This window comes from Oncorhynchus mykiss, chromosome 8 (assembly GCF_013265735.2).
Source record: "Oncorhynchus mykiss isolate Arlee chromosome 8, USDA_OmykA_1.1, whole genome shotgun sequence".
Classification (NCBI taxonomy): domain Eukaryota; kingdom Metazoa; phylum Chordata; class Actinopteri; order Salmoniformes; family Salmonidae; genus Oncorhynchus; species Oncorhynchus mykiss.
In genome coordinates, this window is record NC_048572.1 from 62616338 (window position 1) to 63038283 (window position 421946).

General features: G+C 40.9%; 3 protein-coding genes across 14 annotated transcripts; 2 read left to right on the forward strand and 1 right to left on the reverse strand.

The window, feature by feature from the left end:
• Positions 1–4907: 4907 nt before the first annotated feature.
• On the forward strand, positions 4908–265272 carry LOC110530308 (astrotactin-1). 10 transcript variants are annotated; one of them, XM_036985940.1, is made up of 23 exons: positions 4928–5466; positions 48387–48574; positions 62125–62524; positions 66398–66553; positions 75507–75656; positions 77538–77687; positions 78612–78779; positions 94548–94632; positions 97122–97196; positions 101562–101699; positions 116630–116780; positions 123748–123914; positions 125173–125367; positions 134434–134561; positions 148267–148371; positions 152672–152860; positions 203586–203839; positions 205482–205615; positions 205752–205903; positions 228833–228968; positions 255886–255986; positions 256138–256321; positions 263268–265272. In XM_036985940.1, exons 1-23 carry the CDS (start codon positions 5184–5186, stop codon positions 263503–263505), a joined length of 3927 nt encoding a protein of 1308 aa, XP_036841835.1. In that variant the 5' UTR covers positions 4928–5183; the 3' UTR covers positions 263506–265272. The 10 variants fall into 10 exon arrangements, with proteins under 10 accessions (XP_036841842.1, XP_036841841.1, XP_036841835.1 ...); XM_021613237.2 differs by having other exon boundaries at positions 4929–5466; positions 203571–203839; XM_036985939.1 differs by having other exon boundaries at positions 4929–5466; positions 77541–77687; positions 203571–203839.
• A 1340-nt stretch (positions 265273–266612) lies between these two features.
• LOC110530309 (pappalysin-2) lies at positions 266613–351148 on the reverse strand. Its single transcript, XM_036985949.1, has 23 exons — positions 348566–351148; positions 342023–343082; positions 337791–337939; positions 335542–335835; positions 331342–331534; positions 330971–331101; positions 326256–326438; positions 320347–320644; positions 300239–300367; positions 299571–299656; positions 297453–297649; positions 297205–297324; positions 296736–296871; positions 296206–296380; positions 295711–295882; positions 293262–293439; positions 284935–285148; positions 283758–283926; positions 283506–283638; positions 281484–281593; positions 280220–280291; positions 269241–269339; positions 266613–267539 (listed from the first exon to the last, which is right to left on the reverse strand). Exons 1-23 carry the CDS (start codon positions 349515–349517, stop codon positions 267432–267434), a joined length of 5358 nt encoding a protein of 1785 aa, XP_036841844.1. The 5' UTR covers positions 349518–351148; the 3' UTR covers positions 266613–267431.
• Positions 351149–355221: 4073 nt separating this feature from the next.
• On the forward strand, positions 355222–387253 carry LOC110530310 (E3 ubiquitin-protein ligase COP1). Of its 3 annotated transcripts, none has more exons than XM_021613241.2 (20): positions 355222–355948; positions 356213–356272; positions 356436–356533; positions 357717–357781; positions 359590–359709; positions 360551–360619; positions 360726–360785; positions 361029–361120; positions 368277–368337; positions 368631–368745; positions 369052–369187; positions 369905–370048; positions 370253–370361; positions 372974–373052; positions 373211–373327; positions 380281–380398; positions 384101–384225; positions 384521–384681; positions 385534–385578; positions 385908–387253. In XM_021613241.2, the coding sequence occupies exons 1-20, from the start codon at positions 355596–355598 to the stop codon at positions 385923–385925; spliced, it is 2145 nt and encodes a 714-aa protein (XP_021468916.2). In that variant the 5' UTR covers positions 355222–355595; the 3' UTR covers positions 385926–387253. The 3 variants fall into 3 exon arrangements, with proteins under 3 accessions (XP_021468916.2, XP_021468917.2, XP_021468915.2); XM_021613242.2 differs by having other exon boundaries at positions 368280–368337; positions 372971–373052; XM_021613240.2 differs by having other exon boundaries at positions 355223–355948; positions 372971–373052; positions 385908–386855.
• Positions 387254–421946: the final 34693 nt, after the last annotated feature.

Here is a 421946-nt window from a genome sequence, read left to right on the forward strand (position 1 = left end):
GTAAGGGTGGCTGTAGGGCTATTTCCTCGAATAGATAATGTAACAAACACAAGCTTGTGTGAATGCCCACAACTCCTTGGTCTCTCGGACTCCCAATGTCATGGCAATAAGACAAAGACAATTAAGGTGTAAATATGTCCACAACATCTCAGAGGGAGTTGGGTAATTTTCTACCCTCATTTGGCTAATTCCCAAGTCACCCCCAAATTAGAAACCTTAATGACAGCCAATAAGCCACAGATGGTCAAACTTTAGGAAACACAAGCCTTCTGATCTTTGTGCCTCTTGAGGCATCGTTTTACATGCCAACTATACATTACCTTGCCAGATGCTTTTGGCCCAAGGGGGTGATCATGCCTATAACTAGAAGGTCAGGCCTTTGTGGTGCGTTTAAGGGAGTTCTTGCCCACCTCTACACTCTGAGCGTGGGCTGCTTAGAGACTCAGGTAATCTATCCTGGGATGCCATGTGGCAGATATATCCCACTGCAATTTGTCTTCTGAAGATGACATATAAAAAAATCCAAAGGTACAATCTCTTGAGAAGAAGCTGACAAGCTTCCGTTTTGAATGTGGACACTTTAAAGAGCTAGTCGACTCACATTTGGTGATTTGATTTTAGCAGTCTTCTATGGTCCAGGAATTGCTGTAACTATAGGCTTTCATTATTTTTGCTACAGGCTCGGCCTCAATGGGCCAATCCAGTTTAAAAATGTAGTGTAGACTAGAACTTAAAATGGTTGTAGAGTTCACTCAAATGAATTAATCTCGCATGTTACCATTGTGGCATTATTGGTCTCATCATCACCCAATTATAACCATCTTAGTCAAATACTTTATTTGCCTATATTCTCTTTTTCCAGTTGCTACTCAAAGTGAGGGTGATTCTTAACCCTCCCCCATATTATTATTTTTAAATGCCTACACATGACAATATGTGATGACATGTCTGTAAACAATCCAATGAGATCCAGAAGTTGGTATGATGTAACAATTGGGGCAGGGGGCTTTTTTTTCAGGAAACAGAGCGACGTGAGCACATGGTGTGAGCAAAGGGTCAGCTACACTTCCTTTTTTTGCATGTTGAAATAGAGAACTTGACAATTAAAAATATGTACTTGTGTAAGAACCTACAAAGAAGAATATTTGATAGGTTTTTAACATATTTCGTTTTGATATATATTTTTTAAAAATAGTTTTATTTTTGTTGCCTCGGGGCAATGTTGTGCAGTTAGGCTACCCTTTTGTGTTGCCTCATGGCAACGTTGTGCAGTTAGGCTACTTTTCAGGGCAATGTCATGTTCAGTGAAAAACATGTACAATTATGTTAAATGATGGCCTTCGTCAATGTTTTTGCCAAAATATTCACTGACACTCACAGGAAATGGACACAGGGACATTCTATCTGCTAAAGTAGCCTAATTGAGCAGTTAGAATCATACCCTCTGATACTGAGGACAGTGAGCTTTAAGACAGTGACAGCGAGGAAGAATGGACCCCAGAATCAGGTTTGAGAGGCAGTGAAATATTAGTTTATGCCCAACTTGTATTTTCTTATGAAAATAGTTATTTCTTCTACTATATTCCACTTAGTAGAAGTTCTGAAAATATCAGATTGTCCTTGGTGTTTTAGTATCCTTATGCCACAGTGTTTCCCTGAGGTGTAGGAGGTTATAGTGATATTTTTGTATTATTGATACATTCTCAGAAAGCTTAAAACGTCCAAAAATAGGATGGAATATTATTTTTCATTAAAAACCTAAATGTGTGCAGTAGAGGGATAGGGTCATTGAATGTCAATCACATAAAACTCAAACATATTCTGGTGAATATGGTTAAGTATCTGAAATACCGAATTCAGTTCTATCCTTATTTTTAGGCATTTCAAGGATTTTGATTATTTTATTCCAAAATAGTTCAAGACCCATCGGGAATTGTGGTTATACAGTGCATTTGGAAAGTATTCAGACCCGTTGACTTTTTCCACATTTTGTTACGTTACAGCCTTATTCTAAAATGTATAACATACATTTTTTCCCTCATCAATCTACACACAATACCCCATAAGGACAAAGCAAAAACAGTTTTTTAGCAATGTTTGCAAATTTACAAAATATAAAAAGCTGAAATATCACATTTAATAAAGTATTCAGACCCTTTACTCAGTACTTTGTTGAAGAACCTTTGGCAGCAATTACATTCTTGAGTCTTCTTAGGTATGATGAAACAAGCTTGGCACACCTGTAATTGGGGAATTTCTCCCATTCTTCTCTGCAGATCCTCTCAAGCTCTGTCAGGTTGGATGGGGAGCATTGCTGCATGGCTATTTTCAGGTCTCTCTGGAGATGTTCAATAGGGTTCAAGTCCGGGCTCTGGCTGGGCCATTCAAGGACATTCAGAGACTTGTCCCGAAGCCACTCCTGCATTTTCTTGGCTGTGTGCTTAGGGTCATGGTCCTGTTGGAAGGTGAACCTTCACCCCAGTCTGAGGTCCCGAGTGCTCTGGAGCAGGTTTTCAGCAAGGATCTCTGTACCTTGCTCCATTCATCTTTACCTCGAGCCTGACTAGTCTCCCAGTCCCTGGTGCTGAAAAACCTCTCCACAGCATGATGCCGCCACCACCTTGCTTCACCGTAGGGATGGTGCCATGTTTCCTCCAAATGTGACGCTTGGCATTCAGGCCAAACAATTCAATTTTGGTTTCCTCAGACCAGAGAATTTTGTTTCTCATGGTCTGAGACTCTTTAGGTGCCTTTTGGCCACTCTACCACGAAGGCCTGATTGGTGGAGTGCTGCAGAGATGGTTGTCCTTCTGGAAGGTTCTCCCATCTCCACAGAGGAAGTCTGAATCTCTGTCAGATTGACCATCAGGTTCTTGATCACCTCCCTGACCAAGGTCCATCTCCCCCGATTGCTCAGTTTGGCCGGGCGGCCAGATCTAGGAAGAGTCTTGGTGGTTCCAAACTTCTTCCATTGAAGAATGAGGCAACTGTGGTCTTGGGGACCTTCAATGCTACAGAATATTTTGGTACCCTTCCCCAGATCTGTGTTTCAACACAATCCTCAATACCTTAGACCTCATGGCTTGGTTTCTGCTCTGACATGTACTGTCAATTGTGGTACCTTATAAAGAACAGGTGTGTGCCTTTCCAAATCATGTCCAATCAATTGAATTTACCACATGTGGACTCCAATCAAGTTGTAGAAACATCTCGAAGATGATCAATGGAAACGGCATGCAGCTGAGCTCAATTTCGAGGCTCATATCAAAGGGTCTGAATTACTTTCTGAAGGCACTGAGGTAGTTTTTCTGTAGGGCACACATTTTACATGACCAGTATGTGTAGAAGTTGAGGTGTAGATGTGGGTTTGATAGCAAATGAAGCTCACCCAATGTTTTTGGCATTCAAAATTAACCATGTAAACAACCGTTTGCTTTCTATGAAAACAGAGTAGTCTACTGTATAGGCGGGGGTTTGAGCATAAAATCAAATTCGCTCATTATAGCAAGCACACAAATGAGTAATTCCTAGATTGGAAAAAAAAGTATTTTTGTCTCCCAGATGTACTTTTACTGATGAACCATTTCCATAACTAAATCTCTCATAATTACCGGCTACATGACACGCCAGAGTGTTATTGAAGAAAATAAAACCTGATGCTGGTATTGCTCATCTCAGGGGTGTTTCAATATGAGGACAACAATAATCCCCAAACTGTCTGTGTCCCAAATGGCACCCTTTTCCCTTTATAGTACACTACGTTTGACAAGGGCCCATAGGGCTCTAGTCAAAAGTGGTGAACTATATAGGAAATAGGGTGCCATTTGGGAAGTATAGTAGACACTGTAGACCGCAATAACATGCCAATGAGACATGTGCTGCTGAAAGATCACCAAAAAATAAGGGATATCATAGAACCAGAGATTGCGATTGTAATGGTGATGGTGCTGTCTTGCTCTGTCCCACCCTGAGAGCTCAATTATGGTGCAGGTCACAGTTGGAAATAAAATGTAATCACAGAACCGCTATACAGTTTGCTAAAGCTTTGCTCGAATGCTGGAAGGAGCTCAAGATTACACAGGGAGATCATTCTTAGAACCAGACTTTGTGCCCTCCCTCCCTCTCTGCACCTGCCACTTGCCACTCAGATGTTCTCTTTCTTTCTGCTCCCATGGTTATCAGACTAGAGGCTGTGCAAAACCCCATGCAAACTTTATTCTTTATGAATATTGATGACTCCACTCTCTTGCAAGTTTCTTGCAACCACCGCATTAATATATGCATGGGGTCTGTGATAGTTTGAGTTATGCAGTGTTTATTCCATCCAGTCCTCCTGATATTCATTGATTGTTTACTTTTCATGTTTCAATGATAGCAAGGTAGGATAATCCATAATTTACTATTTTCAATTTAGGTGACCTCGCATATTGGAGTTACCTCTGGGTTTATTGACAAGGCAGATGCTGTAATAAAACATAGGGCTGATGTTTTCAGATGAATACTAACAGTTTGTTTGGACCATTGCAAATCCTCACAATATGTGGAGGCAGATGGTGACTGTCTGATCTCGTTTGGGGATTTTCATATGATGCGTTTAACTTTTAGGATATGCAGATTTGTCTCTCATATGTTTTTAGACAAATACTGCTGTAGCCTAAGCATACACGTGTATGCCTACTTATTCAAAGTGTAATATTTTTTCATGAATAAATATATTTACACTGTAGTCAACAAATACAAATACAAAAGACGACTAAATAAATACATGCTGTAACTGAAGCCTATAATAAACCCCTATAAACGTTTTGGCGCGCAATTAACATGATCCCATATTGCACTAGTCTAGTGGGCTCACTGACAGTTAAGCAGAATTACCAATGGCTTGATGTGGACAATTCCAATATTGGGGTCAGTAGTGCTGCGCTTATTTTCCTTCCAAGCAAATCTCACCCCTAAACTGCATTGAAATGATCACAAATAATCTTTAACCATGTGACAGAGCATTTGGGGATTTATGCGAAATAAGAGGCGTTTATTTTCTGCAGGCAACAATCCGGAAATGTGTGCTTTGCAAGCGCATCCCCCTTGCTCTTCTTCCTCCTGCATGCAGCCGTATTGAAGTGAAGCTGGTTTGAACAGAGACGAGAGGGATATACGAAGCAGCGGTGATTTCAAGCATTAGGATGGGTCTGAGATTGCTCTTCTCGCTCGCATGGATTCTTGCCTTCAAAGCTGCTAATATTCAAGGTTTGAATACCGTCGAGGACCATTCCCAAGATTTGGAATGCAAAATGAAAAGCGTCACCGTGTCTGCGCTGCCGTTTTTGAGAGAAAACGACCTGAGCATCATGCATAGTCCGTCGGCCTCCGAGCCCAAGCTTCTGTTCTCCGTCAGAAATGATTTTCCGGGGGAAATAGTCGTCGTGGACGATCTAGAAAACACCGAGCTACCCTTTTTCGTCCTAGGTGAGTTCGGATGATACGTTCTCAACGTTCAGAATCCTCACTTGCAATGCCCATGCTTCATAACTGTTTATTATTGTTATTAGGAGACTGCTTCCGCCATGTCCACTATTACACGTGAGATTAGTTAATGCAATACAATACACTCTAGGCCTAACTAAAATTCCTCATCATTTCACAGTGTACAGTTAGTAAGCTACATGTCGAGGTAAACATGACGACAATAAGCCTATTTCAAATGCGAATCACCACTGTAGACCTATGCATAGCAAACATAAACGAGCATAATAACTAGTAATACAAAAATTAAATTGACATTTTACAACAACTTTGCTAGTTTCAGGTTTGTTATGTGCTATCAATTACTAGCATTGATAGCTGAAAGTGCAGGCCGCGAACCTATTGATGATGGAATAGCCACTCACTCAAGTAAAGGAATGTATGTACAAAATATTCAAGCTATTTGCAGATCCTATGACCTCACTGAGATGAATAGATATATGTGTTTACTTGCTGGGAGTGTTAACAGGTGTAGAGCTATATCACTACAACCTGTGATGTTTACAATTCATAGATTAGCCTAGATTGTAGACTCAACTCTTTAGAATAGCCTTGATATTGATACCCACTCCAACAATAATATAAACAACAATACATTTAAGTAATGTTCATTTTCACATGTTCACAAAGTAAGTCAATGGTTTTGAAATGTACCTAAATCCACTATTATAAAAGGTTATTTCATTCTCATGGGGAAGGGGAAATAACAGGGAGAGTGGTGTTCTGTTTATAACTCTGGCCGCTGTCCATGGTGCTGATTTGACAGAAAGGACTCTTTGAATGGGATTGTCTATTCACATGGCAGAACAATCTGTGCAGCTAGGAAGTGTGATGTGGGTCTATGTATGCATCCTAAATGGCACCCTATTCCCTGTATAGTGTATTACTTTTATGGGCCCTGGTCAAAAATAGTACACTAAATAGGGAATAGGGTGTCATTTGGGATGTAACCTAGCTGTAGTAAAGTTGTGACAGGTATTTTTGGCCTATCAGGTTCCCATTGCAGTATCATCCTGGTGACAGAGGTGTCATGACTTCACACAGCCTGCACTTACTTGAGTCGTCTTGGCAAACATTTGGAGTTCAGCAATATAGTGTTGTCACAGGCCAGTCTGATATCATTCTAATAGTGATATCCAGGGATTGATTTAGTGTCTATGTTTACCGCTAGAATGCATAGCATTCCAAAATTAGCTCTGCATTGGTCCTACTCTCGTTTCAGAGTAGGACCAATGTAGGACTTGTATTGTTACAGGCCAATATGATATCATTCTAATAGTTATATTCAGCCATTGTTTTGGTATACTGTATTCTTACAGCTAGCAGGAGTAGCATGATTTGTCATACTGCTGTATTAGTGCTTCTTCTGGGATTACAGTAGCTGCTCACTTGTATTCAATTGCTTTTCTATTACTTTTCTATAACATAAGACCTTTCAAGCCCATGTGGATTTGAATTTAATAAACTTTATTAATCCAACAAGGGGAAATTGGATTTGTCTCCGGCAAAACACATACAAATGTTATTGTATTTTAGCAACACACATCAACCAGTGGTTAGAATAATGCAACAAACATAGCACTTAGAAAAAAGTTACGTTTGTACATATCTCCGCTGTTTAAAACGAATTGTTAGTCTGAAAGAAATGTGAGATAATGTCAAGATGCTTTTTGTAGGGTTAGGGTTAGATCAAGTTTATGAAGTGCCTGGCTGGGCTGATGAGACCATGGATTGCGCTGTCCAATGGAACAGAGTAAATAGGCATTTCAACATCATAGATTTAGCCGGTGGTAACTTGTGGACGAGACACCGTCTGGAATGCAGTTTCAACCAATCAACATTCAGGATTAGACCCACCCGTTGTATAAATATCTCTAACGGTTGCCCCATCATTATGTACATGATGTCAGAATGCACTCACTGTTCCAAAATGGGATTGTTACACAACAGATAGCCCACGCTACCCTCAACGAAGACACACGCTGTCTGCTATTTATCTATAGGCTATATTTCAACTTGTCCATTTTAGATTATTTTGAATTAAGGTGTGTTCACATGGAAGTAGCCCGTTCACTGTTACGGACGACTTATGTTTGAGGCTTAGCTGAACCGGACAAACTTCTCTCTTCGATGAGAGCCCAAGCACCTCCTCAGTGTTTCCCCAGATCAAGTATGTAGACGTTTGTGCAGTCTAGCACAAACTTTTTCCGCCTGGCACATTTTCTGGCTGGTGCTCGCATTGCCTTCATTGTTGTTTTCCTTACAAATAATAACTTTGAACGTGTGCGTTACAGTCAAAGTAAGTGCCTTATTTTCTGTATATCCTGTTGTCGTTTCTGTCACGTTCTGACCTTAGTTCCTTTGTTATGTCTTTGTTTTAGTATGGTCAGGGCGTGAGTTGGGTGGGTTGTCTATGTTCCCGTTTTCTATGTTTTATCTTTGCGTTTGGCCTGGTATGGTTCTCAATCAGAGGCAGGTGTCGTTATTTGTCTCTGATTGAGAATCATACTTAGGTAGCCTTTTCCCACTTGTGTTTCGTGGGTGTTTATTTTCTGTTCTGTGTTTGTATTTCACCGTTCAGGACTGTTTTCGTTTCGTTCTCGTGTTTTGTTGTTTTGTTCGAGTATTCGTGTTCATTAAAAGAGAATATGAATACTTACCACGCTGCACCTTGGTCCTCCTCTCTTTCTCCCAATGACGAACGTTACAGTTTCTTCTGTAGCATACCGTATGTACACTACTGGTCAAAAGTTTTAGAACACCTACTCATTCAATGGTTTTTCTTTATTTTTACTATTTTCTAAATTGTAGAATAATAGTGAAGATGTCAAGACTATGAAATAACACATGAATCATGTAGAAACCCAAAAAGTGTTAAACCAATCAAAATATATTTTATATTTGACATTCTTCAAATTAGCCACCCTTTTTGCCTTGATTACAGCTTTGAACGCTCTTGGCATTCTCTCAACCAGCTTCATGAGGTAGTCACATGGAATGCATTTCAATTAACAGGTGTGCCTTGCTAAAAGTTAATTTGTGGAATTTCTTTCCTTCTTAAGACGTTTGGGCCAATCAGTTGTGTTGGGACAAGGTAGGGGGTTATACAGAAGAGCATTACTTTAAGACATGGTCAGTCAATATGGAACATTTCAAGAACTTTGAAAGTTTCTTCAAGTGCAGTCGCAAAAACCATCAAGCACAATGATGAAACTGGTTCTCATGAGGACCGCCAAAGGAAATGAAGACACAGAGTTACCTCTGTTGCAGAGGATAAGTTCACTAGAGTTACCAGCCTCAGAAATTGCAGCCCAAATAAATGCTTCACAGAGTTCAAGTAACAGACATCTCAACATAAACTGTTCAGAGGAGACTGTGAATCAGGCCTTCATGGTCGATTTTTCAGCAAAGAAATCACTACTAAAGGACACCAATAAGAAGATGAGACTTGCTTGGGCCAAGAAACATGACCAATGGACATTAGGCCTGCGGAAATGTATCCTTTGGTCTTGAGTCTAAATAGTCTTAAATTACTTTTTACTTTTATTTCTTATTCTTATTTTTTTTTAAACTGCATTGTTGTTCAGGGGCTCGTAAGTAGCATTTCACTGTAGGCTCTACACCTGTTGTTTTCGGCACATGTGACTAATAAAATGTGATTTGATTTGATTTAGTAATTTTTATATGAGCTAATTCATATTATGGTTCTGTCAGCCGAGAGTTAGATAAATATGACCACTTGTGTTAACTCAATCTCAGCGCTTGGACTAATATAGCCAACATTTTCCGGATTGAATGATTGTGTTATGCTGTCGCCACTTCTTTGAATCTCTCAACATTGCATCCAAAAATAAATAGGTCACATCCAAGGGCGTCAAAGAGTTAAGATGGTCATACCAAGGATTATTTAACTATTTGATTTAGAATTTTTAGACCCCTTACGGTATAAAAGAATGTGGGATTTTTTGGGGAGGATGAAACATTGAATTTAGCGTTACTGCTATTAGCCAAAATAAACACTTTGAATAACAGATTCCCTACATGGAACAACAGACAGTCAGTCCCAAACAATGATCAGGTAACCATTTAAAAAACAAATGTGTACTTGTATTCATCTCCTTATATTAGGCACTAAACTATCTCCAAGTATGTAGACAACCCTTCAAATAGGTCCTTGGTTTCAACACTCACTACCGAGTTCCAAACGGCCTCTGGATTTATTTCAGCACAAGAACTGCACACATGCCAAAGATCAACATGCGCAATGCCTAGTGTTCGGCTGGAGTTGTGTAACGCTCGTCACCGTTGGACTTTGGAGTAGTGGAAAAGCGTTCTCTGGAGTGATGAATCACGCTACACCATCTGTCAGTCCGGCGGAAAAATCTGGGATTGGCAGATGCCAGGAGAACGCTACCTGCCCGAATGCATAGTGCCAACTGTAAAGTCTGATGGAGGAGGAATAGTGGTGTGGGGCTGTTTTCATTCTTAAAGCTAGGCCGCTTTGTTCCAATGAAGGGAAATCTTAACGCTACAGCATACAATGACATTCTAGATGATTCTGTACTTCCAACTTTGTGGCATCAGTTTGGGGAAGGACCTTTCCTAATTCATCAATACAATGCCCCAGTGCACGAATGCTTGTGGCTGAATGGAAGCAAGTCCCTGCAGAAATGTTCCAGTGGAAAGCCTTCCCAGAAGAGTGGAGGCTGTTATAGCAGCAAAGGGTGGACCAACTCCATAATAATGCCCATGATTTTGGAATGAGATATTCGACGAGCAGATGTCCACATACTTTTGGCAACGTAGTGTACTTTTTTTTCTTCAACTGGTACTGGTGACCTTAAGACGGGTATTGTGAGGCTTGTAGGCATCCTAGAGCAAAACAGAGAACACCATCATCATGTTCGTGAGAGTCTCATCTTTCAATAATATGTTGTAGGTGAAACCGTTGTTTTCATGAGAAGACCGATTTTCAGGATGTCTCATGGTCTGACAAACACCGCTCTAGCTCTGCCACCTTTAACCATAGATGCAGAAGGGCGATATCGGAGGATACGATGGATTGAGACGGAGCCCATGCAAAAAAAGACGTCTCTATCTTAAAGGAACAGATTTGGATGGGGATTTTTTTATTGTGTTAATTCGAATTCCATGGGGTCGGAAGGGGTCATTAACCAATCACAGTCCTCCTTTTAGGACATTCAGCAATTCACCAGCAGAGGGAGTTCCCTTTGAATCCATTTTCCAATTCACTGTATTGGTGGTGCTCATAAAATGTATCACACCGTCAGAATTAGCCCACTCTGGAAATGTTATGTACTTGTAGAGTATATTGTTCCAAACAATATGTCTTAAAATGAACAAAATCCCAAAATGTATTTTTTTAAAATTATTTTTGAATGTTGAATAAACAAATGTGAATGTTTTTATTTCAGAATCAAGACCTATTCCATATTTTAGAGCACACACTAGGAGCATAATGACAGCGAGATATTGTCTGTATCATGTATGGTTTACAGATCATAGGGTCTTACAAGAGGTATGTATAAGTATAGAAAGGGCCTAGAATGGCCACTTTTATCATGATACATTTGTGTTACAAATGTATAAAGCATTTCAAACACACTTCCTCCCAATTAAGTTTCTATGTGAGAATTGCCAGAACAAAATGAGATACCCAAAATACTGTGGAATCGCCCTAGACTTTGTTTTACTCTTTATAGTGTATACTTTTAAGTGTAAAGTGAAGCCATTGGGGTACAAAATACATTACAAAACACATTACAAAAAGTATGTACATTACAAAAATTGGCTGTTCAGAATGCATGGCCAAAAGAGTGCGACACCCAAATCACATCACTAATGGAGTCTGCTCTGCAAGTCACATTGCAGCAAATCTGTGGGAGGGGCCGTGTATCAACAATGTTAGCGCTAACATATCCCACTCAAAACGAGGCATGTCTGCTAGATCATTGCTCTGATTTCAATCACATACTGCCATACTGGCGTAGCGAGTATTTGTGATTTGCCTAGTATCATGTAGTAATGACTAGGGATGTAACGATTCACCAATACACATTGGATATGAGTGCATCAGTTAGTGGGTCCTCAAATCGATCCAAATGCTGTAGTGATGTTCGTCTGAGGAAGAAGGAGTAGACCAAAGCGCAGCGTGGTACTTATTAATATTTCCTTTAATTAACTGAACACTAAATACAAAAGAACAAGAGAATAAATGAAAACCAAAACAGTCCCGTATGGTGCAAACACTGAAACGGAAAACAACTACCCACAACCCATAGTGGGAAAACAGGCTGCCTAAGTATGGTTCTCAATCAGAGACAATGATTGACAGCTGTCTCTCATTGGGAACCATACCAGGCCAAACACCTAGAAATATAACACACAGAACCAATATATAGAATGCCCACCCCAACTCACGCCCTGACCAAACTAAAATAGAGACATAAAAAAAGGAACTAAGGTCAGGACGTGACAAATGCAGCATACACCGGTCAGAAAATGTATTCAAAAATTATGAATTCACTTTTTTTGTTGTTGCTCATATTACTTTCTTTCTACCTTCCAAAAATGCCTCTCATCTTTTTTTATTTAACTAGGCAAGTCAGTTAAGAACAAATTATTATTTACAATGACAGTCTACACTGGCCAAACCCAGACAATGCTGGGCCAATTTTGCGCTGCCCTATGGGACTCCCAATCACTTCCAGTTGTGATACAGCCTGGATTCAAACCAGGGTGTCTGTAGTGACACCTCAAGCACTGAAGATGCAGTGCCTTAGATCGCTGCGCCACTCGGGAGCACTTTTGTGACAACTGATGCATCCTGTCCTTCAGTGTCAAACTAAACATGCTACTGTGTTGACAGTCATTTTGCATGCCTAACAACCCCAGGCGATAACAGTAGCCTAGTCAGACTGTGCACTGTGCCCAGCTTCACACGCTGACCAAAGAGAGGTAGGCCTATTCCTGATCTTGCACATATACGCAGCACCTTCGGCCTTCAAATGCTTGTAAAATGGCTTATGCAAAATTAGGTGTTATTAGTTGAGTGATAAACATTGTAATTTGCTAGGTTGTTGTTATCAAATGTGCTGTTGAAAATTGTATTTTACTGGAATAAAAGTAGGCTAAGCCACTGGAGACAACACTCATCTGGCTATACCTGCTGATCGGGGCTTACATTCGATTTTATTTCAATTGTTCAGGTTCAACATCAGCAATAGTTTTGGTATTTTTGCTTTAAACAATCAGTGTATTGGTCATTTTTAGATATACAGGGTAAAGTTTATAATTACATAAAGAGGATAGCAATCACTTTTGTGAGCCGCACTGCATGGCCGAAGCACCAAGAGCTAAGAAGCTCATTATGTAAAAACTTCCAAGCGGTGAAAACCATTTGATTTTGGTTGATGGGGGTGAATTCCAAAGTTGTGCTATTGTAACATTGTTTCTGGGCTTGAACCAAGGACTCTCTGAACACATCGACATGAACTGTCTCACGCGAAGCATCGTTACCTATCGCTCCACAAAAGCTGCAGCCCTTGCAGAGCAAAGGAAACAGGAAACGTCACCGATTGAAACGCTACTAGCGCACATCACTAACTAGCTAGCCATTTCACACCGGCTACACTATATAGTCATCTGCTATGTCATACTGTAGTTCATTTCTTAAGGTAAATATTAATACATTACTAGCTCAAACACTTAATCTGCAAAAATGACAAATACATTCACACCCCCCTAATCTGATAGTGAGATAGTAGATGCCCAGTCACCCTTATGGCTCAGCTCAGATGCCTACATACACCATAGACATACATAATGTACACACACACACACACACACACACACACACACACACACACACAAACACACACACACACACACAGAAAAGTCAGCTCATACAGATCCAGCTCAAAGAGGCCCACTCCATCAGCAGCAGATTTTCATTTAGAATGGAAAATGTTAGTGCAGTGTAAGTGCATCTAAACATATCGTTCCTGTATCATAAGGAGGCCATGTGTCTAGATATGTATAGAATCGTCTTGAAAGGGGGAAGCTGCACATGCCTAGCAATGACAGTAGTATGCTCACTTAGTTTGCTAAAGACAGTATTTAATGAAAAATTAGGTATGACACCATTACACTATCCAGGATATTTTTTCTGCATTTCATAACTTCAAACACAAGTCCTTGCAGCCAGGATTATAATAAATTGTTCCAAGTAGATGTTTGCTGTGCTAATTCCAAAAAGAGTCAATGTAAAAAATATATCTACAGGGAAAAACACACGCAGGATATCAAAGTTATATGCAGAGTATTTAAATGTAGTTAGAGCCATCACATGAACATGGTGTTTATGTGATGGCTCTAAATGAAAATACTAAGCATATTACTTTGATATCCTGTGTGTTCTTTACCCTGTGGATATATTTCCATGTTTCATTACTCATAATGCATTGCTAGGGTAAAACGTTGGGACAAACACCAAAGAGTCTGCTCTGCCAATTGAATTGGAGTCACAGCCTATGTTTCAGTGCGTTCGGAAAACATTCAGACCCCTTGACTGTTTCCACATTTGTTACGTTAGAGCCTTATTCTAAAAATTGAATACATCTTTTTTTCCCCTCATCAATCGACACACAATTCCCCAGAAAAACAGTTTTTTTTAACCTTTTTGCACATTTATCAAAAATCTAAAATGGAAATATCACATTTACAAAAGCATTCAGACCCTTTACTCATTATTTTTTTGAAGCACCTTTAGAAGCAATTACAGCCTTGTGCTGTCTTGGATATGACGCGACAAGCTTGGCACACCTGTATTTGGGGAGTTTCTCCCATTTTTGTCTGCAGATCTTCACAAGCTCTGTCAGGTTGGATGGGGAGCATCGCTGCACAGCTATTTTCAGAGATGTTCGATAAGGTTTAAGTCCAGGCTCTGGCTGGGCCACTTAAGGAGATTCAGAGACTTGTCCAGAAGCCACTCCTGCGTTGTCTTGGCTGTGTGTTTAGGGTCGTTGTCCTGTTGGAAGGTAAACCTTTGCCCCAGTCTTAGGTCCTGAGTGCTCTGGAGCAGGTTTTCATCAAAGATCTCTCTTTGCTTTGCTCTATTCATATTTCCCTCTGTCCTGACTTGTCTCCCAGTCCCTGCCGCTAAAAAACATCCCCCCCAGCATGTTCCTGCCCCCACCATGCTTCACCGAAGGGATTGGGCCAGGTTTCATCCAGACGTGACTCTTGGCATTCAGGACAAAGAGTTCAATCTTGGTTTTATCAGACCAGAGAATTTTGTTTCTAATGGTCTGAGAGTCCTTTAGGTGCCTTTTGGCAAACTCCAAGCTGCCTGAGATGGTTATCCTTCTGGAAGGTTCTCCCATCTCCACAGAGGAACTCTGGAGTGCTTTCAGAGTGACCATCGGGTTCTTGGTCACCTCCCTGACCAATGCCCTTCTCCACCGATTGCTCAGTTTAGCCAGGCGGCCAGCTCTAGGAAGAGTCTGGGTGGTTCCAAACTTCTTCCATTTAAGAATTTTGGAGGCCACTGTGTTCTTGGGGACCGTCAATGCTGCAGAAATGTTTTGGTACCCTTCCCCAGATCTGTGCCTCGACACAATCCTGTCTCTGACATTCCCTGCCAACTGTGGGACCTTATATAAACAGGTGTGCGCCTTTCCAAATCGTGTCCAATCAATTGAATTTACCACAGGTGGACTCCAATGAAAGTTGTAGAAATATCTCATACACTGGGGAGAACAAGTATTTGATACACTGCCGATTTTGCAGGTTTCCCTACTTACAAAGCATGTAGAGGTCTGTAATTTCTATCATAGGTACACTTCAACTATGAGAGACGGAATCTATAACAAAAATCCAGAAAATCACATTGTATGATTTTTAAGTAATTAATTAGCATTTTATTGCATGGCATAAGTATTTGATCACCTACCAACCAGTAAGAATTCCAGCTCTCACAGACCTTTCAGTTTTTCTTTAAGAAGCCCTCCTGTTCTCCACTCATTACCTGTATTAACTGCACCTGTTTGAACTCGTTACCTGTATGAAAGACACCTGTCCTCACACTTAATCAAACAGACTCCAACCTCTCCACAATGGCCAAGACCAGAGAGCTGTGTAAGGACATCAGGGATAAAATTGTAGACCTGCACAAGGCTGGGATGGGCTACAGGACAATAGGCAAGCAGCATTGTGAGAAGGCAACAACTGTTGGCGCAATTATTAGAAAATGGAAGAAGTTCAAGATGATGGTCAATCACCCTCGGTCTGGGGCTCCATGCAAGATCTCACCTCGTGGGGCATCAGTGATCATGAGGAAGGTGAGGGATCAGCCCAGAACTACACGGCAGGACCTGGTCAATGACTTGAAGAGAGCTGGGACCACAGTCTCAAAGAAAACCATTAATAACACACTACGCCGTCATGGATTAAAATCCTGCAGCGCACGCAAGATCCCCCTGCACAACCCAGCGCATGTCCAGGCCCGTCTGAAGTTTGCCAATGACCATCTGGATGATCCAGAGGAGGAATGGGAGAAGGTCATGTGGTCTGTTGAGACAAAAACAGAGCTTCTTGGTCTAAACTCCACTTGCCGTGTTTGGAGGAAGAAGAAGGATGAGTACAACCCCAAGAACACCATCCCAACCATGAAGCATGGAGGTGGAAACATCATTCTTTGGGGATGCTTTTCTGCAAAGGGGACAGGACGACTGCACCGTATTGAGGGGAGGATGGATGGGGCCATGTATCGCGAGATCTTGGCCAACAACCTCCTTCCCTCAGTAAGAGCATTGAAGATGGGTCGTGATGGGGTCTTCCAGCATGACAACGACCCGAAACACACAGCCAGGGCAACTAAGGAGTGGCTCTGTAAGAAGCATCTCAAGGTCCTGGAGTGGCCTAGCCAGTCTCCAGACCTGAACCCAATAGAACATCTTTGGAGGGAGCTGAAAGTCCGTATTGCCCAGCGACAGCCCCGAAACCTGAAGGATCTGGAGAAGGTCTGTATGGGGGAGTGGGCCAAAATCCCTGCTGCAGTGTGTGCAAACCTGGTCAAGAACTACAGGAAACATATGATCTCTGTAATTGCAAACAAAGGTTTCTGTACCAAATATTAAATTCTGCTTTTCTGATGTATCAAATACTTATGTCATGCAATAAAATGCAAATTAATTACTTAAAAATCAGACAATGTGATTTTCTAGATTTTTGTTTTAGTTTCCATCTTTCACAGTTGAAGTGTATCTATGATAAAAATTACTGACCTCTACATGCTTTGTAAGTAGGAAAACCTGCAATATTGGTAGTGTATCAAATACTTGTTCTCCCCACTGTAGATGATCAATGGAAACAGGATGCACCTGAGCTCAATTTCGAGTCTCATAGCAAGGGTCCAAATACTTATGTAAATAAGGTAGTTCTGTTTTTATTTTGAATACATTTGCCAAAAATGTCTGAAAACCTGTTTTCGCTTTGTCAATATTGAGTATTGTGTGTAGATTGACCCTTAGTCTTATATCAACTTTACTCAATAGTATAGAGCTGTAATGTACCTTTGTCCTCCGATAAGCTAATAAATCAACCTTTGGGAGGGAGATTTCTCTGTATTTACTCTGGCAGCCGCTGATCATCCCCATATGCTGGATGGCATCACATGCAGATGCTGATGAATTACAAGTCATTGTAAATATGAAATAATGGAATCATGTGGTATAGCCTATCTCTGGGGAATAAACAGTGGTTCACACGATCCCATCATTATGAACATGCATGGGTATTTTTTATTGATACGGAGGTTTCGCCCATGCCCCTGCTCGTAACTGAGAACATTTGCAAAGTTGTGTGTCACCCAGATATCAATAATAAAGACCGTAGCTGTTGATACGGAGGTTTCGCCCATGCCCCTGCTCGTCCCTCATTCTTAAAGCTAAGTATCCTGATCACATTCTGCGCATGTGTTATTTTATATACACATTTGTTTTTCTAATGTAGCTGCTGCTCACATTCACATTTCTCTCTTTACTCACCCTCTTCTGAACCATGATGATGTAGCATATGTCTCTGCCTCATACTTCTGAACAGCTGAAATAAAACCTTAAGGCAATTGAACAAACATTCATACAGTAGGAAGGCTACAACCTCTGTCTGTCTGTTGTAACGGGTATTGCAGTTGCACAAGCAGGATGCAGTCCCTACACTTTGGAGAAAAAACGATCAGCTTTTTGTGTGATGATGCCTCCTGGGCAGCTTAGCCAATGTTTGCGATGATGATGATGATGGAAATATACATTCAATTGCTCAGTGGCGGTTCTCAGTGGCGGTTATGGCTCCCTGAGCGAACCCCCTCCTTCAAACTAAATTGCACAACTAATTGTATCTCGTACTTCTGAGTGGGAGACCTTCCCAGGCAGTAGCCTGCCTAGCTCACAAACTAGAATCAGGGCGCCCACTCCGACAAGGTTAATTGACCCACAGTCCCACACGGTGACATATCACTGACGTGACGCACAAATGAGCGATAAAAAAACGCTATATATATATATATACTTTTTTTTGTTTTGTGCAGGTGCCCCATGCCACCCCCGGCAAGATGCCGCCCAGGATGGCTGCCCATGTCGCCTATACCTAAATCCGTCACTGCAATCGCTAATTAGACTGCAGCTGTGTCTTGCTTTGTTCTACCTCTGGGCAGCCAAATGTTCTAGGAAGCCGAGTGTGTATCCAGACCGGTGAAAAGAGTCTGAAAATGGATGAGTTCGTTTTGCATCGCCCGGCGCCATAGTTATGCCATATATGTATATGCTGATATTGTGGCGAGAATAATGAATGCTTAGTCCAGAGTTAAAGCTTGATTGATCCTTAATTAATACGTACATTTTCGGATTTGAAGATATATTTTATATTATGTGTACCCATTTATTCTCGAAGACGATGGTCAGTCCTTGCGTCAATAGCTCTGTCTATGAATTTTAGTGGTTGCATTTCTCCAGGCCCATCCCTCAGCTTTTAGCCAAAACAGAGGCGAGGTGCGTGGTTTGTTATTGCTTCAAATAAGGTTAAGGATTCTATATTTAAATCACCATCCCAAAGTTGTTGTTATAAGCCAGTTGGCATTTGAGGATTATTGAAATTCTTTGTCGTTCTTACCTTCCTGCTCCGTAAATTAATAGGAACCAACTATGTGTGTTTGAAGCTCTGTACATTTAGCAAAAATGCCAGCCCTTCCCAGGCTTGCCAATGTATTGTTTTAATTCCAAATGCTGCACCAAAAAGAAACTTGTGGATAAATTTCCCTATTAGTTGGGATTCAGATTTGGAGTAGCAATAGCAATAGGATATCAGTCTTCCCATGACAGGGTTTTACCCAGATGTAAGGTAATTAGTCAACTTCATGATAAATGCTGCTTCAGGTGTTTACACCTCCATCTCCACAGTCTATAAATACTTCACGTGTCCTTATTACTAATGCAGTGTTAACAGAACACATGCAAGAGTTGAAGCCATTTTTAATTGGATATAATGGGTTCCCTTTTAGTAATGCCATGTGCTCTCAAAAACCACCACACACTCACACACTGACAAGTACAGGCATGCATGCAAATACAGCATATACACCCACTCATTCACTCACCCACCCACACAGTACCAAATATATTATAGTACCAAAATGCTTATTTCTGCTACAAAGAAACTGCAAGGCTGAGTTGAACTCCAGGGTAATAGTTAAGTAGGTAGGTAACTTGATGATCAATCTTAAGTCCACAATTCTCCACCAGTTTTCTCCTGTGAAATCTATCCTGGACATCAAGCACAGGATTGCTTGGTTTGTTTGTCAGGCATTTCTACAGAGGTAGAGCACAGAGAGATTATGTGCCAGTGAATGGTTTCCATGACAACGTCTGAGCTGGCACTTCCCTTGAAGAGAGGTTGTAGCTATGTGAGCACCTTTGTTGAAAATCAAATGAAAATGCCTGTGTGTGGATCTTGCCAATACATGTGGTTTCTGGTGTCTTTTTGACTACTTGAAAACAATCAAAATCAAGTCTACTTTTTAAAATCTAATTTAATATTAGGTCTAGTCTAAATCAATATTCAATTGTATATCTAGGCCTATTCTCAAATACATTGGCCGTGTTGCATTCATATTTTGGAAATAATCACAGTCAAGCAAAGCATGTGAAACAATATTGTGCTGTCATTAGCAAAGGAGTTTTGTGTCTGCAGACTGCAGTGTCTCAATAGTTTGTCGATATAGTTGTCAAACCGTATTATAGGCCACATGCTTTAATTTGACTCTTGGGTTAGGAAGGCTCAACTGGGTGCAGTGAAAGAATGTGAAATGTACATGCAGTCTCACATATACTGTACTGCAGAGAGCACATTCTGAACACCATAACAGAGCAACAGTGGTTAGGAATATTTTTGTCCTTTGGAAAGAGGGAGACAGTCTTGTAATTTATGGCACTTCACGAACAGCAGCCTTCAAAGGCAAATAAAAAAAGATTGAAAGATGTTACCAGATAACATGTACAGAGAGATCTTGGGCTCATCTCTTCAATTAAAACCAGTGTCCAGACGTTTCCAGGGTATTAAGGGTAAGATACAGATTTTTCCCTATTTCCTCGTCCAGCATCCTTATTACATTTCATACAGTATCAGTCAATCTTCAGATACTGACCTGGACATTCCCAGTGATCTCTCAACCCTTGAAGAAGGCATTAGTCATTCCATGTCATCAAAAGGAAGGAAGCACTGACTTGTGATCTTTCTTGAAGTACCAAAAGGCCAATCTAGGCATAAAAGGCGTCCAAAGAAACACCATCCTCATAAACTGTGGGAGTCTCTTCCACATGCAGGGTACTTTATAATGGGATTATGGACCTGATTGTATTAATGCAAAGGGAGGGGTAATACTCCCCAGATTATTAGTGATCAGAGAGGTTTTGATATTTATTTTGACATGACACTGAGCAATTTAAGTTACATTCAGTGAAGTTACTCAATTCGTTTAATTCAAAACTGCAATATGTAACTTTTTGGGGCGACCCGACCACATTCACATCAACGTTATAGATATGTAATTCTCATTGAAAGAACGTTTAAGAAGCTTTAGATCTGTTCTACAGTATGTGGGCTATTTCTATGCTTTGCGTTCTTATGTTTTGTTTTTGCATCTTTTACTTTCGGTTTTGTACACCAGCTTCAAACAGCTGAAAATACAATATTTTTGGTTATTGAAAAGATATTTCATAGCGGTTTAGATGGTACAAGCACTCTGAGTGCTTGTTTTTTCACATAACTGAAATTAGGCAAACTATTCGAATTTTAGTAACCGGGAAATGGCGGAGCGATTTCTGAATATTGCACCTTTAGGATTGCCATTGGGCCGTTTAAAGAGTAATGTATTCGTAATTCAAGCTTTTTTGCCAATATTGAATTTTGTACTTTTGAAAGGAGCAGGCACAAGTTGGTGACTTGGAGAAAAAAACTTTTGAGTGACACCTGAATTTGGCACAATGGAAGTGACCCTTGTAATACTGGTAGTGGGGAACACACTGTCATTTCCATCACTCTCCAAACCAGCACTCATTTCAGGGCTTTCTGAGCTGTTCACTGCCTGGAAGCTGATCCTGCAGTCTCTCTAAAGGATACAGGTCTATCTTCTTCAGGTGGAGACTTTTTCCATTTCCATCCACTTAAGCTACTTCGAGGGCTGACAAAAGAAATGTTCTATATGGAATTGACATTTTGCACAGCAGTGCTACTCAAGGAAAGCAATTTTCTAATGAGATGACACTGCTGGGGCACTTGTCTGACCATGTCACAGTCGTAAAGATAGAATGGAGGAAGTTTAAGGTGAGGATTAGTAGACCTTTCCACCATAGCACAGGGTTATCTTTGCAATAGAATGGTAAATGTATGCCAGCCATGGCATGTTAGTTAAATATTTACATGGTGGTAGTTTTTCAATTATACAATACGCTATCTTTTTGGCCAGTAATTGCTCTCAGGGGTATCTTGTAAACCGTACAGCTATATACGTTTTAGCATTAATAATATCTGTAGGATAAGGAGTGAAACATTGATAATTCCAAATGCAGACATATTGCAAGTTTGCTTGAAACCACATACAAAGTTTGAATGTGCTTGAATTCTCTCAAAGAGATTACATGAAAGGATAATTCTGCAAACCCAATGAAAAGTCAGTCAAATTCGCTTTGATCTACCTTAATGTTTACTCTTTTATGGCTTGCAGTTAGGATATGTTGTTTGACAATGATACCCTCTTTATGAGTTAATGGAGACCCTCTGTGAAATTAGATTTAGGAAGGCTAACAGCCAATCCTTATGGCCAAGTACTCCACCTAATGTACACAGTGTTCACACACAGTGAAATAATATAGTATGTCCTATACTTCTTAGGCATCCTGGATGCAGTGCCAATTACTGCCAGTTATCTTCCATACAAAATAATCATTGATTGGATGGTTGGTGAGAAATTTGTTCTTGATTTGAATAGTAATGAATGGCAATGCGGTGACAACACAATTATGTTGAAAACAGTTGTTTACCTCTGCCTCGTCATGTTTAGTGCTATCCAGCATCCTTCCCACTGGGCACACTGGTTGAGTCATTGTTTCCACGTCATTTTAATAAAATGTTGTGAAACCAACGTGGACTAGATGTTGATTTGATGTCTGTGCCCAGTGGGTTGGGACGTCCCTACTCTTAAATCTAACCTAACCGTTTTAAATGTCAACATCAACGGGGTGATGTCAGAGTTGGACTTTTTCTTTCCCAGAATCTTTGTTAGTAAACAATGTTTCCACACTGCCATCACTGTGATTTATTCTATTTGGATTCCAAATTGAAACTGTTATGTTAACCATAAATAGTTCGTAATTAGACCTTTTTCCAGAAAGTAAAGCAGAGACACCAACAGGTTTCACAATGTTTACCTCCTCCAGCTGGAGGTGAAGTGAGTCACTTGGACATTAGGGTGTTGGTGCAAGACTGACAAATAAGCACCAGGGGGAGAACTGAGGGAGTGATAGCAGGAACTACTGACGAATAAGCACCAGGGGGAGAACTGAGGGAGTGATAGCAGGAACTACTGACGAATAAGCACCAGGGGGAGAACTGAGGGAGTGATAGCAGGAACTACTGACGAATAAGCACCAGGGTGAGAACTGAGGGAGTGATAGCAGGAACTACTGACGAATAAGCACCAGGGGGAGAACTGAGGGAGTGATAGCAGAAACTACTGACGAATAAGCACCAGGGGAAGAACTGAGAGAGTGATAGCAGAAACTACTGACAAATAAGCACCAGGGGGAGAACTAAGGGAGTGATAGCAGGAACTACTGACAAATAAGTGGTAACTAATTGTCAGTAAGTCTTGGCTGTGGCTGATACTGACTATGGTCTGTTACTTTGGACTTCTCTTCTAAAGCGAGACACAACCAAGCTATGCACTCTTTCAGATTTGACAAGTTGTTTTTACACAATGAGAAAAGAACAAAGGGCTTGTATGCAAGTAGTTCATATGTCCACACTTAAATTCAAAGGTAAAGCATCATAATGAAACTAATGACGGTGCGGTGAGTCAGAAACAAGTGCAGGTGAAACGTTTTAATAAAACAAAACCAACAATAGACAGAACGCCGATACACTGGTGAGTGAACCTGCGAGACTGACATATGGGAGGAAATTATGAAAGTAATGGTGTCTTGGTTAATGATGAGTGCCAGGTGCCCGTAATGATGAATCCCAGGACCGGTGGTTAGTACTCTGGCAACGACGTATGCCGGAGGGGAGGAGCAGGAGCAGATGTGACAGTCATTGCCGACGTCATAATTCCTCTGCGGGGGACAGTTTCTTGGAGAGGAAACCACAAGGATACAATTTTAGTGGTTCCCCCTGTCTTTGTGACAAAACTGCCCCCACACCCACCGCCAATGCATCTACCTCAACCACAAAAGTTAAAGTATGGTCTGGGTGTTTTAGCAATAGGGTGGAGGTGAAACACACCTTGAGATGAAAGGCCTCGTCGGCTGCTGGAGACAAAACCAACCTACGAGGCCCACCCTTGGAGGGAGGTGAGAGTGTCGGCGACGACACTGAAGTTGCTGATGAAGCGTCGGTAAAAGTTGGCAAACCCCTAAAACCGTTGTAACCCCTTGATGGTGGTTGGGACTGGCCATGACCTTACTGCATCTACTTCCTTGTCCAACTTCACTCCCTGCAGGCTGATTTGGTAGCCCAAGAAGGAGACCGCCCTCTGGTGGAATTGGCACTTCTCCACCTTGACGAACAGATGGTTAGCCAAGAGGCGTTCCAGGACTGCTCAAACGTTGAGTGATGTGATCTTCCAGGGTGGTCGAGAATATCAGGATGTCAGATGTACACAATCACATGATGTCCGAGAATGTCCCTGAACACCTTGTTGATGAATGCCTGGAACACTGACAGAATTGGCTAAGCCAAAGGGCATAACTAAGTACTCGTAATGACCAGACATCGTGCTGAATGCTGTCTTCCACTCATCCCCCTCCCGGATGCGAATGGGATTGTAGGCACTCTGCAGGTCCAGTTTGGTGAAGAACCAGGCCTTGCGGAGCTCCTCGATGGCTGACGGCACCATCGGGAGAGGGTACTGATACTTCGTGGTGATGTATCGATTACCATGGACTCAATGACAAGGGCGTAATCATCCCTCCTTGGCCATGAAGAAGAAACCAGCCGACGTGGACCTGCGGATAAAACCCTTTTCGAGAGCCTCTTGTATGTAGTCCTCCATGGCCTGGGTCTCAGCCACTTACAGAGGGTAGATGATGCTGCACAGAGGTGTAGCACTGGAAAACAGGTCAATTGCACAGTCCCTGGGCCGATGAGGAGGGAGACAGGTAGCGCAGGTCTTGGAGAACACCCCCCGCTTAGATCCTGATATTCCTCTGGGATGTTGGGCTGGAGTGAAACCACCGGACTCTCAACCGACGTGGAACCACAGGGGACAGGAAAGCAGGTTCTCAGGCATTCAGGTGACCAGTCTGTGATTCTCATTATTATGGCGCTGAAGCCAAGGTAGGCCGATGATGATCTTGTGAACTGGTGATGAAGGGGATGTTTTCCTGGTGATTGGGCTCCATGGTGAGGGTGAGTGGTTGGGTGATGTGTGTGATGGTTCCAGATCCTAGAGGCCAACAGTCAAGACCTTGAACCTGAAAAGGAGAGGAGAGCGGGTAGGTTGTAATATTGAGAGGTGGCAAAGGTCTGAGCCTTAAAGTTACCTGTGGCGCCGTAATCCACTGAAGCTGTAGACAGGGCATGAGGGACAGTCAGCCAGAGTGATGGGTACTAAAAAGAGTCTGACAGGAAGAGCAGTAGAGGGAATACTCACTCCTGGTCCAGGGGATGTAACATCACATGACCGTCCTGCTGCTCCAGTGGATCTTGGATTCTGAGGTAACGGACAACACTGGCGCTTGTGCCCTCCCTGGCCACAGTATAGACAGAGTCCCAGCTGCATCCGTCTCTGTAATTCCGCCGCGGGAAGACGTGACCCCTACCTCCATGGGTTCAGGCTCTGATCGCGAACACTCGCCGAAGGTGGGAGAGAAGGGATGTAGATGCCGATGGTCCCAAAGGTTATCCAGACAAATGGCCATCGCAATGTGTGTGTCCAGGGTGAGGTTGTCATCTCGGCAGGCCAGTTCCATCTGGACCGGCTCATTCCATCCACTGGAAGCTGCTACTGTCCGGAAGGTAAGCACATACTCAGCAGCCGTCTGGTCCCCCTGCTGGAGCTGAAGCAGCCCGCCGCAGAAGGATAAAAAATACATTTAAATGAACCCCTCACAAGACTCAAGCTCCTCTCTCCCAAAACTGCCGTAGCCTATTCCAATGCCTGCCCAGTCAGCAGAGAAATATCTGTGGCAACCTTAGACCTCTGTGGTGGGAGCTCCCATTAGATGTGCGAAATAGAGGGAGCACTGAAGGAGGAAGCCACAGCATTTAGATAGTGTCCATTCATATTTCTTCTGGAGGGATAGACGGGCATCGTTGACCTGAGCGGGTTGCTGAATGGGCTGGCGTGCTGACTCGTTGGGTAGACTGGCTCTAGAATATGCTCCGCTGTCAAGATGTTGTAGACTGCAGAGAACCTCTTCCATGGCCATCCCCAGTTGAGCCAACTGATTATGGTGTTGATGAAGAAGAGCACCTTGTTCATTGATTGTCTGGCAGATGTCCATTTGTCTTGCTGCTTGAGTTGGTATTCTGTAATGACGGGGAGGTGAGTCAGAAGCAAGTACGGGTGAACCATTTTAACAAAACCAAGAACACGCCACGAACATGAGGCAGAACGCTGATACACAAGAACAATACCAACTGGTGAGTGAACCTGGGAGAGTGACATATAAAGGGGAGGAAATGATGAAGGTAATTGAGTCCAGGTGTGAATCATAATGAACGCAGGTGCGCTTAATGATGAGTGCCAGGTGTGCGGAATGATGAATCCCAGGACCGTTGGTTAGTACTCTGGCGACGTCGTATGCCGGAAGGGAGGAGCAGGAGCAGACGTGACAGAAACTGTCCTGTTGAGAGTCTTGTTATTACTGATTGGTAGTCTGGAGATATGAAGGACATACGGTTGGTTCACTTTGCTTACTTATGAGTTGCCAAGTATTAAAACATAAAACAGTATGAGTCATGATGTACGGTTTCTTTACTTGGCTTGACTTTAGGCCTAAGTGTTCTGCAGCATACCTGGCACATCCATATTTAACTCATAGCTTCATGGTTTGTTTCTCTATAGTGGCTCTGGCTCGGAATTTATGCCCTGATTTGACCAGCTCTGTAACCTTTCATGAACTACATTGCTTGCTATTCTGCTGGAATGATGAAGACATCCTGAACTTTACAGCAGAGTGTCTAAATGCAGCATGGAGTATGTGTCATCTTCACTCTCTCTCATTACAATTGACACTTGACTATGAGGTGTAATGTTTCAAGTTATTTGCGAAAGCATATTTCAAATCTTGAACATGGCTGTGCACCACCACCTACTTTATGCTTTGATGACAGAAGTTGGGACCACTATTCCATGGATCTGCAGCATTACTGTATGTGATGTAACAACTCTAAACCTATTTTGTTTAGTTCAATAAGAAACAATAACTTTCTCAGTTGTTATGGCTGGACTCTCCAGAGAACTTGCTTGAGACCTAGATGATAGGCTGCCCAGCAGGTCAGTTCTGTATACATGCGTGGGCTGGGCTGTTCCCATAGAATAAATCAAGTAAAACCCATATATCATATTGTTACTGGCTCTGACTTTCTAATGTGCCTTGGCTTTGCTTGAGGATTAGGATAACCTTGAGGTTTTGCGCAGGATTTACCAAACATTGATATGACAGACTATTTTGCATTTATTATCTGTTTTGAATTCATTTGCTTGTGTTTCTTCCCCTGACAGAAAAAAATTTTTGAAAAATGATCTTGATAAGGAAAAGTGTTTTAATGGGCATTCTAGGGACTGAAAACAAGATAAATTAAATTATTTCTAACAGATGAAGACATTATTGACAAATGGACAAAGATTTTAAGTGGTATACAGTTTGCTAGATGTCCTCTAGTGTTCGATAAGAGCTCCCTTAATATCATGGAAATGGGTTTAACGGGCAGAGGCCCTGCAGCAACATTGCCAGAAGGTTAAATAGGTGTCCACAGATCTCTGAACATACGGTCATTATGCCCCCACAATCCCATTACAGTTTGTGAGGTTGAAGCGATCACAATCATGGCGTGTCTCTTAGTCTTTCAGAACCATGTTTGTGTAGTGTGTTAGAAATCCCATCTGCTCAGTTTCTTGCCAAAATTAATTGATTTGCGTATTGATTCTCAGTCGATACCACATCATCAGATGCAGGGAAACCCATCCCTAATTTATACACACATCACTACAATTCTAAAATGCAGTCTTCATTCTTTGCAACCATCGCAATAATATTTTCCATGCACACACACAGCAGTGGAAGATGTATAGTTTCATTCTAATCAGCATATGATTTCTCCTCTTACAGAATCTGGCTGTCATTATTTTGTTAGATTTGACAAAGAAACACTTTTCTGACTGCCATATGTGTTGACAGATGTTATCATCAAGCCCCTGAGGAGGAAGACAGATGACCTGTCTCCATAGCTGAAGCTGAGAAATTGTATTTTGGGGAATGTTCAGAGTATTTGCATTCCTCTCATGCTTCCATTCCAGATCCATCCTCTATTACAATGCTGCAGATTCACTGATGCACATACATTTTTTGAAATGGCAGTCATACTTTTATGTTTAAATGAATCTAAAGGTTTCTAGCTCTTGAGAGCAGTAAGAAGAGTGTTTTTTTCCCCATTGTTGGAAACTGCATTGATAGTTTACAATAACAAATAACAAAGAGACATCTAAATGCTCACCACATGCTATTATATAGACATCAATATTACAGCATTTGCTTTAGTGGATTTCATTCAAAAAGCTTGTCCTCCATACGCTGTCCCCATCATTCTATTTTACTTTATCAGATTACACAGTTTGAAACAAACTTTACCATTATTCCAGGACACTGCACCACTGCTGTGAAACAATGATTATTTTATTTACAAGACCATTACATATTATTAATGAAGAACAAACTAAGTGCTGAAGTAAACACAAGAAAATAAGTGCTTTACTTAATTACTTCGGAAATGACATTTTTATAATGCTAACAGAATAACATACACGCAATCAGGAAGCCATTAAGTAGATGAATGTAATGCATCAAGACTGCAATAAAAGTTGAAAATCAGTATGATAAGAGCAAGCTTAGCCTAATAATAATAATAATAATACTATATTTATTTTAAATAGCTGTTTTCATTAGTAGAAGTAGAATCTCAAAGTCGCTTTAAAAACCAGTCACTACAAAGATACAGGCGTCCTTCCTAACTCAGGTGCCAGAGAGGAAGGAAACCACTCAGAGATTTCACCATGAGGCCAATGGTGACTTTAAAACAGTTACAGTTTTTAATGGCTGTGATAGGAGAAGACTGATGTGGCTAACGGAAGTTAATAGTTGTATCCCACTGGAGAAAATCACTTACTGCTTGAGGAATAAGTTAGAGACATTTTACAGAATTTGGGAACCTTTTATTAACTATATGGAGAATCTACCCTCACATCACATTGATTGAATCTCTATATAATCCTTATATAATGTTCCTCACGTAATGTATAATATGTAGCTCACGGCAGGTGATATGATACAATGTGTCATTATTATTATTTTTATTTTATGTTTGTATATATAATTATTATATATATTTTTTTGTTATGCTCGTTTGTTACTGTCACTTTGTCATATTGTTGTCTATTATCGTTTCACTTTTGTTTTGAATGTTCCTAATTGGAAAATGCAAAAATTAAATATAAAAAAAACAAACATTGTAGTTACTCCACAATACTAACCTAAATGACAGAGTGAGAAGAAGGAAGCCTGTACAGAATACAAATATTACAAAACATTCATAATTTTTGCAATAAGGTACTAATGTAAAACTGCAAAAAATGTGGCAAAGGAATTAACTTTATTTCCTGAATACAAAGCATTATGTTTGGGGCAAATTCAACACAACACAAAACTGGGTACCAATCTTCATATTTTCAAGCATGGTGGTGGCTGCTTCTTGTTATGGGTATGCTTGTAATCGGCAAGGACTAGAGTGTTTTTGTATGATAAAAATAAATGGAGTAGAGCTAAGCACAGGCAAAATCCTAGAGTCAAACCTGGTTGTCTGCTTTCCAACAGACATTGGAAGACAGGACAATAACCTAAAACCCAATCACAAATATACACTGGAGTTGCTTACCAAGATGACATCGAATGTTCTTGAGTGGCCTATTTACAATTTTGACTAAAATCGACATGAAAATCTATGGCAAGATTTGAAAATGGCTGTCTAGCAATGATCAACAACCAACTTCACAGAGCTTGAAGAATTTTAAATAGAGTGTGCACATATTGTACTATGTCGATGTACAAAGCTCTTAGAGACTTAACCAGAAAGACTCAGACCTGTAATAGCTGCCAAAGGCAATTCTAACATTAATTGACTCAGGGGTGTGAATAGTTATGTACATTTGATATTTCTGTATTTCATTTTCAACAAATTTGCAAAAATATCACTAAGTCATTATGGGTTATTGTGAGAAAACAATATTTAATAAATTTCAGGCTGTAACACAACAAAATGTGGAATAAGTCAAGGGGTTTGATTACTTTCTAAAGGCATTGAAAAGATAACAATGAAGTAGATTTTTGGAGAATGACACATGAAATCTCCTCTAAATTAAATATCCTCAGCATAGTGCCAGGATCTCAGCCAGTCCTATGACACAGGGCTCCATCAATAGTAGACCAAGTGGCTAATCTTATCTATGTTTGGGTTTAGTTAATAATCTCGTCCTCGTATCTGGAGCCCAAGCTCGACAGAATGAAGGCTTCCATAATGGACTCACTCAGCAGAGAACATTGTCATACTGTGGTTTGAATTGCCGCTGAGTCAATCTGGTATTGAATGCTTTGCCACCAAGTTTATTTGAAATGAGTTATCATTTGAATTGTAATTTGTCAAATATCTATCATTTGTTTAAGGACAACTGGCATTTTCTACTTTTTTGCTGTTGAGAAATTGTAATTAAGATCGAGCGATAGCTGAATTGAAGACAAATGGAATTTGTTTTTACAATGTGGGAATAGGAGACATAATTATGATAGATTCCGAGGTTGCAATGCCTCCCCTGTCATATTGAAACATTCATTGTCACTGTGCAAAAGTAATTGTAGGCATTGTAATCCACATTTTTGACAAGAGTCATTCTTTTGCCCTGAGGTGTAGGATTTCTACACAAATTGACTTACTGTAATGGTCATGTACCAGTAATGTGTTTTTCTTGATGTAGGTATATGCATTTTAGCAACAAAAAAAAACAAAAACAACGACATTTGATTTGAATGACTTAACTCCAGTGTCTGCTTCTATGCTGGCTATATTATGCGCACTGAACCTTGTTTCTTTTAGGAGCATACTCCATTTAACTGTGTCTTATCTTTCAAATCATGAAAATAAATGTATTTTGATCAAAAAAGCACATAGAAGAAAGAACAACTGCAATCTGGTCAAGGCCGCATAATACCGCTGAGATTAGAATTCAAACATCACATTGTGAGGGATTTGTATGCTGTGGCACCACATGGGGTTATCCCTCTGAAATAACTCCCACTGGTCACCCTTTGGTCAGTAGCAATGTGTGACCATAGATCCCCATGAATTGTCTGATAGAAATGTTAAGTAATTGATTTGTTTTCGACTGATAAGTAGCATACACATTCATTAGATTGGAAGCCACGTTTTTATGAAGCTGTTCTTGAAAATGATTGATCATTTTTGTTTCGTATTATGCCATCTATGTGGGTAGCTCTTCAAGTGCATGTAACTCTGCTTGATATATATATATTTAGTTTAAGTTCAATTAAATTGTTTTATCAGCTTTCGCTAAAGCATGTTCCTTGTCAAGGTAGAGAGCAAGAGTTTAGCCAGTAAATATTACACATGCATGTTAGCACCACTGGTGTTTATCATTGGTTAGCATTTAGCTTATTGCTATCATTTGAAACCATTGGCATCAATTAAAATTAGCCAACTGATGAGGCGAGGACACTACCTTGTGTAGGTTGTTGAGTGGCGTTAGACCTGGGTTCATGTTGTTGGAGGTACACTAATGTCTTTACTTGGCAGTAGACTGGACACATTAACAGGCCTTGATATCCTTTGTTTGTGAATTTTGTTAGATCGGGACTGTCCATTTATACAGTATGTGCAAAGCGAGGTTTCAGCCCCTACAATTTATAACTTCATAGTATAAATGGATGGTGTCTATATGTGGCATATAAATAAACATTAACCCATTGCTTGGTATATACAGGTCTACTGTCTGCCTCAATGTTGTGCCAAGAACAGCTGTCAAAGTGAAATATGTCATTGTAAAGTCATCTGATGGTGCTTACTTTGGTAAGGAATAATAATCCTGAATTCTTACCACACGTCACACACTTCAGATCTGAGATGAACTGATACATGAATGACTGACTGAAAGTCATAACAGCATGTTGTTTACAATAATGACTTGTGTAGTAAGATAGCACTAATCATACTACGATTATTAGCATTGCAGGTGTATCTTAATTCAACCTGCATTCACCCTGTGCAACAATACGAGATGCATGCAATAATTTTACCTCTGAGATGTTCTGTGCTCAAACACGGTTTATTTTTGAGTTTGTATTGAATAAAACAGTCGATTGAAGCATCAACTTGCCAGTAGTGTGTTTTTCAAGGAAGGTTCTCCCTGCTTCCTGAAGCTTGGCTACATTAACAATGCATGAGAACATGTGGAGCACCTCCATACCACTCCTTACCAGCAGGAATGTATCTATCTCCTTTTAGCTGTTAAGTGTTAATATACAGTGCCTTGCGAAAGTATTCGGCCCCCTTGAACTTTGCGACCTTTTGCCACATTTCAGGCTTCAAACATAAAGATATAAAACTGTATTTCTTTGTGAAGAATCAACAACAAGTGGGACACAATCATGAAGTGGAACGACATTTATTGGATATTTCAAACTTTTTTAACAAATCAAAAACTGAAAAATTGGGCGTGCAAAATTATTCAGCCCCCTTAAGTTAATACTTTGTAGCGCCACCTTTTGCTGCGATTACAGCTGTAAGTCGCTTGGGGTATGTCTCTATCAGTTTTGCACATCGAGAGACTGACATTTTTTCCCATTCCTCCTTGCAAAACAGCTCGAGCTCAGTGAGGTTGGATGGAGAGCATTTGTGAACAGCAGTTTTCAGTTCTTTCCACAGATTCTCGATTGGATTCAGGTCTGGACTTTGACTTGGCCATTCTAACACCTGGATATGTTTATTTTTGAACCATTCCATTGTAGATTTTGCTTTATGCTTTATATTTTAAGACAAATCTCCGTCCCAGTCTCAGGTCTTTTGCAGACTCCATCAGGTTTTCTTCCAGAATGGTCCTGTATTTGGCTCCATCCATCTTCCCATCAATTTTAACCATCTTCCCTGTCCCTGCTGAAGAAAAGCAGGCCCAAACAATGATGCTGCCACCACCATGTTTGACAGTGGGGATGGTGTGTTCAGCTGTGTTGCTTTTACGCCAAACATAACGTTTTGCATTGTTGCCAAAAAGTTCAATTTTGGTTTCATCTGACCAGACCACCTTCTTCCACATGTTTGGTGTGTCTCCCAGGTGGCTTGTGGCAAACTTTAAACAACACTTTTTATGGATATCTTTAAAAAATGTCTTTCTTCTTGCCACTCTTCCATAAAGGCCAGATTTGTGCAATATACGACTGATTGTTGTCCTATGGACAGAGTCTCCCACCTCAGCTGTAGATCTCTGCAGTTCATCCAGAGTGATCATGGGCCTCTTGGCTGCATCTCTGATCAGTTTTCTCCTTGTATGAGCTGAAAGTTTAGAGGGACGGTCAGGTCTTGGTAGATTTGCAGTGGTCTGATACTCCTTCCATTTCAATATTATCGCTTGCACAGTGCTCCTTGGGATGTTTAAAGCTTGGGAAATCTTTTTGTATCCAAATCCGGCTTTAAACTTCTTCACAACAGTATCTCGGACCTGCCTGGTGTGTTCCTTGTTCTTCATGATGCTCTCTGCGCTTTTGACGGACCTCTGAGACTATCACAGTGCAGGTGCATTTATACAGAGACTTGATTACACACAGGTGGATTGTATTTATCATCATTAGTCATTTAGGTCAACATTGGATTATTCAGAGATCCTCACTGAACTTCTGGAGAGAGTTTGCTGCACTGAAAGTAAAGGGGCTAAATAATTTTGCACGCCCAATTTTTCAGTTTTTGATTTGTTAAAAAAGTTTGAAATATCCAATAAATGTTGTTCCACTTCATGATTGTGTCCCACTTGTTGTTGATTCTTCACAAAAAATACAGTTTTATATCTTTATGTTTGAAGCCTGAAATGTGGCAAAAGGTCGCAAAGTTCAAGGGGGCCGAATACTTTCGCAAGGCACTGTATATATATATATATATATTGTATAATATACTAACTGAATGTGATATGAATGCAATGTAATTCATTACTCTCTTGAATTGTAGAGTTCATAACTGACTCCATGGGGGAACATATAAGGGGGTTAGGCTTAGGGTGTTGTCATTTTCATTATCCTCATATTCTCAAGACGTTGTCTGTACTCTCTGGAACTAAAATGGAGGTGAAAGTCTTGTCAGCAGATAGAATGAGACAAGTCATACTCCCACGGCATCTTTGTCGCCTTAGTCAATGAAGCCAGAGGTAAAAGTTATGGGGATATGCCAATTTGTATGTACAGTCCCAAATGGCACCCTATTCCCTACATAGTGCACTACTTTTGACCACAGGGCCCTGGTCATGTAGAGCACTATGTAGGAAATAAGGTGCCATTTGGGACGCACTGCTAGATTGTTATGAAAAGTGCCAGTGCCAAGGTTTAAGTCACCATTCCTAAGGTTGTGCTGTCCTCTGACATGGTGGCCTAGGCACTGGTTCAGTCCAGGTGATGTAAGTTTTAGTAAATGAAAACACCTCTGCACTTTAAGTTAATTTGCTGTTGTATTAATTAACATTCACCTTGACCCATGTGCAATTCTGGACTCATGCGTATATGTACGTGACATTTAGTTCAAAGGAATTTAGTGTCAGGAATGGATTTTTTTTACAAGATGACCTGGGTCTAAACATATCTGGAGCCTCTGTCAAACCACCAGCTCCTTGACAGACATTTAGTTAAGTCTCACACATAACTGACTGGTCAAAGTCAAAGTGAGCAGGGTGTTAAATTCCTTCTCAGGCTCCAGTAACAGCTCCATCACTGGCTGTGTTGTGACTTCTATGGTTTCATTAATAGCAAGGCTATAACTGAAACCAGGCGATGGGTCTCACATTAAGATGACAGCCCTATTTTCCACTGGGATTCATTTGCCTGAAAACAGCTGTAACATTTGCATAATTTATCGGCGTCTTGTTTGGTAGACAGATCAGCATCATCCATCGGTTACAAGTAAATCGGTCTACCTGCACATAGTAAAAGTGGGAATTTGCATAATGATCCATACTAAGGCAAACATATCAATGTTATCCTTTTGTCACAATGATTGGTTTCCCCTACGCTGCAGCTGTTGACTTTAGTTCTGTTGTGTTCTGTTGTACGCTTGTAACAACGATGTGCATGTATCAGAAACAATGCCTTTGTTTTGGTCTGTTGTCATTAGAGTGATGTATAGTTTCTTCAGTTGATGGATTGATCACACAATGGATGGCTTGTGTACTGTTCAAGAGTACTGTACTTCATTATTATATTACTATAAAATAGAGTTTAATTAAGTATGTTTTTTGAAATTCAAAATAATTCTTGGAAATGTCACGGTTCTTTCAAACAGTGAACTTTTAGTACAAAACGTACAGAGAAAGGACGGTTTACACACATTGTAGCTAGCTGTAACTGTATGGATTTGACACAGTAAGAGGCAGCTCCATGTGACATCACCATGGCCATCACCTGCTGTGTAGCCTTTTCACTGCCACACGTTTGGTCAACAACAGTCAGGGGAGCCAGCCAGCAAACATAATGCTAGCTTCTTAGCAAATTGTTGTGGAGAGGAGCACACCTGTCTTTATAAGTCCCACAGTTGACAGTGCATGTCAGAGCAAAAACCAAGCCATGAGGTCGAATGAATTGTTTGTAGAGCTCCGAGACAGGATTGTGTCGAGGCACAGATCTGGGGAATGGTACCAAAAAATATCTGCAGCATTAAAGGTCCCCAAGAACACAGCAGCCTCCATCATTCTTAAATGGAAGATGTTTGGAACCACCAATACTCTTCCTGGAGCTGGCCACCCGACCAAACTGAGCAATGGGGGAGAAGGGCCTTGGTCAGGGAGGTGACCAAGAACCCGATGGTCACTCTGACAGAGCTCAAGAGTTCCTCTGTGAAGATGGGAGAACCTTTCTAGAAGGAAAACCATCTCTGCAGCACTCCACCAATCAGGCCTTTATGGTAGTGGCCAGACGGAAGCTCTTCCTCAGTAAAAGGCACATGACAGCCCACTTGGAGCTTGCCAAAAGGCACCTAAAGGACTCACAGACCATAAGAAGCTACATTCTCTGGTCTGATGAAACCCAAGATTGAACTCTTTGGCCTGAATGCCAAGCATCATGTCTGGAGGAAACCTGGCCCCATCCCTACGGTGAAGCATGGTGGTGGCAGCATCATGCTGTGGGGATGTTTTTCAGCTGCAGTGACTGGGAGACTAGTCAGGATCGAGGTAAAGATGAACGAAGCAAAGTACAGAGAGATCCCTGATGAAAATCTGCTCCAGAGCGCTCAGGACCTCAGATTGGGGTGAAGTTTCACCTTCCAACAGGACAACGACCCTAAGCATACAGCCAATACAATGCAGGAGTGGCTTCGGGTGGCTTCTGAATGTCCTTAAGTGGCCCAGCCAGAGCCCGGACTTGAACCCGATTGAACATCTCTGGAGAGACCTGAAAACAGCTGTGCAGCAACGCACCCCATCCAACCTGACAGAGCTTGAGAGGATCTGCACAGAAGAATTGGAGAAACTCCACAAATGCAGGTGTGCCAAGCTTGTAGCGTCATACCCAAGAACAGTTGATGCTCTAATTGCTGCCAAACGTGCAAAGTTCTGAGTAAAGGGTCTGAATACTTATGTAAATGTGATTTTTTGCATTTTTTTAAATATAAATCAGCAAACATATCTAAAAACTGTTTTTGCTTTGTCATTATAGGGTATTGTGTGTAAATTGATGAGGGGAAAATACACAACAAATGTAACAAAATGTGGAAAAAGTCAAGTGGTCTGAATACTTTCCGAAGGCACTGTAACATTAACCATCTCTGTTAGGCCATTAGTAAAGAAAACCTAGGCTTGTATCAAGCGTATGCAGTCACAGCAATAGACTGGAGAAACAGAGATAAAATAATTATATAAGTACATTGATGAAAGGTTGAAAAGTATCAGGAAGGACAGGGATGCTGCTAATGATATGGGAGCAAACATATGTTCCTTCCTGCATAATCAATGCTCGTCATGCTAGACATCTCAGCAATCTTGATTGTCTCCTCGCACAGAGGTCTAGTTTCATGTAATGTTATGGTATTTTTCCTCTATCTGCCTGTGAAGTATGTTACCCTCATGAGGCTGCTCTAGGGGGAAAAAGTACTGTACATCTCCTTGAGACTGTCACAGATCAGAACCACTCAGATCACTCAAGTCATTACTTTCTGTCAGACTGACACACTGATATGCCTATTTTGGGTGGTTCAGCATTTATTGAAAATGGCTGCTGAAATCTAGATTGTCTCAATGGGGGAAATGTTTAGTTTTTTTACTATTTGAAGTAGGATCACTCAACTCTTTCCAGCAGACATGGAATGGAATAGTGTTAAAATCCTCTTCTGTCTCACTGCATATGAAAATTACACTGAAAGAATTGAGAAACCAAAACCGGTAACAAAGAATAACTTTGCCATCACCAAACCGACTAGGTTTAAAATCTGTCGATGTGGCCTTGAGCAAGACACTTCATCTGAATTGCTCCTGTAAATTGCTTTGGATAAGAATGTCTGCTAAATGACTAAAATGTGATTGTTAATGTGTAAATTCTAATTTAGTTGGCAAGTTATCATTTTCAGAACTAAAGAAGAAAACATGGCTTTTCAGTGATGTAGGCCTAGCTATCTCCTAATTTCATTTTCTTTAATGATTCAGCTAATTAGTAGATGTTTGCTCTGCAGTTAAAAGTATCATGCTCTGTGTTTCCTGCCTCATTCTTTTGTCTCCATGTTTGTCCTTCTGTGTTTTGAAAGATTGAGCCAATGACTGTTATTAGTTTGAGGCTTTTGGGTTCATAAAAAAAAAAAAAATGCTGTCATGGCAACCTCAGGTTTTTTCTCCATTGCCTGATTTTGCCCTTTGTGCCACATGGGAATCCTTAGAATCCTTTTATCAGATTGCATGTAAGTTATATCCTCCGCATACATGTATGCCTGTCTGATCCCTGTCACACCATTGGTGAAACCTTCCATCCAAACCGTGTTGTGTTGCAAACCTACCATTTACCCAGACATTCTGTTCTGTTTGCTTCCTGCTGATTTCTCACAGGCTGTGGATTGAAACCCAGTAACTATTTGACATGCAGGTGGTAGAGGTTTCCACAAAGTTATTGAATTATTGTTACAGGGCCTGCTTTTTATATTACCTGGCAAACTCCATTTTGCTAGTGCCTGGAGTTGAAGGCAATGTCCTCAGATTAGGTTCTGTTGCTGTATATGATCAACGAACCGAGCCAGCTTGTGGTCAGCGGAGAGCAGCAGTGATTCTACAGCCTACATCCTGCGGAGTCACTGGCTGATGATAAGTTCATTGTTGTGCCTTCTGCTTGTCTCTGATAAGACTGAGTCCTCTGTCTGCGTTTGCAGTAGTTCTGTAGCCCTGCTCTGCCTGGACAAACAACCGGGCTGATATGTTGTCATTTGGACCTCTGAGGGGGTCTCAAATTCTCTCCCTGATTACAGAAAACACCCAGCAATTTCAAAAATAAAGATGGCTACATATTGTATTTGTCTGCCCAATATTTCAGTTTCTGTCTAAAGATCCATATTTTATTGATCTCGTCAGGTCCAAGTCGCCAAATGGCTGACCATGTCTAATTGCTGTAGTTGGACTCTATTGGCACAGATCCATTTCAGTGAGGATATTTGGGATTTGTAACTTTTCTCTTGCCAGCCAAGTCAAGGTCATATACAGAGTGGATCCAAGAATTGTGAAGTGCTATGAATTATGTGGAAGTGCTATAAATTGCATGTTTGAAACGACATTTGACTTGCGTGTTGATACCATTCTCTTTTACATGGTAAAAATAAGCTGTTATGGGACCGTTTTTAAAATTATAACTCTATTACTAATGACATTTATTTTAAGGGAAACAGAAACATGCTACGTGTTGCAGTTGGCCTTTAGAATAATGCAAAACATTTCCTTGACTCTATCCGAGTTGATGAGCGAAGGGAAGCAAACAATGCCAGTCAGCCTCCACACCCAGCCCATCGAAAATACACCTAAACTATTACCAAAACTAATTACACACCTAATAAGAGTTAGCCTATAGACCAGATTAAATTGATAATAATCTGATGAGTGACAATGTTAGGCCTATTAGGCCTATCAAATTGTACATGAAGCGATGGGCGCATCTTGCAATTTACAGATGCAGGTAAAGGAGCGTCACTTTATCAAATCCTCCTTCAGAGTCACATGCAGGTAAAATGTTTTGATTTCTATATAGTATCAGGAAGAGCATATTCTGCCGTTTCTATTACACTTGCCTTTGTCAAATAACTCTCATAATTCAAGAGTTGCAGCTCTGTTTCCAAATGTCACTTTTTCCAAGAATAGCCATGCTGTCCATGCGTTCAGCACATGACCACTTGCATGGCAGCATTGCTCTGGCTACTAAGCCAAAATGAGTAACATAATACAATTCAAATATGATATTTATTTATGGAATTCATTGTTTACAATTGTTCATGCACTGATGCTTTTCTTCAGGAATATGGCAAATAATTTAATCTGCACTCTTGGCTGGTTAAATTATAATTACCTTTTATGTTTCTACTTTGTCAAAAGAAGCTGTAACTGGACTTCATGAATTACTATAACTCTATTACTAATCAAATCTACAAATAAAGTTGATCAAATGGATTGCACTGTAAGATTTTTATTGTAAGAGAAACAAAATAGGCTATAGGCCTGCGTATTTTCTAAAACTTTGTATACTTATACAAACCATGTCCTTTAATCTACCTAAACAAATAACTAGTGTTGTTGTTGGTTTTTTCATTACTATATTTCCACAAATATTTCCTCATGCAATTAATACTTTATAATAGTTTATGCACTATTTATTAAGCGTTGGTGTTTATGTTTGCTGTAACTTGCGGGTTGATATGGTTCTGATTTATATGCTAAAGGTGACGCCCGGCGACATTCTCTAGCGTGTACTTATTGTCTGAAAGGCCAGGCGGTTCTAGTGTTAATATATATTGTGGCTGAAAATAGCTGGTGACACTGACATTGAAGGTAGAGGAGCTTATTTAGTATAAGGTTTTGGCCACAATAAGAAATATGGATTGAAGTAAAGTAATAGTAGTTCCTTGGCAGCCGTACTAAAGTATGCATTTGAAACACAGAGCAAACCCTCCTTCAAGGGCATTGTAAAGTGTGCGAAGGTGGATGAGATGTGCTTGCACACACACACCTCTTGAAGCACAACTTCAAGATTAGGCCTAAATGTATAATATTCCCTCTAATTATTTTGTGGGGATTAACTACAGTGCTGGACAGGTATACCCTGTCAAACAACTATCGCTGTTTTTTTGTAATGGAAGAAAACGTCTTAAAAAACACTCGCACTTGTCTTTTCTTTCTGGCACTGACGTTGCTTAGCTACTTTATTGTGTAAAACATGTATTTATGACTGTGATATGTGGTTGTCTCACCTTGCTATCTAAAAATGAATGCACTAGCTGTAAGCCGCTCTATGTAAGTGTCTGCTAAATTACTAAAATGTAAATATTTTTTGTTGTTGTAATCTGCCGCTGTTCAAGTGTAAAATATTATTTGATCAGTTGTCATTGCCAAGTCCCCCCCCCCCTTTACTGAAGTCAAACGCTGAATCACAATGTGAGCTCCTGATCATGATAAAACCATCAAACCAAGCCATGTATTTTGCATTAACTCCAGACAAGGACTGTGATCTCCTCACCTTGAAGTTGTCCATTTTCCTGTCCTCTAAGTGATATCCCATGCCTAATCATCCAACATGAAATATTCAACATTGCTGTAAAACTCTTAACAAATTACAATTTGCCAGCCATCCCATTTAATATGGGGAGTGTTGGATAGCTTGTTAAAATAAGACTGACTTTGATTGATTGTTCAGTTTCTTATTCCTATTCATGTAGAAAATTGGCATAGTCAATAGACACATACCTTGAAACGAGCAGTGGGCTGCCTATGGATATGTACTTTATTCTCGTGAACATTGTGTGTTTCAATTTCTAAATATGTTTTTCCTTTTTTTCCACATACCATCAAGGTCATTCAGCTGTGAATATCTATATAGAACTGCGAACGTATTGGTCTATACATTTTTGTGAAGAATGTTTGCTTTCTTTCGTTTTTCGACAGGCGTACTATTTTCACATAATTTGGGCCTACCCCCTGTTGATTGTCTACTTTGTTATGCTTCAATGATATGATTATGTGACTGTCTATGTAGAACAACACAATAAATTGCTCCAAATGCAGTTCTAGAATATTCTATTTTTACTGTAATCAGAAAGCACTACTGTGCATTTTCATGTTTTACAAATGTAGGCTAGTTAAAATCGTAGACCAAAATTCCTCTCTAAAATATTGAAATGTGTCTTTGATAGTTAAGATTCTGTACTCTACATCAAGGTTTAAATATGGCCTTTTAGCATATTTATAGCTTAAGGAGGTGCATAGAGTTTGACATTTTTTGTTTATTATCCTTAGACTTCCCAATGTAGGGAGTTAAAAAATACATATTCTGCCAGAAGCTGAAATATATTTTAATCCCTTTTACTGGTGTAAACAGGAGCTATGAAAGTAAGAGCGTAGCTTCTGACACTGCAGGGAGATGTGAGCTGAATCTCTCTGGCCTCTCTCTCCAGCAACTAGCTCACTGCTGTTTAAAGTCAGTACAAACAGACTAGAGCTCTCTCCATATGGCACTCTCTCCCCCTGGGAAACATGCCTCCTTTAACACATGCAGCTCCAGACCTACTGTACTGTCGGTGGTGAAAACCTCCCTCAACCATAGCTGTGTTACCTGTGATTGCCTGGTGATAATCTTTAAAAAAAAATCTTCAAATGTGTCTTTGCCGTAGCAACCACAAACTGTGTGAAATGAACAAAGCTCAAAGCAAGTCTTTGCTTGAGTAAAGGTCTGAGAAAACAAAAAGATTATTGACACATGAAATGTGTTATCACTGTCTTAGTTTTAATTTCAGAATATGCTCCAGGCTAAATGGCACCCTATCTAAATGGATTATTTTGATTAATTGGTTTACTTGTCAGCTGCTAAGTGTACCAATTAGAGACCTACAGAACACAACGGTCACAAAATTGTCAGTGTAACCTATCAGCTAAAGTGTTAAAACACAGTCAGGAAGACGGCCTCCATGTTTTAACATTAGAATACTTATACTGAAATTACTCTCTCATGTTTACAGCTCTAGGATTTTTATATTCACTTAATGGCCATTTATTTCAAATCAAATCAAAATCAAATCAAAGCGTAATGGGGGTGTACACAGTTTTGCACGTTATCGCAGGTGCCCGCGAAATGCTTATGCTCCTAGCTCCAACAGTGTAGCAATATTTAGCAATGCAATATCAATATGCACATAATCCAAAAGTAAAAAAAATAAGATATAAGTATTTCTAAGTTAGAGTCTTGAGAATCCCGAAATAAATCATCTTTGTCTATATGACCTCTGGTTACCCGATCAATATCATTTTCTCACTGAAGCATATTTGCTAAATGCAATATGGCATTAATGCAGTTCTGTGTTCATAACTGAAATACTATGTGTTGATTTCTAGATTATTTTCCAATAAATGGGAATAACCTCACAGTAAATGCCACTATGTTTTCATCTGATGATTATTAATGTATAATTCATAGAATCAATAATGCAGTTGATACAAAGATCCCAGGATGGGTTTTAGATAATCAGATGCCTTGTTTTCCCTCCAAAACACTGTAACCAACCGAGATGGTGGATTTAGTGATCTAAGGCTGCATGGTGCATTAAGATGAGGTACTCTGCTAATAGTGGTACACTAATACTGTGCCGTAATCACATTACTTTAATCCATTCTTTATGTTGGTGCCTTCGTGGCCTCATGCTGAGAGGCGATGGACTCATTAATAACATTCTTATGCTGAACCAGACCCTGGAGGGAACTCTCTGCTGTAAAAATGTCCTGTCACTTTGTCAGATAATTTGTATGTAGGTTAAAGCCAGCCCCTAAATTGTATTTACCGGGAGGTCCCACTCTGCTGCGGCACAGTGGCATCAGTATGTGTCAGATAAACCTAGTTACACTACACTCATGCAATTAAAAGCATTCACAGTTAGATCACAATTAAGGAACTGAATGTTTCAGTGTATACAGTAGCTGTAGGGTAAATCCATGTTTAATTCAACTGCATCCCCTTTCGATTAAAACAAAACTTTCCATACATGTTTGCCCTTGGAAGAAGTGGTGAGAAAGTCACTTTTTGGACCTGAATGCAAAAACATTCAAGAGATAAAGGTGTTTATAGTTGACCCATTTTGCATACCCCACCATACCATGGAGACATCCATGTCTTCATCACTGGAACATAGAAACAGTTGAGTTTGAAATTATTTTAAAGCTTAGAAACAGGGTTGTCAAACTATTTTATAATTTTTTGAATAACAATTATGAAATGTATTTTACCTTCATCGTCAATTTTCTAAAGACGTGTCAACTCAGATTTTTTATTTTTTATATTTGCATATGTTGTAGCTTAGGCCCTTCTCTACATCATCTGAGGTTGTTGTGTTGTGCCGGCCATCGATTGAGACACAACATGTGGATGCCATTTGGGTGGATGCCATTTCAATTCCAGAAACAAATTCATATAATGGGCCTATTCCTTTAGACCAGACGTATCCAAACTTTTTATAGTCCCGTACCCCTTGAAACATTCAACCTCCAGCTGCGTACCCACTCTAGCACCAGGGTCAGCGCACTCTCAAATGTTTTTGTTTTTTTGCCATCATTGTAAGTCTGCCACACACACAAACCTATTCAATACATTTATTAAACAGAAGAATGAATGTGAGTTTTTGTCACAACCTGGCTCGTGGTAAGTGACAAAGAGCTCTTATAGGACCAGGGCACAAACAATAGTATCATAATAATCAATCATTTTGCTCTTTATTTAGCCTTCTTACATATAAAACCTTATTTGTTAATCAAAAATGGTGAATAACTGGTGAAAAAATGGTGAATAAATGGTGAATAACTTAATGAGAAGGGTGTGCTTGAAAGGATGCGCATAGCTCTGCAATGTTGGGTTGTATTGGAGAGAGTCTCCACACACCCCAGGTCTGTGCCCAAATTTTGTTTTCATGCTAGTGAGGGCCGAGAATCCACTCTCACATAGGTCCGTGGTTGCAAAGGGCATCAGTGTCTGGTTTGCCAAGGCAAGAAACTCTGAGCGCAGCCCTATCGAAAAATCTGGCAATGGCTTCTGATTAAATAACATTTTCACAGAACTGCTTGTTGCAATTTCGATGAGGCTCTCTTGTTCAGATATCGGTAAGTGGACTGGAGGCAGGGCATGCAAGGGATAACGAATCCAGTTGTTTGTGTCGTCTGTTTCGGGAAAGTACCTGCGTAATTGCGCACCCAGCTCACTCAGGTGCTTCGCTATATCACATTTGACATTGTCCGTAAGCTTGAGTTAATTTGCACACAAAAAATCATACAATGATGGAAAGACCTGTTTGTTATCCCTGTTAATTCAGTCCACAAGAGCTCTAATTTCTTAATCATAGCCTCAATTTTGTCCTACACATTGAATATAGTTGCGGAGAGTCCTTGAAATCCCAGATTCCCAGATAGGCCAGTCGTGTGAGAAACTCATTATCATGCAAGCGGTCAGACAAGTGAAAATTATGGTCAGTAAAGAAAACTTTAAGCTCTTCTCTCAATAAAAAAACATGTCAATACTTTGCCCCTTGATAACAATAACTTCTGTATGTTGTAAAAGTATTACATGGTTGCTGCCCATATCATTGAATGATGCAGAAAATTCACAAGAGTTCAGGGGCCTTGCTTTAACAAAGTTAACAATTTTCACTGTAGTGTCCAAAACGTATTTCAAGCATTCACTTGGCAGCAAGAGCCTCTCGGGGGATGTACCCAAGTGGCATCGGGAGCAACTGCTTGCACGCTCGTTACCACTCCACTATGTCTCCATATCGTGGCTTTTGCACCATCAGTACAAATACCAACACATCTTGACCACTAAAGTCCATTTGATGTCACAAAGCTGTCCAAGACTTTAAAAATATCCTCTCATTTTGTCCTGGTTTCCAGTGGTTTGCAGAAGAGGATGTCTTCCTTAACTGACCCCCCATAAACGTAATGGACATATACCAGGAGCTGCGCCAGGCCTGCACGTCTGTTGACTCATCCAGCTTTAATGCACATAATTCACTGGCTTGTATGCGAAGCGATAACTGTTTCAAAACATCTCCTGCCATGTCACTGATGCGTTGTGATGCAGTGTTGTTTGATGAAGGCATTGTCTGTATAGTTTTTTTTGCCTTTCCCCCCAGTATTGTCCCAGCCATGTCCGCGGCAGCATGAATGATTAAGTCCTCCACAATAGTATGGGCTTGCCTGTCCTAACCATTCAGTATCTCACCATGTAAGACGCTTCTAGCCCCTTCTTATTAATGGTATCTGTTGCTTTTATACATGTCTTACTGCTCGAAAGTCGTCTTTTGTCTCGCTCAAAAAACTCTTATGGGTTATTTTTCAAATTCTCTTATTTTGTTTCTAAAATTTAGAGTAACGGTTAATGTGATTGGATTTTAATTATTTGACTAGGCTACCTGTATTTGACATTGTGTTGTCATTTCGCTGAACACTAGAGGGTTAAATTTTATTTTTGGCAGTGATACAAGTCTACTCAGGCGAGAAATAACCCTCACCCAAATGTATAGCCCCGTTGGAAAATATGTACTGTTTGAAAATGTGAAAAATAAAAAAATATATATATAATGTTTTATTTGTATTTTTTAAATGTGAATTACATTTTTATTTAGCATACCCTTGACAGCATGGCATGTACCCCTGGGGAATACCTGTTTAGACCAAAGCAATTTAGCTGGTATACCATTGTCACGGATCTCTCTGGAACTTTCATCACGCACACCTGGCCCCTATTCCCACTGATTGTATTTGTATGTATGTGACCTTTGTTCACCATGGGGGGGTCGATTATTGTTACAATGTCCGTTGGTCGACACCTGTGCTGTGTGTTTTGGCTTTCGTGCCATTGTGGATTGCGCAGATCATTACAGGTCTCGTCCCGTGTGATAATCATTGTGTGCGTGTGTTATTTATTCGTGGTACTCCTCGCTCTTTTGTTTGGGTTTCAACCCTTGTTTTGTATACGTGTTTGTTTGGTCTTCATCCCAGTGCCTTTACATGGCACGCTGTAAATTGGGGCTTAATAAAAAAATAAAAATACGCATTCCTGCGTCTGTCTCCCGAATCTCTTCATACCAGCGTGACAGAATAATTGACCATTCAATTTTAGGGATAGGCGTTCCGCTAGCGATCCACCTCGACAACATCCTGTGAAATTGCAGAGCGCCAAATTCAAAATACAGAAATACTCATAATAAACATTCATAAAAGATACAAGTGTTATACATTGGCTTAAAGATTCACTGTGTCAGATTTCAAAAAGGCTTTACGGCAAAAGCATACCATGCGATTATCTGAGGACAGTGCCCCGCTTACAAAAGCATACAAACCTTTTCAAGCCAAGTAGAGGAGTCACGAAAGTCAGAAATAGCCATACAATTAATCACTTACCTTTGATGATCTTCATCTGGTTGCAGTCACAAGAGTCCCTGTTACACAATAAATGTTCGATAAAGTCCCTCTTTATATCCCAAAAACTCTGTTTTGTTGGCACGTTTTTTTCAGTAATCCACTGGCTCAAAGGCGGTCACAACATGCAGAAGAATACATCCTAATAGTACCGGTAAAGTTCGTCGAAACATGTCAAACGATGTTTATAATTAATCCTCAGGTTGTCTATTGTCTAAATAATCGATAATATTTCAACCGACATTTGCACAATAGAAAGGAAAAACAACGAAGGGCATGCAATCGGTCACGCGTGCAAAACCAGCTCTGCTTCATTCTACAGTCCACTTACAAAATGGTCTCATTCTTCCTCATTTTTCAGAATACAAGCCTGAAACAATGTCTAAAGACTGTTGACATCTAGTGGAAGCCATAGGAACTGCAATCAGGGTCCTAACCCATTAGATACTCTATAGGCATTCAATTGAAAAGTACCCCCCAAAAAAAACCATTTCCTGGTTAGATTTTCCTCAGGCTTTTGCCTGCCATATCAGTTATGTTATACTCACATAAATTATTTCAACAGTTTTGGAAACTATAGAGTGCTTTCCATCCAACACTACCAATTATATGCATGCATATCCTAGCTTTTGACCTGAGTAACAGGCATTTTACTTTGGGCACCTCATTCATCCAAACTTCCGAATATCCCCAAAAAGGCGATTGGTCCGTCCGGTGTCGGCGCAATTTCGGCAGCTGCAACAAAAATATTACGTGTTCCTGCGCTTGTCTCCCGAATCATTGTTACCAACGTGACAACCATTTTTACTTCTAATTACTACCACAAAGATGGCCACTGGTCCACCCACCGTTGAATGTCAACTTAAATGGTCATGTCTATTATCAATATTTCTTTGATTTCAGTAGGTTTCCTATGGAGGATTGACAGTATAATTCCCATTCAAGTCAAAGTGGTACCATTTGAAAGTTTACATTTATTAAAATGTTAGTACATTTATTAGCCAAAGTATGAAAAATCTGAATCTGAAAAAGTTTACGTGCTTGTCACGCTCGTCATAATGATTGGACCAAGGCGCAGCGTGTGTAGAGTTCCACATATTTTAATAAATCGAAACTCACCAAACAAAACAATAAAGCACAAACTAAATGTGACGCTACTGGTGTGCACACAGGGATCTGTAGACAAGATCCCACAAAGCACAATGAGGAATTGGCTACCTAAATATGATCCCCAATCAGAAACAACGATAAACAGCTGTCTCTGATTGGAAACCATACCAGGCCAACATAAACCATTAATCACCTAGATGACCCACCCTAGTCACTATCACGCCCCAACCAACAGAGAATAAACAGCTCTCTATCGTCAGGTCGTGACAGTGCTTTTAGATAATTGACATTAAGGTGAACATTTTTTTTCTCAATAAATGATCAAATAGTTTCACAACCTTCTTTGGAAGCTTTTAATTATATTAATCTCAACTGTTCATCTTTTCCAGTGATGAAGACATGGGGTATTCATAATAGGTCAACTTTGACCACCTTTATCTCTTAAATGTTTTGGCATTCAGGTCCAAAAAGTAACTTTCGGAGCACTTCTACAATAGGCAAATATGTATTGAAGGTTTTGTTCATTTCAAAAGGGGTGCTATCAAATGGATTTACCCTATATGGGTAATAGATACTGTACTAGGGTAATAGTTATTACCCTACTGGAAAATAATGCAATGGATATTTGTAAAAGCACATAAGATTTTCCAAAGGGTTATGCACTAATAATTCATCATAATATGCTTCTTAACCCAGGTCCATACTCCTCGCTCACTCATATGATGAGATTTTAAATGGAAATGTTGAAATTTGAAAAAGCATTCACTCATCCTTTTATCTGTGTGTCCTGTATGACTGGCAGAGATCACAGGAAACTCTGAGGACATTCCTCTGGTGCGATGGCGACAGCAGTGGATGGAGAATGGCACACTGCTCTTTCACATCCACCACCAAGATGGCAGCCAGAACCTCCCCGGCCTGTCCGCCACAGACTACCCTGCCAGCGACTCTGCCGAGGAAGAGTTACGCATCCTTCACATCTCTGTCATGGTACGGTACTGTGCTGGTTGGGTGGGGCTCGGGTTGGAATGGAGAGTGCTTTATTGTGCTGTTTGATAAAGATGTTGGGCAGGGATGTTACTTTTCAGTTATGTGCGCTGCTCTAATATAGGCTTCAGAACTTGGTGCATTTCTTGGTACATGTGGACATGCTACAATGGAAGGTTTGTACTGAACAGCTACATTGATGGATGACAGATTTTTAATGCAAAGTACATCTAAACATTTTAACAAATGATTAGTCAGCATTAGAACAATTATTCTAGCAGGTACTAGGTACATTGTAGAGGCACTTACTGAATGTCAAATCATATGCTGACCTTGAGTCTCCTCTGCATGTTTTGCATGCATTAGTACACAATGAAAAGGTAGACTGAAACATTTTCAAATTCTTTCAGTTTATTTATCTATGCAACAATTATCCGCCGGAAAACTTATTTCCCACCTCGTATTTTCTTCCATATCTAAATTTAACATCCTTCTGGCCGTTGTGTCCTTGTTTTATTCCCCTTGCTATCTCCTTATCCTAAAAGCTGCTCGACAATACAGTCACAAATCTCTTATGGAGGTGTGAAAGGATTAGCATGCAGATAGGACAGACTTAGCAACAGATGGCTGCTGCGCTGTGCTCCCGCTCCGGCCTCGCACGCTGCAGCTTGTCGCTCAGTTGGAGGGCCGCCTCATAAATCCAGCATTGCAGCACTTCGTCAGCTCCTTGAGGATACGTGCTGCCCCGAGACACAGCCCCACCACTCTCTCTCCCACTAACCGCCACTCTCTCCCCACCCCACACATGTCACTGAGCCATTTCCATTGTTCCGCCATACGCCGCAGCCATCAGCATGGCTCGATGGCAGACGATTCAAGCCAGGATTCTACACAGCAGCTTGACCTGTCATGCACAGTTCATTGCCAGACCACCAGGCCCACCATGGAACAGTTTAAAGCTCTTGGATGAATGCAGTCCAACCTGAGGCTTGAAAAGAGGCCAGCTATAACTGGGGTTTAATCTCATGGAGATGCAGGTTCACTGAACTGCACCAAAATCAGTTTTGTCACCAGAAGGGGATAGGGATTTCCCTCACCTAGTGGCCATTCAAACTGCCATGATAAGAACAGGTGTGCTTCTTCCTCCACAAGGTGACCACAGTCTCCTTTGTTGCTCTGCTTCAACATCCATAATGGATGAGTTTCCCTGTGTTCCATGTTCAGCCGCAGGTGAGCTCCTGCAAGTCAAAACACATGTCCTTAGTTCTCTTTTGGCCCAGAGGCAGAGGGAACAACAAGCACCCCCTAACACCTACTACTCTGCACCATCCACCACACATGGAGCCACCCTTTTACAGAGTTACTCCTTCTGCAGGAACACCTCTACTATGTCCGTTAAATGCAAAGGGAGTGTAGTCACAGTATTGGAAAACCTTTGTATTACAAATGCTCCAGAACATTGGTAAAACAGCAAAGGGCATCACACGGCAACTTTCATTTCCCTTAATGTTGGGATCTTATTTCTGCAGGAACACCTCTATTATGCCCGTTAAATGCAAAGGGAGTGTAGTCACAGTATTGGAAAACCTTTGTATTACAAATGCTCCAGAACATTGGTAAAACAGCAAAGGGCATCACACGGCAACTTCCATTTCCCTTAATGTTGGGATCTTATTTATGGTATAGATCCCTCAAACTCATCTCTGGACCTCGAAGCCACTTCCACTGCATTTTTTAATTATTCCCCTCTATTCAGGGACTAATTTAGACCTGGGACACCAGGTGTGTGCAATTCATTATCAGGTAGAACAGAAAACCAGCAGGCTCCGGACCTCGTAGGTTAAGACTTGAGTACCTCTGGTATATATGGAGAGAGGAATATCGTTATGCCTACGCTACTGCATGAAAGAAGACATATATTTTTGAGAAGCTGTGGAATACAAAAAAATGATTGAATATTATATGAGGAGATTTTGTGTGGTAGGAAATAATCTCTTAGGGACTCTTATGGCTCATGCGCTGTATCAGTCACTGTTTACATTGGATTAAGGTCTCAGACAAGTCCCCAATGTTCTCTGACAGGTTGCCAGTGTTCTTCCTGAAATAATAAATAGTGTAAGGGCTCTATTCAATCCGTATAGCGGAAGTTCAGCGTTACAGCTCGTTAGCGGAGACCGCATTCACGGTAAATGCAGCTCAATCGGAAATGACTTTAACATTTTGATCTACACAATCTGTTACACATCAGCAATACAGATTGAATAGAACCCTAAGTCTCGTATGTGTTGCTTCTCCTCCTATTTATACATTTGAAGTTCACATATTTTGCTGGTATAGTGTTTAGTAAACATCCCAGTGCTCCTTCTTGCTGGTGTACAGTCAGGGTTACTAATTCCCGTCTCAGATGGGAATTAAAAGGTTTGAGTTTCCTGGGAAACTAACAGTATGGCTTTAAGAAATCTGATGCAGACGGAAGCAGAAGCAATACAGAAGGAATTTATTTTCTATTGGCCAACCTATAGTAAAACAAGAAACACATTTTGAAGAGGAGGCAGATACAATATTTTTTTAAATGTTAAATAACACTAAAATGTGCATGAAAATACTATAACCCTCACAATAGCCTACATTTAGCATAGCTTAATTGATCTTCAAAATATATATATTTTACAATGTCTATGGTGTATTGGGATAACTGAGTTTGCAAAACATTAAGAACACCTTCCCTTTGCCTTCAGAACAGCCTCAATTCGTTGTGGCATGGACTCTACAAGGTGTCGAAAGCGTCCCACAGTTGTGTCAAGTTGACTGGCTATCCTTTGGGTGGTGAACCATTGTTAAAACACATCGGAAACTGTTGAGCATGAAATATAAACAGCAGCGTTGCAGTTCTTGACACAAACTGGTGCGCCTGGCACGTACTAACACGCCCCGTTCAAAGGCACTTAAAATTTGTCTTGCACATCCACCCTCTGAATGGCACACAATCCATGTCTCAATTGTCTCAAGGCTTAAAAATCCTTATTTAGCCTGTCTCCTCCCCTTCATCTACACTGATTGAAGTGAATTTAACAAGTGACATCAATAAGGGATCACAGCTTTCACCTGGATTCACCTGGTCAGTCTTTGTCATGGAAAGAGCAGGTGTTCTTAATGTTTTGTACACTTAGTGAATAGTAAACAGTCCATATATAACTCATATTTGCTGTTTGATATACTATAACAGTTTGATATCTCTATTTGTGTACTAGGTGATCAGAAGGAATAACTCAAACAACGAAGATTTCATACTTTCAATTAAAAAATATCACATAAGAAATTCTGAAATAATTGTCCCGGCCGGGCCCCGGGCTCAAGACGTTCTTTACAACATTACCAACAGTTTTCCTTTGGGCACCCCCTCAGACCTTTGCACTTCTGGTTTAAGTGCCCAATAATACCTTGTTTTATGGCTGCTCACACCCTTTAACGGATTTACTATTTCCTCTTGCACCTCAAATGTCATCCAGATCAGTTAAGGTCCATCGGGCAAGCAGAATTGCAGTGACCCATTCATTAATGCAAGCACAAGCCCCTGAACTTGAAGATTGTCTCGCTACGTAAAAAAGATTAATGATAGAAGATCCTTAAAGTTAAGTTTGTAATGTTATACAATTTAAGGGGCAGGAAGGAATGATGGAAGGAAGAGGAAATTCAGTTAGAGTAATCTAAACAAACATTTTGAATTAAGTATTATTATGTTTATAGTTTCGAAGGCTAAAGTATTTTTTGTGTGTATCTCTTCCAGCTGGTAACCGATGGCACAGTATTGAGTCTGTCAATCAAACAAATTCTCACATAATTATACAGCAAATTAAACTATGTTTAGAAAAAGCTAAGACAGTCCTGCTGAGAATCCCAAAACTTTTAAGCTAGTAATGTTTTTATATTCTCTCAGTTGTTTTAAGCAAATTGAGAGTTCTACTATTGATAATAAAAATATTTATTTAGAATAGATTACACATTTATTTCATTTTCATGAGAATACATTTTCACATTCTGAATCTCTCAAGAGTTTGAGTAAAACATTTTTTTTACATGGACAGTTCACATTAATCAACATTTCAGTAAAAGTGCCAGTTTTAGCCAGCCAGCTAATTTTCAACCTCAGTCCCTGGGCAGGTTATTAAAAACTATTACAATAACAATGCAGACAAATATGCAGAGCATCATTGGACAAGCAACACGTAGCACGCAGACGGAGCATAGCACAAAAAGCAACAAAACAAAATACCCTAAAGCAACAAAGTGTTTCCACACCTCACAAACTACAGAGAACAGACAACATGGAGAGCTGCAATATGCAGCTAGGGATTATGTCTGATTAAGTCTGATTGGGCTTAAGTCATATCTTTATGTTTTTTGTGAAGGTGTGATAGGTGGTGCAGTTGTGTGTGTCTGATGGCAGTGCGTTCCAGACATGGGAAGCTCTCATAGAGAAAGCAGATTGACAAAAGGTGCATTTTTCTTAAGCGAACTATACAGTCACCTCACATGGCAGACCTTGTGGATCTGTTGCCATGGGTTTGGGTTTTCTGTTAAAACAAAAGTACTAGGTGGAGGGGGAGCCAGGCCATTTAGGATCTTGAGGACAAGACAGTGTATTGCACAAGATATTCCCAACTCAGAAGCTCATGCTTTCTGAGGATGTAATGGTGATGATGGTTATTGGGCTTTCTATCGAGCACTTTGAGAGCCTGTTTGTAGACTGACTGAATGGCTTTTAATTCTGTACAGCAAGCTTGGGCCCAACTAGTCTAGCAGTATGTTAAGTGGGGGTGTATCATAGCATTGAAGTACAGTTTTGTTACCTCTGTAGTCAATTTTTTTTGTACGAATCGGAAATTAGCTAGGTTTAACTTTGTTATTTTAGTTACCTTTTTCACCTGCTTTTTAAAAGAGAGGTTGCAATCAAGTATGATGCCACGGTACTTAAAATCAGAACCAGCCTGGAGCTTCTCCCCTGACACATAGGCATCTGTCTCAGTAGCATCAGTTGCCCTCTTTTTTTTTACATTGTGATGCAAACATGAGTCACTGAGCCACTTTGTAACCTTGACCATTACAGTAGTGAGTTCTTGTGCAGCTTGTTTGCATGCACATATATCACGGTATCATCTGCATACATTTGAACTTCAGACCCAGTACAGACAGAAAGCAGATCATTCATGTACAGGCTGAACAGGAGGGGCCCCAGTATTGACCCAAGGGGCACACCCACATCATAGCTGAGCACATACTGTGTATTCTTTAATGATCATACCTAGGGCTGTTGCAGTGACATTATTACTGCCACACCGGCGGTCATGAGTCATGAAGGGAGTCAAATTCCACGTGACCATTTAGTCACGTAATTAGGCTTCTCCAAGCTCTGATGCTGCTGATGGTCATTAGTAGCCTACTAAACTTGCTAACTGCCTGGTACTCAGCACTCTATTGTCCTTCTAATCACTCGGACATCAATGCAAATGTAATTGAAAATCTAATCAAACACTTCATTAGAGCCCCTAAGCTCATGTTGTGCAACATTTCTATAGGCTATGCAATTGCACGAAAAAACAGAGTGATGACCTCTCTTAAAAAGAGGAGGATCCCATCAGCTTTCTATAGGCTAGGCCTGCGAGAAGTATTTCTCAACTTTTCTAATATTAAGTACATTGCTAATCTTTACAACAGGAGTATAGCCTACCTGGCTGGCATGAAAATGAACCTCGGGAAAAGCGTCCTCCATTCGTTATTTAAGTACATAGATGACATTTACTTTTTCCTCTGACCCTGTTTCGTGACAGGTGCATGATAATGGTCCATTCTAAATCAAAACAAATTTCACACATATATTATTTAGTGTATGTAAAGAGAAGATTAAATCAAGAATAGTCTGATGAGTGACAATATTAGCCTATCACTTGTGAATTATGTATTATAATTTGTGAATTTTTTATTCATTTTTTATTTAACCTTTTATTTAACTAGGCAAGTCAGTGAGAACAAATTCTTATTTACAATGATGGCCTACCCCGGCCAAACCCTCCCCTAACCCGGGCGACGCTGGGCCAATTGTGCGCCGCCCTATGGGACTCCCGATTAGGGCAGGTTGTGATACAGCTTGGGATCGTGACGCCTATAGCACTAAGATGCAGTGCCTTAGTCTGCTGCGCCACTTGGGAGCCTAGCATGCCCAGCAAGAAACAATGCCGTTTTTTGCTACTTTTTCTAATTATAGTTGCACACCTCATGTAGCCTTGCCCTTAGGCCGATATGTTTTGATACGGTTTGTATCACAACTAAAGTAGCCAAATAACTTCTTAAAATTAAGCACATTAATCCACTTTACGAGGGGTGTAGAGCCTAACTGGCACAAGTTTATAGTATGGGGAAGATCATTTTCACCATGAAAATGCTCCTTTATAATAAAATCACTACATGCATAATCACATTTGCGGTCACTTTTGATAATGGTGTTGTCCCGCTAATGAAATATTTAGCATGTGCTCATTGCTGCGCTTATAATGTGAAGAAATAGCCTAATAGTTTATCAACATTTTAAGCTAAACGTTCTGATCTGTTGTGTCAGCCACATTGCGTAAAAATTATGCTAGTGGTTGTATTAATTTGGGATCTATCGCAACCAACAACTGTCCCGGACTAAGTTTGGAAGATGTATTTATTGTACAGAATAGATAGATAAATAGGTCTACTTTTGTACTATGGGGGATAGTAGATTGACATAGGCTAGTGCTTTTGCTGTTTGTTGGCAAAAAGTAAATGTGGACAGTTCTTCCAATATCTTCAATATGCACCTCGGAATTGGATAAGGACACACGCAGTTGCATCCCTGATGTGTCTGTCTTCACTTGTAGCGTAAGAGAAAGACTCTATCACGTGATGGAGAGCAATGTGAGTGAGAGATGCTTTGGAGCATGCAGCACTCAAATGGAAGGGCACAGCGCAGCACTCCGGGCCAAGGACACAACGGCCACTGGCCACAAAAGGCATGGATTTTTTAGGGTGCGTTACGGCCACACAAAGGGGATCCCCCCGTGAAATTCAAGGAATTAGCAGGTGCTTGTCAAATTCTGAATGGGAGACTGATAAAGTCTGTACAGCCTGCGTAAAAAAACTAAGCAGAGCTCATGCCTTTAAAGCAACTTTTTTCAAATCATCATTAGAATCGCATCATGTAGCCTTACAATGTATTAATAATCAACCATATAGCCCAACGTTTGTAGAACAACTGTTACATTAATAACTGAAAATTAAGCATATAGGAGTACCGATTTCTTTGTTACCCTCTCTTGGGTAGGGGGCAGTATTTGAACATCCGGATGAAAAGCGTGCCCAAAGTAAACTGCCTGTTACTCAGGCCCAGACGCTAGGATATGCTAGATTTGGATAGAAAACACTCTAATGCTTCTAAAACTGTTAAAATGATGTCTGTGAGTATAACAGAACTGATATGGCAGGCGAAACCCCGAGGACAAACCATCCAAAAAAATAAATAATTCAGCCTTCCACTGTTTCCAATGGCTTTCATGTTTATTATGAGGGCTAGGGCTAGGGCTTCCAATAGATGTCAACAGTCTTTAGAAAGAGTTTCAGGCTGGTTTTTGGAAAAATGAGCAAGAAGTTGTGGTTTTGCTAAGTCGCTCCCATTTTGGCTATAGCGTTTCCATGTGCGTGGGTGAAAGCGTGTTCTTTGTTATTTATCTCCGGTAATGAACATACTGTTCTCCGTCTTAAATTTTATCGTTTATTTACGTATTAGGGTACCTGAGGTTTGATTATAAATGTTGTTTGACATATTTGGATAGGTTTATTTGTAACGTTTGGGATTCATTTTGTATGCATTTTGAAGGAGGGAAACCCGGTGGATTATTGAATGAAGCATGCCAGCTAAACTGAGTTTTAATGGATATAAAGAAGGACTTTATCGAACCATTTGTGATGTAGCTGGGACCTTTTGGAGTGCCAACAGAAGAAGATCTTCAAATGTAAGGCATTTATTATGTTGCTATTTCTGACTTTCGTGTCGCACCTGCCTGGTTGAAAAATGTTTATCATATTTTTGTTTGCAGGGCGCTGTACTCAGATAATCGCATGGTGTGCTTTCGCCGTAAAGCCTTTTTGAAATCTGACACAGCGTCTGGATTATCAAGTAGTTAAGCTTTATTTTGATGTATAATACTTGTATTTTCATGAATGTTAAATATTTATATTTCTGTAATTTGAAATTCGCGCACTGCAGTTTCACAGGATGTTGGCCACGTTGGACGCTACCCTCCCACCTGCCCATAATTAACCGCTCAACACAGGAAAGCTGCATGTGCGCACTCCCTCAAATCGTTTGGAGAAAATATAATTTCTATTTTATTCAGCTTTGTTCAATTGTATTCTTCATACTTAAAAATAATATAAAATAATGCCACCGAATTATAAGCAAAACTTGTCTGTTAAATTAACTAGTATAGCCCACAGCCATTTTGCTTAGCCAGATCAGGACCTAACATAAGGACAACTCAGAGTATTCAATTAGGTTATTCTGAAATAGACTACAATTTTCTTTAGACCTGTCTAAAATAAATAATGAATTTATCGTGAAGGTGTAGGCTATTTAACATGGATTTATTAAACTTTTTAAAATGTAGATGTTCCAAAGGTCTGCATCAGTGGCTTGTAGAAAGCCAGGAATGGAAGCCAGGAGATGCTAAATGTGTTCATGTTAATTAACGGGCAATTACCGTGAGACCGAGAGTTATTTGCTTGACAATCACCGGCTGAGGAAATTTTGTGACCTCCACAGCACTAATCATGCCTTGCAATACAGCAGGAGACTTGAATGTGTCCTTAATAAGAAAAGCGGCAGCCTTCATGCAATATTAGCCTTTATGAAATATTGTAAATTAAATTAAATGATTTAAGTTAATGTCATTAATACCCCATTCCAATGAAACCCCATCGTGTGTTTAATGGGGGTTTAACTTTCACATTTGTTCACTGTCAAACTCTGAACTGGATCATAAAACTTTAGAAAATACTGTTCCTAATTGTCACATTTGATTTCATTGTTGTCATTAAATAGGTTTTTTAAGCATTAATGCCAGAATTTAAGCCACGTCTGACATACAGTGCATTCGGAAAATATTCAGACCCCTTGACTTTTTCCACATCTTGTTACATTACATTACAGCCTTATTCTAAAATTGATTAAATAATTTTTTTGCTCATCAATCTACACACAATATCCCAAAATGACAAAGCAAAAACAGGTTTTTAGAAATGTTTGCAAATGTATTAAAAATCCCAAACTGTATTATCACATTTACAGTCTGAATACTTGTAAATGTACTGTAAATGTGATATTAAGTTTTGGATTTTTAATACATTTGCAAACATTTCTAAAAACATTTATGGGGTATTGTGTGTGACTCCACTTCCATGCAATTTCTGCCATATGCCCCGCGGACATGCAGAAGAGTGCAATGAATGCTTTGAGTTCATCCATAGAGATATCCTTTTCTGTGCGCATGAGCGATAATAGAATATCTGACGTGCTGCAACATCTGCATTTGACATAAACTTGTCAATATTTTCTACCCAAACTGTGCCATCCCTCCTAGACTCCTGTCTCACCGTGGCAGTTGGGATCAGTTGGCTCTTTTACAGGTTTTCAACAGCGAGGCTCAGGCATCGGAGGTGGAGGCTCAAAGTCAACATCAGACGCACATTTTGTTACGTTGCAGACATATTCTAAAATGGATTGAATATTTTTTTCATCAATCTACATGCAATATCCAATAATGACAAAGCAAACTGGTTTTTAGATTTTTTTTTGCAAATGTATTAAAAATAAAAAACATAAATGCCTTATAAGTAAGTACTCAAACCCTTTGCTACGAGACTCAAAATTGAGCTCAGGTTCATCCTTGATCATCCTTGAGATGTTTTTACAACTTGATTGCAGTCCGCCTGTGGTAAATTCAATTTATTGGACATTATTTGGGAAGGCACAAACCTGTCTACATAAGGTCCCACAGTTCAAAGAGCAAAAACCAACCCATGAGGTCGAAGGATGTCCGTAGAGCTCTGAGACAGGATTGGGTCGAGTCACAGATCTGGGGAAGGGTACCAAAAAATGTATGCACCATTGAAGGTCCCCAAGAACACAGTGGCCTCAATCATTCTTAAATGGAAGACGTTTGGAACCACCAACACTCTTCTTAGAGCTAGCCACCCAGCCAAGCTGATCAATCGGGATAGAAGGGAATTGCTCAGGGAGTTGACCAAGAACCCACATCTACAGTCTGTCACATTTACAGTCTGAATATGGATTGAATATAATTGTAAATGTACTGTAGATTGATGAGCAAAAAAATGATTTAATCAATTTTAGAATTTTGTTGAAGCACCTTTGGTAGCAAGTACAGACTTGATTGTTCTTGGGTATGATGCTACAAGCTTGTATTATGTGCGTTTCTCCCATTCTTTTTCAAAATACTGTATATTTTTTAAATCATTTTTATCGAAATTTAGAAAACAAAAAAATCAATCGTGCAGCCCTAAGTCCCACCCACAGCGATTAACAGGTCTAAAACCCTACTGACTCACAAGATTTTCAAGCTGATATATGCCAGCCACTCAGGAACATCCACTGTTGTCTTGGTAAGCAACTCTGTTGTAGATTTGGCCTTGTATTTTAGGTTATTGTCCTATTGAAAGGTGAATTCATCTCCCAGTGTCTGGTGGAAATCAGACTAAATCAGGTTTTTCTCTAGGATTTTGCCTGTGCTTAGTCCCATTCTGTGTCTTTTTTATTCTGAAAAGCTCCCCAGTCCATAACGTTTATAAACATACCCAGACAAACGAAATACACTGTGTGTAATGAATCCATTTTTCTTTCCCGCTCTTTCTCAGTCCACACCCCCTTCCCTTTGTCTACCAAGCCATCATAATGGCTTAGCCCACTAGGGACTCTTTCCTATCATTGTCAGTAACCAATATCGACTGTTTGTTTGTTATGTATTTAGGTGATTAGTTAGTTAGTTAGTTAGTAAATAAGTAATTAAGTCAATGCGTATGTTGCTGAGTCACAATTTATGCTAGGTTTCGTGCAGATAACAAAGAATTTTTGACTGATAGAAGGTAAAGAATAATGCTATCGATATAAAAGATCTTCAGATATTTAAGAGTGGTTTCGGGAGATAGCCCCTTTATAAAAACGAATGCTTCCGTGGTGCCCCAGGTTATTAACGGTTTAATTGTTGCATGGTTTAATTCAATCACATAATCAATTAAACGTTAGGTAGTTGATTTGAAAATAGCTTGTCATCTCATTTAACTGTAGTAGAGGCACAACATTATGGAAAACAATGTAACTCTCTGGCCTAGTTATCTTTCTGCTTATTTCAATCTAAACTAGAGTTTGGAATAGTTCATTGACTTTGAAAGTAACGTAAAAAAGTAATCAATACAAAACAAATTATTCAAACTTTCATTCCCCTCTAACATTGTGCGTACATGCTGCAAAAGTGACCTATAGTAAGGCATGATTTGTTAATGTCCTTGACTATGCCGAATAGGCAAACAACTTTTGCAAATTGATTTTACTCTTTTATATCGGCTGAAAGCTTAATTTCTTGTTAATATAACTGCACTGTCCAATTTATAGTAGCTATTACTGCAAAAAAATGCCATGCTATTGTTTGAGGAGAGCTCCTAACAACAAAACACTTTTTTTCACCACGATAGGTTTGATAAATTCACCTCTGAAGGTGATATGTGTACTTACATTCTGAAATCTTGCTCTGATTTATCATCCAACGGGTCCCAGAGATAACATGAATTGTCGTTTTCTTAGATAAAATCATTTTTCATATCCTAACAAGGTACATATATCGTGCATGGTCGATTTTGTATTTCCACTTGTTCAATTTGCAAAGATAGGTATCTGTGAAAATCTCACCCTAAACGTTGTTTCAACCATTCAAATCATGTTTGTATGTATTCCTCAGAGATCCTAGAACGTAACGAGACTTCACTATATCATTAGGGCTGTAGTATATCCTATAGGACACCATATTTGGTCAGAGAGCGATGCCTTCATGGCACGCTGATGACACGGGTGGTCTTCACTTGAACAACACTAACTTTGTCAAATAAGCACCAATCGGGGTCAAACAAAGGTCGCTTGATAGCGAATGGGCTGGGCTTAACCGGAGTATTCGGAAACCAGGTATCTGTTGTAAAATGTGGCTCCTAACCTTGTACGACAGCAGGCCTTTTCATTGTGAACAAAAATTATGAAAATATTCAGAGTTATGAAGTTATGAAAACTGGTTGTTTTGCCAATTTTGAACTTATAATATGGCTACTAATACTGGAAAAGCTAAATCAAAGTTCAAGTATACAGATTTAACGATATTCTTGCAGAAAAATGTAATATGAATGCAAATGTCTCCTTGACGATTCGCCCAAACGTACCTGTGTGACTTCACACCAAATGTCACTTAGCTCGCTCATACTTCAAGTTATCCGTCTGGAACCTTGCACATACACTGCTGCCATCTTGTGGACACCGTCGGAATTACAATCAGAGTGATGGCTGGAACTGGTACCTTTCTCTTGCATTTCAAAGATGGTGGTAGAAAAAAAAAACGTTTTTTTTCCTTTGTATTTTCTTCTACCTGATCTAGTGTGTTATATTCTCCTACATTCAATTCAAATTTCCACAAACTTAAAAGTAGTGTTTCCTTTCAAATGGTACCAATAATATGCATATCCTTGCTTCAGGGCCTGAGCTACAGGCAGTTAGATTTGGGAATGTCATTTCGGCGAAAATAGAAAAAAAAGGGGCTATCCCTATTAAGCAAAACGTTAGTAAATGTAGCTGGCTACATTCTTTCTATGACAAACATTAGAAATATGATGGCCTTGCATAGTTTTTGAAAAAAATACCTTACTTTTTCATTGTAAGCATTGCATTGCATTCTTGATGCAAAAAAACACTTTTGGCTTTCAATATAAAATGGACCCCTGTCAATACACAGCTGGACTCACCTGCTCCCGCTTTCTCCTTTTGTGCTATTTACAAACAAACACGTGACTGTCTCAACTGATCTGGATAACTACGGATAGCTTCATAGTGTAAACTAGAATGACAGGTGAAACAGAAATCGTGATCTGCTTTATCTCCTAACGTATTGCACAAGTTAACTGCAGGTATTTACTTAAAAAGTAGCTACAAATATGACAATTTATTGAAAACTTTAAATAACTAGTTTCAACAGTATTGAGGGTGGCTATTTCCAAATACCCCGGTATATGGTACACTGTGATGATATGGATATTGAGTTTGTTAATGTTTTCTTGACATTGTTGAGATCTATTGTTTTTTCCTCAAGGATCTCTGCTATGCACTAGTGGTCTTTTGACAAATCTAACTGCATGGATTTGGGGACTTTGGGGAGTTCTTAGTTGAGACCATTCATCCTTTTCCTTTCCCAATTGTTTGTTCACAGGGAGGCATGATTGCCTTGCTGCTGTCCATTTTGTGCCTGGTCCTTATCCTCTACACGCGCAGGCGATGGTGCAAACGCCGCCGTGTGCCCCAGCCCCAGAAGAGCGCCAGCGCCGAGGCAGCCAATGAGATTCACTACATCCCTTCGGTGCTGATGGGAGGCCAGGCCAGGGAGAGCCTGAGAAACTCCAGGGGCCAGGGTCACAATTCCAGTGGCACGCTCAGCATCCGAGAGACACCCATCCTGGACGGATACGAGTATGACATCACTGACCTGAGACACCACCTTCAGAGAGAGTGCATGAACGGAGGAGAGGACTTTGCCAGCCAGGTTACACGCACCCTGGACTCCCTTCAGGGCTGCAATGACAAGGCCAGCATGGACCTCACACCTGGGGAGTGTAAGTACAAGCACTCATGTATGCACACACACACACACACACACACACACACACACACACACACACACACACACACACACACACACACACACACACACACACACACACACTCTTACACTGTTAATGGTGATGGAAAACGCTGTGTCAGGCACCGCTCCAGAATCTCCCATAAGTGTTCTATTGGGCTGTGTCATGCACCGCTCCAGAATCTCCCATAAGTGTTCAATTGGGTTGTGAGTGTTCACACTTGCACATTCTAAAGTGGGCTAGCACCGACCTTAGCCCAGGGCTAGCGGCCCCTGATCTGGAGCAGGGTTGGCACTGACTTTTCAGGGTAAAAAAAAAGAGGCACTTTCACTTAATTTGCATGCTCTAGTGATGCCTGCCACTCTTGTTTAGGCTACCCCAAAGACCAAAACATTGTCTGAGTCAACAGGAGAGATTATTATAATTATTTTCCATGAGTTTCGTCAGTCTCGAGTGACGAAAAGTAGCCAGTTAACAGCTGCTAGCTAACAGCTGCTCTCTCACTAGAGGAGGAGCAGCACAAAGCAGAGCTGTTGCTACGGTTACTCTCACACGCAGAGCTGGGGCAGTAAGGAGCGGGGGACAGACAAAGACAAGCATCTAACTAACAGAGGAAGTTACTGTATTTCGGATTTCGGATTCGGGCATGGCCTGTGTGGGTAGGGTTTGGGCTTAAATGAAATGCCCCTGCAGGTCTACAGATAGCTCGCCATGAACTTGTAAACTTGTAAGTAATGATGTTGTTGTAAGTTTATTTTCATGTAATAATGAATAAACATTAGCTAAAGTTAAGACGTTGTCAGCAATGATATAGTCATTATTTGAACTGGCTAGCCATCTAGCTAGCAGGCTAGAAACTAACCAAATCATTGTTAACAAATTAGCTTTTAGTTGCCTGGTTTGCTGGATTGACATTTATTTTTTATGTTTATATTTCACCTTTATTTAACCAGGTAGGCCAGTTGAGAACAAGTTCTAATTTACAACTGCTACCTGGACATATACAAAAGTCATTTTTAAACTAATGGGTTTATTCGTGTTAAAATACAGAAGTTATGCTATTTTGTACCACTAGGCTGCTGATGTCATGCAGCCTGTCATTTTTGTGTTTATACTTTTTCATAACAACAACAAGTTTGATGTTGGATGACAATAGAATGTTTGTGATGTCACTGTGACAACTGTCTACAGACATGTCGATAGGCCAACTGTAAACCAGCCTATAGAATGTAACATTGGTTATGTTTGGTTGTCCATTAGCCCTGGGATAAAATTGTGACTCCTTAGCCCAGGGCTAATGCTTAGCCCAGTGTTAACAAATGCTTGTGTAAATATGGGATTACAGTGCCTGGCAAAAATATTCATCCCCCTGGTATTTTTCCTATTTTGTTGCATTACAACCTGTAATTTAACTGGATTTTTATTTAGATATCATGTAATGGACATACACAAAATAGTCCAAATTGGTGAAGTGAAAATAAAAATAAAAATCCCCACAGTGAAGCATGGTTCTGGCAGCATCATTCTGTGGGGATGTTTTTCATCGGCAGGACAGGGAAACTGGTCAGAATTGAAGGAATGATGGATGGCAGTGAATACAAGGAAATTCTTGAGGGAAACCTGTTTCAGACTTCCAGAGATTTGAGACTGGGAACGAGGTTCACCTTCCAGTAGGACAATGACCCTAAGCATACTGCTAAAGCAACACTTGAGTGGTTTAAGGGGAAACATTTAAATGTCTTGGAATGGCCTAGTCATCCAATTGAGAATCTGTGGTATGACTGTTCCGCTGTACACCAGCGGAACCCATCCAACTTTTTTTAAATATTTTTTTTTTTACCCCTTTTTCTCCCCAATTTCGTGGTATCCAATTGTTGTAGCTACTATCTTGTCTCATCGCTACAACTCCCGTACGGGCTCGGGAGAGACGAAGGTTGAAAGTCATGCATCCTCCGATACACAACCCAACCAGCCACACTGCTTCTTAACACAGCGCGCATCCAACCCGGAAGCCAGCCGCACCAATGTGTCGGAGGCTACACCGTGCACCTGGCAACCTTGGTTAGCGCGCACTGCGCCCGGCCCGCCACAGGAGTCGCTGGTGCGCGATGAGACAAGGACATCCCTACTGACCAAGCCCTCCCTAACCCGGACGACGCTAGACCAATTGTGCGTCGCCCCACGGACCTCCCGGTCGCGGGCGGTTACGACAGAGCCTGGGCGCGAACCCAGGGACTCTGATGGCACAGCTGGCGCTGCAGTACAGCGCCCTTAACCACTGCGCCACCCGGGAGGCGAACCCATCCAACTTGAAGGAGCTGGAGCGGTTTTACCTTGAAGAATGGGCAAACATCCCAGATGTGCCAAGCTTATAGAGACATACCCCAAGAGACTTGCAGCTGTAATTGCTGCAAATGGTGGCTCAACAAAGTATTGACTATTCTTTTTTTTTGGGGGGGGGGGGGGTGAATAGGTATGCATGCTCAAGTTCTGTTATTTTGTCTTATTTCTTGTTTGTTCCACAATAAAAAATATTTTGCATCTTCATAGTTGTAGGCATGTTCTATAAATCAAATGATACCAACCCACAAAATGTTTAATTCCAGGTTGTACGGCAACAAAATTGGAAAAATGCCAAGGGGGGGTGAATACTTTTGCAAGCCACTGTAGCTAGCCCAGGGCCAGTCTTAGCCTGGGGCAAGGAACAATTCAATGTGAATGTATCCCTCATTTACTCAAATGTTTCCTTTATTTTGGTAGTTACTTGTATGTGTGCACCTGAAGTGAAATTAATCTTCAAGGATATCGAAAGAATTGAGTAATTTGGTCCAACACAGACATTTTTTTTGGCACTGTAGGATTTATATAATTCTTTCATGCAACTGCTACAGTAATAGTGTAATGATATTACGTACGACCAAAGTGCTAGTCGTATAATGACTCTGGCTATGGTCTGAGCATGTGTGTTTTGCTAAACCACTAAATCATCCATCTGACCCTGCTAGAAATACAAAGTCCTTTCTAGTTTGCTACTATTTATCTTTATCACACTTGCTCCGGTATGATTTGACTATCTACCTACAATAGGAGGTAATACAATACAAACAATGCATCAGAGAGAGATTATTCAGAAGCATTCAATATTGTCTAACTCAAATATCATACACGTGTTTGGCTTATTGGCTATTTTCAATGCACTCATTCATTCACAGTCATTTGCTTTGGAAATATCCTCATTTGTAATCAGTGGACCTTAGAATTAAAAACACCCCCTGAGAAATATATGGAACAGCAATGATTTGAAATACCCACAGAATTTCAATTAGCACAAGACATACTTTTCCAAATGTAAGAAATATGACATTCTAGATTGTGCTGATTGGTTTTGAGATTGCATCTAGTTTCAAAGTCTAAATAAAACTCCCAGGAGGATATTGAAGTGGAATAATTTCATGCATTTTACATTAAGTGCTAAACTAATTTAGATAAGGCAATAAACTACCTCAATAAAAGCCTCTCTCAATATTGTTGGTTGTGGTCAGAAGAAATACCAGCCAATGAAATGTTCTCTAGTTGTGACAGGAAATTATGCATTATAAACTGACTTGTTTTGGCTGTAGCTATTCTGTGTGAACGCTACAGTCGGCAGAAAAAACAAGAAGAGGGAATAAAGTATGTAGCCCTATAAGGATATACTTTACTGTGTAGTGCTGATTCTCATTATTTTAAAGCTATTGTCCCCTCAGAATGACATGCTACTTTTTCACATTTTAATCCTGTATTAGTGGGTTTATACTACACCTGTCTCGTTTCTCTCCCTAATTATGATTGTTCTGTCATCATCAGGGAGTGACAATACAAAGTTGTCCCTAATGAACAAGTACAAGGACAACATCATAGCCACCAGCCCCATTGACAGCAATCACCTGCAGCAGAACACTCTCCTCCCCCACAACACCTCCACCAGTCAACGCAAACAACGTCTGTCCAGCAAAACCCGAGGTGAGTCATTCATCGATCCATATCCACTCCCATTCTGACCATTGTGTGTTCTCTGACAGTAAAGGATAAAACACACCATGCCGACCCACGACTAGAAATGTGGCCAAAACGGGAACAGTGCCGATAATGTACATTTGTCCAGAAATGAACAGAGCAATGACAGCCAATGTTTTGTTCAGAGGCAATATCATGGCTACGCACTGCCTTTAACTATTCGTAGGCACTGTGTGTTTTGTCCTTAAAGGGATACTTCGGGATTTTGGCATTGAGGTCCTTTATCTACTTCCCCAGAGTCAGATGAACTCATTGATACCATTTTTAAGTCTCTGTGTCCAAATGGTATCCATGAGATCATCTGATTCTGGGGAACATAGATAAAGGGCCTCTTTTCCAATATCCCGAAGCATCCCTTTAAGAGACTGTTATAAGAGAGTATTGAAAAAGAGGGCATGTCATTCTGAAATGAGACACCAGTTTGTTCTGTTGACCCTGATCATAATCCACTTTGCTCCATGACTGACTAGTGTGGATGGTTTATTTTCTGGTTAGAAAAGCAATTCTAGTGTGTGGGATGTTATAGAATAGAGGATTCAAATAGCAATGTCACGCTAACCAGCTCATTCAGCATGTAGTGGTGGCTAGGGAACTATAAAGCTGTTGTGTAAAGTAATTTTACAGTTATGAAAGATTAATCTGTGTCAACCACCATTTCCATCTCATTTTGTGAATTATGATGAGAATTGTGAGAAACAAACATGACTCTGGTTTCAGATAGAGAAGAGTGGGGTTAGAGTCGTGCCAAAGGGTTAGTTGAGCCACCTCGTTTCTAGGAAGCCATACACAAAATTAATCATGTGACCAAATATTTTGGAAGAGGTCATCATTTCATGGATTCAGTGAAGCCAGAAAATATATGATAAAAGTGGTAAGCAAGTTAGGTCCCAAAAACAAAAAAAATATTTAGTTTGTATCTAAACCAAAGTAGATATTTTATAGACTGTTTTATAGATCAGTTGGGGTCTCTATAAGCTAATACATGAGGTCCTAAACCTATCATGAAAGTGCGTCCTTGTACTGTAGCTGTGGGCTAATATGGTGAAAATGGTTGCTTTGGGGTCAATTGTGCCTTTTGGTTAGAGGCAAGTTAAGCCAATGGTCAAATCAATATACCCCATACAAATGATGATTAGATCTGGTCAGTTTTATGCATATACAGTTATTCACACCCCTTAACTCTTTCCAATCTTTTCTTGTGTTACAGACTGAATTAAAAATTGATTAAATTTAGATTTGTGGGGGGTCACTGGATGATACACAATGCCCCATAATGTCTAAGTGGACTTATGTTTTTCGAAATTTCTACAAATTAATTGAAAATGTAAATCTGGACATTTCTTGAGTTAATAAGTATTCAACCCCTTTGTTATGGCAAGTTTAAATATGTTTAGAAGTACACATTTGCTTAACAAGTCATATAATAAGTTGCATGGACTCACTGTGTGCAAAAATAATGTTTTTTTAATGACTACCTCATCTCTGTACCCCACACTTACAATTATCTGTAAGGTCCCTCAGTCAAGCAGATGTTGCACAATCCAGGTGTGGAAAGCTCTTAGGGACTAACCCAGACAGACTCACAGCTATAATCACTGCCAAAGGTGCTTCTACAAAGTATTGACTCAGGGGTGTGAATACTTATGTAAAATAGATATTTATGTATTTAATTTGCAAAAAAAAAAAAAAAAAAAAAAAAAATCTGACTATTTCCAGGGAAACACAATGTCCTGATATACAGTACCAGTCAAAAGTTTGGACACAGCTACTCATTCAAGGGTTTTTCTTTATTTTGACTATTTTCTACATTGTAGAATAATAGTGAAGGCATGAAAACTATGAAATAACACATATGGAATCATGTAATATAGAAAAAAGTGTTCAGCAAATCAAGATATATTTTAGAGTCTTCAAAGAAGCCACCCTTTGACTTGATGACAGCTTTGCACACTCTTGGCATTCTCTCAACCAGCTTCATGAGGTAGTCACCTGGAATGCATTTCAATTAACAGGCGTGCCTTGATAAAAGTTAATTTGTGGAATTTCTTTCCTTCCTAATGCGTTTGAGCCAATCAGTTGTGTTGTGATAAGGTAGGGGTGGTATACAGAATATAGCCCTATTTGGTAAAAAATCACGTCTACATTATGGCAAGAACAGCTCAAATAAACAAAGAGAAATGACAGTTCATCGTTACTTTAAGACATGAAGTTTCTTCAAGTGTAGTCACGAAAAACATTAAGCACTATGATGAAACTGGTTCTCATGAGGACCGCCACAGGAAAGGAAGACCCAGAGTTACCTCTGCTGCAGAGAACAAGTTCATTAGAGTATACTGCACTTCAGATTGCAGCCCAGATAAATGCTTCACAGAGTTAAAGTAACAGACTGCTGTTCAGAGGAGACTGCTTGAATCAGACCTTCATGGTCGAATTGCTGCAAAGACACCACTACCAAAATACAACAATAACACAAAGAGACTTGCTTGGATCAAGAAACACAAGCAATGATCTGTCCTTTGGTGTGATGAGTCCAAATTTGAGATTTTTGGTTCCTACCGCCGTGTATTTGTGAGACACAAAGTAGGTGAACAGATGATCTCTACATGTGTGGTTCCCACCGTGAAGCATGGAGGAGGAGGTGTGATGGTGTGCAGGTGCTTTGCTGGTGACACTGTCTGTGATTTATTTAGAATTCAAGGCACACTTAACCAGCATGGTTACCACAGCATTCTGCAGCGATACGCCATCCCATCGTGTTTGTGCTTAGTGGGACTATCATTTGTTTTTCAACAGGACAAAGACCCAACACAACTCCAGGCTGTGTAAGGGCTTTTTGACCAAGAAGGACAGTGATAGAGTGCTGCATCAGATGACCTGGCCTCCACAATCATCCAACCTCAACCCAATTGAGATGGTTTGGGATGAATTGGACCGCATAGTGAAGGAAAAGCAGCCAACAAGTGCTCAGCATATGTGGTAACTCCTTCAAGACTGTTGGAAAAGCATTCCAGGTGAAGCTTGTTGAGAGAAGGCCAAGAGTGTGATAAGCTGTCAAGGCAAAGGGTGGCTACTTTGAAGAATCTAAAATGTGAAATATATTTTGATTGGTTTAACACTTTTTTGGTTACTACATGATTCCATGTGTTATTTCATAGTTTTGATGTCTTCACTTTTATTCTACAATGTAGAAAATTGTAAAAATAAAGAAAATCCCTTGAATGAGTAGGTGTGTCCAAACTTTTCACTGGTATTGTATATGTATATATCCTGTTAGATAGAATACTATATTTCCTTTGACGTAGTGATGCTGAATGTAAGAAATGGCTCAACATGCCCCACTCTCCCCTACTGTTGTCTTGGTTGAAAATATTTATTTGCATTGCTGTGCAACTTTGTGACTTTCTCAGAGAGCATAGGAGAATGTTCCCTTTTCTGTCTGATATTTCTTGAAAACCTGTATTGTGGATATGCACCTGCTATATCTTTTTGCTTCATAATGAGAACATAAATCAAATCTCGCTAAGGAAGAAAAAAAATAAAAATGAATAACTTTTATCAATAATAGACTTTGAGAACAGAGAGAGCAGTGTACGTAACACAGCACACTAATGCCATATTCACTTGGTATTCTGGAAAGCCTGTTGGGCAAAACAGAAGTGAATTAGCTGATCACTTTCAGGACAGAAAATGCTAAAGATCCAATCTGTTTGCTAATTCAATGGCAAAATAAAAGCATACCATGTCCGCAAAATGCTCCATTGGCTCTTGGCTTCCCCCAGCCTATCTGTCTCTCAGAGTTATGAGCAGCCTTTGGTTTTCTGCTCTCTGAAAGCAATCTCTCACAGCCCTACAGCCCGCTCTCAATGAGATTGCCGCCTTCAGAATTAAACATACACCATTTGCATATTTATCTTATTCATTTAGTTGAATTTGTTTATTTGGAACACCAGAGGACAAAGAACAATGGAGGACAACTCTAAATGCGTTATCATTTTATCTGCTCTTTATCTGATCCTTTTTGTGACAACTTTTTCTCTCCACAACAAACCCCTTGGTGGTTCTATGTACAAAGTGTACACAGTCCAGTAAATCGGAATTGGAAAGACTAAGCCTGGGGTTATATTGCTTCATCTATTGTTTTTGTTTGGACATCTATTGTTTTTGTTTTGGAATCCGAGTGATAAAATATGCACATGCATATGTAAGGTCTTTTTGCTATTCTCAGTGGACATTTAACAGCGTTTAGTATTGGGGGGAAGCTTTTACGCATCAAATGTTTATGCCTCCCTCAAATGTGCTGCTCAACGTGTATGGCAAGCCAAACAGCGAGGTTGGGATAGCTGTCTTTGTCACAGCTGTTGTCTGTTTGGTGTTTGTTGTCTGCTTCAAGGAGCCCTTGTCTTGTTATACTGAACTTGTTATTCATACCGGGAAATTGAAGTGCTCGTCTCAAAGCAACTCTACCCTTTTAATTGTAGCATACAGTACGTTAGCGATCCAGCCATACAATTACTCCACATTATATTTGGAACAACAAGCCCAAAGATGAAGCTCTCTCTGAATTTGGAGTCAAAAGTCATAATAGTTGTTGGATGTTAACACTGTTCAAAATGTTAAAGATTCTCATCTGTGTCCCAGCAGTACTTCTCATGCAATCACCTTTTTACACGTTTTACACGTTCTCTCTACAGTTGTGGTTACAAGCCTTTTGTCAGATTTCTATTGGTAGTACTCATTTGGGTTTTTGCACCTCTCCCCAGTGATTGTCATTCCAGTGTCATTGTCGCTGCTGCCAAAAGTCCTCTATATTTATTGAGATCCGGACCCCGAAAGCTCCGGGCAAAATAACTGTATTGTAAGCGGTATTTGTACCTGCAGTGCATGCCTAGTGCTAAGCAACATCATGTGTTGAATGTTTAAAAGAGTCCGTCTTTATTCGTTGCCATAGAGCTTTGCACCTTTTGCCCCGTGCCTAATTGTTGAGGCTAACAGAGTCTTTTCAAACTGCTGCATTCGATTTGTTGTTAATTCCTTGGAAGGTGCTTTATTTCTTCTTTGTAACCTAGAGAAACACTAATTGTATCCTCTGAGTGTCATGTTGACATTTGTTTCACCTCCTTTCACAATTATATATTTTGTCCTTTGATGATATCAATATTTAACTCAGTTCTTGAGAATAGTTCATTTTTTGTTGTTAGGGATTGTTATGTGCTATAAATGTTTGTAAAATAGTTTATCAATGGAATCACTTTTATTTTTGTAGTTTATATGCTCCCTGTGAATATTGTTATCAAGTCAATGTCATTCTGCTGAAACAGTGCCTTAGTAATGCCATCTTGTACATGAAACTACTTGTTCTTTACAGTACTTTTCAAGACAGAGCTTCCACTTTGTCAGATGTTTATGCTTGCCAGAGACATTTTTATTCACCCTTTGTTTTGGAGAACCTTTTGTGGTTTAATTAAAGGCAATGTCTTGGTTTGGATTTTTTATGCTATTGTCAATGAGCAATTCAAAATGAAGTTAGTGGTGCTAGGATTTCCAGCTGAGCCAGCATAGCTTTAAGCTTTGATGGATTTGTCTGCTTACTTTGTAATAGCAAGACCACTAAAACTTGTGAGAGGAGCTATAACACATCCTGTTTAAATTATAGGTTTCAATGTTAATGCTTCTACCAAAACAGTCATTTGCTTCAATTGGATTCCCAATGTAGTCTATACAGCCTACTTAAAACAATACCCTTTTAGATATGCTATTTTCACAATGCCAAAGCCTCAATCTAATGGCTTCAATGAGATAATGATTACTGATAATGATTGAACATGTATTACTTTATTCTCCCTTGCGTTGTACCAGAACAGCACCATCTTCCATCTCTGTAATGGATAGTGGATGTAGTCATAATATGGACTGACACAAACTGTATTATCCCCCGACTGAGGATACATATTCCATGGCCCAGTCTTATCATGCATCTCTCTTCCTGATGCAGCATAATGAAAGCATTTTTCCTGTGCTGTGCTGGGTAGGATAAATGTAAAAGTACTGCACTATGGGTAAAATTCAGACCAGAGATACGCACATAATTTAACTTTATTACCTTTTTATGCAATTTTCTCATACACGCATTTTGACCTTCAACTTAAGCAAGGAAGAAATGCAAGTGCCAGCAAGGTGAGCGTTTGAGAAGGGTGCAATTGCGGCTCGCAATTAGGGGTGTTCCTGCATGAGGGCATTCCTGCATCTGCAAGAACCCCTCTTTATACTTCTACTGGTCCATTTTTAAGCTATGACTCTGGTACACAAGTGGGACACGGGGCGTTCCAGTACAGTAGGTGCCAGTATTGCACCATAAAGTTGGATGCTAACTGCCGATAAACCCCACAGAAGAAGAAGAGGTAAGGGTGACAAGCAACAACGATAGCTGTCGGCATTGCTTTCCCACAGTTCTGTTAACGACGGTGAGGGCAGGTGTTCGGCAGGCGGAAGCGAATGACACTGCGTGCTAGTTAGCTAGGAGGACTGCGGTACACAGCAGGCAGGAGGCGGGGACAACACCGGTAGCTAGCTAGCCAGCTAGGACACCGGTAGACAGTGTCATTCGACCCCTGGAGAACTCAGATAATACTTGTATTTCCCTTTTGACCCACATTTTAATTGCATAGACAATCTGGGAAAATCCAGAAAATCCAAAGTGTTGGCAAGCATGAAGATGGCATGCTCGAGGGGGGTGGCATTCACGCAGGAACCAATGGGATGCCCACAGGCAGGAATGCCCTGAATTGTGGGCTGCAATCACCCACTATTGACATGTTTGGTGAAATTAAAGATATGGAGATGTGGCAGAGGTGTGTCTATAGATACACCGTATTATGGCCTTGACTTATTTCCTTAAATAATTCCATCACCTTTACCCACGAGGAAACCATGAGTAAGGTCTAGCGAACCTGCCTGTTCCAAGTGGAAATAGCATGTAGGACTACTTTCTGTTTTGCGATTGAAATAACACCATTCTCCATGCACTGTACAGTATATGATAAGAGCTATTGATAAGAGCTAGTTAAATGAGTAATCTGTTTGGATAAGGGGATTGTAAATATAGGCTAAATGACAATCTATTTTAGAATGTTTTATTCATATTCCACAACTTTCCCTTTTTCCTTCAATTTGTAGACAATAGCCTATGTTAAATAATATTAGCCACTATCCGTAGCTCAGGTAATAGTCCCCGTATATTTAACTGCCAATTTAGTGTTTGTTCTATTACATTGTTTGATTTAGCCTACCTTTATTTATTTCCTCTGTAAACGTTGTCACGTCCTTGTGGTTGTGGCTGATGGTCAAGTAATAGTGGATGCTATTTAATGAAGGCCAAATACAAATAGTAGTATAAAATACATTGGGGCATGTAGGCTAATTAAATCATTATGGAGCTCATTTATGCTGCTCAAATCATTACTTTGAACTTGATTCACGGTGCAGGACTGGAAACTTGCTATCACACAGTTCCATGATCAATGTGGGAAATTAGGGTATTATAATTATATTGTAGGCTATACTACTTCCGTTGTCAAACCACTTTTTTTTGTTCGTGCGTAAAGGCTGTATTTTTACATGGAGTAGGATTCATGATTATTCCCTAAACATTAATAATAATGTGTAAAATCAGTGTTTTTAAATCTACCCATGGGTTCTGAAATGGAGACGACAAATATGCATATGTTTTCATTGCTATCTTTATATATTCTCCATAGTCTACATTCAAGATCAAATTCAAATTAAAGGTACACCATATTTCAAGAGATTTCTTCCCCAAAAAACTCCCTGATCTAATTAGTCGTTTTTGGTGTTGAATTTAATTTATTCAGAGCACACAAGGGAACCACGCCCTCAAATCTCATTAAGTGCCTCCATAAGGTAAGTCTAAATATCAACTACTGAGAAGTGAGTAGGGAAGGTGTACATTTCGTAAGTCTGAATCGGCCTGTCTAAGAATAGGGTGCGTTTGGGACTTAGCCAGAGTCATGTTGGTTTAATGAATTGTGACAGAATACCATTGGATGTATGTTGTTGTTATGTGACTTTCATACTTTCCACCTCATGAATCCATGTATTAATCACTTCCTGAGAGAGGGTATAACTGTATGTCTTGTATAGAATATACTGAAGATAGACATGTTTTATAAAAGCTGAAGAATTAGCCCACTGTTCCAGTTATTATTTTCCATTCGTACCATAGCATGATCAAAATGTGAAAATGTAACAACAATCCAGCTGTTAAAACTTTAACAGACTCCAAAACATGCCAGAATGTTTTGCATGTACCGTATGGCTAACACTGATCCAAGGCAAGCAGTACAATATGTTGCGTAACACACAACTCCAATCAGTTCCCTTAATGTTATTAGAAACATTCATTAAAGGTCTCATTTAGTGGTACAGGAATGTGGATATTAGCACAGACGCCTCAAGTTTTCAGTTTCACTATCAAGATTTTGATACAGCTACACATTTTTAACCTTCAGGCAATGTAAATAATCGAATCCACATCTTTTATAATGAATTATGCATTTGTTGATGTTTCTTTTCGATTAACACTTCAAGTGTCAACATGATCCATTTGTAATTGAGAACAGTCAGTATGTAATTCCCATGGGACTGCTATGCAGGGGTACATAGCTCTCCCTTTCTACTTGCCATATTACTGTAACGATTACATATGGCTATTAGTATGGTGATGGCAATGCAAAGTGATTGTAGAAAAAAAAACTTGCTGTATAAATTCCTTAATCAACTGCAGAATTGGTCAATGGACATCCAATGTATTCCACGCATTTCATCCAAACAGAGGACACCACATCGTTATTGTGATGAGCATTTTTTTGTGTGAATTCTATAGCGGGTTCAACCTTCTTAAACCCGGACGGGGACTCGGGCACGGAGGCCGACAGCGAACCTCAGCTGACCTTTTACACTGACCCCAATCGCAGCAGGCGCCGCAGCCGAGGTATGAGAAATGGTAACGCCAACAGCGCGTGGGGCTCAGGGGGTAAGGAAGGAATATTATACTGTACGGACATCATCTGATTTCATACTCGCATGATGACAATAAAAAATGCATATATTAGAGGAGATGAATGGACAACAAATGTATGTGTTTGCAATGCTTGAGTTCAAACACATACACATAGATTCAAACATTCTCTCTTTGCTAGTGATCATGGTTGGTGTTAACAATGTGCTTTGTTCTAACCCCTTTGAGTATGTGTACGATTTTGATATCTGCCTAACTTGAGACAATGATGTTTTTAGCATTGTAATGTTTGAAATAAAGGAAGCGATTGGCTTGTATTGTTGTTGTGTGACCGTGAAAGCGCATGGTACCAACAGTATGTTTGTGAGCATGCTATATGTCCTTGGCACTGTGATGTACAGTAATGATATGGGGGATGTGGGGAACCAAAATAAAAGCATCTGAACGACCAGATATGGCATGCCTGCCTCAACATCCTCAACACCGCCTCCAACCAATTAAGATTTTGCACAGGTGTCATAAACAAAATAACCAACACATTCAATTAGTAAAGCAGTTAAGAATAGAATGTGCATTTCTACACAAACCGTGAAGCTAAATCAAAATAAATGTTGACTTGATGAGACATTACTTTATTTTTTTTATTTTTTATCTGGATACCTTAAATCATGTTACTGAAATGCAATACCATCTGTAGATGTTAAAACAAAACAAACAAAGATGTGCAGAAAGAGAGTGTCATAATGATGGGATTCATTTTTCATTCTCTTTTTGTTAAAAAAACGTAATGGATGAAGTTTGTGGCTTTGTGTCACATTGCAAAAAAGGGAATTTGAATTATAAGATTATGTTCCCTTGTTAGCAAAAATGCACTCAGTAATAAGTTCCCTATATGTGGGGGAATTTGTTTTACAAGTTAGGTCTCGGTATTACTCTGCAATCCTTTGTTTTTAAGGATTAACTTAAGCTATATTTTGAATTAAGAAGTTCTGCCTGAGTTATTTTAAGAATGCTAAAAGGGACAGTAATCGAGGAACATTGGATAGGGATTAAGAATCACTTCTAACAAAGTTGAAGGCTGTTATTGGCTTCCTATAATACAGGTCAGATTGTTGTTGGTGTGTGTGTGCGTGCGTGTGTGTGTGTGTGTGTGTGTGTGTGTGTGTGTGTGTGTGTGTGTGTGTGTGTGTGTGTGTGTGTGTGTGTGTGTGTGTGTGTGTGTGTGTGTGTGTGTGTGTGTGTGTGTGTGTGTGTGCGTGCGTGCATGCGTGCGTGGGTGGGTGCGTGCATATCTATCAGTTACACATACTGTAGATCAGCTTTAAATTGCAGATAGATTGTGGCTTCTATTAATGTAATTGTCTCCATTTCCAATCCCCATATTTTTTTGTAAAAAATATATATCTGTATTTACAATATGTTAGGCGTGCTATAAGTAATGAACTCTGGTGGGGCTGCACCAAACCGGATGGCAGGAAAGGAGAAGAAAGAGGCAAAGCAACCTCTGAACTGCTCTTATTTGGGCTATTTTCTTTTTTTCCTTCAGCACATATGGCAATAGCACCCTTCAAAGGAACACTTTTATCGCCCCACCAGCTAGACTTGACTAGCCAAATCTCCCAAAGCTACCGGTTTGATACTGAGGTCCCTTTCATGGGCAGAAAGCCCAGTGACGACTTGTTTGTAAGCGACTCCCTTGGTGGAGGTGCTGGAGGGAGTAAAGGGGTGCTTCCCAAATGGCACCATATTCCCTTTATTGTGCACTACCTGACCCTATGAGCCCTGGTCAAAAGTAGTGCACTATAACGGGAATAAGGTGCCATTTGGGAAATAGCCACAGTGTGGTTTCAGCATCACATGCTTCCCCTTTGTTGTCTGTGTCCTTCTTTTTTCCAGCAGGTTCCCCACGAAGCCCCATCAATAAGACCACCCTGACTTTGATCAGCGTTGTCAGCTGTGTGATCGGCCTGGTGTACTCCTCACACCTCTCCTGTGGCCTCAACGTCCGGGTCATCCTCCATGTGCCTGAGCACCTCATCGCAGACGGTAAGGGGCGATCGCCTGCCCTCCTGAAAACCACATGAGTATAACTGTATGGCTCTCTGCTACCCCACTCCCAGACAAAGGGAAATGGGGAAATGTCACTAGGCTGATTCTTCCCCTCTCCCCTCTCTCCTCCCATGTGAGACCACAACAGATGTGCCCTCAAAGCATCAAAGCACAATCAGGCCAGGTCGTCGTGACCACCCACTGTATCATCACTCTCTCTCCACTTTCTGTGTGCTTGGGCTGGCTCGCTAATGAATTTCAGGGTAGCTAGCACCTGCAGAAAAGCACTGCAGGCCAAGTACTCACTCTTGGCTCATTGGCATTTTTCAGCCATCATGGGAGCTGGCAGTCCAGATATATTATGGGGTGTGACTTGCCTTACTCATCCATCATTCCGGTTTGATTTGATTCCTAACCACAACTGTGTTCCACAGATACTCCGGGTGTTATTATCATTCCGGAAGGCATCCAGGGGAGGCAACGTTGAAAAGAGATGAAGGATTGTGAATTTGCCTTTTGAATCGCAGGAACTCAGATCGATTTAGAACGTGTCCATAAATGTCTACACAATCTTATCAGACTTAATGTAATGTTGTGGTTAAGGTGATAACAATCTAGGTTTTTGCCTAGGAGAAATCCATATTTATGCCACAGCTGTGTATGCAATGCACCTTCAGAAATATGAAATGAGTTGCCGGAACATTGTGTCCTGTCCATTTCATTGCTGTTTTTCATCCGGGGAAATGTAATACTCAGAAAATGTATTCTTTTTTGTGCCTTGTGATAAGTCTCTACTCACGAACTGTTAAATAGAAATGTTGATAGAACTGCTGATGTACAGTACTGAACCTTTAATTGATCAGGTAGGTGCCTAAACTGTGTGTTTTCCAACAACCAACAACCCTTTCCTTTTTTTCTTAGGGTCCAAGTTCATTTTGCTGCAGGGCAGTCAACTGGATGCGTCTGACTGGCTGAACCCGGCCCAGGTGTTGCTATACTACCAGCAGAATGCCAGCGGGCCTTGGATCAATGAGCTGTGTGGCCGCCGCATTCTGGACCCCTGTGAACACCAGTGTGATCCAGAGACAGGTACTATACCGCATATTGCATGCCACCGATTCTCACACTCTAACTCTGGCAACCAATTACATCTGTCTGCACTTTCATTGAACTTCAATATTGCGTTTAAGTTAATTGTATTGTGTTTATTTTGCCAGAAAAGGTATACATACAAATGTGCATTGGATCCACAGAGGATTGCACTTAAAAAAAAGAATTCAAAAAAGTTTCTCAGGTAGTTCTCAAATGTATATGAATGTACAGAATACAAGAAAGATCCAGAACGGAATGGAATGATGTATTTGAGGTTGTATCACAAGCAGACCTGGCTTCAAATACATGTGTATTTGAGTATTTGTTATTTAAAAACATTTTTTCTGTATTTCTAAGTATTTGAAAATATACAGCCCAGTACTTTTATTTTAGTAATTGAATGGTTATTTGTAGAAAACCAAGAGGTCGACCAAATTGTATTTGTAAGTATTTTCAAATACTTATTTCAAATACTATTTTCAAATGCCTAGGTTTACAGAAGGGGAGTGGGACTCCCGAGTGGCGCAGTGGTCTAAGGCACTGCATCGCAGTGCAAGCTGTTGATTCCACTAGAGATTCTGGGTTCGAGTCCAGGCTCTGTCACAGCCGGCCACGACTGGGAGATGGGGCGGCGCACAATTGGCCCAGCGTTGTCCGGGTTAGAGGAGGGCAGCAGCTGTCGCTGTTTCCTCCGACACATTGGTGTGGCTGACATCTGGGTTAAGTGGGCATTGTGTCAAGAAGCAGTACGGCTTGGAAGGGTTGTGTTTCGGAGTACGCACAGAAACCTTTGATGTTATTCTACAATGTAGATTATTGTAAAAACAAATTTTTGACTGGTACTGTCTATATATTAGCAAGACAGGAAGCATAGGAACTGAGAAGTGGTCTGTGGTCACCACCTGCATAACTACTCCTTTATTGGGGGCAATAAAGGAGTAGTTATGCAGGTGGTGACCACAGACCACTTCTCAGTTCCTGGCTGATGTTTTGGTCACTTTTTAATGCTAGTGGTAGACGGAGTATACAACCCACACAAGTGGCTCAGGTAGTGCAGCTCATCCAGGATGGCACATCAACGCGAGCTGTGGTAAGAAAGTTTGCTGTGTCTGTCAGCGTAGTGTCCAGAGCATGGAGGCGCTACCAGGAGACAGGCCAGTACATCAGGAGACGTGGAGGAGGCCGTAGGAGGGCAACAACCCAGCAGCAGGACCGTTACCTCCGCCTTTGTGCAAGGAGTAGCAGGAGGAGCACTGCCAGAGCCCTGCAAAATGACCTCCAGCAGGCCACAAATGTGCATGTGTCTGCTCAAACGGTCAGAAACAGACTCCATGAGGGTGGTATGAGGACGTTTGGCATTTGCGAGAGAACACCAAGATTGGCAAATTCGCCACTGGCGCCCTGTGCTCTTCACAGATGAAAGCAGGTTCACACTGAGCACATGTGACAGACGTGACAGAGTCTGGAGACGCCGTGGAGAACGTTCTGCTGCCTGCAACATCCTCCATCATGAACGGTTTTGCGGTGGGTCAGTCATGGTATGGGGTGTCATTTCTTTGGGGGGCCGCACAGCCGTGTGCTAGCCAGAGGTAGCCTGACTGCCATTAGGTATCGAGATGAGATCCTCAGACCCCTTGTGAGACCATATGCTGGTGCGGTTGGCCCTGGGTTCCTCCTAATGCAAGACAATGCTAGACCTCATGTTTTTTATTTTATTTTTTATTTCACCTTTATTTAACCAGTTAGGCAAGTTGAGAACAAGTTCTCATTTACAATTGCGACCTGGCCAAGATAAAGCAAAGCAGTTCGACACATACAACGACACATGGAGTAAAACAAAAATACAGTCAATAATACAGTATAAACAAGTCTATATACGATGTGAGCAAATGAGGTGAGATAAGGGAGGTAAAGGCAAAAAAAGGCCATGGTGGCAAAGTAAATACAATATAGCAAGTAAAACACTGGAATGGTAGATTTGCAGTGGAAGAATGTGCAAAGTAGAAATAAAAATAATGGGATGCAAAGGAGCTAAATAAATAAATAAAATAAATAAATACAGTAGGGAAAGCGGTAGTTGTTTGGGCTAAATTATAGGTGGGCTATGTACAGGTGCAGTAATCTGTGAGCTGCTCTGACAGTTGGTGCTTAAAGCTAGTGAGGGAGATAAGTGTTTCCAGTTTCAGAGATTTTTGTAGTTCGTTCCAGTCATTGGCAGCAGAGAACTGGAAGGAAAGAATTGGTTTTGGGGGTGACCAGAGATATATACCTGCTGGAGTGCGTGCTACAGGTGGGTGATGCTATGGTGACCAGCGAGCTGAGATAAGGGGGGACTTTACCTAGCAGTGTCTTATAGATGACCTGGAGCCAGTGGGTTTGGCGACGAGTATGAAGCGAGGGCCAGCCAACGAGAGCATACAGGTCGCAGTGGTGGGTAGTATATGGGGCTTTGGTGACAAAACGGATGGCATTGTGATAGACTGCATCCAATTTGTTGAGTAGAGTGTTGGAGGCTATTTTGTAAATGACCGCCAAAGTCAAGGATCGGTAGGATAGTCAGTTTAGTGAGGGTATATTTGGAAACATGAGTGAAGGATTCTTTATTGCGAAATAGGAAGCCGATTGTAAATTTAATTTTGGATTGGAGATGCTTAATGTGAGTCTGGAAGGAGAGTTTACAGTCTAACCAGACACCTAGGTATTTGTAGTTGTCCACATAATCTAAGTCAGAACCGTCCAGAGTAGTGATGCTGGAGGGGCGGGCAGGTGTGGGCAGCGATCGGTTGAAGAGCATGCATTTAGTTTTACTTGCATTTAAGAGGAGTTGGAGGCCAAGGAAGGAGAGTTGTATGGCATTGAAGCTCGTCTGGAGGTTAGTTAACAGTGTCCAAAGAAGTATACAGAATGGTGTCGTCTGCGTAGAGGTGGATCAGAGAATCACCAGCAGCAAGAGCGACATCATTGATGTATACAGAGAAAAGAGTTGGCCCGAGGATGGAACCCTGTGGCACCCTCATAGAGACTTCCAGAGGTCTGGACAACAGGCCCTCCGATTTGACACACTGAACTCTGTCTGAGAAGTAGTTGGTGAACCAGGCGAGGCAGTCATTTGAGCAACCAAGGCTGTTGAGTCTGCCGATAAGAATGTGGTGATTGACAGAGTCGAAAGCCTTGGCCAGGTCGATGACTACAGTTGCACAGTATTGCCTCTTATCAATGGCGGTTATGATATCGTTTAGGACCTTGAGCATGGCTGAGGTGCAACCATGACCAGCTCGGAAACCAGATTGCATAGTGGAGGTACGGTGGGATTTGAAATAATCTGTGATCTGTTTGTTAACTTAGCTTTCGAAGACCTTAGAAATGCAGGGTAGGATAGATATAGGTCTGTAGCAGTTTGGGTCAAGAGTGTCTCCCCCTTTGAAGAGGGGGACGACCGCTACAGCTTTCCAATCTTTGGGGATCTCAGACGATACGAAAGAGAGGTTGAAGAGGCTAGTAGTAGGGGTTGCATCAATTTCGGCGGATAATTTTAGAAAGAGAGGGTCCAGATTGTCTAGCCCGGCTGATTTGTAGCGGTCCACATTTTGCAGCTCTTTCAGAACATCAGCTGTTTGGAGTTGGGTGAAGGAGAAATGGGGGAGGCTTGGGCAAGTTGCTGTGGGGGGTGCAGGGCTGTTGACCGGGGTAGAAGTAGCCAGGTGGAAAGCATGGCCAGCCGTAGAGAAATTCTTATTGAAATTCTCAATTATCATGGATTTATCGGTGGTGAGTGTTTCCTAATCTCAGTGCAGTGGGCAGCTGGGAGGAGGTGGTCTTATTCTGCAAATTTCTGTTTGAAAAAGCAGGCCTTTGCTTTCCTAACTACCTGTGTATATTGGTTCCTAACTTCCCTGAAAAATTGCATATCGCGGGGGCTATTTGATGCTAATGCAGTACGCCACAGGATGTTTTTGTGTTGGTCAAGGGGAGTCAGGTCTGGAGTGAACCAAGGGCTATGTCTGTTCCTGGTTCTACATTTTTTTAATGGGGCATGCTTATCTATGGTGAGTAAACCACTTTTAAAGAATAACCAGACATCCTCTACTGACGGAATAAGGTCAATATCCTTCCAGGATACCTGGGCCAGGTCGATTAGAAAGGCCTGCTCGCTGAAGTGTTTTAGGGAGCGTTTGACAGTGATGAGGGGTGGCTGTTTGACCGCAGACCCATTACGGACGCAGGCAATGAGGCAGTGATCGCTGAGATCCTAGTTGAAGACAGCAGAGGTGTGTTTGGATGGCAGGTTGGTGATATCTATGAGGGTGCCTGTGTTTACAGATTTGGGGTTGTACCTGGTAGGTTCATTGATAATTTGTGTGAGATTGAGGGCATCAAGTTTAGATTGTAGGATGGCCGGGGTGTTAAGCATGTCCCAGTTTAGGTCACCTAACAGCACGAGCTCTGAAGATAGATGAGGGGCAATCAATTCACATATGATGTCCAGGGCACAGCTGGGGGCAGAAGGTGGTCTATAGCAAGCGGCAACGGCAATGGCAATAATACATCAATGATTTGGTGCAGCACCTATCATGACCCCAAGGTGACCCCCATCAGGTGTAAAGCCATAACATATACAGTGGGGCAAAAAAAGTATTTAGTCAGCCACCAATTGTGCAAGTTCTCCCACTTAAAAAGATGCCTGTAATTTTCATCATAGGTACACTTCAACTATGACAGACAAAATGAGAAAAAAATCCAGAAAATCACATTGTAGTATTTTTTATGAATTTATTTGCAAATTATGGTGGAAAATAAGTATTTGGTCACCTACAAACAAGCACGATTTCTGGCTCTCACAGACCTGTATCTTCTTCTTTAAGAGGCTCCTCTGTCCTCAACTCGTTACCTGTATTAATGGTACCTGTTTGAACTCGTTATCAGTATGAAATACCTGTCCACAACCTTAAACCGTCACACTCCAAACTCCACTATGGCCAAGACCAAAGAGCTGTCAAAGGACACCAGAAACAAAATTGTAGACCTGCACCAGGCTGGGAAGACTGAATCTGCAATAGGTAAGCAGCTTGGTTTGAGGAAATCATCTGTGGGAGCAATTATTAGGAAATGGAAGACATACAAGACCACTGATAATCTCCCTCGATCTGGGGCTCCACGCAAGATCTCACCCCATGGGGTCAAAATGATCACAAGAACGGTGAGCAAAAATCCCAGAACCACACGGGTGGACCTAGTGAATGACCTGCAGAGAGCTGGGACCAAAGTAACAAAGCCTACCATCAGTAACACACTACGCCGCCAGGGACTCAAATCTTGCAGTGCCAGACGCGTCTCCCTGCTTAAGCCAGTACATGTCCAGGCCCGTCTGAAGTTTGCTAGAGAGCATTTGGATGATCCAGAAGAAGATTGGGAGAATGTCATATGGTCAGATGAAACCAAAATATAACTTTTTGGTAAAAACTCAACTCGTCGTGCTGAGTTGCATCCAAAGAACACCATACCTACTGTGAAGCATGGGGGTGGGAACATTATGCTTTGGGGCTGTTTTTCTGCAAAGGGACCAGGGCGACTGATCCGTGTAAAGGAAACAATGAATAGGACCATGTATCGTGAGATTTTGAGTGAAAACCTCCTTCCTGGATCTTTCAGCATGACAATGATCCCAAACACACCGCCCGGGCAACAAAGGAGTGGCTTCGTAAGAAACATTTCAAGGTCCTGCAGTGGCCTAGCCAGTCTCCAGATCTCAACCCCATAGAAAATCTTTGGAGGGCGTTGAAAGTCCGTGTTGCCCAGCAACAGCCCCAAAACATCACTGCTCTAGAGGAGATCTGCATGGAGGAATGGGCCAAAATACCAGCAACAGTGTGTGAAAACCTTGTGAAGACTTACAGAAGACGTTTAACCTCTGTCATTGCCAACAAAGTGTATATAACAAAGTATTGCGATAAACTTTTGTTATTGACCAAATACTTATTTTCCACCATATTTTGCAAATAAATTCATAAAAAATCCTACAATGTGATTTTCTGGATTTTTATTCCTCATTTTGTCATAGTTGAAGTGTACCTATGATGAAAATTACAGGCCTCTCTCATCTTTTTAAGTGGGAGAACTTGCACACTTGGTGGCTGACTAAATACTTTTTTGCCCCACTGTACATTTTTTCAGAAGCATACTATGATTGATAATGTCAAAAGTCACAATGCAATCTTACAAAACAGCTCTCACAATCTTTTTATTATCAATTTCTCTCAGCCAATCACCAGTCATTTGTGTAAGTGCCGTTCGTGTTGACTGCCATTTACTATAACCATGCTAAAAGTCTGTTGTTAATTTATTTATTGTAAAATAGCATTGTATCTGGTCAAACACTATTTTTTCCAAAAGTTTACTAAGGTTTGATAACAGGCTGATTGGTCGGCTATTTGAGCCAGTAACGGGTGCTTTACTATTCTTGGGTAGCGGAATGACTTTGCTTCCCTCCAGACCTGGGTGCACACAGTTTTTTGTAAGCTTAGATTGAGGAGATGGCAAATAGGAGTGGCAATATCGTACTCTATCATCCTCAGTAATTTTCCATCCAAGTTGACAGACCCAGGTGGCTCGTCATTGTTGATAGACAACAATCATTTTTTCACCTTGCCGCACTCACATTACAGAATTCAAAATTACAATGCTTGTTTTTCATAATTTGGTCAGTTATACTTGGATGTGTAGGTTCGGCGTTTCTTGCTGGCATGTCAGGTCTAAGTTTGCTTGTCTTGCCAATACATTTTTTTAAAAGTATACTGCACAAAAATATAAACGTAACATGCAACAATTTCTAAGATTTTACTGAGTTGCAGTTCATATCAAGAATATTAGACCCTAATCTATGTATTTCACATGACTGGGAATACAGATATGCATCTGTGGTCACAGATATCTTAAAAAGGTAGGGGCGTGGACCAGTATCTGGTGTGACCACCATTTGCCTCATGCAACGCGACTCATCTCTTTCGCATATAGTTGATTAGGCTGTTGATTGTGATCTGTGGAATGTTGTCCCACTACTCTTTAATGGCTGTGTGAAGTTGCTGGATATTGCCATGAACTGGACACACGGTCGTACACATAGATAGATCCAGATCATCCCAAACATTCTCAATGGGTGACATGTCTGGTGAGTATGAAGGCCATGGAAGAACTGGAACATCTTCAGCTTCCAGGTATTGTGTACAGATACTTGTGTCATGGGGCAGTGCATTATCATGCTGAAACATTAGGTGATGGCGGCTGATGAATGGCACGACAGTGGGCGACAGGATGTTGTCACATTATCGCTGTGCATTCAAATTGCCATCGATAAAATGCAATTGTGCTTATTGTCTTTTGCTTATGCCTGCCCATACCATAACCCCACCGCCACCATGGGGCACTCTGTTCACAACAATGACATCAGCAAACCGCTCGCCCACACAACAGCTTCTTGATATACCACACCTGTTAGGTGGATGGATTATGTTGGCAAAGGAGAAATGCTCACTAACCGGGATGTAAACAAATTTGTGCACAAAATTTGAGATAAAACATTTTTTGGTGCATATGGAACATTTCTAGGATATTTTATTTAAGCTCATTAAACATGGGACTAACACTTTACATGTTGCGTTTATATTTTTGTTCAGTGTAGTTGCCAATATCAGTGTGTTTTGTGATGAAGGAGCCATCTGATTCAATGAATGATGGAGCTGAGTTTGCCCTTTTGCCCAAAATTGAATTTAAGGTGCTCCAAAGCTTTTTACTATCATTCTTTATATTATTTATTGTTGCTTCATAGTATAGTTTCTACTTCTTTTTATTCTGTTTAGTCACATGATTTCTCAATTTTCAGTAGGTTTGCCAATCAGTTATGCAGCCAGACTTATTTGTCATTTATTTCGCCTCATCCCTCTCAACCATAACATTTTTCAATTCCTCATCACAGGGATTTAACAGTTCTTGCAATCATTTTCTTAATGAGTGCATGCTTTTTAGTAACTGGAGTAAGCAATTTCATAAATATGTAAAGTGCAGTGTCTGGTTGCTCCTCATTACACACCATAGACAAGCGAATATTCTTTACGTCATCAACATGCTGTTGGAATCACTATATAACCTCTTGTAGGACCTGTTATTAGGTCCAGCCTTTGGAACTTTGGTTTTCCTAGATATGGCTACCATATTTTGATCATTACATCGGATGGATTTGGATACTGCTTTAAAGCAGATTTCTGCCGCATTAATAAAGACTTAGGAATCAATACATGTGGATGATTCATTTCTGTGCTGTTTAGAAATACCGTAGTAGGTTGACTGATAACCTGAACCAGGTAGCAGGCACTTGTTACAGTTTGAAGCTTTTACTTGAGTGGGCAGTTTGATGAAAGCTGGTCAATATTTAGGTCACCCAGAAAATGTTCCTCTCTGTTGATATCACAAACATTTTCAAGTAGAGATGCACAATATACCGGTGAACATATCAGAATGGGAAGATATTAGCTAAAAATGCAAACATCGGTATCGGCCCGATGTCTAGTTTAACACCGATTTGAAAAACCGATGTCAAAGCTGACGTACAACCTATATAACGTAGGTACATGACACATGACATAATGACACCACGTAAAATGTTGCACTACACGTGCAACACAGCATTCCTAACCTAGCCTACAATTGCTGTGTGGTTAGAGCAGTCAACAAGTCAAGCAGTCTTTTGAAAGAGTGAGAAAATGTCAACGAGACAACTCAAAGGCGAAATCCATTTACGGCAACACAGTGGAATTCATTGCCCTTGACAATCAACTATTCTTATTGGCTTTTGCGACTGGTCAAGCACCGGTACACTAACGTTACCAAGTACGCTATTGTTCAGATGTTGCCCTACCAGAGTTACACAGTAATAGCGTCACTGCTATTAGCTTCACGGCATACTATGGAACACCGTTTGGGTCTTTGCTTGTCAACAAAAGATACACGTCAAACAACACTATTTGACAATAACACTGTTTGTCACGTTAAATAAGCTTTTAATTTGACATGTCAAATAACACAGTTCTATTATAGAATGTTGTGTGTTCTGAATTTGCATTTGTACATGTAAGCCAAGCACCACCACTACTATCAGTAGCACTGTCAAAGCTGTACAAAAAAAGTCACCGGACACGAACATTGTGTTTACAATACCGCATTGATAATAAAGCATTATTTGTTTGACCACAACTTCTGGGGTAGCTAGCTAGCTTTAGCTTGGTACCTAGCTAGCACCAATACAACCAGCCTGAAAACAATGACCAGTAGAAACTGCAGTCATTTTCATTGTTTTTAGCAATGATTTAGTAATCCTGATAGTAGTGGTGGCGCTTGGCTTGCACGTGCAAATTCAGAACATTCATCTGGCTAGTGAGGCTTGGGTTATGTGTTGTGAAGCTAGCCGCAATAAGGATTAGGCACAATAGTGGAATTTGTGGTTTGCCTTCAAAATAAAAGTACCTCTGAAGGTGATGCAGAGGGTTACAAGGTGGAATCATAGCATATTTAGACTAGATTATGTTAAACAAGGATGGAATGTGAAGCATTAGTCTACTCGGTGACACCCACAGAATGCAACTGTGTAGAGTTTACACAGATATTAGTGTTGTAGCTCTTATCGCGGGACTGTGACTGTGTGAAATCACTTCCCCAGTCAGCCTATTGTGTGTATTGACATTCATATTGTACTGTTCAGCTTTACCTAAGGATTGGGGATCAATGAAATGGGGTAACAGTCTATTCAATACCCACTATATTTTTTCCCAATGTCCTCCTCAGAGTTATCATACTCCAAAATATCCACGCAGTATTGTTTTTCCTCTGGAATAGTGTTCAATACACATAGGTAGACAATATATGTGACTCAATTCACATTTGTTTGAGTCCCGCAATAAGAGCTACAATGCTAATGTTCTCTGGGGGGTGTCACTGAGTAGACTGATACCTCATGTCACTGATGCATAATCCATAGGTAAGGCTGTACGGTGAAATAAGTATGCCTCCAATGCAATTCTAAAGTATAATATATCCAGTGTGATTTCAACAGATTTTTTGTCAAATTAACAAATGATTAACTTTTGTTGATTTGATGTAACAACATTCCAACCTCATTTAGCATGATCTATTAAATTATGGCATAATTCTACAATTTGTATTCATTTTCATCACTGTCAATGACATACTTTTATTTTGAAGGCTAACCGCAAAGTCCCCTATTGTGGCTAATCCTTATTGTAGCTGCCTTCACATAGATGGGTTCGATATCATTAATCAAATAAGAACTGTCTTTTAAATTAGGGTTATTTTAGATGATGACACCTAACTATATAGTTAGCTAGCTAACTATAGCTACAGAAACAGATTATGTCGTTTTGCAATGTTTTGGGGGAAGAACATTGTTTGCATCCATGAGCTAGCTAGCCTCCTTTTATGACCAGCACTGTAGGTGCGCGAGACAACTTTACCAGCATCATAGCAAACGAATCAATGAATCGTTGTGACATATGAAATACGAGTGATAGTGTAATCAATGTGTAATAACTACGTAAACAATTTATGAACTCGTTAAATTATTATGTGACGTGCAGTCATATTCAGGTACTGATTGGTTAACAAGCTTATTTGACACGTCAAATAGTGTTATTTGACTTGTATCTTTTTTGATATGCAAAGACCCAAATGGCGTTCCATAGAAATCCTGGTTGAGAATGAAACGAATGCACAACAAAACAGCAAAAAGCACAGCAAGTAAGTGAAAGAAATAGGTCTGGATGATGTTTTACTGGTAATGGGGACATAATGTAAATGCCAACAAAATAACTTTTTGGTCAGTGTGGTGTGTGTATGTGTAACCTTCATTTAACTAGGCAAGTCAGTAAAGAACAAATTCTTATTTACAATCACGGCCTCCCCTGGCCAAACCCGGACGATGCAGGGCCAATTGTGCACCGCCCTATGGGACTCCCAATCACGGCCGGATGTGATACAGCCTGGATTCGAACCAGGGACTGTAGTGATGCGGCTTGCACTGAGATGCAGTGCCTTAGACCACTGCATCCATATGTGTGTGTGTGTTAATTATTTAACTGTACTAGAACGCTTAAAAGGCCTCTAAAATGTTAAATATCGGTTATCGGTATCAGGTTTTTTTTGGCAAGGAAAATATCCGATATCGGTATCTGCCAAAAATATCATATCGGTGCATCACTATTTTCAAGCATTTTACACATATTATCCAGATACTGACTGTTAGCACTTAGTGGTATATAGCAGCTACCCACAATAATGAGATGAGAGATGAGGCAGGGGGACCTGTAGCCATGTTACTAAAACACTGTTTGACATGAGATCCTCTCTAAGCTTTACTGGAATATGGCTCTGAATATAGACTGCAGTGCCTTATTGTAAACAGGATGCATGTTTTGGAATATTTTCTTCTGTACCAACTTCCTAATTTAAACTCTGTTATTTAGATTAGTATTGTGGAGTTGTGGGTCCATCCTCAGTTTTCTCCTATCACAGACATTAAACTCTGTAACTGTTTTAAAGTCACCATTGGCCTAGGAAGGTTAGGAAGGACGCCTGTATCTTTGTAGTGACTGGGTGTATTGATACACCATCTAAAGTGTAATTAACAACTTCACAATGCTCAAAGCAATATTCAATGTCTGCTTTTTTACCCATCTACCAATAGGTGCCCTTCTTTGTGAGGCATTGGAAAACCTCCCGGGTCTTTGTAGTTGAATCTGTGGTTGAAATTCACTACTCGACTGAGGGACCTTACAGATAATTGTATGTGTGGGGTACAGAGATGGGTTAGTCATTTAAAAATCATGTTAAACGCTATTATTGCACACAGTGTCAGTCCATGCAACTTATTATGTGACTTGTTAAGCACATTTAGGCTAGCCATAAAAAGGGGTTGAATACTTATTGACTCAAGACATTATAGCTTTTAAAAAACTTTTTTTTTTAAAACACTTTGACATTGTGGGGTATTGTGTGTTCATCAGTGGCACTCAATTTAATCCATGTTTAATTCAGGCTGTAACAGAACCAAATGTTGAAAAAGTCAAGCTGTGTGAATACTTAATGAAGACACTGTATATCATATACAGTACCAGTCAAAAGTTTGGACACACCTTCTCATTCAAGGGTTTTTCTTTATTTTTTGCTATTTTCTACATTGTAGAATAATAGTGAAGATATCAAAACTATGACACATATGGAATCATGTAGTAAGCACAAAAGTGTTAAACAAATCAAAATATATTTTAGATTCTTCAAAGTAGCCACCCTTTGCCTTGATGACCACTTTGCACACTATTGGCATTCTCTCAACCAGCTTCATAAGGAATGCTTTTCCAACAGTCTTGAAGGAGTTAGCACATATGCTGAGCACTTGATGGTTGCTTTTCCTTCATTCTGTGGACAAACTCGTCCCAAACCATCTCAATTGGGTTGAGGTCGGGTAATTGTTTAGGCCAGATCATCTGATGTAGCACCATCACCTAGAGGTGTGTTTTGGGTCATTGTCCTGTTGAAAAACAAATGATATTCCCACTTAGCGCAAACCAGATGGGATGGTGTATCGCTGCAGAATGCTGTGGTAGCCATGCTGGTTAAGTGTGCCTTGAATTCTAAATAAATCACCGACAGTGTCACAAGCAAAGCTCCCTTGCTTGTGATTCTTGGCTCAAGCAAGTCTCTTCTTCTTATTGGTGTCCTTTAGTAGTGGTTTCTTTGCAGCAATTTGACCATGAAGGCCTGATTCACGCAGTCTCCTCTGAACAGTTGATGTTGAGATGTGTTTGTTACTTATTGTCTGTGTGTGTTACTTGTCAGATGTGTCTGTTGCATTTATTTGGGCTATCAATCTGAGGTGCAGTTAACTCTAATGAACTTATCCTCTGCAGCAGAGTCTTCTGGGTCTTCCTTTGCTGTGGCAGTCCTCATGAGAGCCAATTTCGTCATAGCGCTTGATGATTTTTGCGACTGCACTAGAATAAACTTTCAAAGTTCTTGACATTTTTATGGATATACTGACCTTCATGTCTTAAAGTAATGATGGGCTGTCGTTTCTCTTTGCTTATTTGACATAATATGGACTTGGGCTTTTACCAAATAGGGATATCTTCTGTGTACCACCCCTACCTTGTCACAACACAACCTATTGGCACAAACACATTAAGACAGAAAGAAATTCCACAAATGAACTTTTAGCAAGGCACACCTGTTAATTGAAATGCATTCCATGTGACTACCTCATGAAGCTGGTAAAAAGAAAGCCAAGAGTGTGCAAATCTGTCATCAAGGCAGTGTGGCTACTTTGAAGAATCTCAAATATAAAATATATTTTGATTTGTTGAACTCTTTTTTGGTTACTACATTATTCCATATGTGTTATTTCATAGTTGTGATGTCTTCACTATCATTATACAAGGTAGATAATAGTAAAAAATAAAACAATAAAACAAATTGAATGTGTAAGTATGTCCAAACTTCTGACTGATACTGTATATTAATTAATACTGCCAGGTTTTGGTGTTGTTTTTCAGCTAGACATTTCATTATACTGGGTAGGTTTTCACCAATGAAGCCTGCTATATTGTAATGCCTTTTTCTGGTATGGCTATAAAAACAGACTGAGGGGAAACTCATTTTTCTTTCGATTTTTAGTTATTCACCTCTGTTGTAGACTTCACTGAATCTCTCTAATGATCATTTTAGTACAGAAAGTGTGTACCATGCTACTGATTATCATTGTAGAAATGTCTGACTTTTGGGAAAAAATGAGTTCTCTCCATGTTCGCATCCATAATTCAAGATAGACCGGTGTCTTCGGTGTGCTGAAAGGTGAATTCTCAGACCTAAATGAATAAAAAGTTGGTCCATTGGGGGGGGGGGGGGGGGGGGGGGGGACCACCTGGATTCCTTAAAATTTAATACATAATTTGAGCCCCTCTCTTTTAAAATGAAATATAGAATAGTAGGCCTGGTGCAATGCCTAATTACATTGTGTTTTTCATATGATGCATTCTTAATGAATCCCTCTCTACTCTCCGTGCCTGGAAAGATTGCAAGGTAGTAGATGCTCGCTAACTACAAGTCGGGCTCAATCCTTCTCAGGGAGAAGATGCTGATGAAAACAGGGATGGGTTGTGACTATAACTGGGGTTCTGCAAATATTAAAAGAGATTATGAATTTGAAACATACCTCTGTGTGAGGCTGGGATGAGTGCTGGAGGTGCTATAGGCTATTGTTTATGGTTCGTCTTACTGCTATATTCTGCTTCCCCATTCAGACATTCAGACATATCAGACATTTATTACACAGAAACAAACTTTGTTTTGTTCTCTGGTTTACATATGGTCTGCAGACCTGAACATTTTATGAATCCAACATACATTCTGAGTTAAAACGTCATGGATAAGGGATTTAATATGTGCAGCTAGCTGCACTTTCTTTACTCATGCAAGGTGGCACTCAAAAATAACAGGAGTGTTTGGAATATGAATGTATTGGGATTTACTAAATCTAATCTCTATAGATTGAGCTTGTGCATTGTCACTGCATAAGATATAATATGATATAATTACTGATAGTTCAAGGAAACTCCATTGTCAAGTGCATGTCATGTCACTGGCGTTTAGTTGGATATTTGGTTGAGAAAGCTAAGTACATATCATTATTATTCAGTCAGTCACTTGAGACACGAAGAACCCAGTAACATAACATTTTTTAAACACATTACCTGTATAACACATTAGGACACTTTCACTTTCCATCATTTGCAGTAAAAGTAATAGCATCACATTAATGGGCAAAAATCACTTCATAATGAGTACTTAATTATGGTAATTGTAGCATGTTGTGTTGGGCCCAGACTAGCATTTTAATGTTAAAGCTAACTCTGGTGAAAGTTTGAAATGGTATGACTCATCATTTCACTTAATCCGTATTTGTATACACCCACCATCTATAAAGGGAGTAAATTACCACTCAATCTGAGCTCTGAAAAATCCCATTTAGAATTCAAACTCTGAATACCTGATGCTTGGACTTGTTTAAACCTCTAAAACAACTGCTGGTTAACACACCATGCTTACAGATATAAGTTATTCAATATATTTACCATGAAGTTGTGTACAGGAAATATGAGCAGCTACATCAGATATGATTACCTTCATCCTGGCATTCTGTGACAGTTAACCTTTGCACTAACATTTGTATTTGAAAATCAGGAGCTAATGCATTCTCCCCCGTATCCCCTGTATAACACGCTCACGGCATGTCTGTCATTGGAAGTATACAGTGGCTAGGTCCCTGCTCTCAATGTGAATCCCCATCAATCTGGTTGAATCAGGTTAGGGCGACATCCCTCCTCCTGTGTGCTGACAGAAGGCATCAGCAGAAAAGAGCAGCTCCTCTGTTTCTGATGGCTGTAATAACTAGCACTGATCAGGAGGCTGCTGGAGAGGAACTAGCCTGACCAGCCATGCTGCACAGTTCTTGGGTTGTGTCCAAAATAGCACCCTATTCATTTTATAGTGCTCTATAAATATATAGTGAAATGGTGCCATATCCGACACATCCTTTGTCTGTGCTGCTGCTGGCAAATAGAAATAATCACAGTCCTGGAGTAATTAAGGAGACAGGTGAATCAATCTCACTGCAGAGAATGCCATTGTTTTATTGTACTCCCGTTGCAGGTGACTGTCTATGCTTAGATGGCTACATGAAGGACCCTGTCCATAAGCATCTCTGTATTCGTAACGAGTGGGGTCCAAATCAAGGGTAAGTGACAATATGGCCTCTAATGGTCCTGTATGCTAAATCAGATATTGACATGGCAGCTGTTAGTTAAAAAGCTTTATTACAGCCTCCCGAGTGGCGGAGCTGTCTAAGGCACTGTAGGCGTCACAACAGATCCGGGTTCGATCCCGGGCTGTATCACAGCCGGTCGCAACTGGGAGACCCATGAGGCGGCGCGCAATTGGCCCAGCGTTGTCCGGGTTAGGGGAGGGTTTGACTGCCCGGGATGTCCTTATCCCATCGCGCTCTATCGACTCCTGTGGGGGGCCAGGTGCATGCACGCTGACATGGTCACCCGTTGTACCGTGTTTCCTCTGACACATTGGTGCGGCTGGCTTCTGGGTTAAGCGAGCAGTGTGTCAAGAAGCAGTGCGGCTTGGCAGGGTTGTGTTTCGGAGGACGCATGGCTTTCGACCTTCACCTCTCCCAAGTCCATACTGGAGCTGCAGCGATGGGACAAGACTATAACTACCAATTGGATAACACCACATTTCTAAATATAGCAAAATGTAATAAATGCTGTAGCTTTATTACACAGCAGAACTGTGAACACTATAGTTGGGTCTAACATGAAATGTGGAGTACAAGCAGATGGATGTTTTAAAATCCTTCCCCGAATTCTAGTATGCTACCAACTTTTATCACCCTTATACATCACTTGAAAATAATTTGCCTGCTACTACAGGGCCTTCGCAGTTCTGATGTTAGAAATATGCTTTTTTCACTATACATCTGAATTGTGTCACACATTTCTCATCCTCCCTTATCTCCCTCCCTCCCCAAGTGATTTTCCTTTCTCCTGTGCAGTCAGTCTTTGACAGGGAAAGCCTACAGGCACAACTTAAATGTTTAATGACTGGCCCCTCTGGTATAAGGCCTTTATCAGGTTTTAGCTGCTCTTTTGCCAATAGTAACAGCTTACTCAGAGAAGCAGCAGCTCCTTGTCACAATTTCTCTCACACTGTAGCAGATTCAAGTCCCCAAGCTGACTGTGTTTATTAATCTCCATCATTCTTCCCCTCTCCTCTCCCAGCTCTGGTAAATAGACACAAGCCTAAGTCACATCCCATGTCAGGCAACTGAGGAACCCACAGCATCTGTCATAGTGCTACTTTTGATCTGCCACATTTTGGGGGATTGGTTGAAATGTTGTTGGGAGATGGTGTGCTGAAAAGAGGCCAAACATTTTATTATATGTTTGAGCTGAAAATAAAAATAAATATTTAATGGACAACTGAAGAAAAACAGAAACTATGCATGTGTATTCATGGTCGGTGCCAAGCATAAGCAACATAAGCGGTCACTTTGGAACTCAGTCGGGGCCTCAACTTACTATTGAGAGTCAGAATAGCAGAATACACCAGGTGCAATTTTGAAATGTGGTTGTGCATCAGCAGTTTTTCTCTTGTGATGTCAGTCACTGACAGTCATTCAATTAGCCATGTCAGCTAACAATTTTTAGATTGGTAGTTAGTCTAGCCAGGTAATTTTCAAAATGAGTAGAATTGCATAATCTTTTTAATCAAATTGCAACGTTTTCTCTCTGCCCCATGGTGTTTTAGCGGTCCAATGCAACCATTTTTATCTCAATATCAAATCATTTCTGGTAACAGTTAAGTACCTTACTGTGATTTTTTTAAATGAAAATGGTCAAAAGGAAACAGAAAATGCTTCTTAGCAAAGAGCAATTTTTCAAGCAATAATTTAGCTAGGACTGTCTGACAGTGGGGACTGGAAAAAGGAAAGTTTGGTTTGGAAATCTCTTTCTTATTGGTCTATTGACTAATTTACCGCATGGTAATGTCACCATGGAAGTCCAAAACTCCATCCCACCAAAACAGGCTGAAATTTCAGGTGGTCTTTTCAAACAGCTCTTACACGAAAAAGGTATTATCATCATATTCACAATTTCACAGTATTATTCCAAGCTTATTGTGTGGAAATGTATATAAAACACAGGGAAAAAAATCACGTTTTTGACTGCACTGGACCTTTAAAATTGCAACATTTTCTCTACTCCCCATGGCAAAATGTGTACAATTGCAGGAAACCAAATCTCGCTTAAGACCCCCAAAAGGCTAGAGCCGGCCCTATTTGTATTGCAGTGTAACGTGCTGTGATATTTAACCTTTATTTACATTAACTAGGCAAGTCAGTCAAGAACAAATTGTTATTTACAATGACGGCCTACCAAAAGGCAAAAGGCCTCCTGCGGGGACAGGGGCTGGGATTAAAAATAAAAATGAATTAAATAGAAATATAGGACAAAACACACATCACGACAAGAGAGACAACGCAACACTAAATGAAGATAGACCTAAGATAATGATTACTCATTGTTACACTCTACTTAAAGTAATAAAACATGTTTCTTTATTTAAATCAGTCATTTCATTCTTGTCTCGGAAATCAGCTTACTGGTTTTGACTGAAAATAAGTATTGTTCTCTCCTATCTCTTATTTGTCACCAGACCCTGGCCTTACACTATTTTCCAGCGTGGTTTTGATCTGGTGATGGGAGAACAACCATCTGATCGCATTTTCAGGTAAGATAACTAATAATCTATTCATCCAAACACATTTTAACCAATGACCTGCCACTGGCATTACACAAGCATGTGTGCTGATGATTCAACCATATACAGTACTCATCAGCAACCACAGCTAATGAAGTCACTGAAACCCTTAACAAAGAGTTGCAGTCTGTTTTGGAATGGGTGGCCAGTAATAAACGGGTCGTGAACATCTCTAAAACTAAGAGCACTATATTTGGTACAAATGATTCCCTAAATTCTAGACCTCATCTGAATCTGGCAATGAATAGTGTGGCTGTTGAACAAGTTGAGGAGACTAAATTACCTGGTGTTACCTTAGATTGTAAATGGTCTTGTCCAAAACATATTGATTTAATGTTTGTAAAGATGGGGACAGGTTTGTCAGTAATAAAGAGATGCTATGCTTTTTTGACACCTCACTCCACAAAGCAAGTCCTGCAGGCTCTAGTTTTATCTTATCTTGATTATTGTCCAGTCATATGGTCAAGTGCTGCAAAGAAAGACCTAGTTAAGCTGCAGCTGGCCCAGAACCGAGCTTCACGTCTTGCTCATCATTGTAATCAGTGGGCTTATATTAATACTATACATGCCAGTCTCTCTTGAGTTGAGGAAAGACTGACTGACTGTGTCACTGACTGCATCACTTCATGTTGTTTTAAGAAACATGAATGTGTTGGAAATTCCTAATTGTTTGCATAGTCAACTTACACACAGCACTGACACACACACTTACCCCACCAGACATGCCACCAGGAGTCTTTTCACAGTACCCAGGTCCAGAACAAATTCAAGGAAACGTACAGTATTATACAGAGCATGAGTGCATGGAATTCCCTTCCATCTTATATAGTGCAAGTGAACAGCAAACCTGGTTTCAAAAAACAAATATAGCCACACCTCACAGCACAATGCCTCTCCCCCATGTGACCTACTTGTTGTGTGTATGTTCTGACATGTACAGTATGTGTAACTGATAGATATGCACGCACCCAGCCACGCACGCATGCACGCACGCACACACACACACACACACACACACACACACACACACACACACACACACACACACACACACACTACATGTTAATGTTTTTAAATGAATGAAGTACATTTAGTCTGTACTGTATTTTTCGTTATGTGTCGGACTCCAGAAAGACTAGCTTTTGCCAATGGCGTCGGGCTAATGGGGATCTTAATACGTCAAATAAAAAAGAAGTAACCCTTTTTAAAACAGCATGAAATTGAGTTGACCCGTTGGAAAGCAGTAACTTTTTTTTACAATATGAAACGTTTTTTCATTTGATCATGGCTGATACTACTACTTTTGCACAACACGGGAGATAATCACTTTTGAAGATGGTATAGAAAGAAGTGAAAGCTTATCGAGTAGATTTTACACTATAAGAAAAAAAAGATTGTGTTCCTATTCTGTCTAACAACATTTCAGGACATACTTTCTACTTTTTTAAACATTATGTTTCATTAGAAAACACCAAAGTTCCAATCTTGTCTTAGTTAAAGCTGAGTTATCTTGTTCTTTTAATGGCATGAAGGAATTGTATCACTCTGTACATGATAAATAAGTAATGTTCACAAAAAAAGCAGTATTTCATTTTGTACCATTTGAGCTCTACATGGGGTATGTTTACAAAGAGAATAATCTTAAATCATGGGATTTGTTAATTCTTTAAAAACCATTCCCTGATCGGGTAATACAATTGATTTTGTTTTATGTGTAAGGCATAAAACTGATTTTAATAGTTTAACTACATGCACACACAGCTCTGAAATGAGAGTTTCAGTTTAGTTCTCTAGTTCTAATTTGTCTGATTACTTTTGTGTACTTACATTTGATCCTTGCATGAAATGTATAATACATTTGAAATGTTATATTTATCTTCTTCTGTTGTCGTATACCCAGTGGAATTAATGAGAATGTGCTATTTAAAAAAAAAAAACATGCAACCTCACGAAACCACAGAAGAAAGTTTGAATTTGTTGTTACAGCAATGCTGAGGCCTGTTTCGTAAAATATCACACAATGTTCTTGGTCGATAGAAAGTCAACATTTGCATTCTATGACATAAACCATCACAGTTGTTTTCTAATTTATTTTACAATTGAGTACAGAGAAAGACTAGGGAAGTGGGAGGGAAAACCCTTATCGATGATATGCCTCCTGTTTTGTATATATACAATATCTAGATGCCTCCTCAAAAGCCAAGGACACAACAACAATACTGATTATGCTGCTTGACACTGCTCTCAACAAAGAACAGTTTTACATCCCAAATGGCACCCTATTCCTTATATAGTGCACTGCTTTTGACCATGGCCCATAGGGCTCTGGTCAAAAGGAGTGTACTATTTCGGGAATAGGGTGCCATTTGAGACACAGATAATATATTTTCACAGGGATGGTTTAGTTATTCTCATGGTTGTAAGCGCTGTCTTTGTTAGTCATTGAGAGCAGCCATCATACAAACATCTCTATGAGGCTCTTTGATACATTTGATTCCCCTTTGGAATGTTAATGCTCAGGGGGCCTGTCTTGATATTCTGTTCAGCATCGGGTTTAAAGTAACTTTGTGCTCAAGCGTTTTACACCAACATCCATTGGAATTCAAATGTCTCAGGCTCCTCTTTGAACCTCACTCACACTCTTATGTTCAAATGGTGCACACATAATTAACGTTTTTAGGGGCTGCCCGTTTGCCAAATCACCCATCCGTGTATTACAATTCAACAAAACAGTATTGCACTCATGAATAGAATACAAAATTAAAATTAGAAACATTTTTTCCTGAGCTTGGGGATCATGTGAATCAAGAGCAGCATGTTAATTCAAAATAAGATCCTATACACACTAGTCAGTCAACAATCTCAAATAACATGGGGATCTATAATCGTGTGAAGAGTCTAGCATCTAGATGAGTAACTTGTTAGAGTTCGATTAGTTGAATCCATTTGCAAGCTGTCACAGTGCCAGGGCAGGGCTTGGGCAGAAACTAGATCAAGTACAGGAAGAAAATAAACTGGTTGGGTTTGTATGGCAGGTCAAGTCTTTCTATCACTGTATACACCTGCACTGAATGGGTGGAGGGGGTTCACCCTCAAAGGTTGTTTTCTCTTGTGATTCATTCCTGTGCTCACGAACTCCAGTGAGGAGTGTCCCTTGCTACTGTTCCACAAGCTTCTGTTGTTTAAGGGATTTCTTGTTTCATATGGGCATCATCCCATACTGTACCACAAAGGAAATGCATATTTCCTCTGGATAAGGAGAGAGTCTTATGGGGCTATAGCAATGACTTCCAGGGAAATAATAGGATAATAATACTGTTTTAATAGACTTGCCTGTCTGCCCATAATCACTTGGAAGAATCCAGTGCATGATATTAAATGGTAGGACTGAGAGAGGTTGATTCATATAACACTACAGTTGGAAGCAGAGGAGGTAATTGGAGGGACATAATTAAAGCTCTCTCTTACAGTGGGTTTAATCATTCCCTTCCTAAAGTGACTAGTAATGCATGCAGTGATCTGGTGGCCTTTTCCTATGCTAAGTTAGCATTTTTTTTAGATTCCAATTGCACAATGTGAAATGCAAAATATGTTAAGTCTGCCAAAAATGTCCATTAACCATTTTAATCAACAAGTCCATTTTTTTTTGTGCTACGATGATGCATGCATAATATATAAGAAATGATACAACTGCGTTTGGTGTCAAATAGAAGAACACCTTCTTTATGTACATCTTTATGCAGGTGTGACTCATAAACAGTTTGACTTTGAGATTCATGTTGAAGCCTGTTTACCATCCAGTTGATGCTGGATAGTAAACAATGCCGAAGTAAGTTCAAGGGTAGATCAAGAATCCCCCTAGAATACAGTACTTGGTCCAGACTCTTGTAATAGATGATGTGCCAGAAAAAACATCACATGCTACTCCTCAGCCCAATCAACCTTTAGTTTAAATGAGTGTAAAATGTTTTTGAAGATAACTGAGGAAACACTTGTGATTATCCAGAGAGATATAAATTCTGAAAGCATCCAACGTCTCCAAGGCTACTATGGGCAGCAGGCAATCTTTAGATGTATTGTATTTCCCTGTAGTAAAGCAAGCACAGATGTTCCCCACACTGATCTTCTGAGCTACAGTACCACTCAACAAGGCACCAGAAGACCTGTACATTTGCATATTTCAGACAAACAGGCATTAGCAAAGTGGTAGGAGCCCCAGGTTTTTTAAATACTAAATGAAATGGACAAAGTGGGAAATGTTCTTTCAAAATATACTTTGCGGCACTTTTCCCGCTTTGTTTCCAATGTCAAAATCCTTGTATTCTTCCTCTTTAGGTTCACATACACATTGGGGGAAGGGATGTGGTTACCATTGAGTAAAAGCTTTGTCATTCCACCTGCTGAGCTGGCAATCAACCCATCAGCCAAGTGCAAGACTGATATGACTGTCATGGAAGATGCTGTGGATGTGAGGTGAGAGATTCAACTATTCCATATGTGTTTCATGAGATACTGTACTTTTTATAAAGAGTGATGATATTAGCTATGAAGAAAATAATATCTTGAGGCTACATACCAGTATTTTCATTCCATTATAATCATCATTGAGTATCCTCTGTATTGAAAGCATTTTGATTCCCAATTAACTGTCCTGGAGAATGTAGCACTCATTATAAGGTTGATGTCAGACATTGCAAGTGTTTCATTGATCATGATTCAAAGAGTAATGGAACACTAAAATTGAGCAAGAAATCAATAAGCGAGCAGCAAAAACAAAACTAATTTGGCAATGTAATACCAGAAAACATTGAATTGTTAAATGGTTCATAACACCTCCAAAGGAAATGTACTCCTTGCACATAGATATTTTTTGAAGTGCAGAAAAAACATACCCAAAATAATATTTTTTTACAAACTTCAACAAATGCAGCTTTTAAGCTATTTAGCCATAAACCTGATTGCATTCATTGCGTGTGGGTAGTTTCATTAGACAAATGGCATTTGGAGAAAAGTTACTTTTGTTAAAATGTGGGAAACACAAAATAATGTCACTGAGTATCCAAGGCATTTTTATTGCAATTTCACCTGGCTGCTCTTGATGAATCAGTTGAAAAGGTTTCGCTTCACACATCCACCATTTGCTGAGTTAAGTTAAGTTATCCTTGTATCAGAGTTGAAATCCTTCCAGTAGATGGTCTTAACTGAGTCCTTGGCCTGCCTTAGTTGCTCTTGGTAAACATTTGCTTCTATCGTTTTTTAATGATACGTATTTTATTAGGATTCTTCACTTGAAAATGTCACATTCTTGTAACATAAGCTCACACCATCAGATATAAAAAACGAGATTATACAGCTGCATGATGTTTGGGTCTATAGTTTTTAGCAATTCAGTCTGGCACAGGTATGGCATACTGTATATTAGCGTTTTAGGGATTAATCAGATGAAATGTCCACCTTCTCGTTTTAGTCAACTTGTAACTGTTTTAAACCTGATGGAATGTCCTATCCTGTTTAATTATTTTATATATTTTTCAGTTTAAATATGCATCTGTTGAAGGTTCATTCTCAGGCGGTCAACTGGGAATGATTTGGTGTAGGAAAGCTCAGATATCAGGGGGATCAGTCAAGATTTGCAAGCTCCTGATTTCATCAATGACATATTATTCACAAACAACACCATTTCAAAATCAGTAACGATTGATAAAATCACATCAATACATCCAAGCAGACTTTTTAAAGAGTGATCATGGAACTGGGCTTTAGATTAGTTGGAGGATGAATTTTTAGCTTTAATACCATTAGCAAAAGGGCAGATTATCCTTTGATTAATTTGTATTTTGCAGAAGTTGATTAATCTTTAGACATTTGAATTATTCTCTGTGAAGCACTGAAATAGTTAGGAGTCTCTTTTTTTTCCAGCTGAGATCAGAATAGTTAATGATGTAGCCTATAGCAGCTCCACATTTGTGCAACAGGCCAAATATAAGTGACTGCATACAACAAAAACACATTACTGCTCATGTCAAACAAACAATGACTATAATTGTGATACTGTGTATCCATTAAGTCTTGCAGTAGACTACCACAGTCCTCTTTCTCCTAGTGCACCTTCTGTGTGTACCTTTTACCTTTTACTGGCATAATGTGTACGATTCTCCCATATTATATCACTTTATACCCTACTTGTTTCCTGTATTTATTTTATTATATTTATCATTTGGCATCTTTTTTTGAAAACTGAGTAAATAACTCCATGTCTTGTGATTGATGATGTGATGAATGCTCGAGTTGGGTGCCCCCAGGGTGGTAGCACACACCGCAGCTACCTACCACCTCTAGATGCTTCTGATTTACTCAGCTTTGGAGCTGTGTGATCCCTCTGAGGCCTTGTTTGATAATCATTTATCGCCACGTCTTGCTCACTGGCAGGAACACAAAGAAGAAAAGCCTCTGGGCCTTGTTCCCAGATGCGATGGAACTTAAGCATTACGATGATCGTACCAGATTTATTGTTATTTACGTGCCAAATTTTTAAGTGTTTCCCAAACGAGCACGTAGAGTGAACCTATAAGAGCGACAGCTAAAAGGGTTGTTGAGGGTGTGTTCGGATTTTAACATGATCCCGTTGGGGGAGTTGTCCAGTTTCCTGGTGCTGAAATCAATGCCAGTTGTCATAAGCAAAGATTACTAATAACCCACATTTAATTTGAAACGTAGCCTAGGCCTATACAATTTGCAAACATTTTTTTATGAATGAAAACAAATTGGAATAATCCACAATCAAACCATTTTTGTCTTGTAATGATCATTGATTTGAAGATTTGAACCCTGTTTGTCCTTCCTCCACAGTGCTTTAGCACACTGCACCACAATATAATAATAATAATTTATTCAACTTTTCTAAAGTTATTCATTACATAAAGAAATCTCAAAGCACTGTAAAGCAACAACAAAAAAACAAGCAATTTAAAACAGCAACATAATTAATCCTAATAAGTAGATCGACAGTCAAGAGACTAAAGATTGAGAAAGTTCATGGCTTGATTGAGGTCAGCGGAGGAAGGAGGAGGTCAAGGGGAGAGCCGGGAGCAGACAGGCAGCACATTGTCATCACGGTGTCTCGCCATCCACGCTGTCTGTGGCTTCGTAGTAGGACTTAGTCAAATGAAGTTAGAGTTCCGTACTAGCCACTGGACTAGTAGCTAGCTACTATTCACTACTACCAAAATGCAGCACCCACTTGGTTTATGCTACGGCAGTCACAAGGTGCCAGAAAGCACACCACACTTCAATAGTACTTCAGGAGTATCCTTATAACTCGGTCAACTTTCATCTCTCTACACGTGCTTCTCTTCATCCTCAACCTCTGGACAATAGGCATAATCAACTCAAAACATGGCATGCTTGCCAGCTAATATTAGCTAGCTAGCTAGCCAAAAACCAACATACAACTTCAGTCTTGAAACTGAGCTGCATTCAAACTATTCAGACAATATTAATCTAAATCAATAGTTCAACATGGAAAAATGCTATACATTTTGTATTATTATGTATTATTACAAAGAATGTACAGGAGCTCTCTGTCTAGGAGACCTCACACTGGCATGGCCTGTCTCAGATTATTTGATTTTATTCTACAAATACATACAGCAACAAGCCCTCACCTGCACACATTTTGTTTTTTCATTAAAAAATCATTTTCGGAGGCAGCGGTAATCCCCAAGGACCTGGAGGGAACTCCCCACAGGCTGTTAGAAGCTGCACCTCAGCACTCAGTGAAAAGTTGCAGCGGGTTGATCGGCTGATTGAGGGAGACACAAGGTCGAGCAATCTGAGTATCTCCTCTCGTGGGAGCCTGCATTTTGAACGATAGCCCCATTATTGTGAGATTCGGCAACGGCCTCAGGTTGATGCGAATATGCACATTACGACATTAACAGTGCCCCTTCACTTTTTCCACATTTTGTTACGTACAGTGATAGCCTTATTATAAAATGTATTAAAAAAAAAAATCCTCATCAATCTACATAATACCTCATAATTTTTGCAAATGTATATACAAAAACTGAAATATCACAATTACATAAGTATTCAGACCCTTTACTAAGTTCTTTGTTGAAGCACCGTTGGCAGCGATTACAGCCTTGAGTTTTCCAATGGTAGGACGCAACAAGCTTGGCACACCTGTATTTGGGGAGTTATTCCCATTTTTCTCTGCAGATCCTTTCAAACTATGTCAGGTTGGATGGGGAGCATCACTGCACAGGTATTTTCAAGTCTCTCCAGAGTTGTTTGATCAGGTTCAAGTCTGAGCTCTAGCTGGGCCACTCAAAGAAATTCAAAGACTTATCCCGAAGCCACTCCTGCGTTGTCTTGGCTGTGTGCTTAGGGTCGTTGCCCTGTTGAAAGGTGAACCTTCGTCTGAGGTCCTGAGTGCTCTGGAGCAGTTTTTCATCAAGGATCTCTGTACTTTGCTCCATTCATCTTTCCCTCTGTCATGACTAGTGTCCCAGTCCCTGACGTTGAAAAACATCCCCACTTCATGATGCTGCCACCACCATGCTTCATCGTAGGGATGGTATTGGCCAGGTGATGAGCGGTGCCTTGGTTTCATCAGACCAGAGAATCTTGTTTCTCATGGTCTGAGAGTCCTTTGGGTGCCTTTTGGCAACCCCCCAAGCAGGCTGTCATGTGCCTTTTATTGAGGAGTGGCTTTCATCTGGCTATTCTACCATAAAGACCTGATTGGTGGAGTGCTGCAGAGACGATTGTCCTTCTGGAAGGTTCTCCCATCTCCACAGAGGAACTTTAGAGCTCTGTCAGAGTGACCATCGGATTCTTGGTCACCTCCCTGACCAAGGCCTCAACGGAAAATTCCTTTGACCTCTTGGCTTTGTTTTTGCTCTGACATGCATTGTCAACTGTGGGACCTTATATAGACAGGTGTGTGTGTGCCTTTCCAAATCATGTCCATTCAATTTACCACAGGTGAACTCTACAATTCTACAATAATGTTGTAGAAACATCTCAAGGATGATTCATGGAAACAGGATGCACCTGAGCTCAATTTCGAGTCTATAGCAAAGGGTCTGAATACTTATGTAAATACAGTATTTTTGGTCTTTATTTTTTTTTAAATTTGCAAACATTTCTAAAAACCTGTTTTCACTTTGTCATTATGGGGTATTGTGTGTAGATTGATAAGGAAAAACATTTAATCCATTTTAGAATAAGACTGTAACGCAACAAAATGTGGAAAAAGTGACATTTTACAAATTGATATTTTAAATGTCACATTACCCAAATGAAACAGATATTATTGTATCATCATTCACACAAAACACTTATACATTGTTTTAGAATGATCTATTGTGAGGTAAAAAAAAAAAGAAGAGCTTAATTAATGATGCACTTTGGCTGCTCTACGGGTGGTCGGGATCACTCATAGATGTGCAAAGGTTTTTAAGAGACTCTTTACTAATAAAGGCTCTGGGAAACACCTCAGCTACTAAAGATACATTTTAAGATGGTTCTAATGATGATATTAACACTACGAAGGCACTGGGAAACAAGGCCAAGATCTAAAAGTGTCTGAGCCTTATTTCCTTGACTTCATAAAAAGAGATGTAGCAAGATCTTTCATCTTTAAAGAGCTTGTATCTTTACTTTTCTTAAACACAGTTTTTCATTAATGTTGTGTTTCAAAGGGTCAGTATTGGACTTTCTCTCGTCATTTAATTAACCATTTAGATAGTTTGATTTAGTTACTCACTTCTACTCCTTGTTATCTTGCTATCCTATATAGCAGTGGTTCCCAAACGTTTTATAGTCCCATACCCTTTCAAACAGTCAACCTCCAGCTGCATGCTGCATACCCCCTCTAGCACCAAGGTCAGCGCACTCTCAAATGTTGTTTTTTGCCATCATTGTAAGACTGCCACACACACACTATATGATACATTTATTAAACATAAGAATGAGTGTGAGTTTTTGTCACAACCTGGCTCGTGGGAAGTGACAAAGAGCTCTTATAGGACCAGGGCACAAATAATAATATAATAATAATCAATAATGTTGCTCTTTATTTAGCCATCTTATATACAGTATAAAACCTTATTTGTTCATCTAAATTTGTGAATAACTCACCACAGGTTGAGAAGGGAAGGGAAGGGTGTGCCTAAAAGGATGCACATAGCTCTGCAATGTTGGGCTGTATTGGAGAGAGTCTCAGTCTTAAATCATTTCCCACACATAGTCTGTGCCTGTATTTTGTTTTCATGCTAGCGAGGGCCGAGAATCCACTCTCACATAGGCACGTGGTTGCAAAGGGCATCAGTGTCTTGATTTGCCAAGTTAAGAAACTCTCGGCTCAGCCCTATCCAGAAATCTGGCAGTGGCATCTGGTTAAATTCAATTTTCACAGAACCGCTTGTTGCAATTTCGATGAGGCTCTCTTGTTCAGATATCGGTAAGTGGACTGGAGGAAGGGCATGAAAGGGATAACAAATCCAGTTGTTTGTGTCGTCTGTTTCGGGAAAGTACCTGCGTAATTGCGCACCCAGCTCACTCAGGTGCTTCGCTATATCACATTTGACATTATCTGTAAGCTAGGAGTTCATTTGCACACAAAAAAATCATACAACGATGGAAAGACCTGTGTGTTGTCCTTAATGCAGACAGAAAAGAGCTCCAACTTCTAAATCATAGCCTCAATTTTGTTCTACACATCGAATATAGTTGTGGAGAGTCCCTGTAATCCTAGATTCCGATCATTCAGGCGAGAAAAAAATCTCCCAGATAGGCCAGTCGTGTGAGAAACTCGTCATCATGCAAGCGGTAAGACAAGTGAAAATTATGGTAAGTAAGCTCTTCTCTCAATTAAAAAACATGTCAATACTTTGCCCCTTGATAACAATAACTTCTGTATGTTGTAAAAGTGGTACATGGTTGCTGCCCATATCATTGAATAATGCAGCTTTAACAAAGTTAACCATTTTCACTGTAGTCTCAAACGTCTTTCAAGCTGTCAGGCATTCCCTTGGCAGCAAGAGCCTCTTGGTGGATGCTGCAGTGTACCCAAATGACGTAGGGAGCAACTGCTTGCGTGTGCATTACCACTCCAGTATGTCTCCTTGTCATGGCTTTTGAGCCATCAATACAGATAACAACACATCTTGACCACCAAAGTCCATTTGATGTCACAAAGCTGTCCAGTACTTTAAAAATATCATCTCATATTGTCCTGGTTTCCAGTGGTTTGTAGAAGAGGATTTCTTACTTAATTGACACCCCATAAACACAATGGACATATACCAGGAGCTGTGCCAGGCCCACCACTTCTGTTGACTCATCCAGCTGTAACGCAAATAAATCACTGGCTTGTATGCGAAGCAGTAATTGTTTCATAACATCTCCTGCCATGTCACTGATGCGTTGTGAAACAGTGTTGTTTGATGAAGGCATTGTGTGTAGTTTTTGGGGCTTTTCCCCCCAGCATTGTCCCAGCCATATCCACAGCAGCATGAAGAATTAAGTCCTACACAATAGTATGGGGTTTGCCTGTTCTGAATGTTAATTATCTGAACAGGCTACCTGTATTTGACATTGTGTTTTTATTTCGCCGAACACTATTGGGTTACATTTTATTTTTGACGGTGAAATGAGGCTACTCAGGCGAGAAAATCTATGTATAGCCCCATTGGAAAATATAAATGTACTGTTTGAAAATGTGAAGAAAAAACTATTTAAAAAATGTGAATCACATTTTTTGGGGTGTACCCCCGACGGCATTGCGGTATGCGTTCCCCGGTTTGGTAATACCTGCTATTTAGCAACAGAAATAAGAGGAAAGTTTTGTTTGTTTTACTGAAGAATGTGTATATGTTTTATGATTGTATTTCACTTTTCATGTATTTTGATGTGTACAGTGGTTCCTCCTTTAAAAGTTGCGTCATTCTGTGGCACACCTTGCGGGCTACTGCAGCATTCTGTGGCACGTTGTGTAGTTTAACGTGTATATTGTATTTTGTTGTGTATTGTTATCTGTAGCGATTTTAGCATGTAAATCATGGTGGGGCAAACTCAACCTATTTTTTTTAGATGCATGCCAGCAAAGTCGCTACACAACAAAACACTAATCAATACATTGATTGCACTAAAATGGTGACCAACGGTGCCCACAAACTGTTAGGGCCTACATAAAGCTGTCCTGACTTTCAGTACCATGGAGTGAATCCTTACCACCGCTACACCTGGCTATCAGCCGGGCCGTCTGGCAGCGAAAGAGTTCATTCAGCCTCATTTACCAACTTTAAAAAAATAATATCTGATATGGCTGACTTGCTTAATAAACAAATATCGTTTCGACTGACTCCTGGATTTGTGTAAGTCGATAAGAATTTTCCTTCAATAATAACGAATCCTGTCATGAAATTTAAATTTTGAACCATGCGCAAACAGGAAATTCATAATGTGTTTTCTTATATCATTAACACTTAGCTCTAAGTACTGTAAGTAAGTGCAAGCAAACGATCTGCGGCGAGGTAGGCCTATTCGTTCAGCTTTGAAAATGGACAGACAGAAATTCTGATAAATTCAGCAAGATGTCGAGGCCTTAACGTTACTCTTCTTTAAGTTACCACACAGAGAGAGAGAGAGAGAGAGAGAGAGAGAGAGAGAGAGAGAGAGAGAGAGAGAGAGATATGCAGTTAGCCTACCAATTTAAGTATTTTAGGCCTATGTGGTCTAAAATGGATGGAAAATGGAATCACGAGCATCCACTGTTATAGACAAAATTCCAATGCACAGACAACGCATTTCGCAGACAAAACAACCCTTGCAATATCAACTGGAATTACATGGGTCTATTACTGAACTTTATGTAGAAAAAAAATATTTGAATGGGAAGAGACTTTCACTGGCAAACATGGTTATGGACCCAACAACATTATATAGTATCCCCTCCTCATGAAGAAAAGCACATGAACTAATTGTAATACAAGTAAGTAAACAAAACAATGAAATGCATCATTCCAACATTCTCTAAAATTATTAATAAAATAGTAATGAGATAGATCTATAAGCAATATAACAATTGAGATGTACAAACTATGGCATAAGGAAACAATTAGTGGATAAGAGGCTAGCCGTAAATTCAATAAAGACATTAATGAGTGAGCTAAGACTTACGTAGTGGGACGTTCTTACAATATTCTTCCTGTACACCAAGTCAGAACCCTAGGATAAATAACGGGGGCATAAAAGCAGACAATGAAAGCTCAATATTTGATGATGACATTTCTCTAAAACAGACTGAAGGCTATGTGTGCACCACCAAGTCAGAACAGTAAGCTATGTTCTGAGGGGGAGAGGAACCACATTCTAAGGTTGAGACACATGGGCTATTAATCTTGGAACCACCCATCCCGGATCCGGGATAATTGTCATCAACTACGCTAAATAGCATTGCGCAACGGTCAAATAATCTTACTAGAAAATATTCATATTCATGAAATCACAAGTGAAATATAGCGAAACACAGCTTAGCCTTTTGTTAATCACCCTCGTCTCAGCCTCGTCTCAGATCACCCTCGTCTCAGATTTTGAAATTATGCTTTACAGCGAAAACAATACAAGCGTTTGTGTAAGTTTATCGATATCATAGCAAAACATTATGTACACCTAGCGGCAGGTAACTTGGTCACGAAAATCAGAAAAGCAGTCAAATTAATCGTTTACCTTTGATGATCTTCGGATGTTTTCACTCAAGAGACTCCCAGTTAGACAGCAAATGTTCCTTTTGTTCCATAAAGATATTCTTTATATCCAAATACCTCTGGTAGTTTGATGCGTTATGCCCAGGAATCCACCGGAAATAGCAGTCACGACAACGCAGACAAAAATTCCAAATTATATCCATAATATCGACGGAAACATGGCAAATGTTTTTTTATAATCAATCCTCAAGGTGTTTTTCAAATATCTATTCAATAATACAGTATATCAACCGGGACAGTTGGCTTTTCACTAGGACCGGGAGGAAAAATGGCTACCTCTCTGTTTTGCGCAAAAATCACACTGAGAGCCAACAACTGACCACTTACGCAATGTGGATGTTTACGCTCATTCTTCAAAATAAAGGCCTGAAACTACGTCTAAAGTTTGTAGACACCTTAGGGAAGCCACAGAAAAAGGAATCTGGTTGATATCCCTTTCAATGGTCAATAGGGATGCATGGGAACACAGAGCTTTCAAAATAAGAGTCACTTCCTGATTGGATTTTCCTCAGGCTTGCAATATCAGTTCTGTTATACTCACAGGCAATATTTTTACAGTTTTGGAAACTGTGTTTTCTATCCTAAGCTGTCAATTATATGCATATTCTGGTCCTGAGAAATAGGCTGTTTACTTTGGGAACGTGATTTTTACAAAAATAAAAATAGTGCCCCCAAGCTTCAAGAGGTTTTAACAGCTTATTACACAACATACTCTTAGTATTACTTTCTCAGCTACAGTATACATATTATGCAGTAGCATACAAGACATATACTATATTTACAAATGTATGTGGATAGACCAACATTGGCAGTAGAATGGCCTTACTGAAGAACTCAGTGACTTTCAACGTGGCACAGTGATAGGATGCCACCTTTCCAACAAGTCAGTTCATCAGATTTCTGCCCTGCTAGAGCTGCCCAGGTCAACTGTAAGTGCTGTTATTGTGATGTGGAAGCATTTTGGAGCAACAACGGCTCAGCCGCAAAGTGGTAGGCCACACAAGCTCACAGAGCGGGACTACCAAGTGCTGAAGCGCATAGCGCGTACATATCGTCTGTCATCGGTTGCTAAAGACCTCTTCATCGGGCTCTTCATGATATCGGTTTCCATGGGCGAGCAGCTGCACACAAGCTTAAGATCACCATGTGCAATTCCAAGCGTCGGCTGGAGTGGTGTAAAGCTTGCCACCCTTGGAATCTGGAGGAATGGAAAATCGTTCTTTGGAGTGACGAATCACGCTTCACCATCTGGCAATCCGACGGATGAATCTGTTCAGCAGATGCCAGGAGAACATTACCTGCCCGAATGCATAGTGCCAACTGTAAAGTTTGGTGGAGGAGGAATAATGGTGTGGGGGTGTTTTTCATGGTTCGGGCTAGACCCTTTAGCTCCAGTGAAGGGAAATCTTAACGCAACAGCATGCAATAACCTTCTGTGCTTCCAAATGTGTGGCAACAGTTTGGGGAAGGCCCTTTCCTGTTTCAGAATGACAATGCCCCCATCGAACACCTTTGGGAAGAATAGTGGCCGACCTCAGTAATGCCCTTGTAGCTGAATGGAAGCAAGTCCCCGCCACAATGTTCTAAATTCTAGTGAAATCCTTCCCAGAAGAGTGGAGGCTGTTATCAAGCAGCAAAGAGGGGACCAACTCCATATGGCACGGGTTGTGCGGCGGTCCTTCTTGTGGGCAACCTTTGTCATCAAAATCTGACATTCTCTGGATTTATGATGCTTCCAAGACAACTGGGAACTCGAAGAAGAAAAAAACGAGGTCAATTCCTGATGTCAGTGAACTTCAGATGGAGTTCTAGAAAGAGACCCGAGTTCCCGACTTGTAATTCCGAGTTGGATTACCGTTCAAAACTTATTTTCCGAAGCTTGTTTTTTTCTTGAAAGCACTGAAGTCATTTTCCAATTCTGAGTTTCCAGTTGTTTTGAACGCAGCAGAAGTCATACTGGATTGACAGCATGGCCAATTCTACATTTTCTGGCCCATGGTGTTGCGGGTGAATGTTTATCCTTTTATGCTTGTACTAGAGACCCTTTCAGACAGATGTTTTAAATCCTTAAACCCAGACCTGGACCACACACCCTCTCCACCGAATAGCAGGCAGGGGAAGTGATTGCTTTGCGACGCTTGCAGTTAGCCACTGATTCCTTCCAAACCGCTCATTGTTGAATTTGTGATTTTCCGACTTGTTTGGTAATGTTTACGTCCAACGTTTTATCTATAATTTCTCCTTACAGTGAAATGCTTTCCTACAAGCCCTTAACCAACAATGCAGTTTTAAGAAAATACCCCCCAAAAAGTAAGAGCTAAGAAAAACAAATAATTAAAGAGCAGCAGTAAACAACAATAGTGGGGCTATATACAGGGGGTACCGGTACAGAGTCAATGTGCGGGGGCACTGATGTCGAAGTAATTGAGGTAATATGTACATGTAGGTAGAGTTATTAAAGTGACTATGCATAGATGATGACAGAGAGTAGCAGCAGCATAAAAGGGGGGGGGGGGGGGGGGGGGGTCAATGCAAATAGTCTGGGTAGCCATTTGATTAGCTGTTCAGGGGTCTTATGGCTTGGGGGTAGAAGCTGTTTAGAAGCCTCTTGGACCTAGACTTGGCGCTCCGGTACCGCTTGCTGTGCAGTAGCAGAGAGAACAGTCTATGACTAAGGTGACTGGAGTCGTTGACTATTTTTAGGGCCTTCCTCTGACACCGCCTTGTATCAAGGTCTTGAATTGCAGGAAGCTTGACCCCAGTGATGTACTGGGCCATACGCACTACCTTCTGTAGTGCCTTGTGGTCGGAGGCCGAGCAGTTGCCATACCAGGAAGTGATGTAACCCGTCAGGTTGCTCTCGGTGGTGCTGCTGTAGAACCTTTTGAGGATCTGAGGACCCATGTCAAATCTTTGTCTTGGAGTGCTTGGACCATGTTAGTTTGTTGGTGATGTGGACGCTAAGGAACTTGAAGCTCTCAACCTGCTCCACTACAGCCCCGTCGATGAGAAAGGGGGTGTGCTCAGTCCTCCTTTTTCTGTAGTCCACAATCATCTCCTTTGTCTTGATCTCGTTGAGGCAGAGGTTGTTGTTCCTGCACCACACGGTCAGGTCTCTGATCTCCTCCCTATAGACTGTCTCATCATTGTCAGTGATCAGGCCTACCACTTTTGTGTCATCTGCAAACTTAATGATGGCTTTGGAGTCATGCCTGGCCGTACAGTCATGAGTGAACAGGGAGTACAGGAGGGGACTGAGCACACATCCCTGAGGGGACCCTGTGTTGAGGATCAGTGTGGTGGATGTGTTGTTACCTACCCTTACCACCTGGGGGCGGCCTGTCAGAAAGTTCAGGATCCAGTTTGAGTGGGAGGTGTTTAGTCACAGGGTCCTTAGCTTAGTGATGAGCTTTGAGGGCACTATGGTGTGGAGCACTGAGCTATAGTCAATGAATAACATTCTCACATATGTGTTCCTTTTGTCCAGGTGTGAAAGGGCAGTGTGGAGTGCAATAGAGATTGCATAATCTGTGGATCTGTTGGTGCGGTATGCAAATTGGAGTGGGTCTAGCGTTTCTGGGATAATGGTGTTGATGTGAGCCATTACCAGTCTTTTAAAGCATTTCATGGCTACAGACGTGAGTGCTATGGGTCGGTAGTCATTTAGGCAGGTTACCTTAGTGTTCTTGGGCACAGGGACTATGGTGGTCTGCTTGAAACATGTTGGTATTACAGACAGGGTGAGGTAGAAAATGTCAGTGAAGACACAGTTGGTCAGCGCATCAAAATAAAAGTTAAACCATGTAGAGCTAGCTATTCATGGATATGTAGAGTGATCTGCAGACTTGGAATCAAAATCCTCACAACATACAGTGTGTCATTCCATTTAAACTGTGACTCACCCATAAAGTATAATGGAAGGCAAATTACAGGGTAAAGAGAAGCAATTAGGCAGCCTGTATTTTTCCAACGGCTAATGGCCTGAATTGTGTCTTTTTTGAATTATTAGTTGATATGACTTTCCTTTTGCTTAAAGGCCCAATGCAACCTTGTTTATATCAATATCAAATACTTTCTGGGTAACAGTTAAGTAGCTTACTGATTTCCATTAAAATGGGCAAAAATCACTTTTAACACAAAATATTTTTCAAGCAAGAATTTTATTCGGACTGTCTGTTAGTGGTCTGAGTGGGGAGGGGGAAACTGAAAATTATCTGTTATTAGCAGAGCAGTTTGGATGTCTCTTTGTTAGTGGTGTATTAACCAATTTACTGAATGTTGATGTCACCATGGAAAGCTGAAACTCCCACCCATGCAAACCTGCTGATTAGAAGAGTGTGTGTAGATTGTAACTGTCAGGAAATCACTCTGATCAAATGTTTTCACACTTTGACACTTTAAGTTTCATCAGCTGTTGTACGATATGATACAAAACAAAGGAAAATTTGATTTTTGACTGCACTGGGCCTTTAAATGTTCTTGTTAATCATATCTATAATTGAAGGTCAGGGTAAATGGTCTCATCTTTCTATGAAGAAAGTGTTCAAGTTAAAATGTACAGTGATGTCTATTGAATACCACAAATGTAAAGTCTGGATTCAATCAAACAAGCAGCCTGGGAATTGTGGAACTGTGGGACTGATCACATACAGTTATGTTGTGTACTTAATACAAAATAATGAATTCATCATAAAGGTAGCCTAAGTTCAATATAACAATTAAACCCTCCATAATTTTTTCAAATACATCATTATATTTGTGACCTGTTGAGTTTGTTCTCCATAAATGTATGAAGACAATACCCACAGTCAATTATAAAATAAAATTGGCTAGTTTGATAAAATCAGTGACTCTGAAAGTTAATGAAATATCAAATATGTTTGTTTCAGGCAATCTCCGAGCAAGCATTCTGGGAGTGGGTGAGGGAGCAAAGAAATACTTTTGCAAAACAAGAGAGGCCATTCTTTCTTTCCCTTAGGCAAGGTTCATGGCAGGGTTATTATAAAAGTACTCCGTTTATCATAGATATTCCACGTCAGTAGCATAGTAATTTAGCATCTTGAAAAGAAGAATGGAATGTCCAAGCTTTGTTCTTCATCAACACTTTTTTATTCATATGTCAATGTGATGATCTCTAATATTTGACCTTGCATGTCTTTGAAATATTTCACATAAGAAACAAAACAGATGGCTTGGAGAAAGATTATAGCAATAAAGGACATACCGTAAATAACATGCTTTTTATGAAACATGTCTTAGGCCCTTTGTAAAGCAGGGTTGCTTTGAATCTCAGGTTGTGGCGTCCCTGCCTCTGACTGAATGAATTTCATCATAAAATGAACAAATTAAAAGATGCATTTGGATACGGAGGGCAAGCCAAGGTCAAAGAAACAATCCCGCAGGCTCTGTTCATTCATTGCTAGGCACACACTCTTAATCTGGTGATGTAACAAGTTTCTGCAAAATTGAAAGAGTGCAAGATCTTTTCTCTCATCTCTGTGAAGGACTACAATGAACCCATTTTCAATCAACAGACAATAAGCCATTTGATTGCTAGGGAACGTAATGATTTAGTGCTGTGCTGAGGGGGATGATTCTAATGTTTATGTTTGTGTTTTATTTTGCCAGAGAAGAGCTGATGATCTCCTCATCGTTTGACAGTCTGGAGGTTTTACTGGACTCGTTTGGCCCGGTGCGTGACTGCTCAAAGGACAACGGTGGTTGTAGCCGAAACTTCCGCTGCATCTCTGACCGCAAGCTTGATTCCAGTGGATGTGTGGTGAGTGAGTCACTGTACTGCCTGGGGATGGCCCTCCTCTCAGAACCGTCTTTCTTTATTTCTGCTTAGCGGCCATGAAATGAACCATGCATGTTTTAATACATTCAACATCTGCCAATGGTTCCTACTTCCTATTAAAAAGGTGTGCTCCAATTGTGTATCACTCTTCTTTGCAACACATTATTTGTCACCTGATCCGAAAAGCTCAGGCTGTCAACGAACGGTCTGTTCAAGTACTGCAATGCACTCAAGACATTAGTTTGAGGTGTACTAGGTGTACTTGGGTAGGTACTGTTTGTGATCCAGCATTTCTGATCAGATTACTTTCTCAGATGACTCCCTCTAACATTTGATTGAAAGATAAACTTTTCGAAAGTATACAATATTACTCAAAAGACTAAGAAATTGCAACTGTTTGAGTGAGAGGACTAACTGGTGTATCCAAGTGACCACATGCCTCGCCTAGTTCCTCAGTAATTTCAATGAACTTTTATGACTCAAAGAAGAGTCTTCAACAATAAGGTCGTTTTTTGAGCTCTCCTAGCTGTGCCGTTGAGGAACTGGAGCAAGCACACTTGTTATTTTGTTTGGAACACAACCCTGCAATCACACAATTACTGTTGTTTTTTTACACAATCTAAAAACAGTCCATTATAAATTGCAATCTAGGTCAGGTGGACATCATTTTGGCATATATTTCCAACATGACCTCAGAGTTATAATACGATATTACAGTGTTAGGCATTCACAATGCAATTCAGGGAAACAGATCATAATTTTGGTGCGCATAGAAAGGAGACGTTCAGGTGCGTGTGCCACGGTGAATTCTCTTTTCAATAGACAAACAGGCTGATTCTGTTCAGAACAACCCAGGGTTTGATGCCATGTCATCTTGTAACTGTACATCAAACATAGTGATCATAAATGTTGACACTGTATATGACATGGGTTTTATGATATGAGTGCACATCGTGAAGTGCACAATTGGCTTACTTGTATGACATCAAATTGGTATTTATTATAATCCTCAATGTCTCATCTTTCAATATATGAGACAGCATTTCCCTCACTCATTTGCAAAAGTTGCCCAATTAGCGGGAGGTATCAGGGCAATTTCTTGTCACGCGTGGTGCTCAATTTCAGAATAGCTGTCAGTCAAAATCCATACAGTGATGTGAAGCGCAAAGACAGATCTCTGATGTAGTATGTTGCTGTATAGCCACTATGTTACAATTTAGGCGTTTATCAGTGCCCAAATCTGCCATTTTCAACCCGTATATGGGTATGAGTATAAAGGGCATGATATACCAGAGCTAAGGCACATTTTCTATGCATTTCAGTTCCAAATTTCTGCACTGTATTGATAATATCACACTTGCATTACTTTTCAAAACGTAGCTGTCAAAATCCATTGGTTATAAGAACGGTCAGACTTGTCTCAAACCATTTGTTTGACATAGCTACCAAGACCAATCCCATTCTCAAATCCCATGTCTAAACCAGTTTTGACCAAGATGTTTTTGCAGGAAACTATATTTCTCGCTTGAATGTTAATTATAAATGAGCAGACACAATTATTTTAATCAACAACAAACATTCATAATTGTATCTGTCACAGTTACAATTGCAATTTGAGCACAGAGGCCATACTTGGATATCAATGTAAGTGTTCCTTCATAGCCTGGGGTCCCTAGCATAATCTGAAAATACATCCATTTCCTGCACCATTGCAATTAAGATTCCTGGTTGTTAGGCCTGACTTGGCTTGCTGTTAATTCAGAAAGACATGCATATAAAATCACCTCATTTGTATCTTTTGGTCTTGTTAATGCCACAAGCCTGCTGCACAACAAAATTGTATTTCCTTGCCAAGCAGTTAGATTACGCAAACAATTTATTGCCCGTTTGAGAGCATTTCCCTTCGGCTCTAATGGTGCTGGTGGTTAGACCTTGGTGAATGTAGCTGTCACAGAGTTCACAACTAACAGCCTGTCCACTCACTGACATTGCACTCTATACGGTAGAGATGTACAAGACTTTTGACCTATCGGTGGTTTCCAGTATCTAAAAGTCACGACTAAATTTATAGATTTCTGACAAAATATTGAATAGGTTTGACTTTTAAACACAGCGGAGAGTATTGCAACATATCTGAGGTCAAACAACAGATGAATGTCTTATGCGATGGAAATAATTATTATATAGAATTGAATGATGTCAGGAGCTCTATTGAGCTCTGAAGTAGACAGCAGTTCTTAACAAGCATGAGCTTTATGAAATAGCGACTGTAGACCTTTGCCCCCAGTTTACGCAACTGCAAAATACATTCAATCATCAAATAAGCATCTTATTTTCATTTTTATTTGTTTTCTAAGTAATGAAACAAAAGCCCTTGTCTTTTTAGCAACCGATAATAATAGATATCCATCATGTTGGTATTTATTTCTAAACATTTACTAGTATACCTCATGCTGTTTTGGCCGAACTGTTTAAATTATTGTGATATAGATTCTTGTCTGTCTCACCCAGACCAACCGGAAGCTCTGGATTTATGGTTTATGGTAATTTAAGGTTTAATATGGACATACCATTCATAAACACATTTACAAGCTTTAAATCATGGGTAACATGCACTGAAATCCGCAATAAGGAATGAATCTTTGCCTTTTTTTTAATGTCCTACTAGTTCTTACTAAGCGTCCGCTCTTGTTACAGCAAGATATCCAGGATGCTGACATCTGTTGCATAGATATCTTGGTGTTTTGTAATTACCTTGTGACGAGTTATATAAATTATACTTTCGTCCGTCTAATCATACTGGTAAATGTCTGGGACTCAGACCCCGATTCCACTTATAAATTAACACCTTGTCTGAGTCCATGCTGCCAGTCTCATCTTGTTTAATATCTCTCCTAGCATGAGCCGATGCCTCCTGACCCCCTCTGTCTGGCTGATGTATGGCACTCCTGGGGAGAGAGGGTGCAGTCGTTTGGAAGTAAAGTCTAATAATCACCAAATGATTATGTGATTAATTAGCTCTTGTCTCCTCCTGCTAGAACAGGGGAAACGTGAGACTGTCTGTCCAGCCACCAGAACAAATTGGGCCCTGTCCAAACAAAGCGTGTCAGCCTGTGGTGTGAGATGTGTACCGACAGAGGAGACCTTAGTATTTACATGATTCAGACATTAGGACTGCTATCACACACTTACAGACTCCCTGCGCTGAGTATAACCCGGGTGGAAAAGTTCCCCAATGTCTCAATTTAACTCTGTAATTGTTATATGGAGACTCCATGGGGATATTCCATGGGTGAAGACAGTTTCTCACGTGGCTTCAGGACTACTGGCCTGCACTTCTACTGAACTTCATCAATGTTGTCAAATGTTCATTTTAAAAATGAGGTGTGCAGTTTGGGAGTCATATGTACTTCCCCCCCAGAGAAATAAATAGATATACTTCACATTTAACAGAATGCTCAATTGTGACAAGCACCTTAACATGCTCAACGTGCTTCATATGTGTTGCTAGTTGATGCACTTTGTCACTTTGACGTAGCAGATGTATATCGACGCAGTCCACATTCAGCTGAATTTGTTCTGTCTTGGATCACATTTTGGGCACTAAGCGGTTCTGAGCTCAGTCGATACTTGGCTGAGGTATTCTATGAGCATACTCCTAAAGAGGAGCGGGTGGTCAGTAGCCTGCCACTACTGATGTTTTCCTCTAAGGATCACTGGGTGGATTTAAGGTACTCCATCCTCTTTGGAAAAATCTAATGTACCGCCACAGCTGTGGACAGATGCCACAGCATGTTAATGCACCACTGTAATCCCTAAAGCTACCTCTGAAATATGACCTTTTCACACTTGCTAGGACTGTGGTAGATGTTAGTAAAACATATTTAGAATCAAACCCCCCTAAGAAATTGGTTCCGATTTTGGTTCCGACATTGTGAAAAATGGTAAGAACTGGTAACTACTGTAAGGGTGTCAATATGTTTGATTTAGAGGAGAGCGTTATAGAATCTTTGTATACTTGTTACAAAGTTTACAACAATTCAAATTATATTCCCAAGGGGCTATTATATCATTGCACTCTGGATACTTTTGTAACTCTTAAGACTACCTGATATGCCTTGATAACCTCAATGATGGCATTTGAAACCAAATCTATCTTTCTTGCCAGTGTAGAAAACTCTGCTGGCTGGATAAATTTGAAATATCTATTGTCCACTTTCTTCAATCTGTCTATTTGGCGAATTTGGAAATGGCATAGCTTATCCAACTTGCTATGTACAGTAGCAATACCACATGGCTGATTCCCATAAGCTGGAAGTAAGCAGGAGGAATGTATCTCCATTAGAAAATAAGATTAAAAGGCAAAGTGGTTCAAGGGTTTTTCCAGTTTAGCCTAAATACAAAAGCTTCACAAGCCTGTACAGTGCCATCATATACAGTACTGTCTCGTTTCCTTATAGGAATACTTCAGTATTTTGGCAATGAAGCCCTTTTTCTACTTCCCCAGTTTGAGATGAACTTGTGGATACCATTTTTATGTCTCTGCGTGCAGTTTGAAGGAAGTTGGTAACTAGCGTTAATGCAATTGCTATCTAGTGTTACCACAATGACTGGAAATCTATGGTAACTGACAGAATGCTAGTAGATACCATAGAATTCCAGTCATTGCACTAATGCTAGTTAACATTGGCTCACAAAACTACCTCTTACTTCCTTCATACTGGATGCAGAGACATAAAATGGTATCCACGAGTTCATTTGACTTTGGAGAAGTAGAAAAAGGGCTTCATTGCCCTTTAAACTGACGGTAAAGGATGTTGTTTATTTTGTGGTGAAACATGAGTTTGTTATTTGACCAAGCAACACAAAAAAAGAGAGAGAAAAAAATAATAATTCTAAAATGAAAGAATAATTTTTGTTGACATTATCTAATGTTTCTACCATGGAGGGATGGATCTTTAGACTTTTGCCATTTGTCACATTATCTGAATGATTTTACATCATATGATTCACTCAATCATGCATTGTCAATTTCTAAAATGTTCTTAAAGTGGTACACTTAATACAGTATTTGCATTGTTATCAATAGATAACTTACTGTATGAAAAATCCTCAAACAGTATAAGGAAAGCACGTCTTTAATGATCACCATTCTTTGGACATTGGGGAAATGCTCCTGAGTTCTCCTAATTCTGCATGTCATTGAACGGAGGCCTATTACAACACTCAATAAGGAGAGACATGTGGGGTTCACAAGTAAGAACTATCAATACATTATTTCCTCTCTGACATCCCTTTGACACACGACACACTTCCCCATTGCCATCGATTGCATAGAGGCACAGTGATTTAAGGAGTCTCTGCTACAGATGAGTTAGGAGATTCAATGTACCATGATCTTTACATTACAGGTGATAAATCAGTTGTCATAGTGCTCATAGCCATGCGACAAATCAATAACAATGAGTCCAGGGAGAGGCGAGGTACTCCTGTTACTACATGTGCCTCACTGGCTATTGATACTTTATCAACTACCACGTCCATTAGCCCAATGGTTAAACAATTGTGTAAGAGGGCCAACCAGACCTCTTTGTATAACAGCATAAGTCTTAGGCTTCAAAAAACAATACACTGTACTGTACCTGTCCTCTACACTGTTGTCAGTGGAGAGATGGGTCATCATGATCTAGGAAGGGATTTAACCCTCGCGCAGGTTGTAGACAATATGGCTTTTAAAGATCATTTTGCATGAGGGACAGAGCTGACATGCAGTGTTACCATGTATCAGCGAACACTGAAACATTGCCTTTTTAAGCCTAATTGTTGACAAACTGCGGTCGGATTGAATCCCAGCCTTAGTGTATGTATGAAATGGGGAAATGGGGGGGGGGGGGGGGATAAACCACATTTACAGGTGCACACAATCTGAAATCTTACATAAATATGATGTAGGACAATTGTGGATTTTCAGTGCAGCTGTCTGACTCAACTGATGAAGTTACAATTCATATTTAATGTTTTTCTGCTCATCCCTATGGTGAAAAAATATATTTATTTCATGGCTGTTAATTTCCTCATCACTCCTTAGTTATGAGTCTCATGCTAGGTTATCATGCAGTATGTATGATCCATCCACATAGACCTTCGCTTCAAACATAGCCTACTGCAACAGTCTGGAAAATCTTTACGTCTGAATATATTGGTCATAATCAAATCATTTGTGACTTGGCGTTAGGTCCAAACTTTTTCTCATACGATCCTGTAAAAACAAAAGCAACAGGTTAAATTCCCCACAGGGTTACTCTTTCAACCTGTCTAACACAGACTAGTGTTAGGATGTCATGATGCCAGGGTCGATGGGCACTGGAGACTTTGAAGAGGAAATAAATAAATATATTGTCACTTATGCTTCCTTATTGCTTGAAGGCAAACATAGCTTTTCCCTCTTTTCTCCAGGCAGGGATGCCTTGTTAAGTATCATCCCATCAAAGTTCCCTTTGAAGGAATGGCTTACAGAGAACATCATGTGAATTTGGCTTCACAGGCCTCTGAAAAAAATGCTTTGGGAGGCACAGGGGAGTCTTTGTAACTATGGATGCAGGTGTGGCGTTGTAGAAGTTCTGCAGGCCTCTGTGAATTTATTATACCTTTGCGCCTCATATATCTTGGTTAGCAGCACGTCCTTTGTGGTGTGAAAGAGTTTACGGAATGTTATTTGGGAAAATGTAATCAAAGCCTTTACCTTGATTTTTCCAAAAGTTTTGCAAAATGTTTGCTTTCCCACTTTTCTATAATTCGTACACACACATGGGATCTGGATGTGTCTGATCTCTACTTATTTCTGTGTGAACTAAAATCAGATCACATCTCACATTATTTTGATTAATCTGTAGCCCTATTGTTTTTGACAATCTGGACATCCTTTATCCTTTATTCCCACTACTTGTAGTGCCCTCCGGGACTGAGCCCTATGAAGGATGGCACAGGCTGCTACGACCACCACATTGGCATCGATTGTTCTGATGGCTTCAACGGAGGCTGTGAACAACTGTGCCTCCAACAGCTTGCCCCCCTGGAGGATGACCCCACCCTCTACAACATACAGATGTTCTGCGGGTGAGAGAACACTACTGAACTTGGATTTGTCCCAAATGGCACCCTATTCTCTTCATAGTACACTACTTTTGACCAGGTCCCATGCTGTGCCATCCCTATGTGCCCATGGCCTTGTCTCTGTGGCACTGAGCTGACATTGCATGACACTGAACTGTCATATCCTAAAGTGTATAAAAGGATCGAATTGTACATGGTAGAACATTTAAACAATGCCATGAAATTACTAGTATGTCCTTCTTTTTCACCTCAGTAGATTCCTGGTGATTGTCAGGCATTGTCATGACACAGATTTAGTAGGACAAGAAAGTGCAGCAGTAAGTATTTTAAATGTCAGCTGTGCAGTGCGTTAGTCACTCAGAGTGAGTAGTCTCTTCCCCTTGGAGAGGTTGTCTCTTAAAAGAGAAGGATCTTTTGACCTCTATTTTAGTCTGTGTCAAGTCTTCTCCTGACTACTAAAGTCTTTCTGATTGTAGGTGGCAAACGTGTCATTTACTATCATATGAAACATGATAATATGACAGAGAAAGTGAACCAGTTTATACAGTATGTCATGTGCATTAGGACTGCATTAAGACATATCTAACCCTCTTTAGTAACACTTTCCTGTGGAAAGAACAATGTCATCATGAAGAAAGCTTCTTTCAGTTTAGTCCCTGCCCGTTTTTCGTACTGCCTTTTGATACATTTTACAGAGCTCGCTAGACACTGGGATATCAAAATGTCATCAATATGAAAGAGTCTTGAGAAAACTCACACTGTTTGAATTATTTCCTTTTTGAAAAATGAAAAGGGGGGGTTTGTGTTCACTGAATTGATTTAATAGCACAATAGAACAAACATAGAATTGATCAGCACACTAGAATCGTGAGGCCTATTTTGTGTATCCCCTTGAACTCTGTCATAAAGAGGTGCACTTCTGAGTAACTAGTGAACCATGAACACAAGTAAAATAAAGAAATAATCCTCATAGCTAGCTAAAGTGATGTTTACATAATGTTCAAAAGGAATTTCATGCACTCTTCAATCAGTCACAAAGTAACTTGCTCAATCAAATCCAGTAAAGTCAAAACCAACCTAGTTTTTATCCCAGTATTGACTTGAATTCAAACATAATTTGTTCTAAACCCTGAGTATGACTATATGTATTAGAAGCTACATGTTTAATCTAGATAAAACAATCTATTTTAATATAATGTAAGAACACGTTAAATGCTCAGCTCACACGGCTACCATTGTTTTTTTCTGGTTGCCGTTGTAGCTGTATTGAGGATTACAAGAGAGGTCAAGATGGTCGTTCCTGCCAGCCCTTGTCTGAAGCCTGTACTGAGGGACTGGACTGTGGGGAAACAGCTGACGTCCCAGCCAACCAAACCGTTTTCGGGGACCTCTTCTATGGCTACAACAACCATACCAAAGAAATCATCTCTGGTCAGATCCTCAAAGCTACCTTCAGGTAATGTATGAGTTGTGTCATGGGTTTTTATCTCATGTATAAAATAGTTTAATAATAAACAATGTGGAAGGTGTGTTCCATGACACGCTAGCCGAGTAGAACTTAACTTCCACGGAGTTGATTATCCCTTCTATACAATGACTATAATTTAACACATTTCTGCTAGAAATAGCACGTTTACTAGATAGCGACTGTAGTTGCAAAGGTAACCAAACAAACAGACTTGCTAGCTTAGCTAACCAAACCATCAGTCCTAGCTTGCTATTATGAAAATCGAATTTAACAATGCCAATAATGTTTCCAATTCTACTTTTGCTTTCAAAAGCAGCTCAAACATAGAACATGTAAGAATGAACTACTATTTATGGATTTTATTTTATGTGTAGAGATGTATAGTAGACTAAAGCAAGGTGAGCAATTAATGAATTCAGAAGATTAAATATGTATGGCATGTTTCAAATGTACTCTTCCCTCCACAATGAAAATGATCATAACGATACCACATTACATGTCAATATAAATACAGTGTATCCTGTGAATGAGGATCTAAAGATATGCTTGCAGTATCTAACAAAATGCACAGCAGTCCCTGTTTGTGAATTAGTTCCGTGGCAGCATGCTTTGAAGGCTGCTTAATTACCATCGTCCACTCACAATGCTTCCTTTCCGCTGAAGTCAGGAAGTCAGAAGGTCACGGAAATAATCTGCGGACCTGAAATTTAATTTGGGTGCACATGGATCCCGCAGCCGGAGGCAGTTCATCCACTTACAATATGTGACATGAGTGCTAGTGGAAGGTGAACGAGGGAAAGTTAATATCATCAAGTAGCTAAATCTCAAATGCTCTGATCTCCTCATTTTGAAAGCACTGGGAGAGACAGCCAGGGTTTCAGACAGACTTTGAAAAGCACCAAATGCTCCTGTGCAGATTGCAGGCAGACACAGCACTGGAGAAAGCCTCAATGCAAACCCTAATTATACAAGATGGTAAAAAGTGAATTAAAAGTGACCAGGAGTCAGTTTGGTGTAATGGACCTTAATTGGAGTAGATAAAACTTTGAATGTGCAATGAACAAATAGTCTGCACTGGTGGGTTCATTAAGCCTCACAAGAATGCCATATTGATGTGACAATTAATTTGAAACTAAAGGAAATAGTCAACGTTGATACATAGGAGGAATAGTGCTGGGATGTAAATATTACTGCTGATGTAGCAGTGCAGGAAATTTAAAATTGAATCTAAAAAAATATGAATGAACATTCTCTCAATTAGAAACAAATGCTAATGTTACAAGTTTGGATCATTTCAAAGGAGAAAATGGCCAAACCAACTTCAAAATGTATATTGCCTTGAAGTATTGTCTTTACATTATATAGGTAAATCAATGTAACACTATAAATAACATTTTGGCCATTTTACTGACACCCCATGGAAAGGAATAAGTTATTGTGGGACTCATGGATGGTTTCCAAAGAGAGTCACCATGAGAGACGTCATCAAAGACTTTCCTGGAAAAAAAGTAGAGAAAAAACGGTATTATTCTGTTTCATACTCACACCAGCCTGGTGCTTGGAGCTTCATTGGCGCTTCTTCAAAGCCCGAACCCACGGTTCTGGAGGGTCACAAACATCTGTTTCACTCTTTGACAGTAAACGTATGAAAGGCAAGAATATGACATTTGAACACTGTCTAATCATTCATGAATTGTGTAAAAAGTCATGGAACTTCAACTATGACTATTTTCACATTTCTGAAAAGCACAGAAACCACATACAGTACATAGCTGCTGGATAGAAATGGAAGCTTGGTTCTTCAAACTCCCAAGCTCAACTCTTCCGCACTCTACTGTACACGGAGTGTTTCACAAACTAGACAAAATATGCACATTCCCTCTGAGTCAAGTTTGACTGTTGATCTTTTATTTATTTGAAAAAGAGGCATCCTACCCCTACCTTTTTATTTAGTCTGGCTGGAACAACAAAAGGAAGAAAATTAAAGGACACATCTAGCAGAGTGAGCAGGTACCCACTGGCTCTTCACAGCCGGTGTTGTTGGAATAAGATGAGGCTAGCCTGTACCCAGTCAGCGGGAGCAGAGCATGCTGGATGGCCAGGCTCCAGGCTGTGCCACAGAGCTGCGTCTGATTCTATCCACACAGGGCTGTGGGCTCTGCTTTCATGCTCACCAGCCTCTGAAACACTTTTCATGTTTTTAAAAAAGGTAGATGTCGTTGTCAGAATCACTCATGCTACCCGGCTGAATTTCAGAGTTGGCTTGGTAATTATTATTTCAAAAGTTTCAGAGTTTTCTGTGGAGGATTGGAGGTAAATAAGAGGTGTCACACAATCTTAGCCGGAGCTTTTATGTGGCTGAGACCGGCATAGACACAGAGTTTTCTATCAAAGGCACATATAAGGGAATATTCCATTACATTTTGTTCTTCTCTTGAGCATAGAGAGGGAGATGGGATGGGATCTCAGCTGAGATGTCTAGAGACTTTGCAGTGATGCGATGTCCCACTGCTAGATCTCCGTGTCTCTGAGGGAGGCAATGAAGTCCATTAGAATAATGTGAGTTAAAAAGGCAACCTCTTCTCATTATTTCTTCCCTTTGGCTCCTCGTTCTTTGCTGTCCCTGTTCTCTCTCTCTCACTCCTCCACACAACATGCTTAGAGCAGGTTTTAATTAATATTTTACTGCCCTTTGTTCTCATCAGGGCCTGCTTGGGATCATGATTAAGACCACATTCCCAAACTACTTGGTGGGGTGTCTCCTCTCACCCCCTCGGAGGAGGAACACCTTAATCTACTCGCTTAATTAAAATATAAAATGTCTGTCTGAGCTAGATTGATTATATTGAACACTGGAGGCCATTGCCTCTATTATTGGACGCTGTAAAGATTCCACCCCAGGGTCATTCCATCACTTGTCGTCAGATATGAGCGCCCCCCCCCCCCCCCCCCCCCCCCAAAAAAAAAGTTTCAATGTCAATCAAAGGTATGAGGTATGTCATCGTTGAAATTATAAAGTTGGCTGAAATCCTGAAATCCCAAAATACAATTTTTACTTTAGTTTCTCAGATCTTAAAATAAACTGAAATAGTTTTTTGACATCCCTGCTCATCTCATCCCACAACTGATTATAATTAGATTAATTCTACTTTTAATTGTTGTTTGTTAGAGACCAAAGTCTAAAGAAACTCACAATTATATTTACATTTGACATTTTAGGCATTTTAGCAGACATTCTTATCCAGAGCGACTTACAGTGGTGAGTGCACACATTTTCATACTTTTTTTTTTTGTGCTCTTACATTTTGAGGTCACAGGAAAAGTAATTTGTGATAAAGTTTGGCAGTTAACTATGCTAATATGGACTTGGCTTTAAGCCAGTTTAACAATGGCATATTTCATACCGGTATACCTCCTTTTTGACAATACTAATTAACGACAATGGCACATTAAAACCATTCCACCTTCAAAGCCCAAGGTGCATTATCCGTACCTTTTCTCTAGTTCCTTTGCTCAAGCGATACACGTTGTTATACTATGCCTAAAGCAGCATATTGGATTTGTGTGAGTCTAATTTCCATGCTTTTAATTACTGTTAACAATGTGTTTCTCTTCCTTACCCCTGTCCATGGAATGGCCATACAAATGAAATGGCATACATTATTGCAGTGTCCTCATCCACATTGTGTCTCAGAGTAGAAAATTGGTTGTAAGTGCTGAGAATAGAGACATTTTACTCCTACTCTTATGGGTGAAAATAAAAGCTATGCATGAAGCCTCTTTAGTCATAAGAGTCCCACCTAGTCAACAGATAATTAGGAGACCTCATGCATTAGCTGACCTAACCAGTTAAGAGTTACCAGCAGGTGTCTTGATAATACAAAAATGCAGCGAGTCAGTGGTTCCTGCGCCACATGCAGTTGGAGTTGTTAAAATATTATTTTGATACAGTACCAGTCAAAGGTTTGGACACACCTACTCATTCAAGGGTTTTTCTTTATTTGGACTATTTTCTACATTTTAGAATAATAGTGAAGACATGAAATAACACAAATGGAATCATGTACAGTAGTAACCAAAAAAGTGTTTAACAAATCAAAATATGTTTCATATTAGAGTTTCTTCAAATAGTCACTCTTTGCCTTGATGACAGTTTTGCACACCTTTGGCATTCTCTATACCAGCTTCACCTGGAATGTTTTTTTTTAAGTCTTGAAGGAGTTCCCACAAATGCTGAGCACTTGTTGGCTGATTTTACTTCACTCTGCAATCCGACTCATTCCAAACCATCTCAATTTGGTTGAGGTCAGGGGATTGTGGAGGACAGGTCATCTGATGCAGCACTCCATCAATTTCCTTCTTGGTAAAATAACCCTTACACAGCCTGGAGGTGTGTTTGGTCATTGTCTTGTTGAAAAACAAATTATAGCCCCACTAAGCCCAGACCAGATGGGATGGCGTATCGCTGCAGAATGCTGTGGTAGCCATGCTGGTTAAGTGTGCCTTGAATTCTAAATAACTCACAGACAGTGTCACTAGCAAAGCACACCCACACCATAACACCTCCTCCTCCATGCTTTACGGTGGGAACCACACATGTAGAGATCATCTGTTCACCCACTCCACGCCTCACAAAGACATGGCGGTTGGAATCAAAAATCTCAAATTTTGACTCCAGACCAAATGACACATTTCCACCGGCCTAATGTCCATTGCTCGTGTTTCTTGGCCCAAGCAAGTTTCTTCTTATTATTTGTGTCCTTTAGTAGTGATTTCTTTGCAGCAATTTAACCATGAAGGCATGATTCACACAGTCTCCTCTGAACAGTTGAGATGTGTCTGTTACTTGAACTCTGTGAAGCATTTATTTGGGCTACAATTTCTGAGGCTGGTAACTCTAATGAACTTATCCCCTGCAACAGAGATAACTCTGGGTCTTCCATTCCTTTGGCGGTCCTCATGATAGGAAGTTTCATCATAGCGCTTGATGGTTTTTGCGACTGCATTTGAATAAACTTTAAAAGTTCTTGAAATTTTCCGGATTGACTGATCTTCATTAGTAATAATGGACTGTCGTTTCTCTTTGCTTATTTGAGCTCTTCTTGCCATAATATGGACTTGGTCTTTTACCAAATAGGTCTATCCTCTGTATACCCCCCTACCTTGCCACAACACAACTGATTGGCTCAAATGCATTAAGAAGGAAAGCAATTCCACAAATTAACTTTTAAGAAGGCACACCTGTTAATTGAAATTAATTCCATGTGACTACCTCATTCAGTTGGTTGAGAGAATGCCATGAGTGTGCAAAGATGTCATCAAGGCAAAGTGTGGCTATTTGAAGAATCTCAAATATAAATGTATTTTGATTAGTTTAACACTTTTTTGGTTATTACATGATTCCATATCTGTTATTTCATAGTTTTGATTTCTTCACTATTATTCTACAATGTAATAAATAGTAAAAATAAATAAAAACCCTTGAATGAGTAGGTATGTCCAAACTTTTGACTGGTAGTGTGTGCATAGTCACTTTAATAACTCTAACTACATGTACAATAACTCTGTACCGGTACCCCCTGTATATAGCCTCGCTATTGTTATTTTGCTGCTGCTCTTTAACTATTTGTTACTTTTATCTCTTACTTTTGTTTAGGTGTTTCCCACTGTTGTGATTACCAGCGGAGATAAATGTTTATGAATTGATTTTACTCCTGTCTCAGAGTTTGTCTGGGCAGTGTCTTAACATTATCCTAAAACCTACTCTGAGCTGGGAGTTTTTTGTTGTCTTGAAACAGCTTTAACATGCTTTGTGGATATGGGCCCAGGTTTAATTTTCACACAATGCCTTTCCCAAAGGGGAAGATTTTAGCTAAATATGCACATCCATTTTACAGTTACATCCATTTCCTGCTAGCTCTAAGTCCCTAGAAGCTCAAGTATATTTGTCACTGGCACTGCTATGGATTTTAGATGTTGACAGGACTATTGCAGTTAACAGTTATGAAAACCTTTTCTAATTTGTTACTTCAAGGGATACATTATTATTTTAGAGGTGGTTGTAAGAATATATTAAGTAATGGGATGCTGGGAGTGTTATTGCTTCAAGACAGACATTTGTGTTTGGAATGTGGAAATAACAAAATGGTCCTTTCAATAGAATCAGTAATTTTTCCTTCATAGAAGAATAATAGGATGGGTTAGTACAGTGCCTTGCGAATGTATTCGGCCCCCTTGAACTTTGCGACCTTTTGCCACATTTCAGGCTTCAAACATAAAGATATGAAACTGTATTTTTTTGTGAAGAATCAACAACAAGTGGGACACAATCATGAAGTGGAACGACATTTATTGGATATTTCAAACTTTTTTAACAAATCAAAAACTGAAAAATTGGGCGTGCAAAATTATTCAGCCCCCTTAAGTTAATACTTTGTAGCGCCACCTTTTGCTGCGATTACAGCTGTAAGTCGCTTGGGGTATGTCTCTATCAGTTTTGCACATCGAGAGACTGAAATTTTTTCCCATTCCTCCTTGCAAAACAGCTCGAGCTCAGTGAGGTTGGATGGAGAGCATTTGTGAACAGCAGTTTTCAGTTCTTTCCACAGATTCTCGATTGGATTCAGGTCTGGACTTTGACTTGGCCATTCTAACACCTGGATATGTTTATTTTTGAACCATTCCATTGTAGATTTTGCTTTATGTTTTGGATCATTGTCTTGTTGGAAGACAAATCTCCGTCCCAGTCTCAGGTCTTTTGCAGACTCCATCAGGTTTTCTTCCAGAATGGTCCTGTATTTGGCTCCATCCATCTTCCCATCAATTTTAACCATCTTCCCTGTCCCTGCTGAAGAAAAGCAGGCCCAAACCATGATGCTACCACCACCATGTTTGACAGTGGGGATGGTGTGTTCAGCTGTGTTGCTTTTACGCCAAACATAAAGTTATACATTGTTGCCAAAAAGTTAAATTTTGGTTTCATCTGACCAGAGCACCTTCTTCCACATGTTTGGTGTGTCTCCCAGGTGGCTTGTGGCAAACTTTAAACGACACTTTTTATGGATATCTTTAAGAAATGGCTTTCTTCTTGCCACTCTTCCATAAAGGCCAGATTTGTGCAATATACAACTGATTGTTGTCCTATGGACAGAGTCTCCCACCTCAGCTGTAGATCTCTGCAGTTCATCCAGAGTGATCATGGGCCTCTTGGCTGCATCTCTGATCAGTCTTCTCCTTGTATGAGCTGAAAGTTTAGAGGGACGGCCAGGTCTTGGTAGATTTGCAGTGGTCTGATACTCCTTCCATTTCAATATTATCGCTTGCACAGTGCTCATTGGGATGTTTAAAGCTTGGGAAATATTTTTGTATCCAAATCCGGCTTTAAACTTCTTCACAACAGTATCTCGGACCTGCCTGGTGTGTTCCTTGTTCTTCATGATGCTCTCTGCGCTTTTGACGGACCTCTGAGACTATCACAGTGGAGGTGCATTTATACGGAGACTTGATTACACACAGGTGGATTGTATTTATCATCATTAGTCATTTAGGTCAACATTGGATCATTCAGAGATCCTCACTGAACTTCTGGAGAGAGTTTGCTGTACTGAAAGTAAAGGGGCTGAATAATTTTGCACGCCCAATTTTTCAGTTTTTGATTTGTTTTAAAAAAGTTTGAAATATCCAATAAATGTCGTTCCACTTCATGATTGTGTCCCACTAGTTGTTGATTCTTCACATATCTTTATGTTTGAAGCCTGAAATGTGGCAAAAGGTCGCAAAGTTCAAGGGGGCCGAATACTTTCGCAAGGCACTGTAACTGCATCCCACACCTTTCCTGTTTCAACCCAATTATGGAAAGTTGTGTTTTGAGTATTTTAAGATAATGCTGTTTATTCTTGGTTTCTAAATTAGATGTGGCTGTTAACCTTCAAGTCAGAATAATCTACTTAATATGAGTAGATATACTGTAGATGTACTGTACAGAGTCATTCCTCAGCTATTTGTGTGTTTTTTGGGTGGGTGTTTTCTTTTTATAAAGTTGTCCCCACAAGTTATTTCACTATTGAATGGATTGGCTTTCATTATTTGTCTGGTCTAAAATCCTTGTAACGGGTATCCTCATGCAGTACATGTGGTTATTCATGATTCAGGCTTTCTAGGAGAAACCAAGATTTTTAGATTAAGGATCACCTTTCAAACTCAAATCTTCACCAGCGTCTCTTACCATGAATGCAGAAAAGTCAGCATAAAGCAATAAGGCTTTCATATAACTTTCAGGTTCCTCGCTGATCCTTTTAAAGGACAAATGAAAGATGTAGCAACAATACAGTTTATTCATATTCAATTCAAAGTAATTTGCCCTTTAAGATCCACTCTTTTTCAAACTTTCAAATGGACACTTTGGAGTGGAGATTACCACCATTGTAATGAATGAATTTAGTGAGCAGAGACAGGGATGAGTATACCAGGAAGAGCAGTATTAAACATGAACACATTAGCATATCAGGTTTGGAACTGGAGAATCACAGAATAAAAGGATATTTAACATAATGAAAAATGACATGTTCGATGTCTCTGATTCTTCCATGCATGCTCATATATTTCCTACGGATTTTCTCTTAACGATCTGCTAGAATAAAAATTAATGAAGGCTATGGGCTGAAACGTGTTGGTTTTAACAATAATCTTTTTTATTATCTCCACTTTTCTCCAAGAATTGCTGACCTTCCTCTTCACTTCAGACGATACTGCTTTGCAATGTGCTCATGATTGACACTGGCTCTTCTCTGCTTTATTCTCTCTGTAGGCCCTCATAAGCTCTTGGTAGCTGTGGCTGCGTCCCAAATAGCACCGTGTTCCATGTAGTGCAGTACTTTTGCCCCGGGTCCATAGAGAGCTGTTCAAATGTAGTGCGTTGTATAACGGATAGAGTGAAATTTGGGACGCAGGTACAGTCTCTTCTTTGCCTTATTCCCTGTCTCCCTCGTAAGGCCTAGTTGGATGGGTGAGTAATTGTGGGGCTCTAAATAGGCTGTTGTCTCATCCTTAATCCAGGCAGAAGAACTTTGCCCGAGGCATCGAGCAGCAGCTCCCAGATGGCATGGTGGTGGCATCAGTGCCAACCGACGTGCAGTGCCACGAAGAGCTGTCGGACCCAGTCCCTGATCCAGACTATCTCACAGGTAGGGAGAAGTTTACAGAATCTATGTATGATAAGAGTATGTACATTTAGTAGCATATGTTTTAATCAATAACCATATGTTGTTTTTTGATGTTGAGCATATTAAAACTATGCAAACAGATATGGAAGGTACAGTACATGTACTGAAGTACAGCATGACTTTCTGCATGAGGGTCAACTGTTTTCAATAAAAAATGTTTTCCACCAAAAAAGAATAGTGCTTTTGAACCACTGCAATTTGGAATGTTTAGATTTTCTCTTCACAACCATATTGTCATTTAACCTTGATTGTATTTTCATAAAACATGCACGACATCCACATCAGCCTTCAACAACCTTTTCAAAACGTGTGTGATTGCATCAAGCACACTACACAATCCACATTCACACAGTACGCCACGTTACCAAGCAGATAATCATGTAAATAATGAACTAGAAGGAAATGGGGGAAGATATTAACAAAATAATTTTTCATGAGGAAAAGGGGTGATTATGGATTGTGCTACTGCTTTCAGATCAGAATTCTGTCTAGTGCTTCTCCACACTACATGATGCCAGCTGTGCCGTTTGGACAGAATACAGAGGTTCTATCTAAAACGCCCTCATTAACAGAGGAAAAGATCCCTCCCTGCTCCAACCAAATGACTCAGGCTTCAATGTAATGCATCTTTCATCCTTCCATTCACAGCTCCCATTTGCTGCTGATGTTGTGCTGTGCAACATTTTACTGACCAATTAAATATTTTACTGCCCAATTCAACATTACTGCACAGGGAGCTTAACAGAATATTTAACATTTGGGTTACTCAACTTGAGAGAAATCCCATTCCATCCAATTTCCTGGAAATGGAAAGACACTGATCTTCGTTTTATCTGTAAATGTAAAAATAAAAAAGGATGTACGCCCAAATCATGGGCATTAATATGGAATTGATCCCCCCTTTGCTCCTATAACAGCCTCCACTCTTCTGGGAAAGCTTTCCACTAGTTGGAACATTGCTGCCTGGACTTGGTTCCATTCAGCTACAAGAGCATTACGGAGGTCGGCCACTGATCTTGGGCGATAAGGCCTGGCTCGCAGTCAGCGTTCCAATTCACCCCAAAGGTGTTGGGGTTGAGGTCAGGGCTCTGTGCAGGCCAGTCAAGTTCTTCTACATCGATCTCGACAAACTATTTCTGTGTGGACCTTGCTTTGTCTACGGAGGCATTGTCATACTGAAACAGGAATGGGCCTTCCCCAAACTGTTGCCACAAAGTTGGAAGCACAGAATTGTCTAGAATGTCATTGTATGCTGTAGTGTTAAGATTTCCGTTCAGTGGAACTAAGGGTCCTAGTCCGAACCATGAAAAACAGCCCCAGATCATTATTCCTCCTCCACCAAACTTCACAGTTGGGACTATGCGTTCCGGCAGGTAGCGTTCTCCTGGCATGCGGCAAACCCAGATTTGTCCGTCGGACTGCCATTTCCACTGCTCCAGAGCCCAATGGCAGCGAGCTTTACACCACTCCAGCTGACACTTTGAATTGTGCATGGTGATCTTAGGCTTGTGTGCGGCAGCTCGGCCATGGAAACCCATTTCATGAAGCTCCCGACGAACCATTTGTGTACTGACGTTTCTTCCAGAGGCAGTTTGGAACTCATTAGTCCGTGTTGCAACCGAGGACAAACGATTTTTACACGCTTCAGCACTCGGCTGTTCTGTTCTGTGAGCTTGTGTGGCCTACCACTTTGCAGTTGAGACATTGTACCTAGACATTTCCACTTCACAATAACATCACTTACAGTTTACCGGGGCAGCTCTAGCAGGGCAGAAATTTCACAAACTAACTTGTTGGAAAGGTGGCATTCTATGACGGTGCCACATTGAAAGTCACTGAATTCTTCAGTAAGGCCATTCTACTGCCAATGTTTGTCTTTGGAGGTTGCATGGCGGTGTGCTCAATTTTATACACCTGCCAGCAACGAGTGTGGCTGAATTTGATGAATCCACTCATTTTAAGGGGTGTTCACATACTTTTGTATATATACTGTAACCATCCAGCACTATTATAGTACCTTTGGTACTATACAATTATTACGGTAACTATGGTACCTATGTTTGGATGCAACTGGCCCGATGCGTCCAGTGGCGTGAAAAACAAAATCCATAGTAATTGCGTTCTTTTGTGGGAGATGCCATCTCCTTTTATTTTTGGGAATCCACAGTAATGTTAAGGATTTAGATGTTTTATATGACCTCTCAAAGAAGATGGCTTAGACACTACAGTGCACCTCACTCTAAACCACATTTCCAAGGTTATTTCCAAAGTAATGGACAATCAATAAGGACAGATTGGCATCTGTTAAGATTTGAAGTTTATTGGAAACTTCAGAGGATATTAGAAAAGTATAATCTTAATGGATCTTCTGCTGTCATCACATCCCAGGGCCTTGTCCCTCTGTGAAGCACAACTTTTTTTTATCCAACGGTTGGTGTGGGCTGGAGGGGAGCCACAGCACAGTATCCCATTACCACTGCACCATGGCTGTGATCCAAATGGCACTCTATTCCCCAATTAATGCACTACTTTTGACCAGGGCCCATAAGGCTCTGATCAAAAGTAGTGCACTATGTAGGGAATAGGGTGTCCTTTAGGATGCAGACTATAATGCTGTAATAGTCCTGCAGCTACAGTTCTATTAGAGTTTATCTTACACAGTAGGATACATTTTTATGCATACAGGGGGATGGGATTACTGGGGCCCTTTCAGGTACAGTGATTCCTGGGTTTTGCTCTCTGTTCTAAAATGTGGCATAGTCAAATGCAGAATAGTCAAGAGAAAATGACAGTTTTGACCTCACTAGTCTCAAAGTATCAACAAGAAACATCCCAGTGAGAAAAACTGGTTAAAATGATGTATTGTTGACCAGTTTTGCACACTGGGAATAGATACTGTAAATTTCAATGTCTGAGTGATTCATTGCAGATGTCATTTAGATTTCACAATGGAGGGAATTGCCTATCCGATGCTGGCTGAAATCCTACACAGTAGTATTGATCTTTCAAGTTACCTGAAATGTTGATCCTTAGAAGGGCTATTCTCCTTTATCAGCATTTAACTGAACATACACCGTCCTGAATGTGTAAATCGGTATATGCATCCTTTCACTTTGATCGTATTATAGCAGAAACACTGAATCTACTGCACCTGGCATTTAATTGCTAACTTAGCTAATAGTCCATGAGACAGGAGTGAGGCAATGAGGTTGTGCCTGGCGGTGCTCTTGAGCGGTTGCCACCCTCCCTTGCTGATTTAGGCAGGTTGGTGCCATGGTCAGTGTATTTGTCACCATGTCAGCACTCCTTGCACTACCTCTCCAACCCTCCTAGGGCAATGCATTCATCTTCCTATTCATCTCTGGGTTGGAAGTCATTCATCATAGGCCAGTGGGTTCCATCAATTATTCCAATGGAGAAGAGAGGGAGGTGAGGCTTTGAAAGGCAAATACATCTTGATTTAATTGGAAAGCAGAAAGCAGGTATGCTTTCACTGCCACTAAGCAGATGTCCCATAAGATGAAGAAAAGGAGAAAGGGAGCTGTCCTTCTGGCTTTTAAAGCAAAAAGAAGGACTGGCAGTCATGGTATGTATTGTGGGGGCTGGGAGGGCAGCTGGGTTTTCACTGATTGTCTTCAGGGGACTCTCTCACAAAGGCATTGGCTGTCATGTTCTCACAGCTCAGATTGACTAAAATGTGTGTGAGCGTCTGAATGAGTATAGTAAAAGTGTCAATTCAGAGAGGTAGAACGGGAAACACCACAGGTGAAGTAGTACACAGTGTCAATCATTTGTGCTCTAGCACTAGATTAGATGCCTGTGATCATCAAAGGAGTGGGTACTGTTGCCAGTTAGGAAAAACGTCTGGTACTGTTGCCAGTTAGGAAAAATGACTGACACAGGAGTTTTGACACGCTGGGTTTGTATCTCCTTTGTGTTATTACATGCATACAAGGCAGACAATCTCCTGAAGACAAGTCTTGAAGCAAAAGTGACAGGTTCAGATTTGTAATAACCCAATAAATCCAATCAACAATCTCTCAGCATCGATGTTGACATTTCCGGTTACATTGCAGGCAGTTCGCCACAATCTAATTTAGGGCTCTATTCAATCGACATTGCGGAAGTTCAGCTTTACAGCGTGTTTGAAATTTAAAGACAATGTTCCCATTTTTAGCGCAGACTGTCTTCACGGTAAATGCTGCGTATGTCATCTCAATTGGAAATGACCTCTACATTTACATTGCGGAATCTGTAACGCTTCTACTTTACAGATTGAGACCTCCTGGCCAAAAAAAGAGCTTTATATACACTGTTCTAAACTCTCCCAAAAGCAGCTTTAATGCATGCAGATTCAACCAGCATCTGAAAAATAGCTTTCATATACCAATAACAATCTGAGTTTTCACACAGGGCCAGAAAATGTGTCTTCCTCCACTAAGTTAATAATATCAGAGGCGGGTTTGCTGCTGGCTTACCTATTTTCTTTGTTTTGGTGTATGTTTGTGCATGTGTGTGTGACTGAGTGTGTGCATTCATGTCTGGAAGTCAATTTCTGTCTTGCACTGTGTCTTGCAACGTGAAATCGTACAAGGTTTATCAATCTCAGACAGATAGGATCATCTTGATGCAATAACAGGGTTGATTACAGATAATAGATGCAACATTACACAAGAGCAGCAAACTTTGCCCGTTTGGGTCACATTCTGTATTTCTGATAATCCAGTTACTAGAATCCATTACAGTTCTGAGTAACTTCTTTGAATTATTCTCTCATTACTTTACTCCTCCTATATCTTAGAGAGATAAAAGTGCACATGTACTGTAGTTATCAATCCCAGGTCCACCAAATAAAGCGCACATGATTCATTAATACAATGGAATGATTATTAATCTGGAATGGCATTCAACCAAATGAATTACTCAGCCTCCACGAGTCTAAAACCAAAGGACTTAATTGGATTGAAAATGTATTAATCAAAATGAAGCAATAAAAATATAAATTGTAGCTGTTAAGTTCATATATTTGTTGTTACATGCTCATGACTGAATAGAAGTTATATTATTTCTATATTGTCTGTGCTAGTTATCCCTCAGGGGTGTACCGTCCTCACTGAGTGTCCAGACAATGGTTTCCTTTAAATGTGTCAGCATTGAGACGCCACATAATCTATATTTTTATTCGCTCTTGAAGTAATGGGTAGCAGGAAAGAAGGTCATGCCTTCTGGGGTTTCTGTTAGTGTTCAATGCATTTTTTGTCTCACCTCCCCATACAACCGCTACTGTAACTGTTTATAGAATATGATTCTGTGTCTGTCTATAGCTATAGAGTAAGGCAGTCTACTGGATAATGCTATATTTGAAACCCTTGCATTTCAGCCTTTAAAAGGTTATTTCAGGGCATCCCCCCGTCTGTTATTTGGGCTTTGGCCTGATTGTTTTATTATCTGGTAATTCCTCGGCTGGGCCATGGTTTGACCTGCAGTGTTACTTATTATACTTATGTTGCAGTTCCCTACTGGAAGGGTCAGGAACCATGAGTAGCTACTGTCAACTCCGCTCACTTACCATTCAGTACATGTGCATTGTCTCAGGTTTTTGTGTCCGATGTTTTGTTGAGTATTTTCCGTGGTTCTGGGCCTTTGCACCAGTCCTTTTTCTTTTATTGGCCAATATCTTATCTCTATAGTTTAAAAGCTTCAAGAATTCACAAAGACATAACGGTTCATGTGAGCACTACAGTGATAGATATATTTGCAATTTCCTTGCCTCTTGTCTTCCTAGCTGTTTTCAGATGCTGAACAAAAGTTTAATTGAGGTGTGCTTTGGAGTAGATGACTTTGGAGAAGTAAAGAGCAAACAAACTTGCTGTTAGCTTTAAGCTCAACAATCTCCAGTGTTCAATATTAAACCTTCTACTAACTTCCACTATAGTCTGTTTTCAATGTACCGACCTAATTGTGTCACACTTAGGAGAGCCTTGTTTAACATTCTAAAAACATCTTCCTCTCTCTCCTCGTGTGCTATCAATTGGTTGCACGGTTAATTGTTTACTTGCCAAGGCAATTTGAATTTACAGACCGGCATATAAAGTTACCTCGTTTTACTACACAAGCTGAGCTTGTTCCGTAGCTACAAAGATAATTGCTATGTTAATACGCAATCAAACTCAGGCTTGCTCATGCATTCACATGCAACAAAAAAAATCTGAATTCCCGGAATTAGCCAATTTGCGTTTTTCATGTTCAGTAAATGTACAGTGCCTTCAGAAAGTATTCACACCCCTTGACTTTTTCCACATTTTGTTGTGTTACAGCCTGCATTTAAAATGTATTTAATTGTGATTTTTTGTCACTGGCCTAAACACAATACCTGATCATTTTTTTACAAATGAATTAACAATAAAAAGATGAAATGTCTTGAGTCAATAAGTATTCAACCCCTTTGTGATGGCAAGCCTAAATAAGTAAAACATGTCTTAACAAGTCACATAATTAGTTGCATGAACTCATTGTGTGCAATAATAGTGTTTTATCCTTAAGAGTCTATTGACACATCTGTGTAACATAATAAAAAAATCCCAATCAAAGTATGTCAGTTTAAACTAGAGATATCAGGTTTCAATCCACCGCATCTACCTATGTCGGCCTTTCGCATTTGCGGTGGATGGTAGCCGAGCTACAGCGGTGTTTGTCAGACCATGAGACATTCTGAAAATCGGTCCAAATGAACACGATGGTGTTCTTAATTTTGCTCGACGACCCCCACAAGTGTCACAGGACTCGTCTGAAGGTAACCCGTACAAATTAATTGAGGTAGTTTTGTGCCTGCAAAATAAGGGGTTATATTTTTTTAAAATAAATATTTTAGATGTAGACAGACACTTCAAAACCTTATTCCTTATTATTTATATTTTGACTGTCTTTTTTGGGCTATAGTATTACAGGCCAAATTCAATATTTTATCCAATCATTTTATACCTCAAGGGGTCCTAAAATAGCTAAAGGATGCATGGTATGACCATCTTAAAACAATTCTATATGTTTGCTTACTAGAACACATTACTGAATACGACTCTCCATATTTTCAAGCATAGTGGTGGCTGAAACATGTTATGGGTATGCTTTTATTTTTATATTATATTTTTTCTTTTAATTTACTAGGCAGGTCAGTAAAGAACAAATTCTTATTTTCAATGACAGCGTAGGAACAGTGCGTTAACTGCCTTGTTCAGGGGCAGAACAACAGATTTTTACCTTGTCAGCTCTTGTCAGCTCTTGCAACCTTTCGGTTACTAGTCCAACGCTCTAACCACTAGGCTACCTCCTGTATTCGTTAAGAACTGGGGAGTTTCTTAGGATACAAAATAAATGGAATGGAGCTAAGCACAGGCAAAATCCTTGAAGAAAACCTGGTTCAGTCTGCTTTCCACCAGACACTGGAGGATGAATTCACCTTTCAGCAGGTCAATGACCTAAAACATATGGCCAAATCTACACTGAAGTTGCTTACCAAGAAGACAGTGAATGTTCCTGAGTGGCCAAGTTACAGTTTTGATTTAAATCTGCTTGAAAATGGTTATCTAGCAATGATCAACAACCAATTTGACAGAGCTTGAAGAATTTCATGAAGAATAATGGGAAAATATTGTACAATCTAGGTGTGCAAAATGCTTAGAGACTTACCCAGAAAAACTCACAGCTGTAATTGCTGCCAAATACCATGTATTGACTCAGGTGTGAATACTTATGTAAATGAGGTATTGTGTGTAGATGTGTGAGAAAAACATTTATTTAATCTATTTTGCATTCAGGCTGTAACACAACAAAATGTGGATTAAGTGAAGGGGTATGAATACTTTCTGAAGACACTGTATACTTTATGGAGTATCGAGTATCCAACTTTGCATAAGAATTATGTGATGTTCTCCAGAATAGAAGTAAAATCATTGGTACTATTAATAGGTCATATTTCAGTTGTAATGTCCTAGCAGTAGGTGTCTACTGTAGTTACACATATACATTTCCTTGACAACAGTGTGTTGAGAAGTGACTACCATTAATGTGTTGACTGTTTTTATCGAATAATTACCTACTATGTTTAATTGATACTTGATTAAATTAATCATGTAATAATTAACTCATTAGGAATTTGGGGCACCATGGGAAACAATATTTAACGAGTTACTATCTCCCGACTTAAACTCTAGAAATATATTAATATATCTTAAATCAATAACAGTCAATGATTAATTATTACCTCACCAGTCACATTCTGAACGTCGCACAATTCTTGCATATCTGCACAAACCATATCCTAAGTGATTAATCAGCAATACACAAATGGGCTTAATTATGTATTTACAAACTAAATCCTCATACAGAATACGTAAACACACAGCATAAGGTTATTGATTACATACATAATACAATGAAAACAGGTCCCTAGTGGACGAAGAAAAGCATAACCATTCGTTTACACAATGGAAAAGGAGGGGTATGTAAGGAGAGGGAGAGACAAAGAGAGTTACCTTGTCGTACATACATTTGGAAGCTACACTCACGGGAATAGGAATACTTTGGACATGAATGACCGCTCAATCGGGAAAAGAACTGCACTGTATATATTTACGCATGGATGTCTTTTTCGTCTCTCTGTTGAACTCGATGGTTCTATGGGAAGTGGTTTGATGCAAGTCTCTGGTTGTCCCTGGTCTCTGGTCACAATGTCTCTGGTCACAATGTCCTTATTAGTTGTAGGCTTCTTTTTTTCTGGAGTGTTCGTTAGAATAGATACTTCAGATGAACCACACGGTGGTCAGAGGGATCTCTTCTTCCCTCTCGTCTTTGGTCAAATGTCCTAGACTACTTTACATGCACAGCTGCAGACGGTGCATGTTTTGGTCTGGTTTACAAAGTTTCTAACCATTTCAACGTGTGCACCACGGCCTCACGTTCTCTGGTCTCAATGGTTGATTATTCAGGGTACAGCTACTTTACACGCCGGCAGCAACCCGGCATTTTTTAGTCTAATGTAAATTTTGTTAGCAAGTCCTTTAAAGCACTCTGGTCTTGGTTGGGTCATGTTGACGCAAACTCTGAGCTCACTTGGGCGTGGCTACTGACTGGGCACAAGTTTGCATGAAACACAATTCTCATTTAGAAAGCTAAAATCACATTTCTATCTTTTGAATTTTTTTTTCATGTTTAGTCATGTAATTCTTTACAACATTTAGATGTAAATCTGATATATAAAGTGTGAAAGCTCTAAAAGTTACAACGTTTCCGTTATAACGTCTTTCTGATAATTTTTATGACAAAATAGACATGAATTTTCCATATTCCATCTCTCATCATTCCCAACATTCGGATGTTGAAATATATTGTTCCAGTGTCCATTGTTTGATGTTGAAGTTTTTGGCAGCAAAGTCTCTCTGTGTAACAAACGATTTTCGGCCTTCCAATCCTGCAGAGCCAATGGGAGAGTTTCTGCTAGGTATTTAAGTCATAAAACAGGGTCTGTCTATCCTCAAAGATTTGTGTAGCTGATGGGTCCTTTTGATCCTCACCAAGGAGAGAGAGTCATGACAATTGTTTTATTTACTGTGCACTCTGCCTGTGAGTAGTAAATAATTTCTGGCGTACCTGAAAAAGCCAAGCTCCATTCATCTTATATTTTGGATGCAGCCCACAATTGTAATCACATTTGGGGTTTAATTTATTATTTGACACTGATTAATTGCTTGAGCCATTCCCTGCGGTTAATTAACCGACAGCATTAGATGTGATAATTAATACAGTGTGGACCCCAGCATGGGAGCGGGGATCTTAAGGGTGGCCCCTTAAAAAGACTGCCATCATGGTGCGCACCTGTTCCTCTGGGATCTACAGGCCCCCTCTGAGGAGACATCTACAGAGATCTATGTATGCCTAGACAGTACACAGGTAAATAACTTCTCAGAAGTCTATATTGACTGACATTACAGTCTAGTTGAGCTGCTTGTTCATTTCTAGCATCAGGATTATAGTACATTTTACATTTTGGGGGGGAATGTGTTTGGTGGGTTTGGTGGGAACTGAACTGGTGGTTTGTGGTTTGACCATTGATGCAAGCAGAATGGCAGTGATTCAAACTGCGACACAGAGTCCCTTCTCCCCAAGTCCCTCTCAATTAAAGCCGCAGCATATGGCCTAGTGATCGCTAAAGAACAGAGGTATCGCTGAGATATTTTATAAGACATTGACAGTTCCTAGTCCTACTGTACCTTTGACAATGCTAAAATGGAAAGGGTGTCACCTTGGAATAAAAAAACCCCCTCAGGTTCCATTCCAAATGACACCCTATTTCATATTTAATGCACTCCTTTTGACCAGGGCTAGTAGTTGTGCACTAAATAGGGAATAGGGTGCCATTTTGGATGCAAAATCTGCCTCGTTAATTAGTCTGAGGCTGATTTATGAATGGCCTCAATCTGTTGGATTCTTTAGATGTGAGGCGTTCCTACTGTTGCAGTCTTAATGTTTCATCCTTTTAGTGGGGCTTCAAGGCCTCCTGCCTGGTTTGTTAATTTGGTCCATCTTCAATCAAAACTTTACAGAAGAGCAGAGAGGTAGTGTTCAGAATATGTTCAGTAGCACCGTTCTAACAAATAAACTTCTGTGTTGTTAACTTAATGCTAAACTTAACTTTCTGAATAACCGACCTTCACTTGAGTAATACATGCATTAACATGATTGTCTTTTTTCAATATGATTTGAATTGATTACTGTCCATTATGCAAATTATCTTTCTTGTTTCAAGTAGCAGACAAAATATGCATCTCCACATACCTTTTAAAGAGTGAATATTAGAAATCTTAGAAATGTTTTCAATATAACCTACAGTAGGTGTACTATGGATGCTGTAGTGTAGTGTATACTTTGTAATGAACATGGTTATGGAACAGAGGGCACCATCTATAAAATACTGATCAACTGACCACATAAGACGAACATTATGAAAACTGTTGAGAGGCAGTGGAAATTATTCATTGGAGAAGACCTGGTCAAGGAGAGGCGAGTGGTAGGCCTAGTGATTTAGTCCAACAACGTATATGATACCATAATCTTTGCCATTGTAACGTGGATGCTGGGAGTCGAGAACCAAGTGTAAGTGGTGAGTTTAATAATAAACGGAACAATACAAGAAACACGAGTAGCGTACAGACACGAAACACATAGTCAATACTGCCTGGGGAATATAACTAAGGGAGTAACAGATATAGGGGAGGTAATCAGTGAAGTGATGGAGTCCAGGTGTGCGTAATGATGATTCCCAGGACCGGTGGTTAGTAAACAGGTGACGTTGAACGCCGGAGGGGAGGAGCGGGAGTAGACGTGACAGCCGTTGGATTATCAAGGCATTACGTACAGCCATTCCCATACATATTTTCAAAAGCTAACATTTTGCTCCTCCTGTAGGCTTGAGATTTTTTATCAGTTTCCTCAGGAAGAAGAGTGGGCTCCGCTGCTATATTACAGTTAGGATGCGTCCCAAATGGCAACCTATTCCCTATACCTATATAGTACCCTGAGGTCTCTGGTCAAAAGTGGTGCACTCCACTATATAGAAAATAGGGTGCCATTTGGGACCCACTTAGATTAGTAGAGGAGTGTCAGGTAATTCTCAGTGTTCCACCTCTTTCCTCAGTCATTCCTTCTTCGACTTATCCAAGAGTGAAATGGAACATGGGGTCCCATAGTTAATGGGGTTCTATGAGCCATAAGATTACTTCCATCTGTGGTTGTCGCTATGAATCTTCCTGAGAGAAGATTCTAGATTTTTAAGATTTGGCAGTGGTGGCACAGAGATATACAAGCCCCTCAGGATATTAGATCATAGATCCATGGTGGTCAAACATAGGGTTTGATATTCAGATCTCCTCTGCCTCCTAGTCCTTGATTTGTGTCTATCTTTTTCTCTCTTCAATCTATGTTCATTTTAGTGTATGTTAATGACTCCACCCGAGGCTCGCCACATCGTGGCAAAATGACTAGCGACGACTAGAGACTGAACTTGTGTTTGTGATGTGAAGTTCAGTCATATTACTCATTCTGTCAGACAATGAGAGCAGAGCACCCAAGGGGTAAAGGGAGACAAGGCCTTTGAAAAGAAGGAATATGGGCTGTATATGTTTTGGCTTGTTATTCATTTTATAAGGGGACATGAACAGTGCAGCGCTGTGCCTACTACCAGGAATTGTATTGTTTGGGGAGCGTTTTCCCATAAGAAGGGATAAATGAATGTTGTTCAAGGTGAGGACAATGTGTGAACATCACATTTAGAGCCTTATTCATCAAGTGCATACAATATGTCAAGCCCCTGCCAAACAAGGAACTGTTACCGGAGCAAATTTCACTTGGCTCACGAGCTAAATTACGAATACGTTGCATTACTCCTTATTTACACTGAAAGAGAATGATCCTCTACACAGTATTTGTGTTCTTTCCAGGGGAACACAAACCCCATTACCCATTCAATACCAATAGGACAACACGGCTCTCATTTCACTATTACTAAAAACAAAACGTCTCTATTTCAGTGTCTCTCAGAAGCATGATATATTGTGACATGAGTCCATACGGTCCTCATACAGTCTTGAATTGGAAAGTTCTGGCAATAATCCCACATTACCAATACCATATTACAGCTCTCATTGAATAGTACTTTCAGTAGAACAAAACGACTCTGTCAGTGTCTGTCCTCCGGTGGGTGTCTGAACTAGTAGGGTGATATATTGTGACACGGTCCCAGAATGTCCTCATACAGTTGTGAATCGGAAGGTCCATCATTCTGATTCACATGCTCTCTTTTGCGTTTCACAGATGTTTTGACTGACAATGTAGCATCTCTTAAAGCTCCCAGGATATACTGTGTCTTCAGACATCTTCCAGATGTGTAGAACATGAAGGGAAAGTTAAATTGATGGATGGGTGTGATTCCTTGCACAGCTCAGAAATGCTGACAGTTGCCATAGGAGATGAGATGATTTAGCACCATGCCACCGCTACATATGGTGATGTGTGAGGGATGTTAACTCTGTACCGTAACCAGAGGTAGAATAGAAATGCTTAATTTCATCTAAAGAAAAGATTTGGATGATGAATGTCACCACGTCCCAATGTATTTTCATTTACATATAGCTACATTTGTTATGCTTTGCCTGCCATTGATGATTTGTTGTTAACCCCAACAAGCTGACCAAGTCAATCATTACCCTAAGAAGCAAGGCATCTGTACGTACATTTTTGAGGGACTAACCAGTGAAGGTTTTTGTCGAACTCCTTCGTAATGACATTGTAGGCGGGCAGAATGTGATACATTTTCTTTATGCTGCGCTCTGGTGGTATTATAATTATGTCAAAGTGCTTGAGACCATTACATGCTTTTGTGTGAATCAGTGTTTTTCCAACCCATCAGAGTGTATTAATGATCTGTCACCGACAGCCCACTGTTTGTCTGTAGCTTAAGACAGAGTCACTATTTGTGAATGTGCTGTGCAAGTTATCATCTGTACTTAACATGTGTTTCTTTCTTTGTTAATCTACCACTTTCATACTTTGCATCAAAGCCCTGTTAACTGGAATGGAAAATTATAGGTGATGTGATATGTTGTGCCTCTTACAGGAATGGTGAACTACAGTGAGGTCTCTGGGTACCCACTCATCCAGCATTGGAGGCTTAGGTCTGTCCTGTACCATGTCAAACTGAACCAGTGGGTTCTCTCTCAAGGTAACTATAACACATAATTAAAACAAATCAAATCTAAATTGTATTGGTCACATACACATGGTTAGCAGATTTTAATGCGAGTGTAGCGAAATGCTTGTGCTTCTAGTTCCGACCATGCAGTAATATCTAACAAGTTATCTAACAATTTCACAACAAATACCTTATACACACACACACAAGTGTAATGGATTGAATAAGAATATGTACATATAAATATATGAATGAGCGATGGCCGAATGGCATAGGCAAGATGCATTAGATGGTATAGAGTACAGTATATACATATGAGATGAGTAATGTAGGGTATGTAAACATTATAAAAAGTGGCATTGTTTAAAGTGACAAGTGATACATTTATTACATCCAATTTTTTATTATTAAAGTGGCTAGAGATTTGAGTCAGTATGTTGGCAGCAGCCACTCAATGTTAGTGATGGCTGTTTAACAGTCTGATGGCCTTGAGATAGAAACTGTTTTTCAGTCTCTCGGTCCCAGCTTTGATGCACCTGTACTGACCTCGCCTTCTGGATGATAGCGGGGTGAACAGGCAGTGGCTCGGGTGGTTGTTGTCCTTGATGATCTTTTTGGCCTTCTTGTGACCACGGGTGGTGTAGGTATCTTGGAGGGCAGGTAGTTTGCCCCCGGTGATGCGTTGTGCAGACCTCACTACCCTCTGGAGAGCCTTGTGATTGAGAGCGGAGCAGTTGCCGTACCAGGCAGTGATACAGCCCGACAGGATGCTCTCAATTGTGCATCTGTAAAAGTTTGTCAGGGTTTTTGGTGACAAGCCAAATTTCTTCAGCCTCCTGAGGTTGAAGAGGCGCTGTTGCGCCTTCTTCACCACGCTGTCTGTGTGGGTGGACTACCTCAGTTTGTCCGTGATGTGTACGCCGAGGAACTTAAAACTTTCCACCTTCTCCACTACTGTCCCGTCGATGTGGATAGGGGGGTGCTCCCTCTGCTGTTTCCAGAAGTCCACAATCATCTCCTTTGTTTTGTTGACATTGAGTGTGAGGTTGTTTTCCTGACACCACACTCCGAGGGCCCTCACCTCCTCCCTGTAGGCCGTCTCGTCGTTGTTGGTAATCAAGCCTACCACTGTAGTGTCGTCTGCAAACTTGATGATTGAGTTGGAGGCGTGCATGGCCACGCAGTCATGGGTGAACAGGGAGTACAGGAGAGGGCTGAGTACACACCCTTGTGCGGCTCCAGTGTTGAGGATCAGCGGGGTGGAGATGTTGTTACCTACCCTCACCACCTGGGGGCGGCCTGTCAGGAAGTCTAGTACCCAGTTGCACAGGGCGGGGTCGAGACCCAGGGTCTCGAGCTTGATGACAAGTTTGGAGGGTGCTATGGTGTTAAATGCTGAGCTGTAGTCGTTGAAATGGTTCAATTAATTATTATTATAATCAGGGTTCTAGTCAAGAATTATATTAATGCAGTGTTCTATTCATCTTGTATGCAGTGTGTTACATGCACACTTGAACAGTGGACGTCAAAAGAAAATTTGGCACATGCCTAAGAGGCAAAAAGGGAAATTTTGGTAATGGAAACTAGGCCTGAAGCCTAAAGATGGCATTCCACATTTGCATCACGGAGCCTTGGTTTAGAACAACCTCCCTGTATGGTCTGATAAGCTGTCATCATCCACATAACTTTGTATCTCAGCAAATATATTTTGACAGGCCCTGCCATGAAAATGGCACGAAATAAGATGATTGTGGATAGGTTTTTAGTGAAGCACTACTTCTTAGAAGGACTCTCTCTACTCTACTGTTGACAGTACTTTGCTGTAGAGCTTCTTGAAGTTCTTGATTCTCTTCTTTTTGTCATTTTTATTTATTTATTTTTCGGAGTGTTTGCGGATCCGACTTTTCTGGACCTTTCCTCCTGACAACTAAAGGTCCCAAAGCCTCTGTGCATGTGCAGGACCCTCCACTTGTGCAACAGGTTGCCTAGTGGTTAGAGCATTTGGCCAGTAACCGAAAGGTTGCTAGTTTAAATCCCCAAGCTGACAAGGTGAAAAATCTGTTGTTGTGCCCTTTAGCAAGGCACTTGACCCATGCTGTGACCCCACTCTCCAAATGTTATGTGTGAAATAGGACAAATATAAGCATCCACCACGCATTATTCACCCTCCACTCCACTCATAGAGAACATGGCTACTCTGGTGAATGGTGCTTGTTTAATAACATTTTATCAAAACTGAGTCAATTTCTGCAAGATCATATAATGATAATATTCTACATAACAGAACCGAATATATATCATAGTATAACGTTACTGTAAGACAAAAAACACTACCGCGTTTCCTATGTCATTTTTGTATTATTGTGCAAATGGTCGCATTTTCGGCCAAAACAGAGCACTCCACTAGGCAAAATATGTGTTTTGATTTAAACTAAACACACGTAGCCTATGCAACAGTTTGTAAACAACATCTCTAAAAACAACACTGTTGATTAACATCCATTTGATCTCAATCAATCTCATGGGGACATGCATTTAGATCATCTTGAGTTATAGGATACAGTTTGGTTGGTATGCAGATACTGTGTGGGCATTCCACCTGTAAAATGCATGATTGTCAGTGAGAAATGTGAAGGGTGGTTCACTAAGAGTAGAGGAGATAATGTGCTCAAAGTAGAGAATCCCAGAGATGTGCAGAAGCCACAGGACCCCCAGCCACTGGGAAGTGGGGTCCAGAAAAGTCCGCTCCGCAGCCTCTAACTATTTATATTTGTACCATATTGTGTTGCTTCGGCATCTGAACGGCCTACATCAACATGCAAAAAAACATTTTATATGAATGTGTCATGAGTTTTCAGACTGCCAGAAAGTTATTGCAGAATAGTTTATTTGGGCTTACATTTTTTGGGGATTTGTTTGTTTTCTTTTTGGATGCCATGACTTGCATTATTTGTTTTGTTTAGCGTGTCTATCATTTATTTATCCGTAAGCATTTTGTGTTTACTTCGCCATACGTGTGGAGTATAGCATAAATATTACATATATAGATGTACCATTACTAATGCATTTCAGATAAGAGTTCTCTGCCTTTAAACATGGCCACAGCCTGTAGAATTCCATTTCCTCAGTGTCATTAATTGTAGGAGTTCAGCAGCTTTTTTATTATTACAGATGCACCTGATACCAAAGCACAATCTTCCATAAGGACTGTTTTGCTTCATAATGTAAGACTAGCATGTTGTGAGTGGTAGGATGTTAATGCTAGGGCTCTCGAATGATAATGGAACAGTTGAAGAGCTATACATGTTTTTTAGTGTTTTCCCAGAGATATAAAAACACCAGCAAGAGTAAATGCTTTACAATGACTCCCCTCTGAGGATTCTATGAAGGCTCAATTTAAGACTTAAAGAAAGCCTCAAGTTTACATATGGCACTTTAATCATAGTCTGTGCACTGTCACAACAACATAGGGAGTCATAGCTTATCATTTCACAAACTTGAGCTTTCATTAGGATGTTTACCTAAAACTACAAACAAGTACAAACTGTACATATTTTCTCATTTAAATTGAAATGTAGCATAAGTGTATCGTATGCTTATGGCTTGTATTCTATAATACCGGCATGTGCTTCTTACTTACTTTTGACCTTAAAACGAACAAATAATTATCTTCATAGACATTCTGATTTACTCTGAATATGGAATGTAAAAATAAATACTATCATACATGTAAATATTTGTGCTTTTTCCTGTGTCAGGTTTATGTCCGTTTCTATCACGTTTCTGGGAAGACCCAGATGCAGACAGTGTCGAAGTAACAAAAGTGTATTACTAGAACAGGGGGCAGGCAAAACGACAGGTCAAGGGCAGAGGTCAGTAAATCCAGATCATAGTCCAGAAGGTGCAGAACGGCAGGCAGTATCAGGGTCAGGGCAGGCAGAGGTCAATAATCCAGTGTGGTGCGACAAGGTACAGAACGGCAGGCAGTCTCAGGGTCAGGCAGAATGGTCAAAACCGGGAAAACTAGAAAACAGGACCTAGAAACAGAGAGGAGCAAGGGGGAAAATACTAGTAGGCTTGACGAACAAAACGAACTGGCAACAGACAAACAGAGAACACAGGTATAAATACACTTGGGATAATGGGGAAGATGGGCAACAATTGGAGGGGATGGAGACGAGCACAAAGACAGGTGAAACAGATCAGGGTGTGATAGTTTCATTGCTTTTCAACATTAATTTATCTTTATTTACACAAGGCATGAACTGTGTTGCTTTGGATTTGTCAGTAGCCTATCCATTTCTAACTCCCTCTTTGTGTTTCCTAACAGCTTTCAGCTCTGCCATCCACTCCCTGGATGGTGCCACCCTCCGCCATGATTTTGTCTCCATCCTCAGGGAGTTTGGTAATCACTTTGTACAAGAGGCTGTGTATGGCTTCGAGGAGGCCTGCACTATCTGGTACCCCAACAAGCAGGTCCAGAGACAGCTGTGGCTGGAGTACCAGGACATCAGCAAAGGTAAGACCTCTAATTGATTGGAGATACTGTACTGTAAAATCTAATGAACTCCTGGAGGGAAGCCATTGATGGTTCATGTTCCAACATGTTCTAGAAAGTGAGAGTGGGTGAGATTGGACAAAGCTAGGCCTTCTGCCTTCTAAACACAGTGCAAACGCACAAATCAAATTAAATTGTATTTGTCACATGCGCCGAATACAGATGTAGACTTAATCATGAAATGCTAACTTACAAGCACTTAACCAACAATGCAGTTTTAAGACAATAAGAGTTAAGAAAAGATTTACTAAATAAACTAAAGTTAAAAAAGTAACACAATAAAATAACAATAACAAGGCTTTACACAAGGGGTACCGAAAAATAGTCAATGTGTGGGGGTACAGGTTAGTCAAAGTAATTGAGGTAATATGTACATGTAGGTAGGGGTAAAGTGACTATGCATTGATAATAAACAGCGAGTAACAGCAGTGTCAAAGCAAAAGGGGAGTTTGGTAATGCAATGCAAACAGTCTGGGTAACCATTTCATTAATTGTTCATTAGTCTTATGGCTTGGGGGTAGAAGCTGTTAAGGAGCCTTTTGGACCTAGACTTGGCGCTCTGGTACCACTTGCCGTGCGGTAGCAGAGAGAACAGTCTATGACTGTTGACAGATGTTTGGGCCTTCCTCTGACACCACCTAGTATAGAGGTCCTGGATGGCAGGAAGCTTGGCCCCAGTGATGTACTGGACTGTACGCACTCTCCTCTGTAGCGCCTTACGGTCAGATGGCGAGCAGTTGCCATACCAGGTGGTGATGCAACCAGTCAGGAAGCTTTCGATGGTGCAGCTGTAGAACTTTTTGAGGGTCTGGGGACCCATGCCAAATCTTTTCAGTCTCCTGAGGGGGATTAGGTGTTGTTGTGCCTTCTTCACGACTGTCTTGGTGTGATTGGACCATGATAGTTTGTTGGTGATGTGGACACCAAGGAACTTGAAGCGCTCGACCCGCTCCACTACAGCCCAGTCGAAGTGAATGGGGACGTGTTCGGCCCACCTTTTCCTGTAGTCCACAGTCATCTCCTTTGTCTTGATCACGTTGAGGGAGAGGTTGTTATCCTGGCACCACACGGCCAGTTCTCTGACCTCCTCCTTATAGCCTGTCTCATCGTTGTTGTTGATCGGGCCTACCATGTTGTTAGCAAACTTAACTTCTTGCGTCGAGCAATCCCGTATCCGGGAGCGTAATCATAGCCTCAAGCTCATTAGCATAATGCAACGTTAACTATTCATGAAAATCGCAAATGAAATGAAATAAATATATTGGCTCACAAGCTTAGCCTTTTGTTAACAACACTGTCATCTCAGATTTTCAAAATATGCTTTTCAACCATAGCTACACAAGCATTTGTGTAAGAGTATTGATAGCTAGCATAGCATTAAGCCTAGCATTCAGCAGGCAACATTTTCACAAAAACAAGAAAAGCATTCAAATAAAATCATTTACCTTTGAAGAACTTTGGATGTTTTCAATGAGGAGACTCTCAGTTAGATAGCAAATCTTCAGTTTTTCCAAAAATATTATTTGTGTAGGAGAAATCGCTCCGTTTTGTTCATCACGTTTGGCCAAGAAAAACCCCCGAAAATTCAGTCATTACAATGCCAAACTTTTTTCCAAATTAACTCCATAATATCGACAGAAACATGGCAAACGTTGTTTAGAATCAATCCTCAAGGTGTTTTTCACATATCTATTCGATGATAAGTCATTCGTGGCAGTTGGGTTTCTCCTCTGAAGCAAATGGAAAAATGTACGCAGCTGGAGATTACGCAATAATTGCAACGGAGGACACCAAGCGAGCACCTGGTAAATGTAGTCTCTTATGGTCAATCTTCCAATGATATGCCTACAAATACGTCGCAATGCTGCAGACACCTTGGGGAAACGTCAGAAAGTGTAGGCTCATTCCTTGTGCATTCACAGCCATATAAGGAGACATTGGAACACAGCGCCTTCAAAATCTGGGGCATTTCCTGTTTGAAATTTCATCTTGGTTTCGCCTGTAACATCAGTTCTGTGGCACTCACAGATAATATCTTTGCAGTTTTGGAAACGTCAGAGTGTTTTCTTTCCAAAGCTGTCAATTATATGCATAGTCGAGCATCTTTTCATGACAAAATATCTTGTTTAAAACGGGAACGTTTTTTTATCCCAAAATTAAAAGAGCGAAGTTAACAATGGTGTTTGGAGTCGTGCTTAACTACGCAGTCGTGGGTGAACAAGGAGTACAGGAAGGGACTAAGCAGACACCCCTGAGGGGCCCCTGTAATCTGTGGATCTGTTTGGACGGTATTGCAGTGGGTCTAGGGTGTCCGGGATGATGGTGTTGATGTAACCCATGAGCAGCCTTTCAAAGCACTTCATAGCTACAGATGGGAGTGCTATGGGGCGGTAGTCATTTAGGCAGTTTACCTTGGCGTTCTTGGGCACAGAGACTATGGTAGGTATTACAGACTCGGTCAGGGAGAGGTTGAAAATGTCAGTGAAACATTTTCACATCGGCTACGGAGAGCGTGATCACACAGTTGTCCAGAACAGCTGGTGCTCTCATACATGCTTCAGTGTTGTTTGCCTCGAAGAGAGCATAAAATGCATTTTGCCCATCTGGTAGGCTCGTGTCACTGGGCAGCTCGCAGTCACTGGGTTTCCCTTTGTAGTCCTTACTAGTTTGCAAACCCTGCCACATCCGACGAGCGTCAGAGTCGGTTTAGTAGGATTAAATCTTAGTCCTGTATTGATGCTTTGCCCATTTGATTGTTCATCTGAGGGCATAGAGGGATTTCTTATCAGCATCCGGATTACTGTTCCTCTCCTTGAAAGCAGCATCTCTAGCCTTTAGCCCGGTGTGGATATTTTGCCAGTAATCCATGGCTTCTGGTTGGGATATGTACGTACGGTCACGGTGGGGACAACATCATCAATGCACTTATTGATGAAGCCGGTGACTGAGGTGGTATACTCCTCAATGCCATCGAATGAATCCCGGAACATATTCCAGTCTGTGCTAGCATAACAGTCCTGTAGCTTAGGATCCGCAGCACCTGACCACTTCTGTATTGAGCGAGTCACTGGTACTTCCTGCTTTAGTTTTTGCTTGTAAGCAGAAATCAGGCGGATAGAATTATGTCATATTTGCCAAATGGAGTGCGAGGGAGAGCTTTGTATGCGCCTCCGTGTGTGGAGTAAAGGGGGTCTAGAGTTTTTTTTTCCCTCTGGTTGCACATGTGACATACTGGTAGAAATTAGGTCAAACGGATTTTGGTTTGCCTGCATTAAAGTCCCTGGACAATAGGAGCACTGTTTCTGGATGAGTGTTTTCTACTTTGCTTATGGCCTTATACAGCTCGTTGAGTGCGGTCTTAGTGCCAGCATCGATTTGTGGGGGTAAATAGACTGATACGAAACAAATTGATGAAAACTCTCTTGTTAGATAGTGTGGTCTACAGCTTATCATGGGGTACTCTACCTCAAGTGAGCAAGACCTCGAGACTTCCTTAATATTAGAGATTGCGCACCAGCTGTTATTGACAAATAGACACAGACCACCACCCCCTCGCCTTACCGGCGGTAGCTGCTCTGTCTTGCTGATGCATAGAGAAAACATCTAACTGTATATTATCCATGTCGTCATTCAGCCACGACTCAATGAAACACAAGATATTACAGTTTTTAATGTTCCGTTGGTAGGATAGTCTCGGACGGAGCTCATTCAGGTTATTCTCCAGCGATTGCATGTTGGCCAATAAGACGGATGTTAAAGGCCGGTTACCTACTCGCCGGCGAATTCACACAAGGCACCCGGATCTGCGGCCCCAACATAATTTAGATGAAATGCAGTCATTTGGAGAAACTGTATTTTATGTATAAGTCATTCACTTTTGCTTTTAAAATAATGGAAAGTCCCTCTCAAAGGAGGGTTTGACGGATGGATAGAATGTACGGATGCATTGAGCCCCAGCAATTTGTTACTGTAGTTTTTCATAACCCATGTTCCTGTATAAAAAAATGTAAGCTGTCAGTTTTAACCACATGAAAGAGTGATTTCAGGTGGAATTCCTACTCTGTCAGCAATCCATATTTTTACCTGTAGTTGTTTCCCCACCCAGACAAAGCCAGATAATGAATGACCCCTCTTTCCCCTGTGTTTCAGTCCACCACCATTGTTTCCTTTGGTTGAATCGACCACTTCTTCCCAAGGACATTGCCTCACAATTTACAGAATGTTACCACTTCTGACAGATGGCTTTAAGTGACTGAGTTTTCCATCTGCATGAAAACTCCATTATTCTTCATTTTCTCACTCTATGACATTGCTACAGATATTATTACACGATTACATACAAAAGGCAATGTTTTTTTTAAACGCTATTTTGTGAATTCGCTTTACACAGCGCAATGTTGGTTCTTCTAGAGCAGGGAATGAAAAATTATGAGACTGGAACTATGGTACTATATGAACATTTTGATTCCTGGGACATAGGCCTAACTTCTAAAGAGAGATTTCTTAAAAATCATAATAAGAGCGCCTCTGGATTTGGCCTGAGTCTGCTAATAATTGTTGGATGTTTTGGGAGTTCTGTCAGCAGACATAATACGACTTATTTATATGTGGCAATGTATGAGAAGTTATGGCCAAGTAATGACACACTTGGAGAGAAATATTTTGATAAAACATCAATGAAAAACTGGTCTATGGTGTTCGTGTTAGTTTTAAGCTTAATTTAATTTAAAAAACGAATTCAACATGTAAAAAAACTTTTTTTTAAAACACTATAGTGTGTTTGAGTAAATAATGTATTGAAATTATCATTTTTGAATTCACTTCCTGTAGGTGTGAATGTTTGAAAATCCAAAACACAGGCACATTATCATTAGATCATAAATAATAAGCCAACCGTAGTTCATTAGTTTTGAACAGTATGCATTTTTCAAACAGTGAAGGATATCATATTCAATCCTCATGATTGATGATATAATTTTAGATGGATATAATATAATGAACAGAATGAACAGCATCTTAAAAGCACACGTAATGGTGTATGTTATCCTATCTATCAAACAACTAGCTTGCCAGAAAATAGCCGGTGGATACGACTTGATTTTTAAAGAAATAACAAACACAGGACGGGACTTTATTTATTTTATTTTTTACATTTCAACTTCAATGTGGTAAGGCCGTCCCAAGGTTTCCAGATAGCACCGAACAAGCTGCTCCCCATCTCTACACACGCAGTCGCGCTGAAAGGAAGCAACCTCCTGTCACCGGCATATTGAACTCGTAACTGGCTACCAGGAGAAGAAAAGAGTAGCAAAAATTGACATCTGTATTTATATGAGAAACAGTTTACGTTGAATTAATATATTAGAAACAGTTTACGTTGAATTAATACATGAGAGATAAGCACTGTCTACTGTATGAGAAATAACCTAGAACCTCAACTTTCGAGAAACTAAACATATAAAAAACACAGTACCACATACTGTAATATTGTACATTTTTACACATTTTAGCATTGTCCTGAGGTCTTTGAGACAGTGAAGTAGCACACCTGAAAGCACCTGAACATCAACAACAGTACGTCTGAATAATGACCTCCATTAAACCCAAGGTCCATCTGTTTTAAAAGGCTACTGACCTCTGTCATTTTGAATTAGATCACTTGCTGTCTGGCTCAAAGCTGTGCTTTCACCCAAAGACTAGTGTCAGGGTCATTATGTAAAGTAAAGCCAAGGCTCTGATTAACACAGACAACAAACAGGAAAAACAGTCCTTATTTATTCCATATATAAAGCAACTCAGCTATTAAAACAATGCTGTATTATTCTACTCAGACAGTGTGAGGATCAGAGGTTGAGGAATAGTGAAATGTATGGAGTTGAAAGAGTACGGAGTTGACACAGTACGGAGTTGACTGATTAGGGAGGTGACTGTCACTGCACCACCTGCACTGCTCTCCACGCTCAACCCTCCGCATGTTTCTTCCTGAGGGGTGACAGAATATCTACCACTTATCCAGGATGTTTGCTCTCTCTTCTCCTGCTCTCCTGGTCCCCCATGCTGCACATGCTCTGGCTGACAGGCAGGTCAGAGGGTAACGGCTAAGCATGGCCCAGGTGTCTCTGCAGGCTCTGCAGCCTGAGGTAAGAGCAGGAAGGAGGGTAGCGATGAGAAGGGGATGCTATGGGTGCTCCGCATAGTACTGCATGTACGGTGGAAAGAGAACTTTGGCCTCAGACCGCCCTACCTCTTCTGGCCTCTCTCTGTCAGGTGCAGTGTGTGGTTGGTATGAGGTGGTGTGCAGGCATCTTGCAGAGCAGACAGGGTGATGAATGTGCGCTTCGTGCTCAGTGGTGAGACAATTAGAGAGAGCGTGAAGCAGATGTCTTCGTCTTCGAGCTTGATGTCTTCAGAAGGTTTGTAGCAGAAGAAAAGAGGGCTAATCTCACTTGTCAAATATAAATAACTTGCACATTGCGAGAACTTTGAAGAGGGTAAACAAAGTATGGCGCTTGCTCTTACAGTCTTTGACAATTAACTTAATGTATGTACTTTTTGAAGGAAATTCTGCACTGTGCACAGTTGAATATGATAAGCAAGTGATGGCTTGAAAAGTGCCAAAGGCTGCATAAAACAAGCCATGAATAGCCTCTTCCCTCTGAGTAGTAAATGAATGTGATAAGCACACGCACACACACACACACACACACACACGCGCGCGCGCGCGCGCGAGCGCACGCACACACACACACACACACACACACACACACACACACACACACACACACACAGTTTAATGTCAAGCGTAGGCTATGTGAGGCACAATTTCCTTGCTCAGCAGAAAAACAATCTAAGGCTGTAATATCTCCATAAGAGCAGGGGCCTAAAAGATATGAATACCATTTTGAGTCAGCCAGTTTGAATCATAACCCCAAGAGGCCCTTCCAATCCCCCCTGCTGCACTCTCATCGAAACCCAGACACAAAACAAGATCCCATCCATTATGTATTGTAATTGCCAAAACCCAGTCTGTTTTAATCCTAGTTAACATGATCCGTTTCGTCAGCCTTTACCCTCGGCTTAAGAGAAGTTAAACCCCACATCCCACCTTAAGTTGAAGTGTTCAAGGTCATCCCCTTGACGATTCATTTAAAATGTTGATTCCAACAGGCAACCCCCAATTTTCCTGTTGTTTTTGTTAGTCCTACAGAGCAGAAGAGTGGGGTTGTGAGGTTTTGGATAGGACATCAGTTTAGGATTTCTGCCCTGGCTGTCTTGAGTTAATTCAGAGTAATGTGTGTCTCTGCTTGTCCTTCGGCTGAAGGGCACTACCTCTCAACACCCTCTGGACTTTGAGTTAACATAGATGAGCAAATAGGAGATTTGTCCTTCACGCTGCCTTTTGGTGGCCTTTAGACTTAAGAATGTATGACTACTTTTTTCTCTCTTTTGCTGTATCACACTTTTTGCTGCTGGATAATTCATCAGATCAAATCATTGAAGTTTGCCATTTCAATGTTATACAGCTCAATCAAAATGGAAGCATTTGACTGGTTGTTGAATACATTCATTATAAGTCTTGGAACTAAATCATGTTGAATAAAGTGTGTAGGCTAAGTGCTTTTGCCTAATAATATGAGATAACTGGAGAACGCAATGTTGTTGCACTTAATTAATAATTGATTAAATGTCAAAGCCTGTGTCTGGCTGTAGGGAATGCTAGCTAGAGTTTCTTTCATTTTTGAAAGATAGCATGTGTTTTAAAGAGCTTTACTCAACTTACACTGCGTTGCTATGTGATATAAATGTCATTCCCACTGAGCTTTCAGAGGTTTGTTGGAGAGAAGTATCTACTGGAATGTCTTAGTGGTAAATTCACGTTCACAACACCTTCAGAATTGTAAATCCATTGCTTTGTAATCTTCCCACACTGCTTGAGTCCCTTTTAATTATGATCAAGGCACATCACTTATTATTGTCTTTTTGCTATGAGGAGCTATGGGACACTGTTGTGCATATTAATCAGACTAAGGGAGCATCCCAAATGGTACCCTATTCCCTACATAGTGCCCTACTTTTGGCCAGGGTGCAACCAAAATTAGGGCACTATGTAGGGAATACGGTACCATTTGGGATGCTGCCTTAGACTAGGTTTTATCGTTAATGAACAATCATATGACAGACCAATCCAAATCCCTTAAGCGTTAAACAAAGAAGCCGGGATTACTAAGTCATTTGCACAGAAAAATAGCAACTATAATAAGAAACTTTATATCCAAGTGCATGTCATTGTGCATTTAGTAACAGTTGTAAGGAACAAATCCCCTTGAAGAAATTATATTGCCTGGACATATCATATAGTGATGTAGGCATAACCAAAAAGCTGAATTATCCCCAGCACTTGCAACTGGTATATATTTCAAACAGTATACATTTGATACTGTATCTTTGCATGCAAATGCATACATGTGTTGAGCACTGTAAATAGGATTTCAGCATAGGCTTAGAGTAATAGCAGCCAAAGTTATTGTCTGACGTCGCTGTATTGCACCTATTGGTAGTCATTATATCATACAACCATCACCAATTGCTGGTTATAGTTGATTGCTTCCTAGTCATAGTTAAATGTTTTAGAATGTAATTTCACAGCATTTCCAATCCAGCATTTGCATAATGTAATAGATTTTTGCTGCTTTGGTAATCAATGCTTGCTCTTTCATATTGCGAATGGTGATCTTACACTTAACTCTTAATTAGAAGTCGTATCTCATGGAAGGACTTCATGTAATATAAGTAAAATAATATATAGTACAATATTATGCAGCACATGAAATCCATGAATGAGGAGATGCAAAAATGTAGATACATCTTTAGAGGGAATATTAGAAATGTCTTGGACATGCCTTGTTTACTGATAATGGTGTGTGTGTGTATGTACAACTGTGTGTATGCGTGTGTGTGTGTGTGTGTGTGTGTGTGTGTGTGTTTGTGTGTGTGTGTGTGTGTGTGTGTGTGTGTGTGTGTGTGTGTGTGTATGCCTGCTTGCTTCCATGCATGTGTGTTTTGATGTGGAGAGCAGCTAGTTTCAGTGAACTGGTCTGGTGCCCCAGCAGATGAAGAGTGATGAGAGCACTGCTAGAAGCTTTTCATCAAGGCCACTAGCACTTTGAGCAACGTGTTATCAACACAATCCAGGGCTCTGATTGGCTGACACTGATCTATGAGCTGTGGGTTTAGCTGCTCATCGTGTATGGATGTATTTCTCCCTTCGGTGTCTTGAGGCAAAAATATAGAGGGGGGATATAAATACATGATTTCACATATATTACAATTTTGCATTAAAGCACAGTCATGCATCAAATATATGAGCCATTTAATAGTGAATCTTATCTCATTAGCTGGGAGATTCCTTTGAAAATACGCTTTAATATGAAAGTTTATGGATTAATTTTAATTGTGCCAGTGAGTCCAACACACTTTTGTGCTTCTTCAACAAAGTCATAGGGAATAATATTCTACTTCTTTCCTATTGCATTATTGACCATAATTGACATGAAAGACAGTATAAGCTTCCTGTCCTAGGGGTATCAGTGTGTCTGCTTCCTCAAACAGACCCTGGGTCGATCCAAAATGCTACAAACTGCAAAGCTTCAAACATAGCCCCTCTATGAGAAGTGACGTGGATTTTCACATAGCTCAAGCATGCCAAAGTGATTCCTATGCGTCTCTGTGTGTGAAGGAGCAACAGTATCAGGCACCCACTGTTAATCCTGTTTTGTCAGAAAAACCATGGAGTTTGTCAGGTCAGGCCATACATATGAAATAGTAGAAGCCAGTTAAATAACATATTCAAACATGTTCAAAATACTGAAATAAATATACAAATATCCTGTAAATTCTTTGTACATTTACTCAAGAATGTCTGGTGTTTAAATGAAGCAACTGAAATGGCTGATTGCAGGGTGTCGTCATTATTTGCTGAGGATAAAACTGCTGCAGATTCAGAATGTGTCCAATTTTCCTATTGTCTTATAACATATTTCCACCACACTGAAAATCTGCAGTAATTTGATCATAATGAACATAGATGATTTGCATGTCAAAATGAATGAGGGCATTGTACCTCCTGTCTGCATTGGGCTACCTAATGAATGTTCTAATCGAAAGAGAGGGCAGGAAAAACACTAGCTCTTCTTTCAGGGTGAAATGCTTACCAAAAAATATAAGACAAGATAAATCGAGACACATTTTTCCTGCCTGAGTTTTCCTTCCACTTGTTTGGCGATGTTGTGCAGCATAATTGCCCTCTACAGGCCTATTTGACCACTGCATGCTCTGCCATTGGTGGAAGAGGGAAACTGCTTCACACAGTTTGCCTATTCCAGGGATATATGGCGTGAGATGGCATAGCATAGCAGTCTCTTTTTTTATCCTTTTATTGAACTCTAAATTGATGAAGAGATATTAGCTGTGTTTGTTTATAGAGATGTGGCTTTATCTTTGTGATTTCGTCTCTGTCAAATGATCCCTAAGAACGAGGAGAAACTTGAACAGCAGATTTAAGGAGCAGCAGCTCTCCTCCTCTCCTCTCACAGTGTCCAATCTTCACAACAGAAGCTCTTGAGAGTAGAGGTCGACCGATTATGATTTTTCAACACCGATACCGATTATTGGAGTACCAAAAAAGCCAATACCGATTAATCGGACAATTTTATTTAAAATGTTTTGTAATATTGACAATTACAACAATACTGAATGAACACTTATTTTAACTTAATATATCAATACAGTCAATTTAGCCTCAAATAAATAATGAAACATGTTCTATTTGGTTTAAATAATGCAAAAACAAAGTATTGGAGAAGAAAGTAAAAGTGCAATATGTGCCATGTAAGAAAGCTAACGTTTAAGTTCCTTGCTCAGAACATGAGAACACATGAAAGCTGGTGGTTCCTTTTAACATGAATCTTCAATATTCCCAGGTAAGAAGTTTTAGGTTGTAGTTATTATAGGAATTATAGGACTATGGGAATTATAGGACTATTTCTCTATACCATTTGTATTTCATTAACCTTTCTGAGCTCCCCATCCCGGATCCGGGATCGTGAATACAGACTCAAGCTCATTACCATAACGCAACGTTAACTATTCATGAAAATCGCAAATTAAATGAAATAAATATGCTAGCTCTCAAGCTTAGCCTTTTGTTAACAACACTGTCATCTCAGATTTTCAAAATATGCTTCTCAACCATTGCAAAACAAGCATTTGTGTAACAGTAATGATGGCTAACGTAGCATTTAGCATAGCATTTAGCATTAGCATTCAGCTGGCAACATTTACACAAAAAAACAGAAAAGCATTCAAATAAAATCATTTACCTTTGAAGAACTTCAGATGTTTTCAATGAGGAGACTCTCAGATAGCAAATGTTCAGTTTTTCCTGAAAGATTATTTGTTTAGGACAAATCGCTCCGTTTTCTGCGTCACGTTTAGCTACGAAAAAGCCCCTGTATCCAGGATTGTGTAAATCTATCAGCAAGCTCATTAGCATAACACAACGTTAACTATTCATGAAAATGGCTAATGAAATGAAATTAATCTATTTGCTCTCAAGCTTAGCCTTTTGTTAACAACACTGTCATCTCAGATTTTCAAAATATGCTTTTGAACCATAGCTAAACAAGCATTTGTGTAAGAGTATTGATAGCCTAGCATTGCATTAAGCCTAGCATTCAGCATGCAACATTTTCCACAAAAAAACATAAAAGCATTCAAATAAAATAATTTACCTTTGAAGAACTTCAGATGTTTTCAATGAGGAGACTCTGTTAGATAGCAAATGTTCCGTTTTTACAAAAAATATTATTTGTGTCGACTAATCACTCCGTTTTGTTCATCACGTTTGGGTAAGAAAGAAAGAAAAAAAAATAAATAAATCATTAAAACGCGAACTTTTTTCCAAATTAACTCCATAATATCGACAGAAACATGGCAAACGATGTTTAGAATCAATCCTCAAGGTGTTTTTCACATATCTATCGACGATAAAATCCATCGTGGCAGTTTACTTTCAATTCTGAAGAAATGGAACGCGCATGGACTTTCCTGCACACAGGACACCGGGCGGGACACCAGGTAAATGTAGTCTCTTATGGTCAATCTTCCAATGATATGCCTACAAACACGTCACAATGCTGCAGACACCTCGGGGAATATACAGAAAGCGCAGGCTCATTCCTGGCGCATTCACAGCCATATAAGGAGACATTGGAACACAGCGCCTTCAGAATCCGGGGCATTTCCTGTATGAAACATCATCTTGGTTTCGCCTGTTGCATTAGTTCTGGTGCACGCACAGATAATATCTTTGCAGTTTTGGAGACGTCAGAGTTGTGTCTTTCCAAGGCAGTCAGTTCCATGCATAGTCGAGCATCTTTTCGTGACAAAATATTGCGCTTAAAACGGGCACGTCTTTTTATCCAATAATGACACAGCGCCCCTATAGGTTCAAGAGGTTAACCTTTGACTATTGGATGTTCTTATAGGCACTTTAGTATTGCCAGTGTAACAGTATAGCTTCCATCCCTCTCCTCGCTCCTACCTGGGCTCGAAGCAGCGTTACCCATGTTGAGCAAGGGGAATAACTACTCCAAGTCTCAGAGCGAGTGGCGTTTGAAACGCTATTAGCGCGCACCCCGCTTGCTAGCTAGCCATTTCACATCGGTTACACCAGCCTAATCTCGGGAGTTGATAGGCTTGAACACCTGCTGGCAAACGCAGTAAAGTTCTGATTGTTATGAAAACTTGAAATCGGCCCCAATTAATCGGCTATTCCGATTAATCGGTCGACCTCTACTTAAGAGTCAAAATCCAGCTTGGATATGGGCCATCATCATGCCTTCCATTAATGTACATTATTGATCAATAGATGGGGGACTTTCTATAAACTAGTGTACCAATTTTGTTTGCCAATTTTTGTTTGTGTCATTACATTAAGATATAAGGGGGGGCATCATAGATATATTCAATACAAGTAACAGGTTCAACCCCTTATCAATGTTGGTGATTTTGGACAACTCTTGAAGGATTTGTCCAAAATCGTGTGACATAAAACTTTACTTTTCTGTCCTTGAATGTATGGCGGTGTAAATTAAGCATTAATCAGTTAAATTCGACATTGAACTAGAACCCTGTAAAAATCCTGGATCTATGTAGCTGTTGGACAGTTTTTTTGTATAGAGATCTCAGAAATGCAGCGTAACTACTTAACATTTTGTGTCTCCTTATGTTACATGGTGAAAACAGTTTTCATGGCACACAAATCCAAAATAATAGACGCATTCCATTTTTCAAATGCATTTAACTGAAATAGTCACCTTACTTTGATAGTTAAAACCTAATATTGATACTGCCATTAACGTGGTTCTTCAATAATTGTGCATGATACTTGTTGGATGTGCATTTGGTGTCGAGCTGTTTAATTATGCCGTGATATTTTCACACATTTTCACACAGGAAAGACAAACGGCTGTTGTGATAGCGCAAGCAATACAACAACAGCCCAAGTCCTGGAAAAAAGGCATTTGCAAGGAAATATCCAGAATATTTTAGTGTCTCATTCGTTAAACTGGTGAAGACAGCTGTGCTTGGATATAAGTTGGATCTAATATCCCTAGCGAATTGAGGTTGATCATCTGTTGTTGTCTGCTTGATTTACAGCAGGTTCTCGTTAGATTTAACAAAGAAAGCATCAAGGTAATCAGTATTTTCATATGTTTTGTGCCTCGGATTGTGTGCAATTGTGCAGGATAGAATATTGCACAACATCCAACACTCGTCCTATTAATTATTCTGGATATAATGACTACAAATTACTAGTGGGCTTGTTCCCACTATTATCTGGTAATGACATTACAAGACAAATACATTTTGTTTTCCATGTTACACCTGCAATTTTAAACAATACAAGGGCTTGAAGTATACTATTTGAATTTAGCTCAGAAGTTTAGCTACTTGCCTGATCTGTTTCAACTGTCTTTGTGATTGTCTTCACCCTCCTCCAGGTGTCGCCCATCTTCCCCATTATCCCATGTGTATTTATACCTGTGTTCTCTGTTTGTTTGTTGCCAGTTAGTTTTGTTTCATCAAGCCTACCAGCGGTTTTCACACTGCTCCTGTCTCTCGATTGTTCCTGTTTCCTAGTTTTCCCGGTGTTGACCATTCTACCTGACTCTGAGCCTGCCTGCGGTCCTGTACCTTTGCACCACCTTTCTGGATTACTGACCTTTGCATGCCCTGAACCTTCCTGCCATCCTGTACCTTTTCCCCACCTATCTGGATTACCGACCTCTGCCTGTCCTTGACCTGCTTTTTTTCCTGCCCTTGTTCGATTAATAAGCTGTTGTTATTTCGACGTTGTCTTACCTGAAACGTGATAGTACGAACTCGCCATGACTGACCCAGCAGACTCAGACTAGCTGCGCAACACCATCTTCTCAACACCATATCCTCCCAAGGAGCCACCATTGGTAGGCACGAGGAATTGCTTCGTGGCTTTACGGAGACCGAACGCCATGACCGGGCGTTGGATAATCTTGCTAGAGCAATTCCGCGGGTTGGCTGGGAGGCATGCTACTACGACGCTAACCTCACAGCTCCTCAGTAACTCGGCTGTTAGCAGTGCCGCCTCACCGGTCACTCCGCCTTCCCAGGAGCCCCGCTTACCTCCCCGGAACGCTTCAATGGAGAGCCGGGCACCTGTCGGGCGTTTCTATCTCAGTGTGCCCTCATCTTCGAGCTTCAGCCCTCCTCCTTCCCCTCGAACCTCTCTAAGATAGCATACCTTATCACGCTGGTCTTTGGGATGGTGCTTGCCTGGGCAACAGCTGTATGGGAGCAACAGACGGCCATATGCGTCAGTCTAGAGGAGTTTGTGGGAGAGGTCAAGAAGGTGTTTGATGCCCCCTTCTCCGGGAGAGAGGCTGCCCAGAAGCTACTCCAGCTTCGGCAGGACTCCCGCAGTGTGGCAGAATATGCAGTGTATTTCCGCATGTTGGCAGCTGAGAGTGCCTGGAACCAGGAAGCGCTGTTCGACATGCTCCTACACGGAGTCTCGGAGGAGGTCAAGGATGAGCTTGCAGCCCAGGAATTACTGATGGTTCTCGATTCCCTCATTGCCTTTACCATCAGGATTGACTACAGGAACGACAGAGGGAGAGGAGATTCGATTTCACTCGCCCGGCCAAGGATTCCACCCCGCCTCCGAGGCATCGCGGAAGAACCCAATGGCCACGTTGCCGAGCGAACCCGAGGCTACCCGAGGTTTCAACAGAGTCACCGAAGAAGGCCGAGTCACCGTTTCCCGTTTCCCGAGCCTATGCAACTAGGCAGAGCTGGGTTGTCTCCAGCGGAACGGCTATACAGGCTCAACACTAAGAGTTGCTTGTATTGCGGGACTCTTGTCCGTTAAAAGACCAGGCTCACCGGTAGGAGCGAGGCCGCTGGTGGGCCATATGGAGAACCTTTCTGCTCCCTTACTCAAACTCAGTTTCATGCCATTCTGCTGTGGGGAAACCAGTCAAAATCTCTCCAGGTCATCATCGACTCAGGGGCTGATGAGAGCTTTTTGGACTCTACCCTGGCTTCTGAGCTGGGCAACACCACTCCATTCTCATGGATGTTAGAGCGCTGGACGGGTGCTCTATAGGCCAAGTCACACACAATACTATTCCCACCAACCTACGTGTGTCAGGGAACCACAGCGAGGCTATCCAGTTCCTGCTCATTAAGTCTCCTCAGATTCCCGTGGTATTGGGATTCTCCTGGCTCCAGCAACACAATACCCTTATTAACTATTCTACTGGTGCCATCATGGGCTGGAGACCGTTCTTCCACGCCCATTGCCTGAAGTCAGCACAACCTTCCCCGGGACGTCTTCCTGGGGGCTCGGAAGTTGCCCCGGACGTCTCCGCCATTCCCGCAGAGTACCAGGACCTCTGGGAGGTGTTCAACAAGGCCCGGCCACTTCGCTTCCGCCGCACCGACCATATGACTGCGGATTGACCTTCTCCCTAGCACTACCCTGCCCTGTGGAAGACTGCACTCTGTCGGGACCAGAGATCAAGGTGATGGAGACCTACATTGGGGACTCCCTAGCTGCAGGATTCATCCATCCTTCTTCCTTCCGTTAGTCGATGCACACGGTGAAGAACCGCTTCTCGCTACCCCTCATCTCTTCTGCCTTCGAGCCGCTCCAGGATCGTCTCCATAACCCCTCCAGGTGTTGCCCATCTTCCCCATTATCCCCTTTGTTATTATATTATACCTTCTCTGTTTGTCTGTTGCCAGTTTGTTTGTTTCGTCAAGCCTACCAGCATTTTCCTTCTGCTCCTATCTCTCGATTTCTTCCTGTTTCCTAGTTTTCCCGGTTTTGACCATTCTGCCTGCCCTGACCTTGAGCCTGCCTGCTATCCTGTACCTTTGTCCCACCTTTCTGGATTACTGACCTTTGCCTGACATTTGCCTAGCCCGACCCTGAGCCTGCCATCCTGCCTGCCTTTGCCCCACCTATCTGGATTGTCAACCCCTGCCTGCCATTGACCTGCTTTTTGCCTGCCGCTGTTCTATTAATAAACTGTTACTTTGTTACTTCGACATTGTCTGTGTCTGGGTCTTACTTGAAACGTGATACTACTAGAATATGCCTACCTTGAAAATGAGACATTTCCTCAGTTTGTTGCTTGAAAAGTCCTTGTAGTTATTGTAGCCAATTTATAAGTTCTCCTGCTCCCTTATAATTATCCGGGATTTAATTTTTTTATCCGTTTTTGTGAGAGATGTGGCCACTTTTATTTTTTTTCTCACTGCTACAATGGATTAGTTAGCCAGAAGCTAACAAAAAGCTAGCCAGAAGCTAACCAGAAGCTAGCCAGGAGCTAGCCAGTTTACTGGCTAACGTTAGTATTCAGCTAACCACGGTTTGTGGTCATCAGCTATGCTTTAGCTCGAAAAGCTATCGACAGTTTTGTACAACGCAACTCAGACCAGAACATACTGGACCTATTTTTCTCTCCATATCCCCGGATTTCATCCGCAAGCTCTGGACATTTACACCTGGATCTCGCAGCTAGCTAGCTGCTATCTGTGTGAATATTGGCTTACGTCGATCCCGGAGCAAACATAAATTATTCGGGAGCTAGCCAGCTGAAGAGTTCCATCAGCCACTCCTGGGCTACAATCACCTATCCGGACACGTTTTACTGCCGATATAGAGCCCCACCGGGCCTTCACGACTGGACTACCGACGTTATCTGCCCGAGGGAGTTATCCAACTGGCCCCTCCGTCGCGACGTTACCTGAACGCCCATCTGTGGCCCGCTAATCGCTAGCTGTCTTATCGGCTGCTATCTGAATAGGTCTATCGGACAATTTTTCTTGGGTCCCTATAACTATATCTATTTTGCTATTTGGATTGATCGCCTCTACCACACGGAACCCCACTAATCTACCAACGGAAATGCACGAGGTTGCTAAAAACAGACCTCCATCCTATGCTAGCTTGCTACCGATGGCCCGGCTAGATGCCTGAATCGCCGTTACCCCAACCAACCTCACTACTAACAAGACCCTTATCATCACTCGACTAAGCATGCCTCTCCTTAATGTCAATATGCCTTGTCCATTGCTGTTCTGGTTAGTGTTTATTGGCTTATTTCACTGTAGAGCCTCTAGCCCTGCTCATTATACCTTATCCAACCTTTAAGTTCCACCACCCACACATGCGATGGCATCACCTGGTTTCAATGATGTTTCTAGAGACAATATCTCTCTCATCATCATTCAATACCTAGGTTTACCTCCACTGTATTCATATCCTACCATACCTTTGTCTGTACATTATACCTTGAAGCTATTTTTCCGCCCCCAGAAACCTCCTTTTACTCTCTGTTCCGGACGTTCTAGACGACCAATTCTCATAGCTTTTAGCCGTACCCTTATCCTACTCCTTCTCTCTGTTCCTCTGGTGATGTAGAGGTGAATACAGGCCCTGCAGTGCCTAGCTCCACTCCTATTCCCCAGGCGCTCTCTTTTGATGACTTACTGTAACCGTAATAGCCTTGGTTTCATGCATGTTACATGAGAAGCTAACATTAGAAGCTTCCTCCCTAAGTTTGTTTTATTCACTGCTTTAGCACACTCTGCCAACCCGGATGTTCTAGTCGTGTCTGAATCCTGGCTTACGAAGACCACCAAAAATTCTGAAATCTCCATCCCTAACTACAACATTTTCAGACAAACTAGAACGGCCAAATGAGCGGTGTTGCAATCTACTGCAAAGATAGCCTGCAGAGTTCTGTCCTACTTTCCAGGTCTGTACCCAAACAATTTAAACTTCTACTTTTAAATATCCACCTCTCTAAAAACAAGTCTCTCACCGTTGCCGCCTGCTATAGACCATCCTCTGCCCCCAGCTGTGCTCTGGACACCATATATGAACTGATTGCCCCCCATCTATCTTCAGAGCTCGTGCTGCTAGGCGACCTAAACTGAAACATGCTTAAGACCCCGGCCAACCTACAATCTAAGCTTGATGCCCTCAATCTCACACAAATTATCAATGAACCTACCAGGTACCACCCCGAAGCCGTAAACACGGGCACCCTCATAGATATCATCCTAACCTACTTGCCCTCTAAATACACCTCTGCTGTTTTCAACCAAGATCTCAGCGATCACTGCCTCATTGCCTGCATCCGTAATGGGTCAGCGGTCAAACGACCTCCACTCATCACTGTCAAACGCTCCCTAAAACACTTCAGCGAGCAGGCCTTTCTAATCGACCTGGCCGGGGTATCCTGGAAGGATATTGATCTCATCCCCTCATCAGTAGAGGATGCCAGGTTATTTTTAAATGCCTTCCTCACCATCTTAAATAAGCATGCCCCATTCAAGAAATTTAGAACCAGGAACAGATATAGCCCTTGGTTCTCTCCAGACCTGACTGCCCTTAACCAACACAAAAACATCCTGTGGTGTTCTGCATTAGCATCGAACAGCCCCCGTGATATGCAACTTTTCAGGGAAGCTAGAAACCAATATACACAGGCAGTTAGAAAAGCCAAGGCTAGCTTTTTCAAGCAGAAAATTGCATTCTGCAACACAAACTCAAAAAAGTTCTGGGACACTGTAAAGTCCATGGAGAATAAGAACACCTCCTCCCAGCTGCCCACTGCACTGAGGATAGGAAACACTGTCACCACCGATAAATCCACTATAATTGAGAATTTCAATAAGCATTTTTCTACGGCTGGCCATGCTTTCCACCTGGCTACCTCTACCCCGGTCAACAGCACAAGCTTTCTCCATTTCTCCTTCTCCCAAATCCAGTCAGCTGATGTTCTGAAAGAGCTGCAAAATCTGGACCCCTACAAATCAGCCGGGCTAGACAATATGGACCCTTTCTTTCTAAAATGATCTGTCGAAATTGTTGCAACCCCTATTACTAGCCTGTTCAACCTCTCTTTCGAGTCGTCTGAGATTCCCAAAGATTGGAAAGCAGCTGCGGTCATCCCCCTCTTCAAAGGGGGGGACACTCTTGACCCAAACTGCTACAGACCTGTATCTATCCGACCATGCCTTTCTACGGTACTCGAAAGCCAAGTCAACAAACAGATTCTCAACCATTTAGAATCCCACCATACCTTCTCCGCTATATAATCTGGTTTCAGAGCTGGTCATGGGTGCACCTCAGCCACGCTCAAGGTCCTAAACGATATCTTAACCGCCATCGATAAGAAACAATACTGTGCAGCCGTATACATTGACCTGGCCAAGGCTTTCGACTCTGTCAATCACCACATCCTCATCGGCAGACTCGATAGCCTTGGTTTCTCAAATGATTGCCTCGCCTGATTCACCAACTACTTCTCTGATAGAGTTCAGTGTGTCAAATCAGAGGGCCTGTTGTCCGGGCCTCTGGCAGTCTCTATGGGGGTGCCACAGGGTTCAATTCTTGGACCAACTCTCTTCTCTGTATACATCAATGATGTTGCTCTTGCTGCTGGTGTGCCTCTGATCCACCTCTACGCAGACGACACCATTCTGTATACTTCTGGCCCTTCTTTGGACACTGTAGAACTACCCCTCCCGGATCCGGGAGAATTGTCATCAACTGACACTAATTAGCATAACGCAACGGACAAAAAATATTACTAGAAAATAATCATGTTCATAGAATCTCAAGGGAAGCCATAGAAAAAGGATTCTGGTTGATATCTCATTCACTGCTCAATAGGGATGCATAGGAACACAGAGCTTTCTAAATAAGAGTCCCTTCCTGATTTGATTTTTCTCAGGCTTTCGCCTGCAATATCAGTTCTGTTTTACTCACAGACAATATTTTTTCAGTTTTAGAAACTTTAGAGTGTTTTCTATCCTAAGCTGTCAATTATATGCATATTCTAGCATCTTGTCCTGACAAAATAGCCCATACGTTATTTTTCCAAAAATGAAAATAGTGCCCCCTAGTTTCAAGAGGTTAACAACCCTCCAGACGAGCTTCAATGCCATACAACTCTCCTTTCGTGGCCTCCAGTTGCTCTTAAATACAAGTAAAACTAAATGCATGCTCTTCAACCGATCGCTGCCTGCACCTGCCCACCCATCCAACATCACTACTCTGGACGGTTCTGACTTAGAATATGTGGACAACTACAAATACCTAGGTGTCTGGTTAGACTGTAAACTCTCCTTCCAAACTCACATCAAACATCTCCAATCCAAAGTTAAATCTAGAATTGTCTTTCTATTTCGCAACAAAGCATCCTTCACTCATGCTGCCAAACATACCCTTGTAAAACGGACCATCCTACCGATCCTCGACTTCGGCGATGTCATTTACAAAATATTCTCCAATACCCTACTCAATAAATTGGATGCAGTCTATCACAGTGCCATCCGTTTTGTCACCAAAGCCCCATATACTACCCACCACTGCGACTTGAATGCTCTCGTTGGCTGGCCTTCGCTTCATACTCGTCGCCAAACCCACTGGCTCCAGGTCATCTACAAGACCCTTCTAGGTAAAGTCCCCCCTTATCTCAGCTCGCTGGTGGTCACCATAGCAACACCCACCTGTAGCACGCGCTCCAGCAGGTATATCTCTCTGGTCACCCCCAAAACCATTTCTTCCTTTGGCCGCCTCTCCTTCCAGTCCTCTGCTGCCAATGACTGGAACGAACTACAAAAATCTCTGAAACTGGAACCACTTATCTCCCTCACTAGCTTTAAGCACCAACTGTCAGAGCAGCTCACAGATTACTGTACCTGTACATAGCCCATCTATTTAGCCCAAACAACTACCTCTTCCCCTACTGTATTTATTTATTTATTTTGCTCCTTTGCACCCCATTATTTCTCTCTACTTTGCACATTCTAGCTCTGCAAATCTACAATTCCAGTGTTTTACTTGCTATATTGTATTTAATTCGCCACCATGGCCTTTTTTCTTATCTCACCTCATTTGCTCACATTGTACAGTATATAAACTTATTTTTCTACTGTATGTTTGTTTTACTCCATGTGTAACTCTGTGTTGTTGTATGTGTCGAACTGCTTTGCATTATTTTGGCCAGGTCGCAATTGTAAATGAGAACTTGTTCTCAACTTGCCTATCTGGTTAAATAAAGGTGAAATAAAAAAATAAATGGTGTTGTGCTACTCTTTTGTGGTAAAACCATGTGCGGTTATTATGAGGACGACAACATCTAATGTTGGCTTCAACATGGCTTTTCATACAAATTCTTCCATTAAAAAATGATCTTGTTTTTGGTTCCTTTCTCATTATAAAAACAGCGATGGTGAGATTAATTCTGTCACTATTCATGACTTTATGTGTGCCTGCATCGGCCAAGTAGGCTACAGAAAAATCACCATGCATACATCCAATCTATTTAGCCAGGCAATGACCACATTATTCTCACATATTTTATGTCATAATAATTTGAATTTCAAGACCTAAAAAAGGAAATATTCTATGGGTAATGGCCTCCTTTTTCTTTTACACTTTCTTCATGCTTTTCGGGGGAGGGGGGTTCTATATTAGGCCCTATATGGGCAATTATATAAATTATAAAATTTGATAACACTGAGGTCCTTGAAAATCACATTTAATGTAAGTGTTTGAAAAAGTTCCTGAAAGTCTTTGAATTTGACTTGCCATTGTCTGTATGAACCCTCAAATGTCTGTACAGTATGTATAGTCCTAGGTCTATGTTGTGTAGGTGGAGTTATGGGCCAATTTGCGAATATTCACTTTTATTTCTCTAAGTACATATGTGACACTGCATAACAATCATCTGTGTTTTTGTTTCAAACCATTTTTACATTTTGATCCTAATGTCACACATTGGCTCCATTATTTATAGAAAGACCCATATGTTATTAATGAATAAATCATTCTCATTTGACTATGCTTCCTTGAAAATGTATTGGAATATAAAACCTGTGCACACAATGAACCTTAGAAACCCTCTTACCAAACTATGTGTGCTCTAAAGATTCTATGTGAGCTCTAAGGATTTCTCTCTCTCAGGCGAGGCATCTCTCAGTATGCTTAAATATCCTTAAGAAAATATATCCCCTCCTGATGCTTAACACTGTTAACAGGTCGTAGCTCTGTGAGCTGAGAGAAGTAGGGTACCATACTGTTTATGCCACAAATACAGTTTGATCACAAGCTTGTCATTGACTCACGCTCATATAATGACACGTATTGACATGTATGATGATTTCTGTATTATACTTATGCTAAAATGTTTATTCTATTCAACTGAGCCATTCACTTTTCTGTTCGTATCCTTATCTTTTATGATTTGTTATTTTTGTTGATTGTTGAGAAGGAACCTGCAAGTAAGCATTTTGTTGTATATCATGTGTATCCTGTACAACGACTAATAAAACTTCAAACATGCATTTCCATTTCTTGTGTATGATCTTTGACATCAGAAGGCAGCTCTCTGAGGCTGTGTGGTGTGATGTCACTGATGTGTCAAGGCTTCTGGCAGTGCCAGCTGGATTTGTTAGATGTTGTGGCAGTGGACACATAGTCCTAATATAGAATGTCAACATTGACTTTGACAGAGTAACAGCTGTCAACTGTGACAGAGAAGACATCTGCGATAATTCAAATTGATTATGCGGCTATGATTACCAGGCTTATTAATTTAATAATCTCATTATTCGTAGTTTCTGATTCTTTGAAGTCCTTCCTCATAGCTGTTCTCTCGACATGATATCAGAACTTTCTTTGAGCTCATGTCCAGTAGTGGGGGGTGGGGGGGGTCGATACAGTTGCGATATTATTTTGGAACGATAGTTGGTTGTACCTGCGCCAAAACTCTGGTATTTATCATCCTTTACCTTTTCTACGTATATATAAAAAAAAATGTTAGCCAACATGTTTTCCGCTCTTATATTTCAATGACTGATCAAAACTCCTTTTCTCATGCTCTCTCTTAAGTTCCTAAACCATGCATGGGGGGTCTTGAATGGGGGGTCTTGAATGAGCGTCACTCCAAGAGTAGTATATATTTAATAACCGGCAGAGTGCCAGCAATCAATTATATCTGCAGAGTCCATCCACACTTGTTGATTTTTTTTCTTTACTGACGTGGAGATACTCTGAGACACTTGGCCTTATTGGAGAAAGGGAATAGTGCTAGGAAAATATTGCAAAATGCATGCATCGTTGCCCTCCTTCCTGAGCACTCGTGGTTGGTAATATGGAAAATGCCCATCGTGAAGATATGGGCACAAGGTAAAACCACCTAATACAAGATGGCAAGCTCACAGTATGTTTGCTGGTATCGTCATGAGATAAAGCTGGAGTTTACATGTGGATTGGAAGACTTGCGTAGATATTGACATTGACCCTTGGATATCCCTGCTGTCTTGTTTTAGTCATCCCAGTAGGATTAGGGGTCTAAGTATTATTCACATATAGTATGTGCTAATTTGCATGTTTTTCATTGAAACGTTTGATTGTAAATGGTCAAATCAAAGGTATTTCAATCTCTTGTTGTCAATAATAGAAGACTTTAGTCATGTGATGAATTCCTCTTGGCTTATCAAATGAAACAATTATGAACCCAAAGATTATTCTAGAGCAGCTTGAAGATTTGGCTGTGAATTCAGTTATCACCTTCTTCATGTGTCAAAATGTGAAAATCACTTGACGTTCCCTTTATAGGAAGGCTGAATTTTAACAAGATTTAGCAAGCACTCATGACTTGATTATTTGTTACTGTTTAGAGGCACAGTTTATAGTTGATTTTGTAAGTACCAAGTAAACATTCACAGTGGTATCACTTACAGGTACAACAAGCTACAGTAATGTATGCAATATTTAGGAAATACATGTAGTAAAAAAAACAAGAAAAAATAAGAATGAAGACAAACACCAGCTCAACCTTCACAAAGGCTAGGTTTTTGTGCTGGCTAGAAATGTAAATTCAGAAAATGTATATATACATCATTCTCTCAGTGTACTTTCCCTTTTTCCAAATAGAATTAGATTTAGACTGTATTAGCATCCCCATTACCTGACGCCAATGGCAACAGCTAGTCTTACTTGGGTACAAAAAATACATTACAATTTACATACATTTAAAACATCATGTAGTGTGAGTGTGTGTGTATCTATTAGTTACACATACATGTCAGTACATACACACAAAAAGTAGGTCATATGGTCACATAAAACAAGAAGTGATGCAGTCAGTCTTTCCTCAACTCTTATCCAAGAGAGACTGGCATGCATAGTATTGATACAATGAAGAGCAAATTGTGCCTCTCTGTTCTGGGGCAACTACACCATCTTTGCAGCACTTGACCATTTGAATGGACAATAATCAAGATAAGGTAAAACTAGAGCCTGCAGGACTTGCTTTATGGAGTGTGGTGTAAAATACAGACCTCTCCCCATCTTTACAACCATTGAATCTATATGTTTTGACCATGACAGTTTGCAATCTAAGGCAACACCAAGTAATTTAGTCTTCTCAACTTGCCCAACAGCCACACCATTCATTGCCAGATTCAGCTAAGTTCTAGAACTTACGGAATGATTTATACAAAATACAATGCTCACAGTTTATTACTGGCCACCCATTCTAAAACTTACTGCAACTCTCTAGGTTTGCAGTGACTTCACTAGCTGTGGTTGCTGATGTGTATAGGGTTAAATGATCAGCATATATGGACATACAGGCTTTGTTTAATGCCAGTGTCAGGTCATTGGTAAAAATAGAAAAGAGTACTGGGCCAAAAGAGCTGCCATGCGGTACACCACACTTTACATGTTTAACATCAGAGAAGCTTCTATTAAATAAAGCCCTCTGTGTTCTATTAGATAGATAGCTCTGAATCCACAATATGGCAGAGGTTCAAAAGCTATAACACCTACACTACCTTTCAAAAGTTTGGGGTCACTTACAAATGTCCTTGTTTTTGAAAGAAAAGCACATTTTTTTCCCATTAAAATAACATTAAATTGATCAGAAATACAGTGTAGACATTGTTAATGTTGTAAATGACTATTGTAGCTGAAAATGGCAGATTTTCTTATGGAATATCTACATAGGCGTACAACAACCATCACTCCCGTGTTTCAATTGTACGTTGTGTTAGCTAATAAGTTTATAATTTTAAAAGGGTAATTGATCATTAGAAAACACTTTTGCAATTATGTTAGCACAGCTGAAAACTGTTGTGCTGATTTACGAAGCAATAAAACTGGTCTTCTTTAGACTAGTTGAGTATATGGAGAATCAGCATTTGTGGGTTCGATTCCAAATGGCCAGAAACAAATAACTTTCTTCTGAAACTCGTCAGTCTATTCTTGTTCTGAGAAATGAAGGCTATTCCATGCGAGAAATTGCCAAGAAACTGAAGATCTCATACAACGCTGTGTACTACTCCCTTCACAGAACAGCGCAAACTGTCTCTAACCAGAATAGAAAGAGAAGTGGGAGGCCCCGCTGCACAACTGAGCAAGAGGACAAGTACATTAGAGTGTCTAGTTTGAGAAACAGACGCCTCACAAGTCCTCAACTGGCAGCTTCATTAAATAGTACCCGTAAAACACCAGTCTCAACATCAACAGTGTAGAGGCGACTCCGGGATGCTGGCCTTCTAGGCAGAGTTCCTCTGTCCAGTGTCTGTGTTCCTTTGCCCATCTTAATCTTTTCTTTTTATTGGCCAGTCTGAGATATGTCTTTTTCTTTGCAACTCTGTCTAGAAGGCCAGCAGTAGATTACAATCAAGTTGTTCAAACCACTTACTTAAGAAGTTGTAATTTGTTATCGTAACTTAAAAAACATAGTTTATGTGACTTCTTATTTAGATTTGAGTCAATACCACATAAACATTTTAAGTAATAGTGACGTTTCATTGACTTTGAGTTCCACTTACTTGACATATTTGTTGTAACAATGCCTCTGGGTTTACAGTGTAAACTCACGTTGCTAGTCATACAATGCAATAGCAACGTATTATAAAACAACAAATTAACCTATAGCACAAGAACACACTATTTTTGTCAGGTGTTCAAAGCATTAGTAAAGTTCACCTTGTATGGTGCAGGTCCAAGGGATTAACTCCCTGTGATTAATTGCATTATGTCTTGTGCAGCTTGCTATAGATTCAAATCACATGTTGGAGAGATTGGACAACTGCTGAAAGAAGTGCTGTGAATACGAATGCTTGTGGTTCTGGCCTACCTACAGACTACACACTGAGGAGGCATATGACAATAAGAGCAGAAGAAAATAAAAAGGTGCAGTTTTGTTGAACAGTACTGAAAATGCATATGCAGTTGGTATTTTGCAATTATGCACCAGAGATCAATGCAAAAATTCAGATTAGAAGCAGAATTGACTCCCTCTCTGTGCTTCAGGAGATAAGTGTAATGCGTGCATCAAATCAAATTGTATTAGTCACATGCGCCGGATAAAACAGGTATTCAATACAACATACAACCTTCAATACAACCTTACAGTGAAATACTTACTTACGAGCCCCTAACCAACAATATAGTTGTTGAGTAAGAATAAGAAATAAAAGTAAAAAGAAATTAAAGAGCAGCAGTAAAATAACACTAGCGAGACTATACACAGAGGGGTACCGGTACCGGATGTTGCCTGTAATCCATGGCTTCTGGTTGGGGTATGTACGTGGTCACTGTGGGGACAACGTCATCGATGCACTTTTTAATGAAGCCAATTACTGATGTGGTGTACTCCTCAATGCCATCAGAGGAATCCCAGAACATATTCAAGTCTGTGCTAGCAAAACAGTCCTGTAGCTTAGCACCTGCTTCATCTGATTGAGTCACTGGTACTTCCTGCTTTAATTTTTATTTGTAAGCAGGAATCAGGAGGATAGAATTATTGTCAGATTTTCCAAATGGAGGGCGAGAGAGAGCTTTGTATGCATCTCTGTGTGTGGAGTAAAGGTGGTCCAGAGTTTTTTTCCCCTCTGATTGGACATTTAACATTCTGATAGAAAATTGGTAAGATGGATTTAAGTTTCCCTGCATTAAAGTCCCCGGCTACTCGGTGCGCCGCCTCAGGATGAGAGTTTTCCTGTTTGCTTATGATGGAATTCAGCTCATTCAGTGCATTCTTAGTGCCAGCATCAGTCTGTAGTGGTAAGTAGACAGCTACCAAAAATACAGATGAAAACTCTCTAGGTAGATAGAGTATCTCATGATAAGCTGTAGACCACACTATCTCAGGTGAGCAAAACCTCGAGACTTCCTTAGATATTGTGCATCAGCTGTTATTAACAAAAAGACATAGTCCACCGACCCCTTGTCTTAACATACGCCACTGTTCTGTCCTGTCGATACAGCGTATAGCGTGTTGATAATGTCGTCGTTCAGCCACGACTAAGTGAAGCACAAGATATTACAGTTTTGAATCTCCTGTTGGTAGTTTAATCTTCTGCGTAGGTCATCAATTTTATTTTCCAAAGATTGCACGTTTGCTAGACGAGGGACGTGGGGATTTATTCGATCGCCTACGAATTCTCAGAAGGCAGCCCGCCCTCTGTAACCTTATTCTCTGCCTACTCTTCACGCAAATGATGGGGATCTGGGCCTGTTCCCGGGGAAACAGTATATCATTCACGTCGTGCTCATCGGACTCGTTAAAGGAAAAAGAAGATCCTGCCAGTCCATGGTGAGTAAGCGCAGTTCTGATGCCTAGAAGTTATTTCCGGTAGTAAGAGACGGTAGCAGCAACATTATGTACAAAATAAGTTACAAAATAAGTTTGACCGATTCTGATTAATCAATGCCGATACCGATTATTGGAGGACCCAAAAAAGCCGATACCCATTAACCTGTTGAGTGTAGGGGGCAGTATTTTTTTTATTTTTATTTTACCTTTATTTAACCAGGCATGTCAGTTAAGAACAAATTCTTATTTTCAATGACGGCCTAGGAACAGTGGGTTAACTGCCTGTTCAGGGGCAGAATGACAGATTTGTACCTTGTCAGCTCGGGGGTTTGAACTTGCAACCTTCCGTTTACTAGTCCTACGCTCCACTAGGCTACACTGAATGAAAAACGTACCCAAATTAAACTGCCTATTTCTCAGGCCCAGAAGCTAGAATACGCATATAATTGTCAGATTGGGATAGACAACACTCTAAAGTTTGCAAAACTGTCAAAATAATGTCTGTGAGTATAACAGAACTGATATTGCAGGTGAAAACCTGAGGAAAATCCAACTATCCATGCCTTTTCCCCTTTGCCTCTCATTTTGAAAGCTCCCTGTTCCATTGCATGCCTTCCCTCCATTTAAAGGGATATCAACCAGATTCCTTTCCCTATGGCTTCCACATGGTGTGAACAGTCTTTAGACATAGTTCCAGCCTTTTTTTCTGAAAAACAACCTAAGGATTGATTATAAAAAACCTTTGACATGTTTCTACAAACTTTACGGATTCTATTTGGAATTTTCGTCTTCCCTGTCGTGACCGCTCGAGCATGTGGATTACTGAACATAATGCGCCAACCAAATGGAGGTATTTTGGATATATAAAGAATCTTTATGGAATAAAATGAACATTTATTGTGTAACTGGGAGTCTCGTGAGTGCAAACATCCGAAGATCATCAAAGGTAAGCGATTCATTTTATTGCTTTTCTAACTTTTGTGACCAATTTTGCTGCTAGCTGTTCGTAATGTTTTGTCTGCTGAGAGATGTCATTACATAAATGCTTGGTTTGCTTTAGCTGCAAGTTCCTTGGTCAGAACATGAGAACATATGAAAGCTGGTGGTTCCTTTTAACATGAGTCTTCAATATTCCCAGGTAAGAAGTTTTAGGTTGTAGTTATTATAGGAATTATAGGACTATTTCTCTCTATACCATTTGTATTTCATTAACCTTTTACTTTTGGATGTTCTTATAGGCACTTTAGTATTGCCAGTGTAACAGTATAGCTTCCGTCCCTCTCCTCGCTCCTACCTGGGCTCGAACCAGGAACACAACGGCAACAGCCATTCCAAGTCTCAGAGCGAGTGATGTTTGAAATGCTATTAGCGCGCACCCCGCTAACTAGCTAGCCATTTCACATCGGTTACACCAGTCTAATCTCGGGAGTTGATAGGCTTGAAGTCAAACACCTGCTGGCAAACGCATGAAAGTGCAGTTTGATGGAATGCTTATGAGCCTGCTGCTGCCTACCATCGCTCAGTCAGATTGCTCTATCAAATCATAGACTTAGTTATAACATGATAACACACAGAAATACGAGCCTTAGGTCATTTATATGGCCAAATCCGGAAACTATCATCTCGAAAACAAGACGTTTATTCTTTCAGTGAAATACGGAACCGTTACATATTTTATCTAACGGGTGGCATCCATAAGTCTAAATATTGCTGTTACATTGCACAACCTTCAATGTTATGTCAATATTACGTAAAATTCTGACAAATTAGGCGGCCCAAACTGCTGCGTATACCCTGACTCTGCGTGCAATGAACACAAGAGAAGTGACACAATTTCACCTGGTTAATATTGCCTGCTAACCTGGATTTCTTTTAGCTAAATATGCAGGTTTAAAAATATATACTTCTGTGTATTGATTTTAAGAAAGGCATTGATGTTTATGGTTAGGTACACATTGGAGCAACGATACGCACCGCATCGATTATATGCAACACAGGACTCGCTAGATAAACTAGTAATATCATCAACCATGTGTAGTTAACTAGTGATTATGATTGTTTTTTATAAGATAAGTTTAATTCTAGCTAGCAACTTACCTTGGCTTACTGCATTCACGTAACAGGCAGTCTCCTCGTAGAGTGCAAGTTTAATCAGGTGGTTAGGCGTTGGACTAGTTAACTGTAAGGTTGCAAGATTGAATCCCCCGAGCTGACAAGGTAAAAATCTGTCGTTCTGCACCTGAACGAGGCAGTTAACCCACCGTTCCTAGGCCGTCATTGAAAATAAGAATGTGTTCTTAACTGACTTGCCTCGTTAAATAAAGATTAAATAAAGGTGTAAGAATTTTTAAAAAATGGCAAAATTGGTGTCCAAAAATACAGATTTCTTATTGTTACGAAATTCTGATTAATTGGTCGACCTCTACAAACAATGCAAAGAAACAATAAAAAAACCCACAATTGTTTTGGAATACATAAAACGTCAGCCTTGTTCTCCGTCGCCATCTGAACAAGGCAGTCCAGTGTAGGGCAAACAGCATGGTTAAAGGCAAATATTCATCTGCAGCTTTGCAGTTACATAAAGATAGTTCTGTTCTTCTCTATCCTAGACAAACTCATTTTGCCCTTTGTTTTCTAGTGTGTGCAGTATGTGGTAGTAAGTGTATGCATTGACATTTAATTTGCATGAATAAGCAGAGCATGGAAAGCTCTTGTAATCACCCCAGACATGACGGTGTGGGATGCAATGAACCACTGAAAAGGCAAGATGTGTGGGAATAATTATGTAAAATGATCAGAGATGCAAATGTGTGTTGAATATTTTATCCATCCCCGTGTGATACTGTAATAACTAAGACTTTGAGTGTAACAATGCCCAGCAAACCAAAGTCAGGTCAATCCCAGACTTTCAACTTGACCTGATGCTGGTTTAACATGTGCTATGTGACATGGAACTCAGTGCCATGTTGGACCTGACCTCAGTGACTCGTAGAGAGGTAAGTCCCACCCATAGGAACAGACCTGATCACACACACGTATTGATTCCTTCAAAGGCATTTTTCAATATTTTGAGGTTGTATCCATGCCTTTGTCCAGTAAACCGTTTGGATCTGGCAGTGCACCGGGAAGCTAAGTAGTTAGAAAATGTTTGATCCCTACGGCACAAAACCAGAGACTCGGAGAATGACCCTGAAAATATAAATAGGCCAGTTCTATTTCAGAAATTGGTTAGCATCCGAGGAGACAGCAGTGAGATAAATGAATATTTAGCAGGGATCTACTCTCTTCCAATGAGATGCAGATAGAGCTACAGGCCCCAGGGGGAAGGCGTAGCTGTAGCTAGGGGTCAGTGCTAACGTACCCAGTGGAGGCTTCTCTTGGGCAGTGCCTACTACTAGACTCTTGCATGGCCCTTCGTGCTGTGTCTCGCTCTCTCTGCTAGAGAGCTTGTGTTCACCTTGCCCAGGGATGTTTTTACCTCCACTGTCATCCCAGGTGCTTGTCCATGCATTGATTATTCTGCCCTTGTGAACTACTGCAATTGAGAAGTACTACTACTGTATGGTAGTGTATGTAGAAAGTCATCTTCCTATTCCCTAGGAAGACTCTAGCCTTGAACCAGCCTGATGTTCACCATGTGAAGAGAAATAGAATGGTGAACACAGCGATCAGGCTGCTTCCACCAGGCTAGGAAGGCTCCTCATGTGTTATACACGGTAGAATAGTTTAGGCAACAGCAGGTAGAATAGTGTGTACAGGATGTCGCCTAGTGCTCTTGCCGAAGGGACAGCCATTCAATTCTGTATGATCCGTTAGCACCAAACAATGCCATGGACTTTAGGCTAAAAGTCCATGGCATTGTTTGGTGCTAATGGATCATACAAGTGAATAATTGTGTATCTCTACCACAATCAGTGTCATATGGCTATCAAGTCCATTTCCGAAATTGTCATTGAAAGAAACGGCCCGGCTCTTTGTTAGGGATTAGTGTGATGATTTAATGTCTTTTCATCTCCTTATAAAGCCATTTGGTCATGAACTGAAGCAATTACGATGAATGGATAGGCTGACTAATTGTATAAAACCTGTAATTGGATGCATATTGTCATGCCTAACCATTATTGCATCATAAACCCAAGTCGATGAGGGTGGAATTGCTCTAAGGTCACATTACAAGCGGCAACACGAGAAACAAATAGGCTAACAAACAAGCAAGGAACACACTTGCTTCTCTGTCTGTCTCCACTCCCCACTTCATTTTCCCATTCCTTCCCGTTCCTCCAGGGGGTTCAATTCAACTATTACATCTAATTTCCCCCATAACCCCAATAACTCCCTCTCCAAATAAGGGGTTTATTTGTGTTAAGCTTTAGGAGTTTATCTTATATACGTTATGCTTTGTTACTGGACCATAAAGAAGAGGAGGATGGGATGATGCGAGAAGGAGAAGTGCAGCAGAACATCAAGTGATTGGAGTAATTGGCACCGGTTCATCCCTCCATCCCCCCTCCCACCCGTATGCAGGAAATGACGGCAGGAAGTCTGCTCTGTAACGATGTGTCCTGCCGCTCTGCGTCGCCGATGCTCGCAGTCAAAGGGCATCACACAGTCACTCCTGTCAAGGGCAACAAATCACTTGAATAATAACACCAAACTGATTCCACAAAAACACAAATAATTTGCTCTTGTGCTTGTTAATTTGTAATTTTGCCATTTGGGCCACAGTACATACCTATGTTCTGTTTATTGCTGTTCATTATTTGTTGTGGTTTTTGTTGTGTCTGGACACCAACACCCATTTGTTTATTGATGATATTGTTCATTACGTACATTACGATAAGTAGCCTATACTAGAGAAATGTCAAGTTTGAAATGAAATAAGTTTGCTAATATGGGTGATTGTTAATGGGACAATTGGTGGCTAAAACCAACTTGTAGTAGTTGTTGAAGGAATAATACAAACGAAACTATGGTGCACTTTAATGTTATAAATGTATTGTTCTATGTATCATTTTCACATCAATTCAGGCAATTTATTGCGATATGGATTTTTGTCCATATCGCCCAGCTCTACTCTGTTTAATTCAGTTGGGAAATTCAGCTTCAGCAGTATTAACTGAGGTGCAATATTTTATGCCACAAACTGCAGGTCCAATGCTTTCAGGCTATGAGCCACTATCAAGGTTAAATGCAAAGTATGAAGGGCTGACTGAATCTGACAATAGGATCTAGTATCCATATGACTAGAGCAGCAGGTCTATAACAAGAGGGTACAAAACCACATGACTAGAGCAGGGTACTAAACCAGGAGTGTGCGGTTATTTGACCATCCCCCTGACAATAACCAAATCCATATTTCTATCATCATATAAACGAGGTATGGAGAGAGAGAATTTAATAGTTTGACAGATTATCAAGTATATGCTTAGGCCTACCTCTTGATGATCTGTCCATGAACAACAGATGCAGCCAGCTCTGCAATGTACTGTTCAGCTCCTTAGCCATTAAATATTGATGTGTTATGTGCTGAATATTCTCATCACCACAAGGCATGTTTTAAGTGTTTTGTGATATAGTAAAGCAGTAGCCCCCCCCCCCCCCCCCCCCCCAATAGTTTGGATGGTTAGTGTTTGGTCACTCCCATCCCAAATATGAGCGCACACGATAACCCCCACTTCCACCTCCCACTGTGAAATGGTGGGTAATGAAGATGACATCCGTAGAGCATGGTGGTGCTGCCCCATGGAGAGCAGCCATCAGGGGATACTATCCTACTGAGTACACACATCATTTATTACTGGAATCTAATCACCTCTTGAAATGAGTTTCATTGGAAGTTTGATGAAGATCTGCCCAGACAATAAAGAAACCTAGTAGGAAAAAAAAGAGAACTGATTCGTAGGGAAATAACTGCGGAGAACTTGATGCGCCTGACAATGTTTGTCTCAGACACTATCTGTATTCTTCTGTCAGGTTTTTCCCATTGTTTGTCTGATAAGAGGAGGCAGAGGTGTGAAGCATATGTAAAAGGAAACACTTTTTTCCTACCACGGCTCAGAGAGATAATATGTTCAATCGCTAGCTGACTGTATTTTCAATGTTTTTGATGTCTAGCCCTAGTGTTTCAGTTGCCATAAAGGTAGCTTATGCAACAAACTACAGTCAGAACAAAGTGTGTATCTTAGATGCCAACTCCCCTTTAATGTCAGATCACAGGAAAAGCATTGACTGATATCTAAACATACTTGGTTTGATGCCAGTTGCTCCTCTGTTTTATTTAATAGTATTTTCACTGCATGACTGGGCACTATGGGTGCTTCCCAAATGGTACCCTATTCCCTATATAGTATACTACTTTTGACCAGAGCTCTATGGGACCTGGTCAAAAGTAGTGCACTATTTTGGGAATAGGGTGCCATTTGGGAAGCATCCATGGACTCAACAGTATGTGTTAAAACCAAGAGGAGGCTCAGCCTAACCGCACTCACCAAGAAGCTCGGAAAACGTATTCATAATGTCAACAGAACTCCTTATTGATTTCTTGAAAATGCAATTTCCCATCACTAGCATATGCTCACCCACAGCCGGAACAAACTGAAAATATTGTAGTGATTTTCCAAATATTTTAAGAAGAAAATTCCACTTATTTCCACATGTATGATTTGCAAAGCCTCCTCCAAGGCGGAATAATCCCTTGCTAACTGTATAGTTATTAGTATTCCCTATGAGCACAGTAAACTGTGGAATTTCCAGCTTGCAGCAGCATGCACAGCCAATGGAAGGAAAAGTTAATCTGGCTTTTTCGTTAGCTACCATTGCACCACTGTAAATTGAGGACATGTAATCAGGAGCTGCAGTCAGTTTCTAAGTGATAGCATCGATCTCCTGGATTGAAGAGTCAATCCTAATACAGGATTCAGAAGTGAAGTTGAATGCAGGTGTGCGAGGAATATAAACCCCTGTTAACAAGGATGGATGGACATTGAGCGGGAGGTGAAAATGGGAACTGGTTGGAGGCTGGTTTCCATAATGACATTTAATCAGTCCTTGGATCAGGGTTTGAGTTTGTTTTCCTGTCCAGTTTAGGTGTTAAGAACAGCAGGCTTTGTAACAGTGGGGACAAAGTGGTCCCTCCGTAAAATTGCAGTAGTTGTGAGCAGCAGACTCTTATGGTTTAACCAGCCGACACTAGGCAAATTCAGCTCCAGTGGAGGTGCTGCTGTTTAGACATTTAAAACCACACCCTGTATGGGATTTGAAGCTATACAAATGGGTAGCCATTTGATTAGCTGTTCAGGAGTCTTGTGGCTTGGGGGTAGAAGCTGTTAAGAAGCTTTTTGGACCTTGACTTTGTGTGTCGCGGTTGTGTGGAGAGACGGACCAAGGCGCAGCGGGCTCAGTTCCACATCTTTATTTTTGTGAAACTTACAAAGCAAAAAGGAAACAAACAACGAACCGTAACATAAGAGGTGCAACATGCACTAACTTAAAACAAAATCCCACAAAACACAGTGGGGATAAATGGTTGCCTACATATGATCCCCAATCAGAGACAATGATAAACAGCTGCCTCTGATTGGGAACCATACCAGGCCAACATAGAAATAAAACAACTAGATAGGAACACCCCTAGTCACACCCTCACCTAACCAAAATAGAGAATAAAAAGCCCCCCACCCCTCCCCAAAGGTTCGGACTCCGGCCGCAAAACATGAAACCAACTGGGGAGGGTAGGAGACTTGCCACCACCGGTGACTAGTGTCAGTGGCGGCTCCGGTGTGGGTATTTGCCCCCACACAGACCACGGGTCCGGCCATGGAGCCGGGTAGAACGCCATGCCTGAACTGGGCATCGGCGCAGAGGAGGGCCCCGGCCATGGGGCTGGCTGGGTTAGGGTTGGACTGGGCACCGGCGCCGAGGAAGGCTCCGGCCATGGAGCTGAGTTGACCGCTGTGCCTGGACTGGACATCGGCGCAGAGGAAGGCTCCTGCCATGGAACGGGCCTGGCCGCCGTGCCTGGGCTGGGCACAAGTGCAGAGGAAGGCTCCGGCCTTGGAGCGGGACTGGACGCCGTGCCTGGACTGGGCACTGGCGCAGAGGGAGGCTCCTGCCCTGGAGCGGGACTGGACACCTTGCCTGTAAGCTCCGGACCGTTGACCCTCGCTGGAGGTTCCGGAACATTGACCGTAGCAGGAGGTTCCGAACCGTGGACCGTCGCAGGGGGTTCCGGACCATGGACCGTCGCAGGGGGTTCCGGACCGTGGACCGTCGCAGGAGGTTCTGGACCGTGGACCGTCACCGGAAGCTCTGGACTGGGGACCGTCGCCGGAAGCCTGGTGCGTGGAGCCGGCACAGGTGGCACCGGACAGGTGATACGCACCTCAGGGCGAGCGTGAGGAGCAGTCACAGGACGTACCAGACTGGGGAGGCACACTGGAAGCCTGGTGCGTGGAGCCGGCACTGGTGACACGCACTTCAGGGCGAGTGCGGGGAGCAGGCACAGGACGTACCGGACTGTGGAGGCGCACTGGAGACCTGGTGCGTAGAGCCGGCACAAATTGTACAGGAACGATGACATACTCCGCACGGTGAGTGCGGGGAGCTAGCACAGGACATACTGGGCTGTGGAGGCGCACTGGAGACCTGCTGCGTAGAGCCGGCACAAATTGTACCGGAACGATAACACACTTTGCACGGCGAGTGCGAGGAGCTGGCACAGGACGTACTGGGCTGTGGAGGCGTACATCTGTGCGAGTGCGAGGAGGAGACACAGGACGTACCGGACTGGCACGGACCAGCACAGATTGCACCAGACTGGTGACACGCTCCTCCAAACGTCTGCATTGCTGCATACTCCTCGCCAAATCCATTCTCTGGTATCCCTCTTCGCACTGTTCCATCCACTCCCAGGCGGGCTCTGGTACTCTCCCTGGGTCGACCGACTACCTCTCTATCTCCTCCCAGGTTGTCTCTGGTTCACACCTCGGCTCTGCCGACCACCCTGTGTGACCGCCCTGTGTGCCCCCCCCAAAAAATAATTTGGGCTGTCTTTTGGGCTTTCCTTGTGGCCGCGAACCCCGGCGTCATCGCTGCATCCAAGGAAGGCTTTCGTCTCCAGCCATAATTTCCTCCCAAGTCAAGGATGTCTTCCCCTCCTTTATCTCCTCCCAAGCCCAGGATACCTTCTCCTCCTGGGCACGCTGTTTGGTCCTGTTGTGGTGGGATCTTCTGTCGCGGTTGTGTGGAGAGACGGACCAAGGCGCAGCGTGCTCAGTTCCACATCTTTATTTTTGTGAAACTTACAAAAACAAAAAGGAAACAATGAACTGTAACATGCACTAACTCAAAACAAGATCCCACAAAACACAGTGGGGAAATGGCTGCCTAAATATGATCCCCAATCAGAGACAACGATAAACAGCTGCCTCTGATTGGGAACCATACCAGGCCAACATAGAAATAAAACACCTAGATAGCAACACCCCCCCTAGTCACACCCCGACCTATCCAAAATAGAGAATAAAAAGGCTCTCTATGGTCATGGCGTGATATTGTGTGTTTTGTATTGTTAGATATTACTGCACTGTTGAAGCTAGGAACATCAGCATTTCGCAAAAACCACAATAACATCTGCTAAATATGTGTATGCAACCAATACAATTTGATTTGCTTTGATACAGTGGACTACTATAGTGCTTTTAAAGAATATGAAGGAAAAACAATAGGGCAAGTGGTACATTTCAAAGCAATATGTCCTAATGGAAAATGTCAGTTTGTTTTGAAGAGAGAGGGAGAAAGAAACACTCATGAACCTACTTTCTTCCAAACATGAATGAAATTAATTTATAGAATTAAAGACTAGCTTAATTAGAGATGCAGCTTGAATAGTATTAAGTATATAGCATTTTAGAGTTCAAACTGAGGAGAAATGAAACCAGTGACTGATGCATTGACATACCTCAGGTAACATTAATGCTAATGTAGGCTGCATCTCATTTCTAAATTGGGTGAGCTTGGAATATTGTGTCACTGTACACCTTGCGTTTCAGTTCTCTCTCTCTCCCCTCTCTCTTTCTCTCTACTGTAATGAAAAAAGTGATTAGCACTTTTTAGCGGCGTTAGAGACACACACTCCTTCTGGCGATGTGTTCCTCTGTAATTTCTTTGTTAATTGCGTCTCTGGGGAAAGAGGGGGAACAGAACCCCCGGGGCAGGGTGCCACACTTACACACTGGCCTGCTTTTAGGAGACTCTCCCCCTCTCTATACCATAACCGGAGCTGTTTGAGCTTCCCATAGGTTTCATCCCAAAAGGCACCATATTCACTATATAGCACATTACTTTTGACCTGGGATCACATAAGTAGTGCACTATATAGGAGATATGGTGCCATTTGGGATGAACCCCTTACTCTCATACCCCGTCCTATCCTGTCTGCCCCAGTATTTCACCACAGTATCTTCACCATCGCTTCCTCATGCACTAAACCCCCCCCTATTCAGACCCATTGACTTTTTCCACATTTTGTTACTTTTCAGCCTTATCAGCAATCTAAACACAATAACCCATAATAACCCATAATGACAAAGCAAAAACTGTATAAAAAATGTATAATGTATAAAAAATAAAAACAGAATTACCTTATTTGGATATTCAGACCCTTTGCTATGATAATTGAAATTGAGCTCAGGTGCATCCTGTTTGCATTGATAATCCATGAGATGTTTCTACAACTTGATTGGAGTCCACCTGTGGTAAATTCAATTAATTGGACATGATTTGGAAAGAGGCACACCTGTTTATATAAGGTCCCACATTTGACAGTGCATGTCAGAGCAAAAACCAAGCCATGAGGTCGAAGGAATTGTCCGTAGCGCTCCGAGACAGGGTTGTGGCACAGATCTGGGGAAGAACACCAAAACATTTCTGCAGCATTGAAGGTCCCCAAGAACACAGTGGCCCCCATCATCCCTAAGTGGAAAAAGTTTGGAACCACAAAGACTCTTCCTTGAGCTGGCCACCCGGCCAAACTGAGCAATCGGGGGAGAAGGGCCTTGGTCAGGGAGGTTACCAAGAACCCGATGGTCACTCTGACAGAGTTCTAAAGTTCCTCTGTGGAGATGAGAGAACTTTTCAGATGGACAAACATCTCTGCAGCACTCCACAAATCAGGCCTTTATGGTAGAGCGGCCAGACGGAAGCCACTCCTCAGTAAAAGGCACATGACAGCCTGCTTGGAGTTTGTCAGAAGTTACCTTACTCTCAGACCATGAGAACAAGATTCTCTGGTCTGATGAAACCAAGATTGAACTCTTTGGCCTGAATGCCAAGCGTCACATCTGGAGGAAACCTTGCACCATCCCTATGGTGAAGCATGGTGGTGGCAGCATCATGCTGTGGGGATGTTTTTCAGCTTGAGCTTGAGAGGATCTGCAGAGTGGAATAGGAGAAACTCCCCAAATACAGGTGTGCCAAGCTTGTAGCGTCATAGAAGCCCAAGAATACTCGAGGCTGTAATCTCTGCCAAATATGCTTCAACAGAGTAAAGGGTCTGAATACTTATGTAAATGTATTTTAAATGTTTGAATTTTTTATAAATGTGCAAACATTTCTAACGACCTGTTTATGCTTTGTCATTATGGGGTATTGTATGTAGATTGATGAGGGAAAAATGTTTTTTTTAATCAATTTTAGAATTAGTCTGTAATGTAACAAAATGTGAAAGAAATCATGGGGTCTGAATACTTTTTGAATGCATTGTATGTTCTTCACAGTCTGCTGATTTATAGCACCAGACAGACAGGGAATCTTTACACAGACACACAGCTCCCATCAGTAGGCTTCTTCCCTTTTTGTCCGTGGTGAATTACGGATGTCTGGAGGTTTTTTTTCAGTCTTGAGGGAAATGATGAGGCAAAGGCTGTTATGGCCTTTGCCAACATAGCAGCTGCAAAATGGCTCTGGCATACTGATATTGATCAGTGACCGAATGAGCTGACATGTGGAGGAGGCCTGTTGGAGGTGCAAACTTCCCACCTTTATTCTGTGGTTTAGACATTTTAAAGCATTAGAAGGGAGTTGAAATATGAAATCTTTTCACACATTTTTTGGCACTATGCAGAAATCGCTCTGCCATTTCTTGGTTGCAGAAACGAATAGTTCACCTAATTTCAGTTTATGTGACAAAATAAGCTAGTATAGTGTAGAGAATCATTCTACCATTTCAGCTGTTTGAAGCTGGTGTACAAAACCGAAAGAAAAAGACGCAAAAAAAATTTAAGAACATGAAGCATAGAAATAGAGCACGTAGAACATATCTACAGCGTCTTAGACTTGCTTTCAAGTAGAATGATAGATCTATAACCCACATTTCTATGTGAATTTGTTCGATTCGCCTAAAAAGGTAGCTTGTTGTCACGGCAACAGTGAAATGCTCTAAAAAGAGGTGGTGAAGCGCAGGCAGTGAAGGAAAGGAATGGATACTGTGTTTCATCTGGCATCAAGGCAGCAGATGATATGTCAAAGGGAGAGGAGATCAGGTTGTGCACATCTCTGCACATCCAGAGTGTAATGACCCATGACTGAACCCGGCCCAGAGGGGGCTTGTGGGCCGCTCTTCCAGATCCGTGCTGGTACGTGTGACCCTGGATGACCCCGGGACAGTGGGGAGTCCACAAACTCCACACATTCCCAGTGTGGTGCAGGAGACCCCATCCTAGTGAGATCACCAATGCCATAGCAACAATGGGATTTGGGGACCATAGGGGTGACATGAGGAACAGTCCTTTGATTTTGCCCAGCGACTTCTTGGCTGCTGATGTCATTGGTTATGTCTGCTCACACTCAAAATACACCAGTGGTCACCAACTAGTCGATCGACTGGTTGATCTTTAAGGCATTCCTAGTCGATCACCAAACATTTCTGTAGAAAAGACAACGATAAAGGTATAAAGGCTTGCGCTCCTTTTTAAAGCATGTATTTGTGTTGCGCAAAGTGTTCCCATTTCAACTCCACCTACCCAGCGGACCGGTAGATCTGTGGCTAAATCGAGTGTGCCTACTGCGCTGACCATTCGGATAGCTCAAATCATGACCCCGGCCACAGCAATGTTTGATACTATGCCCAGAGAGAGACTGTCAAATAATTCAGCAAAGAGCTGCTGTTTTTATGAGTAAGTTCATATCAAAGTTTTTGTTCAGCATAAAACACGCTTCTCCGTACTTCCACTCGCACTGCAGCTGCAATGAATGAGTAGCTAAGTGTATCGATAGCCCTGTGTGTTTATTAATATTAGCAGCTCGTCGTGTATATTTTAATATTGAGGGATATTTAACTTTCTCTGGTCATAGGAACACATTTGTGCATGAGTCAGATGCGGTGCAACTCGAATTACGCCAACACATGGAAGACTGTGTCCCCTCTCTCTGGACAGTCTAGCTGGAAAAAAGGAGAAAGCAGAGACCGTGAGAGGTGGACCCTCTTCTGCTCTCTCCTTCCCTCCGCTGAGACTAATGCTGCGTTCAAAACAACTGGGAACTCGGAAAGTCAGATTTTTTTTCCCCCTAGTTCCCTATTGTCTTGAAAGCACCATGACCATCAGATGCAGGTACCATCAGTGCTACACCACCAACTGACCTATTTTGTTATCAAAGCTCGAGTTTTGAAATATAATATGGTCTGAGAAGAACAATACTGGCAGGACAGGCATATAGCCAATATGCTGTGATATTGTATTAGGCCTACTGCCCAAACCTCATTCCTACACAACAGTTTTTACTAGGTTAATGTTAAAATAAAATGAAGTCAAGTTTTTTAAAATCCTGAGCGGGAGATCTCGGCTTGCTTTTTGACTGTGAAAGTGATGTTGACTCAGAAAAAGTTGGTGACCACTGAAATACACAAACACAAGACAAGAAATGCAGGAAAGAGCAGTGAGTGTAGATAGTATGATTTCAGTAGGAGGATATGCAACGGATGACAATGTCAGAAAAGCATCAGGAAAAAGTTGATAAAAAGCCATGTTCAGCCAAACCTTGAATGCCCTGTGATATTGTTTAAATCATAAATATCAGTGTGATGGGCTTGATTAATCACAGATTTATCACAGCGTTGAAGTAAAACAGATGATCATCTAAATGGCTCCGTGATTACTTGAAATTGTTGCCCCACCTATGGCTCTCTAAAATGAAACGTTTTGGCAAACACTGTGATATATGGATTCTCTCCAGGACCAGAGTGATTGGAAGTTACATGAAGGGAGACAGGATTCAGGAAGATGGACATTTTTATGGACTTCACAGAGCCAGGGTCACAGGGATCAGTGCCCAATATGCTGATATCTCTGCTCCATAGAGCAGCATAATATAGCAGCCTCTCTAAACGGATGCCAGGCCGGTGGAGGGTAAAGATGGGATAACCAGTCTGGAGATGTTTCCGAGATAGCTGCCTTCGCCCAGGCCAGTGAATTTCAAACAGAAAGTGAGAAGGTACATCAGAAGAATCTCTATGGTTTAATTTTCACTGCAGGAAGCTCTGGGAAACCTTTACTTTTGTATTACCCATAGTGGTAGAAAATGGAATGGTAAAACAGAACTCTCAGGAACCTTCAGACATCTCCATGTGCTCTGTAATGATATTGATTACCCTTTTTACTGGCAGCTCTTGAAAGAACATAGCTGGGTTGAGTGGTCAACAAGATGTGTCTTATGCACTACCAGCAAATACAATTCTGCACATAGTCGTGACTGAGAAAACATTAGCCCTGATTGCCCTTGCAACTGAACTCTACCACATCTCGGAGCAGGACTAGTTCATCCTTGTTTGTGAACCTCACTGACAAGTAATGATTTTACATAGTTTTCTTCACAGGCGTAATCACATTTGGATAGGTTTTAATTTGTGAGTGCCCGTCTGCAACCTGACTGAGATACATGATTGGAAAATTTAAGTTGGCAACTTAACATATTCACATTCAGTAGGACTCACTAATGAACACTCATCTGAGCTCAGGGAGAAATTCCAAAAACGTTGTCAAGTCAGGATTAGGGCTGCAAAATTCCAGGAACTTTCAGAAATCAGGATTTCTGTAAAACAAGCACATTTATTGAATGTTCCTGGAATTTTGAAAACACTAATCGGGATATAGTAAATTATTCTCCAAAATGGAGGAAATTAGTTATGACACCAATGTTGAATCACTTTGTTGTTTTCTGCTGATACAGATTGATTGATGTCAGTTAGGTATAAAATGTCAGTGTAGCAAATGACTGAGATTAACAGTCCCTGTATCTATTGATTAGTCTGTTCAATGTAAAGAGGCTAAGACAGCCTATTGGGTCTGCATTTTAAGTGGTTGTAAATTTACACTGGGAACATCCTGTATGCCATACCATTACCTCTATTTGCACAACCACATCAGCAAAATTTGCAAGCAGGAAATTGAGGCCATCATCTTCATTCTGATTTGATACTGTGTTGCTGTGCATTTACGGGGCACAACAAAAAATAAACCAATCCAAGCATCACACAGTTCTCCAACCAATCCCTGCACACACGCTCCTGTTAGGCCTACAGAAATAAAAGCCTATAAAAACAGATCTAAATGATGGGATACTCGAGCTACATTCCTTGCCAGATGAGGACATTTTTATCACGAACTGAAAATGGACCTGTTGATTGAAGTATGAACAAGGTGTTCCAACAACGCGCTGCAGTTTTGTAATAATTGCGTCCCGTCTATTTTCCGCTTAGGCTACTTTGCAAGCTGCTAGTGCCAATAACAGCTCAAATGAGAAAAGTGAACCAACAGTCCGTCATTACTTTAAGACATGAAGCTCAGTCAATCTGAACATTTTCAAGACCTTTGAAAGTTTCTTCAAGTGCAGTAGCAAAAACCATCAAGCGCTATGATGAAACTGGCTCTCATGAGGACCGCCACAGGAAAGGAAGACCCAGAGTTACCTCTGCTGGAGAGGATAAGTTCATTAGAGTTACCATCCTCCGAAATTGCAGCCCAAATTAATGCTTCACGGAGTCCAAGTAACAGATACATCTCAACATCGACTGTTCAGAGGAGACTGCTTGAATGTTCGAATGGTCGATTTGCTGCAAAGAAACCACTACTAAATAATAATAATAAGAAGAAGAAGATACTTATTTGGGCCAGGAAACATGAGCAATGGACATTAGATTGTTGGAAACCTGTCTTTTGGTCTGATAAGTCCAAATTTGAGATTTTTGAGTCCAACCGCCATGTCTTTGTGAGACGCAGAATAGTTGAACGGATGATCTCTGCATCTGTGGTTCCCACTGTGAAGCATGGAGGAGGAGGTTTGATGGTGTGGGGGTGCTTTGCTGTTGACATTGTCAGTGATTTATTTAGAATTCAAGCCACACTTAACCAGCATTCCTACCACAGCATCCTGCAGCATTACGTCATCCCACCTGGTTTGCTCTTATTCCCACTATCATTTGTTTTTCAACAGGACTATGACCCAACACACCTCCAGGCTGTGTAAGGGCTATTTGACCAAAAAGGTGAGTGAGGGAGTGCTGCATCAGATGACCTGGCCTCCACAATCACTCGACCTCAACCCAATTGAGATGGCTTGGGATGAGTTGGACCGCAGAGTGAAGGAAAAGCTGCCAACAAGTGCTCAGCATATGTGGGAACTCCTTCAATACTGTTGGAAAAGGATTCCAGGTGAAGCTGGTTGAAATAATTCCAAGAGTGTGCAAAGCTGTCATCAAGGCAAAGAGTGGCTACTTGAAGAATCTAAAATATGTTTTTATATATTCTTATTTAAAAAAGACACTTGAATGAGTAGTTGTGTCCAAACTTTTGACTGGTACTGTATATGGCGCAATTTAGCAATTTGGATGTGTTATCTGTAATGGTTATGATTAATTAGGCATTGTTGCTCACTGTTGGCTTAGGCTTATAGATAAATGCAAAACATTTAAATCTAGTGCAGTTCTTGTGTTCTAAAAATAGATTTCTTTACCATTCGTGTACTCAAGTACTCAGATTTTCTTTGGGTATCGGCAAGAACTCGTACATTTCAAATGCTAATTCCTAGTCTAGAGTACATTCTTCTCCAATGTTACAGAGGCCTGTGTGAATGAGGGTTTGTGATAGCAATTAAAATCAGCTTTTACAGCTCGTTTGTCATGTCTTGGCACTGAAACAGCGCTGAAGTGGAACCTAAACCATCTGTACGTTTTGATAGGTCAGGTTCAGGGGGAAGACAGATGTGTGGCCTCCAGTTGGGTGGCGATGAGAGGAGGAGAGGTCTGTCTCTCGCTCTATGTCTCTTTCTCTCTCTCTATTTCCACTGGACCAGTGACTGTTCATTTAGGATCCTATCAGTTCGCTGCTGATAGATATTAATTTACTTTTTTCCCCATGCTCCCTCTTGGCTTAACGAGCTGCTCAGATGTCAGATGGCAATTACAGGGATACTATTTTATCAGCTTAATTACTGATATTTCCTGCCTATTGATTCATCCTCCACAACGAGATTATTATACCGACGACCTCAGCTGCTCTCTGTCTCTGTGGCCAAACTGAAACACTTAGGAATGTGACCCAAGACATATTTATAATCTCACATTGCTTACACCAGGTACAATGTCTGCCGTACATAGAAGCTAAAGAGAGACATAGAGTGGATCTAGGCAGGCTAGCAATCACATAACAACACTTTACTGAAAACCGCCAAGGCGGGGGAGATAGAGGAGTAGAGAGCAGGGCTGACTGGGCTGGGGTGGTGGTGGTGTGTGTTTGTGTCAAGCTTTGGTGAAGATTGAGGACGAGCTGTGCAGGTTGGTTGCTATGTCAACACAGGGTGACCTCAGTACGCTTGACAGAATGGGGGCTTGAGAAAGGGACTTGATGTAGCAGTCATCGCTTGACCCCTCTTACTCATTTTGGAGGTCAGGCAGATGGGACCCTTGCGAGTTCCTTTTTATAATGAATATATTCTCCCGCAGAGGATGGTGAAGGCTTTCTCCACCAGGTAACAGAGAAGACCATCAGGAAAACAATTTTGAGCGTCTGGACCATCAGCAAATATAAGTTACTATCTCTGAATCCAATCTGTATGCCTATAATTCATTTATCTTACTTTATGTCCAAATTACAACAAACGATAGGTTAACTCTTAGTCAAGTATGATTAATTTGTACAGACGAGTTTAGTGTAGCCATCTTATTTAAATAAGATAATTCATGTTAATATTATGAAGCTTGATTCAATTGAAATACTCCTACATTTGCTGAAAACCCAACGTTTTAAGGATCCATGAACCAATCACTTTAATGGAAAGTGATCTAGACATTTCCACAATAAGAGCAAATTCCTCCCTGAACTTTACACAGTTCTCTCTGTCTAAGCCAGAGAAAAAAAGTTCAATAATTCAATATCACTTTTTCTCTGCTGCATGGGGAACATTTTCACAAAATATACTTTATCTCTGTGAAAAGGCAGGTTAAGAATGTATTATTTTGTTACAATAGAAAATGAAAATACGTTTTGTGTCTATGGGTTTCACTGCCCACTGCAACCTGCCTTTACATTGATCTGTTGTTGTACTCCCTCAGATACTGTTACCGTGCCAGTATATTGCTTTTATAGGTATATCTATTTGGTTGTTTTCCAGGGAGGATGCACCGTTTGGAATTCCATTGAATTTCTTTTTTCCAGTTAATTAGTGGTAGCTTAAACTTTAGGACGGCTGCACCCAGCCAGTACCCATGAAGGTCGCCGCGCCCGCCAAAACTGTAAATTATACTGTGGGGTGAATGTTGCCGTGTAATCTGTCCATGAAAATAATGCCAGCTGCCAGCCTCGTGTGGACTGATAAGGCCTCCGACTGCACCTTGCTGGTGAGGAAAAAATAAAACATCACTGTTGAGATCCACAGCAGCTCCCGGGGATACTAACACCAAGTTGCAAACATTTAATTATACTGTACCGCTGTTGCTATGGGGCCACCGCGTCTTGATTTTCTCAGCTTGCTATGAAATGGATGCCTCTGGTATAGATTTAAGTCAGACAAGCCCTTAACGTATAACATTATATTACAGTTAGTCAGAGCCAGTCAAATTGATCTTATCTGTATAAAACCCCCACTCTGCATCCTCAACCTTTATGGTCTTATGTTTCATGCTGCTTGAGGTACTTTTCTCCCCTGTGAACCTATAAAACACAGGGCCGGCCAAAATAAACCCAATGAATGGCAACATAAATCAGGTTCAGCTCCATGGTGAGAGTTCTTAGGATTCTGGATCTATGGTATCTGAATATCTTGGTACTCAAATAGACTACTATCTGTATGGGTAATGCATTTACTGTACTTTCTGAAGTGGCTCATACACTGCTATTTCTATAATCTCCAACAATGGTTATATAAGGTTTCAAGCCTTTGTTTGTAATGGGTTATAGAGGATGGGTTATAGAGGATAGAAAAATGTCCCTAGCAAAGCTCTGCAGTAGGAAGATACTATACCTTTGCCTGTTTTGCATTTTATAATACATTTCCCATTATAAAATCAAAAAACTGTCAGGTCCTCCTGCTGTGCACGTATCCTCTGACCATTTGTACAGCTGTGATGCGGCCCCAGTGTAATGTCTCACTTGGAGGCGAATCGTCAGTAAATTGCCTTCAATTCAGACCTTTGCAAACTCACAGGCCTGCCTAACACACCAACGTATTGGGAGGTGTTGGTGGGATTTGAAGACAGACGCATTAGTCCCCTTCAACTTCCATGAACAAGATGTCACTAATGTGGTGCGTCCGTGGGCAGGCTCAATCAACGGTAAATAAACGCAGGCACTCTCACCTGCGCTACACAGTGCCGTGGCTACAGCTTCTATTAAGGGCCAGAGAGGTCTGTCAGCTAAGCCCATTCCCACCCAACCATCTAAAGTGCAGGGATAAATCGAACTTCAGAATGATGGAAAGGCTTGCTGGCCAAGTAGGCTGGAGTGAGTGAAGGCATAGGTTTACTATTAGCATGTAAATACTGTTTTACTAGCCCAGATGTCAGGCCATCCATATGGTTTATGTAGTCCCATTGAGAGCTTCAACTCTTCCATACCTGCTTGCTCGGTAGGTATTGACTGGTGGGAAAAAGGTATCCACCATCCACTGTAATTAGCAATCAGGTTGAATATCACAGTGGATTGCCACTCAGAGTGAGAGTCTGCTTTATTGCAATTTACTTAGCTGTGTATAGGTGTAGCAAAGTGTGCCACTGCGCATTATCTAGTACAAGCGACATCTGCCTGGGAAGATTTGCCTGTCACAGAGATTTGTTTAAGAGCTCCACTGTATTACGTTCCTGGCCGGGTTGCACTGTGCAGCAGTGTTGCTTTCTGTAGGCACCACATGGTTGACTGCATGTAGTCAGATTTTAGTGATCTATTTCAAGCAGTATAAATATATTTTTAAACTCCCTTTGATATGGTTTGTGTATGCTCTCTATTGCCTGGCTAGCTCAACTGTATATTTTAATGGGGTGATGTATAAATCAGCTAGAAATCATAACAACAAGGTTTTTATTAGCATCCGTCTCCACAAAATGTAAGAGGTTCTCCTATCAGATCCTCCCTTAGTGTATGGTGTACAAAATAATCTGCAGTCATATGATCAATAGTTTTTTATATCCTGCAATGCTACTAGAAACACTATAGCGTCACCTAGTGTTTATCAGAGGCCATTTCTCTACGTGGGAGGCAAAGTACTGTATCCCTGGAACACCAACTCTTCTGGGGTGAGGACATATTCTGTGTTCTATATTGTGTCAAAGAATCTTCTAATCTTCACCTTCCCAACATCTGGTAATTGGTACCGATCTGACTGTCAGAAACAGGAAGCATAGATTTAGATTCAAAGTGCTGAAGGTGGGCTGCAGATGACAAGATTTACCTCAGCTTTCTCATCCTGAGACACTTTCTAAAGTGAATGGAATTTAATGGATGTTTTCTCCTTTCCTTGAAAGCGATTTGTCTTTTGCAGCATCATCTTGATATTCATTATGTTTGTCTCATAACTGTCTGGGTGATGAGGTAAAGCAATATATCAAAGTAAATTGGTGTGTGTATGCATGCGTGCGTGCACGTAAGAGTGAGTGTTTAAAATGTATGTGTCGTTGTGTGTTCATCTCTTTCTGATTCTCCATCCTGAGGACAAAAATCATGTATTTATCCAGAAGGATTCACTGAGTCGATTTCCCTACGCATCACATTTTATCTCAGAGCCTAGAAGTCCAGGACTTCCTCCAAACTCGGCCACCGTTAATGTCCTGCCTGCCTTGAAAATGTTCAGACGTGACCTGAGTCTCACCAGCCGTGTTTGACCTGTACAAAGTCCATGCTATGGCTCCAGGCACAGACCCTCACTTCCTACTTCTGTCTGATTAATCAAGCACTGTCACTGGCCACAGAGGGCCCCCTCAGGCCTGAACATGGTTGTGTCCCAAATGAGTTTTTTGACCGGAGCCCCTATAGGGCTCTGGTCGATAGAGCACTAAATAGGTAATAGGGTGCCATTTGGGAAGATGACCATGTGTACGACCGTCGACCCACCAGAGGTCCAGCTTGTCGCAACTTGATGAAGACTGACGTGCCCTGGTAGTTGATCATCAGCATTTACATACATGATATGAAAAGCTGAGCTTCATCACTCAAACTGCCACAGGCCCAGATCAAATGCCCATGACAAGCCCACCATTACCATGCATGTCACACTTTGAGGACAATGTGATCTATGAATAACAATGTGCAAACCCCATCTTTCTGATCATATCTAATGTGCCTTACTGTCCTCTTGTTTGATTGATGGCCATGTGCTTTTATTCATTCACATGCAACAAAGTGCAGTGTATACTGATTTAGTTTTATCTCATTCTATGATAGGGGCCACATTATGTGCTAGAGCAAAAGGTGACTGTCTGTTTCTCCCCCTCACCCTGTTGGCTCATGAAGCCATGTTTAATTTCATCAAAACCAGCTCTCGGCAACTGGCTATTCCCTAGTTTGCTTTTGAGCTTTTAAATTGCCTGTGTATGCACACGACTCAGCAGAATGAAGGAATGGTAATCTGAACCCTTTTTAAGAGAAAAAGTGCCGAAGCTTTGCATTTAATAACGCAAGAGATGTCTTTGAAGATGCCAGCACTGCCCTAAGTGCATTTGAGAGGACAGCATAATAAATGGAACTAAATGCAGTGCCAGTTTTGAGGGAAATGCAATACACATGTGGATATACCCAATATACTGCATATTACATTTAGTTTTTAAAACTAACACCAATAACTTCTCTATTTCAGGAAAAGATGACATGATTTCAAACAGTGTTTGTAACAATATGTATTATTCAACAAATGATTATATCCAAATCCCACAGTAACTATAACTATGCCCTTTTCAGGGAATTCCCCATCAGAAGAGTCAGAGGAGCGCGACAAGGAGCCCCGGACCCTGACCTACCCAGCGTACATCGCCAGCCTGCTGGACTCTGGTGCCAAGCGCATGGCGGCGGGGGTTCGCATGGACTGCAGCAGCCAGGGCCAGTGTCCGTACTCCTGCCACCTCTGCCACATGAGCCCTGGGCCTGGGCGTCCAGCCGAGCCTGTCCTGCTCCAGATCACTAAGGCCGCCCCGCTCTACGAGCTGGTCTCCAACAACCACACCTACCAGGTACAGAAAGCTTTCACTGAAAACCTTGGGTTACCCCCATTTTAGCAGTCCCAGACACATTTTCAGGAGTGTATTCCTAAAAGCACAACGTAGTGATACTTTAAGAGCAGTGTGCATATTATTTCCATTAATAAAACCTCAGATTTTGCTTTTCCAATTTTGAATTTAGAGCATAAAAGAACATTCACCACCAATATTTAAATGTAAATTCATACATTCAATCATGCAGCGAGAGAAGCCCTTGGTTTGGTTACCTGTAATAATGTACGCTGAGAGTCAGGAAGCATGTTCAGAGAGTGAATACATTTAATTAATTAATTAACAAAACAATAAAAACAAACAGCTCACTGACATGAAACAGCAACAATGACAACTAGGGAAGAAACCAAAAGGGAGTGACATGAAGGGCAGGTAATCAAGGAGGTGATGGAGTCCAGGTGAGTGTCATTCTGCGAGTTATGCTGGTGACAGGTGTGCGCCCTAATGAGCAGCCTGTTGACCTAGAGGCCAGAGAAGGAGCACAAATGTCAGTACCCCCTCCCTGATGTGCGGTACCAGTCGCAGGACCCCGACCAAGATGACGATCCCGGGGATCAGGAGCGGACCGGTGCAGGATCCCGTCGATCCGGCTGAGGTGTGGGAGCAAGACGACCTAGAGCGCCGGGGAGAGAGCATACGTGACCGTACCCCCTCCCCGGCATGTTCGGCTCCAGCCACAGCAGGACGCCAACCACAGGGACGATCCCGGCGCTCCGGTGCGGATCGGTCGCCTCCGCTGAGGCGCAGAACCTGATGAGCCGGCTGAAACCTCCGGTTGCCTCAGTTGAGGCACGGGAACCTGTTCACCCAGTTTAGGCATGTGGACCTATCGAACCCGCTGAGGCCTCCCAGGTAGCTCCGGCTCCAACACCCCGGATCGTCCCTGTGGTGGGCATCCTGCGGCTGGAGACGAACGCGCCGGGGATGGGGTACTGTCACGTGTGCTAGGTCTCTAGGTCACCATGCTCCCGCACCTCAGCTGGATCGACAGGTTCCTGCACCTTAGCAGAGGGGAACGTCATCTTGGTCGTCGTCCTGCAGCTGGAGCCGCGCATCGGGGAGAGGTTACTGTTACATGTGCTCCCTCTCCGGCCTCTAGGTCACCAGGCTGCTCGTTATGGCGCACACCTGTCACCATCGTTACACGCATCAGTGCATTATGACACTCACCTGGACTCCATCACCTCCTTGATTACCTTCCCTATATCTGCCACTCCCTTTGGTTCCTTCCCCAGGTGTCATTGTTTCTGTTTCAGTTTCCTGTCTGTGCATTGTTCTTGTTTCTTATTATGTTACTTTTTTTTAACACTCACTCCCTGAACTTGCTTCCTGACTCTCAGTGCACATCGTTACAGTAATGCAGCAAAACACATATGCGAGATGTTTGACAAGAGCGGTCTCAAAAAGAGAAGCTGCTCTCTGACAAAGATGTGGTGAAATTGTGTAGTGTATGCTGGACATAAGCCGACATCAATATGTCAGATGGCAAACGGTAAGCTAGAGCATGATTGCATGACCCCCTAGAGGGGCAGATCATATTGATGTCTAGACTCAGGCTGTGTGTTATTGACAGTGTTTGATCCATCCTCCTGTCTCTTTGCAGGCACTGCAGGAGGCCATGATGAGCATGCTGTGGTGTTCTGGGAAAGGTGACGTAATCGATGACTGGTGCCGTTGTGACTCAAGTGCATTCGGGACGGATGGACTGCCAACATGTGCCCCTCTCCCTCAGCCTAGGTGAGTCACTCAAAACAATTTGTCTACTCGACTTGATAAACACAAGTAAGATTGTATGTATTGCTATCTAAAGATGAGCTTGTCTTGTCATGATTTGCTGAGTTAGTTAGGTGTAACTCTTTTTATTTTCTCCCAGGCTCAGGTTGTCCCACTCCTATGAGCCCAGCAGTTCATTGGTCATCGTGGAATGGAATCACACTGAGCCACCAATCGGGGTGCGGATCGTGGATTATCTCATTAGCCAGGAGAAAGTGACAGAGAGGACAGACCACTCCAAAATGGAGACAGGTACATCCCTTCTGATTCAGTTGAGGATTTATGGTATTTATGTTCATTTCATGCAGTATGTCCATGTATAAATACAGAAATAGCCGTGCATGGTTGCTAAATGTTGAGGCAAGGTAAGGGAACCTCTAACTATATGTTACCACAGCAAAATTCCAGATTCTTATATTAATGATTTACATTTGTTATTATTGTAGTTTTGCATAAAACCACAAGATGGTGGTCAATGCTAACAAGAGTGTGGTCTGCAAAGTAGTGGAGTGCATCACACATGTTCTAGTGCTGAATCATCTTCATCGGTCACTTCATCACACAGAGGTATATCAAATAATTAAATAAGATGATTTTAAGATAAAAAACATCCTAAATACAGTGCCTTGCGAAAGTATTCGGCCCCCTTGAACTTTGCGACCTTTTGCCACATTTCAGGCTTCAAACATAAAGATATAAAACTGTATTTTTTTGTGAAGAATCAACAGCAAGTGGGACACAATCATGAAGTCGAACAACATTTATTGGATATTTCAAACTTTTTTAACAAATCAAAAACTGAAAAATTGGGCGTGCAAAATTATTCAGCCCCCTTAAGTTAATACTTTGTAGCGCCACCTTTTGCTGCCATTACAGCTGTAAGTCGCTTGGGGTATGTCTCTATCAGTTTTGCACATCGAGAGACTGACACTTTTTCCCATTCCTCCTTGCAAAACAGCTCGAGCTCAGTGAGGTTGGATGGAGAGCATTTGTGAACAGCAGTTTTCAGTTCTTTCCACAGATTCTTGATTGGATTCAGGTCCGGACTTTGACTTGGCCATTCTAACACCTGGATATGTTTATTATTGAACCATTCCATTGTAGATTTTGCTTTATGTTTTGGATCATTGTCTTGTTGGAAGACAAATCTCCGTCCCAGTCTCAGGTCTTTTGCAGACTCCATCAGGTTTTCTTCCAGAATGGTCCTGTATTTTGCTCCATCCATCTTCCCATCAATTTGAACCATCTTCCCTGTCCCTGCTGAAGAAAAGCAGGCCCAAACCATGATGCTGCCACCACCATGTTTGACAGTGGGGATGGTGTGTTCAGGGTGATGAGCTGTGTTGCTTTTACGCCAAACATAACGTTTTGCATTGTTGCCAAAAAGTTCAATTTTGGTTTCATCTGACCAGAGCACCTTCTTCCACATGTTTGGTGTGTCTCCCAGGTGGCTTGTGGCAAACTTTAAACAACACTTTTTATGGATATCTTTAAGAAATGGCTTTCTTCTTGCCACTCTTCCATAAAGGCCAGATTTGTGCAATATACGACTGATTGTTGTCCTATGGACAGAGTCTCCCACCTCAGCTGTAGATCTCTGCAGTTCATCCAGAGTGATCATGGGCCTCTTGGCTGCATCTCTGATCAGTCTTCTCCTTGTATGAGCTGAAAGTTTAGAGGGACGGCCAGGTCTTGGTAGATTTGCAGTGGTCTGATACTCCTTCCATTTCAATATTATCGCTTGCACAGTGCTCCTTGGGATGTTTAAAGCTTGGGAAATATTTTTGTATCCAAATCTGGCTTTAAACTTCTTCACAACAGTATCTCGGACCTGCCTGGTGTGTTCCTTGTTCTTCATGATGCTCTCTGCGCTTTTAACGGACCTCTGAGACTATCACAGTGCAGGTGCATTTATACGGAGACTTGATTACACACAGGTGGATTGTATTTATCATCATTAGTCATTTAGGTCAACATTGGATCATTCAGAGATCATCACTGAACTTCTGGAGAGAGTTTGCTGCACTAAAAGTAAAGGGGCTGAATAATTTTGCACGCCCAATTTTTCAGTTTTTGATTTGTTAAAAAAGTTTGAAATATCCAATAAATGTCGTTCCACTTCATGATTGTGTCCCACTTGTTGTTGATTCTTCACAAAAAAATACAGTTTTATATCTTTATGTTTGAAGCCTGAAATGTGGCAAAAGGTCGCAAAGTTCAAGGGGGCCGAATACTTTCGCAAGGCACTGTATAAACCTTGAATATCATTGATGTTTAATATGAGGGTTTCAGCATGAAATACCCTTTAAATATATGAATTTATTTAAAAATGTATGTATTTTACTATGTCAATATGGATTTGGTGTGAATGTTTTGGCATCAAAATGGTGGCAGTTGTGAAAAAGTCAATAGTTGGAAGAGTTGCAGAGTTAATTGAAAATAATGGCATTTTTGATTAGGTGCTTTATTTTCATTAATTAGGCTATTTTCTTTTGAACAATATGGTCTATCTACTAGACACTTATGGAAAATATGGATACAGATATAATAAATGAATACTATATACAGTTGAAGTCAGAAGTTTACATACTAACTTCACTGTGCCTTCAAACAGCTTGGAAAATTCCAGGAAATTATGTCATGGCTTTAGAAGCTTCTGATATGCTAATTGACATAAATTGATTCAATTGGAGGTGTACCTGTGGATGTATTTCAAGTCCTACCTATCAAACTCTGCCTCTTTGCTTGACATCATGGGAAAATCAAAAGAAATCAGCCAAGACCTCAGAAAAACAATTGTCCACAAGCCAGGTTCATCCTTGGGAGCAATTTCCAAATGCCTGAAGGTACCATGTTCATCTGTACAAACAATAGTATGCAAGTATAAACACCATGGGACCACGCAGCCGTCATACCGCTCAGGAAGGAGACGCGTTCTGTCTCCTAGATGTGAATGTACTTTGGTGCGAAAAGTGCAAATCAATCCCAGAACAACAGCAAAGTTCCTTGTGAAGATGCTGGAGGAAACGGGTACAAAAGTATCTATATCCACAGTAAAACGAGACCTATATCCACATAATCTGAAAGGCCACTCAGCAAGGAAGAAGCCACTGGTCCAAAACCCACCATAAAAAGCCAGACTACGGTTTGCGGGGACAAAGATTGTACTTTTTGGAGAAATTTCCTCTGGTGTGATGAAACAAAAATAGAACTGTTTGGCCATAATGACCATCGTTATGTTGAAGAAAAAGGGGGAGGCTTGCAAGCTGAAGAACAACATCCCAACCGTGAAGCAAGGGGGTGGCAGCATCGTGTTGTGGGGTGCTTTGCTGCAGGAGGGACTGGTGCACTTCACAAAATAAATGGCATCATGGGGAAGGAAAATTATGTGGATATTTGAAGAAACATCTCAAGACATCGGTCAGGAAGTTAAAGCTTGGTCGCAAATGGGTCTTCCAAATGGACAATGACCACAACAATTCTTCCAAAGTTGTGGAAAAATAGCTTAAGGACAAAGTCAAGGTATTGGAGTGGCCATCACAAAGCCCTGACCTCAATCCTGTAGAAAATGTGTGGGCAGAACTGAAAAAGCATGTGCGAGCAAGGAGGCCTTACAAACCTCAGTTACATCAGCTCTGTCAATAGGAATTCACCCAACTTATTGTGGGAAGCTTGTGGAAGGCTCCCCGAAACATTTGACCCAATTTTAAAGGTAGTGCTACCAAATACGAATTGAGTGTATGTAAACTTCTGACCCACTGGGAATGTGATGAATGAAATAAAATCTGAAATAAATCACTCTACTTTTATTCTTCCATTTCATTCTTAAAATGAAGTGGTGATCCTAACTGACCTAAGACAGGGAATTTTTTACTAGGATTAAATGTCAGGAATTGTGAAACTGAGTTTAAATGTATTTGACTAAGGTGTATGTAAACTTCCGACCAACTGTATATATGAATATTTTAAAAGTTATTCAAGTATGTATTACCGAAGCTATCATAGCTTGCCATAGAAAAAATTACTGAAGATTATGGTATTTTTGCAATCATAAGCAAAGTCCCATTCCAGCAAACTCTGGACGAGTGCTTTTCTAGCAAGGGATAAGTGCACTGCTTCCACACAAGTCCTATAGGCTTTTCTGTTTCAAGTTGCTGTAATTACCATCATGGACTGGTTGTTTTCACCAACAGGTTAGCTGGGGAGTCCTGTGCAGTCTCAGCTTGTTTTCCCGAGCAATGGCCCTTCAGCCCACCCTGGATTCACTTATAGCATCCAATTTTAAGCTTGAAATAGGTTGCTTTTCTGGCAAACATATGATGACAAAAAATTATTGACCGATGAAACTGATTAGGCTGACATACTGAAAATAGCCCATAAAATACACATGGCTCAAAACTATAAGTGTTTTTAAATCTTTATGAAATGATTAGTGGATTGATTGCTTCAAAGCGCACACCTTGAATGTCTAATATAGGTGGTGGAATGGAGCTATTTAGACAGTAGGCTACAGATCTGGGACCACCTAGGAGCAGAGGAAAGAAAGATATCTGGTCATCAAGATGGCGCTGATAGAGATGGCAGCTTCACTTCTAGTCCTTAGGAAACTGTGCAGTAGATTTTTTTCATGTATTATTTCTTATTTTGTTAGCCCAGAACATCTATTACATACAACCGGGAAGAACTATTGGACATCAGAGAGACGTCAATTTACCAGCACTACGACCAGGAAAACGACTTTCCCAAAGCGTATCCTTTGTCTGCACCTCCAAGGGCAATTTGAACTGATTCCAGAGGCCGAACCAAAACAACACCGCCGGAGGAGAGAGTGACGGAGCGGTCTTCTAAATGAGGCTTCAGATGCGCGCACACCACCCACCGCTTCCGAGTATATTATTCGCTAATGTCCAGTCCCTAGTTAACAAAGTCGACGAAATCAGGGCAAGGGTTGCTTTCCAGAGATATCCGGGATTGTAACATACTTTGTTTCACGGAAACACGGCTAGCTGGGGACATGCTGTCGGAGTCCATACAGCCAACGGGATTTTCAGTGCATCGCACCAACTGGAATAAACATCTCTCTGGTAAGAAGATTAACGACTCATGGTGTAATTGCAACATACAGGAACTCAAGTCCTTTTCTTCACCTGACCTAGAATTCCTCACAATGAAATGCCAACCGTATTGTCTCCCAAGAGAACTCTCCTCGGTTATCGTCACAGCCGTGTATATCCCCCCCGCAAGCGGATACCAAGACGGCCATCAAGGAACTTCACTGGACTTTATGCAAACTGGAAACCATATATCCTGAGGCTGCATTTATTGTAGCTGGGGATTTTAACAATGCTAATTTTAGATCTAGGCTACCTAAATTCTATCAGCATATTGATTGCTGTACTCGAGCGAGTAACACGCTCGACCATTGCTACTCTAACTTCCACGATGCATACAAGGCCCTCCCCCACCCTCCTTTTGGCAAATCTGACCTAGGTCTATCCAACGCTGGTCTGACCAATCGGATTCCACGATTCAAGATTGCTTTGATCATGTGGACTGGGATATGTTCCGGGTAGCCTTAGATAATAACATTGATGTATACGCTGACTCGTTAAGCAAGTTTATAAGGAAGTGTATAGAAGATGTTGTATCCACTGTGACTATTAGAACCTTCCCTAACCAGAAACCGTGGAATGATGGCAGCATTCGCGCAAAACTGAAATCACTACCACCGCATTTAATCATGGCAAAGCGACTGGAAATGTGAATGAATACAAACCGTGTAGTTACTCCGTAAGGCAATCAAACAAGCAAAGTGACATTATGGAGACAAAGTGGAGTCACCATTCAACAGCTCAAACACGAGATGTATGTGGCAGGGTCTAAAGATAATCACGGATTACAAAAATAAAACCAGCCCTGTCGTGGACATTGAATTCTTGCTTCCAGACAAATTAAACAACTTCTTTGCACACTTTGACGACCATACAGTGCCACCGACGAGGCTCGCTACCAAAGGCTGTGGCTTCTCCTTCTCCATGGCCAACGTGCGTAAAACACTTAAACGTGTTAACAGATGGCATCCCTAGCCACATCCTCAGAGCATGTGCAGACCAGCTAGCTGCTGTCCCTACATGCTTCAAGATGACCACCATTGTTCCTGATCCCAAGAAAGCTAAGGTAACTGAACTAAATGACTATCGCCCCGTAGCACTCACTTCTGTCATCATGAAGTGTTTTGAGAGACTAGTCAAGGATCATATCACCTCCATCATAGTACCCTCCAAACTCGTCATTAAGCTTGAGACCCTGGGTCTCGACCCCGCCCTGTGCAACTGGGTCCTGGACTTCCTGACGGGCCGCCCACAGGTGGTGAAGGTAGGAAACAACATCTCCACTCCACTGATCCTCAACACTGGGGCCCCACAAGGGTGCGTTCTCAGCCCTCTCCTGTACTCCCTGTTCACCCACGATTGCGTGGCTATGCACACCTCCAACTCTATCAAGTTTGCAGACGACACAACAGTAGTAGACTTGATTACCAACAACGACGAGGCAGCCTACAGGGAAGAGGTGAGGGCCCTCGGAATGTGGGTGTCAGGAAGATAAAACTTTCCACCTTCTCCATTGAGTGAGAGGTTAAGTTCCTTGGTGTACATTTCACCGACAAACTGAAATGGTTCACGCATACAGACTGTGGTGAAGAAGGCGCAACAGCACCTCTTCAACCTCGGGAGGCTGAAAAAATGTGGCTTGTCACCAAAAACCCTCACTAACTTTTAAAGATGCACAATTGAGAGTATCCTGTCAGGTTTTATCACTGCTTGGTACGGCAACTGCACCTTCTCACAACTGCAAGGCTTTCCAGAGGGTGGTGCGGTCTGCCCAACGCATCACCGGGGGCAAACTATCTGCCCTCCAGGACATCTACAGCACCCGATGTCACAGGAAGGCAAAAAAGATAATCAAGGACAATTACCACCCGAGGCACTGCCTGTTCACCCCACTTCCATCCAGAAGGCGAGGTCAGTAAAGGTGCATCAAAGCTGGGACAGAGATTGAAAAACAGCTTCTATTTCAAGGCCATCAGATTGTAAAATAGCCACCATTAGCACAGAGGCAGCTGCCTACCTACCAACTTGATATCATTGGCCATTTCAATAAATGGAACACTAGTCACTTTAATAATAATGTGACTTTAAGAATGTTTACATATCTCGCATTACTCATCTCATATGTATATAATGTATACTGTATCCTTCACAATCTATTGCATCTCAGCCGCTCTGTCACTGCTCATCCATATATTTTATACTTATATATTCTTATTCCTTTACTAGATTGTGTGTATTAGGTTTTGTTGTGGAATTTGTTAGATATTAGGTTTTGTTAGACACTGCTGCACTGTCGGATCTAGAAGCATTTTGCTACACTCGCAATAACATCTGCTAACCATGTGTATGTGACCAATAAAATTTGATTTGAAAGAAACATTGTCATAACGAGTGGTTCTGATTTAAGCACTCAGTCACCTGTCAGATTAAACCCCAAAAATCATGTGGTAAATAACCTTCAGATGAACCTACTAAAACTCTATGGGCCTCTTCCCTCTGGAAATGTGCTCTCTGTTTTACAGGTGTTATCGAGAACCTTAAATGTTTCTTCGGCTGTCCCCATAGGGAACCCTTTGAAGAACCCATTTTGGTTCGAGGTAGAACCCTTTTGTGAACCCTTTTGTGTTATGTAGAACCCCTGTCCATAACGTAATAGAATGTAATCTTATAGCTACACTTCTAACGTATGCCTTTTGTTTGGCGAAAACCCTTATGTTGCACGGGATTAAATAACCATCTCTATAGGTCTATTTGTACAATGAAGTATTGGACTTGAATACAAGTGTATAATATATTTTGGTTCCAATATAATGTAATCTAGCCTGTCTTGATGTGAACAGGTTTAATTCAGTATTAATTGAAAGTGACATTGATTACTTTGCACCACCAACCAGAATAAAATCAACCGAGATATACAGATTGGTGTGTTTTTTTATCGATCAAAACATTTTTCTGTTTTAGTTTGATGAATAATATGATGTATTTTGCACCTGTTGCATATCCCAAGTTATCCAGTTGATACAGTGCCACACAGTGATACATTTCAACAAGAGTTATTGACATTTCACATAATGTGTCTTTACAAAGATCCTCTTGTCTGATTGCGCTATATGGCCCTCAGTCTTTAGAGTCATTCATCCATATCCAAAGGGGATATTGACTTTCCCTCTCTAGTTTATTTATAGGTCGTTCATGGCTTCCCCTCTCTTCAGGCTATACTGCTCATCCCAAACCCCGACATCTAAATGTTGTGGCCGATTACAACCAAAATAACATATTATATCAAGTCCAAATGTGGGACTGTGAAAAAGTGATCGATGAGGTGCTATTGCAAGGGCTAAGACTTACTGGAAGGGAATTTTTTGGGGGGGGTATTGTGGACTTAAACCCTTCATCTCTGTTAGGCCTGGATTTGAATGTGATTCAAAACAGCTTCTATGCAGTGTTTACTGGAATGATCGGAACAGATTCCATGGAATGTCAAAAATATGACTACACAATCTTTTATCCCTCATTTTGTAGAGACTCAAGAAACATATGGGGGATTTTTTTTCCTTTTTTCAAAAGAGAACTTGGACAACCTTCTCCTTCATTTACACAAAGCAATGGGGTGTTCCTCACATTGTACTGGTCACTTTCGTGCTTCCCTTCGCCTTGGATTACATGACCCTATATTGTAGCTAGATGCATACTGTATAATATATCATAGCTAATGATTGTTGTCCGACCCTCTGGACAGGGGCTGGTTGTGTGCTAATCTTACACATAATAGGATTCAGGCACACAACATGACATCATAGCCCTCTCCCAGATGTTTAAGTTGACTAAATCGGAAGTCTGCTTTTAGTCATCACACACGGGCCAAACTCCCTGAGATCACCCAATAACGACAGGGTTTATTCAGGGGTCAGTGGGACATGACATCCAATCCGTAATCAGATTACTCACACCCATGTGCCACACTTCCTCCCTGGTAGGACAATAGAGCAAGGAGAGCTCCTGAAAGGGATGAATGTTTCCACCGAGCGCTTTGGTGGCCGATGAGCTCACCTCATCTGTTGGGCAAGGTCAGGTGCCAGGGCAGGTCCATCACGGAAGCTGGCACAGTCTCTAGGTGGCTTCATAGACCCACACATACCCAGAGAGCAAAAGTCCAGCTGTGAGTAGCATAGAAACTGTCCCCACACCTGGGTAGGGTCAAACTCAGACAGAGTTCAAGGGGCTAAGGTCTTTATTGAAGCACACAGTGTTATGACATATGGTCATGGATCTAATGTATACATTAATCTTGTGAAAATGAAGTGCGTCTGGCTTTGGCTGTACAGCGTGGAAGGAACTCGCCTTCCTATAAAGTCCAGTCTAGTGATTTTGTGTTTCCTATCCTTCAAGTGTGGCCCAGATGGCATATGCCCATGTGGCTCGAAGCCTCAGCCACATCTGGAACGTTACCCGGGGTTACTGCCACCTTTATATCAATTTACAATATGTAAACAGTGGTTTTAATCCCAGACTCAAGACAGGAAAACTCATGTCCTCAGACTTTGAATGCCCTTTCCAATAAACTTTACATGGTGAATTGTACAAACCTATAATTTAACAGAATTGAAGACTGCTTGGTTCAATGAAACTCTCCACTACCGTCCATTATTGCCACCCATGTTGTGGCTCCAGACCAGATGTAACACATCTGATTTTGTCTATTTAAGTTTAGTCATGATGGTCTAGTTTACTGCAAAATGGTAATCACAACAAACAACAAACGTTGATGAGGCGAGAGATGTCAAACATAGCAATGCCACAAAAACAACCCTTGAGCTCATAATCACTTTCAAGCTGAGCTCTGACAAGTGGCAACACCACACTCGATTCCCAGACAAATATTTACTTTACAAATGAAGTTGAAAGTCTGTGGTCCAGAAGGGATATTAGGAGAGCCAAGAGACGAGGGCGTCCCCACAGCAGAGGGGGAGTTGGACCGCACCATCAAACAACCATGTGTTACATGCAAACAAAAGTCATGAAAAAAACACACAGATGTCAGGCCCACCATCCTAACATGTGGGGAGACCATTAGAAAATGGTACGGACTGCTGTTGCAGCCACTCAGAAACATAATTAATGCTAGTGTGGTGTGGTGAGGCTCTATGCATGGCAGGAATTCTGGAACTAGAGGAAAGACAATTATATCTAACTGTTCTTAGAACTAGATTGAAAGGATTACCATAAGCATACACTACACAAACGTATGTGGATACCCCTTCAAATGATTGGATTTGGCTATTTCAACCACACCTGTTGTATCAAATAGAGCACACAGCCATGAAATCTCCAAAGACCAACATTGGCAGTAGAAGAGCTCAGTGACTTAACGTGGCACCGTCATAGGATGCCATCTTTCCAAAGTCAGTTCGTAAAATGTCTGCCCTGCTAGAGCTGCTCCAGTCAACTGTAAGTGCTGTTATTGTGAAGTGAAAACGTCTAGGAGCAACAACGGCTCAGCCGCGATGTGGTAGGCCACACAGGTTTACAGAACGGGACCGCTGAGTGCAGAAGAGCATAGCGAATAATAATCACTACCGAGCTCATGAGCTTCATGGAATGTTTTTTTCTCTCCTCAACCAAAAATCACTTTTACAGAAAGTGGGACCCTAAAAACATTATGCATTATGTTATGCATCCCAAAATGTATGATTAATACATTGTCATTCATCGGAAATCAACTGAGTTTCATCTTTGTAATGCGATCCAACAGTGTAAATTGCCATTTTGAATGCTTTTTGGACATCGTATTTGGGGTTTGGCAAATCTCAGATTCAGCTTTGGAACACACAAGTTCAAGTGCTATCAGCTTCGGTTCAGTATGGAAATTTGCCCTTTTGCCCGATTTCAAGAACAGATGATTTATCCCATCTCTAAGGCCATAATTGAAAGTAATGCAGTATAAATCGCAAGCGGTTCTATGACGTAAATGGCAGAGGCAGTGTTCTTATCAAAGGCTTTTTTCTGAGAAAGTATACGCAGATTGAAGTGTTCTTCCTCCCTCTCTCCAAGAAACTTCACTTTTAAAAATTACACCCCCTCCTACCCCACTTCAAATAGTACTTTATTTCCTCTATTGCTCTGAAAAAGACAATACGTTCTGTTGGAGAACAAGTCGGTTAATCATTTTTCACTGGGAAGTGCCAAGAAGCAATGCTTTAGAAACTGTTGTCCATCTCTTGCCTTCTGTTCGTCAAAGTAGACAACAAGATCCAGATGTTGTTTGTTGAGTCTTTACGGAGCTGCCAAATCTGCTGGTACCTAGCAGTTGTTTTGGATATGGGAATTTATGAGCCATCAGATCATTTTCAGGTTACATTTCTTTCCTGTTTATTGAACAAAAGAGTGTCTGTGTGTGACAGGTTTAAGGTTTTTCACTCTGTCATTCCCTTTAAAATCACTCACTTTAATCAAAGAATTGCAGACAGTGTCAAGTTCAGAATCTGCACCTTAGCAGAATCATTGTTTATGTTAATGTGATGATTGAGACCTGGAGTTGGAGATTAAATGTGACACTACAGAAGTGAAAACATTTAAAATTCTCCAGGACCATACTACTGATATCTATTGTGCCAAAGTAAACTCCCTCTCTCGTGATGCTTCTTCATCAATCTATTCATGGGTTGCACCCAGAAGTAGGGCTGCTGTGGGGCTAAGGGTGCAACTGACCCAGGGCCTACCAATGACAACAAGGATGTACCAAATAAACCTTATTTAACGCTATAAAACATGGCAAAATGTATATACTGTATACACATGTATATAAATACAATGTAAAGTGTTGATCCCATGTTTCACAAGCTGAAATAAGTTATCCCAGAAATGTTCCAAATGTACAAAAAACATTTCTCTAAAATGTTTTGTCTTTGCCAAGTTACAGTTGAAGTCGAAGTTTACATAGCCAAATACATTTAAACTCAGTTTTTCATCATTCCTGATGTTACGTAAGCCTCTAGGGAGAGGGAACGCAACCCCCTGCTACAACTCAACAACTCGTGGAGTGAAAGAGGTATGGGATTGTAGGTGCGAGCAAGGATGACAAAGGCAGATATGGGTACCGTTTACAGGGAATTTATTCCGTCACATGGTAATTTTGGGGAAAAGGGGCTGGACAGAAGCAAAGGAAGTAAATATCAAAGCCCCCTCTCCTACCTACCTATCTTAGCACCACCTGGTGCACTAGCAAAAATACAGGGGGTGGTCCACCTAGGTCTTACCTAGTGTGTATAGACAGTAAATACTACGGGTTATGTATGCCTGCAGGCCTTTTGCCCCCCCCCCGGAAACAAATGAAACATAATAATCAAAAACAGTCATTTTGTCATTGACATACTTTAGTTGGACCGGCTACAAATACTGGCAACAACCTGCACAACAACCAACACAGGACATACAAGAAGCTCTCTCTGAGCCACAAGCAATACAGGATATGACAATAAGCTCTTTCTAAGAAACAACCAACACAGACTATCACCCTCGGCAACAATCACAGAACATAACCATCAGCTCTATCTGAGAAACAACCAACACAGGATATCACCCTCAGCTCTCTTCTGAGCAACAGAACACTGGCTAAAATAGCTGGAAAAGGGGTCTAATGGGATACAGCTGTATCCTGACGAGGGGGCGGGGTCAACTCTCCAATAATTGACGTGGCCGACCAATCAGCTGCTTGGGGGGAATTTCAGTAACCCATCCTGAAACACACATACAAAACCAAAACACGGAAACTGGGGAAAGTAACACCTGACATTTAATCCTTGTAAAAATTCCCTGTCTTAGGTTAGTTAGGATCACCACTTTATTTTAAGAATGTGAAATGTCAGAATAATAGTAGAATGATTTATTTCAGCTATTATTTCTTTCATCACATTCCCAGTGGGTCAGAAGTTTACATACATTCAATTAGTATTTGGTAGCATTGCCTTTAAATTGTTTAACTTGGGTCAAATGTTTCAGGTAGCCTTCCACAAGCTTCCCACAGTAAGTTGGGTGAATTTTGGCCCATTCCTCCTGACAGAGCTGGTGTAACTGAGTCAGGTTTGTAGGCCTCCTTGCTCGCACATGCTTTTTCAGGTCTGCCCACAAATTTTCTATAGGATTGAGGTCAGTACCTTGACTTTGTTGTCCTTAAGCCATTTTGCCCCAACTTTGGAAGTATGCTTGGGGTCATTGTCCATTTGGAAGACCCATTTGCGACCAAGCTTTAACTTCCTGACTGATGTCTTGAGATGTTGCTTCAATATATCCACATAATTTTCCCGCCTCATGATGCCATCTATTTTGTGAAGTGCACTAGTTCCTCCTGCAGCAAAGCACCCCCACAACATAATGCTGCCACCCACGTGCTTCACGGGTTGGGATGGTGTTCTTCGGCTTGCAAGCCTCCCCCTTTTTCCTCCAAACATAACAATTGTCATGGCAAAACAGTTAGTTATATTTTTGTTTCATCAGACCAGGGCTCATTTCTCCAAAAAGTATAATCTTTGTCCCCAAGTGCAGGTGCAAACCGTAGTCTGGCTTTTTTATGGCGGTTTTGGAGCAGTGACTTCTTCCTTGCTGAGTGGCCTTTCAGGTTATGTCGATATAGGACTCGTTTTACTGTGGATTTGGGTACTTTTGTACCCGTTTCCTCCAGCATCTTTACAGGGTCCTTTGCTGTTGTTCTGGGATTGATTTGCACTTCTCGCACCAAAGTATGCATCTCCTTCCTGAGCGGTATGATGGCTGCATGATTCCATGGTGTTTATACTTGCATACTATTATTTGTACAGATGAACGTGGTACCTTCAGGTATCATTTGGAAGTTGCTCCCAAGGATGAACCAGACTTGTGGAGGTCTACAATTGTTTTTGAGGTCTTGGCTGATTTCTTTTGATTTTCCCATGATGTCAAGAAAAGAGGCACTGAGTTTAAAGGTAGGACTTGAGATACATCCACAGGTACACCTCCAATTGACTCAAATTATGTCAATTAGCATATCAGAAGCTTCTAAAGCCATTAAATCATTTTCTGGAATTTTCCAAGCCGTTTAAATGCACAGTCAACTTAGTGTATGTAAACTTCTGACCCACTGGAATTGTGATTCAGTGAATTATAAGTGAAATAATCTGTCTGCAATCAATTTTTGGAAGAATTACTTGTGATAGACTTAGGACATCTACATGTTGGCTGCAGGAATGTTCACTTGAGCTTTTGCCAGAGCATTGAATGTTCATTTCGCTACCATAAGCCGCCACCAACGTCATTTTAGAGGATTTGGCAGTACGTCCAACCGGCCTCACAACCACAGACCATGTAACCATACCAGCCCAGGGCCTCCACATCCGGCTTTTTCACTTGCAGGATGGTCTGAGATGAGCCACCCAGACAGCTGATGAAACAGTGGGCTTGCACGATCAAAACATTTCTGCACAAACTGTCAGAAACAGTCTCAGGGAAGCTCATCTGCATGCTCGTCGTCCTCACCGGGATCTTGACCTTACTACAGTTTGACGTTGTAACCGACTTCAGTGGGCAAATGCTCACTTTTGATGGCCACTGGCATGCTGGAGAGGTGTGCTCTTCACAGATGAATCCTGGTTTCAACTGACGTTGTGTGGGCAAGCGGTTTGCTGATGTCAATGTTGGGAACAGATTGCTCCATGGTGGCGGTGGGGATATGGTATGGGCAACAAGCTATGGACAACAAACACAATTGCATTTTATTTGATGGATATTTGAATTGTTGTGTCTGTCATTCATCTTCCCCCATCACCTCACGTTTCAGCATAATAATGGCACGGTATTCCTGGAAGCTGAAAATGTCCCCGTTTTTCCATGGCCTGCATGTCCAGACACGTCACCCATTGAGCATGTTTGGGATGCTTGGGATCAACGATCCCATGTTTGGGATCAACGTGTACGACAGCGTGTTCCAGTTCCCGACAACATCCAGCAGCTTTGCACAGCCATTGAAGAGTGAAATCTGTAACTCAGTAAATCTTTGAAATTGTTGCATGTTGCATTTATATTTTTGTTCAGTGTATACTATGATTAATTAAATCCTAGAATTCGTCTAAGCTTGTTTTGCTTATTTTAATAATCTATGTACTGTACAGCTGTGTCTGTCACTATGTCCTCTCTTTTTGCACAATGTATTCTGAGTTAGCCATGAATATCAACACTGACACAGTCCTACAGCTCAGGGGCCTCTTGAGGGTCCCCCTTTTCAATGTACCATTATTTCATTTAATAATAGAGTAGCCTAGCCTACCAAAAACAAAATTTATTAATTTTTTAAATACATAAAAACATGTCTAAAAATTCAAATTTCAACAAATCTGAGAATTAACCTGCCACCGAATTAAATAAAAGACAGGTCATGCACCGTTGTCAATGATTGGTCCAGTCCGTTACTCAACAACCCTTGACTGCCCATCAGCCCCCTTGTACTGCACACTGCTCAATGAAAAGTTAATTTTCTTTTGTTTTTGAGTTCCTCAATTAATTGATATGTACCAACAAAAAAAACTGCAGCCAATGACGCATTTTGTATATTTTAAACAATCTAATAAAGCCATATTAGGAAATTAAAAACAGTATTTTCTAATGAATAGAATAGCCTATTCTGAGTTTAATGTAGCCTATTTTACTGTGATTATGGTTATGCAGTGGCATATCCTTGTTTGTTATAGAATACAAGGCACTCTTATATTGCTGTGCCCTTATCACAGTAAAGTCAAATCTATTTTATTGTAAGAATATAATGAAATATAACAATTGAAATTTAAAAAATTGCCAGTGCGAAGTGATGCTCTCGTGTGCGAAGTGAGATGATCTCATGTCTGGAACAGTTAGCCTACTTCTCAGTGATAATTTGAAACAGGTTTCATGTGCTCAATTTTAGTGTTGAAAGACAGTTTTTTCAGGGTTGTGTACCTTAGAACCTCTTCTTTTCGATAATATATAGAATTTCGGATTAGGTTCTGCCTGTTCTTTGGCAATGACCATTGCGCATTCATTCATTTTTACCCCACGGCACAACACATCTGTTGTAGGCTTATTGTATTGTTCTTTCCTGGAGGTTGAATGTGTGCTATAGCCTAACACAGGGTTTCCAAAAAATCGTTCCTGGGGCTCTGGGTGCACGTTTTGGTTTTTGTCCTAGCACTACACAGCTGATTCAAGTATCAAACTCCTCATCAAGCTTTGATTATTTGAATCAGCAGTGTAGTGCTAGGACAAAAAGCTAAATGTGCACACAGGGCCGAGTTTGGGAAACTCGGTCCTGGGGCCAGACAGGCCCATGGAATTCAGTTTTTGCTCGACTACGGAAAGCAATATCGAATTGGTGTGGATGTGTCTGCTTCTTGCAGTGCCTTCAGAATGTTTTCACACCCCTTGACTTTTTCCACATTTGGTTGTGTTACAGCCTAAATATAAAATGTATTAAATTGAGATGTTTCTGTCACTGGCCTACACACAATACCCCGTAATGTCAAAAGTGGATTCATGTTTTTGTAAATGTTTACAAATTAATTTATCATGAAACCCTGATGTCTTGAGTCAATAATTTTACCCCTTTGTTATGGCAAGTCTAAATAAGTTCAGGAGTAAAAATTAAGTTGCATAATAAGTTATATGGACTCAAACTTGACACTAATGTACTTTTGCTCAGTTTTGCTCAGTTGTGCAGCGGGGCCTCGCACTCCTCTCTCTATTGTGGTTAGAGACAGTTTGCTCTTTTCTGTGAAGGGAGTAGTATGAGATCTTCAGTTTCTTGCCAATTTCCCGCGTGGAATAGCCTTCATTTCTCAGAACAAGAATAGACTGACGAGTTTCAGAAGAAAGTTATTTGTTTCTGGCCATTTTGATCCTGTAATCCAGCCCACAAATGCTGATGCTCCAGATACTCAACTAGTCTAAAGCAGGCCAGTTTTATTGCTTCTTTAATCCGGACACAGTTTTCAGCTGTGCTAACATAATTGTGAAAGGGTTTCTAATGATCAATAAGCCTTTTAAAATGATAAACTTGGATTAGCTAACACAACGTGCCATTGGAACACAGGAGTGATGATTGCTGATAATGGGCCTCTGTCACGCCTGCTCCCGCTCCTCCTTGTGCTCGAGGGCGCCAGGCTCCCCAGCATTGGGCATTCCCGGCATCGTCATTACGCACACCTGCCTTCCCCCTGTCACGCGCAACAGTGATTATTGGACTCACCTGGACTCAATCACCTCTGTCATTACCTTCCCTATATACATGTCTGGTTCCCTGCTCTGTTCCCTACTTCTGCTTTAATGTTTGTATGTCTTTGTGCTGACGGTGTTCCTGTCCTATACCTGTCTTTTCTGCTTTAAATGTTCAACTCCCCGTACCTGCTTCTCATCTCCGGCATTGGTCTTTACAGGCCTCTGTCCATCTCTGTTTCCAGCTACAATATTAACAATGTCTACAATGTATTTCTGATCAATTTGATGTTATTTTAATGGACAAACAAAAACAATTGGCTTTTCTTTAAAAAGCAAGGACATTTCTAAGTGACCCCGTACCTTTGAACGGTAGTGTATATACAGTACCAGTAAAAAGTTTGGACACACCTACTCATTCATGGGTTTTTCTTTATTTTTACTATTTTCAACATTGTACAATAATAGTGAAGACATCAAAACGATTAAATATCACAAGGAATCATGTAGTAACCAAAAAAGTGTCAAACAAATCAAAATATATTTTAGATTTTTCAAAGTATCCACCTGATGACAGCTTTGCATACTCTTGGCATTCTCTCAACCAACTTCACCTGGAATGCTTTTCCAGTCTTGAAGAAGTTCCCACATATGCTGAGCATTTGTTGGCTGCTTTTACCGTCACTCTGCGGTCCAACTCATCCCAAACCATCTCAATTGGGTTAAGGTCAGGTGATTGTGGAGGCCAGGTCATCTGATGCAGCACTCCCTCACTCACCTTCTTGGTCAAATAGCCCTTACACAGCCTGGAGGTGTGTTGGGTCATAGTCCTGTTGAAAAACAAATGATAGTGGGAATAAGAGCAAACCAGGTGGGATGGGTTATCGCTGCAGAATGCTGTGGTAGCCATGCTGGTTAAGTGTGCCTTGAATTCTAAATAAATCACTGACAGGTTCACCAGCAAAGCACCACCACACCATTACAGCTCCTCCTCCATGCTTCACGGTGGGAACCACACATGCAGAGATCATCCGTTCACCTACTTATAAAGACACGGCGGTTGGAACCAAATCTCTCATTTTGACTCATCACATCAAAGGACAGATTCCCACCGGTCTAATGTCCATTGCACGTGTTTCTTGGCCCAAGCAAGTCTCTTATTATTATTGGTGTCCTTTAATAGTGTTTTCCTTGTAGCAATTTGATAATGAAGGCCTTATTCACGCAGTCTCCTCTGAACATGCATTTATTATGGGCTGCAATTTCTGAGGCTGGGAACTCTAATGAACTTATCCTCTGCAGCAGAGGTAATTATGCATCTTCCTTTCCTGTAGCAGTCCTCAGAAGAGCCAGTTTTGTCATAGTGCTTGATGGTTTTTGCGACTGCACTTGAAGAAATGTTCAATGTTCTTGACATTTTCCGGATTGACTGGCCTTTAAGTCTTCAAGTAATGATGGACTGTCGTTTTTCTTTGTTGATTTGAGCTGTTCTTGCCATAATATGGACTTGGTATTTTACCAAATAGTGCTATCTTCTGTATACCACCCCTACCTTGTCACTTCACAACTGATTGGCTCAAGGGGCGGCAGGGTAGCCTAGTGGTTAGAGTGTTGGACTAGTAACCGGAAGGTTGCGAGTTCAAACCCCCGAGCTGACAAGGTACAAATCTGTCGTTCTGCCCCTGAACAGGCAGTTAACCCACTGTTCCCAGGCCGTCATTGAAAATAAGAATTTGTTCTTAACTGACTTGCCTGGTTAAATAAAGGTTAAAAAAAAAAAAAAAAAAAAAAAAAAAAAAAAGCGCATTAAGAAGGAAATAAATTCCACAAATGTGACCCAATTCAAGAAACTAGGTGTATGTCACATGTCACGACTTAACAGGAGCTCCATGTGAATGTAAAAAATATATATATATATTTATCAATATGCGTTTGGCAGAAATGCCTTGTGAACTTTCATCTGTAAATACGATAAAATTGTTAAATTACGAGCCTCGTTGGTTAACTTCTTGATGCACTCATCCCGTTAGCGGGATAATTTTCGTCAACCACCGCTGAATTACAGAGCACCAAATACAAATTAAATTACTAAAAATATTTAACCTCTAGTGACACCCCATCCCGTGAACGGGACCGTTGTCATCATCTGACACTAATTAGCATAACGCAACGGACATAAATCTTCCTAGAAAATATTCCTATTCATGAAAATCACAAGTGAAAGATATTGGAACACAGCTTAGCCTTTTGTTAATCACCATGTCATCTTAGATTGTCAAAATATGCTTTACAACCAAAGCTAGACAAGCATTTGTGTAAGTTTATCGATAGCCTAGCATAGCATTATGCCTTGCTAGCAGCAGGCAACCTTGTCACGAAAATCAGAAAAGCAATCAAATTAAATAATTTACCTTTGATGAACTTCAGATGTTTTCACTCACGAGACTCCCAGGTAGATAGCCAAAGTTCATTTTTTCCCAAAATATTATTTTTGTAGGCGAAATAGCTCCTTTTGTTCTTCACGTTTGGCTCAGAAATCGACCGGAAATTGCGGTCAAGACAACGCGGAAAAATAATATCGACAGAAACATGGCAAACGTTGTTTATAATCAATCCTCAAGGTGTTTTTCAAATATCTATTCGATAATATATCAAATATATCAATATGTCAAAAATTGGTTTCTCAGTAGAAGCGATTGGAATAATGGCTACCTCTGTATTTTACGCAAGAATTTCTCTGGGCGCTTCAGGTGACCATTTGCACAATGAAGCCGCCTACAGGTATTCTTCAACATAAATGCATAAAACTACGTCACATTGCTGTAGACACCTTCGGTAATACGTAGAAACCATAAGCTGGTTGATAGGGCATTCACAGCTCAATAGGGACGCATCGGAACGCAGGGCTTTCAAAAGATGAGTCACTTCCGGATTTGATTTTTCTCAGGCTTTCGCCTGTAAAATCAGTTCTGTTATACTCACAGACAATATTTTGACAGTTTTGGAAACTTTAGAGTGTTTTCTATCCTAAGCTGTCAATTATATGCATTTTCTAGATTCTGGGCCTGAGAAATATGCAGTTTAATTTGGGTACGTTTTTCATCCAAACATCAAAATACTGCCCCCCACACTCAACAGGTTAAGCCACAGAAAAAGTTGGCAACCTTCTCACTAGCCATGATTGGCTGAGATAATGAGTGGGCTGGACATGCCGAGAGAGGAGTTCAGATTGGTCTGCCATAGAAGCTTGTCAGTCTGTGTTGGTAATCCTGTCGAACGCTGCTTTAAATTTTTTTTTTTATTGTTGTTGTGGAATCAGTGGAATTAGAGTATGATGGAGATGGAGTAAACAAGTGTCTCCGGATTTCATCTTCAAACTAAAGGCAACCGTGGCATGGCATTCCTGACAGGGAGACGCGTCCATGCACGATGATGTATACAGGTAAGATAGTCTAGCGTTAGCTAGCTAACGTTAACTTGTCATATCTGAAAATGTTTCTAATTTTGACAGAAAGTGGTTTCATTTCAAGCTAACACTAGCTGGCTGGCTGGCTAGCTGATATTATTCCCAGAGCCGTTTGCTGTTCTATTTAGAGCCTAATGTTAGCTCACTAACATTAAACGTGGTTGGTTAGCGCCCAGCACTGTGGCATTGTTGGCACTGTTCATTGTTGTTTGACTAGCTAACGTTAGCTGTCTGGCTTTTTAGCTAATGCTTTGTGACGTGTGTGTGAACTTGCACTTTGTTTACTTAGCTAAGTACATTGTTTACCTATCTAGCAAGCTATATGTCTGAAGCTAAAGTGTACTGTTAGCTAGCTAGCTAACGTTAGCTGGCTGGATCCCTTGCTGATGTTATTATTCGTCTCCCAGAGCCTTGTGCTGTTCTAGTTAGAGCCTAATGTTAGCTAGCAAACATTGGAAATTGTTGGTTAGCTCCCAGCACTTTGGCATTTTTGGTACTTTTTATTATTTAACTAGCTAACGTTGGCTGGCTGGTTCGTTTGCTAACGTTACATGACGTGTGTACAACACCAGTTGAATATACCCGGAGTCTGTAAACATCTGCAAAAAAAGCATAATGAAATTGTTGCCAGCAGAACTGGTTAGGCTGTTTTCATGTTATCCAAAGGTAAACAAATCATCGGCCAGAGCATCAAGTGTGCGCTGCGAGAGCGAAACGTGATGAGTGGGGCTAAAGCTTAAGGTGGGGGGTGTGAACGATGCTGAATGGGTGTAGATAAAGAAATGCTCTTCACTAGATAGCAAAACATTCAAAAGCGATTTTCTCAAAAGTGAGTTTACAAGTTCATCAAATTTCAAAGCAGAATTACTTTCCCATTGCTCCTCAAATGCAATGTATGATTAACCATTTTGTAGCTCTGAATGTCTACTTTTATATAATGTAAAAAACACTATTTCAAATTTTGCTACATAAGACCGAATCCAGGTGGTGAGTCACAAATGAACTTTTAACAAGGCACACCAGTAAAATGAAATGCATTCCAGGTGAATATATCATGAATCTGGTTGAGAGAATGCCAAGAGTTTGCAAAGCTTTCATCAAGGCAAAAGGTGGCTACTTTGAAGTATCTCAAATATAAAATATATTTTTATCTGTTTAAAAAATAAAATGGTTACTACATGATTCCATTTCTGTCATTTCATAGTTTTGATGTCTTCACTATTATTTTACAATTATAGAAAATAGTAAAAAAAAAATACAAATAAAAACTGGAATGAGTAGGTGTGTCCAAACTTTTGACTGGTACTGTAGATTATATATAAATATAATACACTCCTACAGTACATTGTGCGTTATAGTACTGTATCTTGCCAATACTACTTTTAAAATGGACTCGTTTAAAGAACCATGATGTTTGAGACAGCTTTTCCTTTAAGGACAAACGTTAAGTGCTTGTCATTCAGCTGTGGTTGTTTACATTAGGATTCTTTGATTGCTGGGAGAAATCACTGTGCCAAAAAGTTTGAAGTGAATTATGGGTTGACTCACCTTCTGAGGTTTTACAGTCAGTTTTGCAGACTTGGTCCCTCTAGCCAATATATTTCACTCCAATTGTTAATGGATCGAACAGGTGCTGAAGATGGCTGAGAGTTTTTCATATCGGGTCCCCAATTACGTCTGGATTCACCACATGGACCATCCAAACGAGAGAGGAGTGTGAGAAGGCATGGGAAATGATCAATCAAGCAATAAGTCCCAGTATGGTGAACTTAAATATTTCACAATGTCACTTTTAATTTGAATCTTTTTGTTTTTAAAAACACGTTCCTCTGTGCAAGATAAATATTTCTCAGTGACAGCTGGTACAGTCTTTTTTTTCTCTGTGACGTTTTCACTGGCACCTAACCCAATGTTTTTACCAGTTTGTGACCCATACGGGTTGAGCAGGATTCAGAGAGGACATACAGAGTGACCACTTGAAAGAATGTCTTTCCCAGTGAGCTAAAATGCATAGCCCCATAGCAAATGCCCTTTGATGCATGCAACCCAGCTGGGAAAACACCTTTCCTGCCTCTCCTTAATTAGAACAAGCATGGCATATTAGTTGAGCTAAGATCTGTGAAAACCTTATGTTGGTGGCTGACGGTACACATACTGTACATGTTCCTAATGTGCCCCAAACTGAATGTAAAAGCCTTAGATATTAGCCCATGGCTTAGAATAATTGATTCATGTGGGTTAAAGCATCTCAATTTCCATTTCTGGCTGGTTATTTGAAGGTCTACTCAAATATGGTAGCTGTTGCAATGAATTAATATTTGTGATGTTTGTTGGTGGACATTTCCTCTCTTGATGGCAGTGATTATTTGATGAATGGGTTTTCCTCCCATACAGAGACAATGTTGAGCTTTGTGGATGATATCCTGTCTGGGGCCAAGTCTCCGTGTGTGATGCTTGGGGATATCCCTGACCTCCTGACCTCCTCCGTCAGCATGATCATTCGCTGCCTGGAGCCAGACACCACTTACATGTAAGTTACTGTACCATTAGCAATGGGTGTTTCTCTTGTGTTACAAAAGGAAAATACTATATCATCATCATTATCACCACTCAGATAATGTCAAATATACAGTACATAACTAACTTGTAAATGCATTGCTTGCCTCCTTCAAGCTTGATTTAGCAAGTAGTGACTTGAATGTAAGATATTTTAGAAAAAGACCACAACAAAAAAGTGAAAAAGGAAAATGTGAAATTTGAGGAATTGCAGAATATGAAAATGGGTTACTGGATCATGTCAAACTAGCTAGCAAATCTTCTGAGAGTAAAGACAGAACCTGGGTAAGCATATTTCCTATAACTTTTATACTGTATTACAACTCTGCTGTCTATTGCTCTGAGGGAAGCACTGTCCTTGGCCTAAGCCAACTTCCCTGGATGTTCCATTGATGTGTAAGTCATGTAGGTGTTATCCAATGGAAACAGTCTACATGAAGGGAACAACAACCAGTTTGTGAAGGGGAGAGCCTGGAATCACTCCTCTGTCATGTGCATGTACTACTTAAAGACAAGTGTTTTAAATATGGTTCAGACAGTTGGGGAAGTAGCTCATACTTTGGAACAGCTTGAAAGTGCGTCAACGTAGCACTTAATGCTAATAGCAGAAACAAGAATCATAAGATCAAGAGATTAGGTGCACAGACAAACATGACAGAGAAGACCTTGTCCTTGACAAAATGTGCACTATGTAACGATTTTGACTTGAGGTTATTATTTATAGGGGTGCCAGGTAGGTTGTGCCTACCAGAGAAAATATTGGTTTCTCCTTTTGGTTTGGGAGGGAATGAGTCCCATCTGGTCCGTCAAGTCTATACCAATACAAACGACTTATGTAAAAGTCAGGATGGAAATAAACTTTTCATAAACCCTTAAAACATTGGAACAACTATTCTTTTGCGTGTGCTGTATTACCAACAAATGATTACACACACATATAATAATAACACAATGTGTTCTGTTTCCTCCAGAAATGTCCTGTACCTTGGGCCTAAAGAGTCCAGCCCGGTAAAGAAGTTCAGGGAACTCAAGTGACCTTAGTCACGCAATGTTTGTCCGTTCATACAAGTGTAGTGTACACCCAGTATCAATTCATACAATCAATATAACAATTATTTTACCACACAACTATAAAGCGTATAAACTCTTACTAAGTCCTCTACTACAACTAACTACATAAATCATCACAGTATACATCACATCAAAACAAATGAAACACCGTATACAAAAAGGTTGTAGTCAGTCGGTTAATCACACAGTCCAATCCGCCAACAGATCTCCAGCTGAGAAAGGCCAGGAAGAACAGAGAGGTGTAGTCCACAGACGCAAGGAGTGGATCCGATCCTGGGTAAACTCTATTAGGCTACAAAACACACGTTTAAAACCAACAAAACAGACGGAATAGAGAAGCTTCGGAACTGAGGGTTGAACACATCCTCATTCACGTCTCCATCACAACCCCACTTTTGCGCAGCTGATGCTGGCTATTTAATTGGGAATTAAAGGGAAAGCACCCTATTGGAAGGAGAAGCACTGAGACGGTTCAGAAAAATTCAGGGCCGTCACACACCCCCTCCCCTGGAAAAAGCCGACCATTGCACTGGAAGGCACATCTTGGTCGGGGAAACTGAGAAAGGTCTCCTCATCACTTTCCTCTACAGAAATATTCATGACTTTTTGGAGCTCACGCTCCACAGCTGAGGGGTCACAGGCTTTAAGGTGTGAGACTTCTGGGTCTGGGAATCCGAGAAAAGTCTCCTCACTTTCCTCTTCAAAGATATCCAGGACCTTGCGGTGCTCAATCGCCTCCAATTCCTCAGCCGAGGGGTAACAGGCCTTAAGGCGTGAGACATGGACAACGCGCATATATTCACCTGTGTCCTCTTTCACCACTCGGTAGTTCAAAGGGCCCAGCTGCTCCAAAATCCTATATGGTCCTTGTCATTTAGGAGCGAGCTTGGCCGTGAAGAATTGTTCAGCTTTCGAGTAAGGATGAGTGCGAAGCCACACCCGATCACGAAGCTGGAACTGCATGTCCCGTCTGTTCTTTTCATAATTTCTCTTCTGCTTGAGTCGAGCCTGGATCATGTTCTTTGAGACATGAGCTCTCAAGTCATGGAGATGGACTACCTGGTCATAGCAAGCAGCGTCTGGAGTAAGCTGCTGAGGCTGTAGCACCATATCCAAGGGTTCTCGGAGGGGACGACTTAGGTTCAGCTCTGCAGGTGTGACTCCAGTGGATTCTTGCACAGCAGAATTCAGGGCAAATCGAAACTCTTGAAGGTGCTTGTCCCAGTGTTTGTGCTGGGTCCCTACATAGGAAGCAACCATTGTCTTCAAGGTTTGATTTACTCTCTCAGTGAGGTTGGTCTGTGGGTGATAGGCCGTGGTCAACTTCTGTCTCAGGTTCCATCTTTGGCAGGTCACCTCAAAGAGATCAGAGACAAATTGGGAACCTCGATCAGACAGGATGTAATCAGGCACTCCCCAGCGAGTCAGGATCTCTTTCGTAAGGATGTTAGAGACGGTCCTCGCTGTTGCCTGACGCAGGGCAAAGAGCTCCACCCACTTTGAATAGTAATCAACAAAAACAAGCATGTACACATTCTGATTGGAGCTTCTAGGAAATGGACCTATCAAATCCACTCCTAACATTTCCCAAGGTCGGGTAACCACCGTTTGCTGCAACTTGCCAGCAGGCTTTCTACCTTCTGGTTTGTACATTTGACAAACCTGACAGTTTCGGATGTGTGACTTCACATCCATGCTCAGATGTGGCCAGTACAGTAATGCTTGCAACCGCTTGTAGGTTTTGAACCTGCCCAAATGACCAGCTAATGGGTCTTCATGGAAATGTTGAAGCAGTTGAAGGCATAGAGTTTCAGGTATGCACATTTGGTAGAGGGTTCTGTGAGGTAGTTGTACAACACGGTAGACTTTGTCTTCAATGATGGTCAGCTTTGTGGTAGGATTGACCATCTTTTCTCCATCTTCCAGGATAGTCTGATACAAAGCCTGTACTTCTGGATCATCCTGTTGGGCTTTCCAAATGGCCCCATCAGAGATGGGAAAGTCAGTTTTGGGTGAGTCTCGACTGCTAGACAGGACAGTAGCACATGTAAGATGAGGGCCACCATTACCACAAGCAGGAGCTCTGGATAAGGCATCTGGAACAGTGTTGTATTTTCCTTTCCTGTATTCTACTGCAAAGGTGAACTCTTGCAACCGTAGAGCCCATCTAATGAGTCTGGTACTTGGTTTGTTGGTCTTGAACACCCACACAGGGGAGGAATGGTCAGTGACCACAGTGAAGTGTCTTTTCTCCAGGTAGTACCTCCACTTTTCCAAAGCCCAGACAACTGCAAGGCACTCTTGCTCGGTTGTGGAGTAGTTCTGTTCTGCTCCATTCAATGTCCGACTGGCGAACGCTAGCACTTCTTCAGTGCCAAGACCAGTCTGTTGGACTAGGACAGCACCAAGTCCAACATCACTTGCATCAGTGTAAACAACAAAAGGGCAATCAAAGTTGGGATGACCTAAATTGGGAGGTGTGACGAGGTGTCGTTTCAGGGTTTCAAAGGAGGTATGGTACTCTGCCATCCATAGGAATTTCTCTCCAACGCGTTGATGGGTTCTGCCACCTGGGAGAAGTTCGACACAAACCGATGGTACCATCCAGCCATCCCAAGGAACCGTTGAAGTGCCTTGAGTGTGGTTGGCACAGGGAAGTCTTGTACAGCCTTTGTCTTTTCAGGATCCACATGAATGCTGTCAAAAGACACAATATGGCCAAGGAACTTCAGGGAGGTTTGGCAGAAGTTGCTCTTCTTCACATTCAAGGTCAGACCAGCTTCTCTTAGCTTGTCCAACACTGCTTGAAGATCTTGAAAGTGTTGTTCTCTGTTCTGGGAGTAGATCATTATATCGTCCAGGCAGACTAAACAGATTTTCCCTTTGAGCTCACCTAACGCAATCTCTATGAGTCTTTGGAAAGTTGCAGGTGCATTATTTAATCCAAAGGGCATCACCTTAAAGGAAAACAAGCCCCCCAGCACAGACAAAAGCAGTCTTGTCCTTGCTTTCCTGGTCCATTTCAACTTGCCAATAACCACTATTGAGGTCAAGGGTAGTGAACACAACAGCACCAGATAATGACTCCAGGATCTCGTGGATGGTGGGAAGAGGATAGGCATCAGTCTGGGAAACATTGTTGGTCTTCCTATAGTCCACACAAAATCTAAGACCACCGGTCTTTTTTGGGATGAGGACAACAGGAGCAGCCCAGGGAGAGGAGGAACGTTTCTATTATATCTTGTGTTAACATATCATTAATGAGTCCCTTTTGGATGATTAGCGTCGCTGGGGACAAATGATATGGGTTCTGCTTGATCGGCATTTCCTGTGTAAGGAATATTTTGTGCTTCAGGAGCCCGATGAGTCCTAGCTTTGAAGTACATACATCAGCATTATTATGCAGCTGTTCCAACAGCATTAACTCCTCTGGCTGTTCCAGCTGTGCTCTTCTAACAGCCGGTAAAAGGAGATCATCAGAAGGATTAGCAAGGGTTAGTGGTACCGGAGCAACGGCAGAGAAGACTGCCACATTTGATCCCCAATCATGTAACTTTGTAGCTTCTGATTGGAAGAAATTATTCTTGATCAGATTGTATGGAAACCAGTAGCAATTGTGTGCGATATCAATCTGGACACCACACAATAAATGTTCCTTTTGTTCCATAAAGATTATTTTTATATCCAAAATACCTCCGTTTGTTTCGCGCGTTATGTTCAGAAATCCACAGGCTCGAGCGGTCACAACAACGCAGACGAAAATTCCAAATAGTCTCCGTAATCTCCACAGAAACGTGTCAAATGTTTTTTATAATCAATCCTCAGGTTGTTTAAAATATATAATCGATAATATATCAACCGCGACTTGTCTTCTTCAGTAGGTGGGAGAGACAATGGCTGCGCAAGCAAAACTCATGTGAACACCTGACGCGATGTGATCTTTCTCGCTCATTTTTCAAAATAAAAGCCTGAAACTATGTCTAAAGACTGTTGACACCTTGAGGAAGCGATAGGAAAAGGAATCTGGTTGATATCCCTTTAAAATGGAGCGAAGGCAGGCAATGGAACATGGAGCATTCAAAATAGAAGCCACTTCCTGGTTTGATTTTCCTCAGGTTTTCACCTGCAATATCAGTTCTGTTATACTCACAGACAATATTTTGACAGTTTTGGAAACTTGAGTGTTTTCTATCCTAATCTGATAATGATATGCATATTCTAGCATATGGGCGTGAGAAATAGGCCATTTACTTTGGAAACGTTATTTTTCCAAACATAAAAATAGTGCCCCCTAGCTGAAAGAGGTTAATGGGCATCGCCCCCACATGACGTCTACTCAAATCACCATGAACAAAAGAGCTAGGAGGGATTGAGGAAGTAGAGGGGGAGGGAGTTATCGGACCATAAAAATGAACACCAGGATGCATGGTGGATTGCATCCTGCAAGGGGTGGCTGCAGCATGACCTTGTCTTGGCTGTTCGGAGGTTCCAGCTTGGCCCCCAGTGGTCTGAACAGAAGTGGACACCAGAGAAGCTCTGTGCAAGGAGTTGTGCCTAATGGAGACCATGTCCACAGACACGTCATCAAACATTAACACAATTAGAAAGCTTGTTCTGCAAGTGGTCTACAGTGTTAAACCAGGGGAGAAAAAACGGAATTAACGTCCTTGAAGACCTCAGTGTGGTGATGTTGCAGGCGCCATTGGAGAGTGGCAGTGAGTTGGTTTCGTTGGTAGTCAAACTGCCTGTCCATAGCACCAGTAATTTCCCGTCTTCCACTCTCACTGAGCTCTGTCAACTGTGGGTTAGAGTGCTCAGTGAGTTTCTGAATTCCATGGCACTCTGTTGTTGCTCTTCCCTCAGACATTTGAATTTATGGTGGATTAGAGTTTGGAGATGTTGTTGAGTCCGACGAATATCAAGGATGTCACCTTGAAGTTGTAAGACTACAACATCGTGAGATAAACCAGACAATGGCGGAAGGTTGGGAGGGAGGGAGGGCTAGCTCAGTACTTCCACACTTATGTCAATAAGTGAGAAACTGGTTAGCCCTCCTGTAGCCGGTGGTCCAGACCGAGCATTCAGATTCCCAGGGCTCTTGCCCAAATCAACTCCATTATCTCCATTCACATTGATTTGTGTTGTCAGCTTGATGGTCAGAATGGCCCTGTGTATTCCCATTGACAGGTAGGATATGGATGAGCACATTTTCTTGGGGTGAATCCATTGTTTTAATTCCACACAAAAGATTTGCTTTGGTTAGTTCTCAATGTTGAGCTGTCCCAACTGGGGAGCCATTTTTTTATCTAACCGTTTTGACTTGAGGTTATTATTTATAGGGGTGCCAGGTAGGTTGTGCCTACCAGAGAAAACATTGGTTTCTCCTTTTGGTTTGGGAGGGAATGAGTCCCATCTGGTCCGTCAAGTCTACACCAATACAAACGACTTATGTAAAAGTCAGGATGGAAATAAACTTTTCATAAACCCTTTAAACATTGGAACAACTATTCTTTTGCGTGGGCTGTATTACCAACAAATGATTACACACACATATAATAATAACACAATGTGTTCTGTTTCCTCCAGAAATGTCCTGTACCTCGGGCCTAAAGAGTCCAGCCCGGTAAAGAAGTTCAGGGAACTCAAGTGACCTTAGTCACGCAATGTTTGTCCGTTCATACAAGTGTAGTGTACACCCAGTATCAATTCATACAATCAATATAACAATTATTTTACTACACAACTATAAAGCGTATAAACTCTTACTAAGTCCTCTACTACAACTAACTACATAAATCATCACAGTATACATCACATCAAAACAAATGAAACACCGTATACAAAAAGGTTGTAGTCAGTCGGTTAATCACACAGTCCAATCCGCCAACAGATCTCCAGCTGAGAAAGGCCAGGAAGAACAGAGAAACAGACGGAATAGAGAAGCGTAGCGTACACCCAGTATCAATTCATACAATCAATATAACAATTATTTTACCACACAACTATAAAGTGTATCAACTCTTACTAAGTCCTCAACTACAACTAACTACATAAATAATCACAGTATACATCACATCAAAACAAATGAAACACCGTATACAAAAAGGTTGTGGTCAGTCGGTCAGTCAGACAATCCAATCCAATCCACCAACAGATCTCCAGCGGAGAAAGGCCACAATGAACAGAGAGGTGTAGTCCGTAAAATATAACATTTATGCTGGAAGTATAGTTGAAGTTGGAAGTTTACATACACTTAGGTTGGAGTCATTAAAACTTGTTTTTCAACCACTCCACAAACTTCTTGTTAACAAACTATAGTTTTGGCAAGTCGGTTAGGACATCTACTTTGTTCATGACACAAGCAATTTTTCCAACAATTGTTTTCAGACAGATTATTTAACTGTATCACAATTCCAGTGGGACAGAAGTTTACGTATACTAAATTGACTGTGCCTTTAAACAGCTTGGAAAATTCCAGAAAATTATGTCATGATTTTAGAAGCTTCTGATAGGCTAATTGACATTATTTGAGTCAATTGGAGGTGTACCTGTGGATGTATTTCCAGGCCTACCTTCAAACTCTGTGCCTCTTTGCTTGACATCATGGGAAAATCCAAAGAAATCAGCCAAGACCTCAGAAAAACAATTGTAGACCTCCACAAGTCTGGTTCATCCTTGGGAGCAATTTCTAAACGCCTGAAGGTACCACGTTCATCTGTACAAAAAACAGTACGCAAGTATTAACACCATGGGAACACGCAGTCGTCAATACACTCCGTAAGGAGAAGCGTTCTGTCTCCTAGAGATTAATCCCAGAACAACAGCAAAGTTCCTTGTGAAGTGAAGACGCTGGAGGAAACAGGTATAAAAGTATCTATAACCACAGTAAAATGAGTCCTATATGAACATAACCTGGAGAAATGTCCTCTGGTCTGATGGAACAAAAATAGAACTGTTTGGCCATAATGACCATCGTTATGTTTGGAGGAAAAAGGGTGAGCTTGGAAGCTGAAGAACACCATCCCAACTGAAGCACAGGGGTGGCAGCATCATGTTGTGGGGTGCTTTGCTGCCGGAGGGACTGGTGCACTTCACAAAAAAGATGGCATCATGAGGCAGGAAAATGATGTGGATATATTGAAGCAACATCTCAAGACATCAGTCAGGAAGTTAAAGCTTGGTCGCAAATGGGTCTTCCAAATGGACAATGACCCCAAGCATACTTCCAAAGTTGTGGCAAAATGGCTTAAGGACATGTATTGGAGTGGCCATCACAAAGACCTGACCCCAATCCTGTAGAAAATTTGCGGGCAGAACTGAAAGAGCGTGTGCAAGCAAGGAGGCCTACAGACCTGACTCAGTTACTCCAGCTCTGTCAGGAAGAATGGGCCAAAAATCACCCACCTTATTGTGGGAAGCTTGTGGAAGGCTCCCCGAAACGTTTGACTCAAGTTAAACAATTTAAAGGCAATGCTACCAAATACTGATTGAGTGTATGTAAACTTCTGACCCACTGGGAATGTGATGAAAGAAATAAAAGCAGTAATAAATCACTCTCAACTATTATTCTGACATTTTACGTTCTTAAAATAAAGTGTTGATCCTAACTGACCTAAGACAGGGAATTTTTTACTAGGTTTGTGAAAAACTGAGTTTCAATGTATTTGACTAAGGTGAATGTACACTTCTGACTTCAACTGAATATCATAATGACTTTTGTTTATAAACAAAATGATAAAACTCATAAAACTCTTTGGGAGGTCTTGTGTATTTTAAGTGAGGTCATTGCCAGGTGTAATGACAGTAGTTTATGGTTATTCCTTTTCTGTGTTACTGGACATTACAGTGTGTTTTGTTCCTGTGGCTGTAGTAACACAAGATGATATTGTGGTGATGCAAACCCATGTTGTGCTGCCTGGTGGCCAGTGTGTTTTTAATGACCACATGGAACGCTCAACTCTGTGTTTAAGGTCAATCATTGTAATGAATTTTGCCATGCTCTAGGAGTTAAAAGTTCCTTCGGCTCCCCTCCACCTTCCCTCTCCTTTCTCTACTACTCATACTCTGCTCCCTTCATCAGACAGCCTGCTATCCTCCACACATGTAGCCACTTACCTCACACATGCGCTGTAAATGGGGTAGCCATACTGAAAATATTACACAAAGGATGGAAGGGGGAAAACTCATCTTGAGCATGTTGTCTTTTCAAATGGTTCTGATGTATAGCAATAGGAGTAACCCAAGCAAAAACAGGACATCAATAAACTGCTCCCAAACATTTTAAACCTGCATAAGGAAATTGAGTATCATAGTTCATGTGGGATTCAATGACATTTTGAAGAGCAGCTCAGAACAGATTAAGAAATATTTTAAAGAACACCAAGAAACACCCCATTGAACTCTTCAGCAGACTTTTAGCCCTCCGTAACTGGCTACTTGACTATTGCAGCTCTGTGGGAATAACATTTGTTGACAATTTTGATACCTTCTTGAAACAAAGCTCATTATAAGGAGGATGGGATCCACCCAAATAATTTGTGTTCCTGGATCTTTTCACAGCATTATAAGGCTGCGTTGAGACAATGACTTATCAATGACCCAAACCCAGCTCAGTTAATCCCTACCTGTCACGTGTGCTCCCTCTCCAGGCTGCTCGTTAGGGTGCACACCTGTCACCAGTATTAGACACATAATGACATTCACCTGGACTCCATCACCTCCTTGATTACCTGCCCTATATATGTCACTCCCTTTGGTTTCTCCCCCAGTCGTCATTGTTTCTGCATCGTGTGTGTGTGTGTGTGTGTGTGTGTGTGTGTGTGTGTGTGTGTGTGTGTGTGTGTGTGTGTGTGTGTGTGTGTGTGTGTGTGTGTGTGTGTGTGTGTGTGTGTGTGTGTGTGTGTGTGTGTGTGTGTGTGTGTGTGTGTGTGTGTGTGTGTGTGTGTGTGTGTGTGTGTGTGTGTGTGTGTGTGTGTGTGTGTGTGTGTGGTGTGTGTGTATTTATTAAATGCATGCACTCCCTGAACATGCTTCCCGACTCTCAGCGTGCATCGTTACACTACCATTGTTTCTGAGTTGTCATAATTCTTCAGCAAACGTACATTATCCCAGTGGCATTGGAAGACTCAATGTAAGTAATCAAATTGATATCCATCTAATCACCCTGAATGCCTCTGCTGAGCCTACAGCTATTGTATGTTGTAATCATGTGCCTATGAACCAGAGTTATACTGTTAGCACTAAGGCAGTGCGCCCTAGTAGGAAGTCCACTGTGTGAAGCTCACCCTGCACTAACATAAATAACATGAGCATGTCTACTTCTGCTAAGCTTCCCAGTAAAGCAATGAAAACAATCAAGCATCCCAGAAACGTGTTGAAAATAGCCCACGTTAAAATGTAGCTTAACTTCTTGTGGGACGGTAGTGTCCCACCTGGCTAACATCCGGTGAAATTGGAGAGCGTGAAATTCAAACTACAGAATTATAAATATTTAACTTTCATATTTAAAACTTAACTTGTTAATCCAGCTGCTATGCCATATTTCAAAAGGCTTTATGGCGAAAGCACACTGCTGTTTGCAGCGCCCTGCATACAAAACCTTGAAAAACATATTTCAACCAGGCAGGTGCGACACGAAAGTCAGAAATAGCGATGTAATAAATACCTTACCTTTGAGATTCTTCTGTTGGCACTCCAAAAGGTCCCAGTTACATCACAAATGGTCCTTTTGTTTGATAATGTCCTTTATATCCATAAAAACTCAGTTTAGCTGGCGCACTTCAGTCAATAATCCACCCAGTTTTCCTCCATCAAAATGCATACAAAATTAATCCCAAACGTTACTAATAAGCTTTTCCAAACAAGTCAAACTACGTTCATAATCAAACCTTGGGTACTCTAATACGTAAATAAACTATAAAATTTAAGACGGAGAATCGTTATTGTCTTTACCGGAGAAAAATACCAAAGAACGCGCTCTCATTCACGCGCTTGGAAACACTACAGCCAAAATGGGAGCCACCTAGAAAAACTAAAATTTCTGGCTCATTTTTCCAAAAACCAGTCTAAAACTCTTTCTAAGGACTGTTGACATCTAGTGGAAGCCTTAGGAACTGCAATCTGGGAGTACTTAGTAAAAGTGACAGCCATTGTAAATAGTGGTAGGCAGCCATTGTAAATAGTGGTAGGCTGAATAAACATTGGGATGGTTTGTCCTCGGGGTTTCGCCTGCCATATCAGTTTTGTTATACTCACAGACATAATTGTAACAGTTTTAGAACCTGGATAGAAAACTCTAAAGTTTGAGTCAACCTACCAGGCTAGTTACAAATGCTACAGGCATGAAACCATCAACATGTATTGATCACATCTTTACTAATGCTGCAGAAATGTGCTTTAAAGCAGTATCCAAATCCATATAGTAGCCATATCTAGGAAAACCAACGTTCCAAAGACTGTTCCTAATATAGTGTATGAGGTCATACAAGAGGTTTTGTAGTGATTCCTATGTTGAAGAATATTTGTTGGTCTGTGAGGTGTAATGAGGAGCAACCAGGTGCTGCACTTGACACATTTATGAAATTGCTTATTAAATGACTGTAAAAACGGTTTTAATACCAGTGGATTGATGAGGAACTGAAAATGCTAGGGCTGAGAGGGATGAGGCAGAAGGAATGACAAATATGTCTGGCTACACAACCGATTGGCAAACGTACTGCAATTTGAGAAATGTGTCTAAACAAAATACAAAATTAAGTATACTATGAAACAAAAATAAATGATATAAACAATAATAGTAAAAAGCTTTTTTTTTTTAAATAGATTTTTTTTATTTATTGAATATTCGAAACGTACAATATACTTGCAGTGAAGCAGCTAAAAAACTACATCATACCAGTCATCCAACAGATTCCCATTCAGAGCGACACAGACGCATCCAGGGTCAATGCCCTGCTAAAGGGCATGTTGACCGATCTACCACCAGGCCAGAAAACGTGAACCCGAACCCTCCAAGATCCCCCCCCACAGTTCCCCAATAGCTGTCCCGCAACCATTGTAGTTAATATAGTATTTATAGGACTATTTCTCTCTATACCATTTGTATTTCATATACCTTTGACTATTGGATGTTCTTATAGGCACTATATTATTGCCAGTGTAACAGTATAGCTTCCGTCCCCCTCCTCGCCCCTACCTGGGCTCGAACCAGGAACACATCGACAACAGCCACACTCGAAGCATCGCTACACATCGCTCCACAAAAGCCGCGGCCCTTGCAGCGCAAGGGGAATAACTACTCCAAATCTAAAAGCAAGTGACGTTTGAAACAGTAGTAGCGCACACCCAGCTAACTAGCTAGCTATTTCACATTGGTTACACCAGCCATTAGGCTGATAGGCTTGAAGTCATAAACAGCGCTGTGCTTGCGAAGAGCTGCTGGCAAAATGCACAAAAGAGCTGTTTGAATGAATGATTACGGGCCTGCTGCTGCTCAGTCAGACTGCTCTTTCAAATCAGACTTAATTATAACATAATAACACACATAAATACGAGCCTTTGGTCAGTAATATGATCGATTCCAGAAACTATCATTTCGAAAACAAAACGATTATTATTTCAGCGAAATACGTAACCGTTCGGTATTCTATCTAACGGGTGGCATCCCTAAGTCTAAATATTCTTGTTACATTGCACAACCTTCAATGTATGTCATAATTACGTACAATTCTGGCCAATTAGTTCAATGAGCCAGGCAGCCCAAACTGTTGCATATACCCTGACTCTGCGTGCAATGAACTTGATTAGTAGTTATAACTAGTGAGTATGATTGATTGTTTTTTATAAGATAAGTTTAATGCTAGCTAGCAATTTACCTTGGCTTCTACTGCATTTGCGTAATAGGCAGGCTACTCGTGGAGTGCAATGGTTAGAGCGTTGGACTAGTTAACTGTGCGGTTGCAAGATTGGAACCCCTGAGCTGACAAGGTGAAAATCTGTCGTTCTGCCCCTGAACAAGGCAGTTAACCCACAGTTCCTAGGCAGTCATTGAAAATAAGAATGTGTTCTTAACTGACTTAAATAATAATAATCGGAAATCGGTGCCCAGAAATACAGATTTCCGATTGTTATGAAAACTTGAAATCGGCCCTAATTAATCGGCCATTCCGATTAATCGGTCGACCTCTAATATGCATGTGTTCAAACACCTGCACGGCATCAGCCTCAGGCAAACCGGCATTAGTTGTAAAAACACTGCCACTTGGTGTCATTCAAATGTACTTTTTATTGTTTTATTTTGACTTTATTTGTTTTAAATTTGACCATTCTATCTCCCACACAGCAACTCTACTCCCACTTGTCTCCAATTCCACATACCAAACCTCAACTTCCCTCAGCTCATCCCATCAGCCCATCCCATCTATCTCTGCTGGCCACTCACTTTGGGTTTCTACACTACACATCTTTCAAATATGCTGTGATGTTTAATGTACAATTTCAATCTGTCTAATCGAATAGAATCCAAACATTGTGAGTTGAAGATAAATACTTTTACTAAGAGTATTAGTAATTGACTGACCCGGTCTCTCCAGATCTCCTAACATTACTATCTCTAGGGTCAATTTTAGATCAATGCTATACACTGTCAGCCATTCCTGAACCCGAGACCAGAAACAGGCTACCTGAGGGCAATAGCAAAATAAATGGTCTATTGATTCTGTATCCTCACAACAAAATCTGCAGTGTTTCAATGATTTTATGCCCCAAATATTCAACATTTTGTTGGTGGCAAGAATTCTATATAATAATTTTAGCTGAAAAGAACAAAGTCTTGAATCTTGCGTTGTTTTATATATCAACTTATAGATCCTGTACCATGGAATCGGTACATCAAAAATCTCTTCCCAACTATTTTGCAATCTGTATGGCACAGTTGTCAACATTCTGGTCCTCAAATGAAACTGGTATACTTTCCTATTTATGCTATTTTGAATTCCTCCGCCAGTTTTGATCCTTTACATTTGGCAGACAGACCAGTTCCCTATCTCCTGCTGCCACCTGCCTCCTCCATTTTTGGGGTAATGCTGTAATCAATTGGTTGTATTCTTGGATTGAGCAGACATTTCTGTACAATTCTGATAACTCCATGAAGGACATAACTCTACCATTCTAATTTACAATATCATTTAATAACAAAATACCCTTTTCAAACATCTTTCCCATAAATACAGGTATTTTATCAACCAGCACATTTGAGTTCAGCCATAATATTTGATGTAATATTTGTCCTATCTCTTCAGGGGGGTGAAATCAAACTTGTAGCCAGCTCTGCAATGCTTGTTTGAAAAAGAGAGACTTTGAAAAAAAGTATACTTTTCAATCAATCAAAAATGAGACATGGCAATCTGCAAAAAGGTCATTTTTAAACAATGGATGAGCTTTTCTTAGTAATCTACCTGAGAACCATTTAGGGTTCAAATAAAACGTTTGAATGAGTGAAGCTTTTAGAGAGCGGTTTAGTTATTTTATATTTAATAATCTTAACCCACCCTATTCATTATATAGATGTGCATGTTTTATTTTGTCTGGTTTAGCTTCCCAGATAAAGCAAAATATTTTTTGCTCATATGATTTGAAAAATGAATCATCAGGAGTAGGCAGTGCCATAAGTGAGTAAACTGAGATGACTAAGGAGTTTATCAGGGAAATTTTTCCATAAATAGACAGGTACAGTGCCTTGCGAAAGTATTCGGCCCCCTTGAACTTTGCGACCTTTTGCCACATTTCAGGCTTCAAACATAAAGATATAAAACTGTATTTTTTTTGTGAAGAATCAACAAGTGGGACACAATCATGAAGTGGAACGACATTTATTGGATATTTCAAACTTTTTTAACAAAACAAAAACTGAAAAATTGGGCGTGCAAAATTATTCAGCCCCCTTAAGTTAATACTTTGTAGCGCCACCTTTTGCTGCGATTACAGCTGTAAGTCGCTTGCGGTATGTCTCTATCAGTTTTGCACATCGAGAGACTGACATTATTTCCCATTCCTCCTTGCAAAACAGCTCGAGCTCAGTGAGGTTGGATGGAGAGCATTTGTGAACAGCAGTTTTCAGTTCTTTCCACAGATTCTCGATTGGATTCAGGTCTGGACTTTGACTTGGCCATTCTAACACCTGGATATGTTTATTTTTGAACCATTCCATTGTAGATTTTGCTTTATGTTTTGGATCATTGTCTTGTTGGAAGACAAATCTCCGTCCCAGTCTCAGGTCTTTTGCAGACTCCATCAGGTTTTCTTCCAGAATGGTCCTGTATTTGGCTCCATCCATCTTCCCATCAATTTTAACCATCTTCCCTGTCCCTGCTGAAGAAAAGCAGGCCCAAACCATGATGCTGCCACCACCATGTTTGACAGTGGGGATAGGGTGTTCAGGGTGATGAGCTGTGTTGCTTTTACGCCAAACATAACGTTTTGCATTGTTGCCAAAAAGTTCAATTTTGGTTTCATCTGACCAGAGCACCTTCTTCCACATGTTTGGTGTGTCTCCCAGGTGGCTTGTGGCAAACTTTAAACAACACTTTTTATGCATATCTTTAAGAAATGGCCTTCTTCTTGCCACTCTTCCATAAAGGCCAGATTTGTGCAATATACGACTGATTGTTGTCCTATGGACAGAGTCTCCCACCTCAGCTGTAGATCTCTGCAGTTCATCCAGAGTGATCATGGGCCTCTTGGCTGCATCTCTGATCAGTCTTCTCCTTGTATGAGCAGAAAGATTAGAGGGACGGCCAGGTCTTGGTAGATATGCAGTGGTCTGATACTCCTTCCATTTCAATATTATCGCTTGCACAGTGCTCCTTGGGATGTTTAAAGCTTGGGAAATCTTTTTGTATCCAAATCCGGCTTTAAACTTCTTCACAACAGTATCTCGGACCTGCCTGGTGTGTTCCTTGTTCTTCATGATGCTCTCTGCGCTTTTGACGGACCTCTGAGACTATCACAGTGCAGGTGCATTTATACGGAGACTTGATTACACACAGGTGGATTGTATTTATCATCATTAGTCATTTAGGTCAACATTGGATCATTCAGAGATCCTCACTGAACTTCTGGAGAGAGTTTGCTGCACTGAAAGTAAAGGGGCTGAATAATTTTGCACGCCCAATTTTTCAGTTTTTGATTTGTTAAAAAAGTTTGAAATATCCAATAAATGTCGTTCCACTTCATGATTGTGTCCCACTTGTTGTTGATTCTTCACAAAAAAATACAGTTTTATATCTTTATGTTTGAAGCCTGAAATGTGGCAAAAGGTCGCAAAGTTCAAGGGGGCTGAATACTTTCGCAAGGCACTGTATTTACCTCTCCATTACCTCTAGCATTTCGATGGCCACAACGAATAGGTATGGTGACTGCGGGAAGTAGCCATTATTTACTATTTTGCACCTGGTGTTGCTATACATTATTTTTACCCATTTTATAAGAAAATTAACAAAATGTAAAAATCCAGTTATTTATAAATATAATCTATTCCTAGTTTAGCAACTGCGTTTTCAAAATCCGCTATAAACACCATTCCTGGCTTCTTATGCGTTTCATGATGTTCTATTATTTCTAGTAGTTGTCGTATATTATCTCAATGTATCGTCCATGTAAAAAAACCTGTCTGATCAGGATGAACAGTACCGGTAAAACCCTTTTAATTCTGAGTGCTATGCATTTTGCTAGTATTTTTGCATCACAACTTTGAAGTGTAAGGGGCCTCCAGTTTTTTTTTAGATAGAATGGGTGTTTATAATTGCCATCGGTCTTGTTTTAATAATAGAGAAATCAGATCTTCCTGCTTAGTGCCTGACAGACTACCATTTCTATAGGAGTAGCTAAAACAATCTAACAATGGAGCTTTTAGTATATCAAAAAATACTTGCTATACCTCTACTGGTATGCCATCAAACCCTGGGGTTTTTTCAGACTGAAAATATTTAATAGCTTCAGTTGTTCCTCTGTAATTTGGCCTTCGCACTGATCTTTCTGTACATTTGTTAAATTTCCATTTTTTATATTATTTGGAATGAATTCCTTTCCATAATCTTCATTCAGTGGAAAAGGATGAGACGGAAAAGAGATCATCTGCCTTAAATAATTTGCTTCCTCTTTTAAAATATCATCAAAATAATTTTTGTTAGCGTTCCTGTATTGGCGATTCAGGGAGAATTTTGTGCATTTTTCTCCACATTCCATCCAGTTTGCTTTATTTTTGTAATAGATTACATAAGATCGTTCTTGAATAAGTTCCTCAAGTTATTTTTGTTTTTCCTCTAACTTATTTTGTATCAATTTTATTGCAATCTACCTGTACTACTAGTTCATGGATTTCCCTTGTTAGTCTTGTCTCTTTAGACAGAAACTGATTTTTTACTATTGATGAATATTGAATAGAATGACCCCTGAAGATACATTTTAAAGGTATCCCAAACAATAAGGGGATTTTCTGAACCTATATTATACTGGAAAAGTTCAGTTATAAATGATTTTGTCTTAGTTAAAAATAAGTTGTCCTCCAGTAAACTTTGATTACATTTCTAATATCCCCGTCCACGTGGAAAATCTATAGGAGTTATGTGAATGCCAATTATATGATGATCCGATCGCATTCTGTCTCCTATTAAAACATTTAAAACTTTTGATTCAAGAGGGAAAGAGACAAGAAAGTAGTCTAGACAACTAGCTTGATTAAGTCTCCTCCATGTATATCTCACTAGGTCGGGTTTTTTTAGTCTCCAAATATCCACAATGTGTCCATAATATTTGATTTCCTTAAGGGCACGGTGATAGTTTGTTGAGCGATTACCTTTACGGTCCATTGAGGTACTTAACACTGTTATAGTCCTACCATAATGATTAGATCATTTGTTGCCCTTAAGTTCAATAAATTGGTATAAATGTTTTCGAAGAAGTGTGGATCATCCTGATTTGAACCATATAGATTAATGAGCCAAATCTCTTTCGTCCACTTTCATATTCAAAAGGATTTACTTTCCTTGTGAATCATTCCTGAGTATTTGCACATTCAGATCCAAATTTTTGTTAATTAATATCATCACACCCTTTGAGTTCCTTTGTCCATGACAGAAAATTATTTCACCACCCATTCCTTTTTCCATGCAACTTCATCTAAGGATGTAGAGTGAGTTTCCTGTAAACAGTATATGTTAAATTCCTTTTCTTTTAGCGATGTAAAGACTGACCTACTTTTTTTATAATCTGCTAAACCATTATTTATAACTGGCTATACTTATTTCACCCCTTACCATAACTAGATACTATTCTCAGTCTAAACTGACCATAATTAGTGCTTGTAAAGTTACTGCCATCAGAGGTATTGTGAAGGTCAAAACTAGAGCTTTCAAATGTCTGATATTTATAATTCAAGAAATAGGTTCTAGCGATATTTGTTTTATTCCCTTGCCTGTTTGCCTGTGAGCCAATGCCACAGATGTTAGAACATTGAGACAAGATATTATGTGTGTAGCAAATCTGAGTAGGTTGATGTGTATGATATTGGATGTGATATAGTGTGTGTACGATGTCTGTATAAGAGTAAGACTGTAATGTGTGATGTCAAAATAAATAATAACTCTGGCAATTTACATAGTTGAGTGTCTATGTGTGTAACATGTAGTGCGTAAAGCCTTAATATTCATGATAATTGTAATCCATATCGTATCACCATCATAGTTGCATCATAATTACCTTTAACATAATTGAAAAACACATCCCAGCATTTCCATAGCAATTGATGTTTCACATGATTATGGACAAGACCTTGCATTACTCTAGAGACGGCTTCACTACAGTACAAATGTATTCCGTATAATATGTTATTATTCCCCAATGCCAGCCACGGTGTTTTATGGAGCTGTCTCGGAATAGCTGTCCATCTATAAAGAGTTTGTCCACAATGATAAAGGCACGCTTACCATTCTCCCTTTGTTGTCTTTGTACCAGATACAGTCTCTTACGTTCGTTTATCTCCCTTGGAAATTGGTCATTGAGACCGAATTTGGTCCCTTAAATGAAATGCTAGGCAGAAAGTAGTGGTGCAACGAATTGCAAAACTCATGGTTCGGATCGGATCACAGTTTTGAGTCACGGATCGGATAATTTTTTGGGATCAGCAAAGAAAGAAATGAGACAAATATAACTTTGCTTTCCATTTATTACTGAAATAACACTTAAAGCAAGGAACTTTTCAATGTTTAAATAACATTTTAAAATAAAATATTAAATTCTCAATTAAATTAAAGTGCAATATGACGCATGATACAGTCTTCCTTTGAACAATAGTGAATGAAAAAATTGTCTGTGTCAACATCATCAAAAAAAGTAAAGAAAGAAAGCAGAGCTTAAATTCATTTTTTTTTAAAGATGAGGTTGTCTACATTGTCTAGACCTCTTTGCAGTCACTATGTCCCCTGTCATAGAGAACACCCTCTCGCTAGGTACTGAAGAGCCAGGCACAGCCAGGTAGCATCTTGCCATCAATGGCAATGTGAGGGTATTTACTCATTGCTTTTCCACTATGCCAGTGGACCACCATCCATTGGAATGCTGCTTGTTGCCTTGTAGGATGCCACCTCCTCTTTGATGGTGTTGGCAAACGTTTTCCTGTGTCCTTGCTCGCAAAGGTCTCTCCGAAAAGCTCCTTCATGGCCAAATTATTTTGTGGAGGAGATGCCTCTCAGTCTGCTCCTGTCGGCTCTGTGGCTTGACCCTGCAGAAAAAATGACATGATCTATTAAACTAATTATTTATTTTCATATTTCATCGAACAATAATTGTGGCAATAACATTTAATAAAAGCCATTATTATTCCAAATCAAAAATGGATGATTCTAATAGCAATAGAATAGACTAAGATTAGACAGTATATTTATTATTTAAGTAATTCACTCGTATTTTTTTTTTACCTCTTCAGTGGCCACAATCTCAGTTGTGAGATCACTGTTTGTCCTCCGGCGTAGGGCTGGGTCTAGGTTAGACATCTCTAGTGCCATGGATTGTAGAATCCTTGTTTTCAGAGGTAGGATCATGGACACAGACGGTGCAGTTTCAGTGCTTAATTTTGATATTTTCCTGTTCATTAAGATCGGGTGCGCGAGCGTGGCTCAAGCACTTTCACCATAATTTTAAACCCTTTGTTTTCCACAACAGAGTATGGCCTCAAGTCTGCAGTGATAAACATCTCAATAAATTTGGTGATGGCTATAGCAAAGGGCTGCTTAAATAAGTTGTATCTTGGCTGAGTTGGCTCCCGTCACTGACACTCCAGGGTGATGACACTTTAAAAATGTGGCCATGCTCGATGTTTTTCCATGATCATACGGCCTTCTTGTGGCACAATGCCTACTGTGTTGGTGTTGTCCACAACCCTTCTTTCATCATAAAATTTGACCGGGAAGGCAAAATGCTCCCATTTGTGAGACTTAAATGAAGCGGGAGGCTTTTCCAGTTCTTCACCTCCTCTGCTAGCCATGGCTGTGTCACTGCTCTTTTGTCCTTGCTTTTTGCAACGCAAGCATCCAGGATTGATTCGTTGGGATTCAACATGCCCCGTTCACGTGGACAGTACAAACAACTGCATTCTTCACATAATCAAATCAACCTTAATGCTTTGGAGTAAACACAGGACATATCTGTCTTGTCTTTATCTTTTCACTGCAACTCTGCAGTGAGATAGGGAATTATTACTTCAAAAAGTAACTGCGGCAGTAAAACTGTATTTCACACTATGATGGTTAAACTTTGCAATTGATCCACGGTTTACATGCGTGCCGAACTGTGGGGGCTGATCTGTACGGATCAGGGATCAACTACGGCAGTTACACCATGAGCAAAAGGCAAACTCAGATCCATCATTCATTGATTCAGATGGCTCATTCATTACAAAACCCACTTATATTGCCAATTACTTTAATGATTTTTTCATTGGCAAGATTTGGAAACTTATGCATGACATACCAGCAACAAATGCTGACACTACACATGGCCATGCTATAACAGCTTAAATTACGAAAGACAAGCATTGGGGCGGCAGGGTAGCCTAGTGGTTAGACCGTTGGACTAGTAACCAAAAGGTTGCAAGTTGAAATCCCCGAGCTGACAAGGTACAAATCTGTCGCTCTGCCCCTGAACAAGGCAGTTAACCCACTGTTCATAGGCCGTCATTGAAAATAAGAATTTGTTCTTAACTGACTTGCCTAGTTAAATAAAGGTATTTAAAAAAAATAATGAATTCTGTAAAGTGTGTCTGGAAGCCGTGAAAAAAAGACAAGCCACCAGGGTCTGACAACTTGGATGGAAGAATACTGAGAATAATAGCAGCTGATATTGCCACTTCAATTTGCCATTTCTTCAATCTAAGCCTATTAGTGTGTTCCCTCAGGCCTGGAGGGAAGCAAAAGTAATTCCACTAGCCAAGAAAAGTAAAGCCCTCTTTACTGGCTCAAATAGCTGACCAATCAGCATGTTACCAACCCTCAGTACACTTTTAGAAAAAATAGTGTTTGACCAGATACAATGCTATTTTACTGTAAACAAATTGACAACAGACTTTCAGCACGCTTACAAGGATGGACATTCAACAAGCACGGTACATACACACGGCTGAGAAATTGGTGATAAAAAGATTGTGGGAGATGTTTTGTTAGACTTCAGTGAGGCTATCGATCATAGTCTGCTGATGGAAAAATGTGTTATTGCGTTACACCCCCTGCTATATTGTGGATAAAGAGTTACCTGTCTAACAGAACACAGATGGTGTTCTTTAATGGCAGCCTCTCCAACATAATCCAGATGGAATTCCCCAGGGCAGCTGTCTAGGCACTTACTTTCTCCAATCTTTACTAATGACATGCCACACTTAATGTGTTGTGGAAAGTGTTATGAAATGTAATGTCCTGTAATAATACAAATGTGTAACTGTCTTAATGTTGCTGGACCCCAGGAATGGGGATCCTTAATAAATACAAATACAAATCGTTACTTAATTTTGCTTCTGGTCAGTTTCCTTGTTGGCAGGCTATTCAGCTAAGTTGTTACAGGTGTCTTCAGTTATTTTCCAAATGTTTCCTTTATTCATTGAATTTCTCTATGCCTGTGCTGTACAGTTAGCAAAGCACTTAATTATTTCTTCAGAATATCTGAACTTTATCACAAAATATATCAGGTTCAGCTTTGGTAATTCAAAAATGCAATTTCAGCTCTGTACGTTCCAAAAAGGAAACTGAATTTTACAAAACCTAAGTTCTCTTATTGTCTTGAGACCAGACAGTAACCTACCTCAGTGTCTTATTGGTCAAGATGTATTGTACAGTGCATTCAGGAAGTATTAAGACCCCTTAACTTTTTCCACATTTTGTTACTTTACAGCCTTTATTCAAAAATGTGTTATTGTTTTTTTCCCCTCATCAGTCACACACTACCCCATAATGACAAACTTTTTTTTTTACAATTTACCCTTTACTCAGTCCTTGGTTGAAGAATATTTGGCAGCGATTGAGTCTTCTTGGGTATGACTCTACAAGCTTGGCAAACCTGCATTTGGGGAGTTTCTACCATTTTTCTCTCCTGGTCTTCTCAAGCTCTATCAGGTTGGATGGGGAGTGTTGCTGCACAGCTATTTTCATGTCTCTCCAGAGAGGATCTAGTTTGGGCTCTGGCTGGACCACTCAAGGACATTCAGAGACTTGTCCCGAAGCTCCTACTGTGTTGTCTTGGCTGTGTGCTTAGGGTCGTTGTCCTGTTGGAAGATGAACCTTTACCCCAGTCTGAGGTCCTGAGTGTTCTGGAGCAGGTATCAAGTATCTCTCTGTACTTTGCTCCGGTCATCTTTCCCTCTATCCTGACTAGTCTACCAGTCCCTGCCGCTGAAAAAATTACACTGGCCAAATCCAGACAACGCTGGGTCAATTGTGCACCACCATATGGGACTCCCAATCACGGCCGGTTGGGTTACAGCCTGGATTCAAACCAGATTGTCTGTTGTGACACCTCAAGCACTGAGATGCAGTGCCATAGACCACTGCACCACTCGGGAGTTAACACTTGGTGGAAGCACCTTTGGCAGCCCTTACAGCTGTGAATCATTTTGAATAAGATTCTCAACTCTTAGGGCAACATGTCACAAAGCGGTGTACATATACCAGCCTAAAACCCCAAAGAGCAAGCAAAGCAGATGCGAATGCACGTTAAATTTGGTTCAGAATCATTGAAGGACAGCAATATTAAAACCTTGTCTCTTTCAATACAGAGGATCAACAACATTGTATTCACTCCACATTTCTGGTAAACATTATCATTGGGAGAAAGAAGAGGGGTATAAAGAGGTAGAGAGAGAGAGAGAGACAGAGGGGTCAAAGAGAGAGAGATGGAGAGGAGGATTAAAGAATAGAGGTAGAAAGAGAGGAGATGGAGAGTGAGATAATGAGGGTGAAAGAAGTGGAGAGAGAGAGAACTGACAGACGGTAATGCAATTGACTTACAGTTGAAGTCGGAAGTTTACATACACCTTAGCCAAATACATTTAAACTCAGTTTTTCACAATTCCTGTCTTTTAATCCTAGTAAAAAGTCCCTGTCTTCGGTCAGTTAGGATCACTACTTTATTTAAAGAATGTGAAAGGGTCAAAATAATAGTAGAGAGAATGAATTATTTCAGCTTTTATTTCTTTCATCACATTCCCAGTGGGTCAGAAGTTTACATACACTCAATTAGTATTTGGTAGCATTGCCTTTAAATTGTTTAACTTGGGTCAAACGTTTCAGGTAGCCTTCCACAAGCTTCCCACAATAAGTTGGGGGAATTTTTTTTTTCTCCTCCTGACAGAGCTGGTGTAACTGAGTCAGGTTTATAGGCCTCCTTGCTCACACATGCTTTTTCAGTTCTGCCCCCACATTTTCTATAGGATTGAGGTCAGGGGTTTGATGGCACTCCAATACCTTGACTTTGTTGTCCTTAAGCCATTTTGCCACAACTTTGGAAGTATGGTTGTGGTCATTGTCCATTTGGAAGACCCATTTGTGACCAAGCTTTAACTGATGTCTTGAGATGTTGCTTCAATATATCCACATAATTTCCTTCCACATGATACCATCTATTTTGTGAAGTGCACCAGTCCCTCCTGCAGCAAAGCACCCCCACAACATGATGCGGCCACGCCCGTACTTGAGATGGTGTTCTTCAGCTTGCAAGCCTCCCCCTTTTTCCTCCAAACATAAAGATGGTCATTACGGCCAAACAGTTCTATTTCTGCTTCATCAGACCAGAGGATATTTCTCCAAAAAGTATGATCTTTGTCCCCATGTGCAGTTTCAAACCGTGTTACCTTCAGGCATGTTACCTTCTTGGAAGAACTAAGTAGATGTCCTAACCGGCTTGCCAAAACTATGGTTTGTTAACAAGAAATTTGTGGAGTGGTTGAAAAACGAGGTTGGAGTCATTAAAACTCGTTTTTCAACCGCTCCACAAATTTCTTGTTAACAAACTATAGTTTTGGCATGTCAGTTAGGACATCTACTTTGTGCATGATACAAGTAATTTTTCCAACAATTGTTTTCAGACAGATTATTTCACTTATAATTCACTACCACAATTCCAGTAGGTCAGAAGTTTACATACACTAAGTTGACTGTGCCTTTAAACAGCTTGGAAAATTCAAGAAAATGATGGCTTTAGAAGCTTCTGGTAGGCTAATTGACATAATTTGAGTCAATTGGAGGTGTACCTGTGGATGTATTTCAAGGCCTACCTTCAAACTATGTGCCTCTTTGCTTGACATCATGGGAAAGTCAAAAGAAATCAGCCAAGACCTAAAACAAAATTATGTAGCACTCCACAAGCACTGGGGTGGCAGCATCATGTTGTGGGGGTGCTTTGCTGCAGGAGGGACTGGTGCACTTCACAAAGTAGATGGTATCGTGTGGAAGGAAATTATGTGGATATATTGAAGCAACCTCTCAAGACATCAGTCAGGAAGTTAAAGCTTGGTCGCAAATAGGCCTTCCAAATGGACAATGACCCCAAGCATACTTCCAAAGTTGTGGCAGAATGACCTAAGGACAATAAAGTCAAGGTATTGGAGTTGACATCACACAGCCCTGACCTCAATCCTATAGAAGATTTGTGGGCAGAACTGAAAAAGTTCAACAATTTAAAGGTAATGCTACCACATAGTAATTGAGTGTTTTATAAACTGAAAAAGCATGTGCGAGCAAGGAGGCCTACAAACCTGACTCAAGTTTGACAAGACAAGCTCTGTCAGGAGGAATGGGCCAAACTTTACCCAACTTATTGTGGGAAGCTTGTGGAAGGCAAACTGAAACGTTGACCCAATGCTACCAAATACTGATTGAGTGTATGTTAACTTCTGACTAAGTGGGAATGTGATGAAATAAATAAATGCTGAAATAAATCATTCTCTAGTATTATTCTGGCATTTCACATTCTTAAAATAAAGTGGTGATCCTAACTGACCTAAGACGGGGAATTCTTACTCGGATTAAACGTTGGGAATTGTGAAAAACCGAGTTTAAATGTATTTGTCCAAGGTGTATGTAAACTTCCGACTTCAACTGTATGTACATAAAAATAACACAAAAAAACAGTCTATTTTACAATTGTATTTTTTGTTTTTAACTCTTGTCCTTCCTCTACCCTCAACCTCTCCCATATATGTATGATGTTCTTCCGGTTTGATTTGCCATGTCTTTTATGCTGTGCTTTTTTCAAAAAAGTTATTGACCTGTGTGTTTTACAAACACAGTATGTTTTACATTAGTTATCTTGTCATTAGCTGTTAGTCCTAGCCTTCAGCTCCATTCAACCCCTCCCATCAATCTCTTAACACCATCCACATTGGCTTTCTATTTGCCATTTCTTTTTCAACTGTTCTGTGATGTTTCACAACTTTTCCGAACCTTTCTATTTTCATTTGTTCCTACAGATTGTAAATTGAAAATAAACGTTTTTGCTAAAAGTATTATATTATTGATCGATTGACTATGACTTTTCAGACCACCCAGTAGTGATAACAAATTATCTAATGATTCTGCCTCTTTGCAGCAAAATCTGCAGAGCTGGGAAGGTTGTATCCCCCATAAAAATAGCATTCTATTGTTTGCAAGAATTTTGTACAATAATTTAATTGTAAAATAATAGCTTTTGAATCCGGCGTCGTTTTGTGTGTCTTTTCATAAACCATGTGCCATGGAATCGGTACGTCAGAAATCTCTTCCCAAATATTTTGCAGTCTATATGGCACGGCTGTCAATTTGTTGGTCCTAAAATGAAACTGGTATACTTTTTTTTAATCACAATTTTCTTTAACCAATTATGGTCTTTAATGCAGGGTCGACAGACAATGTATTCACTTAGGCAGCAAATGTGAAGACTTTGCAAGGGGAGTGTAGCCTTCACTTGGCACTGCACCTCTGCAGGTGGTAGTTGTTAATGTTTCCTTACACTAGATGGCGCTATAATTCAAGTAAATGTTAACAAGTGGTTGCACTTACTTTATAAATGTAGCCTTTTGTCAGAATTTTATTAGCAAGTTATATCGCATTACAACAGTCAATCAGAAAATGTAATGATTTTGTCACAGTATAATTGAATATATTAAATATCCACCACTTCATTCAGGGTCATTTTCATTTGTCTTTTCACAGCCTGAAAAACTAGCAATTTTGCACACACTGTATTATTGCAGTAGCATGCACTCCCATTGCAATGAACAAACACTAGTTATATGTGTTGGTCTACAGGTTTAGGCTCTGGGCAGTGGACAACACAGGCCGTCGCTCCAGCCCAAGTGAGGTCACCATCAAGACCCCCTGCCCTGCTGTGGATGATGTCAAAGCACAAGGTGGGCATTCTCATGCATGGATGAACACTTTCAGTATCTGTATTTTGGTTTTCAGACTAATATTCTAACAGTAGTTACTAATCTGAAAACGTGTAGACGCACGTGTCTTGTCTCCACATACAGTACTGAGATTAGATTTGTGTTGTTACAGAGATTGCAGACAAGATCTACAACCTGTTCAATGGTTACACAAGTGGCAAGGAGCAGCAGACGGCCTACAATACGCTGATGGATCTGGGATCTCCCACCCTACACCGTGTGCTCTACCACTACAACCAGCGTTATGAGAGCTTCGGAGAGTTCACCTGGAGATGCGAGGATGAACTGGGGCCTAGGTATCTATACTCTGTCTCTGTTTCTCTCTCTCTTTGTCCAAGAATATCAAGGCATATTGTTTAGGAAAGCACAACTACTGCCCAACCAACTGTCTAGTAGCGTCACAATCCATCCACACCTTGGTGGTGAAACTTGTGTTCGTTGTGTTTCAAACACAGACTGGTTTATAATAGATTCCAAGTACAGGGTTTGATTGTAGACGTAGTTTGTGTAAATTAGGTAAAGTGGAAATTCATTCAAACTGATTGGAGCAAATTCTACCTTTGAAATCTCTGTCCATTTACCACAAGCAGGAAGGCCCCCTAACCCCTTACTGGTTGCTCAGTGCAGGTGCATTACTACAGTGCCTTGCAAAATTATTCACCCTCTTGGCGTTTTTCCAATTTTGTTTCATTACAACCTGTAATTTAAATAGATTTTTATTTGGATTTCATGTAATGGACATACACAAAATAGTCCAAATTGATGAAGTGAAAATGAAAAAAATAACTTGTTTTAAAAAATAGTGCGTGCATGTGTATTCACGCCCTTTGCTATGAAGCCCCTAAATAAGATCTGGTGCAACCAAGTACCTTCAGAAGTCACATAATTAGTTATAAAGTCCACCTGTGTGCAATCTTAAGTGTCACATGATCTCAGTGTACACCTGTTCTGAAAGGCCCAAGAGTCTGCAACACCACTAAGCAAGGAGGACCACCAAGCAAGCGGCACTATGAAGGCCAAGGAGCTCTCCAAACAGGTCAGGAACAAAGTTGTGGAGAAGTACAGATCAGGGTTGAGTTATAAAAAAAGATCATTAACTTTGAACATCCCAAGGAGCTGCATTAAATCCATTATTAAAACGTGGAAAGAATAACAACAAACCTGCCACGAGAGGGCCGCCAACCAAAACTCACGGACCAGGCAAGGAGGACATTAATCAGAGAGGCAACAAAGAGACCAAAATTAACCCTGAAGGAGCTGCAAAGCTCCACAGCGGAGACTGGAGTATCTGTCCATTGGACCACTAAGTCATACAATCCAGAGCTGGGCTTTACGGAAGTGTGGCCAAAAACATAAAAACATAAGCAAACACATTTGGTGTTTGACAAAAGGCATGTGGGAGACTCCCCAAACATAGGGAAGAAGGTACTCTGGTCAGATGAGACTAAAATGAAGGAAAATGCTATGTCTGACGCAAACCCAACACCTCTCCTCTCATCACCCTGAGAACACCATCCCCACAGTGAAGCATGGTGGTGGCAGCATCATGCTGTGAGGATGTTTTTCATCGGCAGGGACTGAGAAACTTGTCAGAATTGAAAGAAGGATTAATGATGCTAAATACAAGGAACATGGCTTGAGGGAAACCTGTTTCAGTCGTTCAAAGATTTGAGAATGGGTCGGAGGCTCACCTTCCAGCAGGACAATGACCCTAAGCATACTGCTAAAGCAACACTTGAGTGGTTTAAGGGGAAACATTTAAATGTCTTGGAATGGCCTAGTCAAAGCCCAGACCTCAATCCAATTGAGAATCTGTGGTATGACTTAAAGATTGCTGTACACCAGCAGAACCCATCCAACTTGAAGTAGCTGGAGCAGTTTTGCCTTGAAGAATGGGCAAAAATCCCAGTGGCTAAATGTGCCAAGCTTATAGAGACATACCCCAAGAGACTTGCAGCTGTAATTGCTGCAAAAGGTCCCAAAGTATTGACTTTGGGGGGGTGAATAGTTATGCACGCTCAAGTTCTGTTATTTTGTCTTATTTCTTGTTTGTTTCACAATTAAACATATTGTGCATCTTCAAATGATACAAACCACCCAGGTTATAAGGCAACAAAATAGGAAAAATGCCAAGGGGGTGAATACTTTCGCAAGCCACTGTATAATGTGAAATTATAGCTAAATGTTTTAGAAACAGAGCCATGTGTCTGATATAAAATGTCAGCGTACAGCTGCCTGTAGATGCACGGTGAAGCAGGTGAAACTGATTTAAGATGTCTTTGACTCCGAGATTCCAAATCAGGGCCTTAGCTTCAAATTAAAGGTTGTTTTAATGCCATATTGAGCCCATATTAGAAGGGTTGATGTAATTGGTTTGCTTCTGAAGTGTTCAATTAAAATACACTTACATTAACAGCCCCACATTTTCAGAGGGATGATTCCCATCAAGAATGCACTGACATTAGGTGAAACCAAAGTAAGTGCATTTGAGGTGAGGTGTCGGAGACTATAAACATGGGTTTAGATTAACCTAGTAATCAATTGGACATTATCTCGCTAAACACCGTTATAGTGTTATGGAGGGTGGCTACCTTTTTAGTTACGTCATACTGTAAGACTATTTTCCATGTTGTTCTAATGTGTTGTGATTGTGTAAGCCTGCTGTCTCAGGAAATGTGTTATAGGCATTATTGAAAAGATGTATTTGTAATATATTCTTAAATGTAAATTAGAATAATTTGAAAAGACATGGTTTGCATTGGACCTTATGTGTTGGGTGCACTGCCCTTGTAGCGTTGTTGGAGAACCCCCATCACTTGTTTACTTGTTCTGTACTCTCTACCATTTCTATAAGGAACAATTTACCACTTGAATCAAAGCAATGAGATGCTCCCTTCCACACACAACAATACAAAGCCGACAACATCGCCTGTACCTGGGCTTGTCTCCAGAAATGACATTCCTTGTTATGAAATCCTCAAATTCACTGGGGTTTCCCTGTCACAAACAATGTGAACCATTGTAAATGCAATTTTCATTAGCTAGTCAAAATACAAATAATAGTCACCCACTCTGCCCCTGACTAAATTAAAACTTGTTTCAGCAGAGTAAACAATATGTTAAAATAAATGGATCTATCTTTATAAAGCAGGGGAAATATTCCTCTCCCAGCTTTTGTACATATCATATCTCACTGACAAGTTAGGTTGGCCCCTGTCAGAGAACATTTTTGTTGCTCTTTCCTGCAACATCGCGTGATGTTCATGCCAAACATAAACGTACAAAGTCTGTCTCCCGAGCCCGACACTTCTCTCCGTGTCCTGATCTTGTCATCGCTACAGGACTACCCATTACTAAAGGCATGGGGCTGGTTGTTGACTTAGAAATGATAGATGTTGGCTTGGTAGGAGAAAATCCTATCTTGAACATTTCACTCCCCCTCTGTCTCCTTTCCTGTACAGCCCAATAACTGACAGTTATTCTTATGACACATCCTAATCAGGCAATTTCCTGCGATGCTAAGTATTGTTATGGTTGGATTTCTGTTGATGACATGATAAGTGGAGCTCATGTTTTTGTGATTTAACATTTTTTTGGTTAAAAAGGGTCTAATTTAATCAAGACTGTTTAGAAGATATAGGGATTTTCCTCAGACATTATTCTACCACAATTACTCTTCCATTATCTCAATTTGCAGATTAGGACTGGACTGTCCTACCAACAAATATACTCCATATCTGGTTGTTAGTTATGGACAACAATACATGTACTGTACCACTAAAGTCCAACAGTTTACTTGCATGCAAGACATGAAATTGCGTGCATTCATATTGAATTTCCATGTACATGGACAATAAACTTATCAGATTGTATAACAACGTGTACCACAGAGACAGACTCATCATAGTGGTGCTTTCCTAGCATCATTGATGCTCTTTTGAACCAGTCCTTGGTCTCTGTGACTGGCTGTCTGAGGAATGCAGCTGATTGTTTCCTCTCCGACCAGTGAAAAGCAGTGTCGAGTCAAGGAGATTTGAAATAGGGGCCCTGGCAGAGTGGGAGAGCTCCAAAATGTACCCTGGAAATGTGAGGCCATTTTCCACTTCTATACATGCTGGGATTTATGGTGACAACCGTTGCTATTTGGAGCCCAAAACCTTTTCTTGAAAAATTAAAGCATAACAAACCGCAAGATTTTTGTTTTAAGCAAATAAACATCTAAATTCCTTAAACCACTGAAATGTGTCAAGATATTAGAAACATAAATACATTTAGAAAAATTATAGAAATTACAGCACCTCTACTACACAGATACCGATTATTTTATAATGACTTAATATGTCTTTAAATTTTGACATTGTTAAAGTACCATTTATATTCTTTAATCAAGAGTTCTCTGCAGATAATACTTTGTGGGTATTTAAGCTGTTGTTCTGCCCTATTTGACTATCATCTGCAAATGGGATGTTGCTTAGTTTCTCTATGTAAACGTACTGGGTATCCAGTATTCAGGGCGGCAGGTACTCGATGTACCCTTGAGCAAGACACTTATTTTGCTCACGGGGTGCCGTACTTCTATGTAACCCTGTGAAACAACACATTTCAATGCACCTATCTGGTGTATGTAATAAAAAAACTGGCCCCTAGTTTAGAATACAAAATCTATAATATGAGGATGCTTAACATTACAAGCACATATTGAATGCAAATACCTGGAAATATGACACTCCATTACAGTATGTTCATGAAACAGTGATAGTGTCCTTGTTTGGAAAGTCTCACCTTCTGACACTTAAAGCACATGAAGAAGCTGTCCTCATTGCACCTTGTGCCTGGTCTAACAACAAAACAATGATTAGCAAGTTAAGAGGTATGTTTGAAAACATTGGATTCTGTGGAACATAATCTTAGGAATGCTTTGAATGTAGGAGTTGGGAGGGATGACATTATTTTTATTTTTTATTTTATTAATAACAAAAATGTATTGTGGGTTGACAAAAACTTGTCACTCTTTACATTACAGTTTGGTGGTCCTGGTTTGGCCAATGAGTGAGGTGAAGCCATGTCTGAGGAATCAGGCACTCTTTCCATCAGTTGCTGTTTCTGTTAGCCACTTATCCTGGAGACAGCTTCATCACTTTCAACGTCATCACTATCTGAACATGGGTAGACCCTTTACAGGTTATGAAATGGATGAATAACAGTCAAGTATTGACCTAAGAATTATTTATTCCACCTCATGCCCAGTCTCCTTCTGAAGGGAAGAGGTGGGTTTAGAGTCTGTCGTATTATGATGTAGTGTAAAAACAATGGTGAGGCCACCGCAACGTGTGATTTATGAGTGACCCGCTCTATCCAACGTTTGACTTGTATCATTTAAGGTGAGAACACCAAATACTAAAATCTTACCTCAATCCAGACAGAGGTCCATATTTGATGTATTAAGTATTTCCATCAATCTTACTTTTTCTTCTTGTACTTTGAGCAAAATTCTACAAGAAATCGAGATCAACAAATTTGAAAGGGCATTAAGACATTTTATTTTGTGTGAAGGCCTTGCCTACAGTGCCTTCAGAAAGTATTCAGAACCCTGGACTTTTTCCACATTTTGCTTCGTTACAGCCTTATTCTACAATGGATTAAATAAAACTATTTCCTCATCAATCTACACACAATACCCCGTAATGACAAAGCAAAAACAGATTTTTTGAAATTTTGGAAAATTAAGACCCTTTGCTATGAGACTCAAAATTGAGCTCAAGTGCATTCTGTTTCCATTGATCATCCTTGATGTTTCTACAACTTTATTGGAGTCCACCTGTGGTAAATTCAATTGATTGGACATGATTTAGAAAGGCACACACCTGTCTATATATGGTCCCACAGTTGACAGTGTATGTCAGAACAAAAACCAAGCCATGAGGACGAAGAAATTGTCCGTAGAGCTCCGAGACAGAATTGTGTCGAGGCAATGATCTGGGGAAGGGTACCAAAAAATGTCTCCAGCATTGAATGTCCCCAAGAACATAGTGGCCTCCATTCTTAAATGGAAGAAGTTTGAAACCACCAAGACTCTTCCTAGAGCTGGCCGCCTGGCCAACCTGAGCAATCGGGGGAGAAGGACCTTGGTCAGGGCGTTGACCAACAACCCAATGGTCACTCTGACAGAGCTCCAGAGTTCCTCTGTGGTGATGGGAGAACCTTCCAGACGGAAAAACATATTTGCAGCACTCCACCAATCAGGGCTTTATGGTAGAGTGGCCAGACGGAAGCCAGTCCTCAGTAAATGGCACATGACAGCCCCCTTGGAGTTTGGCAAAAGGCACCATGATAAACAAGATTCTCTGGTCTGATGAAACCAAGATTGAACTCTTTGGTCTGAATGCCAAGCGTCACGTCTGGAGGAAACCTTGCACCATCCCTACGGTGAAGCATGGTGGTAACAGCTTCATGCTTTGGAGATGTTTTTCAATGGCAAGGACTGGGAGACTAGTCATGATCGAAAGATGAACGGCGCAAAGTACAGAGAGATCCTTGATGAAAACCTGCTCCAGAGGGTTCAGGACCTCAGACTGGGATGATGGTTCACCTTTCAACAAGACAACGACACTAAGCACACAGTCAATACAACGCAGGAGTGACTTCGGAGCAAGTTTCTGAATTTTCTTGAGTGGCCCAGCCAAAGCCTGGACTTGAACCAGATCGAACATCTCTGGAGAGACCTGAAAATAGCTGTGCAGCAACGCTCCCCATCCAACCTGACAGACCTTGAGAGGATATGCAGAGAAGAATGTGAGAAACTCCCCAAATACAGGTGTACAAGCTTGCAGCATCATACCCAAGAAGGCTTGAGGCTGTAATCACTGCCAAAAGTGCTTCAACAAAGTACTCAGTAAAGGGTCTGAATATTTACTTAAATGTGATACTGTAAGTAATTATAGGTCATATTTCATACAAATCTGGCAACCCTGGGCAGTTAGTTTAAGAATCAGTATGTCATGATTACCAATAGTTATCCATGTTATAGACACCTGTACATATGTCTATACTGTGGATCACTGTGGCAGGTGCAATGGACCATAGCCTTCCATTCAATACTACATACGTTGTTTGCTGAGGAGTGTTGTGTTGTGTTCCTTTGCAGGAAAGCATTTATTTTTTTAGCCTTATTTACCATTAAAGGAACCTGATTTGAAGGTAGTGTGTGTTTGCTGAGTAGTGCCTTGTTGTGTTCCTTTGCAGGAAAGCTGGTCTGATTCTCTCCCAGCTGGATGACCTGAGTGGCTGGTGCAGGGGTCTTCTCCAGGAGCCCAAGATTGGCCTGCGCAGGATGTCCCTCAAGTACCTGTCCTGCCGCTACACAGACACCAAGGCCTTTGGTCTCAACTGGGTGGACCTGGGCCAGGATGTGCGAAAGGCCTGCGACGAACAGAACCTGCCAGTCATGTACAATGATTATGGGGAGCCCAAAGAACGTTGAACGTCACACAACAAATAATGGTTCTTGAGGAGTTGGAAGTGTGCTTTTGGGGTTATCGTCATGTCTGCTTTTCAAATATTGTATGTTCTAACCCATATTTACAGTTATAGGAACCTGATTTCAAGGTAGGGTGTATTTGAGAAGCAAATAGGGTTTATTAAAAAAATTACTAGAGCAAGGTATAACAGTAATGCTTTACTGCATTTAGACAGCACTTTTCATGACTTTTGGGAAATTTGGAAGTTGCACCAACAATCCCATCCCCAAAATGTATATATTATGATGGCGAAGATTCAGTTATTTAACATGTTGAATGTAGTATTCAAGTATAAATTCATATTTAAGCTGTTGTACATGTATGGGCAGTATATGAATTTGTGGTAAATTTCAGAAGTTTGGGAGTTCATGTACAGTTTGACTTGGTTTTAGTCTCTAAGGGCTCTATTGAATCCGCATTGCGGAAGTACAGCTTTACAGAGTGATTGTAATTTAAAGGCGTTGTTCCTGCTTTAGCGTAGACTGCATTCATGGTAAACACTGCATATTGGAAATTATCTTTACATTATATTGCGTAATGCTTCAGCTTTACAGACTGATAGAGCCTTAAATGTTTAAAGTTGCCAAACCCAAATGACAGTATTTGCTACATCAATAAATTCCTAATTATTCTGAAATCAAATGGCTATCTTTGAATCAGTATTTCTATTACAAAATGAAAGATAACAGAAAATCAATGTTTTATATTGTTTATCTGTAGTATGTTTATAGATCTAATCCTATCATACTGTATGTGTCTTAAGAATATACATGTGCAACAGGTGTTGTTGATACTGTAAAAACACAAACTCAACTAACATGCCAGTGTTTAATACCTTTTTTTTTATTATAACTGTTCATACATTTACTACAATAGCATTTCAAAGCAGCACACACTTGCAATTAATATCAACCAAATACTGACTGTTTTCTTGAATACATTTTTTTGGGGCTCCTAACACATTCCTTAATGCAGTAGTTGTCCCCATAACATAGACTTGAAAACCAATGCTTGTAGATATTTTCATAGGTTCACCAATGCATTAAATAACAGCACAGAACAGTGGTTTGCTTCTGTAAATATTGTATTACACATGATTTGTATTATAACATTGATAACAGTGGACATCAGCTGTAAGGATATCTTGCATTATGAGAAAGCCATTGGTATGTTTGTTTTTGTGCAATTTGCACGAGAGGTGTGAGCATTCATTATGTAGAGTTGTTATATGTATATTCATTTTGGAGAGGTTTGTTTATTCAATACAGTGAAGTGGATTAGAAAAATGGACAGATTAAAATGCTTAACAAAATTAATTATCCATCAGAAGTGATTCAGAATTGTTACCATACACAACATAAGCTGATGAAAACAACAAAAATCTGCATGTTAGATATAGTAGTTTATGTGGATAATCTAATGTTCCCTTTTTCACTTTGATCTTTGCTATTTCAAAAAAGAATAAAGAATATATTATCAAATGTGGATTGTTGGACGTTCTGGAAAAAAGTTACCTTATCAGTCACCACTTCTAGGCCTTGTTCCTTTTTAGTCAGTTAACTCAAGTCAATGTAAAACTGATGGGAATGTTTCTTATGGATTGTAGAGCCTCACAAATGATGGTATAAACAAAATTACAATTCCAAAAGACATGTAAATGCAACATGTAAAGTGTTGGTCCCATGTTTCATGAGCTGAAATAAAAGATCCCAGAAATGATCCATACGCAATAAAAGCTTCTCTCAAATTTTGTGCCCAAATTTGTTTAATCCCTGTTAGTGAAGCATTTCTCCTTTGCCAAAATAATCCCATCCACCTGACAGGTGTGGCATATCAAGAAGCTTATTAAACCAAATGATCATTGTCCTGGGGACAATAAAAGGCCACTCTTAAATGTGCAGTTTTGTCACACAACACCACAGAAGTTTTGAGGGAGAGTGCAATTGGCAGGAACGTCCACTAGAGCTGTTGCCAGAGAATTGAACGTTAATTTCTCTACCATAAGCCGCCTCCATCGTCATTTTAGAGAATTTGGCAGCATGCCTCACAACTTCAGCCCAGGACCTCCACATCTGACTTCAAGCCATCCGTACAGCTGCTGAAACTGTCGGTTTGCACAACCAAAGAATTTCTGCACAACGTGTCAGAAACCGTCTCTACAGGTTTGTCTGCCTCACTAGGGTTTTGACCTGACTGCAGTTTGACGTCATAACCAACTTCAGTGGGCAAATGCTCACCTTCGATGGCTATTGGCACACTGGAGAAGTGTGCTCTTCATGGATGAATCCTAGTTTTTTTATTTTACCTTTACCTTTTTACCTCTAGGTATGTCAGTTAAGAACAAATTCTTATTTTCAATGACAGCCTAGGAACAGTGGTTTAACTGCCTGTTCAGGGGCAGAACGACAGATTTGTACCTTGTCAGCTCGGGGGTTTGAACTTGCAACCTTCCGGTTACTAGTCCAACGCTCTAACCACTAGTCTAACCACTGCCGCCCCAGATAGCAGACAGTGTGTATGGCGTCATGTGGACGAGTGGTTTGCTGATGTCAATGTTATAAACCGAGTGCCCCATGGTGGAAGTGGCGTTATGGTATGGGCAGGCATAAGCTACAGATATCAAAAACAATTGCATTTTATCCATGGTAATTTGAATTTAGAGATATCGTGATGAGATCCTGAGGCCCATTGTCGTGCCATTCCTCCACCACCATCATCTCATGTTTCAGCATGATAATTCATGGGCCCTTGTTGCAAGGATCTGTACACAATTCCTGGAAGCTGAAAATGTCCCAGTTCTTCCATGGCCTGCATACTCACCAGACTTGTCACCCATTGAGCATGTTTGGGATACTCTGGATCGACATTTACGACATCGTGTTCCAGTTCCTGCCAATATGCAGCAACTTCGCACAGCATTCCATAGGCAGCAACTTCGGGACAACATTCCATAGGCCTCAATCAACAGTCAGATCAACTTTATGCAAAGGAGATGTGTCACACTGCATGGGGCAAATGGCTGTCACACCATATACTGACTGGTTTTCTGATCCATGTCCCTACTTTAAAAAAAAAGTTATATGTGACCAACAGATGCATATCTGTATTTCCAGTCATGTGAAATCCATAGATTAGGGCCTAATTAATATATTTAAATATTTTTTCCTTATAGCTTTGTTTATTTGGTACGTTTTCTTAACTCTTTCTTGAACTACATTGTTGGTTAAGGGCTTGTAAGTAAGCATTTCACGGTAAGGTCTAAACCTACTGTATTTGGCTCATGTGACAAATAAAGTTTGATTTGATTTGAAATTGTTGCATGTTGTTCAGTGTATATTCTTACGGGCAAGAGATACAGATAGTACTGTATGTGTTTCCCTTATGTTCAGAGGAGTGTGGAGACCCAAAAACAAACAAATTAGATAAAATCAGCATCTGACAAAGTTACAGTTTATTCAATATCAAGAGTAAAATACAGTATAGTATCACACAGAACAAGACGACACTTAGGTAGAATATTTCTTGAGAAAACTGCTACATCTTACAACTCTCTAAACATAAAGTGTTAAGTTAGTACCTATGATATGCTTACATGTGTATTATGTGATATGATGTTGAAATACTGTAGACTTCCGTAACTACATCTACATGCGACATTAGACATTTCCCAAATATATTATTCTATACAAGTTAGTCGTCTTTACAGATTATTTATTGTGTTGAAATCCTAAAAGCTACAATCTTGAAACACTGTTTTTATTTTTGGTTAAAAGAGATAGCCTTCATTGCTCTCTAATAGGAAAACAAACTGGAAATACATCATGACCAGGGGTGAAGTTCATCTTGTTGTTTCATTGTGAGCCAGCCTTGGCCTATCCCGTTCCATCGTTCATAGCAGTCCTGCTTCCAAGTATTTGGCTTTGCTCTTGTTCTCCTCTGCATTTGGATCACGGCAAGTGCATTCATCCTGATCACAGTCGGCCCCAAACTGAATGACCTGTCAATCAGTCAAGTAACCAGGAGATTAGAAACAAATCTCAAGTGACAATAAAATCACAACCAGGGGTCATTTCTCCAATTGAACCAACACATCTACAATGTAATAGCAGACGATTAACAATGCAATAATCTATGCCATCAATAGTATTGCATGGTATTATATATTTGAGCTCTACACACTTTTTATTTCTTCACAATTTCAAAGACAAACAAATGTCTCCCAAGAGATAAATAAAGGGAGTGATGTCAAATAGTTCACCATGGAATTAACAGTGAGAAACCTTGAGTGGGGGAGGGAATACACCACAGTGGTGAACGGATGAACACATGTTAAGAATCAACAATAGGTTGCCAAGTCTTGTCTAGGACGCAGGCCATCACCACAGGTTGCAAAATAAACTCAGATGCCCTTGCAAAGCATTCTGTTGCAAGAAATGTGAACTAAGCTAGGTTAATGCAGAGGCTAGCCTAACTTTGATTTCATTGATGATTAATGGAAGTAATAGTTTTATTGAAGACTTAGCAACTGTTCCAGAAGGTCAAGAAGAGAAAATCAGATCCCATTAAAAGTATGTTTGTTTGGCAACAAAGTGTCTCCTAAGCCTAATGTTGGTTCATTGATGGAGGATGTGGTGAGCCAAATGATATATTGCAATATGTAGGGAATAGGGTGTAATTTGGGACAAAGCCATACCCTGCTGCCTTTGCTTTGTTCTAATGACTTCTGAACAACAGAGATTGGATGTTTTTCCTGTTTGCGTCAAACAAAAGCCAATAATTTGACTGTTTTGTATGCAGTTTTGAGTAGTTGCTATCCAATGTTTATCACAACTTCAATAAACTCTTTTGAAAATTGAATAATTTATGTTTCAGAGACAAGTCGTGTAAATGTAAGAATTATTTAAGAATTAATTGAATTAAAGATTTGCACTGTACAAAAATGTAGAACACATTGTGGCTTATCGAACTTATTAGGCCGCATTTGATCAATCACATCAGATATTTTCACATCAGATCTTTATCAGAGCTGATCTTATTGGTCAAAATACCAATTAGTGGAACAAATATCAAAATTGTGCTGCCTTTGTAAACACAGATTGACATGTTTGTGCTTAAACTGGAAGCGAGTGGACTGAGTCGTCTTCTAGTCTACTGTCCAAGTCTGCTGCCAGCTCGGACTTTGGACCCAAAACCAGACTCTACAAATCAAAGTGCCCAGGAGATCAGAGGAGTTTCCATGGGCTGCATAAACACCAGTGCTCCACAGTTCCACTGGACCCACAGTGGCAGGATGCTGTCGCTCACGGTTTATTTCACTTTCTCAGAGCTTGATAGTTTAACTGGTGTTTTACAGTTACAGAAGACCACAGACACCTGGCCTTCCCCTCATAAAATACTATTTAGCAGGCGATTTATTTATGACAGGCTTAGCTTACTCATTCAAGGGGGAACCGGCAGTAGCCGCGCTACCACCATGAGTCATAGGTACGGACATGAGAGAGTCGAATGACCTCCAGTTAGCTAGCTGCAGCAGACTCTCAGGAATGAATAGGCAGTATGCATATACAGTAGGCAAAGTAGCAGGTATGTGGGAGAAAAACATTGCCACTGCAGTAGACTGACTCATATGGAAGCATAGAAAAAAAGCAGGTAATTTAAGGAGGTGTATGGGGGTGACGATGAAAACAGGTAAATGTACCTTTCTGGTTGAGAGGGTGGATGGACAGCAGTCCCCTCCATCATACTCACAGTAGGCCCTGTTGTTGATGGTGTCACACCAACCATCTCCCCCAAAGGGCTGGAAAAAAAGGAAACACTTATTAAAAGGTAGCATCCGCAAGATGAAATCATCATAAACAACTGCAACTTCTTATTTGCAGACGTCAACACCCAAATACAAAAGCACCAAGATTGGATACCATTGACTTTTCCTTTAATTAATCAACAACTAGTAAAGAGCTGATACCTGACCTCTCAGAGCTGGAACTAAATATTTTGCATATGAGACAGGAGCAGGGCCTTTAACCATTTTTTGCAGGATTTTGGTGAGTTCTGTCAAACTCGGCAACGGCATAAAAGTGTCAAATTTATGCTACATAAAAAAAAGTAAGGCGTCATGAAAGTCTTCAACTTAAACTTGAAGTTATTGTGCCAAAAGTGAGAAAATCAGAGGCCAAAGATACTTTTGGTTTTCCCTGGGCTGATGGAGCTCTTTCAAAGGGTCCAGGTTGTACCTGAATCCATATCTCACAGTATAGGCCTACTCTAAGAAGTAAAAGACCCTAGAATAACCTTTTGGGGTTCTAAAAATTACCACATGGGGAACCTTTCCAGTTCCAAACTGTTTCCAGAGGAACCCCTCTGATGAAGGGTATCTGAGGAACCCATGAGTAAAGATTAAAAACATAACCTTTATGTGATGGGAGGGGTTACATTTTTAACCTTTTTAATAATATATTGTAAAGGTGGCAGCCTATCAGAAGATTGGAGGTGTGGCTTTTAGGTAGGCATTTTTGGCCACCCGTTACAGTAAATTCCTTTTTTTTTTGTGGCTACATTTTTGTTGGGAAAGTTACAGGTACATTATCCATTTCAAATTATACGTTTATAAAACCTGTACCTGTAGGCTGCCACTCAAAAGAAGAAAAAAACCCAGAAAGAAATACATACAGAGTTTCATTATACATTATAAATTCAGTGTAAACAGGAAAACAAAACAAAAAAGAGGTGGGCCTCCACCTCTCACCTCATTCCCCCAACCCCACCCAGCCAACATGTCTCCATCCAACCCCCCACCCAGGAAACCCTGTTTCCCACCCCTTTCAACTCCCGCTAGCAACTAGGGTTGCTCATCAGTCACCCTCCAACACCCACCCCTCCTTCCAGCGACCAGAGAAAATCCTCCCCATACCATCCTTTACCCATGGGCCTGAAAGCAAAGAAATAAAAAAAAGAGGAAAAAGGCATATATATATGTATATATATATATATTATACAGGCACACCTACTCATTCAAGGGTTTTTCTTTATTTTTACCATTTCTACATTGTAGAATAATAGTGAAGACATAACTATGAAACAACATATGGAATCATGTAGTAAGCCTTTATGGTTTTTGTAACTGCACTTGAAGAAACTTTCAAAGTTCTTGGCATTTTCAGGATTGACTGACCTTCATGTCTTAAAGTAATGATGGACTGTCGTTTCTCTTTACTTATTTGCGCTGCTCTTGCCATAATAGGGCTATCTTCTGTATACCACCCCTACCTTGTCACAACACAACTGTTTGGCTCAAACGTTTAACAAGGCACACCTGTTATTTGAAATGCATTCCAGGTGACTACCTCATAAAGCTGGTTGGGAGAATGCCAAGAGTGTGCTAAGCTGTCATCAAGGCAAAGGGTGGCTACTTTGAAGAAACTCAAATATAAAATGTATTTGTTTAACACTTTTTTGGATACTACATGATTCCATATGTGTTATTTCAGAGTTTTTATGTCTTCACTATTATTCTACCCATTGCTGACAGGTGTATAAAATCTAGCACACAGCCATGCAATCTCCATAGACAAACATTGGCAGTAGTATGGCCTTACTGAAGAGCTCAGTGGCTTTCAACTTGGCACCATCATAAGATGCCACCTTTCCAACAAGTCAGTTTGTCACACCTTGATCTGTTTCACCTGTCTTTTTGCTTGTCTCCACCCCCCTCCAGGTTTTGCCCATCTTCCCCAGTATCCCCAGTGTATTTATACCTGTGTTCTCTGTTTGTCTGTTGCCAGTTCGTTTTGTTCGTCAAGCCTACCAGCGTTTTCCCCTTGCTCCTCTCTGTTTCTAGTTCCTGATTTCTAGTTTTCCCGGTTTTGACCTTTCTACCTGCCCTGACCCTGAGCCTGCCTGCACCTTTTGTACCTTGTCACACCACCCTGTATTATTGACCTCAGCCTGCCCTGACCCCAAGACTGCCTGCTGTTTTGTACCTTTTGGACTCTGATCTGGAATACTGACCTCTGCCTGCCCTTGACCTGTCGTTTTGCCTGCCCCCTGTTCTAGTAATAAACTTTTGATACTTCGACACTGTCTGCATCTGGGTCTTCCCTGAAACGTAATACAGTTAGTCACATTTCTGTCCTGCTAGAGCTGCGCTCAGTCGACTGTAAGTTATCTTATTGTGAAGTGGATACGTCTAGGAGAAACAAAGTGGTAGTCCACACAAGCTCACAGAATGGGACCGCCAAGTGCTGAAGCGTGTAAAAATCGTCTGTCCTTGGTAGCAACACTCACTACCGAGTTCCAAATTGCCTCTGAAAGCAACATCAGCACAATAACTGTTAGTCGGGAGCTTCACTATCTGGCAGTCCGACGGACAAATCTGGGTTTGGCGGATACCAGGAGAACGCTACCTGCCCTAATGCATAGTGCCAACTGTAAGGATTGGTGGAGGAGAAATAAGGGTCTGGGGCCATTTCTCATTGTTCAGGCTATGCGCCTTAGTTCCAGTTAAGGGAATCTTAACATGACAGCATACATACATGGCCCTTTCCTGTTTCAGCATGACAATGCCCCCGTGCACAAAGCAAGGTTTATACAGAAATGGTTTGTCGAGATCAGTGTGGAAGAACTTGACTGGCCCACACAAAGCCCTGGCCTTAACCATCAAACACCTTTAGGATGAATTGGAATGCCAACTGCGAGCCAGTCCTAATCGCCCAATATCAGTGCCCGGCCTCACTAATGCTCTTGTGGCTGAATGAAGTCCCAGCAGCAATGTTCCAACATCCAGTGGAAAGCTTTCCCAGAACAGTGGATGCTGTTGTAGCAGCAAAGGGGGTCCAACTCAATATTAATGCCCATGATTTTGTAATGAGATGTTCGACGAGCCAGTGTCCACATACTTTTGGTCATGCAGTGCAAGTTACATAATGTAGCACAACTGCTAAACATGAGAAAGTACTATATGTTTTGGCTTGCTATTGGGCTATTTGTAATGTATCTTTAACATGACCCTTACATTGGTTAAATAAGTACAATCAAAAGTTAGACTATTTAAATCATAAGAGACCTTGGCCTAAAATTATCTAAAATCATTACTTGACCTCCTTTGGTGTAAAGCAAGACAATAAAATATACTGTAACATCAACAGTATGAACACCCATGCTTTCCACAAAAAATATTTTCAAAGCAGACATGCATGCTTGTAAATATCCCCTGCCAAAATATTTTTAACAGATTTTACTCGTCCAGATGCCAATTTTTATCAACAATTTCACCCACGTTTCTTCTCACCCAAATGTTCTCAATAATGTGAGTGAGAGGCATAACTTTTCCACTTGTGAGTCATTCTGTTTTTCATTTGATAAAGCTGCCATTAATGGAATGTAAAAGGTGATAAGGGGTCGTAGAACACACTGATGGATTGAACTTCCACGGACTGCTCCAGGAATCTGGGAAATAAGGCAGAGGGATTGCTCCCCACTTCATAACAAGGCACAGGGCCCTGTGTAAACTGTCAGTAAATTTAACAGTACCCCCTCTTAAAACATACTTGGAACTCTAGGGTCTGCTGGATTACAGTGTCAGTGTAATGTACCAAGTTTGAAGGTGTTTATGGTACCATGTCTCCACATGCAGACTTTGGAAGAACGGCCGACTTTTCCTCAGAACCTTGTGTTTTCTCTTTTAAAAAATCCATTGTTCTAGTACGCTGTAAACTAGACGCCACACAGTGTGCTATCTGAGGGTCACAACTCATCCATTTGATAGCCTGCTGAGCTGTTTGAGTTACAGAAGCGAATAAAGATATCCACTGTCAGATAGACAACCTGGCTATTTACTCATTTTCCTGGCTTCTGTCCTAAGGAGGGCTCTTAGTTTCGATTTTATTGAGTAATTCTACTTGTGTCATCCAAGTTGTTATTTAAAGAATCCAGAATTTACTAGAAACAAACCCTTTTGTTAATGATATTCACACAAACATACAGTACCAGTCAAAAGTTTGGACACACTCATTCAAGGGTTTTAATTTATTTTTACTATTTTCTACATGGTAGAATAATAGTGAAGACATCAAAACTATGAAATAACACATGGAATCATGTAGTAACAAAAAACGTGTTAAACAAATCAAAATATATTTTAGATTCTTCAAAGTAGCCACCCTTTGCCTTGATTACAGCTTTGCACACTCTTGGCATTCTCTCAATCAGCTTCATGAGGAATGCTTTTCCAAAAGTCTTGAAGGAGTTCCCACATATGCTGAGCATTTGTTGGCTGCTTTTCCTTCACTCTGCGGTCCAACTCATCCCAAACCATCTCAATTGGGTTGAGATCAGGTGAATGTAGAGGCCAGGTCATCTGATGCAGCACTCCATCACTCCTTCTTGGTCAAATAGCCCTTACACAGCCAGGAGGTGTGTTGGGTCATCGTCCTGTTGAAAAACGAATGATAGTCCCACTAAGCGCAAACTAGATGGGATGGCGTATTGCTGCAGAATGCTGTGGTAGCCATGCTGGTTAAGTGTGCCTTGAATTGTAATTAAATCACTGACATTGTCACCAGCAAAGCAATCCCACACCTCCTACTCCATGCTTCATGGTGGGAACAACACATACGGAGATCAACCGTTCACCTACTCTGCGTCTCACAAAGACACGGCGGTCGGAACCAAAAATCTCACATTTGGACTCATTTGCCAAAGGACAGATTTCCACCAGTCTAATGTCCATTGTTTGTGTTTCTTGGCCCAATCAAGTCTCTTCTTCTTACTGGTGCCCTTTAGTAGTGGTTTCTTTGCAGCAATTCAACCATGAAAGGCCTGATTCACGCAGTTTCCTATGAACAGTTGATGTTGAGATGTGTCTGTTACTTGAATATTGTGAAGAATTGATTTGAGCTACAATCTGAGGTGCAGTTAACTCTAATGAACTTTTCCTCTGCAGCAGAGATAACCCTGGGTCCTCCTTTCCTGTGGCTGTCCTCAGGAGAACAATGTTTCATCATAGCGCTTGATGGTTTTTGCGACAGCACTTGAAGAAACTTTCAAAGTTCTTGAAATGTTCCGCATTGCCATAATATGGAATCGACCACCCCTACCTTGTCACAACACAACTGATTAGCTCAAATGCATTAAGAAGGAAATAAATTCCACAAATAAACAAGGCACACCTGTTAATTGAAATGCATTCCAGGTGACTACCTCATGAATCTGGTTGAGAGAATGCCATGAGTGTGCAAAGCTGTCATCAAGGCAAAGGGTGGCTACTTTGAAGAATTTGTTAAACACTTTTTTGGTTACTACATGAATCCATATGTGTTATTTCATATTTTTGATGTCTTCACTATTATTCTACAATGTAGAAAATTGTAATAATAAAGAAAAACCCTGGAATGAGTAGATGTGTCTATTGACGGGTACTATATTTCTCAAGAAACATAAATTATCACAACGCAAATATATCCAGGATGACTCAGTAAGTTTGACAATACCAGAATACATTTTGCCTAAGTTCATCATTACCGACACCAAGGTTGGGGATTCCCCACAAACAGTATCTCTTCATACCACCAAAAACATCTATCTTTCAAATTTAAGAGCCAAACATGGTTATACATTAAACCTAAAAATCCTACTAGAGTGAAGGAAGGAGTTACGCTCGAAGAGCATGCCGACTGGCCAAGTTTAATGCTAAGTGAAAGATACAATAAACAAGGTAAACTCCATAGCAACAACTGTTAATGTTTTGGAGGCTCCACATAACCTCTTCCTGATTGGGACTCCCCAGAGTTCCTCAGAGCTCGCTCACTAATTATGTTCTAGTCTAAGTTCATTCTCAAATGAAAGGTCATGTTTAGAGGTTCAAAACAAATCCTCGAATGTGGGTCTGGCAAAAGTGAAACATTAAGTTACAGTAACAACCTCTAGAGTAGACTATTAAAAGGACAATATTATGATACTAATACAAATCTAGAATAAATACAGTGCATTTGGAAAGTATTCAAACCCCCAGACTTTTTACACATTTCGTTACATTACAGCAGTCCTTCTCAAATAGTGGGGCGCGCCCCCCTGGGGGGGCTCGGGGGGTTGCCGGGGGGGGCACGATTGACCCCGGGGAACATGCTTTTTTTTGCCACAGGGAGTAGGGTTTTTTTGCACCGAACAAGAGCACACAGCACAGAGCAGGCGATATGAAGTGCAGATAACAAACCCTTAAGAGACACCATGGAAGAATATTTAACAGGGATGAAAAGAAAGGCAGAGGGAGACAGAGATAATGAGACAAACGTAAGTCTCCCGAAAGCTAAGACGAGGAAATATGACGAAGCGTATGTAGCGCTTGGCTTCACTGTGACTACGGTGGGAGACGAGGAAAGACCGGTATGTTTACTGTGTCTAAAAATGTTGGCAGGGGACAGCATGAAGCCAAATAAATTAAGGCGTCACTTAAAGACGTTACACCCCAATCACGCTGATAAGCCGCTTGAGTTTTTTCAGTGAAAACGTGCCGAATATTGCCAACAATCGTCCCGCTTTGTGAATGCTACTTCAGTAAACCAGCGAGCACTGTTAGCATCATATAAGGTGGCTTACCAAATTGCTCAGTGCAACAAAAAACAACACTCCATAGCAGAGGAGCTGATACTGCCTGCAGCATTAGACATGGTCTCTGTCATGCTGGATGACGCAAGTGCTGCAAAAATAAAAACTATCCCTCTGTCCAATGACACTGTCGCCAGACGTATAAATGACATTGCTAACGATCTTAAAGAACAGCTGGTAGATAAATTCAAAGACAAACGTTTTGCCTTACAGTTCGATGAAGCAACTGACAGCAACAAAGACTGTTTGTTTATCGCTTATGTACGTTTTGACATGACAAACTCCCTGTGTGAGGATCTACTTTTTTGTAAATATGTCAGAGACAGAGCCACAGCTGAAGAGCTATTCAAAATGCTGGACTAGTTCCTGACTGAGAATGGGCTAAAGTGGGAGAACTGCATTGGTGTTTGCAGTGATGGTGCACAGACCATGGCAGGGATGAGAAAAGGACTTTGAGCACTCATCAAGAAGGCCTCACCTAATGCTGAGTGGACACACTGTGTTATACACAGAGAAGCACTGGAATCAAGGCACCTTTCCTCTGAATTAAGTGAGGTTATGACTGACATTGTAGGTGTAGTCAATTTTATAAAGACCAGACCACTAAAAACAAGAGTCTTCTCTGCTATCTGTGAGGAGATGAACATCAAGCTGTGCTGTGTCACAGTGAAGCAAGGTGGCTGTCACGAGGAAAAGTCTTGTCCCGAGTTGTTGAGCTCAGAGAGCAGATAAGAATGTTTTCGGAGCAGGAGCACAAGTATGACCTCGCAGAAAAATTTTGTGATGAGAACTTCCTGGCAAAACTGGCCTACCTGAGTGACATATTTGGAAAGCTAAATGAACTAAATCTACAGTTTCAAGGGAAAGATAAACACCCCCCTCAGGTCACATTCAAGATCAGCTCTTTCACTCAAAAGCTTGCAATGTGGGGCAGGCGACTTGATGAAGGAAATACTGATTCATTCAAGAACCTGCATGAATTTGTTGACACTACTGACGATGATGCCACCTCAGTGATTCCATATATTAAGGAGCATATTTCATCACTGATGGGATTCTTTAAAAAGCACTTCCCTGAAAACAGTTCCCAATATGACTGGGTGCACCAGCTCCAACTGGTTTCAGCTCTGAAGAGGAGGACCAGTTCATTGATATGATGTCTGACTCCACATTGAGACTGAGGTTCACATCACAGACACTGAGTGAATTATGGCTGAGTGTAGAGAGGCAGTATCCACTCTTAGGGCAGAGGGCCATGGGAATTCTTCTTCCTTTTGCAACATCTTATCTTTGTGAGACTGGCTTCTCTGCTGTTGCTGCACTGAAGACCAAGTACAGGTCCCAGCTAAACATTGAGCAGGAGCTGAGAGTTGCAGTATCATGCTTCAAACCCCGCTTTGAAAAGCTGTGCTCTGCAAAACGTGCTCATTGCAGCCATTAATCCTGATTTCCTCATTTTGATTTTCAAAAATCAGCACAAATTGTTTTATTCATTTTTGTTTTATAGGTCAAAGTGTTTCATATATTGTGCTCCTGAGTTAATGTTGCTGATCAATTTGAATTTATTATTATTGCTTGATTATATTTTATTTTATTTTTAAAAAATAGCTTAAAGACATTTTCCTCATCATTTGACATACAATACCCCATAATGACAAAGCAAAAACAGGTTTTTAGAAATGTTTGCAAATTTATAAATAAATAAAATATTCAGACCCTTTGCTATGAGACTCGAAATGGATCTCAGGTGCATCCTGTTTCCATTGATCATCCTTGAGATGTTTCAACAACTTGATTGGAGTCCGCTTGTGGTACATTCAATTGATTGGATATAATTTTGAAAAGCACACACCTGTGTATATAAGGTCCCACAGTTGAAAATGCATGTCAGAGCAAAAACCAAGCCGTGAGGTCAAATGAATTGTCTGTAGAGCTCTGCGACAGGAATTCCCCAAGAACAGAGGCCTCCATCATTCTTAAATGGAAGAAGCTTGGAACCACCAAGACTCTTCCTAGAGCTGGCCGCCTGGTCAAACTGAGCAATCGGGGGAAAAGGGCCTTGGTCAGGGAGGTGACCGAGAACCCGACGGTCACTCTAACAGAGCTCCAGAGTTCCTCTGTGGAGATGGGAGAACCTTCCAGAAGGGCAACCATTTCTGCAGCACTCCACCAATCAGACCCTTACGGTATTGCGGCCAGACAGAAGCCACTCCTCAGTAAAAGGCACTTGACAGCCCGCTTGGAGTTTGGCTAAAGGCACCTAACGGACTCTCAGACCATGAGAAATAAGATTGAACTCTTTGGCCTGAATGCCAATCTGGAGGTAACCTGGCACCATCCTTGCAGTGAAGCATGGAGGTGGCAGCATCATACTGTGGCGATTTTTTTAAGTGGCAGGGACTGAAAGACTATTCGGGATCGAGGGAAAGATGAACGGAGCAAAGTACAGAGAGATTCTTGATGAAAACAATTGGAGTATTGTTCCAATCTATTTTTTTGCTGATGAGATTGATGCATTTTGTTAACTGGGTTTTAAAGAGGAAAATGTTTGCCTAGATAATGAAGCAGGCTTATGGTAAAGCCAATTATGATAATGCCTCAGCTGACCTCTACACTTATCATCATCCTATTTTGTAAAGGAGCATCTGGATGAGATCTGGTGGGGAGCATTTGTAACACATGTGGACTGGTATAATTTACAATGTTGTCATGGAGTATCTGGTTATAAGCAACTGTTTTGCTTAGCAACATGCACGGGAAGGTGGAGGGGAAAAATGTGCTGGCAGGTAGATGGAATATTTTAATACCATGAGACATCAACAGTTTGTGTTCCATAGATAGTTCCAGGTTACACTAAAGTCAGTTGAATTCTGAATAAAAAGGTTCTGGGTAATAATAGAGTAATATATAACAGTTAATAAATGAATGGGGAAATATATCAAAATACAAAGCCTGCCTTTTGATCCCCAAAAATAGACTAAATCAAAGGAAACGATGAAAGAAAAATGGAACTGTCAGTCTCAGAAATTATGGTTTGTAGCATATCATTGCCAGTGATAAATATTTCAACAAATAAAGCCTGAACAAGGTAGAGAAAGAGGCTTATAGTTTGCAGTGAACCTTGCCATAGTTGAGCACATTTGGGCCCCATTTCAATCCACTGTAGATGAAAGAACTGCACTGTGGGTTCTTTCAGAACTCACACTTTTGTACTTAGCTGCTTTAAGGAAAGGTTTTACTAACAATGACTGTGATATGCGCTTGTCTTTACCTACCTTAGTTGATCGCACTGACTGTAAGCCGCTCTCGATAAGTGTCCGCAAAATGACCAAAATATAAATATAAATCAGATTAGTTAATTGTGTTAAAACTGACACAACCCGCAAGCTACTCCTCTCGCGGACAATGGATTTTGATGTGAAATCACAACTGCCCTTAAAAAATACAGCATAAACCTTCTCAGTGAACACACAGTGTGGTTTGCTTTATCTGCAATCGATTGAATTTGGGTCTTGGTTTGATATTCTCTGTTGTGTATGACTTAATATAAAATGGTCTTACAATGGTTTTATTTACTATTCACAGTCAAATTAAATCCCTTTTAACTGCATACATGTAGAGCCCCAAAAAAATTATGTCCAAAGAATCTTCTCTGAGATCAAGCTTAGGCTACTTTAAAGAAAGGGATAGACATGATCAGGTTAGAAATGCATTTTTCAAAGCATGTACTGCACAGGTCTTCATTTTGAAGACTAACACAATAGAGAGATAAAACCGACTGTCCGGATAGAACAGAGCAGCCTAGATTTGCAAAAGATCTTACGTCTCATCTTTAATCATGTTGGTACTGTATAATAATGTAGGCACATTACCTGGATTAAAATACTATTGAAAATCCTTTCAAATAATTGATATGTGCTTTTCTGGCATAATGGACCAATACAATACTCCCAAAACTGCAAACCTCACTCATCTGGCACTCCAGGCAGGCTAGAGCAAACACAAAGTTTGTTTTTTAAGACTTTAAATAGTAAAGGAACCCTGTGTGGCAGGCACTATGCAGTATAGAACACTCACCTCACATGACTGGATACAGTGGATCAGTTTGGGGTCAGGATGCCACCTCGTCATTCCTGTGCAAACAATGCCCTGTAATGTAACATTGATTGAGACATTGTAATTAGTTATCAGTATCTACAGCAATATCTATAGATCCAAACCTATTTTGGTTATACTAGGCTTACAGGAGACAGTTTGTCTGTACACAGGACTTTATTTTTGTTCAATGACTACACTTGATAAAGATATCTAAATGCACTTACATCTCTAGCTTTACTCTAATGCTCCCATCAAACCAAAAACATTTAGTCAACAAGCCCATATTTTGTGTTATGAAATGATCCAGCCAAAATGGCCCTGTCATCTTGAGTTCTCCTCATAATGGTGTGTGGCATTGACTTTCTACCTCAACGACAGCATACTAATCGTATTGTTTGACTGAAAAAGACTGTAGGAGTAACAGGATACCATTTTGTGTCCCAAAAGTTGTCTTGTAAAGGGATACAGACATGATTCCCATCTAGACTCAATCGAACATAATGCATTGGATCACGATGACCTGCCAGTAATACAACTCAAGTCATCAAAATCAGTGCCAAACTATTTGGCCTTCAGGCAGTTACGTCTGCTGGCTCAGTGAATGACCACCCAATAGAGTGTCAAATGATAGGGCTATTTACGTTAGCCTTCATGTCAAAGCGATCCTTCAAGATAATATTGGGCAGGTTGCCCTTCTTAAGAAAACAACAGTTAATTTCACTCTGACTCAATAGTGAAATTCCTAGACATTTTGCTGTGATGATTGCGTGTTGCGTAAATTCTTGAAAGGCGCCTATTTCTAATAGTATAAACTCTGATGTCACAACTTTTTTTTGTCCATCCGAATCTTTATACCTCATTATTTGCCATCTGCATGTCAAACTGGCAGAAATGACAATAAACATTTGATCTTAACAGAATTCACAGTGAGGCTAAGAGTGTCCTCCTAACTGAGCAGAAAAGAAGCAGGAAGATTGCACCTGGTTGTTTATATCGAACAATATAAATACATTCAGTAAAATAAGCTGCTAAGCGTAGGCCGGTGATTCATTTGCAGGAAAAGCTCAACTTGAAGGACTGACAACTGTTTGTTTTAGTCCATTATTCATCCAAATGAATCATTTGAGCAAGCCACAGAGCTGTGTGTGAAGCTCTAAGGTTACACAAGGTGAATATTAGCCAATACAACATAAAATGTTGCAAATAACAAAGCAGCAACGTCTACGTCAGTCAAACACCTTACCTGAACCCTGCCTGGCAGCATCCAGTGCTTGACGCTGTCTGCTGTGGTGCTATTGGCTAGAACCACTGGGTCATGCAAGGCCGCACTGCATGTTGGGTAGCAAACTGCACCTGCAGTGATACAAAGTAAGCTTTCCTTTCACTCCAATTTGCATCGGTTGAATTTATTCATGTGCAAAAAAAAAAAAGCCATAGTTAAGACGAGTCATCTGTGATTCAACAGCTTGGCAGCTCACCTAGCAAAGTAATTTACCACCTGCTACCTGCTATGGCTCTGTTTTATTTTGCCATGTTTATTTTGCCACAATATATGGGCAATAAATATACACATTTATATATATATATATTCTGTATATATACAGTACCAGTCAAAAGTTTGGACACACCTACTCATTCAAGGGTTTTTCTATATTTTTACTATTTTAGACATCGTAGAATAATAGTAATTCAAATCAAAACTATGAAATAACAAAAAAGTGTTAAACAAATAAAAATAGATTTTAGATTCTTCAAAGTAGCCACCCTTTCTTTGCCTTGATGACAGCTTTGCACACTCTTAGCATTCTCTGAACCAGCTTCATGAGGTAGTCCCCTGGAATGCATTTCAATTAACAGATGTGCCTTGTTAAAAGTTCATTTGTGGATTTAATGCGTTTGAGCCAATCAGTTGTGTTGTGACAACGTAGGGTTAGTATACAGAAGATAGACCAGTTGGTAAAAGACCATGTCCATATTATGTCAAAATAAGTTCAAACAAGCAAAGAGAAACAGCAGCAGTCCATCAGAGGATAAGTTCATTAGAGTTAACTGCACCTCATATTGTAGCCCAAATAAAGTCTTCACAGAGTTCAAGTAACAGACACATCTCAACATAAACTGTTCAGAGGAGACTGCGTGAATCAGGCCTTAATTTGTTGAATTGCTACAAAGAAACCACTACTAAAGGACACCAATAAGAAGAAAATATTTGCTTGGGCCAAGAAACACGAGCAATGGACATTAGACGGTGGAAATCTGTCCTTTGGTCTGATGAGTCCAAATTTTAGGTTTTTGGTTCCAACCACCGTGTCTTTGTGAGACGCAGAGTAGGTGAACGGATGATCTCCGAATGTGTTGTTCCCACCGTAATGCATGGAGGAGGAGGTGTGATGGTGTGGGGGTGCTTTGCTGGTGACACTGCCTGTCGTTTATTTAGAATTCAAGGCACACTTAACCAGCATGGCTACCACAGCATTCTGCAGCTATACGCCATCCCATCTTGTTTGCGCTTAGTGGGACTATCATTACTTTTTCAACAGGATAACGACCCATAACACACCTCCAGACTGTATAAGGGCTATTTGACCAAGAAGGAGAGTGATGGAGTGCTGCATTAGATCACCTGGCCTCCACAATCACCCGACCTCAGCCCAATTGAGATTTGGGATGATTTGGAACGTGTAGTGAAGTAATAACAGCCAACAAGTGCTCAGCATATGTGGGAACTCCTTCAAGGCTGTTGGAAAAGCATTCCCGGTGACTACCTCATGAAGCTGTTTGAGAGAATGCCAAGAGTGTGCAAAGCGGTCATCAAGGCAAAGAAAGGGTGGCTACTTTGTAGAATCTAAAATCTATTTTTATTTGTTTAACACTTTTTTGTTTGTTACATGATTCCATATCTGTTGTTTCATAGTTTGGATGTATTCACTATTATTCTACAATGTAGAAAATAGTACAGATAAAGAAAAATATTTGTCTGGTACTTTGTATATATTACCACGGTACAGTATTACATAATCATGAGATGTTTCAAATTATCTGACTTTACACTGTAGAAACTTTCAGACTAAAGAAATACCAACTAAAATGCATTCTATGTAGAATCAATAAATATATGTAATTATCAGAACGATGCAGTGCATAATTTCTTTGAAATAATACTGACAGTCTGTTGATTACTACAGTACATTGCAGTACATTACAACGCTAAAGTAAGTGTAATACGGAGTTTCCTCAAGCTGGAGGAGTTCAGAAGGAGACTTACCAACACTGAAGCCCTCGTCACAGGCATACTGAATCCGATTGACATCAGGGGGAGGTGGGCAGGCTTCATTCAACCTTGTACACATTGTGAACTTCTCTGTCCACTCTCCATCTTTAGTGCAGCGAATTGTGTGCTGTCAGGAGAGATAAAAACAGAATGAATAAGATATGGCACTTTATTAATGGAATGACAGCTCAGACAGTGGACCTATATTGCATCTTTTATTTTGTATAAAGAGAGCTAAAGCATTACGTTTTCCGAGGCATGAGGACACTGGAGGGTACAGAGGCTGTTGTAGTGCCTGCCATTGGTGCAGGTGAACATGCCCTCATAGACAGCAGGTAGAGATGGACAGGGAATGGGTTCACAGCCCCCCTCCTCCCACTGGCCCCCCTCTACACACTCCACCTTCAGAAACCTTCTGGGGACGCACAAACACACACACAAGCACACACATACTGTCAGTAGGAATACCGGCCTACGCCATCGGCCTTCACATACACAGTACTGACATACGGTGACGCACTAACAAACACCTACACGTTTTATGTAATCTCTGGCTAAACCTGAGGGAATAAGTCAGTACATGGACTAAAACCAGGAGTGAAAAAGAGAGGGATACAGGATTCACAAGCCTCAGTAATAACACGTTATTGTACCGGTTACCATTTTCAATAAAATTGTGGTGTTAACAATGTATTTGAGTAAATACATTTAAAACATGTCAAAGTTCATAATAAACAAGATCTTTTCAACCGATTTAATAGTGCTTTTGGTTCTTCACATATTGTAACTCATTAGAAGTCCTTAAGACATTCACATATCTTAAAAGTGAGTTGAGAATCTCATAAAGAAGTCCAGATATTAAATAAAGATTAAATAAAAATGAACAAAAATAAAAAAGGTGCAAATGCCCTGTTCTGATATCAGTTTGTACCTGCAGTTGGTCCAGTACAACATGCTGAGCAGTCTTAGAAAGTTTAGATAGATTCAAGAACAATGTCTTTGACGGGCCGATATGCCCAATAGTAAGGGATAATGCTGACTCCAACAAAGAGAGGAAAGAAACCCGCAACATCGGCTTACTAATGGGTAACCAACTCATTAGAAACACGTGAATCACATTGATAATCAGGCTAAGTTACCCAATGAATAAAACTGGAAAACAATAATGAGAAAAGTAGACATTGGTATGGATCTTTCTGGAGATGTATGTCCCTATACTTTAAAACCATACACAGGTATGCAGGGTTTATGGATTTAAAGGTACATTTAAATGTACGAATTGTGCTATTTAAACTCAGGATCCGTGGGAGAAATATGTGATGCATTCATTGTTTCCTGTTACATAAAATAGCAGCTTCTAACACTGTTCTATAACACGTTTATGGAGCAGAGCAAAAGAAGTGATACATAACACATTACTCACTTTCTGGACTTTGTTTTTAGGCTGCCAGTAACATAGCAACCTGGGTTACATTTGTAACGGCATACGGTACCCACATCATGCCCTGTACCTTCACACTGGGGCACTAGGAGCTTGGCATTGGGTACTGTTGGAGGCTCTGGGCACTCTATCTTACAGTAGGCTTCAGGGAAGGACCATAGACCATCATCTAAACACACCAACCTATCACTGTCTCCTGCAAAACAAATAAAAGGCACAAAATCTATTCAAACCTCACACAGAAAAATAATCCAATGATCAGTAGTTTGTTAATAAGTTAGTTATTAACACTCTTAATGAATCTGACATCTGGAATCAGTCCGTTCATTTGAATGCTAAGACATAAGGTAAGTTTGTGGACTGTTAGTGATTTATTATGATCAATTGTATTGTATGTGTCCATACCTGCCGGTGCCTAGAGCTAAATTATCTAAGGCCTCACGCAAGGTTATGTTGGTATGTATATGTAATCAATACTCTAAAAGTTGTGTTCATTTTATTGGTCTATAAAATGTAATGAATATTTTACATGGTTTAAAGTGTTTTATGAGGTCTTTAAGCTTTGCTCTAGTGTTGCAATCATTAAAAAAAATCCAATACAGCTGTATAAGGAGGAATCGCTGAGTATTGAGTAATGCATGGCACTGGGTACATAGGAACTGGGATCAACATGCATGTTGGGTCAATATCGGTAACCTATCAAACAATTCAGAAGAGCTCATTGACTGACCACAGCCAGTGATCCAGCAGTAGTCTATGTAGCCAACTTAAAGCAGCCTAACAAACTGCTGTCAATAACAAGATAGGTTGCGGTTAACATCTGTTGGGAGTTGCCATCTGGGTCGTTCCACCAATTAGGTGCATTTGGGTAGTGTAACTTGGCAAAAAAAACATTTCACCAAATGTTTTAAATTCTGTCGTAAAGAGCACATGTTCAACTTAATAAAAAACACATTCTCCAACCTATAGAAGTTAAGTAAAAACAAGTGTACTATAGTAAGTGGCTATTATGTGCCAAATAAAGTTGTATTTGATTAACAACTGTATTTGATTAACGTTTATTGAAAAAGTATGAATTTCAGCAAACAAAGGTAAGCAACTACAGAGGACAAACATAGGTACAAGGTTAGTGTTTCATAATGAAACATTTTTTAAGTATTGACCTTGGGCGAATCGATGTAGTCCGAGCTGAATTCCACAAAGGCTGGTCTCTCGAGTTCATCAGAAACTTCCTTGGAGTGGAGTTTCGTCAGCTAGGGAAATGGAGGCTTGTTGGTGTGCAACAGGGAAGGGCAATTTATTGCACGTTTAAATTGTTAAAGGTCCAATGCTGATAGGCTCTTGGTAAAGATCAATTTCTCAAGCAAGGATTGTGTGGGTGTGGTCTGAGTGGGGAGGGGAAAACGAAAAACTAGCTGTTAATGCAGAAAGGTTTGGAACAATCTTTCTTATTGGTCTATTAATTAATGTATCGCCTGGTGATGGTACTACCCAAACCAGATCAAACCAGACGCATCTTGTTTCAAGTGGCCAAGTCCCGTCATGTGATCTTATAATGGATGAACTGGGAATCAGACTTGAGATCTGATTACGTCAGTAAAAAGTTTACGACTTCATATGTAGTGTACAGTTGAAGTCAGAAGATTACATACACCTTAGCCAAATAAGTTTGAACTCAGTTTTTCACAATTCCAGACATTTAATCCTAGTAAAAATTCCCTGTCTTAGGTCAGTTAGGATCACCACTTAATTTTAAGAATGTGAAATGTCAGAATAATAGTAGAGAGAATGATTTATTTCAGCTTTAACTTATTTTATCATATTCCCAGTGCGTCAGAAGTTTACATACACTCAATTAGTATTTGGTGGCATTTCCTTTACATTTTTTAGCTTGTGTCAAACGTTTCGGGTAGCCTTCCACAAGCTTCCCACAATAAGTTGGGAGAATTGTGGCCCATTCCTCCTGACAGAGCTGGTGTAACTGAGTCAGGTTTGTAGGCCTCCTTGCTCGCATACACTTTTTCAGATCTGCCCACAAAATGGGATTGAGGTCAGGGCTTTGTGATGGCCACTCCAATACCATGACTTTGTTGTCCTTAAGCCATTTTGCCACAACTTTGGAAGTATTCTTGGGGTCATTGTCCATTTGCGACCAAGCTTTAACATCCTGACTGATGTCTTGAGATGTTGCTTCAATATATCCACATAATTTTCCTACCTCATGATGCCATCTATTTTGTGAAGTGCACTAGTTCCTCCTGCAGCAAAGCACCCCCACAACATGACGCTGCCACCCCCGTGCTTCACAGTTGGGATGACGTTCTTCGGCTTGCAAGCCTCACTGTCACACCCTGACCTGAGTATTCTTTGTTTTCTTTGTATATTTTGGTTAGGTCAGGGTGTGACGAGGGTTATGTATGTGTTTTTGTATTGTCTAGGATTTTTGTAGGTTTATGGGGTTGTTTACCATCTAGGTGTTTATGTATGTCTATGGTTGCCTAGATTGGTTCTCAATTAGAGGCAGCTGTTTATCGTTGTCTCTGATTGGGAACCATATTTAGGCAGCCATCGTCTTTGGGTATTTCGTGGGTTATTGTCTATGTGATGTTGCATGTTTGCACTCAGTATTTATAGCGGTCATGTTCATTTTGATATTTTTTTTAGTGTACTTTGTGTTTGTTTTCATCTATCATTAAAAAGATGTATTGACATCACGCTGCGCTTTGGTCTCCTCAATACGACGATCGTGACACTCACTCTTTTTCCTCCAAACATAACGATGGTCATTATGGCCAAACAGTTATATTTTTGTTTCATCAGACCAGAGGACATTTCCCCAAAAAGTATGATCTTTGTTCCCATGTGCAGTTGCAAACTGTAGTCTGGCTTTTTTATGGCAGTTTTGGAGCAGTGGCCTCTTCCTTGCTGAGCGGCCTTTCAGGTTATGTCGATATAGGACTCGTTTAAAGTACGTTGTCTCTAGGAGACGGAACATGTTTCCTTCCTGAGCGGTATGATGGCTGCATAGTCCCATGGTGTTTATACTTGCGTACTATTGTTTGTACAGATGAACGTGGTGCCTTCAGGCGTTTGGAAATTGCTCCCAAGGATGAACCAGACTTGTGGAGGTCTACAAAAGAAATTCTGAGGTCTTGGCTGATTTCTTTTCATTTTCCCATGATGTCAAGCAAAGAGGCACTGAGTTTGAAGTTTTGACTCAAATTAAGTCAATTAGCCTATCAGAAGCTTCTAAAGCCATGGCATCATTTTCTGGAATTTTCCAAGCTGTTTAAAGGCACAATCAACTTAGTGTATGTAAACCTCTGACCCAATGGAATTGTGATACAGTGAATTATAAGTGAAATTATCTGTCTGTAAACAATTGTTGGAAAAAGTACTTGTGTCATGCACAAAGTTGATGTCCTAACCGACTTGCCAGAACTATAGTTTGTTAACAAGAAATGTGTGGAGTGGTTGAAAAACGAGATTGAATGACGCCAACCAAAGTGTAGGTAAACTTCCGACTTCAACTCTATATAATTTATGTAAGACAAAAAATGAAGGCATGGCATAGTGCTGCACTTTTAAAATGGCTGTGTTCCTATGGGAATTTGTGCATGTTTAGAGTGCCACCATTAGAGTGCCACCATTAGGAAAAAGATATGAAGAAAAAAATACATTGTAAAAAAATTGATAAAATACTTTTAGAATGGTAATTGGTGACATACTTTAATTCAAACCGACTTTCAAACCCAGCTATTCCCTAACATGGAGACAGTTTGTGAACCAACCCCCCCCCCCCCCCCCACAAATTTTAGAATCAATCTGGCTCTGGCTCTGGCTCTGTAATAGTCACGTTGTTGATGTACAACTGTATCAGAATTCCATGGTTCTTACCTTTCTAACAGTACTATGCACGTGTTTGTAGGACTTATAGTTTTGAAATCAAAATGTATCTAATGAAGGTAGTTTTCAATTTATCCCTTGCGTAGTCTCATTCTGTATACTCCCCTTGTCCTAAGGGTAAAAAAAGACCCACCTTCGCTAAACCCCTAAAATAAAGCAGCTTAATTGAATTTCAAACCCCAAACATATTTTGCATGAAGAAACAACCTGTCATTCATCACAAACTTTGTGAATATCTGGGTTTTCTCTCTGCGTTTAATCAGTGGACACCACTCGTTTTTATTACAACACATCTGTCATGAGTGTTTTCTTTACTAACGTAGAGGTTTATTATTATTGCTAAAGGTACTGCATAGGCGTAAACAATTTTTTTGGGGCAATAGCAACGATTAAAACATTCCCAAACCAGAAACCGTGGATTGATGGCAGCATTCGTGTGAAACTGAAAGCGCGAACCACTGCTTTTAATCAGGGCAAGGTGACCGGAAACATGACCGAATACAAACAGTGCAGCTATTCCCTCCGCAAGGCAATCAAATAAGCTAAGCGTCAATATAGAGACAAAGTAGAATCGCAATTCAACGGCTCAGACACAAGAGGTATGTGGCAGGGTCTACAGTCAATCACGGATTACAAAAAGAAAACCAGCCCAGTCACGGCCAGGATGCCTTGCTCCCAGGCAGACTAAATAACTTTTTTGCCCGCTTTGAGGACAATACAGTGCCACTGACACGGCCCGCAACCAAAACATGCAGACTCTCCTTCACTGCAGCCGAGGTGAGTAAAACATTTAAACGTGTTAACCATCGCAAGGCTGCAGGCCCAGACGGCATCCGAAGCTGCGCCCTCAGAGCATGCGCAGACCAGCTGGCTGGTGTGTATACAGACATATTCAATCAATCCCTATCCCAGTCTGCTGTTCCCACATGCTTCAAGAGGGCCACCTTTGTTCCTGTTCCCAAGAAAGCTAAGGTAACTGAGCTAAACGACTACCGCCCCGTAGCACTCACCTCCGTCATCATGAAGTGCTTTGAGAGACTAGTCAAGGACCATATCACCTCCACCCTACCTGGCACCCTAGACCCACTCCAATTTGCTTACCGCCCAAATAGGTCCACAGACGATGCAATCTCAACCACACTGCACACTGCCCTAACCCATCTGGACAAGAGGAATACCTATGTGAGAATGCTGTTCATTGACTACAGCTCAGCATTTAACACCATAGTACCCTCCAAACTCGTCATCAAGCTCGAGACCCTGGGTCTCGACCCCGCCCTGTGCAACTGGGTACTGGACTTCCTGAGGGGCCGCCCCCAGGTGGTGAGGGTAGGTAACAACATCCTCACCCCGCTGATCCTCAACACTGGGGCCCCACAAGGGTGCGTTCTGAGCCCTCTCCTGTACTCCATGTTCACCCACGACTGCGTGGCCACGCACGCCTCCAACTCAATCATCAAGTTTGCGGACGACACGACAGTGGTAGGCTTGATTACCAACAACGACGAGACGGCCTACAGGGAGGAGGTGAGGGCCCTCGGAGTGTGGTGTAAGGAAAATAACCTCACACTCAACGTCAACAAAACTAAGGAGATGATTGTGGACTTCAGGAAACAGCAGAGGGAACACCCCCCGATCCACATCGATGGAACAGTAGTGGAGAGGGTAGTAAGTTTTAAGTTCCTCGGCGTACACATCACAGACAAACTCAATTGGTCCACCCACACAGACAGCGTTGTGAAGAAGGCGCAGCAGCGCCTCTTCAACCTCAGGAGGCTGAAGAAATTCGGCTTGTCACCAAAAGCACTCACAAACTTCTACAGATGCACAATCGAGAGCATCCTGTCGGGCTGTATCACCGCCTGGTATGGCAACTGCTCCACCCACAACCGTAAGGCTCTCCAGAGGATAGTGAGGTCTGCACAACGCATCACCGGGGGCAAACTACCTGCCTTCCCGGACACCTATACCACCCGATGTCACAGGAAGGCCATAAAGATCATCAAGGACAACAACCACCCAAGCCACTGCCTGTTCACCCCGCTATCATCCAGAAGGCGAGGTCAGTACAGGTGCATCAAAGCTGGGACCCAGAGACTGAAAACCAGCTTCTATCTCAAGGCCATCAGAATGTTAAACAGCCACCCCTAACATCGAGTGGCTGCTGCCAACACACTGACTCAACTCCAGCCACTTTAATAATGGGAATTGATGTAAAATATATCACTAGCCACTTTAAACAATGCTACTTAATACAATGTTTACATACCCTACATTATTCATGTCATATGTCTACGTATATACTGTACTCTATATAATCTACTGCATCTTTATGTAATACATATATCACTAGCCACTTTAAACTATGCCACTTTGTTTACATACTCATCTCATATGTATATACACATCAATGATGTTATGGAAGACGACCAGTGGCCAGCGGGCAGTCATCCTCCTGTAGCTGTAAGTTCCAATCATCTTGTCCAGGTTGTCCACACCTCCTTTGTTGTGGTTGTAGTCCAGGATGATGGCTGGCTTCCTGTCCTCACGATCACTGATCTCAGCCGTTTTGTGCAGTGTGCTCAGGAGGACATCATTCTTGATCCTCTTTGGGAGGTAAGAAACTACAGTGGTGGTAGGGGGTGAAGGCAAACTTTGATGAGAAGGCCTCTCTTCCCCTTGTTGCGAGGAGTGCAGGTGCCAACCATGGTGATCTTCCTCTTCAAGAGTTGCTGGCTGAGTTCAATCAGTAGCACACATAATCTCAATTTGTCATGGTTGTTTTTGTAGTGTGTAAATTATTTTATAACTGCTGGGTTGACCCTCAGACAATCTTTGTACCCTGGTGGTGTACAGCTTTCATGGAAATATGAACAAAGGCGATGCTTCACTTTTTCTAATATTGGGATCACCAGAAAAAGTAATCAAATTTCAAGTTGAAAAAATAATTTAGTGGGTTTTCTCTGCTGTTAAGCATTCTGGCGGGTCATCTTTGACCTTTAAGACAACACAAGGGTTAAGTGTCGCTTAGAAAATGCCACCAGAGGGTCTCAGAGTTTAACGGGAAAAGTTTCACCGTCTTAAAATGAGAGTTCAGCTCACGTAACAGGGTTGACATTAAAATGAGGGAGAGGTTGTTTTTTTTACTTTAAAATGAATCACTAATGTCATGAAATAAATAATCATCTTTGGAAATGACTTTGTGGGTTAAGTGGGTTAAAATCTTCCTAGAAGTCACAGAGACTGCACAGATGTATTGAATTGTCCATGTGGTTTATATTAAAGGCCACTTAATTTAATTAATATAACAGGCTTTAATATATTTGTGCACAATCTCTACTTAAAATATCAAAGGCACTCATTTCGTGGAACGACCCATCTATCTATTTACCCCATTTCTTTCCGAAAGAGGAAACGTTAAGTTGTCAATAATAACTTTGGGTAGCGATCATGTGAGTGAGTGATTTCAGAGTAAAACCCTGTGATAGAAGACAGAAGCCAGGGGTAAAACCCTGTGGTAGAAGATAGAAGCCAGGGGTAAAACCCTGTAGTAGAAGATAGAAGCCTGGGGTAAAACCCTGTAGTAGAAGATAGAAGCCTGGGGTAAAACCCTGTAGTAGAAGATAGAAGCCTGGGGTAAAACCCTGTAGTAGAAGATTGAAGCCTGGGGTAAAACCCTGTAGTAGAAGATAGAAGCCTGGGGTAAAACCCTGTAGTAGAAGATAGAAGCCAGGGGTAAAACCCTGTAGTAGAAGATAGAAGCCAGGGGCCCTGAGGTACAGTAAATGAAATGGCAGGCGGGCTCTAAGCCAGCATGTTCTTACCAGCGTGAGCCCCACTTGGCCCTGCTGGCAACTCCAGAGTTAGAAGCCCTCTCTTGTTTGCCTTATTTCCTCTCTTCACCTGTCACCTGCTACTTTCCTATTTACACAGAGCCTAAAGGCATCTCTGCACTGGAAGTCGACCAAGATCAACTGCCAAGCTGTTCAGTTCAGTCTCATTCCCAGGGCCAGCAGAGCAGCCTCGCCTTACAACAACCGCTAATAGGTTAAAGCAGAGCAACACAGACGCACTCTAACGCCATGATGCCACGCCAGGCTAGACTCCAAGCCCCTCTGTGCACCCAACCAACATGAGGTAATAGACTGAGACTCCTCAGGTGAACTAGAAAACAGCAATAACAGCCTCATGGTCAAGCTAATTTATTTTCCACTCTGAGAAAATGTTAGATTGGGCCAATCATTTTGTGTAAAAGACTGAATGAATATCAAATTCCCACTTTATTAAAATGATAAATGGACCTATAATCATGTAAACCTATAAAATGTTATGAATACAACACACTGTATGTCAATTTGTATAATTACAACTGTACTGTTAATCATACTGTTAATCATACATACCCTGGAGTATGGCGGGGGGGTTGCAGGTGAAAGAGCACTGCTTGCCAAATGTTGTGCCCCAGGGGCAGCTGAAGGCAGCAAAGTAGACGTGAGACTGGTCAGGGGGGCCACAGTCGATTGGCTGACAGCTCACAACACGGTCCCATGCTCCATGTACACACTGAAGCTCCGTTTCTCGCTTTCAATTGGAGATTAATAAATAAATATTACAGTCTTGATGTGCTATGGCATACTACTACAGTAATATAAATATCTACTACTGCTGCTACTTGTAGTAATTCCTATATTTCGACAGTCATAGTAGGCTATTACTATTTCATGTTACTTTCACAATGCTCACAAATTCAATGTTGATGTGTAGGGGGATAAAGTGGAAGGGGCATATAATATACACTGCTCAAAAAAATAAAGGGAACACTAAAATAACACATCCTAGATCTGAATGAATGAAATATTCTTATTAAATACTTTTTTCTTTACATAGTTGAATGTGCTGAAAACAAAATTACACAAAAATTATCAATGGAAATCAAATTTATCAACCCATGGAGGTCTGGATTTGGAGTCACTCAAAATTAAAGTGGAAAACAACACTACAGGCTGATCCAACTTTGATGTAATGTCCTTAAAACAAGTCAAAATGAGGCTCAGTAGTGTGTGTAGCCTCCATGTGCTTGAATGACCTCCCTACAACGCCTGGTCATGCTCCTGATGAGGTGGCGGATGGTCTCCTGAGGGATCTCCTCCCAGACCTGGACTAAAGAATCCGCCAACTCCTGGACAGTCTGTGGTGCAACGTGGCGTTGGTGGATGGAGTGAAACATGATGTCCCAGATGTGCTCAATTGGATTCAGGTCTGGGGAACGGGCAGGAGCTGCTGACACACTCCAGCCACATGAGGTCTAGCATTGTCTTGCATTAGGAGGAACCCAGGGCCAACCGCACCAGCATATGGTCTCACAAGGGGTCTGAGGATCTCATCTCGGTACCTAATGGCAGTCAGGCTACCTCTGGCGAGCACATGGAGGGCTGTGTGGCCCCCCAAAGAAATGCCACCCCATACCATGACTGACCCACCGCCAAACCGGTCATGCTGGAGGATGTTGCAGGCAGCAGAACGTTCTCCACGGCGTCTCCAGACTCTGTCACGTCTGTCACATGTGCTCAGTGTGAACCTGCTTTCATCTGTGAAGAGCACAGGGCGCCAGTGGCGAATTTGCCAATCTTGGTGTTCTCTGGCAAATGCCAAACGTCCTGCACGGTGTTGGGCTGTAAGCACAACCCCCACCTGTGGACGTCGGGCCCTCATACCACCCTCATGGAGTCTGTTTCTGACCATTTGAGCAGACACATGCACATTTGTGGCCTGCTGGAGGTCATTTTGCAGGGCTCTGGCAGTGCTCCATCTTGCACAAAGGCGGAGGTAGCGGTCCTGCTGCTGGGTTGTTGCCCTTCTACGGCCTCCTCCACGTCTCCTGATGTACTGGCCTGTCTCCTGGTAGCGCATCCATGCTCTGGACACTACACTGACAGACACAGAAAACCTTCTTGCCACAGCTCGCATTGATGTGCCATCCTGAGTGAGCTGCACTACCTGAGCCACTTGTGTGGGTTGTAGACTCTGCCTCATGCTACCACTAGAGTGAAAGCACCGCCAGCATTCAAAAGTGACCAAAACATCAGCCAGGAAGCATAGGAACTGAGAAGTGGTCTGTGGTCCCCACCTGCAGAACCACTCCTTTATTGGGGGTGTCTTGCTAATTGCCTATAATTTCCACCTGTCTATTCCATTTGCACAACAGCATGTGACATTTATTGTCTATCAGTGTTGCTTCCTAAGTGGACAGTTTGATTTCACAGAAGTGTGATTGACTTGGAGGTACATTGTGTTGTTTAAGCGTTCCCTTTATTTTTTTGAGCAGTGTATAATTTATATATGATTTCTATAATGCTCTGAATTGCTTAAATAGAGAGAGCTTCTAGGGTTGTCAACCTAGTGTTGTGCTTACCTGATGGGGTAAGACCCGAGTCTAATCCTAGTGGTGTGCTTACCTGATGGTGTAAGAACCTAGTCTAATCCTAGTGTTGTGCGTACCTGATGGGGTAAGACCCTAGTCTAATCCTAGTGTTGTCCTTACCTGATGGGGTAAGACCCTAGTCTAATCCTAGTGTTGTGCTTACCTGATGGGGTAAGACCCTAGTCTAATCCTAGTTTTGTGCTTACCTGATGGGGTAAGACCCTAGTCTAATCCTAGTGTTGTGCTTACCTGATGGGGTAAGACCCTAGTCTAATCCTGGTGTTGTGCTTACCTGATGGGGTAAAACCCTAGTCTAATCCTGGTGTTGTGCTTACCTGATGGTGTAAAACCCTGGTCTAATCCTAGAGTTGTGTTGTGTTGTGCTTACCTTATGGGGTAAAACCCTAGTCTAATCCTAGTGTTGTCCTTACCTGAAAGGGTGGATGGCCCTTGCCACTGAGCACAGTGAGGGTAAAACCTTGATGACAGTGGACAGTGCAGTGAGAGGACTCAGTCGTCTCTATCCCGGTGCTGCAGGTGAGAGAGGCATGCTCCAGCTGAGGAGGACTGCATGTGTCCGTCTGGCAGGGCCGTCGTGAACAGCTAGGCCACCATAATCACACACACACAGAGGGAGAGGAGAATTACAGAGAGAAGGGTATGAGTTTAGCAATGTTCTTAGAATTTGGTTGATTATTTCAATCTTCAACAGATATGGTAACACATATCACACTCTGTGTGTGTGTGTGTGTGTGTGTGTGTGTGTGTGTGTGTGTGTGTGTGTGTGTGTGTGTGTGCGCACTGCTATGTTAATGGTTGTGTATGTCTGTGTGTATGCCTGAATGACTGGTTGTGTGTCTGTACATGTACATATGTGCACGTGTGTGTGCATGTGGAAGTCCTCGGAGACCCCACCCTCAGCGCACCTAGTGAGGGCAAAGGCGCTGAAGTGACATGATGTGCGCAGAGCGACTCCTGTCACGGCAACGAAGGGTGAGGAGAAGTTGAGGATGACAGCGGTAGTCAGGAAGAAGGGTTGACTCAGGTTGTGTGTCACGTTCACCACCAAGGGATTCTGCTGGCACGACAGCTCAAAGGAACCTAAGGACAGACACAGGCCCTTTTTCAAAGAATCTTTCCTCAATTCCTCCATATTCTCAAAATATATTGAACAAGAAAGTCCAAGGGGAGGGACCTCATCCTCAACTACAGTTGAGAAGGAGGCGAGGAATTGCGAAGAGAGATGGAGCCCCAGACAGGAATAAGACATGAATGCTTACTCACTACACTTTAAATATCACATGGCCATCATTGTAACCAGCCATAATAACTTGTTAGTCATAACCCTATCGCTACATATGTGTGAAGACATCTTGGCTTGAAAAATGTTTATTCAAACAGTCAGTCAGCTCTTTTGTCTGTCAAGACGAACAGGGTCGTTAGTTCAAGTTCATACCCAAGGAGTGGTTTCTGCCACCAGTATCACACAGTTGGATGAAGACTGATTTCCTGCACTGCTCTCCAGGCCAGGCTCCGTCTGAGGCCAGATAGATGATGACAGACGTGGCGACTCCAGGTTGCGCAAATCCCACCTGGGACAACAATTAGAGGTTTTATGACGACAACCCACTGAGTTCAACTTAATAATAATCAGTTCCTGAATGTTCCCCACTTCAATGGTAATTAGATTGCATGGTAATGATACCGGGGAAAATATGACAACAGAAACAACAGAAACTGTGACAAACATGGCATGACAAATTGGGAGAAAGTGCAAGGATGTGCCCTGGAACATAACAAAGGACTGTTGGAATATTACCTTGGACAGGGTCAAATAGTGTTTGGGCTATGGTCAAAAGTAGTGCACTGGAAATGGAATAGGGTGCCACATGCATCCTCTGTGGAGAACTAGTGGACTGGAGTACCTTCAGCCATACTGTGTCTTCCTCGCCATAGTGGGTCTGAGTGTATGACTGGGCCGTGCATGGAAACCATATGTCAAGTGACGGCTTCTCATTCATCTCCAGGTACTGGGGCTTGCATAGCTTTAATAAAAGGGGGATCATGCAGTAATTATTTAAAACCTCCATAACAACACTCAATATAGTCACATTTACAGAAAAATAACAGTATCCAGGAGGTGAAGGACAGAGCAGAGGTAAAGCACTGCTACCTTGCTAAGTGAGGGCTCTCCGGTGGCTGCCAGGGCAGGGCAGCTGCTTTGATCCTGATAGGAAGCTGCTGCGGTTGAAGCCCACTGGTCACTGTACCCATGAGGTGTGAAGTAACCACAGTCCTGTACGCTGGAACCCCTCTCAAACACCTCACACACACCATCACCCTCAAACACGTAGCACAGGCTGGGTTCATCTAGGGGAACCAATGGAGGGAAAGGTATGTGGTGAACAGGGCTGTGTCCCAAACGACACATTTACAGGGCACTACTTTTGACAAGGGCCCATAGGGCTCAAGTCCAAAGTAGCGCACTATATAAGGAATAGGGTGCCATTTGGAACTAATGCAATCTGGTGGGGGGGATTGCATTTTATAACAATAAGTAGATGGTGTCGTAATAAAACATTACCTAACTGGAAATCTGTGCTTTAATAATAAAGATGTCTGACAAAGGTTCAAACAGAGAGAATAAAAAAGCAAAACATCATGTAATACACAAAATATTCATAATGAGTGGGCTTGATGTGCATAACATCAGAGGCTGGACTTGGCCCTGTCTGTTAGTTACAGACAGCTGCATGGGTAAGAGAGAGTTCAGTCACTGACAAGGTATTGAATTGGCATAATTAATCCAAGGAACTATGTCTCAAAAGTAAAGTCTAGACAATTTGAAATCAAACCACATCATAGCAGGTTGTTTGGCCAATTGTGCGCTGACCATAATATACAGTATGTGTTTTTACTTCAGTTGTTTGTCATAGCAATATCACTCTCAGGATAATACGAGTTGATGTTCATGCTACAGATACATTGACTTAATGATCCATTCTGGTGTTGTAGGAGTTGTCAAGCATCAGAATACCCAAACATGGAAGCAAATTTGTGCATGACTGAGTGAGAGTGAGACGCTATCTTGAATGGTGAAATGATTCTGTTTTATAAGTGTTGCAATTTCTAATCTGTTTTTGCCAAAGTTTTTTTTCCTTCTGGTCGTGTTTGTTCCCTAAGAAAATGTAACACTCCCAGTCACGGCATCTCTGAACCTTCATGGAGCTGCTTTCTTTTTTCAATCTTGACGAAGTTGAGGATCTGTTGACGTCCTAGCTGAGTAATCAAAATTCTGTGCCAAATGGCACCCTATTCCCTTTATAATGTACTACTTACTTAACTACTTAATATGCATATTATGTGTATGTCATTAATTCTTGTCTTGTCCTTGTAAATCATTGATGATGCTTGAGGTTATAAAACAATTTCCCAAAATGAGATTAATGAAGTAATACTCATGAGGCTCTAGTCAAAAGTAGTGCACTGTAACGGAATAAGGTGCCATTTGGGACATACACATATACAGTATGTGAGAATAGAACATATGAACATATTTGAGTTACTCAGTAACCATTAGGCCTACTTCCTTATGATCTATATTGTGAGCCAAATGACACATTTTATAATAAGAAAACACATTGCTTTAACTAAGAGCATGATCATAAAGGAAGAGGACAAAAGCATTCCCCAGCATGGTAGATGCATTTATAGGCGACACAAGAACACCACAAATGTGAGGTTGACATTAGCTGTTGTTACTGTGTGTGCAATGTCTACTTTAACCTTGCCAAGTCTCTGAATGAAAACCAGAGAAAAGGCAGTGTGTCAGCTTGACAGTGTTGTTGTGGAAATCAAAATAAGCTAGCCTCAGTAGTAAACTTACCTCAGGAAATAAAAATACACTTCATAATTCACATCTCTGTTGTTGGAGTCTTTGAGTTCATATGGATTCATTTCGAATTCTATTCGATTATTATATGCATAATATGTAGTTTGGGTAAATTGGGATGGTTAAGCACAGACTGACTACAAATTAGTTTTGTGATATGAAATCAGTGCATGGAGCTAATGTGTGTGATGAGATATGACTCTTTACTTAAGTGTTAAGTTGTGACCTGTCTTGGCTTACACTAGTGTTCAACTTTATAAAGGCATTTTGACCGAATTCGAATTTAAACTTCTGCTTGCAATTACCGTTTTGGTCTAGTTGGGCTTCTGTTGTGGTCAGTCCACAGATTGTAGACTGAGACAAGGATTAGGAGAGCAGTCTTGTCTGTTCTTCACTCACCATTGCAATTGAAGCCTGACTCCATGTGGCACTTCTTAGAGCAGCCATCACCATCCAACAGATTGCCATCATCACAGTCTTCTGTCCTACAGAGAGAGAGACAGCAAGGATCAGTTGTCTCTATAGGCCATACACTTTCATTACAACACACAAACATCGTTTGATTTCACTAAATTCTCCACCTAGAGAGACCAATATGTATGAGACCAATATGTACAGGTATGACCTATGTGAGTATCACAAGAGGCTGGTGAGAGGAGGATGGCTCATAATAATGGCTGGGATGAAGTGAATGCAAAGGTATCAAACTCATGGAAACCTGTGTTTGATACCATTCCATTGATTCCGTTCCAGCAATTACAATGAGCCCATCCTCCCCAATTAAGGTACCACTTGACGTGCACACTTGCTAATTTAATTAACCTGTCTATCCCTATCTCAAGTTTGAGGTTAGTGCTCATGATCTTCTAAGGGATTTTATATTACATCATGTCCTGTGTATTTGAAACTGTCTGTACAAAGTGGTTGACTTGTTTACCATGTATCAATTAATCGTATGAATTGATGAATACATTAGGTACATTGTCATTCTACTGTTGGTGTTGTCTACATTGGATGAGAGAAAAGCTGACATATCTGTGATGTGAAGACTGTGTAAACTGACTGACCCCTGGAGTAGTCCATCTCCGCAGTAGGCAGCTCCATGGGTGTAGAGGAGAGGTGGGGAGAGCTCACTGAGGAGACCGTCTGCTTCCACCTGAACTCTGTACTGGTATTCCTTGTCCTTTACAATGTCGCTGTAGGAACACATAAAAACATTCAATATTCAAGTGTAAACATTGTTCAAATGACATGCTTGTCTCATGGAAACGTATTCCTTTACTAATACAGATATAGAGTACTATCTAACAACAACCATTTTGAACAACAAGGTTAGATGGACACTGCACAGTGCACATACACAATAAGAAACAGATTGTTCTTGTCAGTGTTGGGGAGTAGTGAACTATACATGTAGTTCGACTAGTAATTGAACTATATTTGTTTTCAGTAGCTCATTACTTTTTTTTTGCCTTGTAGCGGTGTAGCTAACTACTGGAACTACACACTACTTTTTTGCAGCAAAATAAAATATAATATGGGTGAAGTAAGTGTATCCCATGCTATTTTAGACATTTCCTAATGTTTTCACAAAACAAGACAGTTCCTAACTTCTTTACACTAATCCTATGGGTTGGGAGTTTGTTGGTGACCCCTACAGTCTGAATGTCTTTTTTTTTGCTCTTTTCCCTGTTGCCTTTTGGCAAGAGCGCCCACGAACTGTGAAACAGAAAGAAACCTAGAAATATTGAATTTGATAACTTAGAGAACTTACTGGAAAGAAAAGTTGAGTAATACTGAATATTTAGTGCTTAGATAATCAGAGTTTGCTGAACCAGAGGGGAATTTGGATGTTTTTTCCTTTGATGTTAATGAAAAGAGAATCCTGGTGATATAGCTTTATGCTAGCTGAATTCTATGCCTGTCTTGATGAATAACTAAAGTGCACATGATGTTTACAATCTTAAATCAGTCCGAATATTGACATAAGCATGTATGTGTGCTTCTACATCTGCATTGCTTGCTGTTTGGGTTTTTTGACTGTGTTTCTGTATAGCACTTTGTGACATCGGCTGATGTAAAAAAAAAAGGGCTTTATAAATCAATTTGATTGATTGATTATGCTTTTGAGAGTGATGGTCATTTAGATTTTAGAACGTTTTGCAATGTGCGTTTGCTATCGCTACATGTGCACTTCTTTGTATGAAAATGATTGAACAGTAATGGCACTCGAGTGTAGTTGCCTTGCCGCAGTGGAGAAGAACGTGGGTTTTTGCAACATGATCGGTAAATCCTTTTAAGACCTCTACATGTAAAAATAGTTATTATTACAGAACAGTTACTGAAACTTTGTTGTTGATAAAAGTAAGAGACTGAATAATTGATTATTCTGTAAGTTCTGTGCAGACTGGGTTTCATACCACCCGTTTGATTTGACAGCACCAACGCCACCTGCCATCTTCTACAAGCTACTTTGCCATTTACAGAGGGTCATCATCAGTATACAGTTTCTACAATCATAATCGTTGCCTCAACTCTAAAGAGAGACAATGATAATAAGTGATTGCGCTCACATTTTATTTTTATTTGGTACACAGTTGATTATAATTTATTTTACTGTTTTGGACAAAACTTTATTGTTGTGAATGAATGGCAGTTATGATACCACATCTCCGGATTCCTACCGCAACCTCTGAACCTTTATACCGGATCATCGCAGCGAGCTAGCTGCAATCCGAGCGGCTACTCCTGGCTAACATCCTTGTCCCGAAGCAAGCACCAGTTAGCCTTGAGCTAGCCTCAAGCTAGGCCAATCTCCCACCAGCTAATTCTTGGGCTACAATACCTCTTTTGCCAATTGGCCTGGACCCTTTACTGCAGACACGGAGCCCCGCCGATCCATCATGACTGGTCTGCCGACGTAATCGTCCGAGGTGGTTTCAACAGGCTCTTCCATTGCGACGACGCCGGAGGCCCCTCTGCTAGCCCTGGCCAGCTAGCTGTCTGAATCGCCGTGTCTCCAGCTCGCCTAGCGTGGTAGCGACTACTGAATCGGCTCCCTGACTCATCTATTTCTACTCATTGGACCCTATGATCACTCGGCTACACATGCCTCTCCCTAATGTCAATATGCCTTGTCTATTGCTATTGTTTGGTTAGTGATTGTCTTATTTCACTGTCGAGCCCCCAGTCCTGCCCAATATGCCTTAGATAGCCCTTTTGTTCCAACCTCCACACCTGGCTTTACTGGTGCCTCGAGAGTCAAAACCTCTCTCATCGTCACTCAATGCCTAGGTTTACCTCCACTGTACTCACATCCTACCATACCCTTGTCTGTACATTATGCCTTGAATCTATTCTTCCATGCCCAGAAATCTGCTCCTTTTACTCTCTGTTCCGAACACACTAGACGACCAGTTCTTATAGCCTTTAGCCATACCCTAATCCTACTCCTCCTCTGTTCCTCTGGTGATGTAGAGGTTAGCCCAGGACTTGCAACCCCCAGCGCCACTCCCATTCCCCAGGTGCTCTCATTTGTTGACTTCTTTAACCATAAAAACCTTGGTTTCATGCATGTTAACATTAGAAGCCTCCTCCCTAAGTTTCTTTTATTCACTGCATTAGCACACTCTGCCAACCAGGATGTCCTAGCTGTGTCTGAATCCTGGCTTAGGAAGGCCAAAAATCCTGAAATTTCCATCCCCAACTATATTTTCCGACAAGATAGAACTGCCAAAGGTGTCCGAGTTGCAATCTACTGCGGAGATAGCCTGCAGCATTCTGTCATACTATCCAGGTCTGTGCTCAAACAATTCAAGCTTTTACTTCTAAAAATTCACCTTTCCAGAAACAAGTCTCTCACTGTTGCCGCTTGTTATAGACCCCCCTCAGCCCCGAGCTGTGCTCTGGACACCATATGTGGATTGATTGCCCCCTATTTATCTTCAGAGTTCGTACTGTTAGGTGACCTAAACTGGGATATGCTTAACACCCCGGCCGTCCTACAATCTAAGCTAGATGCCCTCAATCTCACACAAATTATCAAGGAACCTAACAGGTAAAACCCTAAATCCGTAACCATGGGCACCCTCTTAGATATCATACTGACCAACTTGCCCTCTAAACAAACCTCTGCTGTCTTCAACCAGGATCTCAGCGATCACTCAGCGATCACTGCCTCATTACCTGCGTCCGTAATGGATCCGCAGTCAAACGACCACCCCTCATCACTGTCAAATGGTCCTTAAAACACTTCAGCGAGCAGGCCTTTCTAGTTGACCTGGCCCGGGTATCCTGGAAGGATATTGACCTCATCCCGTCAGTAGAGGATGCCTGGTTGCTCTTGAAAACTGCTTTCCTCACCATCTTAAATAAGCAGGTGTAACACTCGTCTTCCTCCTCTGAGGAGGAGTAGGAGAGATCGGACCAATGAGCAGCGTGGTAAGTGTTCATTTATTTATTTATTTAACCGACAACACTGAACAAAATAACAAAGGAGAAACGAAACAGTTCTGAAAGGTGACATACACATAACAGAAAATAATCACCCACACCTCAAAGGTGAAACCAGGCTACCTAAGTATGGTTCTCAATCAGTGACAACGATTGACAGCTGCCTCTGATTGAGAACCATACCAGGCCAAACACAGAAATCCCAAGTTATAGAAAAAAGCAAATAGACTGCCAACCCCAACTCACGCCCTGACCATACTAAAACAAAGACAAAACAAAGGAACTAAGGTCAGAACGTGACAGTACCCTGACTCTCAGCTGAAGTCAGAAGATCCCAGAATTGAAGTCAGAAGATCCCAAAGAGACAGGGTCACATAACTGTCAGGGGTTTCCCAATTTCATCATACTCCAATCGCTCAGGAAGTCTCCTGTCTCTTTGGGATCTTCTGACTTCAATTTTGGGATCTTCTGACTTCAGCTGAGAGTCAGGGTCACATGACTGTCATTCCACATTCTATATCTTCAGCTTCCATCTGTACTTCAGACTCACCATCATTAGCATGGTTATCTCCTGTACTGATGGGCTCATTCAGAGGCGGTCCTCAGCAATTCCATCTTGCTGACTGTAGGATGGGTGATCCAACAGCTGAGGAACACGGCTTTCCGTCTTTATGACACGCTGTCAGGGTTCCCTTGGGCGTAGCTAGTTACAAGGCAAGGTATTAAGATTTACTATGATCTCCTTTAGACAACTAACATCACAGTCTTATCATCACCAAAACATTCTCTTTCATATGGATACATATGAACATAAAGTATGTAAATCACATATACAGTTGAAGTCGAAGTTTAAATACACTTAGGTTGGAGTCATTAAAACTTGTTTTTCAGCCTCCCGGGTGGCGCAGTGGTTAAGGGCGCTGTACTGCAGCGCCAGCTGTGCCATCAGAGTCCCTGGGTTTGCTCCCAGGCTCTGTCGTAACTGGCCGCAACCGGGAGGTCCGTGGGGCGATGCACAATTGGCCTAGCGTCGTCCGGGTTAGGGAGGGATTGGTCGGTAGGGATCTCCTTGTCTCATCGCGCACCAGCGACTCCTGTGGCGGGCCGGGCGCAGTGCGCGCTAGCCAAGGTTGCCAGGTGCACAGTGTAGCCTACGACACATTGGTGCGGCTGGCTTCCGGGTTGGATGCGCGCTGTGTTAAGAAGCAGTACGGCTGGTTGGGTTGTGTATCGGAGGACGCATTCAGCTTTCATTTCTCCCGAGCCCGTACGGGAGTGTTAGCAATGAGACAAGTAAAAAAAAAACTTGTTTTTCAACCACTGTCATGCTAACAAACTATAGTTTTGGCAAGTCGGTTAGGACATCTACTTTGTGCATGACAATTATTTACAGACAGATTATTTCACTTACATTCACTCTATCACAATTCCAGTGGGACAGATGTTTACATACAAGTTTACATACACTAGGATGACTGTGCCTTTAAACAGCTAGGAAAATTATGTCATGGCTTTAGAAGCTTCTGATATGCTAATTGACATAATTTGAGTCAATTGGAGGTGTACCTGTGGATGCATTTCAAGGCCTACCTTCAAACTCAGTGGCTCTTTGCTTGACATCATGGGAAAATCAAAATAAATCAGCCAAGACCTCAGAAAAATAATTGTAGACCTCCACAAGTCTGGTTCATCCTTGGGAGCAATTTCCAAATGCCTGAAGGTACCACGTTTATCTGTACAAACAATAGTATGCAAGTATAAACACTATGGGACCACGCAGCCGTCATACCACTCAGGAAGGAGACGCATTCTGTCTCCTAGAGATGGATGTACTTTGGTGCGAAAAGTGCATATCAATCTCAGAACAACAGCAAAGGACCTTGTGAAGATGCTGGAGGAAACAGGTACAAAAGTATCTATATCCACAGTAAAAAGAGTCCTATATCGACATAACCTGAAAGGCCACTCAGCAAGGAAGAAGCCACTGCTCCAAAACTGCCATAAAAAAAGACAGACTACGGTTTGCATCTATCTGCACATGGGGACAAAGATCGTACTTTTTGGAGAAATGTCCTCTGGTCTGATGAAACAAAAATAGAACTGTTTGGCCATAATGACCACCGTTATGTTTGGAGGAAAAAGAGTGATGCTTGCAAGCCGAAGAACACCCTCCCAACCGTGAAGCACTGGGTTGGCAGCATCATGTTGTGGGGGTGCTTTGCTGCAGGAGGGCCTGGTGTGCTTCACAAAATAGATGGCATCATGAGGGAGGAATGTACACAGGAAAATGGTGTGGATATATTGAAGCAACAACTCAAGACATCAGTCAGGAAATTAAAGCTTGGTCACAAATGGGTCTTTCAAATGGACAATGACCGCAATAATACTTCCAAAGTTGTGGCAAAACGGCTTAAGGACAAAAAAGTCAAGGTATTGGAGTGGCCATCGCAAAGCCCTGACCTCAAACCTATAGAAAATTTGTGGGCAGAACTGAAAAAGTTCAACAATTTAAAGGCAATGCTACCAAATACTAATTGAGTGTATGTAAACTTCTGACCCACTGGGAATGTGATGAAAGAAATAAAAGCTGAAATAAATTATTCTCTCTACTATTATTCTGACATTTCACATTCTTAAAATAAAGTGGTGATCCTAACTGACCTAAGACAGGGAATGTTTACTAGGATTAAATGTCAGGAATTGTGAAAAACTGAGTTTTAAATGTATTTGGCTAAGGTGTATGTAAACTTCCGACTTCAACTGAACATTATGAAAACTCTTCAAGATACAATGTTTTCGTGACAACATCCTAATTTAACTTTTAATAATATCATAAAACATCCTTTAATTTTCATATCATATCCATCATTGTTACCACCACTTTGGCTGATGAAATATATTGTCCCAAAGTCCATTCATTTGATGTTCTGTAGTTTTTTCGGCTGTAAACTCTTCCTAAGGCGCACAGACATTCCAGACTCTCACATTAGAGAACAGAATGGATTTGGGCTGTTGCCCTATAATTTACAATGGGCGTGAGATCATTAAAATCCCCCGCCTCCATACCTGTCCCCCTCTGCGGGAGGGAGAGATATATCTGCAGAACTTGAATCCACTGTAACATGATCCTCACAGGCCAGTCATGACACCTCCTTTGTTTCCCGCATAGCTGGCCTACCTGTTGCTTCTGGCCGAGATGACCTAAGAGAATGCTGGCGATGACAAAGAAGAGGAAGGAAAAGGGACTCCAAGCTAGGCTGAAAAGACAGGCTACGTGGCCTCTTCTTCCTAGTATCCTGATGGCTAATGTCAAATCACTGGAAAATAAACTTGGTGATCTCAGAGCATGGCATCAATCGCAGAGGGACATCAGGGAATGCTGCGTCTTTGATTTTACTAAGACATGACTTAGGGACAATACACTCGAATTTCTGATAAGAGTCGGGGGGGGGGTGTATGTTTCCTCATAAACAATTCCTGGTGTACCGAAGTTGAAAACATTGCGAGCTCCTGTTCACCCGACCTGGAGTTTCTGATGCTAAAATGCTGAACCCACTATTTGCAGATGGAATTCACGTGTTTTTATCACGGCTGTGTACTAGAGGTCGATCGATTATGATTTTTCAACGCCGATACCGATACCAATTATTGTAGGACCAAAAAAGTTGATACCGATTAATCGGCCAATTTTGTATTTATTTATTTATTTGTAATAATGACAATTACAACAATACTGAATGAACACTTTTATTTTAACTTAATATAATACATCAATCAAATCAATTTAGCCTCAAATAAATAATGAAACATGTTCAATTTGGTTTAAATAATGCAAAAACAAAGTGTTGGAGAAGTAAGTAAAAGTGCAATATGTTTAAGTTCCTTGCTCAGAACATATGAAAGCTGGTGGTTCCTTTTAACATCAGTCTTCAATATTCTGAGGTAAGAAGTATATGAGGTTATTATAGTATTTATAGGACTATTTCTCTCTATACCATTTGTATTTCATATACCTTTGACTATTGGATGTTCTTATAGGCACTTTAGTATTGCCAGTATAACAATATAGCTTCCGTCCCTCTCCTCGCCCCTACCTGGGCTCGAACCAGGAACACATCGACAGCAGCCACCCTCGAAGCATCGTTACCCATCGCTCCACAAAAGCCGTGGCCCTTGTAGAGCAAGGGGAACAACTACTCCAAGTCTCAGAACGAGTGACATTTGAAATGCTATTAGCGCGCATCCCGCTAACTAGCCATTTTACATCGGTTACACCAGCCTAATCTCGGGAGTTGATAGGCTTGAAGTCATAAACAGCGCAATGCTTGAAGCATTGTGAAGAGCTGCTGGCAAACGCACAAAAGTGCTGTTTGAATGAATGCTTACGAGCCTGCTGCTGCCTACCACAGCTCAGTCAGACTGCTTTATCAAATATCAAATCATAGACTTAAATATAACATAATAACACACAGAAATACGAGCCTTAGGTCATTAATATGGTCAAATCCGAATATGGTCAAATCATTTAGAAAATAAAAGTTTATTTTTTCAGTGAAATACGGAACCATTCCATATTTTATCTAACGGGTGGCATCCATAAGTCTAAATATTCCTGTTACATTGCACAACCTTCAATGTTATGTCATAATTACGTAAAATTCTGGAAAATTAGTTCTCAACGAGCCAGGCGGCCCAAACTGTTGCATATACCCTGACTCTGCTTGCAATGAACGCAGGAGAAGTGACATAATTTCCCTAGTTTAATATTGCCTGCTAACATGAATTTATTTTAACTAAATATGCAGGTTTAAAAATATATACTTCTGTGTATTGATTTTAAGAAACGCATTGATGTTTATGGTTAGGTACATTCGTGCAACAATTATGCTTTTTTCGCAAATGCGCTTTTGTTAAATCATCCCCCTTTTGGCGAAGTTGGCTGTCTTTGTTAGGAAGAAATAGTCTTCCCAGTTCGCAATGAGCCAGGCAGCCCAAACTGCTGCATATACCCTGACTCACGCAAGAGAAGTGACACAATTTCCCTAGTCATGTTAGCAGGCAATATTAATAAAATATGCAGGTTTAAAAATATATACTTATGTATTGATTTTAAGAAAGGCGTTGATGTTTATGGTTAGGTACACATTGTTGCAACGACAGTGCTTTTTTCACGAATGCGCTTGTTAAATCACCCGTTTGGCGAAGTAGGCTATGATTCAATGATAAATTAACAGGCACCGCATCGATTATATGCAACGCAGGACAAGCTAGATAAACTAGTAATATCATCAACCATGTGTAGTTAACTAGTGATTATGTTAAGATTTATTGTTTTTATAAGATACGTTTACTGCTAGCTAGCACCTTACCTTGGCTCCTTGCTGCACTCGCATAACAGGTAGTTAGCCTGCCACGCAGTTTTCTCGTGGAGTGCAATGTAATCGGCCATGATCGGTGTCCAAAAATGCAGATTACTGATTGTTATGAAAACTTGAAATCGGCCCTAATTAATCGGCCATTCCGATGAATCGGTCGACCTCTACTGTGTACATACCACCACAAGCAAACACCAATGTAGCACTCAACGAACTGTACAAGATAATTAGCCAGCAATAATCCTCCCACCTAGAGGAAGTCTTTATTGTCGAGGGTGACTTTAACCAAGCCACTCTAAAACATATTTCTCCAAAATATCACAAGCAGTGTATCCTTCCCCACAAGAAGATCCGCCGTGCTTAACCACGTATACACAAACATCGAAGATGAGTACAAAGACATCCCCACCCCGACTTCGACCAATCAGATAGATTTTCTCTGTTCCTACTCCCCGCTTACAAGCAGCAACTCAAGAGGGAGTCACCAACAAAGAGAATAGTGTGGCGCTGAACAGAGGAGGCAGAATTGTTTTGAAAATACTGTTATGTCCAAAGATTAATCCACTCAGGACTCATCCATCAACATTCAGGAATGTATATCGTCAGTCACAGGCTTCATTAGGAAATGTGTTGATGAGGTTGCCCCCACAATAACAATCCAGACATACCCCAACCAAAAACCCTGGATGAACAATACTGAGAGCCCATACTGCAGCATTCAATGTCAGCAGAATGTACCCCAATGACTCAGTGGTGCACGATGCGTACAAGGCAAGCTGGTATGAGCTCCGCAAATCCATTAGGGACGCAATAAGACAATACAGACTTAAACTTGAATTGATGTTTGACAACTCAGACTTGCGCCGCATGTGGCAAGGACTACAGACTATCACAGACTAAAAAGGAAAATCCAGCTGTGCGGTGCCCACCGAAGCCTCCCAGATGAGCTTAACACATTCTATGCTCACTTCGAGACAAACAATACCAAGCCATCCAGATAGACTCTCACTGCTCTGGACGACCAGGGGTTTTCACTCTCCGAGGCTAACGTGAGGAAAACGAGTGAAAATGAGTGAATACACACAAAGCCGCTGGCCCATATGGCATCCCTGCGACCTCACAGTGTGTGCTGACCAGCTGGTGGGCGTCTTCTTGGACATTTTCAGGTAGTCTCCACTTGCTTGAAAGATACCACCATCGTCCCAGTGGCCAAGAAAAACAAGGTGTCATGGCTAAATGACTATCACCCCGTCGCGCTCACCCCGGTCATCATGAAGTGCTTCGAGTGGCTGGTCATGGCCCACAGATCCACGGAAGCTTCCATTTTCATCGCTATTCACACGGCTGCAATACATCTGGACCTATGTGGGAATGCTGTCCACTGACTACAGTTCAACACTATTGTTCCCTCCAACCTCAACACCAAGCTCAAAGCCCTGGGTCTGGACACCACCGTCTGCAACTGGATCCTGGACTTCCTGACAGGCAGAACACAGGCTGTGAGGATTGTCAACAACACCTCCTCCACACTGACTCTTAAAACCTTTCTAGCAGGCGTTCTGCTAGCGACCCACCTCGACAACATCCGGTGAAATTACAGAGTGCGAAATTGAAATGACAGAAATAGTCATATTTGACATTCATGAAAATACATCAGAAAAAAGCTTAACTTCTTGTTAAACCAGCCGCTGTGTCAGATTTTTTTTTAAAAAAGGCTTTACGGCGAAAGCACACCATGTGATTATCTGAGGACAGTGCCCCGCACACAAAAGCATTAAAAACATTTTTCAACCAGGCAGGTGTGCCACGAAAGTCAGAAATAGCGATAAAATAAATGCCTTACCTTTGAAGATCTTCTTCTGTTGGCAGTCCAAAAGGTCCCAGCTACATCACAAATGGTCCTTTTGTTCGATAAAGTCCTGCTTCATTCAATAATCCACCGGTTTCCCTCCTTCAAAATGCATACAAAATGAATCCCAAACGTTACCAATAAACTTCTCCAAACAAGTCTAACAACGTTTATAATCAAACCTCAGGTACCCTAATATGTATATAAATGATAACATTTAAGACGGAGAATCGTTATTGTCTTTACCGGAGATAAACAACAAAGAACACGCATGAAAACACCACGCGCATGAAAACACTACAGCCAAAATGGGAGCCACTACAAATTCTAGCTCATTTTTCCAAAAACAAGCCTGAAACTCTTTCTAAAGACTGTTGACATCTAGTGGAAGCCCTAGGAACTGCAATCTATAAGGTTTTCCCTTCATATTAAACATGACAGACATTGGAAACAGTAGTGGGCTGAAATGTTTTTTTTTCTGGATGGTTTGTCCTCTGGTTTTTGCCTGCCATATAAGTTATGTTATACTCACAGACATAATTTTAGTTTCTAATAGTTTTAGAATCTTTAGAGTGTTTTCTATCCAAATCTACCATTATATGCATATCCTAGCATCTGGGCCTGTGTAACAGGCAGTTTAGTTTGGGCCCGCTTTTCATCCAGACGGAAAAATACAGCCCCCTAGCTCAAAGAGGTTTTAACACAGGGCCCCCCCCAGGGGTGTGTCCTCTGTACTCTATCGTACTCCCTGTTCACCCACGACTGCGTGGCTTTGCACAACACCAACTCCATTTTCAAGTTTGCTGAGGACACCATGGTTGTAGGCCTGATAACCAACAAAGACGAGTCAGGCTATAGGGAGGAGGTAAGTGAATTGGAATTGCGGTGTCATGAAAACAACCTCTCCCTCAAAGTCAGAAAAACAAAGGAGTTGATTGCTGACTTCAGGAAGTTCCTCAGCATCCACATCACCAAGGACTTGTCATGGACCAAAACCACTACCAACCACTCTTGTCAAGAAAACGCAACACCATCTCCACTTCCTAAGGCGGCTGAAGAAATTTGGCATGCTGCCCCGAGTCCTCTCCAAATAGTACCACTGCACCACCGAGACTGGTTTCATCTTAGCCTGGTATGGGAATATCTCCGTCCATGACCTCAAGGCCTTCCAGCGGGTGATGAAGATGGCCCAGTACATCACTGGGACCGTGTTCCCACCCATCCAGGACATCTACTCAAAATGGTGCCTGAGGAATGTACGCAGCATCATCATGGTCCCCACACACCCCAGCCACAAGCTGTTCTCTCCCTTACTGTCGGTCAGATGGTACTGGAGCATGAGGTCTGATACCAACAGGTGCAGAAACTGTTTTTGTCTACAAGCCATCACACTACTGAACACTTGAACTGGACTGACCACCTGCTCTGATTCTCCACACAAGCATCCTCTCCTTCCCAAATACACGTGTAAATATTGTACTATTAATTGTACCTTTCTGTATTATACCTATGCTCCTATGTTTAATCTATACTACTGACATTTACTGCATGTTCGTCTTCTTTTTTTTACTATTTCATTTTATATTTCGTTGGACGATGTTTTGCATGCGTATCCCATACGACTAATGAAACTTGAAACTACTTCACCTCCTACAGAGGGTCATCATCTACAGCTTCTACAATCACTATCGTTGCCTCATCTCTATAGAGGGACATTTGACTGGTGCATCGTGGTAGGAACTGAACTGAGATAATTTACTGCACTCACATTTTTTTATTGGGTACACAGTTTAGAATTATATTTGTATTACTGTATTGGACAAAACTGTATAATTGTGAATGAATGGTCATTACGGTTGTGATACTCTGTTGTTGTGCATTGCGCTTGGAACATACAATTGCAAGAAAAAGTATGTGAACCCTTTGGAATTACCTGTATTTCTACATAAATTGGTCACAACAACAGACAAACACAGTGTGCTTAAACGAATAACACACAAATTATTGTATTGTTCTTGTCTATATTGAATACAGAATTTAAACATTCACAGTGTAGGTTGGAAAATATGTGAACCCATAGGCTAATGACTTCTCCAAAAGCTAATTGGAGTCAGTAGTCAGCTAACCTGGAGTCCAATCAATGAGACGAGATTGGAGATGTTGGTTAGAGCTGCCCTGCAATATAAAAAACACTCACAAAATTTAAGTTTGCTATTCACACAATTCCAATTCACTGTATGTGAACCATGCCTCGAACAAAAGAGATCTCAGAATAACTAAGATTAAGAAATGTTGACTTACATAAAGCTGGAAAGGGTTACAAAAGTATCTCTAAAAGCCTTAATGTTCATCAGTCCATGGCAAGACAAATTGTCTATAAATGGAGATAGTTCAGCAATGTTGCTACTCTCCCTAGGAGTGGCCGTCCTACCAAGATCACTGCAAGAGCACAGCGCAGAATGCTCAATGAGGTTAAGAAGAATCTTAGTGTCAGCTAAAGACTTACAGAAATCTCTGGAACATGCTAACATCACTGTTGACGAGTCTACGATAAGTAAAACACTAAACAAGAATGGTGTTCATGGGAGGACACCACGGAAGAAGCCACTGCTGTCCCAAAAAAAAACATTTCTGCAAGTCTGAAGTTCACTAAAGAACACCTGGATGTTCCACAGCAATACTGGCAAAATATTCTGTGGACAAATTAAACTAAAGTTGAGTTTAACTATGTGTGGAGAAAAAAAGGCACAGCACACCAACATCAAACCTCATCCCAACTGTAAAATATGGTGGAGGGAGCATCATGGTTTGGGGCTGCTTTGCTGCCTCAGGGCCTGGACAGCTTGCTCTCATCAACGGAAAAAAATGAATTCCCATGTTTATCAAAACATTTTGCAGGAGAATGTAAGGCTATCTGTCTGCCAAATGAAGAACAACAACCCAAAACACAGAAGCAAATCATCAACAGAATGGCTTCAACAGAAGAAAATATGAAAATATGAGTTACAGACGGAATTCAAAATGGATAAAAAAATAATAACAATCACAGCCCTCTACAATCAATACCACATAATGACAAACAGATAGTGCACATTTATTGAATATGAAATACTTAAATATCTCATATACATAATTATTTACCCACCTGAGTCAGGACATGTTAGAATCACCTTTAGGAGCTTTGCACACCTTGATTGTACAATATCTGTATATTATTATTATTTTAATTCTTCAAGCTCTATCAAGTTGGTTGTTGAATAATGCTAGACACCATTTCAAGTCTTGCCATAGATTTTCAAGCCAATTTAAGTCAAAACATAACTAGGCAGCTCTGGAACATTCAATGTCGTCTTGGTAAGTAACTCCATTGTATATTTGGCCTTGTGTTTTAGGTTATTTTCCTGCTGAATGGTGCATGTGTCTCCCAGAGTCTGTTGGAAAGCAGACTCAACCAGGTTTTCCTCTAGGATTTTGCCTGCGTTTAGCTCTATTCTGTTTATTTTTATCCTAAAAAACTCCCTAGTCCTTGCCAATGACAAGCATGCCCATAACATGATGCAGCCACCACCATGCTTGAAAATATGAAGAGTAGTACTCAGTGATGTGTTGTGTTGGATTTGCCCCAAACATAACACTTTGTATTAAGGACAAAAAGTTGTACTACTTTAGTGCCAAACAGGATGCATGTTTTGGAATATATTTTATTCTGTACAGGCTTCCTTCATTTTCACTGTCATTTAGGTTAGTATTGTAGAGTAACTACAATGTTGTTGATCCATCCTCAGTTTTCTCCTATCACAGCCATTCAACTCTGTAACTGTTTTAAAGTCACCATTGGCCTCATGTTGAAATCCCGGAGCGGTTTTGTTCCTCTCTAGCCACTGAGTTAGTAAGGAGTTTGTAGCAACTGGATGTATTTGTACACCATCCAAAGTGTAATTAATAACTGTAACATGCTTAAAGGGATATTCAATGAACACTTTTTTTTACCCATCTACCAATAAGTGATCTTCTTTGTGAGAAATTAGAAAACTTCCCTGGTCTTTGTGGTTGATTCTGTGTTTGAAATTCACTGCTCGACTGAGGGACCTTACAAAAAATTGTACAGTGCCTTGCGAAAGTATTCGGCCCCCTTGAACTTTGCGACCTTTTGCCACATTTCAGGCTTCAAACATAAAGATATGAAACTGTATTTTTTTGTGAAGAATCAACAACAAGTGGGACACAATCATGAAGTGGAACGACATTTATTGGATATTTCAAACTTTTTTAACAAATCAAAAACAGAAAAATTGGGCGTGCAAAATTATTCAGCCCCTTTACTTTCAGGGCAGCAAACTCTCTCCAGAAGTTCAGTGAGGATCTCTGAATGATCCAATGTTGACCTAAATGACTAATGATGATAAATACAATCCACCTGTGTTAATCAAGTCTCCGTATAAATGCACCTGCACTGTGATAGTCTCAGAGGTCCGTTAAAAGCGCAGAGAGCATCATGAAGAACAAGGAACACACCAGGCAGGTCCGAGATACTGTTGTGAAGAAGTTTAAAGCCGGATTTGGATACAAAAAGATTTCCCAAGCTTTAAACATCCCAAGGAGCACTGTGCAAGCGATAATATTGAAATGGAAGGAGTATCAGACCACTGCAAATCTACCAAGACCTGGCCGTCCCTCTAAACTTTCAGCTCATACAAGGAGAAGACTGATCAGAGATGCAGCGAAGAGGCCCATGATCACTCTGGATGAACTGCAGAGATCTACAGCTGAGGTGGGAGACTCTGTCCATAGGACAACAATCAGTCGTATATTGCACAAATCTGGCCTTTATGGAAGAGTGGCAAGAAGAAAGCCTTTTCTTAAAGATATCCATAAAAAGTGTCGTTTAAAGTTTGCCACAAGCCACCTGGGAGACACACCAAACATGTGGAAGAAGGTGCTCTGGTCAGATGAAACCAAAATTGAACTTTTTGGCAACAATGCAAAACGTTATGTTTGGCGTAAAAGCAACACAACTGAACACACCATCCCCACTGTCAAACATGGTGGTGGCAGCATCATGGTTTGGGCCTGCTTTTCTTCAGCAGGGACAGGGAAGATGGTTAAAATTGATGGGAAGATGGATGGAGCCAAATACAGGACCATTCTGGAAGAAAACCTGATGGAGTCTGCAAAAGACCTGAGACTGGGACGGAGATTAGTCTTCCAACAAGACAATGATCCTAAACATAAAGCAAAATCTATGGAATGGTTAAAAAATAAACATATCCAGGTGTTAGAATGGCCAAGTCAAAGAATCCAATCGAGAATCTGTGGAAAGAACTGAAAACTGCTGTTCACAAATGCTCTCCATCCAACCTCACTGAGCTCGAGCTGTTTTGCAAGGAGGAATGGGAAAACATTTCAGTCTCTCGATGTGCAAAACTGATAGAGACATACCCCAAGCGACTTACAGCTGTAATCGCAGCAAAAGGTGGCGCTACAAAGTATTAACTTAAGGGGGCTGAATAATTTTGCACGCCCAATTTTTCAGTTTTTGATTTGTTAAAAAAGTTTGAAATATCCAATAAATGTCGTTCCACTTCATGATTGTGTCCCACTTGTTGTTGATTCTTCACAAAAAAATACAGTTTTATATCTTTATGTTTGAAGCCTGAAATGTGGCAAAAGGTCGCAAAGTTCAAGGGGGCCGAATACTTTCGCAAGGCACTGTATGTGTGGGGTACTGAGATGAGGTAGTCATTTAAAAAATTGTGTTAAACACTATTCTTGCACAGAGTGAGTCCATGCAACTTATGTGACTTGTTAAGCAATAGTTTAATCCTGAACGTATTTAGGATTGCCAAAACAAAGACATTTCAGCCTTTCATTTTATATTAATTTATAAAAAATAAAATCAACATAATTCCACTTTGACATTATGGGGTATGGTGTGTAGGCCAGTGACACAAAATCTCAATTTAATCCATATGTAATTCAGTCTGTACCACAAAAAAAATTGGAAATGTGTGAATATTTTCTGAAGGCACTCTAACCTGTAACACTGGGGTAAAGTGATCTGTTCTTGCAATTTGTAGTCTATGACATTTCAGATTTACATATGATAATTTTTCACGAAGTGAAAAGTAACTTTAACTATGTAAAAAAAAAATACATATTTGTTTAGCTTAACTTCTTCCAGTGTGAAATAGTTGCTAGCTTGGTAAACTTTATTTTCAGAGTAGCTTCCCCAACACTGTTTCTTGTCTTGTGTATTTGTGTCTAGTCACCTAATCGTCTAACCTTGCTGTAGGAAGCAGTGACCTTAAACCTAAACTGGATGTACAGTGGGCACGGTGATATCATACCTCCTGTCCTAGGGCTATTGAGCTGTTTTGGTCAGCTCCAAACTATAAAAAGAGCCTACCCTTGATTTCCCGCCAGCACTGCTTGATTACCATTGTCTCCGGCCAGCTGTAAAGAATACCTACAAAAATGCACATTATCTACTCTCTCAGGCGTGTCGGATTTCCTCCCGCTACAAATTACCCTTATTAATTATGGATCAGCTCTAACAGCCCCCTCTCTCTAGCATTCCACCGGAGGACATTTTACAGGAGTGTTTTTTTGTCAGGACTTAGACTCTGTGTAGTTTTGTGCCTTAATGGACACTGGAATGTTATTAATGTACGCAATAGTAGAAACCAAAAGATGAGGGTCAGGGGGAAATAATACATCCTTGACCATGGATTAACGACATATACTCCTATTTCACACATGTCCCAAAAGTGATTTTTTTCACTACTAATGGACCAAAAATGTGTGTCTATTTTTAAGGATTAGGATATCAAGTGCAAAACAATCTTGCTTTGCCAGATATACCTCTTGGTGGCAGTGTAGACTCAGTCAGTCACAATGCGTAGCCTTCCTTTAATTTCTCTCCTGCAATACACTCCACTTCTCTCTCTTCACCCCCTCTTCCAAATGACAGGCCTCTCACTTATCATATACTAACCATGATGAGCATACAGTGAAGAGCCTTCAGCGAGAGGAAATAGCTGAGGAACAGGTCCAAACAGCCACTGGTGTTTACTGTTTCTGCTGGTCACATTTGGTTTATATTCCAGAGACTGCCTCTCTTCCCTCCACATAACTTAATTCCCCTTGGTTTTTACATCTTTTTGCACTTACAGCTGCTTGTGGAACTTTTAGAGACCAAATGTATTCTTCAACCTGACCTCTTCAGCATATCCACCTACTCCCGCAACTAAGCGCTTGAAAAGAAACATCCCAGAAAGTGTTTGTGAAAAATTACAAAATCATTCATAAAAAAATAGTGTATGATGCTAATATAGAATCCAAGCAGACTGTTATGAATAAAAGTAAGATAGAACAGAATAAAAAACAAAGAACACTTAAGTGTTTTTTAACACCTTTTCTCACAGTGTGGGATAAAAATGATTTGACGTATGCAGCAATCCACTGTAAACTTGTTTTTGAATAAGGCCCTTGATGTTGATTTGTATCAGTAGCTAGGGCTAAGAAGCATATAGAACGCATTTGGTTTTTGTGTTGCGAAAACAATACCAAACCAAAACACTAGAATTACAGTGCCTTGCGAAAGTATTCGGCCCCCTTGAACTTTGCGACCTTTTGCCACATTTCAGGCTTCAAACATAAAGATATAAAACTGTATTTTTTTGTGAAGAATCAACAACAAGTGGGACACAATCATGAAGTGGAACAACATTTATTGGATATTTCAAACTTTTTTAACAAATCAAAAACTGAAAAATTGGGCGTGCAAAATTATTCAGCCCCCTTAAGTTAATACTTTGTAGCGCCACCTTTTGCTGCGATTACAGCTGTAAGTCGCTTGGGGTATGTCTCTATCAGTTTTGCACATCGAGAGACTGACATTTTTTCCCATTCCTCCTTGCAAAACAGCTCGAGCTCAGTGAGGTTGGATGGAGAGCATTTGTGAACAGCAGTTTTCAGTTCTTTCCACAGATTCTCGATTGGATTCAGGTCTGGACTTTGACTTGGCCATTCTAACACCTGGATATGTTTATTTTTGAACCATTCCATTGTAGATTTTGCTTTATGTTTTGGATCATTGTCTTGTTGGAAGACAAATCTCCGTCCCAGTCTCAGGTCTTTTGCAGACTCCATCAGGTTTTCTTCCAGAATGGTCCTGTATTTGGCTCCATCCATCTTCCCATCAATTTTAACCATCTTCCCTGTCCCTGCTGAAGAAAAGCAGGCCCAAACCATGATGCTGCCACCACCATGTTTGACTGTGGGGATGGTGTGTTCAGCTGTGTTGCTTTTACGCCAAACATAACGTTTTGCATTGTTGCCAAAAAGTTCAATTTTGTTTTCATCTGACCAGAGCACCTTCTTCCACATGTTTGGTGTGTCTCCCAGGTGGCTTGTGGCAAACTTTAAACAACACTTTTTATGGATATCTTTAAGAAATGGCTTTCTTCTTGCCACTCTTCCATAAAGGCCAGATTTGTGCAATATACGACTGATTGTTGTCCTATGGACAGAGTCTCCCACCTCAGCTGTAGATCTCTGCAGTTCATCCAGAGTGATCATGGGCCTCTTGGCTGCATCTCTGATCAGTCTTCTCCTTGTATGAGCTGAAAGTTTAGAGGGACGGCCAGGTCTTGGTAGATTTGCAGTGGTCTGATACTCCTTCCATTTCAATATTATCGCTTGCACAGTGCTCCTTGGGATGTTTAAAGCTTGGGAAATCTTTTTGTATCCAAATCCGGCTTTAAACTTCTTCACAACAGTATCTCGGACCTGCCTGGTGTGTTCATTGTTCTTCATGATGCTCTCTGCGCTTTTAACGGACCTCTGAGACTATCACAGTGCAGGTGCATTTATACGGAGACTTGATTACACACAGGTGGATTGTATTTATCATCATTAGTCATTTAGGTCAACATTGGATCATTCAGAGATCCTCACTGAACTTCTGGAGAGAGTTTGCTGCCCTGAAAGTAAAGGGGCTGAATAATTTTGCACGCCCAATTTTTCAGTTTTTGATTTGTTAAAAAAGTTAGAAATATCCAATAAAGGCCGTTCCACTTCATGATTGTGTCCCACTTGTTGTTGATTCTTCACAAAAAAATACAGTTTTATATCTTTATGTTTGAAGCCTGAAATGTGGCAAAAGGTCGCAAAGTTCAAGGGGGCCGAATACTTTCACAAGGCACTGTATGAATATCTCAGCTTCTGTGGCTATAGAATATTGCATTGTTTGATCTTTGTAACTGACATACATTATGATCGTGATTTTTTATTTCTTTGTATTTTTGGGCCCAGTTCTTGGAGCAGTGGTACATGACCTCCAAACAATAAATCTCCGCACAGGATTACTTTCTGGACTAAGGGCATAGTATTTGCAGAATTCCAGAGTGTAAACAATACATCTGTGTCGGCACAGGATAACTTTCCAGACTAAGGTCAAAGTATTTGTCAGTGTCAATCTTACTTGTGTCAATCTTACCTGTCTGTAAATGTAAGCAGAGTTTGTTGGACCAGATCGCCTGAAAACGCTGGTTGCCTGACAACTCGGTAGATCAGAGGCTGGCAACTGGAGCAGAGAGGATTGTGGGGGCCAGAAGTGAACAGGATAGCATCAATCTCCATCTTCTCATCAAAGGTGCTCAGTTTGACAGCTGCCACCCTTTTTCCGGTGTGCAGACGTAGAGTGAGGGGAACATCACAGAAGACGTGCTGTGGACCCATGTCAAGAGACTCGTCTGTGTCTGTTATTAGCTCGATGTTGGCGATTGCCTGGTTATCTGTAGAGACAACATGGTGGACAATCATCACCTGTATAATCAAGCAGTTCCAGAGAAAAATGCATATGCTTATCCCTTTATTTATTCATAAACACCTAGAAAACAAATACTGGTGTGACTTGACATTACCTGCTAAGATGAACAGCCAAAGAATTATGATTCAGGTAGACACAATGCGTGGCTTGTATTGTGGAGAGTTTCAATAATTGCTAAATGTACACTGTTGTCACGCCATGTTCAAGAATGGCCTTTTTCCCTTCATTCAGATTACAACCTCCCACTTTCGGTTATTTGAAAATGAAAACATCTCCAAAATATCGCTATTTTTAAAACAAGCAATAGAAAGCTTGTTGCAATTTCAGTTTAATCCACCAGAAAATACAGAAGGAATATTAGAATAAATATTATGGTTAAACGCAAATATATTAATTGATTAAAAAAATAGGAATGCACAATATATCGGTGAACATATCGGAATCTGACAATATTTGCTAAAAATGCCAACATCGGTATCGGCCCAATGTCTAGTTTAATGCCGATGTGCAAAGACGATGTCAAAGCTGACATGCATACCTATATAATGTAGGTACATGGCGTAAAATTTGTGCTACATGTGCAACACAGCATTTCTAACCTAGTCCACAATGTCTGCTGTGTGGATCGAGCAATCAACAAGTCAAGCAGTTATTTGAAAGAGTAAGAACATTTCAGCGAGACAACTCAAAGGTGAAATCCATTAACGCCAAGATAATGGAATTCATTGCCCTTGACAATCAACCGTTCTCTGTAGTGGGTGATGTTGGCTTTCGCAACTGGTCGAGCACACTACCAAGTGCGCTATTTTTCAGATGTTGCGCTACCGGAGTTACACAGTAATAGCGTCACTGCTATTAGCTTCACTACATACTATGAAATGCCATTTGGGTCTTTGCGTGTCAAAGAAGATACACGTCAAATAACACTATTTGACAATAACACTACTTGACGGGTTAAATAAGCTTTTAATTTGACACAACAAATAACACAGTTCTATTATAGAATGCTGTGTTTTCTGAATGTACACATGAAAGCCAAGTGCCACCACTACTATCAGTAGCACTGTCAAAGCTGTACAAAAAAGTCTGCAAACAAGCAAACACCGGACACGAACGATGTATTTACAATACCACGTTGGTAATAAAGCATTATTTGTTCGACCGCAACTTCTGGGGTAGCTAGCTAGCTTTAGCTTGGTACCTAGCTAGCACCAATACAACCAGCCTGAAAACAATGACCAATAGAAACTGCAGTCATTTTCATTATTCTTAGCAATGATTTAGGAATCCTTGTAAATAAGTATTAGCTAGGTAGCCACTTGTTGTTCGCCTATTGAAATTGAACTTCAGTTCATGAAAATAAATAGCTAGCCAGCTACTTAACCCTGTTGCCCAAAGCTAACATTATAAGCAGCCAGCTTGCTTCATCTGGCTAGTGAGGCTTGACCAGACCGGGTTTTGTGAAGCTAGCCACAATAAGGATGACACCCACAGTACACAACTGTGAAGAGTTAACACAAATATTAGCGTTGTAGCTCTTATCGTGGGACTGTGACTGTGTCAGCCTATTGTGTGTATTGTGTGTATTGACATTCATATTGCACTGTGCCGCTTTACCTAAGGATTGGGGATAAATTAAATGGGGTATCAGTCTACTCAATGCCCTATATATTTTTTCCCAACATCCTCCTCAGAGTTATCATACTCCAAAACATCCACACAGTATTGTTTTTCCTCTGGAATAGTGTTCAATACACAGAGTAGGTTGACAATAGATGTGGCTCAATTCACAGTTGTTTCACAGTCCCTCAATAAAAGCTACAATGCTAATGTTCTCTGGGTGTCACTGAGTAGACTGATAACCCATGTCATTGATCCACAATCCATAGGTAAGGCTGTACAGAGAAGTAAGAATGCCCCCAATACAATTCTTAAGTTTAATACATACAGTGTGATTTCAACAGATTTTTGTCAAATTAACAAATTATTGTCTTTTGTTGATTTTATATGTCAACATTCCAACCTTGTTTAGCATGATCTATTCAATTATGGCATAATTCTACTATTTGTATTAATTCGCATCACTGTCAATGACATACTTTTATTTTGAAGGCTAACCAAATAGTGTTATTTGACGTGTATCTGTTTTGACATGCAAAGACCCAAACGACGTTCAATAGAAATCCAGGTTGAGAATGAAACAACTGAAGAAATGAACAACAAAACAGCAAAGCAAGTAAGTGAAATAAATAGGTTTTGATTATGTTTTACTGGTAATGGGGACATACGTAAATGCCAACAAAATAACTTTTTGGCCAGTGTGGTGTATGTGTGCAACATTTATTTAACTAGGCAAGACAGTTATTAACAAATTATTATTTGCTGCCTAGAAGGCCAGCATCACGGAGTCGCCTCTTCACTGTTGACATTGAGACTGGTGTTTTGCGGGTACAATTTAATGAAACTACCAGTTGAGGACTTGTGAGGGGTCTGACACTCTAATGTACTTGTCCTCTTGCTCAGTTGTGCATCGGGGCCTCCCACTCCTCTTTCTATTCTGGTTAGGGCCAGTTTGCGCTGTTCTGTGAAGGGAGTAGTACACAATTTCTCACATGGAATAGCTTTCATTTCTCAGAACAAGAATAGACTGAAGACTTTCAGAAGGTTCTTAGATTCTGTCCATTTTGAGCCTCAAGCGCTGATGCTACAGATACACAACTAGTCTAAAGAAGGCTAGTTGTATTGCTTCTTTAATCAGGACAATAGTTTTCAGCTGTGCTAACATAATTGCAAAATAGTTTTCTAATGATAAACTTGGATCAGCTAACACAACGTGCCATTGGAACACAGGGGTGATGGTTGCTGATAATGAGCCTCTGTATGCCTATGTAGATATTCCATAAAAAAATCTGCCGTTTCCAGCTACAATAGTCATTTACAACATTAACAATGTCTACACTGTATTTCTGATCAATTTGACGTTATTTTAATGGACAAAAAATGTGCTTTTCTTTCAAAAACAAGGACATTTCTAAGTGACCTAAACTTTTGAACGGAGGTGTATGTAGCTTGTTTTTGTCCCAGGTTCAGGAATGGCTGAAAAAATGCAACATTTACTTGGAGCCAACTCTGCAAATAGGACTGCTGGGTGATTCGATAAGCCATAATCAAACGATCAATAGTATAATAAAACTATTAGCAAATGTGTTTATCTTCCATTTACAATCTGTAGAAACTATGAGAATAGAAAGGTTCAGAACTTTTGTGAAACATCACAGCATAATGGAAAAATATATGGCAACTAGGAATCAAAATGGTATGGTGTTCAGAGATAGATGGGAGGGGTTGAGGTTAGCTGAAGGCTGGGACTAAAATCAAATAAAAAAGAACTCATGTAAAATGTACTGTCCGTGAAATGTATGTAGTATGTATCAGCTGGAAGTGGAAGCCTAACTATTGTATTCCATTAGTTTACTCCAATTAGGGGAGGGGTGGTAGGGTTTGGGGAAAATAATAAAGAAGGAACAGCAACAGCCCCAAAACATCACTGCTCTAGAGGAGATCTGCATGGAGGAATGGGCCAAAATACCAGCAACAGTGTGTGAAAACCTTGTGAAGACTTACAGAAAACGGTTGACCTCTGTCATTGCCAACAAAGGGTATATAACAAAGTATTGAGATAAACTTTTGTTATTGACCAAATACTTTCCACTCTACTTTGCAAATAAATTCATTAAAAATCCTACAATGTGATTTTCTGGATTTCTTTTTCTCATTTCGTCTGTCATAGTTGAAGTTTACCTATGATGACAATTACAGGCCTCTCTCATAATTTTAAGTGGGAGAACTTGCACAATTGGTGGCTGACTAAATACTTTTTTGCCCCACTGTAAGTATTCAGACACTTTGCTATGAGACAAGAAATTGAGCTCAGGTGCATCCTGTTTCCATTGATCATCCTTGAGATGTTTCTACAACTTGATTGGAGTCCACCTGTGGTTAATGCAATTGATTGGCCATGATTTGGAAAGGACCATATCTGTCTATATAAGGTCCCACAGTTGACAGTGCACGTCAGAGCAAAATCCAAGCCATGAGGTTGAAGAAATTGGCCATCGAGCTCCGAGACAGGATCGTGTCGAGGCACAGCTCTGGGGAAGGGTACCAAAAAATGTCTGCAGCATTGAAGATCCCCAAGAACACTTGCCTCCATCATTCTTAAATGGAAGAAGTTTGGAACCACCAAGACTCTTCCTAGAGCTGGCCGTCCGACCAAACTCAGCAATCGGGGGAGAAGGGCTTTAGTCAGGGTGGTGACCAAAAACACGATGGTCGTTCTGACAAAGCTACAGAGTTCCTCTGTGGAGATGGGATAACCTTCCATCTCTGCAGCACTCCACCAATAAGGCCTTTATGGTAGAGTGGCCAAACGGAAGCCACTCCTCAGTAAAAGGCACATTTTGCCAAAAGGTTTGCCAAAAGGTACCTGAAGGATTCTCAGACCATGAGAAACAAGATTATCTGGTCTGATGAAACCAAGATTGAACTCTTTGGCCTGAATGCCAAGCATCACGTCTGGAGGAAACCTGGCAACATCCCTACGGTGAAGCATGATGGTGGCAGGATCATGCTGTGAGGATGATTTTCAGCAGCAGGGACTGGGAGACTAGTCAGGATCTCGGGAAAGATGAAAGGAGCAAAGTACGAGAGATCCTTGATGAAAACCTGCTCCAGAGCTTTCCTTCTAAATGCGAATTTGGAGAACGTTCTGCTGCCTGCAACATCCTCCAGCATGACCGGTTTGGCGGTGGGTCAGTCATGGTGTGCCCTCCATGTGCTCGCCAGAGGTAGCCTGACTGCCATTAGGTACCGAGATGAGATCCTCAGACCCCTTGTGAGACCATATGCTGGTGCGGTTGGCCCTGGGTTCCTACTAATGCAAGACAATGCTTGACCTCATGTGGCTGGAGTGTGTCAGCAGTTCCTGCAAGAGGAAGGCATTAATGCTATGGACTGGCCCGCCCGTTCCCCAGACCTGAATCCAATTGAGCACATCTGGGACATCATGTCTCGCTCCCATCCACCAACGCCACGTTGCACCACAGACTGTCCAGGAGTTGGCGGATGCTTTAGTCCAGGTCTGGGAGGAGATCCCTCAGGAGACCATCCGCCACCTCATCAGGAGCATGCCCAGGCGTTGTAGGGAGGTCATACAGGCACGTGGAGGCCACACACACTACTGAGCCTCATTTTGACTTGTTTTAAGGACATTACATCAAAGTTGGATCAGCCCGTAGTGTGGTTTTCCACTTTCATTTTGAGTGTGACTCCAAATCCAGACCTCCATGGGTTGATACATTTGATTTCCATTGATAGTTTTTGTGTGATTTTGTTGTCAGCACATTCAACTATGTAAAGAAAAAAGTATTTAATAAGAATATTTCATTCATTCAGATCTAGGATGTGTTATTTTAGTGTTCCCTTTATTTTTTGGAGCAGTGTATATATATATATATATATATATATATATATATATATGTGCTGTTGGAGACCACTAGAATGAACCCGGGACCCACCGGCTGAGACGTATGTGACCCACACAGTGAGGCTGTCAGGGACCACAGGGTGGAGGAAGCGCAGCATCAGGACGCAGCCCTCTGTTTCAGGGCAGGGAGACGTCACATTGGCATCATACAGGCTGAGCTCTGGACTCCAGGCCTGTAGGCTGGGCTCACATGGCTGGTATACATCTGGAGGGCCTGTAAACACACACACACACACATCTTGTTTTACAATATATATATATATATATATATATATATATATATATATATATATATATATATATAGACCCCTACATGCGTCCCCAATGGCACACTACTTTTGACCAGGGCCATTTATGGAATATGGTGCCTTTTGGGATGCAACTAAAAAAAGTGCACAGTTACAACTGATCTAGTAGATCAACCCAGTATCACAGATTATTGTGAAATAGACACAAATTGCTTATTGGAAATTTGTGAGAGGCACATGAAAACACAGAAACGATAGGAGGGAGGTTGGTCAGGGAGGGCAGCTGGGTGTATAACACGACCATCTAGCAACCCAAATGTTGTGTGTTCGGATCACGTCATGGACTTCTAATTAGCAACTTTGTAACGACTTACTACTTTTTAACAAATTAGCTACAATGCTAGCTAACCCTAACCCTAACCCATTAATTACTTAGCTAGCATGTTACCTAACCTTAACCCCTAGCTTACAGTATCTAATGTTAGCCAACTAGCTAGGCTAGCTAATATTAGCCACCTAGCTAACATTAGCCACAACAAATTGGAATTCATGTAATCTTCCTGAATGTGTTATGAAGGAAGAAAATTGTGTAATACACACAAAGTGTGTTGTGAAGATGCATTTTAAATGTAAACTTTATTTAACTAGGCAAGTCATATAAGAACAAAAAACAACTGTCCAGTGAAAATCTCCCTTTTAAAAGTTCATATTCTGTTAACTCATACCCAGATAATGTTTTTGACTAGTCCCATACTCATATTTGTGGCCAAAGCATAAATTGGAGAAAAAACATTTTAAAAAACCCACCCCAAACTTCTCTCAAACGGACCGTTTCAAAAATGCTTGCTATTTCCTCATAGAGGATGAAGTCATCCAACTGGCCAATCAGCGGTCTACTCGCATTAATATTTTTAATGACCGGTATATGCCCACACCATTCTGTTGTTGGGGTATGCAGATACTATTCCAACACAGAAAAGCTGCTTTTTAACATACTTAATTACCATTGTTTGGAAGGAAAACTGTTTCACTCATATTGTAATTAATTATAGGCCATATTTTATAGAAATCTGTAAACACTGGACTGTTGCCGTTAACTGATGACATACAACTTACATGCCCAATTGGTTTAAAAGGTAGGAACGTTACATTATTCTTTGTCTTTAAATGGGACATCAGCAGTTGCTACATCCATTTTTGGACATATAAATCAATTATATGTACCCATTGATGTTTGAAGAATATAACTTATAAATGCCTCATGAGCATAGTTCAACTGTCGTACTCCATCAGAACCCAAAATATAAGCTTTTTTTACTCCAATGTTTATAAACAAAATAAATGGAAAAAAAAATACTATACATCCTAACAAAACATGGTTCAAACTATAATGCTGATATCATGGATGATCGATCGGTCCTTGCATCCACAGCTCTGAGCATTTGAGAGTAGTTACAGTTTTTCCAGCCCCATCCCTCAGCTTTTTACCGAAACAGGTAGTACACTTACTTGTTTCTACTGCTGATTGACACTTTAAGTAGTGTACTATCTCTCAGTTTGTTTTATGATTTTGAATCACTGAAAAACCATTACTGTACTATTATTAAAGAAGAGGGCTACTGGAGAGTACCAGTGATGGGAGAGAGCTTGGGAAAATCACACAACCTGGCTGTGGACTGGACTGGTCTTCCCCAAGCCACCCTCTAGTACACAACATACCCAGGTGCAATTTCGCACAGGAAAGAAATCCATGCCGTAACAATGTATAAAGCATGTTCATTTCCTCTGTGGTACAAATGGGAAAAGTAGCAGGTAGCATGTCTCAGCAGAGCCCTGAACTAAACTGTTGGATGGTGAGAGGGACAGAGCCTGCAGCGGTAGCCCCAGCAAGCCAATGCCTGAACATCCACAGCTTCCACAGCTTCTGCTATTTGCACCCAATGTGGCTCCTTCACATGTGTGTATTTTTTCAGGGTAAACATCAGCACGCCAAGTCAAACCATAAAACTAAATTGGTCAGATAAACAGAGAAAGGCCTCAACACAGGCCCAGATTAATCGCTGTATCAGATGTGGCAAACGGCTCCCACAGGAAAGGCTAGTGCTTCAAGATCTTAGTGTATCATCCTTCCTGCTTTCAGCAACTTAACAATGCCACTACTTTTCCCTTTCTCAAGATTAAATAGACTCCCCAGGTTTGGAAATGCATGCTTAGGTTTCAGTGGAGGAACGCATCAAAGGGAAGATCTGTTTCTGTGAAAAGAACGAGGTATACACTATGTTGTATGCATTTTTTATTAATTCAGTCAATGTTTAAAACTTAACTAAATCAATTTTGAGGCCTAACAATTTAGAGGCCTAACAGTTTAATTCATTTGTAAAAGGGTAAGAAGGGTACTGGGGTGGAACATTTTGACTTGTTTTCATATAGGCTGCGATCTAATGCAAGGTGCGTTGTAGCGGAGTGCACTATTTTAATGGCAATTTACGCTTGAACCAACATGAACCAACATAAACAGCGTTTATCATGAATACAATCCCTGCAAACATCTTCGAAAATGCCTTTAAAACACTGCAAAAAAAATTGGCAGCTGTATAGTGTGCTGCACTATAACGTGATTGCATTTAATCCCACCCTAATCAACCTTAACTTATTTTCCTGTTAAACCTAGAATCAGCAGTTATGAGGTATGAGCCTTGAGAAATGTAACCACTCTCAAATTCAGAGTCAGAGCTATGGATGCAAGGACTGACCATTCATGTTATCAAAATTATCGTTTTAACCATGTTTGGAGGTTATAAAGTGTTTGTTTACATTTACGTTGTTTACAAATATTGGAGTATTATATTTTGGGTTCTAATGGGGTACAACAGTTGAACTAAGCTCATGAGGCATTTATAAGTTATATTCTTCAATAATCAATGGGTAAATATAATACATTTGTTTCTGTCCAAAAATGGATGTAGCAACTGCAGATTTCCCCTTTAAGGGGAGGGAACACAGCCACCTCGCTCTCCAACCAATTTCCATTTCCATTTTAGTCATGTAGCAGACGCTTTTATCCAGAGTGACTTACAGTAGTGTGTGCATACATATTCATATTTTTCATATGTATCATTTAGGGGCAGATTTATTGAATAGGAAATTCAGCAACTCTTAGAGGAACGTTGAAATTGATAAAAGTGCTTCTTTATTGTTAAACATAAAACCAACGTATTTCATAAACAGTTTTACAGACTGATAAATAATTTTTTTCAAAATGGCCTCCAATGGGTTCAGGGACCAATGACATGGGAATACAAAACAAAACATAATTTGATTTGATTTGTCAATGAGTTGAGTTTATTTTCTTCTTTGCAACTCATTTACCAATCACATAATGTTTTGTTTTGTATTCCCATTGTGATTGGTCCCTGAACCCATTTGAAATATACAAAAGCCTCCTTTATTTTTAATCTGTAAAACTCTTAATTTCCTGTTCTAAATTAAGTTCTCAAGACCCACGAGTGAACACCTGGCTTACACATGGACAAGCAGGTAGGATGACTCTCTTCCCCCCATAAATTACACTATAGTACACAACAAAAGCCAACAGACTGTGTCTCTCCCCAGAACTGTGGATTCCACTCTCCTTTCCTGGACAATGCTGTAATTGTCTTTATCGTCATTAAAGTACAGCATGGAGAACAATCACCACCTCCTCTTTTTTTTCAAAGCACAAATTCCATCTGAGGATTTCCAGAGTAGAATTTCTAAAACGTTTTTAACACGTCATGTCAAAAGACTGGGCTTCTCCACACTCAAATAATCTTGATTGGAATAATAAGGAACATCTGTTACATGAAGCATAAAGATTCAAAGCACTACAGGATACACAGTTTTTTATGACAGTACAATGTTGGACGGCACCCAACATTACCAAAAATTGACATTGCCAAGCACCCTGTTTTTCTTATGGCCAAAACAAGAGAAGATTTTTTGCCTGGCAACTATTATTTTATGATTTTCATATTTTTCTTCCATACAGTCTTTATCCCTGCACGCACCTTACCCACAGGAGAATAAGGGATCCTCCTTGCAGAAAGGTAGAACTTAAACTGTAAGTAACTGAATGTTTTGTGTATGTTCAGAATGGACATAATAACACACTAAAATCAATGAGATTAAAATAAATGATTTATCAGATGAGGAGTATGTGCTCACTTTATTATGTTTTTGTAGTGTCAGAGACATGTCACTGAGTGTGCAATGTAACTCGGCCTTGAGACTACTATCCTAGACTAGACTGGCTACTAGTGGCTAATGGAATTGTCATAATATAAATAATATATGCCACTTAGCCGACGCTTTTATCCAAACCTATTTCACAGTTGTGCATGCATTCATTTTAGTATGGGTGGTCCCTGTGGGAATTGAACCCACAACCCTGACGTTGCAACTGGCATGCTGTACTAACTAAGCCACACAGGCCCATGTGTGGCAAAAGAGAAATACTGACCAATAGCCTCTTCAGGTGTCCAGTATCCGGAGGAGTCACAGACCCGGGGCGAGGTGGCCTCATAGGCATACTGATGGAACACACCATCTGCCTCACAGTCCCTGCAGTTTACACTATCCACTGTAGGGGAACTGTTAAAAGAGGTGCTCAGATGTAAGTATCAGAAAATCTTTGAAAATGTCATTATCATTCATGAATATCTGTGTCTGTATCCCAAATGGCACCATATTCCCTTTATGGTGCAGTACAAGCTCTCTATGGGCCCGTGGTCAAAAGTAGTGCACTATATAGGGAATAGGGTGTCATTTGGGATACATATTATCTCATTACTGCTGATATGAGGAAAAACTTTAGCTACACATTTATTCTACCTTTGATGAAGTGGCCCCCTTACAGGTGGCAGCCAATGAATGGAGACCGAGTCTGAGCTCTGTCGAATCACCATGGGCTTGAGAGGGATGGGGGAGGGCCTTCTGTTGTTCAGCCAGTTCTCGTAGACTAGATCCATATAACAATGCATCCGAGCCACTTGATTTGGTGTGAAATGGTTGGTGCAGTTATCGTCTGAGGAAAAGAAGTGAAAGTAGAGTTAATGTTCCCAGCGGAAATCATCAAACGGTGTCAGAATCCTTGTGCTTACGTACTCCCTTAAAATTAGTGTGCTTGCGTACTCCCTTAAAAGACCTTCTCTTTTAAAAAAGCAGCAATCGTACTGTTTGTCCATTTCAGTGGCGACCTATCATTCAGGGCAGGTGGGGCAGAGCCCCACATTTTTTGCCCTTTTTTGGGCTTGCCTGTTTTGCATGTTATTTTGGCATTAATACATGCCAAAATCAAATCAAATCCAATTTTATTTGTCACATACACGTGGTTAGCAGATGTTAATGCGAGTGTAGCGAAATGCTTGTGCTTCTAGTTCCGACAATGCAGTAATAACAAACGAGTAATCTAACCTAACAATTCCACAACTACTACCTTATACACACACGTGTAAAGGGATAAAGAATATGTACATAAAGATATATGAATGAGTGATGGTACAGAATGACATAGGCAAGATGCAGTAGATGGTATAGAGTACAGTATGTACATATGAGATGAGTAATGTAGGTTATATAAACATAAAGTGGCATAGTTTAAAGTGGCTAGTGATACATGTATTACATAAAGATGGCAAGATGCAGTAAATGATATAGAGTACAGTATATACATATACATATGAGATGAATAATGTAGGGTATGTAAACATCATATTAAGTGGCATTGTTTAAAGTGGCTAGTGATACATTTTTTACATCAATTCCCATCAATTTCCATTATTAAAGTGGCTGGAGTTGAGTCAGTATGGCATATCAGTTTGCAAACAATGTAAAACATATATCTTTCATTGTTTTCTTGAGGAAGGGAGCTCTAAAATGCAGGTGTTTAAGCCTAGCGCAGTGCTTTCATTAAGCCTAGCTCAGTGCTTTTTTTGCACCGTGATTGGCTCAGTGTTTTATCACACATGGGGACAATACGTCACAGCCAAGTCTAAGGGTAGACCTCGAAAAAATCCAGAGAATGCCAGACTTTGATGACAAAATTTGCCCATGAAGGACAGACACGCCACCTTCCTGTTCAAGTGAGCACAGCACAACAAGGTGAGTCCAAAAATGTATTGTATGCTGCTGCATAAATTATGTAATATGCCAGGGAGATATGTATACTGTAGCTAAGAAAGTAATATTAAGTGTATGTTGTGTAGTAAGATGTTAGTAGCCCATATGGCTCACCCTAATAATTTGGTCTATTTACCCCTCTTAATTTTACCTACTGTTCTGACTTGGTGGTGCACATGTAGCCTACAGTATAACCTGTTTTAGAGAAATGTAATCATTGAATATTGTAAGAGCTTTCATTGTCTGCTTATACGTCCCCTTTATTTATCTTACGGTTCTGACTTGGTGTACCGGGAGAACACTGTAAGAACGGTCCATTTTCTGAATTCTGTCGCTGTACATTTCAAAAGCGTTAAACAAATAGTTATATTGACTACGTCCCTCCTAGCTCACTCATTAATGTCTTAATCTTATGCCATAGTTTGTACATCTCAATTGTCATTAGAAACCACATTTGTTTAAGCAAGTCAGCAATACCAGCTGTGTTTTTTTTAAGGCAGTAAATGAGGCTGAATTAACTGTTTCGCTGCCAGACAAGGCTTCACTGATAGCCAGGTGTAGCAGTGGTAAGATGTTGTGACTGCTGTTGAGACAGCTTAATGTAGGCCCTAACAGTTTGTGGGTACCGTTTGTCACCGTTATAGTGCAATTAATGTATTTGTTTATTGTTCTGGTGTGTAGTGGATTTGCTGGCATGCATCCCACTTTTCTTTTCTTTTTTTTTCACCAAGATTAACATGCTAAAATTACCACTGGTCCATTTTGAGACACCCTAGCCAAGAAATCTGTCATTCATTTTGACGTTTCTGCCGAGGAGATCTTAGTCGAGCAATTTTACATCTAACTAAGATGTTTGGTGCAGTATGTCGCAATGAAAAAAACTGCAGGAAAACGAGTGGTCTCTCTTTGAATGACAACAAAGACTTTATTGAAGAATCCCTACTGTTGACCAATCAATGACGAAGGGGCGAAGACTTCAGCTCCGAACTTCGGCTTGCCTCCAGAAAAAGGCTGTGCCCGAACAGCTGAAAAACCCCTCGCTGAAGTCCAAAACAAACCAAAACTTTACAAAATGTTGTCATAATACTACATGCATGAACTCTTCCGAACTGTTTTGGCTGGGAAGTATGCGGACGCTTTAAAAGAAAGGTTCACCCGTTTTGAATGTAATATTGTTTTTGTGCATCTCTGAGTGATGTTCTTTCGATTCCCTGGGTTATTTAATGTTTTCATGTGTATCTGAGTTATTGGCGTTCAAGCAGGCAGAAATCCGTCCAGTATGACGTAGCACTGTGATAATGTCGCTCTCACTACACTGGAAGTCAATAGAAATACGAGTTTTAGATCGCAAAAACGTCTATCATACATGTCAGATTTCAATATCGGCCGATGTCATAACTTGGGAGCATGTCTTCTCTCGAATGAGTCATTGATCATATTTTTGCAATATTCCTACCTAGAAAAATTTGTAATTTAACGGAGGGTCTAGCACATTTTTCCTTTTTATCTGCCCCTTTAGTCCAGGGTGCATTGCATGGTGCCGTTGCCAGAGATATTATAGAAAGGAGAATGAATGAAGGAACGTATAACGCCCCCACCCCCAGCAGACTGTCGAACAATCGCGTTCACGTTGTCATACTGCGTCACATGTTTGCTAAGCTAATTGTCACACAATCCATTCTCAAAGTCAGTGTATATGTCGAGAAACATGCTTTAATAATTTACTCGAAAGTACATAATGTCATGATTCCAAAGCTATACGATATTACAGATAGCAAGTTAAATATTTGTAATTTTGTATTTCTTGTTGAGGAAATTCATGCTAATGTTGGGTTTTTGAGCTAGCACCCAATAGACTCCCATTCACTCCTTGAAGGAGAGCGCTCCTTGTCCCAGAATCACCCAGAATGCACCGCCCGTTGACGTAGCATGGGCAACATTTCCCATCTCCACAAAAGTATATCTGCCGTTGTGAACGTCAGACTCCACTCTGTGAACCACATCGATCTGCAGGTTAAATTTGAGATTTTAGTGAGATTGTAGACTCCTAAATTGAAAGTGCAGTATGTTTAGGCGGTTTACAGCTAAGTAGGTACTTTACATGTTGGTATTTTCTTTGGTATTATTGTGTGTAGCGACGTTTGCTACTGTAGCTAGCACCTAGGTAGCTAGCCAGCCAGCCCATAGAGAGATTATTGCATTGTGGATTTTGTAGACTTGAGCTGCAACAGATTTCCACAATGAAATATTGTTCTCACATATTAGTATTATTTAACACTATAAATTAAAGGAATTTGTTTTGGGTGGATTTTTCCTTTAAGAAACAAGTGAATTTTGATCACTCATTTGACATGGATGAATTAGGCATACTATGCAATCCATAGTCCAAACGAAATACACTTGGATTTAAGATCACATACACAGTAGACCAGGAGGGATTTAAGTTTTGGTTTTAAAAAAATACTGTAAAATCACCAGGAATTCAGCATGAAATGTGTTTGTTAGGAAATCTATTCCCAAGTATTTCCACAAATAAAAAAATACACATGATCGTCTCTCAGTGTAATCAAGGTATGAAATTATTGTTATTTTCAAATAAATGTTTTGGGCTTAGCTGTGGTCAACTTGCAGTGTACAAATTATTCAAATTATTCCCCCCCAAAAATCATCCTGTGGCTAGTTGCCTACCCCTGCTGTAGACATTTGTGGTCTTGCAGTAGGAGTATGGCACCACTGCCTAATTTTAGGTATGTGCCCCAAATGGCACCCTATTCCCTATACAGTTCACTACTTTTGACCAGGGCCCATAGTGATCTGGTCAGAAGTAGTGTTCTATGAAGGGAATAAGAGTGCCATTTGGGACACAGCCTAGCTGATGCTGACTGCATTGCAGAGAGGTTACAGTAGACCTACCTGTGTAACTCATGTAGTTGTTGTACGGTGTGTCCTGGTAGAGCGTTATCCCACAGGTGTCATTGACATGACCAGGGTCATGGCAGGCCTTAGACTTGGGTGTAGGGGCCGTGTCTGCACATAGGTCTCCTGTCTCCATGGAGGGAGTGGTCTCCTGACAGGGGTCATCACAGGACTCCCGCTCACTGACCCCCTTGAAGACATGGTACAGTCCGAAGATATGGCCCATCTCATGGATCATTGTGTTATTGTGTCCGATGGTGCCGAAGTAGGATGGATTCATCACCATTCCACCTGTGGATAGGATGATATAGTTATTGAACAGAACTCAACAGGTGGTGAGATTGCTGAACTAGTCTGCCTTTGTTGCTTCTCAAATACTCCTAGAGCCTGTAAATAACTTCCATCCCAGATCTACTCCATGATCACAGTGGGACATGTTTTTTGGGGGGCAAAGATGAATCAGACACAATCTCTATGTCAACTTCTTTCAATGTTTTTTTGGTGTGTTTATTGACTAATTAGTCAAGCTTGCCATCTCAGACAAACAGTCAAACACATTTTGTCTGACAAGCCCTCTGAGTAATAGCATGTTAACATTTGGATTTAGAACCAACTAATGTCATAAAAACCCTAAACGATGTGCCATTTATAACCACTTAAAGACGAGGCAAACCTTCAGCAGTTTTAAACTCATCATGTAAGAAACAAGTATAGTGCTATCCTGGAAATAATTTGCATAATTTCTTATCATGTAATTTATGGAGTATGGAGGCAGAGGTTATTGCCCGTTATAAACCTTAAGAACTGGAATAGAATAAACATGCTATTTGTTTTCTAATTAGAAGCACTATTCAATTTGTGAGGACCTCTGCTGTGCCCGTTGAGACAACTTCACTTTAATAGCACATTTAGCCTGTAAACAATGACAGATGTATGCAGGGCTTTGCTTCAACATTCAATTCGGTGGAGAATATATTCTGTTGCAATTGGGAGTAAATTGGGAGAGGACCTGCTTGTCAGACCAAGACTTCCTGACTGTAAGGCCTGTTCTCATGGTTTGTCCTCAGACATAAATCATCAGGTCTCATATACAAGCTTAACCGTTAATTACAAAATAAGACTGGGAAAAGTAACTACACAATTTACACTATAAAGTTTCTCTTCTCTCTTACAGTCGTGGCACCACTGCATCTTTCCCTGTATCATTCAACCACTTACTGTCATCATATTGAACGATGTGGCTTTGAGTGAAATATCCTCACTTCAGGGAGCTGTGGGGTTCAAAGAGGGGATGGAAACCTGCAAGACGGTGGTCCATAAGGGACATACTGTATCAGAGAAAGCCCAGCCCAAAACACTGACTGGCTTGTTGATGCAGTTCAACCCTGAGGAAGAAGAAAAGGACATCTGTGCTGGAATGCACCGAACGCCATGCCCAGGGCCCATAATGAATGTGCCAGGAGGTAAGACGCAACCCAGAGGGAGCAAAACAACAAACCTGATTGAACGGAGAATAATACTTTAAAGGGGTTTCACTCCCCGGCCAAGCACTCTTACTGAGTGATTTACAGCTCTTCAGTAGATGGAAGAGAATACACAGAAGAGGATATAAGATATTTAAGGATAATTTACAAGAAGCAACTTGACTGTAACGCAGTGTTTCTTATTGGGGTAGAACAATTCCATTAGCAATACACAGACAAAATAATACCAGTCCAAACCAATTAGAGTAATACATTTCCACTTCAGGTAAAGTTGGGATTTATTAAATAACTAGATGTGAGGAGAAAACTCTTAGCTTTAATGAGCGATTGAAAACAGTAACAATGTTTTTGTTTGGTTGTTGTTGGGGTTGTCTTTACAGTGGAAAGTCCTAATGATTCGGAGGCAATCTGCCAGGAAATCTATGCATGCTGCAAGTGTTTTCTACCCTGGATTAAGGCTAATTCATCTTGTTACAGCTAATACTGAGATCAAAGAGTGGAGGGCAAGAGATGAGGAGAGTGATGGGGAGAGTGAAGAATGGAGAGAGTGAGGGAGAGGGGGAGAGAGAGAATCTGAAGACAATGCCTACCTTCTCTTCTTCTGCATTTTACTTTGTGTAACTTTTGTGTGTACTTTCTAACCTAATAGAAGGCAATGTAATCCCGTTTGGCATGTTATAGCATGCATATCATTTTGTAGCTCAATGTCTTTTGTGTTTGATTCAGGTGAAGACAGAAGGAAGGGGTGTAGCAGTAGCTTACCCTGATGGTTGAGGGCCTCCTTTGCCCATGGCCAGGTTGCAGCCCCTGCTAACTCTTCACGGGCTGAGTTGTTGGCAAAGAAAACATTTAGGGTGTCTGTGCTGCTCAGGTGTAACAACTCTTTCAGTTCCTTCACACTCATATAGGCTCTGCAGAAAAGAGAAGAAGTATATGTCATTAGAATAAATAAAATCTTGCATTCCCTGCTTTTAGTCTAGGGCAATTGGACAGTTTGCTCACACAATCCTATTGTAAATAGTAACGGTATACAGTTTCAAATACCATGTGAAAATATCAGACAACACAGGTGTAGAATTAATGAACTCCCAGATACACACACACACAGTCAGGTCCATAATTATTGACATCAATGATAAAGGTTAGCAAAAAATACTGTATGAAATAAATAAAACAAATATTAAGCTATAAAGTATGCTACATTTTGGGGGGAAATGATAATGTTATACTAACACAATTGCTCTGAGAAAGATATTTTGTTCAACAAGTAATTTAAAAAAATCTAAAAAGATACGGGTAAAGATTATTGGCACCCATATTAACCCCAGGTTTTCAATGTGGTTCAAGTCTGGAGACTGAGATAGACATTGCAAAATGTTGATTTTGTGGCCAATTAACAATTTCATTGTAGATTTTGGTGTGCTTCAGGTTATCTTATTGCTGAAAGACCCATTTGCGGCCAAGTTTCAGCCTCCTGGCAGAAGCAACACGGTTTTTGGCTAAAATGTTTATGATGCCGTTGACCTTAACAAGGGCCCCAGGACCACTGGAAGCAAAATAGTCCCTTATTATCAAAGATCCTATGGCCTGGTCCTATGGCCCTTGTTAAAGTCAACGGAATCATGAACTTGACCAGGAAAATAACAGGACATTTTAGCCAAAAACCTGGTTGTCTCTGACAGGAGGCTGAAACTTGGCAGTCCTTAACCGCAGAGAAAGGATATCAAGGATCTGGAAAGATTCTGCATGAAGGAATAGTCTAAGATCCCTCCCAATGTGTTCTCAAATATCATAATTGTTTTTAGAAAAAGACTCAGCGTCGTTATCCTCGCATGTGGAGTGTGCTGAAGTATAGGGCTGCCAATGTTTTTTTAGATTTGTTCGATACATTTTTTAACTAAATATATTAAATGTCTTTGAGCATACAAAATAGCTCAGTATTTGTATTTATTTTATCGTGTTTTTTTGCTCATCTTTATCAAGGGTGCCAATAGTTATGGACATGACTGTAGATCGGATCCCATGACATCGTAATGAAAAAGTCCTACAGTATGTTGTGGTACTCAACGGAGAAAGTAGACAGTACAATAATTTGTTTGGTAACATTCAAGTCATGTAGTCTAGTCAGAGGAGCTCCTGATGAGAAAGTAGCTCATCTGGGAGTTCATTTCCACTTCTCTCCTTCTACATCCAATTCTACTACTTCCAAAACAACATTGTTTGAATTGGTTCGGGTAGCTACATGAAACCACTACCTTCCACTTCCCCCCACTCCCAACTGTGATAGATTGCCATAGAACTGCTTTGATGTGTGAAGTTAACTTTTTTTTAAACGCTAGATTATGTCACATGTCATTTTTCTCTTTTGCTTTTATAGCTGGAAAGCCTTTCCACCTATCACTGGCCCATTCGTTTGAAAAGGTATGAGTGTTAATACTCTTTTGAAACCTGCCAAAGGGTCTAGCCCATTAGTTGAACCACCTACTGTTTCTTGGATGTGTTCCACCCAAGAACTGACCAAGTGTAGTTTGCCTTACATCCAGTTTTCATTAAACAAGCAAACACTGTGTCAATCTGCTTGAGTGCTCCAATTCAGCATTAGGTCAAATGAGTTTCATAATACATATAACATATTAAATATAAACAATGGATTGATCGTTTTTAATAATAAAGTATTGGTTGTTCATTTTGAATTCTACATTATGAAGCAATATTTTGGTTGGTAGAATCCATTCAATATAGCTATGGACACAATTCAGTCAGTTGAGAACTCTAATATTCATAGCCAAACTTCTTGCAACACTGGCCCTTCAAAAAATACACCTGGAAAGGGGTTATTACATTACGTAATACAGTAGGCCTACTTTCTAAAAAAATATTTTCTGCACAAATTTGATAGAATTATATTTAAAATCTGAACTGGGACAATAGAACTGTTCTCAAAGGCCATGTAACTTTTTCCAAATGTCCTTTCATTGTTGGAGAAAAAGGGATTTTTGAGAACCACCTAGTTTGCCTTGCAAACGGATTCAAACCACCAGTTCTGGATCCCCTCAGCGGCAGGGGAATATCCTAGCATTAATGGCTAAAATGTCCTCCTCATTTTTCCTTTCTCTGTCATGTGTGGCCAAAATCTTCATGTACCTGGCCATTCCTCATGGCTGTCTCTCTGTCTGCTTGAACAACAAATTTGTGTAGTGACAGCAATTGGCTAGGGATTGAGTTCTATTGCCCAGCTGCAGATACCTGGACAATAACTCAGACAGAAAAATACCAAAATCCCAGACCCAAACATAAAATTGTACTCTCTACAAATGCCATCAAAATGTCATCCCTGCACTAATTCTCCTAAAACTCTGGATTGCAGTCCAGGGATTGCACTCTTCCAACCAGCTCAGGTTAGGACCTTTTAAAGACCTAGGCTACACTGCAGATATTCCAGAAAGCCGTGTCTTATTAAGCATTTGCATCTATGGTGGATTCGCAATTCATACAGTTTAAGTGAATGGTCAGAGGTAGGAAAAACTTTGGCAAGTAACTGAGAGAGATTACATCATTGCAAGCTATAAATCAGAAGTCAGTTCTACGCTCATGCCTTCCTGACACTTACTTTTATATCCGTCTCAGGCCTGGCTTTTTAGCTGATATTGTTGCTCTGTAAAGTACAAATACCAGCCCCCCCTCTCTGTGCAAAACAACACATTGACTGATTGTACTCCGAATGTATTGTTAGTGCCCAATCTGAGGGAATTAATTATGAACAGTTTAGGAACTCTGTCTGAACACTCCCTACCTAAAAGACACACTACCAAAAAGGAAACTACTAATACAGTATGCCGACTTGTGAAGAGAAAGTCACTGGTTCTGTTGGACAGGTACCCCAAACTCATTGCAATATTGCTTCAAATTAAAATGTTTAATTATCTTATCAATAGCATTTACAAGACCATAATCACCAGCTATAAGTTTGGGAACGTTATCACCAGTACATTTTGATCCTTAAAATAACTTTTAAGTTTATATTACAAAAAAACATGACGATAGACTATATAATCTACAGGAAATTGTATTCTTCAAGAAATTGCAACACATTTTAAGCAGTCTATAATCCTATGCAATGCATCGTAAACTCAAACATGCACAGTATACTGTATATTAGATGGTCGATTGATTTGTGTCAGACAACAATCGCAGGTTAAGAATTTCTACCTACATGCTGTGCACAACTAACGAAGAACGACATTATGGCAAGACATCATGCATTTTGTTTGAAACCCAGATAAGTCTGCCTGTCAAAAATAATAGAACGGAGCGGAAGAGACTTCTGGTTTCATTGTTTAGCAATAATACGTGTATACTTTGGCTTCTCTCTCAATTCACAGTTTCACATGCTTTCAGAAACGGTTCCAGAGTATCAATGTGTGTGCTTCACATGTTGTCTAATACACATACCCTAACAAAACAAAGTACCCCGAAGACAGACACTTAAGGCCTCTTTAGTAAATCAAGCTTAACGCCTAATTAGGCGTTAAACTCCCAATGCCTACGTAGAGCCTCAATATCATTACTGTCATTATCATTAAACTCACAACATCCACAAAGTCCAATAAATCCAGGGGCAGGCAGCACCACTTTTCTGGTTGCAGTAGCTAAGGGAGGCTAAGGATGACAGACCCAGCACTTTTTTATTTGTCAGAACTAGTAAAGAACACCAATATCAACCCATTAATTTAATTGGAAATTAGATAGAAGATGGCTCTGGACCACAATATCCATAAAGGTATTGTTTGTGACTAATTCATACGTTCAGACAATTGGGACAATTTCCCAAAGCAGCAACTGTATATACATTTTCAACCATTCAACAGATCTTCAACACCTTGATTAGAGGAATCGGTGTTTCTGTTGGGACAAACACCTGCAGTACTGCTGTGGCTCTCTTGGAGCAGGATTAAGGATCCCTGACAAATACTAATTGAAAAGAAATGTCTCACCTATCTGGGGACTCTGGATCGAAGCATGTCTTCAGGACATCCGTGACCTCAGGATCACAACAGTCTCCATCATCATAGTCGTAGTGGATGCTGTTGCACTCTGTGTTGCAGACCCCGTCCCTCCTCTTCCAGTTGTAGCAGGGCCCCAGACGCAGACAGTCCCCACCATCGTGGCCCGTCAGTGGGTGGTCACACTCCGCGTCACAGTGTCTGTTACCAATCTTACTGATCCGGCAGTTGCTGAGGATGAAGCGCTGGCGTACAGATGTATTCTGGACATTATGCGTGCTCAGCTCCAAGCTGATGTTGTAGGACTGGAAGGCTTCGACAAGTGCCTGGTGCTGCATCTGGATCTGGGCCTGAGAGACAGTGGGACGACTTCCGTCATCGTTACAGATGTTGACAATACGGTAGCGGATCCTTTTCTCTGTGCGCAGCTGCCAGTGGTTATTGTAGCCTAGGATGATGTCTGTGTTGTCACAGGTTGTTAATCCACAGGGAGGGGGCAGAAAGGGGGACACATGCTCCTGCTCAGGGATAGGGATGATGACTATGGATGGGTGGTAGCCCTCCTTATGAGGACTCCACTGTTGCTCTATCTCGGAGAAGTCCGCCCAGAGAGCGAGGTTTGGTTCCCTCTTATCAATCCGAGAAGGCCCTTTAAGGAGGTCCTCGTGAGTGCGGGGGAGCACCCATAACACAATGCCTCCGATGTGCCCTCGGAAGTTGTGCCCAAGGTCTGACTGGTCCCCACCTAGAAGAAGTATTCGACAAGTCTCCATGAACGGGCTGTAGAGGTTACCAGACTGCAAACTGCTCTCCCCAACCTTGGCACCATCTATGTAGAGCTTCATCCTGTGGCCATTGTAGCTGGCCATCAGGTGAGTCCAGGAGTTAGGGTGGTAGCGCTGATGCCCATAGATAGTCGTAGCTTTGGGAGCTCGGTCTGTACGGAGTGTAAAAAAGAATCTGGCATCTTTTCTTCCACCGGGCTTTACTGTGCGAATACCTACGGACCATCCTTTCTCACTTAAGGAGTGGGAGCAGTTGTCAAAAACCCCTGCACAAAAGAAATACAAATATTATTTTGCAAAAAGACAAACATTGAGCATCCTCTTTCAATGTAATTAAAGCCAGACTACCCAGAGAGTTGTGGGGTTGAAGGTATTTCCCTAAACGAAGGCACTGATTCCCAGCTGTTTCTCAGGAAGAGAAAATCACATCTGGCTTCCAGATGTTCTATGCTGGGACAGCTAAAGGTCAGGGAACCCCTTCACCCTCATTCCATTCACACTGTACACACAAAAACTCAGAAATGTTTTTGGACATTGAAAGCAAATCTGGGTAATTGTAACAAAATATCCCTTAGGAGGATGGGCCAATTTCATGGTTAAAATTTAATTCCCTCAAAGTAGTGGTTAGAACCCAGCATCTCTGCCAAATAAAAGTCTTGATACTATAATCTGGCAACAATAGAGGGCCGGATTTATAATAGTACAGAATAAAACTAGTCTGTCGTGCTTATCTGGTAAAATACTATGATACATTTTTATAGAAATTGTAATAGAAAAACAAATGTGATTATATAAATGCGGAATACACTAATTGTCAAATAGGGTTCACTAAAGATTTAGGCCAAAGCTTAAAGCTTGTAGACCATGATTAATATAAGTGACATTTGAAGAGGAAAACAAATACAAAATAAAACATTTTAAGAGGGAAAGGAGGTGGAAACATGAGCTCTTCTGAAAAGATGTGTAGCTACAGTACTTAGCTATCTACAGCCCGACTAAACACAACTATATTCACACCTGTTGTGGCTAAGTGTGGATATTTTCAGAATTGCAATGGCATAGATGAGTTGGTAAGGGCTGTTCTATTCTTCATGATTCTTAGGCCGGGATTCAATCCGATCGTGCTTTGTCGGCTATGCAACTTTTAAAGGCAATGTTCCCGCATTCGCAGAGACCGCATTCATGGCAAACGCCTCATATGCTGCTGGCTCAATTGGAAATTAGCCTTAATTGAGCAATTGATGTCATTGGTCAGAGAATCTAACCACCTGCTTCCTACAGTCCTTAATAAAAGAAAAGGATGAAAACCTGCAGGCATTGTACCTCTTGTGGACTTTGTGGTTGCCTAACCCCCTTCACCGGCATGTTAGTTTTACATGTGTAAGGTCCTGGTTCAATCATTGCTCCTGGCTATTTTCTACATCATTCAATAAATGGCATCCCATTTCTGACATCCAACTTCTGTTATTTCAATCAAAATAGAATTTTGATTTCTTTATTGATTTTCTATATTCGTTTACAGTGAACCAATGAATTCATATTGCCTATATCATATTTCCTTCAAACCTTAGCCTTATCCTGCTGTTATGCTGCATTCATAACCAAGTGGGACGGTGGTATTAACCACATATGACTAGGAAAAATCCACTTGAATGCCCGTCCAACTCGTAATTTCAAAGTGGGAAACCCTGGGAAAACCTGAGCTCCGACTTCTCCCAAATGCATTTTCAGCTGTTAAGTGTAATCAAAAAAACATAATTTATAAAAAGCAATCAATTAATATGGCTTTTGAACAATATAATTGGTTTACAAGCATGATAGCTGTACTTTTAGTTTATGGTTGACGCAGCTTGTGGACCATTAGCACATGAATGCATCCAAATGGTATTTATGACTTCACAACTGGTAATTACCACCTTCCCACTTGGTTATGAATGCAGCAATAGGCTAGAGTCGGTATATTGCCTGCAGGATACGAGGAGACTAAGGCTACACTATCAATAACAATTTGATCTATACAGTGGTGTGAAAAGTACCCAATTGTCATACTTGAGAACAGTGGCGTCTGGTAAGACAAGGGGTGGCAGTCTGTGTATTTTTGTAAACAACAGTTGGTGCACGATATCTAAGGAAGTCTCGAGCTATTGCTCACCTGAGGTAGAGTATCTTATGATAAGCTGTAGACCACACTACCTACCGAGAGAGTTTTCATCTGTATTCTTTGTAGCTGTTTTACATACCACCACAGTCAGAGGCTGGCACTAAGACAGCACTGAATGAGCTGTATTCTGCCATAAGCAAACAAGAAAACGCTCACCCAGAGGCGGCGCTCCTAGTAGCAGGGGACTTTAATGCAGGGAAACTTAAATCCATTTTAACAAATTTCTATCAGCAGGCTGGCTGAATGTGCAACCAGAGGAAAAAGAACTCTGGACCACCTATACTCCACACACAGAGACGCATACAAAGCTCTCCCTCGCCCTCCATTTGGCAAATCGGACCATAATTATATTCTCCTGATTCCCGCTTACAAACAAAAATTAAAGCAGGAAGCACCAGTGACTAGATCAATAACAAAGTGGTCAGAGGAAGCAGATGCTAAGCAACAGGACTGTTTTGCTAGCACAGACTGAATATGTTCTGGGATTCCTTCGATGGCATTGAGGAGTACACCACATCAGTTATTGGCTTCATCAATAAGTGCATTGATGACGTCATCACCACAGTGACCGTACAGTACATACCCCAACCAGAAGCCATGGATTACAGGCAACATCCGCACTGAGCTAAAGGCTAGAGCTGTCGCTTTCAAGGAGCGGGAGCTTATAAGAAATCCCGCTATCCCCTCAGACGAACCATAAAATAGGCAAAGCATCAATACAGGAATAAGAATCGTACTACACCGGCTCTGACACTTGTCAGATGTGTCAGGGCTCGCAAACGATTACAGACTACAAAGGGAAGCACAGCCGAGAGCTGCCCAGTGACAGGAGCCGACCAGACGAGCTAAACTTCTTCTATGCTCGCTTCGAGGGAAATAACACTGAATCATGCATGAGAGCACCAGCTGTTCCAGAAGACTGTGTGATACCACTCTCCGTAGTAAGACCTTTAAACAGGTCAACATTCACAAGGCCGCAAGGCCAGACGGATTACCAGGACGTGTACTGCGAGCATGCACTGACCAACTGGAAAGTGTCTTCACTGACATTGTCAACCTCTCCCTGTCCGAGTCTGTAATACCAACATGTTTTAAGCAGACCACCATTGTCCATGTGCCCAAAAACACTAAGGTAACCTGCCTAAATGACTGCCGACCCGTAGCACTCATGTCTGTAGCCATGAAGTGCTTTGAAAAGCTGGTCATGGCTCACATCAACACCATCATCCCAGAAACCCAAGACCCACTCCAATTTGCATACCTCCCCAACTGATCCACAGATGATGCAATCTCTATTGCACTCCACATTGCCCTTTCCCACCTGGACAAAAGCAACACCTATGTGAGAATGCTATTCATTGACTACAGCTCAGCGTTCAACACCATAGTGCCCTCAAAGCTCATCAATAAGCTAAGGACCCTGGGACTAAACATCTCCCTCTGCAACTGGATCCTGGACTTCCTGACGGGCAGTCCCCAGGTGGTAAGGGTAGATAACAACTGTAATGTAGCAGTTTGAGAGCTTCAGGTTTCCTGGTGTCCACATCACCAACAAACTAATATGGTCCAAGCACACTTAGACAGTCTTGAAGAGGGCACGACTGTAACGGCTGTCGTAGGTGGAAGAAGGTGAGGACCAAGGTGCAGCGTGGTACGGGTTCATACTTTTAATAATGGAACTGAACACTGATTAACAAAATACAGAGAACAACCGAAACAGTTCTGTCTGGTGCAGACACAAAAACAGAAAGCAAACACCCACAACCAAAATGGGGAAAACAAGCTACCTAAGTATGATTCTCAATCAGAGACAACGAACGACACCTGCCTCTGATTGAGAACCATAACAGGCCAAACACATATAAATATAACCACATAGAAAAAACAACATAGACTACCCACCCCAACTCACGCCCTGACCAAACTAACACAAAGACGTAATAAAGGAACTAAGGTCAGAACGTGACAACGACAAAACCTATTCCCCTTCAGGAGACTAAATAGATTTGGCATGGGTCCTCAGATCCTCAAAAGGTTCTACAGCTACACCATCGAGAGCATTCTGACTGTTTGCATCACTGCCTGGTATGGCAACTGTTCGGCCTCCGACCGCAAGGCAATACAGGGGTTAGTGTGTACGGCCCAGTACATCACTGGGGCCAAGGTTCCTGCCATCCAGGACCTCTATACCAGGCGGTGTCAGAGGAAAGCCCTAAAAATTGTCAGAGACTCCAGCCACCCTAGTCATAGACTGTTATCTTTGTTACCGCATGGCAAACGGTACCGGAGCGCCAAGTCTAGGTCCAAGAGGCTTCTAAACAGCTTCTACTCCCAAGCCCCCAAGCCAAGACTCCTGAACATCTAGTCAAATGGCTACCCAGACAATTTGCAGTGTCCCCCCACTCTTTACACCACTGCTACTCTCTGTTGTCATACTACCTCAACTAACCTGGGCCCCCGCACATTGACTCTGCCTCGGTTCCCAACTGTATATAGTTTCTCTATTGTTATTTTACTTCTGCTCTTTAATTACCTGTTACCTTTGTCTATTATTCTTATCCATCTTTTGTTGAAACTGTTGTATTCGGTGCATGTGACTAATAAAATTTGATTTGAGTAAAAGTAAAAGTAAAAATACCTTAATAGAAAATGAATCAAGTAAATGTCACTCAGTAAAATACTGCTTGAGTAAAAGTATAAAAGTATTTGGTTTTAAATATACTTAAGTATCAAAAGTAAAAGTATGAATGATGTCAAATTCCTTTTATTAAGCAAACCAAATGGCACAATTTTCTTGTTGTTTTAATTTACCACTAGCTAGGGGCACACTCCAGCACTCAGACATGATTTACAAACTAAGCATTTGTATTAAGTGAGACAACCTGATCAGAGGCAGTAGGGATGATCAGGTATGTTCTCTTGATAAGTGAATGAATTGGAAATGTAATGAGTACTTTGGGTGTCAGGGGAAATGTATGGAGTAAAAAGTACATTATTTGCTTTAGGAATGTAGTGGAGGAAAAGTTAAAGTTGTCAAAAATATAAATGTTAATTATATATACACAAAAAAACGACGTAGTACTTTAAACCATTTTTACTTAAGTACTATACACCACCACATAACCTTGCACTTCAGTTTACTACTATTTGAAGTTTGTCACTTTTCGTGAACACACCTTTGATTTATCCCACCTACAGTCAGCAGAGGAAATGACAAAACTTCAATGCTTATCAAAAATACCTAGGAATATAGTTTTTATATAGATCAAATGATTGGAACAACTTAAAATGTATTAATTGAAGTTATCATCACGTGGCTATGAATCTATTTGCTCAGTAGCCGAGAGCATTGAGAGCATTAAACCTCTCAAGAATTGACGTCAAAACAACAAGCTTGCAGGTGGTGGCCATTTGTGTCTGTAACATTCCCCCCCCCATAACCCATTTGCATCTCATAATGGCTGATTTCCCAATTTCTCTCATTTTCCCAACCATGCCATTTGTGGTCTATACACTGAATTTGATATTTTTAACACTTTTAACACTTAAACAATGATAGGGAGAGAGAGGTTTTGGAATTTCACTCACCTGCTATGATGGCTGGGTTAGTCTGCCCACCCTCTGGGTTGACCCACAGTTCAACACTGAACTTAGCCCGAGGAAGCTCAATGCCAGCTGCTGGATTGACCCTCAGTTGTTCCTTCTGTCCACTAAAGTACAAAGCAGACATCCACTTAGGGGGGACGTCTGGAATCTGGGCACCCCACAACATGCTGGCGCGGCTAGGTGGTCCCTCCTGCTCCACAGGGTAGTCCTCAATCTCAGCAGAATAGTCACTGTGCTGCCGGAATGTAGAAAATATCCTGCGGGACTTTACTACGCTCTCAGGGAAAGCTGCCCAACTGTCTTCACCATCTGAGACTGTAAGGGTACGGCGGACCCTTCCAGTCAGAACTCTCTGCTGCTTTTTGAGCAGCAGCTGCTTGTGTGGGCCCTCAGAGCGCCCACCATCAACCTCTGGTTTGTCATTGCCACTACTTGAGTCCACTGTCACATCAGCCTGACTGGGAGGCTTTCTGTTGAAGTTGGGGTTAGGAGAACTGATCATCCCTAGAATCTTAACATGTCTATCCTCCTTGTCTTTGGGTATCACTGCCTCTGAGTTTCCCCGACTAACCTTCTTCTCACCTTTGCCCCAATGAGAGGCACTATCCAGTCTCCGGTTAGAATTAGCATCAGAATTGCACCCACCTGAACAGGAGGTCTCCTCAAGATGAGTTATATGATAGTGACCACTTTGCCTTGTGATGTATCTCCTTGGGTGAGCCACTGGAGGGAGATGTGGAACTGATGCTGAGTATGCTGCTTGTCTCAGTTGTCTGGTGGACCTGCACTGTTCACTTGCTAAGTGAGCCAGCTCACTGTCAGCTCTCTGAGCCATTGCGCGTTTGTATCTTCGGATATGATCTGATTGAGCAGAGTTTAGCAGCCATGTGTTGATCATTATGAGGACAACAGCCAGTAGTCTAACAAACAACATTTTGGAGTTTAGATTTGGAATTGTTGTTTTGGAATGTTTTCAGTTCTGGAACCCTGCCTTCTTCGATATAAAGTTGAATACAGCGGCAAGATCAGATGTGATTAAACCCCCTATTCCCCATTACATAAACTAGTGATAAGTGGGTAACTGTGTATTTCTCAACTAATAGTATTATAATATATATATAATTTTTTTAACAGGTATCCTATTTTTTGCAAAAGCAATTGCCTATTTTTGTTTGGACTGGTCTATTTAGTGCAATGCAGTCAAGGCAGGTGTGTCATGCATACTTTCATCAAGATGGCAGTTTTCCTTCCAGACTTCAAAAAGTAGCTAAATAGAAGCCTGTCAGTGCACTCAAATAGAGAACTGTAGCAGTATGTTTCATTGACTGAGTGCAAAATCTTCAGGCTGTTGCATATGGAGGTTCAATGTATATTTAGTTTGTAAAAGCTTCTGGCTATTTCGCCGGTCTAAACAAAACTACAACTTGCCTCTCGTCTAGCCTCCACTGCACGCATCGCATCAACTCGACTTTAAAACCTGCTGCACTGTGAACTGGACACTTTTTAAGGGAAAGTGACGGTCAGAGCAACCTACCACAATACCGCCTGTTTGAATAGGATGAAAGTATTGTCATTAGGCTACTGTATTTTGCAGCATCAATTTTGAATTTGGAATGAAATTGTGCAATATGGTTACTTTCAGTCGATCTGCTTGTCCATAGAATTCAGTTGGAAGACTATTGTCCCTGGTTGGATTTATCTTTTTATTATTTTAAATATAGGATCATTCACGTGATGATTTCAGTGTTTTCATCCATTCCGCGCAAAATAAAGGTTAGTTCATGTCTTGCCTTCAGGTCTTGCCACCAATCTCCTCGTGCGCTATTTTCGATAGTGCCCGTTGTTGTTAACTTAAAATTCACCCTGTGAGAAGGATGCTGGGGTGACCAAAACAATGAACAAGCTGGCTGAGGTTTTTAGTTTTTAAGCCAATATTTCTCATTCAATGACTATACTATGAAGTCACATAAAGTAAAGGTAAGCTTTATTTAAAGATAAACCTTAAATGCAGTCATAGGCTACACAATGGCAGAAATATAAGTAACCTAACCATCAACTATTGTCTATTGTTATTTATTTGCTATTTCCTTTCCCTGTATTTGGTAAAAAAAAAAAAAAGTAACAGCAAGGTATGAGACAAGAAGCAAGAGCAAATCAATGGGAATCAGACTAAATGCTCTGCTGGTCCTGTTAAGAGAGACTCCAAATAAAACAATTGTTCATTAAATCACCTTCAAGCGCGCGTAAAGTCCTCTTGTATGCCCATTTGAAATTGTGGATATATTTTCTGCGCTGATGAACCGCCAGTCTCGCTCTCCTCCATAGCCTATTCAGAAGATCAAACCAACGCGCTGAAACGTTTTATCTATTACTCTCAGACTGACATCACTAACCCTGCCCCTACTACACACATTAGTAAAGAAAGGAAACCTCTCTATCCAAGGCAGTCACTCTTCACCATCGACGTCGAGTTGTGTGCACTGTCCATACTCCTTAATTGTATTTTTCAGGCACTTTTATGAATAGTCAGTCTAGTGCCCCACCACAGCCATTGAACAGTGATTCTGGCTGAGCCTCACACCATACGAACACCACTCTCTCACACACATCTGTTTGACACGTGAAAAATGATAAACCTATTTATTTAATGAATTGGAATAAAAACGAGCATGCCATATGTGCAGGTTCCTCCATAGCCTAAATTGTTATGTATGGGTAAAATTGGTATGGTAAAAAACTAGGGTGCTCATGCTTGGTATCACTAGTGCTTTATCATTTGACGAACCTGCTAACTGAACTCATCAGTGTTGTGGTCAATTCAGTTCAGTTTCTGAATTGAAATTGAATTAATTAATTGAAAATTGCCCATTGTTTCTTATTCTTTTTCAATCCACTTGACCATACCCTGGAGCTAACCAGTATAGAATGTCATCTTGGGGATGCTTGAAAACCTCTTGCTACATCAGTAACCTGAGCTTTTAACAGCATTAAGACATAAAATAAAAAATAATATTAATTTGTCAAATCAACTCTAATTGCAATTACCTATTGCATTTCGTTATAGCTTGCATGATGAACCACATATCCATCATTTAAACTAAATTATCTTCTCACCACAGTAAAACTTTAAGATATAAGCTATAACTTTTATGAGAAACATATGCATCATCCTATGTGGGAGCCTCTCTAAAGTAAACTGTGCTGATGACTTTGCCTTTGGACAAAAAATATTATTAGAATATGATAGGATGTTCAACTACAAAAACAGACAGGTAAATCTTATTAAATCTGTCCCAAATGTACATTGCCCCTTAACTTGTTTCCTTCATTTTTGTTCACTGCCATTGTGTGTGGCTGAATTTGTGGGTGCTCTTCTTCTCGTCCACTTTACTACCAATCTTAAAGGAATGACACCACAGGACTGCTATAGGAAGTCCCTGAACCATCTCGCCATGCCTCTTCTAATCGTGGCCTGATCACAATTATCTACCCCACCTCTAACACCATTATCACATGAGGGTGCGTCTTTAGATTTGAACCAGCTCACGTTGTTACAGTGAGCTAAACACTAGGGTGACAAAATGCAACAAAGACTATTGGTAAAATACTATTTAGCATTTTCATTATTCAATTCTATTTTTTTATTACTGTACAGGTGTTCCTGTCTCACAGAGCTCACAGTAATATAATTTGGACAGCATCACTCATGTTACTAACTTACTAGACATCATACCTCTTTTTTGATCAAATGTAGATTTGCAGATGTTATATATGTCTAAACGCAACCATTTTCTCACCCCCACTATTTTTGTAAGGCTCAATTTGCAAACAGCCCAGCTTAAAGCAACTGACATTTTGTGCAGGGGCCCCTTAATGGGTAAAAAGGTTCCTAACAGTGGGAGACAAGAATTCCACAACCAGCCTGAGGATCTGCCTGCAAAACATTCTGCTTTTTTATCGAAGTGCTTTGAGATCCTGCTGCAACTGTCGAAAAAAAAATGAATGGCTGCTCCCGGGCCTCACCCCCCACTGCAAAGGACCTCTAGGAGATTATCCTTCATTTGAGCCTGCCCAACCCCAACCCCTATACCACAATCTGAGTGACCAGAAACAGAATGGGGAAAACCTGATGTGCCGGACAAATGGAATGAGGGAGGGGGGAAAACACACTTGGTAGAAAATGTAAGAGGGGGCCCACAGTTGTTTGAAGGCAAATGTAACTTAATAGGTAATTTACTTAGTCAAATTATAATGTTGTTTCGCAAACTGTATAACACCGTAAAACAAATTACAAAAAAACCCATTCAAATCAACAGTATAGGGAAAGAAATGTATAGCAGGTATAGGCTACTTTTTGTTGTGTGAGTAGTGAATCCTTTCTGTCTGTATGTTGTAATTGAAAATGGTCTACTAAAAGAGAGTTGTACTGTCTCAGTTGTGTTTTACATGTGAATTATGGAAGAAAGAAGGACACAAGATTCATAAATCTGTTCCACAAGTGAAAACATTGGGGAAATTATTTGCTGTGAATGCTGTGCAGACCTACATGCACACCTAATATTCCAATTTGACTGAGGTAGGGTAGATATGGGAAAAAAAACAGGTAATCCAATGTATATTTATGTGTAAGAAAATATATGAATACATAAATACATTTTGTAAAGCTTGACTAGACAGCCTGGTTTACTTGCCACTTGAATGAGCCTTGGTGAGTGTGGCAGAGGTGATCATGCCCTCTGCTGTGTGCTGTCAGAACTTCATGACGCCGGTATGGTCACCATTACCAACACCACAACTTGCCCAGGTTACTTTCATACAAAAAAACATATCTGTCAATATCTATCCTTTACATATTTTTATAGCCTGAATTTTTGGGGAAATGTTATTATATACATACAGTACCAGTCAAAAGTTTGAGTTTTTTTCTTCTAGTTTTACTATTTTCTACATTGGAGAATAATGGTGAAGGCATCAAAACTATGAAATAACACATGTGGAATCATGTAGTGATAAACAAATCAAAATAGATTTTAGATTCTTCAAAGTAGACACCCTTTGCCTTGATGACAGCTTTGCACACTCTTGGAATTCTCTTAGCCAGCTTCACCTGGAATGCTTTTCCAACAGTCTTGAAGGAGTTCCCACACATGCGGAGCATTTGTTGGCTGCTTTTCCTTCACTCTGCGGTCCAACTCATCCAAAACAATCTCAATTTGGTTGATGTCGGTTGATTGTGGAGGCCAGGTCATCTAATACAGCAATCCATCACTATACTTCTTGTTCAAATAGCCCTTACACTGCCTGGAGGTGTGTTGGGTCATCGTCCTGTTGAAAAACAAATGATAGTCCCACTAAGCGCAAACCAGATAGGATGGTGTATCGCTGCAGAATGCTGTGGTAGCCATGCTGGTTAAGTGTGCCTTAAATTCTAAATAAATCACTGACATTGTCACCAGCAAAGCACCATCACACCTCCTCCTCCATGCTTCACGGTGGGAACCACAGATGCTGAGATCATCCTTTCATCGACTCTGTGTCTCACAAAGACATGGCGGTTGGAAGCAAAAAAGTCCATTGCTCCTGTTTCTTGGTCCAAGCAAGTCTCTTCTAATTATTGGTGTCCTTGAGTAGTGGCCTGATTCACGCAGTCTCCTCTGAACAGTTGATCTTGAGATGTGTCTGTTTCCTGAACTCTGTGAAGCATTTATTTGGACTGCAATCTGAGGTGCAGTTAACTCTAATGAATGTATCCTTTGCAGCAGCGGTAACTCTCGATCTTTCTTTCCTGTGGCGGTCCTCATGAGAACCAGTTTGATCATAGCGCTTGATGGTTTTTGCCACCGCACTAGAAGAAACGTTTAAAGTTCTTGAAATGTTCCGCATTAATTGACCTTCATGTCTTAAAGTAATGATGATGGACTTCTCTTTGTTGATTTGAGCTGTTCTTGCCATAATGTAGACTTGATCTTTAACCAAATAGGGCTATATTCTGTATACCACCCCTACCTTGTCACAACACAATTGATTGGCTCAAATGCATTAAGAAGGAAAGTAATACCACAAATTAACTTTTTTTGTTTCTACTGTGTTATTGACTTGTTAATTGTTTACTCCATGTGTAACTCTGTGTTGTCTGTTCACACTGCTATGCTTTATCTTGGCCAGGTCGCAGTTGCAAATGAGAACTTGTTCTCAACTAGCCTACCTGGTTAAATAAAGGTGAAATAAAAAAAACAAAAAAATCAAAAATGCATACCTGTTAATTTAAATTAATTCCAGTTGACTACCTCATGAAGCTGGTTGAGAGAATGCCAAGAGTGCGCAAAGTTGTCATCAAGGCAAAGGATGGCTACTTTGAAGAATCTAAAATCAAAAATATATTTTGGATTTGTTTAACAATTTGTTGGTGTTATTTCATAGTTTTGATGTCTTCACTAGTATTCTATATTGTAGAAAATAGACCAAATGAAGAAAAACCCTCGAATTAGTAGATGTGCCCAAACTGTTGACTGGTACTGTATATAAAACATTCAGAAGTCAAACTACTCTACAAAACACAACCAAACCTGATATAAATTATTTTCAACGTTTTGTTGCATCTACAATTGTAGTGGTGTGGGTGCGTTCATTCAGTGCAGGCATAGGATTTAGTTACGACTCCGGTGCAGTAGGGGGGAGTAATTAATTTTTGCTAGTAATTTCGTTTGGCTAAGCGAAGACAGATTCGAGAGATTGGTTTCTAATTCCCAAAACGTAGACAGACTTTGCGCTGAAGATTTTATTATTCTTGCAACGTTGTTATGGTCGACTTGTTGACAAAAGCCTACAATTTCACCTAAAGAAGCAATCTAGCTAAAAGCAAGCTTTTATGTGTTCGTACATTGTTGTTTTATCTTAGCTAGCGCATTGCCATTAGCTGGTAAGCTAACATTAGCTAGCCAATAGCTCACCACGGATGCGGTGAACTACAACAGGCTTTGGCCTTGGAAGACTTGAGCATCAGGCTTGAATTATGTCAAGCAACCGTCAACCGCAAACTAGCGGTGGAGCGGGTCCTGGGCCTGGAAGTAGCAGCAGTACCGGTGGCACTTCCAATGCTAACGGTGCTACCAGCGTAACGTTAGGCGGCAACGATAGTGCGAATGTGAACAATTCTCCAAATATTGTGCCCTCGCGGACTCTGGCAACAGCTGGCGAGGGGTTGCTTGTACCTGGAGTGGCTGTACAGTCTCCAAGAAGCTTAGCTCCACTAAGCAGATCCAGTTCATCCTCCTCTGGCACCAGCAGAAAACGTCCTCTCCACCAAGCACCTCTCTACAATGGTCTCTTGAATTCCTACGAAGATAAAAGCAACGATTTTGTGTGGTGAGTTTTCCTGCAAAAGGCTAACTTAGCTTGCTAACTTTTAGCTAACTACCGTAACTAGCTTGGTGACTAGGTGTTGTTAGTTACATATGTAGGTATTGCTAGATAGTTCAACTTTGGAGTGCATTCTTGTTTACAATGTCCATTTGGCATTTGGTTAGCCAGAGTTACGTAACGTTGTCATTTAACCAGACTCACTGATGTTTCCATATCTGAACACAGTCAAAGTAAAGTTAATGTTGTTGCATTACATTTTCTTTTCAGCCCAATCTGTTTTGAAATGATTGAGGAGGCACATATGACAAAATGTGGACACAGTTTCTGGTAAGCAAACATGCTATAGTAACGTTACTTCCATCTAATTCCTATAGCACCGTTCCATATTAGCTACCGCTAATTCCTTTTGTATCGCCCACCAATGCACCATTCATTTTTTCCTATGCTGGTTTTCTTGAACTAACATACCCCATTCTATTTCTGGGTTCAGCTACAAGTGCATTCGCCAGAGTTTGGAGGACAGCAATAGGTGCCCAAAATGTAACTACATCATTGACAATGTGGATCAGCTCTATCCAAATTTTCTTGGTAGGTTTGTCTCTTAACAAACAATTTCTTAGATAGGTATATGGGTGCATTAATTATCTGTGGTGTAGCTACAGTTGAAGTCGGAAGTTTACATATACTTAGGTTGGTGTCATTAAAACTAGTTTTTCAACCACTCCACAAATGTCTTGTTAACAAACCATAGTTTTGGCAAGTCGGTTAGGACATCTACTTTGTGCATGACACAATTAATTTTCCCAACAATTGTTTACAGATTATTTAACTTATAATTCACTGTATCATAATTCCAATGGGTCAGAAGTTTACATACACTGTTGACTGTGCCTTTAAACAGCATGGAAAATTCCAGAAAATTATGTCATGGCTTTAGAAGCTTCTGATAGACTAATTGACATCATTTGACTCAATTGGAGGTGTACCTGTGGATGTATTTCAAGGCCTACCTTCAAACTCTGTGCCTCTTTGCTTGACATCATGGGAAAATCAAAAGAAATCAACCAAGACCTCGGAAAATAAATTGTAGACCTTCACAAGTCTGGTTCATCCTTGGGAGCAATTTCCAAATGCCTGAAGGTACCACGTTCATCTGTACAATCAATAGTATGCAAGTATAAACACCATGGGACCACGCAGCCCTCATACCACTCAGGAAGGAGACACGTTCTGTCTCCTAGAGATGAATGTTTGGTGCCAAAAGTGCAAATCAATCCCAGAACAACAGCAAAGGAACTTGTGAAGATGCTGGAGGAAACAGTTACTAAAGTACCGATATCCACAGTAAAACGAGTCCTATATCGACATAACAATTCTACCAAATACGAATTGAGTGTATGTAAACTTCTGACCCACTGGGATTGTGATGAAAGAAATAATAGCTGAAATAAATCTTTCTCTCTACTATTATTCTGTCATTACACCTTATTAAATAAAGAGGTGATCTAACTGACCTAAGACAGGGACTTTTTACTAGGATTAAATGTCAGGAATTGTGAAACTGAGTTTAAATGTATTTGGCTAATGTTTATGTAAACTTCTGACTTCAACTGTAGCTTCTCTACAGCCTTGTCACAGGTTTTGTCCCAAATGGCAACCTATTCCCTATTTAGTGCATTACTTTTGTATGGGCTCTGGTATTAGAAAGGAACAAAACTTTTTTACATCACTCCTCAATAGTAATACTAACTCTTGTTTTGATTTGATACAGTGAATGAACTTATTCTCAAACAAAAACAGAGATCAGATGAAAAACGCCTGAAGATGGACCATCCGGTAAGTGCTTCAGCAAATCAGGTCACGCACACACACTTGCAATGGAAACCAGACCTTGGTCAAATATTACAACATGAGAACATAATGCAGACAACAAAATTGTGGTCTGGTTTTCCGGACACAGATTAAGCCTAGTCTTGGACTAAAAATCAAGCTCAATGGAGAATCTCCTTTGAAAAAGCTTTTTAGTCCCAGAGATGCAAACTCCTCTCTTTTCAGATATATTTGCCATTTTGATCTCAAAATAGGTCATCCAGGTGAATCATGTAGATCTGTAAAACAACATTTTGAGGGGTGTCTGACAAAGTGAGCATATCGAAATTGTGTGAGCACAGAATGCATTCCTACGTGTCCTACAAATAGGATATCAGAGTTCAGTGTGCTGTCAGATATGTCATATCAGAGTGAGTGCTTCATCCAATATCACGTTTGACAGCTGTGAGCAGCCAGCTGCATCCCCTAACCAGCCATTAGTCTACTCAGCTGCTTCTCACCGTCTGTTCTTTCTGCGCATCTACATCCGTTTTTAAAATGTTATATACCTGTGATGGTGAGCTGAGGTGTACAGACACCGATGGGGTTTCTGTTACATTTGTTTAATTTTTGGGGCAGCACGCATTTACCTGTAAGAACCTGCAGGCCAGTCTGACTAGGCTTTGCTGGGAAAAAACATTGCAGCAGAAAGGGACAGGCAAAGCGAGAGGTTTCACACGCCAAAATCTGTCAAAAATAAGCCCTGTGCGTTTCAATGGACTTATTTTGGACCTAAGCTTGTCGTTATATAGAGATCTCTGAGCACAGTGGCAGTAATACTTACGTCTTTACATCACTGAAAACCGTGAGTTTCTAGCCCGAACCATATTACCGGAGCTACCATCTCCTCTCTACATCGAATTGAGGCACATTTTATATGATTTTATGAATCATGTCGCGGGCCGTTTTAAACTACTTGCGGGACAGTTTTTGGTTTAATTACAAACTACCTTGTTTAGTCATGTTACCTTGCTGGCTGGCTAGCTTGCGTACAACCTTGGATGGCACAGGAAAAATGGAAAAGGGATAGATAACCTACTCCAAGAGATGCTTCAAAGGTAGGATGCATATGCCTACTCAATGTAATTCAAAGCTAAATCTGAATAACCAAATTTATTTTTCTGGTGTTCCTTAAATTCTGTTTGGTGCCTAACCTTTGGGAGGGGGGTGTATGTGTGAGTGAGAAAAAGTGTGTGTGTGGGTGGGTGTGTGTGTGAGGGAGAGTAGGATGTGTATAAAGTGGTTTGAAGAGTAGGCTAAAGATGGTTTCATATAGGCCTAGTGCAGGGTTTCCCAAACTCTGTCCTCTGGACCCCAAGGGATTCACATTTGAGTTTTTTGCCCAAGCAAAAACCAGCTGATTCAAATAATCAACTAATCATCAAGCTTTGATCATTTGAATCAACTGTAGTGTTAGGGCCAAAAACCAAAACGTACATCCCTTGGGGTCATGAGGACCGAGTTTGGGAAACGCTAGTCTAGTGTGTTTTCCCCTTACTGCCACATTGGAAATGCAGATCAGTATGCATTTCTATTCCTTACTACATTCCTCCTGCCCAATCATAGGTAGGCCTTTGGAAATTAGCGAATCAGCTGTTTTCTGCAGTAGCCTTTTCTATTATACAGTTTTTAAAAAAATCAAGGAGTGAAGTCCAGGACTAGGCGTAGTCTGTGTCCATGAAACCGCTCTTTAAGGTAATAGTGAAGGAACCCAACACTTAACTTAATTTACCAAAAGTATGTACATATTTCATTGTGCATTTCTCATGTTTTAGAATGGGTCAAGATGGCAAGTGTTCCAAGATGTCCTGGGCACAGACCAAGAGAACCTAGATCTTGCTAATGTCAACTTGATGCTGGGACTCCTTGTACAGAAAAAGAAACAGCTGGAAGCGGTATGTATATTTTGTTTAGGCAGTGCATATTTAACCAGCATAAAATGAATGGCGTCGGGCGGCTTTACCCTAACCGAATGTGAACTTGTATGCTTTACCCTAACCCTTACCTTAACCTCACTGAAGCTATACCACATTAACCTTAACAACCCCTTGTCAATCCCTATGCTGTTTTTTTTCTGCCAGTCAAATATACACTTTTGTTTATTCTTAACATAAAATTAATCATATTAAGTAGGGATGGTCATTTAAATTATCAGTTATCAAATAATTTCATGATAATTTTTCAGATATCTGGATAGTTGAAATACATGTGTGTTAATTAAGGGGAACTGTTTTTACAAAACTTCCATGGAGACCTGCTCTTGCGACAATGAGAGCCGCTGCCGGTGAGAGAGGAGCAGGGGCCGGTGTGTGTGACAGTCTGTGTGTAGCACGGAGGGAGAGAGAGAACAACCAAACCAACTCACGCTTGTTAGACAAACATGTTGCTACCATAGGTTATCTATCAAACCATCTTATAGTACCTATCTTGACTGCATCAAATTGTTGTAAAGAAGCAAGGCTAATTGAGGCTATTATGCTGCGCTACTCAACCAATGTCTACAACTCCATTCATGTAAAACAATAGCCTACCTGATGGTTGATCATTGTAGCCTGCTCCTTTTCATTTGTGTGTAGGCGTCTTTATGGGGCGCATTCGTAAAAATTGTCAAACTGTTTAATAAAAATTCAGAATGTAATGGTCTATGTAGCAATATCTCATAGATAATTTCAAAGAAATGGGCTTTATAGTCATACCTTGATCGATCGACCATTAACTCTCTGTTTATTCCCATAGGAATCACAAGCTGCTCAACGTCAGATCTTAATGGAATTCCTCAAAGAAGCAAGAAGAAATAAAAGAGAGGTGTACCCCATCTCTGTTTAGGATTGCATCTAAATATATTTCCATATTTAAGTACAGTATTAATCTGTGAGGAAATAACCATTTGTTATTGTGTTTTATCAATCAGCAACTGGAACAGTTGCAGAAGGAGCTAAACTTTTTGGAGGAGGATATCAAACGTGTTGAGGTAAAATAATGTACATAGATAGCTATCTTAACATTTCTGTACTCCTGAAATGGATTAGAATTCAGAGGTCTAGTTTCCTAGACACAGATTAAGGCTAGTTCTGGAGTAAAAAGTGTCTCAGAAACCACCTCAGAATTTGACAAATGTAGTCCTCCACTGTGTTTTTTGGATTTCATGTACAGTTATGCAGGTTAAGCCTGTCTGTTGGAGTTTTTAAATCAAAAAAGATTGTACATTTTCTAGGAAATGAGTGGACTGTACTCGCCAGTGAGTGACATGGATCGTAACTTGGACAGCACTGTACCTAATTTCGAGGCTCCCTCACCTGCACCCAGGTAAAACAAAATGTCATGTACTTCAATTACTCTTGTGAAGGGAAAAAAGTAAATATCTGACTCAGAATATATCCATCTTTCTATGAATATCCTTTAAAAGTTGTGAAAGAGTTCAGGTTTGACAGGAGACCGACACAGTTGAAGTTTACATACACCTTAGCCAAATACATTTAAACTCAGTTTTTCACAATTGCTGACATTTAATCCTAGTAAAAATTCAGTTAGGATCACCACTTTATTTTAAGAATGTGAAATGTCAGAATAGTAGTAGATAATATAAGTTATTTCAACTTTAATTTGTTTTATCACATTCCCAGTGGGTCAGAAGTTTACATACACTCAATTAGTATTTGGTAGCATTGCCTTTAAATTGTTTAACTTGGGTCAAACATTTTGGGTAGCCTTCCACAAGCTTCCCACAATAAGTTGGGTGAATTTTGGCTCATTCCTCCTGACAGAGCTGGTAAAACTGAGTCAGGTTTGTAGGCCTCCTTGCTCGCACACGCTTTTTCAGTTCTGCCCACAAACTTTCTATAGGATTGAGGTCAGGGCTTTGTGATGGCCACTCCAATACCTTGACTTTGTTGTCCTTAAGCCATTTTGGCACAACTTTGGAAGTATGCTTGGGGTCATTGTCCATTTGGAATACCCATTTGTGACCAAGCTTTAACTTGTCTTGAGATGTTGCTTCAATAAATCCACATAATTTTCCTCCTTCATGATGCCATCTATTTTGTGAAGTGCACCAGTCCCTCCTGCAGCAAAGCACCCCCACAACATGATGCTGCCACCCCCGTGCTTCACGGTTGGGATGGTGTTCTTTGGCTTGCAAGCCTCCCCCTTTTTCCTCCAAACAAAACGATGGTCAGTATGGCCAAACAGTAATATTTTTGTTTCATCAGAAGAGTGGACATTTCTCCAAAAAGTACAATCTTTGTCCCCATGTGCAGTTGCAATCTGTAGTCTGGCTTTTTTTATGGTGGTTTTGGAGCAGTGGCTTGCTTGCTGAGTGGCCTTTCAGCTTATGTCAATGTAGGACTCATTTTACTCTGGATATAGATTATTTTGTACCTGTTTCCTCCAGCATCTTCACAAGGTCCTTTGCTGCTGTTCTGGCATTGATTTGCACTTTTCGCACTAAAGCACGTTCATCTCTAGGAGACAGAATGCGTCTCCTTCCTGAGCGGTATGAAGGCTGCGTGGTCCCATGGTGTTTATACTTGCATACTATTGTTTGTACAGATGAACGTGGTACCTTCAGGCATTTGGGAATTGCTCCCAAGGATGAACCAGACTTGTGGACGTGTTCATTTTTTTTTTCTTAGGTCTTGGTTGATATCTTTTGATTTTCCCATGATATCAAGCAAAGAGCCACTGAGTTTGAAGGTAGGCCTTGAAATGCATCCACAGGTAAACCACCAATTGACTCTAATGATGTCAATTAGCCTATCAGAAGCTTCTAAAGCCATGACATCATTTAATGGAAATGTCCAAGCTGTTTAAAGGCACAGTCAACTTAGTGTATGTAAACTTCTGACCCACTGGAATTGTGATTTAGTGAATGTCTGTGAACAATTTTTGGAAAAGTGACTTGTATCATGCACAAAGTAGATGTCCTAACCGACTTGCCAAAACTATAGTTAGCGTAATTTCTGGACTATTAAGCGCACCTGAATATAAGCCACACCCACTGAATAAAAAAAAAGAAGATGTGCAGCTTAATTATGTACAAAATGAATGTCTATAAGCCGCAGGTGCCTACCGGTACATTGAAACAAATGAACTTTACACAGCCTTTAAACGAAACACGACTTGTTACAAAAATTAATAGGCTTTTAAACGAAACACGGCTTGTAACAAAAATAAATGGGCTTTTAAACGAAACACAGCTTGTAACAAAAGTAGCCTACCAAGAAAGTCATTGGTCACTATCTTCCTCCTGTGCTCTGAAACCACTGAAGTCATCTCCTTCGGTGTCGGAGTTGAATAGCTTCAGAATTGCTTCATCCGATGTTGGATCGTTTTCATTGTTGCTCTCGTCACTTTCATCCGGAGGCAAATTCCCCGCTGAGCTCATGCTGCCCTCTTCAACACGCAGCAGTCCAGCCTTTCAAAACCCGTTGATGATAGTGGATTTTTTGACAATGCTCCATGCTGTCAGGATCCACTGGCAGACTTGACCATAAGTTGCTCTTCACATGCGGCCTGTTTTAGTGAAGGATTTCTCCCCACTTGTCATCCAAGCCTCCTGACAAAATGACTACCGTAATCAGAATGATGGGAAGTTTGAGCGCGCTCGATTTACGTCACATTATGTGACGGTGCTCAGTTTTTTTGGAGGCATGAATCTTGTGAAAGCGGGAAAAATCCATAAATTAGCCGCGTCATTGTATAAGCCGCAAGGTTCAAAGCGTGGGAAAAAAGTAACTTATAGTCCGGAAATTACGGTAAAGAAATTTGTGGAGTGTTTGAAAAACTAGTTTTAATGACTGAAACCTAAGTGTATGTAAACTTCCGACTTCAACTGTATATATTCATAGTACCGGTCAAAAGCATGGACACCTACTCATTCAAAGGTTTTCCTTTATTTTTACAGTTTTCTACATTGTAGAAAAATGGTGACTACATCAACTATGAAATTACACATATATAATCATATAGTAACCCAAAAAGTGTTCAATCAAAATGTATTTTTGATTTTAGATTCTTCAAAGTAGCCACCCTTTGACTTGATGACAGCTTTGCACACTCTTGGCATTCTCTCAACCAGCTTCACCTGGAATGCTTTTCCAACAGTCTTGAAGGAGTTCCCACATATGCTGAGCACTTGGCTTGTTCCTTCACTCTACGATCCAACTCATCCAAAACCATCTCAATTGGTTGAGGTCGGGTGATTGTGGAGGCCAGATCATCTGATGCAGCATTCCATCACTCTCCGTCTTGGTCAAATATCCCTTACACAGCCTGGTGGTGTGTTGGGTCATTGTCTTGTTGAAAAACAAATGATAGTCTGTAAACCAGATGGGATTGCATATCGCTGCAGAATGCTGTGGTAGCCATGCTGGTTAAGTGTGCCTTGAATTCTAAATAAATCAGTGTCACCAGCAAAGCACCCCCACACCATTACACCTCCTCCATGCCTCACGGTGGGAATCACACATTGAGATTTTGGACCAAAAAATGTCATTCAAACTCATCACAAAAGGACAGATTTCCACCAGTTTAATGTCCATTGCTCGTGTTTCTTGGCCCAAGCATTGCTCGTGTTTCTTGGCCCAAGCATTGCTTGTGTTTCTTGGCCCAAGCTCCTCTTAGTAGTGTTTTCTTTGCAGCAATCTGACCATGATGGCCTTATTCATGCAGTCACCTCTGAACAGTTGATGTTTAGATGTCGGTTACTTGAACTCTGTGAAGCATTTATTTGGCTGCAATTTCTGAGGCTGGTAACTCTAATGGACTTATCCTCTGCAGCAGAGGTAACTGTGGGTCTTTCTTTCATGAGAGCCAGTTTCATCATAGAGCTTGATGGTTTTTCAAATAAAAAATCAAATAAAACGTTGTTAAATGTGCCGAATACTACAACGTGTAGACTTTACCATGAAATGCTTACTTACAAGCCCTTAACCTACAGTGCAGTTCAAGAAGAGTTATACAAATATTTACCAGGTAGTCTAAAATAAAAGTAATAATATAACTAACACAATAAGAATAACAATAAATCAATATACAGTGGGCACAGGTACTTAATCAGTGTGCGGGGGTACAGGTTAGTTGAGGTAATTTGTACATGGAGGTGAAGCGACTATGCATAGATAATAAACAGCGAGTAGCAGCAGTGTACAAAAGGGAGAGGGGATCAATGTAAATTGTCAGGTGGCGCTTTTATTAATTGTTCAGCAGTCTTAGAAGCTTTTGAGGAGCCTTTTTTGGTCCTAGAGTTGGCGCTCCGGTACCGCTTGCCGTGCTGTAGCAGAGAAAACAGTCTACAACTTGGGTGACTGGAGTCTCTGACAACTTTATGGGCTTTCCTCTGACTCCGCCTATTATCAAGGTCCTGGATGGCAGGAAGCTTGGCCCCAGTGATGTACTGGGCTATTCGCACGCCGTAATGCAACCGGTCAGAATGCTCTCGATGGTGCAGCTGTAGAAACTTTAGAGGATCTGGGGACCCATGCCAAATCTTTTCAGTCTCCTGAGGGGGAAAATGTTTTGTTGTACGCTCTTCACAACTGTCTTGGTATGTTTGGACCATGATAGTTTGTTGGTGATGTGAACACCAAGGAACTTAACTCTCAACTGCAATTTGTGACTGCACTTGAAGAAACTTCTAAAGTTCAGATTGACTGACGTTATGTCTTAAAGTAATAATGGATTGTCATTTCTCTTTGCTGATTTGAGCTGTTTTTACCATAATATGGACTTGGTCTTTTACCAAATAGAGCTTTCTTCTGTATACCACCCCAACTTTGTCACCACTGATTGGCTCAAATGCATTAACAAGGAAAGAAATTCCACAAATTAATTTTTAACAAGGTCAGGGGGGGTCTATCCATACCTGTTAATTCCAGGTGACTACCACATGATGCTGGTTGAGATAATGCCAAGAGTGTGCAAAGCTGTCTTCAAAGCAAAGGGTGGCTACTCTAAGGAATCTTAAGTTGTTTGCCACTGCTAGCGGCCTTTACCTTTTGCACAGACACCAGACGCTTTTCGCCTGGATAATACTTACCAGTATCGGACTGTTTTCTCCACTTTCTCCGCTTCCTGCCGTAAGCCCTGGACCATTACCCCTGATCATCACAGCCAGCTAGCTGCCACTGAGCGGCCCAGCCCCGAAGCTAGCTTGGTGCCAGGCCCACCTCCCGGCATGTTAACATCAGAAGCCTCCTCCCTAAGTTTGTTTTACTCACTGCTTTAGCACACTCCGCCAACTCTGATATCCTTGCCGTGTCTGAATTCTGGCTTAGGAAGGCCACCACCAATTCTGAGATTTCCATCCCCAACTACAACATTTTCCGTCAAGATAGAACTGCCAAAGGGGGAGGAGTTGCAATCTACTGCAGAGTGAGCCAGCAAAGTTCTGTCATACTTTCCAGGTCTATGCCCAAACAGTTCGAGCTTCTAATTTTAAAAATGAATCCCTCCAGAAATAAGTCTCACGGTTGCCACCTGTTATAGACCCCCCCTCAGCTCACAGCTGTGCCCTGGACACCATATGTGAATTGATTGCCCCCCATCTATCTTCAGAGTTCGTTCTGTTAGGTGACCTAAACTGGGATATGCTTAACACCCTGACCGTCCTACAATTTAAGCTAGATTCCCTCAATCTCACACACATTATCAAGGAACCCACAAGGTACAACCCTAAATCCGTCGGTAGAGGTTGCATGGTCGTTCTTTAAAAGTATTTTCCACACCATCTTAAATTAGCCCCTTTCAAAAAATGTAGAACTAAGAACAAATATAGCCCTTGGTTCACTCCAGACCTGACTGCCCTCGACCAGCACAAAAACATCCTGTGGCAGACTGCATTGGCATCGAATAGTCCCCGCGATATGCAACTTTTAAGGGAAGTCAGGAACCAATACACGCAGTCAGTCAGAAAGCAAAGGCTAGGTTTTTCAAACAGAAATTTGCATCCTTTAGCTCTAACTCCAAAATGTTTTGGTACACTGTAAAGTCCATGGAGAATAAGAGAAACTCCTCCCAGCTGCCCACTGCACTGAGGCTAGGAAACACTGCCTCGCCTGGATCACCAACTACTTCTCAGCTAGAGTTCAGCGTATCAAATCGTAGGGTCTGTATTCCGGACCTCTGGCAGTCTCCATGGTGGTACCACAGGGGTTCAATTCTCGGGCCAAATATTTTTTTCTCTGTATATATCAACGATGTCGCTCTTGCAGTGGGTGATTTCCTGATCCACCTCTATGCAGACGACACCGTTCTGTATACATATGGCCTTTTTTTGGACACTGTGTTAACAAACAAACAAGCATCAATGCCATACAACACTCTTTCTGTGGCCTCCAACTGCTCTTAAACGCTAGTAAAACTAAATTCATGCTTTTCTACCGATCGCTGCCCGCACCTGCCCTCCCGAGTAGCATCACTACTCTGGATGGTTCTGACTTAGATTATGTGGACAACTACAAATACCTAAGTGTCTGGCTAGACTGTAAACTCTCCTTCCAGACTCACATTAAACATCTCCAATCCAAAATTAAGTCTAGAATCGTCTTCCTATTTTGCAACAAAGCATCCTTCACTCACGCCGCCAAACATACCCTTGTAAAACTGACAATCCTCCGATCCTTGACTTCGGCGATGTCATTTACAAAATAGCCTCCAACACTCTACTCAGCAAACTGGTTGCAATCTATCACAGTGCCATCTGTTTTGTCACCAAAGCCTCATATACCACCCACCACTGAGACCTGTATGCTCTCATCGCCAGACCCACTGGCTCCAGGATATCTGTAAGTCTTTGCTAGGTAAAGCTCTGCCATATCTCAGCTCACTGGTCACGATAACACCCACCAGTAGCACGCGCTCCAGCAGGTATATCTCACTGGTCATCCCCAATGCCAACACTTCCTTTGGCTGCCTTTCCTTCCAATGACTGCTGCCAATGACTGGAACGAATTGCAAAAATCACTTAAGTTGGAGACTTATATCTCCCGTACTAACTTTAAACATCAGCTAACCGATCGCTGCAGCTGTACACAGCCCATCTGTAAATAGCCCATCCAATCTACCGACCTCATCCCCATATTGTTTTTATTTACTTTTTGATCTTTTGCACACCAGTATTTCTACTTGCACATCATCATCATCATCTGCACATCTATCACTCCAGTGTTGATTTACTAAATTGTAATTACTTCGCTACTCTGGCCTATTTATTGCCTTACCTCCTCACGCCTTTTGCACACACTGTATATTGTTTATATATAAAATATATTTTTTATTTAACTTTTTTTTTTTGGTTACCACATGATTCCACATGATATGTGTTATTTCAGAGTTTTGATGTCTTCACTATTATTCTACAATGTAGAAAATAGTAAAAATAAAGAAAAACCCTGGAATGAGTAGGTGTGCCAAGTTTTGACTGGTACTGTATATATCTTACGGTAACTAAGTCTTGTCTTTGCAGTAGTCTTATAGATTCTACAGAGTATGTGAGTCAACCTCCAGGTTTTGGTGGAACTTCACAGGTAAGTCTGACCCACTGTAATTTTCTTAGAGGCATAAGCTGCATCCCAATTCTCCACCCTTCTAGCCATCATGGATTTAAATGCATAGGATTGGTGTAAGCACTGGCTGGGGTGAGTTTTCACCATTGTTAAATCCATGTGACAAAGTGTGCAAGTTTACACTGGGAGAAGGGTGGTAAATCGGAACGCAGCCATAAAGAACCATTGATTTTGGTGTTTCAGGTTCACGATCTGCAAATGTATGTGTTTAGTGTCTCATGTTTGTCATTTTAAGTCTTCTATTTCACCGTCAGGGGAAGAGACAAACATGGTACAACAGCACTCTGGCTTCTCGGAGAAAGAGGCTCACAGCACACTTTGAAGATCTGGAGCAATGCTACTTCTCTGACCGGATGACCCGGATAACAGGTAACCTTTAGGTTTCAGTAGAATTTGGATTATACAGCGCTACTTAAGGGCTTTTCTGGAATGAGGTTCATATGTGGGTGAAGTCATGTCCTTGTATTCCAAAAGAAGAAGGTTGACAGCATCTCCCACAAATGACCACAACAAGCCACAACAACTTTTAGTTGACTAAACTACATTATCTTGCAGAACATATTTTAGGCTTGAGGTTCCTGCCAAGACATGAGGACAAATACCATAATAAACAACTAAAACATTATTAATTTTCTAAGTGTGTTCTAGATTCAGTATTCGTTTGTCTTGTTTTAGATGACACCAGGAACTTAAATCAACTGGATGATTTCATGGAGTGTCTCTCAAAGTTCACACGCTTCAACTCTGTGCGGCCGTTGGCGACCCTGTCTTATGCTAGTGATCTCTACAACGGCTCCAGTATTGTCTCTAGGTAATGTCAACTGTCAAACACAACACCTTTTAATGGCTTAGCTTATTAGTTACTGTCATAGGGCCGGTTTCCCAGACCTTGACTTAGCCTAGTCCTGGAATAAATCAAATGTTATTTGTCACATGCGCTGAATTCAACAGGTAGACCTTAGTGAAATGCTTACTTACAAGCCCTAACCAAGAGGTAATATGTACATGTAGGTAAAGTTATTAAAATGACTATGCATAGATAATAACAGAGTAGGAGCAGGTTAGATTCTCCATTGAGCTTTCTTTTTCATCCAGGTCTAGGTTTAATTAAGGTCAGAGAAACCGGCCCATTGAGTCCACCAGCTTTCTGATTCTACTCGTTAGATTTAGCGCCATCCTAATGGTTAGTATGTACTTTGACCTGCAGAGGTTGCTCTTGTATCACAATACATCTTCTATTTGCCACTGCAGAAGGTACTGCAGAAGGTACTGCAATGTCGGTTGCTGCCTCTATCTCTATGGTAAAATTGCAATCTAATGGGAGACGTCGTGTTTTTCCCAGTAGGAGCCCCATTCCCTATATAGTGCAGGTCAAAAGTAGTGCACTGAACTATATAGGGAATAGGCTACCATGCTTTACAAATCATGAAATATTGCTTCATTGCACCCACATTTACCATTGTGTTACTCGTTTGATGTGACCTCTTATTGGCTATTGAGCTTGATGTTTTGCGCGCTCTCTCTGCAGTATTGAATTTGACCGTGACGGCGATTACTTTGCCATCGCCGGCGTCACCAAGAAAATCAAGGTGTTTGAATATGGAACTGTGATCCAGGATGCTGTGGACATTCATTACCCTGTCAATGAAATGACGTGCAACTCCAAAATCAGGTGCCCTTTAACCCCGTTTTAACTTTGAGAATTACCAACTATGTATTATAATAGAAACTATACACTTTTAACAATTTGGGGTTCTGTTTTAAAAGCTGGCATAGATTTCTGTATGTTTTCTATATCTAGCGTATTCATTAATCCTCCTAGAAACATGGAAGAACAGTTCTCGGCTCTTACATCCCCATGCATTTTGTGTTTCAGCTGTATCAGCTGGAGCAGCTACCACAAGAATCTGTTGGCTAGCAGCGACTACGAGGGAACAGTCATCCTGTGGGATGGTTTCACTGGCCAAAGGTCAAAGGTCTATCAGGTATGCACCAGGTGCCTCCTTTATAACCACATTTCTGTAGAGCTGTGGGCAGAATGTTTTGATATTTCGCAGTGACTTTTTCAAACTTAACATGCATGCTGCCTATAGCGAGTGCCTGTCCCCGCATCCTGTAAGATTGACTATATATTGGAAAAATGTAAAAGTATGCTTTAGCCCACACTTCTATTCAAAGGATAGTTGTTCAATATTTTGTTTATCAATAGATTATTGTGTTTCTATCGGACAGCCATACTGTAGCCTCCCCTTACTGTCAAGCATTTTAAATAAGCTACCGGTCTATTTCCTGTGTTGGCAGAATGTTACATTTATGCTGTATCTGGCAAAGGATTGTCCTTTTCTGAAAGAGACAATGATGGCAAATTGTTGTGGACCTGTCAGCAGAACATTTGAATTCAACAATGTTGTCGAACATCTCATTCCAAAATCACCTGCATTAATATGAAGTTGGTCCCCCCTTTACTGCTATGACAGCCTCTTCTGGGAAGGTTTTCTGCTAGAATGTGGAACATTGCTGCAGGGACTTGGTTACGTTCAGCCATGAGCATTAGTGTGGTCGGTCACTAAATTTGGGCAATTAGGCCTGGCTCGCAGTCGGTTTTCCAATTCATCCCAAAGGAGTTCGATGTGTTTGAGGTCAGGGCTCTGTGCAGGCTAGTCATGTTCTTCCACACCGATCTCAACAAACCATTTCTCTATGGTCCTCGCTTTGTGCACGAGGGCAATGTAATGCAATGTCATGCTGAAAGGGTCTTCCCGAACCTGTTGCCACAAAGTTGGAAGCACAGGATCGTCTAGAATGTCATTGTATGCTGTAGCGTTCAGATTTCCCTTCACTGGAACTAAGGGGCCTTGCCCAAACCATGAAAAACAGCCCCAGACCATTGTTCTTCCTCCACCAAACTTTACAGCTGGCACAATGCATTCGGGCACGTAGCGTTCTCCTGGCATCCGCCAAACCCAGATTTATCCGTCGGAATGCCAGATTGTGAGTGTGATTCATCACTCCAGAGAACACGTTTCCACTGCTCCAGAGTCCAATGGTGGCGAGCTTTACACCACTCCAGCTGACGCTTGGCATTGTGAATGGTGATCTTAGGCCGGTGCGTGGCTGCGCGGCCATGGAAACCCATTTCATGAAGCTCCCGACGAACATTGCTGACGTTGTTTCCAGAGGCAGTTTGGTTGTGTGAGCTTGTGTGTCCTACCACTTTGCTGTTGTTGCTCCTAGATGTTTCCACTTCACAATAACAGCACTTACAGTTGATCGGGGCAGCTCTTGCAGGGCAGAAATTTGACATTTTGGCATCCTATGACAGTACCACGTTGAAAGTCACTGAGCCCTTCAGGAAGGCCATTCTACTGCCAATGTTCGTCTATGGAGATTGCATGGCTGTGTGCTCGATTTTATACACCTGTCGGGGGTGCTGAAGCGTATTTCTGTATGTAATAGATCTCTTTGTGGGGAAAAACTTGTTCCGATTGGCTCGGCCTGGCTTCCCAGTGGGTGGGCCTATGCCCTCCCAGGCCCACACAAGACTGAGCCTTTGCCCAGTCATGTGAAATCTGTAGATTCGGGCCTAATTCATTTATTTAAATTGACTGATTTCCTTATATGAACTGTAACTCAGTCAAATCTTTGAAATCGATGCATGTTGTGTTTTATATTTTTGTTCAGTATAGATTCCTGTGTAATTATTTTTAATTCCAGAATAATATAAAACACACAGTTTTCGTTCTTCTCACTAACAGCAAATGGCTGCATCGTATTTCAGATTTGTATTTTATTTAAACTTTTTTTATTTAACTAGGCAAGTCAGTTGAGAACACATTTCTTATTTACAATGATGGCCAAACGTGGTCGACGCTAGGCCAATTGTGCGCCACGTCCTATGGGACTGCCAATCACGGCCCGGATGTGATACAGACTGCATTCGAACCAGGGACTGTAGTGACGCCTCTTGCTCTGAAATGCAGTGCCTTAGACCGCTACGCCAATCGGGATCCCATGAATAAGGGTGTCATATTCCTCATTTCCTCACAAAATACTTAGCCCTAATTGCCTGCTTGCAATACAATACTTGAACCACTAGAAGATGTGTGTACGCATGGTCTAATCTTTGCGTGGAGGACAGGACATTCTCCCGTCAAGTTTTTATAAATGTCAACTATTGTGGGAAAACTTGCACACACACATTTTGGTGTATATTTTCGACGTACGCATAGTTTATAAATGGTTCCCCTGGCTCACTCATTTCCCGAGGTTCCCCACATACCACTGCTCCAATACAATCGAACAGACCACAGCTGTGGATATTGTTGCTGCTAATGCCCCCTACTATACCCTGAAGCTTTTACCTTTTGTTTGGTTCTTTAGACACTACAGTATACTAAATGGAAACGTCCACTTTGCAGATGTATTAAATACATATTTCATGCACTCTGGCTTGAAAGTAAACCATTGCTAAAATAGACAATGTTCTCTTGGGCTAGTGAGATTTTCTTTGGGGGGGGTTGAATGCTCTGTATATTTGAAATCTCTTCTGTTAGAAGTCAGTTATGTTTGTTTCACACCTGTGATGTTCCTTCAGGAGCATGAGAAAAGGTGTTGGAGTGTCGATTTCAACCTCATGGATCCCAAGCTTCTAGCCTCTGGTTCTGATGATGCAAAAGGTAATGTTGAAACAATGCAATCGTTTGTTTGCTCTTCTCCCTGTGTCCTAATAAACAAGATTCCTGCTGGATTTTAAGGTGAACATAGTGCTAGTTTCAACATCTTTGGTGTTTTGTTATTGATCTAGGATTGCATCTGGTTTTTGTTTATCTCTCAGTGAAGTTATGGTCTACCAACCTTGACAATTCAGTCGCCAGCATCGAGGCCAAAGCAAATGTGTGCTGTGTAAAGTTCAGTCCAACGTCGCGGTATCATCTTGCTTTTGGTTGTGCAGGTAGGTTCATCTGTGACGCTACAATGCTTTTGGAAATTATTCAGACCCCTTGACTATTTCCACATTTTGTTATAGCCTTATTCTAAATTTGATTAAATCAAATAAATCCTCATCAATCTACACACAATACCCCATAATGACAAAGCGATAACAGCTTTTTAGAAATGTTTCTACATTGAGTTTTAAAAAAAGCAGAAATACCTTATTTACGTAAGTATTCCGACCCTTTGCTATGAGAATAGAAATTGATCTCAGCTGCATCCTGTTTCCATTGATTATACAACTTGACTGGAGTCCACCTGTGATAAATTAAATTGATTGGACATGATTTGGAAAGAGGCACACCTGTTTTATATAAGGTCCCACAGTTGACAGTGCATGTCAGAGCAAAAACCAAGCCGTGAGGTCGAAGGAATTGTCTGTAGAACTCTGAGACAGGATTGTGTCGAGGTACAGATCTGGGGAAGGGTACCAAAACATTTCTGCAGCATTGAAGGTCCCCAAGAACACAATGGCCTCCATCATTCTTAAATGGAAGAAGTTCTATTTAATTTTTACCCCTTTTTCTCCCCAATTTCGTGATATCCAATTGGTAGTTACTTGGGAGAGGCAAAGGTTGACAGCCGTGTGTCCTCCGAAACACGACCCATTCAAGCCGCACGGCTTATTGACACACTGCTTGCTTAACCCGGAAGCAAGCCGCATCAATGTGTCAGAGGAAACACCATCCAACTGGTGACCGAAGTCAGTGTGCATGCAAATCCTCCTCAAACCCGGATGATGCTGGGCCAATTGTGCGCTGCCTTATGGGTCTCCCAGTCGCTACCGGCTTAGACACAGCCCGGGATCAATCAAGTGCCTTAGACCGCCGCGTCACTCGGGCAGCCCTAAATGGAAGAACTTTTGGACTTCCTCAATCAGACCACTCGGCCAAACTGAGCAATCGGGGGAAAAGGGCCTTGGTCAGGGAGGTGACCAAGAACACGATGGTCAATCTGACAGAGCTCCAGTGGTAAGTGTTGGGCCAGTAACCGAAAGGTTGCTGGATCGACTCCCCGATCTGTTCTGCCCCTGAGCAAGGCAGTTAACCCACTGTTCCCGGGTGCCGAAGACATGGGTGTCGATTATGGCAGCCCTCTGCACCTCTCTGATTCAGAGGGGTTGGGTTAAATGTGGAAGACACATTTCAGTTGAATGCATTCAGTTGTACAACTGATCCCCCTTTCCTCTGTGGAGATGGGAGAACCTGCCAGAAGGACAACCATCTCTGCAGCACTCCACCAATCAGGCCTTTATGATAGACTGGCCAGACGGAAGCCACTCCTCAGTAAAAGGCACATGACAGCCCGCTTGGAGATTGCCACAAGGCACCTAATGGACTTTCAAACCATGAGAAACAAGATTCTCCGGTCTGAAAAAAACAACATTGAAGTGTCACGTCTGGAGGAAACCTGGCACCATCCCTACGGTGATTCGTGGTGGTGGCAGCATAATGCTGTTTGAATGTTTTTCAGCGGCAGGGACTGGGAGACTAGTCAGGATGAAGGAAAAAATGTACGTAGCAAGTACAGAGCGATCTTTGAAGAAAATCTGCTCCGGGGTCCTTAGGACCTCAGACCAGGGCAAAGGTTCACCTTCCAACAAGACAATGACCCAAAACACACAGCCTAGACAACGCAGGAGTGGCTTCGAGACAAGCCTCTGAATGTCCTTGAGTGGCCCAGCCAGAGACCGGACTTGAACCCGTTCCAACATCTCTGGAGAGACCTGAAAATAGCTGTGCAGCAATGCTCCCCACCCAATCTGACAGAGCTTGAGAGGCTCTGCAGAGAAGAATGGGAGAAAATCCCCAAATACAGGTGTGCCAAGCTTGTAGCTACATACCCAAGAAGACTGGCAGCGATTACAGCATCGAAAGGTGCTTCTACGAACTACTGAGTAAAGGGTCTGAACTTATGTCAATGTGATATTTCAGTTTATATATATATATATATATATATATATATATATATATACACATATACATACACATACACACATATATATATACACATACATACATACATACACACACATTTTCGAACATTCCTTAAACCTTATTTTTCACTTTGTCATTATCGGGTATTGTGTGTCGATTCACGAGGAAAATAAATCAAGTTGTAACTTAGCAAAATGTGAAAGTCAAGGGGTCTGCATACTTCTCCGAATGGGTGGGTGATTCTCACAATTTAATCACAACATAATCTTTAAATACTTGCATCAACAAATGTCCTTTTTCAGGCATTAATAACAAGGTCTGAAGTGTTTGTGAGCATTCATTTATAAACATTTGCTGACAATTTAACACCTTTTGAACATATTTTCCAAAACAAGTCCTTAAAAATCTAATTAAGGCAATGGTCTGAAAACATCAAGACCATTAGGAAAGCTAATACATTTTCACATTTAAAAAAAAAATGGATTATTAACAGTCATGCAAAGTTACTTGAAACTCTCTGAATTTTTTTTATATTTTTTTTTATTAACATTTCTATTTGATTTTGACTGACATATTTTCAAAATGTGGCAAGCCTGAAAGGGCATAACATAGATATTCTGCACATGCATTTAAAAGCAACATTAACATTAAATGAACACCTGTTCCGGTAATGATACATATGTTTTGAAAATTAGGTTGAGGATTTCGGTAATGATAAGTATACTAAGATGGTTAAAAACATACAATTTGATGTAGAACATAAATTAGATTATATTGGCACAATCATGGGTTCAAGTTCAATCAATTTCATTTTGCAGTGCTTCAAAAGTTCAGAACAAACAATACAGTGCCTTGCACAAGTATTCACCCCCTTGGTATTTTTCCTATTTTGGTCCATTACAACCTGTAATTTTAATTGATATTTGTTTGGATTTCATGTAATGGGCATTGACAAAATATTCCAAATTGGTGAAGTGAAATGAAAGAAATTACTTGTTTCAAAATATTTTAAACAGGAAAGTGGTGCGTGCATATGCATTTACCCCCTTTGTTATGAAGCCCCTAAATAAGATCTGGTGCAACCAATTTCAGAAGTCTAATAATTAGTTAGATTCCACACAGGTGGACTTTATTTAAGTGTCACGTGATCTGTCAAATGATCTTAGTATACAGTTGAAGTCGGAAGTTTACATATACTTATGTTGGAGTCATTAACTTGTTTTTCAACCACTCCACACATTTCTTGTTAACAAACTATAGTTTTGGCAAGTCGGTTAGGACAGCTACTTTGTGCATGTGTAGCCGATGTGAAATGGCTAGCTAGTTAGTGGTGGTGCGCGCTAGTGGCATTTCAATCAGTGACGTCACTTGCTCTGAGACCTTGAAGTAGTGGTTCCCTTTGCTCTGCAAGGGCCGCGGCTTTTGTGGAGCGATGGGTAACGATGCTTCGAGGGTGACTGTTGACGTGTGCAGAGCGTCCCTGTTTCGTGCCCAGGTCGGGGCGAGGCCTACCTGAAACATTTGACCCAAGTTAAACAATTTTATAGGAAATTACACTCAATTTGTTTTTGGTAGATGTACATTTCTGACCCATTGGAAATGTGATGATAGAAATAAAAGCTGAAATATATTATTCTCTCTACTATTATTCTGCCATTTAACATTCTTAAAATAAGGTGGTGATCCTAACTGACCTTTTAGACAAGGCAATTTTTTACTAGGATTAAATGTCAGGAATTATGAAACTGAGTTTAAATGTATTTGGCTAAGGTGTATGTAAACTTCAGACTTCAACTGTATATACATACACCTGTTCTGAAAGGCCCCAGAGTCTACAATACCACTAAGCAAGGGGCACCACCAAGCAAGCGGCACTGTGAAGACCAAGGAACTCTCCAAACAGGTCAGGGACGAAGTTGTGAAGTGCAGATCAGGGTTGGATTATAAAAAAATTAAAAATCTAACTTTGAACATCCCATGAAGCACCATTTTAAATCCGTTATTAAATCCGTTTGGTGTTCGCCAAAAGGCATGTTGGAGACTCCCTAAACATATAGATAGATGAAGGTACTCTGGTTAGATGAGACTAAAATGTAGCTTTTTGGCCATCAAGGAAAACGCTATGTCTGGCGCAAACCCAACACCTCTCATCACCCCGAGAACGCCATCCCCACAGTGATGCATGGAGGTGGCAGCATCATGCTGAGGGTATGTTTTTCATCGACGGGGACTGGGAAACTTGTCAGAATTGAAGGAATGATGGATATTGCTAAATACAGGGAAATTCTTGAGGGAACCTGTTTCAGTCTTCAAGAGATTTGAGACTGGGTCGGAGGTTCACCTTCCAGCAGGACAATGACCCTAAGCATACTGCTAAAGCAACACACGAGTGGTTTAAGGGGAGACGTTGAAATGTCCTGGAATGATCCAGACATACCCCTAGAGACTTGCAGCTGTAAATGCTGCATAAGGTGACTTTGGGGGGTTGTGAATAGTTATGCACTCTCAAGTTCTGTTTTTTTGTCTTATTTCTTGTTTTAAACAATAAACAATATTTTGCATCTTCAAAGTGGTAGGCATGTTGTGTTAATCAAATTATACAAACTCCCCAAAAATATATTATAATTCCAGGTTGTAAGGCATCAAAATAGGAAAAATGCCAAGGTGGTGAATACTTTCGCAAGCCACTATAGTCTAAAATTAGAGAACACACAAAAACAACACATGCATAAACATTAGAATACTATGTCATCATCACTACACACACTGGCCTGTAAAGTGTCTCTTGGGGATGTTTCTGTGACCCCCAAGCTGATGCAGCGTCTTTATCTTCAAGCCAAAGTTGTAATCTGTTTTGCAAGCACATGTTTCTCTGTCTGTGACTCTTTGCTGGCCAATCCAAAATGACTTAAGTTTAAATAATTAAGGCTTGGAAAGGTTGTGCCTTAACAGACAAATCTTCTATGAAGATATTCCGTAAGAGAGCCTTAACGGACACTATCTGGCCCTTTTTTTCTAATTTTTCCGGATTTCCCATTTATTATAGTGGAGATCTTGATGAAGGAAGTGGCTAACAAGTTTGCGCATTAGTCTTCTCTGGCTGTTATTGAGTGATGTTCTCTGACCTCTCTTGGTAGTTTTCTTCTGGACCTCTCTGCCTTCCATGATGACAATCACCTGCTTCCTCTTGGCCATCATCTCAAGTCTTTTCAGTCTTTTCTTTAGGTTGACCATCTCTTTAGGTTGACCAGTAGCTTATTTTCTGTGTAATGCAGCTTTGACCTCAATTTTGATAGTGTTTTCTTTCTTCTGTTCCTCTTTTTGGGTGATTCCTTTGGGCTAGATGTCTTCATTGGTCCTGGTGTCTGTAGAGATGTCTCTCTTCTTTTATGAGTTGAAGTGAAAATGGCTGTTCTCTTGGGGAGGCTGTGTCTTCTTGAAGATTTTGAATAACTTAATTTGCTTCTTGGACATGTTGAAGTGTATCATCTTCCTGGCTTGATGTCATGTCCAATACAGCTTTTAGCTGTTTCTTTCTTCTGTAATACCTGTTTGAGTTTTTCTGCTACTGTTTTCTGTTTTCTTCTTTTCATGTTGCTTCTTTGTCAGATCTAGAGTTTTCTTGATTTTACTATTTTGATTTCATATTTGATATCTGGAACTGGAAAGGTAGCATGAAATGAGCATGTCTCAAACATGAGAAAATCTTACTGTTATGGACACGTCATCCTATAGTAGAGACTGAATGGCTTACAGACTGTGCATCCTACAGTAAGGAATGAATGCTTACAGACTGTGTCTGTCTGTACACATCCTATAGTAGGGACTGAATAGCAGACTGTGTATGGACATCCTATAGTACAAACTAAATGGCTTACTGTGTGTGTGGTGGATGTGTGACTTCCCATAGACACTGTATGGGGGCATAGGCTCCTAACCTCTCTCCTTCCTTTGGTACTCTTCCAGCAGTTCTGGGTTGGTGTAAAAGTTTTCTCTGGATTTTGCTAAAGCTTTCTTTTTGTCCCTTGCTTGACTGTCTGCAATTAAACAGGACATAAAGCAAAATATCAACCATTAGTAAATAATATTTCAATTAATAGTTAGACTATATTTTTTTAATATAACTATGATTAAATTCTCATTACCGTAACAGAATTTCTCTCTACCGCAACTGGCCTTAAATTGCATCGGTAAGTGAGAATGTTGTTGCAGAGGATGAGAAACCTTAGCATGTTTTGCTAATAATAGAAAATACATGATGACTAAGCAAATGTTTACTCAATCTACATAATTAGACAATAATGAAGTATATTTTCATAGAAAATGTTAAATAACGTTTTTCTAAACGTGGAAACCTGTAATGATAATTCATTATGTTGTGTATGCAGTCTGACGAGGATCTTTTTAACTTTTAATTGGAGAAATATAAAGAGATCTGCTTACCTCGTAGCCATATTGAAGGTACTGACAGATGTTTTGCTTAATTCAAAATCACACTTTATTTAAAATTCTCTGTGTAAACAGTCCTTCAAAAATGTTGTGGAGGATGAGAACATCAGTCATAGACACTTCATTTTTCCACATTTTTTTTCATTTATTATTATACATGAATATTCAGTTCATATTTTCTGTCATTTGAGAACATCCATTTATTTTTTTCAGAATATTTTCATTTTACTCTGTTTTAAATTACAACTTACATTCAGACAGCTGTACGGTTGCAGTAATGAGAATTTTAGCAGAAAATGCAATAAAATATAAAAATTATTAATTACTATATTGAAATCACTCTTTGTGCAAGGTAGAGAACACTATCTTATATTTTGTTATATTACCAAATTACATGTTTTAAATTTAAAATCATTACTGCCATGGTATTTTAATGGTTTCATGAGAATGACCTGAATGCGCTGCTACTTCTTCCAAACCCCCTCCCCCAAATTACAACTGTGTCCTTTTCTGCGTTTTCTCCCAGACCACTGTGTCCACTACTACGACCTCCGCAACACTAAACAGCCTATCATGGTGTTCAAAGGCCACAGGAAAGCTGTGTCCTACGCTAAGTTTGTCAACGGAGAGGAAATTGTATCTGCGTAAGTCACCTCAATCAAATTAAGTTCTGGGTTGTCACGGTTTGACATTTTGAATGACTGTATGGTAAATGTTCCCCAAATTAATACAGCATTTGCCTTTTAGGTCACTGATCTTAATTCTTTAGAGCCTAAGACGTTGGGTGGCGCTAAACTGACGACATATGGAATTGTTTAAAGATGGTCATACTATGGACCATAGAAACACATTGAATAACACATTCATGAATGGCAAAAAGGACAAAAATAAATCATGAGAAACAAGGATTTGAATAGTGTGTCCTACATCTAGGATGTGTGGTATGTATGTATGTATGTATGTATGTACACTGCTCAAAAAAATAAAGGGAACACTTAAACAACACAATGTAACTCCAAGTCAATCACACTTCTGTGAAATCAAACTGTCCACTTAGGAAGCAACATTTCACATGCTGTTGTGCAAATGGAATATACAACAGGTGGAAATTATAGGCAATTAGCAAGACACCCCCAATAAAGGAGTGGTTCTGCAGGTGGTGACCACAGACCACTTCTCAGTTCCTATGCTTCCTGGCTGATGTTTTGGTCACTTTTGAATTCTGGCGGTGCTTTCACTCTAGTGGTAGCATGAGATGGAGTCTACAACCCACACAAGTGGCTCAGGTAGTGCAGCTCATCCAGGATGGGACATCAATGTGAGCTGTGGCAAGAAGACTTGCTGTGTCTGTCAGCGTAGTGTCCAGAGCATGGAGGCGCTACCAGGAGACAGGCCAGTACATCAGCAGACGTGGAGGAGGCCGTAGGAGGGCAACAACCCAGCAGCAGGACCACTACCTCTGCCTTTTTGCAAGGAGGAGCAGGAGGAGCACTGCCAGAGCCCTGCAAAATGACCTCCAGCAGGCCACAAATGTGCATGTGTCTGCTCAAACGGTCAGTAACAGACTCCATGGGGGTGGTATGAGGGCCCGACGTCCACAGGTGGGGGTTGTGCTTACAGCCCAACACCATGCAGGACGTTTGGCATTTGCCAGAGAACACAAAGATTGGCAAATTCGCCACTGGCGCCCTGTGCTCTTCACAGATGAAAGCAGGTTCACACTGAGCACGTGACAGACGTGAAAGTCTGGAGACGCCGTGGAGAACGTTCTGCTGCTTGCAACATCCTCCAGCATGACCGGTTTGGAGGTGGGTCAGTCATGGTGTGGGGTGGCATTTCATTGGGGGGCCACACAGCCCTCCATGTGCTCGCCAGAGGTAGCCTGACTGCCATTAGGTACCGAGATGAGATCCTCAGCTCCCTTGTGAGACCATATGTTGGTGCGTTGGCCCTGGGTTCCTCCTAATGCAAGACAATGCTAGACTTCATGTGGCTCGAGTGTGTCAGCAGTTCCTGAAAGAGGAAGGCATTGATGCTATGGACTGGCCCGCCCGTTCCCCAGACCTGAATCCAATTGAGCACATCTGGGACATCATGTCTCGCTCCATCCACCAACGCCACGTTGCACCACAGACTGTCCAGGAGTTGGCGGGTGCTTTAGTCCAGGTCTGGGAGGAGATCCGCCACCTCATCAGGAGCATGCCCAGGTGTTGTAGGGAGGTCATACAGGCACGTGGAGGCCACACACACTACTGAGCCTCATTTTGACTTGTTTTAAGGACATTACATCACAGTTGGATCAGCCTGTAGTGTGGTTTTACACTTTAATTTTGAGTGTGACTCCAAATCCAGACCTACATGGGTTGATAAATTTGATTTCCATTGATCATTTTTGTGATTTTGATAGCACATTCAACTATGTAAAGAAAAAAGTATTTAATAAGAATATTTCATTCATTCAGATCTAGTATTTTAGTGTTCCCTTTATTTTTTTGAGCAGTGTGTATATATATATGTGTGTGTGTGTGTGTGTGTGTGTGTGTATATGTATATATATATAGATAGATAGATAGATAGATCCAGTCAAAAGTTTAGACACACCTATTCATTACAGGGTTGTTCTTTTCACTTTTGACATTGTATAATAATACTAAAGACATCAAAACTATGAAATAAAATGGAATCATGTAGTAACCCAAAAAGTGTTAAACAAATCAAAATATATTTCATATTTTAGATTCTTCAAAGTAGCCACCCTTTGCCATGATGACAGATTTGCACACTCTTGGCGTTCTCTCAACCAGCTTCATGAGGTACTCACCTGGAATGTATTTCAAGTAACAGGTGTGCCTTGTTAATTTGTGGAATTTCTTTCCTCTAGTGGCCAATCATGTTATGTTGTGACATGGTAGGGGTGGAACACAGAACATAGTCTTATTTGGTTAATAAAAAAAAAACGGGTCTATATTATGGCAAGAACCGCTGAAATAAGAAAAGAGAAATGACAGTCCATCATTACTTTAAGAAGTAGGTCATTCAATCCGGAAAATGTCAAGAACTTTGAAAGTTTCTTCAAGTGCCGTCACAAAAACTATCAAGCGCTATGATGAAACTGGCTCTCATTAGAACCGCCACAGGAAAGGAAGATCTAGAGTTACCTCTGCTGCAGAAAATAAGTTAGTTACCAGCCTCAGAAATTGCAGACCAAATAAATGCTTCAGTGTTCAAGTAACAGACACATCTCAACATCAGCTGTTCAGAGGAGACTCTGGGAATCCGGCTTTCATGGTTGAATTGCTGATGATCTCCACACATGTGTGCTTCCCACCGTGAAGCATGTAGGAGGCGGTGTGGGGGTGCTTTGCTGGTGACACTGTCTGTGATTTATTTAGAATTCAAGGCACACTTAACCAGCATGGATACCACAGCATTCTGCAGTGAAATGCCATCCGCTTAGTGGGACTATTATTTGTTTTTCAACAGGACAATGACCCAAAACAAAGGGCTATTTGACCAAGAAAGAGAGTGATGGTGCTGCATCAGATGACCTGTTCTCCACAATCACACGACCTCAATCCAGTTGCGATGGTTTTGGATGAGTTGGACCGGAGAGTGAAGGAAAAGCAGCCAACAAGTACTCTGCAAATGTGGGAACTCCTTCAAGACTGTTGGAAAAGCATTCCTCATGAAACTGGTTGAGAGAATGCCAAGAGTGCAAAGCTGTCATCAACGCAAAGGGTGGCTACTTTTGAAGAATCTAAAATTATATTTTGATTTGTTTAACACTTTTTTTGCTTACTACATGATTCCATGTGTTTTTTTCACGGTTTTGATGTCTCCACTATTATTCTACAATGTAGAAAATGGCAAAATAAAGAAAAATCATTGAATGAGTAGGTGTCCAAACCTTTGACTGGTGCTGTTTTTAGAGGTTTACAAATAAAATAAAATAATAATAATTTAACACATTTTTTTTATGTAGGCACAAAACTACCTTCACACTTCCATTCATTTTTTAAAACTGTTACAGGTTCCTTTCACGGTAATCACATAACATTTGTTGGTGGGTTGTAGAGCAAAATATAGAACACCGTAGTGTTTGTGAGAGGCTCATCTTCTTTCCATAGTTTGTTGGCCAAGCCGTTCGGGCGCTACAGACAAATCTGCAAGAAAAACGAATTTAGGGATGTCTCATGGTCTAACATACATGCTCTCACCTTTCACCGCAGATGTGGAAGGGCGACATCAGAAGATGCAGTGCGTTGATATGCAGCCGATGCAAGAAAAACATATCTGTAGCTGAAGTGCATGTTCTGCTGACATATTTCCTCTTCTGTACCACACAGCTCAACAGATAGCCAGCTGAAGCTGTGGAATGTAAACAAGCCCCACTGCTTGCGCTCATTCAAGGGCCACATCAATGAGAAGAACTTTGTTGGCCTTGCCTCCAATGGAGACTATGTTGCGTGTGGTAAGTGGGACCGGACCTTGTTGACAGCTGCATGCTGTGTGGTGCTGGAAAAGTCCAGCGCCACACATTTGAAAATGCTTTTACTCAGATTGACACAATCAGATTGACATTCATATGTGGCTGAAGAATTCATGCTGTTTGGAGACTAAAGGACCAATTGTGCAGTTGTTTAACAATTCCTTTTGGGTGCTTTTAAATGTAGTGTACTTTTTATTTGATGAGTACTAAAAGAATTGATGAAATGCCAGATTTTGGAGTTCAATCACTGACAATGATGTGATTATTTTCTCTGCAGGAAGTGAGAACAACTCTCTGTATCTATACTACAAAGGCCTGTCCAAGACACTGCTGACATTTAAGTTTGACACTGTGAAGAGTGTGCTGGATAAAGACAAGAAGGAAGATGACACCAATGAGTTTGTCAGCGCTGTATGCTGGAGAGCTATGCCTGACGGGGTAAGAGTGTGTTTGTCAGACCAGTGGAGATTCGTATGTCTGATATCCAGTGTATATGTCTGCGTTACGGTTAAGCCTTTTGAATCGGCTGCAAACAAAATATTTACTGACAACAAATGCCTGTCTTGTGACCTTAATGATGCTCCCAGTATAGGGAGTATAAGAAGCTAGCGTATTCCTCTAGGCAGACTGACACCACTGTCCAGTGGAGCATGTTATTACTCTCTCACACAAGGACAAGTAACTGCCACAAGAATGGCTCATTACACAAACAGTTTGGTCTAAGATAATGGTCACTATCTCAAACACATCAAACCACCTACAATTTCCATGGTTGGTAAATACAAGAACACAGGGTTGAACTACCTGGCAACACAGTCATACACCATGGTGTGTCACTACTTAAATTACCCCCCTTGTCACTGCTTAAATGACCCCCCCCCCCCCGATGAAGTCTATGGGCCAAAATGCATCGGTTTCAACAATAAATAATACTTTTTATTAAGGCCACTGCATATTTTCCAAAAGTTACTGAATTTCCTCTCCTATTCAGTTTTCTCAATTCATGCACCTTGGTTGTAGAGCGAGGTATCAACATTGTTCCTTTCTCTTTTCACTGAATTTCTTTTAGCAGCATAGCTCAGTTTTCTACCGGTTTTGCACCATATGAAGTTGATAACCTGATGACATTGTTTGAATATTATAGATACATTTATAGAGACACTCTTTGAGGCCACATTGTTGTTATTTAGTAAAAGCATAATTAGGGAAATAGAATAATGTTGGTGTCAATCAACCCCAAGTACTAATTTAACAGTTTCATGGTTTGTGTTTTTCTGACCTCTCTTATAGGACTCCAATGTGCTGATTGCTGCAAACAGTCAAGGAACAATCAAGGTTTGCTTTTTGATTGTATTTGTCTACTTATGTACTTAGCATTTACAGTCTTTCTCTTGTTGGGAACTCACAAAGCCTGCAATAAGATGGTCATTGTCAATTGGGGTCTATGTAGGGTTTTCAACCTGGATAAAATGTAGACTACAAAGGCTGCCCAATTCTGATATTTTCTTACCACTAATTGGTCTTTTGACCAATCAGTTCTTTTTCAGAGCTGATCTGATTGGTCATAAGATCAATTAGAGAAAAAAATATCAGAATTGGGATGCCTGTGTAAATGCAGCCATGGTGTTTCCTTCCTGCTCACATGTATTTTTCTCTCATCATAGGTACTTGAACTTGTTTGAAGGTCCATCAGATCTTCTTATCAAAGCCTCTGGAAACTACTGCTCCATTTCATGGCCAGTCTGAGTCTGGGGATTGGAGCATAGTGGCTTGGTTGAATGGAAATTTCGTCATTCAGGATCTGAGGAACTGACCAGGTTGGAAAAATGAACTAAACCGAAGTCCTTTGATTTTTAATGAGCAAGAATACTTTGGAATAGACTTTGAGCGGATCGTACACTAGTATAGTGGATGTATATAATTCAGTGACATTGAGGGCCTTTCTGCACAAAAGTGGAAGATTAATCTTTTGAAATCTTTTTGAATAAAGTTATTGACCAATAGAACATTTTAACATGATTTGAGGTTGAATTGAAATGTTATTTTTAATAAGAACTTGTACAAATGTATTTCAATAGAGGTACATCCAGCAAGAAGCTACATTTTAAAGGCCAAAGCACAAGTGAAAACGAAAATAAAATGCAAAATGACTCATCTTTGTATGAATGCTTTTTGAGCCCATTGTCATCTTCAGTAGTTTTTGTTTTACCCCTATGTTTGGCCTATGTGTTTGATGATTCAAGGAATGGCAACACCTTTAAACTGGACTTGTTTTCGTTCTGCAATGAAGTTTTCAATGGTGTGGCTTTGCATTAAGAATGTTAGGTGTTGACAATGTTTGAAAACTCAACAGAAGAATCAGTGACTGAGACATTTCACTCATGCTACAGTATATTTCTCTTATGTCACATTAAACTAAACATCTATTCGATAATACAAATCCTGTGTCAAATACTTTCAATTTGTATTAAGTCATGATGCATGTTGCAACCAGTACACATCAACACATGAAATCAATTGGATTTGCTAGACAGCCAAGACTTACCTATGATCTGATAAACGACCAAGAGATGTTTTTTATTTGTATATATTAATAAATTATTTGCAGAGAATTTTGTCTTTGCATTGAGTTATTCTTGGTTTTAAAAAAGAGCTACGTAACACTGAAATTGAGTAGTGTAATGCCAAATTATAAAAAGGTTCTGACTTCGAAGTAACTTCTGTGATCTTGATTACTTTGATACTGTATCTTCCCAGTTTGTACAGGACCGCCTCCTTGAACAGTCAACTTGCCATTAATTATTTATAGGACGGTTTTCCTTGTTACCCCTTGAGTTCCTAAGTATTATTTTCTATAATTAGACATACTGGTATCTGAAATATATTCAGAAAATCCTCTCCTTTTTCAGTTTCGGCTTACTTTGACTATTACACAATTATTGTAATTTGTACGTGTTTAATTGTACCCCTCAATTCCCATGACTTGTAACTGAAATAAATAAATTAACTGAATTAACAGCTTCTTTCTTTTGCTGGTATACATGTCAGCAATTGTCAGAAGTTAGAAGCTGATGAGAATTTTTTTTTTTTTTACTCCAGCACACCACCTCTAGCTTAATTTTCTCCCCATGCAGTACCATGGTAACAGACATCCTCTTCTCTTACTGCAACCCTTTGGAGTGGATCCTGTGCCTGAGGACGCTACTCAGAAGCCCTTCATGTAGCAGCTCCTCTCTGTGGGTTAGCTTGCAGTGTCCCACTCGTAGTCAGCCTGAGAGCATCATTATAGTCCAGCTGAGGGAGAGAAAATAGGACCCAACTGTCAATCACATCAGGAGGCACTTCACTCTCTCTTTATCTCGGTCTGTCTCGCGCTCTGTCTCTCGCTCTCCCATACAAACAGTGTATTCTAAAGTTGGTGGAGCCTGGGCATTGGAGTTTGTGTGTTTGATTAATTTCTGATGTACTGCCTCAGCTGCCACTGAGGTGGCATCTCTTTATCAGATAACGGATCCAGGCATTTAAGATGCCGATTTAAAAGACGACAAGTGCTCTCTGGAAAGAAATCTAGACTTCACCACGTTAATGACTGAAATAGATTGGCACTTCAACACTGAGTAAATGACCGGCTTCCTCAACAATAGCTTATTAGTGTGATTGAAGCCTAAGATACCATTAGTTCTGTTTTTATGCATTGATGTGAGAAGCTTTTTACACTTAGTACCCTCAAAGTTGAATGTTTTCTAAATGGATGAATTTGAGTGTTGTGCTATTTATTAATCTATTTCATAAGACAGTAAATATGACTTCTGAAGGAGGAAGGTTATCCATTTACTCTCAGTGAAAACAAAATTCAATAAGATCAAAGGTTATCGTAAAATGTTACTCCACCCCCCCCCCCCCCCCCCCCCCCACACACACACACTACTGACATTTACAAAAGTGTTTAAGCAGCAGGGTAAGTAGTCAAGAAGTCTGTCATTTGACTTGTAAACAGACAGGTTCTATTTGACACCTTTGATTCTGACGTGGAGATTTCTTGTCTTCCCACCTGTAATCAGACTGTCAGTTCTGCTACCATACTCTGTCATTTCCACCCGAATCTCACTCTATTTCCCACTTCTGTGAAGTAGATGTGTTTACTGCAATTTTCCTGAGCTTGTATTGTCACCCATTGACTTCAGAATTCACAATGAACAGAACAGCAGAGAGCTGTCATTGTCCGTCCTTTTTTATTTTTTTATTTTAGTGTCAAATTTGTTCCCCCTTTTTCTCCCCAATTTCATGATTACAATATTGTCTCATCGCTGAAACTCCCCAACGGGTAAAGCGAAGGTTGAGTCATGCGTCCTCTGAAACATGACCCGGCAAACCTTGCTTCTTAACACCCGCTCGCTTAACCCGGAAGCCAGCTGCACCATCATATCGGAGGAAACATTGTTCAACTGATGACCGTAATTAGTCTGCAGGTGCCCTGCCCGCCACAAGGAGTCACTAGAGCGCGATGAGCCAAGTACAGCCCCCTCCCCGGCCAAACCCTCCCCTATCCCGGGTGATGCTGGGCCAATTGTGCACAGCCCTATGGGACTCTCACTACAGCCTGGATCGAACCCCACACTGTAGTGACGCCACAACACTTCGATGCAGTGCCTTAGACCACTGCGCCACTCGGGAGGCAGCCATTGTCCTTTCTGAACAGCCTTTGTATTCTGCTCGTGGATGCAAAATTACCACCACCCCTGTCTCCAGCAGTCTCCTCAAAATTGCCTTGACAAAATACCTGCCCATTAGTAACTTTGCTCCCTTTGTTACTGCAAGCCACTCAAATAAAAACAGCTGGATTTGAAGAGTGTGTCAAGGAAGGAAATACTTTTCTTCTACCCCTAGAATTTTGTGTAAATTAAGGTTAGTTTTGAGGTCAGGATTATTGTTGTTTAAAATGTTGGCTGTACTTTCAATTGCATAAAGACATAAGCTTCTATTGGGTATTGAATATGCCCTAAATAATCTTGTTGGTGAAGTAAAGTTATTAAACAAATAATGTATTACCATAATAAGCACATTTCTGTTGGTCATTTATACAACACTTTTGACTACTGTTATACACATATAAGTACATTTGTCCCATTGTTTGGTCCCCTAAAATGGGGGAACTACATACAAAAGTGCTGCAATTTCTAAACGGTTCACCGTATATGGAAGAAAATACCCTCAGATTAAAGCTGACAAAATGCACTTTAACTTCATAGTCATTGTATAATTTCAACATTTGTCACTGTCCCAGTACTTTTGGAGCTCACTGTAGTAGTACACTGAACAAAAACATAAACGCAACATGCAACAATTCCAAAGGTTTTACTGATTTACAATTCATATAAGGAAATCAGTCAATTGAAATAAATAAATTAGGCCCGAATCTATGGATTTTACATGACTAGGAATACACATATGTATCTGTTGGTCACAGATACCTTTAAAAAAAAAAGGGGGTGTGGATCAGAGACCACCATTTGCCTCATGCAGCGCGACACATCTCCTCCACATAGAGTTGATCAGGCTGTTGATTGTGGCCTGTGGAATGTTCACCCACTCTTCTTCAATGGCTGTGCAAAGTTGCTAGACATTGGCGGGAACTGGAATACACTGTCGTACATGTCGATCCAGAGCATCCCAAACATGCTCAATGGGTGACATGTTTGGTGAGTATGTAGGCCATGGAAGAACTGGGGCATTTTCAGTTTACAGGAATGGTGTACATATCCTTGCGACATGGGGACGTGGATTATCATGCTGAAACATGAGGTGAGGACGGTGGATGAATGGAACGGCAATAGGCCTCAGGGTCGCGTCACGGTATCTCTGTGTATTCAAATTGCCATTGATAAAATGCAATTGTGTTCATTGTCTGTAACTTATGCCTGCCCATACCATAACCCCACTGCCACATGGGGCACTCTGTTCATAACGTTGACATCAGCAAACCGCTCACCCGCAAGATGCCATACACTCTACACTGTCTGCCATCTGCCCGGTGCAATTGAAACCGCAATTAATCTGTGAAGAGCAGACTTCTCCAGCGTGCCAGTGGCCATTGAAGGTGAGCGTTTTCCCACTGAAGTTGATTATGACACCGAACTGCAGATGCACAAATATCATACCCTGAAGACATGCTAACCTCTCACCGTTACAATAACCAGGGAGGTTAGCTTTTAAGGGGGGGTTTGATATTTATGCCTCTGTAACTTTCTCACTCATCATTATTCACGATTCATTCAGCACTATCCGTTATCATGGTAGCATCCTCATTAATGTAGAAGTGTTTAGAAACATGTTCTATTTTTGTTTACAGTAGAATTGACTCCAAAATGATACAATACATTATTATCATTTATTTCTATTGGGCACAAAACAATCTGAAACACAAGCAAAACAAACAGTAAATGCATCCAACAAGTTTGTAGATTCACAAGCTTGATATAATCATTGTGTGCTAGGAATATGGGACCAAATGCTAAACTTTTGACTACTTTAATACACATATAAGGGAGTTTGTCCCAATAATTTTGGTCCCCCAAAATGAAGGGACTATGTACAAAAAGTGCTGTAATTTCTAAACGGATGAAAATACCCTCAAATTAAAGCTGATAGTCTGCACTTCAACCTAGTCATTGTATAATTTCAAGTACAAAGTGCTGGAGTACATAGCCAAAATAACAAAAGATGTGCCACTGTCCCAGTACTTTTGGAGCTCACCGTATTTCACACCATACCACATGCACATCATGGAATAATCATGGTAGTGCATCATGGAATAGTAGAGGAAGAAAATTAAATAAATCACTCGTACAATATGGCTGTGAACTTTGAGAGCAGCTTGAAGTTAAATACTTTAAGCTATTTGGTCTCCTCTCCTCTCCTCTCCTCTCCTCTCCTCTCCTCTCCTCTCCTCTCCTCTCCTCTACTCTACTCTACTCTACTCTACTCTACTCTACTCTACTCTACTCTACTCTACTCTACTCTACTCTACTCTACTCTACTCTACTCTACTCTACTCTACTCTACTCTACTCTACTCTACTCTACTCTACTTGTAGTCTCCTCTTCCCTTCTCTTATATCTCAGATGCAGGGAGACACTCATTGACACTCAAATGAGAGAACAGCTCAGGGATCTCTGACTTCCATTCCAATTATTGGGTGGAGGTCATGTGGATCAAAATTGTAATTGTTATCACCCCTCAATCTAAAAGGTAATGAAATGCTGGAAATCAGGAGTTTGACATGATCTTATTTGTTTCGTTACTGCAGGCTGAGACAAAGGCTAGGACTCAAGGCAAGTGTTTCCAACTTCTCCACAGACATTCAGTACACTACTTCCCTATGGAGCATGGTTCCCCTGAGCTGTTCTCCCTCTTTCTGTCCCATTACAGCGTCAGTGAGTCGTGCATCCCAAATGGCAACCCATTCACTATTTAGTGCATTACTTTTGACCATGGCCCATAGATAAATATGTGCTTCATCAACTCTCCAGGGTTTACGCCACTGGGGTGTTCTAACATAGTTTATACCATATCTGTGACACATTGACAGTAGGAATTACTGCAGCAGAAATGTGCTGCATATTATTGTCTTTCTGTGCTAGAATTGATGGCACTCAATGCACAGGTGTGACGGGGGAAGAGATCTTTTTGAGTTTATAATGCATTTTTAAGTGATAATAACACTTCTTAGAGTAATATCCCTGATATTTTCTAGCATAATTTGATCAGCATTTTTTTTGTTATTTTCAGAACACAGTGTGATACTTTTTTCATATTGACATCAAGAGGACTTTGATGGCACTTTCCTTCAAAACTGGAAGGGGAGTAAACAAGAATCCATGTGGGTTTGATGTTTGGCCATATGTGTTTGTCTCAGGTCTCCATGGCCTGTGGTTGTTTGTAATTTCCAGTGGCTTTGGCAGAACAGTGTGAACCAGATGAGTTGGAGCCCTGATGCACATCTGACAGAGCCTGGAGCTGCAGCCAGGGTACATCCCAAATGGTACCCTATTATTTATACAGTGCATTACTTTTGACCAGAGCCCTTATAGGCCCAGGTTAAAAGTAGTGCACTATAAGGGGAATAGGGTTCCATTTGAGATATGGCCCAGTCAGCCACAAACTGCTGGGTACCATAGTCAGCTGGAGGTGGCCTTGTTTATGCATCCCTGCCCTCCTCCCGCTCTCTGCCGCTCTCCGAGCCAAACAAGTAATTGGATTTGATTGAAAAAAACAGAGACATGCAGGCTCAATTGCCCTCCGCTGCTCAGTGCTGGTGTGCTTAGCAGATTGAGGCCTTATCTGATGGGACATGCTAAATACCGCAATAGCTTTTTAGCTATGGCCTCCTTTTCACATCTACAACATTGTTCGATTTCACATTTTTTTAGAGTGATGTACTGCAAACTCAGGGTGATGAACGAGCAGGAGGATATATGGTGTTCATGAATAGCTCGATGGTTGTGTCCCAAATCGTACCATATTCTTTAGTGCACTACTTTGACCAGGGTCCTGGTCAAAAGGAGTTCACTAAATAGGAAATATAGTGCCATTCTTATGTTGTTAACCAAGGTCAATGTCAGACAGTCTCCCTCAGTGATGTCCTTAACCACAGGTCATGAAAACAGCATAACTACATCCTATTAACATTTGTACCAGCTCTGGCTGGACGTGGCGGGGGGCTTTGTCCCAAATGGCACTCTATTATCTAAGTAATGCACTACTTTTGACCTACAAGGCTTGGGTCAAAAGTAGTGCACTATATAGGGAATAGGGTGCCATTTGGGACACAACCAGTCAGCCACAGTGTACCTACTCTGCATGGGGTTATTAAAGCATGGGGAGATCATGTTGGAAAGCTTAATTGAGTTCTCCCCATACGTCTGTACCGCTCCTTCTGAGCTTTGCTGACTTTTCCCTGCAATCTGTTTGATAAAGTAGTGATGTTTGTTGCTCAGTGAGACTGTAACTCTTTCGTTGCAGTCATCTGATGATAAATCCATAGCCTCTCAACAGACCCAAAAGCCCCTCCACCAACGATTGTTTAGGAAGGCAATATCAGAGTAATTCATTTTCTATTCGTTTTTTTTTGCTAACCAGGAGTACTAGAGGTTGAAAATCTCTGACAATCCTTCACTTGTACAGTTTCAGGTTAACTTGGAGCAAGTGATCTCTTCATTTTAAAAATTTGGATCTCTATTAGCTTTTGCAGAAGCAGCAGCTTCTCTTCCTGGGGTCCACCAAAAAACACTAAACACAAAATGCTGATACACTGGATAAACAAGGACAGTCACACAAATGTTAAATGCAACGATATACAAACAATACAAAACCAACAAAAAGTACAAACAATACAACAAAAAAGTATGTGTCTTTGTGTCTCCTCACAGTCCCTGCCGTTCCATGAGTCGTTGCTTAATCCGTTTTTAAAGATAGTTTTGCTGTTTGCTTAAGTAATTGGGAGTTCCATGCAATCATGGCTCTGTATAAATGGCTCTGTGTTTTGCTGTGAATTTGTTTGAGTTGGGAACTGTGAAGAGACCTCTGGTGGCATGTCTTGTGTTGTATGAGTGTCTGAGCTTAATGTTATTTGATTATGCAGACAATCTGGAATTTTTGTTACAGTAATATTTATCATAAAAACTAGAAGAGAAGCAATTCATATCTTGTATTTAATATACAGTATTTAAGATGGGACAAGTACAGAGCCTGAACAACTAGTACAGTAGATTTTTGTGTCAAAAACACAGAATATATTTTTATAACAGACATACCCCTCCCCATCTTCACAAAAACTTTGTCAATAAACTTGAGCATGATAATTGACCATCCAGTGTTATACCTAGGAGTTTAGCTTCCTCAACTTCCTCAATGATCACCAGTGGTGGAAAAAGTACTCAATTGTCATACTTGAGTAAAAGTAAAGATACCTTAATATAAAATGACTCAAGTAAAAGTGAAAGTCACCCAGTAAAATACTGCTTGAGTAAAAGTCTAAAAGTATTTGGATTTCAATATACGTAAGATTCAAAAGTAAAGGGAATTGCTAAAGTGTACTTAAGTATCAAAAGTAAAAGTATAAATAATTTCACGACTTAAGTAGTTCTTTAAAGTATTTTTACTTAAGTATTTTACACCACTGATGAGCACACCCTTTATGTATAACTCCAGTTGAGGTTTAGGTCTTAGAGAATGTTTTGAACCAAAAACAATGCTTTTAGTTTTAGATGTATTTAAGACCAGTTTATTATTAATCACCCATTCTGATTCTGACTGTAACTCCTTATTTAGAATTTCAGTGAGCTCACTGGCTTCAGGTGCTGACATGTAGAGTGTGGAATCATCCGCATACATAGTCATTCTAGCTAGTGTAGAGTAGTGGCCAAGGGCAACTGCCATAAGGGTCTCCGCAGTGTACATACAGTTGAAGTCGGAAGTTTACGTAAACCTTAGCCAAATATATTTAAACTCAGTTTTTCACAACTCCTGACATTTATTTCTGTCACGCTCATGATTAAAGACTGACCAAGGCGCAGCATGTGTGGAGTTCTGCATCTTTATTACGGTGAAACTTCAAACAAAAACAATAAACCAATAATGAAACGTGAAAGTAGTGGTGCACATGCACAAACACAAAACAATATCCCACAAACACAGGTGGGAAAAATGGCTACCAAAATATGATCCCCAATTAGAGGCAACGATTACCAGCTGCCTCTAATTGGGAACCATACAAAACACAACATAGAAATATTGAGCTAGAACACCCCCTAGTCACACCCTGACCTAAGGGCTCTCTATGGTCAGGGCGTGACAATTTCAGCTTTTATTTCTTTCATCACATTCCCAGTGGGTCAGAAGTTTACACTTCCCCTCAATTAGTATTTCAAAGCATTGCTTTTAAATTGTTTAACTTGGGTCAAACATTTCAGATAGCCTTCCACAAGCTCCCAACAATAAATTGGGTGAATTTTGGCCCATTCCTCCTGATAGAGCTAGTATAACTGAATTAGGTTTGTAGGCCTCCTTGTGATGGCCACTCCAATACCTTGACTTTGTTGTCCTTAAGTCATTTTGCCACAACTTTGGAAGTATGCTTGGGGTCATTGTCCATTTGGAAGACCCATTTGCGACCAAGATATAACTTCCTGACTTATGTCTTGAGATGTTGCTTCAATATATCCACATAATTTTCCTACCTCATGATGCCATCTATTTTGTGAAGGGCACCTGTCCCTCCTGCAGCAAAGCACCCCCACAACATGATGCTGCCACCCCCATGCTTCACGGTTGGGATGGTGTTCTTCAGCTTGCAAGCCTCCCCCTTTTTCCTCCAAACATAACGATGGTCATTATGGCCAAACAGTTCTATTTTTGTTTCATCAGACCAGAGGACATTTCTCCAAAAAGTACAATCTTTGTCCCCAGGTGCAGTTGCAATCCGTAGTCTGGCTTCGTTCTTGCTGAGCGGCCTTTCAGGTTATGTCGATTTAGGACTCGTTTTTACTGTGGATATAAATACTTTTGTACCTGTTTCCTTCTGCATCTTCACAAGTTCCTTTGCTGTTGTTCTGAGATTGATTTGCACTTATCGCACAAAAGTGCGTTCATCTCTAGGAGACAGAACACATCTCCTTCCTGAGCGGTATGGCGGCTGCATGGTCCCATGGTGTTTATACTTGCGTACTATTGTTTGTACAGATGAATATGGTACCTTCAGGCATTTGGAAATTGGTCCCAAGGATGAACCAGACTTGTGGAGGTCTACAATTTTCTTTCTGAGTTCTTGGCTGAGTTATTTCAATTTTCTCATGATGTCAAGCAAAGAGGCACTGAGTTTGAAGGTAGGCCTTGAAATACATCCACAGGTACACCTCCAATTGACTCAAATTATGTCAATTAGCCTATCAGAAGCTTTTAAAGCCATGTCAGAATTTTCTGGAATTTTGCAAGCTGTTTGAAGGCACAGTCAACTTACTGTATGTAAACTTCTGACCCACTGGAATTGTGATACAGTGAATTATAAGTGAAATAATCTGTCTGTAAAAAATTGTTGAAAAAATGACTTGCGTCATGCACAAAGTAGGTGTCCTAACTGACTTGCCAAAACTATAGTTTGTTAACAAGAATTTTGTGGAGTGGTTGAAAAATGAGTTTTAATGACTCCAACCTTAGTGAATGTAAACTTCTGACTTCAACAGTTTCTGATGTTAGAAGAATACTCTCTGGGTTCTATGAGATAAATAACGCTCCAACCATGTCATGGCAGGTAATGTAAAACCATAGCAAGTATGTTTTTTTAATACCAATTTATGATCAATAAATTCAAAGGTTGCACTGAAATCTAGCAACACAGATCCAACTGTCATCTTATTATCCATTTATTTTAACAAACCATCAATCATCTGAGTCAGTGTTGTACAAGTTGAGTGGCCTTCTCTATACGCATGCTGAAAGTCAGTAGTAAACTTGTTCTCTGACAAAATGGTCAAACACAATCCTCTCCATAAAATAAAGGGAACACTTAAACAACACAATGTAACTCCAAGTCAATCAAACTTCTGTGAAATCAAACTGTCCACTTAAGAAGCAACTCTGATTGACAATACATTTCACATGCTGTTGTGCAAATGGAATAGACAACAGGTGGAAATTATAGGCAATTAGCAAGACACCCCCAATAAAGAAGTGGTTCTGCAGGTGGTGACCACAGACCACTTCTCAGTTCCTATGCTTCCTGGCTGATGTTTTGGTCACTTTTGAATGCTGGCGGTGCTTTCACTCTAGTGGTAGCATGAGACGGAGTCTACAACCCACACAAGTGGCTCAGGTAGTGCAGCTCATCCAGGATGGCACATCAATGCGAGCTGTGGCAAAAAGGAGGAGGAGCACTGCCAGAGCCCTGCAAAATGACCTCCAGCAGGCCACAAATGTGCATGTGTCTGCTCAAACGGTCAGAAACAGACTTCATGAGGGTTGTAATGATGGCCCGACATCCACAGGTGGGGTTTGTGCTTACAGCCCAACACCGTGCAGGACGTTTGGCATTTGCCAGAGAACACCAAGATTGGCAAATTCGCCACTGGCGCCCTGTGCTCTTCACAGATGAAAGCAGGTTCACACTGAGCACATGTGACAAACGTGACAGTCTGGAGACGCCGTGGAGAACGTTCTGCTGCCTGCCGAGATGAGATCCCCAGACCCTTTGTGAGACCATATGCTGGTGCAGTTGGCCCTGGGTTCCTCCTAATGCAAGACAATGCTAGACCTCATGTGGGCTGGAGTGTGTCAGCAGTTCCTGAAAGAGGAAGGCATTGATGCTATGGACTGACCTGCCCGTTCCCCAGACCTGAATCCAATTGAGCACATCTGGTACATCATGTCTCACTCCATCCACCAATGCCACACTGCACCACAGACTGTCCAGGAGTTGGCAGATGCTTTAGTCCAGGTCTGGGAGGAGATCCCTCAGGAGACCATCCGCCACCTCATCAGGAGCATGCCCAGGCGTTGTAGGGAGGTCATCCAGGCACATGGAGGCCACACACACTACTGAGCCTCATTTTGACTTCAAAGTTGGATCAGCCTGTAGTGTGGTTTTCCACTTTAATTTTGAGTGTGACTCCAAATCCAGACCTCCATGGGTTGATAAATTTGATTTCCATTGATAATTTTTGTGTGATTTTGTTGTCAGCACATTCAACTATGTAAAGAAAAAAGTATTTAATAAGAATATTTAATTCATTCAGATCTAGGATGTGTTATTTTAATGTTCCCTTTATTTTTTTGAGCAGTGTATATAACAAATAGGAGTGGCAATACAGTCTGGTACCATTCAATAGTTTCCCATCAAGATTGTCTATACCTGGTGGCTTATCATTATTGATGGTTATCAATCGTTTTTCCACCTCTCCCACACTAACTTGACATTTCAAAACAGCAATCCTTCTCCTTCATTATTAGATATTTTATACAAAAGTTTGATGGTTCACTGTTCAATATTGTCACTTCACTTTGGAGGTTTTCCACTTTACTAGTGAAATAGTAATTGAAATGATTAGCAATATCGAAAGGTTTTGTTATAAATTACACATCAACTTCAATGAACGATGGAGAAGAATTGAGTTTTCTGCACATTATATTTTTAAGGTACTCCAAATACTTTTTTCATAGTGAGTTATGTAATTTATTTTTATTTGGTAATATAATTTCTTCTTATTTTTGTTAAGTTTAGTCACAAAATGTCAACATGTATAGAATGTCACAAATCAGTTCAATTCATCATCAACCAGGGAGCTCTAACAGTTAGCTTCTTAACTTGTGAATGCTTATCAACAATTGGCATGAATAATGTAATACATACCTCCAGTGCTGCATCTGGATTCACTTCCTCACACACATCATGCACACATAAATGTTTTACATCTTCAACAAAAGAGTCCTGAGAAAACATTTGTATGATTTCTTATAAATTACTTAAGGACAAACCTTTGGCACTTTTGCTTTCCTTGTCATTGCCACAATGGAATGGTCTCTACAGACAATGGAATGGTCTCTACAGACAATGGAATGGTCTCTACAGATAATGGAATGGTCTCTACAGACAATGGAATGGTCTCTACAGACAATGGAATGGTCTCTACAGACAATAGAATGGTCTCTACAGACAATGGAATGGTCTCTACAGACAATGGAAACTGATAATGGTTTGGAGCAAAATAATTAGTGAAGATACTGCATGATCAATAAAATTGGATATCACAGATCCAACACTATTGATGTTGGTACCTCTCAAGATCTTGGCTCTCTCCAGAACAGCCATATTGCCCTTAAACCTCAGGAACTTGATTGACCACTATCGGCCTTGGCCTGTCACCTGGGCTGGTTACATGTTTTCCAGACCTGTGGGTGCGCTCCACTTCAATCTTTGTATGATCCATCTGCAGCTTTTCAGTGATAATTTTTCTTACTTTCTCCTCAGACTTGGACCAGTTCCCATGTGAGGACTCAATGATGTTATTCCTCCTTGATTGTCCCTCGAGATCGAGTCTGTTTTCTCAGTTATTGTTAATAATAATTCACAGACAGTCATCTGGAGAGGACTTACAATGTGTCATCTTGCTGCAAATCTCTTTCAGGACATTCACCTCTCCCTGGGAGAACTGCAAACTGTTCTTAAGGTCCTGGACCTCTTTGTTCAGATCATCCATTCTTTTGTCAGTTGAGTCCATCAATATTTGAACAAAGCTCTTGAACCTATTTTCCTGTTCTTGTAACAACTGCTTGTAGAACTGCATTCTGTTTGTTTAAAAATATCCTTCACCTGTGATAGAGAAACACTGTCCTCTCCATTACTCCCACCTTCAGCTTTGGATAACATGGTAGCGACGAAGGCTAATGCTGGAACTCAACGCAGTTCCAGACAGGGCATGTCGCAGGGCTGGTTAATTAAACAGAAACAAAACAGAATGGATTTAGACATCCAACTATGAAGGACATTGATTTGAGGTAGCTGCATATTAACCGATTTCATATTTCAGTGAAATTAGTCATTTTACGTTCACAAGCAAAACAGGCTTAAACGACAGAACAATCTTGAATTTAGCGTATCCTGAAGGAATCTGTCAATGTTATTTTTCTGTTCAGTCGCTGTCCTTTGCTAAGCATTAATTATATAGTAGCCTGGCTGTCAGTAAGGCATCTCTGCTTCAAAGGGCACCTCTCTGGACTAAAGAGCTGAGAGATCCCCATCTCCATTATAACATACTACTCGCCTCCAGGAAAGGACCCCCAAGACATGCCCTCTGCTAATGACTAACTTTCTGCCTGTCCGCCCTTTAAATCTATGGTGTCATTACTCAATTCCCAGCCCTCTGCCTGGCCACAAGGTGTCAATGCTTCCCTATCTCTGTCTGTCAAAGAGACGGGCAGCCCGAAGCGCATGATTGATGGGGTCCTTTTAAAATCCATGGGATGAGGGGTGGCATCGAGGGCGCAGTGTTGGATTTCTCTGGGGCGGATTTGACTCAATCTACCATATACCAGATGTGACCCTTATCCTAATGGCTCAAACACCAAGAGAAACAAATTGTACATGATACAGGAGAGTGGAGATGCTGGGGATGCTTATCACAGCTTTTCAAGATCACTCTAGCTAACTAAAATAACATTAATAGTGTCAGTCAAGAGCTCAAGCTCTCTTTGAAGACGATTGACAAGTGGTGCAGGAAATAGTCTGAACATTTATTGTATAAGTACAGATGTGATTGCAAAGTAAACCATATATTCAAATACATCTTCTACCTAGAAATGGAATCAAATCTCTCACCATGCCTACTAACATGATAACATAGGCACGACTACAGTTGATGAGTTCTGGTAGTTCGCCAAAATTATATATTTTCCACCCTAATTCAGCATATTGCAAAGCTTTGAAACTTTGAAATAGAAAATAACATTGAATAAAAGTGTACATTTAAATGTGATATCTGCATGGTTTCTCTTTTCATCCAGGTTACTGCAGTAAATTCAAATCTACTGTAGCTAGGTGTGCTGCACATGTGCTGCAGTGCAACACATTTATTTTAGGTTTTACATTTTACAAAAAGTTAATTACTGTCCTATCAGCTTCAGTGGATCAATATGAAAGGGCAGTTTCAAATAACACTCATTAACTGACCTTCAGCCCCCTCATCAAGGACAGAGCCATGGCCGCAGGCAGGCCGGCCTGCTGTTGCTAGCCGTGTGCACATGACTGTAATTCAATTTGCAGATGTCAAGCACTGATCACGAAAGCACCCTATCTAGGACAAGTGTGTGTGTGTGTGTGTGTGTGTGTGTGTGTGTGTGTGTGTGTGTGTGTGTGTGTGTGTGTGTGTGTGTGTGTGTGTGTGTGTGTGTGTGTGTGTGTGTGTGTGTGTGTGTGTGTGTGTGTGTGTGAGAGACAACTGACATAGGCACAAGGCACGCTCCCACTGTTCTGAAAATCATAGCCGAATCAATTTGGATTGATCTTTTTCGGAAGTGCCTGGCAGTAAAGTCACCACCAGGGGGCAATATAAATGCCTGTGGAGAGTGACGTGTTGTTCTTCAGTTTTAATTAAACATTATATTGTAATTTACAATCAAGGAGACATAAAATATCATCAACTTATAGCCACCCTTATCATGTCTTAGAGACATTTTTAGGTAACTGACAGCTAAAGAAAATTACCACGTCTTGTGTCATTCAACCATCACTGACACATGTTTTGATTTAGCTGTCTCATATAAACAATATGACCAGGCAGTTACATGACCCACGGCCACACAGTTCCATCACATTGTCTGTCAAACACAACAGTGACACTGCACTTCCAGCTTATGAGCCATGACAATGATGATTATGCAAATAGCCACCTCAAGGGCACTGTGCAGTAGGAGGGTGGAACATGTCAGACCTGATGCCACCCAGCTTCTCACTGTCCAGATTAATTATCAAAGGCCCCACATGAGATCAGAAATGCTGGCATGGCCCTGGTTCTGTCTATCACCAGTGGTGTAGTGGTGCCTGGAGAAGTGGGTAGACTCTAATTTGCCCATAATTTGCCAAACGGCCCGCCCAGCAAAGGAAAAGTGCCCTGTGTGAAGAATTCTATGAGAGACATATCTGGCATATACTCTGAATGACCTAAAATTATAAATCCCATATTGGTCTTTCACAGTCAGGTCAACCCAAGCTGTACTTAGCAAGTAGGCTAATAGTAGGAGGAACCCTGTTGTTCTTAGGGGCCATTCCATAACCCTTCCGTAGCTTGGGCAAAATCTAATAAATGTAATTTTATTTGTGTTTTTACCCTTTCATTCAAGTGCACAGGCACCTAGCACTGTTGTTTTATTAGTGGTGTTTCTGTAGCACATGAGATGGAGTTTGCAAAACAAATTGCTACCAAATTGATTCAAATAATCATGATATCATTCTGCCAGGTAGGTCATAGGCCACTTTTTTAGCTAGTTAACATGAATTTGAGAAAGCTTTTCCATCTACCAGAAGACCTTAAGAAGTGAGTATATTCAATGCTTACTGAAAAATGTTTGGGTATACCAGCGTATACCAGCGTATACCGTCCACTACACCACTATCTGTCAACCTGTATGCCCTTGTTCTATTATGTTACTGAGTTACTTAAGTCACACTCTGCACATCTACATCATTGATGGATCTCATTAATAACACAGAGACAAGAATTCCGATTGCTAATACGCTTGACAAACCGACAAACTCTAAGTACACATAGCCCCGATTTGTTTATGTTTGCTTTTGAAATTGTCATTCGAGTGTTTTCATGCGCAGCCCATTAGGAAATAATAGGACGTTGCAGAGAGATCAAACCCCTAGCTCCATCTTCTTATGAGAGATGTTTGTTTTTGTTTTACAATGAAATATGCAGCAGTTATCTCTCTATTCTCTGCCCACACTCGTGTCATTATAGTCACAGGAACCCTGTTGTTCTTAGGGGACATTCCATAACCCTTCCGTAGCTTTTCTATGTTGCTTCACTGAGTGCATTTTATTATTTTTTGTTTATTATTTCATGGCACTTTGGCAAAAACTTTCATACAAACAATGGTACCTTAGATTTTTGATTACCGTTGTCTTGCCTCTCATCTTTTTACTGCCAGTAATGACAGCTAATTGATGGTTCCAGACTTCAGAGTGTCACACCGTGATCTGGTTCACCTGTCCTTGTGATTGTCTTCACCCCCTCCAGGTGTTGCTTATTATCCCCGGTGTATATATCCATGGGCTTCCTGTCTCTCTGTGCCAATTTGTCTTGTTTGCCAAGTCAACCAGCGGTTTTCCTTGCTCCTATTTTTCCCAGTCTCTGTTTGTTTCTAGTCCTCCTGGTTTCAACCCTTGCCTGTCCTGACTACAAACCGGCCTACCTGTTATGACTACCAGCCTGTCTATCTCCTTGTACTGTTTTGGACTCAGATCTGGTTTCTGACCCCTGCTTGGCCTGACCTTGGGCCTGACCTTGAGACTGCCTATTGTCTGGTACTGTTTGGACTCTGACCTGGTTTATGAACTCTCACCTGTCCCCGACCTGCCTTTGCCTACTCCCTTTGTAATAATAAATATCGGAGCTCTACCATCTGCCTCCTGTGTCTGCATTTGGGTGTCGCCTTGTGCCCTTATACAGACAGTTTGGCTTGACAGGCTTTAAAATAGTAGGCACATTACTGTCAGTATAACAATGGCAAGTGGGACTGATTTGATGGTTAACGAGGGGGAACCACATAAAACAGAGTTTGACCCACCGCCAGTATTCTGGATGAGTGTAACTGTAATGACACGTCAACCACCCTCCTGCTGAGAGGAAAAAGGCCCCAGGTGACTCATTTAGGACAGCAGTGTCCATCTCATCACCTCAGTGTCCCTCTTATCAAAACTCTGACTGCTGCTATACCGGACTGTCAGATTGGCATTTCACTCAAATGGCACTGATGGCAGTAAGGAAACAGACACAAGTAGCTAGCATAAGGTCCAATCTGTCAAAATGTGTTAATGCTAATGAGGGGGGGTTTACCACATGCTTTCCACACACGGTTTTACCCTTGTGTAAACAAACCTTGTGGGTTTGTGGGGGAATGATTTGGGGGGATGGTATTTAGGTTGGGGTGTGTGCTCCTGTGGTTGTGGGCTTTAGTTATGTTAACTAGACTATATGTTCGGATAAATTAGATTTGTGTGGGTTGTCTGGGATTGATGGCTGTTTATAACATATGATGTCATGTCAGGTACAGTGGCGACCCCATCTGTTTTGAGCCCCACCTATTTAGCAAAATAAATAAATAATTGGGCGTTTTGCATTTTATTTTGTCATCCAACTCAGGAACTCTGCCCTCTTTCTAGAGCTCCAACCTGAAAATCACTGACATCATGATTTGATCTTGTTTAATTCAGAGTTCCTAGTTTTCTTGAAAGCACCATAAATCCAGAAAATGCCAGACTATGAAGACAAAGTTTGATGACACAATTTGCCCACGAAGTACCGCTGCGCTACCTTCCTGTTCAAGTGAGCACAGCACAACAAAGTGAGTCCAAAAATGTCTTAAATGCTGCTGCATTTTTTATTTAACCTTTATTTAACTAGGCAAGTCAGTTGATGTAATATGTCAGGAAGATATGTATACTGTAACTAAGAAAGTAATACTAAGTGTATGTTGTGTAGTAAGCTGTTAGCCTCTCTAGGGTATGTGGGACGCTAGCATCCCATCTGGCCAACATCCAGTGAGATTGCAGAGCGCCAAATACAGAAATACTCATTATAAAAATCCAGAAAAGATACAACTATTTTACATAGGTTCATCAATGAACTTCTTGTGAATCCAACCACGGTGTCAGATTTAAAAAATGCTTTACAGTGCAAGCATACTTTACAATTATTTGAGAACATAGCACAGCAGACAAATCATTACAAACAGTAACCAGCCAAGTAGAAGAGTCAGAAATAGTGATAAAGTCAGAAATAGAGATAAAATGAATCACTTACTTTTGATTATCTTCATATGTTTGCACTCAGAAGACATTAATTTATTCAATAAATGTTCCTTTTGTCTCTCTTTCTACCCGAAAACCTCAGTTTTGTTCGCGTGTTTTCTTCAGTAATCCACAGGCTTAAACGCAGTCACAACAGGCAGACAAAAAAATCCAAATTGTATCCGTAAAGTTCATAGAAACATGTCAAACGATGTTTATATTCAATCCTCAGGTTGTTTTTAGGCTAAATAATCAATAATATTTCAACCGGACAATAACGTTGTCAATATAAAAGGTAAACAAGAAAAGCACTCTCTCGGCCGCGCGCATTAAAAGGCTCTGTGACACGGCAGGGTCCACTCATTCAGACTGCTCTTACTCCCTCATTTTTCAGAATACAAGCCTGAAACAATTTCTAAAGGCTGTTGACATCTAGTGGAAGGCATAGGAACTGCAATTTGAGTCCTAAGTCAATGGATACTGTAATGGCATTGAATAGAAAACTACAAAAAAAACACAGACGTTATTTTAACAGTTTTGGAAACATTAGATTGTTTTCTATCCAAATCTACTAATTATATGCATATCCTATCTTCTGGGCCTGAGTAGAAGGCAGTTTAATTTGGGCATGCTTTTCATCCAAAATTCCAAATGCTGCCCCCTACCCTAGAGAAGTTAGTAGCCCATGTGCCTCACCCTATTCATTTGGTCCCCATTCCCCTCATAACTGTTCTGACTTGGTGGTGCACATGTAGCCTATAGCCTGTTTCAGAAATGTCATCATCAAATATTGTAAGGGCTTTCATTGTCAGCTTATATGCCCCCTTTATTTATCCTATGGTTCTGACTTGGTGTACAGGGAGAACACTGTAAGAATGGCCCATGTTCTTAATTCTGTCGCTGTACATTTCAAAAGTGCTGAACAAATAGTTATTGACTACGTCCGCCCTAGCTCGCTTATTAATGTCTTAATCTAAATTACGGATTGCCTCTTATCCGCTCCTCGTCCCCTTATGCCATAATTTCAATTGTCAGTATGAACCACATTTGTTTAAGCAAGTCAGCCATATCAAATATGTTTTTTTAAAGGAAGTAGATGAGGTGAATTAACTGTTTCACTCCAGACAAGGCTCTGCTGATAGCCAGGTGTAGCAGTAGTAAGGTGTTGGGACTGCTGTTGGGACTCTGCTGTTGGGACAGCTTTATGTAGGCCCTAACAGTTTGTGGGCACTGTTTGTCACCATTATAGTGCAATGAATGTATTGTGTAGTGGCTTTGCTGACATGCATCTAAAACATTTTTGGGGAGATTGCCCCACCAAGATGTACATGCTAAAATCGCCACTGGTCAAGTAGAACCTGACCAAGGAGGTGTGATTTATGACCACAGATTAAACTCTGTGATTAGGGTTCGATTTCTATAGAGCAGTGTGTGTACTTTCAAGTACAATGTAACATTTCAATTGTTATTAGGCCAAAAATGTGTATGTGTAACGCCTGTCGTTGGAAGGAGTGGACCAAAGCGCAGCTTGAAAAGTGTTCATGATTTTTTTTTATTATCAAAAAAACACTCGAACAAGGTAAGAAAACGAAAGCGAACAGTTTTGTCAAGTAACAGAGACAAAACAGAAAATAACTACCCACAAAACACGTGGGAAAAAGGCTACCTAAGTATGATTCCCAATCAGAGACAACGATAGACAGCTGCCTCTGATTGGGAACCACACTCGGCCAAAAACAAAGAAATAGGAAACATAGAATGCCCACCCTAATCACACCCTGACCTAACCAAATAGAGAAATAGAACGGTTCTCTAAGGTCAGGGCGTGACAGTATGATTATATAAGATCTCTTATACACAGACATCAGTTTTTTAAAAATGACATTGCTGATGGAAAATGTCTGAAGTTCAAGACAAACAAAATCACATGTCTCTCTGTTCACCAGCAAATGACTGGACCACTTATCCCAAAAGAGGTGGGAGAAAATTGCAGAGAAATTGGTATAGGGGAGGTGGCATAGTTTTTTGAATGGTCTTTTCACTCATGGGATACAGTAGATCACACACAGATGACTTTGCAAGGATTAATCTGCATAAACATTGATGATTCGCTGTAACCTTTAAACAAAATGCCACCTCTCTAGAGTCTAGACAGTTTGTATATGGTGGTGGTGTCAAAGGATTTGTAGCTGTAGCCTGGTTGTGAATTCTATGAATATGAAACAAATATTATTTCTAAGTTGAGACCATTTGAGAAGGTCTGTGAGAGAGATGTGTTCCTCCAGGAACACTCATGTAATATACACTGAGTATGCAAACACCTTCCTAATATTGAGTTGCACCCCCCTTTGCCCTCAAAACAGACTCAATTAGTCTGGACATGGACTCTACAAGGTGTCGAAAGCGTTCCACAGGGAAGGCCCATGTTAACTCCAATGCTTCCCACAGTTGTGTTGATTGGATGTCCTTTGGACCATTCTTGATATACATGGGAAACTGTTGAGCGTGAAATATCCAGAAGCGTTGTAGTTCTTGACACAAACCGGTGCGCCTGGCACCTACTACCATAACCCGTTCAATTGATTAGAAAAGTTGTTTGACTTGTTTGGACGAAGTTTACCGGTAACGTTTGGGATTGCTTTGTCTGCATGTTGAACGAGTGGAATTACTGAATCAAACGCTCCAACTAAACTGACTTTTTTGGGATATAAAGAAGGACTTTATCGAACAAAACAACCATTTGTTGTGTAGCTGGGACCCTTGGGATTGCAAACAGAGGAAGATCTTCAAAGGTAAGTGATTTATTTTATCGTTATTCCAGATTTTTGTGACGCCTCTGCTGGTTTGGAAATATGTTTAATGCTGGTGTATGCGGGCCGCTGTCCTCAGATAATCGGCGTAAAGCGTTTTTGAAATCTGACAAAGCGGTTGGATTAACAAGAAGTACTACCATATATGGGCATATTAATTTATAAGTGTAGGCCTAGCCAATGACCTCATTTCAAGAGGTCATTGCGATTAGTGTTGTTAAGCATCAACGAAATAAACATGGAATACGTTGATACACACTGAAAGCTGGGTCTCCACAGATCATGAGAATATCTTAGTTGTCTGCCTGTGGCCTACCATTATTGATCACCAGCCCCGAGACTCTAAATGTTTATTTTACATAAAGTTTTCACCAAACAGCAAACATGTCACAAGGTAAGCTTTGATTAAGTCTGTGTTTGAGCTATAGCTACATTGGGGGGTATCAAATTAATCCTTAGGTTGGTAGGAACAAATCTAGCCTATGCCAATGTATCTGATGATGTATGACTTAATGGCAACATCGAATGTTTACCGAGTGACTATATCTTTGCGAATCAAAAATATGATGTTGCCTGCTTACACAGTGTAGGCATCCATATCATCTGTATGTCCCCTGACACCACTACAATGTTTGAGAGAGGTTGGTTTTGTGGAGATTTAGTTTTTATAGTGAACAATAACTTTTAGGCACATCCAGTGTGCAAAAACAGTGCAATTACCACATTCAGACACTTTGGAGAGGTTGAAAGGACACTTGAATGTACCCTGGATACCGCATAACATTACCACAATGTTTGAGTGAGGTTGATATGGTGGAAATTTCATTTTTATACTGAACAAATTGCATTTAAAGATTCAAAATATGTAATAGCACTGTAATTGTCTAATTTACAGACATATGCCACTTTGGAGAGGTTTAGGGACACTTGGAAATGTCCCGTGACCACACCTGACACCACTTACTAAAACATCCGCCCATTTCTAGTTGTTAGGTCAATCAATCCCATTTTTTTCTGATATTGTTCACATTTTGTGGAAGCCCTCTGATGTGTTTCCAGCTCAAGTTGATCTTGTGTATTCTTAACTATGTAACTTCTATCTTCTGATCATTTCCTCATAATCTCCCAGATGTCTTCTTTCCAAATATACCACGTTTTTCCATGTCAGAATCATGTAATTACACACAAATAGCAGTTACTTTTGGTTATGTCTACTTAGGAGGAAATATATGTTTTGCCATTACATTTATGAGGTTAAAAGCAAGGATAAACTGATATCACAATATGCCTTGCTCATATCCATATCCACTAATAACTAGGGTGAAAAATGTAATCCTTAATTCTAGAAAACTGCATGCCTTGCTCATATCGTTATCATATTGAATTGTCAATAATAGTGCCCACTACTGATATCTAGGATTATAAATGTTTAATTCTAGAAAACTGATGTCTGCAGTATCAGTGGATATAATTATGTTTTAGTGTGTGTGTGTGTGTGTGTGTGTGTGTGTGTGTGTGTGTGTGTGTGTGTGTGTGTGTGTGTGTGTGTGATCCTTAGTGATTTAAAAAATCGGATGTAATAATATATTTTATTATATTCATAGTTCCTGGTTACAGCTACAAGTCCAGAGACACCAGCCCCGTGTACAACTGGGATACAAAAGGTATACTTAGGATTTTGGCAGATAAGCCATTTATCTACTTCCCTAGAGTCAGATGAACTTGTGGATACCATTTTTATGTCTCTGCGTGCAGTTTGAAGGAATATAATAACTAACGTTAGTGGAATTGCTAACTAGCATTAGCACAATGACTGGAATATGGTAACTGCTATCATACTAGTAGATAGACTTCCCGTCATTGTGCTAACTTCCCCACTTCATCTGGGATAAGTGGTCTATTCACTTGCTGGTTAACAGGGTGCCAAGTAGGATTATCAATTGATCACTGGCAGGACTGGATTCCTATAAGCTTAACTGGCTGCAATGTGAAAGGACTTGCACTGGACTTTGTGCAAACTGGAAACCACATATGAGGCTGCTTTTATTGTAGCTGGGGATTTTAATAAAGCATATTTGAGGAAAACGCTACCAAAGTACTATCAACACATTGCCTGTGGTACTCGCACATCAAAACTCTCAACAATTGTTTCTTCCCCTTTCGGAATGGCTACATGGCCCTCCCCGCCCTCCCTTCGGAAAATCAGATCACGACTCCATCTTGCTCCTCCCTTCCTATAGGCAGAAACTCAAACAGGAAGTACCCGTGCTAAGTTCTGTTCAACGCTGGTCTGACCAATCGGTATCCATGCTTCAAGATTGTTTTGATCATGCAGACTGGGATATGTTAAGGGTTGCCTCTGAGAATAACATTGACAAATACAGGTACACTGTGACTGAGTTCATAAGGAAGTGTATAGGGGATGTTATTCCCACTGTGACAATTAAAACCTGCCCAAACCAAAAACCGTGGATAGATGGCAGCATCCGTGCAAAACTGAAAGTGTGATCCACAGAATTAAACCACATCAAGGTGACTGGAAATATGGTTGAATACAAACAGTGTAGTTATTCCACAGAGACAAAGTGGAGTTGCAATTCAACGGCTCAGTCACAAGACTTAGCTGGCAGGATCTACAGACAATCACGGATTTCAAAGGGAAAACCAGCCCCGCTCCCAAGGACTGTGGGATCTCGTTCCCTGTAGCTGACATGAGTAAGACATTTAGGCGTGTTAACCCTCACAAGGCTGCCGGCCCAGACTGCATATCCGCTTCCTCAGAGCATGTTGGCTGGAGTGTTTTATTTTGTAAATATTTTTGTTAATCTTATTTTACATTTGTAAAAAAAATAATACAGCTTTTTCTCCCCAATTTCGTGATATCCATGCTGGTAGTTACAGTCTTGTCCCATCGCTGCAACTCCCATACGGACTCGGGAGAGTTGTGCGTCCTCCGAAACACAACCTAACAATTCACACTGCTTCTTGACACAATGCTTGCTTAACCCGCAAGCCAGCCGCACCAATGTGTCAGAGGAAACACTGTACACCTGACGACCGTGTCAGGAGTTGCTAGAGCGTGATGGGACAAGGAAAATCAGGCATGCCAAACCCTCCCCTAACCCGGACAATTGTGGGTCACCTCATGGGTATCCCGGTCACGGCCAACTGTGACACAGCCTGGGATCGAACCAGGATCTGTTGTGAAGCAGCTAGCACTGCGATGCTGTGCCTTAGACCGCTGTGCCACGCGGGAGGCCCAGCTGGCTGGAGTGTTATCAATCTCTCCCTATCCCAGTCTGCTGTCCCCACTTGCTTCAAGATTCCACCATTGTTCCTGTACCCAAGAAAGTAAAGGTAACTGAACTAAATGACTATCGCCCCATAGTACTCACTCTGTCATCATAAAGTGCTTTGAGAGGCTAGTTAAGGATCATATCACCTCCACCTTACCTGACACCCTAGACCCACTTCAATTTGCATACCGCCCCAATAGATCCAAAGATGATGCAATCACCATCACACTGCACACCGCCCTATCCCATCTGGACAAGAGAAATATCTATGTAAGAATGCTGTTCATTGACTATAGCTCAGCCTTCAACAACATAGTACCCTCCAAGCTCATCATTCGTCTCTGGGCTCTGGGTCTGAACCCCCGCCCTGTGCAACTGGGTCCTGGACTTCCTGACGGGCCGCCCCCAGGTAGTGAAGATAGAAAACAACACCTCCACAAAGCTGAGTCCTCACCCCCTCCTGTACTCCCTGTTCACCCATGACTGTGTGGCCAAGCACGCCTCCAACTCTATCATCAAGTTTGCAGACAGTAGTACAACACAACAGTAGTAGGCCTGATTTCCAACAATGACAAGACAGCCTACAGGGAGGAGGTGAGGGCCCTGGAGGAGTGGTGCCAAGAAAGTAACCTATCCCTCAACGTCAACAAAATGAAGGAGCTGATCGTGGACTTTAGGAGACAGCAGAGGGAGAACGCCCCTATCCACATCAACGGGACCGCAGTGGAGAAGGTGAAAAGCTTCCTCAGAGTACACATCACTGACAATTTGAAATGGTCCACCCACACAGATAGTCCGGTGAAGAAGGTGCAACAGCGCCTCCTCAACACCAGGAGCCTGAAGAAATTTAGCTTGGCCCATAAGGCCCTCACAAACTTACAGATGCACAATTGAAAGCATCCTGTCGGACTGCATCACCGCCTAGTATGACAACTGCATCGCTCGCAACCGCAGGGCTCTCAAGAGGTTGGTGCGGTCTGCCCAGCACATCACCGGGGGCACACTACCTGCCCTCCAGGACACCTACAACACCCGATGTCACAGGTAGGCCAAAAAGATCAACCACCCGGTCCACGGCCTCTTCACCCTGCTGTCATCTAGAAGACGAGCTCAGCACAGGTGCATCAAAGCTGGGACCGAGAGACTGATGTTTTTTGTTGTTGTGATTATGAGACTATTTCCATCACCAATGTAATTTCTATAAAACCGATGTCTGCAGCATCAGTGGATATGATGACTTTCCTATGTGCAAGAGATCTTCAATATCTTACAAAATTTGGTCTAATTAAAATGTTCATGTGTGTAAGAGATCGTTAAAATCGTACACATTTTTGGCCAAATACATGTTTTGTGTTACATCGTACTTGAATGTACACAAAACATTCTATTGAAATTGACCCTTAATCACAGTTTAAATCTATGGTCATAAGTCACGCCTGCTGGGTCAGGTTCTGCCTGACACTACATCATATGTTCTAAACAGCCGTCAATCACAAACAACCCCATCTTTAAATTACACTATTTCAAGATATTATGAGCTCTTGGGATTATTAGGATACATTAATTATTCAAAGACTAATGTACCATATTTATAAGTCCCCTGATTATACCACAAAATAAAAAATATAATTTCCCAAATGGACACAGTTAATAGAGACGTATTTACTTTTACATCAATGTTTATGAATACCATAAACTCTCACATTAAATATTCATGGTAGGCCTTCATCAAAAAGTACTAAAGTATTTTCTTTCCCATGAAAATATTGAGACTATTCCTCTCAGGTTGTTGGAAGCTTACAGCGGAGTTTCCTCTATGCCTTTTATGCCAGCAGGCTAAATAGAAATCCCTGCAGTGGCTTAGCAGTCTTGCTGTAGCTGATACCTCCAGTGTGGCTCAGGGAACACATGATACATTTCATATTTTCCAAACTAAAATCCAATTATTTGCTCAAAGCTTTCTCCCTTAGCACTTTCTAAGCAGTTCAAGAATTCAATGCTAATTCATATTTTTTTTCTCTGGCCCTTTTGGGGAAGTGTCCAAAGTCTCCAACAGGGCCGCTTGGTGTCCTTCAGGTCTGTAATGGAAGTAACACCTGTGGATTTATACATTTTAGAAAATTGGAGCTGGGCTATACAGGATCAGAGAAGAGTGAACTGATTCCTAAGACTTTGAATGACTGTAAAGAGAGATTTACATTTACAGCATTTTTCAACAAATTGGCCAGTACATAATACTTTCATAGAAAACTATTATTATTCTGTTGAAGTCTGTTGCGTAAAACACATTTCCTATACATACACCAGATAAGGATTCTTTCAAAGCCACCTGGTGTTGGTACTCCATGTGTAAATACTATTCAGGGCTGTTTCTAGAATTTCAGCCCCCCCATTTATATGGCCCCCTCCTAAATTTGCAGCTTTAAAGCAAATTTCTTGCAGTTCTACACATTTTGTCAGACCATGAGACATCCTGACAATTGGTCTTCTCACAAAATCATCTGTAGCGTCCGAACGGTTTGGCCTACAAACTATTATTGAGACTATGACCACTCTATGGAAAGGTGAGACTCTCATGAACATGTACATGTTGGTTGTTTTCCCCACACACCTCACAACTCTAGTCTGAAGGTCCCCCGGTACCAGTTGAAAAGATTTATGGAAGTACAGTATATATGGAGACTGTTTAGTACCAGAAATTAGGGGTTAAATACAGTACAAGTCAAACAATGAATGCTTCCTGATTTTTCTTATATCTCTCACATATAGGACAGACAGTTCAGAACAAACTTCCTTTTGATATTTTTGGGGGGCACTATCTTTTGTTCCATGTAGTGAATCTGTAATTCAATGCGTTTGCATGGGCTGATAGCCAAATAAAAAAAATCATCAAATAATTGTTTTATACAGTACTGTGCAAGAGATTTAGGCAGGTGTGAAAAAATGCTGTAAAGTAAGAATGCTTTCAAAAATAGACTTGTTAATAGATTATATTTATCAATTAACTAAACGCAAAGTGAGTGAATAGAGGAAAAATTTAATCCACATTTGGTGTGACCACCCTTTGCCTTCAAAACAGCATTAATTCTTCTAGGTACAGTTACACAAAGTCAGGGATTTTGTAAGCATATATTCAAGTGTTTGATTAAACAATTATACCAAACAGGTGCTAATAATCATCAATTCAATATGTGGGTTGAAACACAATCATTAAGTGAAACAGAAACAGATGTGTAGGAGGAATAAAACTGGATGAGGAACAGCCAAACTCAGTTAACAAGGTGAGGTTGTTGAAGAAAGTTTACTGTCAAAAGTCATACACCATGGCAAGACTAAGCACAGCAACAAGACACAAGGTAGTTATACTGCATCAGTAAGGTCTCTCCCAAACAGACATTACAAGGCAGACAGGGGTTTCCAGATTTGCTGTCCAAGCTCGTTTGAAGAAGCACAAAGAAACGGGCAACGTTGAGGACCGTAGACGCAGTGGTCGGCCAAGGAAACTTACCGCAGCATGAAAGCATGGTGGAGGTGTGAAGCATGGTGGAGGTTCCTTGCAAGTTTGGGGCTGCATTTATGCAAATGGAGTTGGGGATTTGGTCAGAATTAATGGTCTCCTCAATGCTGAGAAGTACAGGCAGATTCTCATTCATGATACAATACCATCAGGGAGGCATCTGATTGGCCCCAAATGTATTCTGCAGCATGACAATGACCCCAAACACACAGCGAACGTTATTAAGAACTATCTTCAGCTTAAGAAGAACAAGGAGTCCTGGAAAGGATGGTATGGCCCCCACAGAGCCCTGATCTCAACATCATTGAGTCTGACTGGGATTACATGAAGAGAGAGAAGCACCTGAGGCTGCCTAAATCCACAGAGGAACTGTGGTTAGTTCTCCAAGATGTTTGGGCCAACCTACCTGCCGAGTTCCTTCAAAAACTATGTGCACGTGTAGCTAGAAGAATTGATGCTGTTTTGAAGGCGGTGGTCACAACAAATATTGATTTGATGTAGATTTTTCTTCTGTTCACTTACTTTGAAATGTGTTAACTATATACTATTAACATGTCTATTTTTGAAAACATTCTTACTATACAGCATCTTTTCACCTTTTCATACCTGCCTAAAACTTTTACACTGTACTGTATATGTAACGGATGTGAAATGGCTAGCTAGTTAGTGGTGGTGCGCGCTAAATAGCGTTTCAATCGGTGACGTCACTTGCTCTGAGATCTTGAAGTAGTGGTTCCACTTGCTCTGCAAGGACCGCTGCTTTTGTGGAGCGATGGGTAACGATGCTTCGTGGGTGACTGTTGTTGATGTGTGCAGAGGGTCCCTGGCTCGCGCCAGGGTATGGGCGAGGGGACGGTCTAAAGTTATACTGTTACATACATATATTTGTATACTTCAAGGGGTCTTAAAATTCTAAAGCAAAAAGCAAAATGATCCTTGGTATGACCTTCTTAAAACAACTCCATATACAGTAGCTTAGTAGCTTAGTAGCCCCCCCCCCCCCCCCCCCCCCCCCCCCCCCAGCTTAGACAGGGCTTAGACTCTTATGGGAGATTTAAACCTAATTTCCTGCAATTCTATACATTTTGTCACGAGTAAAATTGACAAACCAAATCAATGGGGGCCCCTTGGAGGTCAGAGTCCCAGGGAAAGTGCCCTGCATGACTGGTTAATAATGTTGCTATTACCTAGAAATGGTACTGATACTATTTCTATCTTAATATCAAGTGCAACTGACTTGAAATGAGCTAATCACATGCATATGAATCCCATTGTAAACTACCTCAGAGCCCTGAGCCATATGTATCTGTTGAAGGGCTGAAACAAACAGTCATATTGATCCAGAGACGTTAAGAAGGACAAGAATGCCTTGTATTGATTTACCCTTTTGGGGAACCCAGTTAACACATCGGAAACGCATCCAGCCTGCCCACCCGGCAACAGATAAGAACAAACAGGGCCCTCCAGCTAAGAGGGGCAGAGGGTAAGAAAACAACCATCATCCAATAATCTCATCCCCCCCAAAAAGGGGGACAAAAATAAATATGGAAGAAGAATGGAAGAGGCCTGTATGGCCTACTATATTCAGAATATTTTCCCTTGTTACAGTAGTTGGTACTGGGGTTTTCTGGAGCTTACTACCACCAAACGGATGATTAGTATTAATGGGAGATAGTAACATGCATCCTTCTTGACACCCATCCCAGCTGGAGATGCTGCAGGCTATAAACAGGTTTCTGCATCACAAGTGGATTTTTCAAGCCCAACTCATGAAAAGCAAGACTTCAAAACCATCCTACAAAGTGAGAAATTCCATTGTTGTTTTTGTCTGTGTTTGAGTGACAAGCAACATAGTCTGCAGGGACTGCTGTATGAAATCTTTGTAAAATGTTCAGAAAGATCTTAACACTTTCTAAAGGGATCAATTCTATACCATGTAAATACAAAGTAAATAACATGTTAATACAATGTTGTTACTACGGTAATTACAATGTAACAATCCAGGTATAGGCGCAAACTGTGAGGTGATTGTAGGAAATCAAGCAAAGCATCACAAACCCAAGTAAAAATAAGGGAGTCGATGATCAAAGTTTCAATTATAGTGCAGAATCAGATATCAACTACTGGCATAATTCATACCCAATGCAGTTGTAGCTACTTTCTTAGTGAAAGTACACCTCTATTATGCTAATTGCAAATGTTGGAAGAGACGCACCGCAGGTCTTCCATCTCAGGTGCTGCTAAAGATGGGATTCCCACAGATACTGCCTCTCTCTCAGCATCAACCTTCTTAATCAGACCATCCATCTGTTCAGGGGATACACACCACACACCTCAAGCTGCCACTGATTCAATTGACTGTGTGTTGTTGGTTTTCCCTCAGCCAGAATTTTCCGAGATAGATTGTTTGCTGGTATTTGAGGAAAGGATATTCAAGCAGGCTGGGAGGCAAGGAGGCTGGATGGAAGAGTTTGCCAATAAATAGGCTTTATGAAAGGCTCAGTTCAATCTGTGTTTATGTAGTTTTGGCAGGTTGACTGAATTTTGCCCCAAAGTTTCCGCTCACACATACAACTTATTATCACATCCAGCATCAAAGTGATAATATCAGCTGGATAATATACACTTATTGTACAAAACATTAAGAACACCTGCTCTTTCCATGACATAGACTGACCAGGTTAATCCAGGTGAAAGCTATGATTCTTTATGATCCACTTCAATCAGTGTAGATGAAGGGGAAGAGAGGATAAAGGAGGATTTTTAAACCTTGAGACAATTGAGAAATGGAATGTGTATGTGTCACGCCCTGGCCATAGAGAGGCTTTTATTCTCTATTTTGGTTAGACCAGGGTGTGACTAGGTTGGGCATTCTAGGTTCTTTATTTTTTTGTTTTCTATTTCTTTGTTTTTGGCCGAGTGTGGTTCCCAATCAGAGGCAGCTGTCTATCGTTGTCTCTGATTGGGAATCATACTTAGGCAGCCTTTTTCCCACCTGTGTTTTGTGGGTAGTTAGGTTCTGTTTAGTGTCTGCACCTAACAGAACTGTTTTGGTTTTTCACTTTGTTAATTTGTTTGATCGTTTTTTGAGAAATAAAATATCATGAACACTTACAACGCTGCGCTTTGGTCCAATCCTCATTCCGACGAGAGCCGTGACAGTATGTGTGCCATTCAGAGGATGAATGGGCAAGAGAAAATATTTAAGTGCCTTTGATGTATGGTAGTAGGTGCAAGATTAACGTTGGGAGGGACTAGCAGGATGCACATAAATGTATGCAGACACACACTGCACCAAACAGATCTTTGAATAGCTCAAAACAATCTACGGACCGGTGAAGTCTTGCACATCACATCTGAGATCAGCAGATGGCAAAACCATACTCAGAGACAAAATAAGTATTGCAGAGAGGTGGGTGGAACACTTCAGCAATATCCTGAACAGACCATCCACTGTCAACCCCTAAGCCATAAACCTGATGCCCCAAAAGGCCATCCATCCAACATCACCTGGACAATCCACCTACATTCGAGAAACTGAAAAAGCTATCAGCTTGATGAGCTTGGGGAATGCACCAAGTAAAGACTGTATCCTGGCCGAACTCTATAAGACTGCTGGCTCAATACCGGCAAAAGTACTCCATGACATCTTTACCAGCATCTGGGAAATCAAGGAAATGCCCCTGGACTACAAGAATGCTACTGTCATGATGTTGCCCTCTTTGGGTACAGCGAGTACCATCCCCCTCTCTCTGTCTCCTACACCTAGGCTGCTGTGGTCAGAGAGGTTGTACATTTCTGCAGGAGATGATCTCCTCATGGCCACAGTATAGAGACAGAGTGAATTTTCATAGAGAACAAAGGAATTTCTTCCACCTCACAGAACTTGAGGTCTGAGCAACATTTATGTTCCGGAGAAGGTATAAAAGATCGGTGAAGAATCCAGCTATGAACTGGTCCGTTTGGTGCAATAGCAAAACACAGTTTAGCTTGTTGTTAATCCACCTGGCGTGTCAGATTTCAAAAAAGCTTTTCGGCGAAAGCTATCCAAGTGTTTATGTTAGGACATCTCTTTCTGTAGACAAACATTACAAACAGCTAGCAGCAAAGTATCGCTTACCTTTGATGATATTTGGAAGTTTGCACATACGAGACTCCCAGTTACACAATAAATGTTCCTTTTGTTCCATAAAGTTTATTTTTAAATCCAAAAACCTCCATTTGGTTGGCGCGTTATGTTTAGAAATCCACAGGCTCGAGCGGTCACGACGGGGCAGACAAAAATTCCAAATAGTATGCGTAATGTTCGTAGAAACATGTCAAACGTTTTTTATAATCAATCCTCAGGTTGATTTTACAATATATAATCGATAAAATTTCAACCTGACCGTAGCTTTTTCAATAGGAGTGAGAGAGAAAATGTCTGCTCCAAGCTTCTCACACATGCAAAACTATGCTGGCACCCAGCCATCCAATGACGCGATGTGATCTTTCTCGCTCATTTTTCAGAATAAAAGCCTGAAACTATGTCTAAAGACTGTTCACACCATGTGGAATCCATAGGAAAAGGAATCCCTTTAAATTAGTCTTTCACAAATAGTGGGGCGCGCCCCCTTGTGTGGGGCTCGGAGCGATGCCAGGGGGGGGGCGTGTGTGACCCAGGGGAACATGCTTTTTTTGCCGCAGGGAGTAGTTTTCTTTTGCACTGAACAAGAGCACACAGCACAGAGCAAGAGATAGGAAGTGCAGATAACAAACCCTTGCGATACACCATGGAAAAAGATTTTACAGGGATGAAAAGAAAGGCGGAGAGAGACGGAGATAATGAGACAAACGTAAGTCTCCCGAAAGCTAAGACGAGTAAATATGACGAAGTGTATGTAGCGCTTGGCTTCACTGTGACTACGGTGGGAGACGAGGAAAGACCGGTATGTTTACTGTGTCTAAACATGTTGGCAGTGGACAGCATGTAGCCAAATAAATTAAGGCGTCACTTAAAGACATTACACCCCAATCAAGCTGATAAACCGCTTGAGTTTTTTCAGCGAAAATGTGCCGAATATTGCCAACAATCGTCCCGCTTTGTGAATGTTACTTCAGTAAACCAGCGAGCACTGTTAGCATCATATAAGGTGGCTTACCAAATTGCTCAGTGCAAAAAACAACACTCCATAGCAGAGGAGCTGATACTGCCTGCAGCATTAGACATGGTCTCTGTCATGCTGGATGACGCAAGTGCTGCAAAAATAAAAACTATCCCTCTGTCCAATGACACTGTCGCCAGACGTATAAATGACATTGCTAACGATCTTAAAGAACAGCTGGTAGATAAACTCAAAGACAACCGTTTTGCCTTAAAGTTTGATGAAGCAACTGACAGCAACAGAGACTGTTTGTTTATCGCTTATGAACGTTTTGACATGACAAACTCCCTGTGTGAGGATCTACATTTTTTGTAAATATGTCAGAGACAGAGTCACAGCTGAAGAGTTATTCAAAATGCTGGACTGCTTCCTGACTGAGAATGGGCTAAAGTGGAAGAACTGCATTGGTGTTTGCAGTGATGGTGCACAGACCATGGCAGGGATGAGAAAAGGACTTCGGGCACTCATCAAGAAGGCCTCACCTAATGCTGAGTGTACACACTGTGTTATACACAGAGAAGCACTGGCATCAAGGCACCTTTCCTCTGAATTAAGTGAGGTTATGACTGACATTGTAGGTGTAGTCAATTTTATAAAGACCAGACCACTAAAAACAAGAGTCTTCTCTGCTATCTGTGAGGAGATGGGAGCTGAACATCAAGCTGTGCTGTGTCACAGTGAAGCAAGGTGGCTGTCACGAGGAAAAGTCTTGTCCCGAGTTTTTGGGCTCAGAGAGCAGATAAGAATGTTTTCGGAGCAGGAGCACAAGCATGACCTCGCAGAAAAATTTAGTGATGAGAACTTCCTGGCAAAACTGGCCTATCTGAGTGACATATTTGGAAAGCTAAATGAATTAAATCTAACACTTTAAGGGAAAGATAAACACCCCCCTCAGGTCACAGACAAGATCAGCTCTTTCACTCAAAAGCTTGCAATGTGGGGCAGGCGACTTGATGAAGGAAATACTGATTCATTCGAGAACCTGCATGACACTACTGACTATGATGCCACCTCAGTGATTCCATATATTAAGGAGCATATTTCATCACTGATGGAATTCTTTAAAAAGTACTTCCCTGAAAACAGTACCCAATATGACTGTATGAGAGATCCTTTCAATGCACCAGCTCCAACTGGTTTCAGCTCTGCAGAGGAGGACCAGTTCATTGATATGACGTCTGACTCCACATTGAGACTGAGGTTCACATCACAGACACTGAGTGAATTATGGCTGAGTGTAGAGAGGCAGTATCCACTCTTAGGGCAGAGGGCCATGGGCATTCTTCTTCCTTTTGCAACATCTTATCTTTGTGAGACTGGCTTCTCTGCTGTTGCTGCACTGAAGACCAAGTACAGGTCCCAGCTAAACATTTAGCAGGAGCTGAGAGTTGCAGTGTCATGCTTCAAACCCCGCTTCAAAAAGCTGTGCTCTGCAAAACGTGCTCATTGCAGCCATTAATCCTGATTTCCTCATTTTGATTTTCAAAAATCAACACAAATAGTTTTATTCATTTTTGTTTTATAGGTCAAAGTGTTTCATATCCTGAGTTAATGTTGCTGATCAATTTGAATTTATTATTATTTATTGATTATATTAACTTTTATTTTTCAGTATCAAATGGTCAAAAAATGTTTACAGTTTAAATAAGGATTTATTTATTTTTTGTGGAAATTTCAGGCAAATTGATGCACTTTAAGTCTTTTCTGTTACAGACTAAAAAACAATGTTAATAAAGTTATTCTTTGTTGTAAGTTGATCTATATTTCTTAATTTTTGTATTTTCTTTAATGTTAATAAGGATACAATGTTATACATAGATGTACTTATAACAATTTTATAGACAAATTATACTATTTACAGTCGCGGCGGAGTTGGGGGGCGCGAAATGTTTACTTCTTCCTAGGGGGGGCGTAACAGAAAGTAATTGAGAAGCACTGCTTCAAATGGAGGGAAGGCATGCAATGGAACAGAGAGGTTTCAGGAAAAACAGCACTTCCTGGTTGGATTTTCCTCAGGTTTTTGCCTGCAATATCAGTTCTGTTATACTCACAGACAATATTTTGACAGTTTTGGAAACTTTAGAGTGTTTTCTATCCTAAGCTGTCAATTATATGCATATTCTAGATTCTGGGCCTGAGAAATAGGCAGTTTCATTTGGGTACATTTTTCATCCAAACATCAAGATACTGCCCCCTACACTCAAGAGGTTCAACTCCTAAACTATCAATACCGACAGAATAAGAACAAGTCTTGATATTAATTACTAGTCTGCAGCTAGGAATTCGGTATCATTGAACGTGAAGACCGACAACCGCCGAAACATCTATCCATAATGACATGAATGAATGTCACTCTGAACCATCCATTCTAACAAC

What these genes read in the sequence shown, in the direction of transcription:
- LOC110530308 (XM_021613237.2), top strand. Translation starts at nt 5,184, where the DNA reads ATGGGTCTGAGATTGCTCTTCTCGCTCGCATGGATTCTTGCCTTCAAA. An exon ending in TCTGTCCAGCAAAACCCGAG is followed by an intron (nt 66,554 to 75,506) that starts GTGAGTCATTCA and finishes TGAATTCTATAG; the next exon opens with CGGGTTCAACCTTCTTAAAC. An exon ending in CCAACAACCACACCTACCAG is followed by an intron (nt 203,840 to 205,481) that starts GTACAGAAAGCT and finishes GTCTCTTTGCAG; the next exon opens with GCACTGCAGGAGGCCATGAT.
- LOC110530309 (XM_036985949.1), bottom strand. Translation starts at nt 349,517, where the DNA reads ATGTTGTTTGTTAGACTACTGGCTGTTGTCCTCATAATGATCAACACA. An exon ending in GACACCTGAAGAGGCTATTG is followed by an intron (nt 326,439 to 330,970) that starts GTCAGTATTTCT and finishes GTGTGTTTACAG; the next exon opens with GCCCTCCAGATGTATACCAG. An exon ending in ACTGTATCCAGTCATGTGAG is followed by an intron (nt 269,340 to 280,219) that starts GTGAGTGTTCTA and finishes CTTTTTTTCCAG; the next exon opens with CCCTTTGGGGGAGATGGTTG.
- LOC110530310 (XM_021613240.2), top strand. Translation starts at nt 355,596, where the DNA reads ATGTCAAGCAACCGTCAACCGCAAACTAGCGGTGGAGCGGGTCCTGGG. An exon ending in AAATGTGGACACAGTTTCTG is followed by an intron (nt 356,273 to 356,435) that starts GTAAGCAAACAT and finishes TTCTGGGTTCAG; the next exon opens with CTACAAGTGCATTCGCCAGA. An exon ending in AAAGGTCAAAGGTCTATCAG is followed by an intron (nt 370,362 to 372,970) that starts GTATGCACCAGG and finishes ATGTTCCTTCAG; the next exon opens with GAGCATGAGAAAAGGTGTTG.